This window comes from Anabrus simplex, chromosome 3 (assembly GCF_040414725.1).
Source record: "Anabrus simplex isolate iqAnaSimp1 chromosome 3, ASM4041472v1, whole genome shotgun sequence".
NCBI classification, from domain to species: domain Eukaryota; kingdom Metazoa; phylum Arthropoda; class Insecta; order Orthoptera; family Tettigoniidae; genus Anabrus; species Anabrus simplex.
This window is the reverse complement of record NC_090267.1, coordinates 238,229,650-238,778,194: the sequence shown is the minus strand read 5'-3', so window position 1 is coordinate 238,778,194 and position 548,545 is coordinate 238,229,650. Positions and strand designations below refer to the sequence as shown.

General features: G+C 39.7%; 2 protein-coding genes across 4 annotated transcripts; one reads left to right on the top strand and one right to left on the bottom strand.

Moving 5' to 3' along the window:
• Positions 1-104,119: 104,119 nt before the first annotated feature.
• On the bottom strand, positions 104,120-286,240 carry LOC136866190 (mitochondrial glutamate carrier 1). 3 transcript variants are annotated; one of them, XM_067142933.2, is made up of 9 exons: positions 285,853-286,240; positions 285,518-285,568; positions 218,407-218,541; positions 204,507-204,562; positions 201,541-201,634; positions 184,709-184,845; positions 184,343-184,528; positions 140,780-140,936; positions 104,120-105,929 (listed from the first exon to the last, which is right to left on the bottom strand). In XM_067142933.2, the coding sequence occupies exons 2-9, from the start codon at positions 285,544-285,546 to the stop codon at positions 105,788-105,790; spliced, it is 936 nt and encodes a 311-aa protein (XP_066999034.2). In that variant the 5' UTR covers positions 285,547-285,568; positions 285,853-286,240; the 3' UTR covers positions 104,120-105,787. The 3 variants fall into 3 exon arrangements, with proteins under 3 accessions (XP_066999034.2, XP_066999033.2, XP_066999035.2); XM_067142932.2 differs by lacking the exons at positions 285,518-285,568; positions 285,853-286,240 and adding an exon at positions 253,043-253,092; XM_067142934.2 differs by lacking the exons at positions 285,518-285,568; positions 285,853-286,240 and adding an exon at positions 252,364-252,503.
• Positions 286,241-286,589: 349 nt separating this feature from the next.
• Ras64B (ras-like protein 2) lies at positions 286,590-482,449 on the top strand. The gene is made up of 4 exons (XM_067144308.2): positions 286,590-286,903; positions 392,482-392,569; positions 460,813-461,024; positions 479,627-482,449. The coding sequence occupies exons 1-4, from the start codon at positions 286,799-286,801 to the stop codon at positions 479,819-479,821; spliced, it is 600 nt and encodes a 199-aa protein (XP_067000409.1). The 5' UTR covers positions 286,590-286,798; the 3' UTR covers positions 479,822-482,449.
• Positions 482,450-548,545: the final 66,096 nt, after the last annotated feature.

Below are 548,545 nucleotides of genomic sequence, written 5' to 3'. Positions count from 1 at the left end.
TTCTAATAAAAAGAAAGAAAGCATCTCGTAAATAACGATTATTCCTAAATATCATCTATCTCTTCACATAAAATTATATCTTTATCCAAACTCCATCTCCTTTCCTCATGCAAAGACATACAATCCTTTCCACTTTTATTTCCCATCATGTGTTATTTCATCCCTACATTTCTGGGAATCTTTCTCATTACTACTTTTCCTTATTACGTTTTCCGGTATTTTATTCTATAAGTCACACGTTAAATCGCAAAATTAACTGCTCACAGACTAACAGTGTCTTTCTCTTCATCAAATGCCAGGTCAGAATACCAAAAATTATTTGTTGCTGGTGAACCTTTTCCGGCACTTTTCTCTCTTATGGAGTCCCCCGGTGTCTTTCCCCTCGTGTCCCACCTATGGGTGTCAAAATTTACTTGCTTATTCTTGGATACCCTTTCCATTCCTGTCTCCGGTATCTTTCTCTTCAATAAGCTCCAAGTATGGGAGCCAAAAATTAAATGTTGGCGACCCATTTTTTTACGTTCCCGCAGTGTCTTTCTCTTCATCGAGCCCCACGTTGGGCGCCAAAAATTAAATGCACCCGCTGTCGCAACGGATTGCAAATAACTCCCAGCAGCTCAATATAATCTTAAGGTATTTCATTCCATGTGAAAAATCTAAAAAAATTTCATTCGGTTCCGCTTTATGTGAATTCATGAAGAGAAAAGTTCACCCGAAGACACAGTAGTGTATGAATGTTCGCCTATTTCAAATACTAACGTTGTAACTCCATCAATAATCTCATTCATATATATACGCAATTAATTAATTACTTATCTTACAAACTAGATAAAGAATTGACTTAGACTAAAAATTAACCCTCACAAATTATATAAAAATGATGATCCACATTTTATTAAATTATAGAATTGCTCTACGAAATGAGAACCGAATTCAGGATTATACTATATTTATCACTATATAGAATAATTAATTCAAAGTCAGCGCTGGCTTATTGGAAAAAATAAAAATATAACATTAACTTATTCGGACCGTTTCTGAAATGAGATCAAAATATCAGCATTACTGTCCATAATGAATCTTGGGACATCCTATGTATCACTGGAAATACATTATCCAATTGCAATTTATATTGTAATAACTAGGGCAAGGCATTTAATGACCAAAAAATAGCAAGAAAATGCAAAATAAAAAATGCATTTTAAAAATGACACAAAATTTTAAAAAAATGACCAATAAATTAATCGTAAGTCACTTATTTATTAATCCATTAAGAAACAATTAGCCGATTTGAGAGAGAATTTTAATGGATGACAATGCATTAAGTTTAAATTATTTTTGTTACTAACAAAGTAAATACCACTTTGCACCCCTGGTGTAAAAAATGAAGTATTTTAAAACTGGCATATTCTTCAAATACTCTCCTAGCAAATAGGTGTCATTTAATTAACAAAGAATATTTAAGAAAACAAACATCAGTGGCTGTTTACAATAAATTCGAATTGTTTACAATAAATTTGAATTGAAATGCACAATAAAAACTTTGCGTAGGTTCTCAAATGAAAACGATTGCCTATTGTCTGCAAGTAACGATTTGTACATGGAAAAGCTTCTCTCTACCTCAACTGAAACAATTGGTGCATACTGAAAACAAGCAATATCTCCCGGATTCAATTCACAGTCGGTAAGAGAAAAATTTTCACCCGACAATGCTTTGCCAATAGAACACAAAGTTTTATACCCACTGTTCTGTTGCAACACCTTATTCAATTTCATGGATACAACTTCACCCACTTTACCACACACATGATTCAGATCATTCACAACTTTATACACAATTTGCAGCTGCTCCACTAGTGTCACTTGGGATTTTTCTAGAGCACTTATTGCATTAGGAAGGGATCCGAAATTTGTTTTTATGTAGGAAAGTTTACCTGCAGTTTCTTTGTCAGCCAAGAGTTCGTGGGCTGTTTTTATTGATCCAGCCTCAGTTTTGTCGAAGGAATCGACCACTTTCTTTACAACTTCAAAGTTCTCGCAGTAATAACAACAAGCCTCAATCCACGTTCCCCATCTAGTCAAAACAGGTGAAAGGGGCAAGGGAATTTCAAGAGCTTCTGTTTTGAATGCTAGAACTCTAGATGGGACTTTTAAAAACACTTTCTTTATGCACCCAATTAACTTGTCAACTTTAGGAAAATTATGTCGTACCTCTTCCGCGGTCCGATGTAACGCATGGGCTAGGCATGTGACATGCACCATTTTCGAGAAGAGCGCTTGTAACGAATTTGCAGCCTTTACCATGTAGGTTGCTGCATCTGTTATGATAAGCAGCACATTGTCATTCCGAATGCCATCGGGCCACAATAGCTTCAAAGACTGGTTAAACAGTTTGCTAACTGTTGACCAGTTAGCTTTGTCCAGTTGCTCACAATGTAGTAGAAATGGTTCTCCAGCATTCCCTGCTTCCAGGACGCCTACAATAACGTTGGCTATATATCGTCCCATACTGTCTGTTGTTTCATCTATGCATACCCATATGTTTCCGTCTCCTACCCTTATCCTTTTTACTTGTAACGTTTTGTCATAGCATCTTCCAACGTAGGTTGTTCTTAATGTTCTGGGATCTGGTACAGATTTTCCAGTCTCCTCTTCTAAGAATGTACACAGCTTTGGATGGTTCAATTTATTCAGTAGAATATCGGCGCATAAAAATGCTGTACACAGTTTCTCACAAAATGGCGAAAATGTTGAAGATTCACCCAGTAGTGTCTGGTGTAAGCCACGGTTTCTTTTATCTTCAAGTCGCTGCACACCACATTTATGTTTTTCTTGCGACACATGTTGTTCAACTGTAAACTTCTTTTCTGCTGAAACTCGCACATCACACACTTTGCAAAATAATATTTTCCCATCAGTGGAAAATATATTTTCTCCATATTGTGTAACAAATTATTTTAATTTAACAATTTAACTTTGGGCATCTTACAGTACTCGTCAACAAAGAATTCACTCGACTCTCAGCACGCAGGCGACTGACTTCCTTCTTATCTAGCTGAAGATAAGAAGCAATGCCCAGCTTGGGCGAGTCCATTATGCGTCTTACATATAGGGGAAGCAGGTACTGCTTATAGTATGTTTTCTTGGAAGTGCAATCGAGTTGAAAATACTCTTTCCTTGAAAACTAGTGGCAGCAGGGTATGTTGCAAGTCTGCGTTCTTTCTTGAGCAAGTTATTTGTCTAAGTTAAACATAATAGACAAGTATTGTAAACATAAGTAATATTAATTAAATATCCAAATATAATCGAAATATAACACTTCCCAGAAAACAATTAAAAATGCCAAAAATGACCATAAATTGCTCCAAAAATGATCTGTCTCTTCTAAACGGCAAAAAATGAAAAAAAAAATGCCCTAACAAATTGCCCTTGTTTAATCAGTCAATTCATGAAACACATGTACAGATACTCAAGCTATATTTTGGCCTTCATAAAAAATAGATGCAAAATCATCAAATGCCTTGCCCTAGTAATAACGTTTCAAAGTCTCTTGACCCTAATTATATCACCATTTTAAACAAATAAAATCTGAACTCAATTAATTCGGGTTTCTTCTTGGACATTAACTAGTAACGATTCTCGTGCTAAGGCTTTACATCCCTAATGCCTGCTAAATCCGGCTCCTGGTCTATCATCTCCCTATATATTAACCTTTCATAAAATATCAATTTGATTATACACTGTTTTTAAATAATTAATCTACCTATGTTATCCACATAATTCTTAATTTATATATTAGCGGCTCGATATGCTCAAATCTTTCGTATACCAATCATTATCCTACTGTGCAAGTTACTTAAATAAATTATGCAGTGTGAAGATGAATATCTCATTATATGCTTTGGGATTACACAACTGCATATGTATATTATGTCTTTTATCTGGCATTTATACGGTTCGAGAATGTCACTGAACTCACATGCTTCCAACATAACACCTATTCTTAACGTTACATCATCATCTAAATCTCAATTAAATATCAATATTCAATATCCATACCTTGGTTTTGGTCATTCCCGCGATGTACTTCCTCTTACATATTTGCATCGTTTCATAAGATTCTTACCTTTCATATGTGACATTTTACTCCCTTCAACATATATATATATACCTTGCAATTACCGTAAATCATCATATAATTCTTCATATTACATGATATATCTTCTTACTTCACCGTCTTACGATTCAGAAACATCATCTCTACTATTCAATATAGACTCTTATTTAACATAACCATCAACACGAAAAAGTTGCAATTACTCATATATTGCTTTGATAAATATGTCACACTGTCTTTTCATACTAAACTCTTCTCAATAAAATTAAGATGCCTAACCTCAAATGAGTTTCCATTACTTCAGTATCGCTCTACAAGGAGTACATAATTAATCATCCACTTCTGACGTGCGGTCCATCTATGACATAATCCATGAATATGTTCTATGTGAAATTTATCGATATCCTACAGCATGTGTTAGTTCTTAGCGATCAGCTGTTATGTCATTTCGAATCATATTCTCGACTACTTCACTGCTTTATGTGACAAATGCGGTAATCTGTTCGCGAAATAAATATACAGGATGTTAAGGGTATACGTGCAGATATTAAGCTAGTCGGCAAAGAAAAATACATCTCACAATATATGCTATGTACTTTTTTACCTTGTCCTATTAGTTTGTCCATAACTGAGCCAAATATTTCAGGACCGAACGTGTTTTGAACGGCCGTAGCAGGATATACCGGTTACGTCATTCTGTCCACGCATAGTGGAAGTACAGTAGCAGAGTATAGGGCTTGTTGAACCTGTTTCTTATCGCAGGCCAACACATGTTGTTGTGCACTTCCCCTAAAGGCTTGGCAAGTAGGAGAGGATGACTCACGTGCCAGACCACTTGCTGTACTCGAAAACCGGTCTAGGGTACTCTGTGTGAAATGTACACAGAATCCTTTCAGTGACCTCGAAGATCCGTACCAGCACATACGTGCGAATCAAGTATTGTGTAGTTGTGTGTGATTTATAAGACGTCAATGGCATTACTCAGTGATCCAAGCTGACAAAATGAAAGGAAATAGTTAATAAGTAAATGAAAAATGGGCGCAATATTTATGTGCTGTTATTGCGACAGTCTACGATGAATTTCTGACAACAGACAATGCGAGTTGTCTATGCTTATTCATAAACTTTTCAGGTCAATGAAAGGACGGTGGACTCTGAAAGAAAAGGCTGTAAGTATTCAGTGAAATTGTTATTAATGAGACAGATTTCAAAAACCGTAGTTGCAACCATGCGTGAACATTGCTCGAAGGAAAAATAGCTACTGTGGATTTTTTTTGCTAGTTGCTTTACGTCGCACCGACACAGATAGGTCTTATGGCGACGATGGGACAGGAAAGGGCTAGGAGTGGGAAGGAAGCAGCCGTACCCTTAATTAAGGTACAGCCCCAGCATTTGCCTGGTGTGAAAATGGGAAACCACGAAAAACCATCTTCAGGGCCGCCGACAGTGGGGTTCGAACCTGCTATCACCCGAATACTGGATACTGACCGCACTTAAGTGACTGCAGCTATCAAGCTCGGTCTACTGTGGAATTGCTGCCGGGCATTTCTAAATAAAGGCTTATTCTTCTTTTTCCTAATCTGTTTACCCTCCAGGGTTGGTTTTGCCTCGGACTCAGCGAGGGATCCCACCTCTTCCGCCTCAAGGGCAGTGTCCTGGAGCGTGAGACATTGGGTCTGGGGATACAACTGGGGATAATGGCCAGTACCTCGCCCAGGCGGCCTCACCTTCTATGCTGAACAGAGGCCTTGCGGGGGAAGGGGGAGATTGGAAGGGATAGACAAGGAAGAGGGAAGGAAGTGGCCGTGGCCTTAAGTTATGTACCATCCCGGCATTTGCCTGGAGAAGTGGGAAACCACATTCAGGATGGCTGAGGTGGGAATCAAACCACCTCTACTCATTTGACCTCCCGAGGCTTAGTGGACTCCGTTCCAGCCCTCGTACCACTTTTCAAATTTCGTGGCGGTGCTGAGAATGGACACTAACCACTATACCACAGAGGTGGACAGAAGGCTAATTACTGGACAGTAAGTGCCGATAGGTAATGTAACGGACTCGTTTAAATAAAACTTCCGTAATAGTAATGTTACTACTACTACTAATATCTTTACGTTCCACTAACTAATTTTCACGGTTTTCGGAGACGCTGAAGTGCCAGAATTTTGTACCGCAGTACTTTTTTAAATGCGAGTAAATCTACAGACACGAGACTGGCGTATTTCAGCACCTTCAAATACCACCGAACTGAGCCGCCATCGAACCTGCCAAGGTGGGAGCAGAAGACCAGTGCCCTATCGTCCGAGCTACTTGACCGGCATTGGAGCTTAGAGTAAGTTGATCATGCAGTTAGGGGCGCGCAGCTGTGAGCTTGTATTCTGGTGATAGTGGGTTCGAACTCCACTGTCGGCAGCCGGGAAGATGGTTTTCCGTAGTTTCACATTTTCACATCAGGGAAATGCTGGGACTGTACCTTTACTAGACTTCGAACGCTTCCTTCTCACTTGTATCCCTTTTCTCTCCCATCATCGCCGTATGACCTATTTGTGTCGGTGCGACATTAAACAATTTGTAAGTACATGTTTCGGTAATTTTGGAGATATGTTTGCAATTATAATATTAATAATAATAATTCGGACCTGTTAAAAGTTCACTATTTTCTTTAGTGTTTTCTGACAGATTACGAGCTACGAAGCTTGAGTGGGGCGATTAACTTTTATTTTCATAATAGTAATAATAGACTAACACAGTTCTTATAATAATATTGTTAGTGGCTTTTCGACGGATGCAAGCTGACACCTGCGCGCTCCTAATCGCACGGCCAACTCGCCCAGTAATAATAATAATAATAATAATAATAATAATCATAAATCTTTTCGTGCCAATGGAGACGCACGGTGTCGGAATTTTGCCCACAGGTATTCTTTAGCGTGCCTGTATCTCTACCGATCAGAAGCGGTCGTATTTGAGCACCTTCAAATACCAGCGGACTGAGCCAGGATCGAGCCTGCTAAGTTCATGAAACCAGTGCTTGAACCGTCTGAGCCACTCAGTCCGATACATTTAATAGGCACTGCAAAATCAGCAGTAAGCTAGAAGGCTTTCATTTACATTTAAACATGTTCTCTTCGGTTGGAAGCACGAAAGGAAGGTACGTTTAATTAATTTATTTTCATAACATGTCCCTTACTGGTATGAAGTAAAACGTTCGATGTGTTTTGACATTTCAATTCCGATACTACTCACTTGAAAATCCTATCCCATGCATTCTTTCGTTGACGTTATAAACTTTATTTACGTAGACGTCAACACGGGATGTTTCTGCATATGGCGAGTTGGACTCCCAAAAGACCATGATATTGAAATCGCACTGTGGGAGAATATTCCACGTAAGCAGTTCGACAAAAGCACTAGACCTGTAATGTGCAGGTTCGGTTGTCTGCTGTACCTAGCGACGGGGATGTGGCTGGACGGGTTCCCCGCCCCTACATGAAACCGGTCTGTCTGACCTTGACTTGAATAACAGCTGTCAGAGATGCGAATTATCGTCCGTACTAGTACACGAGTTACTTCGTAGTAGTAGTAGTAGTAGTAGTAGTAGTAGCATCAGTAGTAGTATTTGAATAATGCCAGTGTATGAATACCACGAATACCATGATATGCTGCTAGTGTATCGTGTGGCAGAACAGAACACGGGTCACCCTTCATGAATCTATCGGGAAAGGCTTCGAGCAATTTATATTTTGTTTCTTATTCACTACGAGTTAAAACAGAGGACACTTTGCGTTTTTAAGGGCCGATGACATTAAGACAGCAATCATCATCATCGTCGTCGTCATCATCATCATCACATATAAATATTCAATAAAATAATTGTTTTATATTCATCATTACTGAAATAGGAACTATAAGTTAACATTTAACTTAAGAAGATTGCCTAGAGTGTTTTGTTAATTTACAAAAGAAAGTTTAAAATTTCTTTTAGTGTAAGGCCATTTGTATGTTTTTGTTTTCTAAACTGTTGTACTGTAATATTTAACATAGGTACATTTTTTGGTCACATGCGTTTTTGTGTACGATCGTAAATCCGTACTTTTCTATTCGAGATAGTCTTGTTACCGTCCACCTGGAATTACGGAGCCCGTTCTGTATGTTAGTTCATTATTTTTCTACAACAGAGTGTTACTAATGCGACTGTAGTTCCTACGACCACGCCACTCTTATGTCTGTGTCACTAATGTGCGCTTTGTTCGGCTCTGTACTGCTTGACTATGTGGCTCTCGTTACCTTCTTCTTCCTCTTCTTCTACTGCAGCCTTATGTCTTAACAGGTATACTGTATTCTACCGACATCATCTTAACATGCAGTAGCATAATCTGCTGCGATTTACCGAGCTCGATAGCTGCAGTCGCTTAAGTCCGGCTCCATGGTTAAATGGTTATCATGCTGGCCTTTGGTCACAGGGGTCTCGGGTTCGATTCCCGGCAGGGTCGGGAATTTAACCTTAATTGGTTAATTTTGCTGGCACGGGAACTGGGTGTATGTGCCGTCTTCATCATCATTTCATCCTCATCACGACACGCAGGTCGTGGATACTGGTGCTTATGTACCACAATATCACCGGCTTTCAGGCCGGCTCCAAGGCTAAATGGTTAGCCTGCTGGTCCTTGATCACAGGGGTACCGGGTTCGATACGCAGCAGGGTCGCGAATTTTAACCATCATAGGTTAATTTTGCCGGCACGGGGGCTGGGTGTGTGTGTTGTCTTCATCATCATTTCATCCTCATTACGACACGCAGGTCGCCTACGGGTGTCAAATCGAAAGACCTGCTTCTGGCGAGCCGAACTTGTCCTCGGACACTCCCGGCACTAAAAGCCATACGACATTTCATTTCAGTGTGGCCAGTATCCATTATTCGGGAGATAGTGGGTTCGGACCCCACTCTCGGCAGCCCGGAAGATGTTTTTCCGTGGTTTCCCATTTTCACACCAGGCAGATGCTGGGTCTGTACCTTAATTAAGGCCACGGCCACTTCCTTCCCTCTCCTAGCCCTTTCCAGTCCCATCGTTGCCATAAGGCCTATCTGTGTAGGGGCGACGTAAAGCCAATAGCTGGTGCGATTTGTTATTAGCACCATCATAGTAAAATGTAATATCGTTGTGGTGGAATCTTCTTAGATACATTCGACATCTGTGGATTATGTATAATTTGATAACTCATCTGTACTCATGAAAGCGACCGTCGGCCTGGCGTTCAGGTTAATAGCTACATGTCTCTAACGTGTAACCTTGTTTATGTTTCTTAGATTTGTTGATGTGTATGTTTGATGTTTATACACAATACGAGATTACAGCTGACTCATCCCCACGAGCTTGACCTGGTTCTCGTCTTACGCATAGTAATCTGTAGGTAACTACTGCGACCGATGCTAACTCACGTGACATATATTTCATCTTGTTTCCTCTTAAACCACGCATATTTTACTATTTTCTTCCACGTATTTCAGCTTTTAATGACCTGATAATAATAATAATAATAATAATAATAATAATAATAATAATGTTAAGTGCTTTACGACCCACTAACTACTTCTACACCGAGCTCGATAGCTGCAGTCGCTTAAGTGCGGCCAGTATCCAGTAATCGGGAGATAGTGGGTTCGAGCCCCACTGTCGGCAACCCTGAAGATGGTTTTCCGTGGTTTCCCATTTTCACACCAGGCAAATTTTGGGGCTGTACCTTAATTAAGGCCACGGCCGCTTCCTTCCACTTCCTAGGCCCTTCCTCTCCCATCGTCGCCGTAAGACCTATCTGTGTCGGTGCGACGTAAAGCAAAATAGCAAAAAAACTACTACTACTACTACGGTTTTCTGAGATGCCAAGGTGCCCGAATTTAGTCCCGCACGACTTCTTTTTATGTACCAGCAAATCTGCCGACACGAGGCTGACGTACAGTATTTGAGCACCTTCAAATACCACCGGATTAGGCCAGGTTCGAACCTGTGAAGTTGGAGTCAAAAGGCCTGCACCTCAACCATCTGAGTCACTCAGCCCGGAAGGAGGCACGAAATGTAGGTACGTTTAATTTATTTAGTTGTATATCATGTCCATTATTCCTTTGAAACTAAACGTTTGATGTGTTTCGATAATTCAATTCCGATGCTACTCATTTGGGGTTCCCATGACTGATTTCGTTGGCGTAAGGAACTGCCATCTTTCTTCTACCTTTACACATTGCACAACGGGGATCGTACCGTATTTCACGTCCCGGCGCGCATATCCCAACCAATAATTATATCATGCTCGTACAGATCCCGCACCGATACAGGTTTTCAGGTCATTTCCATACTCGCTAGACCACGGGGCTGATGACCACAGATATCCCAATCCCTTAAAGGACATAACAGCAAATGAACCAGTATTAACGCTGAAAATTCGGTACATCTTCAGGGTCTGAAACCGATGACCAGGGTTGTCTGAAGCCCCTAAGACGGACACTAAATACTGACAACAACGAAACCAGTCTGGCGAGAATGTAACGTAATACGGCATACACTGCTGTAGTAGCCACCTTCAGCTGTTATCATAGCTCAGTTGCTCTTAAACATAAAACCAGTTTGACAAGTATGTTACGTAACATCTCGTGCATTGCATAGGTTGCGTTCAGCTGTTACAGTAGTACAATTGCACGTAAACATAAACAGAAACCAGTTTGGCACGAATGGCGCGTGACTCGCCTGTTCTCAAAGGGAAGCTATTCAATCACAAGAACAAGGTATACTACCTATTCTAAAAACATCGTATCTCTTTGCTCTCGAAAATAACTTCCGAGGATTACTAAAAGTTTGATATATAGTGGTTCATCACATCGTTCTCTATTGCTAGAAGAAATATCTGCAGGTATACACCTAACACCCTGTATATGTAGTTCTATACTGCCTTAATATAGCATTAATGACTTAAATATCTGACACTTCACTGCATATTATCACTTGCACACTTAAATTTGATGATTTGTAACACCAATTCCAAAGCATATGCCAACTAAAAACATAAGTCAAGAATTATGATACTAAATGTAAAGACTTAGCTCGATCCTCGTTACTCCGATGTCAGTTGTTCCTCCTTGACCGTCACATGGTTAGCTTCGCAGTCTGGATCTGGGCTTGGACATCACTCCTTCTCCCGTTCAGAACCGATCTTGGTGGGCAATATTACTCTTTCGTCATGGGCTGGTCATCTGGCAGAATGATGCCTCTCTCGTCACGGGCTGGTCACCTGGCTGGGCGATACCTCTCTCCAGGTTGGTCCATCTTACACATCTAGCAGTTCATCATCTTGTTGGTTATGCTGGCAACAAAATTAAAGATTCCCGAGGAGAACATGGTTGTTATAAAATTTATATCAGAAGAATATTTCTCTCAGTTACTGTTCTTATTTTTCCTCAGCGTTATATACTGCTATTTCTTTAAAATTACGTATAATATTTTTTTAACTATTTCGGGGAAAAATCTTCAAAATCGGCTTAATAATCTTGAGAATTCTTCTTCTTCAAGCTTCTGTACCAATAAAATAGCCTTCTCTCTGCTCTTATTTTTCTTATACAGTTCGTATGATCCTTTCCTGCGGTAATGTTAGCCTTGCTCTTCGGATTCCACTCAGTGTATTTAATCCGATCTCGCTTATCTGTAGTATTCTGGCTATTCACAGTTTTACTTTAGGTTGATTATCTCGTTTTTTTTTTTAAATGAATATAGTCTTTCATCAAGAATTTCACCAAAATCTTGTACAATTCCGTCCTATATGTAGCACAATTACAAATCACGTCTGAACTCCCTCAATTCAATTTTTCAAGTATATTTTTTTAAACAATCTCTTCTGTTCTATTTTTTTCTTTAAAACAATCTACTTGACTTTTCACTGTTCTGTACCGCCTTCGGTATATGTCCGTTCCCAGTTATGCATGGCCTTCTGTTATACCTCGATATCATATATTCATTGCGTATTCTTTTAAATTGAGTGGGCCATACCTTCCTTCGGCGCCATTTTGTAAACGTCTACGAAATGCAACGGGCACACCGTTGTCTCCCCATTGTACAGTGAGCAGCATGTCGTAGGCTCACAGGTAGGTGGAGCTGAATGGTTTTTTTTTTTTTTGCAAAGTAGGAGAGTAGCCAACCATGAGCATTCTCCATTCCATAAATGTATGTCAGCAAGCGACTAGGCCGTTCATTTCTACAGAGGTCTATTATAAAGGATACACATACTGGCATTGTATGCAGCGGTAAGTACACGAATGAGTAGGCTAAATACAGAAAGTGACGACTACTGTACGTCCTACATCGTTATCATTAAATTTATCAGACCCCACATTCAATACCCATTTGACCAGTGCTTGTATGTTCCGACATAATGGTGACAAAGGAAAGAAATCCTTTATTATAGAGTATTCGTGTCATGATCAGGTACTTCGGCATACGACTGTGCAATGTGTAATTGTACGCGATACCTTTCAGACGATGTCTGAAACGCAACGTAAGTCGCGGACTTGGGATTATTTTGAAGGGATGCCTCATCGCATAGTCCGCTGTGTTGTTTGTTCCAAAGAACTGAAATACGTCAGCAGAAATACTTCTGGATGATCGGGCACTTAAAAACACAAAACATCTCAGCAGGGGAATCATCACAGAGAACACCTGCCTGACCTGCATCACAAGAGCCTACCCCGTCAACAACTGTGAAGTATCCAGGTTTGTGCACATCCTCTCTATAGTTATTACCAAATTATACATGGTTGTTTAGCTAAGAAGTCCACCTTGAATAACCCATGAACCATTTAAGATAATGACATTCTGTTTTCACATTTGTTGAGTTGAACCTGCAGTACCTATCCAGGTTGTCAATATCTACTAAGACTTAAATCATTTTGATTTTATAAATAGAACTGTTCTATTTTCTTCATGTAGACTTAAACGTACAGTCGTTAAGAATTCAGTGCTGTGACTATCGTGAAAATCGGAGTAGTACTTCTCGAGAAAGTAGAATGTCTTCAAAGATGCTGCATTTGTTAGCCGTGGGCTTTCCCGTTCAATTGAATCACGAACGACTGTAGCCAGCAAAAAGACTACATATAACACATGAACTGTTACAGACTATGAAACTCATTTTAAATCCGTATTGAAGGTTGAACTTCCTACAAAATTGTAAAAAACTATTTTAATCCTCCTAGTCAATACTATATATTTTGCGTCCTATTAGGACGAAACTTCACATGTCTTAATAGGACGTCAAATATATAGTAGTGACTAGGAGGATTAAAATAGTTCTGTACAATTTTGTAAGAAACATGAGCTGTTTGCATGCAGTTTGCCTTCACCTTCGTTTGATAACTAGGCATTCGCTCGACTGTGCCAGTAAATACTCGATAAATTGTATGCTTTAACAGCTTTCATACAATCATAGGTAACGGATGAATGAGAGACAATATCATTACCTGAAGTAACATTAAAAAATACAGGGCTGAGGAAGCTGGCTGCGTGGTACGTACCACCTGTTAGCCTGAGTTGGCCATACGGTTAGGGTCGCGCAGCTGTGAGCATGCATCCGGGAGATAGTGGGTTCGAGCCCCACTCTCGGCAGCCCTGAAGATGGTTTCCCATTTACACACCAGGCAAATGCTGGGGGTGTACATTAAGGCCACGCCCATGTTCTTCCCATTCCTAGCCTTTTCTATCCCATTGTCACCGTAAGACCTATCTGTGTCGGTGCGACTTAAATTCTAAATAACAGAATCTCGAAAGAGATATTACAAAGTAGTTTGTTGGTTGTGTATGTTTGGGGTAATAGCGACTCTTATTATTGTGAGTCATGTAAGAGTTGCTGTTAGCACAGTTCAATTATTTTCATTAAGACTTTAATTACATGTTAGTGGTGTCTCATGGTCGTGTGGGTGAACAGCTCTTGTGTTGTTCTGTATCCAGTTTGTAAACATCGTAGTCCTTTATAGAAAATAACTGTAACCAGTGAAAGTATGTATCCTACATCTAGGTACACAAATATTTATGTGCACAAGTATATGATCTGAAGCCCGTCTTGAATGTGCTCCTGGCTGCTGCGCATGCCATGTAGATATAGGCGTATGGAGTGGAAGACATAACAAAATATTGACCATTTCTTTATTCAGAGCATAACCAGCGACAGCAACAGCTTGATGCAGCGTTGGTGCAGATGGTGACAAAGGATTTCCAACCCCTTTCCATTGTCAACGACTCTGCATTCCGTAATTTTGTAACACTTATGGATCCGAAATATAACATTCCGAGTAGGAGGAAACTAAAACGATTTGTTGAGGAAGCATACAAACAGGTAGAGAAACAGGTTCATAAGGAAGGAGCTGCCGCAGCACAGGTTTCTTTGACCACCGGCATGTCGACATTGATAAACTGTGAATCGTACATGACCGTAACAAGTCACTACATCGATAACGAATGGGCCATGCAGAATCTATTGCTCGAAACATTTTGATTCCCCCCCGAGACACGCAGTGTTGAATATTAGTGAAGCACTGTGTACTGTAATTACAGACTGGGGATAGCTGGAAAAGTATCAATTGTTATGGACAATGATGCCAAAATGACAGCTGCTATGCAATTGGTCCTTAGCGGAGGTGAGGGTGTGCAGCACAGATCATGCATGGTGCACACACTCAATCTAGCTATGAAGCAAGCTCTTGTGAGCAATGAAGTGTTATCAGCTGTACGGAAAAAAAAGCGTGAAAATAGTCTCGTACTTCAAGTCCAGCTAATAATAATAATAATCGTATGGCCTCAGCTACCGTGTGCAGACATTTTAATTTGATGCCATCTGGATGTCTGCTCGTCAGTTTCAACGTTCCATTTTACTCTAGGCCCACTAGATGGCAGACTGAGTAAAACGAAACTCTCTTAGGCGTCTATGGCTGAGATTTAATGAATTTTGTCGGGTAAACACCAAATGTGTCACCAGAGATCTTTTACATGCCGATATCGTATGACATGGAGTGTAGAATGGACTTTTTTCCGCCCTTCAAAAATCCGACTACCTCTGCTGGGTTTGAACCCGCTATCTTGGGATCCGGAGGCCGACACTCCACCACTGATCCACAGAGGCAACTGCTAAAGAGAAACTAACAGAGAAACAAAAAAGAATTTGAAAACCTGAACACAAGCTCATTCAAGACGTGGAAAGGCACTGGAATAGTACGTTTCACATGCTCAGGAGGCTGCAGGACTGAAAGGAGTGCATTGCAGCCTGTTTGACAGCTCTCCGTGCAGGTATTGAATGTCTGTCGCAGGAAGAATAGCATTTTCTACATGAAGCCCTCCAACTGTTACAGCCATTTGAACACATTACCACAGAGAAGTCAATAGAACAGCATATTTCAATATCTAAAGTTATACCTATCAACAGGCAACTTTGTTTGGCGCTGTCGAGGGGAGGCTGGAAAACAGAGGCGGCGTGACAGTTCAAGAGCAACTTGCAGGAACCCGCAAGTATAAAGCTAGGTGACCCTGAAACCAATCTCCTATTCGCCACCGCGACCATTCTCGACCCTAGTTTCAAAACGTTGCCACTCACGGACGAAAATCATGCGACAAGTGCAGTGGAGTATTTGATGACACAGTGTACGGCTTTACTGACCAATACATCAAGTCGTGTATCAGATATCTCAACCAGTGAGCAATGCACACCATCATCCTCCGATGTATTTTCAGTATGGGCACCATATGATACCGTAGTAGCAGCAAGAAACAGAAGCCATAACACTGCAGCCAATGCTGCTGTAGAGATGCAGCATTACCTTGGTGAAGCCTATGTACAGCACATATACAATCCCCTACAATAACGGCGCTGGAACGATAGCCAATATCCAACATTGTGTGTTTTAGCCAGGAAATACCACTCCATACCGGCTACATCAGTTCCAATTAAACGGTTTTTTTTTCCAAGACTGGTTTTCTGATTAAAATGTTCTGAGCTCAGTAAATTCATGAAGCAGGATGCTACCCTACTTGCACATTGTCCAAGTGAGGATCTCTCCTCTAACCGGTGGCTGAGTCAGCAAATAGGATGCATCTGGATGTGCTAGGAGTAAGTGATATTCAGGTAAGGAGAGATAACGAGGAAGAGATAGGAGATTATAAAGTGTACTTGATGGGTGTTAGAAAGGGAAGGGCAGAGTATGGGGTAGGACTGTTTATCAGGAATAACATTGCACGTAAATGAGTGAATGATATGGGTAGATTTGGCAGTTGGAGGAATTAGGATGAGAATTGTCTCAGTGTATTCACCAGGTGGGGGTGCAGATGAGGATGAAGTTGACAAGTTTTATGAAGCATTGAGCAACATCATAGTCAGGGTCAACAGCAAGGATAAGATAATGCTAATGGGCGATTTCAATGCGAGAGTTGGAAATAGAACTGAAGGATATGAAAGGGTGATTGGTAAATGTGGGGAAGATATGGAAGCTAATGAGATTGGGAAATGTTTGCTTGACTTCTGTGCTAGTATGAGTTTAGCAGTTACGAATACATTCTTCAAGCATAAGGCTATTCACTGCTACGCATGGGAGGCTAGAGGTACCAGATTCATAATACACTATATCTTAACCGACTTCGAATTCAGGAAGTCTGTTAGGAATGTACGAGTTTTCTGGAGATTTTTTGATGATACAGACCACTATCTGATCTGTAGTGAACTAAGTATCTCTAGGCCTAGGTAGAGAAAGTAAAATCTGTCTGCAAACGAATAAGGGTAAAAAATCTCCAGGATGAGGAAATTAGAAGTACATGAATATGATTAGAGAGAAGTTTCAAACAGCAGACAGTAAGCAGGTTCAGGATATAGAAAGAGGATGATGGGTGGCATACAGGGATGCTGTAGTAGAAACACCAAGGGAATGCCTAGGAACAACTGCGTGTAACGATGGGGAAAAAGCAAACATCTTGGTGGAATGATGAAGTGAGAGCAGCATGTAAACGTAAAAAGAAGGCTTAAAAGAAATGGCTCCCAACAAGGGCCGATGCAGACAGGGAATTGTATGTTGATGAAAGAAACAGGGCGAAACAAATAGTTGTTGAATCCAAAACGAAGTCGTGGGAAGATTTTGGTAATAACCTGGAAAGGCTAGGTCAAGCAGCAGGGAAACCTTTCTGAACAGTAATAAAGAATCTTAGGAAGGGAGGGGAAAAAGGGAATGAACAGTGTTTTGGGTAATTCGGGTGAACTCATAATAGATCCCGGGGAATCACTGGAGAGGTGGAGGAAATATTCTGAACATCTTCTCAATGTAAAAGGAAATCTTCCTGGTGGTGTTGCGAACAGCCAAGCTCATGGGGAGGAGGAAAATGAAGCTGGTGAAATTACGCTTGAGGAAGTGGATTATTTATCGTATGGCATATATATATATACACACACAGAAACAAGAAAGCAAGTACATTATATTTTAATGTCCAAAGATGTTATCCATTCTAGAGCCCCTGTATTGGCCTCTAGAAAATCAAACCAATCTCCAGGGTAGGCTCTTCTGCTACACTCCTTTACAGTGTGTTCGATGGTTTCAAAAGGAGCACCACAGTCACACTTGGGGGATTGTATCTTTCCCCATTTATACAGGGACGCAGCACAGACACCATGACCACATCAAATTCTATTAAGGATGGTCCAAGTTCTTCTTGGGAGATCAGACTTCGAATTAGGTGAGAAGAAAGGCCAGAGATGTTCACCTGTTTTTGAGATCCAATCTTCCTTCCATTGGGCATAGGGGTTGAAGTTGCCTTCTGTGAGCTTCTGAGCGAACTTAACTGGCGGATGTCTAGATTTCAACCGGTTCCCCTGAAGTTCAGGAATAATGAAGTCAATCAATCAATCAATACAGATCTGCATTTAGGGCAGTCACCCAGGTGGCAGATTCCCTATCTGTTGCTTTCCTAGCCTTTTCCTAAATGATTTCAAAGAAATTGGAAATTTATTGAACGTCTCCCTTGGTAAGTTATTCTAATCCCTAACTTCCCTTCCTATAAATGAATATTTGCCCCAGTTTGTCCTCTTGAATTCCAACTTTATCTTCATATTGTGATCTTACCTACTTTTATAAACGCCATTCAAACTTATTCGTCTACTAATGTCATTCCACGCCATCTCTCCGCTGACAGCTCGGAACATACCACTTAGTTGAGCAGCTCTTCTTCTTTCTCTCAATTCTTCCCAACCCAAACTTTGCAACATTTTTGTAACGCTACTCTTTTGTCGGAAATCACCCAGAACAAATCGAGCTGCTTTTCTTTGGATTTTTTCCAGTTCTTGAATCAGGTAATCCTGGTGAGGGTCCCATACACTGGAACCATACTCTAGTTGGGGTCTTACAAGAGACTTATATGCCCTCTCCTTTACATCCTTACTACAACCCCTAAACACCCTCATAACCATGTGCAGAGATCTGTACCCTTTATTTACAATCATATTTATGTGATTACCCCAATGAAGATCTTTCCTTATATTAACACCTAGATACTTACAATGATCCCCAAAAGGAACTTTCACCCCATCAATGCAGTAATTAAAACTGAAAGGACTTTTCCTATTTGTGAAACTCACAACCTGACTTTTAACCCCGTTTATCAACATACCATTGTCTGCTGTCCATCTCACAACATTTTCGAGGGCACGTTGCAGTTGCTCACAATCTTGTAACTTATTTATCACTCTATAGAGAATAACATCATCCGCAAAAAGTCTTACCTCCGAGTCCACTCCTTTACACATATCATTTATATAGGCCTATATATAAGAAAACATAAAGGTCCGATAATACTGCCTTGAGGAATTCCCATCTTAATTATTACAGGGTCAGATAAAGCTTCATCTACTCTAATTCTCTGAGATCTATTTTCTAGAAATATAGCAACCCATTCAGTCACTCTTTTGTCTAGTCCAATTGCACTCATTTTTGCCAGTAGTCTCCCATGATCCACCCTATCAAATGCTTTAGACAGGTCAATCGCGATACAGTCCATTTGACCTCCAGAATCCAAGATATCTGCTATATCTTGCTGGAATCCTACAAGTTGAGCTTCAGTGGAATAAAACCGAATTGCCGTCTATCGAACCAGTTATTAATTTCACAAACATGTCTAATATAATCAGAAAGAATGCCTTCCCAAAGCTTACATACGATGCATGTCAAACTTGCCTGTAATTTTCAGCTTTATGTCTATCACCCTTTCCTTTATACACAGGGGCTACTACTATAGCAACTCTCCATTCATCTGGTATAGCTCCTCCAACCAAACAATAATCAAATAAGTACTTCAGATATGGTACTATATCCCAACCCATTGTCTTTAGTGTATCCCCAGAAATCTGACCAATTCCAGCTGCTTTTCTAGTTTTCAACTTTTGTAACTTATTGTAAATGTCATTGTTATCATATGTAAATTTTATTACTTCTTTGGCCTTAGTCTCCTCCTCTATCTCGACATTATCCTTGTATTACAAGTAATGAAAATCATTTTATTTTCTGATTGAAAGAATCTCAATAATAATATAAGAGAATTTATTGGACTCCAACCTATTCAATACATTACAGGATGTTAACATTTTTAGTTAAACATCGTTAAAATGGAGACATGTTTCGCCCTCCATGTGGGGCATCATCAGTCATATCAAAGCACCTCAAAATTAAACCAGACGTCTGGTTGGAAATTATGAACATAATATGTAAGAAAGAATACATTAAAAAACACGTACAAAGTCCTATCCTAAACGAAATAACAATAGACTAGTTACACATAGTAAAATACGCTAGTGGTTTCTTAATATTAAAATGAGGCCATCATATGCACAGTATAAAAATGAAAGTAATCAAAGTCTACATGATATTGAGTTCGATGGTAGTTCTACGTAGTATATACAAATGTTGGCAAAATAAAACACAATTTATAATTACTGTACACTTATTTATAATTGTTAAAATGTTAACGATGTTTAACTAAAAATGTTAACATCCTCTAATGTATTGAATAGGTTGGAGTCCAATAAATTCTCTTATATTATTATTATTATTATTATCCTTGTAACCAACAATCTTTACATACTGCTGACTGAATACTTCTGCCTTTTGAAAATCCTCACATACACACTCCCCTTGTTCATTAATTATTCCTGGAATGTCCTTCTTGGAACCTGCATGGGCATGGGCAAGTCAGGGTTCTCATTTATCTTGGAGTATTCTCTCAACAGTGCTTGTACTCTATGGAATGAAGGAGGCATGATGTTGCTCAAGACAGGAAGCCAGTGGATAGGAGTTTATCTTATTACACCTGAAATAATCCTCATTGTGTTGTTGCGTTGAGTGTCCACAAGTTTCACATGGCAGCTGTTGATCCACACAGGAGCATAATATTCTGCCGCAGAGAAAACTAAACCAAGGGCAGAACATCTCAAGGTAGTTGCAGAAGCACCCCAGGTTGTACCAAACATCTTCTGCAGAATGTTGTTACGACTCCTAATCTTTGCTGCTGTATTTACTAGATGTTGCCTGAAGGAGAGTGTCCGATCTAATGTTATACCTAAGTACTTTGGGTAATTATTGTGTCTGAGGACCTTACCATTAAAAGACACTTGGAGAGTAAAGTTTGCCATTTTGTTATTTAGATGAAAGCAGGACACCTCAGTTTTGCTGGTGTTTGTTTGGAGTCTCCATTTCCGAAAATAGTCACTAAGAATGGAAAGGTCATCAGTTAATATGTTCTCCGTTTCTTTCAGGTTACTATGACTTGTAGCTAAAGCTATATCATCAGCATAGCAAAATCTTCTAGATTTCATTGGTGGCAAATCTGATATATACAGATTGAACAGGAGAGGACCCAAGACTGATCCTTGAGGGAGACCATTTTTCAATCTTCTCAGCTTGCTAGTCCTATTCCCTAGAACAACCTGAAAGAGTCTATTATTCGGCATGTTTCCAATTAGTTGTACTGTTGTTTTGCATGGTAATACCTGAAGAAGTTTATACAGCAGCCCTTCTCTCCAAACCATGTCATAAGCAGCAGAAAGATCCAGAAAAACAGCAGAGGTTTTCAACTGTTACTGAAAACCTGCTTCAATGCATGTTGCGAGTGCAAGGACTTAGTCACAACAGCTACAATTCTGCCTAAAACCAGTTTGGTCAATAGGAATATGTTGATTAATTACAATGCTAATTCTGTTGTATAGTAGTCTTTCAAGGAGTTTATAGCAACAATTGAGGAGAGCGATTGGTCTGTAGCTTTGTGATATATCTTTTAGTTTGCCAGGTTTCAATATGGCAAGGATTTTAGTCTTCTTAAACTCCTTAGGAAGAATACCTGTCTGAAGTATCTGGATAAAGAAGCACGTCAACCACCTTCTCGCATTCCATCCCATATTTATGATAAATTCAGGATGTATTCCATCAAAACCTGGTGCCTTACCAACTTTCATGTCCTTTAATGCTGTATCAACCTCATCAATCGTGAAGGCTTTAGAGTACTCGGAAGAGGTTGGAGAGGTACGTTTAAGCATCCTTAGGTTCTTTTTCACCGTTTTTGTATGTCTTTTATCTTTAGTAACCCTTGAAGTTAAAACAATATGGGAGGCTATTTTGTTTGGTGAGATAGTTGACTTCTCTCTATCTCCTGTTGAGCTTCCTCCAAGTTTTTTAAATAGGCTTCAGGCTTCTCTACTGGAATGAGAGAAATCCAAGTTACTAACTGTTTCTGTCCATTTCTGTCTACGATTTTCATCTAGACTCCGTAATAGCTCCTCACCAGTCGTATGGGCACCTGTTTCAAGAAAATCTTTGTATAGGGCATCGCTCTGTTCACTCCATTCAGGAACGTATTCTTTCCTGTAGCCTCTTGGGATGTGCTTTTCGGCTACAGATTTCACAAGACCTACAAATCTCTGATAATTATCACTGGTTGCTGGAATCCATCTGATGCATTTGTCCAGCTCTTCAGAGAATTTCGTCCAGTTTGCCTTTTTAAAGTTCCAGCGTGGGCGTGGAAAAGATCTACTTAAGGGAACAGAGATGCCCATCTCAAGAAAGATTGGTCTGTGTTGACTATTTGGGAAGTCCCCCAAAACTTCTCTCATCATGGGTAGAGGGTTGCCAACAGAGTCATCACATGTGACGAAACAGAGGTCTGGGTTGGACTCTCACTTCCAAGCAGCAGATCTAAACGTACCGTTGTCTTTTGCATCAAATATAAAATGTACATTTTGGTCTTCTGACCATTCTACTAAAGCTATGCTGCAATCATTGTTTCTTGCATCAGGAAGGATTGCAACAACTATCAAGGTATCTCATTGATTAGTATACCAGGCAAAGTATTCACTGGCATCTTGGAAGGGAGGGTGCGATCAGTGGTTGAGAAGAAGTTGGATGAAAACCAGTGTGGTTTCAGACCAGCTATCAGGATCAGATTTTCAGTATGCGCCAGGTAATTAAAAAATGCTAGGAGAGGAATAGACAGCTGTGTTTATGTTTCGTAGATCTAGAGAAAGCATAAGACAGGGTATTGAGGGAAAAGATTTTCGCCATACTGGGGGACTATGGAATTAAAGGTAGATTATTAAAATCAATTAAAGGCATTTATGTTGACAATTGGGCTTCAGTGAGGATTGATGGTAGAATGAGTTCTTGGTTCAGGGTACTTACAGGGGTTAGACAAGGCTGTAATCTTTCACCTTTGCTGTTTATAGTTTACATGGATCATCTGCTGAAAGGTATGAAGTGGCAGGGAGGGATTCAGTTAGGTGGAAATGTAGTAAGCAGTCTGGCCTATGCTGACGACTTGGTCTTAATGGCAGATTGTGCCGAAAGCCTGCAGTCTAATATCTTGACAAAGTTTGACAAAGTCACCTCAATACAGGCCATGAAGGCCCTTGGAGGAGTGGAAGGTAAAGGATTCCACCATTGTTAACCGCGGCACGTGATGGGATAGAGTGGTTAGCTCTACACCCGGCCGCCTTTGCCCCCAGGAATTAACCTGGTACTCATTTTTGGTGTATTCTGAGTCAGCCTCAGGGTCATATGCACCTCCGGAAGTGGAAATCTTGTTTCTTAAATTTTACGACTTCCTGACGGAGATTCGATCCCACGTCCTTCCGGGCGAACCGAGCACGCCTTTATCGCCTCGGCCAGGAGTCTAACATCTTGCAACTTGAAAATAGGTGCAATGAGTATGGTATGAAAATTAGCCTTTCGAAGATTAAATTGATGTCAGTAGGTAAGAAATCCAAGAGAACTGAATGTCAGATTGGTGATACAAAGCTGGAACAGGTAGATAATTTCAAATATTTAGGTCGTGTGTTCTCCCAGGATGGTAATATAGTAAGTGAGATTGGATTAAGGTGTAGTAAAGCTAATGCAGTGAGCTCGCAGTTGCGATCAACAGTATTCTGTAAGAAGGAAGTCAGCTGCCGGACGAAACTATCTTTACATCGGTCTGTTTTCAGAGCAACTATGCTTTACGGGAGCGAAAACTGGGTGGACTCAGGATGTCTTATTCATAAGTTAGAAGTAACAGACATGAAAGTAGCAAGAATGATTGATGGTACAAATAGGTGGGAGCAATGGCAGGAGGATACTCAGAATGAGGAGATAAAGGCTAATATGGGAATGAACTCAATGGATGAAGTTGTACGCATAAACCGGCTTCGGTGGTGGGGTCATGTGAGGCGAATGGAGGAGAATAGGTTACCTAGGAGAATAATGGAGTCTTATGGAGGTATGGAGGTAGAGGAGGACCAACGACGATGGCTAGACTTAGTTTCTAACAATTTAAAGATAAGAGGTATAGAACTTAATGAGGCCACAGGATTAGTTGCAAATAGAGGATTGTGTCGACGTTTGGTAAATTCACAGATGCTTGCGGACTGAACGTTGAAAGGCATAACGGTCTGTAAAGATTATGTGTGTATGTATGTATGTATGTATGTATGTATGTATGTATGGTTTTCTGATTAATAAACACAGAAATAAGTTGCATGGGAATATCATAGGTAAAGTTATATTTTTGAGTAAGAATTATGTGGCTGGGACGGTGTAATCAACTTGCATTGCGATGAAGAAACCCCACATTATTGTTACTAATTAATTATTAATTCCAAAGAGCAGTTTGGTTGCACAGTTTATTGCCGATGGTTGGGCCATATACAGTGTAATTTCATAAGTGGTTACCAATTAAATTAATGAGAAAGTTATTTGCATTAGGAGGTATATTGTACGATAAATGTGTTATTGTAGTATTCTAACACAAAGAATATTGTATGTGATCTCATATGTGTGAAACATTTACATGGTAACTTATTTTATCACATCCATTATTAAATGTTATTGATTCCTTCATTGTCTGGCTTTCAGCGTGCAGATCATGACGTACGTTTACGTCTGGTTTGCAGTCAAATCTTCTGTTTGTGATAACGTCCAAGAACCCAGCCGAGTAAACTAATAAATAATGCTTTCGTACCCAATATTCCTCAACATAAAACTAAGTTGGCCGTAATACTCTTATTCAAGATTACCCAGTAAAGTAGTGATTTATGTACGAGAACTCTTGAATTATAGAGGTCGGCCTAATGCCAAATTACATCATGCCTAGAGGCCAGATGTGATCCAGTTGCCATTCTCCTTTAGTGTAGTCAGGGTGTTCCCATGTTTTGAGTTTTTGAGGTTTTCTCTTAAAACAGCATTTAGTTTGGCCTCAGTTCTTAAGTCATAAGTTCTAATTTTTTTTTTTTTTTTTGCTAGTTGGTTTACATCGCACCGACACAGATAGGTCTTATGGCAGCGATGGGACAGGGAAGGGCTAGGAGTGGGAAGGAAGCGGCCGTGGCCTTAATTAAGGTACAGCCTGGTGTGAAAATGGGAAACCACGGAAAACCATTTTCAGGGCTGCCGACAGTGGGGTTCGAACCTACTATCTCCCGAATACTGGATACTGGCCACACTTAAGCGACTGCAGCTATCGAGCTCGGTAGTCATAAGTTCTAAACGTGTCTCGTGGTTATACTGTATGATGAATAAGGATTCAGAACTTAGGCAGCAGCATTTTAACAGAAATTGTCGGCACACACGGTTCCATATGATAACATTATTTCACGCAATAACTGCTTATGATATACTATCAAGTTTACACTCATACTTAATGGGACGTCACATACGAGGCATGTTTTTTATGTAAGGTCCGTTTGAAAATAAGTACACAACGAAAGGTTATTTCAAACAAGTAAATTTATTTTCAGAATGTACATACTTCACTCTATTTTTCGACATAGTTACCAAGTTTGTTCAAACACTTATCATACCTCATAACCAATTTTAAAATACCCTCTTCATAGAAACTTGCTTCCTGCTCCGATAACCAAGAGTTCACTGCCGTTTTCACGTCGTCGTCATCATTGCAAAACTGTGCAATAAATCGCGGGTCTGACCTGCAGTGTGAGGTCTTGCATTGTCATGGAGAAGGACAATTCCCTTTGTCAGCATGCCACGTCTTTTGTTTTGAATCGCTCTGTATAGCTTTCTCAGGGTTTGGCAGTATGCTTCTGCATTGATAGTGGTTCCTCGTTGCATGAAGTCGACCAACAAAACACCATGCTTATCCCAAAACACCGATGCCATGATTTTGCACTGGGACAGAGTCTGTTTGGCCTTCGCCTTTACAGGCGAGTGTGTGTGTCTCCATTCCATGCTCTGTTGCTTCAATTCAGGCATGATATGCGAAACCCATGTTTTGTCTCCAGTTACGATCTGACTCAAGAAGCCGTCACCTTCTTCGTCATAACGAGTCAAGAACTTCATCGCACACTCAAATCTTTGGTTTTTGTGGTCCTCTGTTAGGAGTTTCGGGACCCAACGGGAGCACAGTGTCCTAAACTTTAGGTGTTCAGAAACAATGTTGTAAAGCACTGCTCTCTACACGTCAGGAAATTCGTTTGAGAGACCTGTTATTGTGAAGCGCCTGTTCTCACGAATCTTCTCTTCAACTGAAGCCACCAAATCGTCTGTAATCAAACAAGGGCGACCAGAACAGTCCTCATCATGGATGTGGTCACGGCCATCTTTGAATTGTCATATCCACTTACGCACTTTGCTTTCACTCATAACAGTATCACCGTACACTTTGCAAATCTGTCAATGAATTTCTGCAGCAGACAGGTTCCTTGCTGACAAAAATCGTATCACTGACCGAACCTCACACGCGGCGGGCGAGTTGATAATCTTAAACATTTTGAAAGCACAGAAGAGAACCGTACAGGTTAACTACAGAGCTGAAACTGAGCACAGTTGTTCCCGAGGCATGCCGGTACACGACGCACGCGCTCGTTACGATATGCGCGTGAACTACTAGTGTCTACAACAAAACGGACCTTATTTAAAAAACACGCTTCGTAGATCTCAGCACAGGAGAATCGGTCTCGAGAGCAACCCTGTCGAAAGAATTGGAGCAAACTCTGGCATTTTAGATTACACGTTTAACTCATGCATAATGATGGTTGTATATGTTGACAGATCTGTCCGTTTCAATACCTTGGGTGATGTAATATACTGTAGTTAAATATTTACAACATCCGCGGATAACCATTCGCGGGTGCATATAACCATATGCGGATGAAGGAAGTGCGGATGCGGATAATATTTTGTATATCCGCGCAGGGCTCTACCTATCTACTGTACAATTATTCACAAATTATGCATGGTTATTCAGCTAAGATGTCACATCAAATGAGTCGTGAACAGTTTAAGATACTGACATTCCGTCTTCACTTTCGTCAATGGGTTCATAGTTGAACATGCATGACTTTTCCAGGCTATTGACAAAATTTGTCGGCATACACATTTCTGTATAAGAACATTATTTCACGCAATAACTGCTTATGATATGAAGCTTACACTCGAACTTACTGGGACACAGTACAGGAGAATCAGTCTCGAGTGACGAGAGTCTAGAGCTAGAGCATTGCCCATCACTACCTTTTGGCTGTTTAACCAGAAGGAAAGAACTGCAACTTTGGCTGCCTAGTCATTTATCTCTTGGAATTAGGGATGGGCTATGATCATGCTCGAGACATTCTTGAGACTGATTCTGCAATCTGTACTGTGTCCCAATAACTACAAATGTACATGACGTCCGATGCTTCATGGATGGTATATTATCGGCAGTTATTGTGTGAAATAATATCCTCATGAAATCACAGTTATAATATGTGTGCTGATAAATGTTTATTATTTCAAGATATTAGAATCATTCCATATTGACGGTTTTCACCTTTGTAAACTGATAAATGTTGTCAAAAATGCACACCCTAAGTTCTGAATTGTTATTAAATGTTATGTAACTGAGCACTATGTTTAGGACTGCTGATTAAATGTTACAAAATGTGCTAATATTCTCATAAAATGAAGCATGTAAACTAAACGAATTTTGTACTCTCTATTCATGTAAATGTTTAAGTAAAAAGAAACCAACAAACATTTGAGATTGGCTTTTTCTGCCATTACAATGGTCTTATTGTAACATACTTCACAAAATGATTCTTTATGCCCTATTTTGCTCCGTTGATCTCGTTTTGCAGCATCGATGAATCCAAAAAAATTGGTTATTATTTGTGAAGAACTAAGTACCACACACTGTTCAAAACACAAACAAATCATAGTTATCATTAACCTCTCAAGTCTGTATTTACATGGTGCGACTACTAGACTACAGGTGGATGTTTTTTCCGCGATATTGCAGATAGACTTGACCACGTCAGTTCCACATGTTAGTTGTGGTACTCTGACAGTGTATTTTCCATATGTTAGTGACAGCTCATCTACTGACACTCAGAAGTGGAACTCTTGAGTTTAATCTGACCGAAATCTCAGTCAAAATTCATCCAAGTAAATCAACATGGACCCTCAAAAATAAATTACCCCAGTGGGTCAAATCTCATGCTTAAAAGTCCACGAGTGGTCTGTTCGGATCCTGGCCCCACAGTGTAGGGGTAGCAGGCCTGCCTCTTAACTGGAGGCCCTGGGTTTGATTCCTGGCCAGGTCAGTGATTTTTACCTGGATCTGAGGGCAGATTTTGAGGTCCACTCAGTGATTACAATTAAGGAGCTATCTGATAGTGTGATAGTGACCTTGGGTCCAGAAAGCCAAGAATAATGGCAGAGAGGATTCATCATGCTGACCACATGACACCTCATAATCTTCGGGCCAAGCAGCGGTCGCTTGATAGGCCATGGTCCTTCAGGGTTGTTGCGCTATGGAGTTAGGGTTTGGTTTGGTTTCGTTTGGATTGGTTTGGTTTGGTTTTGGATCTATTCGGATACTGGGAAGACCACAGGAGTTTGCAACGAGGTAAGTCGTAGTGCTTCGAAAACCCGTAGGAATGAAATCAAAACTAAATCAAGAATTTGATTAATGATATGTAATATAAATTCTGTCCTGAAAAAGGAAGAATAAAACATACTGGACAAATCCAGAGAATGCAAAAGTAAAATGATCGCATTTCAAAAATCACTATATACAGATGAGTGTCCCTTTGATTCCGAAGGATACACAGGATATACAAACAAAAAGCAGAATGAGCTATGAAAAACTGTCCACAATTTGGGACTGGATTCATAGTAGATATGTCAATACTTGATTCAATTACAAATTTCAATACTCAAGTCACCTCTCTTCCATAACAATAGAATCAGCAAACAAAATTTACATCCTAATCAACGGGCATGCACCAACTAACATTGCTAACAGGAATGACACAGAAAAAGTGGAAGAATTCTGGAGCCCTCTTAAAAATCATGTCAGAATCCTCGTAGGTGACTTCAGTGTGCAAATTGGCAACATAAAGAAGTACCGGGTGAGTCCGCTGAGCCTGATGTTTCTGCTTTTAGACATCCCAATGAACGTCAGTGGGGTGATGGTCGATTTTCCTTTGCCTTATACCAAGCTACAGTCGCCTTTAAAGCACTGCGTCATCACTGCACAACTTTTGCAAAAAGATGTATGCAACAGGATTTTACACAATACATTAAACTGTCATACGGTTATGTAAAATGTAGGTGCCAATTATAAGCTTTCGATTGGTTATGAAATTATTGCTGACGGCGATGGCATACTGATAGAAAACTTGTGAGTTTGTGAAGCAGGACGTAGTTTTACACAAAGTAAGCTTTCTGATAAACTGGAGGCAACAGTCACCGTGGTGAAGTGGACTAACCACAGACGTGTTGACGCATGTTGCGTTGGTAGGTGGGTTCAAATCCCACAAGCAATAAAAATTTTAATTCACATTTTAAACTTTGAGGATCAAATAAGAGTGTAGTGGCCTGACACTTGGTGTAGCCTAGCAGTCCTGGTCATTTCTTCACTATATATTCAACAGATGAGTATGTTGACATGCTCCTCATCTGTGGTGAAGCAGGATAGAATGCACAGGAAGCACAGCGCCTGTACCAGGAAAGATTTCCATACAGACAACAACCAAATGCAAGTACGTTTAGGAGAGTGGAGTGACATTTGCGTACAACTTAGTCATTTTTCCGAACAGGTACTGTTAGAGAGGCATGAGTTACGTCTGGTGAAACTGCTGAATTGGTTTTAAACATTTTCCGGGAGAATCCTCACACGAGTACACGGGCAGTAGCACAACAGGCCAACATCAACCAGTTGTCTGTTGTAAGGATATTGCATTCCTGTTTTTTTCATCTATATACCTGCAACTACATCAAGAACTCCACAGACAAGATTTTGAAACTCGTGTTGATTTCTGTGCATGGATACTGACGCAAGTGGAAAACTATCCAGCGTTGTATCTCACATTTTATTTTTGGACAAAGCATGATTTCATAATAATGGCTCTGTGAATCATCATAATATCTACTACTGGGGTGTTGAAAATCCCCACTGGGTAAGGCAGGCAGCATTTCAGGCACAATGGGGAGTAAATGTCTGGTGTGGTATACTGGGTGATCACCTAAGTGGACCCTATTTCTTTGAGGATCGTTTGACAGGAGCCCGGTGCCTACAGTTTCTTGAAGACCAACTACCATTGCTGTAGAGGATGTGCCCCTGGGTGAGCGTGTAACCATGTGGTATCAACACAACGGAGCTCCCCCTTACATGTCAGCAGATGTTCGCAACTACCTGAATGTTACACATCCCGATCGATGGATGGGAAGGGGAGGAGCTGTCATCTGGCCTGCTGGACTTCTTCCTATGGGGCTATTTGAATGATGTAGTGTACGCTCAGCAGCCAGAAAATCTTGAAAGCCTTTGAAACCTTATTACAGAAGCCTGTGAAACAGTAACACCTACAACGCTACAAAGAGCCCAAATGGCAGTTCAATGGCGTGCTGAAATGTGCATTACTGCAGAAGGCCATCTATTCGAACACTTACTGCGCTAACAAGCTGTTGCTTAGTCAAGCGGATTCAAACCCCCAACCATTCTATCCTCCTCCAGCCCTGCTTATAAAACATCCACGTAAGCAGCCCTAATGGCCTAGAACAGTGCCAACATAAATAAATTTATTAAATAACCCACGATATGAGGGCATTCAGATACATTGGCTCTGCGGATGATTCTTGAAGTACAAAATGCGAATAAAATTTACAGGCTCAAGTGGGATTCGAACCCACCTACCAAACGCAGTTGTATTAACAGCACCGCACTTAACCTATGACACCATGGCGACTCCAGCGAGTAGGTTTCCAGAAAGCCTACTAGATGGACTACTACTTCCGCTTCACAAATGCACACACGTTTTCTATCAGTATGCCATCGCTTTTAGCGTTAATTTCATACCCTACTGAAAACTCATATTTGGCATGTACTTTTTACATAACCGTATGACAATTTGATGCATTGTGTAAATGCTTGTCGTACACGGTACATGTTCTTGCAAAGGTAATGGTGCAGTGAGTGATTAAAGGCCATTGTTGCTTGGTATACGGCAAAGGAGAATAGACCATAACGTCACCAGTGACGTTCAGTGGGATGCCTAACGGCATAAAGCGTCAGGTGTGGCTGGCTCACCCGGTATAAGTACTGGGGATGGTCTGGGCATAAACAGACCAATCAGAATAGTGACTCGTTGAGGTCTGCAAGAACTATTTTTCAAATTGACTTTCTTCAAGGAAAAAAAAAAAAAAAACCCTCGCAGACCAAAACATGGGTCTCACTTAATCCAATTGACCATATGATGATCTCCCATCTAAACACAGTAGAATTCATGAACCTTAAAAGAATAGACCTAGATTCTGATCATTACCCAACAAAATTCTATTTAGACATCATTTCAGAAAAGGGAAAACTCACTCTCAAAGTTCCACAACTTAAAACAGAATATAAAACTTAATGAAAAATTTACCAAAGAAACACAAAAATGAAATCCACAAAATTGGCAATAACTCCAAGCAGACTGATAAAAACTGCAGAAAATATAGTTCTTCAAACCAGAATACAGAAACACCTGTGGTGGACAGCAAAATGTGATCAACTCCTAAAAGTCGGACAACAGGCATGGCAAAACTGGTCGTGCATCAAAAATCAAAAGACCATGCAAGATCTCAAGGACGTTAAAAAAGCAGTCTCACAAGAAATAGAAGACTACTTCAAGAAGCACAATTCATGTAACTCTTACAGAACACTCAAACAAAAATGAACTAATTAATCTCCCTAATCACTCCAGTTCAAAAAACAAACATGGGGAAATTGCCTACACTAATGCTGACAATTGTGAAATTCTTGTGAAATACTTTTCTAAATTAAATTATGAAAGGCTAGAAGAAAAACTTCGAGTTCTACCACACGCTACAAAACAGAGACTCAAATCCACCGAGTGTACAGGAAATTAAGGAAGATAATCCAATCATTGAAAAATAATAAAGCATCAGGAGACTAAATTACTGCAATAACTATGAAAGAATTCAGGAGAAAATCTCATCACAAAACTCAAAAAAAAAAATTATTATTATTATTATTATTATTATTATTATTATTATTATTATTATTATTATTATTATTATTATTATTATTATTATTATTATTATATATGAAATCTGGCGAACTGAAAAAAGTCAGCTAATTGGAAGACAGCTATCATACATCCATTACACAAGAAAGGAAGCAAAACAAGCATCAACAATTACCATGGAATTTTGTAACTTCCAGTAACATACAAAATCCTATCCATAGCTCTCTTCAGAAGCTCAACTGGACCCAGAAATTGGAGAATACCCAGGTGGATTCAGAAAGGGTCGATCATGGATAGAACATTATCAATCTGAAAAATTCTATGAAATTCTTCTGCAATACATCAAACAAAATTTTGTCATTACATTTGTAGACTTCAAAACGGCATAAGACAGCAAAGCTCTGCTCAAGCTTATTCGTCTACTAATGCCATTCCATTCATGGGAGAACTGAGCTCAGAATTTCAAACAAACACGGGAGTACATTAAGAGAATGATTTATCCCCATTGCTCTTCAACTGTGTGCTTGAAAGAGTCATAAGGGAATGGAGAAATTACAAAATTCTGAAATTAATACCTGGTTTGACAGAAGGCAGTTTGGGTTTAGGAAAGGTTATTCCACTGAAGCTCAGCTTGTAGGATTCCAGCAAGATATAGCAGATATCCTGGATTCAGGTGGTCAAATGGACTGTAATGCGATTGACCTATCTAAGGCAATTGATAGGGTAGATCATGGGAGACCACTGGCAAAAATGAGTGCTATTGGACTAGAAAAAAGAGTGATTGAATGGGTGGCTATATTTCTAGAAAATAGAACTCAGATAATTAGAGTAGGCGAAGCTTTATCTGACCCTGTAATAATTAAGAGGGGAATTCCTCAAGGCGGTATTATTAGACCTTTATGTTTTCTTATATATATCAATGATATGTGTAAAGAAGTGGAATCAGAGATAAGGCTGTTTGCAGATGATGTTATTCTGTACAGAGTACAAATTACGAGATTCTGAGCAACTGCAAAATGACCTTGATAATGTTGTAAGATGGACAGTAGGCAATGGTATGATGATAAACGGGGTAAAAAGTCAGGTTGTAAGTTTCACAAATAGGAAAAATCCTCTCAGTTTTAATTACTGCATTGATGGGGTGAAAGTTCCTTTTGGGGATCATTGTAAGTACCTACAGTAGATGTTAATATAAGGAAAGATCTTCATTGGGATGATCATATCAATATGATTGTTAATAAAGTGTACAGATCTCTGCACATGGTTATGAGGGTATTTAGGGGTTGTAGTAAGAATGTAAAGGAGAGGGCATATAAGTCCCTGGTAAGACCCCAACTAGAGTATCATTCCAGTGTATGGGACCCTCATCAGGATTACTTGATTCAAGAACTGGAAAAAATCCAAAGAAAGCAGTTCGATTTGTTCTGGGTGATTTCCGACAAAAGAGTAGCATTACAAAAATGTTGCAAAGTTTGGACTGGGAAGACTTGGGAGAAAGGAGATGAGCTGCTCAACTAAGTGGTATATTTTACATACGATTTTTATTTTTGTTTTCCACCTATTCAATACATAATTGTTTTTTGTCACTAGAAAATCATTTTACTACAACACTATATTAACAGGGACATGTTTCACTCGACTTCCGAACATCCTCAGCCTTTATAACTTTTCTCAAGGTTAAGACATAACATTATTAACTTATACTTAATATTAAGAAGTAAAATACATTAACAGAAAGACATTTGTGAACACAATGAACAGATTAACATTTAAAAGAACAGTGTTAAAATTGGAATAGACATTAATTCTATTAACACTGATGTCCAAAACATGGTAAATCCCAAAAACAATGAAAAGATTTGACTAAAATTCTCTTTGTTTTTACTAATTCAATAGTTAATGAGCTATTGTATTATGCTGCTTTAAATTTGAGTCATAAACCTTATTAAAATTCAATAGTATCTAAGGCTCAAAAGTCTTAATGTAAGTGTTGAAATAGTGAGAAATGTTCTATGTCTCGTATTAATTTAATGCTTGTTGCAATAATTTATTATGAACGGCTAGGTACATCTTGTTGGTATTTTCCCGAACTAGTCTTGAATTGACGAGTTGACATGTTGCTTGGAAGTTGTTCGTTTTCTTTTTAGGAGCTTGGTCAAAAGGGACTTCAAATCTGAGAAACTGGATGTTGATGTATTATCATTTATGACAACAAACATTCTCATGCATATTCTTTTGTTACAGCACCAACACATAAAGGTTGTCATAAAGGACAATACATCAACATCCAGTTTCTCAGATTTGAAGTCGCTTTTGATGAAGCTCCTAAAAAGAAAACGAACAACTTCCAATCAACATGTCAACTCGTCAATTCAAGACTAGTTCGGGAAAATACCAACAAGATGTACCTAGCCGTTCATAATAAATTATTGCAGCAAGCATCAAATTAACATGAGACGTAGAACATTTCTCATTATTTCAACACGTACATTAAGCCTTTTAAGCCTTAGATACTATTGAATTTTAACAAGGTTTATGACTCAAATTTTAAGCAGTGCAATTCAATAGCTCATTAACTACTGAGTTAGTAAAAATGAAGAGAATTTTAGCCAAATCGTTTCATTGTTTTTGGGATTTACCATGTTTTGGACATCAGTATTAATAGAATTAATGTCTATTCCAATTTTAACACTGTTATTTTAAATGTTAATCTGTTCATTGTGTTTGCAAATGTCTTTCTGTTAATGTATTTTACTACTTAATATTAAGATTATAATTAAGTACAAATTAGTTATAAGTAAAGTTAATAATGTTATGTCTTAACCTTGAGAACAGTTATAAAGGCTGAGGATGCTCGGAAGTTGAGCGAAACATGTTCCTGTTAATATAGTATTGTAGTAAAATGATTTTCTAGTTACAAAAAACAATTATGTATTGAGTAGGTGGAAAATAAAAATAGTATGTAAATTATAGCAAGTTTCAATACAGGTCTAAAAATGAGAATAGTTACATGCAATAAGTGGTATGTTCCGAGCTGTCAGTGGAGAGATGGCGTGGAATGACATCAGTAGACGAATATGTTTGAGTGATGTTTATAAAAGTAGGAAAGATCACAATATGAAGATAAAGCTGGAATTCAAGAGGACAAATTGGGGAAAATATTCTTTTATAGGTAGGGGAGTTAGGGATTGGAATAACTTACCAAGGGAGGTGTTCAATAAATTTCCAATTTCTTTGTGATCATTTAAGAAAAGACTAGGAAAACAACAGATAGGGAATCTGCCACCTGGGCGACTGCCCTAAATGCAGATCAGTAGTGACTGATTGATATAGCAAGAATTCTTGTTTTGAAGTACTAGCAGAATTTGGACTAGATCAGAAGACAACAAACACCAACCAAAAAGTGCAAGGTAAAATTTTTCAGTCATCAATGATATGTTGAGGGCTATCACCCGGGTAGTAGATTCCCTGTCAGTTGTTTACCTAATTTTTCTTACACATTTCTAAAGAACTCGGAATTTTATCGAACATTTTCCTTGATAATTTATTCCAATCCCTTACTCCTCAACCTCTAAATGAATGTTTGTCCCAATTTATCCCCTTGAATTCCAACTTTATCTTCATATTATGATTTTTCCTACTTTTAAAAGCTCTGTTCAAACATATTCGTCTACTAATGCCATTCCATTCATGGGAGAACTGAGCTCAGAATTTCAAACAAACACAGGAATACGTTAAGAGATTTATCCCCATTGCTCTTCAACTGTGTGCTTGAAAGAGTCATAAGGGAATGGAGAAAAGCAGGTGCACCAACACAGACTAGCACCAAAACTAAAAGGCATAGAAATAGACTGCTTAGCATTTGCAGATGACATGCCATTAATTTCCCAAGACATCTGCAATGCACAAAAGCAACTTGAATTGTTAGAAGAACAAGCAGCAAAAATTGGATTAAGACTTCATTTGAAAAAAAAAAAGTTAGTTATCAAAACTTCACCATATGAACTCCATATTCACAACAAGATCTCTTGAGTGAAAGAATTCAAATATTTAGGTGAATGGATTACAGCAAATTATAAGTAAAAGAAATCTATTGAATCGAGAATTCAGAAAATGGAGACTGCTTTTCAGTTAACAAAAATTATTTACAACAAAAATAGTATCTTCTGGAACTGCAAAATCCAACACTATACAAGAGTAATTAACACTTTCAACACTATTCCCGTACAGGATACGGGCACATTGTTTTCCTAGAGTTGGACGGCGCCCGTATACCATTGATTTTCACGCGTGTTTATAGGCAACTGCACGTATCCCATACTGCTCCCATCCGTTGCTTGGAGGTAGTAGTTTATCTAGTGTCCACTAGAATGCAGATTTATCGGGAAGTTCAAACCTAAACGATAAAAAAGGTAGTTTCTCCTTGCCATGACTTCTACTGAAGCACTCGATATGCCGGGTGCTGAGCGCGCCGAATCTGTCGCGCTGTCAGCTGTGTTACTGTACAAACATGTCCTCACGCCGGCTCAATGTTAGTGATGTCTTGGATATTTTATCGTGAGAAACGGATTCAGAAATATATGACAATGATGAAGACTCTGCTTAAGAAACCAGATAACATATTAACTGATAGTTTGGGCAAGATTTTTTTTTGTGACGTCACTTTCGAGTGCAAGTTCTTTTTAGCTGCATTATTTTACTCCGAATACAAACAATAGAAACACTTCACCTCTTCAGAAATGTGGACTCATTTTTTCGTTTAGACGAAGAGACGCAGGCTGATGACACACCTGTACTGCGAAAAGAAATGACATGATAGTGCAAGCAGTGCAAGGTTGGACTGCATGTAGCCTAATGTTTTCAGGGTTACTATACCAAAACGAACTATTCCTAAATAGGTCAACTTTGTAATTCAAATGTAATTTTGTTTATTTATGGCTTAAGTAGCCACATTAAATGATTCAATTTTATTGTTTTAGCAGGCTTGTTGTTAACAGTTGAATGTAAAAGTTCTTTCCCATACATTTTTTTAATGTTTTTCATAAGACTATTATCATTAAATTACTTTAGATATATACTTCCTGATAAACATCCTCATTTTGGATGGCTGATGACTTCATATGATACAAAAATCAGGTACGTAATATGTTTTGCTGTTGAGTAATAATGTATTAAAAGTCAGGAAAAAGACCCAGTTCATTGCCAGGGTCCACGTTATCATATGGTAGTGTAGAAAGTGTTAAAACTGAAGCTCTACGCGTCTGAAACACTTGCCCTTCAAACACTAGAATTGCAAATAGAAGTAAAGAAACGACAAAAATCCTAGGACCAAGGACCAAAGATAGAGTACATTTCTATCGTTGAAAGGCTAATGCAGAAATATATAATAAATATTTCCAAAATTACAGACACATGGGTATTGCAAAGAATCCAATTCATGGGACACTTGGAAAGAATGGGCTCAAACAGATTAACTCACAAAATCGAAGAAAAACAATTAACTATAATGGTCTACCTATTCAATACATTTTTATTGTGTAAATATTACTTCGCCGGCCCTGTGGTCTAGGGGTAGCAAGCCTGTCTCTTATCCGGAGGCCCCGGGTTCAAATCCCGGCCAGGTCAGGGAATTTTACCTAAATCTGAGGGCTGGTTCGAGGTCCACACAGCCTACATGATTACAATCGAGGAGCTATCTGACGGTGAGATGGCGGCCCGGTCAAGAAAGCTAAGAATAACAGCCGAGAGGACTTGTGCTGACCACACGACACCTCATAATCTGCAGGCCTTCGGGCTGAGCAGTGGTCCTTTGTATTACATTACATCTGTCTTGGTGTTAATAGTTTCAGTCATGAGTGACCATCATCAGCCGAGCGACTATAATTAGACAAGACATATGAAAACTACTGAAATAAGTGCTTAGGCAAAAATTGACATTGTAAAAGTGTATCATCATATCGACTGTGATAATACTGTACAAACCCTCCTATGGTACATGATCCAAATTCACGTTGCAATACTAAAATTGAAGAAAATTCAAATTTAACATTTTTCTTGTGTGACTTCAAGAAATTGTCCAAAAATATTTTCCATATACAGTAACAACATACTAAAGTCGTCATTTCTTATAGCTTCCATGCATGAAGTTAAAAAGCACTCAAATGGAGCAACCATAGGTCTTAGAAATAAGATACATTAGATTGTAAGTATAGTCCTTGCAAAGTTCCTCTGTTATAAATGGAGCTTCATGTGATAAAGGTTAAATAGAAGCGGCACACAAATAAGATATCTTGACAGCTGGAACATAAGTATCACACACATGAAGCTTAAGTCAGACCATTCGTATAAGGTGGTTGTGCTTGTGATAAAATTTTGCACTACAAAACAGATCTTACACTATGAAGTATATCTGGAAAATTATAGCTAAAATTAGAAAATAAACTAAAAGAAAATAAGATGGAATGAAAAATAATGGTTACGAGACTCACCTCCAGTTGAAATGCGCACTGCGTTGCTCACAGTGCCACTGTAAAGCTATCACTGACAAGCCAGAGTAGAGCTGGACTGTGGAAAGTTAAGGAGAGGACAAGAGGAGGAAATGGAGAAAGGTAAGAGTTGTTGTTGTTGTTGTTGTTGTTGTTGTTGATCTTTTTTTTTTTTTTTTTTTCTAGGCATGGCTGAAAGTTGTGGGATGGTGGACAGCTGCTGAGAAGGAAGTCTGGAAGTGTTATTGAGGAGTGGATTCCTATATCCTAACTTATTATTCCTGAAGATTGGGATTAAAAGGTATCAAATATTCGATTTCTCTGATATATCATTAAAACTGAAATTGGGGTTAAAATACTGGTCCAATTGGATAAAAGAACTTTCCTTTCTTAATAACTTTGAGAATTTTTCATGTCCTGACCTATGTTGGTGAACTTATGGTTGGAATCTCCCATGTGCTGTCTCATGGCTGAAAATCGGTTATATTTTAGGGCACTGACATGCTCTAAGTATGCCCCCTGCTCAACATCGTGGAAAGTTGTTTTATCCAAGATATAGCAGCTGAACTGAAAGAAGCTAAACATATTTTGATTATGGTGGACAGATCAAACCATAGTGATCTGAAGTTGGTGCCCATCCTTATTAGGTACTTCATCCTGAATGAAGACATCTAGGTCAAAATTATTGAGTTCCAGAACATAACAGAAGAAACAGCAGAACTGCTTACAAAAGCACCAGCTGACTGAGAAAACTAGAGATAACTGGAGGTGGAACCGGTGCCAACAATATATTTTCAATACTGAGAAAGGAGTTAAAAATGAACATGCTTGGTTTTGGGTGTGCTGCTCATGTTATTCATAATGGTGTCCATACAAGTGCTGATATTTTGCCTACTGATATTGAAATAGTTATAAATAAAATATTTCAGTATTTCCATATTTACACTGTAAGAGTAGAAGAATTGGAAACATTCTGTGAATTTGTAGAAACTGAATGCAAGCATGTTCTAGGCAGTGTTGAAATAAGTTGTTATCGTTACTGCTGGCTACGAGTAGAGTTACTGACATGTAATGATGGACTTAGAAGGTACTTTTTGTCATAAGACTAATGTCCTATAATGTTGAAATCATTTTCTAAAGATCAACAATCACTCCTTTGGCTCCATTTCATTCAAAGCCAACTGAAAATATTCTCATCAACAACAATGGAAATAGAAAAAAAAAAACATATTGGCTTCTTAAGTGTTAAAGCAGGAACACACTACTGTCACCTCGTGTGAACTCACGCTGAGCTAAGTCAGCATGGAGGGGAAGTTGATGATGTCCCTGCATGTGGCATGAAGACAGGAAAAACACTATCTTCATGCTCACGCTTCATCTGATGGCAAGTTAGAACAGTACATCCACTTCATCAGATTCTGGTGAGCTTTAAATTGCCTGTACTGTTTCTGTTGCCATGCATACTGTCTGCTGCAACAGACAGAGGGTGTATGAAAGGAATTGTATGCCAAGGAGGAGGCTGACAACCTACATTTAAGGTCCCTTTAACCAACAAGCAAAACCAAGGGAGCTTCAGGAAAAGTCTCTCCAACAGCTGAACAGATCCATAACCTCAAAACGATCATCAGGTATTGAACTTTACAGTCCAAACAGTACGTGTCAGTCTTTGAGGACTTCAAGAAAGCATATGACTCGACAGACTGCAAGGTCCTGCTAAACATCCATAATAAATTCAAGGTTGCCTGGCTCCATGGCTAAATGGTTAGCGTGCTGGCCTTTGGTCACATGGGTGCTGGGTTTGATTCCCGGCAGGGTCGAGAATTTACCATAATTGGTTAATTTCGCTGACACAGGGGCTGAGTGTATGTGTCATCTTCATCATCATTTCATCCTCATCACGAAGCACAGGTCGCCTATGGGTGTCCAATCAAGAGACCTGCATCTGGCGAGCCAAACTTATCCTCGGACACTCCCGGCACTAAAAGCCGTACGCCATTTCATTTCAATTCAAAGTTGACCTGAAACTGCTGAGGTTAATTTGAGTTACCCTGATTGTCCAAGGATGTCTCTCGGATTCCTCTGATGTAAAGAAAAGGAGTCAGAGAAGGCAATGAGCTCTCTCCAATGCTTTTCAACTGCACTCTTCGGAAGATCATCAGGACCTGGCAAACGAAATTAATGGAAACAGTCTATAGCCCACTGAGAATAGGAACCAAATCCAAGGGGATGATGGCAGACTGTCTCATCTTTGACGATGGCATCATTCCATCAAATGATGTAGAAATTGCTAGGACTCAAATTGAACTGTTACAGGAAATTGCCAAAAGAGAAAAAAATGCCATGCAGACATCGTTTTAAAAACAGATATAATGATTAACATCAAAATGCCAGATGAAGTACGGGGCATCAGCCGAGTAGAAAAATGTAAGTACCTGGGTGAGATCATCATTGAAAAATGGACTGGACATGGGAGCACTTGGGGAATGAAACACAAACATGAAATAGCCTATCAAACATCATGCATGATCTACAACAAAAAAATGCCTTTCCCAAGACATTAAGATATATCAGGGGCATAACGTTAGGGCCTGCAAGGCCTGAAATGCAGGTGGGCCCGGGCCTTGAAAGGCCCTGCAGAATCCTCACAAAAAATACAAATAATACTATATATATATCTAGTCTAATGACATTCAGTATGGAAATGGTCCGAGAAGTTTTGTAGAATCAGTCTAAATAGTTTGTTTTACAATTTGTACATAGACGAATTGCCATCTAGCAGCAGTTATTAAAGCATAGCAACACCATGACACTCTCCTCATAAAAGACCTGCACCAAATTATTTAAAAATAACTACAACAATGAAAATTGATACCAAAATATCATATTTTAGTTAGAAAATTATACTTTCTTGATGTGTAGTGCACCTGAGATCATACCGTATTATGCACAAATTTTACTGAACATTTAGCTCTTATCGCACATTTATTTGACATCGATGTATAATGCTAATAACAAATAGGTACAGCAACACTCAGTCAATTCAGTTTCCAACGACCTCTCTTTGCTCAAAGGCTTATCAGTTGTGCTATTTGACGTTTTCAAACTTTTTATGGGCATTTTTTGATTTAATTTTGTTTGTACGTTTTTCTGTATTGTATTCGTATTGGTTACAGAGTACAGTTCCGTAATTACTCTAAAATGAAAACAATTTTACGTACGAACAACTAAGTAGTGTAAGGTTCAGCAACAGCCTTTAAAACATGGAGGCAGCCAATTAAAACATATTAAACATAATTTTTAATAATCTTACAATAGTTAATAATCCCTTTGTTAATGTATTGCTTATTATCTACCTGCTGTAATGAAATTTATATTAGTTATTCGTAGATTTTACATTTTATTTGAGGGGCCCCAAATTCTTATTTTGGCAGACGGGCCCCTATCACATTCATTATGCCCCTGGGATATGTCACTATGAAATGGTTATGAAGCCAGTAGTTATATACGCCACTGAAACCCTATCCATAAATGCCAGTAAAGGAATTCCTCAAAGAAGTGGAGAAATAAAGAGTGCAATCATTAGAGGAATCATAGGATCCAATTACAAGTATGGGATCGACCAAAAAAAATCCAATAAGGAAGTCTATAGGTAAATAGAGATAATTACAGACACAATCCGAAAAAGATGGGCATAATTTTACGGTCACCGCAAAGAAATGGACGGAAATAGGTTGACCAGAAAAATCATTCACCTTTTTTATTCAAAACCCAAAACCACAATGTCTTGGTTTAGAAACACCAAAGAAGACCTTCAAATGATACAAATCAAACCTGAAAATGCCTTAGAGATCTCTTGCAAAAAAAAAAAAAAAAGTGCCAAACAGGGTAAACCGAAATGAACCAAAAAGAAGACACAGTGTCCCTTGGACAAAGGAACACAAGCAGGTCCACTCACAATGAATGAGGTAATTCTGGGCTCCATTAAAAGTAAAGTTCACTGCCAAATGTAACAAGACTTAAGCTGACCCTCCATTCGCCCCAGTGAATAAATGCTAATAATATTGGTTTTATGTCCCACTACGTTATGATTTTTGGAGACCCTTAAGTGCCATAATTTTGCCCCACAGGAGTTTGTTTACATGCCAATATATCTACAGACACGAGGCTGATGCATATGAGTACCATCAAATATCACTGGACTGTAGTGTTGGCTACTGAATGCATGATTCAAAGCAGTGTATCGATTCATTCAAGTGTCCGAGTGAATCGATTCACAGGAACGGCGAGCTCACGGCACACGATTCAGCTTATTCCCAGCGGACAGTGCTGAGTGGCGCACTCACTGGACGTTGACGGGGAGCCGAGCTTCCACTGCAGTGAGACAGTGAATCATGGCACATTGAAAGAATTGTGAACGAGCGCAGCTCAGTGAGACACATGATACACACGGCTCCTTATCGGCTCACTGGACACGCAGAGAGCCGAGCTTGCGCTGCAGCGAGACAGTGAATCATGGCACATCGAAAGAATCGTGAACGAGTGCGGCTCAGTGAGACACATGATACACACGGCCCCTTATCGGCTCACTGGACACGCGAAGAGCCGAGCTTCCGCTGCAGCGAGACATACAGTGAGCCATGCTACACTGAAAGAATCATATGCTATAATGGACTCTCAAGCTCAGCTCATTTGAAAATAATACCCATTTGCATTCACTGTCCTCTTCTTACAGGGAGGTTTAAATAATAGATGGATTTATTTGCAGTGTTAAAAAGGTAGTTACAACATAATTCTGAAGTAGCTAGTAAGTAGGTAGGCTATTAGGTTATACTATTTATTAGTTTAATGAATCTTAGTATTATAACTTAATTGACATTTGACAATTAAACTCAACTCTAGCCTGCCCTATGACTATGAGTCATGCTCATGACCACTCAAAAGTACCTGTTTTATATTGGGAAGAACGGCTCAGTATTTTCTCAGTTCATATGTCACATCATTGCACAAGACTTCAATCATATGTGGACAGACGCAATGACAGTATGTTGAATCAGAAAACCAGCGGGCTACTGTACATCTCGGGCAGCCTATACAAAATATGACGATTTAAAAAATCCTGAGCTGATAGAAAAATACATATTTTCAAAAATGACTGAGCGAGTTGTCGTGTGGTTAATATCGCGTGGCTATGCGCTTGCATTCGGGGGATGGTGGGTTCGAATCCCACCGTCGGCAGCCGTTAAGATGGTTTTTCGTAGCTTCCCCATTTTCACACCAGGAAATGCCGGGACTGTACCTTCATTCAGGCCATGGCTACTACCGTCCTAATCCTAACCTTTCCCACCCTGCGTCGCCGGAAACCTTCGATGTATTAGAGTAACTAGCATTTTTTCTTTTTTTTTTTTGCTAGGGGCTTTACGTCGCACCGACACAGATAGGTCTTATGGCGACGATGGGAGAGGAAAGGCCTAGGAGTTGGAAGGAAGCGGCCGTGGCCTTAATTAAGGTACAGCCCCAGCATTTGCCTGGTGTGAAAATGGGAAACCACGGAAAACCATCTTCAGGGCTGCCGATAGTGGGATTCAAACCTACTATCTCCCGGATGCAAGCTCACAGCCGCGCGCCTCTACGCGCACGGCCAACTCGCCCGGTAGCATTTTTTCTAAGAAAGGAGTTCATAGTATGAAGACCAGATGGCAGCTGCAAGCACTGAATGCTGTTGCTGCTGTCTTACCAGCACATACTACACAGATGCAGTAGGAGCGGTGACCAATGAGCCGTGAATCGGATCACTGTATCAATTCAGTAACGTGAACGGAATCAAATTAATCAATTCAGTAAAATGAATCAAATGTCCCATCACTACTGGACTGAGCTGGGATTGAACGCCCAGTCTTGACTTCAGAAGGCCAGCACTTACCATCTGAGCTACTCAGCCCAGCATTAAGAGTAAAGAATAATTAAAAGAAATGTGCTCATAATGAAAATAAAAGTAATGAAGGAGTAAGAAATCTTCAGTTAATGGTTATGGGCACAGAGGACTGTGACAATGGGCTCAAATTCATGGGTATATAGTTTGTGCATAATTAAAACAAGTGACTGAAGAGATACACAGACAGAGAGACAAATACAGCTCTACTGAGTCGCAGGCAGGCTATACAGGACCAATGCAAAATAGACATCAAGTGGCCAGGCCGCTGGCTGCCAGTACATGCCTCTAGTGGCAGCTCAGAAGTAAATAGGAATCCCTTGATAGAACCTCAGCTTGCAGTCTTTCACTATGTGCTGTATGGTCTAGTTTTCAGTGCCACAGTCATACTGGTGTGAAGAAACTTTATACCAATTGAACAAGTTGCTTGCGCAGATTCCATGCTCAGTGTTCAATTAAATGTCTTCTAAGCATGGCATGGTAGATCCTGTCCAACTCGTTGGCTGAATGGTCAGCGTACTGGCCTTTGGTTCAGAGGGACCTGGGTTTGATTCCTGGCCGGGTCTGGGATTTTAACCTTCATTGGTTAATTCCAATGGCTCGGGGACTGGGTATTTGTGCTGTCCCCAACATCCCTGCAACTCACACACCACACATAACACTGTCCTCCACCACAATAACACGCAGTTACCTACACATGGCAAATGCTGCCCACCCTCATCGGAGGGTCTGCCTTACAAGGGATGCACTCGGCTAGAAATAGCCACACAAAATTATAAATTATTATGGTAGATCCATGCTAGCTGGTATATGAGCAAGGTCTATTAGGTACTTGCACATTCTCAGGAAACAGCTTCATTCCACGTCTGTAGTCACATGTTGTTAACATTAAATGGTTTCTTTCCTGAAGTGATTCTGCTAGGATGTTTGGGGGACGTTGAGATCTTAATGGTATTTCGTTAGCATGGGAATCTTCCTCCTCTGCCACTCTTCTTATACCCTGGTGGGGTCATGGGTGCAAACTGTGTCAAACATGTGAACTTGGCCCTGTTTTATGGGCAGATGACATTCCAGACACTAACCTTAGGTGGAAGAATGTATTTATATTGAGTGTTTCTGTTGATTTAGTAATGTGGTGTGATGTGAATGTATAAAGAGGTCTGTATTTTCCTTTTTTTAAACATATTTATTTACCAAAACATGACCAATTACAGAACGTTTATGTTACATCTTTTGATATATACTAGTTTCATTGAGTATTCTAGAGTAGGTATTAACTATACTGTGGTTTAATTTGTCTCTGTATATGAGCCATTTAGAGTCTGTAGTATGTTCCATATTTCATGTTGCACTTTCTTCAACTGTTGTTTAAAAAATGTAATTACAAAGCACTTAAAAGTCCAGCCCCGCAGTGTAGAGGGCAATGCGCCCCCCTGTCACCCGGCGACTCCGGGTTCGATTCCCGGCCGGGTCAGGGGTTTTTAATTGTAAATGATTAATACCCCTGGCCTGGGGACTGGGTGTTTGTGTCATCCTTAACGTTCCTTTCCTCACATTCAACACTTTACGCTTTTGCCATTGCAGGTTCCTCACATATGGTGCAAGTAGGGGCAAAAGATCTTTCTAGGTCGATGCCCCAAACAAATAGCATTTTAAGAAATTATGTCCACACACTTTGTTGACTCGGGGAACAACCAGCTTCCATCTTATTCTCTTCAGGTATGCACTGTAAAGCTCCTTGTCCAGCTGACCATCAGTATTCACTATAAAATGCACAGTGTGTCCAAAAATGTAGAGTGTAGAATTGTGTCTTGTCATTGGGGTAATGAGGGATCTTGGCTAATGAATTGGACCTGTCTATTGATTGTGAAGATTATTTGTTGAAGAAATGCTTTTGCTTGCATATGCACCAGTCTGACGCTTAGACAAGTGGCCAGTCTGTGAAGCATTGAGTCACCTTGAGCACAATATGAGCAGGAGTCCAAATCAGACATTTGTATTTGATATACAAACGGTAAAATGTCATGGACTACCATATATCATGTAGATGGCACTTTACCAGGTAAGTGAGGAGGATTCATGTTTTTCCAGAGTTGTTGAAAGTCTCTGTTTGGAAGGTCTTGTTGAAATAAACGCACATACAATGATCGATGAAATAAATCAGCGTAAACCAGACGTGTTAATTGTCCTTCTGGTACTAACTTAGTGTCCACCAGATAGCACCATTCTTGCAAATAAATGCGGAGATACTTCAGGGCTGATGGGACACTCCAGAGATCAGGTGGATTATGCAAGTCGTTCACAGTAAACCAGTGTTTCAACCAAGCAGATGAGAAGCCCCATTTTCATTTCTATTTTTCTTCCATGACTTAAAAAGAGAGCTTGACATTTATTGATGATGTTTACCAGACCAAGACCACCAGCTGTCGGCTGTAGATACAGGGTAGTTATCGGTATTCAGAAGATGTTTCCATGCCAAATGTACCATAAAAAAGCACATATTATCTGTCTAGCAAATGTTGAAGGCAGTGATAGTATTTGTGTAAGATGCCAGCATTGCAATAGAAGGTTATGTTGGGACAGTCCAAATCCTTTGGATGAGGGATAGGTCTTGGCAGTAAAGTTCTTTTGCATAGATGTTTATCTTGTTGACAACAGGTCCCCAATTTTGTTGATTCATTTCACTGGTCTTTTGGGCATAATGTATCCCAGTAGTTTGTGCGTTTCCACCGTTTGTAGAGGTGGGAGTTGAGGTAATGATTCCCAGTCTCCTGAGGGAACGCCTTTGGATTTATAGTGGTTGATAGTCAACCTGGATACTGCACTGGACTATACAAGAGCATATCACATGTGGTATACATCATTATCGGCGAAAGCAGCTCCCGCAAGCTTTGCACTTCCTTATGTTGTTCCTCCTAGTTCCTTATGTAGCTTACAAATGAGAGGATTCAAGGCCAAAGTAAACACCACCATTGAAGCCGGAAATCCTTGTTTTACTGCTCTGTTAATGGGAATTGTTGCATTGTCATCATCATTTGGAGCAGTTTTCAACCACAGGCTGAGTCTGCTTGGAACATAAGCCTCTCCATCATTTTCTGTCCATCCACTACTTCTCTTCTGTCACTGTCGTCCAATTCCATCCTCTTGCCTCGATGCTCTTCTTTAAACCTTCAGCCATCTGTCCCTCGGTCTTCCTCTAGGTCTCCTTCCCTTCAACTCCATTTCTAACATATTTCTTGGTATTCTCTTATCATGTCCATACCACTGAGAAACTTGATTTTTCTATCTTTTCCTGTAGGGGGTACCTCATTTACCATTTATTTGCAAAATTGCAGATATGTTTGTGTATAGACACTGACTATAGGACAGAAATGTGGGACCAAGACCATACCATTTCAAACATTTTTTTTTTTTTTTTTTTGCTAGTTGCTTTACGTCACACCGACACAGATAGGTCTTATGGCGATGATGAGACAGGAAAGGGCTGGGAGTGGGAAGGAAGCAGCCGTGGCCTTAATAAAGGTATAGCCCCAGCATTTGCCTGGTGTGAAAAAGGGAAACCACAGAAAACCATTTTCAGGACTGCCGACAGTGGGGTTCAAACTTACTGTCTCCTGAATACTGGATACTGGCCGAACTTAAGCGACTGCAGCTATCGAGCTCGGTAAACATTTTAGTAGATACTGATGATTCACACTGTCAAATGCATGCTGATAATCTAAGGACACTAGTAATCATGCAGAGAACAGCTAACATCAAACATTGTTTGACCAGGTACTCCACAGTGTTGTGCAGGGTGAATGAGGGAGGATAATAATTGCCATAATCTGTTGACGAAAGTTCTTGCTAATACTGTATTTTGTAGCCATGGGTTAGAAGAGCAATTGCGTGATAATCGTAGACAGTAGTAACTATAAAGAGCTTTTTTATCTGTACAACAATCCCTTGATGATTGGCTTCACAAAATTGTTTCCTCTGTAAGACGGTGTTTAGGACACAGGCGAGGTCTTCTCCAATTATCGGCCAGTGGACCGAGTAAAATTCCTGGGGTATTCCATCAATTCCAGGTGTTTTTGAACTCTTCCCTTGACGTATCACTATTAAAACCTCTTCTTTAGTTATGGATCCTTCAAGGCTTGAGTTGTCCTCTTCTCATAGAGGTGTAGGCTTAGAGTCAGGAAAATAATTATTTTCATTGTCTTGGTTGGCTCAGCATCAAATAGTTATCTATAAAATGCATCGAAAGCCTTACTAATAATTGGTTGTGTTGTGTACTCCTGTCCTGGGTCTTTAAATTTCAATTTGAGTGATGATTTGCGGCATTTACAGTCCTTTATTAAATTATAAAAACTGATCTGTTCATTTTCTATTTGTCCACTGACCCGACTTCATATCTTGAGTGCCTGTGGTCGTTGATGATATATAGCAAGTATTTTTGTTTTATCCCAACTGATGTTGCTTCTTCTCCCAAGTGATGGCTGGTAGTTTTCTATGAGTCATAAATACACCTAAAATAGAAGTTTAGTAGATGTTCTTCATCTTCATAAAGTTTGTAAGATTTTCGTTTACAGAAATATTTAATTTGTTGCTTTATATACTGATCACATCAGTCAGCAAAATTTTGTTATCTGTTTTTCATTTTACTCCATTCTGCCCAAAGTAATCCTAGTTCTTCGAGGATACTAGCATTCCAAGACAAGACAAGCATTCCAGTAATAACGGCCTCTAAATATGAAAATGGGACTGGTACTACGTCTATACAACTTACTGTATTTCTCCAAATCCAAGATGGCCCCACTTTTGCCTTCAAAAAAATAAAATCAGGCTTAAATGTGCTTTGTGAAATCACAATTTTATTTATAACAAATTTCATATTTAATATGTGAAACAAATAAACACACACACACAGATATCATGTAAGTCCTACCTAATTCCCTACTCATTTTCATTAGAGGTATCTGACACTGTATTTGAGAGTTCAGGGAATTCCTATTTGTGAGCTCACATTCATATCACATCTCGTATTATGACCATTCCGACCTTGCGCTTTTCGCGCATATACCTCACAGTTTTAATGTTCGACTTCTTTAAAGTGTCCTTGTTGTGAGCTACTGAACGCCTTTCTTGTATAGTTTAAATTTAAGAATTTCATCTTATATCCGTATTTTCAGTGCTTGTCCTGTATATTTTATTTTGTATGTAGTTGGAGAATGTCTGATGCATCTATGTACATATATATATTGCTTGTAATTTTTAATAATAAATAGCACGGTGGGGGCACTCTCAAGACCGTCATGACATCGCCTCTTGTCCCGGCGCGGATGCGCCTATGCTGTCCTCACCCTACACGTGCCTGGCCACTCGGCTTTAAAAGGGCAGGGGTGAGGCAGCTCGGGAGCAGTTGCAACTGGGACAGGAGGTGAGGTCAGCCATCACGTTCAGTTCCTCTTCATCACACGTCATAGCTTTGCTGCCCGAGGTGAGTCTCATTCAGTCATAGCCCAAGCTCTCTTTTTCTTCAATACTTTAACTTTTATAAATATATCATTTTTACACTGCAGGTCCCGCATTGAACTGCGAACATTATAGAAACCTTGGCTCAAAAACTTGGTCTACACCTTACACATTATGTTGCAACATAAAAACAATAGAGCACAGACAACAGCACAGCCATGATGTAAAACTAACTTCAAAGCTCTCGGAGGAACATCTTATGCAAATTGAATATTGTAATTCTGTCAAAAGCTCAAAGAAAGTGATCACTACACTCTTAGTTAATAAGTGACATCATTTAATGAAAAGTCACTACAAATTCGTATATTTGACTACCAAGTTCATCTCGGACTTAAACAAAGTTTTAAAGTGTTATATGTATTTTTAATAATAAACACTTTATTAATCATCATAATTAATAAAGATACAGCACACAAATTGTGCATTGTATAAACAAAGTTTGTCATATGTACTGTCACTTCTCACTATTACAAAAGTTCACAATAGATAATCCCCGGTTTTTGCATGTGATTACATGATATCGACTGCAATGCTCATTGCACAGCTTGCAAACACAGGTTTCGTCGGGGTCATGGAAGTACTCGGTGTTGCACAGTTTATGGTGATACCCATGGACCGCCATTGAGTTAACGAAATGTCGCATGTCTTGACTGGTCTTTGTCCATGTTCTATTCATCATCACCTCCGTTGAGTAGAAATCGAGCCAGATTTCTTCCCTCTTCTTCACTCTGTCCTGCATTACTTTTTCCCAAGCATCTGTGGATGGAAATCCTCGCTTCATTCAGAGGTCCTCGATGAAGAAGGTTTCCTTTGCAAGCTCATATGCAAGCCTTGATTTTGTGTATTTTGATATTCCCAGTGTAGCTTTCAAAAAGCGCGACTTGACTGCTTCAATTGTCTTCAGCTCAGCCAGACCCAATTTATTCCATATAATGTCCAGTCCATATGTGGCAATTGGCGCAATTTTCGCATCGAATAGTTTCATAGCAGTTTCTAGTGAAAGCTTGGTAATTGTTTTAATATCATATATTGCTTTGGTGGCCGCCGTTCCTCTAGACTTTATGTGAATCCTATAGGTTGTTCCTGTTGTTTGCATGGTCAGTCCTAGATACTTAAATGTATTGACAGTCTTGAGGACTGTAGATCCTAGGTATATCCTGTCACTTGCGGCCTCTCGGCCACCTTTCCACATTTTTTCTGTTTTTTCTGTGTTAATTTTCATCTTGTTATCTTTTGCCCACCTGTCTAGATTGTCTACAGCTTTTTGCACATCATGTAGGGAACTTGATCCAATGACCATATCGTCTACATATAAGTATATTTTCAAATCTTCTATTCCTTGCTGAGTAACCTTTACCACATTGTACGTCGCAATGTTAAACAGTAAGGGGCTCAGTGGGTCTCCTTGGAGTACTCCGTTGGTCTGCATGATCAATTTCGAAGTCACGACTTGGTCATCAATTTGTATGTAATTTGTCATTAGTATGTTACTTATCAGAGTCGTGACCTTGTCTTTCCCCATTATTGTTTCCAGCTTCGCAATTATTAGTGGTCTGCATAACGTGTCGAAAGCTTTTGCATAATCAACAAATACTGCATGGAATTTGCCTCTTGGATGTCTGAGGGCTTCTTCAATGTCATTGATGAGGTTGTTAATGGCATGGAGGGTGCTCCTTCCTTTACGGAATCCAAACTGTTCCTCTGGGAGTTTGTGTTCTACTGCACCTGCAACTCTTTTTGTAAGAAGCTTTGTCATTATTTTCAGCATTCATTTTTCTATAGCTATACCTCTATATGAGTTAGGGTCTGACTGGTCGCCTTTTCCCTTGTACAACATTTTCATAGTCGAGGTTCTCCAAGATGTTGGGATGTTGCATACTTGTAGACAGAGGTTCATTAGGTTTGAAATCACCGGTAATAGTGTTTCTGATGAGTCTTTTATGTGTTCGATGTATATGCCATCGGGTCCTATGGCCTTCTTATTTTTAAGTGACAGTAGCTTCATACACCTCTTCCTTTGTGAACGGGTCAGTTACTTCTTGGTATGATCCTGTTATCGCAGCCTCAGTATTGACGTCCTCATCAATATTTAGTATATTCCTAAAGTGATCTTCCCATGTATCCATTTCTATCATACCGGGCGAGTTAGCCGTGCGCATAGAGGCGCGCGGCTGTGAACTTGCACCCGGGAGATAGTAGGTTCGAATCCCACTATCGGCACCCCTGAAGATGGTTTTCCGTGGTTTCCCATTTTCACACCAGGCAAATGCTGGGGCTGTACCTTAATTAAGGCCATGGCCGCTTCCTTCCAACTCCTAGGCCTTTCCTATCCCATCGTCGCCATAAGACCTATCTGTGTCGGTGCGACGCAAAGCCCCTAGCAAAAAAAAAAAAAAAAACCATTTCTATCACTCCACTGCTTTGCATTTTCCTAGGCTTTAATGCTACAAACGGGTCCTTGATGGCATCCTTCATGATTTTTATTGCTTCCTTTTCCATATGTTCATTTTGTTTTACCGACAGCAGTTTCTTGTATTCCTTCCTGATGACGATATATTGCCTTATTGTCTCAATGCTCTTGTTGTTCTTTGCTGCATGCATGGCCTTAATAGTGCTCTTTCTCTTCTTATAGCAATCTTTATCGAACCATATTCGCGATCTTTTCTTACGCTTATACACAAGTGCTGATTTGATTGTCTTCTCGAGGGATAGTGCAGCTGCATCTATGTCATTATTCTTTATGTTCTTTTCAAGTTCTTTCCGTTCTTTGGTTTGTTGTTTGAGTACATTTTTATTTATCTGTCTTGAGGGTTTGGCATCAGCATAGTTCTCTCTTTTCTCTATTCTTGAGACATTAAAATGCATCGAGACAGGACAGTGTTTCCTTATCATCGCCTGTTCTGTAGTGAAACACACGGAGTAATTTATTAGCTTAATGTTTTGACCTTTGTAAAAGATTAAGTCTATAGTTTTACTCCCTGTATATGTAAAGTACGTTCTATCTTCGAAGTTGTTAACAAGGTTGAAACCTTCCTCAGTCATCATTTCCAGGAGCTCTTTCGCTCTATGATTGTTGTTGTCAAGTCTGCAGTTTAGGTCTCCGGCAAGTATTATGTCTCTGCCCGGAGCTATTTGCTTTATGGAGGACATGATGATTGCTATTAGTTCTTCAATGGGCGTTAGTGGCCCTGCGTATATTACTATCACGGAGATCCATTTAAAGTTTATTATCATTGTATCCTGTTCTTGGTGTGTACTTAAAATTTTACCTAGTCTTGGTTTGTAGTAGCATGAAATACCGCGCATTGGTCTCCCTCTTGGTCCTTGCGTTGCTGGTAAATGTTGCGCATAGAAGTGCTTTAGTTCAATGGGTTTGGTAGATAGAGTCTCAAGTAGTATGAGAATATCATGTGATTTTAGGAGGTTATTGTTTGTCAACTGTATGGCGCTCTTTAGACCTTCTACGTTCCATAACAAGATGCGAAGAAGTTTAGGCTGGGAGTTTGACTCCTGTTTCTCTGGAGCGAAAAAGACGGTATCGTCTCACGACAACGCCTTTAGGCCTCGCTTCTGGAGCGTACACCTTCCCCATTTCATGCAAAGGTATAACTACTCTTAGTGCTTTAAGTGAATTATTAGTTTGTAATTCTTCACATTCAATAATATTTGTCACATTTAACTTGGTAAGGTGTCGCTTTACCATTTCTACAGTGGTATTATGATGTAGTCGCCCTATGTATATCCAAGCTCTGGGTTCTGCTGCTTGTAATTCTGTTTCATTCATCGTGAGGTCCTTTTCGGAGTTGATCAATCGTGCATCTGCTGTTGTCAAGATTGTCGGCTGTATGTTGGAAGGCGTTGGTGTCTTTTGTGTGGATCGTGACTCTTCCATGATTTCATTGTATGTGCGGCTGAGGTGCGTTGTGATTTCCATGGATGACATGTTTGAGGAAGTTGCTTGATCCGCTTCTGTGTTCGTTATGAATGAATTATTACCTCGAATATCGTTCAAACTCTTTCGATTGATGAGTTCACCCTTACGGATTGTAATTCTCGTGTTAATTTCCTCACGTAGCATACTCGTTAATTTGGTAGTTAAAGTATCCATCATGGCATGTAAGTCCTGTGTAATTTTTCTTGTGATTCTTTCTTCCATTTCATGTTCTGAGGAACTGACTATGCTGCCCTGCTGGAGGTTGTCCTGCTGACCTCTAGATGGCATCTGGCCCTGTTGGCGCTGTTCTAGATTCGATATCTCATCACTCTGATCATAGGTTGTTCTCCCTGTGCCATCGCTGCTGTCCCTAAAGCTGTTCCGCGGATGTCCGCTAGATAGCACCTGTCCCTCATCATGTTGGTCATTATTCATAACTTCGACTCGTTGCTCGAGAATGATATCTTTGCGTTATCTCCGTTTTTCTCTTGACTGCTCTGTGGTCAATCGGGATATTGCGTGCTACTAGTTGTTTCTTGCGAGTTCCCAGGAGATGGCGCCACCTGTCCTGCAGTTAAACTGTCTGACGTTGCTGTCATATCATTTTGTTTAACCTCATTGTCCTCATGTCGAGGAGTCTGTTTCCTTGCACCGTTATTTTCAAGCATAGTTTTCATTTCATCAAAACAGCTTATGATGACGCTCACCATTTTATGAATATCTTCTTTAATTTCTTTCTTCATATATCCTCCTGCATCTGCAGTATTCTGTATAAACCTTAGAGCAATGTGTAACCGGCTTTCGATCTCGTCCGCCATTTTTTTTTTTTTTTTGAAAGATTATGTTTGTTGAGTCCTAACTCGTGTTTGTACAATTAAATTTAATTCACCCACCAGGGGTTGTTTTGATAATGACTGCCAAGCTCTGAACTTGTGACTGAATATCTATTCACTATTTTATTCCCCTTTTTACTCTTATTTAATCAAAATGTTACAATATTTTGTGTAATGTATATGTTTGTATATATGCTTATTTCTCACATTTTGGCTGAAGATGATGCTAAATAGTGTTGAAACTAGTTCCAAGTAAACATGTTGTAACTTAACCATTATAACATTTATTTGTATTGAAGAAATGGACCCCTTAAGTTACCTCTCTTACGTTCTCAGTTCATCACAGATATAAGATGAAATTCTTAAATTTAAATGAAGCAGCCAACGAAGTAAAATCGATAGCCTACCAATATTTGGGCTTAAAAATCAAAATTGGGAAAATATGCAAGGATATAAGGTTCATCAAACAGTGCATTGCACAGAATTTAACCCCTAATTTTTTTAAAAACATCACAAAACAATGCTTTGTCCCTCCCCATCAACATAATGTTCAGTTTAGAACAGACAGACTTTGGTTAAAAAGTGAACTAAAATTTTTTAATAAGAAAAAGTCATTTTTAAATCATCGGTTGTATGAGGCTCACCTGAAAGCCACTATCCCACTCACAAGAGCTCAGTGGAATCTCTTTTAAGATCAAGTCCAAGTTAAGTTGCTCAATATACTGTCTAAAAAACAGATAACAGTGGAAAAGAAACTTGAAGCACTTCAGGATAAAGCAGCTCATAAAAATTCCCCTTCTAAACCTAACAGTAAGCCTGAACTCGTTACTTTACAACAATTCCACCCACCAGTAATTAATCTTTCCGACACTAACTTAGATGAGGATGATGAAAGAATTCTTTCGAAAGGTCCAAAGCACAACTGACCTTGTTTCAACTCGGCCATTACAGCTCATAGTCGAATCAGAAGTTGCTATCAATAAGATGCCATATGACCTACAGGACGAACTCAGAATGGACGTAAAAAACAATTAAACAAATTTTTTTCTCCAAAAATCATATTGCGTCCCCTAACACCAACAACAACAAGGAGTCTCTCACTGAAAGAAAACACATTCTTAAAAAGAAATTAAAAATAACTGACTCATTATTACAAAGGCCAATAAAGGCAATACAACAGTTGTTATGAATAAAACAGATTATGTTAAAAAACCAAGAATTTCTTTGATAATGACTCCTTTTCGATAATTAAGAAGGACCCGACACAATCAATTCAAAGACAATTGAAACAAATTTTAAAAAACACATCTTTTCTCCTCACTGAACAGGAAAAACAAAAGTTATTCACTATGAACCTGGGTTTGCCGACAGCTAAGACACTACCTAAAATCCACAAGACCGATGTCCCTGTTCGACCCATAATAAACTACATGCCAAGCCCTTTATATAAATTATCTCAATTTATCCAGCAATTTCTTAGCAAATATTATAAATTCTCTTCAAATAAATCTATCAGGAACACTGTAGAATTGGTTAAAAAAAAAACTAGACAGTTTCAAACTTCAACCATATCATTCAATGCACTCGTTTGATATAGTCAACATGTATCCCAGTAACTAATTCATTATTTCCGATTATCGAAAAAAACTTATTCGCTAACAGTCAACTAAGTAAACTTGAAGTTCAGGACTTCATGAGTATTTTTAAGATTACTAATTAATAATTATTTTACTTTTGATAAGGTTATTTACAAACAAGACGGTTTGGCAATGGGGTCACCAGCCTCGGGGATTTTGGCAGAGATCTACCTTTATTTCCTAGAGCATACTGCCAACGATAATAACATTAAATTTGCTAATATTCAGTTCTGGGCTAGGTATGTGGATGACACACTTATAATCCTGGATGAACGCTCTATAGATGCGCCATCCACCCTCAAAAACCTTAATAGTATCGATCATAACATTAAATTTACCTTACCGGGCGAGTTCGCCATGCGGTCAGGGGCACGGGCACGCGGCTGCGAGCTTCCATCCGGGAGATAGTGGGTTCAAATCCCACTGTCAGCAGCCCTGAAGATGGTTTTCCGTAGTTTCCCATTTTCACACCAGGCAAATGCTGGGGCTGTACCTTAATTAAGGCCATGGCCGCTTCCTTCCAACTCCTAGTCCTTTCCTATCCCATCGTCGCCATAAGCCATATCTGTGTCAGTGTGACGTTAAGCAACTAGCAAAAAACAAAAACAAAAAACAACTTAGAATCAGAGATAAATAATTCTATTAATTTCCTGGACCTAACAATCAATAGACTTCCCTCTTCATTTACATATAGTATTTATAGAAAGCCCACTCAAATGGCCACTACTATAAGAAATGACTCATTACATCCTGGAACACAAAAAGCGGCTACATAAATAAATTGGTGAGCATTCAGGATTCTGATGTCCAGAAAAAACTTAAATAAGGAACTGAACACCATTCGTTCTATAGCAAAATTTAATGGATTTAATGAAGCCTTTATTGAAAAAATAATCAATGAATTCAAATATCACCCAAAATCCACCTTAATAGAAGACAAAACTACCACTGCCACGTTCTCAACATTTACCTTTAATAAGGAAATATACGTCACTAACGTTTTTAAAAAATGCAATGTTAAAATAGCCTTTTGTACTAGCAATAGAAGTACAGAGATCCTGCACAACTCATCAAAAAATAAAAGTAGTCTATTTTCAAAATCAGGTGCATATAGGTTTTCTTGTCAAGATTGCAATAGTTCTTACTAGGTCAAACAGGATGTAGTATTAAAATCAGATATACGGAACATGTCAATGCTATAAAGCATAACCGATTTTCTGCAGTCGGCCTACATATGAAAGAATTTAAACATAACTTTACTGAAACAGATCAAGATCTTGAGGTATTAGAAGTTCTAAATAAAGGTTTTTTACTAGATGTTACTGAAAACTACTATATTCATTTAGATCAATATTTTAATTCAAACCTAAACTTAAATGATATCTCCAAGAAACCAAAGATCTTGTTTGATTTTCTCATTGCATTTTTGAAAAATATTAAAATTCCGAATAATAGATCTGTCTTTCATATTATGCGTAATACTTCCTCACACCTACAACGCATCACCCTCCGTAACTCCCCATCCTTCCATTCCTCACACATCCCCTACCGCCCCTCCTCTTTTCCTCTCCCTTCCTACTCCAACACTAGTTGCTTCCCTGACCCAAGCTTAGCCATCACGCTCAGTTCCTCTTCATCAAGCGTCACAGCTTTGCCGCCCGAGGTGAGTCTCATTCAGTCATAGCCCAGGCTCTCTTTTTCTTCACTATTTCAACTTTTACAAATATCTCCTTTTTATACCGCAGGTACCGCATTGAACTGCAAACATCGTAGAAACCTTGGTTCAAAAACTTGGTCTCCACCTTACACGTTATGTTGCAACATAAAAACAATAGACCACAGACAACAGCACAGCCATGATGTAAAACTAACTTCAAAGCTATCAGAGGAACATCTTACCAGGCAGATGCTGGTGCTGTACCTTGATTAAGGCCACAGCCACTTCCTTCCCATTCAAAGGCCTTTCCTATCCCATCGTCGCCATAAGACATGTCTGTATCGGTGCGACGTACAGCAAATAGCAGTAGTACGAACATCTTACGCAAAATGAATATTGTAATTCTGTCAAAAGCTCAAAGAAAATGTTCACTACATTCTTAGTTAATAAGTGACATCATTTAATGAAAAAAGTCACTACAAATTCGTATCTTTGACTACCAAGTTCCAAAGTTTTAAAATTTTATAAGTATTTTTGAAAGATTATGTTTGTTGAGTCCTAACTCATGTTTGTACAATTAGATTACTATTTTAATTCACCCTCCATGGGTTGTTTAGATAGTGACTGCCAAGCTCTGAACTTGTGATTGAATATCTATTCACTATTTTATTCCCCTTTTTACTCTTATTTAATCAAAATGTTATAATATTTTGTGTAATGTATATGTTTGTATATATGTACCTATGCTTATTTCTCACATTTTGGCTGAAGATGATGCTAAATAGCGTTGAAACTAGTTCCAAGTAAACATGTTGTAACTTAACCATTACAACATTTATTTGTATTGAAGAGGTGGACCCCTTAAGTTACCTTTCTTGTACAGTATGCAATTGTAGACTATTGTTGTCTTGAGTAATAGCGATTAGGGGAGGGGGGTGAGGGCAGTCCCCCCCCCCCACCTTTTGGAATAAACATATCATTTTTATTCCATTTTAGCTGGCTGAAACTAGGAATTATAGGAATTTTTTTTCTATTTGTTTTACGTCACACCGACACAGATAGGTCTCATGGCAACAATTAGGAATTATTAAAAAAGCAATTTGTATAAGCCCTGCTGACATATCACCTAATTCTTTCCTTTGAAAATCCCAGTCATTTGATCGGGTCAGGAATAGAATGAATGAAGCCCCCAGCTAGCGGCGAGAATAGGAACTGTGCTGGCTGCCGAAGCCTGTCACACTCCTCTGGGGCAATGATGAATGAATGACAGATGAAATGAAATGATATCAGAGTGTGTTGCTAGAATGAAGCATGACAGGGAAAACCGGAGTATCTGTCGCTGCCTCCGCTTTGTCCAGCACAAATCTTATGTGGAGTGACCGGGATTTGAACCACGGAACCCAGTGGTGAGGGGCCAGCGCGCTGCCACCTAAGCAACGGAGGCTCCTTAATTCTTTTCTTTATTTTCTTTAATAATTAACAGAATTATTAGCGGGAATACACACAAAATGTCGTTCTTATTACAGTTAATTGTGTCCAGGTTCGGCCTTGTCAATACAATTCAGAATGTATTATATATCTAAACTATCATTTACTTATATATACATGCAAGTACATGTTTCGAGAAAATTAAATTCTTCAGCTTATGGATAAAATCAAATGCATTAAAGACGTTATTTAAAATGAATTATGTGCTAACAGATTGTGGATTAAATGACAATACAACAATGTTAAAAATTCAAACATGAAAATCTTTCATGTTATGTCTCAATTCTATAAAAATGTCTGTATGTCATGTATTAAAATACAGCTGGTTGACTGTTGATCCATTGTATTTTAAATGTGGCATTATTAATGGTCTTTCATAGTCTCACAGCTTGGTGTTGAGACCGTCTGCTTATCCTTTACAATATCTTAACGGAAAGTAATTCTATTATTTGTAGATCAAGCCTGCCAGGTTAAATTGGACTTTTTCATTTGTCTGTAAGAAAAATAAGAACTAAAATGTAATGGTTCGAAAGGCAACATGACAGGCTGAGAATCCAATGTTGAAAATGAAAGTGACTTACTTTAGATGCAGAGGTCTTGTGGTTGTGTGGGCACTATGAGCTCAATCAGCAGACTGACTAGCTGGTGAGTGGAACGACTGGAGGGGTGGGTCATTCGTCGGGGCTAACCGATTTGTATATTGCCACAGCAAGTAGTGGAGACTTTGCATGTGCTGAGAGGAAGGGTAGCAGGGGTATACCTTTTTCCAAGGTCACGGACACTGAGATATGACCCACTTACCTCGTGCATTTGTCAGTCTGGCAGTCTCTTTAGTGTCTGTTAGTTTCTCTACTTTTTTTTTACAAGTTGCTTTACATCGCACTGACACAGAATGGGACAGGAAAGGACTAAGGGAGGGAAGAAGGCAGCATGGCCTTAATTAAGGTACATCCCCAGAATTTGCCTGGTGTGAAAATGGAAAACCATGGAATAATACCTTCAGGGCTTCCGACAGTGGGGTTCGAACCCACTATCTCCCCAATATTGGATACTGGCCACACTGAAGCGACTCGGTGTTAGTTTCTTAATAACTTATGTTGTCAAATACTAGCCTATATGATTTTTAATTGTATAATCATGCCGTACTTCTGTTTAATTGTAATCCATGTGTAATATTGTTCCTTTGATGAAACTTGTATAGTATTGAATCAAAATCTCAAAAAACGATTATTGCCGCACTTAAGTTGGTAAACTGCCAAACTTTACCTCTCTGTCAAAATTCGCTCAGAGAGCATAAAAAACTTACCATTTTGTAGCTTTTTTCCCGTTTTGATTTACACCTTTACGTGCACATACCTCACAATTTGATCTTCGACTTCTTTAAAGCATCCTTTTTGTGGGCCAGCGAATGCATTTTTTAAGCTACTTATCTTCAAGCCAACGCCGAACATTGGCTTTAGCTATGCCATATTTTCTTGCAGCTGTACAATTGTTTATTTCCGGGTGTTTAATAAGTAATAACATAACCATTAACTTAAGACTGGCATCATGATATCGACGAGAAGCCGTTGAAAATCTGCCGGCAATACCTGTTTCATGTGTCTCTACAATATGGCGATCCATCGCGAAGATATTCCTGCTCTCTATAAAACTGTTATTTTTATTAAGCATCAGGTATAGTAGATTATGAATTTCATTATGGTCGTATTGACAATTAATTGATCACTATCAAAGGATAGAGAAGGGTCCACCTATTCAATACCATTAGCTTGTATACTGTACTATTTAACTGGGAGTTGTTTCGACCCAATATATATTGGGTCATCTTCAGCCAAATACTTTAATATGACAATACCGGAGAGCTTGCGGTTTTCAGCGAGAAAGTCGATAATGCTGCTACCTACATGACTTGGTGTAACCAACTCTTCAATAACATCTTGCCACCTGTATGATTCTCGGCGCACTGGCGCATTGTTTCAGTCAGCAGTATGTAAAGATTGTTGGTTACAAGGATAATGTCCAGATAGAGGAGGTGACTAATACTAAAGAAGTATTAAAATTTACCTATGACAACAATGACATTTACAGTAAGATACAAAAGTTGAAAACTAGAAAAGCAGCTGGAATTGATAAGGTTTTGGTGGATATACTAAAGACAATGGGTTGGTATATAGTACCATATCAGAAGTACTTATTTGATTATTGTTTGCATGAAGGAGCTATACTAAATGAATGGAGAGTTGCTATAGTAGCCCCTGTGTATAAAGGAAAGGGTGATAAACATAAAGCTGAAAATTACAGGCCAGTCAGTTTGACATGCATTGCATGTAAGCTTTGGGAAAGCATTCTTTCTGATTATATAAGACATGTCTGCAAAATTAATAACTGGTTTGATAGAAGGCAGTTTGAGTTTAGGAAAGGTTATTCCACTGAAGCTCAACTTGTAGGATTCCAGCAAGGTATAGCAGATATCCTGGATTTAGGAGGTCAATTGGACTGTATCGCGATTGACCTATCTAAGGCATTTGATAGGGTAGAATATGGGAGACTACTGGCAAAAATGAGTGCAATTGGACTTGACAAAAGAGTGACTGAATGGGTTGCTATGCTTCTCGAAAATATAACTCAGAGAATTAGACTAGGTGAAGCTTTATCTGTCCCTGTAATAATTAAGAGAATTCCTCAGGGCAGTATTATGAGGGCTATGCCGAAAGTTTTTAGCAGAGTGTGAGAAAAAAATTTTATTTGCGAAACAACTATTACAACTTTTCAAAATACTCTCCATTAGCACGTATACATTTTGCAAATTCTCTGAAACCACTTAGAAAACGTTTCAGTCCAAGCTTCTTTCAGGATGTCACTTAGTGCACTCCCGTACACTGCAATGGCCTCTTCATCTGACGAAAACCGCTGCCCATGCATTTTTTCCTTGGTCTTAGGGAACAGAAAGAAGTCACATGGGGTCAGGTCAGGTGAATAGGGGGAATGAGGTAACACTCGCACTTTATCCCTTTACAAAAAGTCCATTGTACTGGCAGCCCTGTATGCAGATGCATTGTCGTGATGCAGCAGAAGGTGCCCACTCTTGGACTTAGGGTGTTGTGACCTCCAAGTGGCGAGGACTTTGGGAAGACAGTCATTCACATACCATTCAGCATTGACTGTACGACGTGTGTCCAAGGTCACAGAGGTGAGATGCCCCATTTTCGTAAAAAAAGTTGCCACCATCTTCTTTCCGGAGCTCTGACTTCGTCGAACTTTTGTGGGTGGTTCCTTCCCTGGAAAGCACCACACAGAAGACTGTCTCTTCGTTTCAGGGTCATAATGGTACACGCATGTTTCATCACCTGTGACGATATTGTAGGTGTCTTCAGACTGCCCTCCATTGAATTTTTCTAGCATGAAATGACACCAGTCCACTCTCTCCCCCTTATGGCTTTCTGTCAGGATTTGTGGTACCCAATGGGCACATCTCTTGTTAAGGCCTAAATAATCGTGAACGATGGTCTGCGCTGCTCTTGACCCAATATTTAAGGTCCCTTCAATGTCACAAAATGTAAGATGTGGATTTGCTTTGATCATTTCCCTCATAGCATCAATGTTTTCTTGAGTCACAGCTGTTGCTGGGCGACCGGGACAAGGTTCATCTTCAATTGACTGCCGACCCTTTGAAAACTAAAAATAATACCAATATAAATGGTCCGTTATTGGACATTATTCCCTATGGGAATCAACATCTATATCACCCTTGAAAACTCGCGAAACCAATTTCCAACTGTGGCTCTAGAAGGGGCAGCCTCACCAAAAATGCGCAGCAAAGAAGAATGGCATTCTTCGGCACTTAATTTCTTTTTATAATCATAAAAAATCATTGCTCGAAAATCACGGCGCGACAGATCCATCTTGCCATAAAAGGAAAAGAAGGTTCCACCTGATCAATACTTTTTATTTACATGTAATGCAGATTATCACATGTCTAGGACCGGTTTCGACCTCTTAACAAGGTCATCCTCAGCTACATTAGAATCTTATTTGCATTTTCACCTTATGCCTCATAAAGATCTTTATGACATACTCTATTGTTTAACAATATTATTTAAAATATATTTTTTTATACTCTTGCTAAAAAAAAATTTAAAAACATTACATCATAACTAAAATTGTGACAAAACAAGCTTATATCTTAATATACACATGCAATTGTAGCGGAATGAATTCGTCTTTAAGCTTATTGAGTGTAAATGTTTACCATAGGCGTTTTGCCTATTCAGTTGAAATAAGCCCCATTTTACAAATGTATAGTCATATTTGAGGGGAGCTTTGTTTATATTCGTGAATGTTATAGCAATGAGCTACCAGTAAAATATACTAATAATTAACTAAAGTTGTGTATTGATAAAATGTTATATTACATGTTCACATTAAAATATTAAAGTATGATAATGTACTTAGTAGACTAAATTGCGTGTTGACTTCAATAAAATTTTACATATTCACATTAAAATGTTATGAAGTGTGACTAATGTACTTTGTGACACTGAAAGTCTAAAATAGCTGTTGGCCTTAGTTCTTGCATTATATTATGTTGTTGCATTAAAATACTTCACAAATTTGCCTTTTACACAAAACATTAGATATTTGACACATTGTAAGATATGCTATATATAAGTCCAAATAGTAAGTGACAGCACTTCTTTATATTTTATAAATGTAAATTCAAATTACAAGCTTTAATATGCAATACTTATACACTTTGTGTATGACTCAACCACTTTTTAATTGACTTGAACATATTCTGGCCTGTCTGATGTGACTGTTGTTCTGGAATTTTCTCACTCTGAATGTTGTAAATGTTGGTGGTTCCTTTCCCTTTTTATGAAGTTGGCAAAATCTGTAAGTCGGAATGAATGAATTGAATTAAAAATTCTAGTTGAAATGAAACTTTATGTGATATAAGTTCTGAAATAATCTACTTACTGCTGTGGGGTGGTTGTGATGTGAGTTGCTTGGCTGTCTGTCGCGTATTGTATCTCGTACTAATGGTTCTGGTGTTGTCTGTTGTGAGGGGGGCGGAGGGAGGAGTGGGGGAAGTTTCAGCGTGTGTGTGGGCGGAGTCAGGCAAGTTCGCTGTCTGCGCTGTAGCCTGTATATGACGTTGTTTGTTGACTAGTCTGACGTAGTCATTCTTTAAGATAGGGATAATCTTATTGAACAAAATATTGGTTTTTTTTTTTCAGATATTTCATTAATGTTGTAGTTGGGATTTGTATACTGATGGAATGTTATGTACAGTTCTTCATTTATATTAAGTAAAGGGCCGGGATGAGTGGCTCAGATGGTTAAGGCGCTGGCCTTCTAACCCCAACTTGGCAGGTTTGATCCTGGCTCAGTCCGGTGGTATTTGAAGGTGTTCAAATACGACAGCCTCGTGTCGGTAGATTTACTGGCACGTAAAAGAACTCCTGCGGGACTAAATTCCGGCACCTCGGCGTCTCCGAAGACCGTAAAAGTAGTTAGTGGGACATAAATCAAATAACATTATTATTATTAAGTAAAGGACCTTTGGGTTTTGTACTTAATATTTTCAAATCATTACTTATATCCGTGAATTTGTGCCTGTACTCGTGCATGTGCGGTCCTATTGCAGAAAAATGACTATGCTTGATGGCATTAACATGCTCATTATATCTAATCGTGAAATTTCTGCCAGTACGTCCCACATAACTTGTTAGACAGTTGTTGCAATTCATCGGATAGACTCCTGACTGAAGATATTTGTTGTTATCGTTGACTGATTTGTTATTATATATGATATGTCTATTATTATTTGTAGTTCTAAAAGATATTCTAATATTATGTTTCTTAAGGATATTAGTTAGTGAATATATACTCGTATTATTAAAAGTGAAAGTTGCGTAATCTTTTTTAGGTTGCCCTGGTTTCGTCAGTGTAGTTTTGGGTCGTGATTTGAACTTACGAATGATGGAATTAATCATTTCTTTTTTATAACCATTTTTTCGGGTTATTTCATGAATTATAATTCATCGTTGAGATCTGTTTTTGACAATGGTATACTAAATGCTCTATGAATCATGCTTTGGTATGCTGCTTTTTTTTATGGGGGTTAGGGTGAATAGAATTCTTTTCATAGTATTTATTGTATGAGTCGGTTTGCGGTAATTTTGAAAGTAAGATGTTTTTCGTGCCTACTAATCGTTAGATCTAGATAATTTAGTTCACAGTTATTCTCGGATTCCTTAGTGAATTGTATACATGTGTCTATGGCGTTTAATTTATCCAATATTGCATTATCATTAGTTGTTCTATTGTCGATAATGACAAAGACGTCATCGACAAATCTGCACAACAAAAATTTATAAGATCCATCTTGCACCATGTCTGACTCAGCACTGCCTGTGCTTTCTTCCCTCGCTGTGGAGGAACTACCACTAGGAGGGGTTGCACGCGCATGTTCCAAGGTAGAAAAACATCACTCTTTCAAATGAAAATAATCCCATTGTCCTCAGAATTACGGTTTACACGCTGCTAAAAACTTTTGGCATAACCTTCATATTGGACCTTTAGCCTATGTTTTCTTATATATATATATATCAATGATATGTGTAAAGAAGTGGAATTAGAGATAAGGCTGTTTGCAGATGATGTTATTCTGTACAGAGTAATAAATAATTTACAAGATTGTGAGCAACTGTTAAATGACCTCGATAATGTTGTGAGATGGACAGTATGATGATAAACGGGGTTAAAAGTCAGGTTGTAAGTTTCACAAATAGGAAAAGTCCCCTCAGTTTTAATTACTGCATTGATGGGGTGGAAGTTCCCTTTGGGGATCATTTTAAATACCTAGGTATTAATATAAGGAAAGACCTTCATTGGGGTAATCACATAAATATGATTGTAAATAACGAGTACAGATCTCTGCACATCATTATGAGGGTATTTAGGGGTTGTGTAAGGATGTAAAGGAGAGGGCATATAAGTCTCTGGTAAGACCCCAACTAGAGTATGGTTCCAGTGTATAGGACCCTCATCAGGATTACTTAATTCAAAAACTGGACAAAATCCAAAGAAAAGCAGCTTGATTTGTTCTGGCCAATTTTCGACAAAAGAGTAGCCTTACAAAAATGTTGCAAAGTTTGGACTGAGATGACTTGGGAGAAAGGAGACGAGCTGCTCGACTAAGTGGTATGTGATATATATGTTGATTTCCATAGGGAACCTGAAATATTTTTCCCAAATGAGTAAATTTATAATACCAATATAAATGGTCCGTTATTGGACATTATAAATTTTCCAGCTAACTCATTCCTGGTTGCCAGCGTTTCACCCCCGTGTGCTAAGTTGGTACATAGCACACCTACCAAGACACATGGCTAGTGCATACACAGGGGCGAAATGCTGGCAATCAGGAATGAGTTAGCTGGAAAATTATAATGTTCAATAACGGACCATTTATATTGGTATTAAGTGGTATGTTCTGAGCTGTCAGTGGAGAGATGGCATGGGAAGTCATCAGTAGACAAATACGTTTGAGTGGTGTCTTTAAAAGTAGGAAAGATCACAATATGAAGATAAAGTTGGAATTCACAAGGACAAATTGGGGCAAATATTTGTTTATAGGAAGGGGAGTTAGGGATTGGTATAACTTACCAAGGGGGATGTTCAATAAATTTCCAATTTCTTTGCAGTCATTTAAGAAAAGGCTAGGAAAACAACAGATAGGGAATCTGCCACCTGGGCAACTGCCCTAAATGCAAATCAGTAGTGACTGATCAGTTGATTGATGTATCGGTGTTTGTCGCTAAATAACACTGCAGTTATATTCCAAGAAAAGTGTTATGCGCTGAACAAATTACCCAGCAAGATAATGGCATGGGAACTGATAAGGACCACAAGTATTTTAAAAAAAAGTAATGATCTCGCATCTGTGTTGAGGTTACATTCTATGCTCCTTATATTAAGAAATCATTCAAATACTAAATTCCGACCACTCAACGTCTCCGAAAACCATAAAAGTAGTTAGTGGAATGTAAAGAAAAATATTATTTTACAGTAGTATCCTAGTAGTAGTAGTAGTAGTAGTAGTAGTAGTAGTAGTAGTAGTAGTAGTAGTAGGAAAAGAAGAAGTCAAAATAATGGACCAAAACTCTTCCATTTATATTCTGATTAATGTTATTACAGGTTGGTTGGCCAGTTGTACTTCCTCATAAAACAATAATCAACACCACAAAATGGTCAGCATACTGGACTTCGGTTCAGAGGGCTCTGAAACGATTTCCGGCTGAGTCGGAGATTTTAGTCACATCTGTTAATTCCTGTAAGTCGGAGGCTATGGGTTTGTGTTCGTATTCATACGCATCTTCAAATATATACAACACATCACACGATAAACAACTAGAAACACACAGTAGTGAATATATATCCCTCCACATATGATTGATGTTAGGAAAGGCATCCAGCGGCAAAACTAGGCTAAGTCCATACAAAGTGCTGTACCAGGTAACTGGAAAAAGGTTAGAAAGAGGAGAGAGTAGTTGTTAAATATTCCTCCCAGAGGCTGGGTGGATTCTCAAACAAATTCTGCTTTTAATTTTTAAGACACAGTGAAAGGCACAGCTAACATAATGTTTGTTTGGAGGTTTATGAAGGAGGCATTTCATATTTTAAAATGATTGTTCAATTATTTTAATGAAAATATTTCCAATGTGTGTAGATGCATTCCTCTCAACTGTAGCATAGACAAGTATGCCGTTCACACCAACACGCTAGATGTCACCACCATCGCTGTTCGCACTTCACTCAATACTGTTGAGATAGAACTGTCCGGTATTGGTGTATTAAAGTAAGTTATGTGCACTTGGTATGGACACCATCACCAGAATCTTCCAATTGGAAGACATTATGCTCACATATAACCAACTCCAAATGCTCACATCTTTATTATTTCAAACTTTATTATTAGTTATATGTGAGCATATGTCTTTCAACTTACGAGGAACATGGGGACATTCACTTCAAACCAAATTAAACAATAGATCACTACATCTGATGAAAAGGAATACTTATTCAAGTTACGAATGTTTCCCTTCAAGCTACATACAAATCATTACCCATATTACTATTGAACAAACATAATTTATAAATAAAGTGGCTCGTCTATACGGAAGGGGATGCCAACTCTCAGATGTTTGGTTGCTGTAGGAGCAACGGCATAGTTCGGCACCAACGACAGCAGTTTTGATATGTCATTTGGTTTCAAGTTTAGATGTGTTGTTCGGACTTCATCAATGTTTTAAATTTGGATTGTAAATTGTGACATACCAGATTGTTTACTTTATTATTGGTTATATGTGAGGATGTCTTCCAATTGGAGCATGGCTGAAGATGACCCAATATAAGGGGTCGAAACTACTCCCAGTTATATAGGACAATATACAAGCTAATGGTATTGAATAGGTGGATCCTTCTCTACCCGTTGATGGGTACAGTAATGCGTTATAACTCTGCCACTGAGTAACCGTGACCCTTCTAATCATTCTAAGGGTCACATCCTGGCTATTCCAATTTGAATGACATTTCCTCTGCAGCTGGAGCTCGGAAGTACATTATGATCGACCTTTCAATCAGCTCAGGAGAGTAATGTTTAATGCCATTCAGGGATTTGAGAAACATTTTTATAGAGGCTAGTAGAATATCCTCCATTCTAGAGAACCAAGAATAACGGCCAAAAGGATTCCTTGTGCTGACCACATGACACCTCATAATCTGCAGGCTTTCGGGCTGAGCAGCGGTCTCTTGGTAGGCCATGGCCTTTTGGGACTGTTGCGCCATGGGATTTGGTTTGTAGTAGAATGTCATTCAGTCTTCATTATTTCCCGAGAACAAGTGATGTTACACAGAGGCACTGTTCAAACGGCTGCTGATGCTGCGGCTAGTGATGTATAATAAAGTCGCAGGCGTTGATGGTCAACGAGTTTTGTACGCGCACGGGGTGAAGGATAGCAGCATAGTTACCGTGTTAGCTGCCAGTGGTGTTCATTACTGTTATGTCGTGAATCCAAGAAGACCCTTGATTTTTCACTTTGAAATTCTGAGAAAAAAAAACATCTTGGATTCCATGAAATACGGGTATTTCATTTAGCTAAGTTTTGTGGAACATAAAAGCAATCTAATCTTGCCACTGAATTCAAAGTGAAAGTAAATCCTGGCGCATTATGTTTTAGCACCCAAATATCACATATTTGTAACTAGAGTTTGTAAGTTTCTGCTTAGCTTGAAGGGAACTGTGTAGTCCATTGCACGCAGTACACAGTTAAAGTCACCCCCCCCCCCCCAATTGCAAAATGCACAGGCAAGGAGCGAAGTAAATAAATTAAATCAGACTAAAATAATTTGTTCCTTTCTGGGCGTTTGTTGCTCCCAGATGGTGCACAACATTGTAAAATAGGTAATCTTGAAATCCACCACTCATTCCACATTCCACAACCAGGGAGAAGCTTCTCCACTGATTACAGTTCAATACCTGACTTAGCCTAACTTAGTAGAGCAGTACCAAGGTTATAACTTCCAGTGTTTATATAAGCAAGAGAAAATTCATTGATGGAGACCTCCTGCAGCATAACAATATCTAGAGTCCCATGCGAATTAATTGGAACAATGGAATTTTTTCCATCATTTTTCCTAATGGTTAGCGACACGTGTACTACACATGACTTATTCTTAATTCCCACGCTTTCCAGAAGTTATTTGCACTATTATTCAGTGTTTAATTTGTGCAGCGAGGTCTGTGGATGCAGAGTGGGTCTCGGCCCACAAGTGGCTACAGCTGGCCCGTGGTCCAACCAGCTCTGCTCTCCGACCGGCCAACCAAGCAGAGGAGGTATGGCTTTACGCCTCTGCATTTGGGAGTCGGGACAGGGCTGGACCTCATGGCTGGCCCCAACCGTCGGCTGTCCTGAGAATGGTTTTCCATGATTTTCCATTCTTCTGCACTAAAGTAAATGCCAGGACAGTTCCTAGTATAGGCCATGGCTGCCAAACCCCTCACCTTCTCCGTGCATCTCCTTCACCGTAAGAAATCAACCGGCCTGAGAATCGGCTTTACTGTCTAAGAGGCCCGTCTCCCCCTTCAGGGGAGGAATGAAAATGTTTCAGTAGTAGTAGTTGTGTGGCGATTGTTGTGGATAAAAGCGGTAATTTTGAAGTGAGTCACTTTGGATGATTTTTGAGTTGGTAGTAATACCTCTTTCTTCTATGGATATGACTCCCAGGAAGCATAGTGCAATTATAGCATTACCTCAAAATATTTTTATAACAAAGAGAGTTAGCTACTAAATCTGGTGCCAGTGTAGGCACTATATATGGCATTATTCAGAGGTACAAACAAACTGGATCAATTTCACCGAAGAAGACGGGGAACTGTGGCAGGAAAAAGAAAACAACACCAACTGATGACCGTTTTCTCCTCAGGAGAAGTAAATTAAACCTCAGGCTAACTGCTGTGAACTTGGTATGTGAACTGGTGGAAATGAGAGTGAATATGCACATTTCTAATGTTCGCCGTATACTTCTGTTAGGTGGAAAGAAAGTCTGTAAACCTGTAAAGAAACACCTTCTCATAGAAGAAATGCGCAAGAAACATCTTTTGTGGGCACGCAGACATCAGAACTGAACACCGGAACACTGGAAGACAGTTCTTTTCTCTGATGAGAGTTATTTTCAAGTGCAGGGGAAGAGGGTTCAATATGTGCACTGAGGGAATAATGAGGCAACAATTTCACATCAATTGCAAGAGTCCGTAAAACAGCTCGTGCAGAAGATGTATAGGGTGTGTTCCACACATGAAGGATTGGTACCTTTAGTACCAGTAGAAGGGGTGATGAAATCTGACCAGTACATCCAAGTACTGCAAAGAAGAGTTGTTCCTGAGCTTCGGAAGAGGTTTCCAGATGGTGACGGAACTTTTCATCAAGATCTGACTCCTTGCCATACTTCAAAGAAAGTGAAAAAAAATGTCATTGAGAACAATACTCGTGTTTTAGAGTGGCCAGGAAAATCTCCTGCATAAATCCCAGAGAAAACTTGTGGGCTATTTGCAAAACGTGACTGTTCCACCAAAGTACGCATGATAGAGTGTGAATGGAATGGCGTATGGTTTTTAGTGCCGGGAGTGTCCGAGGACATGTTCGGCTCGCCATGTGCAGGTCTTTTGATTTGACGCCCGTAGGCGTCCTGCACGTCATGATGGGGACGAAATGATGATGAAGATGACACATACACCCAGCCCCCATGCCGGCAAAATTAACCAATGATGGTTAAAATTCCCGACACTGCCGGGAATCGAACCCGGGACCCCTGTGACCAAAGGCCAGCACGCTAACCATTTAGCCATGGAGCCGAACAATTAAAGTGTAGTTTCATGATGATGAACTAAAAAGTACTGTATGTGTTCAAAGCTTAAGGAATAAATGCCAAATCGTGTGAAAGAACTTATAAAACACAAAGGAGGACATATTAGCTATTAGAAGGTATTCAAGATATGTTTTACGTAAATAAATGAAAAATGTGTACTTTATTTGCGTGGGATTGTATATCATGACATTGTTGAAATTTTAGTAGAGCATGCAGTTTAATTGGTGAAGAACTTTTTTAAAGTTGACTGACCCCACTGTTATTGTGAGGGTCATGACACTACAATAGAAATAAAAATAGAATGCAGTCCACATATCGATGTTCTATCAGAATTTCATACCATGCACCATCTATTTTATGGAACTTCTTTCTTAATGAAGGGATTTCTTATTAACTACCTAATCACTACAACATTTGTAACTTAAACTAGGATCAGTTTTGACTGATAAGAACGGTCATTTTCAGCTATTCTAAGTAAGACAGTCTAAGATAGAACAAGTTGTCTAAAAAATTGAATTGAAAGTCAACTAGGACCATAATCTTAAAACTATGATAAATGAATTGGTTGAAAGAAAACATATATACACATAATTAAGATCATTCAGTGTAGTCCATAGATATTTGGTCTTGATGAACAGTTGTTCATGTGAAAAATGAATTAAAAGTCAACTAGGATCATAATCTTACAACTATGACAATGAATTGGTCAAAAGAAAAACACACACATATATATACACAATACACTTTTCCACAGCTGTTAGTGTACTACTGGAACTTGAGGGATATCCTTCCCATTATCCAAGCGCACATGACTTAATTTCTTAACATCAGGATATCCCTCAATCAGATACCACAATATCACTTCTGAGAGGATTGAACCAAATACTTCAGTTTCATGTGCAGCACATTTTGTGTTCTCATTAGTGGATTATAAAGTAAAAGAATTCCATTACCAGCCTAACATCAAAATTCTCTTTCATTTTAATGCAATAATATAGCGTCCACAGCAGATCATATCTATAATATCCTCAGGTTTTATTTGCATGTTACATTTTATTTTTACATTTTCTTTTTACATGTATTTGACGGACAATAAGATAGTGTCATTTTTCACATGAACAACTGTTCATCAAGACCAAATATCTATATATGGACTACACGGAATGATCTTAACTGTGTATATACCAGGTGATTCTCTTTCACCTACTAATGTTGTTTTATCAGCCCTGAAGTTGTTGTTGTTAAACACCGACAAATGTGTGAAAACATTGTAAGATCAATATTTCTATACTGGCATCCTTTGTGGTACTAATGCTCCATTAGGTAACATTTTATATGTACATGGGATCTTCCATATTTCTGTACAGAAATTGTGGTAAATAAATCATACTAAGCTCAGTACGCAAGCGATTAAGACCACACCTGACAGTCCATTCGAAAAACATTACATAATTTAAATCATTTATCTGCATCAGTCTACTTGTTACTATCTTGATATGTTGTGCCTAGTGAACAGTTGTAGCAAAGGGCAAAGTTAATGTTTAAAATAAGGTCACAATGATGTAAAAAGCATATGAAATAGTGAACTAACGGAGTAATGTACTCAAATCTATTCTTAATACAAGCATACATACGTCGTTCTGTCATAGTGCATGGGGTTAGATGCTAGCCTAGTGATTTGCAGAATGTATCATTAAAGGTTTCAGTCCAACATCTTTCAATTATTTTTTTTACATCAATATGTTTTAATACTTTGGCACATGCCAGTGTGTGCACACATGCAAACAGTAGAACGCTGCTGTCATAGTGCATAGGGTTATATGCAAGCCTAGTGATTTGTGGAACGTATCATTAAAGGTTTCAGTCCTACATCTTTCAATTATTATTTTTTTGCATCAATATGATGTTTTAATACTTTGGCACATGCCAGTGCGTGCCACATGCAAACAGTAGAACGCTGCTGTCATAGTGCATGGGGTTATATGCAAGCCTAGTGATTTGTGGAATGTATCATTAAAGGTTTGAGCCCTACATCTTTCAATTTTTTTTTTTTTTTTTGGGCAACGATATGATGTTTTTATACTTTAGCACAGGCCAGTGTGTGCCACATGCAAACAGTAGAATGCTGCTATTATTGATATTGTGCGCTGTACTGCTATACGGCTTGAATGAGTCACTTCAATCATTCGTCGTGTTTTCCACGGATTAATACATGGACACGCTCCTTATCGATGGGTACTTTTTAAAAATTTAATCCGTTTACCCTGCAGGATTGCTTTTCCCCCCAGACTCACAACGGGCAAGGAATGGGGAAGGAAGCGGCCGTGGCCTTAAGTTAGGTACCATCCTGGCATTTGTCTGGAGGAGAAGTGGGAAACCACGGAAAACCACTTTAAGAATGGCTGAGGACGGAATTGAACCTCCCTCTACTCGGTTGACCTCCCGAGGCTGAGTAGACCCTGTTCCTGCCCTTGCACCACAGTTCGTGGCAGAGCCGTGAATTGAACCCAGGCTTCCATGAGTGGCAGTTAATCACACTAACTACTACACCACAGAGGCAGACAGCTATGGGGAAGGAAGGAAAAATGCATGCCAGGCACTAAGGTGTCCAGACAGGCAACATCCAACTGCACAGATGTTAGCAGTGTTGAAAGATGTGTACGAAGAACAGGCATGATTCAGAGAGTACCACCTGTTCGAGAGAAAACTGTAACATCTGGTGAGAATGAGGAAGCATTCCTGGACACAGCTCACAACAATTCACTCACGAGTACACCGGCATTTGCACAATAGTTGAATATCAGCCAGTCGTCTGTATGGCAAATACTGCATGCACATAAATATCACTCCTACCATCTACAGCTACATCAAGAGCTCCACAGATGAGATTTCAAAGCTCGAATGAATTTCCGTCAGTGGCTATTAGGAAACGTAGAAGATGATGCAGCATTCCTGTCAAAAATCTTGTTCTCAGATGAATCGCAATTCCACAATTATGGAACTGTCAACCGCTACAGCATTCACTATTGGAGTGCTGACAATCCTCACTGGGTGCGACAAGCAGCCTATCAAGTACAATGGGAAGTGAATGTATGGTGTGGAATCTTAAATGATCGCCTTATCGGATCATATTTCTTTTAGGGCTATTTAACAGGCACATGCTACCTGCACTTTCTCTGCCATGAACTCTCACTCACCGAGCTCGATAGCTGCAGTCGCTTAAGTGCGGCCAGTATCCAGTATTCGGGAGATAGTAGGTTCGAACCCCACTGTCGGCAGCCCTGAAAATGGTTTTCCGTGGTTTCCCATTTTCACACCAGGCAAATGCTGGGGCTGTACCTTAATTAAGGCCACGGCCGCTTCCTTCCCACTCCTAGCCCTTTCCTGTCCCATCGTCGCTGTAAGACCTATCTGTGTCGGTGCGACGTAAAACAACTAGCAAAGAACTCTCACTCTTGCTGGAGGATGTACCACTTGGAGATCATTTAACGATGTGGTTTCAACAGGATGTAGTTTGGTTGCCCCTACTTCTTATTCCATATTTATCCGACCTTGATGTCAAATCGGTTGTTTATAGGGCCACATACCAATACAATATTTATAACTAAGACTAGGACTAGTTTGACCAATAAAAGTAGCCACCTTCGGCTATTCGTAGTAGGATAGTCTAGCACAGCATGTAAAAAAATTGAACTGAAAGTCAACTAGGACGATAATCTTAAAACTATGACAGTGAATTGATCTAAGGAAAAACACATATACCGGGTGATTCTCTTGCCCCTACAAATTTTGTTTTATGTAAGCCCAAATAACCAGCAGTTTTATATGTACCATGAAAACATCGGCTTTTCTGTTATGCAAAGGAAAAACAAACGGGCATCTTTGTATTTACTGCCTAACAAAAATGGGAAAATGTTATGCTGTAACATTATTAAACAATAGCAATCACGAGTGCAGTCTCTAAATTATATGAAAATGAAACATCTGGGGAACACGAATTGGGCATTATGACCATGTTAAAGCTATTACACGAGCTATAATTTGCACACGTTGTGTCGCAGTGTGCTATAGCATAGTTGTTAAGGGCAAGGAAAGCGGGCAGGTCTTGCATGTGACGTGGGAGGTTTGAATCCAGACCAAGGGTACGTTTTTTAAAATTTCTGTTTTTGTAATGTATACCTCAATGTACATGAAACATCCTCTCTTATGCATATTTTCAGTGTTTCAGTTTTCTTCTCTGTTCTCGCAGATTACTAGCATTACTAGCATGTCCAACAACACAACTACAAGGAGGGAGCATCTGCACCTATTCAATATCTTATAATGAGATTAGTACCAAGGAAACTAATGACACACCACAATATTGCAATGTAAATCATCCAACATTCTCAACTGTATGAATGCACAAGATAAACAATTCACATCATTGAACATTCTAGAATGCTTGGTACAAACATATCCGTGAACTTACACAATGCTTTATCAACATTAATATAACTCCAAAGGTACCGCAAGAATACTGTGAACATTTTACATTATAGAACATCATATTTTAATGTACTATGAGTTACTAGTTTTTATCAGATCCATATCTTGGAATATTCTAGAATGCTTGGTACAAACATATCCATGAATGTATTGCACCCATAAGCGAATTTACGTAATTAATTTACAAATTAAAAGTTGAATATTTCGCATATTGGGATACTACAGTAGGCTGTGAATCTAGCAGTCACAAAGGAACTTTCTGGCGCCAGTCTGACGGCAAGGAAAACCCACGAAACTCTTCTTAGAGCACGAGCAACTTGTAAACCGCCCTGAGTACTGCATCCAATAAATTTTATGGTACCGCCTAGGAGTGATGACTTTCTATTTGGTTCTCACGAGAAAATCACGCGTTGAGGCCTGACCTACTTAGGACAAAGAGACAACGATAACACCCACCAACCCTTGGGAGGAAATGGAAGCATCCACGCTGCGAAGAGCGCGAAAGTCTCAGCCAATCACAAAATTCTAAATTTGAATGTCCTGTCATAGCGGGAATCTACAGTCAGTATTTCGCTATCTGAAGTCCCGAAGAGTTGTGTAAAACAGTGTCCTGACTTCCTAATAATATTTGAAAATTTATCAGTGCGAAGGTGTGGTTAATTACTGGCTAATTAATTAAATTTTAACTTCACACGGAAGAGTAGTATCGCCCAGGAAAGGAACTGTCATGGCGGGAAGGAGCCATTCGCTGGAAGAAAATAACGCCGGTGACGCGCGCCGTCGTGTGGATTATCCTGTGATCGTTTCCCACGGCGCAATATAACAAGTAAGTCAGACCGAAATTAGGAAGATTTTGTACATTAATTTTGAAACTTTAACCTACGGATGTATGATAAAGCGCTCCCGAGTGCTAGATCACTACGCCACATCCCTTCCACAGAACTATTTTCAAGGTGGAGGGAGAACTCATTACATAACCAGCGAGCAGGGTGGTGAATCTTCAGTGACTGTGAGTTCAGTGTGTTTTTCACTAGTATCTTCAGTGTGTTTAGAGTGTGTCAGCTAATTCAATTAGTCAGCTTTGAACTTTACTTTTGGCTGGTAAGAAAGCGACCAGAGACACTTGTTGGCATTTCTGAGTGAGCCATGTATTTACTTGGGAGAGTAACATTTCGGAAATGAACACTTTAACAAATTTTACTTTACTTTGAATTTATGCAGAGATAACAGGCAACAGCTACACTTTCAACACTTGGCTTAAATGAACTCACATTACGAATCGAGAGGGACAAATCCATGTTCAGCGTAGCTGCATAAAACCTTTCTAATCCACGTGTAGTTTGACATTTGTTGGAAAGCTATTTTATTCTTCATTTTTGGGAGGACGATCAGCATAAATTTCTCCACATCATTGGAAACTGTACTTTAGCTTGCTTCTACCACTTACAGTAAACTGTTTTGGCAAGCGAGATGTTTTTCGGGAGAAACTAGTTAAAGCAGACAGGGAGCAGAATGTCTTTTCATTAATGAAAGGCCCGCTGTGTTAAAGACCTTGAGCAAACTGTTATGTTCCGAAGGGGTGAACGATCGGCAAGCCACTAGGTAAACAAAAACTGAGAGAGCGGTGTGGGGATCAGCAGGTGTTCTTTCAGCCAGGTAGCGGAGAGGAATCTTTCGACTTCACGTCAGGAGTCTATGCAGTGCTATCGTCTAATCTTCACTGGAGTGCGAGAAAATGCGTGTGTTATGTTAATGTAAGCGTGTGTAACGCCATGATAAAAATGCATCAAATTTGCGTGTGTGAACATTTGGAATACCACATCAGCTTCAAGATGGAATTCTAATTCATCATGACGGAGCCCGGAGGGGGATCCAACATGCCTCCACCACCCAGGTATGAGCATCAATAAAATAATGTAAATAAATATGTAGGACCGTGCCTAATCGATGATCAAATGTAGCTTAGACTGTTAGATAGGATTGTAAATAATTCACATAATAATAATATAATAATAATAATAATAATAATAATAATAATAATAATAATAATAGTAATATTTTTGCACTTTCAGGTAGGGATATTTGCGCACTTCCTTTATGTAGATGTGTTTGCGTGTTGTTATGGACTATTCTGTAGTATGTCACTTTGACAGTTTAGGATGCTATATTATTTGATCTCAATGAGTGTAATGCCGATGTATAATAATTATAATCATCATGTTATTATTAACTTTAGTTTTGAGTGATATTTTCTGTTGGAGTTGCGATTTTGTAGACGCCGCCTTGTTGATTTTAATGCTTATTTTGCTATTTTGCGCATTCAGCTTGTTTTGTGTTGTGGAATCATCCTTCAGATGACCGTTGGGGCGACGATATTTTGGTAGACGCGAGTATTTATTTCTGTGTAGTTGCGGTTACACATTCTTCGATAGCTGTGTTTTGAGAGGCAATCTCGTCATTTTAGTAAACAGTTAGTGACAGGAAGCCATTGATGAGTCAGCTCTGATATTTTGTGATATGTGAAGCAGAGAATGATCTAGAGATCGAGCTAAATGAATATCCCTGATGATTTACGTTGATAATGGAAATGTGATATTTGGACCATGTCATGAACTGTCGTAAGAAATAGTAATGTGCACGACAGATATTTCGCCCGCCGGATACGAGCGAGGCCGTATTATGAAGTACTACGTCGAAAATAGTGATGAGTAAATAGAATTGAGAGATGAATAATTTAACCAAGAGTGTTAAATATGTTGCGACATGGGTTAAGATTGTAGGCAGAAGCCTGTATTTTGTTTCAAATAATTCCAGGGTAAGTTGAGGCTCGGCAAATATGCTAGCCGTAGTACATGTGAGCAGAGCGACGAGTCAATGAGTATTTTGATAGTCATGTAAAGTCATGGATGACATGAATAGCAGTAATTATTGTCCATAAAGGTTAAATAATGTCATGGCCAGACATTTGTCGTCTGAGGTTAGAGATTGCCGTCAAATTCACAATATTTTTGCTACTCGCAGCGGGGTAAATTTCCTGTAAGCTCCGATATTTTGCGCATTTCGTCCTTATTAATTTTTAGTAGGCAGCGATGTTGGGATCTAGTTTTGTTTATTTGTTATTCTTTCTGAGTGTACCTTTTATTACCGTTTATTTGTAGGATGTGATCGTATGTGAATTATTTATATTTGATTTGATGTAAATAGATAGGTGTAGTTAGGCTAGTTTTGATTTCTGTGTTTTCTTTTGCTGGAGCAGTGTTTCTCCATTAACAAGTTTAATTATGTAAATAAGATTTCATGTGTTAGGATAAGGGATCATCGATTAGGTCACAGTCAAAACCATAGTAGTGGTATGCTCATACCAGGCATTCAGTAATTACCAAACCTTTTAAAATCCACTACATTTTATTTAGGAAATGAAGCGATCTTTAATAAACCAGTTGTATAATAACTGCCGCAAATGAATGAGGTAAATAAGATGGCATCTGCCTCCATCTAGCGGTGGTACCACAAATAATGAGTTCATAATGAAATGCAGTCAGCGGCAAATTAAGTAAATGTTAATGTACAAGGATCGCTTTCATTTGTAATGTAAACATGAGGCACTTGACCTAATCATTATTTATATTTAAAGAGGTCCAGGCTATCACAGTCATGCAGGTGGAGTTTAAATAATTAAATGAGTGATTATAACACTCAGTTTCATGTTTCAATAATTTCTTGTTGCAACTACGAGCAGGTGTTTGAATATAGCAGTGGTTACGTGGTAAATGAAGTGTGATGTTCATGGCTGTTTTCTTTGAATTATTCCTTATCTGTTACACTTGGTTAGTGCAGTCCATGATTATTTTAAAGCTGGGTGTTTCCCAACTAAGCCACATGTTTTAAAGATTTGATAAACATCTCTGAGTCAGTGTTGATTTGATGACGTAACTAATCACTTAATTATTCAACGACATTAATTAATTTTGAGTGACAGTTTTTCTACGTAATACAATTCATATTTCAAATGAGGTGGTATTTCTGACCAGAGTCTTGAATTTATTCACGTCATCGTCTTGAAGACAGTGTCAACATAGTCTGGAATATTTTTTAAATTTCGATCGACTTTCAGTCAATTTTATTTGGCAGATATGGTGTTATTGAAAGGCAGATCCTCACTCTTTAATTTTCTTAGTCTCATTTATTTCACTTTGTTTACATTTTTCACCAGTTTATTTTTCAATGTTGACACTTTGCAATTTATTCAATAAATCAGTTTGTTATTTAAATTTTAATTCAGTCTTTGGGTACCGTCATTTATAGTTAGCTTACCCCAACTTTTCATTTCCTCACTCCCTGATCGACGTGTGGCCTATCTTCGGGGATACGGACGGTCCGCGACTGAGGAAGAAGAGTCTACATGCAGCGGTGAGTATCATTTAAATGTCATTTATTACAGGAGCAGCCGGCGCACAGAAGAAGGAAGAAATCCACCGCAGTTGTTGCCTTGAAAAGGGCACAGTATGCAACAATTTACCAACATGAATTAAACTACAAAGTGTATCTCGAGAATGCTATAAACATTTTAAGTGTAAAAATTGTATTTTAACAAATTATCTGTTTCTCATGAACAGTACACCAGAATATTAAGCAACATATGCATGTCATAAATTATCGACACTTGTTTTCTAAACCAGAGGACACATAATATCATTGTATATTTTAATATTATCACTCATATCATGTGACTTTCTTCATTAGATTTAGTAATGTTTTAAAATTATATGTTAAATTAACTTTGGATCTCATGACCAGCTGAGGATGACCTCTGTGTAGGTCGAAACCGGTACTGCATAGTAATAAGACATAATAAAGTACTGATAAGGTGGACGGTATCCATTCTTTGTGACTGTGAATATGAGAGTACAACAAGTGATTGTGTCTAATTGTATGCAACACCTTTAAGACTATGTCCGAAATGCAATGTAAGTTACGAACATGGGATTATTTGGAAGAGATGTCATATAGCACAGCTTGCTGTGTTGTTTGTTCAAAAGAAGTAAAATAGAAGTAAATCAGCAAATATACTTTTGGGATGATCCGGCGCTTAAAAACACACAATATCACTGGAAGGAAAAAATTACAGAGAACACCTCTGGCCCAGTCTCCATTACTAGAAGCTAACCTGTTGACAACAACAACTGCAAGGTATCCAGGTAGGTGGACATCCTATCTCAGTTATTAATTAAATTATACAGCAGTATACAGCTAAGATGTCCACCTCAAATAATGCATAAACAGTTTAAAATACTGACATTCTGTTTTCACTTTCGCTAACGATATTAAAAGGCTCATAGTTTAACATGCATTAATTTTTGAGGCTTTAGACAAAATTTATCGGCACACACATGTCCATTTAATAAAGTTATTTCATGCAATAACTGCTGATGATATACTATCAAGCTTAAGCCTGTTGTACACGATCAAATTTTCATCAAATTCAAGACTTCACAAGTTTACTTTGACACTTGCAATACTTGGGAAGTCTTAAGAAGTCTTCAAATATCTTGAAAGTGAATTAGAACATGTTCCAATTGATCGAAAAATTGCAAAGTCTTTGACAGAAATAATCAATCGAGGATTAACAGTGTGCACGAGGCTCCTAGGTATGATGAGATTGCCGGGAACGGGAATCAAAACAACAAAAATGGCTTTGTCTTCTTAACCGAGGGATGTTGTGTGTATACTGATTGCTAAGTATGAGCCACCCTGCTTATATTCACCAGCCTCCGTAAAGTACCTCAATAAAATTAATAAAACAGCAGCGTATGAGGAGACTGCAAGAGAAATATCTCAAGGAAGTGGGCAGCTTTTATGTTTATTACCGTACGATAACCTAAGTAAACACTATCAGCAATGTTCGATTTATTACGATCTTCCCATTATTATTATGGTTATTATTATTATTTTCATGTAATAAGGTATGCATTTCCATTGCATTGCTATCATTTTTACTCAGAGAATGCAAGTAAATGCAATAGCCCTCCTGGTGGCCATGATCGTTAAGGCGTTGAAGTCTAAACAGTTCGACACCGTGGTTAGTCGGTTCGAGTCCCATTGGTCAAAACAAATGTAACCATCAGAATGTTAGCCGACAGGGTAGGGGAGGTGGTGGTATACAATTTTTAATCGCTAGATTGCATGCCAAAAGCCTGGATTAAATTCCAAACCTCTCCACAGTGCTCATATGGAGAGAGGGCACATGACTCTGTTGATGATTTGTCTGACAGATGGAGACATTAAGCCTTGAGCAGACACCTTGGTGCTATTCGACAGGAGTAGGCTATGTGCCGGCACCGGGTTTCATGCTCTCCCTTCCTACTACCATATATCATGTCATTCATTTCATCTTATAAACTCCTCTGATCAGGTTGACATCAGGAAGGGCATCCGGTCATAAAAACCCGCCACGACAGATTCATCTTATCTCATACCCGACCCCGTAGAGGAATGGGACAAGGGTTGGACAAAATGCGAGTAAATGCAATATAACAATGATTTTATAGCAGTAAATTCATTGCAAAAATTATGTTGAAGATAATCGCATTAATATTTTCCCCATGCAAATATGGTTTATTGTACAATTATCTTCTTTCTAAGAATACATCCCACTGCTAGTCCAAGAATCACAACTGCTGTTTGCTTTTCCTTCATGTTAAAAAATGCCACCAAACCTTGCCAAATCTCTTCAAATCTCGTCAAACCTTCAGCAATCTTGAACAATCTTTGTCAAGATTTGACAATTTTTCTTTCAATACTTTCTTTCTTTCTTTCTTTTTCAATACTTCATTGAACTGAAAGAGAAATTGGATGGTGTACAATAGGCATTACGCTCATAGTTACTGGGGCATCACACAAACTGCAGCACAGGAGAATCAGTCTTGAGATTCTCTCGAGGGTCTTGAGATTAGTGACGTCAGTTTCGAGAGAAAGCATTGCCCATTACTAGTTGCAGGTTTTACATCCTATTAACTACCATTTTGGTTTTCAGGTACTCTGAGATGCTGGAATTTTATCCCACAGGAGTTCTTTTACGCATGTGTAAATCTAAAGACATCAGACTGGTCTGTCTGAGCACATCTGGTAGTATTCTACCAGACCGAGCCAGGATCAAGCCCACCAATTTGGGCTTAGAAGGCCAGAGCTTCAACCATCTAAACCACTCAGCCTACTCTCGCTAGCTAACATGCTGTCTGATTGTAATGATTGTTTCTTCTTGTACAGGTGTTTTTCCTTTATGTATGTGCAATTTAAGTTTGTTTGGTTGGCTGTACCTTTCCCTGTATAAATAGTGAAATGACAAAATTATCAATAAGTTAGCACCCTTTGATGAAGTAATCGAGGTGAGTGGAAAATGAGAATATCTGAAGCTGAATCAATCAATCGATCAATCAATCACCCAATCAATCAATCAATCAATCAAGGCAGAGACAATCGTGCATACTCAACACTCATGAGCTGCTCTGTACATTGCCACCGCTGCACAGAATCCAACACTTGTGAAGAGTCAATCATATTTCAAATTAATTTCCCTGTCAGACAAGGCCCAAAACTGCTATACTTAAAGATGAAAAAAAAGAAAGGATATCACACTACAGTTGCCTCCTACCTGTATGCCAATGCTCAACTCCAGAGGCTTCCTCAAACACTACTCCACTTCATTTTCATTACAAGATATAAAACACGAGTTTTGATTACCATTATTATTCATTACTTCATTTCTCAAAAGCCATTTACAATATCAATACAACTCAATATACATACATAATACAATAAAGTAACAAAGTTTTTTTTTTTTTCAATTTTCATAACCATCCTTTCTACTTAAACACCCTTTGTACATCTCTAGAGTAATCACTGAAATTGTATATTCTATATAAAATCAACACCAGCAATTCTTTACAGTTGAATTTAAGTAAATGTAATTTTTTTTCATTTTTGGATCAAAATATCTATTAATACAATGCAGATTTTTAAAAAGAGAAGGAAAAATGGTAAAAATAATTTCCATCAGGCACAGTGTGTGCTTCACCATATCACACCGGTGACAATCAAACTTATGTAGAAGCAATCTGCTGGCATTAGGCCTTGTTATTTTTCTAAAAACTACAATATATAACCTGCCATTATTTATATATATATTAATTTTATAAATGCAATGGTCAGAGCTAAAACTATCAGGTTTGGCTTTCCTCACGGTGTTTATTTAGATACAATATATAAAAATAGAATCCTGAAGTTGCAAAGAGAATCTTAAAACATGATAAATACCTATATAATAAATTCAGTTTCTTACACATGTAACCTAAAATGAAAGAAGCTGTCTTTGATGCCACACACATATTGATGAAAAAATTAACAGTTTCTAAAGAGGAAGGAACTTTACATACAAAGCTGCCATGGACTGGTCATTCTAGTAAAAGGGTTATTGCATCCATCTAGAATAGGAAGGATTTAGGTTTGAATCCTGAAGATGTCCACTACCGTACTTCCAATTTATTCCTATATTGAATGGCAAAATACCCAAAACGCGTGTATTAAATTATACACATTTATAAACTTTAATATTCAATGAAAGTTTACGAATGGTACACCATTTTGTGTACATAAGCATGCTATCGCACAACAAGACTCAAACTTCATTCCCTGATAAGGAATAAAGATTGACAAATTTTACAACAGTGAAATTACTTTCAAAGTTTTTAACAAGTAAAACTACTTTTTTCCTTTCTTTTTTCTTTTTCAAAGCACTATTGCTGAAGAATTTACCACAGGCAAACAGACTGCAAGCTGAAAAAAGCTACAAAGCAAAGTTAAACCTATAAGGATATGCCACACTGTTCAACAACAAACTTGGCAATAAGTTGCCATGTTGCTCATTTGACTCACTTGAGATATAAGGCTTCAAACTTGACTGTGTATGTTGTTTTTGTGCTTCCCAGAATGGCAAGACTTATGCAATTTATCCAGAAGGCCAGCTATTCAAATATATCACCTGAGGTTACTCTCCTGTTGGGAGCATAGCACCAATAAATAAAGTATTTTGAGTTATTTATTATCCAAGCAATGTGAAAAACAATAACAAGGGAACAGTGGACTAAGATCATGTAATGTAAAGGAAAAGTGCACACAGCACACTACTGTGATATCTAGACAAATTGGCACAATGTTATGATTACAAACATAAGATATTGTATAAAAAGGATAAGGGCTTAAAAAAAAAAAAAAAAAAAAAGCATTTTGCCCCAGTTTGCCAGTGGGCTCATCAAGTGGAATGGTGCAACTTCCTAAGCTGCAGCTGGTAAATTACTTTTTTATTTCAAAAGATGTCCTTTTACAAAACAAGGAGATATTATCAGGCAATTGTAAGTTCTATCTTTACCATGTATTAGCACGTATTAAGGATATTTGGTTGATCTTTCATGTGTCCAGTATAATTCTTAATTACAGCACACGTCTTAACTTGAGTAGGCAGAAGTTTTATATAAAAATACAGTAATAAACATTTTTTACAACAATATGTTTAAGAAAGAAAAACAAGCAAGCTTGCAGTTTAAAATATTATTTTTACCTTCCACTAACTACTATTACAGAGTTTGGAGACACCAAGGTGCCAGAATTTTGTCCCATAAGTATTTTATGTGCCAGTAAATCTACCGAGACAGGGTATTTAAGCACCTTCAAATAACAAGCTTGTAGTTTTAAGCGACTGTTGATATTGTGATCATAGCCATGGGACCTTTCAGTTTTATGGGTAATCAAAAAAAAGAATTACTTTACATTTAAAAAATATTCCACATGCATTGGTGGAGATTCAAAGTGTGGCTGCCTTGGTGTTATAAGAAAGAAAATCAAACAAAGTAAAATAATTTCTTCCATCTGACATGTACAGGATAATGTGTTGCATTATTAATAAACCCTGTTTTGTTCCTAAGTTGCAAGATATGCAGGCATGAAGAATCCATGAATGGTGCATTGGGTACAGTACAACTATTCTCAGCTGAAATATTATTTTGATTATGGCTGAAAATTCTCTAGTGGTGGATTTAATTTCTTCTGACTAACATACTCGAAGAGCAGCAAAACAAATACTTGTAAATGAGATCACTAATAGACTAGTTACGACCAATTACCAAAATTTACAGCAAAGAGGTCATTCCATGAGACCATGCCTATCACAAATGAGGTACTGTATCAAAATTATGCATGATGTCACTGAAACCACGTTCCAAAGCAAGCAAACTTGAAGTTTTACAAGGCTGGCGACTATACCACTCGACAACCATGCCTCCCTGAACAAAGTTCTGTTTCACAGATGTCATTATAATCAAAAGACAGCAAGCATTCTCATGCATATATCATATTACGACCAGAAATATTGGGCTCCAAAAATGTCATAATCCATTTCAGCCCAGAATCATATGTCCACCATTCAAGTAGTTAACTGAGAAACTCTCAGACAACTGATCTACAGGATGATTACTTTAGAACAATCGCTACTGAACTTTACATTAGGACTAAACACCCTTATGTAATGGATAATCAATTTTTAGTTCCAAGAACTTGAAATATAAAACTTTAAAATAGGACAGAAACAGGATGCCTGGTTAGAGCTATTGGCTTTACGTCGCACCGACACAGATGGGTCTTATGGCGATGATGGGACAGGAAACGAAGTGGCCGTGACCTTAATTAAGGTACAGCCCCAGCATTTGCCTATGCTTGTTAGAAATGAGAATGAAAATAAAATGCATGAAAATTTAAAAAAATAAATATCAGATTGAAAATTAACACTATCTGATCAAAGAAGGTAGGACAGGTAATATTAAAGGCAAGAATCAATCTAGTAAACAGAAAATACCAGGCCCAATTCAGAACCCAGCCATACCCCGCTGGAGAGAGATCCTGGAGAAGGAAGGTATGGTAGTCCTGTTACATTTTAAGAATTATTCTCTTTTTATACCTTTACAAGCAATACAGCCAGTTCTATGGAAATATACAATGGGCTCTAAGGAAAAAATGTTCTTGGCAAATTTTTAAAACTGAAAATGTGCTAGTGGAGGTAGGTTTTCCTAATGTAGAAAGGGGAGTGGAACCTCTTTCAAGCTTCATTCCATTCCATTTTTAGTGTACATGTTGTTGGTATCATGTTGTTTCTTAGTTCTCTGAACTGAAACGCATGCAAATTACATCCCCCTCCTAGTACACAGCTCAAACTATACTGCATGTATAATGCTCTTATTACCTCATGTTCCAGTATGATACAAATACTGGATGTTACGTCACTTGTCAGTCTGATGGCCTGTCCAGTCCGCTATGGGTAACAGAGTAGACCGTACAGCCAGCGACTCTACGCCGAGCGTTGAGAAATAACTCTACCCCTAAGAGGACCAACGGCTTCAGGCAGATGAGTTCTCTTAGGTGGGGTGATGATCCCTTCAGTGCAGGAAATGACACTGGCACCCATCAAGCAGAGTCTGTGGCTAAGTTAGGGGTGACAGCAGCTCTAAAATGCCTTTGGGAGTGGCAAACACATCATAATAACAGCCTAAAAATGAGAGCAAATATGGTACGGCCTCGGAAAATGCTAGGGCAGGTGATGCACGTTTCTTCAGGTACTGGGGGAGCTGTGAGAAGTGGAAGACCAGTATCACAATATATCCAAATCGAGACAGTCAACATCCTAACCCTGACAGACAAGACCGAAAAGCTGACAGAGTTCATAAAAGAGAAGGACATAGATGTCCTTGGTCTTAGTGAAACAAAATGGAGGAAGAGGGAAAAGAAAACTGAAGGAAGGGTATAGTATGTCCTGGAATATGTGGAGGAGGTAAAGAAGTTCAATGACAGAATAATCATAGCAAGGATATAGTTTGAGACAGGAACACTAGATCTGTTCCAAGTATATGCTCCAAAAACTGGAAATAAAGAAAAGAATATAGAACAATTCCTGGAAGAAGTGGAGAAATACATAGAAGGTAAGGTAAGGTAAGGGTTGTTCTGCCCGAAGGCAGGTCCGAACCTCCGCAGAGGTGTTCCTGAGCCGGAGTTTACGTGCGGTAGGGTGGCCAGTTCCTTTCCGCTCCTCCATTCCCTTACCCCCCACCAACAGCGCGTGGCAACCCATCCAACTCCTGACCACACCCAATGTTGCTTAACTTCACATAGAAGGCAAGGAAATAATTATAATGGGAGATCTTAACACACAAGCGGGAAGAGAGAGAATGGGAAGAGATGAGATTCTGGGTCCATATGGATATGGCAACAAGAATCAAGAAGATATGTTAATGGACTTCTGCCAGAGGAACCAACTGATAATAGGAAACACACTGTTCAGGAATAAAAGTAGTTAAAAGATTAACAGGTATGGATGGGGAGACAGAAGATTAAAAATTCTGACTGATTACATATTAGTGGAAAAAGGACACCGGGAAGATCTTATGGATGTTACAGCTATGAGTGAGGCAGCCTTTGGGGACGACAATACAGCAGTGATAAAGTTGAAAGTAGGCAAGGTCAAGAAACAAGGAAAAAGATTAGGATATGGAGATTTAAAGGAAGGAGGTGGTTCAGGAAGAGTTAGGAAAGAATTACAAAAACTGATACCAAGGACAGTTATTAGTCATGTTGAACAGGAATGGAATAATTTTAAGAGTGCATTTGTAAGGTGTGCCGAGAAAACATGTGACAGAACATCAGGAAAAGTAAGAGAGGAAGAGATAACATGGTGGAATGATAGAGTGGAAGATAAAGTAAACGAAAACAAGAAAACTTGGAAGGAATGGAAAACACAAAATACTGAAGAGAATAGAGCCAGGATACATGGAAATGAAAGTTGTTTGTAAAAAGTAGTAGCTGAAGAAAATAAAAATGTTGGGAAACATTCATCCAGGAAGTAAAGGAAGATTTGAAGTGAGGGGGGAAAATATATTGTTTGGAATTATAAGAAACTGTAAGAATGAAACAGTGAACACAGGATTTGTGAAGAATAAAGGAGTAATAATGTCAAAACCAGAACAGATAATGAACAGATGGAAAGCATATTTCAGTGAACTGCTGAACATGAGAAACCAGACGTGTGGAGAAGGCATCCAGGCAGCAGGAATACAAGAAGTAACAGAGAAGGAGACAGACAGTACAATGGCAGAGGTGGAATGAGTAGTTAAAAAGAAGATGATGGGAAAAGCTGTGGGAATAGATGAAGTAGCCATAGAAATGATCACCGTCGCAGGATCAGCGGGATTACAGGGGACTTACAGAATATTCAAGTGTGTATGAAAAGAGGAAAAAAGTGCCTGAGGATTGGCAAAAGGGGTTTATTATACCAATATTTAAGAAAGGTGATAAGAAGATGTGCAGTAACAACTGAGGAATCACAATCCTCTCCAATGTTGCCAGCATAATGGAAAGGATACTGGAAAGAAGAATTAGAGAAAAGGTGGAAAGTCAGGTACAAGAGGAACAATTTTAATTCACAACTGGAAGGTCAACAGTAGAACCCATTTTCATTCTGAGACAGATAATGGAAAAGAGTTAGGATATGGGAAGGATACAGTAATGACTTTTACAGGCTTAGAAAAGGCATACAACAGCATCCCCAGATCAAAAGTTTGGGAAAGCCAGACACACAGGGGGTTTGGCAAGGAACTAATAACAATTATAAATTATGATAACCTTTATGGCTGTGTGAAGCCAACAGTGGGTAGAACAGAATGGTTTGGGATTGCCAATGGGCTAAGACAAAGCAGCATGTTGTCACCTTTACTGTTCATAATGATGAAGAACATCATAAAGGAGCAAGGGAAGATTATGGAGGGGAGAGAATTAATGTAATGATATTTGCAGATGATGTGTGTTCTGGGAAGAAGATGAGGACATACAACAACAGCTGAAGGTACTGAACAGAAGGACTGAACAATGGGGATTGAGGATCAATGTGGGGAAGAACAAGACAATGGTGATGAGTAGAGGAAGTCAAAAAGGGAAAGGAGCTATCAAAATTGGAAAACAAGGAACTGGAAATAGTATTACACTTCAAATACTTGGGAAGTGAACCAACAGAAAAGGGAAGACTGGATATAGAAATTGGTAGAAGGATGAAACTAGAGAGTGCCTTTTTGTCACCAGGTACGGAGATTACTATGGAATAAAGAAGTACCATTGAAGGTTAAAGAAGTAATATACAAGGTATATTACTTAGCTAGAATGACTCAGAGAGATAAGAGTGGAGTACAGGCAGCTGAAATGAAATTCCTGAGGAGTATGGTAGAGAAGACGAGGAGGGATGGAGTGAGAAATGAAGACATACGAAAATAGTTAAATGTGCAAAAACTATGTGACAAACTGAAACAGAACAGATTGAGGTGGTATGGACATGTTAAGCGAATGAAAAAAGAATGACTGCCAAGTCAAGCACTGGGAAGATATGACAAGGATGGCAAACCTTTACCGACTAGCGTGTCAATTATCGTCTTATTACTTTTTACTGTGTAGTGTACCATCGGTTAATTTCCCTTAAAATTATCATGAAACCCCTCATTTAACTTCATTCAGATAATGGAAAAGAGCTAGGATATAGGAAGGATACAGTAATGACTTTTACAGACTTAGAAATCCAGACATATAAATCCATTCAACTGAATGTTTCATGATTTTATTTTGCAAACCTCATTGAAAACTACATTTAAAAAACAGGTAAAATTTAAGAATAAGGTATATTTTTGCTTTGAGCTAATAAAATTTGTAAAAAATATGGCTATAGATTTAATTGAGGCTATTTTTAAAATGCTATTTGTTCAGGGCGTCGACCTAGAGAGATCTTTTGCCCCTACTTGCACCATATGATATGATCCTGCGTGCAATTGGAATTGCACAGGTGTAGAGTGTTGAATGTGAGGAAAGGAACATTAAGGATGACACAAACATCCAGTCCCCAGGCCAGGGATATTAATCATTTACAATTAAAAACCCCTGACTCCTGAAGGGGTTTTCCTTGGCTTCCTATTTTCACAATTTTCCATCCTTAACAATCGTATATGCATGCAGTGACATGAATGACAGTCTCTCGGCCAGGCTCAAAGCAATCCTTTGGGAATCATTCCTCTAGCTTCAAAAAATGGGCCTTTTGCAGTGATTCTGTTGACATTATATGAACTTTGAAAGAAACCGGAGCCACCGGGTGACAGGCGGACACGTTTCCCCCTACACCGCGGGGCCGGACTAATTGAGGCATACTTCTCTATAAAGGCGTAATGTTAAAATATGCTATGTTGTTAGATTTTCAACCTGCTTATTACATGTTAAAAGCATTAAAATATGTGGTATGTTGTCTGGTGAGCCACAGAAGTCGTGTTCGCTTGTCACTTAGTAGCACGCGAGCCACAGGTTCGCCATCCTTGGCATAGGACAACGGAACCTGGACTGGAACACAGTGTAGGATGAGGAATGGTGGAGAGAGAGGATAAAGCGGAGAGGAACCATATTTGCTCCCACCCGGTAGATAATTTTTAGAAAAGCATGCAGTTAAGTTTATATGGAATTTATATTCTGTGACTCATGTCTAATTTTCTGGGTCTGGGGATTGAATAAAAAAAGGTTCCAACTCAATGTATTTAACAGTTAGGGGGTAAAGGGAATTTCCCAGTGATATTTTCCCACAAATCCACCATTTTTAGGACCGTTTTGAAAATAACTCAATCAGAACTTTCAAACGACATAAAAATGGTTAAAAATTGCCTTGGAAGATCTCTAGAAATAAGCCAGTGGTTTAATATTGCACTAACACAACAAAGGACATAAGGATGGAAAATGGCGAGGACTGAGAAAGTAGCGGCCGACCGAAAGTTACAGCCATAGCATTTGCCAGTTGTGAAAATAGGAAGCCAAGGAAAACACCTTCAGACCTACTGACGGTGGGATTCAAACTTTGGAAATGAGCATTATATATGAAGCTTTAGCCTTTTATATTATATTGAATAATAATTTTTACATTATTCACATTTTGCATGATTTACGTAGTCTATACATACAGTTCAACACTGATTGTGAGAAATAATTTTAAAGTTCAGTTATAAAATTAATAATCTTCTACAACTTTATTAATATATTGACGGTTCAGAGCGATACTATCATAACTTGCATTTTTCACAGTGGCAAAAATTCCGTATCTGCTGATCAGCATCAACACCATTTTGCCATTAATTATTTTATTTCAAGCCCCCACACTCCCTTTCCTTACTCAGACCTGAAATTAACTCGTGAAGTTGATGAAACTGTAATAAAATAATTCCTTTCTTTCAAAGTTCATATAATGTCAACAGAATCAATGCAAAAGGCCCACTTTTTGAAGCCATAGGAATGATTTCCAAATGACTGCTCTGAGCCTGGTCGAGAGACTGTCATTCATATCACTTCTGCACGCATATAGGATTGTTAAGGATTCATCAATTCAATACACTACCGTATTTACTCATGTATTAGACCCCTCCTTGGCTTTTTGAGACAAAGAAAATGAAAAAATAAATCTTGCATACAAGACACCCCCAATGTAATTCGTCAGAGAAGAATAATGATTCCGCTTTGAAGCGGGTACAGGTCTTACTGCAGTTCTGATGACATTGCAGAAATTTGTGAATAGTTTCGTCCGTACGATCCACGCAAATGAAAACACACGTCGAAGTCGTGATACATCTGTGTTTTGTAGTTAAGAATGTCCACCTGCATACGCTGGCAACCAAGAATGAGTTAGCTGGAAAATTTATAATGTCCAATAACGGACTATTATATTGGTATTGCATAAGGGTTAGCGCAAATAGCTGATGTTCTCGGAAGGCTGAGTTCGATTCCCGGTACAGTATTGCCAGAGATTTACGAATGGCAGGAAGGTTGATATGCAGTAAAATTGGTACATGCAACTCTTCCAGTGGGGGCCTGTCTAAAAAGAGCTGCACCACCTCAGGATAAGGAAACAACTTTTCTTTAGTTAAGAAATATTCACGGTTGTTACTATTAATATAGCAGGCAAGATCATTATCAAAGTGATCGTTTAATATCTCGTAACTCGGGCCAATAAGTTTTTTTTTGGAGAGCATTAGGTTTAAAACATGATAAAAACAATCCAATCAAAACGATTGTTTACTCACCAATGTACCTCACGAATAATAATAATAATAATAATAATAATAATAATAATAATAATAATAATAATAATTTTACGTCCCCACTTAACGATTTTTGGAGATGCCACACAAAACATACTATGCGTTAGTAAAGGAAATGGAGACAACGATCGTATGAAATTAAACATGATAATAAAACTCATTACCGCCACTCCTGTAGATATCCATAAATGTGGCAAACTTTCCTGTTAATTATTTTAAATCTTCCCGTCGTGGAACTTCTGGCACTATGCGGGCATTTCACAGCATACCTAACCTAAACAGTGCGGTCTCTCTTATCTCATTTACAGCTGTTTTAGGTAAATCCTGATGTGATAAATGTAGAGAACAAGTATGAAATATACTTAAAAATCAAGATCTGGCTTTCAACAGCTGCAGTTATCCAAAGAACGCTTCCAGTCACTATATATTACATTCGGAAGTACAACTCGTAACATATACTTGTTATCAGCTGGTGGTTTGGCACGCTTTCTACCAAAGCACGGCTTAATTCGGAAGGAGTGGCTTCTGCTACACATACACCAACTGGGAATATCAGAAACTGTCTCCAGAAATAATTTGGGAATAGCTTCTCATGGTTTGGACTCTACAGTCGGGAACAAAACTGTTTTAAAAAGTTTCAAGAAAGATGGGACCTCGAATGCTCTCGATGCATGGCTGACGAGATGGCAGTGAAGGCGACGTTATTTGAAACGATGACATGCTGGTAGCAGGGTAGTTGGCGGCATAAGACAATAATTCGAATGAAAGTAATGATTAGGTTTACTCAGGTTTACTGTGTGGTAGGCGTACTGCTCAACTGACAGAGAAAAAAATGACTGGCCATTAATTTCCTTTATATCAATATTGCATAATATGATACCCTTATCCCATTTCTCTATGGGGTCGAGTATGAAGCGAGACTAATTTTCATAGCGAGTTTTTACGACCGTATGCCCTTCCTGACGTCGACCTAATCAAAGGAATTAATGAGACTAAACGAATGACATGATATGAGTAACTAAATCTGACTATATTTACTTTATATATGGGTCTAAACGTCGTGTACACCGTTTGTTTTTTTTACATTTAGAAATACTGGTACTGCTTTCCAACAGAAACAGTATAACTCAAAACATTCATAAGTTCATTACTTATAATTCATAAGTTTGTTAAAGAATAGTGTAGAATGTTTATATGTATAATTTATAGCCTAGAAGCCATGTGTTCACTGCACAAAATTTGAGGTTATCACGTATTGGACCCCCTTACTTTTTTGGACTGTAAAAGTGGAAAAAAAGGGGTCTAATATAGGAGTAAATATGGTATTTAATCAGATAAAAGACATCACCTGATAGAAATTTTTAGTACACGTTTTGTTTTTCTAGTGGACATCTTCAGTAACATAACGTAAGTACTACAGCATTTTACATTTAGATAAAAAAGAGAACAATGGGAATTAAAATATCCATAGACTAGATAGACGTACTTTGTATTTCATGTATTTTAATTTGGTGGTTCATTCCACAATTTTTAGTGGATCATGCATTAGTTACATTTAGTTACTCTATGGACATTTTAATCCCCATTGTTCTCTTTTCAATAATTTAAATGTAATAATGGTTTAGTACTTACGTCATGTAGCTGAAGATGTCCACTAGGTGGATGAAACATGTACTAATAATCTGTCAGGTGATGTCTTATCTGATTAAATAGTGTATCGAACTGGTGGATCCTTAACAATTGTATATGTTTCGTGACATCAATACAGAACCAATATGAAACTGTTAGTATGTAATATACTTCTGCAAGCTACGCTCATTTTGACAACCTTCGCATACTGTTCACACGGAATATTGAAGCACTGCTGCTGTCTCGTGGGAAAGCAGGCGTGAGCTACTATTGGCCAAACTGGAAAGAATTCCAAACATGCAAAGCTGCAGGTAAATGCTTTAATGATAGAAAAGTAAAAGTAGATTTACTGCAACATTAATGATCCTCATGAGGACACTATTTTAGCACAATGATATACCTCATCTAACAAGTACATATACACGGTGATCAGATATGCTTTACTCAAGCACACCGGTGCTTTAACCATGGGCGAGTACATGCTCATTTGCCACGTGCGGGTTGAGGTCTGTAGCAGGATGGTGAACCATACAACAGTAAGACAAACAATTTTAAGTACAGTAGAAGTCCGTTATAGCGAGAATTCATAATGGCGAAAAATTTACTCGCTATAACGGATTGTCGTTATATCAGATTTTTCGTAAACATCGGGAAAAACCCCGTACACATTAAAATCGGTATGAAATGGCAATCAGTTTTTTCAAAACTTGCGTCTTTGCGGATGATATCCACACTACTGCTTACTAGTTTTGTGTTTTTCGAAATCCAATACTACACAAGAACCTTGTTTATACGGATTAAGTGGGACCGGGACTGATCCAGATTATCCGGAAAACTAAAAAACAAATACAGTACATGTTATATATATTAACGTAAGTTGTATAGTAATACCTTTTTTCAATTGTACAAAAAATATATGAACACTTTTGTAACATTTACGACTGTTTTATGCACTAAAATAATGCGAGAGTTGTTTCTTTTTTACATTTGTATGGCAACAGGATCACAAAGACGTTTTACTAACAACAGTTCTGCCAGTGTAGTTTCAGTCAAGGATTCTAAATAGGTCATCAGTTTGTCCAGCTGCATTGTTGCCTCTCCATGAGTTACTGGGTGGTATGAATAAAACCTGAGTTTTTACTCAAAGTATATACTCATGAGTATGAGCACTTAGCAGGAGTATATTCTCAGCCCAAGTAGTATACTCCATTTGGTAAGAATAAGAAGGTTCTCCTTCGATGTAGTAGGTACTCAAGCGCACCGCCATGTGGATCATTTGAAATTTAGTAGGGACTCATGCCGTGTAAGATTGTCATCATTCATAACCTCAACTACTGAGATTAGATTTCCGTATCGCCTGCATGCACATCAAGTTGTATTTTACTTGTAGCAATGGCAAATATTCCACCAATAACACTTTTCATGAATATTCTTTTCTGTTCTTAAAGTCCGACGCTCCAGAGTCCGTTTAAAACAAATTATAAACAATGTAACAGTACTGTAGAAGGTAGAAACGTGTGATAACGGGAAAGATAAATGATTCACAACTAAGTATTTTTTATTTTCCACCTTGTTGATACACTAAATTGCTTAAGGCAACTTACTGGTTAAAAGTGGTACATGTTTCATATATTATATACGAAACACCGGGCGAGTTGGCCGTGCGCGTAGAGGCGCGCGGCTGTGAGCTTGCATCCGGGAGATAGTAGGTTCGAATCCCACTATCGGCAGCCCCGAAGATGGTTTTCCGTGGTTTTCCATTTTCACACCAGGCAAATGCTGGGGCTGTACCTTAATTAAGGCCAGGGCCGCTTCCTTCCAACTCCTAGGCCTTTCCTATCCCATCGTCGCCATAAGACCTATCTGTGTCGGTGCGACGTAAAGCCCTTAGCAAAAAAAAAAAAATAAATATATATATATATATATATATATATATACGAAACATGTATCACTTTTAACCAATAAGTTGCCTTAAGCAATTTAGTGTATTGACAAGGTGGGGAAAAAAAAAAAAAAAAAGTTGTGAATCTGTTTAAGTGCGATATAAACCATGAAGCTGATTTTATGTAAAGATAAATGATACGAAAATGAGAGTGTGATAAAAGAATTTAATTTTACCAAAGCATGTAGCGTACGGTACGTTAACAGTTTCATAGCATTTCCTCATTAGCATGATATCCAAAGCTTTGAAATAATTTAAACTAAAATACAAGCCATATGTGGGCAGAATGTAGAAAGGTGCACGATGACTCAAATGATAACACGAAAATTAGAGTGAAACAAATGTGTGGCTTTAACCACACAAGCATGTTAATACTTACGTTACCTTCCTTCTTTGTACGCTATACTCATCATAATTTTAATAAATCTCAGAAGGAAATATCCGAGGCTTTGGGATTAGGCCAAACTCAAACCAAATTGCAAGTAGTGTGTAGCAGGAACAAAGGAATAAATAAATTATATTTATTGTTATTTGTTTTATGTCACACTGACACAATACGTCTTACGGCGAACATGGCATAGGAAAGAGCTAGGAATGGGAAAGAAGTGGCAGTGGCCTTAATCAAGGTACTGCCCCAGGATTTGACAAGTGAGAAAATAAACCTCAGAAAACCATCTTCTGAGATGCTGACAGTTGGGATCAAACCCCAATATCCTGAATCCAGGTTGACAGCCATGTGACTCAAACCGCATAGTGAACTCGCTCAGTAGATAAATAGGCCTAATGTGAAAGTGAGAGTAAAAAAGAAATTTGTATCTTATGTACTGGTCTGTGTATTGAATGTTCCAAATTAAACATCTTCCTGGTATTCTGGGTGATCATAAAGGTCAGAAGGAAAATACATTTATTATCTTTCTTGTTTACGGACTCACCACCCTAATATGTAGGTCTAACATTAGTGCTGTCAAGAGCAGCCGTTGCTGCTGGATAATTATACTTTCTGCCGCTCTGGTTTGGTATCATCAAGTTTTGTATTATTTTGAGGGAATGCAATTCACACTGCAGCTTTAGTCACATAGTACCGGACATAACCTCAACAATAAGTTTACTCAGGTTTTGTTGGGTACCAAGTTTTCTATGCCACATTGAAATCCAGGGTGACCTAGCGGTCTTAAAATGCATTAATTTAACTACAATGAAACTCGGTTAAGAAGTCCCCGCATAGAAGTTTTCCCGCCTAAGAAGGGTGATATTCTTGGTCCCTTGATCAGTTGATATATGCATACCATGTTATTTTATATGGCTTTTTAAGTGTAATAAATTAGAAGTCTTTTGCACAACCCCATATGAAATTCCCACTTCTGCAAGATGAAGTGATTGTTTAAGAGAATTTTCTAAATGATGACCAATGTTGTCTAGTTTTTCTGTGAGAACCTTATGCTGCTTTTTTTTTTGGTTCCTTAGACTGGGTATTTCCAGTTTTATGAAATTTATTATAAAGATTATGGACTCTTTCACGACTTTGAATGTCCACACCTGGGAATCTTTCTGGAAACAGTCTTTGAAATTCACAAACTGACTGAGTTAACACATATGAACAGTACTTATAGACACACTGTGCCATTGAAAATGCAGGAGGCATAATACCCTTTATGACCAATTACAGAATTAAGAAAAGAACAAAAAGAAACACACACTTGGCAACAGCCCAAATAAGACTGCGACATTGGACATGTTTACAAAGTCAGTTAGAAGGACTGCACATGCACACAAAGCTAAGGCTGGGGTCAAGGAATGAAACACACGATGGCATTCCACACCATTTCTTTTCCATGCAGAGAGAACAGTGGGGAGCTCACCCATAGCAAAAACCCTGTGTCTGCTGGAGTACAAGATATCTGATCACTCTGTACAAGAATGCATTCTACTTGACGTGTTGCACTATTATATAACTGCACACCTTGAACTCTGAGCTAGTTAAACTAGCTGCCAAATTAGTCTAATTATCCATAGACACAAAATTTTGATTAAGTCTGATTTTCTTACTTCTTCTCTAGTGTAGGTGTAGCCAAAATGAATGATAATCTTGTTACTACAAACAGGTTACAGCCAAGTTTAAGTGTGCTAACATTTTTAAAGTCTTATCAACTATAGTATTACTATTCTATTTGGAATTGTACTTTAGCCATTCTATGTTGAAGGAAAAAGAAATAAGGTGTCCATATCTTTCAATAAATTAGATATTATTTTACAGTACGTGCATGGAATTAAACATGGTGTCCATAGATTACCAAACTTGTACAGTCTTGACTGAACAATCTTGCATTTGTTTATAAACAGTGTTGCTAGACTTCATTTACGAGCATAAGATTTCTTGGTCTGGATGATTTTTTTATTTTTATTATTATTATTATTATTATTATTATTATTTTTTTTTTTTACAATTACACTTAGAATATCCGTATGGTTTGTAGGTATCCAAGTAGCTGCAAACTCAAGATGGCAAATTTTGAGAACATACCTCACTTAAACAACTCTCTACATTAAAAATAGAGCAGTGGGAGAGTTTACTCTAAAATGTTTTAATTTCTCGAACCCAAGTAAGATCAGTAATGTCTTTTAAAAAATCTTTAAAAAATATAACTTGAAAATAAACTATTTCACCTCTATATTCTACCGCACGTAAACTCCGGCTCAGGGACACCTCTACGGAGGTTCAGACCTGCCTTTGGGCAGAATAACCCTTACCTTACCTCTATATTGGTTAGATTGGAAGGTACCTTTACATCAAAAATTAACTTAAATATCCATTTATTAAGGTACATATTCAATTAGACTTCAGTAACTGAACACCACAATGCCATGGAATTTTTTTAACAATTCAATTCTTAAAATACTGCATGTACTGTCAAAGATAATACCCAATTAACAATTGGCTAGCTTCATTGGGAATGCTGGTCTAAAAATTACACACACAAAGACCCTAACAATATCACACATACACTCATCCCTACATTACATACATGAAGTACCTATTTTTACACAAAAATAACATTTTCATTTTGTATCAATTCAATAACACCAATTTATAACCTGAATAAGAACAGGGAAACACAAAAGCTAAACAATGACTTGCAACAGAACAGCGTAGCATGGTAAGCTATAGAATTCACTCCAAACACTCATTATTGCAGGGTCAAGCTGGAGCTCAAATTTCTTTCCCTGCCAGACTGTGGTGAGATATCAGACAAAGAAGTTGCAAATGCTGCTTTTATTTGTTATTTAAAACAAAAATATTTAAAAAAAAAGTTGTTGGTGGCAAACTTGCTTATATATGCCTATACAGAGTGTTCTACATTCCTATTACAGACTTCGATGGCTTGCAGTGGGGACCAAGACTGTTAAGTTTAGCATAGGAACTTGTGTCCGGAAACGTACCGTCTTCCTGCTACCCGAAAAAAAAACCCCACCATAGCATATGTTCAAATCTCCTACATTGTACGTGTCGCTGACTAGAGTACGTATGTCACTGAACGATCACCTGATGTCTCATTCCCCTACAGGTTTGTTGACATTCCATGCCATTCAGTTGAGTGTGTGATCCACACAGAGACGTGTTGTACCTGCTGTTGTGCTTGTGATCTTCATTCATACTACAGTTCAACAGTACTTATAGTACTGCACCAAAGATTTGTGCAATAGTGGATAGGTCTTAGCGGCCCGATTGCTTGGCCTGCACATTCACCCGGGTTATGGCTGTGGCGGATGTTGGAGGACCAGGGATTGGTGACCGTGTGTACGAGAACATGATATGTAGGGACCGTGTCTGTGTTGACGTCTGTGGTCGCCACATCGAGCCCCACCTGTAATTGGACCCAGATGACAAGCAGCAGGAGTTCGAGAGTGTCTGAAATGCAGGAGCTGTAAACGTGTGTTGTGGTGGTTTTTTTGCAGACAGCGGGAAGACTGTACGTTTCCGGACACAAGTTCCTACAATAAATTTAACCGTCTTGGTCCCCACTGCAAGCCCTCTAAGTCTGTAATGAGAATTTAGAAATCCGCTGTATATGGTTCCTCAAACTTAGAAGAACCAAGAAATTACTAGCCAGCATGGAAATGTCATTCCAATGTCTTCGAGTGATTTCAAGTACTTACTTAATTAGATCATTCCAAAAGTAGGAAAAGAGGAAAAGCCATTTCAAATACTGAAAAAATAGTGACTGCTGATTACAAGTAAACAATGGCTTCCCAAAATATCTTAGACAGAGAATAGGCTTTATGGTCGAAGTGGTTAAGCAAGCCATTAAGAAGGAGATTCTTTTACATTCTTTTTTCAAGCATGCGACCCCCCATAGTTTTCTCTTGCATTTGTTATAATAATCGGGATGTTAGGCAATCAACAAAATTGGCTCCTCTCTGTACAAATCAAAAGAAGGGAGGTTTCTCTTCAGTCCATTTCATTCTAAACAACTAAATAATTACAAGTCATGAATTTCATACCTACTTCCATGTTGACTTAACAATTAAAAAAAATACAATTTTTTGTATTGGTCCACCTGTTCAATACAGTATTGATACAAACTACTTAAAACGAAATGGAATGCACATTCATAATAACTACCAAGATTAGGACATGTTTCAGTACTTTACAGGTCATCTTCAGCTAGTATACATGAAATAAAGACACCTTAAAATTTTTAAAGTGAAATATGTGGATTTAAAAAAAACAAACAACGATGGAAAAGTTCCACAAATAATACAAGAAACATCTTCTTCAGCCAGGCGTATTTTATAATTAGCACTGCACTGTAGCTACCAAGATAAACCATAATATTCATCACTCCCCCTTTGTTCTCACTTTACAATTTTATCAAGACTTTTTTTTTTTTTGCTAATTGCTTTACGTCGCACCGACACAGATAGGTCTTATGGCGGCGATGGGACAGGGAAGGGCTAGGAGTGGGAAGGAAGCGGCCGTGGCCTTAATTAAGGTACAGCCCCAGCATTTGCCTGGTGTGAAAATGGGAAACCACGGAAAACCATTTTCAGGGCTGCCGACAGTGGGGTTTGAACCTACTATCTCCCGAATACTGGATACTGGCCGCACTTAAGCGACTGCAGCTATCGAACTCGGTTATCAAGACTGTGAAAAACAATGCATAATGTTTCAAAAAATGTTTAATGACAACACTAGAAACTTTTCCTTCAGTCATGTTTTTTTAAATTCACATACTTCACTTTGAACATTTTAAGGTGTCTATTTCATGTATACTAGCTGAAGATGACATAAAGGGTTGAAACATGTCCTAGTCTTACTAGATTTTATGAGTTGCATTCTATTTAGTTTTAAGTGGCTTGTATCAACATTGTACTGAACAGGTGGATCAATACAAATATATTATTTTAAATAATTGTATTAAGAAACCTAAATAATGTTCGGCCAGAACAAATTAAGACTTCAGGTTTGGTGGAAATTCGTGAGATAAGTTAACAAGAAATCCAATGTTTAAAGATATTCAGTAAAATCGGCCAAAAATTAAATAAGCATGCACTTGATAGGAAAACACTGAAGAACTGAAGTCTATTGTTCGGATCCAATCGTATGCAATATTTAGTTAAAAAAATAGTTGACAGTCACAAATACAGGACACTATAGAGTGAAGTTGAAGAAGCACATTAAAAATAATTCAATTGCCACTAAAAACAAGTGTCCTTTGAATAAATACTGTAGACCTAGATGAGGTAACATGTAAGTAAAAATCATTCCTTTAACAATCAGGTATTGAGTCATTTTTTTAAAGTTACATAAAAACAGGGGAACTCCTCTCTAATTTGAGACATAGGTTACTCTTGCAAAACATTGAAGTAATGATGTATGAAAATAGCGTAGAAAACTTTACGATCAAGTGGATTCAAATGAATACTTACAGGATTTCCCCGGCTGGTCCCACTGTATAGGTATGTGTTGGCATAGCCGAGAGAAGGTGGTTGTTAATTCCTATTCAAGTTCCCCTGTTTTTCAGTAATTTAAAAAAATGATTCAATACCTGATTATTAGAGGAATTATTTTACTTACATGTCACCTCATCTAGATCTATTTATTCAAAGAACACTTGTTTTAGTGTTGTCTGGACCATTTTTAATGTGCTTCTTCAACTTTATTTTATATTGGTCTGTTTTAGTATTTGATGTAAATTGTTTTTAAACCAAATATTCCATACGATTGAATCTGCGCAACAGACTTAAAAGAGTTCTGCATTGTTTTCCTATACGCGCATGCTCATTTTATTTTTGGCCAAGTTTATGGAATATCTTTAAACATTGGTTTTCTTGTTAACTCATCTTCAAAAGCTGAGGATGAAATATGTGCTGTAAATGTCAATGATTTTATAAATATATTTTTTCTGAATAATTATTGTACTGAAAAGGTGGACTACTCCTCTTCAAATTAGCATCAATATTATTGTTAATATGGACTAAAAATGAAAATTTATTTCTTGTAATATTCTGAGTAGCCTCTTGAGGCCAAGACAAATACTCTACAGTATGTGCTATGTTATACTGTTGCAAGCCAGTCCTAGGCTTAAAAGTAAAATAAATTTAAAAAAATATCATGGCCAATAAAGCTAGAATTGTTCTGATGACAAATATCTGGGAGATAAAAACAAATTTTTGTCTGACTAGAAATTTAACTAGTGTGACCTTTAGCAGCAATCCACTTCCTACACTTCATATAGACATGTAATAAATTTCTTCATCTCTCACTGAATATTTCACACAGTAAGACAAAACCACTCAAAACTGTAGGTCTCTTATCCATTCTTTATTCTGGAGTACAATCTTGGCACATTTTAAATACATTATTCTTAGTAACCTATTCACTTACTTGTGTTAATAACCACAAGCTAGAATATACTTATTATATGGAGGCCAAATAAGTAATATCTTGTATGTTGTTATATTTCTATAAAAGGAGTACTGCAGTACCTGTTGTACCTTGTCAATTAGTTACAATTATTATACCACAGTTAAGTATTTTACAAATGTAATGCTTAATTATTGGTACTACACATTCTGTAATCATGTTATAAGTAGAGCCCAGATTGCAAGTGAAATACAGGTTCTCTTTCATATATTTAAAGGTATGCAGTAATGATATACTTTGTATGTCACACCTTCACAGACTGGTATTTGAGATTGCATAAAAATGCACTCTGGGGGGAAAATGCATATTTTAAATTTTTAATACAAAAATACAAATTTTACTTGTAACTGTCATATTAAATTACTACTGATCCCCTTTCTGCCATCAGTTAATTACCAGCAATTAGTAAATAAGATCTTAGCAATAAACTGGGTATAAAATAGAAAAGTAGTGTGTGTCTGTGTAACAGGGAAATACCCATGATGGTTGTGAAATAATAATATGCAGATCTACAATCTTTGGAAACTAGTGTATTGATGAACCTGTATTCGATAAGCTTAGCCAGATATTAAATAACAATCCAGGATATAAAACAATATGCCACATTAGCAAAAGGATGTCTGGTTAAAAAAAACTGAAACAGAAGAGAAATTCACCACAGAAGAATTGTGCTGTTTTTTATATTCATCTGCAGCATCATGCGATGTAGAAGGGCCATTTTCATTGTATAAAATATTCTTTACTAACAAACGGAGGAGCTTCACACAAGAAAATCTCTGGCAATCTTTCCTCTTATAGGTACTGTAACAGCCATAAATGAAGTAAGATTTCCCATAAACAAATAGGTTATTACAATTTTGGTAATTTATTTTTTCCATATTATGGTGCAATGTTTTACATTTTTCTTGAATATGATCATGCATAATTCACTATTCGAATCTGCAATATCTGGGCTCTAGTTATGAGCTTTCTACACTGCCTTTCCTCGGTTTTGCATAACTCAAGCATAATAAAAATTTTACTATTTTTAATACGTGAATAGGTTGCGTTTCAACACTGATTTTGCTAGTTATATGTTTAACAACTAAAATATTCCTAGCTAAGCACATTCTACATTAATGGGTTTGATGGAACCTATCCAAGTTTTCTAATCAAGCCATAATACCTTTTACCTTCCTGATGTACAAATAATTACACATTTATCAGCAGCATTAAAAATATTCTCAAACACTTACTATATGACAGAACAGTTCATTATATAATACGGCAAAGAATGAACTGTGTTTACATATACTTCATTTCCATCAAATTAGTTAACTCTTCCCTCTCAGTTCCTGCAGCAAATAAATTACCTTCTGCTAATCTCCCGTAAAACATCAAAAAATTATAATATGACTAAAATTAACAATTATATGCTACAAGAGCATCTACAAAACAACATGTCCAATGCAAATTGACAAAAAATGTGACTTTCAAATCACATAACAAGATTATTGTCGTAGTCATGGTGAGGACCTGGATGGCTGCCAACTAGATTGGCATTTCTTATCGTTCTATACCTAGTAAAAATTCAGCTACTCCGAGATAGTAAACCATTTGGGCAATACCAAACAGTGGTGCAATTACTATCATTCGGCAAGCACCGCCTTTGAAGAATGCAGTTACACCTTCATTCTTGAAAGTTTTCCTACAACAAAAAATAACACAAATTTAACTGCATATTTAATTCAATAAACAGCCTTTATTATGGAACAATTTAACAATATGGATAGAATCTTTGAAAGTAGATGTAACACTTTATCCAAAACAATTTGTGCTACTGGTTAAAAACCATTACAAAGACTAGGTTTGCAGCTGCACTTACACAGAATATTTCTAGTAATAATAATAATAATAATAATAATAATAATAATAATAATAATAATAATAATAATAATAATAATAATAATAATGTTATTGGCTTTACGTCTCACTAACTACTTCTATGGTTTTCGGAGACGCCAAGGTAATATCTTAGCTCCAACTAGCTTTCATTGCCATACAGCAGTCTGTCTGAAAGCAGAGCAATGAAACTATAATTTCACCTCAATGGTCACTTCTTTCTTACCACTGTGAACTCATAGTACTTCTTTCTTCTTCAGCCATTCAATTTTACAGATTCATTCTGGGTAAGGTAGTGTACCAAAGCCCTCCAACTTACTCGATCTTTCTGCCGTTCCTCTTCTAGTACTTTATTGCTATCTACTCCTCTATTTGCAATACAGTCCACAACAGAGCTCCTCAATCTCATTCTAGGCCATCCCCAAGGACTCTTTGCAGTCTCTGTATCCATGAATGTTCTCTCTGGTATTCTCTCTGCTGGCATTCTCATCATGTGTCCAAATCATTTTAGTCTTGCTATATCAATCTCTTCTTGAAGTTTACACACTTCCATGCTTCTCCTTATTTCCTCATTTCATATTCTATCTCATCTTGTCTTTCCCTGTATGCTCCTCAAAAACATCATTTCAGCTGCTTGTATCTTACTTTGGTTCCGCTTAGTCAATGTCCAGGCTGCTGAAGCATAGGTCAGAATAGGTTTATAATAGGACGAGTATAAAACCTTCTTGCACTTCACTGGCACATCAATCAATCAATCAATCAATCAATCAATCAATCAATCAATCAATCAATCAATCAATCAATACTGATCTGCATTTAGGGCTCACCCAGGTGGCAGATTCACTATCTGTTGTTTTCCTAGCCTTTTCTTCAATGAACATCTTTGTTCCATACAATGTGTCTCACACACTGGTAGAAACTTGCAGACTCCTGTATTCTTAAATCAACATCTCCATCCAAATTTCCATCTTGTGACATCATGCTGCCAAAATATTTAAAAATTTTCACTACTTCAAGAAGTTCATTTCCTATTTTTATCACTCCCCTGGATTTTCTTTTACCTCTCGTCATGATCAAAGTCTTGCTTTCTCGCAGTACTAATCTTCATTCCAAAATTTATCTCCTCATTCCACAAATCAACTTGTATCTGTACTTCCTCTTCATTATTACCCCAAACTACAATGTCATCAGCAAAAAGCATAAACTTTACTTGCTCGCCCATCATCTCCTCCTTGATATTTTGTAGAATTCTATAATGAAGAGTAAGGGAGACAATACACTTCCCTGTCTTAAGCCCCTCTCAACTCTGAACCTTTCAGTTTGACCCAATTTGGTTCTAACACAGCTTTTGCAATTTTGATACAATGCTATTACCATGTGCATTGTTTCATTCCCAATCTGTGCCTATGTCAATGTTTTCCATACCAAGTTCTTTGGGACAGTGTCATATGCCTTTTCAATATCTAGAAACATTACGACCATGTCCTTTTCATATTCCCAATACCTTTCCATTATTTGACGCAATGTAAATATTGGGTCAAATGTGGACCTGCCTCTTCTGAATCCATACTGGTGTTCTGCCAATTTCCCTCTACTCTGTCTTTTATTAGCTCATCCAAGATTCTTTCAAGGATTTTAGCTGTATGAGGTATCAGTGTCACTCCTCTGTAATTTTCACATTGCTTCCTGTCTCCTTTCTTGAAAATTGGTATAATGACCCCTTTCGTCCACTCTTTTGGAACAGTCTTTTCTCTCCATATCACTCTGAAGAGTCTATACAACCACTGCAGACCAACTGTTCCTGCTGCTATTATAATTTCTATGGTGACCTCGTCAATTCTAGCTGCCTTGCCTCGTTTCATTCTTTTAGTGGCCCACTCAATCTCTGCCATGGACACCGCGTTTTCCTTAGCTTCCATCTGTACTAAATCTGGTTCTTCAGTTTCTCCTTGTACCGAGGTATTTTGCATGTTGTAAAGCTGTTCAAAGTATTTTCCCCACCTCTGCAATACATCCTGCTTCTGTGTCATCACTTCCCCCTCTTTATTTTTAATGAATTTAGCACCTTCACCTGGGTTTTTCTTCTTTTTTACCCACTGGAATAAGATCCTTTTTGCTTCTGGTAATATCTTCTTACAGAGATACAGTGAATTTCTGCCAGCATTTCTTTCTCTCTTCTTGAACCACATTGGAGCACCCCTTGCAGTGCCTGTAATCTGTTTTGCATTCTGTTGTTCTGTTTCTCAGCCATCTTTTCCAAGCTTGTTTCTTCCATTTAACTGTATCTTTTACTCTGTCATTCCACCAGGGCGTTTCTCGACCTCTCTTCCTTCCTGATACTCTTCCACAGGTCTTTTCTGCAGACTCCACCATGACTGTTTTAAAGTACACCCATTCTTCTTTGACCCTCCCAATGTTTTCCTTAGGTATACTTGTTTTAATGTGTGTCTGGAAATCTTCATTTATTTCCTTCTCCTGCAATTTCCACATCCTTAGCTTTCTCTGCCTAATCTCAATCATCTTTTGCATCTTTCCGATCTTTAGCTGTCACAACTCTGTGATCTCCTTCAAAAGATTCACTCGGAAGGGCTGTTACATCTATTAACATTTTCCTGTCACCTTTCTCGACCAAAATGTAATCTATCAGAGTTTTGATTTTGTTATCTCAACTATATCTTGTTATTTTCTGACTGTTTTTCTTTCAAAACCATGTGTTACCAATGATCAGCTCATTTTTTCTACAAAAGTCTACGAAAATATCTCCAGCCTTGTTTCTCTTCCCATATCCAAATGGACGTATAATCTCTTTATCTCCTTTTCTTTCCTGACCTACTTCGGCATTCATGTCTCCTGTGATCACAACTTGTTTGTCCTGTATACAGCCTTCCAGATATTCAAGGCATTCCTCTAGGTCCATATCTGTATTTCCTGTTTGTGGAGCATACCCTTGAATTATATTGGTAACACCAGTTTCAAGTCTCAGTCTGACCTTAATCAACATGTCATTTATGTTTTCCACCAATTCTAGGCATTTTTAGGTCATTTCTAATTATGAGATCTACACCATTTTTGGCTTCTCTTCCTCCACTATAGTATGAGGTGCATTCTTTCCTTAGTTTCCTCTCACCTTTTCCTTTCCATTTGGTCTCACTGATTCCCACTGATCTTTGTCAACCATAAAATCTACAATTTCTTCCACTTTCCCTGTTAGTGTCACTACACTGATGGTCGCTATCTTGATGAATTTGGTGATTGGTCGCCCATTTCTCACATTTCTCCCAGCATCACAAGAACTGCATGTTGCTTGTGAGGAATGCCCTAGCATTTTGCAGGTCGCTTGTGGGAAAACTCCCTAGCATTGCTTTTTTTTACAATTGGCTTTATGTCGCACCGATACATATAGGCATTATGGCGATTATGGCATAGAAAAGGGCTAGGAGTTGGAAGGAAGTGGCCAGGCCTTAATTAAAGTATAGCCCCAGCATATGCCTGATGTGAAAATGAGAAACCACAGGAAACTATCTTCAGGGTTGCTGACAGTTCCATGACAGTGAAACTCTGTTAAGAAGTCTTTCAAGGGACCACAAAACAAAAACTTCTTATGCAGGAAACTTCTTAACCCACTGAGCCCTGCATATTAGTTGGATTCAAACTGCATTGGCGCTGGGATTATTTTGGAGGAAATATAGTGTCGCTTCATATCATGAGAAAATTCTTACTTACAAGACCATTAAAGATTTAAATATACATGAAAACAAAAGGCTTTCATACCACAAACTGCGGAACAAGGAATTCAGTAAACATTTTATTTTATTAGCATCACGGGACCATACTCAGTCCGCCTGCTGAGCTGTAACACAGTCTTCTCTTTGCACTTCCTCTTCGATTTCCACATCTATCTGTTCCTCAGGAGCGTTGCTCACACTAGTACTAATATTACTACTAATTTCTCTGAAAAAATTACATTCCTAATCATCATTACTTCCTAAAAGGGGTTATATATCGGTAAATATCAGTTCTATACTTTCGGTAAATATAAGTTCTATACTGGCAGCCATCTTGTTTACACTTACAGTTATGAATTTCATTGGTTCCGTATTGAAGTGGGATTACAGTAAAATTAAATTCTTTCAAGGTCCACCTATTCAATACAATGGCGTTTTATTGTGATTTAATCACATGTCAAATACTCAAATGGTACTAGTTTCGGCATCTATGTGCCATCATCAGCCTTGAGTACAAATTAAAACAAGATATATATTCCTAAAACATCTAAAACACACTTTAACTCATTATAAAATAGCATACAATTACTGTAATGTGGTGATACATGAAATACGATAAAATTATGATACAATTGGTGTGATATAAAATTCTTAAAATTCCGGCTGTTTGTTACATAATTCAGTCTGTGTGCATCCGGGATAAGTGAATTTTTGCAGTTGTATGCTGTCTATGTGAATGACATTTGTTCCTTTAGATATTAGGTGGTTCCAGGGAAGTTTACTTTGAACATATAAGATCGTGAAAGTTAGAGATGAATTCCCACTTCAGTTTGAACCTGAAGGAGAAATAGCCAAGTTTGACGTTGGAAGCAATGTGTGGAAGTTACTAGAAACATTAGAATCATTGAATGATGATTGACTCACCTTGAGCAGCATGTAAACGTGTTGTTACACAGACGGAGCCGGACAAAGTGTGTGGGCAATGGTAAAGGAGGCGAGGGGAAGGAAGGAGGCGGAGCTCTTGTGGGGGAATGGAACTAAGGCGGGGCGGAAGGATGGGGTAGTGGGGGTAATTGGCGGGAGTGTGTATTCCGGATTACTTGGAAAATAGAACTGTTTTTCGATAGTTTGGTATTTTTAAGCCAATCGATTAAAAGATCGAAAAGAATATTGGGTTTCTCGTAAATCTCATTTAAATTGTAATTGGGGTTAAAATATTGGTCACAGTTGATATAACAACTTTCAATTATATTCATTATGGGTCCCTTGTTTACTGTTTGAAGAACTTCCATATCTTGTTCAATGTCGGTAAATTTGTGATTAGTGTCGCGCATATGTATACCCATGGCGGAGAACTTATTGTGTCTCATCGCGTTGATGTATTCCAAACATCTAATCATAAAGTTGCGTCCTGTTTGACCTATGTAGGAGCTGTTGCATTCATTGCATTTTAGTCTATATATTCCAGATTTGGAGTAGATACTGGGGGTATTGATTGATGCAGAGTTGTGTAAAATTTCGGAGGTTCTATTGTTAGTTTTGAATAAAATTCTTACATTGTGTTTTCGGAAAAGGTTGGTGATTTTGTGGACGTCATTATTATAAGTGAAGGTGGTTGAGATAGGAGTTTTTTCTTTTTCTTTTATGAGTTTGGTTTTAGGCCGGTACCTATATTTATTTATTATTTGTTCTATAAACTGCCTGTTGTACCCATTAAACTTGGCAATTGCCCTTATGGTATTAAGTTCGTTATTAAGATCTTTCATTGCCATGGGTATGGCGAAGGCTCGATATACCATGCTGTTGTATGCTGCACGTTTGTGCATTATGGGATGTATGGAATCTTTGTGTATAGTGTTAGCAGTTTGTGTAGGTTTCCTGTATATTTTGTAAGACAGGCCAGATGTATTTCTAATAATGGTTATATCTAGAAAATTGATTGCTTTATTAGTTTCTGACTCTAGTGTGAATTTAATGTATGGGTCAATACTATTCAAGTCTTGAAGAGTGGATTCCGCGTTCTTGATTGATTCATCCATAATGACGAATGTGTCGTCTACATATCTAGCCCACATGATAATATTTGGAAAATTATTATTGATTTTTGTATGTTCTAAGTTATCTAAATAAATATTAGCCAAGATTCCTGATGAAGGTGATCCCATCGCCAGTCCATTCTGTTGATATATAATTTTGTCGAAAACAAAGAAGTTATTGTTGATGACTAGGTTTAGAAGCTGACTGAAATCTTGTATTTCTAGTTTGCTAAGAGAACTATGTTTACTTAGATTATTTTCAATGATTTTTGGACGTTTAGAAATTAGTATGCTCGGGTACATATTTTCTATATCAAAGGAGTGGAGGGATTGGTTAGGTTGTAGGTTTAATGCCTTTAATTTTTCAATCAGTTCAGTAGTGTTTTTAATGGATTTGTTGGAGAGAAAGTGATAATTTTTTGTTAGGAAATTTTGAATGAATTGGGATGCTTTGTAGAGTGGACTGGGTCTGTAGTTGATAATGGGTTGGATAGGAATATTAGGTTTGTGAATTTTTGGAAGGGCTTTGACTGTAGGAAGGCCTGGATTCATGGTTATCAGTTTAGATTTTTCATGGTCTGTAAAAAGAAAAGTTAAGTTCTTTAAATTTTGCTTTAGTTGCCTCTGGATTTTTTGGGTAGGATCTTTCTTGATTATTTTAAATGTGTTGTTGTTGAAAAATTCTTTAGTTTTGGATACATAATCAGTTTTATTCATTAAGACAGTAGCTTTACCTTTATCTGCCTTTGTAATTATTAAGTCATTCAAGACTTGAATAGTATTGACCCATACATTAAATTCACACTAGAGTCAGAAACTAATAAAGCAATCAATTTTCTAGATATAACCATTATTAGAAATACATCTGGCCTGTCTTACAAAATATACAGGAAACCTACACAAACTGCTAACACTATACACAAAGATTCCATACATCCCATAATGCACAAACGTGCAGCATACAACAGCATGGTATATCGAGCCTTCGCCATACCCATGGCAATGAAAGATCTTAATAACGAACTTAATACCATAAGGGCAATTGCCAAGTTTAATGGGTACAACAGGCAATTTATAGAACAAATAATAAATAAATATAGGTACCGGCCTAAAACCAAACTCATAAAAGAAAAAGAAAAAACTCCTATCTCAACCACCTTCACTTATAATAATGACGTCCACAAAATCACCAACCTTTTCCGAAAACACAATGTAAGAATTTTATTCAAAACTAACAATAGAACCTCCGAAATTTTACACAACTCTGCATCAATCAATACCCCCAGTATCTACTCCAAATCTGGAATATATAGACTAAAATGCAATGAATGCAACAGCTCCTACATAGGTCAAACAGGACGCAACTTTATGATTAGATGTTTGGAATACATCAACGCGATGAGACACAATAAGTTCTCCGCCATGGGTATACATATGCGCGACACTAATCACAAATTTACCGACATTGAACAAGATATGGAAGTTCTTCAAACAGTAAACAAGGGACCCATAATGAATATAATTGAAAGTTGTTATATCAACTGTGACTAATATTTTAACCCCAATTACAATTTAAATGAGATTTACGAGAAACCCAATATTCTTTTCGATCTTTTAATCGATTGGCTTAAAAATACCAAACTATCGAAAAACAGTTCTATTTTCCAAGTAATCCGGAATACACACTCCCGCCAATTACCCCCACTACCCCATCCTTCCGCCCCGCCTTAGTTCCATTCCCCCACAAGAGCTCCGCCTCCTTCCTTCCCCTCGCCTCCTTTACCGTTGCCCACACACTTCGTCCGGCTCCGTCTGTGTAACAACACGTTTACATGCTGCTCAAGGTGAGTCAATCATCATTCAACGATTCTAATGTTTCTAGTAACTTCCACACATTGCTTCCAACGTCAAACTTGGCTATTTCTCCTTCAGGTTCAAACTGAAGTGGGAATTCATCTCTAACTTTCACGATCTTATATGTTCAAAGTAAACTTCCCTGGAACCACCTAATATCTAAAGGAACAAATGTCATTCACATAGACAGCATACAACTGCAAAAATTCACTTATCCCGGATGCACACAGACTGAATTATGTAACAAACAGCCGGAATTTTAAGAATTTTATATCACACCAATTGTATCATAATTTTATCGTATTTCATGTATCACCACATTACAGTAATTGTATGTTATTTTATAATGAGTTAAAGTGTGTTTTAGATGTTTTAGGAATATATATCTTGTTTTAATTTGTACTCAAGGCTGATGATGGCACATAGATGCCGAAACTAGTACCATTTGAGTATTTGACATGTGATTAAATCACAATAAAACGTCATTGTATTGAATAGGTGGACCTTGAAAGAATTTAATTTTACTGTAATCTTGTTTACAAGCGAATCTCGAAGCTAGAGACAGCCCACTTCAAACTAATATTACCAAGCACACTATCGATATATATTAGCAAAGAGCATATAACATTGCAAAGAAAGAGTCCCTACACAAAGCACAAATACAACTCACTCTGCCATCTCTTGAGGAAAAGTTGAATTACGTAGTAAAATGAGACAACGGAACAGTTCCGTGGTCAGGAATTTGGTCCATTGAGTCGAAGCACGGAACGGTTCCGTGGCTCGGGCCCAATGAGTTAAAAGGGGTATTGCCCAAAAACTTATTCTGTACTTTGAAATAGATGTGAAACATACAGCCAACAGATTTCCTTGTTTGTGAACAATACTGAAATAGGCCGATATATAAGAGCTGCTAAAAGAAAGCCACAATATAAAAATTTGATTATTATGACATGCATTCTTAGAGATAAAGAAAAATAATTGAACATACTGTATTATAAAAATACTTGATAAGAGAAGGGAACATATTATATAAAACCTTGCACAAGATATAAGAAGAAATACTAAGAACATTAAAACGGTAGATGGAAACGGTACATTATGTAAATTCCCTACTGCATTAGACAAATAAAATTCCAAACACAAAAGTCTAGGCTCCTACTTGGAAAAGAAATTTTCCAGGGTTGACTGTTTCAGGTTTTTACGGCTTTCTTGAAGTATAAACCTCTCTATTTCCCACATTGCCTTCCATGTGTTCTGAGGCACTCTGGCGGAACCTTCCATAAACTGCCTCAGTTTTTCATTTTCTTGCAGGTCTCATCGATGGTCTGCTTCTCACAAGTGATTACCATATCATCAATGGCAGTGAAGTCGTTTAAACTCAGACATGCCAACTTTCAAAAGTAAAAAATAATGAGAAATTTGACAGCGAATCGCGACGTATTACGACACATCACTGATTGCAGAACATGTACTAATTCATTATAATTCAATACATTAACAACTCTATTTTGCCTACATATACATGAGAACTGTAGGAACATCCGATTTCTCATCCTTCAACATACTGATCACATTGCGACTAATTGTTGTTCAACACACCTGTAGCTTACTTAGCCCTCTTCAGAAACTCAGAACTAAATTTTTGCTCAAAGCACTTGCCTTGCTGAACTGATTTTAAGGTTAAAAGTTTTTCCAAAGTTTGTTCAGACAGCAAGGATCTGAACTATGTTTTTGTCTTTGTGACTCTGCTAAAAATCCTTTCACATTCTGCGTTGCTAGGTGGAATTGATAAAATAGCAAGCAGCACCTTAGAGAGTCTGCTAGTGGCTTTTAGTCGCACCGACACAGATAGGTCTTATGGCGACGATGGGAAAGGAAAGGCCTAGGAGCTGGAAGGAAGCGGCCGTGGCCTTAATTAAGGTACAGCCCCAGCATTTGCCTGGTGTGAAAATGGGAAACCACGGAAAATCATCTTCAGGGCTGCTGACAGTGGGATTCGAACCCACTATCTCCCGAATGCAACCTCACAGCCGCGCGACCCTAACCGCACAGCCAACTCGCCCGGAAGAAGTGATGTTCAATGGGCATTGGTAGGTCAGATGAAATCAGCTGATGGTGTACTGAAATATGATAGACTCTTAATTAAGGCCATGGCCACTTCCTTCCACGTCCTAGGCCTTTCCTATCCCACCGTCGCCATATGACATCTGTATCAGTGCGACGTACAGCCACTAGCAAAAAAAAAACCCCACATCAATTCTTCCTTCTGCCAGGTCTGTTTCTTCAAGCTGAAAGTTACAGAACTGGAAGTGCAGAATATCAGTTTCTTTATCTAAATGTTCCATTTCACTAGTCAGAATGTTCGGAAACTTGTTAATGAAAAATCTAAGGCTAAAAAATGATGCCTTACTTATGGCAGAAATATTTGCAACTTCTGCATTAATTAAAACATTTCTGAACGGAAATTTGTGTACCATGCAGTCACATGATGAAGAGAAACACTTTCTAACAGATTTAAAGAATATGTACTTTTCCTCAGACTTCCAAGTGTTTGCTAAAACAAATGCAGAGTTCTTTATAATCAGATCACAATCATCCTTTTGATTTGCTGGAGTATGATAATCTACATCAAGGAGAGAGGAGCTTTTAATAACGTGCGGTTTCACAAACCCTGCCATCACATTCTTCAATAATTCCTCCAAAACTGACCTCGATAAGTGGATGTGTGGCATACTTGACTGAAGAGCTACATTTGGATTCTCAAAGATATCCATAAAACTTGAGAGAGAAAAAGGCAAAAAGATTTATGTAAATTTGATGAAAGGAACATGAACAGGTCATCAGTAGTTTCATTCTTTTTTTTTTTTTTAGTGAAACTGATGACTGAGTTTTCCTTTTAACTGAGGAGTGTGGGTGAAATGTTATGACAATGCTTCACCTTTTCAGACAGACAAGAAACATCTGCACTTAGACTGTGCTTAGGAATTTAAGTCTTCAAAGTTCCCATCTGAGAATCCTTACTAAAAATTTCACTCCTGAATAAAGTAACCAAAGGGTCCCACTGCGGCAAAGTCTTATCTAAACACCTTCATAGTGATAACCATCCAGTAGGCACATGCTTCAGAAATTTCCTGATCTCTGTGTTGTGTAAAGTCTCAAATTTTCTGAACTTTTTTCTTTCCTCTTTGTACTCCTTTCCAGATAAAATATATCCATTATACTTTCATCTACATTTACAGGCAAGCACACCGCTGTTGGCGGAAGTGTGGAGGATCAAACAAGCCTTCGGGCTGAATACCCAACATACATACACGCCGCACACTTCTCTGCAGCAAGATTAATTAGGTGACGAGAGCAGCCTATGATGATTATGTTACTATTATGCCACACCCACACCTAATTGTCTTCATATTTTATTCTCTGATATCGATGTTATAAGTCAGTCAGTTGAAAATGGTAAATGTTCTCTAACTTGACGTCTACTTCTTCCCGATGAGACAGATCGCACCACATGTAATTATGAATTGCCGAAGCATTTTCTTTCAATCTAAAAATTGCTTTGTATGCTCTCTGACTATAAGATAAGAAGAAGGCTTGGGTAAAAAAGATCGAGATGCAAGGCTACGAGATAATTCTCGTATCTTTTAAATGGTACTACAACAAGATTTATGATTTTCCCTACGTGACTCTCTGCTTGGAGTCAACGTACATGATTAGTTAATATGTTTCGATTCTTATCCTTTGAACTTCAGGTATTTGTTTAAATTTCCTTTTCCTTGGCTTGCCACAGTTATGCTAAGTTAGTGTACTATGTGATCCCTGTTCTGTATTTTGTTCTTTATGTTTATTGTGGTGGACCTATTTACGTGTCTTCCCTTTTTCTTTACGTTTACTTGATATATATTCGTTCCTACGTAGGGACGAAGGTAACACTGATCCATTGCGATAGGTGTGTGTGCGCATGCGCGCGCGCGATGTGGTTGTTTGTGGATTCTTTTACATCTGAGACCTGTTCACATCCTCTTCTACTGCAACGTCTGGCTTGAGCCCATGTTGTGTAATATGTTTGAAACGCTAATGCTGTATGATTCATGTTTGCCATTTCATGCGATATGAATATGTTTCATAGCTTATGTGTTGTATGGTTATTGTGCTGACTGGGTGAGCCTTGCCTACGTAGCGGTGACTCAGATAATCTGATCTGTACTCTCGGATCAGGCTCATAAGCCATTGACTGACTTTTATCATGCTGTTACGGTAATTATCGTAACGTGCCTTGATACCACATTTTATTCTACTTTGCACATTTGGTCTCTATGTGTATGTTTGCATGTGCATTGTGTGATTGTCGGATCGGTGTTATTTTTCGGTGCCTTTACCGCACCATTAGTTTACTATCTCATGCCTGCAAAATTTTAACACGTATTATTTACAGAAGAATGGATAAACAAGCTGAAGCTGAGTTGGGAGAAGATCAATTTGGCTTCAGAAGAAATGTAGGAACACGTGAAGCAATCCTGACTTTACGTCTGATCTTAGAGGATCGAATCAAGAAGGACAAGCCCACGTACATGGCATTCGTAGATCTAGAAAAGGCATTCGATAATGCTGATTGGACTAAGCTATTTACGATTCTGAAGGTGATTGGGATCAGATACCGAGAATGAAAAATTATCTACAATCTGTATAAAAATCAGTCTGCAGTGGTAAGAATCGAGGGCTTTGAAAAAGAAGCAGCAATCCAGAAAGGAGTGAGGCAAGGCTGCAATTTGTCCCCCCCTCCTCTTCAATGTTTACATAGAATAGGCAGTAAAGGAAATCAAAGAGGAATTTGGAAAGGGAATCACAATCCAAGGAGAGGAAATTAAAACCTTGAGATTTGCCGAGGATATTGTTATTTTATCTGAGACTGCAGAGGACCTTGAGAAGCTACTGAATAGTATGGACGAAGTCTTGCGTAAGGAATACAAGATGAAAATAAATAAGTCCAAAACAAAAGTAATGGAGTGCAGTCAAACGAAGGCAGGTGATACAGGAAATATTAGATTACGAAATGAAGTCTTAAAGGAAGTAGATGAATATTGTTACTTGGGTAGGAAAATAACTAACGATGGCAGAAGTAAGGAGGACATAAGATGCAGACTAGCACAAGCAAGGAAAAGCTTTCTTAAGAAAAGAAATTTGCTCACTTCAAACATTGATATAGGAATTAGAAAGATGTTTTTGAAGACTTTCGTGTGGAGCGTGGCATTGTATGGAAGTGAAACATGGATGATAACTAGCTCAGAAAGAAAGAGAATAGAAGTTTTTGAAATGTGGTGTTACAGAAGAATGCTGAAGATGAGATGGATAGATCGAATCATGAATGAAGAGATACTGATTCGAATTGGTGAGAGGAGATCGATTTGGCTAAATTTGACAAGAAGACGAGATAGAATGATAGGACACATCTTAAGTCACCCAGGACTTGTGCAGTTGGTTTTTGAAGGAAGTGTAGGTGGTAAGAACAGTAGGGGTAGACCAAGGTTTGAATATGACAAGCAGATTAGAGCAGATGTAGTAGTTACGTAGAGATGAAAAGGTTAGCACAGGATAGGGTGGCATGGAGGGCTGCATCAAACCAGTCTATGTACTGATGACTCAAACAACAATGAATGTTTGCCTTTAGCTTTATTATTATTATTATTATTATTATTATTATTATTATTATGTGATTATCTTATCGATGTTTCTGCTAGCTCAGCCATTTTACTTCCCTATTTCGGGATCTTATTTTCTATTCAACTTATCATCTTTGACACATGTTTGTTTTGCTTCGGTAACTATGGCAACGCCATTTTATCCTCCTTATAACCTCCTGATGTTCTATAATTATTATTTTCTGCCCGCTTTGCTTTTACTACTTTTATTTCCATGAGACTTGGACTCTTTTGAAATTGTTGAATGCATTTTGAGGAGGTTTGACAGGTTGTTGGATTACTTTTGTTTTATCTGGAGCAGCAACAATATTTCTTTCTTCTTTAAAAGCCGCTATCTTATCTCTAATTGATGCTTCATGCTAATGAAAGAAATGTTTTGCGACAAACCTTATGTACCACTGTCTAGTATTAACTGAATCGATTGGTATTGCCCTTGAATAAGATAAATGTAAGAATTTTATGAGATGGTTATTAAAGAGGCGAAAGACTTATGTATTTTAGAATACTTCAAAGACTATGTATGTGAGTAACTGTTTCCCTTTTGTCTCCTCTTTGTTTATTTTGTGCTTATCTTTTATTTGTTCGGGCAAACTTATGATCCCATTTATCTTAACCTGATCTCTGCTATGGGTTCACGCCTTTTATACTTTTAGTCATTAGTGTAAGAGGCCCGGATTCAGTTACTGGCTGTCTATAGCCAGTTTTGACCGGTCCATGATATTTCATTAGTAGCTGAGGTGAGTAGGTGGACTATGTTCCCTCTTCAAACATCCTGCCACACCATTCTTTAATCCTATCAATACTGGAGCATTATCAGCACCAAGAGCTAGGCAGTTTTTTAATGGAATGTGGAATTCCTGAAAAGTTGAGAGCAAAAGATTGGCAATGTTAGCTCCAGTAGCATCCCCTTGTAATTCAGGCACAGAGAGTGGACAACTCTGGATTTCACTGAGTTCAGGCCTTAAAATGTTACAACAATAGGATATATTTTCAAGTCACTTTTATTGCTACCTTCAGTAGCAACAGAAAATGCATTCACCTGCAAATGTGATACAATTTTTTCCCTTTCTTCCATGCACATTTCTGTAATGATGGCCATTATTTTCGTTCTAGCTCACCCATATCGTTTAGCAATTTCCAAATTAGGAAACATTTTGCGAAACAAAGGTCTTACGTGGTCGGCACAATTGACAGGTAGGTTATGTTCAACGATAAATGACGTACATATAGCCTCGGCATTCGTCACAGGATTTACATCTTAATTTTTACATGAAAAGTTCAGTTTCTGGTTTCTTTCTACGCAATGGACACTGTCCGTATGGTTTTTTGTTCGCAACTTCCTGCCATGCGCAACTGAAAAATCGCACCAACATGTAGTACAGAATGTGAACGTTGGTCCCTTCCTGGATTCACTGAAATACAGAAACTCTTCTCTACAAGCATTATTAAACATGGCATTATATTTCTTTTTTGATATTTTGGCCAAAAATATTAAGCCATACAACACGAGCACTTATGCAGGTCCTGGCCCGGGTAGACGTCTATGGCGTGATACTTCTGACGTTAGGTTACTTGCTTGCAACTTTCACTTCCTATTAAGCTATTGGAGTATTTGACCAAAGAGGATGAGTATTTGACTGTATTATAGACCAAAGAGGAGCACACGACTGGCCACCGTGCCCCATACTGCCATCTGGTTTCATTATTAGAATTACTATCGACCAGCCATACTCAGCCATGTATCGATAGAACGAGGAAACGTGCAGGAGTTTAAAATAATACAAAAATGACTGATACTGCTCTGAAAATCGGGAGATCTGTCCTGACGATCGGGAAGAACGATGAAAAATCGGTAGTCTCCTGCTTAAATCGGGAGACTTGGCACGCCTGGAAACTACTGGTAATTTCCATCTTCTCCTGTATAGCTTTCGAGCACCCTGGCTCTTCATCACCAACTTTCATAACAGTGCTGTTGGTACTACCACCGAAGCCTGCTTTCTTGAAGCAATTTGCTATTATTACAGGCTCCATGGAATCCCAGGATGAGGCAATGAAATGCATTGTCCCCAAAAGAGATGGTTTGTAGATGGGTTTGCCTGCTTCCATGCGTAGCAGCATATGGCGCACAACTGATTTTCGGTACCTCTGCTTCAATACCTTCACGATTCCTTGGTCCATGGGCTGTAGTACCGATGTAGTATTCGGTGGAAAAAATTCTACCTTGATGTTCCTTAAATGGGGCCACTCCTTGGGATGAGCAGGGCAGTGGTCTATAAACACCACAATCTTCCTGTTCTGGCTCCCTACTTTGGCATCTAATGCCTGCATATACTTTTCAAAGAGGGAACTTTTCATCCAAGCTGACTTGTTGCTGGTGTACTTGCACGGTAATGTGCTGACATTTTTGAAACAACGTGGCTTCCTAGACTGCCCTATCATCAGTAGAGGTAGTTCAGTTCCTTCCATATTAGCACCAACCAATACCATAACTCGCACTTTACTTAATTTTCCCTCGTGGCAAGATTCTCCCTTGAAAACAAGAGACTTATCCGGGATAAACTGGTAAAAAAAGTGTGAATTCATCGAGATTAAAAAAGCTGCAAGGTTTGTAACTGCTTATTTTAGCAGGCAGAACTGTTTCCTTCCACACTCCCCTTTCTTCTGCATTTAACACTCTCTGCTTCACCACAAATTGTTTTGTAAACGATGCCGGCTCAATTTTTTAAGTGGTCCAGCCACCCGTTCGACGCCGTAAAAGGTACCTTTATAATTTGAACGCAATTTATTCAGCTTTCTCTTTCACAACAGTCCCACTCAAAGGTATGTTTAAACTTTGCTGCTGTTTAAAACATTTTTTTTTTTTTTTTTTTTTTAATTTCCTCCAAATCATACAGTACATGACCTAATTGATCTGCTAACGGAGGAAAAAAATACAATATCCAAACTTAAACAAGCTCTTTCACTCATACTCATACACAATCAAATACCACTTATTGTACAAAAAAAAAAAAAAAAAAAAAAAAAAAAAAAAAAAAAAAAACAAACAAACAAACAAACAAACAAACAAACAAACAAACCAAAACAAAACAAATTAGCATAAAACAATCGGTAAAACGGTCAAATGGCCCACAGTCGACTCCTTTTCGGGAATCCGATAGCCATGGCAATACAGCTACTGAATATCAGTATCTTCCATCTATTCCGGATGGATCCAGGCGCTAATCCACTCAACCTAGATAATAAATAATCATAATAATAATACCTTCCAACTATTCCAGATGGATCCAGGCACTAATCAAGTTGGCATTAAATTAAAAATAGGCAAATAAACTAACAAAATAGGATAAAATGTACTAAAAAATATCATAAAACGGCACAGGAAGGGTAATGACCTTTCTTCCTCACCTGACTGGACTCGCAAGCCTTCACACATTCCACTCTTCATACCAAGCACTTTCTCGACCTCCTAAAGCTTGCTTATGCAGTCATAACATTGTGTCACCTGCTGAGTTGTGTACCTTATACTTCTCACGTTTCAACTTTATACTTGTTCTACTTTCATGTCACCGCTCGTTATTATCTAACTTCCGCATCTTACCATTCACTATTTTCAAACCATATAACTTACAATATATTCAACCATACTCCCCATTTAAATTGTACCATCACATCTTACCATTCACATATTTACCAGCCATACTCCACTAATCTTCCCACTTAATCCTTATTACATTTCATTAATTACCATCATTCTTTACATTCCTCCAAATCAATCTCTTAATCATAATCACTCTTAGCAACCCCCACTCCAATCTCATTTAAATTTAAAGCTTGCATACATCCATGTCTTCCCATTCAAATACTTCCAAGCCAAAATCCACATTAAGTTATACCACCACGTCCTACCATTCCAATATTTACCAGCCATACTCCACTACCTCCCTTCAATCTCATATTAACTTACAATTCAAATATACTTAACTATAATCCCACTGTCTCTATAACTTCATCACTCTTAACAAACCAAACCACCTTTCCGTATTTACAATCACACTTCCCATTATATCACCCTTCTCTTCCACTTCGTCACTCTTAACTCTTAACTCTTAACCACCTTTCATTATCCACATACAAACAACTATAATCACTTACAAGAAACTATATTAATTAATTAATTAATTTATTTATTCACGAAGCACAAGATACAGCTACACTGAGCAAATTTCACTTGCACTGTCAACAGACTATTTAACAAATGTAAACTTTCATAATAAAATATAACAACATCAGGTACACAGCCTACTAATAACAAATGTCCAAATCGAAAACCATGAGAATGGCCATGTTCATAGCCAAGTTGTCGTGGGTCAAGATGACGGTATAATCCCTTCACAACTTATTTTTAAGAGACTATAACACCCCTCTCGAATATGCTTTTATTTGATGCTATATCAAGCTCTTGTCTCCTATTAATATTGTTAAAGAGTGTTGAGAGGCGGATTAGGAAAGATCGTTGAAGTATTGAGTGCTGAGCGTGGGGAATGTGGAGAAGATTGGTTCTGGTGGAGCGGGAAGGAACACGAAGAGAGAAGAGTGAGACAAGATGTTCCATCATCGATTATGACCTGATATTGTTTCATACCAATCATCTTCCTTGTCACTCTCCACTTGACCCGTCCACTCCCCACTCTTACTCAACTCACTCTACTGGCACACTCTACTCAGCACGTCCGTTCTACTTCATCGTACTTTCCAGATTTAACTTCCTTGCAATTTGCTGAAGTATTCCCTGCAGAAGCCAAGATCTCTTCTTTCTTCGCTACAATGCTGTTTAAAGTAGACGGCGGCATCCCAAGCTCCTTCGCCAAAGCAACACGGGAAAGTGTAGATGACTCCACTTTCCTTATACTCTCCACTTTGCCTTTACTTGTCAGTGCCTTTCGCTTGATCTCTTTCCTCCGAGTTTGACTCATTTTCACTTAAAACTTTTGTACGTTGATATTACAAGTACAACTAACTTCACTGACTCCTATTCACACTAATTACGAAGCTACACTACGCTTGGCAATCCGTAGCTCAGGCCTACAAGACGCAAAGACAAGACGTGCACTACAGTTCGTTAGCATGTACTTTCTATCTTCCTCACATCCCCCGACACCTGCTTCAAGGTTAACGGCAGCAAATGGGAAATCCGGTAACTTATTCTTAGAGATTCTTAGAACCTAGGCCTATATCGCCCCTGCAATCCAACTGGTTGTCACGGCAACGGGCGTAGTTTCTGGCTGTGTCGCAAGTAGTGCATGTCCCAGCCGGTATTGAGTTTATTTTCCCGCTTTAATCCTCTTCATGCTATAGGTAACGAAGAAAACAAACACAGTTTTGAAGTTGCAGAAATTAGTGCATGGGAAAGTATCTGGGGTATTATGTGCAAGTGATAAAGGTGCAGTAGCAACACTAGCACATCGAAACCTAAACAGTTTCTTTCCCCGCGAGAATTTTATTTTACATCTCCTCATCCTTGTGCACCGTTCTAATATTGCAATGTAGTAATTACGAGTGACACGATAATACAATGTTCACCTTGTATACAGGTAAAAATAAAAATAACTTTCGATTTTATGCGAACACATGGTATCACAACGCCTTTGTGTGCGTGTTGGGCCAAAGACACAGATGATTGGTTCCAGTGTCATTTCCTACACTGACAGGATCATCACCCCACCCAAAGGGGCTCATACGCCTGAAGCCATTGGCCCCTATGGGAGGTAGAGTTATTTACCGCCGCTCGACACTCGGCATTAGCTGTTTTTACAGCTGGTTGCCAAGCCAGCTAACCCTCCTCCTTTCCCATTGCGGACTTGGAACCTTTCTAAAAATCCCAACTCCATGTGATGACCATGAAATCATATGCAATCAATAAGTAGATTCCAAACATGTAGTTTGCTTGAAATAACTCCAGCAGATAACCAGGCAGACAGACAAACTGACACCAAAGGGAAAAGTTCTACATCATGTTTTCTCAGTGCTCAGTTACATTAGGTGAGATTAATTTTCAGGCCGAGTGAAATATTTTGCACTCTCTGATTTTCTCTTGTTATGGGATTGTTCAAATAACTGTTCATCATATTCCAAAAAAGCTGCAGGTTTCAAAAACCACTATTTTTTGCAGTTGCATCTACCTGAGGTTTAGGAGATGAAGTGCTTAATGCAGCTCGTGGAGAAGTAGTTGTCCTGGTTCTCGCATGACTATTTTAACAACGATACAACGATCTCTATATCTTTGAATAGGAGACGACTGTAACCCCCCCTGATATTACCCAAATATGCCTCAAAATGGAAGCTTGAAGCATCTCTCGCCTTCTACCCAAAGAAAAACCATGAGTAGTTGACAGAAGTGATGACAAAAATGGCATTACTTTACTTCCCTAGCTGCCTCTGTGGATCAGTGGTAGTGTGTCGGCTTCTGGATCCAAAGATAGCGGGTCCAAACCTAGCAGAGGTAATCTGATTTTTGAAGGGCGGAAAAAAGTCCATTCGACAGTCCATGTCGTACAATGTCAGAATGTAAAAGATCTCTGGTGACAAATTTGGCGTTTACCTGAAAAAATTAATTAAATCTCAGCCATAGACACCCAAGAGAGTTTCAGTTTACTCCGTCTGGCATCTAGTAGGCCTAGAGTAAAATGGAACGTCGAAACTGACGAGCAGACAGCCAGATGGCATCAAATTGAAATGTCTGCACATGGTAGCTGAGGCCATATGATAATTATTATCATTATTTACTTCCCTGCTGGCAAGGATACCAAGACGTTGTCATGGCAACCAGTAGACTCAATGTAGGTCTGCGAGGGTGTCTGTCACTGGGTGCAGAGGATGAAACCCACTGAAAACTAATTTTCTCTGTCATTTGAAGAGTAAACAAAATTATGCACATAACAAAAATGATTTACAATGAAGGGAAGTTTTACGTATCATGTACAGATTTTACATAAAATCAATAGTGTAAAAGAAAATTGAAAAAAAAAAAAACCAACCTTCTGGTCTTCCTATAAACCCCTAGTCTATTCAGTGATTTTTAAATCATACGCATATCCAAACCTGCTCCTGGATGAGTAGACTCTAAATATGAAGTCTGATCAAGATCTATCCAGCCGTTTACCTGTGATAGTGGAACAAACAAACAAGCAGACACGAAAGCTAAAAACTACTGATATGATCTTGAGTTCACCTAAAATGGATAGATATATCAAAATATGGCAAAATAAATGAAATTACAAACAGCAGACCCCCTACAATTTTATTTATAAGATAATAAATAAAGAAGTGTTTATAATTTCTTGTGGCATTATTTTTTTTGCTAGGGGCTTTACGTCGCACCGACACAGATAGGTCTTATGGCGACGATGGGATAGAAAAGGCCTAGGAGTTGGAAGGAAGCGGCCGTGGCCTTAATTAAGGTACAGCCCCAGCATTTGGCTGGTGTGAAAATGGGAAACCACGGAAAACCATCTTCAGGGCTGCTGATAGTGGGATTCGAACCTACTATCTCCCGGATGCGAGCTCACAGCCTCGCGCCTCTACGCGCACGGCCAACTCACCTGGTAGCATTCTTATGTGCAAATATTGAGACTGTCAGATTATCGCAGAAACAATACTTTAGACAAACTGTGTAAATCTGAGAAGCATTCAAAATGTAGAGAAACTTTGCATCTTGAAATCAGTGTTTCTACAGTGGCCAACATTGACAGAAACCTCATCAAATGCAAGTCGCGCGGAGAATTCGAAAGAGTTTATTTTGGACACTATTACTGCACTTGTGAAAGCTAAATGAGAAACTAGTCAATCCTGCTATCCGTACTTAGCTTAATAAGTATGTTCAAAGAAGTGGAGATTTACCATTAGCAAATCAGATCCATCAGAAATACATCCTCATGATCGGTGAAAGGAGGAGCGAAGAAATTAAGGAAGAGCTAAAAAAACAAAGACATGTTTCTGCTATGTGATGAAACAACTGACAAGAATGGAGGTGTGTTTTTAAGATCCTACTTTGTCCATCAGTACCATCGACTGAAATGAACACCCATCTGGTTGTGTCTGTCGTTCTAGATTCTGCCAATAGCGCAAATTGCACCAATGGAATGTAGGCTGATCAACAAAGACACTACTGACTTTTTCCTGTAGCTTCCATGATAAGTTTCCTATCTGTAACATGAATATTTGAAAAGAGCAGATTTTTATGTATAATGTCTGTAGTCAGCAGCACTCTCGTATCGATAGGTTGGTAGTAATGGTCTACTGTGTAGATGCTACATGCATTTCACATACCAGACAATGGAGGTGACACGAGAGGAGCAGTACAGCACAATCAAATTCTGTTTTCGTTTAAACCATACAGCCACTGAAACTTATGAAAAGCTGAAGCAAGCGTACGGTGAAGATGCACAACATCATGCAACAGTGTTCAAGGACTTCAAGAAGGCCGACTTGCCTGTGTTAAGCAAGGTCGCCCAGGTATTTCGGCTTCTGCTGTGACTGAAGTGAACGTCAACACAGCTGCTGTGACTATCCGTGAGGATCGGCGGATAACATTACATAACCTCAGTGAAGTGTTGAGAATTTCATACGGCAGTGTCTTTACGATTATGCACGATCATCTCCATATGACCCAAGTTTGTGCCCGTTGGGTGCCAAGTCTATTGACTCCCGAACAAAAGGCTGTGCGAATGGAGACAAGCCATGAGGTGCTGCGTCTCTTTGCTAATGTAGGGGACACGTTTTTTAAAAATTTGATTATCACCGGTGATGAGTCATGGCTGCATCATTATGATCCTGAAGGAAAACAAGCCAGCCAGGTTCTCCAACAGCAAAAAGGGCAAAATTGTTTCATCTGCAGATAAAGTGATGGTGATCACATTTTTTGACTGTAATGGAATGATTTACCAGCATGCAGTTCCCCCTCTCACTACTGTTACAGCAGCATACTACATATCAGTATTGGCTACACTGGGGAAGCATATTGCAAAGAAACGACCAGAGCTTTCTCGGAATGGGTGGTGACTTCATCATGACAATTCACGGCCTCACGTCGCAAATCAAATCGTGCAGTTTCTGGCGGTATCTGTGTACTGCATCCATCTTATAGCCCTGATCTTGCGCCCTGTGATTTTTTTTAATTCCCACCAATAAAGGCAAAGCTTAGGGGCATTCGATTTGAGAACTCTCAAGCAGTGTTCAAGAAAAGTAAGGTGATTCTCACGGATCTGAAAAAAAAATGGTCTGCAGCATGTGTTCAAGGACTGGCAGAGATGCTATAAAAAGTGCACTGAAATAGGAGGGGGCTACTTTAAAAAAGATCATGTAAACATTGAAATGGAGTGATAAACATCTGTGAAAAAAATCAGTCTCAGTCTTTGCTGATCAGCCCTCGTATATTAGACACTTTGAATTCTTACGAAACTGAATGGGAACGTGTAGTGGCTATAGTTACGGACTCTGCATGATACATGACAAAATGTGTAACTATTCAAGGAATGACTGAAGAGGTCATGTCCAGCGCTGGGCTAATTAAATCAACATTGTTGGCTGCATATTTCAAAACCAGCTGGACAAATTGAACATGTCTATAGTAAAGACAATACATGATAAAGAAAAAGCAACTACACTGCATTTCTAAGAGAGAAATATGATAACATAGAACAAGAAGATAAATTCCTAGCTTTCCCAATGCCTGTGTGTACAAGATGGAATTCCTGATTAAAGGCTGCAATGTCTATGGCCACACACATGGAAGATCTGGTAGCATTTTTCAAAACACTGGAAGATTCAAATTCTGGGATCAAATTTTTCAAACAAACATCAACTTCAACAATACAAATTATAAATTTACACGCAGTGTATGTTTCTGTAGTTGGTGCCTCTCTTATGGACTTGTTTAACCTTTTAAGTGCTGAGTTACCAATTGACTGTTTGGTACCACATTTTCATTTGTATATAAAAAATCAAAATCAAATTGTAGAAGCTTCAATTTTTCACTTATCACTTATATATTATACATGTCGATTCTTTATAAATCGAAATGTAAATGGAAAATCCTACACTTACGTTCAAAATTATTTTGAGAGAAAACAAAATTAAAAACTCTTTGTGCCCACACGTACATCATTTCATAACAAGTAAAGAGCCCAAAAAAAAATTATTTCCTAAAATCTGTGGGCAACTAAAACATGTAACTCCTTACAAGTACAGGTACATAAGTTGATATTTTAACAAATTCAATGTAAACTGTAAACTTGTGGTACTCATGGACATGATAACCACTAAATGTATAGGGACATTGAATACAAAAATATAATTACCATATATTGTAAATATTTCTCAGGTACAAGTTTTACACAGTATGAGCAGTCTGTTCAACATTTGATATCTTTAGAAGGTATTCTTTGTGTGAAACACTTCAAAACAAGGCACAATGCATAGCCCTTTATCGCACAATCAGTACCAATAGCGGCTTTGTCTCCACTTAACAGGCTGCTGGGTGGAGAGAGCACATACATGGCAGAACTTCTTACCAGCTTTACAAGAGAGGATAGGGGGAACCTCATTAGGTAAATTGTGCTCTGTAAGGCACAATGGAGTTTCCTCTAGGGACGGTCAACCACCTTTATGTGGTTTACCATGTGTGTGGTGTTTTCAGTCAGCTCTTGGATAAGTTCTAATTGGAACTTCGCCAACGACATATGGCTACAATTTTGGAGTTGGTACAAAATAAATGCATTCAAAAGACAGATCTATGATGTGGAGAATCATTTTCTTGTACCATCTGATGGTTTTCCTTACACATTCAATGTATGAAAGCATCACGTCTGTATTAACCCCATCCATACCCTTATCTTATAAATAAAATTCTAGGGGGTCCGTTGTCTGTAATGTCACATGAGGCATTCAGAAGCCAAGCCGACTAACTCCAAAATTTTGACAATTGCAAGTAATAACATGGTTGGGTAGCATGACTGAATATTTGTCATTGGCAAAAACAACTAAATCCACAGTTTAATATTTCGCCGCCAGAATGCGCTAACTGCTCTGGCAACTGAACATTTTACCAGTGGTTTCAGTGGCCAAAGCAATTAACTCCACAGCGGGTGAACCAGTGCACATCAGGTGACGTTTAACTGACGCAAGAAATATGCTTGACTGACTTAAGGTGACCATTTTGCTACTGTTTTGTGTTTTCCAGCTTTACAGTATTTGTGTGTGTTATTTATTATGTTTTCTTTTTGATTTCAGTCAAGAAACCACCTACAATGTGACCACAGCAGTGAAAGTGATATTTCTTGTAATAATTCGGACTCTGATCCAGACTTCGTACCCGGTTCAGATTTAGATGTAAATTCTGATCATTCCTCATGCCAATTAGGTAAAAAACGAGACAGTGTAAATAATTTAGGCTCTAATGAAGTTCAGCAACTGAATGATAATGTTTTAATTGAACCACACAGTGACTCTGCTCTTTCAGATGTTGAGGTTAGGCCTAGGTCGGAGCCAATTACAGGCCGTAAACAAACAAGAAACCCTGATAATTGGAAGAGGGCACTTCAGAAGAAAAATAGACTTTCTGGTGAAGAGTATAAAACCAGATCTGGCAAGACAGTCACCGTAAAAGTCTTTAGTGATAAACAGTGTAAGTGTGCAAGAAAATGTAACGACAAAATATCAGCAGATGAGAGGGAAACCCTTTTTAACTCATTTTACAGTTTAACTAATCAGACTGAGCAAAAAATATTTCTCAATGGATGTATCAAATAAAAAAGTATTATGCGACGTCGACCTACTGATCAGTCTAGACGTCCAAGAAACCACACTTTTAAATTTTTTCTTCGAATCAAGAACAGTGATATTCAGGTTTGTAAAACCTATTTTAGGCAAACCTTTCAAGTGTCTGATGGACGAATTCATAATTGCAGCATTAAGGATGACGTAAGCTGTATGATAGATGGAAGGGGAAAGTCAACCCCAGGAAATAAATTTGTCATTTCTGATGTTGTAAACCACATAAACTCATTTCCTGCTTACTTCAGCCACTACACAAGAGCACACAGCCCTAATAGAAAATATTTGCACCCCGACCTTACTATAAAGAAAAGGTACGATTTATATGTGTTGTGGTGTGGCGAAAACCAAAAAACTCCTGTTAAAGAAAAAATGTACTATTATGTATTTTCAACTAACTTCAATCTGCATTTTAAGCCGCCGCTGAAAGACACATGCCAAGTGTGCAACAGTTTCCAAAATAGACTTTTACTGACAAATAATGAAGATGAAAGGAAGGTCATAGAAACTGAGAAGGAGCTGCATCTGAGAAAGGCGCAAAAGGCCAGAGAATGTTTAAAAGAAGTCCAGGGCAGGTGCTCTACAGATTACTATGTGTTAACATTTGATCTACAGAAGGCTTTAGCTTTGACAAAACTGTCAACATCTGTAGCTTATTACAAACCTAACATGTATGTCTACAATTTCGGTGTTCATGTTTTTAATGACAACAAAGCTTACATGTATGTATGGCCCAAAACCGAGGGTTCGAGAGGTGCGCAAGAAATAAGCTCTTGTCTAACAAAACATCTGACTGTCCATGGCAAGAATGCCAAACATATTGTCATGTACTTTGACTCATGCGGAGGTCAAAACCGCAACATCAAAGTTGTTCTCACTCTTATGAAGTACCTGCAACAGCAGGGCGGTAACACTGAAACTATTGACTTTGCCAGGATGTAACTGTTCCACCTCGTCAAAACACTTGAGGAGATGAAAGTTATTATCTTGGGACACATGAATATTAAATAAACTATTTGTGGCTTGCCCGCAAATTGCCACACAAATAGAAACAGTAAACATTCCATGGTTCCCCATTTCTCTATGTAATGTTTGGGCGCCATGGTTACAGTTTTAAATAAAACTGTAAACCAAAATTTATATTTACTAGCATAGAGACTTATACTTAGATCACAGGGGTAGGATTTTAAATAATTAACCATTAAGTATCGCTTAAGAAAGAAAATTAACGCAATATAAAATACAAATGAATTTATTATACAAAAAAAAAAAAAAAAAATGAGATAAATCGGAAAAGTTTCCTTAAAGCGTGGAGGAATTTAGAATTTAATTTACTGAATTTACTTATTGCTTGCTTTATCTAATTGAAGCTCACCAATTGCAGCTTTCGTTGAAGTCATCCGGTTTCCGTGGTTACTCGTTCTCTTCTTCTCGATGTAGAATTTGCTCCATGGGCATCCTTCCTTCCTTCTCTGATGTAGTACGGGCTATCTGGACTAGCACTCCCTGCTTGCCTAGTCTTTAAAATAGACATTGGCCCTATACTTGTTAAAACTGATCAGCGTTGATCGTATGAGGAGAAAATTCAGAGATATGAATTTTTCCATATTAGTAGAAATCTCAATCCAACTGAGCTATACTATTTATACGGTACAGACTTGTACCAAATTTCCGTAGACTTGAACTAAACATAGTTCTTCGTCCACAATATTTACTGAATATAACGCAAGCCCTAAGCTTGTTTCGTTTCTTGTAGATCCGATAACATAACCGAAGCGACAACACATTGTACAAAAGTAACTATGTCGCTGAGCGACCACACACTGTATCAAAAATCAAATCACGTCGTACAAAGTAGACGTTCACAGTAGAAGTAGTAGTGATGGAGTTCTCGTTAGGTTGTAAGGTTGTAAGGTCCTAAGGTCCCGTTCTCGTGTTGAGAATCAGTATATACCCGGGCTCACCCCCACTCTTGGTAACAGTTCAATCTCAAAACTCATATACAACGAAGTATCTGATTCGATAGATCGAAGCATCAACTCCCCTTCTCTTCCTCGACAAGTCCAGAAGGCGTGGCGATGATATAGCTGACCAGCTTGCAAGCCTCGCGCACGGGTCGCTGTTTACTAGCCTTGGTCATAAAATAAACCCATGACTCACGCAAAATCCCAAGCTTCAAGAATAACCCTCCGTATACACAAACATGAGATGAAATGAAAACAACTATGTCTCAACATATTGACCGTATTTACAACATAATGAATTCTTATCCTACATAATACAATAATTTAACTAATAAAACGATGTTATCATATATACAGTATGATTCCAAAAAGCCCCGATTACAAATGATATTATATTAAATTAGTAGGGCTGGAGAAGCCTGGACGGTTACAAGGACATAGTTACCTTCCAAATGATTCGGATTTTTCCTTTATTGAAAAAAGAGCAAAAACTTGTAGCCACATCTATTCTCCAAGGGACTGGTATGATATCATTCTTGGCTGCAGGAAAACAAACAAATATATCCTCACAGAAATGAACCATGAAAACTTGTATTCAATGGAAAACTTGGAAAAGTGTATCACCAACAGGAAACAAAGTGTCGAGGGTGAACCAGTTAACTGGCTGACAATGAGATGGATCAGGATTGAGAAGGCTGAATCATTCACTATCAAATTTAAAACTACTTTCTTCACAGAAATGCCTTTTGGAAAACTTAATATCCAAAGGAAAAATGGAAACGGACGTCCTTTAGAAAGCCTAGCCATTGTTCCACAAGATCTTCTTTATAGCAGATCCAGACCGATCTCCATGGCAAAAAAGAAGGATGTAATGGACCTCTTGAAGTTTATACCTCCTATTCATCATCACTACTATAAAAACTTGAAGACTGCAAGAGATGAACCTGTCAGTGATGACGACTGCATCATGTATGCAGAATAGAGGCAACGAATAACGTATTTGTATTTTAGCACTTTTTATGTGTATTTTAAGTACTACTTAATGACTTACAATAATACTAGTTCATTGTTCGTGTAAAAGGGTTTTGTTTGTGCATATCTGTTTAATAAAATGACTTGTATACATACCACTCAGAATACTGTGTCAAAACTTTCAGTTGGCAATGTGACTAACTCCATAGAAAACGGCTTCTTTAGTGGGGGACAGAGACATTGAAATGTTTTTATATATTTATAAAGTGTCGAATACATAACCTTAATTGTCAGAATATAAATGAGTGTATTGTAAATATGCTGAAAAATAAATTGAGTTTTTTACAGATCAATAACTTCAACTGCTTGTACTGAACATTTGTGTTTCATGGAGTTAGTCGGCTTGGCTTCTGAACGCCTCATATTTCACCAAATTTTGATATATTTATCCATTTCAGGTCAATTCAAGACCGTATCAGTAGTTTTTAGCTTTCGTGTCTGTCTGTCCGTTCCACCATCACGGGTAAACGGCTGAATAGATCTTGACCAAACTTCACATTTGGAGTATACTCATCCAGGAGCAGGTTTTGATATGCTTATCATTTAAGAAAATCACTGAACAGACTGGGGGTTTATAGGAAGACAAGAAGAGTTTTCTTCAATTTTCTCTTACACTATTGATTATATAAAAAATCTGTAGACTATTTGTGAAAGGCCCTTTCACTTTAAATAATTTTTGTTATGTACATAATTTTGCTTACTCTTCAAATGACAGAGAAAATTACTATTTTCTACAGGATTCATGCTCTGCAGCCAGTGACTGACACCTTTGCAGACGTGCAGTTATTTGAAGGATCTATAAAAGGAGAAAATTAGAGATGCATAATATTTCTCTCGGTTTTAAAATTAATCCCACCTAATGTAAATGCACACTGAGAAAACATGATGTACAATTTTTCCCTTTGGTGTCAGTCTGACTGTCTAACTGCCTGGTTATCCATCTGTTTGTATATTCCTACAAGTAGAAAACTGCTGGACTTATTTCATTATTATTTATTACAATTTGTTTTACGTCGCACCAACACAGATAGGTGACGATGGGACAGGAAAGTGCTAGGAGTGGAAAGGAAGCAGCCGTGGCCTTAATTAAGGTGCAGCCTTAAGGGCTGTCGACAGTGGGGCTCGAACCCACTATCTCTCGGATACAAGTTCGCAGCTGCGCGCCCCTAACCACATGGCCAACTCGCCCGGTGGACTTATTTCAACCAAACTACGTGTTTGGAATCTACTCATTGAGGATTGTGTTAACAGGTGCATATGATTTCATGGTCATCACATGGAGTTGGGCCTCAAATATTTTTGTTTAACATTAGGTCTATCAAACGACTACCGTATAATCCCGAATACCACCCGCCACCGAATAAGACCCACACTCTAAATTTGAGATGGCAAAATACGGAAAAAAATTTAAAATCAAATAACTTACATAACTATTTAATTTTCTTCAAATATACCACAAATATAAATTCAAACAGCTTACAATTAATAAAATAAAATAACTTACATACCTATTTAATTTTCTTCAAATATACCACAAATATAAATTCAAACAGCTTACAATTAATAAAATCATCACAAAAATCGTAAATAAAATCAGAACCAATACTAAGATCATTCACAATTCACCGTCATCTGAAGCTTCACCATAGGAACTATTGGCGCTGACATCTTTCCACAAATAGTCGTCCTCACTACCGTCCACTGAATTTGAAATTCCACATTTCTTAAAGCTTTTGGACACTAGATCGTTGGGAATGCGTGCCCATGCGGTCTTGATCCAGCTGCATATTAGTACCACTTCAGGTCTCTTCACTCGTCTGGTTGGTGTTAACGCGTGATCACCATCAGACATCCATTCAGTGTCCGACTCATTGGCTGAACGGTCAGCGTACTGGCCTTCGGTCCAGAGGGTCCCGGGTTCGATTCCCGGCTGGGTGTATGTGTTGTCTTCATCATCATTATCGCGACGCGCAGGTCGCCTACTGGCGTCAAATAGAAACACCTGCACCTGGCGAGCCGAACCCGTCCTGGGATATCCTGGCACTAAAAGCCAACGACATTTCATTTCATCCATGCAGTGCACAACTGTTTCATTGCAGTTTTGAAAGGCCGGTTCACGCACACATCCAATGCCTGTAGAATAGAAACGAGTACTCCAGGAATTATTGCAAGATCGGTTTTTCCTTTCCTCATCATATCTTTTACGGCGTCAGTTGTATGTCCTCGGTAACTGTCCAGCACAAGCATGTTTCGTTTTTATAACAAAGCTCCCAGGTGACGTTACCAAACGCACTTCACCCAGTCTTCAACTAACGCACTGTCCATCCAGCCGGGCTCATGTGTTCTAATAGTACCACCAGACGGCAAGTTTCCTTTCGGAAGTGTTTTTTCTTTTCAGAACGACATATGGAGGGAGTATGGTTCCATCTGCTAATACGCACAACATTACCGTGCATCGCTGCTTTTCGTCACCACCTGTTCTGATGGTTACACTTTTAGAACCCTTCGTATCCACTGTATTATCCAATGGCATTTCAAAATAGACAGGTGTCTGGTCAGCATTCCCAATTTGCGACAGCAAATTTTTGCTCCCTCAAATGAATAATGTGACGCTGAAAGGCCGTTAATTTTTCGTCATACGCCCCAGGGTGACGCTGTGAATAAGACGTACGTCTCCGAATGCACAATCCCTTTCTCCGAAAAAAGTTTTGGATTCATCCGTGGCTTGCAGTAAAACTCTGTGTTTTGAGTTCTTTTGAGATCTCTAGTGTTTTCAATCAACACATTTCACTAGAAACACCATATCATAACTCACGTTTTTCTATAACAAATTTGTGGAGTTGTTCGTCAATTTCCGGAAACACTGCACTCCGCCCGCTGAACGCTCTGCGATCGCCGTTACTTTTTAGAAGTTTTTCCTTCTTCCGCCAATCAGGAGTACACGATTTATCAATATCGTACTTTCTGCCAATGGCATGATTTCCGTATATTTCAGATTCGCTTACAACTTTAAGTTTCTCATGCACAGTAAATAATCGCAGACGCTGTTTTGAATCCATCGCTTACTACTGAGACAGCACTTTCACGGGACAGATACGGAATTCGAATGTGAGCGAGGCAGAATTCCGTAACCAACAGTCTCGACTCTCGCAAAGTACAATACCCCGCGAGATCAGTTATTCGCACACCCAGCCTGCTAGCAACACTAGTGAAACAAATGACGATCGAGCATCCGCAGCAGCGGCTTTCATATTTACCCATTATTTACCCATATTCTTTGATTTCCCGTATTTCATTACCTTACATTTCACGTTTACATGCCACTGTAACCATATTGAGAAAAAATCGACCTTGTTTTCTAGAACGCAACTAAAACACAATAAGACCTGAATGCCTGTTTACATGTGGTATATCGAGTACGGTAACCGTATTCAAATCTATTTCAATACTCCATGTAAACGCAGTAAATATTTACGAGAATGAAAGACTTGAATACGACCCGCACCCAAGATTTAGAACCATAATTTTGGAGAAAAAAATGCAGGCGGTATTCGGGATTATACGGTATATACAAGAACTGTTTAAGAATATGCTATTCCCATTCTTTATGCCCTGTACGTATTTACCGTACGAGGGATAATAACGTAGATTAATATGAATAATATGATTTTTAGTTCAAGTCCCGTCGGACATGTCATGCATGTCTCTTCAAGATGGGCAACAGGAAAAACTAAAGAGCCATTTTACTCTTTTCGATAGAACAGATCTTAAGGGAGGCATCATCAATGTTAGAGCGCTATGTCAGTGGTCGGAGATACAATATGAAACCTGAGAACCGTGGAGAATTTCGCACAACTTCGGACCAGGAACTGTACCATACAATAAATTTGGAAATTATCACCATTCCCTCTCGAATTTGTACAGCTTCATATTTCACGTTACTGCCACATGCTTTCATACAAAAATATCACTTTAAGACGTTGCATTATATGTGTGAATAGAGCCATGTTACTTTGCACAAATTCCTGGTAACATGTAATCCACTGCAAATTCCTGTGCAAAGACTGGATACAAACGCTAGTTATTGTCTACAACAGTAGTTTGTTTATTCACAGTTTCCCCTGTTCTGTCGTCAATTTTCTCAGTTGCTACCATTTCACTGCAGTGGAAGGATGAAAGCATGTAAATTTCCCTCTTATCCTTCCATTGCAATGCCATCATATTGTCAGTGTGATGCGATTCTACATCCCCCTTCTGTAATGCCTTTAAAAACACAGGCACCCCCTTTTGGTTCTTATGAACATTACCGCACACATGAGTCTTTCTCCTCACAAGATGGTCAACTAACAGTGGGCTAGTATAACAATTGTCTATGAACAGCTTGCGTACCTTGTCAAGGTATGGTTCAAGTAATGAATAACAACACTTCTTGACACTCCTAACAGTTCATTAGTGCAGATATCTGTATCAGCACCGGTGTATACAATAAAATTAAAATATACGCGATGCTTGGATGGAATATACTGTTTGAAGGATAACTTCCCTTTGAACAACACCAGTGATTCATCAATACACAGGTTGGTGAATGGCTTCAAAGATTTTCTGTATAATTTTCTTACAGAGTTCACTATCTCTCTGATTTTGAAGAGTTGATCCCCAGGAAGCTGAACATCGTTGTTACACATGTGTAACATTGAGAGAATCATCTGGAATGTGTCCCTAGGCATCAATTTTGAATAAATTGGCGAGTAGAGCAACCTATCAGATGATCAGTGTTCAAATATGTTTTCTTACTGTTTCTTTCCATCAGCATACACACTGCAAGGAAAGTTTACATTTGATCCACTGTTACATCACTCCACTTTCTAAACCTGGAATGTGGTGGCAGCTCAATGTTTTCCACCAGTTGTTTGTGATATTGATTTCTTTCATCAAAAACCAGCTGCACCAACTCCAATGGGAGAAAAGTTTTTTTAAAAATCAATGAATTTGGGGTTGTCAACAAACACTACTTGGCTCCCAGAGTCTGTTTCAGTTACTTGAAAATCAGGTGGAGAAAAGTCATCCATCCGCCACGAAAATAGTGATGAAACAGCTTTTGAACTCACCGTGTTTTTCTTCTTTTGCTTAGGAAGCGGCTCTGTTTCTTTCTCACAATATTTTCAGCACTCTCTGTATTGCTTTCACTTTCAAAATTGCTTAACAATTCATTAAAAACATCATCTTCATCATTACTTTCCGCTGTGGTTAATAACGGGAAGATTCTTTAATCCGAAATAACATTGTGGTGAGAGCAACTAGCTTGTTGTTCCACCATGCTTGTTTACATCACAGATGAACTCCACAGATGTCTACAAAAAGTTCTGTAAGTTACTTCCCGAAGCTATAAGACATGATCAATTAGTTCTACATAATACCCAACAGATGGCAGAAAATGTCAGAGATTGAATCGGCACTCAAGAGCAACCCGGAAAACTGAAAAATATTAAAGTTCTCGTGCACCGTCTATAGACGGGCATAGCAGTGGTGGACCGGCCGTGTCAGCCCATCTATAGGCGGGCGTAGCACTCAACACGTTGATTTCTTGGAGGGAGCTATGTACCCAACAATTCACGTACTCTCTGGGAAGCTAGTGATCTTGAGGAAAGCTCAAGCTATTAGGCGATGGAGTGTTCAACCAGACATTCCTTCAGAATTTAGAACGGCCTCCTCAAAAGATGCAAATAATGGTTAAGTTCAAGCTTACGTGTGTTGTCCAATCAGCTCTAGTAAACGCCAGGACTTCAAGGACCACCCATCTAGCCAGGTAAACTGTAGAAGCCATCAGGTCATTGTTTGATTCTCGGCATGCACCAGAGAACCTATCTCCAACAGAACTGCTCCAGTTTAAGAAGAATGACCCATTTCTTAAGAGGATTGAGTCTCAACAGATTTAGAGGCTCACAGCATTTACCGGACTGCAATCAAGAACCAACAGCGTCAAGAAGACTATATGAATGTCAATGTTCTAGAGATCCCTTGGCATTAAGTCTTGCACACTGAGACTATGCAACTGCTGCATTAAAATGTCTGTGGTATACAGGTTCAAATGTGGATTCTGAAAAGTCATTTTCAAACTACAGTCTCATGACAGGAGGTAACGATTGACAGCTACAAATGCTGAGACACTGACAATGATCTACTTTCAAAGATTTCACGGCAGTATTCCGATAAAACTGAAAAAGTTGTATTAATTTAAAATGTGTTTCAAGATGCTACATGGAGGTGAAAGTAAAATAAAAATGAGGCTTACTTACAAGAGTTTTCCCATTCTTCCATAGGCACGTTTAATGGTTTACTGATGTTTTGTTTTTATACTTTGTTTCATTCATTTTATAAGTATTTAAGTGCATTTATTGTACAAACCTGATTGCATTCCAAATTTTAACATTTTTCTGCACACTCAGTTGGTGGAGAGTTGATAAGAATATAATGAACACTACCCAACACTTGAAAAACAGTCTTCTGTAGTACTTACACTATTGCATCAGATATACCCGAGTATACAATTTCTCCTTCAGCCTTTTTCAGAAGTTGGAGACGTGTTTTAATCACATCAAATGGATTTACAGCAAGAGCTGCAAGTGAACCAGCAGAGCAGCCCGCAAGAAATGAACACCAGAATACAGCTTCTCCTGGAAATTTTGTCAATAATATTAAATTAGAATTCAGTTTTAATACATGGTAGAGAGGCACACATTATAGCAGAAGACCAAATATAAACATTTATTTAGATTAATGATTTCACAGTCCAAAGTAATAGACAAGATATATTTTTGTTTTTTTGCCATGTAGGCAGAAACAAACCACAAGGAAACTTCTTGTTTTGTGAAGACTTTGCTCCGATTTCTTAGGAACTCCTCGACCACAAATATTTGTGGACTTCAAAGAAAAATTAGAAACAATTTTAACCCAATGTTGATTGCTATGTTGCTTAGTTGTGCACAAACGTTTTGCTGCACCTGAGTTTTACAAGATTTGTCAGTTACAGTTGTTATCTGGCTCAATGATCAGCAATTAAGTAACATGCTTTTCATTGTTTGGCCTTCATTCTCAAGGTTACAGTAAACACCTGGAAACATTAAACTCTTTCATCATTTTAAAATGTTTCTAAAGCATTAAACCTAGATGGTTATGCTGATGTGATAATGTTTCTCTTTCCTGGTATTCATCTTCCTTTTACAATTGTCTCTCATGTTCTTACCACACTCATTTCATAAATGAATACATAAACTATAAAAATAAATTATACTTTCGACAAAAAGACAAAGCAGGAAGATGGTCACACCACAGGTCACCAGATAATGGAAATGCTCACATGCCTGCTTCAATTACTGTGCATGCAGGTTCTAGAGAGCTTTTAAAGCTGAGGTGGTGTGGGGAGAGGAAACAAAGCTGATGTCATGCCGAAGGCAATGCTGCCAACTGCAGAATAAAAAATATCACTGGAGTGACTTCATGAATGGAAACAAATTTGAAATAACAACAACAACAACAAAAAATATAGCCATCAGGAATTAAATCAAGCATTATCATTATGACTGTTTCCTGCAAAACTATGACCTACAACAAGAAAATACTGTACAGTATGTACCAAACTTAATTCACTAGCATTTGTATGAGAGTTATCTAAGGCTGAATCATCTTCAGGATCGGAGGTATCCTACATATTGACAATCATGTCATCAACTGTTACTTCCACATTGGAGATTTATCCAGGTGAGATGCACTGAATCTCTCTATTTTTTTAAGAGTAAGACAGTTGCACCAGTGTGAACACCGGCTGCATTTGGAGACTAATTATGAGGCACTTTCTGGCTCCATGGCTAAATGATTAGCGTACTGGCCTGTGGTCCAGACGGTCAGGGGTTCGATTCCCGGCCAGGTTGGGGATTTTAACCTTCATTGGTTAATTCCAATGGCTCGGGGGCTGGGTATGTGTGCTGTCTTCAGAATTAGAATTCATCACAGGTAGGGCCCCATTCTCATAGACGCGCAGGTCGCCTATGGGGCGTCAACTCAAAAGACCTGCACTCTGCCTGTTAGGAGGCCACATGCCATTATTAATATGGGGCACCAATAATTTTGTGCCCTCCTTTTTACCCTTTTGTAGCATAGTACAATAGAGTATTTGTAATAATCATTCTCTTGTCACTATAGAATGCATGGCGATTCCTTTAGTATCTTCTGAATATCCAAGAATCGCCTGTGCCATATGAGTGTCAGTCCAATACAGTGAACAAAATCTAAATACCTTGCAGGAATATCGAACTCGGTAATGTCATGCACGAGTGCACCAAGCAAGCAAGACAGACCAAGTGTCATGGAAGGATTGTCAGCCGTGCTGTTCCCAGTTAACAGGCCGATCCAATCCGAGTTGCACCAGAAACAGAACTATGGCGCGGAGAACTTTTAAAAACATGCATGCACGGTAAAACAGGTAGCATCCTCAGGACAAGCCATTTACTGTAGAGAGAGAAGCAAAGTTGTAATCTTCACTATTTCTGAAGAAAAAAAGGAAAAAAAGGAGAAAAAAAGGATTCCATATTAACTGTGAGCAAAATGCTCATACAGCAATGAATAATTGATTATTTTGTTATAGTGGAAGCCATTTGTTTTCAGTTTCAACTTAATCTGTTTTTGTGAAGTTTCTCAATCTGCCAAAAAGAATGCAGTATTAATAAAATGCCTGGAAGATAAACATTTAATAAAAGATTACATCTGAAAAATATATCATTAATTGGAAACAGAATGACATGTTTTGTTTTGAAAGAATATTAGATTTTTTAACGAATGAAGCAAGTTTTTAAGTAAATAGTTTTTTCAGGAGTAATTTGTTATTAAATGTTTTCTTTTTTCAAGTATTATCTAATTTTATTAATAATACATTAGTTTTAACAGAATGAAAAATTTCACAAAAATAGAATGATGGGTTAAACAATGTTTACAGAGTAGTTTTCATAGACTAGGCTTGATTTTGTTAGAACTTGAATGGTCATCATTCACCTTCGGAGAGCACTTTATGCCCACAATGTGCAAGTCTTACATGTTGATATAAAGGATTTAAAGGAGGACAATTCATAGAGAGAAAGCTGGAACAGTATCATTATGAATGTTTAGTTCTTTTTCCAGGTTGAACCGTGTACAGAAAAACAACAACACGGATCAACCTGGAAAATGAACTAAATAATTCTACACACCGTGGACGCTTCACTTCTTAGATACTATAAAATTTAATGTTATTTAATTACTTCAGCTTTCCTTCTGAAGTTAGCAACACTGAACAATACAGTACTTCCTCATATGCTTTAGAAACTCTTTGGTATAGTTCTCAGAGCATTCAAAGTTTTTTTTAAATTTTTTTAATTTTTTAAACAATTTTAAAGATGTTCACCACATGAGTTTCGTCAATAAAATGTTAGACTTAGATACATTTTAGACAAAAAGTTTTAACTTAAAGACTTAATTTTATTGTTATATGACTTGTAAAATATTATAAGATTTGTCAATTAGTTTTATGGGAATAATCTTAATCCAAAAGAATTGTTTAATGATCTTATACAACCTTAAGTGAATAATAGTTGGCTGATGATGCTCACGAAAAAGGAGCGAAACATGTACCATATAAACATCTTAATAAATATGTAAGTTTGTACTACATTTTTTTTGTATTGAATAGGTGGTAATTAACAAAATTATAAGAATTTGTATCACAACAAGTGTATAACGCCGATGAAACAGGTTTAAATTTCAAGGCCCTTCCCAGTAAAAGCCTTGCGTCTGCGGAGGAGTCTCGTGCACCTGGGTTTAAGATGAGTAGGGAACGTGTTACTGTATTAGCATGTAGTAATGCTGCAGGAACAAATAAATTGCCCCTAATGGTTATCGGCAAGTCAGCAAAACCAAGGGCATTTAAAAACTGTAACATGAATACTCTTCCAGTTTACTACAGAAATCAAAGAAAGGCATGGATGAATGCACAACTTTTCAAGGAATGGTTTGAAAAACAGTTTGTTCCCTGAGTAAAAAGTTTTAGTGAAGAAAGTGGTTTGCCTTCTCGAGCATTGCATTTAACTGACAACGCTCCATCGCACCCAGCAGTGAGTGAATTAATTTGCGGTGAAATAAGAGCAATTTTCTTGCCTCGTAATGTTACGTCTATATTGCAGCCAATGGACCAGGGCGTTCTGCAAAATGTAAAACTTGTGTATAAACGGAAACTTCTCAGGTACGTGATTGAGAATGACAGTTCACTTACTATTCTTCAAAGACTGAAGAACGTGAATGTAAAGGACGTGGTATACTGGGCAGCAGAGGCATGGGAGGGTGTCAGTGAGCAGTTCATGAGGAAAATGTGGAAGAAATTGTGGCTGAGTCTCGCATTCATCGAGAGTCCAGCGGAAGCGTCTGTCAATCTCCTTGAAATCGTTCAATAACATCCTGGTTGTGAGAAAGCTGATGAAAATGACATTGGTGAGTGGATGTAAGCTGACTGTCATCAATTACAAACAGACCAAGAAATTGTAGCTATACTGAAGAAAGATTCTGGAGTTGATGAGGAACAGAGTGACGACGAAGAAGACCACAATGAACAACTGGTGTCACATTCAGATGCCGCGGCCGCCTTAGAACTTGTCGTATGCTATGTCGAGCAACACTCCGCTGCTACGCCCACTGATGTGATGTTTATGAGACGCTGGTTTAACACTGCATCTTCGAGTAGGTTGCAATCACTACAGCAAATGAAACTAACAGACTTTGTAAAGATAAATGACCAGTGATTGATGGTTTATGATGTGATTATGTTTACATTAAGTTATTGTAGTAAAATGTGACTAATAAAATGCAAGTAAATCTTCATTCTATAATATGTTCTTACATTTCTATAAGGAGAATTAAAAAAAAATGAATATTTCAGTTTGGATTAACAGGACTCTAGTGTATATACAAAAAATGTAAACTATCGACCTTATGTAAAAAAACATCACAAGCACACAGAAATAAGACATAATTAAATTTTCTTCAAAAATATCCGTATGAATTTTCTTTAATTCCAATAGTTTCTAGGAGAAATGCTCTCCGTCCTTCAAATGCATACCTTGTATGATAAAAACCAATATGAGACAAAAGTTATTCGAGATTAGAAAAGAGCATACATGCAGAATTTCCTACAAAAATGTCCAAATGCCCTTCATGACTCTTAACAGTCTGCCAGATAATTACACTTTTATGTGTTAAAAAGGAGTGTTTCGAGCAAAACGCCTGTAGACCTTGTACTTCGAGAGTGGTACATTATCGGAGTAGGTTACTTAGAGGTGATAGCTAAGTCCCTTTTGTTTGTTTGTATTCATGCCTGCTAAGTTGGTGAGCATATGAAGGGGAAGCCTTCATGCCAGTAGAGTAGAACGCAGCCTTCTAAGTCAGAGAAGTCACAACATAATTTAAATACACCCACGGTAAAGCTAATAACCGTGCGATACAATCCAGAGAAACTCATAAGCCTCAGCAAGACGTATGGATCGAGAATCAAACCAAGTAGACATTACCACACAATTTTCCAGCAGAGTTCATTATGTGTTGGAAGCAATAACGTGGAACAGACCCAGGAGGTAATGCCGTGGTAAGTACATGGACATCAGGATGAAAGAGGAAAAAAGCCCCTTTTTTTTTTGAACAAGCAAAAGGCAAGAACAATATGTAATTTGAAAATACTTATTAAGAAATTCACAACAATTAGGACTAAAAAGATTACCATATTTTTCTCTATATAATGCTCGAAAAACAGTTTATTCACAACTCCCCAGACCAACAGGTCCGTCCATAAAAGGTAGCCACACAATGCTTAGGCATGACAATGAGTCTGACTAGAATTTTTGCATGCCTCACGCGTTATTGGAACAATCATCATTTGCAATACAATAGAACGATACACGAAAGGTCAAAGGTCATGGCACGAAACGAAGTACGAAATTTGAGCAACAGACACTGCTCGTAATTTTATTTAGAGTAAACATACGGTGTGAGTTGTTCCACAATGAAATAAAACCATCAGGGTTGTACGAAACATTACTAAAGAACGAGGATAAATTTCAAATCTAAAAGCAGAGTAATAAGCACTTCTCACAATTAAAAGAATAAGTCGTGGTAAAAAAAAAGAATGGAACAGCTACAAGGTTTGTACTAACATTAAATAGAATAAAGTTAAAGTAAAAAATGGGATAGTAAGTCACTGTTCACAATTTCCACAATGTAATCTCACTTCAAACCACTCGAAACAGAATGTCCATAAGGGTCATACAATTGATTAATGATGAATAGGAACAATTTTTACAATTCATTTTTTCTCTTTTAAAGAGAAATGGAGAGGAACAGACACATAGCAAGGGTGAGGAGAGGGGATGGGAAAGTCTGCTCATGCAAATCCTTGATAGTTTGCACTAGCTTAATTCGTACCAAGAAAATAGACACGACAATCCCAAGATCTACGAGACACCCATGGATAAGTTGAAAGTTAAATGTCCACAGTTGGAGATACAGCAGCCATACAGTTTAAAATTTATCAATCACAAGGCAACAAGTGCCTCAAAAATGGTGAGTTCACCTTCAAGTAAGTTTTGACGGAATGAAGTTTTAAATGTCAGACCAGAGGTGCAAGACCAATAGGTTGTAACAAAAATGTTTGTGTGCATGTTGGTTGCTCACCCACCTCCACGCAGAAATAAGTTCCATTGATGATAAGCAGTACAGTCCAGCTGTACAAGGATAGAAAATCACTCCACACAAAAATCACTCCATAACCCAACTCATGCTGATACCACCAACGTGAATTTATATAGGCAGGAGGTAGCGAGTGCAGAACATACAAGAAAGGTGACGTGCAAGGTGACGTGAGTGGAGGAGGGAGAAAAGCAAAATCATGCACAGTAAGCGCTACAGCCGGCCGGGTGAGGAGACGAAGCAGCTGACCAGATGCATCACACAGCAACAGGCGGTTTGCAGAATGTAGAACGGCTGGATGACGACATATACAACGTAGGCGAAGAAAGGCAGAGTCCAAGATGATAGAATGTAGCAGTGAGAGTACGTAACATCTAGGTGGAGGAGGGTTAAAATAGTTACTGGTATCCATTATTGGTTCAAGATCAATAATTTATTTTTTCATTCTGTGAGAAATGTTACGATGGAAGGCAGGGGGCAATGGATGATTTAAAATAAAATTGTTTGACATTGCACCAATTCAGAGAGGTCTTATGGCAACATAGGGATAGGGCAGGGTTAGGGCTAGTTAAAAAGTGAACATGGCCATAATCTATATGCACCCATAAGTGGACTGGTACACCGCGTGGCATTGTCTCATATAACACCATATCCCAGTGTTATTTTGTAGGTGAAAGATTTTGTAATTGAAACTCTAATCTAGATACCTTGACTTGATTGTTTGCTAGCATTCTTGCCCTCTCTGTTGTTTAGTTTCAGAGGTGAATTGATGTAATCATTGAACGGTCGATCAATGTTTTGTTGTCGTAAAGATGCCTTCAAAGAAACGTGTGAGCTGAAAAAGCTCAGTACAGTCAAAATTCAAGTTTGCTAGATGTTTTAGGTTCTGATTTCAGCAGTGATAGTGAGGCGAAAGTTCTCTGCGACCTGTGCATGTATTATCATGACTTATCCGATAGTGAAGGTGATAGTGAAAGCAGTGTTAGCAAAGAGGGTGAACAGCATGTTGAGTGAAATTGAATACATGAACAGAATATTCCAGTTATTCATACCTTTTCAGGAACAAGTGGAGTGTGCCTTAACAGTGGAATATGTGGAAAACCAAGTAGGGAATTCATTTTTAGGTAGTACTTAGATGACAGTTTACTGCAGATGAAACCAATAGGTATGCCAGTACCAATCTAGACTTTTTACTGATGAACTTGCATGAATTGCTCTTTGCTTTCTAATGGGGTTAGTACAGAACCCTACAATTCACAGTTACCGGTGCAAAGACGTAAGTGTCGACAAATCGTATTTTAGAACTGTCATACCTCATGCTAGGCTCCTTGAACTGAGTAAATATTTACACTGTGGAAAATTTGATTTTATACGACTTGCTTCATGTTCTAATTCTACTTTTTATTCAATTAGTGTATTGGTATGAATTGCATGGCAATTCTGAATAGTATAAAAATGATCATGTGATTCTTTTTTTTTTTTTTACAATTGAGACAGACCTGCGTTACACAAAGAATAAAATTTTTCAGAGATTTTCCAAGGCCTAAGAATGTCTGAGAGGTAAGAAGCTTCCTTGGGATGGTTGCTTTTTATGGCAGATTAATCTGGAATCTCTCTGATCTTGCGTCTGGGGTGAATCCTAAGGAAAGGACTTTTCCCAGTTAAAAGATGCCTTATGTAAAGCCCCCGTACTACACAGCCCAGATTTCTCATTTTTTTTTTTTTTTTTTAATAATTGCATTTACATCGCACCGACACGATAGCTCTTGTGGCAACGATGGGATAGGAAAGGCTTAGGAGTGGAAAGGAAGCAGCTGTGGCCTTAATTGAATCGTTTTTTTCTGAAACGACACATGTTAATAAATCTTAGTTTGGAGATATCCACCTAAAACGTACAGAATGGTAAACAATATACACGTTGTAAAAACACTATGTTTTATAGGTAGAGGACATTGAAATCAATGTTTTTATTGAAAAATAAAGGAATTAATATTGCAATAGTTTAGGTTTGTCGGAAATTATATCCCCTTGACATGTGCTGTTTTACCAAAAAAATGGGCAACAAAAATTAATTTGTTACAAAATATCTTTATTTTCGCTGTTTTACAAAAGTGTTTGGTCAGTATTCATTCTAGTCATCACCAAACACATTATCTTTGGTAACTGGCCAATTAATAATCTCATTGTAGAAATGAGATGCTCTTCTGTAATATACTGCATTGTTTTCCTTATATCCTGTATTTTCTTCTCCTGAATAGGCAGTCTTTCTCCTGGATATGTAACTTTGTAGGGAACGTTATGACACTCATTGAATTCCTGATACCTAGATTGAACGTATGTACCACTAGATCGTCAATGAAATCTCGAGCTTGAACAGTATTCGGCATTTCACTTGAGTATATGAAGTGACTGAAGAACGATATCTGGAACGATTGTTTTTGGTCTCGTGGAAGTCTGTGATTCATTGATTCCACAGATAGGCATTTTTTAAAAAAAGAATGAAGGCCACCAATATTTGAAGTCAATAATATCTTTGGATTCAACCATTTTAACTGTAAACTTTCTTTGACTTGTGGACAGTACAATCATCTCTGTATAATCTTTGGGAACGTAAATTCTGTCATTTTTCCTTACCACTCTTTTTACTGCAGCAAAATGCCTGTCATTGGGTAAATAAGAATGTCCTCTTTGAGGAAAATACTGATTAATTGTCTGAAATCTGCCCATAGTCACCAAAGCTAAGAAAAATCGTATGACCGTGTGGTTACGATTTTGTCTAGGGCAAGAGTCTGAAAACACATGGAGGTGTTGTACCGAATTAGGCATTGTGAATGATGTCCAAAAGAAAAGAGACAACCTCATTCGGACCTTTATGTCCTTGCCCTTCATGATATGTATAAACCTTCGTATTATTAGGACCCAGTGATGTGACGCTAAATATATTCTTGTGCTTGTTGTTTAAAGGGGCCTAACATCAAAGGTCATCAGCCCTAAATATATTCACTGTTAAGTGAGGGAAGTAAAAAGTATCCTGCACAGGGATATCTGGCAGGGGCAAATTTTGCATAAAATCGAATGTAATAGCAGCAATTGAAGCATTTCTCTTTGATGAATTTCATTTTGGAGTAAAAATTGTTTGCCCTCGTTTTGTGTATAAGTAATTCTGCTACTGCAATGTCTGCCAGCCGGATGCATGGAAATGCCGATTGGATACAGCAAGCCAGTTCATTTTACGGATAAAGTGCACATGTAAGTGACAAGTGCTGTTTCTCCAACAAACTATTATTACCAGGCAGAGCTACCGGATAAAGCAATGCAGTGACGTGTGTAGTGTAACAATAGATCTATACTTAAAGACTGTATTACTTGCCTCAACTCAATTTTGACAAAATCTTGACATGTGTCGTTTCAAAAAAAAAAAAGATTCAATTAAGGTACAGCCCCAGCATTTGCTTGGTGTGAAAATGGGAAACCATGCAAAAAACCATCTTCAGGGCTGCCAACAGTGGGGTTTGAACCCACTATCTTCGAAAGAGTTTGTACTACAATGTGATGCCAGCAATATTGCTTTTTTTGCTGTCCTAAATCAGAGGTTGGAAGATGATTCTGGCACCTATCGCCTATTTTAGTAAACTACTTTGAGGAGTTGAACTTGGATATTCCGTGTATGAAAAAGAGTGTCTCGCAATTGTCCTAGGGGTCGAAAAATTTTGTTCCCAACTTGAACATTGGCATTTCTTCCTTCATACTGTGACTTATTGGTGAAACAGAAAATACTACATGAAAGAATAGTCATTAGGATAAGGTATAAATAACGACACTAGGCACCACCTGCAAACAATTTACAAGAATAATTGACTCAAAGAGCATGACAGAACTCCCTCTCCCAAGGCGACGGTCATCAGGCTGACGATGCTCCAAACTTGCTATATAACCTTACCTGTCTACACCTGAAATTAAATTTAGGTAACATGCCAGGTTTTCACTCCATGAGTAAAAGTTATCATATGCTTAAGTATTAAATTTACTGAGAATAAAAGTTTATAAAAAGTCTAATATAACTCACAATAAACAATTACATCTCCATCTTGTCCACTTCACAAACAACTTAATATTTACACTGTACATACATACCTCATGTGGTATACCTTCTAATAGATTCTGCACGTATAATTTTCACAGTTTCCTAACCTGAGTGAATTTCTACTTGTTTTGTTTGACATTCATCAAGAAGTTTTGAACAGTCTTCCACAGATGACACTACTAAAAACTATGATCATGCACCCTGATGCGAGGTGTAAGAAGTTATAATTTAAAGAAGTTTTGTATTTCTAGGTTTTTGTAAATGAATGATGTTCGTTTATTTTTGGGTTGGCAATATTTCCTGTTTCTTTCTGCCAGTTTTGAATCTAACCAATCCCTAATTTCTGTATTTAATTTTCAACCTATCACAGGCTTCTTGTTCGATTCTAAGTGTAACTTTTGAATTTATTCAATAAAATTGAGAGGGTGTGGCTAGTTTAATCTTGAATGATCTTGAACCTTCCCCGAGGGTTTATAAACTGCGGCTTTTCTCGTTTCTTGGCCAATTGATCGTCATCTTACTGAGTGTGTGTGTCAAAGCAGGAGGTGGGCAGCCTCTTTCATCGGTCAACAGAACATCTACCAGGTAATGGCCATATAACTTCTTTCTTTCTTGCTACCTCCGCAGTTTAACCCGAGGGAAAGGTCGAATCTTTAGTTATGTAACTAGCTTTTCTAAAATGAAACCTCTTCCGGCTAATGTAAAAACTTCATAAAATCTTTAACTGTAAATCAGGGATAGAGAGTGAATTACCCTCTCGAGCTCCCCTTCATCTTGGTTTGAGGTGACTATGTTTTTATAACTGTTTTTCATTCCGTAATGTGGTAAAGTAATTTCTATATGAGTCACCTCAGTAGTTTGGGAATAGCCCCTGTTTCATCGGCCTAGAGCCCCTTAGGTTGTTTTAGTGTTCATATCTAGGAGTGCAGGTATACGCCTCCATTCAGTTTGTGTTTCGGGCCACCTGTTCTTTTCCGCAAAGGCCCCTGTAGGTTGGGTACTAAATACCCCTGTATAACATTATCTTTCAATTTGTAAGTTGTGCCTTGATGGGCGAGTGATTGTAATTTTCTGATATTGCCTTGAATAGGCTAGAAGATACTGAGAGCCTGTTTGCTCTTTTTCAAAGTTTTGGTAGGATTAAAGAGTGCCTTTGGAAGGCTAGATATTGTAATTTTGGGGGCAAGTGCTCTTGATTTGAGGGATTTCTGCCCTTGACTTAATGGTTCCCAATTTTTGTGTAAACTGAATCCGGCATCTCCGGAATTGTAAAACTGGTGGCTTAAGGCCCAAAGTATTAAGGTTCTGAATCTTGAAATTTTCCCAATCTTGTTTAATGAGTGCTTCTTGTATCTGTAATATTGTAATGAAAAAAAGTTTGAAGTTCTGAAAATATAACCTTCAGTTTAAGTTTTAAATTAATTTTGATATTGTAGTTGTACCCATTCACCCCGGCACCTTCTTTAACGTCTTTCTGCTCCATGGGTATCCCCGGAACAAGTGCGAATGTCAAAAAGTTAGGAAGAATGGCCAGGTGGATATTACGTCTATCCGCGAACAAGTTCACCATGGTGGATGTGAAAGGAAAAGAGAATATTGTGGCCGATTGCCTGTCTCGTATGTTTGAAGGAGCCGACTCAGCCACTTTTATTCCCAATGAAAATTCCTGTTTAGATGGAACTATCCACATACTCCACAATTATCCCTCGTCTTTCACTAACCTGGCTGAATTTCAGAGGAAAGACCCAGAGTACTCACAAGGAACCCTCATGAGTGCGAGGTTGCAGGTTCGATGTCTAGTACGTGGCATTTGAAAGTGCTGTAGTAGCAATTGAGACAGGAAACAATATTAGTTGCTAATGGCGCACCATGTACATAGGAGGGCTACAGCAAATGAGTGTCCGGGCGGTGCAGAGATCAAACTTCTATGGAATATATGTGTTACACTTCACAGAATGGACTTCACTGACGTTCACAAAATGTTCAAAACAAACCTTTAACTTGTACCATGAGCACCGAATGAAATATGATGCGCCACAGTGGTCACAAAACTTAGCACCAGGAAGATCGAAAGTGAGCGCCTTGGGAGTTATAAATCGTTCAGGACAATCAGCTAGGTATAGACTCTTACATAATGCATAGATATTCATGTTCATATAACGTGGTGACGAGAACTGATGGAAAATGTCTTCATGCAACCGAATGCGAACCAGTCTGTCACGCAGTTTATCGTGAAATTGGCTATACTTTATGGCGTAGCTACAGAAGATGCGTTATTGTGTTTTGTAGACACGAAAGAAACAGACATTCAGAGGTTGAATTTGTCCCATGGTTCCAGGTGTTATGAATTGCAACGTCGCACACTTTCCAGGAGGGTTGGTTTTCTATAACACAGTATGATTTTTTGTAGGCAGACCAGGAGTCAAGCAACAGCAAGTTATCTTCACCAACTATAGATCAAAAGCAGTGTTCATACCATACCTATAGTTCTGGCAAGCTCGTTTTCCAACTCTTGCTTGCTGTGAAGTAAACATTCCCTAATGCCCTTGCTAGGTCCATGACACGTAATAGAATCGTTGGAGACAGACAAACTCCAATTTCTTGCACCACAGTAAATAACTTTCCAGCCAATTTTCCATTCAGACTAACAGTAGACATGATTGTATATGCATGCGTTAGGGCACAGATGTTTGTTGCTCGTGCTATAGGCTAACTGTCTTGGTACCTCTGACTGCCAGGTTACCTATCGTATGCATTTCCTCATCACATCCTGATTGTAATATCAATATAAATGGTCCGTTATTGGACATTATAAATTTTCCAGCTAACTCATTCCTGGTTGCCAGCGTTTCACCCCCGTGTGCTGGATTGGGCTCATCAGTTGGTACCTAGCACACCTACCAAGACGCATGGCTAGGGCATACCGTGGAGGCCACTGCGTAGGCTACCTGGAGCCACCGGCAGTGTCAATGCACTTGAGACTTTATCTCATTACGAAAATTTGATGCCTGCTTGGCCATGCGTCTTGATAGGTGTGCTAGGTACCAACTGATGAGCCCAACCTAGCACACGGGAGCGAAATGCTGCCAACCAGGAATGAGTTAGCTGAAAAATTTATAATGTCCAATAACGGACCATTTATATTGGTATTATAAATTTACTCATTCGGGACAAATATTTCAGATTCCCTATGGGAATCAACATCTATAACATCCTGATTGGTCGGTGATGGAAACGAATTCCGCAATAAATGATGGGACAAGATTGTTTACCTCATCTACAAATGCTCAAGGCGATTCTGCCGCTACACCCTTTGAAGTCACTGTAACCTATGTCCTGTGCAATTTGATGCTCATAATGTAGTAGGTCACCATCATGCACATTGTGTCACATGTCTCAAGTGTCCTCAAATTGCGCAAACAATCTTTTTAACATGTTCTCCTCGTCCTCCCTTGAAGTACCATAGATTTCTTATGCACCACATGGTCATATTGCTATGAACTGTTAGTAAGAGGTTTTTTACTATGTTGTTGTGCATGGTCATTCATGTACGTAATTATGTCTTATACCTGCTTACTGGTCAACTTTACTAAGCTTCACTGGAACCGGGAGTTGTGGCTCCGACATGGATGATGAACTACATGCCTGACATCTATTTCTATACCACTTCCACTCGCGGTGTCATCAGTGCCATCCGCATATGCATTGTCCATATAGTCGAGAGTATTCAACACTACACATTCCACTGACTCATCTTGCAAAATGGCTAATATATCATCTGCTACTTCCTTCTCACTATGCAAAATATTTGCGTTCCTTTCTGACGGAATGTCAATGTCCACGACTTTTGCTGCAGATATAAGGCAATGTTTGCTTTGTGTATGATTGTCATTGCACTGGTTTATATCAATAACATGAGCAGTACAGCACTGTTGTTTTATATACGTGTCAACTGTACTTTTTAACTGCGTTATAGCTTCACGCTCTATTCACTTTTGGACATGTACAGTTCTGCCCCCTCTTGCCATTAGCAGCCAATACTGCGCATGCAGGGTAGACGATAGATGGGGCTTCGAACACATTCAATACCAATGGCCATTCATGACCTCGCACTAGTCAGAATTAAAGGAACCTCTGAGGGTACTCTTCATGACAAATCCTTTCTGATGAAAAAGGGGTTATTGACTCGCAACACCCGCAACAAATCTATTAAATTCTTCATCCTTCACGATCTAAGACCCATGATAATAAATTACTTTCATGACTCTTGTCCCAGTGCTCACCTAGGACAGTATAAGACCTTACACAAGATTTCTAGGGATTTAATTTGTCCTAACATAAAATGAAACGTTCTAAACTATGTCAGGAGTTGCGAAATTTGTCAAAGGCGTAAGCTAGCTCAAAATGTCTGCATTGGTTTTCACTCAGCCGACATATCCATGTATCCTGGGGAGAAACTGTTCATCGATTATTTTGGTCCTCTTGTGAGATCGAAAAACAATAAAGTTGGAGTTTTGTCAGTAATAGATGTCTTCTCGAAATTCGTTTGGCTGTTTCCGGTCCAGAAGATGAATTCCAGCGCTGCTACTGACTGACTGTCTCGCCATATCTTCGGAGTTTTCGGTCCTCCAAAAACTTTAGTTTCTGACAACACTTTAAATTTCACCTGTTCCAAATTCAAACAACTCTGTTTTTGCTGGGGAAATAACCACGTACTTTTAAGTCCATATCATTCACAAGCTTCACATGTGGAAAGATTCCACAGAAAACTAAAATCCTGTTTAAATGCTTTCCAGTGTGATGACCAGCGCAGTTGGGATTCTAATCCGTCTCAAGTTTGTTTTAGGCTTCAATTCTGCAATTCATGAATCAAGTGGGCACATGCCAGCAGAACTATTCCTTGGACAGAATATCACCGACCCACTTCAATTGAAGTGGAAAACAGAGTGGTTTTAGAACCTTTTTGGCATCAAAATGTTAAAAAAAAAAATGGGCAAAGGCAGCTGAACATTTGAAGAGAGCCTGGAGGTGGGTAGAAAACAAATACAACAAGGGAAGGCAGCCTATGTGCTTTAAAATCTGGGATCTGGTCATGGTAAAGAAGTTCCAGAAAGTTCAGCAATCAATAATATCAGCGCCAAACTCTGCCAGCGGTGGTGTAGACCATTGGAAATCTTCTATTTCCTCAGTGTCGTCATGGTAAAACTGAGAGAGATGGGTAGTAACAAAATCACAAGGGCCCATGTCTCATTACTAAAGCATTACCACCTCAAAGAGGTGTAAATTTCTCCTTTCAATTGTACGTGTATCTCAAATAATATGAATTTGCAATTATATGACATGCACAAACTGGGTTTAAGAGTGTTTTCTCTCCCATAGGAATTCCTGAAATCAATATTTAAGGAATTAATTTGAAGAAACCATTATCACATATCATTTCGTGGAAAGGAAATAGCACGAGAAGCATTGAACTAGGACAAGATGACAACTCTTTATCTGGTCAATTTGAAGGAAGCTCATATATAAATTGACTGAACGACTGAGTGAGAAGGAAATGTATGAACCTTTTTCTGATGTGGTTTTGACAAGCTGAACCATATGTAAATATTGACTCTAGTATATAACTTAAAATAGTCATAAGTATTTGTAGTAATTAAGGATACGCACGTATCAAACTATCTCTTGTTTGGTTCCCATGTAAAATGTCTTGTTTCTGGCCTGATTAACAGGAAACTATACATTTCAGGGGGGGCGGGGGGCAGTGAGAAGATTAAACAGACCTGTGTCACACATATGTAATTTATCTTGGTCCTGGACTGGAATTACCTTAGTTGTTCTAAACTCATTGCATATTACCAGTTCCTTTGGTTGTGACTTAGTGTTTCTAGATGGTGCTAACATACCATCTCGTGCTGGAAATATTTTGCTATGTTCTCCTGAGCATTTATGGTTCCTTGTCTTAGCCAATGGATGTCCTTATACCAGAAAAAATTGAGTCTGCGAGCCATCAGATCACTTTTCTAACTTACAATAAGGTTTATGCCCATTTCAAGGGTGTATGTCTTATTTGGATATCACTGCAAAAGGTAGATTTTTGGTGTATTCATTTTTTTTTGGACTATGCACCTATTCTAGTATATTTTGTTTGTTAGGGACATCTATTTCTATCCTTTCAGTCAGTTTCCATAGCTACTACTTAATTATTTGTGTTTGAACCCTATTCCTTTTATATGAACTCTTTTTAAACACCTTGTTCTTGCTTATTGACCTTGTATCTTTATCAGTCTTAAAAACAAGTCTCTTGAAAAGCAAAATCTTATTTTAAGCTCACCTCTCCGTACTTTTCAAATGAATTGCTGTGATTCTGCAGCGGGCGACGCACAGAGACTAAACTTTCTTCCCGGAATAGTCTCAACATTATAACACAAATTACATGTTTCATGGTACATAACCTCTGATTGTGATTCACTACTCTCATTTGAGGTTAAACAGTATTCTCAGCAGTGTTTAAACATGGCGAACATCGGTTTTAGACAGTGTCTAAGTGATAAATAATGTATCTGTAATGCAGCAGCCATACTTAGGCATTGTTTAACCATAGACATAATCTAAACACTGTTTCTGCAATTAGCCCTGATTGTGTGTGTATGTGTGGCTTGGGCTTTTTGGGTTCAATGATCCTGAATACTTGTATTTATGTTGCTGATGATGATGAAGATGATGCTTGTTTAAAGGGGCCTAACATCAAAGGTCATCGGCCCCTAATGAAAGAGGGACGACATGATATATGACAATTAAAATTTTAAAATGTATCCACTGACTAGAGTTTTAAAAAATGGTGATGAAAAATGAGTATGAGATTAAAACAATCAGTGGATCTTGTTTGTTTTTGATTTTTGAAGTAAAGGAACTTGGTGCCTTCAATACTTTATTGAATTTGATATGTCTTAATGATGCGCTATCACAACTTGATGATGGACGTGACTGTTGCTTGCGTAACCATTTTCAACAATACAAAATCATTCGACCAATCGGAAATAGGCTTGGAGAGTACCAACTTCAATTAATTAAATATTTACAAAAATTAAAAGTATCTTCATAACATTTTGCCCCCCATGAAAGGAGTTCTTTCAACTAACTATTGTAATCTTATACCTACTGTAAAAATACTTATTCTTAACATATGCATTAATACAAAACCCTATACATCATATTTTTATGATTAAAAGATAATAATATTGAAATTATATCTTTGATGAAAAGTTAGTAGTTCAATTCTCCTTGTCATCCCTTTCAATGGGAAGAGGGCATATCTTCTTGATGCTTCGGGTGAAAGTTCCACCATCTCGTCCAGGGTGAACTTGAACAATCCTACCTCTGGGCCACTCTAGAGGAGGGATGTTGTCATCAATTAATAGCACCAAAGAATCAACATCAATACGCCGATTGGTATCATGCCACTTGACGCGTTTTTGCAATTCCTGCAAGTATTCTCGCTGCCATCTCTGCCACAACCGCTGCCGAATTTTCTGCAAATGCTGCCAACATGACAAGCGGTTTTTGGGTTCTCTCAACAAATCCTTTTGCACAGGTTGCACGATCGAGTCACTTAGAAGAAAATGTGCTGGTGTTAGGACTTCTAAATAATTTGGATCATTTGGCAAGGGAGTAAGGGGATGTGAATTTTATACAGCCTCTATATCGCAAAGAATAGTGTAGGTTTCTTCGAAAGTTAGCACGCGTCCCTGTGTTTCAGTCAGCAAATGTCTTTTCATCATTTTTACAGCTGCTTCCCACAATCCCCCAAAGTGGGGTGACCAGGGAGGAATGAAACTCCACTCTATCTGCTGCTGAGCGAGTGAGGAGGTAATGGTCGTTGACCCCTTTTCCAAAAAGGACTGGATATCTTGTAGAGCGTTGGCTGCTCCAATGAAATTCTTCCCATTATCAGAGAAAAGCTGCTTGCACAAACCTCTTCTCGCCGTAAAGCGTTGCAGGGCAGCTAAGAAAGCTTCGGTCGTTAGCTCCGACACCAACTCCAAATGCACTGCCTTGGTACTGAAGCATGTAAATACAGCTACGTAACCCTTGTAGGTATGAATGCGGCCTCTTCTGTGGCTTTCTCTTACAGATATTGGACCTGCATAGTCCACTCCTGTGGTATCAAAGGGTCGAACAACTAACCTAACCCTTTCTTTTGGTAAATCTGCCATGCGTACCTCCGGAACTGTAGGATGGTAACAAAAGCACTTCACACACCTTTTGACAATCTTTTTCGCTTCTCTTCTGCTGCTGATAGGCCAATATCGATGTCGAGTTGCATGGAGCAGTTGCTCTGGAAGACAATGTTTCAGACGACGATGTTCATTTTCCATGATCATTCTGGTGATGTGATGATTTGCTGGTAGAAGCAGGGGATGTCTCTGTTCTGATGTTAGCTCCGAAAAACGAAGCCTTCCTCCAACCTTCATCAATCCGTCACTATCCAGAAACGGACTGAGTGACTTTAGAGAATTCTTCTTTGAGAGGTCTTAATTATTAATTAAGCAATGTAGTACTTGAGGGAATGCTTCTAATTGTGTCCATTTGACTACCTGTTTCTCTGCTTTACAAGCTTCTTGTATTTCTAGTGAACCTTTTTGCCTTTCTGGCGGTTTGAGTTTGCAATTGTAAATTAATCTTTGACAGTATGCTACTATACGGCATAATTTCGGAAATGATGAGAATTTATTCAGTAGAATGCTGGTTGATGTTGCTGTCAATGTAACTGCTGTGACCTTCAGCTCTGGTAGTTCTGCTTCACATTCTTCTGAATGCTCTGGTTGTCGACGTTGTTGTGTGCGAAGCCAAGAAGGTCTACTCCACCACAGCCTTTTATCTTTGAGTTCTGATGAAGTAATTCCTCTTGAGAGAAGATCAGCTGGATTTTCAGTCGAAGGAACATGCTTCCAGGTGGTTGCATCAGTGGCTTCTTGAATCTTTGCAATCCTATTTGCCACAAATATCTTCAGCGGCCTTGATTCAGTGTTGAACCATCACCAAACAATTGTACTGTCACTCCATAATCTGATCTGACTAATTTTTTCTTTCAAAGCACTCACTGTTGTTTTGACAAGTTGTGCAAGAAGAAGGGCTGCCTCCAATTCGAGTCTTGGCAACGTAATGGTTTTTAAAGGAGTTACTTTTGTCTTCGCATAAAGTAAATTGGAAATGTAGAGACTACTTTACGTTTGACAAACTGCATAAATGCATGCTCCAAAAGCCTGCTCTGAAGCATCACTAAATCCAAACAAATCAATTCCCAGGATTTATGTTTCTCATAATTCTGATGTTGTTCAGTCTTTCTAATGACGTATAGTACTCGTTCCAAATCTGACGGTGCTCTCGAGACAATGGCTGATCCCATTCAAATCCATCTACCCATAAGTGTTGCATCAACAACTTCCCTTTGATTAGTACTGGACCCATGAGTCCTAGTGCATAAAAAATCTGTGCGATTTTGGAGGCGACTTCTCTTTTGGATCTTGGCGATTGCTTTGCCAGCTCAACTCGAAACTGAAGGCAATCTTGTGCTGAGTCCCAGAGGAGTCCAAGAGTCTAACTAGCTTCACCTTTGTCTAAAACGAGTAAAGTCCCTTCATCGCTTTTGCTCTCCAAATCCTGCAAGATCTCTTTGCTGTTGGACCTCCATTTCCTCAAATGCATTCCACCACTCTTTTGTATTTGCCACCGTAGCCCGATCACGTCTTCTAGAATGTCTCCTCCACTTAAGCAGTCATCCATATAAAAATCATCGCGAATAGCCTTTGCTGCTGCTGGAAATTCATTTTCATGGAGAGTAGCCAATTCATTTAGGCATCTCATGGCATGGTAAGGTGCTGATGCTGTTCCATATGTTACTGTATTCAACTGATAGAACCTCACAGGGGCTGAAGATTCCCTCTTTCCATAAAATCTGCTGTAATGCTTGATCTTCAGGATGGATGAGGATTTGCCGAAACATCTTTTCCACATCTGCCGTCATGACGTACTTTTGGCTGCAAAATCTAAGTACAATGTGAAAAAGATCTCACTGTAAATTAGGTCCTGTCATAAGCTTGTCATTGAGTGATGTCCCGAGTGATGTTTTTGCCGAGGCATCAAATACCACTCTGACCTTTGCGGTGTCACTATCTGGATGTACCACTGGTTGATGGGGTATGAAGTATGAATTTGGTACATCTTGATTTTGGTTTGTTTCAATCAAGCTCATATGCCCTAGTTTTTCATATTCATTCATGAAATCTGCATAAGCTGTCTTGAGTTCGGGGTGTCTGCTGAATCTCTTGACTAATTATTCTGGTCTGTTTAGTGCGTGTATTCTTGATTCTCCGAGGATGACATCTGGCCTAATAGGGAGCCTTACGATGAATCTACCTGTTGTATCTCTCGAAACGGTGTCCGTGAACTGTCTTTCACATATTCTTTCTTCTGATGTGTAATGTTGAATCTCCGGAATTGCTTCTTGTTTCCAGAATTTTTCCATCTGATCTGATAATTGTTGATTGCTAATTTTCATGCATGTTGTTGTTGATCCTTGTTTGTTCTCAAAAACTTCACCGCCTATAATCCAGCCTAATCGGGTGTTTTGCAGAGCTGGTTGTCCTTCAGCTTCATTCTTGGGTGGACCTATGACTATTTTCCAATAAAGTCATGCACCAATTAATATGTCTATGTCTCCAGGCTTGTTGAATGTGGGGTCTGCCAAGCGAATGTCTTTTGGAATAATAATCTTGTCCTTCTTGATCTCCAACTGTGGCAATCGTCCTTTTATAGTTGGCAAAACTAGAAATTCTGCTTCCACCTCAAATCTGTCATTCCTTGAAGCGAGGTGTACTCTCGTAATCCTTTTTGTTTCCACTTTGGAACAAACTACTCCAGTGATGTGTGTTTGTCTTGACATCCGGTAAACCAAGTTTCTTATACAGACATTCTTTTAATAGATTTGACTGAGATCCCGGATCCAATAAGGCTCGGCATGTCACTCTTCTTACGTGAACATCTTTCACATCAATTAAAGCTGTTGACAAAAGTATTTGTGATGTTATTACTTTCGCCAAGCTCACATTGAGTGAAGCAGGTGAATGCTGAGATTTGACACACAGGTTTATGGGCACTTGATTTTCTTTAACATTTTGTTTCTGTTTGTCATCTTCCTCCGCATGTAAAAGTGTGTTGTGAGGAAGTCCATATTTCTTGCATTTCGATCCTCTGCAATATTTTGCAATATGTCCTGGTTTCAAACAGATATGACACTGTCCTTTTTCTCGGAGCAGTTTTCTTCTGTCTTCAGCTGATCGCTTAATTAATTCTTCACATGTAAAAATGGGGTGACTTTCACCACACAGATTACAGCTTGCCTGAGTCATCGTCATAACAACTTTCTTGCTAGGTTGTCTGTCCTTCGGATTTGCCTTCGTGTTGAATGCCTTGGTTTTGTTATGATTTAAAAGCATATATGATTGGGAACGCTCAATTAAAAATTTCAAGAAATCATCCAATGTTGGCATCTTTTCTGGAGTGTTGCCTTTCGCCCTTTCCTGCCAGTCTCTCTGCTCAATGAAATCCAGCTGCTTCTTTGCTAGATGAATAACCAATGTATCCCCCCCTCGTGTGTGCTTCTACAATTGTAGGGGGCTAACCTTGGTTACCCTCTTCAATTGAAGATCCTCTTCGCGGTGAGGGGGACTAGTAGCTCCTTTCTTGCGATGCCGAATGGAGCCCTATTGGGTAACCGTTCGGCATACAAGGAGGAGGAAGCTAAAGCACCGCCCAACCCTAAGGTGTAACGCGACCCGTGCCGATGGGGTGCATGGCACATGGGAGATGTGTCTCGAACGGAGCCTTCGAGATACTTGGCGCCCTCTCGAAGTAAGTAGCCTTACCCAGGTATGCGGGGCTCTGCCTGGGCGGACATATATTTCCCTAGCTACTCGTGGGACCTACATGAGTTCCGTAGCCACCCATAAACCGGAGAGCTCTTCTGGGGCCTCCGAGAGAAATACCAGCACAACAACAACCGAAGGGGACTCTTCGGCGATACCCTCGGACAGTTCGACTTCAACAGTTAGAGGGCTCACTCAAGAGGTTGGCAATCTGCAGGTGAAGAAGAAGAAAAAACAGCGCTCTGGCGCTGAAAAGAGGAGATACAAGAAGGCCTTAAAGGCCCGGGAGCAGGCCAAAGAAGGCCTAACTCCTGGGGCTGAGGGGACTTCTACTACCACAACAGCGACAACAGTGGAGGGATCCAATGGGCACAAGAGGCGGGACCCTGAAAAGGGCTCTGCTTCTAGGGCACAGAGGACCCCACCCACTAAGATGCCAGCGGGGAAACGACTTCTGTCGGGGGCAACCCCAGAAGAAGATCGGCAGACCCGCAAGAGACCCAAAGTGGAGTACGCCAGGATAGCTAAAGCAGGGATCAGGATGGCCATAGTACCTGTGGGATATCCTGACCAGCAGCTATCCGAGAAACAGGTGGAAGCTGTGGAAGAGGCTATGACCAATCTGATAGACGAGCTTCTGGAGCAGGGGCCCATTAAGCCTCAGTTCCTGGAGGCTCACAATTGTGGGCATGGACAAACTCCTTTCCTACAAGAGAGTCATGGTCTGGATACCAGGACAACCAAAGGACAATAACGTCCTTTTGGGAAGAATGGCACGCCAGAACCATGGCTTAAATCCCGCCAGCTGGAGGGTCTACGACCGCAAGGAGGAGAAGAGAGGTGTCCGCCTTGTGGTCAGCATGGACTCCAGGGATGTGGAGAAAGTGGTGGGGAAGAAGATCTTCTGCGGGGTGCATGTGGCTACCTTCACATTAGTGGAGGGCAAGCGTGACAAGCAGAGGACCAACCCCACCACAGATAAAACCGAGACCAGCAGGGGCGAAGAGCTGGAGCCCGGACAGGAACCGGGGCCAGCCAAGCCCCAGGATCCATCGCGGGAGACGGAGCTGCAAGTTCCGGAGACCGCATAAGGTAAAGTATTCTATGAAAGTAAAGAATGATTACTTTCATACAAGCAAATATACAACATTGTATAGCGGCCTCTAGGGTACTTAATAGAAGTATCCAGAAAGGCGGGTTTTTGGTCGCCCTGATACAAGAACCCTGGCTTAGACAGGGACATATCATGGGACTAAATTGTGCAGGTTTCACTCTATTCAGTGGAATAGCAGAGGAGAAGCCTAGAGCATGTATACTAGTTAAGGATCATAACGCTTGGGCTATACCGGGTTTCATTACTAGAGACCTAGTAGCAGTCCTAATGAGATATGAAGAGGGCGGACAGCCAAGAGACTTGGTTGTCTGTTCTGCATATTTCCCAGGAGACTCTGAATCTCCACCCCCGCCGGAGGAGTTCAAGAGACTGGTGATATACTGTAGGAAACAAGGATTAAACCTCGTAGCAGGATGTGATGCCAATGCTCATCATAGCATTTGGGGAAGTAAAAATACAAACCGAAGGGGAGAGCACCTCATAGAATTTCTATGTACAACTGATCTTGAGATCAATAATATTGGTGATACCCCTACCTTCATTAATAATAGGAGCGAAGGGATCATAGATCTTACCCTGGGTTCCATGGGAATCATGCAGGAATTTAAAGACTGGAAGGTCTCTTTGGAGCCTTCCTTGTCAGATCATAGACACATTGTGTTTTATATAGAGGGCTCCATCGAGATCCCGTCTTACAGAAACCCTAGACGAACCGATTGGATATCTTTTAGGGAGGACGTGAGGAGGGGACTGGAGGGAGGAACCTCAAATATAATTAAAAACAAAGAGGAGCTGGAGCTCAGTGTGAGTTTTCTCACACGGACACTGGTTACCTCTTATGAATTAAACTGCCCTATTGTTAAGGCAAAAAGAGTAACAGGAAGCTTCAAGTGGAATAGTTATCTTGAACACCTGAGGAGAAATACACGAAGGCTCTGGAATAAATACAGGGAACTTCAGGATCAAGAAAGCCTAGATTCTTACAAAGAATCACAAAGAAGGTACAAGTCAGAAGTCAAGAAGGCTTCTAGGAAATCTTGGAGACAATTTTGTGACTCCATTGAAAGTCAACATGAAGCGGCAAGGCTTCATAAAATTTTAACCTTGGATAGAAGGGCAAGGCTGGGCTCACTGGAGACTCCTTCTGGTGGATACACATCCACAGAGGGGGAGACCCTGAGCTTACTGCTTGATGCCCACTTTCCAGGTTCGGTAATCACGAATAGTGAGGTAGAATCGAGCGGATCCTTCAGACCCGATAAAAGTGGCTGGAGGGAAGCCGCAGAGATTGTTACCCCAAGAAGGGTTAAGTGGGCATTAGAATCCTTTGCCCCTTACAAGAGCCCAGGTGTGGAAGGGATCTTCCCGGCGCTTCTTCAGGAGGCGGGGGGGGGGGGGGGGGTCCTTATACCATACCTGGGGTACGTGTACTCCTTGTGGCGTCAGGCGAAGGTGGTATTTATACCTAAACCCGGAAGGTCTTCATATACTAGACCTAAGGATTATAGACCCATTAGTCTAACGTCTTTTCTACTTAAGACCTTGGAAAGACTGGTGGATAGACATATCAGGGAGAAAGTATTAAGAGACTTTCCCCTGCATTCTCATCAGCATGCATATCAACCAGGGAAGTCGGTTGAGACGGCACTACACCAGCTGGTTTCTAGGCTGGAGAGTGCCTTGGATCAGCAACAACTTGCTATGGTTGTATTCCTAGATATAGAAGGGGCCTTTAACTATACATCTTTGGGCTCCATAGAACGTAGTCTAGAGAGAAGAGGAGTGAGCAGTATGCTCATAAAATGGATTATGGCCTCACTGCAGGGCCGTCAAGTTCTGTTTACTCTCAACGCTGTAATGTTGAGAGCTAATATAGACAGGGGAAGTCCACAGGGAGGAGTATTATCACCAACATTATGGTGTCTGGTAGTGGACGAACTACTTACCAGGTTAAATGTTGGAGGAATATACGCCCAAGGCTATGCAGACGACATAAGCCTGATGGCGGTAGGAAATTTCCCCAGTACGGTTTCCGAACTCGTACAGAGCTCTCTACGTAGGGTGGAAAGATGGTGTCACGAGACAGACTTGTCGGTTAATCCCGATAAGACGGAGCTCGTGGTATTTACCAGGAGGAGGAGGCTAGACGGACTGTCAGAGCCTTTCCTATTCGGAAAAAAATTAGTTAAGACAACCTCGGTTAAGTACCTAGGGATAATCCTTGAGGCAAGACTGAGTTGGAAGAAACATATAGATCATAAGGTGGATAAGGCTCGCAAGATTATGTGGGCCTGTCGCAGGGCCGTCGGGAAGACTTGGGGCCTAAGACCTAGGGTGGTCCAGTGGCTCTATATCTCCATTGTACGGCCCACGATCACCTATGCATCTATAGTCTGGTGGCCAGGCTCAGAGAGTAAAACTGTGAGCACCAAGTTAAACAGTGTCCAAAGACTTGCGTGTCTAGGAATAACAGGGGCACTGGATACTACACCATTATGTGCAATGAGGCCATCCTAGGTTTTCCCCCCTTACATTTATATGTTAAGGTAATAGCGGGAATGAGTGCCTATCGCCTTTGGTCACTCGGAGGATGGTCCTTCAAAAACCCGAATAGAGGTCATGCCTCTATTCTTACAAGGCTTCACCAGACTTGCCCTATGACAATGATGATCGGGGATCTGATGAAGCCTAGCTTTAATTTGAATTATAAATTCACAGTGGTGATACCCACAAGGGAGGAGTGGGCCGCGGACGCTGGGGCCCGTCTTAAGTCTGGGGGCTGTACATGGTACACAGATGGCTCGCGGACGGAGGCGGGCACAGGCGCCGGGGTCTGGGGGCCTAAGACAAGGCTCTCCCTTCCTATGGGTAAATATGCTACTGTTTTCCAGGCTGAAGTATACGCAATACTAGCCTGTGCTTTAAATATATGGAAAATGCCTGGACACAGAAGACACATCACTATATGTAGTGATAGCCAGGCAGCGTTAAAAGCACTATGTGCAGTTAAAACAACATCAAAACTGGTATGGGAATGCCAAAGGATGTTAGATCAGCTGTGTGAGCTTAGCTCAGTTACCTTATTATGGGTTCCTGGGCACACAGGAATCAGTGGAAATGAAGAAGCTGACAAACTAGCGAAACAGGGCTCAATGGGTTCCTTTACAGGACCAGAGCCCTTCCTGGGAGTGTCACTCCGAAGTGTGAGACTGGTAATATCCCAATGGATAAACCAGTCTCACCTAGATATTTGGAAGAGGTTAACCATAGCAAGACAGGCACGTGAACTTATCAAAGGGCCTAGTCAAAGCTATAAAAAGGTCCTAACGAATTTGAATAGGACCAGAATGAGAATGGTAGTTGGACTGTTAACAGGCCACAATACCTTACAGAGACACCTACACATCATGAAAATCACCCAGGATCCGATGTGTAGAAGATGCGGTAAGGAGGAGGAGACCTCCGCGCATGTGTTATGTCAGTGCGAGGCTTTTGCAAGCACTAGACATCGATACCTGGGCTCACACTTCGTGAGCCTGGAGGACATCAGGAACGCCAAAATCCGGACACTGGTATCCTTTATAGGAGCACTAGGGCTGGACTAGGCAAACCCGTTCAAGGGGCACAAAGGGTCTTCATAGACCTACGTGTGGAGCTCTGCGAAAACAGGGCTCACCCATTTCTTATCTATCTATCTAACCAATGTATCCCAATATTGCACAGGTTGCTTCATTGCTTTTAACTCTCTTCGTGCCAGGCGGTAGTACGAGCACCCGCCCTTTAAATTGCCAGAGGCGATCTGGTCGGCCTTTAACAATCTAGTCGAAAGTTGCCGGAGCCGATTACATCGGCCGGCTTAAAATTCTGTGATATACATAATTTTGAGGCAACCTATAGTGACGTGCATACTTTTGTTACAACCTGTAGTAAAGGGGCTACACGTTATTGTGTGCCTGGCCTTGCTTTGGTAGTTCTAAGAGGGTGTTATACCTTTCACAAGAGTCGTTTCCTGTGTTTACAAATACCGCTAACCGGTCAGTAAGGGATTGCGCCTTGCAGTGAGTGGATTTGTGACAGGAAAATGGCAAGTTGTTCACGTGATATTTTTTCAGCAGGTATTGATGACAATAAATTAATGCAGTATTTGGAACAATGCGAAGTTAACGCGGATGATTTATCGGATAGCGATAGGGAATTTAGTTTGGAGAGTAGCGACGAAATTATACCGGACACGTCCGCGGAATCACCGCAGCTAAAGAAGAGACGTTTAATTGTTTCTAACGGCACTAAATGAATATGGTGGTAGATGAAACTAGTGATAACGAATATGATGATGTCTCTGGAGAGCATTTTATGGAAATTTGTCCCAATTAACCCGACAACATTCCTCAACCTCCTGTCTACTTCAAGGAAGTTCTTGGACCTAAACATGCCCTACCGTCTGATTCTCCGCCCATATCATAATTCAATTTACTGTTCACTTACTCTCTGCTAAACCTTATAGTCACATATAGTCCTCTATCATTACCTAAATGCCGGTCTCCGCGGGCCAAGTGTAGCGTGCCTGCCTCTCACCCAGAGGTCATGGGTTCGATTCCCCCCCCCTCCAGGTCAAGAATTTTAGCCTGGTCCTGAGGGTTGGTTCGAGGTTCACTCAATCTAAGTGACCCTAAGTGATTGCACTTGAGGAGATATCTGAGGGTGAGAGGGCGACCTCGGTCTGGAAAACCAAGAATAATTACTGAGAGGATCCGTCTCACTGACCACGATTCACCTCTTAAACTGCAGGCACCGAACTGAGCAGCGGTCGCTTAGTAGGTCAAAGCAAATCACGGTTTTGGTGCCATACATTTCTTAATTTCGTAAATTCTGTTGTACTGTAAAATTATTTTTCTAATATATACTACAACCGAAAACGAGAAACTATTTTTTCTGAAAAAACTGTAATATCAAGTATTATTTTTTACTTATTTAATAATTCAGAATTATTTTTATGCTGTGTTGTCCGCACGTAGAAAATTTGTTGTCAGTATTTGCCAAACATCGATACATACACACGAATTTTATCGGTGAGTAAAATTGTCTTGTTTTTACTAGTGACATATGTTTGAATTTTTATTTTTTATGTTTTTATTTTTCTCGTTCAAATTAGTTATTCTGTAGAATTGTATTTAGAAATACATTATACATAATTATGTATATGCTTTTGTATCATAAATTATTTTTTCAAAGTAGATATTGAGAGAGAAATTGCAAAAATACTTTTCTCATTCTAAAAATAAATGTTATCGACAACTATAAATCAACAATAAAACGTTTTTTACTCTTTATATCACTCCAAACCAGTTTCTTATTCTACGTAGTCGACATGTAGAAAATTTCATGTCAGTATTTGCTATACACCGGTAGATATACACGAATTTTAAAAAAACATGTATTTTCAATGAAAACGGCCTGGCACTTTACAGTAGTAGAGGGGAGGCAGGGTCTGGCCTCTTCCAGCTGATGGGGAGCGGCCGACCAGATTGGCTCTTGGCTCCAAGAGGGTTAATGAAGCCATGTGAGTTTGAATATGAAATTGTAATTGCCTGAGTGATTCAGATTTGTTCTCTTTAAAACCTGTAGGAAACTTGAAAAGTTCATTTAGATGTGTCTCAATTATCATCATTTGATTATCATATGTATCTACAAGCAAGTTTCAAGCACTTGTGTAGTTTTCTTCTGAAATGGTAAAACCTTGAATGACTTTGCGTGCCTCGCCCTGCAGAAGACCGATCAGATACTGATATTTTCGAATATTTGTTAGTTGAGTATCATTATGAATGGTTGACTCAAAACTGTTTTTAAAAAGCAACCATTTTGTGAAATCGCCGTTGAATTCCGGTAATTTAATTTCTGTATTCTTCTGTTATGATTTTGTGGAACTTCCTGTTGATGAATGGCGTTATTTACTGCCGTGTTCATTTAAGCTAGCAAATTATTTTGAACATCCTCTGCTTCATCTATTATCGTTTGCAATTGTGTAACTGTGCTGAAATAAATAGATTCAAACAGCTCTTGTTCTCCCTCACATTCCTCTTGAAACTGTAGTGACCGGGCGAGTTGGCCGTGCGCGTAGAGGCGCGCGGCTGTGAGCTTGCACCCGGGAGATAGTAGGTTCGAATCCCACTATCGGCAGCCCTGAAGATGGTTTTCCGTGGTTTCCCATTTTCACACCAGGCAAATGCTGGGGCTGTACCTTAATTAAGGCCACGGCCGCTTCCTTCCAACTCCTAGGCCTTTCCTATCCCATCGTCGCCATAAGACCTATCTGTGTCGGTGCGACGTAAAGCCCCTAGCAAAAAAAAGAAACTGTAGTGCAGCTATTTCATCACTGATCTCTGTTTCTTCTATTTTCATTTGTACTTCTTCAAAAGAATTCCATAGCTCTTCATATTTTTTAATTCTAACCTTCGCCTCTGATTTTGACATCAGCTGTAATCGACTTTATTATTCTTGTTAACGTGCCTTTTACTCGACCACGCGATTGTTTCAATTTCGTTAGTTGCGACATATTGAAATTAAGGTTAGGGTGCTGTGAAAGTTCGAAGGGATTGCATGAAGGTTATGTATAAATTCAAAGGAATCGTGTTGCTGAATTGAGGTTATATGACAAAGGAATATGGATCTTTTATATTTATGACAACAGGAGGATCAATGGACTTCAATTATTTTCTTATTATTATTATACAAACATGCACTAAGAGAAAGAGGCTAGAATCTAAGAGTCCTAAGAGTAGCACCGTATGTATAGCAAGGATGGTGTATATGTCAAAGAGACTCACGTCTCACGGAGATTCTTGCAGTGAGCGGTGAGAAGAATGTAAATCATGAAATCTTGTCTTTACTTCTTTGTATGTACGTAACATAGAATCGTACTTGCCTGATTACTGATTTATACTGCACTCCGTTGCTTTTTGTTATGAACGAGAATGCAATATCCGTGAATGATTCCATGAATTTGAGATGTGTTGTAATTTTACTCCGCTGCTTAACCTCAATTGCGACACATTGTTTTCACTTCTGCATTTCACATTTCATGATCTTCCTTGTATTGAACATCTCAGGTTATTGAGAGCCGTGCTGTTGGGCATCAATGTTTGTTTTTGATTTTTGAAGTAAAGGAACTTGGTGCCTTCAATACTTTATTGAATTTGATATGTCTTAATGATGCGATATCACAACTTGATGACGGACATGACTGTTGCTTACGTAACCATTTTCAACAATACAAAATCATTTGACCAATCGGAAATAAGCTTGGAGAGAGCCAACTTCAATTAATGAAATACATTTACAAAAATTAAAAGTATCTTCATAACAGATCTGATTCGCAATGCCTTATTTTGTAATAAAATAAGAGAAAAATACAGGAGACAAAGGAATAAGGCATTGCCTGCTAGTACAGATATATATACATACTTTACTTAGATGTTAAAAATAACACATTAAAATACGCAACACAAACTAAAATGAAGTAAACAGGATAAAAGCGCAATTAACACAAAGACACGAGCACAAAGGACATCATTACATATGATAAAACAGACCACTATCCCTCATAAAGCGGATGACGAGGTCTGCTGACTGCTCGTCATCTCGCACTATAAGGGATATCGTACCCGAGAGGTTAAGACTACGGCGAAGATCGACCAGGTCCATAAACTCCGTAAGGATGTGTACCATGGTAAGATGGTCGCCGCAGGTACACACCGGAGGTGGTTCTCCTTTCAAAAGATGCGAGTGAGTCACGATACCATAGCCGATTCGAAGATGACATAATACCACGGCTTCCCTCCGTGAAGCCCGAAGGGAAGTCTTCCATGCCTTTGTTGTTCCTTTTATCGCTCTCAGCTTATTGGGAAGTGGAATGGCCTGCCACTCCATCTCCCAATGGGACATAACCAGATGTCTCAGCTGAGAGCGAATATCAATTGCTGGAACCTTGAAAGGCAACGGGGGCAGTGCAACTGCCTCCTTGGCAGCCTGATCTGCTAACTCGTTTCCCTCTATGCCCATGTGGCTTGGGAGACACAGAAACGTGATTCTTGTGCCGGCATCCAAACACCCGGCCAGCAGGTCCTGGATCCGCTGCACCAGAGGGTGCCGAGGGAAACAGATATCAATAGACTGGAGCGAACTCAAGGAGTCAGTACACACAAGGAATTGTTGGCGCTCGTACAGTGCGTACCGCAGAGATGCACAGATAGCATAGAGCTGTAGTGTGTACAAAAGAGAGCAAAAAGAAACCTATCATTGTCGACAACGAACGCACAGCCCACCTTTGTATCTGTCCTTGAACCATCCGTGTAGACGACGACTGAACCTGGATAGCGGCCAACAACGGACAGGAAGAACCTCCGATAAATTGAAGGGTCTGTGTTTTCCTTCGGGCCAGTGTGCAGATCCAGTATTATTTCAGGTCGTCGTACTACCCACGGAGGTACCCCACTTGGTTGTCTGACAAGGCAAGGAACCGAAGGTAAGTCAAACAATCTGTAACTGCTATCCAAGCGTATTCCAACCGGCCGCGTTGCTCGAGGACAAGCGGCGTAGAGCAAACAGTTGCCATTGTTGAAAGCGCAAGGATAGCTTGGTTGAAGTGACATCTGTCGCAAATTTGCAGCATACAAAAGTAGGAGCTGCTGTCGCCTCAGGTGTAAAGGCGGCACACCAGACTCAGCCAGCAGGCTGGCGATTGGGCTTGTGTGAAAAGCTCCCGTCAACAACCTAACCCCGCCGTGGTGGATGCTGTTCAGCTTCGCAAGAACACTTGGTCTTGCTGAACCATATGCTGCACTGCCGTAGTCTAACCTGGATAAAATGTGTGCCCTGTAAAATCGTAGGAGCACCGCGCGGTCAGCTCCCCACGTAGTGCTGCTAAGAAACTTGAAGAGATTAAGCCTCTTGGTGCATTGCACTGTTAGCTCCCGCACATGTGGCTCCCACGATAATTTACTGTCAAAAAGGAGCCGAGGAAATTGGTGTCAACAACTGGAAGAACGACATTTCCTAAATAAAGCTCAGGATGTGCGTCAAGACTATGTTGACGACAAAAGTGGACTACGGAGGTCTTTGCGGTAGAATTCCGAAAGCCATGTTCTAAGGTCCACTGCTCCACCCTCCGAATAGCTTGCTGTAATTGTCCACATATAGTGACAGTATTACTGCTGGACCAGCAGCAGCGACAATACCGTTTATGGCAATCGCGAACATAGTGACACTAAGGACCGATCCCTGTAGGACTCCATTTTCCTGAACGTGATATTGTGAATATGTCCTCCCTACTCAGACGTGGAATAGACGGAGGGAAAAAAAAATTCGCTATAAATACCGGCAAGTTACCTCGGAATCTCCACTGATGCAGGACTGAAAGGATACCATATCGCCATGTGGTGTCGCAGGCCTTCTCTAAGTCAAAGAAAACAGCTACCAAGTGCTGTTTGCGGAGAAACGCATCCTGGATAGAGCTTTCCAGGCGTACCAAGTGGTCAGTGGTGGATCGAGCGGCTCGAAAACCACACTAGTACTCGGACAAGAGTCCTTGTTTCTCCAGACACCACACAAGTCGGCGATTTACCATCCTCTCAAATAGCTTACATGGGCAGTTTGTAACACAAATCGGTCTGTAACATCCTGCATATTTAGGATCTTTGTCTGGCTTGAGGACAGGAATGACTATGCCCTCTCGCCATTGAGACGGAAAATCACCCTCTATCCAGATTCGGTTGAACCTACGAAGGAGATATAGTAGACTACCATCACTAAGGTGTTTCAACATCTGGTTATGGGTGCTGTCCGGTCCAGGAGATGTGTCCTTGCAAAGCGCTAAGGCGTTGTGGAGTTCCCACTCCGTAAAGGGCACGTTGTAGTCCTCTGAAGCTTGAGTGGCAAAACTAAGGTGATGACATTCTGCCTCCCGCTTCAGAGTGAGGAAATTAGGATGGTAATTCCCGGAGCCAGATACATCCGCGAAATGACTAGCTAGATGATTAGCAATCGTGAGGGGGTCAATGGCGACACTGCATGGAATGGAAATTCCCGGTACAGAAGATGATCCTTGGACACCCGAAATTTGTCGAAGCATGCGACGTCATAGACGACGCATATCTCTCTCATGAAGCCTTCTTTGGCGAATAAGAACTCACGCCTAAGCGCGGAGTTTCTTAAATGTTACCAAGATGGCTGCAGTAGGCTGTCTATGGTAACGTTTGTGAGCGCGACAACGTTTTTTGATAGCTGTTGCTATTTCTTCGTTCCACCAAGGAACGAGTTGTCGGTGAGGAGTCCCCGAGAACAACGGAATAGACTCCGCAGCAGCAGCAAGATTAACTTGGGTGATGTAAGTTATTTCCTCGCAGACGGTCCGCCTGATATTGTCGTTAAGGACAGCTCGTGATGTGTACTTTGGCCAATCAGCATGTTTAAAAATCCATCGAGGAGGATGATGGGATAATGGTCACTGTCACAAAGATCGTCGTGTGTGTTCCACCGAAACAGCAGAACCAACGTTTGGCTGCACAGACTTACGTCTATGCGAGAATATGTGCCGTAACGTACACTGAAATGTGTTGGTTCCCCTGTGTTCAAAATACATAAATCCAACTCTGTTACCATTGTTTCTAGCTCTCTTCCCCGGGGGCAAGGTGTCTCAGAGCCCCAGAGCGTTAAAATCGCCCAACAAGAGGAAGGAAGGTGGAAGTTGATCTAGAAGATCAGTGACTACATTGATGTTAAGAGCTTGGCCTGGTGGAAAATAAACATTACACACTGTTGTTACGACTGGCAGCAGACCGCGAACAGCTACGGCCTCCAGCGGGGTTCTTATTGGAACCTCCGCGCTGTAGGTATCAGAATGGACAAAAAAATACCAACACCACCGGAAACCCGGTGAGCATAATGTTGTTCTGTCGAGTATAGTCGAAAATTTCTCAATACCGTATTATGACCAAGTCGGAAATTTTTTTCCGGAATACAGACTATACTCGCCAAATACTCGCTAATGAGCTGGCGCAGCTCAGCAAGATGCCTATCATAACAGTTACAATTCCATTGTAACAGTGCCATATTGTAAGTGTGGACTTCTGAGGTTTAGGATAGGAGCAGCGTAATCCGAAGATGGAGATTCATGCTCCATGTGCAGCGCCTTATCACTAGACGAGGTGATGCAGGCCTTAAATTTCTTCAACGTAGTCCGGGGGCGGGGATTCTGCCTACGAGGGGAGTGCGCAGGTTTCCCAGAAGAAAGACCCGCTGGCGCAGAATCAGGCCCTCCAGGTGGAGGGCGTGAGGCCCCATTCGTAGGAGAAGTGGAAGAACGCCTGGTAAGGGTACTCTTCTTCCCCACCGTCGATTCTTGTTTAGACAGGCAGGGAAGTGGTTTCCCAGAGACCCCTTCTGTGCCGGCGTAGGTTTATTAGCCTGCAAGGCTTATTGGTGGTCGAAGGCCAGGATGGACCCACCTTCGGCTTCTTCTTTTTGGTGGGGGTGCTCGCAGGAGCAACTGCCGCCTTGGGCCCAGCAAACTTCTGGGAAAGTGTTTGAACAGAGAATGACGAACCTGGGACAGATTGTGCTATCATGCTGAAGTCTAGTGTCTTGGCCGGTGCATTCAGAGAATTAAACTTACGGCGCGCTTCCTGGTAGGAAAGACCATCCAGGGTCTTGATCTCCTGGATCTTCTTCTCGCTCAGATAGGTCGGACAGTTCTGATCCCCAGGAGAATGAAGACCAGAGCAGTTAGGCACTTGTATGGAGGTGTGCACTCCTCCGCGCCGCGTGCTACTTTCCCACATGTACCACACACAGACTGATTCGAACAACGAGATACCATGTGTCCGAATCTCTGGCATTGATAGCACCGCATAGGAGGCGGGATGTACGGCCTCACATCGCAACGATAGGTTATTACCTTGACTTTCTCTGGCAACACTGACAATTTGAAGGAGACTATAAACGGACCCGTGGCAACGTCTTCACTGTTGACTTTGCGTATGTTACGCTGGACGTGGGTCATGCCACGGTGCTTCATGTCTTCCATCAATTCATCGTCAGTGGTCAGGACGAGATCACGATGGAAAATAACTCCACGAACCAGATTCAAGGTTTTTTGCTCTTCCACTTTGACAGGGATGTCGCCAAAGTAGTCGCACTTAAGCAACCGATCTGCTTGGAGCGCAGTGCTCGTCTTTAAAAGCAAACCACCACTGCGCATTTTCTTCAGGTGCTCAAGTTCACCGTAGACACCTTCAATGTGGCGACTAAATAGAATCGATTTCACCAGCTTGGAGTTGTGCCCATCGGTCCTGGCAGCAACCAGGAACCTAGGGAAGCTGGAACCCAGACTAATTCGCTGCGCTTGTACCTAAGGGGTTGCTCCCCTTAGGGAATCAAAAGTTGAAGACTTGGGTAGCGAACTACCCGAGGTGGCAGGCGGAAGTTGCTTAGACGCCTTGCCTAAAATCATCCTCCCCGAATGCCACCCACTCCGATCAGGGGTCTCTGTAGCCGAACCAAGCAGCCAAGGCAATACGCACCTGGTCGTAGTAGGTACTGCCTGGGGTCCGATGTTGGACGATGCCTAATACGGGACGACTGAGGCAATGAGCACTAGGACTCCCTTCCTCCAGTCACCCGCAATAGCATGTACCCCGTAGCATGTACAGAGCACTAAATACAGGAAAAAATAAATAAAAATAATTAATAAGAATATGTCGTTCTAGCATTCGGCTGTGCGGGGACCTGTGTTGTCAGGCGGATACTACTGCCCGGGTACATGACACTCCCACCCGCCGCTTCTTGGGTGGTTGCTGGCACGGGCTTTCGAGCCTAGTCGCACAAGTAGGAGCTCCATCACCAAGCAGCACGCACATCAAAAATTTAGAATGGTCTACATCTAACCCTCAAAATACAATAAAAAATAAAGAGGGGACCATGGTCACATGACTCTTTAAGTCGCCTTCTACGACAGGCAGGGTTACCTATGAATGTATTCAACTCCTCCCATCCACAGGAAGTCCAACACATTTTACCGAACCGCAATCCATGTCCGCGCCTAGGTCGCCCCTTTTTGTCATCTCATACGACAGGCAGGGGATACCGCGGGTGTATTCTACATGTGCGTCCCCCACCCGCAGGGGGTAGTGTGTTTGGTCCGCGAGAGGTATTTTATTTCCCTCAAGTCCGTCGGCAAGCTGGTTAGGACCCCCCTATCTGCCACCTGGGACACGCCACGTGGGAGTATCACCTCTTCCCCTGCTCGACAGCGTAGTAGGTTCGTGGATTTATGCTGTTATCAAACAGCACACTCGGAGTGTTGAAATATTGGCACGTTATGTTCCGAATGTGGTCCTTGACTTGTATTTCCTGAATGAGTGCGACAAAAAGCCCATATATCGCTGCTAGACATAAAGAGAGATTTGCTGTATTCAGATATCCTTTTGGTTGGGCTTATATTTATTACCTTTAGCAAGTAGGGACCCTTTTCGGAGGCAGCCCTAATCAGGGAGTGGCGCCTTTGCCTGTGTGAGTCACAGAGCACACTGACCTGGTGTGTAACATCTGGTAAGGGTCCCAGCTCAGGGTTACGAGTGAAGACCTCAACGACTTCTACAGCGGAGAAGGTGGACTTTGGCACGGTGGAGATGGCGGAAGAGGCAGCCCTGTATTCAGGGATTAATACGAGTACAACCTGCTGCCTTGTAGGTTGAGCTGACTGGACACCAAAGGCTAAGGGAGAAAACCCTGAAAGAAAATCTCTGTCTGTGTTAGGCTCAGCAGGTCAACAGAGGGATTACTGAAGATGTTGCTTTCAAGAATAATACGAGCCTCGAATGTAGGAATTCACGACGACGACATCAGTTTGGTGCGAATGACGGTTTACAGCCTGATGTTACACCAGCTACCCAAAACCAAACGAAGACAAAGTATCAGAGTGGGAACATTAAATATCCTGACATTGACAAACAAAACTGAAGAGCTGGTCGACCTCATGAAAAGGAGGAAACTTCTGATCATGGGGCTGAGTGAAACAAAGTGGAAGAAAACTGAGAAAATGAATATCAGATTGGACTATAGTCTCTACAGGTCTGGAAATGAAGTAGAGTCTAAGAATGGAGTAGGATTATCTTTTAATACATAAAGACACACAGATGCTTGTAGTGAAGTTGAGTTTGTTAGTGAAAGGATAATTAAGTTATCTGTGAACTTAGGATGGAAAAAGTACAATGTGATCTAAGTCTATGCTCCACAGGTAGGATGCTCAAAAGAGGAAAAGGCCAACTTCCTTAATAACTTGGAAGAACACACTGAGTATGACAATCTAATTGTAATGGGTGATTTTAATTCACAAGTTGGATCACAACGAACAGGATATGAATCCATACTGGGCCCTCATGGAAATGAACAGAAATGAAGAGGGAGAATATATGCTAGATCTATGCATGAGGAACAACCTGATAGTGAGTAACACTTGGTTCAAGAAAAGAGACTCCCATAAAATCACAAGATATAGCTGGGATGATAAAATAGGTACAGTAATAGATTATATTCTGATAGATCAAAATGTATGGAAAAATGTCAATGATGTTAAGGTCATTCCAAGTGAAGACCTTGGTGGAGACCATAGACTGTTGGTTGCAGTTATTGCAGAGAAAAGACCTCCCAAAGTCTGTAACAAAAGAGTCCCAAAAATAAAAACTTGGCGACTAACCGAGCCAAGTGTAAAGGAAGAACTCAGGGAAGGTGTCCGCAGGTTGTTGCCAAGAGAAGAACTGAAACTGGTAGATGAAGAATGGGATACTCTAAAGAAGGTTGTGGTTGGTACAGCAGAAAAAGTAAGTGGACGACAGAGTCAAATAAGAAAACCTAAAGAAACTGCCTGGTGGAATGATGATATTAAAAAAGCTATCAATGACAGAAACCGTGCAAGAAGATCCTTATATCATGCAAGAACGCGGGGAGATCAACATGAAATAGAGGAGAAGCTGTCACTTTACAGAAAGAAAAAAATTACATGTCAAACAGTTGGTTGTAGCTGAAAAGCAGAAATGCAAGGAAGATCAGGCTACCAAAATAACGCAGGATGGAAATAAAAAACTGTTATACAGTATTGTTAAGAATAGAACTCAAAATGAATCTATCCAATCTGTATAACTTCCTAATGGTGAGGTGACTAGGGATAAGACCAAAATATTACAGGAGTTTCAAAGGCACTTTGAAACTTTGCTTAACTGTTATGAAAATGTCACCCCATTAGACGACGAACCTTATGATTTTGGCAGCAACAATACCACTAATCTGACATGGTTGGAAGTAGAGACAGCAATATCTAAGCTGGAAAACAACTCATCAACTGGATCAGATGAATTAAGTGTTGAGATGATCAAAGCACTAGGAGAGGTAGGACAACAGTGGATGTATAGGGTACTAAATAGAATCTGGAAAGAGAATGTAATACCCAATGACTGGAAGCAAGGAGTCATCATCCCATTGTTGAAAAAAGGTGATAGAAAGAAATGTACCGATTACAGAGGTATAACTCTGCTGTCACATGTCCTCAAAATCTACGAAAGAGCAGTATTAGAAAATATGTTGAACCTACACTTGAGGAGGAACAACATGGATTTAGACCTCATAGATCAACTATAGACCTCATTTTTGCCACCAGAATGCTCTATGAGAAGTATTGGGAGAAAGGTAAAACACTTATAACGGTTTTTCTGGACATCGAGAAAGCATATGACCATGTACCACAGAGGCATACATGGGAATGTTTGAAACCAAGTGTTGTGTCCAGGTCCAGGGTGAAAGGTCAGGTTGGTTTGAAACGAAGAGTGGAGTCCAGCAAGGAAGTCGTCTTTCACCACTTCTCTTCATAATCAAAATGGATGAAGTTTTAAAAGCGGTTAAGAGAAAGGATCCAACAACTAATGCCCTGGTTTTTGCTGATGATGTAATGGTATGGGGTGAGACAGAAGCGGAAGTACAAACTAGACTAGATCTCTGGCATGAAGCTTTTACAACCTTTGGTCTCAAAATCAGCAAAATGAAGACAGTTGGCTTGGTGATGAGCAGAAACTCTCCAACTGTTCATCTAAGAATTGGAGATGAGGAGATGGATATTGTATTGTCATTAGACAATACCATACGTCAAGAGATTAGTAACAGAATACAGAAAGCTTCCAAATTCTATCACACTGTTCCGTTAGATTCCAAGATCAACTTGTACAAAATATATCTAGTACCTATACTGACGTATGGCCTGGAAGCAGCAACACTTACTGGACCAACAAAGAGTCGTCTTCAGGCAACAGAAATGAAGTTTCTCCGTTCTTGTCTACAAAAAACAAAAGTGGATAAAATAAGGAATGTGGATATCTGACAACAGCTTGGATTGGAAAGAAGCTTGCTGGAGACTCTAGAATTGAAGAGATTGCAATGGTATGGTCACATGAAAAGAATGAACCCTCACAGGACTTCTCGAACATACTTTGACCTGGTCCATTTTTGGAATGATGGTCATGTGCGCTGTTCTACCTTTTGCTATCACTATCAAAGGGTAGGAAGGATCCACCTATTCAATACCATTAGCTTGTATATTGCCTTATAAAAATGGGACTAGTTTCGACCCCATATATATTGGGTCATCTTCAGTCACGCTACAATTGTAATATCTTCATCATCTTCATCATTGGCAAAATTATCCGCACTGCCATAGTGTTTGCATCCGCCAAGACAAGACAATAACTTTGCATCTGTGCAGGGCTGTAACGATATCTAATTTCATCCTGAGTTACCCTTTACATATAACCGTCAAAATGACCGATACTACCTCTGACAGTTATGTGGACCAAAAAATTCCTTGTGAGTATTGTGGTAAACAGTACAAAAGACTTAAAATTCATATTATCAAAGCCCATCCAGGAGAATATCGTGAATCCCTTGTAAATACAACCTTTTTGACTCCAACACCCGACCCAAATGTAGGGTTGGAAGATGTCGACTTATCTTCATCATCGCCCCATTTACAAGAACCGGATGAACGTGGAGATTTAAATAATACATATGAGGGGGAAATGAGGAGAGGAACTTCTGTACACTCAAGGTGCACAGCTCCCGATCACAGCGTGACATCAAGCACGCACAACGTGTCTTACGCAACCGAAGAACATTCGATGTTAACACCTAACGAACGCCTCGATACCCAGACAATCGGGAACGCAAATTCAAATGAAAACAAAAACAATTCACAAGAGCCTCGGGAAGTCAAATGTCAATACTGTAGCCAGTATTTTCGTGGTGAGAGGGGCGTATCCATCCATATTAGTTGCTCTCATCCAGACAGACATCGCGAAAGATTGCTTCAAAATCACACGACTAAAGTATCTCAAACAGATATATCCGGTTCAGTCCCTAGTGAGGATCTCAATCCTAGCGACGACAGGGGTATATCATAATTCATCTCTAAAGTACAAACAAGAAATTCGCGTTTGGAAATCAAAATTTGAACAATTCAATGATCTTGGCTATAATAAATTGGTTCAAGATTTTGCATCATTCCTATTCACATCTATTAACCTCCTGCCTGGTCCCAAACACCCAGCAAGAAAATTTTATGAGGCTAGGAAGAAACGCCGTCTAGCTCCTAACGAAAAACACCATAGTCGCTCGTCAAATCCACAGCGTGCAGACAGACGTGCCCGCAAAAAAAGGCGAAACAAATATAATTATGAACTGACCCAATACCAGTTCTACAATCAGAGACGGAAGGCAGTGAGGCGGGTTTTGGAAAACAAGTCCGAGGTATGTACAATCGACCTTGAAAACATCCATAGCTCCTTTTCTGATACCTTTTCCCATGAAAATATACATGGAAGGGGAACTTACCCTTCTAAAATCACTGAAGCGGACCGTGTGGAAATCAATGAAACATTTGTGCCCACTGTGTCGAAGGAGGAAATTACCGCTGCCGTCCATCATATCGCGGTGGATACCGCACCGGGCCCAGATCGTGTTTTGATGAGAGCCCTTAAAGATGACGACGTACAGGCCATCATCGCAAAAATAGCAACCAGAATGCTACAAACCGGCGAAATCCCCGAATGTCTGTGGAATGCACGTACAATTTTGTTATATAAGAAAGGCGATCCGAAGGCCGTGTCGAACTGGCGACCCATCACTATCTGTTCAGTCATTAGGTGAGTAATAGAAAGAGTATTCGACAGTCGCCTACGTGAGTACATCGACTATAATGAACACCAGCGAGGATTCTGTTCAACTCCAGGCACCATTATAAACACTTCCATTCTCGGCGCATTGTTAAAATCTGCTAAACAGAGTAAAGAAGACATCACGGTAATTTTTTTGGACATTCTAAAGGCATTTGACAATATCGGCCACAGCCACCTTCTGAAAACTCTGCAGTCCGAAGGAATACCCTCAAAACTGGGGGGACGTAATTTCCAACCTTCAGACTGGGAACGTCACTCAAATCGAAACGCAGAAGGGTAGAACAAAACCTACACTCATAAAGAGAGGTGGGATGCAGGGATCTCCATTATCACCAGCCCTCTACAACCTAGCCGTAGATCATATCTTAGACGAGCTAAGCGAAGATAGTCTCTCGCAGCATTACGGGGCATCTCTGTCACCCGAACTACCACCTATAACCGTAATGGGTTTTGCCAACGACACCGTCATCATCGGGAAGAACAAAGAAGCCGCCTTAGAGCTTACTAGACTAGCCCGCAGGTCTTGATATCAACCCTCAGAAGTGTACAGGGATATGTGTAATCCGAGGCGAGTTGAAGCTAGGGTCGCTATCCGTGGAGGAAGACTGTAGGATTGACTTAATTGGAGACGGTGAACAAATTCGTTACCTTGGAACTACTTTCAAAGACACTTTAGTGTTTGACGAGACCGCTGTAATGAAAGACCTTCACAATAAGCTCCAACTTATAACATCGTCGCCACTGCTTAAGGAAGACCAAAAGCTCATAGTACTGATTTCCTCAATCTGTCCCACCCTGATATACCCTTTCCTGACATGCAGTTTCAAGAAAATCGCACAGAAATTTTTATCCGATAGCGATAAAATGATTAAAAGTGCAACAAAAGAGATATTGCAGTTGTCGACGGATTCTCCAGATGGCATGCTGTACACCGAAAAGAAATACAAAGGACTTGCTCTTTTTAAAACCTTGTGGGAAGTTTACCTACAATGCATTAATGCCTGCAACATCTTGCTCAAGACTAAAATTCCACTTAAGCCGCTTCGAGGGATTCTCACGCGGAGAGTTGGGAATGTATAGAACATTTAAAATTAACAAATGCTGATACCCGGAAAATACCCGCTAAGAACGGCCTGTACGATACTAAGAAGATCCGTCAAGAGCTACGAGAACGTGAATTCACCTCCTGGTGTTCACTACCGCAAAAAGGACTCGGTGTACAACTTTACAAGGAGTACACACCAGCAAACTCTTGGGTGTAAGATCATACCGGAATGTCTTGCAATGAGTGGAGAGAGGCTATAAAGATGACTATCAATGTTTCTGCAGTGCGCTCGGTGCCAGGCAGATCCCTGGACAACAACCTCTGTCGGCATTGCCACGGAGAGAAAGAAACTCTTGGTCATATCCTGGAATTCTGCTCACGCGCGGAGCTCCTCAGATCAGATCCTTCATTGCCGAAGAAATGAGAAAGAAGGGATTCACTGTACATGAGGAGGTACGCGGACTGGCCATAAACGGTAGTTCACAGAGAATTGACATCATAGCCTTTAAAGACAACAGCTCTCAAGGATTCATCTTAGATCCGACTGTCAGGTTCAAGCATCACAGCGGTCAGCCAGAGGAGGTCGATCTAGGAAAGATTAACAAATACAAACCCACTATCCCTTACTACAAATCTAAATACCTTCAGGAAATTGAAATCACTACTGTACCAAGGGTATAAAAATTCTACTTCCTAATTCTGATTTCAATGCAGACGAAACAGCAGGTAACGCTAATTACTTAAATAAAAGAAACACTAATGTCATAATTTGTTCTTTGCCTACTCTTCTCTTGAATAAAAACTACCCTCATATAATATACTTCAAGGCTTAGGGTCAAGAAGCAATTTCTTACTGCAGAAACAATAAACATCTTTTGGATTCCATACCTGAGCCATCACCCTTCCTTGGTCCAAGAGCATTGAGATGGGCAAACAGTGGGAAGTAAACTATTGAGAAAGACACATCTCTCAACATTGTAGCACCTATGCCTTTGTACAAGCCAAAAATTCCTTTAGTTCTCAGTAGCTCTAACGTTATGGCAGTAGCAGAAATCTTGGGAACTACTTTACCACCTGAAAAAGACATTGTATTCAATACATATAATAAGAAATTATAAATCTGTTTTCAACTGAATGTTCTGCAATTAAATAAAAAGAAAGAAGAATGCAAAAATATTTCTAGTTAATATTTAACTGGGTTTTCTTATTTCACCTCCACAGCATGAAACTAATGAAATACTACGTTCAACACACCCTCCTTTGCTTGAGCTGCTATTCTTCCCGCATCCTGCAGCTGAATTTTGAGCAGTTCCATGGGTGTAGTTATGATTATTTGGCACAGTCCTGCTAGACCTCCAGCAGCCATCTCTCGAGGTAATGGAAGCTTCTGCCTGTTTTGGAAATGAAAGAAAGAAGTATCAGTAGCATGCCATATTGCCTGAATTTCAGACAGAGGGATATCTAAATCGTTAGAAGAGAGACCAAATCCATACCTCTTTTAAAAATAAATCCAGTTTGAACTAAATAAATAAATATTTACAAAATGCTAACAATAAAATTAAACAAGATGTATAGCTTAATTATGTTCCCACCAAACTCTGTATATTAAGTTAAGCAAGCACCCACTTTGCATGCTGGAAACATAAGGTTTGATATTTTATTACACTGAATTTCTAAAGCTTCTTTGGCACTACTTCAGTTCTTCATGATTAGGTCCTTCCTCTTTTTGACTGTAGTAAGATTTATCTATTCCATATTGTTCTAAACACTGCCAAATATTACCGGTATGGCTGTAATCGCATCAGGAAAAATGTCTGAAGGGCTGCAATTTGTGTCATATACATTGTAACATTTTCAGACTCCTTCAACAGTATCTTCATGGTGTAGTGAGTCAATTGGTGTTTCAGGCTCTTTCAAATCTGTTCAGCATCATTAGGAAGAGATGTCACAAGGCCTGTTTCTAAAGGTGAACAGAACATGGCATTGTGTATGGTACACTTGATAACTCCTTGATGCTCCGTTCTTCATAAGCTGAACGAATTGTAAACCTTCAGCCCAGTGCTGATTTTGGTTGTTTTCTAAATAGGTATGTAATGAAAATTAACATTAAAATTACCTTCCACACCCTGATTTGCATGTTTCACAGAATTCGTATCAATTATCACTTTGTAAGATGCTTGTAGCCCCAAATAGAGTAAAAATATTTAACAATACACTCGCAACTTTATGATGATGATGATGATGATGATGATGCTTGTTGTTTAAAGAGGCCTAACAACTAGGTCATCGGCCCCTAATGGTACGAAATGAGACAAAATGTAATGACAATTTAGCAGTCCAAAATCATCTACTGACCAGAATTCAAAACATGATGACGAAGAATGAATGGATGGATATGAATTTAAAACAATCAGTGGATCCGACCCGTAATGCCCCACATTCCCCAGATACTAGCGTATTACTGACTAAGGGACTGCTTCTAAAGCACAACCCCTTGCAACTTTCTCTGTACACATATATTTTCAATAGACAAAATAGTACTTACTGAATAGTATGATCTTGATGACAAAATTAAAACTTAGTCATAATCTGGCTGTGACTCATCGTCTACCAAGTCTACCGAAAACCTTGAGTTAATTTCTATGATCATCATCAGTCGAGCTATAGGGCAATCCATGTAAATCTTTACAATATTTTAATGAGTTATAATTCTACTCTGGAAGCTAGTGTAAACTTGAAATTGAGTTTAACACTTTCACACTCAGGCTCTTTTCACTAGTGCTACACAGAACACTATCTTATACTTATGTTAAAAAATTTCCTACACCACCAATTTAAGTTATTTTCAAATGAAAAAATATATAATGACACATTTATAGCAACATATTTCAAAAAAAAAAAAATAGCTCATATCACTTAAAGTACATGCCATTCACAAAAGAAATAATAAAAACTGAAAAAATTAAAGTGGGTAAAAAAAAAAGCCAGTTTTAAAATTTTAAACATTTGATCATCTTGCTCTTTTTAAACTTTCCTGAAAGAAAGAATTTGACACAATGCAGCTGAAGTTGCTGTAACTTGATAAAATGCTATACAAATTTTAGTTACATACAGCATGCTTGGAGTTCAACATTTATGCTTGGGCAAGACTCTCCATGAAGGACCATATTGCACCTTTAGCACACTGTTCTTGCTCTCCTTGTCTTCTCTTTGGTGCTGCAAACTACACATTGAGATTTCCTAACACCACTTGTCCTCGTAGATCATAGATGATCAATGAATCTGTAGTCATCCATTCCTCCCCCAAGTACTCAATAATGACCACTGTGTATCTAAGCCTAGAATTAATTTTCCTAGGTCTCTTATGATTCTTCCTGTAAAGAGTGTAGCTGTTCAACTCCATCCTAGCTGCTGCTTCTTTCTTTCAATTCTATGACCATACAGGATCACGTTAGCCAGTCATTATCCAAGTCTCTTCAAAAGAACCGTTTGGACCTTGCAGTCCTTTTCCATGTGTTCCGATCTTTGTGCCCTTTCTGGTGTTGAAAATATTTGTGTTGTTTGTTTCTTGTGAGTGTGACGTGGTGCTTGTCCTGGACGTTTTCCAATTAATTTTGTTTCATCTGCAGTGTCTTCTGGTGTAAGGCCAATTAACTTCCGATCCTCCTATTTCTCTGATTCATCTGTAGACTATTGTTATTTTTTTTAGTCAAGATTATACTGTACCAGTTGTTTCAGAAGTTTCGAATCCTTTATTCTCATTATGTGTCCAAAGAATCCCAGTCTCCTCTTAGGCACAGTATCAATAATGGGCTCCAACTCTACAACACAACTTTGTTGCATACGATCCCCCACTGTCTGTCTTTCTGATATTTTTTGTTGAAGCAGTTCTTCCGATTCTTCTTTCAATCTTCTGGAGTATGTCTGATTGTTCATTTAGGTAAAAGAGGGTCTCTGCAGATCTGCAGATCTTCTCCGGGCACTTTGTAATTTTTTGTCTCGTACCGTGCATGGTAAACTTCTTTTATTGTGAAGGGGGCGGGGGGTATGTTTTCTGGAGGTGGTGTTATTGGAGTGTTGGTGTGCAAGTTAAGGAGTTCTGTAGGCTCCTTCAATTTAGGAGTTAAGCGAGGATTTCTGCAATGTTTTCATTGTTATGAGACAGCTTACCATTTTCATCCTTTGTTAGTAGAGTTTGGGATTCGTATTTTTGGAGTTGCTTTTTACTGGTTTTGTAGTAATTCCTCAATTGTTGATATCTTTTCTCCACTGTTTTGTCACATTCACTATCCAACCATCGACGCTTTATAACATGGTTTTATTAGGGCCAATTCTTCTGCAATTTGTTTACTATTGTTCACTAGGTCTTCAAGATTATTCATGATTTGTATTTTTTCAGTTGCTTTTTGATCATGTTCATTCTTAATTAGTTGGTAGCTCCATTTTTCTTTTAGGTTTAGGGGCTTAGTTTTGAAGTTTCTTCTGGGGAGTTAATTTAAGTTTGACTATGTAGTGATCTGATTCTGTGTCTATTCCTTGGAGGACTTTGATGTAAATCTCCTTCTGGTATTGTTTGTCCATGAAGACAGGATCTAGTTGCCATTTTCCTTTAGTGTGATCAGGGTATTTCCATGTTTCGTAATAAAATCGTATTGACGGTCTCAATAAGAAATAAGGTCTAAATGATTGAGTGACTCCACCTTTACAATACAATATTCTCTTTTATTTTTAAGAAAAGGGATATGTTTCGTCTCTTCTATTGCGAGACATCTTCAGCCTAAACTATTATGGTAAAAACACATGATAATCTTAACCCTTACTTAGTCGCTCACAGAGATTTCCTCTGGACCGATTACATTTTGCACGGTACTGAACTTCCCAGTTGAATTATTGGTCTCTCCACCCCTATACCATTCTCCTTGTTCATTTGGACTCGTCCTGTCAGCATTTCGGCACGATCGTGCATCCTGTGTGCGAGTGTGGGATCATTGTTGTGACGAGTGACATCGCCTGGACGTTTCCTCCATGTGCGAATAAGTAAATTACCTTACATTTTAGTGCATATTTTTTATTTTCTAGGTCGATGGCCTTGTTGTTTTGTTCTTCTAAATGTATTTTAGAAAAATATTGTCTCGTATTTCATATGATGTGGTCGTCTTAGGTAATGGCAAGTCTCATGAATTTAATATCATAAGACCATTCGTCATAGTTAAGGTCTACAGTATTCTGATTCTAGATCAACAAACTGTGTAAGAATAACCTACTAGTACTTAAAAGGGTTTCTTTTAATTATACTGAAGAATACTGCAAACGAACATGCCGAAACAACATCTCAAAGGATGAAAATTACGCGCATTTTTAATCCCGGAGGTTACCTCCTTGCGCAACTAGTAACGTAATAATTTTTGCGCGACTAGACAAGGGTTAATACTAAAAAATAAGGACATATATTAAAAGGTGGAAGAGTCAAGGTGACTCAATCTGACACATTAAACATAGATTTTTAGAAATACAGTTCGTGTAAGTCTTAAAACCAACTATTGAATGATAAAAGTGCCATTGAGTTTAATGTACAAAATGAATTAAAAAGATGGTCACAGCATGCTAAAATCAGAGTTCAAACTTGAAAAACGTCGATGTGATCTCATGTTTGAAGCCTTGAGTACGTGAATATCTGATCAAACAGGTCTTGCTTATAGGTGGAATAACTCAATATTGAATTGTATTATGTGACCGGACAGTTCTTGCAATCCATATATTATCTGGAAGATCTAAGAAGAAAACATAAAAAGGAAAAAAAAGGTAAGATACTTGTATGAAATATTGAAATAAATGACGTGTTTTTACGGCATCTTGAGCACTTACTTCTCCGCCCTGTTTGTCTCCCTCCCTTGTCCGGCCGGTTCGTGTATAGCTCCGTGTGGGACTGTTGTCTGCTGTTAACAGTGTGCTCCAGAGCAGCGGTGAGGAGAGTTGTAGGAGGGGGAGTCAAGTGGAGGGGAATGGATGAATTAAAAAGAGTTAAAATTGTTCATATTTTGAAAGAAAAAAAAAATTTATAATTTCTTCGGAAACAATCTTGTAAGTTTTGGAAATTCTGTTTTGATTACTGTTGGGGTTAATTCTTTGATCAATGTTAATAAAAATATTTTCGTATATGTTGAGAAGAGCACCTTTATTAATTATTTTTATAATGCAAAGATCTTGTTCAATGTGGGAAAATGAATGGTTGTAGTCAGACATTTGACTACTCATGGCTGAGAATTTACCATATTTTTTGGCATTCTGTCGCAGTGGCACATGGCTGAATATAACCTCCAATTCATTGTCTAAGAGTGTGACCAGAAAATAATGTATAACCCACTGCTCCGAAATAAAAGGTTTCTACTAACATATGTCTTAGAATGTGATCTGCAATAATACTTGGACATTTTTATTGGCCTCCGTGAGTATGTTCTCATATTTGTTGTTTGGTGTTTTACACGCCATTCACTACACTTGTTATTTTATAATCCCCAGCAGAAAAGGTTTTCATATTTGTTCTCTCGCATTTTTCAAACATTTTAATACTTTCCTCTCATCTTGAGAAATGGTAGATATAGTTTTCAATGTACATGCGCATACACAACGTAAAATGCCTTCATTTAAAGATAAAAATTTCATTGTTCCGTCATCATCATCATCATCCTAAACCATCTCCAGTTTCCCGGGTGTGGTATATGAGCCTCTTCCATCTCATCCTGTCCTTGTACCATTCTTCCTCCACCAACTTGTCCCAATCATGACCTCTCAGCATTACATCGCTCTTAACTAAATCTATCCATTTCCTTCGTGGCCTTCCCACGGGTTGTCTTCCTTCTACCTTTCTGTCAAATTCCTTCCTTGCAGTTCTGTTTACTGGCCATCTTCATGTGACCAAACCACTTCAGTCTTGATATCTGAATCTTATTTAGGAGAGAATTGTCTATTCCTACTTCTTCTCTAATTTTCTCATTCCTAATCTTGTCTTTCCTGGTTTTCTGGATCATAGTGCGTAGGAATTTCATTTCAGCTGCCTGAAGTTTGGAATTATCTCTATTGGTCAGTGTTGTGGTTTCGAGACTGTATGTAAGAACTGGTGTATAATAGAACTTGTACAATGTCATTTTTGTTTTCATGGGTATTTGCTCATCCCACAGCAGGTGTCTTACCTGGTGGTAGAATTGTGTTGCCTTATTGATTCGACTGTTCACCTCATGTTTTGCTAGGTTGTCATTTGATATAACGCTACCCAAGTATTTGAAAACTGGAACGCTGTCCAGTTGTTCCGTATTGAAATTATTAACATTAAAAATTAAATAATTGAAGTTCAACCAATTCAATACATAAAAGAAAGAAATGTAGTAATTACATTCTTATTTAAATGGGACCGGTTTCGACCCTAGTCCAGGTCATCGTCAGCCGTAAAAACAAGTAGGCGAAATCGCACAATGTTTATGAATATTGGAGAATTGGGTCAGTTTCACACTCTGTCAGGCACAAAGTCACAACACTATCAAATAATATATGAAGATTATAAATAAACTTGAAGTCGCAGACGAATAGATTTGTAGAAGCAAACCGCCAGTTCCCGGTGATCAGCGCGGCACATTCAAGGTCATGCGCTGCTTCTCGAACGCCAAAGTAGAGTGGAGAATGTCTTGAAGGTCCAATATTTGTCTCGGTTGCGGGAAGTAAAGTACGTATATAAAAAATATACGACGCAAATCAGTATAATTGAATGAGAACTTGTGCTCCTGCTAAGTTCTTGGAAAACAGTTGACTTGAAAAAACAATTGTAAATAGAAAAAAATGTAGTAAAAAGCGCAATATCGGAAAACAAATGAAAACTTATATGCACAGTGCGCTATTTTTTAAATTGAAAAAATTATTAGGACATGATTAAAGTAGTCGAAGTTGGCGCAAGACAAGAGTTAAAATTTGAAAGAGGAGAACCGAAATGAAGGTCGATTGGGTTTTTTTTTTTTTTTTTACATGAACCCAGGACTACCCACTGCCAAAGCACTCCCTAAAATTCACAAAACTAACATTCCCATCCGTCCAATAATCAATTACAGACCCAGTCCCCTATACAACACTTCTAAATTTATCCAAACATTTTTACTAAAAAATTATCGATTTTTATCCAACAAATCTATCAAAAACACTTCTGATCTAATCAACAAATTAAAGAATTTTGAAATCCAACCAAATTTTTCTCTCCATTCTTTTGACATTGTGAACATGTACCCTAGTATTCCAATTTCAAAATTATTCCCCATTATAAACAACAACCTAAACAAATTCAGTAACCTAAGTAAACTTGAAATTCAAGACTTCATGTCTATTTTAAAATTAGTTCTCAACAATAATTATTTTACCTTTGACAACACCATTTATCAACAAGATGGCTTGGCTATGGGCTCACCAGCTTCTGGCATTCTTGCTGAAATTTACCTCGACTTCTTAGAAAACACTAAAATTAATAATAATAATAATTTCTCCAACATCCTCTTTTGGGCGAGATATGTCGACGACACATTAGTAATATTAAATGAGGAATCAACCAACGCAGCCTCTACACTTCTTCATCTCAACAACTTAGACTCTAACATTAAATTCACCCTTGAATCAGAACACAACCAAACTCTTAATTTTCTAGACTTAACTATTACTAGACATCCTTCCTCTTTATCTTACAAAATTTTCAGAAAACCAACCCAAACAGCAACTACAATAAGACAAGATTCTTCGCACCCCCAAGCTCATAAACGTGCTACTTATAACAGCTTAATTTTTCATGCCTTCAACACCCCTATGTCCAAAAAAGATTTAAATAATGAATTAAACACCATCCGCAACATTGCTAAATTTAATGGCTTTAACAACTCCTTCATTAACCGCATCATCAACAAATTCAAACACCGTCCAAAAACCACTTTATCTAAAGACACAATAAAACCAGCTGCTTTTTCCACCTTCACTTTCACTCAGGATACTTATAAAATAACTAATATTTTAAAAAAACATAACATGAAAATTTCTTTTAGAACTAACAATAGAAATCTTGATATCTTACACAACTCTAAATCTCTAAATAAGTCTAATGCTTTTTCTAAATCTGGTATATACAGATTCAAATGCAACAACTGCAATTCCTCCTACGTCGGACAAACTGGCCGCAACTTCAATATCAGGTACTCTGAACATGTCAACGCCATTAAATACAACAGATTCTCTGCCATAGGACAGCACATACAAGACTCCAAGCATAGTTTCACCAGTATTAACAATGACATGAATATTCTTAAAATCATTAACAAAGGCCCCCTCTTAAACGTTACTGAAAATTGCTTTATCCACCTTGACCAGTACTTCAACCCTAATTTCAATTTAAACGACATTTCTGAAAAACCCAATATCCTTCTTGACTTCCTAATTCTTCTTCTCAAAAATTCCAAATTCCAAAACCCCAATTCTATTTTCCATGCCTTACAAAGTTCCCACCCACATTTTCTACCTCCAATAACCCACCCTCCTAACCCACCCTAAACTACCCCTCCTTCATTTTCCCTATCTTATCCTTCCTCAATACCATCTAACTTCAATTTCTTTTATTTTTTCTCTTTTTTCACTATCACTCTTCCTCTGTTAATTTATTCTACCTTCTCTATTAAAAAAAAAAAAAAAACCAATCTACCTTCATTTCGGTTCTCCTCTTTCAAATTTTAACTCTTGTCTTGCGCCAACTTCGACTACTTCAATCATGTCCTAATAATTTTTTCAATTTAAAAAATAGCGCACTGTGCATATAAGTTTTCATTTGTTTTCCGATATTGCGCTTTTTACTACATTTTTTTCTATTTACAATTGTTTTTTCAAGTCAACTGTTTTCCAAGAACTTAGCAGGAGCACAAGTTCTCATTCAATTATACTGATTTGCGTCGTATATTTTTTATATACGTACTTTACTTCCCGCAACCGAGACAAATATTGGACCTTCAAGACATTCTCCACTCTACTTTGGCGTTCGAGACTGCAGCGCATGACCTTGAATGTGCCGCGCTGATCACCGGGAACTGGCGGTTTGCTTCTACAAATCTATTCGTCAGCGACTTCAAGTTTATTTATAATCTTCATATATTATATGATAGTGTTGTGACTTTGTGCCTGACAGAGTGTGAAACTGACCCAATTCTCCAATATTCATAAACATTGTGTGATTTCGCCTACTTGTTTCTACGGCTGACGATGACCTGGACTAGGGTCGAAACCGGTCCCATTTAAATAAGAATGTAATTACTACATTTCTTTCTTTTATGTATTGAATTGGTTGAACTTCAATTATTTAATTTTTAATGTTAAATGCCTTCATGTCGAAAAAATCATATCTAGTGTTTTCATATCCCTGTTGGATAGTTTTTATTCGTATAATCAGTAGTTCGTTTTCTTGTTTAACACGTTCATTTTTGTTGTCCCCTGCAGAAACCTCTTAACGAGGTTTTACTGTAATAAACAATAACCGTCTTACTAATAAACGGTGTATAAGTTTTATACAAGGTTTATACACTGTTTATGTGAAATTCGTTACTAATAAACCGCGTATAAGCCTCCTGTGTATACATCTGTTATAGTTCTTCATTGAATTGCTTATACAGACCAGGACCCTTGTATAAGCACTGTACATCAGCGAGTAGCGGAAAATGAAACGAGTGAGAAGTTTATTTTCGTGGTATTTATTGTCTACAGTAATATAATCGCGGTGAAATATTCGACTTATCCATTTAACATGAACACACATTGAAATAATGGATGATAATGTTGATAATCTTCACGGTATTTTAAACATAGAAGACATACACCATTCAGAGGTTATGGAGGCTAGACATCTTCGTAAAGTAAAACACTTTAAAGAGACGGAATGACAATGAATGACTATAAAAGAAATGATGGTTGGGCGTATTTTTGGGTAATAATGTGTTACTGCTTAATAGACTTTTGAAATTGTGAATTTATTATACATTATCTGCCTCTACAAAGATCTTTAGCAAATTTGAGTACCCTAAAAAGGGACATATTCCTCGACATAAAAAATTGTATAACTTGAAAACCGTACGTAATATGATTTCCATACTTTGTACCTGAATACACAGAAATATGATGTATAAATGCCTAATAGAAACTTTTTTGATCAAACCTTTCTTTTAAGCTACAAAACAGTTTTTCCTTTCTCCTGAAAAGTAAGGAGTTTGGAATGTGTACATTTCTCAACTCGCTGATTCAATTACAATTGCTTACGTTTTCCGTACTATCCCAGATAGGAGCTTTTGATCTTTTCTTAAGCTTTTCCATTTCTTTTTTGGCGTTCATTACACAAGCAAGCTGAAGAAATGTTGATATTAATATAAGCTCATTTCCAGCTGTCTCACGGAATGACAATCAATAACGATAAAAGAAATGATCGCTGGGCGTATTTTTTGGTAATAATGTGTTACTGCTTAATAGACTTTTGAAATTGTGAATTTATTATACATTATCTGCCTCTACAAAGATCTTTCAAATTTGAGTACCCTAAAAAGGGACATATTCCTCGACATAAAAAATTGTATAACTTGAAAACCGTACGTAATATGATTTCCATACTTTGTACCTGAATACGCAGAAATATGAGTCTAAATGCCTAATAGAAACTTTTTTGATCAAACCTTTCGTTTAGCTACAAAACAGGTTTTCCTTTCTCCTGAAAAGTAAGGATTTTGGAATGTGTACACTTTTCAACTCGCCGATTCAATTACAATTGCTTACGTTTTCCGTACTATCCTAGTTAGGAGCTATTGATCTTTTCTTAGGCTTTTCCATTTATTTTTTGGCGGTCATTACACAAGCAAGCTGAAGAAATGTTGATATCAGTATAAGCCAATTTCCAGCTGTCTTACTTTGTGTTGCCACTGCCTTTTCGATATGCCGTGCTACTGCGCGACTTTCCGGAAAGTTTTGCTCGTAGATAACCAGCAGAAGCGATCATAAAGGTGGTGAACGTGCGAAAAACGCCAGTGAACTCCAGGAAGAGATCCCTACGCCTTGGAACGAGTGTATACATGCTGTATAGTAATACAATGCGTATACCACGTTTATTAGTAAGAAAAATATAAAACGCTTATACAGGGTTTATTCACTGTATTACTATACAAGTGTTAAACTAATGTATAAGGACTTTTTATTAGTAAGACCGTAATAATATAGTTTGAAGAATCAGGCAGCACACAAAACATCAACAAAATACATCCCTACAATGACTACGTCAAAATGCCATAACATAAACATCACGGAAAACCGATTTCATTTGTTGAAAAAAAAAAAAGAAAAGCAAATAGAGGAAAAATGCCCAGGCAACAACTAATTTAAGGATTAAAATTTGAAGACATTTTTTAGAATCAGAGAGATGAGATATCTATTAGGTTCCACCTATTCAATACTAATTACTGTTGATGTTACTAAAAACTTTTATTCAACTTGGGACCGGTTTCGACACATAAAATGTCGTTATCAGCCATAAATGAATCACAAATATATAAGCAAAGACATAATAATCAAAACTATTGTGGATACATTTTGAAATATGATCATTAAAAATCTTTAACCTTCCATTCACACCATGTGTTAAGATAAATCGCCATAACAGAAGAGCAACGGCATAATAATTAAATCTGGTGCAGTGACACACTGAAGTATGCATATAGTCTCTCCCTAATCAAAGAATAAAAGAAGGTTTTCAATATGTAGTCTTTGTGCATCTGTTTAATAGAAGGCTCCGACAGGCTTCCAAAGTAAAACATTCACACACGCTATGCATTAACCAGAGTGCCGAGAACTTATCTGAATCACTTGGTATGTAATTTATACCTGGTAAAAAAATTTTTTCAACACTGATGAATATGAAATTGGTCAGTGGTAAAAGATGTTAGTCTTGTGAGAAGGAGATATAAAATGTTATATGTGGTAGGTCTGGAGGGGAGAAGACGGATGGGGGGGAAGAAATGTTACAAACCAAGATTATTCTGTAGAAAGGGAACAGGTAATTAACCTCAAAAAGAAAATTAAAATATGAATCTTATTGCCACTAGGGCAGATAAGGGGAACATGACAGTAATACTGGATAAAACTGATTACATTGAAAAAGCTGAAGAATTTTTCAAAAATAGCTATTTTTTCAGTGATAAAAAAAGATCTGACCCAAAAATTACATCTGATAGCAACACTAAAAAATACGTCATTTTTATTTACAGAACAAGAGAAGACGAAACTAATAACCACGAACCCAGGACGTCCAATAGCGAAAGCTTTACCCAAGATCCATAAAACAGGCGTCCCCATACGCCCCATCATAAATTATAGGCCAAGTCCATTTTATAAGCTAACACAATTCATCCAGAAATTTCTAAAAAAGAACTACTATTTTCTATCAAATAAGTCAGTGAAAAATACCACTGAGTTAGTTAAGAAACTAGATAGCTTTGAAATGCAACCTTCCTACTCGATGCATTCTTTTGACATAACAAATATGTATCCAAGCATCAATACTAAGAAACTTTTTCCTATAATCCAAACAATCTAAATAAGTATAGCAACCTCAGGAAACTTGAGATCCAGGATTTCATGGAAATCTCGAAACTAGTGGTTAAGAATAATTTCTTCAGTTTTAGTAATTGCATATACCAACAAGAAGGCTTAGCTATGGGATCACCAGCTTCATGAATTTTAGCTGATATATATATTGACCATTTAGAGCATACAGCAATTAACAACAGTCACTTCGCGAACATAAAAGTTTGGGCCAGATTTGTGGATGACACACTTGTTATCCTTGATGAAGGAATTACTGATGCAGCCACCACTCTTAGCAATCTAAACAATATTGATCCGCAGATAAAGTTCACTCTGGAATCTGTGACAAACAGAAGGATAAATTTTCTGGATCTTATGTTAAACAGACTTCTTTCATCAATAGAATACGGAATTTACAGAAAACCAACACAGACAGCCACTACCATCAAGAAAATTCTTTTCATCCCAAAGCACACAAGTATGCTACCTACAACACTATGGTAGACAGGGCATTCAGTATACCACTTAATACAGTAAATCTAAATAAAGAATTGAATACAATCCGCTTCATAGCCAAATATAACGGTTACGACAATACATTTATAGAGCGCATTATCAACAAACAAAAATATCGCCTAAATTCAACTCTAACTAGAGAGAAAACTAAACCTGATTATTATTCAACCTTCACATTCAACGAAGATATTTACGTTGTTACAAATATTCTGAAGAAACACAACACCAAAATCGCATATCGAACTAACAACAGAAATATAGATATCATATACAATACTAGCTCAATTAATAAGACTAACATTTACCAAAAATCAGGAGTCTACAGATTCCAATGACAAAACTGTCAATCCCCGTACATTGGTCAAACAGGGAGGAACTTCAAAATCAGATACATGGAACATGTTAATGCTACAAAATATAATAGATACTCGGCAGTTGGCCAGCACATTCAAGATTCAAAGCATAGCTTCAGTAACATACAACAAGATGGACAAAGGCCCTATTCTAGACATCGCAGAAAATTGCTTCCTTCACTTAGAGCAGTTCAACTCCAATTCGAATCTGAACGGAATCTTAGAAAAAACTTTGTTTGATTTTTTAATTAAAGTATTTAAGTATTTTAATCTACCGAATAGGTCAATATTTAGCGCGATACACAGTACCCTATCACGTTACAAACCCCCACCACACTGTTCACAAGACCAACCTTAAACCTACTACTCCCATAACAAGATCTTCTATTCCCCCCCCCCCCCCAAAATCCATCTTCTCCCCTCCAGACCTACCACATATAACATTTTATATCTCCTTCTCACAAGACCAACGTCTTTTACCACTGACTAATTTCATATTCATCAGTGTTAAATTTTTTTATCAGGTATAAATTACATACCAAGTGATTCAAATTTTTCGACGCTCTGGTTGATGCATAGCATGTGTGAATGTTTTAAATGACTCTTTACTTTGGAAGCCTGTCGGAGCCTTCTTATAAATGGATGCACAAAGACTACATATTGAAGCATTTTTTAAAATTTTTTGATTAGTGAGAGACTATATGCATACTTCAACGTGACACTGCGCCAGATTTAATTATTATGCCGTTGCTCTTCTGTTATGGCAATTTATCTTAACCCCTTAACTGGGGAATAGTTTCATAACGTCAGCTAGCCAGTGAGTAATTATTCAGCGCAACGTGAACTTTTGAAATGGGTACAGTAGCGTGCAGCGGATATAAATACTCAACAGAAAAATATATTTTACTTGATTTACTTAAATTATTAGTAATATAGTAGAAATAGCATTATTTTATTACCGTTTTTTCTTGTAAACCTGTCAATATATACACAGTGTGTTCATAAAAAGTGAATAAAAGAGTGTTCCTTTCATTATTATGACATTTTTCACGTTTTCTGATATGCATCAATTGGTTATACATATTTTCTGGTTCAAAGGTCATTCAGAAACTGCACACAGTGTGATAAATACGGAAGCACGGGCGAGCACAAAGTGCCACATCACATTCTTCACAGCAGCAGACAGTTTCCCCGTCGCCTCTGGTTTGACAGGCACACAACACAACGTTTTCTTGAGTGATTCCTACTTCCGGTCGGCGGGTTCTCAGATATGAAGTGTCGTGCAGTTAGTTTTTGAACTGGATCTCCAGAAGTTCTCCCTGGACGTTTTGGTTTCACTGTTGAATCACAATACTTCTCCGTCAGTTTTGATACCAGATTGAGACGAAAACTCAGTTGAGAATCAGTCCACCTTTCTTTTGGAAGAGAACAAAAGAACTGAAAACAGCAATGTCCAATAAGTGCCGGAACATTTTCATGTAGTACTTCTTTAGTCTCCTCCGTACCACAGAGTAACTGTCGACGTACTGGACAGACAAATCGACTCCTCCCATTCCTTTGCTGTACTCTATACTCAGAGTAGGCTTGAACTTATTATTTCCTCTCTTATCCTGTACAAGTTGAACACTTATCATAGACGGTACTGATCAAATGAACATCTTTCTTGTCTCCCCACTTCATTATCATCAGTTTGTTCTTGTACCAGACTGTAAACGCTCCCTTTTGTAACTTTCAAGTCTTCAGATCTTTGGGTACATCCTTCCTCTTTACACGTAAAGTGCCTGCGGCGTCAGTTTTCTTTTCAACCAACAATTCAAACAGTCATGGAGAACAATAGTAATTGTCCATGTATACCATATACCCTTTGCCTAGTAGGTCACCCATTAGCAACAGAATAACTTGGGAAGGCTTGTCAAGAGTCTTTAGTTCAATACCGTCAACTTCAGCTTGAACCTTTGTAGATTTACAAGTGTACACTAGAATTTTCCAAACGAACCAAGAATCAGATTCGCACAAGTTGAAGGACTCCATCCCGAACCGTGCTCTTTTCTTCGGAATAAACATTTTCCAGCCACGGCGACCTTTCCACAACATCAGACTCTCATCAATGGCAATGTCACGTTCAGGGGTGTAGGCTGCTTGAAATCGCTCAACAATATGTTTCAACACAGACCAGATTTTGTAAAGCTTAGGCTCACTTTCTGGATCAAAACTTGCATTGTCACTGAAGTGCAGGAATTTCACTAACAAATGAAATCATGATTCAGTCATGATATCGGTAAAAAACGGAGTATAAACCAGTTTGTTTTTTACTGAAAAACATCCCCATTGTTGGCTTCTGAACTATGCCTTGTAGTAAAAATAGGCCTAACAACAGTTTTATTTCTGAGCAATTAGTAGGTTCTCACTTTTTGTCATGACTTCTATTCATTTTCCCAGCTTGAGTTTTTTTTTTCCATTTGATTGTGTGGCATATAAATTTGATCAGCAAGAGTACATAGTTTGTCAGTAAATAAGAATTTAAAAATGTTTAGCGGATCACATTCCAGTACTACGTGTATACCTGCATCTCCAATGAAAGGAAATCTAGACCTAGGCTTACTTGCAATGTCAGTCCACACAGTGTCACTTTTCACACTTCTTCTTCTTCTTCTTCTTCTTCTTCATGATCGTCGTTTTGTGTTACTTTGCCCATCACTGTCAGTGTCAGTATCTTGTAATAAATGTTCCTCTATTACATTGTCACCGATCTAATTCAACGTCTTTCCTAACCAAGCCATGTTCACGTCACACGGAATAGTTTACCACCATACACAGGCCAATTTATAAAAGTTCGCAGAACAGCTGTATCGTAACAACACCAACAAAAACACACAAATTTAGTAATTTCAATGTATATGTACACAGAAATATACTTTACAAACAATTTGGCGCGGACTGCATGAGGTAACACGAGACAGCTGTCAGACTGCCGCCTAGGCGCGAACTACCCGACTGACGTGAGACCGGATAAAAATGAAAAGGACAGCAATAATCACATCTAATATGAATGGAATTAGTTTCAAATTATGATAGTAGATGGCAGAAGTGATTAAGAATAGCCAGACGCCTATAGGCAGCTAACCCAACATAAGAACACATTTAGAATTACAAGAACGCCTAAAGGCATCAAACCCAATACTCGTGCGACAGCTGTTGACGCCTTTAGGCGTCAAACGCAGTTAAGGGGTTAACACATGGTGTGAATGGAAGGTTAAAGATTTTTAATAATCATATTTCAGTATGTATCCACAATAGTTTTGATTATTATGTCTTTGCTTATATATTTGCGATTCATTTATGGCTGATGATGACATTTTGTGTGTCAAAACCGGTCCCAAGTTGAATAAAAGTTATTAGCAACATCAACACGTAATCAGTATTGAATAGGTGGAACCTAATAGATATCTCATCTCTGTGATCTCAGTTCAATACGGAAAAATCAATGAAGCTCATATCTTTGACATTTTTTTAGAATCTCAATATAAATGTGAGTACCTTTGTTAAGACCCAGAGTTTTGAAGTATCAGATGCAAATATTCTCATTACACTCACCCAGGACCTGGGGATAAATGATGTCTGAAGAAGTCATTGGCAGCAAGTTTTATGGCCTTCTCAGGAGTAATAAGCAAAATATTTACTGCAGACCCTGAAAATGCCAAATATAATCATATCACAGGTATTAATTTTAGCCAAAGATGATTAAAATTATTTTCACTCCTTTGAATTTGAAGACTTTCATTAACATTAAGTACCAAAAGCTTCCTGTGAACATGAGCCCCCAGCTCTTAAGAAAATTTATATTGATTTCAATATTTTAATTCAATGTAAATTTATTCTGCATTAAAAGAAAACTGAAATGCTTGTCCCTAAAATTGAAAGAAAGATGATGCAATGAATTTAAGAGTATTTCTAACAAGCTATTTGAAAATACGGAAGTTTAACAGAAGATATTAAAACTTTCATTTAAACATTACAGAAATTACAAATTCCCTACCAGAACTCACCTTACCAAAAATATTTCAGAGATTATATCACAAACCACAGTTCATCCAAATGTTTATGCAAAGAAAGGTAATAAAACAGAAATTAAAGTATAAAATAAGATTCGAAAGCAGATAAACAGCACATGACAAATGCACATAACCTCATTAATAAATATATACAGTATATGATAGGAAGGTTAATATTAAACTGAAGAAGAATATCAGGCACACATAGGAAAACAAACTTCATAGCAAGCAAACAAATATTCTTCTCTCCATCCTCTCCACGAGAAATCATAGATTCACATGCTACACTTGCAACCAATAACTCACCTTAAAACTATTACTGGTATCATAACAAATGAAATCAAGTCATGTATAGAGATAGGAAAATAAAAAGGAACACATACTAGGATAAACACGACAGGTCAAGGACAATATCCAAATTTTCATAGACTGTCATCTTCAAATAGATGACCTGTCTCCTCATCAACTCCAGATCATCTACATCAATTTCTACTCTGTGCTGAAGAAATCATTTGTGCTTCCCAGCTGCATCAGGAGGGTGGACATCAACACCTTATGTCTTTTCCCTTTTCCACTGTTTATTCAACTATCTTGTTACCCTACATTTCCCACATCAAGAACGAACAAATACTTTCGCCTTCCAGATTATTGCAGGCTATATGCAATTTTGCTAGTTTATCAGAGAGGCAGGGAATTTAAAAACCAAATAGAGCCAGTCAGAAAAAATGAGAGTCTGGGATCCATAAAAAGGAATACACTGCCTGAACTGTTAGTGCTATTAAAAACTAATCACCAGGGATACTCAAAATTCAATTTTCTACGAAGAAGTTCATATGGATTTTCTCTCCAACAATTTTCTAATAAAGCAGACTTTCCTGTGTTTAGCACAGCCTTTATGTGATAGAAAACAAAATAATGGAGTAAACTGTTAGTCTTATCAAAAAAAGGAAGCAAACCGCAGGATTCGGAATTACATTTTATAAGGAAAACTAGTGCATATCAATTTTCTTTGTAACTCTAAAGGTTTATGTACCTTTAAAACTTTTCAGTTTGTACAAAGTACTGATTATAACACATACAGCGTTTTGGACAGACTGAAAATCTTTCAAGTTACATTAACTGAGTCAGTGCTCAAATACGACTTCCTTCTTAACAAATCTAAGATATGCCAGAAAATTGCAATTTTAGATGTTAAAGGAGGATTTCGAACATGCGGCCCAGGCCATTGGCATGTCAAGCCTGGTACAACTGGGCAGTGGAAATCCAACAATTGTTATACTTTCTTACCCTGTGAAAGAAAGTATGTGGTGGAAGATGGGGGCAAGGAAAGAATGAAACAAGCTGAAGGCAATACACATCTGGGACCTTTAAAAATAGATTACATTGCCAAATCTGTTAGAAGTATAGGTTCTGGAAAACTTAATGATTTCTGGCCATGGCCTTGGAAATATTAATCAATGTTGATACTGAGGAGAGAGATGAAATTTGTCAGAGAAGGTGATCAGGGGTAAGGTACTATGGGACTGTTCACTATTGTTTCCAACAGAACACATTTCTAATTAAGCCTGATATTAACACAGAAGAAGCCATAGGCACTGCTAGTTTCATACACATTTCAATGCCATGCATAGTTATCTAAACAATCTTTAGCTTCATCGCATTTCCACAAAAACAGAAAATTCCACTCAAATGCATGATTAAAGCTGCAGATTATAAGGCGAAGAGTAGAGACACACATACAGACTACACTACAGCACTAAAGATGAAGAGTACAGCGGTGAACGACACGAACATAGACTCTGAAAATAAAAGCATACAACACTACAGCTACATCCAATATGTACAATGGTTTAGGATAATCATAACAGAACATACTACTGCAAATGAAGAAAGCAAATGTTCAGTTACTGACATCAAGCAAGCTTTTAATGTAGATCGTAAATTACAACTCTCACTTCAGTGGTATGCAAATTTTTATCATATTAAAAAGAAGGAGAAAGATCAATGATTGCAAAGATGAGCTCATTCCTGTGTTTTACTTTAAAGTGAAGAAGTCATGTTCAGAAGAAAACATGGACAATAATTCACCAAATATTTGAATAGATAATTTTTTTTAAATCACTGCAAACCACTGTAGTAAGAAGTTTAATACACTGAGGAGCAATATGTTAATGTATTTCAATGCTACATATAATACAATTACTTCAACTTTTAAACACTACAAATATGGCAAAACACTTTTTTAATAAAATAAAAGTTTGGATCTGCCTTTCTCTTCAAATAGACAGCGAGTCTTGTCTATTTATATACAGTTATAATATATTTCAATAACTTCATTGATGAATTATTAAAAAAAGTGCTCAATTATTTTATTATAATGTACTAAATTTCATTTCTAAGTATTGGAAAGGAACAAACAAGTGTCAAATCAAGTCATATATTGATTAGATTCTATGTATGACTGAATTTTGTTTCTAAAAATATTTATAAGATATACAGTTTCCTTACCTCGATACATTCCAAAGTAACCTTCTGCTCTGTAAGTTTTACGGAAGCAATCCAACCTAGAAGAGATATTCATACAAAGAAATTATTCTAATGGCATAATTTAACAAACAGGCACATTCTCTTTCATGAAAGGGGATAATGAGCAATATATTAGCTGAGCCATAGAACATTGTTTAACAGTGATATTTGAGGCGCTCAGAATACAAGTGGTGTAAGTGCATAGAATAATCTGTGAAAGATATTTAGCCTCAAAAAAAATAGGTGGGTGAATCTGATTAAAAAAAAGTTGCACTTAAATAAAATTTCATTCTTTGCAGTTTAGATCACAAAGGAAATATGAAATTATTACTATCCAACTTTGATGATGATACATTAATTAATTTACATTTCTTTCATAATTTTATGTATTATTTGAATTTAGTTTTTAATCTGTTTCACCTCAGAAGGTCAGGTGAATCCAATCACCAATTTATTTAGCAAATAAAAACAGAAACAGGCTACCAATGTGTGAATTAGAACACAATTGAGTTTTTAAAAAAATGTTAAATATTTACAATAATATATAACATGTTATCACAGTCTTAATTATAAAAAGAGTACAATACATTTAACTCTAACAGTAGAGCAACACAAAACATTTGAATTAAGAACGGTTTTCAAACAAATCTACGTAACAGCAGTTCCAGGTGGTAAAAGCTACTTGCTTTACGTCGCACCGACACAGATAGGTCTTATGGCGACGATGGGACAGGGAAGGCCTGGGAGTGGGAAGGAAGCGGCCGTGGCCTTAATTAAGGTACAGCCCCAGCATTTGCCTGGTGTGAAAATGGGAAACCACGGAAAACCATTTTCAGGGCTGCCGACAGTGGGGTTCGAACCTACTATCTCCCGAATACGGGATACTGCCCGCACTTAAGTGACTGCAGCTATCGAGCTCGGTCAGGTGGTAAAAGATTAACTAACATAAGAAACTAGTTATTCAATATCATAATAATTTATGTCATGATTGGGGATTTAACTTACACTGGTTAATTTATCTGACATAGGTATGTGAATCTTCAACATAAGAATTTGTCTTAGGCAGGGCCCCATCCTCACGGACATGCAGGTTGTTTGTTACATCACGAGGGCCACATCAAGGCAACTCTGCTAACGGTGCTTGGTTTCCTTTGCAGGCTGGGCTTGCTAGGGCTGGCATACCAGCCAGGTTGGCTGAGTGACAAATACTAGCGTACTGGGTTCACTGACAATTTGCACCTTTCTGAGTTAAAAGAAAGAGACATTCAGTAAGATTTTGTAAGTAATGTAGTCATAATAATCAAACTTGACCACCGCCATAATCCCTGGATAGCGTTCTAGCTCCTCATCTATGTCCAGGCGTGATTCTCTGTACTAGATGATGGAACCAAAGATGCAAGTTCTGTACTGTTGGACTAATGTCTCCTAAATCATCTGTGGCTTCTTTGAAAGGTTCTAGGAAGTAAATCAAGTCACTCATAAGTTCTTTATTGATCGCTTTCAGTTTATTTTTCACTTTGTCGAATTTCTATCTTTTGCCTGCAGCCGATGGGACATCAATCATTTTGTTGTACTGGTTATGTACAGATTTTAGGAAGATCAGTTTAGTATTCCACCTTGTTTTGACATCCTGATACAAAGTATGCTCGACACAACTTAAATAAACCTGTAAGTTTGAAATAGGCCACAAATTTCTGCGTTTTCTTTATTATGTATTGTACATCCTGCACCTCAGAGCCTCCATAGCTCAGACTGCAGCGTGGCTGCCTCTCACCACTGGATACCGTGGTTCAAATCCCAGTCACTCCATGTGAGATTTGTGCTGGACAAAGTAAAGGCCGGACAGGTTTTTCTCCGGGTACTCTGGTTTTCCCTGTCATCTTTCATTCCAGCAACACTCTCCATTCTCATTTCATAGCATCTATCAGTCATTACTACACCACTTTGGGAGTGGCGACCCCATCGTACTAATAGCCTATGATTCATTCACTACACCCCTGACCCGGTCAATGACCGGAAAACAGGTTGTAGGTTTTCATTTTCACATCCTGCATCTGAGAATTAAGAAAATCATTTTGGAATGTGTGCCGCAAAACTGTATTTAAACAATGTTTCTGTGAACCATTAAGGCCTTCCTAATATTCGCACCTTGATCTGTTACAAACGTAACCCTTTGTAAATCTGGCAGCTGAATTCCTAATACATCACATCATCATCATCCTAAACCATCTCCAGTTTCCCGGGTATGGTATATGAGCCTCCTCCATCTCAACCTGTCCTTGTGCCATTCCTCCTCCACCAACTTGTCCCAATCATGACCTCTCAACAGTACATCGTTCTTAACTAAATCTATCCATTTCCTTCGCGGCCTTCCCATGGGTCGTCTTCCTTCTACTTTTCTGTCAAATTCCTTCCTTGCAGTTCTATTAACTGGCATCCTCTTCATGTGACCAAACCACTTCAGTCTTGATATCTGAATCTTATTAAGGAGAGAATCATCTATTGCTACTTCTTCTCTAATTTTCTCATTCCTAATCTTGTCTTTCCTGGTTTCTTGGATCATAGTGCATAGGAATTTCATTTCAGCTGCCAGGAGTTTGGAATTATCTCTACTGATCAGTATTGTGGTTTCCAGACTGTATGTAAGAATTAGTGTATAATTTTTGTTTTCATAGGTAGTTGCTCATCCCACAGCAAGTGTTTTACCTGGTGGTAAAATTGTGTTGCCTTATTGATTTGACTGTTCACCTCATGTTTTGCTAGGTTGTCATTTGATAGAGCGCTACCCAAGTATTTGAAAACTGGAACGCTGTCTAGTTGGGCTTCATTTAACATGACTACTGGTTCTGCTCCTTCCCCATACACTTTCATCACCGTCTTGGTTTTACTGATGTTTAAACCATATTTCTTAAACTCCTCACTCCAGCTTTGCATTTTCTCTCCCAATTCCTCTTCTGAGTCGCTCCAGATCGCAACATCATCTGCAAATGTGAAGGCTTTGATATCTCCATGTTCTTTCCTTTTAACAGATTTCATTACTACATCCATCACAATAATAAACAGAAGTGGTGACAATGAGCTGCCCTGCTGCACTCCTCTCTTTGTTTCAAAACAGTCTGACAAACCACGTCCTACTTGAATACAACTTCTATTCCCACTATACTACATTTTCACTTTGTCTGAGAGGCTGTCTCACACTTGAAGTTCTTTGATGCATTGCCAAATTCTTTCCCTTGGTAAAATGTCATAGGCTTTCTCAATGTCCAAAAATATTAGAAATAAAGGCTTGTTCTTCTCCCAGTATTTTTCCATTAGCATCCTAATTGCAAATATTAGGTCTGTAGTTGACCTTCCTGGTCTGAAACCATACCGCTCTTCTTCCAAACCTGGTTCAACAATATCTCTGATTCTGGTCTCTATTATTTTTTCCAATATTTTCAGGACATGAGACAGTAGTGTAATACCACGATAATTAGTACATTTCCATCGGTTACCTTTCTTGAACAGAGGTACAATGATGCCCATCTTCCAGTCCTCAGGAATAGTATCTTCCTCCCATATCTTGTTGAGCAGTCTCTAGAGCCGTTGGATTCCTGGAATTCCCACCACTTTCAGTATATCTGCACTTAGTTTGTCTATGCCCACTGCCTTTCCTTTCTTCATGCTCTTGAGCGCATTTTCAACCTCAAGCCACGTAATTGGTGGTTCAGCTGTGGTTCCTCGACTTGGCTCTCCTCTATTCGTTGTTATGTTTTCTGTATCTCCATTCAGCAACTTTTCGAAATAGATCTTGAGTTCCTGTTTAATTTCTCCCTCTTCTTGTGCCAGAGTTCCATCATCACGTCTATTGCTTTTATGGTCTCTTGATCCCTTCGCTTGTTTTTCACTAACACAGCACACTGAGTGGTAAATTCTTTCATGATGTTTTCACCAGATTTTGCAGTATTGGGGAAGAGGCAGGTTATAAGAACTCTGCTTTTTTTTATTTTATGGCCTACTCATTAATGAAGTGAACCATAATGGAAATAAAAGGCTTTTTCTTTTAATCATCCGTTCACATGTCTGTAGTTGCAGCATAAGGATAACACTGCATTTTATCATGAATGTCCTGCATTGTAGAGTTACGAATATCATCGGCCACTTCATGACTTTGCCAGAAAAATATCTAATTCCCTCCATGGGAATTTAGAATTTTTCATTCGGAAAACTGTTGCGGTCCGGTCGCACCTCAGATGCATTTACTTTACTGAAGTAATTTCCTATATTAATTCTTGTTCTAATATTCAAAAGCCTGTACCTGACACAACAGTGAAAGTGCATAGGTTTAAAGGGACACATTTTAACACAAGCCTGTTATTTCATGTTTTATAGAGATAGAAATAACTCTATTGCAGGAAGCACTCATGTGACTCAAAGAAGAGAGAGTGCAATTATGCCCTGCTGATGTGCCTTCCTAAGAGCAGAGGTGCCAACCTTTGAAGGGGGCCATCAGTAATTCAGTTTTTAACTTGCTCACTCCCCCATTGTAAACGTTTACAAGTCAAATCCAAAGCACCTCGTTTGCCCTTTCCTACAGCAATCTATTCTAAAGTATATCATATTACACAATAAAATTTGCTCATTGCCTGTTAGTTCTGCAATAAAAAATTCTTTGTAGCTTGTTTTGCACCCAGCAGCAGCTTTTCAGTGTAGGTTTTCTTGAAACATACTTCCCCCTGAGATGACATTTTTGTCTTCAGAACCATAAGCAATTCCAGTGTGGATGTATTTAATGTAGGCCTGCATTCTGTCTGATTTTTCCTAACAACACTGAAAACTCTTTCTGTGGGAGAGTTACTATGAGGTACACTTAGTACTGCAAATACAACATTACTTCAGGTTTTGTACTTAATTTGTCCACTTTCATTTTTAAGCTCTGCAATGTTGCCCCAATTCACATCAATGTTAGGTCCATGTACAACATACGTGTATTCCGGGAAAGGATCACACTGGTAAACTGCAAATTCCTCTTCAAGTTTGCCATGTTCACTTTCTTTGACCAAAGTTGGGAATCTTCAAACAAAGTATTCAAGAGATGAATAGGAAACTTTCATTCTGAGAGATATGTCTACAACTTTGGCATGATGAAGAAATTCATCATCAAGGGGAAATTTCCTGATAATGTAACTGCAAGCTGCCATATAAAACTCTCTAACAGAATTATCCTCCTCTGCGAACCATGTGACCTTGCCGCGGTGGGGAGGCTTGCGTGTCCCAATGATGCAGATAGCCGAGCCGCAGGTGCAACCATATCGGATGGGTATCTGTTGAGAGACCAGACTAACGAATGGTTCATCGAAAGGGGGGTAGCAGCCTTTCGGTAGTTGCAAGGGCAGCAGTCTAGATGATTGACTGATACGGCCTTGTAATAATACTCAACATGGCTTAGCTGTGTTGATACTGCTACACGGCTGAAAGCAACGGGAAACTACAGCCGTAACCACCTCCCGAGGACATGCAGCTCTCTCTGTATGAAAGATGTACTGATGATGGCTTCCTCCCGGGTAAAATATTCCGGAGGTAAACTAGTCCCCCATTCGGATCTCCGGGTGGGGACTACACGAGAGGGGGCGATCATCAGGAAGATGGATACTGACATTCTGCGAGTCGGAGCGTGGAATGTTAGAAGTTTGAATCGTTGTGGTAGGTTAGAGAATCTGAAAAGGGAGATGGATAGGCTAAAGTTAGATGTAGTTGGTATAAGTGAAGTACGTTGGCAGGAAGAACAGGATTTTTGGTCAGGCGACTACCGAATTATCAACACGAAATCAAACAGGGGTAATGCAGGAGTTGGTTTAATAATGAATAAGAAAATAGGGCAGCCGATAAGCTACCACGACCAGCATAGTGAAAGAATTATTGTCGCCAAGATAGACACCAAACCAATGCCCACCACAATAGTGCAGGTCTATATGCCTACTAGTTCAGCGGATGATGAAGAAATTGAAAGAATATATGAGGAGATAGAAGATTTAATACAATATGTCAAAGGTGACGAGAATCTAATTGTGATGGGAGACTGGAACGCAGTGGTAGGCCAAGGAAGAGAAGGTAGCACAGTAGGAGAATTTGGATTGGGACAAAGGAACGAAAGAGGAAGTCGGCTGGTTGAATTCTGCACTGACCATAATTTAGTCCTCGCCAATACTTGGTTCAAACACCACAAACGACGGCTGTATACGTGGACGAGACCTGGAGACACTGGAAGGTATCAAATAGACTTCATTATGATTAGGCAGAGATTCAGAAACCAGGTGTTGGATTGCAAAACTTTCCCAGGAGCAGACGTGGACTCTGACCACAACTTGTTGGTCATGAAATGCCATCTGAAGTTGAAGAATTTGAAGAAAGGAAAGAATGCAAAAAGATGGGATCTAGACAAGTTGAAAGAACAGAGTGTGATGGATCGTTTCAAGGAACATGTTGCACAAGGACTAAATGAAAAGGACGAAGGAAACACAGTAGAGGAAGAGTGGAGAGTCATGAAAAATGAAGTCAGTAGGGCTGCTGAAGAAATGTTAGGAAGGAAGAAAAGATCAACTAAGAATCAGTGGATAACTCAGGAGATACTAGACCTGATTGATGAACGACGAAAATACAAGAATGCTAGAAATGAAGAGGGCAGAAAAGAATACAGGCGATTAAAGAATGAAGTGGATAGAAAGTGCAAGGTAGCTAAGGAAGAATGGCTAAAGGAGAAGTGCAAGGATGTCGAAGGCTGTATGGTCCTGGGAAAGGTAGATGCTGCATACAGGAAAATCAAGGAAACCTTTGGAGAAAGGAAATCTAGGTGCATGAATATTAAGAGCTCAGATGGAAAGCCACTTCTAGGGAAAGAAGACAAAGCAGAAAGATGGCAGGAGCATATCCAACAGTTGTATCAAGGTAACGATGTAGATAATTTCGTTCTGGAACATGAAGAGGCTGTTGATGCTGATGAAATGGGAGACCCAATTTTGAGGTCAGAGTTTGACAGAGCTGTGAGTGACCTAAATAGGAACAAGGCACCTGGAATTGATGATATTCCCTCTGAATTACTGACTGCCTTAGGAGAAACCAGCATGGTAAGGTTATTTCATTTAGTGTGCAAGATGTACGAGACAGGAGAAGTCCCATCCGATTTTCGGCAGAATGTTGTTATACCTATTCCCAAGAAAGCCGGTGCTGACAGGTGTGAAAACTACCGCACTATTAGTTTAATATCTCATGCCTGCAAAATTTTAACACATATTATTTACAGAAGAATGGAAAAACAAGTTGAAGCTGAGTTGGGGGAAGATCAATTTGGCTTCAGAAGAAATGTAGGAACACGTGAAGCAATCCTGACTTTACGTCTGATCTTAGAGGATCGAATCAAGAAGGACAAGCCCACGTACATGGCATTCGTAGATCTAGAAAAGGCATTCGATAATGTTGATTGGACCAGGCTATTTATGATTCTGAAGATGATAGGGATCAGATACCGAGAACGAAGAATTATCTACAACCTGTATAAAAATCAGTCTGCAGTGATAAGAATCGAGGGCTTTGAAAAAGAAGCAGCAATCCAGAAAGGAGTGAGGCAAGGCTGCAGTTTGTCCCCTCTCCTTTTCAATGTTTACATAGAACAGGCAGTAAAGGAAATCAAAGAGAAATTTGGAAAGGGAATCACAGTCCAAGGAGAGGAAATCAAAACCTTGAGATTTGCCGATGATATTGTTATTTTATCTGAGACTGCAGAAGATCTCGAGAAGTTGCTGAATGGTATGGATAAAGGCTTAGGTAAGGAGTACAAGATGAAAATAAATAAGTCCAAAACAAAAGTAATGGAGTGCAGTCGAACGAAGGCAGGTGATGTAGGAAATATTAGATTAGGAAACGAAGTCTTAAAGGAAGTAGATGAATATTGTTACTTGGGTAGTAAAATAACCAACGATGGCAGAAGTAAGGAGGACATAAAATGCAGACTAGCACAAGCAAGGAAGAGCTTTCTTAAGAAAAGAAATTTGCTCACTTCAAACATTGATATCGGAATTAGAAAGATGTTTTTGAAGACTTTTGTGTGGAGCGTGGCTTTGTATGGAAGTGAAACATGGACGATAACTAGCTCAGAAAGAAAGAGAATAGAAGCTTTTGAAATGTGGTGTTACAGAAGAATGCTGAAGGTGAGATGGATAGATCGAATCACGAATGAAGAGATACTGAATCGAATTGGTGAGAGGAGATCGATTTGGCTAAATTTGACGAGAAGAAGAGATAGAATGATAGGACCCATCTTAAGACACCCAGGACTTGTTCAGTTGGTTTTTGAAGGAAGTGTAGGTGGCAAGAACGGTAGGGGTAGACCAAGGTATGAATATGACAAACAGATTAGAGCAGATGTAGGATGCAATAGTTACGTAGAAATGAAAAGGTTAGCACAGGATAGGGTGGCATGGAGAGCTGCATCAAACCAGTCTATGGACTGATGACTCAAACAACAACAACAGAATTATAAAACATCTCTTCATCACAGTCATTATCTTTCAAGTATGCCCTTGCTTTTGCTCCAATTACCAAGTCCTCATTGGCTTTCTGGTATTTCCTCCTCTTGAATTCAACACTCAAAAGGGAGGCAGATTCTGACTGAATAGAACATGGCTGAACAAATCTGACCAATAGGTCAGTTAAAAGACCAGTAAGTTTCCTCCTAAGAAGATGTATGACTGGAGCATCTTGTTGCAGAAATATATTCACCGAGTTAAAAACAGGAAATATACTCTGAAGAAAGTAGCAAAACAGTTTTGTGTGTGGGTCTTGTGTGAAAGATTTCAGTTTCAAACTGCTTGGTAGTCTCATTTTTATGGTGGGTCTCACTACAAAACATGAGTGTCAAAGCTTCCCACTGCTCAAGAACTCTATCAATAGACTGAAGAAGTGAGAGCCAACGGGTACTAACATATTTCAAAATTTTGTGACCCTCTGTGCCACAAACAGCCTGATAAACGTTCAATGTGTTTTGCCTTTTAGAACTCTTATCAAGATAGTAATAAAACTGAACCACAAAGTTCTCTACATTGACTGGTAATTGGGCTGCTGCTTTTTGTGCACAGATGTGTGAGATAACATGAACAACCTGGGACATAAACAGAAGAATGCCTGTCCTTCACAAATTTGGCAACACCTTTATTTGCCTCTATCACTGTGCATGCATTGTCAGATGAAAAAGAAATGCAATTTTCCCATGGAATGGCTAAAGAAGACAATTCACTATTAATAACAGAGAAAATTCCCTCATCTGTATTGTCGGTAATCTCTAACAATTACAATAGAAGAGTTGATATTTGGCCTCTCTGAGCATTAAAGAAAGAGACAACTATAGGATAAAATTTAACTGCATTTGAATCCGTACTACCATCAGTAGCCAAAGAAAAAAGCATTATTTGCAAAAGTTCCCTTATTTCCCTTTTTGCCTCAGATGCCGTATACTGAACTAAAGCAGAGGTTTTAGTTCTTGCACAACCATATTTCTGAGATATTTTAGAGTTGGGGAACATTGATCTAAACAAATTTCCAGCGTGATCTGAAACTGATAATGGAATATTATGCTCCGAAAGAAATGATGTGGACAGTAATTCGGCATTCGTCACCACAGTTTCATTACCTTTTACAAAGAACGATGAAACAGACTGGTTTTGTAATTTTGATTCACCGTATGTGTGATGTTTCTTGGATTCTATCTGTTGTCTGCAATCATCACATCCACCGTGAGCCACAGAGAAATCACACGAACACACACTGCAGAACATGTGTTTTTCACTAACACGAGAGACAAGTAGGCATGGCCATTCCTTTGTGTAACCCTCTCGATATTTCTGTAACACTGCTGTCTTCTCAGAAGAAGATGCAATTTGACAATTGCTCCGCTTCATTTTACAAAACCAATCACTTCTTTTCGAATCAACGACTAGGATAATTAGAACTGAAATGCGCTACATGTACCACTCGTTCTATGCACCGAATGTGTGCACTGGAGAACTGCAGCAGAGCAAGGAGTAGCGAGTAGCAAGGAATAGAGCCTACCTCACGGCTGACTTGACGCGTCATTATTACTAAGAGAGCAGCGTATATCTATGTAGCTGGCCGTAATTTCACAACGCTCGCGGGAAACAAAAGGAAGTGACGACCAAATAACTGTCAAATATGTTTAGTTGCCAATTTACAAACAATAAAATGAGGAGGGTTGACCAATAATGCTCTAAGGGATTGAACATTTTTTACTTTTCTCCTTTTCTTCGTAGAAATTAATTTTTATCGTGGCAATGTTGCTTTTCCGTAATAATTTCCCCTTCGACCGTAACGCCGTAATCATGAAGTGAAATCCGTAATCATTACAGACAATCCGTAATAGTTCGCACCGCTGTAAGAGGCACCGTCCCATTCTCTTTTCTGTCTCTTGTCATCAGTAACATAAAATCGTCCCATACTTTACTCTTCCCAGCACTATTTTCTTTTAATGCATTCAATTTATTTTTGATTTTAGCCTCATCTCTACTTCACTTAGAAGATCTATGTTCAATGAGCATCTAACTGCATTCAACTGAGGACAGATGTTCTGAATTTTTTAATTACATAAAACTAGTAATATTCATTTTACAGGTTTTTCCAAAGATATTCAGTTATACACAAGGTTAATTATACATAATTATCAAAAAATATTGCATATAAATTTACATCATGTCTAATATTAAAGCCTACCTCAGGAAAAAAAAAAAAAAAAAAAAAAGAGGAAAAGGAGGAAAAACACAAATAGATTCGTCACTAATGTGGCCCAAGATCTTCGAGCTCGTCATAATTTAACCTTGTGAACCACTGGGCTTGCTCACTTCCCAGCTTGAACACTAGGAAGCTTGTACCGGCCGACTGGCAAAACCATCATATTGTGTTTAGTCTGGTGCCTGGAGATATGGGCAATTTCCTCGACTTGAGCCGGGCTTGTTCCCACTCTCTAATATTTACCACACATTCTACCTCCAAATTATCTGTGATATAGAGGAACACAAAGGAAATAAAGAAATAGTCAAGAAGGGAAAAGAGAGCAAACTTGAATGATTTTGCAAAGTTAAAATTTCCTATAAAGAAGGGGTTAGGTATTTAATTGGCAGTAATGACAGCATTCATGATGCAAATGAAACAATTTTGAGAAAGAAAGTTGCTGATAATAATGTTTACTTTGTCTTTCTAGAAATTGAAGATGAAAATGAGGTAGAAAAAGCACAAATTATTCATCAGGATATTGATGGTTGAATTGAACCCAAAACCTTCTCAGGTACTAGCATGATCAGATTGACCCTACAAAATTGCAATATTTATGGATAGTGTTAAAAATGTATTAACTAAACCAAACCAAACCAAACCCCATGGCACTACAGTCCTTGAAGGGCCTTGGTCTACCAAACGATCGCTGCTCAGCCCAAAGGCCTGCAGATTACGAGGGGTGTGTGGTTAGCACGGCGAATCCCTTCGGCCGTTATTCCCGACTTTCTAGAATGGAAAAGTGTATTAACTTTGGACATGCAAATAAAGAGTATTATTTAAAATGTCCGTATGAAAGTAAGAATATTATAATTTCACAATTCTGCAACTAAGGTAATCTGTGGTAACAAGAGCTACCTGATCGATGTCTTTACTTCACAAGTTTGGCATATGTGATAAAGATCTGCTGATGGTGACAGTCGTTTGTTCTGTGCACTATAACTTCCCATTACCGTAGACCAGTTAGTCTAGAATTCAAAACGATGATCAGCAAAGGGATTTCTAATATCATGACATGCGCATATTTCCTATTGCTCAAAAATACGTAAATGATCAGATTCACGCCACCTGATCAGAAATCGCCTCATTTTACTGTAAACAAAAAAAATTCAGCACACATTAAAAAAATATAAATCTCTTCAAAAGAAAATTATGGACTTGCTTCAGTTGTTCTCTGGTAAAAACCTGGCAATTTTATGAGGATAACTGTAAATTTACAGTAGAATAATTGTAAATGTGCTTATTACATCATTATGGATTCTATCATCACTGTCAGTCATTTAAATACCTATTAACACTTCCTTTTGAAAAAACTATCAATCATAAATAATTTCATCATTGTGTTAGTCTTCACTACGTTGACCTGGTTCTGAATGGTGATTATTTGTCACAGCTGAATGATGTTTGAAGAGAGTGATAGCTGTGTGGAATGAAGGGTAGCAAATCTATCATGTCCTTTTTCTTGGCATGAAGATTGCATGCAGCCAAACGTAGAGTAGTTTAGTGTTTTGTTGTGAGTAGTCTCCAATTATGTAGAAGAATCAAAGCAGATTCTACACTGCTCATCTGGTATTCTTAATGAACATTTTAATTAGCAGGAACAATTCTTGTTCGTAAAAACATTTCCTTTCACCATTCTTTTCTGGCCATATAATTTTGTCTGCAGTTTCACCAACATTTCCGGATATTAATCTTACCATTCTCCACGTTTCTTAATCTCTTTCTCCCTCTTTGCTTAAATGGTGAATCACCATTCCTAAAATTTTCCAGGTTACACCCTACAGCAACCAGTCTACCACCATCAGTAGGCCTATTATCATCACCTGCAATGATTAACAAATATTATCTTAATTTAAATAATAATAATAATAACAACAATATTAATAATGTTATTGTTTTTACGTCCCACTAACTACTTTTATGGTTTTCGGAGATGCCAAGGTGCCGAAATGTAGTCCCGCAGGAGTTCTTTTATGTGCGGGTAAATCTAGCTACATGAGGCTGATGTATTTGAGCTACTTTAAATACCACTGGACTGAGCCAGGATTAAACCAGCCAAGTTGGGGTTAGAAGGCCAGTACCTCAACCGTCTAAGCCACTCAGCCCGGCGCTTAATTTAAAACTTTCACTTTCATTATTCTTATTATTAGTTAGGAATTATTTTCCAATACTACACAGAAATACAGTACACACAACAAAATGTAGCTACTACATTCTTAGGTTATACATGATGGCAGTGATGCAAGATTGTTATTTCACCCTTTTGTTCAGCACCTGATTCAATCCCTGTTGCTTCAGGTTCATAATACATACTGTAATGTACATATTCGTAACACCTCCTCACTGTCCATTTTCAAGCCAATACAATTAAAATAGTAACTGCAATAAAAAGTCAAATCACATGTATAGCACATAATGGCATGAGGATTTGCTTCACCTGTAGTCTGAAGGAAAAAAAAAGCAACAGACATACAGCAAACTGATTCAGCAGTCCAGTAAAGTGCAGCCATTTGGAGCCAGACAGTTCAATTATGGATTTAATTCATTAGTTCTTTGAAAGGACTTCATATTGGTGACCATCTTAAAAATTCCTATCATTATAATTTTAATATTTGGACTAACATCACTCGTATTCTCAGTGCCACACTTTATGGTAGGAAGAAGTCTAAAAAGTTTTCTCAGTAGGTGATCTGTTTCAGTTTGTCTGAGAATTATATCTAACTGAACTTTGACATTGTAACCAGATCATGAATCACAATGTAGCTGATTATGCAGTTATAAATCTCTCTCTATTTAATATTAAATATTACACTCAATATCACAAAGTCTCATGCACTAATTTAAATAATTCTGACAGAATGTCTCTTGTATATATGGTCATGCCTGTGACAACCATTATGTGAAATAATTCATTTTAGAACTTAGGCCGTTAAGGTTCTGTCATCTAAAGCTCAGTATTATGTGAATTAGATCAAAGAATTTTCATTTTTAATGACATGCACTGCACGTCAGTATTCCTCCAACAACATAGTCACACAGCAATTTTCACTATGTATAATAATATACATACATTGAAGTATACTGACGTTCTCCATTTGGCCCTATCTGTTGATTCTGTAGTCGAGTCTTGACCAAATCCAATGGAAATACGCAGGACACACCAATAATACCAGCAATCCCTCCATTTATAATTTTTGGGAGCAACCTGTCAATAAGAAAAAAAATATTTAGTATCAATCAAACAAAAGTTATAACACAACACTTAAAGACCACAGTGAAAGTCCACCTGGTCAGAAACAGACTACACAGCAGCAAAATACAAGTAGGAAGAGAGAGTGGATTCTGCCTACAAAATTTAAGATGGTTGACGCAATGTATCTTCACCATTAATCTTTGCAACCAGAATGCTGCTACTTATATTTATTAACATGCTAATTGCATATTGAGAGTATAGGCAAGGTAATAATTTTGTAATGCAATTATCATATCAAAGATTATATGGAAATCTACAAAGAAAGAGGACAAACAGCTTCTATTGCTCTCTCCTTTTCTTTTACTAAATGTATCTCATGTTTATCAATTTCATAGTAATAACCAGGGAACGGATTTATATGTACTAATAATTATTGAAATATGTACATATATATTTAGTTATTTTTATTGAAATATGGAATTATATATGGACTTAAAATTACACATATAACATTAATGTCTATTTAATATCAAAGTTCGAAGAAGTTAAACAAAGTAGATCTACATGCAACTTAATGTTGCATTTCTCATTTTAATGTATTTGAAGAACACACAATCCTTTATTCTCAATTACCAAAACAATGGATTACAAAATGTTCTTTTAAGTGCTGGAAAGTGAATCATCTCCTGTTATCTCTAAGGACAGATTTATATTGAGTGAAACTGCGTTCAACATTGGAAGAGGTAATGGGGGCATAATTCACTTTCACAATATCTGCTGGGGTTAAATCCAATGTTAATTTTACACTTAAATCTCCACACAGCATTGCAGAAACCTTTGTCATTTCTTCATATCCAGGGTTCTTTGAAAGTACAGTGGCCATCTTCATGTTTGTTATATCTGAAACTTTACATGTACCACGATTTACTTGTTCCACAGTTTTATTCACAATTTCACAACTTTCAGAAAGTGAGAGATGCGAATTTTGGAGCCTTTTCAGTGTTTTTATGATGCATGAGAAATTATGCTGAATGTAACATAAGTCATTTCTTACACTTGCATCGCAGACAACTGTTTTCGCGGTTTCAAGTGAGGCTGCATCTTCAGAGTCCATGGCATGCAGAATGTTCTTAATACAGTCTATATATTCAACATAATATTCAACCGCTTGTAACCCACGTCCCCCACTTAGTTAGAATCGGCTTAGGCGGCAATGGAATCTCTGGGTACATTTCTTTCAAAAGATGAACTCTTCTGTGGGCTTTGAGAAAAACATTTTTCACTGAGAAAATCAATAAATCTACTTTGGGGTACCTGCCTCTTATCACTTCTGCCACACGATGAAAGGCATATGCTACACATGTTAAATGAGTCATCTTAGGATATACAACACATAATGCTTCTCCGGCTTTTATCATATAAGGTGCGGCATCGATAATAAAAAGTAACACTTTATTATACTTAACGCCCAGTGGCCAGGGGATCCCATAGCCTCATTGAACAGTTTTGCTATAGTTTTGTTATCGCACTTTTCTAGAACATCACAGTGTAAGAGAATCCGTTTACAATAATCTTCGCTTAACAAACCAATGATTACGTTGCCAATTAGTCTGCCTTCTTTGTCTGTTGTTTCATCAATGGAAACCCAAAATGGATCGTCTTTAATCTCTTGCCTTATCTTCCGAACAGTTTCATCGTATATGGCTGAACAGTACGTTTTTCTGAACGTTGACTCATCCGGGATGGATCGTTTAGTACATTTCTCGAGGAATTCCCTGAAGCACTGATTATTCAGTTTGAAGAGAGGTATATCAGTAGAGATGAGAGCACGGCAGAGATCGGTGTTGAACTCAGACGTTACACTGGAAGTTGCTGGTTGTGTCGGAAACAACTGTCTCTGCTTGGAATCTCGTTTGTTAGCCTGGCGTTTACTGGTTGAAACGTGCTGTTGGACAAGAAACCTTTGAGCAGATGTCACTGTACAATGACACAAATTACAAAATAATATCTTACTGTCAGTTGATAAACCATCTTCTTTAAATTCTGATACGTAACTTTTCAGTTTTAAACTGGTTGACTGAGCTACTTTAGGCATATTGTAACAACGTTAATATCTTCTATGAATATCACTATGTAACTGCACACACTTAACGTACAAGAACACTATGATCCGTCTCACTGCTAATTCAAACTGTGAATGACTGGTAGAGAACTAGATGGAGTTATGAAGCAATCAAAGGGAATGCCAGAATTACGAACTAATCCGGAAACCACTAGCACATCGTCGATGAATGAGATTTCCCGAGTTACAAAATTACGTCACAGACACAGTCGATGTTATGTAATGCAGCTTATCAGTGCTGTAAGTGTGATTCAAGTAGTCACAGTACTGACCGGCTGATCTCCACCACTTCCGGGCTCAACCCCTCTCTTTCTTCGCACCGCTTATGAGCTTATTTTATCAGCCCAGACGTGGACAGGTGTGATAATGACCTGCACACCAGTTAAAATATTAATATTTCGAATATAGATTTTTAATTTATTTCTCCTTTATTGAGAGGACTACTTTTTAGTCGAAATATGGACTATATTGATTTTAATGACGAAGAATATGGAACATATGTGCTAAACTCCAAAATATGGAAAAATATGGAAAATGAATACTCCATTTTTCAACTCCACAAGTCATGATTCGTAAAGATAATGCAAAATACAATTAATTTTAGCTTCCTAAACAGATATGTATTTACATATAAATCCGTTCCCTGGTAATAACAAACAGATCTTCCCAACCCAGCAGAAACTGGACAAGGGAAATGGTTGATGATGAAGAAATGGATCCCTGTTGCTAGTGCAACAAATGAAGATAAATTTCTTATACAATGTAGTTCACCTCCTTCTTGTCTAATCTCTAAATATCAATATAGACAGACAGATAGATGGATAGGACTAAGACTACTTATGGCTGGCTCATTGAGAGTGGATAACTTTTTTTTTTTAAGAAAGAAAAAAACACCAGTTAACAACATAGTATTGGCCCAATGGTGCAGGGTCCACTTCGCAGGTCAATGTCAATGAATGTCTTTTGTGTAGTTGTGCTTTAGACTAATGATCTTTAGAGTCATCATTTATTGTATTTTACAATATTGTTTCGGTCATCCTCTGCAGTAATGTCCTTCAATGTTAAAATGCAGAACAGACTTTGCAGCTGTATCAGACACTGCACATAGTCATACCACAGTAGGCATTTCTCTATCAGTTTTGTCTGCAAGTGAAGCAACATATTGTACCGGTTATGACCTGTACATTCCTTATTTTTTGACTACTAATTGTACTTCATCATCACGCAAGATGTTCAGAGCTAACTTTGTTTGTTTACTTTTGGAAGAGCGAGCAGGCGAGCCGCCGACAGCTTGTGTGTGACGTAGCTGCAGGGACGAGATAGACTACCCGCCTGACACCACGTGTAGCCTGCATGGCCTGGTATGTTCTGGATATGAACGTCATGCCTTCGCAAACATTCGAATGAAATTTTTCAAAAACTTCTCTAATAATTATCGTAGCGACTTGAGCGATACGTCATTTTGAAGAGGATAACATAAACGTCTCAAATTGTGAATCTCAAGTAAATCAGTCTAGGGATTCGCGAGATAATCAGCCTCAAAGAGATTACGTTATATGATGACGTAGGATCCCCAAACCGAATATAAGGAGAGCTCACTTTTACCCAGATCAGACAGTCACAGCTGGGTGTTCAGCCTGACTCTCCATGCTGCAGTGTTCGTCGAAGTGCTGACAGAGTCCACCTGACAGTCGTGTTGAACTTATCAATTGTGGGTGTGTGAACTCTAATGAATAACAAAGTCTTTATAATGGACATTGAGTCTATCAAACTTATATTCTGTGTGCATGTAGAAACTTCTCAATATAATTTACTTTTGTTCTTGTAGAACTGAGTTTATTACCACGTTGCCTGTGTAAAACTTAGCATCTGAACAAACATAATTAATTTCAATGTGACACTACTACGTTATACTATTAACTATGACATTTTGAAATATCTCAGTCAGCATAATTTCATTGGGATTTAGTGTGTTTATTAAAGTGTTCGAACTTTCACAAGAATGTTAATGCAAGTGATTACCATAATCGTGTGCTACGACACCAAGGTTTCACTCCGAACTCAAACTGTGTTCTTTATCCAATTCAAACAAAATTGTGTATTATTTCTTCTGAACAGTGTGTAAATTATTTGTGTGAGACTGACAGCAGTGTCTTTTGATAAGCTCTCGAACAGTCACATATTTTTATTTAATGTCAAGTGCGCCTAACAACGAACTGTGCTTTTCATTTCAACCTTATTTCTTCGTCGAAGTGTTTAGTGTTGTTTAATGACTGACAATAGTGTCTTTGATAAACTCTAGAGCAGTCATACATTTCTTTCAATGTCAAGTGCTACTTTATTTAGTGGAAAATCACCACAAATGTGCCAAGTGCGTGAACAATTTTCAGTTTCATTATTTCCATTCATGAACTGTGCTTTATATTTTTTCCAATCTCGATGCTACCCGCATCTTCATCTTTAGTGAACTTATAAATTATATCTACAATATTAAGAGTGAATTAGATGGCATATCCCAACCATATTAAATGAAACAGTGCTGTTAAACCAAAGTATTGGGGGACTGTGTAATTCTGGACACTCGTATAAGTTATGTGATGAGTAATTACCCCGCAACATCGTCGGAGAACGTCGGAGATCGTCCAGAACGTCGAAAGTTCGAGACTCAAACCCATATCCAACCAACCTGGGTGTTCCGGCCTTATCTCAACGTAATATTGGCAACTTCCAGAACGTGTTCCAGCCCCGTTCAGCCTGGTGAACTGGGAGCATGGGTCATCAAAAGGCGATGTTGAAGACAGTGACTATCAACAGTAAGGTGATGTGCACTTTAAAATGCGTGTTCTGAATAAAAAACTATTATTCAATCTATTTAAAAAAATTCTTGTAGATAGAACTCTGCCTCCTGTACCAAGCTCTAGCTAGAAATCACCCAGTTTTGCCCTGAGATATACTTTGTGCTAACTTTAAAATTAATTCATAAAGTCGGGCTATTTTACTGGTACAATATCTTGCCAATTGTTTTGTTCCTGAAGGGGTTGATAAGGGAGATGCCCACTACCCAATGAAGCATTTTAATTTTCATGGTGTATAGCTGACGTTCAGTGATTTTGTTAGCTGGTTGGCATTCAACTCCAATACAGCACAACTAGCCGTGCCACTGTCTGATGGTACCTACTCTTGTACAAACTTTACGGGCCCTTATTAAAGACCCTGTGATGTTTGTCAGTACTGCTTATTTCAGTTGTATAACACAGTTGTTTAGGTGTTCATCTGGCATTTCAGCATCTCTCAAAACCAACCATAGTTAAAGAGACATTCAACACACACCACAATAACAAAATTATATTATTAGTAGCTATGATACTCAGTGCTGCCCAGGGTAATTTATCAGTATAACATTAGAGATTCTGACAAGCAGCCCAGCAATCATGTGTGTCAAAAACAAAACAGTTTCAAGTGAGGTCTTTCTACATATAGATATAATACTTATGTCTGCCTTATGAATGTGTACGATGCGGTCAAGCCAGCGATATAGCACTGAAGCAATTACTTTCTCACGGTCAATTCCTGTATACGATGTCATCATTTGCAGCCAACCCCACAAAAACTAAATCAGTATAACTAGTTTCTCACATCTGTGGCTTCATCATATTTTTTTCAGTTTCTCAGCTAAGAACAGACCTTGCCAACGTATCGCCACCGATGTGATTAAGTGATTAAGTTTCAATATACATGCAGGCCATGGTGAGAACTTTCACCAGACCAAATTGTAAAGCACAAATCTCACCCACTTCCAAGAAAATGGAATTTGAATATTTCAAGAGCACTTCACAAGATTATGATCCACAGATCAAATCTTGTCTCCGCTGTGTCCTGTCTGCTGTTCTTTTTCACAAGTCTGCAGTATTCCCCACGCCTCTTTGATGATGATGATGATGATGCTTGTTGTTTAAAAGGTCATCGGCCCCTACCCACGCCTCTTATCTGTAATTGTAACACAATGATGTATACAGTATTATAAATGACAGACAACAAATATATCGACTATGACGAGTGAAAGAGATTTTATGAATCCTTTGATCACAATCCTTTACCAAAATATGAAACAAAAATAGCTCAAATTTTAGGTATTCCACTATGATACCAAACTTGTAACCACAAATTATAGCTGTACCTATGTAGATCTTGAAACAACCGATTTTTAATGGTACGGTAGATATATATTCAATACATAACATATAATTTCCCACATAGCATATTATGATGAGAGGCACATTAGTCAACCATTATATTTAAATACATATAAACTGTGATGGAAAAAAAAAAAAAAAAAAAAAAAAAAAAGTGTTAAAGCATAAGTTTCAGAGCAACCGTTGGCTGAGCACTTCACCTGGGTTCTTGCCCTAGATGGATTAACCACCAATTTAGTATACAAATACGCATTTGGAAATTAATTCACAGAGTTGTTGACTAAACACGTTTTGTTACCAGACACTAAAAAATTACAGCTTAAACAATGATGTTGGTCAATGACATCGCCAACTATCGCCTGATCAATGACAGGTACGTTCTACTACTTTATTCATATTTTTATTATGTATTAGTATTCTACTTTTCATAATGTGAACATTAAGCATCTGCATAAATAATAGTTTTGAAGGTTTCATTGATTGTTAATTTATTACTGCTTTTTCGTTATCTTCAAGTTTGAAACTGCCTGCATAATACTATCAACATCGATCGATGTTATTGGTGTCAATATTTGTTTCTGATATTATCAGAGTGGAGTACTGATATTTTCGTGACTTCAGTATCGATACCAAAATACTCTATTGAAAGTGGTATCACAACATCTCCGTGTATACTTACCTTTATACCGGGCGAGTTGGCCGTGCGCGTAGAGGCGCGCGGCTGTGAGCTTGCATCCGGGAGATAGTAGGTTCGAATCCCACTATCGGCAGCCCTGAAAATGGTTTTCCGTGGTTTCCCATTTTCACACCAGGCAAATGCTGGGGCTGTACCTTAATTAAGGCCACGGCCGCTTCCTTCCCACTCCTAAGCCTTTCCTATCCCATCGTCGCCATAAGACCTATCTGTGTCGGTGCGACGTAAAGCCCCTAGCAAAAAAAAAAAAAAAAAAAAAAAAAAAAAAAAAAAAAAAACTTACCTTTATACTATCCTTGGGTTATGAGTGTTGAAGCTCCAATGTTACCAAAGTTTCAAAGCGATATATATCGATTACTAGAATGCAATGATTATAATTTCATTTCAAGAAGTAAATTACAAGTAAAAATTATGTGTACAGTAACAATGACTACAAAAGTATTCATTACAAGTAATTAGACTGCCGGACTGAGTGGCTCAGACTGCTGAGGTGCTGGCCTTCTGATCCCAACTTTGCAGGTTCGATCCTGGCTCAGTCCAGTGGTATTTGAAGGTGATCATATACGTCAGCCTCGTGTCGGAAGATTTACTGGCACGTAAATGAATTCCTGCAGGACAAAATTCCAGCACTTTGGCATCCCCAAAAACCGTAAAAAAAGTGGGACGTAAAGCAAATAATATTTGACTACTGTACTTCTACTCAATTAGTTCTAAACTCTGCACATAAATACATATTACTGCTTGTTATGAAAATAATATACACACTAAATATTTAAACAAACCTACGAAAACACTACGAAGGCAAGATTCAATCCCTGGATCACGACCTTATGAAGCGGAGAGCTTGATCATTGTGCTATGTGTTCGTTGTGGTACTGCGTTGTGCTGGTCTTGCGATCCACTCTTGAAATATTCACATTCCATTTTCTCGGAAATGGAAGGGAATTATGCCTTGCAAAATGTTATTCTGTGTCAGAGGCTTGAAGATTTTCTCAGAATTTTTATCACGTATGTATATTGGGTATTCAACCCGAAGGCTGGTTTGATCCTCTACAGCTCCACCAACAGCTGTCATAGATAGCCAAGGTGTCACTGAAGAGGCATACTAGGGAAGTGAGGAAGTTTCCTGTTGCTTTACTCACTGAGCCAGAAGTTGCTATTGCATATCAGTCTGCCAAGCCCACTGAAATGCATGCACCAACCGAGCCTATGAGCGATATTTTCACACCATTCATAACAGGGACTGGCTGTATAAGGAATGGCCTTACTGGCATCACTCATACCTCGGTCAATTTCATATTGTCAAAGCCGAGGATGAGACTGAGACAGGTCAATGAAGGTAACTCTAATAAATTTTTCTAGACTGTTTGTGGGCAAAATTTATAATGAATACTACCTCCAGGTGAGTTTGTGCACATAGTTATTTTAGCTGACCTCTGAGAGGCAATTTAACATCAATATATCATCCTTCCTCCTCTATGAACCATGTGACCTTGACGCGGTGGGGAGGCTTGCGTGTCCCAATGATGCAGATAGCCGAGCCGCAGGTGCAACCATATCGGATGGGTATCTGTTGAGAGACCAGACTAACGAATGGTTCATCGAAAGGGGGGTAGCAGCCTTTCGGAAGTTGCAAGGGCGGCAGTCTAGATGATTGACTGATATGGCCTTGTAATAATACTCAACATGGCTTAGCTGTGTTGATACTGCTAATCGGCTGAAAGCAACGGGAAACCATAGCCGTAACTAACTCCCGAGGACATGCAGCTCTCTCTGTATGAATGATGTACTGATGATGGTTTCCTCCCGGATAAAATATTCTGGGGGTAAACTAGTCCCCCGTTCATATCTCCGGGTGGGGACTACACGAGAGGGGGCGATTATCAGAAAGATGGATACTGACATTCTGCGAGTCAGAGCGTGGAATGTTAGAAGTTTGAATCATTATGGTAGGTTAGAGAATCTGAAAAGGGAGAGGGATAGACTAAAGTTAGATGTAGTTGGTATAAGTGAAGTACATTGGCAGGAAGAACAGGATTTTTGGTCAGACGACTACCGAATTATCAACACAAAATCAAACAGGGGAAATGCAGGAGTTGGTTTAATAATGAATAAGAAAATAGGGCAGCAGGTAAGCTACTACGACCAGCATAGTGAAAGAATTACTGTCGTCAAGATAGACACCAAACCAATGCCCACCACAATAGTGCAGGTCTATATGCCTACTAGCTCAACGGATGAGGAAATCGAAAGAATATATGAAGAAATAGAAGATTTAATACAATATGTAAAAGGTGTCGAGAATCTAATTGTGATGGGAGACCGGAATGCAGTGGTAGGCCAAGGAGGAGAAGGTGATACAGTAGGAGAATTTGGATTGGGACAAAGGAACGAAAGAGGAACTCTGCTGGTTGAATTCTGCACTGATCATAATTTAGTCCTTGCCAATACTTGGTTCAAACACCACAAACGAAGGCTGTATACGTGGACGAGACCTGGAGACACTGGAAGGTATCAAATAGACAGTATGATTAGGCAAAGATTCAGAAACCAGGTGTTGGATTGCAAAACTTTCCCAGGAGCAGACGTGGACTCTGATCACAACTTGTTGGTCATGAAATGCCCTCTGAAATTGAAGAAAGGAAAGAATGCAAAAAGATGGGATCTAGACAAGTTGAAAGAAAAGAGTGTCAGGGATTGTTTCAGGGAACATGTGGCACAAGGGCTAAATGAAAAGGCTGAAGGAAACACAATAGAGGAAGAGTGGATAGTCATGAAAAATGAAGTCAGTGTGGCTGCTGAAGAGATGTTAGGAAGGAAGAAAAGATCAACTAAGAATCAGTGGATAATTCAGGAGATACTAGACCTGATTGATGAACGACAAAAATACAAGAATGCTAGAAATGAAGAGGGCAGAAAAGAATACCGGTGATTAAAGAATCACGTGGATAGAAAGTGCAAGGTAGCTAAGGAAGAATGGCTGAGGGAGAAGTGCATGGATGTCGAAGGTTAATGGTCATGGGAAAGGTAGATGCTGCATACAGGAAAATCAAGGAAACCTTTGGAGAAAGGATATCTAGGTGTATGAATATTAAGAACTCAGATGGAAAGCCATTCCTAGGGAAAGAAGACAATGCAGAAAGATGGCAAGAACATATCCAACAGTTGTATCAAGGTAAAGATGTAGATAATTTGGTTCTGGAACAAGAAGAGGCTGTTGATCAGGCGCGGCTCCATAATACGATCTGCAGAGCTGCAGAACCACCTGAGTGGAAAGATGTGATATACAGCGATGAGCAATCCCATCTGTCATGCTGTGTTGTTATTGTGCCAAAGACTGACAGCCATTCGGTTACTAGTGATCTGGCGATCTGGCAACCTTGTTCGGGACTGTGAACGCCAGCTCTGTGAAGAAAGCATGAGAACCACACTTTTAGCCACCTATCGGAGAAAACGGTAGTTAGGAGTCGCCCATAAGCACATAAGGTTCTGTTTGTACTGCATGCCTTGCAGCTCAGGTGGCTTATTCGTTTGTATTAGACGTTCCAGGCTGTGATTTTTCGCGCCAGTTTCCAGTGCAGTTTTGTTAAGAAAGCGTGTGAGTGGAAATATATTTAAGAAATTGTTGTTTTGGTGTCAGTTTTATGCAAGTGCTCAGCAGAAATTCACAGGTAGAGTAGATTAGTGTAGGCCAATAAGCGAAGTTTAATTATTACATGTTTAAATATGGATGTCGTGAAGAACTTGTTGTCGAAGCCATTTTCTGCATTAACTTATGAGGAAAGACTACTAATTAAAGAACAAGGGAGACCCCTTCCGAATTTAACAATAGAAGTGTCAGGTTCCAGTCGAGGTAAAGCGTACACAAGGCGTTTTAATAAAGATATATATAATAGAAATAAATGGATTTGTGGCTGTAACAATGCCAATGCTCTATTCTGCTTTCCATGCGTTTTATTCAGTGGTGAGCCCTTATGGTCAAAAACTGGAGTGAAAGATCTCGTACATCTAAGCAAAAAAATTAAGAAGCATGAAAATTCAAAGACTCATTTGAACAATCAGACAGAACTTGCATTATTAGGAACTGTGAACATTCAACAGCAACTCGATTCTGCGTATTGGATTAACATTCAAATGCATAATGAGAATGTCACAAAAAATAGGTATGTTCTATCCAAAATACTTAATTGTATAAAATTCTGTGGATCTTTTGAACTAGCCTTGCGTGGTCATAATGAAAAAGAAGATTCACTAAACCGGGGTATTTTTCATGGCTTGATTGATTTATGTGCCGATTTGGATAGCACGTTAAGGGAACATTTAGAAAGTTCTAGGCAGTTTAAAGGCACGTCTAAAACCATCCAAAATGAATTATTGGACAGTATGTTAGCAGTTTGTCGTGATGTAATTTCTCATGAATTAGGACAGGCATCCTTTGTTGCTATTATGGCCGATGAAACTAGTGACTGCGCTCAACAGTGTCAGATGGTTTTAGTTTACCGGTACGTCATAAATGGTTGTCCAGTTGAGCGTTTTGGTGGATTTATTTTACCATCTGATTCTGATGCCGAAACACTCACGCAAACAATATTAAATGAAATTTTACCGATCATTCCTTCAGACAAACTAATTGCTCAGTGTTATGATGGGGCAAATGTCATGAGTGGCAGGCATGGGGGTGTGCAAACAAAAATCAAGGAGAAGTATCCAACAGCACATTTTGTGCATTGTTATGCTCACCAATTGAATTTAATAATGGCCCAAGCGTCGTCACAAAACAAGCAAGTCAGGTTATTTTTTTCCAATTTACAAGAAATACCGTCGTTCTTTTCTAATTCTCCGCAACGCACTGCTGTGCTGGATAAGATAGTACAGCGAAGGGTACCTCGTTCTGCACCTACACGATGGAATTTCAAAAGCCGCACAGTGAATGTTGTGTACGAACACCGAAGTGATATTATTGAGTGTATGTAAGAAATACAAGAAGAATCACGACAGACGACGACCATTAATCAAGCTTCAGCAATAGAAAGAATGTTAGAAAGTGACAAATTCATCTTTTGGTTGACATTTTTTCATCATGTTATGCCCCATGTTGATATATTATTCAATCAACTACAGAAAGTAAAAACTGACCTTAATGATATCGAAAGGTCGCTGAGATATTTTGAAACAAGTATATCGTCGGTAAGAAGTAACATGGATGGAATTACGAATCAAGCAGACATTCTTTCAAAGAAATCAGTTTCCCAAGACCCGAAACGTAAGCGCCCAGACGATTCTGTAAGTGATCATCGCGTTGCAGCTTTGGAAGTTTGTGACGTAATCACAAGAAATGTAAAGCACCGATTCGAATTCAACGGCCATTTAATAGCTTCAGCACTATTCTTATCAGGTAACTTCCTACAGTATACCTTGAACTTTCCAACCGAGGAACTGAATACCACCGTTCAAAATTACCCAATGCTCGATAAAGATCGTTTACAAACAGAATTGTCGATAATGTACATGAGAAAGGATTTCAGCCATATCCAAGGTCTGACACCATTATTAAATTACTTTTTAAGACATAATTTGTGTGACACTTTCAAAGAAACTGTTAAACTGCTGGACATTCTCATCACAACTCCAATGACTACATCAGAAGCCGAACGTTGCTTTTCTACTCTGAAACGAGTAAAAACCTTTCTCCGGTCAACCATTTGCCAAGAAAGACTGAATGCATTATCCATGCTGTCTATTGAACGGGAATTTGTGGCCAGTATACCCAGCTTTAATGAGCGAGTCATAGACCACTTCGTTCGTCAGAAAGATCGTCGCATGGAATTCATCTACAAGAAATAGGGTGAGTTTACAGTTTAAATAATTATTTTTATGGTTCAGTATGAAATTAATGTTATTTATACGTATGTTGCTGGTATAAGGCATGCTAATATAGTGGTGTAATTATCCGTATCTAACCAAGATGGCATAGCTCGACTCCCGGCCAATGCATGTGTATATTCAAAACTAAAAATATGTCCTGTGGTTCGACTTACACATGTAAAAAAAGGATCCGTAACACCTCGCAAAGCTACAAACTTGCCTTGCATTTCTTGGTGTACGGTATAATATTGTTCGAAGGAGCTCTGCATCTGAGAAGTGCCACTACTTGGAATTGTTGACAGTTTCTCCCCGAGCGCGGCTGTAAATCACACCCTCTCTTCTCTCCTCTCTCAACCCTCTATGGGACGACCTTGCCTTACAGAATGTGAAAGGAAAGGACGGCCTTGACGATTTGTATTGAAATGGCATTGCTCCGAGTTTACCTCTTGCTATTGGATCGCGCTGTAGCAAAGAATTATTTCAAGGGTTTAAAGTGTCCTCTTTTCGACAAACGTAATACTGCTGGCAAAATGAGACAAGCCGTAAACGTAATTAGATCAATACCGGAATGATCACTTTACAAGTAATCGTGAAGATTTTTCTCCGTAATGGTACAGATGAAGGCGAGGTATTCATGAAAATAGGAACGTTAGTATCATCACACGATTTACCCCTCCATTAAGAAAGCTGGCTGCAAACGTTATGTACAGATCTCAAGCCCTGCGGTCTATTGGTAGCGTGACTACCTCTCACACGGAGGCCCCGGGTTCGATTCCCGGCGAGGACGGATTTTTACCTCCTAGATCTGAGGGCTGGTTCGAGGTCCACTCAACCTATGTGGTTACAGCACAACTGAGGAGCTATCTGACGGTGAGATTGCAACTCTGGTCTAGAAAGCCAAGAATAATGGCCGGGAGGATTCGTCGCCCTGACCATGCGTCACCCCATAATCTGCAGGCCTTCGAGCTGAGCAGCGGTCGCGTGGTGGGCCAAGGCCAATCAGTCATGAGGTTTGGTTTGTTTTGTTCGATACTAGATCAGAATTATTTTCGGTACGGTAAGGGGAAGAAATGCTTTATTTTTGTAACATTTTATCATCATCATCATCATCTGTTTACCCTCCAGGTTCGGTTTTTCCCTCGGACTTAGCGAGGGATCCCACCTCTACCGCCTCAAGGGCAGTGTCCTGGAGCTTCAGACTCTTGGTCGGGGGATACAACTGGGGAGTATGACCAGTACCTCGCCCAGGCGGCCTCACCTGCTATGCCGAACAGGGGCCTTGTGGAGGGATGGGAAGATTGGAAGGGATAGGCAAGGAAGAGGGAAGGAAGCGGCCGTGGCCTTAAGTTAGGTACCATCCCGGCATTCGCCTGGAGGAGAAGTGGGAAACCACGGAAAACCACTTCCAGGATGGCTGAGGTGGGAATCGAACCCACCTCTACTCAGTTGACCTCTCGAGGCTGAGTGGACCCCGTTCCAGCCCTCGTACCACTTTTCAAATTTCGTGGCTGAGCCGGGAATCGAACCCGGGCCTCCGGGGGTGGCAGCTAATCACGCTAACCACTACACCACAGAGGCGGACTGTAACATTTTAACCATTGTATTTTTTGTACAAGTCGGTTCTTTATATTGTCGAAGCCACTCGAAGTCAGGGAGTCTTAGAAATTGAGATGTACTGTATGTTTACCTGCATTTTTTCTGTCAATTTTCGGGAACTTCAAAGCTGATAGGACATGGAGAGAGAGGGGCCCATTAGACGCATTCGCGGGATTGGAGAACGGATTGCACACGAGATAAGCTGACACTTCTCGTGTGCAGTGCGAATTTAGATTTCACTATTACACTTACTGCAATGGACTGGCGCTCATATTGCAGTACCACCAACACAATTCAGCACGAGCCGCCACTGCTGTTGATGCTAATGAAATGGGAGACCCAATTTTGAGGTCAGAGTTTGACAGAGCTGTGAGAGACCTAAATAGGAACAAGGCACCTGGAATTGATGACATTGCTTCTGAATTACTGACTGCCTTAGGAGAAAGCAGCATGGCAAGGTTATTCCATTTAGTGTGTAAGATGTATGAGACAGGAGAAGTCCCATCCGATTTTCGGCAGAATATTGTTATACCTATTCCCAAGAAAGCCGGTGCTGACAGGTGTGAAAACTTCCGCACTATTAGTTTAGTATCTCATGCCCGCAAAATTTTAACACTTATTGTTTACAGAAGAATGGAAAAACAAGTTGAAGCTGAGTTGGGAGAAGATCAATTTGGCTTCAGAAGAAATATAGGAATACGTGAAGCAATCCTAACTTTATGTCTGATCTTAGAGGATCGAATCAAGAAGGACAAGCCCACGTACATAGCATTCGTAGATCTAGAAAAGGCATTTGATAATGTTGATTGGAGCAAGCTATTTACGATTCTGAAGGTGATTGGGATGAGATACTGAGAACGAAGAATTATCTACAATCTGTATAAAAATCAGTCTGCAGTGATAAGAATCGAGGGCTTTGAAAAAGAAGCAGCAATCCATAAAGGAGTGAGGCAAGGCTGCAGTTAGTCCCCCCTCCTTTTCAATGTTTACATAGAACAGGCAGTAAAGGAAATCACAGAGAAATTTGGAAAGGAAATCACAATCCAAGGAGAGGAAATCAAAACCTTGAGATTTGCTGATGATGTTATTTTATCTGAGACTGCAGAAGATCTCAAGAAGCTGATGAATGGTATGTATGAAGTCTTGGGTAAGAAGTACAAGATGAAAATAAGTAAGTACAAAACAAAAGTAATGGAATGCAGTCGAACAAAGGCAGGTGATGCAGGAAATATTAGATTACGAAATGCAGTCTTAAAGGAAGTAGATGAATATTGTTACTTGGGTAGTAAAATAACTAACGACGGCAGAAGTAAGAAGGACATAAAATGCAGACTAGCACAAGCAAGGAAGAGTTTCTTAAGAAAAGAAATTTGCTCATTTCAAATATTGATATAGGAATTAGAAAGATGTTTTTGAAAACTTTTGTGTGGAGCGTGGCATTGTATGAAAGTGAAACATGGATAACTAGCTCAGAAAGAAAGAGAATGGAAGCTTTTGAAATGTGATGTTACAGAAGAATGCTGAAGGTGAGATGGATATATCGAATCACGAATGAAGAGATACCGAACTGAATTGGTGAGAGGAGATCGATTCGGCTAAATGTGACAAGAAGAATTGATAGAATGATAGGACACCCAGGACTTGTGCAGTTGGTTTTTGAAGGAAGTGTAGGTGGTAAGAACAGTAGGGGTAGATCAAGGTATGAATATTACAAGCAGATGTAGGATGCAGTAGTTACGTAAAAATGAAATGGTTAGCACAGGATAGGGTGGCATGAGAGCTGCATCAAACCAGTCTATGGACTGATGACTCAAACAACAACATCCTTAATATGTGCAGTACCTTAGGAGACATTCAAAACTGAATTACAATGCTTTAGATTAAATAAATTGTTTCAATATAAGTCTCTTTCATATCTGAGCAAAGGCCTGCGACATTCAATTCCTTTTCAATGGAATGCTGATAGACAGCCCAATATCCAGTCAGCATAGTAGGCCAGACAGCCTTAAAATAAAAGACTTGGATCTCTGCCATTACAATGGTTTATTCATCATTTCAAGTTTTATTTTGGGCATCAAGACAAGTACTCTGAGAATATTTACTGCACACACCTTCAACTAATATGAAAATACAGTGCTGACAGAAAGCAACCTCTATAACATTCTTTCTGGAGCATGACTGGACAGTAATTTCAAGTAATAAAGTAACAGTATCTCAATCAAATAAAAAACTTTGGACTTTTAATATTGAATTATTTATGATAAAAGTTCAGATTTATATACCTTGGTCTCTTTTTTCAAACTTATATTAAACTTGTCTAGCTTTTCTGTACGTCATATAAATGCATAGTCTGCTATATTTTACCATTAAGTCACATTGACTAAAAAATGATACAAAAGCTTATTCTTGGTTATATTACTAAGTGCATTAAATATAATTTAAAATTAGTGGCTCCGGTAGGGAACAGAAGTGGGTGGAACTTTGAGAGGATGTTGGTGGGGATGTCCGGAGTAGGGGTCTTGATGCGTCACGCACCATAGATATCCAATAAAGTACGCCACGAGCGAGCCAGAGGTACACACGTCCGTGGCACAGCCCCATCATCATCAAGTTTCAAGGCGCCGTGCACAATTTGGGGACGCAAACTCTTTCAAAGACCCAGGTGCATGAATGGCACAAACAATTTTTGGCAGGAGGAGAAGAAGTGGAAAACGAGCCTCACCAAAGAAGACCACGGATAAACATCACTGCAAACAACATTCTTGCTGTACATGACCATACTGAAGAAGAAGAAGATGATGATGATGCTTGTTTAAAGGGGCCTAACATCTACGGTCATCGGCCCCTAATGGTGCGAAATGGAAGACATGAGAGGATGATTAAAATGTATCCACTGACTAGAGTTTAAAATAAATGGTGATGAAAAATGATTATGAGATCAAAACACTCAGTGGATCTAATTCGCAATGCCTTATGTTCTAATAAAAGTATGGAAAATAGAGGTGATAATGGAATAAGGCATTGCCTGGAAATACAGATATACTCGTGTGTGTGTGTGTGTATATATATATAAAATTCAAGTTAGAAGTTAAAATAACACATTAATTACACATTAAAATACTCAACACAAACTAAAATAAAGTCAATGGGATACAAGCATAGTTAACACAAATACACTAGGACAAAGGACATCATTACACACGATAAAAAAGACCACTAACCCTCATAAAACGGATGACGAGGTCTGCTAACTGCTAGTCATCTCGCAGGATGAGGGAGATTGTACTCGGGAGGTTACGCCTACGGCGCAGATCGACCAGGTCCACACACTCTGTAAGGATGTGCACCACGGTAAGATGACTGCCGCAAGTACACACTGGAGGGGTTCTCCCTTCAGTAAATAGGAGTGTGTTAGTATACCGTGCCCGATCAGAAGACGACAATATCACTGCTTCCTTCCGAGAAGCCCGAAGGGAAGTCCTCCATACCTTTGTGGTTCCTTTTATCGCTCTCAGCTTATTTGGAAGGGGAATGGCCTGCCACTCCATCTCCCAATGGGACATAACCAGATGTCTCAGCTGAGTGCAAAAATCACTTGCTGGAACCTTGTAAGGCAACGGGGGCAGTGTAACCGCCTCCTTGGCAGCCATATCTGCTATCTTGTTTCCGTCTACACCCATGTCGCCTGGGAACCACATGAATGTGATTCTGGTACCGGCATCCGAACACCCGGCCAGCAGGTCCTGGATCCGCTGCACCAGAGGGAGTCAAGGGAAACAGGTATCAATAGACTGTAGCGAGCTCACGGAGTCAGTACACAGAAGAAAGTGTCGGCGCTCATCGGACAGTGGATAACGCAGAGCTTCACAGATAGCATAGAGCTCTGCTGTGTACACACTACAGATTTCCGGGAGAGCAAAAGAAACCTATCATTGTCAACAATGAACGCACTGCCCACCTTCGTTTCTGTCCTTGAACCATCCGTGTAAACGACGACTGAACCTGGATACCGACCAACAACGGACAGAAAGAGCCTCCGATAAATCGAAGGGGTCCATGTTTTCCTTCAGGCCAGTATGCAGATCCAGGATTATTTCACGTCGTCATATTAACCACGGAGTTACTTGGTTGTCTGACAAGGCAGGTAACCAAAGGTACATCAAACATTCTGTGACGCTATCCAAGCGTATTCCAACCAGCCGTGTTGCTCGAGGATTAGCATCGTACAGCGGATGGTTTCAATTGTGAAATACGCAAGGATAGCTTGGGTGAAGTGGCATCTGTTGCAAATTTGCAGCATAGGACAGAAGCATTTGCTGGCACCTCAGGCGTAAGGCTGGCGCACCAGATTCAGCGAGCAGGCTAGCAATGGGGCTTGTAGGAAAAGCTCCCGTCGCCAAACTTACCCCGTTGCGGTGGATGCTATTCAGGTACGCAAGGACGCTTTGCCTTGCTGATCCATATGCCGCACTGCCGTAGTCTAACCTGGATAATATATGTGCCCTATAAAATCGTAGGAGCACCGTGCGGTCTGCACCCCAATTAGTCCTGCTAAGAAACTTAATGATATTCAACTTCTTGGTGCATTGTAATTTCAACTGACAAACATGTGGCTCCGACGATAATTAGCTATCGAAAAGGAGCCCAAGAAATTGGTGTCAACTACAGGAAGAGCAACATTCCCTAAGACAAGCTCAGGATCCGCATGAAGAGTTCGCTTCCAGCAAAGGTGGACAAAAGTGGTCTTCTCACTTGAAAACCAAAAGCCATGTTCTAAAGTCCACCATTCTACTCTTCTAATAGCTTGCTGTAATTGCCGCTCCGTGGCTGCCATATTAAGCGAGCTATAATGCAGAGCAAAATCGTCCACATATAGCGACGGTATTACTGCTGAACCAGCAGCAGCGAAAATACCGTTTATGGCAATCGCAAACTGAGTGACACTACGAACCGATCCCTGTGGGACTCCATTTTCTTGCATGGGGTATTGCGAATATGCCCTCCCAACTCGGACATAGAATAGACGGAGGGACAAAAAATTCGCAATAAATACCAGCAAGTTACCTCAGAATCCCCACTGATGCAGTTCTGAAAGGATACCATATCGCCATGTGGTGTCATAGGCCTTTTCTAAGTCAAAGAAAACAGCCACCAAATGCTGTTTGCGGAGAAATGCATCCTGGTTAGAACTCTCCAGGCGTACCAGATGGTCAGTGGTCGAGTGAGCGGCTCGAAAACCACATTGGTACTCGGACAAAAGTCCTTGTTTCTCCAGATACCACACAAGTCTGCGATTTACCACCCTCTCAAATAGCTTACACAAACAGTTAGTGAGACAAATAGGTCTATAGCTTCCTGCTTATTTAGGATTTTTGTCAGGCTTGAGGACATGAATAACTATGCCTTTCACCACTGAGACGGAAACTCACCCTCTATCCAGATTCGGTTGAACACTCGAAGGAGATAGAATAGACTACCCTCACTAAGGTGTTTCAACATCTGGCCCAGGAGATGTGTTCTTGAAAAGTGCCAAAGTGCTGCGGAGTTCCCACACCGTAAAGGGCACGTTATAGTCCTCCGAAATTTGAGTGGCAAAACTAAGGTGATGACGTTCTGCCTCCTGCTTCAGAGCGAGGAAATTACGATGGTAATTCCTGACTTGCAAGATGGTTAGCAATCGAGAGTGGTTCAGTGACAATACTGCCTGCAATGGAAATTCCCAGTACAGAAGATGATCCTTGGATACCCGAAATACGTCGAAGTTTAGTCCACACTTGAGATGATGGAGTATGTGACGTCATAGATGACACATATCTCTCCCACGAAGCATTCTTACTTTGGCGAATAAGAACTTGCGCCTCAGCGGAGTTTTTTAAATGTTACCAAGTTGGCCACAGCAGACTGCCTACGATAATGCTTATGAGCGTGACGGCGTTCTTTGATGGCTGCTGTAATTTCTTCGTTTCACCAAGGAACGAGTTTTCGGCAAGGACTCCTTGAGAAGGAGGGAATGGACTCCTCAGCAGCAGCAAGGATAATGTGTGTTACGTAAGTTATTTCACCGTCCACGGTCCGCTTGGTATTGTTAAAGACAGCTAGGGTTCGGAACTTTGGCCAAGGAGCCTCCAAGGATTTTTGTTTTAACAAAGTAAGAATAATGGGAAAATGGTCACTGTCACTGAGATCATCGTGTGTATTCCACCGAAACAGCAGAACCAACGTTCGGCTGCATGGACTTAAGTCTATGCGAGAGTATGTGCCGTAACGTACACTGAAATGAGTTGGTTCACCCGTACACAAAATACATAAATCCAGCTCTGTTACTAACGTTTCCAACTCTCTTCCCTTGGGGCAAGGCGTTAAAATCGCCCAGTAAGAGGAAGGGAGGGGGAAGCTGATCTATAAGATCAGTAACATTTATGCTAAGAGGATGGCCTGGTGGAAAATAAACATTACAGAATGTTGCTATGACAGGCAGCGGAACACGAACTGCTACAGCCTCGAGCGGGGTTCTTAGTGTAATCTCTTTGCTGTAGGTATCGGAACGGTAAAAAATGCCAACGCCACTGGAAGCCCGGTGAACATAATGTCGTTCTGTCAAGTATGGTTGAAAATTTCTCAAGACCGTTTGATGACCTGGTCTGAAATTTGTTTCCTGAATACAGACTATACTTGCTGAATATTCGCTGATGAGCTGGCTGAGCTCAGCAAGATGCCTATCATAAGCGTTATAATTCCATTGTAACAGGGCGTGGACTTCTGAGGTTTAGGTTAGAAGCAGCGTAATGCTACCTAATCTACATTCATATCCCCATCCGACCGGGCGAATTGGCAGTGCGGTTACGGGCGCGCGGCAGTGAGCTTGCATCCAGAAGATAGTGGGTTCGAATCTCACTGTCGGCAGCCCTGAAAATGGTTTTCCGAGGTTTCCCATTTTCACACCAGGAAAATGCTGGGGCTGTACATTAATTAAGGCCACGGTCATTTCCTTCCCACTCCTAGGCCTTTCCTATCCCATTGTCGCCATAAGACCTATCTGTGTCGGTGTGACGTAAAGCCACTAGCATCCCCATCCAAAGATGGAGATAAATGCTCCATGTGCATCACCTTGTCACCAGACGAGGTGATGCATGCCTTGAATTTCTTCTACGTAGTCTGGGGGCGGGGTTTCATCCTATGAGGGGAGCGCGCACGTTTTCCAGCAGTAAAACCCACTGATGCAGGTGGAGGACGAGACCCCATTTGTAGGAGAAGTGGAAGAACGCTTCGTAATAAGGGCGCTCTTATTCCCCGCCATCGATTCTTGTTTAGATGGGCTGGGAGGTGATTTCCCAGCCCTGGTCGACGATGCCGACTCCGCCAGCTTAGGCACGGTTTTTGCTGACCTCGTGAGGGAAGGAGACGTCTTCTTCACCTGCTGTGCCGGCGTAGGTTTCTTAGCCGGCACAGGCTTAGTAGTGTTCGAAGGCTGAGATGGACCCGCCTTCAAGCTCTTTCTCTTTGCGGCGTTGCTCACAGGAGCAACTGCCGCTTGGACGCAGCGATCTTCTGGGAAGGTGTTTCAGTTGAAAATGACGAACCTGGGAGAGACTGTGCTATCATGCTGAAGTCTAGTGTCTTGACGGGTGCATTCAGAGAATTCAACCTACAGCGCGCTTCCTGGTAGGAAAGACCATCCAGGGTCTTGATCTCCTGGGTCTTCTTCTCACTCAGATAGGTCGAACAGTTCCGATCTCAAGGAGAATTAAGACCAGAGTAGTCAGTGTACTTGTACGGAGCTGTGCACTTCTCCGCACCGTGAGCTACTCTTCCACATGTGTTATGAAGAGACTTTTAATTTTTGCAAATGTATTTCATTAATTGAAGTTGGCACTTTCCAAGCCTATTACCGATTGGTCGGATGATTTTGTATTGTTGAAAATGGTTACGCATGCAACAGTCATGTCTGTCATCAAGTTGTGATATCGCATCATTAAGACATATCAAATGCAATAAAGTATACAAGGCACAAGTTCCTTTACTTCAAAATCAAAAACAAACAACATGTACCACACACAGACTGATTCAAACAACGAGATATCATGTGTCCGAATCTCTGGCATTGATAACATTGCATAGGAGGCGGGATGTACGACCTCACATCGCAACGATAGGTTGTTACCTTGACTTTCTCTGGCAACATTGACAATCTGAAGGAGACTATGAATGCACCATGGCAACATCTCCACCGTTTACTTTGTGCGTAATGCACCGGACATGTGTCACGCCACGGTGCTCCATGTCTTCCATCAATTCATCATCAGTGTTCAGAACGAGATCACGGTGGAAAATAACTTCACGAACCAGATTCAAAGTTTAGTGCTCTTCCACTTTGACGGGGATGTCGCCAAAGTGGTCGAACTTAAGCAACCGATCTGCTTGAAGCGCATTGCTCGTCTTCAGAAGCAAACCACCACTGCGCATTTTTTTAAAAGATCCTCAAAGTTCACCGCATACACCTTCGATGTGTCGACTGAAAAGAATCGATCTGACCAGCTTGAAATGTTGCCCATCGGTTCTGGAAGCAACCAGGAACCTAGGGAAGCTGGAACCCAGACTAATATGCTGCGCTTGTTCCCAAAAGGTTGCCCCCCCCCCCCCCCCTTAGGGAATCAAAAGTTAAAAACTTGGGTAGTGGTTTTGGCGCTATGTCTGAAATCATCCTCCCCGAATGCCACCCACTCCGATCAGGGGTCTCTGTAGCCGAACCAAGCTGCCAAGGCAATACCTACCTGGTCATAGCCGGTACTGTCCGGGGTCCCCATTGGACGATGCCTAATACGGGATGACTGAGGCAATGAGCACTAGGACTCCCTTCCTCCAGTCACCCGCAATAGCTTGTAACCCATAGCGTGTACAGAGCATTAAATATAGAGAAAAAATAAAAAACAAATGATAATGACAATATGACCTTCTGGCATTCGGCTGTGCGGGGACCTGTGTTGTCAGGTGGATACTACTACAAGGGTACATAAAACTCCCACCCGCCGCTTCCTGGGTGGTTACTGACAGGGGGTTTTGAGTGTAGTCGCACACGTAGGAAACCCAACTCCGAGCAGCACGCACATCAAAATTTTTGAATAGGTCTACAACTAACCCTCAAAAAACGATAAGAGAGGACCATGGCCACGACCCTTTTAGTCACCTTCTACGACAGGCACGGATTACCAGTGAATGTATTCAGCGCCTCCTGTCCACAGGAGGTCCAACACGATATCCAACCGCAATCCATGTCCGCGCCTAGGTCGCCTCTTACGGCGGGCAGAGGATACCGCGGGTGTGTTCTACATGTTCATCCCCCACCCACAGGGGGTATATTGAAGAAGATCGGTGCATAAACATTTTTGAAATTGCTTCACTCATAGGAATAAGCTTTGGGCTTTGGAAGTGTTCAAGTCATCATTAATGAAGAACTCTACCTTTGGATATTGTCTGCCTTGTGGCTTCCTCGTCTCCTCACCCAGCAAAAATAAATCCACAAAGATGTTTGTCGGAGAAATCTGAATCGCTACAAGGAGGAAGGATGTGATATTTTGCGTTACATTGTGACTTCTGATGAAACTTGGGATCTTCATTACACCCCGGAGTCAAAACAAGCAAGCATGGAGTGGCGGGAGCGAGATGCAGCTGGTCCAGTCAAGGCCAAAACACTCCTTTCTGCTAGAAAGGTGCTTGCAACTGTTTTTTTGGGACTTTATAGGCATTCTGCTTGTGGATTTCTTGCATGAACGAAGGACAGTGAATGCAGCCTATTACTGCAATCTTTTGGTCGAGACAAAAGCTGTATATCACAAGAAACGTTGCCGGCAACTGATCCGAGATGTTGTTCTGCACCACAATGCAAGGCCACACACCGCTTGTAACAGGGGGGAAACTGGAGGAAACGCACTGGACACTTCTGGAACATCCTTCTTACAGCCCAGACTTGTCACCTTGTGACTATCACTTGTCTGAACCACTGAAAGAAGAACTGAGAGGAAAGAGATTTCCTGATGATGCAACGGTAGAGGAGTATGTATGCAGCTGGCTGCACACACTTTTTTTTTTTTTTTTTTGAGGACAGCATAAAAAAGTTGCCAATTCAGTGGAAAAAAAAATTGTCTCTAATTCGGTAGACTATGCAGAAAAACGAGATGATTGTTGTGTATTCTATGTTCTCCCCATGAATTTTCATCAGCTGGGTAGCAGGCATGAAAAAAAATTAATGTAATAAAATTTCAATTTATTCCCCTCAGGGCATTAACAATATCAGACAGGTAAACTAATTGCAAAATTGAACTACTTTAGTGTTATTATCATGAAAAATACATAACAGAGAATTTTGAACTTCCAGTGTTCTACTGATTGTTCATAACTGTGTAACACCGGGGCTTACCACTCAGTTGCTGTGGAGTGCCAGACGGATTTGTGACGTCTCACAGAATCGAGTGCTCACATTGGATTCCTTGCTAATACAGACACTGCTCACACACGATACGTGATAGTCAAGCCAAACATTTAAACTCCGATATAACTGATGCAATTATGCTGACAATAATGAAGATTTATCATTTAAATTTACAAATTTACAGTATTTATATTTTAATTTGGAGCACCCAATGACTCAAATATGTATTAATATTACGTAACTAGCACATATCTAGGTTATATTAGTTGGGCAGTCACTGAAAACGGCAGGGCGTTGCACCCATTAAAACGTTCCTACGAAGAACGCCGGTATTTGTATCTTGGATTTCCTTTGCTCAGAAATAACAAGCTTGCAAGCAAAATAATATGTAGCCAGTTTACCGCTGATCGGCCTTGCCTACATCCCCTTCACCCGTCCCAAACATTCCTTATTAGGTGGTTCCAACATCAATGTTGTCAGGTAATAATTCTTACCAGTTAGTAAATAACTCTATTAACATAACCATAAATGCACTAATTGTGCAGAGGACAGGCACTGAACATATCTCTCTTCTTATGCAGGACAGTTTTATCTTCTCTACAGTGAAGTTTGAATTCAGCTAAATACATTTCCATAGTTTTTTTAAAGTCAGTTTATTCTTTTTATAGGATAAGAAATTGTGTAGTCAATAGTTAATATTCACTTCTTTTGTAGAATGATGAATAAAGAGGCTCTTTTAAGCAATGTTTGAAAAATAATGTCTTCTATGTCATATTTACAACTTGCGTTTTATCTTTCAAAGCATTGCATGTGTATTTCCAGAAATCCAAGCCGTAACAATGATGATACCCTTCACTTGTGTAAGAAGAGCATTTAACATGCAATATAAGAAATGAGGAAAGCCTTTTCTACCAAGGTTTTGTAATGGAATCAGCTGAAGCAAAAGTGATCATTAAATCTGGTTTAGTTCAACATTTCTCAAAATGAGATAAAATTACCTTTTATCAGAGACACAAAAATATCATTTTATCTACATCTTTGATAATGGTTTCAACTCAATGTCAAGTACACTAAGTCTTATCTCAGCTTGATAAGGCAGTAAGTCTAGCAGTAGCTAGGTCACTAGGACCATGTCTACTACATTATACCTCTTCACAGTTTCCTAATACAAAATACGCACACAAGTTTTACAATGGGTCTTATTGTCCCTTCTTGATAGAGTAATGTAAACCAAAATAAGCCTTTGAATATGTATGATTTCTCTCGCCTTTGACATTCAACCCACAAAACCTATGAGCAACAACATTAAAACATGAACCCTTTACTCACAGCCATTGAATGTTTGGCATACAAGTTTTGTATCTTTTATTCTTTCTTTTGTTTTTTTCATGGCCTTTTCCCCAATTATCTGGTATTGACAAAAATGCTGATAAAGGCCAATTTTATGTCCTTCTCAATTTCAACCTTAGGTGGATGGATGTATTCATTACTGCGAGTTTCTGTGGTTGTTGGTAGTGATAAGTTGTGTGTAAACGAAGATATGTATTAAGACTATCACCAATACCCACCTCCGAGTCAGAGGAATAACCTAAATATGGCCAAAACATCAGACATAGCCAAAAAATCGAACCTGGCACTCTATAAATCAAAGGCCACTACCCTGATCATTCAGCCATACTTTGTTAATCTAGAATAAGAACACACATTTATAATGGTTGTAATATCCCTCTTTGATATAGCAATGCGAAGCAAAATACCGGTAAGAATTTGCATGTGCAAGAATCAAGAATCTTTATTTCCCATTGACCATATATAATTAAATATGCTTCGTCAACTGATAATACTTTAGTACTTAAATTAACAAGGCTAAGTGTACAACTTTTATTAAAACTTAATACTAACATTATGCATTTCTAAGAATTAAGAGGTATTATAAAATGAATTTTCTATTAACCAATCATACAATTTCCTTTTAAAATTGCTTATAGGAGTGGACTGTGCAGAACGTGGTAATTTATTAAATAATCTTAAAACAACTGATTTTATGCGAGTGAGCAGTTTTTGACAGCCTATGGGATGCAATGTCTAATTTGCCCTGAGCATCACGAAGGTAAATGTTTTCCCTAGTTTTGTCCTTCATTTTACCGTGCTTTTAGAATTCCAATGTCAAAAACCGATTTAAATAAAGAGTTGAATATTATCCGTAAAATATCTCATGCTAACGGCTATAAGACTTCTTTTATTGAACGCATAATCAATAAGATTAAACATTGCCCACAAACTAAGCTCATTAGGGATAAACCAAGTCATATTTCTTATTCAACCTTTACGTTTAATAGTAACATTCATAGAGTTACCAACATATTAAAAAAGAACAATGTAAAGATTTCTTTTCGAACGGATAATAAAAGTTTCGATGTTTTACACAACACAGCTACCTTAAAATGAATCCAACACTTATCTAAGATCAGGTGTTTACAGATTTCAATGCTATGACTGTGGCAGTGCCTACCTAGGGCAAATAGGGCACAACTTTAAGATTAGATACGCTGAGCATGTCAACGCAGTAAAATATAATAGATTCTCCGCTGTCGGGCAACATATACATGATTTAAAACATAATTTTACAAATTTGGAATAATAATAATAATAATAATAATAATAATAATAATAATAATAATAATAATAATAATAATAATAATAATTTTATTTGTTTTACGTCCCACTAACTACTCTTTTACGGTTTTCGAAGACGCCAAGGTGCCGGAATTTAGTCCCGCAGGAGTTCTTTTACGTTCCAGCAAATCTACCGACATGAGGCTGACGTATCTGAGCAACTCCAAATACCACCGGACTGAGCCAGGATCGAACCTGCCAAGTTGGGGTCAGAAGGCCAGCACCTTAACTGTCTGAGCCACTCAGCCCGGCCAAATTTGGAAAAGGATATCCAAATACAAGAACCTTTGAGTAAAGGACCATTACTCAACGCTACGGAATAATGCTACATACATATAGACCAATACTTTAATGTCAATCTTAATCTCAATGATATTTCAGAAACTCCGAAAGTCCTTTTCGACTTTTTGATAACATCTATATATATAAAATAAGAGTTTTGTCTGTACATTGCTCAGAATTTGAAAATAATGGTATTTCTGTATCAGTCATGTCCATAGTAACAAGAAAATGCACTTTTCAGTTTTCCGTAATTTCTGTCTGTCTGTCTGTCTGTCTGTATGTATGTACACGCATCACGAGAAAACGGTTGAAGAGAATTTAATGAAAATCGGTATGTGAAGTCAGGGGATGAGCCTCTACAATCTAGGCTATAAATCATTTTACTCACGCTGAGTGAAATGGTAGTTTAGGGGAAGGCCTAAAATTGAATTCTCAACTATTTATGTTATTAGTGGTCTAATGAAAATCGGTATGTGAAGTCGGGGGATGAGCCTCTACAATCTACGCTATAAATCATTTTACTCACGCTGAGTGAAATGGTAGTTTAGGGGAAGGCCTAAAATTGAATTCTCAACTATTTATGTTATTAGTGGTCGTATTTTAAAGAAAATGGGTATGCGAAGTTGGGGAATAAGTTGCTACAATCTAGGCTATCAATAATTGTATTCACGCTGAGAAAAATGGTAGTTTAGGGGAAGGCCTAAAATTTAATTCTCAAATATTGTTGTTATTAGTAGTCCTACCTTGATGAAAATCGGTATGCAAAGTCAGGAAATAAGTCGCTATAGTCTAGGCTGTAAATTATTTTATTCACCCTGAGTGATATGGTAGTTTAGGGGAAGGCCTAAAATGTAATTCTCAAATATTTCTTATTAGAGGTGTAATCGATGAATGCTACATAACTAAGGTTATATAGTATAAAATTTCCTATTATTCATGTCTTATACATTGTTACCGTACTGGCTATGATCACAAAGATATTCATGCATTTGGATTTTTGTTACTAAGTACATATCAGCGCCGAGTAACGACAAAATGGGTAAACAGTATTTCATGAAAATCGGTATGTAAAGTCTGAGAATAAGAAACTACAGTTTATGGTATAAAATATTTTACAAATCACAGAGTCGAAAGAAAACTAAATGTGAAGGCCTACAATATAGAAAGCTCATAACATTGATCAACAATAACATTACATTGACCATTGTTTGTCGTGATGTGCTTTGTGTCTTCTGTTGCCCTTAATCTCCGGTAGATAGGATTACTGCTGTGTACAGAGTATTTTTTATTTGATTTACGTTGCACCGACACAGATAGGTTTTATGGCGACGATGGGATAGGAAAGGGCTACGAGTGCCTTAGGCCTTAATTAAGGTACAGGCCCAGCATTTGACTGGTGTGAAAGTGGGAAACCACGGAATACCATCTTCAGCGCTGCCGACAATGGGGTTCGAATCCACTATCTCTCGGATACAAGCGCACCGGTAACCACACGGTCAACTCGCCTAGTGGTACAGAGTGTAACAGCCTATCTGAATATTGATGGGAAGTAGCTGGGGAGTTAGATAACTTTCTTCTTTAGCATGCCATTCCCCTGGTTTATAAATTTTCTGATACTACTGGTAAGTAACACACTGGATCATCATAGCATTCGGGCTATTCAATCCCTACTCTGAGGCACCGATTGGGATGAACAGTGTGCATATTTAGCGGAATAATGGCAGATGAGTGTTCATGGCAATCTACGGCCTGGTCATCCCAGCTCTGGAACTTTGGACTATTAGATTGGCACCGCAATCTAACCGCAGCACTGTTCGTTAAAAGTGATAAAACGTGCGGCTTTCCATTTGATCGAGTATTTTATATGATGGCATTGCTTTTAATCGCTACATTTTTGTAATGACCTATGTTGATTTCAGGCTAGGAAAACCACAAAGTCAGTCTTTCTGAGAATCCCGTAGCGAAGCACGGGTACATCAGCTAGTTTCTTAATAAAGTGCAGATTCCAAATAAGAATTTAATCTTACATATAATACGCAATAAGTTCTCTCAGTATTCGTTCTGCAGCCCACGCCCAACTGATTCCCCTCACATGCGCGACCCACACACGCCGCCTCGGCCCGCCCCTACTCCCCCCTCCTAACATCGTCCGACTGCAAACACACACTCAGTGCTCTCTTGCCGGTCATAGCGTGTGGCTAACAGGAGGTTCGTCCTACGGCATTTTGAGGCGAGTCTCTCCTCCCTCTTACAAACATTTCATCATTATCAGGTTGTACAGACTCAGATAGTTCCAACATAGGTTTTTTTAACAGCGTTTCATTTCATTACAGGTTCCATATTGAACTAGGAAACATACGCTCTAGTAAGATCTTCAGAAGCCATCTGAATGTTTTCCACCTCATAAACCTAGGACATAAACTAAAAATTGTAAGCCTTCACAACTTTTATGATACTGCTGCATTATACACATGAATGAACCACAGCATTTTATCAAGAGCACAAATTCAAGAACATCGCAACCGGCTGTTTATAAGGAGACTTAATGAACTCTTTTAACATATAACTGACTTGCAAGTTTTCTACTTGTTATAAATGTTTTTAATGTGTTAATATTTTCAAAACAGTTTTAAATAGTTTTTTCCATACCCATTATTTTAAGTCATATTATGAATTGTATGTATGCCTATTTTTCATTAACAGCTGAAGATGACACTATTATGTGTCGAAACTAGTTCTGTACAATTCTATAAATGTTCTAGTTGAATAACTGCATTAAATTATGTATTGAATAGGTGGAAATACCAAAACTTTATATATTTGTAGTAGTAATTTCTCAAGATAATACTAAAAGTGCAAAATTAATGCAATTAAATATATTTCGTCAACCCTTATACACAATGTTAAAATATTTTTTAAGGATTACAGAATGTACTGCCAAGCCAATGTTAGAAGGCTTTTATCCTTACTGAAATTATTCTGTATTTTCAATAGCCTTTAAATTCTTGACTAGTATATGAAAAAATTTGTCCAGCTTACAAATAAGTAAAAAAGAAGCAGTTTCCTTATATAGCAATACATTTTTATATGCTAACTCTTCTGAAGCCTGATCCTGGTTTGTATGAGAAAGATAGTTTTCCTTTGTCTTTGTATGTAAAACACCTCAGCAATGTAGGGTATGTTGTGCCCTTTCTCCTGCAAACATAACGGTTCGTACTTAGCAACCTATGGATTTACAGCAAATTCCATGTTCAAAACCAACTTGAAACAAACTCTACAAACTTTCAAACAAAAATACCTTTTCAGTCTATGGAGGGATTACTGGTAGGAAATCAATTCCATATAAATTTGCCAAACAACATCCTACAATGCATTATCCTCAAATATTACAGCAGACAACCAAAACCTTGGCTATAAAAGCAGTTGAAGATATTCTTCACAGGAAAGATTCATTATTCAGTCATGAAATCAATTACAGGAAATTTTGGCTACTAACCTGACAGTAAATTAATTATCTAGTTGGAGTGCTTTATTTGGTACTACATGAACGCCTTTCGAATCACAATATTTGTAACGGGCACAAGACATCAAATGATTCTCTCCTGGGAGTCAATTGCTGGGCCAATAATCTTCATAAATGTTATGCTCCAATGATGTAATTCATTTACGGAATATAGGAAGTACAAAGTTGGTTTTCTTGTAACTAAAGATATTCTGAACTGTTTAAAAACTTTGGTAATAAGGAAAGGCTCTACAAGTTCATCAGAATGGTCCGATCACTCAAAAAAGAGGAGTGATTGGAAAGTAGTAGATTTCCTAAGGGAAGTAATCCTTTATATCAAATAATGATGAGTATAAATAGAAAATTTAAAAGATAGTAGAGACAGAAAAAATATTCAACTAGTCTTTAAATAGCCATTAAAGTCACAGATTTACAGGATTTTACTGTATAAGAGGCTGAGTAAGGAAATACCTTATGTAGACAAGATGCTTAAAGTAGCAGGAAATGTTTTTTTTTGCTAGTGGCTTTACATTGCACCGACACAGATAGGTCTTACGGCGACTATGGGATAGGAAAGGCCTAGAAGTTGGAAGGAAGCGGCCGTGGCCTTAATTAAGGTACAGTCCCAGCATTTGCCTGGTGTGAAAATTGGAAACTACGGAAAACCATCTTCAGGGCTGCCGACAGTGGGATTCAAACCCATTATCTCCTGGATGCAAGCTCACAGTCGTGTGACACTAACCGCATGATCAACTTGCCTGGTAAGAGGAAAAAGTTGTACAGTCATATCCAGCATACAGAAAGAAAAAAAAGACTATTGACCCACAAGGAATGGTCAAATTCTGAGGTTGACTATCTAGATATGATACATGCTACAGTAACATCTGCATGTTTAAAACCGTGTATCAAAGTGTATTAACGTGAAGCGAAATTTATAAGTACCATATTAAACTCATACAGTGGATAGGAACCATATTTGCCCTCACCCGGTGTCAGCTGGAAAAGGGGAAATGATGATGATGATGATGATTATTATTATTATTATTATTATTATTATTATTATTATTATTAAACTCTTACAGAAAAGGGAACGGATAAAAAGAATTATAGAGCTGATGTATATTTACAAATGCATGCACCACTCTCTCGGCAGATTCAAGAGCAGTGCAAACTTGATAAAGCAAACAAGATTTATGAATACTGTGAAGAAATTGAACAACATAAGCTGCAGAGTCGACCCCTATGATCACTTCTTGAAGGTCAAGAAATTACCTGTCACTGTAAAATCATGGGTTGTGGAAGATAAAGATGATACCCTCACTGGATAGGAACAACTGGCCAATAAAATATGGGAAAGGTACTGTGAAAATCTATATGCAGATGAAACTATGAGAAATGACTGCCATAACTACATCTAATCAGTTTGACTAAGAACCAGAGCTTCAATACTGACGAGAGAAGCAGAAGAAGAATAAAGACCATAAAGCACCAGGAAGTCACGGCATCCCTGGAAAAATGACAACGGAAATGAGAGAAGGAATATGTTTAAAGCATTTAATCTACTGCAAGGTATGGGACAGAGTGTATGGGTGCAAGAGTGCTTCACTTCCATCTTCCTACCACTTCACAAAAAGGGGATCAACAAGGAATTGTGGGAATTACCAAACTATCTCACTAATATCACGGGATCAACAAGGAACTGTGGGAATTACCAAACTATCTCACTAATATCACATGCAAGCATAAAATCTTGCTGCATATCATAAATGAATGTCTCGCATCAGGTGATGCGAGGGTAGAGCAGGACATAAAACAAATCTCTATATAAGCTACAGATCCAAGTACTTTTGTTTTCTTTATAATTTCATTTTACTTTTTTTACAGAGCTATTTTCTGAACAATATTTAAATATTTCTCTATCTGATCTGTCCCCCTCCTGCAGAAGTTTGAATCCCACTTCAACTAAGAATTTTGGAGTCTTGCTGTGGATCAGTCCAAGGTCTCATCAGAATAATTAGGAACTGTTTTATTTTAATAACCTAACAAAAATTGCCCCTTTAATACTTATGGCCTATATTATTGAAATAAATATTTCCATTAGGACAATTATCATCACATTATAGAAGATGGAGAAACAGAGAGAATCTAGCTACCTTACAAGCAAAATATCAGCCTGCGAGTGTCTCCTAGCAGTCCTCAGCAGCCCTAGTCAGGTCTCCCATGCTCAGTCCTTTCATCAAAAACTAATATTTAAAAAAAAAAGAAAGTTAAGAATTTCTCAAGGAGTAATGGATTAATTCAAAAGCTGAAGTAGCATGGTCTCAAAAAGGGTCATATAATCTCCCAAACTGTTAGCCTGTAATACTGAAAATAATGAAATTCTTCTACCAATGAACGGATGCCACCAATTTAAAAGGTGGACTGTAGAAAACAAACTACGGTAAATAGTCAAATGTAAATTTAAGAATTGATCATTACCTGCAGCAGTCCTAAAAAGGCAAGATTCTTCAAGGAAAGAGTCCACTATCCCATAAATCTTGTGTAAATTTCTATGTGATAGTGTTGTGTTTACAATGTTGAGCTCTGAGTGTCACTGTTATTTTCCACAACTTTTGTATGAATTTCTATGCAAATTCTTTCAATTTTGTCTCACTACTCGTATTTTTTAAATGTCACATATTTAATGTTTCTTGTTTTAATGCATTTCTTGCTTTTATTCTTCTTCTTTCATTACTATAACATTTCTTGTTATATTTTGTTTTCAAGTAATTGTTTGTTATAGTAGTAGTAGTGGTGGTGGTATAACTTATGTTCTCCAAGAGTAATGGATTAATTCAAAAGCTGAAGTGGCACGGTCCCAAAAAAAGGGTTATATAATCTCCTGAACTGTTAGCCTGTAATATTAAAAATAATGAAATTTTTCTACCAGTGAACGGATGCTGTTATACTACTGTACACCCATTGCTGCTGGCATATCTCCCAACTGCAATGTATTTGTAAATAACAATTTAAAATGTTACATAAAATATTTCAGTATGCTCTTCTACTAGCAACGTGCACAACTGGTAATAATTTAGAAGGCCATCTCCAAGCAATGCATACGGTGTGTGTAAATAAAATACTTCTTTGTATAAACACCTAAATTAAGAGTACATACAAGATGCAAACATGTTTTCTACCAGGCAATATTTCCCTTGACCTCTCCATTTAATTTGTTCTGTAAGAAAGCAGCCTTGGCAAGTGTTTAGCCAGTTAAGATGCAATACCATAGATAACAACATCACCACAGATAAGAACTTCTGCCAAGCAGACCAGCAAATGTAGATTACAACTACTAGCAATCTGCCCTGAGAAAGGATTTCCCACCAACTATACACTTGTGCTTCCCAGTTCCATCACGAGGGCAGGCTTCGGCATCAACACTCGTTTAGGGGCCATCTTTACGTATCTTCAGTCTTTATGTGGAATAAGGAGGAGGCTAGACAAACTCAGGAAAAGGGAAGCTAATAATAATAATAATAATAATAATAATAATAATAATAATAATAATAATAATAATAATAATAATAATAATAATAATAATAATAATAATATTTAAGTCCCACTGACTACTTTTATGGCTTTTGGAGATGCTGAGGTGCTGGAATTTTGTCCTATAGGAGTTATTTTATGTGCTGGTATATCTACAGACACGAAAAGCATGGCAGCATATAAAGAAAAAATTTATGCCATCTAATTCTCACCACCTGAGTATCATTTGATTTGAGAACAAACAGTGACCTAGGAAATTAGTCAAAGTGAAAAAGAAGAGCCATTCAAATCTCTACACATAAAAACTCAATGTCTGTCTATATACACTATTTGATCGAAAGTATCCGGACACCACTGCACACTAGTAAACAACAAAAATATTATGTATCGTAATAGTGTAAAAGGGGGAGTGCAACAATGGAACAACAACATGGGTAGGTTGAGTGAGCCTGGTGACTTTCAAGGTGGGATACTCATCAGTTGCCATGTTGGCAAGAAATATGTAAGACACATCTCTAACTTTATGAATGCACCCAAACTGACTGTCAGTGATGTAACTGTAAAGTGGAAGCTTGAAGGTACAATCACAGCACAACCATGATCTGGTCGGCCACGTTTACTGACACCACAGGGACTAATGGACATTAAAGAGGGTGGTATGAGAAAATCATTGGTTGACTGTAGAAAGGATCTCCAGGGGATTTCAAGTTGTTATCAAAGTACAGCTAGTCCCATGACTGTGTCATGGATTAAAAATAATAGGATTTCATGGTTGAGCAGCTGACTTTAAACCAAATATTTCCCCTCTTAATGAAAAGCACTGCCTGACGTGGTATAAAGAGTGATACCACTGGATACTGGAACAGTGGAAACAGTTAATTTGGAGTGATGAATCATGTTATAAATTGTGGGGATTTGGGTATGAAGAATGCCCGGGAACCCTATCTACTTGAATGTTTACTATTTTACCAACGGTGAAGTTTGGAGAAGGTGTCATAATGGTGTAGGGATGTTTCTCATGGCATAGACTCTGCCCTCTAGCAGTAATGCATCACTGTAACGCAGAAAGATATCAATACATTCTTAATGCTTTCGTACTGCCTACTGTGGAAAATCAATTCAGTGATGACTGTTGGTTTATACCAAAATGACCACTCTCCGAGTCATAAAGCGGGCTCTGTGAGCCAATTGTTTAAGACGACAATATTCTGCAACTGGATTGGCCCACCCATAGTCCCGATTTCAAACCAATAGAACACCTGTGGGATGAGTTAGAACGGGAACTTTGTTCCAGACCCTACTGTCCAACATCAACAAGTTCTCTGGCGATGGCCCTTCAGGAAAAATGGGGTGCCATTCCCATGGAAACATTCTGACACCCGGTGGAAAGTCTTCCCAACAGAGTCAAGGCTGCGATAAAGGCAAAAGATGGACCAACATCATATTAATGGTGACTACTAGAGAATATGGAAGCCTCCGTAGCTCAGGTGGCAGCGCGCCGGCCTCTCACCGCTGGATACCATGGTTCAAATCCCGGTCACTCTATGTGAGATTTGTGCTGAACAAAGTGGAGGCGGGACAGGTTTTTCTCCGGGTACTCCGGTTTTCCCTGTCATCTTTCATTCCAGCAACAACCTCCACTATAATTTCATTTCAATTGTCAGTCATTAATCATTGCCCCAGAGGAGTGCGACAGGCCTCGGCAGCCGACAATTCCTATCCTCGCCGCAAGTTGGGGGCTTCATTCATCCCATCCCTGACCCGGTCATTGACTGAAAAACAGGTTGTAGGTTATCACTAGAGATTATGATACAAGCAAATTCTGTCTTCGGTTTGAAGTAAGTGTCTGGATACTCTTGATTAGATAGTGTATATTTATTGATACCTAGTTGTAACTTGAGAACCCTGGGATGAATTTTTATGCTGCTTTTGCAGTTATCTAAAGGATTTCCAAAGAAAGATTTTTGTGTACAAAATATTGAACAGTCGTGAAAGAAAACTGATAGTGTAACAGTACAGACTCATAAGCTGGACCACACGTGAAGCTCATTTGGAGCAGGGATTCTGTAATAATGGTGTGGCATCCGAAGAGGTCTGCTGCAGGTCTTTCGAGCTGATGCCATATGAGTGACCTGCGAGTCTAGTAGTAGTAGTAGTAGTAGTAGTAGTAGTAGTAGTAGTAGTTTCATGCAGCCATTGCTAGCCTGGCACAGCCCTTGTAAGGCAGCTCCTCCGATGAGGATGGGCATTATATGCCATGTATAACAGTCTTAATGTGGTGGTGGAGGATATTGTTCTGTGTGGTGTCCAAGTTGCAGAAATGTTGGGGACGACACAAACACTCAGTCCCAGAGTCAAGGAAATTAATCATTTAAGGCTAAAGTCCATGACTCAGCTGGGAGTCAACCTGGAGCTCTCCAAGCAAGACCCGTATACTGACCATTCAGCCAAGGAGCCGGATTGTATGAAAGGTCAAGTCCCATGTTATAAAAATGTCTCTAATACACTACTTACATAATTTTGCGGCATCATTCCATGTCGTCATTAATATTAAACCATCACTTATAACAAAACATTAATCTATACTAATATATAATAATGAAATGATGTGTGACTGTGTTAACCACTGGTCCGATTTACATGAAATTTTGCATGAATATAGCTTATTTACATGGTTAACATATAGGCTACTTTTGATTTTGATATTTTGCACTATTTAAAGATGGTGACCATTTTAGTGACATCACAACACCCTTTGGTTTCAAACTTTCATAATTCCATTTAAAATAAAAAGAGAATGCTAAGAAATAGCAAACTTTTGATGGCATGTACGAGGTTTAAATTTGAATTTCCTATACGAAAGGCCCTTATCACTTTTCGTGTATCTCCAACGTTTAGCGAGTAAAACCTAAATTTGTGCTATAAAACACGGCCTCCGCGCTGCACCTCTCCTATTCCCTCCACGCGTACCTGCCGGCCGTGCACTTGCTGTTGGATTGGGCAGGTGTTCAGTGAGCTGGCTACTATCAGCCTGTACAGAGTAAGCTATCCTATGCTGCGTTTGTCTACATTAAACACTGTTCCTTTCACACGCTATCCTGTGCCGCATTTGTCCACATTAAACATTGTTCCTTTCACACTTCATCTGTTCACCTTTATCAAATTGCTTTTGTTGATATTACTGCTACTTTATAATAGGTTCACAATACTCTACTTAACTTAATCACTACTATTCAATTGGTGATGTGTTTCTACCTACAGCACAGTAGTGACTGGTCCACCATTACTGCACGCTGCAGGCCACGTAGTCGGTCTCTGCCAGCACCATACAATACGTTCGTTCACTTCTCTTTTTTGTGACTTTAAGCATTGTTTGATCCTGTTGCTTCAATGATTGTTTACTCGATTTATATGGTTGGTTGCTTTGAAAAATCTATAGATTTAATTAGTTTTTAATTTGGTTTGGTGGGGGTTTACTTTTAAAATATAATTTTAGGGAGGTAGATTTTTCAAACTGATACTGTGTTTATTCTTCATTTTTAGTGGGGGTTTGCTGTTAAAATTTTGTTTTAGGGGTTTTACATTTTTTTGAACTGACAATGTGTTTATTCTTTTTCCAGAATGCCCAAAGGGGAAAAAAAGCAATTTGTCTCAAAAATCAGCTAGAGCTAGGGCAGCGAGCACTGCTCAAGCTACGGAATCCATTGAGGATCACAAGGCTCAAGTGTCTGCTAACACAAGTGGAATGGCATCACAAAGAGCTTCTCAGACTCCTGATGAACACCAAGCTAGACTGTCAGCTGATGCAATCAGGCATGCCTCACAGAGAGCATCAGAGACACCTGATGCGCACCAGGTTTGAGTGGCAGCCAACACGAGTAGAATGGCTTCACAACGGGCATCTGAGACTCCTGATCAACGCCACGCTAGACCCACAGTTGAAGCAATCAGGCATGCCTCACAGAGAGCCTCAGAGACACCTAATGAGCATCAGGTTAGAGTGGCAGGAAACACAAGAAGAATGGCTTTACATAGAGCTGCACATTCTCAAGAGGAAAACGCCACTATTCTACAGGAGAGGCAACAACAGAGACAAAAATTAATGAGAATGTCATGGAACCCCTTCAGTGGTATCGGTTTTAGATATGATCCATTCATCAACTACAACAACCATAGTCTTCTTAGCTTTTTTTTTTTTGCTATTGGCTTTATGTCGCACCAACATAGATAGGTCTCAATAATAATATAAGAGAATTTATTGGACTCCAACCTATTCAATACATTACAGGATGTTAACATTTTTAGTTAAACATCGTTAAAATGGAGACATGTTTCGCCCTCCATGTGGGGCATCATCAGTCATATCAAAGCACCTCAAAATTAAACCAGACGTCTGGTTGGAAATTATGAACATAATATGTAAGAAAGAATACATTAAAAAACACGTACAAAGTCCTATCCTAAACGAAATAACAATAGACTAGTTACACACAGTAAAATACGCTTGTGGTTTCATAATATTAAAATGAGGCCATCATATGCACAGTATAAAAATGAAAGTAATCAAAGTCTATATGATATTGAGTTCGATGGTAGTTCTACGTAGTACATACAAATGTTGGCAAAATAAAACACAATTTATAATTACTGTACACTTATTTATAATTGTTAAAATTGATGAGGTAAAACATTCCAATTTGTCTATTTGTAATTTGGAGGGCGAAACATGTCTCCATTTTAACGATGTTTAACTAAAAATGTTAACATCCTGTAATGTATTGAATAGGTTGGAGTCCAATAAATTCTCTTATATTATTATTATTGAGATTCTTTCAATACGGAAAATAAAAATGATTTTCATTACTTGTACAGATAGGTCTTACGGCGACGATGTGACAGGCAAGGCCTAGGAGTGGGAAGGAAGTGTCCGTGGCCTTAATTAAGGTACAGCCCCAGCATTTGCCAGGTGTGAAAATGGGAAACCACGGAAAACCACCTTCAGGGCTGCCGACAGTGGGGTTCGAACCCACTATCTCCCGAATACTGGCCACACTTAAGCGACTGCAGCCATTGAGCTCGGTTCTTCTTAATTTAGGGAGAATGAGCCAAACATGCAGATATTGTAATGCATTAAAATGGAAAGGGGAGCCGATGGGATTGTGCTGCTCTAACGGAAAAGTGATGCTCCCTTTAACTGATGACCCCTTAAAACTCTTCTTATCGGGAAAACCGCAGAATCCAAGAATTTTTTAACTACAATTCGTAAATATAACTCAAGTTTCCAAATAACCTCATTTGGTACTTCTGGTCAGGTCATGTCACACGACTACCCCACAACGTTTACTGTCCAGGGGCAAATCTACCATAGAATTGGCTCATTACTCCCCCAAACTGATCAGCCTTATAGTTTCCTGCAAGTATTTTTTATGGGTGATCATCAGGCTGAGGCTTCAAGGTGTTGTGATTATATTCCTGGAGTATCCCAAAACACAGTACAAAGCCTTCAACACATACTACATGACAATCATTTAATCAGGTCCTTCGAAACAGCACTAGATCAGTGGCCCTCTGATGATTTCAAAGTAATTATCTGCACTGACCACCGGCCAGCTGGTAAGCACGAGCAATGATTTAACGCTCCAAATGTCGATGAAGTTGCAGTGGTCATTTTTGGAAATGAGTTTCAGGAGTGAGACATTGTCCTGCGCAAAACAGATGACACTTTGGTGAGAGTATCTGAAACTCATCGCTTCTATGACACTGCAATACCCTCTCATATTCTGGAGTAGTCAAGAAGGTTACCATTTCAACATCCAACAAATTAATCCTACAACTAATCTTACAACAACTAAGAAAGTGATTGCAATGCAGTTTTATTCTTACTTAATAATGGTTCGCAAAAATAACTTTAACGCCATTATTCGCTACAGACAACTTCTCAACCAGTTTATTGTCGACATGTACGCAAAAATTGAAACCAAGAGATTACTGTTCATTAAGTTAGACCAGAGGAAGTTGCGTGCTGAGCAGTATGTACACCTAAGGGGTGCTGTTGCCAACGAAGAGACTGTACGCTCAAATGATGTTGGTCAAGTACTGGAAAACACGGAGCAGGCAGCAAGAAATCTCGGAAGTTGTGATGCAGTAGCGATCATCGGTGGGACGAACGACATAGCTCACGACGACGCTAAGAATGTCATTTATCAACTTAAATGTACACTAGGAAAGCTGACCCACACTAACATCTTTGTAGTGAACGTGCCCCACAGGCATTGAAGTGGACAAAGTTAATAAAGATATGGTTAAAATTTGTAAACATTTTCGTAATACTCAGGTAACTGAATGCAGCAGTTTCAAGAGACACTGATACACAAAGCATGGCCTTCATCTAAACAATTCAGGTAAATGAAAGATTGCAAATATTGTTCTAGATTTTATTAATCATAAGATATGTACTGTAAAAAAGGCAACTTCCTTGAGTTTCAAGTTACCCAATTGCAACAGTCAAGTTTTAGGGAGGAAGGGGGTCTGAAATTGCTCATGGTAAACTGTCAGAGTGGTGTAAATAAACAATTAAAATTGGGTACATTGATGGAATCTTATGAGACTGATGTGGTGATAGGAGTGGAATCGTGATTGAAGGAAGGGGTATGTAATAGAGAAGTATTTACAGTACAGAAGGGTGTACAGTCTATCATAGAGACTGAGGAAATAAAATGGGAGGGGGGTTATTTTGGTGAAGGAAACTTATTGTTTACAAGAATGGTTTACCGATGAAAGGGATGAAATATTAGGGATAAAATTAGTCTGTAATAATATGAAGGATGTGGGAATTATAGGAACATATAGGCCTGGAAGAGAGGAAAGAGACATGGAAATATTTGAGAAAATAATAGATTATTCTCATAAAAACAATAATAATGATATGTTAATAATTGAGGGAGATCTAAACTTGCCTGAAGTTGAATGGAATGGAGCTGCAAGTAAAGCCCATGAACAGAAATTGGCAAATAAGTTAATTTGGGAGGGAGTATTTACACAAGTAGTACAAGAACCGACTCGTCTCAATAACTTGCTAGATGTATTCTTGGTTAAACCATGGGAAATTGATAAAACTGAGGTAATTGAAGGAATAGGTGACCATAAGGCTGTAATAATGGATGTAAGACTGGTACCAAAAGGCTTAATAAAAGGGTCACACAAGACAAGAAATTGTACAGAAAAACTAAAGTTGATGAATTTGGGACTTACCTTAAATCACAATTCAGTTGTTGGATAAGTGAAGGGAACAATGTGGTTACACTTTGGGCTAAATTTAAAGGAATCATCTGGGAAGGAGAGAAGAGATTTGTACCTGTTAAGAAGGGTAAAATGACCTCAGACCCTGTTTATTATACAAGGGAAATAAGAAAATTAAAACAAAAATGTAGAATAGTAAACAGTAAAATCAGAGAGTAGGGAGAGTAGAGAAGCTAGAAAACAGCTAATGAGGGAACTGAATAGAGTAAAAAAGGAAGCAAAAGAGAATTATATGAATGGCATACTTCAAGAGGGTAATGACCACAAAGGGAAATGGGAAAAGCTGTATTCATATATTAGAAATCAAAAAGGAAAAGGAATCAAAATTCCCACAATGGTGGGAGAAGGGGGTGAACACTATTTAACAGATACTGAGAAAGCAAATCTATTTAGTAGGGAATCCAGAGATTCAGTAGAAGATTGTCAGGAGTTGGAAACCGTAACAGAAGATAGAGAGGGAGAGACACATAGGGAATCAAGAAGCTTCTCATTCACAAATGAAGATATTTTCAGAGAAAACCAACTGCTTCAGCAAGGAAAAGCAGCAGGTAGTGATCAAATTACTGAGGAGGTATTAAAGACAATGGGGTGGTACATAGTGCAATATTTAAAATTTCTCTTTGACTATGTCATAAATAATAGTCTAATACCAAAGGAATGGATGGAATCTACTTTTTTTTTTTTTTTTGCTATTTGCTTTACGTCGCACCGACATAAATAGGTCTTATAGCGACGATGGGACAGGGAAGGGCTAGGAGTGGGAAGGAAGCGGCTGTGGCCTTAATTAAGGTACAGCCCCAGCATTTGCCTGGTGTGAAAATGGGAAACAACAGAAAACCATCTTCAGGGCTGCTGACAGTGGGGTTCGAACCTACTATCTCCCGAATACTGGATACTGGCCACACTTAAGCGACTGCAGCTATTGAGCTCGGTAGGAAGGAATCTATAACAACACCAATTTATAAAGGAAAGGGTGATAAAAGGAAACCTGAGAACTACAGACCAATCACCCTGACCAGTGTAGTTTGTAAAATACTGAAGAGTTTAATAAGCAAAGTAGGTCAGAGGGATATGCGATGATAAAAATTGGTTCATGGGGAGCCAGTATGGATTTAGAAAGAAATTTTCTTGTGAGGCACAACTGGTGGGATTTTAGCAGGACATATCAGATCAGTTGGATTCAGGAGGCCAGTTAGACTGCATAGTCATAGATCTTTCCAAAGCCTTTGAAAGAGTTGAACATGGGATATTATTAAAGAAAATGGAGGGAATAGGATTGGATGTAAGGGTTATACGTTGGAAAGAACATTTCTAAATTCAAGGGAATTGCACAGGGTAGTATAATTAGTCGGTTACTTTTCTTAATATACGCAAATGATTTAGGGAACAATATAATATAAAAAATAAGATTGTATGCAGATGACATAATTGTTTACAGGGAAATAAATAACAGAGGACTGTTCAGAATTACAACGGGATGTTGAGAGTATCCAACAATGTGTTGAAGAAATTAATATGAAGGTCAATGGAGGCAAATCAACTGTTACATCATTTACAAACAGGAGCTTTAAAACTGAATTTAAATATACTTTGGATGAGGTAGTTATTCCAAAAGATGGCAAGTGCAAATACTTAGGTGTGAGAATTGAAAGTAATCTGCACTGGAAGGGTCATGTTGATGACATTGTTGGGAAAGCAATACAGATCGTTACATGTCATAATGAGGCTACTTAAAGGATGCAACAAAGAATTAAAAGAGAAAAGTTAAGTATGGTTCGTCCATTATTGGAATATGCAAACAGTATTTGGGATTCTCACCAAGAATACCTAATTAAAGAAATAGATAGTGTGCGGAGGAAAGCGGCAAGATTTGTAACAGGGGATTTCAGGAGAAAAAGTAGTGTATCAGAAATGTTAGAGGAACTTGGGTGGGAAACTTTAAGAGAAGGGAGAAAACTAGACTTAGAGAGCCTATACAGGAGTAGAAGCATGGGGAGAAATCCGTGAGAGGCATCAGTTGGAAAATAATTATATTGGCAGGACTGACCACAAGCATAAAATTAGAAGGAATTTTAGCAAAAGCGACCGGGGTAAATTTTCATTCATTGGGAAGGGCGTGAAGGAGTGGAACAGTTTACCAGGGGTAGAGTTTGATCCTTTTCCAAAATCTGTACAGATATTCAAGAAGAGAATAAACAGCAACAAAGAAAATAAATGAAATGTTAGAGGGCATTCGACCAGTACAGGTTACTGTAAATAAAAAATGTGTGTTAATAAATTAATTCCATCCCCTGGTCTATGGAGATTGGACAGCCGAAGTAGGTGACTGCTTGTAGGAGTGAAGTACAGTGGGGACTTCGAGGGCCCTGGGACCGCTATGGTAGCTGTGAAGGCCCTTCAGGAACTCTGAAAAGTGGTGGCAAAAGGGGCTCTGGTTATGACGTAGCAGGTCGTTATGCTACTTAGGTTACAAAATGGGTAGAAAATAAATAAATGCAATGTAAATTTTAGTCTTATACCAATTGTATAGTATTATTTGAAGTAATTCCACATACTGTATATGAGTTGACTATGTAAGTACAGGAGATATAAGTAGAATTTTGTAAACAATATAAATTTATTAACGATGAGCTGTATGTTTAATAGAACAAATTGTTGGCAAAAATTGTATGATATTGTATTCCAGGAAAATATCTTCTCTTGTTAATTTAAAATTTAGGGCTTGACAATAATGTATTTTAGTGTACCATTTGCCACCGAGGTAGACACCTCATTTGTGAATAAAGAGATTTTGATTTGAAGTAGTGATCCTACTTAAAGCTTCGCTGGCTCACCATGCTACCTTAGTCAACGAGCACAAGATGCTCTAACATATGTTAGGAACTATGGTCGTCCTGATCTGTTCATAACAATAACATGCAATCCTAAGTGGGAGGAAATCGTTCAAGAGCTACTTTCAGGTCAGAAGGCAATTGCCAGACATGACATAGTGGCAAGAGTATTCAATCTAAAAGTTAAAAATTATGTTGCTGTAATTAACAAAGGACAAATCTTTGGTGCTGTCAGATGCTGGAAGTACACTGTTGAATGGCAGAAATGTGGACTCCCACATATTCACGTGCTTTTATGGCTAATTGATAAGATCCAGCCAAAACAAATCGATGATCTCTTCAAAGCTGAGATACCAGATCACACTTCTGACCCCCATCTTCATGACCTGGTGGTCAAACATATGGTGCATGGTCCTTGTGGTGCTATCAATTCTAGGTCACCATGCATGAAAAATGGGAAGTGTACGAAGAGGTATCCCAGACAGTTGCTAACTGAAACACAAACCAGTGACAATGGATACCGTTTCTACAGAAGGCGTTCTACAATTCACGGTGGGCATACTTTTCAAATTAACGTAACAGGTCGAGGAACCGTTGATATTGACAACTGTTGAATTGTGCCATACAACCTGATTTTAACTAACGCCCATATCAATGTGGAGTATTACAATTCTGTTAAGAGCATAAAGTATATCTGCAAATATGTTAACAAGGGAATTGATCAAGCTGTATTCAATCTGGTTAGGGAAACTGCGCCAGATATTAGACGAGATGAAGTAACTCTTTACCAATCAGGACGTTACTTAAGTTCTAATGAGGCAGCATCTTTGGATTTTCGGTTCACGAAAGACATCCCACTGTTACCCGTCTGAGTGTTCACTTAAAAAACTTTCAGGGGGTTTACTTCAATGAAAATAATATGCATGAAGTTTTACAAAATCAAAAAGATACAATGTTAACTGCATTTTTTAAGATATGCACAGACGAATTTGCGAGGACCCTACTTTACAACGAAGTACCCCATTACTTCACATGGAATGCTTCAAGAAGAGTTTCAACCAGATGTAAAGTACTCTGATGCACTGGGCCGTGTGTACACAGTGCACCCTGCAAACTTCGAGTGCTACTGTTTACATCTGTTACTTCACAGTGTACGTGGTCCTACTTCCTTTGAAGACTTGAGAATTTTTCAAAACCGCACCTACAATACATAGAGAGAAGCGTATGAAGCCCTTGGCTTGCTCAAAAGTGATGACAACTGGGAATCAACAATGCGTGAAGCTGTTCTGACTCGCTCTCCTCAACGGATCAGACATCCTTTCGCAATCCTGGTGAGCACCTGTGGGCTGTCAAATGCCTTACAACTGTGGGAAACCTTTAAAGATGACATGGCCGAGGGCATATTGATTCGCTTTCGCAAAGAAGTTCCAGATCTCCCTTACAATGAGGCCATTTACAATGAAGCCTTATTGGCTGTTGAAGCCTTGGTTTCAACTATGTGTGGCAGAGATTTGAGTTCATTCAGTCTTCCCGCACCTCAACGAGAAGACAATCTCAATACAGAGGTTCTCAAAGAAATTTCTTACAATATTGCTGAATTCCAAGACCACGTCCAAGAAAATCTACTAAAACTTTTACCTGAACAATGTGACATGCTCAATTTCGTAACTTGCAGAATTGCTAAAAAAAAAAGTACCATAATTTTCTTGGATGCCCCAGGTGGAACAGGAAAGACATTTCTTCTGAATCTTTTGTTGGCACAAATTAGAAAAGAAGGCCAAATCACTCTTGTTGTTGCGTCCTCGGGCATTGCGTCTACGCTTCTCGAAGGTGGTAGGACAGCGCACTCAGTGTTCAAACTGCCGTTAAACTTGAATTCTGGTGAAACCGTTGCCTGCAATATTCCAAAAATTTTGGATCATGGAGAAGTTCTTCGACGCTGTAGACTTTAAGTTTGGGACGAATGCACCATGTCACACAAACGTGGTCTGGAAGCATTAGACTTAACACTGAGAGATGTCAGAAACAATCAAGATTTGATGGGAGGTTTGGTCGTTTTGTTAGCTGGGAATTTCAAACATTTCCAGTAATTTCTTGAGGGACACCTGCAGAAGAAATAAATGCTTGCATAAAAAAATACGTTTTATGGAGTTTTGTCGAGGAAAAGCACTTAACACAGAACATGAGAGTGCTTCTTCACAACGATCATGATGCTGAATTTTCTTCTAATTTGTTAAACATTGGAAATGGTCAGATACCAGCTGATTGTCAACAACGAATCGACTTTCCTCCAAACTTTACCAGTATGGTTGCTTCTTCGGAGGAACTAATAGCAAGGGTATTTCCATCAGTTACTAACAACTATTCGTCTGGTGAATGACTGTGTAAAAGAGCCATACTTGCTCCTAAGAATGACACTGTAAATACCATAAACAGTGAGATATTAACGGCTATTCCTCGTGAAGCAACAGAGTATCTGTCTATTGATACTGTTTTGGAAGAAGATGAAGCAGTTCAGTATCCAGTAGAATTTCTGAACACTTTAGAGCTTCCAGGTGTCCCTCCCCACAACTTCAATTGAAAGTGGGAGTACCTATAATGTTGCTAAGAAATTTGGAAGCTCCACGACTATGCAATGGTACCAGACTCACAGTGAAAAGTGTGAAACACGTCGTCATAGAAACCGTCATTCTCACTGGATGTGCAAAAGGAGATACGGTTTTCATCCCGAGGATTCCTATCATCCCAACCAACTTACCGTTCACCTTTAAACAACTACAGTTTGCACCTAAGCTAGCCTTTGCAATGACTATCAACAAAGCACAAGGCCAAACTCTTCAAGTTGCCGGCTTGCATTTACAGCATCAATGTTTTTCCCACGGACAGCTTTACGTGGCATGTTCATGAGTATCGAGCAGTGAGAATTTGTATATATACACGTCAGAAAACAAAGCTGTAAATATTGTTTACAAAAACTTTTGTAAAGTCATCACAGACTCTAGGTTAAGATAAAATGTAAATATTACTTTGTAAATATGTACATATATGGCCTCTGTTTGCCGGCCTCCCTGTGCCAAGACTAAATAGCCATTTCATTCAAATTCATTACATGGTGAACTCACAGGCAATCACATACGCATTATAATTATTTTTAATCCAATCAGCCTTTTATTTTACTCTTCAATATTATTTTAAATGTCACCTTCACATTGTAATTTAATTATGTCCCGTTGCGAAGCACGGGTACTTGAGCTAGTTAAATATAAATGTATATACCAGTGTTTATCTGCCTGCTGCCATCACTTGATGGATGCAATACTTTTGCATCCCTGTCTTGGCACAGGCCAGAGCAAAGTATAGCTTTCACCGAAGTCCCAGTCTCTGGGGTATGGGCGGTGCCGAGTAATGACATTCAGAGTACAACTAGTATGTCTGACTGTTATGAAAGGATTCAGAGAATGAGGCTTCTCCACCAGTTCTGGTCTCTGAACCTCTCGCCCCCTTTAACGTTTTTCAAGGTATGTCCTCGCTGTTCAGTTTTCACCATGTCCATCTACCCGAGTCTTAGTTGCCCCCTTGGTCTTTTGTCTCCAAGTTTTAGATCATACATTTATTCTGGTAATACGTATCACATATGTCCATAACAAAGTGTCTTATTACAATATGCAAAATCAGTAAACAAAATAAATTATAAATTTAAATATTTTTTTAAAAAGTTTGACCAAGATTGCTAAATATTTAAAAGTTTTTCTTTCTTTGAAAGTCACTGCACAATAGTTAATTTTAACAAATAGTCATAAATACTATAGGCCCTACTAATGAAACTACTGAGGGTAGAATGAGATAATTGCAATGAGGAATACTGAACAGTGATGGAAAGAAGCTGAGCGGTAACTACTTCTTAGGAACAACTTGAAGAAAGTTATCCCAGGCAAAAATTTTATTGGCACATGCTGCCTAAAGTATGAGATATCCACAAACTGTATGGATAAGGTTCTACAGAAAAGTCCACGGACCATGTACCTACCTTTAAAGATGGACCACAATTACTGCTCTTTTCGTTAGATAAGGTTATAAATCCTGTGCTAGGTATGGTGAGAACTGTTGGAGAGACTTTTTTTGCGGTTTTTGTAGTTACCCAACGCATCCCCCAGGGAAGGATTACACATACTAAATATTGAACTGTGACTAAAGAAAACTGAGCAGAAACAGTGTCTGCAAACAAGTGAAAGGAAGTTAATGCCACAAGAACACTTTCTCGGTTTACACTGCCTGACCTGTTAAAAACACCCACAAACTAGAACTGTAGAACAGAATAAGTTCTACAAAAAAGTCTCGGAGACAACATAATATCTATCTTTAAAAGATTGAAAATTTTTAAGTTTTTTGACAGTAGAAACCCTCGCAATGAATGGGAATAGCATTCGTGTGGCTTGGCTTAACGCCACCTAAACCGTTATCCTGTAACTCAAGAACCACTCAACAGATTTTTGTGTTGTTTTTGTTATTGGCTGGAGCAGAGCTTCTCAACTGGGGGTGGGAGCACGTAGGAGAATGTCAGGGGAGGCGTGGTAAGCAGGTAAAACATATACATAAATTAGCCATGAACAAGAAAATCTACGACAAAATTGTGTACAGCCTCAGTAAAGAACCTGAAAAACGTTCTCTCCATCACCGCTAACTCTTACTGCATTCGGACATAATATATTTAGTCTGGTCTATACCAAAACAGTTCATCCCGAATCCACTAGATCCCTCTGCATCTGTGTTGGAAGCAGACTAGCAGTGTTTCTAGGAAGAAGTTCTACTGTAATTTTACTACTGGTTTGTGGCTACACTGCACGGAATAGACTATTCATGATTGTTATTGTGGTGCAGTAATTTGTGAGAGTGACTTGTCATGCACAGTAGTGCTAAATATGGCTAAATCATTACCAAAGAAAAAATTCTACAGTGATGATTATTGGCTTTACATACACTGAGAAAAACTATCATAATTTACCTCGGTGCCTTACTTGTCATAATTTTCTGAGAAATGATGCAATGTCACTTGAGCTTTTAAAATACTATTTGACTAGCGATCATCACAGTTTAAAAAGACAATCCATGTGAATTTTTTGATGGAAAGAAAAGCTTGCTTAAACGAATGAAAAGGCTGTTAAAGCTTCATACACGGTTGCTTTGCTTATAGCAAAAGACAAGAAACCACATACCATTGGTGAGTCATATAAAAATTTATGTTCATTAACTGCATGCAGCACTTTACTTGTAAAGATGCAAAAAGAACCACCTGTAAAAATGTTGCCCTCAAATGACACAGTAAAATGCAGAATAGATGAAATGGCAGAACATTTTAAAATACAAGCACAATAATAGAAAAGTTACAGGAATCTCCACTATTTTCTCTGCAGTGTGAGGAGACAATGATATTTCTATGCATTCTCAGTTGTTTTACTGTAGATATATTGATGGAAAATATTTCATAGAGGATATGTTATTTTCCTAAACTCTGCAGATAACTAAAAAATTTGAGGCAGTTGTTTTTTTTTCTCTATGTACAGTAACATTTTTTGTAGCTAACAATCTTTATTGGAAGAAAGTTGTTGAAATATGTACTGATGGGGCACAAGTTATGACAGGATGCTGATTTGAATTTATTGAGCTTGCAAGAAGACAGACCTCTCATAATATTAGTTCTCACTGTATCATACACAGACAAACTTTTGATTGTAATATTCTGCCTGAAACACTTGTGTTTTGGAATTGCACTCAAAATGGTCAACTGTGTCAAGTCCAGTACCCTGAATACTAGACTGAAGTTTACTCTCCAAATGTAACGTGCTCGCTAGGTATTATAATTACTGTATTTATATTCCACAAATTGTAGAGATAATTCATGGATGGTGAATGGAGAAGGTGCCTCCATAGCCACTTAAAATTACAGTATTAAATATTTACAATGATGGATTATAGAATGCATTTATATACAACTAGCTGTTACCCACGGCTTCACTTGTGTGAATTTCGTAATTTGATAAAAGTTCTTCCGCACTGCACCAAGACATATGAAAATCTCTAAAGTATAAAAACTCACCAAAAAATTCAGTTTCTTTTACTTGTAATAAACTGTAATAAACAGGCCTCTGTCAAGTCTAAACAAAAAAATACAGGTTTCTTTATTTTTAAAGGAGATTCCAAATACCGGTACCTATTTCCACGTCTGTAACATCTTCAGTTTTGAGATATAAGAATCCCCAAAATAGAATTTGAATCCTTTATCAGTCACCCCCCCCACCGCACCACCACCACCACCACCACCTAGGTGTACGTTTTTCTTCTCAAAGGAGATTCCAAATGCACATTTTCACGTCTAACATCTTCAGTTTTTGAGATATAAGTATCCTCAAACAAAATTCAACTCCTTCACATATTTTCACCTCTCCTTAAGTCGATTTTCCAAAAACAAAAAATATGCGTTTAGTTTTGAAGGAAATTCCAAATACCAATTTTAACACCTGTAACATCTTCAGTTTTTAAGATATAAGTATCCTCATAAAAAATTAAACTCCTCCTTCACTTCTTTCCCCTTAAGTGGATTTTCCATTTGAAAGATGTGTCGCCGGTACGAGGACCGTGCAATCAGCCAAAAGTTATTCAGAGTCACCAAGGCAAACGGACCGGACGAGCCGACCGATTGATTTTGATCTAATAAAAGCGTCCCTTCCACTTCTGGTCAGGACTCTGTTTGCATGTATTAGCTCTAGAATTACCACAGTTATCCAAGTAAAGTGGTATGATCTAAAGAACCATAACTCATTTAATGAGCCATTAGCGGTTTCACCTTAATTTGCCTTACACTGAGACATGCATGGCTTAATTTTTGAGAGAAGCATATGACTACTGGCAGGATCAACAGGGAGCCAGCCGGCTCAAGAGCTGAAACAGAGTGTCGTAGCCCGCCGCCGCCGAGACACAGACTTGCTTTGCTCCGTTGACCGGCCGTTTGCGCTTCTTTATTTTTAAAGGACATTCTAAATACCAATTTTTCACGTTTGTAACATGTTAAGATTTGAGATATACCCATTTTAAAAATTCACCCCATTTTCACTCCTTCATAACTTTCCCCCACTAAGTAGACTTTCCGAAAACAAAAGAATACGTGTTTCTTTATTTTTGAAGGAGATTGCAAATATCAGTTTTCATATCTGTAACATCTTGAGGTTTCCGAGATACAAGTATCCTCATACAAAGAATTCAACTAATTTTTCAATTCTTTCACCCCCTTAAGTGGATTTTCCAAAAACAAAAAAATACATGTTTATTTTTAAATGATTCCCGACAAAATTCATGCCAGTAACATTTTCAGTTATTGAGATATAAGTATCCTTATAAAGAGAATTAAACACCTTCTTCAGTCCTTTTTACAACCCCTCTGAAGGGGATTTTCCAAAAACAAATTAGGCTACATATTTCTTTATTTTCATTGGAGATTAAAAATACCAATTTTCACATTTGTAATATGTTAAGTTTTTGAGATATAATTTAGATATGCTCATTTTAAGAATTGACTTCCTTTTTGACTTCCCCGCAAGTGGATTTTCCGAAAACAATTTATCAGTGTTTCTTTAATTTTACTGGAGATTCCAAATACCAATTTTCATATCTGTAACGTCTTCAGTTTTAGAGATATAAGTATCCTCGTAAAAGGTATTAAACCCTTTTTTTCACCTCCCTTAAGGGGATTTTCCAAAAACAATAAAATGTATTTCTTTATTTGTAAAGGTTTCAACTACAAATTTTTACGTCTGTAAACTGTTAAGTTTTTGAGATATAAGTTTTTGAGATATAGATATACTCATTTAAAAAATTTATGCCGCTCCCCCCTTTTCACTCCCTTAGTGACGGAATTTCCAAAAATCCCCCCTTAGTGAGCACCTGCACTCTAATATAAATGTATCCCCAAAATATAATTTCCTTCCTTCAGTAGTTTTGGCTTGGCGGTGATGACGAGTCAGTCAGCTAGTCAGTCAGGACATGTTATTTTATATTTACATAGATGTATTCTTTCTTTCTTTCTTAATCTGTTTACCATTTAGGGTTGATTTTTCCCCTCGGACTCGGCAAGGGATCCCACCTCTACCGTCTCAAGAGCAGTGTCCTGGAGCATGAGACATTTGGTCAGGGATACAACAATACCTCGCTCAGACAGCCTCACCTGCTATGCTGAACAAGGGAAGGGAAAGACAAGAAAAAAGGAACGAAATGGCCATGGCCTTAAGTTAGGTACCATCCTGGCATTTGCCTGGAGTAGAAGTGGGAAACCACAGAAAATCACTTTGAGAATGGTTGAGATCTACTCAGTTGACCTCCCAAGGTTGAGTGGACTCTGTTCGAGTCCTTGAAGCACTTTTCAAATTTCATGACAGAGCTGGGAATCAAACCAAAGCCTCCACAGGTGGCAGATAATCACACTTATCACTACAACACACAGGTGGACACATAGATGTATTATTCACATGATATTCACGGAATCTGTTGTACATTCAAGTAATTCTACTCATGCGTGAATTCCCACACATACCCCAGCCAGGTCGGTGCATTCATATCCACGTACAGCCTCACACTCGGGATCACGAACTTGCATCCGTTCTCCCACGCATACTGAAGTTGATGGTTTTTAAAAAAAATTTATGACTGCAAATAAAGATCTGTATATGTAAATTACAAATGAGAAATGTATGTAACACTTGGCATAAGACTTCTGTGAATCTATCAAACTTTTGAATTTGAAATTTCAAGGACAGAAAAAATACTTTGAAGAACTATGGTCAAATAAAAGGTTTCCTGGAAAAAATATCTTTGTGGAAACATTGCCTTCCCGAATTCTGAACCTAACTTTTCATCCTTCTCATATCTTAACAACATTCTTGACGACACAAAATCTTCCATTAAATTTGAAAAGTGAATTGAAGAACTTTATTGTCAGAACGTTTGGCATCATTGAAAAGAAAAATGGGATGCAGCTTTCCAGATATTTTTTCACTTATAGCTGCCAATTTCAGTTGACACATGATCCATTGAAAATCTAAGTGGACTTGCTTACTGATCCGCTTTAGAAGCAAGCAATCAACCTGAAATGTGATTCTGAAGCAAAAGTGGATTTCCCACAGATGACTGCTGAATGACTGGATCAAAGTGATGGCCCTTGCGACTTGAACCTCGTTAAGAGGTCTCATGTGATATGCTGGTTTACGTACAGCGTGCTCAAAAGACCGCAGTAGCCTGTGTACCTCACGACGACACATGGATGCACCGCTATTCACTTTGTTTTGAGGGGTCACCTGACAGTTATACAGATGGAGTATAACTTTGATCTGACATACCCTTAGTAGCTAAGGTCTCAATGTATGCTGTATGACTATTGAAACCCCATCTACCAAATTAACGTTCACATACCAGACGTTACAAAACATATTCCCCTAATTTTTTTGGAACTGTGCATAACTGAGACTTTAGCATCAGTTATAGAGTGTAGTTTCGTAGTTACTGTAAAATGAAACCAATTTTCAAATACGAACAACTAAGGGGTGAATGGTTCAGCAGCTTAGCAGTTAAACCATGGAGGCAGCCAAATAAAACACATTAAAATTATTTTTTAATAATCTTACAACAGTGAATAACCCATTTGTTTATATAATTTGACAATATATTGCTTGTTATCTACCTGCTGTAATTAAATTTATATTAGTTATTCGTAGGTTTTACATTTTATTTGAGACGGCCCAAATTTGTATTTTGGCAGGCAGGCCCCTATCACATTCGTTATGGCCCTGGCAGAAACTGTATGTTGTTGAAATGCAATTGCTGTAATGGGCTCCGCAACAATGTTATGTATGTCTTTGAAAGTGACTCTCCAGTACAGGAAAAGTTTCAAGAGAACCGTTATATGGACATCTGGAAAGAAGGAATATATGTAGACATGATAATAAGCTTTTGCCGTGTGAAGAAAACAATGTGAAATTCTTTACATTACGCAGAGAACTTTGCACTGAGTTTTCAGAAGGAAGGAATATGTTGCACTCAGAGTCGAATGGTCCCTTCTGATGTTGGAATATTAAGCCAAAACTGTGTTCTATTTTCAGGTATGAGCTGTAGGCCTACAAGTTTTTCCATAATGTCAGTTTTTTAGCTGCTGGAATTCCACGACAAGTACTTCATTGCTGGGGTGCCGTAATTCCCTTAAGCATTGCCTTACTGTTCAGGAAATCCAGTTCCTTCCAGGTTCATTTTCATCGTAGCTCATTCTATAGTACGGAGACAAGCTACACCTTTCAGAATTTACTGACGAAATATCTCGGAGGGCTGGACAATGTCCCTCTTATTTGTTGAGTTTGTATGTTGAACATTCGTGTGTCCAATCATAAAAGTCTGTGATAGCCATCACTTTACCACTGTTTGATGCCTTCACAGAGTCTTCAAAGTCTTTAAAATTGTTAACCTTGCCCTTATGCTTCAGGGAGAGCCTACCTGGTGATGGAAAGAGTCACCCGACACGAGCATGTGCCCTGGCTCAAAGTAGTACAGATGAATTTGCTTAGCTTTGATTTCCAATGAATCAACCATAAAAATCAAAAATGTAAGTATACACCAATTTTTGTTCTGAGAGGAACAGTCATCTACCCACAAGGTAACATGTTCAGCATCTCTATTATGCAAAAAGAAAGAATGGTTGGCACTGACTATGTCCTCTTGTTTACGCCCTAATATATCCTCGTGCCACAACACTGCGAAAGGCTTCCGGTTTTCAGTTGTAGATCCTAGAGGAGCAAATGGTTGATTAAATGCTATAACATGTTTTGGGAATACTGAGACCTTAAATTCATCCATTCGTGCAAGCATAATCACTTTCTGCAAGTCTGCAGAAAAATAAAGGTGGTCATTTGTGAATTCTTTGTCAGAATGCTCTTTATATTTTCTTCTAGCTTCACTAGCTCTACGTACTAATTTGCAATTCAACTCGCTGCAAATGCTGCATCCAATTTGCAGCTGATTAACTGTGTGTTTTCGATTGTGCTGACTCACATTTTTCACACTCTTCATTTGCAAGTTTTGTAAAGATAATGTTCATTTCCTTTAAAACTGATCGATAGAGGTCATAAGAACATGTACCTCCTAAGTTCTGCACAAAATGCTTTTGCATGGATGCTGCTGTGATAACACTAGGAAGGTATCGCCTATTTGGAGCATGTTCCCTGCGGTAATGTGAAACAGCAGGATTGAGTGATTCAACACGTGTCCTCAGATCACGGTCAACTTTGTTCCAAGCACTTTTCATTCTTTTAGTTTTTGCTATAGATGCAGGGGAGACAGAAAAAATATATTTAGCTTCCCTACAAACGCTCAGTACAAAAGTCTCATTAGTTTTAGAAAAACCTAGGGGAGTTAAGATAAAAGTTTGCATACCGAAGCTCTTTCGCCATCATCATTTTTCAGAAAGTAATAAAAGGACATATTTCTGTGAGAATCTTCTCCATTTCATCTCTGTTTAACAAGTTGACAAACAGTATGGCTTGAAATGAAAACTTCTTTCTTGGTTTTGCTAAGATTCCAAAACTCTTCATTTATTTTCTCCCTACACTTTTTTCGACAACTAGTTCCACAGGGGGATTTCAAATCATGCTTTTCTTGAATACTCTGCTGCTGTTTAACCTTTCTCTCAGGAACACTTATGTCAAATAGCTTTCGTTGCCACGGTCTGCCTGATTTTGTCAGACCTAAATCTGTCCATATATGGGATAAAGCAGGCTCTTTACTGATGTGTGACGTTGGTATGTCTTCTGCTGATCGTGTATCCCCTGATGTTTGTGGATGATCCAAATCACATATTTTTATCGAGGAAGTGAGTATATTCCCGATGATTGTGAAACCCCTAATGGATCAGGGTTATATAATGCTCCTGAAGATTCAGTTCTATGCTCTGGATGTAAACTTGGAGAATCACTGACTTTGTTCGCTTCACAAAGCTGAACAGCGTAATCACTTTGGTTTCCACCAAAGGTAGTTTCCTCTAGAGCGGAATCTAGGTCACCAATATCATAAAGCGAGTCCCTTACTAGCGTGGCAGTTTCAAGCATACTAGTACTATGTTCCAGGGAATGTTCATTCTGAAGATACTTTGCAATGTCAGTATTGTTACTGACTGGACTGATCTTGCCCAGATTACCAGAATTGTTCCTTAAAAGATTAAAGTCTTCATTATATTAAACCATGGCCAACATCTTCGCCCCTCTGCTATTTTCTCAGCTAACTGCCATGAACAAGGTGTTCCAGATACATTTATATTAACCCATAAAAGAAACGTTTGTCGTAGTTAAAACATTAAGATAGTAAACAATATGCCTTATAATAACAAACTGTACTTCATTTTGCTTTCTCACATGTCTAAATACCAGTACTCGGCAGCATTGATCAACTAATTATGAATGCTATGCTGACTTTCAGCTAATTAGTACAGCACGTCAGGCGAATATTAATGAATCAATGAAGAGAGATCTCTCTTCTGTTAGTTGATATAATACACTTTTATATCGATTTAGTCCCTGTTAGTTATAATGGTAAAGCCAGAGTTTATCTTAAGAATGGAAGAATTTAAAGTTAAAAACTTCATGATTGTTCCGTATTGAATAGAGAAATCAGAAGATGTACAATATTATAGGGAAGGATCCACCTTTCAATACTCCGTAGTAAAAAGTAGTTACAACCTGTTTATTGGGACCGGTTTCAACACATTTCAAGTGTCATCATCAGCCAATTAGCGAAGATCTTAAAACAACTAATATATTGAACACAGGCAAAATATTAACATTGTATCATATTGTAGCAATTCAGTTAATGTTCAAAACACAATAATCACAGTCAAGAGAGTAAACAGAACATCACTATCTTGCGCCGAAAACAAATATATTTGAAGTTCATAAGCAGATCAAGTATGCACTTATGTAAAGTCGTTGCTAGGCAGGTCTTGTAGGCATTTGTTTCTCTGGCCGAAGAGTAAAAGGTGACGTGAATGAAGTCTTAGGAAAACAGTGTAGGATTTAATTTCGTCAAAATCAAAGTGGATATATAGGTTTTAAAATAATTTAAAACGTTAAAAAAGAATAAAGCCAAATAAAAATATATTAAAAAATGGGAAGAAATAATGAAAGAAATACGAGGTTCAACTCGAAACAACTTGCCGTAGTAATTGATAAAGAAATGATAAATAGAGAAAGGGGGTGGGGAACGTTTATTAGAGGGTGGTGATGGTGGTTATTGTTATTAGAGGAAATAAAATTTGGCAACAATCCTTTATATAACACTAATTCGAGGAAAAAAGAGGAAGAGAACCGACACTTCGAAAAATGAAGATATCGGTTAAAGGAAGACAAGGGCCACGAAGGGCGTGAAAATGAAAGACTCCCTAGCCCTCGCAAACCTAATAGCATCGGGGTCGGAAAAGAACAAGAGTTGACCAAGGGAGGTCGGACAGGATAGAAGAAAGTGAGGAGCCTGGCACAAGTAAGTGGAAGCAATGCCAGGACTCAGCTAAGGGCCCCGTGGTTGCCAACCCACGCTCCGAAGTTCAGAGCCCCTTGGGTGGGGAGGGGGGAACTAAGAAGGATCAAGGGGGGTGTTGCGGAAGGGGGAAGTGGCATGAGAGGGTATTGTGTAAATTGTGAAAGATTGATTCCTTATTTGTTGACTTCAGGTTATTTAAAAAGGAGATGAGAAAATCGAAAAGGGCATTGGGTTTCTCAGAAATATCATTCAGATTAAGATTTGGATTGAAAAACTGGTCAAGGTGTATAAAACAGTTTTCGGTGATGTCTAGGAGAGGGCCTTTATTTAGAGTGCTGAGAATTTCAATATCCTGGTTTATTGTAGTGAAAGCATGTTTTGTGTCATGTATGTGTTGTCCCACTGCCGAAAATCTGTTGTGTTTTATTGCATTAACGTGTTCAAAGTACCTAATTTTGAAGTTGCGACCAGTTTGACCTATGTAAGAAGAATTACAGTTGTGGCACTTAAAACGGTATACACCTGATTTAGAAAAGACACTTGTTCTATTTAAGGAGTAGGAGTTATGTAATAATTGAAGGTTTCTATTATTAGTTCAAAAAGAAATCATGGTATTGTGTTTTTTGAAGACATTAGCTATACTATAGGTGTTAGTATTGAATGTGAATGTGGTATAAGCAGCTGGTTTGGCAATATCTTTTAAGAGTGTTGTGTTAGGGCGGTGTCTAAATTTGTTAATGATTTGTTCAATAAAATAAGAATTATAACCATTAAATTTGGCAATAGAGCGGATGATGTTTAGTTCTTTATTTAAGTTTTCCTTTGATAGCGGAATTTTGAAGGCGCGGTTAACCATACTGTTGTATGAAGCACGTTTATGTGACTGTGGGTGAAAAGAGTCTTGTTTTATGGTATTAGCTGTATGTGTGGGTTTTCTATAAATCATATATGATAATGAGGAAGGTAATCTGTTTATTGTTATGTCTAGAAAATTAATTGATTTGTTTGATTCTGTTTCAAGAGTGAATTTAATATGTGGATCAATTTTATTGAGGCTATTAAGAGTAGAAGCTGCATTGAAAACTCTATCATCCAGTATAACAAATGTGTCATCCACATATCTAGCCCAAAATAATACAGGTTTAAAGTCGTCATTGTTATCAATGAAACTGTGTTCTAAAAAGTCTAGGTATATTTCTGCAAGGATCCCCGAGGCTGGAGAACCCATATCTTGTTGATAAATTATATTGTCGAAGATGAAGTTGTTAGTAACTACTAATTTTAAGAGGGTCATAAAATCATTAATTTCAAGTTTGCTTAAGCAACTATATGTATTTAAGTTATTTTCAATAATAGGAAATAATTTTTTGATATTAATACTGGGATACATATTGACAATATCGAAAGAGTGTAGAGAATGGTGTGGTTGGATTTTAAAGTTATTTAATTTTTCAACTAGTTCTATGGTGTTTTTTACAGACTTATTCGATAAAAATTTGTAATTATTCTTAAGAAATTTATGAATGAATTGTGCTAATTTGTAAAGTGGGCTGGGTCTGTAATTAATAATTGGTCGAATAGGGACGTCAGTCTTATGAATAAAACAAGTGTCTTTTCTAAATCAGGTGTATAACGTTTTAAGTGCCACAACTGTAATTCTTCTTACATAGGTCAAACTGGTCGCAACTTCAAAATTAGGTACTTTGAACACGTTAATGCAATAAAACACAACAGATTTTCGGCAGTGGGACAACACATACATGACACAAAACATGCTTTCACTACAATAAACCAGGATATTGAAATTCTCAGCACTCTAAATAAAGGCCCTCTCCTAGACATCACCGAAAACTGTTTTATACACCTTGACCAGTTTTTCAATCCAAATCTTAATCTGAATGATATTTCTGAGAAACCCAATGCCCTTTTCGATTTTCTCATCTCCTTTTTAAATAACCTGAAGTCAACAAATAAGGAATCAATCTTTCACAATTTACACAATACCCTCTCATGCCACTTCCCCCTTCCGCAACACCCCCCTTGATCCTTCTTATTTCCCCCCTCCCCACCCAAGGGGCTCTGAACTTCGGAGCGTGGGTTGGCGACCACGGGGCCCTTAGCTGAGTCCTGGCATTACTTCCACTTACTTGTGCCAGGCTCCTCACTTTCATCTATCCTGTCCGACCTCCCTTGGTCAACTCTTGTTCCTTTCCGACCCCGACACTTTTAGGTTTCCGAGGGCTAGGGAGTCTTTCATTTTCACGCCCTTCGTGGCCCTTGTCTTCCTTTGGCTGATATCTTCATTTTTCGAAGTATCGGATCCCTTCCATTTTTCTTTTCTTCCCACCCTCCATCCCCCAGGGGCTCTGAACTTCGGAGCGTGGGTTGGCGACCACGGGGCCCTTAGCTGAGTCCTGGCATTGCTTCCACTTACTTGTGCCAGGCTCCTCACTTTCATCTATCCTGTCCGACCTCCCTTGGTCAACTCTTGTTCCTTTCCGACCCCGACGCTATTAGGTTTCCGAGGGCTAGGCAGTCTTTCATTTTCATGCCCTTCGTGGCCCTTGTCTTCCTTTGGCCGATATCTTCATTTTTCGAAGTATCGGATCCCTTCCATTTTTCTTTCCTTCCCACCCTCCATCCCCCAGGGGCTCTGAACTTCAGAGCGTGGGTTGGCAACCACGGGGCCCTTAGCTGAGTCCTGGCATTGCTTCCACTTACTTGTGCCAGGCTCCTCACTTTCTTCTATCCTGTCCGACCTCCCTTGGTCAACTCTTGTTCTTTTCCGACCCCGATGCTATTAGGTTTGCGAGGGCTAGGGAGTCTTTCATTTTCACGCCCTTCGTGGCCCTTGTCTTCCTTTAACCGATATCTTCATTTTTCGAAGTGTCGGTTCTCTTCCTCTTTTTTCCTCGAATTAGTGTTATATAAAGGATTGTTGCCAAATTTTATTTCCTCTAATAACAATAACCACCATCACCACCCTCTAATAAACGTTCCCCACCCCCTTTCTCTATTTATCATTTCTTTATCAATTACTACGGCAAGTTGTTTCGAGTTGAACCTCGTATTTCTTTCATTATTTCTTCCCATTTTTTAATATATTTTTATTTGGCTTTATTCTTTTTTAACGTTTTAAATTATTTTAAAACCTATATATCCACTTTGATTTTGACGAAATTAAATCCTACACTGTTTTCCTAAGACTTCATTCACGTCACCTTTTACTCTTCGGCCAGAGAAACAAATGCCTACAAGACCTGCCTAGCAACGACTTTACATAAGTGCATACTTGATCTGCTTATGAACTTCAAATATATTTGTTTTCGGCGCAAGATAGTGATGTTCTGTTTACTCTCTTGACTGTGATTAGTGTGTTTTGAACATTAACTGAATTGCTACAATATGATACAATGTTAATATTTTGCCTGTGTTCAATATATTAGTTGTTTTAAGATCTTCGCTAATTGGCTGATGATGACACTTGAAATGTGTTGAAACCGGTCCCAATAAACAGGTTGTAACTACTTTTTACTACGGAGTATTGAAAGGTGGATCCTTCCCTATAATATTGGAAGAATTTGTCAATGAGAGTTACCGCACATTGGCTTCGTATTGGATATACGGTGGTTGGTCGATTCTAGTTCGATAGGAAGCGAAGAAATCGTCTCTCCAGGCACTGGTGTACTTACGGTATTTTGGCTTCTTATGTGGATTTACTGCTTATTTGCTACTGGTTGCTATCAATTTGGGACTTACAATAATATGTCATTTATGCCATTATTTGCATATGCACAGATCGGTTGTGATAGAGAGATTCAGTAGGTGCAAAAACATCCTTTTTTTTTTATTTTTTTTTTTAATACAAAATGTGCAGTTACGACTTTTTCGCTTAGTATGGTAGAGTTAACAAGCTCAAGAGGAAAGCAGTTGTATTCAACCTCAAAATAGATTTTGAAAAATATCAAGATCAGGCTACTGAAGTCTACAATGAGCAAAAGTCCACCCACGAACATCACCTGCCATATCTGCCCGACTGCTTGTGTATACCACTGCACAGTATTGTTGGAGTGTAACAGAACTATTATTCAGAAGCAGAGGAACAATGCCTAAGCTTACTTAAAAAAGTTTAAGATATCTTTAAATTATGTTAATGATGATGCAAATATTATTCATGACTCATTAGCAATAAATCACCAACAGCATATGGCAAGTATTCCTTAGCCAGAACCAAATGGAAGAAGACGTATCGGAGAATGGACTAAATGCTAGGGCATCCCCCATAAGAGACACGCAGTTGAGGCTTCGCACGACTCCTGACATAAGTGAGCTAGGGCTACTCCATAATTGACGGATGGGGTTAAAGAAGATAGTCCTAAAGACTGGCACCCTCAATGTTGCAAGCATGACAGGGTTAGAAAGCAGACCTCATGAAGAGAAGGAAGATAAAATATTGTGTGTATGCAAGAAACCAGACTGAAATGGGATGAGGCCAGGGAAATGGATGATGGGTGCAAAAGCTACTACAGTGGAGCCATAGAAAAGGAAGAAATGATCTAGGATTAATTTTTTTCAATCGGCTTTACGTCCCAGCAACATGGATAGGCTTTATGGCGACAATGGGACAGGAAAGGACTACAAGTGGGAAGGAACGACTGTGGCCCTAATTAAGGTACAGCCCCAGGGTGCCTGGTGTGAAAATGGGAAACCACGGTGAATCATCTTCAGGGCTGCTGGCATTGGTGTTCAAATCCACTACCTCCCGAATGCAAGTTCACAGCTGCACGACCCTAACCATGTGGTCAACTCGCTCGGTGAGGTAGGAAATGTCCTCAATAAGGAATGGATAGAACACCTGGTACAAGTTAGCAGGAGAAATGACAGGATTAAGAGGGTGGTTCTGGATAGAGGGTCTCCCATTAACGTCATATGCAGCTATGTCCAACAAAGTAGGATGTACGAAGAAGAGAAGGAAGAATTCTGAAGAGCCTTTGATCAGGAATTAGGAAAAATAGCCTACCAATGGAAGAGAGATGATGTTCTTGGAAGGAGACCTGAATGGTCTTGTGGACAGTAGCAGACAGTGTGCATGGAGGGTAGAGTATAGGACAGAAGAATGTGTGTCTGTGTGTGTGAGCGGGGGGGTCATTGAATTTGCAGTCGCAGGTGACTTGGTAATGATAAACATATTATTTTCTTTCCTTTTTTTTTCCCCTAGTGGTTTAACGTTGCACTAACACAAACGTTTTCAGTGATGCAAGGATGGGAAAGGGCAAGGAACGGGCAGGTAATAGCCATGGCCTGAACTAAGGTACAGCACCAGCATTTGCCTGGTGTGAAAATCAGAAACCACAGAAAATAATCTTCAGGGCTGCCAGCGGTGGATCGAACCCACCATCTCGCGAATGCAAGCTCATAGCTATGCAACCCTAACCGCACAGCCAACTTGCTCGGTAAACACATTCTTCAAGAAAAAGCCAGATCAATACATCACCTATAAAAGTAGTACAGCTGAAATTCATTTAGATAAGAGCCTCTCAGCCAGTGCACTGCACGGCACAAGGTGCAGGAGAAGACTCCACTAAGATGACCAGAGTGCAAACCCCCACTCGTCTTTCCATACATATGTATCACCCGTTCGACCTGTCTCTGCCTTCTTTACCTTCCCCCCCCCCGATTCTCCCCTCACTGCGAAATCTTTACATGCGGTGAGCTGAGACACTCTGCTGTATGGGGCAATGTTACCTGTGTTAAAAAAGAAAAACCTCTTCTTTCAATTTGGTTTGAGCGGACAATTTATCTTCTCTAGCTCTTCTTTTCCTTTTTCTTTGCAATTATACCAGTAATGTCTGGAACAAGGGACAGCAATTCTGAGAGTGTTCTTTAAATTACAATAAGAAATACTTGCATGCAATCTAGTTTTCGTACAAGTCAAAACAGGGGAGGAAAAAAAAACTTTTCACATATGCATGTGGAACTAAACATAGAAATAATCTTAGCTGCTTCTCGGTGCAGCTTAGGAAAATCTTCCTTCGACAAATTCCCGTAGAATTCGAGCAAAGCCTTAAGCATTTGGGTTTATCGTCCCGACTGCGATAAATATGAATGTTTCCAGTTCGACTGAAGCGGACTTTCGGAAGTCTTTGCTTTCTTTGAAACAGTTGCCCCATTATTATGCTGTTGTCTTACACTTATCCATTTAACTGATAGACAAGCCGTCTATCACCGAACGCTACACCATCCAAGACGAGTCGGACCGATGCACAGTGCCTCTGCGCCTTGTTTGCACATGTGAGATTTTGGGCGTTTGAGAGACCCTGATGTAGATTACTTATTATGCAGGAAGAAACATCTGGTAGAGACAAAAATCTATAAAGTTATAGAAAGCTAGTGTGGGGCAGAATCCTAGGAGGGCAGGGACCAGTTTGTAACACATTCCTTGACAAGATAAAACATATTAAGATTATCTCAAAATGCTTGTTTAGGGGAGATACGTTCATGGCTGATGCTGGAATCCCACCATTCCCCTCCCAGAAGAAACTTACGTTTATTATCTAACACAGAAAAATTCTATGTCATTACCCACAACCACCTGCTGAACACTCACTACCATTGGGTGTATTTTATGAAGCATGGCTTCACTCCCAAAATTCAACCCAGATAGACGTAATGGTCAACATTGCCTTTCTAATCGATCCTCAAAGGAAATCAGTTCTAACATCAAACGTGTCACGGGCGACAACGTTAATTTCTGTCACGAAGCAGGGCCGGAGCTCACTCCCTTCGAGAGGCTTTCTGCAAAACACCCCTGACGTATTAGACCAATGGTTTTTTTGTCACAAACCAGGATCTGTGCTAACCAATAATTTAAAAAAAAAAAAAAACAGTACTATATATTTCCAAAATGTGGAATTTGGTCAATGGCTTTGAAAGGTTTTCTGCTTAATACCCCTGACGAGTTAAACCAATGGTTTCTTGTCACTAGCCAGAACATGTGCAAACCAATAAAGAAAAGCTGTAAACAAAATCTAAGCCCTTATTCCCATTTCCCATTGTGGGCCAATGGTTGACATGAAACAGACCGGGCTCACTTCCTTTAACAGGTTTTCAGCCAAACATTCATGACGTGTTAGACCAATGTTGTTTTTTTCTTTTTTCTTTTTTGTCTCTAGCCAAAACGAATGCAAACCAATAATAAAAAACTGTACGATATATTTCGAAAATCTGCATTGTAGGCCAATCGTTGAAAAGAAAGCCTGGACTCGCTCCCTTTGAGAGGCTTTCAGCCAAACAATCCTGATGTGTTAGACCAATGAGTTCTGTCAAAAGCCAGGTTGTGCACAAACCCATAAAGAAAAGCTGTAAACAAAATCTAACCCCCTTGTTCCATGGGCAAGAATGCAGTGCTGAGAAACAGTCGGTACCACCTAACAATACTCCTACATCAACTAACAACACAGGAGCATCACTGCGTGAAGTATATCAGCACTCTCCTCAACTAACAACAAATAATGAACATTGTCCTGCATAAAACATCCATCTCTATTCTCTGGTCATGGTTAGACAAATTACAGAGAAATATTACGAGTATAATGTATACGTGCATCAATAATTCACCGACTTCAAGGACGCATATATCAAAGATTGTTAAGTGATAATAACTGACAAAAAGAACGATAAGTAAGAAAAGGTAAAAGTGAAAGTAAAACTATAGGAGAGTGGGTGCCAATGAAACAACATGCCACTCACCAAAAGATACCAGCTTCAATCAACAGTGAAATTTCAACACATACTTGTTCGAAGTCTAACCCCTTATGCGTGGTGAAACAGAATAATTTGTTAGTCATGAGAACCTAACCATAACAGGCCAATGGAAGTGTAAAGTTCAAAGGTTATTGGGTGCGAATTACCATTAGCCTATGGTTTAATTTGCTACAGCACGGGGGTGCTCCTCAGTTCAGAGCTCAGTACAAGACAACTTTTCGAGAACCATTCTTTAATGGAAATAAGATTTTCCCAATGACAATACCATTTATTGAATTTATCTATACTATTCTATGCAGGACAAGTCAAGGTGTGAAACTTTACCAACATCTTTGCGCAATTATGGTAATTACGGGCACATGCTACAAGATATATTTATTTATTTCGGTAGTCTACGAGAAACGAGTTAAAGTGCGAAAATACTGTGTTAGTAACTTGTTTAAAAGAGAAGTGAAATCTTCAGTTGAACTTGAAATTCTCTCGACATGTAACTTGCTGCAATCATTTAAGAAAAGGCTAGGAAAACAACAGATAGGGAATCTGCCACCTGGGTGACTACCCTAACTGCAGATCAGTAGGGACTGATTGGATAAAGCTGCTAAGAAAGCAATATGTTCATTATCAGAAGGATCACAGAAGTATTTACTCACGCAAATTTCGGCCGAGCCTTTTCACCCATTGATGCTCGTACACAAGGATACCTGCAAGCAAAATAAAGTATGGAAATATCATTGCACTGCACCGCCACTTTTACAGATCTTTACTGCCATTCGGCGCTCTTATAATAGTGAACTTGTCCAGTTAAGAAACGGGAGATTGGTAGGATTTTCACGCTTTAAAATTTCGCTGCTTCAAAAACAATATTCATAAAGGAAATTAATCAGCATGAACACTACAGTACAGTACCGTACGTCACAGTTATTTAGACAAGTATGACATATTTGTACGATGAGAAGGACATGCTGTATGTTCCTGTTATTCTTACTTTGTATTACCAACAGGTGCTCTTCTTGCAGTGAGACAACTGCAGATTTCTCAGTGTGGTAACAGCCTATGCCCTTTACAGCTGCATAGCACTATTCAGAACGTTTCTCTTCCCAAGTGGTCGATCGGCCTTACCGGATTAACAGCCGAGATACTCTTACGCTACTTCCACACTTCCCGTCCGACTATTATGTAGTTTGCTACAAGACAAGCCACACTGGGTCGCGAACTCCGATCAAAGATCAGGTAAAACACTAAACCCAGTAGTTTAAATTAATGGTGCTTTGCAGCCTCAGAATGCAGCGGCCGCGTTACGGGAATAGGACACAGGACAGTAGACTTGTCCGATCCTACTGGGAACTCGGAACCAGTCTAGTCTAGAGCGACGCACCAAGCTGGCCGTGATCAGTCACATTATAAGTTCACATTCGATTATCGTAATAATCGACTAATGATAATATATCGATTACAACTGTTATCATGTCAAGACCACTGAACTGTAGGCAATACGTATAATTCAATGGTCAAGGCCGGCTCCAAGAACTCATGGCTACAACTAGTACCATCTAGTAGCGAAGAAATAAAAAAAGCAGTATGGGGCGACATCTCTTAACAAGATGATTAAGCTAAAAATACTCTATTGGCGAAAGGCGTAATTTACTGGACGATATCACAAACACAGCAATCTTCGGTTGTGTTTTACTTCAAGTGTCATCTATATAAGCAAGAAGAGGAGACTACGGAAGATCAATAAGGCAATGCAAAAATGTGCAATAACAAGCGGCCATATTAGTACATATAAGTCACAAGTGGAGTGGATTTGGAAGAGTAGTAGTGGTGTTTGGTGTGGTTCAGTAAATTAATTTATTTTAAAGTGGAGTGAAGTGTATGCTGTTTCTGTGGTTATTAACATTTGTGTGATAGTTACGTGAAATCGTATAACGAAAATGTCTAGGCAGACCGATAGACAGAGCTATGCCCAGACTTACAAATTAGTAGTTGTTGGAGGCGGAGGTGTCGGCAAATCTGCTATAACGATACAGTTTATTCAGGTAAGATATTTCTAATTAATTGAATGTGTAAAGAAGTGAACTGTCTTCATTGTTATAACCAAAATCGTGATAGTCCTGTGATTATCTGATGCAGTACCGTTGCTTGGCTATTGAAACTAGTTTGACGTTTAGTTGACATTTAATTTTGGAAGTCCTGGATTATTTGCTGCTTCAAATATTAGAGCGAAAATATGTCTGTTCGTTGTTGAGTTACTGCGATTCTAAAAGTAGGGCGTGGACGTATAATATTTGTAAAACTCTTAGCTTAATTATATAATGTAATGAACTATTATACGGTACGTTGATTTAACTAAGTTTCGTGTCTCTATACACTTACTTTCAAAAATACACTTCACTCAGGGCATTTTGATACACTTATCATCAGTGCTGTTTATATGCTGCATTTATAAACATTGTATAAACAATCAGTTGCCAGTAAGATAAGTTAATAGTTTTTAGACTATTACCGGCATCAAGACAGATAATCCACCTGATAGCCGCCTCAATTAGGGAATCAAAAGATCGGCCTCCTAATCAATTCATATGAACAATATTTATTTTATATGATGCTTGGATTAAACAGGGCTTGAGTCATAAATGAAGATTACTATTGCCACCATCCGGCAGATTGTCTCTTTCAGATTTTATTTGAGAAAGAAAATCCAATACATGCTTCTTGAAGTTAGGGAGTACGAGTGGTGTCTTACAATCGCCCATGAATTTTTTAACGCTGAGTCCGCTATGGGCTGGATAACAGTGTCTGGGATTTTATTTATTCTTAAGAAGTCCATCGTCTCCTTAGGAGTCGCTCAAATAGTTTTTCCTCCTTGTTGTAACATTTTGGCACTTTGCTCGATATATTAGCCGAAATTAAGGATTTGTAAAATTTTATATTGTATTACTGTTCATACAGTGGACTAGGACTAAAATTTTCCCTAATTCTGTTGCTGCTATTACAAAGAACAGTCGCACTGATATCAGCCGACATTTTCTGCGTTTGAAGTTTTGTTGTGGCCGATAGACTTCACTCTAACGCCAGGCAAGATCTAAATTTATCCGAGTGGCAAGCAGTAGGTCCTGAATCCCACCATAGTTTTCTTCTTCTCTGCTCTTCTTATAAACACTACCGGTGATTCAGCTTCAAAATGCTCGACACATTTGGCAGAATGCCACCAATATAATTTAATTGTCGGTGCATGTCAAAGCATATTTCATACCACTCGTTGCTCTGTTTTTAACAAAATACTTGGCCAAGAAAGGTCTGAACAAAGTGATGTTGGGGTTGGTTGGTCGTATTACTTATTGTCCTACCGTATTTATTGTCTTTTTGTTTAGCTCGGTGAAGTTTTATTTCTTTGCAGTTTTTAATGCCGTAATTTTGTTGCTAATTTGGAATTGCATTTTAACTGTGATTTATTTAAGGGATAGTTCACATACGTTCTTCGCACGAGAGCTTTGCAGTTTGAAACAGGCATTATACGCGCGATGAATTTTGAATGCCAACTTTCTCCGTTGCCTTACTAGGAGGTTGCTCGTGCCCTTATATTACACTGCGAGCGTCTAGATGACACATGGTATCCTGAAAAGGCCACTGTTTATGGCATTTTGAGAAATACGTTTGTAGTTCGGGAGATAGACTTAAAATCTAATGTAGTGGAGGAAAAACGAGGATAATTCCTGAAAACAGCTTCTACACATACATAATTCACCTATTCTTGGAAGCAAGCATGAGGCAATAATGAGTATGACGTCATGGTGTTCTCTCGCCTACATCCACAGCGACGTCACGGTCGGGAAATGCGTGGGAAGATAAGCGAGGGCCTTCTACTTTTCATAGAGGGGCGAAAAACGGGGCGTTATGAAGTGTGAATAAAGAGCAGCGTTGTATTTCGTTTTGAATTATAAGGTGGGCAGCGTAATGATGAGATTAACCAGGCCGAGTTGGCCTTGGAATCAGTATTTCGAATGTAATCTTATGCAGATTGTGAGAGCGATAACACTTTCATGCAGCTGTAGTGTAGGCCTACTGTACCGGTAGATCCAACATAATATGCTTGTTTTGTTTTTATAACATCAAAACTGTCTGCGTACCTTTACATCTACCAAATCCCACATCACATCTCTCCACTTGCGAAACTAGAAGCCTACCCTAGTACCGTACCGGTGCTTAATTTCTCAACAGTTAGGTAGGCTTATGAAAAATACCGAACTCTTGAAAGTAATTTTTTTAAATCACTGATTGACATTTAAAATTACGCCCAGTACGGTATGTTTTTATGGTATACAGTATCTTGGTATATTATCTTTCTTAATCTGTTTAGCATCCAGGGTTGGTTTTCCCCTCGGACTCGGCGAGGGATCCTACCTCTAACGCCTCATTGGCAGTGTCCTGGAGCCTGAGACTTTGGGTCGGGGGATACAACTAGGGAGGATGACCAGTACCTCGCCCAGGCAGGCTTATCTGCTATGCTGAATGGGGGATGGGAAGATTGGAAGAGATGACAGAGGGAAGGAAGCGGCCGTGGCCTTAAATTGGTACCATCCTGGCATTTGCCTGGAGGAGACGTGGGAAACGACGGAAAACCACTTTGAGGATGGCTGAGGAGCTACTCAGTTGACCTTCCGAGGCTGAATGGACCCCCTCCCAGCCTTCGTACCACTTTTCAAATTTTATGGTAGAGCCGGGAATCGAACCCGGGCCTTCGGGGGTGGTAGTTAATCACACTAACCACTACACTTAAATAATGTTGTAATAATTTCTTAGTTGCATTACCTTTACTATCTTATAAAAAATGCATCTATTAATTATGATTACAATAAATTAACACACTTCCCCAGTTGGTGGCCATCAGTCACCACTGGTCTGCATTTAAGGCAGTTGCCCAGTTGACAGATTTCCTACAGTATCAGTTGTTTGCCTAGGCTTTTCTTAAATAATTTGTTTGAAAATTAGAAATTTAGTCAATTATTCCAATACTATTTGCTTTACGTCGCACCGACACAGATATGTCTTATGGCGACGATGAGATAGGAAAGGCCTAGGAATTGGAAGGAAGCGGCCGTGGCCTTAATTAAGATACAGCCCCGGCATTTGCCTGGTGTGAAAATGGGAAACCACGGAAGACCATCTTCAGGGCTGCCGACAGTGGGGCTCGAACCCACTATCTCCCGATTACTGGATACTGGCCGCACTTAAGCGACTGCAGCTATCGAGCTCGGTAATTATTATTCCAATACCGGTACCTAACTCCTCTTCCTCTAGGCTATATTAATATTTGTCTCAGTCCCCTTGAATTCCACATTTATCTTCAAATTATGAGCTTTTCATCCACCTCTGCACCCCCGGAGGTCCGGATTCGATTCCCGGCTCTGCCACAAAATTTGAAAAGTGGTACGAAGGCTGGAACGGGGTCCACTCAGCATCAGGAGGTCAACTGACTAGAGGGGGTTCGATTCCCACCTCATCCATCCTGGAAATGGCTTTCTGTGGTTTACCAGTTCTCCTCCAGTTGCATCCCCCATACCCAGGACACTGCCCTTGAGGCAGTAGAGGTGGGATCCCTCGCTGAGTCCAAGGGGAAAACCAACCCTGGAGGGTAAACAGATTAAGAAATAAAGAAGAAAGATTCATCTATTAATGTAATTCTACGCCATCTCTCTACTGACAGCATGAAACATACAGCTCAGTCGAGCAATCCATCTTCTCGCCCCGTTTACCATCATACCATTGTCTGCTCTCCGTCTCACAACTTTGCCTATGTCTTTTTTTCAGTTGGTCACAAACCTATAACTTACTTATTACTCTAGGCTATACAATATAGCATCATCCATAACAGGCTTGCAAAATTCTTGTAGCACTACTCTGTCGGAAATCACCTAGAACAAATCATGCTGCTTTTCTTTGGATTTTTTCATGTTCTCGAATCAAGTAATCTTGGTGAGGGTCGTATACACTGGAACCATACTCTAATTGTGGTTTTACCTTTATATCCTTAAAAAAGAAAGGAAAAAAAAAGAGAGAGATTTGTTCGTGACGTCGACCTATGAAGATCGTTTGCCACTACTTTCACCATTTGAGAGGAACCTGTGTGTAAGTGGAATTGCAGAAGTGTAGAGTGTTGAATGTGACACAAACCCCCAGGCCAGGGATATTAATCAGTTACAATTAAAAACCCCAGACCCGGCCGGGAATCGAACCCAGCGCCGCCAGGTGACAGGCGGACGCGTTGCCCCCTACACTGCGAGGCTGGACCTTTACAATCTTACTACAACTCCTATATAGCCTCATAACCATATGATGAGATCTGTAACCTTGATCTACAATCCTGTTTATGTGATTACTCCAATGAATATCTTGCTATATATTAACACCTAGGTACTTACAGCGATCCCCATGAAGTACTTTTGCTCCATAAATGCAGTTAGTGAAAACTGAGAGGACTTTTCCTCTTGGTGAAACTTGCAAGCTGACTATTCGCCCCGTTTACCATCATACCATTGTCTGCTCTCCATCTCACAACATTGCCTCTCTTTTTTTTCAGTCGGTCACAAACCATAACTTACTTATTACTCTAAGCTATACAGTATAGCATCATCCGTAAAAAGCATTGCCTCCGATCCCAGTTCTTTACTCATATCATTGATATGTACATGAAAACATAAAGGTCCAATAATACTTCCTAGAGGAACTCATCCTCTTAATCAGTACAGGATCAGATAATGCTTCACCTACTCTCTGAGTTCTGTTTTATATAAATGTAGCCACCCATTCCGTCACTCTTTTGTCAAATCTAATTGCCCTCATTTTTGTTAGTAGTCTCCCATGGTCTGCTCTATCAAAGGCCATGGATAGGTTAATAATAAGACAGTCTATCTAACGTCCTGAATCAAAAATGCCTAGACCCATATCTTGCTGGAATCATACAAGTTGAATTTCAGTGGAATAACTTTTTCTAAACCCTTCTATCAAACCAGTTAATAAGTTTGCAGTGTCGATCTGGCTGGCCTGTAATTGGCTTTTGTTTCTTACGCTTTCCTTTTTTGCACAGGGCCTACTACAGTATCTCTCCATCCATTGGGTGTACAGTAGCTCCGTCATGCAAACAGTACCGTAATCAAATAAGTACTTCAGATAGGGTGCTATATCCCAATTGATTGCTGTTAGTATATCCACGGGATTTTTAACAATTCCAGCTGCTTTTCTAGTTTTCAACTTTTGCATCTTTCTGTAAATGTCTTTATCATCATAAATAAATTTCAGAACTTCTTGAGTATTAGTCACCTCTTCTTCCTTATATCCAATAATCTTTACATACTGCTAATTGAATACTTCTGTCTTCTGTAAATCCTCACATACAGGGTTTGCCATATAATCTTAAGACTATCCAAGTGGCAGTTTTACTTTCCGATCCGTAAGTTGCAGTATTGGAGATGTGTGCATAGTTGTTGACCTTACAAGCAGAGTGCTCGTGTTTGACCTCGCAAGCATCAGTTGCCAGTCTGAAACTCAGCGGTTAACATGGTGGGACAGTTATCATTGCAATATCGTATTTCTGTATGTAAAAGTTATTTTAAGTACAAGTGGCCTCGGCGGATACGCGATGCATTTGTTCAGCAATTTTATGGTGCAATGCTGCCTTTACGAGCACAGATTCAATGTAAATAAATTTGAAATTAGGCCTACTGACTCAGTACTTAATAAAAAACGTTTGCACACAAACAGTTTTAACAAAGTAAAAGCTAGATGACATTGGCGCAAATCCTGAATGGTCACCGAATAAATCACTCACAAAATTAGCACGAGTAGGGTTTCAGTTTTTTCTGCACACAGAGCTACAAAGCAATTTGAACCTACACGTCAAATCATACAGGTTTACACGGACCCATTGTTTAAAACCTGCAGATCCAGCCACAAGAGTGGGGTATTGTGTGTGGTATCTTGTGTCATTGAATGATCGTTTATTCGACCCACAGCTTGTGTTCTTTTCGGATGAGGCCTGGTTTCATCTTAATGGTCATGTCAACAATCGTAACTCTCACTATTGGTGTGCAGAAAATCCTAACGGTGTTTATGAAGTCCCTCGTTATGATAGGAAGATTGGTGTTTGACGTGCTTTTAGTGCAAGACAAATATGGGCCTGTGTTTTTCAAGACAACAGTAAATGCAGAGAGGTACCAAGATGATCTTTTAATGCCATTCTTCCAGCAGTTAACGGAAGAAGAAACATCACGTGGGTGGTGTGAAACAAGATTCAGCCTCTGCTCATACAGCAGAAGATTCCCTTCCTATAATCTTGGAATTGTTTGCAGACAGAGCGATCAGTGCTGGTCTGTTTCCCCCACATTCTCCACATCTAACAGTGTGAGATATTTACTTGTGGGTTAGGCTAAACTGAATATCGAACAAATCCTCGCATATTGGAGGAACTGAAAGAAAGCATTACGAATGAAATCAGAAACATTACAGTGGCAGAATTCACTCACGTCAGCCAGAATGTGGTTACCAGATACAATGACTGCATAATCAAGGATAACACTTCCATCATCTTTTTTGAGGTAAGATTTCATATAAGATCGTATACATGCTAGGGCGGCCGCATGCGACATAAGTTCGGCTGAGGCAACTGCTGTAGCGCAGAGTACAAACACCTTTCGTTCGGTCTTAGTTTATATGGGAGACCCTACATACACTGACCTTGTTCATTAATGATCCCTGGAATGTCTTCCTTGGACCCTGTTTACTGTTTTAAAGTATCTATAAAAACCCTTCCATTTTTCTCTAAAATCCATATGACTGCCAATTATGCTTGTAATTATGTTATCCTTAGCTGACTACTTTGGTAGGTTTAATCGTAGGCAACGGTTTAATTCCCTAGTAAGTTTCTTCAATTTCTCCTTACTTCCACAACCATTCCTAACTCTGTTTCTTTCCATTCTGCACCTCCTCGTTAGTCTCTTTATTTCTCTGTTATAATATAGCAGGACTTAACCACTCCTTACCACCTTTAAGGTACATATCTGTTTTCTCATTCCTCAACAATAGCTTTAAACCCATCCCGCAGATTGTTTACATTTCGATTTACCCTTTTGCACTGATCATAATTACTTTTTAAAAGCTCTCTCATGCCTGTCTTGTCATTTTATTCCTTTCTTTACAATACTTCTACAGTTTAAAACTAAATTGATTCATGTCATCCTTACTTGTATCCATCTCACAGTATTCTTATTGGTGCTCCTTAGTCCACCCCGTTTCCTTGAGTGTACCTCCCTCCATGATTAGGGGAAAAGAGTATTCTCTTCATTCGTATAATTGATTATTATCTATCATAACTTAACACAATTTATTGAAATAACAGACTGTGATGGGTAGGATGACCGGAAGATTTCCATATTTTCCCCTTATTGATTTCCTGGCGCCCTAATAATAAGTGAAAAAGATTATATTTCATTTCTAAGAAAATATCTTTTAGCTGTAAATGAATTATCTCATCAGGGTTTTCAAACATGTGGGAATGTCACATCTGAAAGAACTGTGTTCTGAGGCTGGAAATAATGTTGTTTAGTGTCCTGTTCAATTGTTTTAGATTTTAAGAGACACCAGGTTGTTGAACATTCGTCCTGCCGGAATTCTATAAGGTGGCACAGTGGCAGGCAGTTGCACAAAGTTGTTGCACTTATGCACCCTCAAATGCCGTCGATTTCAGCCGAGATGGAATTTGCTATTTCGGGTACAAGAGGACAATTGTGCAACTGAGGTCGATTAAAGGTAGAAAGATAGGAAAACTTAAAAGGGTCCACCTTTTCAATACAAAAATGTTATAGTTTATTTATAACATATAGGGCCTATTTGCACTTGGAACTAGTTTCGACGCTGTTTGGCGTCATCATCAGCCAAAATGGAAGGAATGATGAACTCTTCTCAGAAGAACTCTTAAGGTGTCACTTTACTTTTTCCTGCCTGCTGGCTCTTCAGAAGTGTGTGCGCGTGTGTTTTGTATTCAGGAATCATTCAGGGCGAATATTTTCGCACTGCAGGATGTGTGGTTAGGGTTGTTTTTAATATGTATAACTTTTGCTTTCTCAACGATTCATTCCCTGTTTTTGTCTCCTTGTAGGATGTGTATTGTTTAATGTAATGCCTTATGTAATATAAATGTCTACATGCTAGCCTATTTCCCACATTTGGGCTGATGATGACGCCAAACAGCGTCGAAACTAGTTCCAAGTGCAAATATATGTTATAAATAAACTATAACATTTTTGTATTGAAAAGGTGGACCCTTTTAAGTTTTCCTATCTTCCATTCTCAGTTCAATACGGACAAAAATGAAACTCTTAGATTTAAATAAAGGTAGAAACACGCTTGATGTGTGTCTGTTACCAACATTGTTATTAATCCCAGGAAGTCCAGGATATTTTTTGTCTCTGGTAGGTTGAAGGGGGAGGAGGGCTCCTCCAACCCACTAAGTAAAATCTATATTTAGCTGTTGATACAGGTTTTATTTGTTCATAACTGTGAAAATACAAGTAAATATGGATTTTACAAGCTAATAGTAGAGGATATGTTTCACTCTTTGGTAACATTTTCTTATCAGTTCAAGCACCATCCATGACAGAACTAACAGATATACAAAATCTACCAGATTCCCATACATGGTACGATTTCAGTAGGAATGCTGTATTCAGCCATGTCAAAATTAGGTGCCCACAAGGGAAGGGTGTAACTCACAACCTGGCTTTTAAACCTGTTTATTATCATACCATTGCCTACTGTTCATCTCACAACATTATCGAGGTCATTTTGCAGTTGCTTACAATCTTGTGACTTATTTATTACTCTGTACAGAAGAACATCATCTGCAAAAAGCCTTATCTCTGATTCCACTTCTTTTTCTTTACACATAGCATTGGTATATATAAGAAAACATAAAGGTCCAGTAATACTGCCTTGAGGAATTCCCCTCTTAATTATTACAGGTACAGATAGAGCGTCACCTACTTTAATTATCTGAATTCTAATTTCTAGAAACACCCATTCAGTCACTCTTTTTTTCTAGTCCAATAGCACTCATTTTTGCCAGTAGTCTCCCATGATCTACCCTATCAAATGCCTTAGATAGGTCAATCGCAATATCATCCATTTGGCCACCTGAATCCAGGATATCTGCTATATCTTGCTGGAATCCTGCAAGTTGAGCTTCAGTAGAATAACCTTTCCTAAACCCAAACTGCCTTCTATCAAACCAGTTATTAATTTCACAAACATGTCTAATATAATCAGAAACAATGCTTTCCCAAAGCTAACATGCAATGCATGTCAAACTGACTGGCCTGTAATTTTCAGCTTTATGTCTGTCACCCTTTCCTTGTCCGGCACCATAGCTAAATGGTTAGCGTGCTGGCCTTTGGTCACAGGGGTCCCGGGTTCGATTCTCGGCAGGGTCGGGAATTTTAACCATCATTGGTTGATTTCCCTGGCATGGGGGCTGGGTGTATGTGTTGTCTTCATCATCATTTCATCCTCATCAAAAGACCTGCCACCTGGCGAGCCGAACCCGTCCTGGGATCTCCCGGCACGGAAAGCCATACGCCATTTCATTTTTACCCTTTCCTTTATACATAGGGGCTACTATAGCAACTCTCCATTCATTTGGTATAGCTCTTTCATGCAAACAGCCGGGCTGAATGGTTCAGACGGTTGAAGCGCTGGCCTTCTGACCCCAACTTGGCAGGTTCGATCCTGGCTCAGTCCGGTGGTATTTGAAGGTGCTCAAATATGACAGCCTCGTGTCGGTAGATTTACTGGCACGTCAAAGGACTCCTGCGGGACTAAATTCTGTCACCTCGGCGTCTCCGAAAACCGTAAAAGTAATTAGTGGGACATAAAGCAAATAGCATTATTGTTTGCATGTAATAATAATAATAATAATCACATAAGTACTTCAGATATGGTACTATATCCCAAACCGGACCAATTCCAGGTTCTTTTCTAGTTTTCAACTCTTGTATCTTACTGTAAATGTCATTGTTGTCATAGGTGAATTTTTATTTTATCTAATCTTACACATCAGTCCACCAAAGTCCACTGAAATGCATGCAGTAAAGGCATGTTACGTTTGCATTTCATTCATGGTGTTTACTCTTTTTTTTTTTCTTGCTAGGGGCTTTACGTCGCACCGACACAGATAGGTCTTATGGCGACGATGGGATAGGAAGGTCTAGGAGTTAGAAGGAATCGGCCGTGGCTTTAAATAAGGCATAGTCCCAGCATTTGCCTGATGTGAAAATGGGAAACCACGGAAAAACATCTTCAGGGCTGCCGACAGTGGGATTCGAACCCACTATCTCCCGGATGCAAGCCCACAGTTACGCGCCTCTACGCACACGGCCAACTCGCCCGTACAGGTGTTTACTAGCATGCAAATAAGTGCGTACTTAAATGCATATTTCATCACTTTTTGCAGCATAGTTGCATGCTTATATTGGTGATTTATACAGCATATAAATCCGATGTCTAGTAATCAGTTACAGGGCATTTGCCTGCTGTGAAAATAGGAAACCACAGAAAACCATCTCCGCGGCTGCCGATTGTGGAATTAGAACCCACCGTCTCCCGAATGCAGTAGCTACTCGGCCCGAACCGTGGCATTACGCCTCTGTATTCATGAAACGGGGAGGGGCTGGTCCCCACCGTCGGCTGTCCTGAGAATGGTTTTCCATTCACCTGCACTAAGGCGAATTCTGGGACAGTTCCTAGTGCAGACCACGGCCGCCAACCCTCTCCCCTTCACCGCACATATCCTCTGATACAAATCTGCTGGCCTGAGAGACGGCCTCACCGTCTAGGAGGCCCGCCTCTCCCTTCAGGGGAGAATTGAAAACATTTCGTAGTAGTAGTAGTGTGACAGTAACAGTATGACGGTTTTTCATGGGAAGAACTTGGTCTTCTCGTAATACTACAGAGTTCATTAAAAAGGTGGATGAATATGAGGACATTTTGACCAGCTACGTGCTGTCTACGGTAGATGACTTGATCACTGTGCGTTTCACCATGGTAATGCTCTCCGTCTTAAAGCGAATGGTTTCTGGAAAATAAGGTTCCGGAAATGGACTGGCCTGCCCGAAGCCCCGACCTCAGCCCTATCGAACACTTCTGGGATGAACTAGAACGGCAACTTCTCTGTAGAACCCAACGGCCTACATCACTAAATATACTTGCTTGAACGCTTTAGGAAGAATGGTCGGTATTCTCTCGGAGACGTCCCGATATCGAGATATAGTCTCCTCTGCAGAGTTCGAAGTGTCATGATGGCCAAGGGTTGACCTACTACGTATTAACATCCACTACTGTACATTAGCCTATATCCAAAGGAAACTCAGTTTCGAGCAGTTGTCCGGATACTTTTGATTAGCTAGAGTTTGTGTATGTACAGTATACAGCAGGATGAACCATGCCTCGTCTCTCCTCCCTCGGTCAACCGAAGCTGGAAGAGAGGGATCCCACACTTACCTGTAAATAAACGGTTAAAAGTTTGAGTTGAAAATATTCTGCGTATAATTACTAATTTCATAAGTGTCAAGTCTGTATGGGGAAGTAAATACGATATGAGGTTTTGCAACCATGCATGTACGCAACACAAAAATCTGCCTCAAAAGTAGGAAACAAGATAGAGCCGGCGTTGAACATCTTATAGAAAAATTGTTATGGTCGATAAATGTTTACTTTTAGTATTTTGTTCTGTTTTAATATTTGTTCACTTTTGTTGCTGTCTTTTATATATTTTATACTAGCTGATGTACCCGTGCTTCGTTACGGGATTCTCAGAAAGACTGACTTGGTGGTTTTCCTAACTGAATTCAACATAGGTCATTACAAAAACGTCAGTAGGAATGTAGCAATTGAAAGCAATGTTATCATATAAAATACTCGATCAAATGAAAAACCGCACACTTTCTCACTTTCAACGAACAGTACTACGGTGCCGATCTAACAGTCCAAAGTTCCAGAGCTGGAGCAACCAGGTCGCAGACTGCCATGAACACTCCTCTGTCATTATTCCGTTAAATATGCACACTACTCATTCCAGTCAGTGCCTCAGTGTAGGGATTGAATAGCTCGAATGCTATGATGCTACTTTTTTTCTATTTGCTTTACGTCGCGCCGACACAGATATGCCTTATGGCAACGATGGGTTAGGAAAGGCCTAGGAAGTGGAAGGAAGCGGCCGTGGCCTTAATTAAGGTACAGTCCCGGCATTTGCCTGGTGTGAAAATAGGAAACCATGAAAAACCATTTTCAGGGCTGCCGACAGTGGGGCTCGAACCCATTATCTCCCGATTACTGGATACTGGTGAATGCTATGATGAACCAGTGTGTTACGTACCTGCAGTGTCAGAAAATGTATGAACCAGAGGAATGGCATGCTAAAGAAGAAAGTTTCCCAACTCCCCAGCTATTTCCCGCCAGTATTCAGACTGTTATACTCGGTACGCAGTAGTAATCCCATCTATCGGAGTTGAGCGGCACCATAAGAAACGAATAACATCACAACAAACAATGGTCAATGTAAAGTAATTGTTGATCAGTGTTAAGCGCTTTGGATATTGTAGGCCTTCTGAAATACCACTCTTATCATAGTCGGTACAGTAAAACCGAATGAAACATAAATGGTCGGGAATTGTATTGTCCATAATTTTTGTAATGTAGTACTTTTCGATAACACCAACAACATAGGTACCGGTATTTAAAATTAAATTTTAGGAGCCTTCCCCTAAACTACCATTTCATCTCGGGGAAGATAAAATTATTTACAGCTTACACTGTAGTGTCTTATCCCCGACTCTATATAGCGGTTTTCATTAAATTCTGTTAACCCATTTTCTCGTGGCTCGACGTTGATATGGACTTAGCAACAAAAATACAAATTCATTAATATCTGTGTTATCAGAGCCGGTATGGTAAAAATGTATGACATAAATGACTGGAAATTGAATTCTATATAACTTTAGTTATATAGTATTTATCGATAGGGCCGCTAATAATATAAATATTGGATAATTAAATGTAAGGCCTTCCCCTAAACTACCATTTCACTCAGCGTGGATAAAATAATTTATAGCCTAGATTGTAGCGGCTCATCCGCCGACTTTACATACCGATTTTCATTAAATTCTCTTCAGTCGTTTTCTCGTGATGCGTGTACATACATACAGACAGACAGAAATTACGGAAAAGTAAAAAGTACATTTTCTTGTTACTGTGGACATGACCGATACAGAAATACCATTCTTTTCAAATTCTGAGCAATGTACAGACAAAACTCTTATTTTATATATATAAATTTTTCTAGCTAGTAGAATTTCTGTTCATTGATGTATAGCCTACTCCGTAGTGTATTTCTTTTGAATTGTGTTTGTTTCGGCAATTACAGGTATATGCATAAATGCCAAATAAACTCTTGGTGGTCTAATGTATGTATATACGCGAACATGCACGTAACGTAGTCGTTCGGAAATACACGTTTTTGAGCGTAAGAATGGTAGTGAAATACAGAATATCGTCGTTGCGCCTTGAAATACTGCTATGTGGTGATGCTGTCGGAGAAATACTAACCCGCAGCACGTGTATCACAGAACGAAAATTCGTTGATAGAGTTAATCCAGTATTGAATGTTAGATGACAGAACCTTTCTGGTCAGAGTTAAAAGCTGAAATATATCACATAGCAGTTTTTCTGGGCGCAGCGACGAAATATGTATGTAACATTTATTTTCATAATATTGGTACACAACTGGGCTAGCGATTGGTGAGAATCCTATAACAAACGTGGAACCTGACATTCTGGGACTAAGACATTCCTGGCATGCATCCTATTTGTTTTTAATGATCTCTTCCTTTTTGATATTACGATGTTAATTGATGGTGCTATAGAAGAGAGAGGGCAAGGACTGGAATGGAAGGAAGTGGTCGTTGCCTTAATAAAGGTACAGCCACAGCAATAGCCTGGAATGGAAATGAAGAAACCGTGAAGAAACAACTTTAAATCTGCCGACTGTGGGTATCAAATCTACCATCTCCCGGAAGCAAGCTCACAGCGATGTGACCTAACTGCACAGCCAATTCGCTCAGTTTCTTGCGATTTGTAATACCACATGGACTTACTGTCCCAACATAGACCAAGCATAATTTACTACATTATATATTAGTTTATTTACATTTTATGGAATATGTGTAATAACAAAAGCATGCAATAAAGAAATAAATATACAGTGATTTATAACATTAAGAGCCATTCCAATGTCACTGAATTACAAAGATTTTCACACCAGGCAAATGCAGGGCTATGCCTTAATTAAAGCCACGGCCGCTTCCTTCCCGCTCCTAGCCCTTTCCTATCCCGTCGTCGCCGTAAGACCTATCTGTGTCGGTGCGACGTAAAGCAAATTCCATATATATATATATAATGGGGATATGAATCAACAGACATAATAAACATAAGTACTGGTATTTAAAAAGCAAATGGCAAAGTCATCTCCGTGCAGTTCATGAAGGCCCATGGAGGAGTGGAAGATAAAGGCTTCCACTATCCGTAACCTCGGCGCTTGATGGGGGTAGAGTCCTTAGTTCTATGCCCGGCCGCCTTTGCCGCAAGGAATTAACTTCGTATTTATTTTTGGTGTAAGCTGAGTGAACCTCACGGCTATGTGCACGTCTGGAAGTAGAAATATTGTTTCTTAAATTTTCGACTGTGTGGTGGGGAATCGAACCCACGTCCTTCCGGGCGGGCGAAACAAGCACACCTTTGCCGCCTAGGCCAGGCAGCCCCTATCATGAGTATTTAGTATGATTGGATATATACTAAACTTCTCTGAGCAAACACTCCGTTTCATAAGATAAGAATTGAGTTCTTGAGATTGTTCCCTTTAGTTGAGCAAGCGTGTCGTCAGTATTACGTGGCGACGTGACGTGAATTACAAAGATTTTCACACCAGGCAAATGCAGGGCTATGCCTTAATTAAGGCCACGGCCGCTTCCTTCCCGCTCCTAGGCCTTTCCTATCCCGTCGTCGCCGTGTTCTGTTACAAGAAAATTCTTGAGTGGTTGAAATCAGAAGTCCATATATTGGACTGCCATCCGTCCAGTTGCGCCATATGGTGCAGAATGTTGGCCTGCACCAAAGGAAGTACAACATCGACTTGCCGGTATGGAAACCAGAGTGCTTCGCTGGACATCGTGTCTGACACTCCCCGTTCATTTCACTAATGATGACATTGATCGAAACGTCCCCTTCAGCAGCTCTTGCAGTATTTCCGCTGCCTGAGGTGGGGCCACCGGCAGAAGAGGTGTGGGCTCTTAGTGAGGTGCAACCGTTGTTGGGGTGATCACCACTACACGGCCTTAAAGAGGCGCCAACTGTGCGGGGGGCCACCCGGCCTCTCGTCGCAGTTGCCCTTGAATTCCACATTTATCTTCAAATTATGAGCTTTTCATCCACCTCTGCACCCCCGGGTGCGGGCAGATAGGAGGGAGGCCCGGCGTCAGGACCTACCCCCATCCAGGAGACCCCTGTCCAGGCGGGCTTGGCCTCATTCTCCGGGATCGGGGACTGGATACAAGGGACCCCAAGGAGGCGGCGCTGTGCGGCGGGCCCTAGTGGTACTTGACGCAGGGCTCCGCAACCGGCAAGGCCCGCGCTAGTCACAACAGTGCCCAGAAGGACTGATCCCCTGAACAACTGGACTGGCGAGGAATAGGCTTATGACTTTTGAATGATACCTGTTCCCAACTAACGCAATCACTTGGACCTCTCCAGAACCACATCCTTGCATGTGCTATTTACAAAATGTCAGGTTTTACATGTGGGCATCTTTCTATATCCGCCTGTGTTGTTTTTTTTTCCTGGCCCTTACTACCGGATTACACCGCTATTGATACCCACCACCACATCTGGCCTGGTAACATGCCGAGCATGGGGACAGGCAGATACTCCTGTAGTATCACTTCCCACTCTTCCTATCTCTTTTCTTCTTAGAAATTAATAGCATGTCGGAGGCTATGCAGATTGAGTCTATGGTCACGCGGGGGGAGCGGACTTCGCCCCCCCCCCCCCGAAGAAAATGACATTCGTCGTAGATATGGAATTGCACCAATCATCGACAAGATTAAGAGAACGCCTGGTACGATGGTACGGGCACGTGCTTCGAGCAGACAGCACATCGGTCACAGGAAGAGCTTTGCCCATGGAAGTTGCGGGCAGACGATCAACAGGGAGACTAAACCAGCGATGGCTCGGCACCCTCCATAACGACTTGAAGATCATAGGTCTACATCCCGATTGGGCATATGCTCATGCCAAGTGGTAAAACAAAGCCAAGAAAGCGGACCTCGCCACACTGCGGGACAAACGTTGAGGTAGTAATGGTCAAAATATTTAGTATGTGTTAAGTACTGTCGATAAGCTGCATCGATATGTCGATTCTGGTGTGTAATGTCCCAAGACACTCGGACAAATTAAGGCCACGGCCACGTTTCGATCAATGTCATCATTCTTCTGGAGTTGAAGTGAGAAACCACGCGAAACCATCATTTGTATTTTTTTTTTTTTGCAATCTCTCAGCAGCGTCCAGAAAATAATTTTAAAAATGTGTACGGACTATTTTATGGAATCGCTACAACACGGCGGACTTATTGTATGAGTGTGTATGTGGGTGGGGGGGGTGGGGGGACAAAAATTCAAAACTGAGTGCTGTGTACTACTGCATTCTCTATATAAAACTAGTTATTTGTGACCTACGGTTTAGCTGTATTCAGACACCTGAATTTGCGCGAGTTCTCGAATATTAACCATTCTGAACTGTGTTCTTGAGTGTTCGTGTGCTGTAGACATGTAACGAACGGAAGGAAATGTACATTCCTATAAATAAATTCCGGTCTAGGCTGTCCGAACAGTGAGTGCCATCAACAGCCATATACTGTCACGAAGTGCTACACTAACGCCGACTGTTGTCATGTACATTTTACGGTATAACCCCAGAAATAAACTCTGCAAGAGGCATGTTGACCTACTGGGAGGCTTGCGAGCTTCAACACTCTAGGGTATCAACAGCGAAATAATCAGTAACGTGGTTCTAATATTGGAACATATTTTAGTGAAGGCCTCATCGTGAAAACAAGCCGTGCAAAGAACTGTTGCTCTGTTGTATGCAACGACAACTACAAGGATATATTTCAAGCGCACGTCGTTATTTCCGGCCCGCGTAGTTTGTAATCGTAGTTCCAATAAATTACCGACAAGTTTATCAGTGAGATTCCAGTAACATGTATGTTACCAGAAAACCAGTACAACGGATTTTATTCCACGTTTCTTTAGTGAAACAACAGTAGTAGCCGCCTTCTATTTCGTATTTGTTTTGAGTATTCGAGGCAGTGTATTTATTTCTTTTATTGAAAAAATACCCTACAGTTACGCTTAATTGTAAAGATGTTCACGATAGCCCAGTGATTTCGTCACTGCTTCTTGCCAAAGTGAATCCTGTTTTGGTGGTTTAACGTCGTGCTGAGATAAGTGTCCGGGGACGATGGGATAGGAAAGTAGCGATGGCTTTTATTGAGGTACAGCCCCAGCATTTGCTTGATGTGAAAATGAAAAAACCATTAAAAATAATCTTCAGAGCGTCGATGTTGGTGTTTGAATCCGTCAGACGCAAGCTTACACTTTCATGGTCCGTTCCACGTATCTAATTCGCTGTTCCCAAACCCCATAGTGCAGCAGCCCAGATAGGCTTCGAAGCGACCACTGCTCAGCCCGAAAGCTTGCATATTACGATGTGCCTTGTGGTTGATAAGACGAATCCTCTCGGTCTTGCTTTTCTAGACCGGCTTGTATTACCATCTAGTTGTCAAGTTCTATAGTTCAGCTGATTCGGTACTATTACTGTGTATCCTGTAGCCTCGGAAAACCATATTCAGGACTGCTGATGGTGGAGTTCAAACTCACCATCTCGTCAAAACTGCAAAAGTGATTTTTGAAAATTCTAAAATAGGCGTAGAAAAACTTCAAAGTCAGATTCTTCTTCTTCTTCTTCCTGGTCTTTTCCCAAATACGTGGGGTCGGCATTAATGTGGATTAAGCCGAATTCTCTTCTTCTTTACGCCAACCGTGTGTAGAGGAATATACACGCTATTGCGCGTTTCTCTTGTGTTTTATTGTGTTTGTCGTGTGGTATGTTGTATGTTGGTAAAGATGTGTATTAAAACGGGCACAAACACCCAGCCCTCAAACTAGAGAAATTACCCAAATACTGTTAAAATAACACCCTGTGGGTGGGGGACGCAGACGAAGAATACACCCATGCTATCCCCTGCCAGTCGTAAGAGGCGACTAAACGGGGCGACCGAGGGATAATCGAATTAGGACCATGAGACTACTTGTAATTAGTACCATCACGCGGGGAACACGAAGGGTCGCATTTACTTGCGAGTAGTGCCACTATGTTAGGTACACAATAGGTTTGTGATTAGTAGCAACAGTGTGTGAATCAGGATGGTTTTTACAGTACCCGTGATTAGTACCACTACATGCGGAACACCACGGGCTTGCGTTGTCTGTGATTAGTACCACTATATGAGCGACACCGTGGATCTGCGTTGCCTATGATTAGTACCCACTATGTGAGGAACACCGCGGGATAGTACGAGTCCCTGTGATTAGTTCATCTATGTGAGGAACACCATAGGTTTGCGTTGCCTGTAAGTGGCGCCATAGTGTGAGAAACACCTTGGGTCTGCGTTATATATTCGTATTACAATACCTGTGAGTAGTACCATAATTTGTGGGATACCGCGAGTCTACGCTACTTTTGATTAGTACCTCAACATGACAAATACCATGATTCTACTTTACTTGCGATAAGTACCATTATGAGGGGCCGATGACGTGGATCTTGGCCCCCTTTAAACAATAAGTATCATCGATTCAGGATTGTACTTTAGAAGCAGTCCCTTGGTCAGTAATACTATTGTTTTAAGCTAGTTTCTGGGGGAATGTGAGGCATTGCGGGTCGGATCCACTCATCCCTTCATTCCTCCCCAGCATGTTTTGAAATGTGGTCAGTGGATGATTTTGGACTTTTAAATTAAATTATTACTTTTCGTCTCATTTCGTACCATCATGGGCCGATGACCTAGGTGTTAGACCTCTTTGATCAACAAGCATCATCATCATCAACGGTTAAAATACATGTTCGGCCGCGAAATGAGCCTGGGACCCTCTGGACCGAACACCAGTACGCCTACCATTCAGCCAAGGAACCGGACTTTCTGAGTCAAGATTATATAATTAATATAGTTCCCTAACAGTAATAGCGCTCACGGAATTAGTTAAAATTATTGTATAATATTGCCTTTCTTGACGTCTGAGGCCCATATTCAGTTATCCTTAGAGAAGTGAATGAATGAGGTTTCATTTTCACACATATTATATAGGTATTACAACTTCCCCTGCAATGACAAAGCATATCGACTGAAAAATATTGTCTTCCAAGTCATTGGTGAATTTGCTCGAATGTGCCAGATCGAAATTGTATAAAATCACAAGGTTCAGAAATAAATTTGGGAGTATACTATGATGTGGTATGATGTACTGTTCATCAAACCATGTGTGTTGTTCACGACGTTATTGAGATAATCATTAAAATGTTATTTGGATTCCACAATAGAAAAAATATATCAGTACGTCAATGCTTTTAGTTTCGAATGTTGAATCAATTTGCGTTGCGTTGTCAGATTTATGGGGCCTGGAATGATGTACGAACAAAATAACAATAAATAATCACTATGGCGAGGTTGATCTCCCACAGGAAGCACAGAGCTACCCAACAAGCGGGTAGCGTGTTCGACTGAAGTGCGCGGACATTGCAGTTCGTGTAGGGCTGCATAAGTCCAGGCGCTAGTTTCGAAAACTGAACGAATAAATCCAGTTCCATACACTTACAGGAAGACCCCCAAAGTTTTGTGAACTCAGTCCATCTCCTGGTTTGAAGAGGAAACCGTAGTGACCTTTAAAATATTTTTACAATTTTGGAAAGTCTAGCTTTAATAAATATTTTTTCAGGATGTGTTATTAGATAACTAAATTCCTAAGACAGTTATCATAATAATTTTTGTAAAACAGTTGAGTGATGGAACATATTCAACATTTAAAAGAATAGAAAGCTTTTGTTGCGCAGAAATGAATATCTCCTACCACTTTATTTCTCTAAAATATTACTTCAATATTTGAAAAATCGTTTTTCCTGTCCGATTTCATATCGGATGCCTTAAATACAAGCACACACCTACGTGGCCCGTTCCACTTTGTTCGATGAATACTCTTCTTCTCCTGACTAATGAATATTAAACTTTCTAAGTTGTTAAGTTATAGCTGTGGATCGTGCCACTCATTATTTTCAGGATTTTCGTTATGAAACCGCATTACGAATGCTTTGAACTTGTTGTAGGAATCCTATAGCTCGTGTAATTCACTCGCTACTGCAGAAAGATAAAATTACAGGGTGATAGTCCAAGAGCAGTTGCTGCCCTTTTCTAAAACTAAAATATTGACATATAATGTACGCGATTTTGTCCCTTAGAGAGCAACACACCCACGACAAATACGGTACATGGTATACTATTTGTAATCTGTGTTCACCTCTTTAGCCGAGCAGAACCTTCCACCCCTTGAGCAGTCTGAACGGGTAGTCATCTGCTAGAGAATACGGAGGGTGAGGAAGGACGGGTTTATTACGCCATGCGAGGAATTCGCTCACCTGGAGCGACTGGTGTACTGAGAGCGTTGTCATGTTGGGGAATCCAATTTTGTCCTTGACACAAATAACGTCTCTTTCGTCGCACTGCATTACTAAGACGCTGGTAGAATGGCAACATGTGTCTCCGTTAGTGATAGTTCTACCGGAATTAATTCGAAATACCTGTCCCTGGATAAGAACGTTTCAAGCATGGGGTCTTAGGCTATACTCCACGCATGCAAGGCAGAGAAGTTGCCTACGGGGCAAGACCCGATCATTACTTACTATTCAAATTACTCGTTCATTACAATTTGCTTTACGTAGCACCGACACAAATAGGTCTTATGGCGACGATGGGATAGGACTATATATTTAGCGTCCCCGATCATTACTTACTATTCAAATTACTCGTTCATTACAATTTGCTTTACGTAGCACCGACACAAACAGGTCTTATGGCGACGATGGGATAGGACTATATATTTAGCGTATGGCTTTACAGATACAATAAATACATACATACATACATGCTGATTTAGGAAAAGAAGACACATTATCTTTATATCTAGGGAAACGGTCGTGGCCTTAATTAAGGTACAGCCTCAGCATTTGCGTGGTGTGAAAATGGGAAACTGTGGAAAACCATCTTCAGGGCTGCCGGCAGTTGGATTCGAACCCACTATCTCGGGAATGCAAGGTCACGGCTGCGCGACCCTAACCGCACTACCAACTCTCTCAGTAAATTACTCGTTCACTCCTGGGCCGATGACCTTAGTTTCTACCCCCTTAAAGCAGCGATCATTACCATTGTTCATTCGTGATTTGTTCATGCGTATCTTCATACCTTTCTACCAATGTTCCTACCTCCTGGTAGCAATTATATTTATATTTCCATTAAACTTCTAATAGTTAGTTTAGGAATAGACCTATATACTGAACTTAAAATTCACTAACTTAATTTATGAGTAACTTAAATCAGCAAGATTCTATACTCGAATTAAAAGACAAAGCCACGAAAGTATTAGCCTTCACTTTACATGTAAAATTAACACTTTCCTGTACTTCTGACTGCCCACAACAATGTGACATTTCCTGTTATGATGTTTTTATTGTAAAAATAACACATTGCGGACGTATTCAGGGTTTTTGTTGAGAGAGAGAGAGAGAGAGAGAGAACAGTATCTAATAAAATAATATGATTCATTCTAGAAGCATGCATCTTCTGTAATCATTGCTACGATCACTGTATGCAAGTAGTACTACTTGAATTTAAATTGAAAGAAATACTTTTCTGACGAACTTTTCTAAGATGTAAATATGTTTGAGCTCAAGATTGGAAAATTAAATGAGCAATATATTCTTTTTTTAACTTTTATGATTATCTATCTATATAAAACAGAATGTCTGTCTGTATATTTACCTTTTAGGACCCTGCGGGTAACCCATCTAAAATAAATTTTAATAGCCCTCTCCATTCCCTAGATTTACGCCCTTTGGCACATTAACATAGGCCAATATAGGCCAAATATAGAATTTGTCGTACAAGGACTAGACAAAGCTCATTTTAAGCATCATGATGTGAAGAACAAAACTCGGTACGGGCTCCGAAAACCATGTTTTAAAGGCCTAAAACCAACGGGTATGCAGATATTGGCATCACACTACCCCGCTATATGAATCGGATGAAAAAATGACCAGCCGTAACCATGGCAACGTCAGCTCAAGGATTCTGCAATAGACTACAGACCTGGTGCTCGAAGTAGGCACGTGCGTAAATGTAGGCTAGGCCAAGGAGAGATTCTGCTACGCATATGACTGTCTGGAAGAAAGCACTGTACCAGGCGAGTTGGCCGTGCGGTTAGGAGCGCGCAGCTATGAGCTCGTATCCGGGAAATAGTGGGTACGAAACCCACTGTCAGCAGCCCTGAAGATGGTTTTCCGTGGTTTCCTATTTTCACACCAGGCAAATGATGGGGCTGTACCTTAATTAAGGCCACGACTGCTTCCTTCCCATTCCTAGGCCTTTCCTCTTCCATCGTCGCCATGAGACCTGTCTGTGTCGGTGCGACGTAAAACAAATAGCAAAAAAAAAAAAACACTGTGGGGGTAAGCCACCCCTAGGCGAGGGGGTGGCATATAAAAGTAATCGAAAATAGTGTCGAATCCGTAGGTTTCGAAGTAGCCGAGATGAATAATGACACTCCAGTTGTCGTTTAAGTCCAAATTCACCCGCATCGGCACGGGTTGAGAAGGGTTTAGAAAGAAAATATCCAAAATAACCAAGAATACGGATGAATGTGTGTGTTCCAGCATAGCTCTCAACTAAACATACAACGTACACATAGTGCTTAATATGTGAAAGAAGTTCTATGGGGGCAGAACACCCTTAACACCGTGACACTATAGATGCTGTTTAAGTCATAGTTCAGGCCCAGTCGGAATGGAGGTTGAGAAGGGGTGAAAAAGAATGTCCAAAATGGCCGAGTTTATGGATGTATGTGTTATATTCCAGCATAGTTCTCGACTAAAATTGGTGAACACATGACTTACTGTACTATCTGAAAAAAGATACGTGCACCTGCCGTAGGGGATGACATTAAAAATAATCGAAAACAACGAATGTTACCGTCGAATTCATAGTTTTCGGTGTCGCGTAGATGAATACTGACACTCCAGATGCCTTTAAAGTTACCCATCGGTGAGGGGGTGAGAAGGTGTGACAAAGAAAATTTCCGTGATTATGTATGCATGTATGCATTTTCCACAACAGCTCTGAACCGAACTCTGTATGGATATGAGTTACTGTCTCGAAAAGACACTTTAGGGTAAGACAATGCTAGGAGATGGGGTGACATGTAAAACAATACAAAACACCCGATATTAGTGCCGAATCCGTAATTTTCGGGGTCACTGAGATGAATAGTGACACTCCGGATGTCGTTTAAGTCCAACTTCAGCACCCATCGGCATGTTGATTCAGAAGGAGTGAAAAAGAAAATGTCCAAATTGACCGAGATTCGTTTTCGGGGTCCCTCGGCTGATTGGTGACAGTCTCGGTGACAGTTGGAACCGTGTAAATAATATCTATATTGCGACGCATAAATACATTACGATATAACTTATTATTTATTTGGAAGGATCAGATACTTCCCAGAGAGTCTCAGCTGCCACAAGGAAATACTTTAATGCGAAACTAAATCATCTCAAACTAAAACGTAGAATTATACATATAACAGTATTTCTAAATCTACAAAAGAGTACATAAACAATCTATCAACCTCACGATTAAGAAAACTTAAAAAATAACTTGAAACAGATAATGCAAATGCTAAAAGTAAAAGGTGTGAAAGAGAAAATGACCAAAATGACAGAGATTGTAGATGTACCTGTAAGTGGTACAGTATCTTCCAGAATAGCTCTTAACGAAACTTCGTACAAATACGAATTACTATCTCGAAAAGATACTGGAGGGGTAGGACATACCTAACAATCCTAGGCGAGGGAATGATATACAAGAATAATCGAAAACGACCAATATTAGCGTCGAATCGATAGTTTCCGCGGTCGCTGAGATGTATTGTGACACACTGGATGCTGTTTAAATACCAGTTCAGCTCCATAGGAATGGTGAGAGTGGTGATGTCCAAACTGACCGATATTAGATTAACGAGAAACAAAATAATCTAGAAATAAAACTTGAAATTAAATACATAACAGTAACTCTTAAACTACAAAATAGTTCATAATCAGGCTACGTCAAAATCACGAAATCTACAAAATTCGCTTCACATATAATTAATAGGTAATAAAATACTTAAAGTAAACAATGAAGTTCCCGGGCAGCGCCGGGTAATAGAGCTAGCCATTGATATATTTGTTCTGTACATCAGAACCTAAGCCATCCTGAATGAGGATAGAAGACATCCAAAGTACCTGTTTACAAAAGCACTTGGCGAAAATTGAGCCGATTGGCTAATCTTTGTTTTCATGCACTTCACAATATAGTTCGTTTGCCATCGGAAATTTTGCCATCACCACTGAGATAATTAATTCATAATGTGTTTTTTGAAGTTATCGATCGTCGGACATTTATTCATAGGGACTTTTTATATGTTTTAGAATGTACTGTCACCTTCCGAGTACTTCCCACATGTATGGAATTCTATACCTGTAATCTTGCCCGTTTTGTTACACACTCTATCTTGCTAATTTGAGTGACTAATAAATTCGTTAATTGTAAGTTCAGTATATATTCCTGAACTTAACTATTAGAAGTTTCATGAAAATATACATACAATTGCTACGATGAGGTAGAAACATTGGTGGGGAGGTATGAAGAATAATAGGAATGAACAATGATAACGATAGCTGCTTTAAGGGGCCAGATATTGAGGTAATTAGCCCAGAAATGTTGCTATTTTGCTTTACGTCGCACCGACACAGATAGGTCTTATGGCGACGATGGGATAGAAAAGAGCTAGAACTGGAAAGGAACTGGCTGTGGCCTTAATTAATGTACAGCCCCAGCATTTTCCTGGTGTGAAAATGGGAAACACGGAAAATAATCGTCAGGGCTGCCGACAGTGGGGTTCTAACCCACTATCTCCCGGATGCAAGCTCACAGCTGTGCGCCCCTAACCGCACGGCCATCTCGCTCGGTGGCCCATAAATGAACAAGTAATTCAAATTGTCAGCAATGATCGGGTGTTATGGGGTGAATGAAGGAGAATAGGTTTATTAGTAGGGGGAGACCAGGGCAAGTTGACGATGATAAGCTTTCTTTCGACATTCCGCCGGAACATGGCGTGTTTTGCGGCGGTGATGACATGCTTATTACTGCTTACCTTTTCGTGCAACAGTACCGCAATAATCAACGTTTTTGTTTAAATAGCTTTTTCATAAAGTAGTAAAGTTTAATATTATGTAAATTCGTCATCTTGCCCCGTGCCCGGGGTAAGTTGACGAACCTATTAGGGTAAGATGACGAGCATTCTCAACTGTTTCAACACGGAACATCACTGAAATTTGTTAAACACACCATCAAAACGTGGAGTAACTTAATTTTAATTATGTACTACACAAGGCCTTACAATTCTAAGGAACATAAATTTGAAAACTGTTAAAATACTTTAAAATACATTAAGATAACTTTTAGAAGTTCTTGCTAAAATTAACTACTGTGCACTACATTGAATACAAGAACTCTGAAGAAGCAGTTTTAAACTGGAATATACTCAGCACATATCACAGAGAAACCGTCCACTCCCTTCATAACTTGAGCAGTCTTCATGCTACCACACTTTAAAATTATCACACATTGATCCAGTCTTCATTTACAGGATGAACATAGGCTAATTTTATTCACTGTTCTTCATAATACCTTTCTGTTATCACGGAGAGCAATCTTCCTCATCAAATATCTGTGGGTTGAATGGGTCAGTTCCACATGCTTCAGTTCTTTCAGTGGCGTTGCTCATAGTTGCATTACGAGACATCTGAGATTCCTTGACAGCATGCATTGCTGATATCGTGCTTACTTTATCCCATTGCTGTCTATCTGTCTTCCGTTGATAATTTCTAGGTATTTCTGTAATTAGCGTAAGAGTACGGGTGACTACGTGTAGCCTATACCTGGCTTGGGGTAAGATGACGAACTCGTCAACTTGCCCCTGTCATCTTGCCCCAGGCTACTTAGGTAGCTGTTTGTCCTTGTAATAGACAGCCGTCTTGCAATCAAGATTCGGTTAACACTGAAGTAAGTTGGAAATACATTGACATTTAAAGAAAATAAGACGGATAATTCATACTGTGAGCACACTAGTAGTAGAAGCTTCCTGCACATACCTCAGGTATTTTACCGAAAGAATTTGACCTACCTCGCAAAAGCCGGACAAGCTTCAATCGTGTCAGGACAGGCCATGGAAAGTGCGCTGACTTCCTCTATAAATGGGGCAAACTTCCCTTCCCGGAATGTAGCTGCGGTGCCCCTAAGCAAACAGTTCGTCATATAGTGGAACAGTGCCCCCTGAATGCTTATCAGGGTAGCCCAAAAGACTTTCTTGACCCAAATCCTTCTTGTATAGACTATTTGCAGAGCTTGATGGTGAAATTGTAACCTACATAGTGTATTGTATCTTTAATTTGTGATTGTTGTTTTTATTTTTAATGTCATACGCTAAATAATAAATTTAGTGTGACAGCGCCAGATAGACAACCCCCTACCACTGCCTGTCACAAACTGAAAGAAATTGTCCTTCTATATGTTTTAGTTATACGTGTGAGATATCGGATCCAAGGTCACACGGTAGCTAATTTAGTGAACACAATACTACAAAAGTTCTGGTCGATTCGTCATCTTGTCCCGGTTTCCTTAACCGGCAAACTCAACCGAGAGGATATGACTAGTAAGGGGAGGACTAGCGAAGTATTGATTATATTCAGAATTTAACGATTTGAAGATAAATACCATGGGGATAAAGAGCATCACGCGTTCTGAGTGCTGTAATATAGAAGATTGTATGAATATGTGTTTACGAAATCACAGAATCACTTCGAGGATGTCCAATACACCTGTCTGCAGGATGTAGATACTGTAGGTGCCCACTGTTAGCACCATAACGCGCTGAACTAATGTGGTCTGTCAAACATGTCTTTAAATGGTCGAGAAGAAAGACTGGTATTTCTCTCCTGCCTCACCCAGAGATAGCTAGAGAAAATGTTGAGTGTAGCGGAGATCTGTGGGCGAGCTTGCCTCTGCGTATTGGTCGAGAGCCTCGTGTCATGGTCCTTCCCTGTCTAGTTCTTTAACGTCCATTTCGTGTGGGTTTAACTTAACTCTTCTTTTTTCCTCAACTTATGGAATGATTGGCATATTCTTCAGTTGCAAGAAAAACCAACACTTTCTTGAATTCAACAGTTTCCAGAATTGTAGAGCTTCATACAATGTTACGGTATTTGCGTACGTGTATGACGACGCACTGGCCTATAAGACGCAACCCTTCGTTTGTACACAGTTTTAAGGGGAAAATACGGTATTACAGTACAGACGTGCCAGCTATCCCGATTTAAGCGGGAGCTTTCCTATTTTTGATCTTTCTTCCCTCGCTCCTGATCGCAGAGACTTATCTCCCGATTTTAAGAACAGATTTAGTATTCATGTATTTTTTGAAAATCCCGGGCTTTTCCTCGTTCTTTAAGTACCTGGTGAGAACTGACATTCAGTGGCACTGGCAAGGCAGAAGAGCAATCATTTCCACATACCAATGCCAACCGTGACACTATTTTATATTAGCATATTTTCAAGGACAGAAAACTCACTTCAGATCAAAGCTTCCCGAAAAAGAATTCTGGGAAAAATTAAACCTTAAAACCCGTTCAAAGAGGCCAGTGCTTTGAGCATAAATCTATTTCAGAAATTTATGAAGAGGCCTAAGGCAGTTAAAATGAAGAGTCATGTGTTCTAAAGCTCAGCTACGTGCAGTATTTCAGTATTTATAAAATACATGCAATATTTCAGTATTTATACATTAATTAGGTATTAATAAGATTATTACATAATTGAGTAGTATAATCTATTAAAAAATTCCTCAAAGTTACGTTATCAATGATGTGTCGTAACATCGGGTTATGCCGCAAATAAAACCTCCTGATTTTTTACTTTTGAAAGTTGGCGCGTCTGAGAATACAATAATGAATTTATATTAATTTGTAACACAAAGTGCTTCATAAATCTTCGTAGGCTAGGTATATTTGCAAGTTATTTTGCAGTTCAATTTTGTAGGTTACATTTACTGTGAATTGCGTTTTCTAGATCCTTTTCCCGATTTTGCCGAATTCTTATTTTCGCAGTTGAGTTGGCCCAAAATACCTCGCTAACAGCCGTGTTTTCGTGTTCTTTACCACATCCAGTCTCACACAGCGTGTATTCTATGTTATAGCAATTTCGCCGTTATGTTTGTGCCATAACTTGCCTACAACTTTAAGAAAATCAAATGGAAGGAATTAAACACAATTAACAATCGTTCAAGTTGGAATGTTTAAAATTAACACACTGTGATCGTCGATCACAGGACATATCATCCATTGAGTTGTACTGCTACATGCACCAAGAAAGATATCTCGTAAGTTCACTCAAAACAGGAAAAAAGAATGTTTATAAATGAAAGTAACCGAAAACTGAGTATTGTTATATTGGACACATCCTGTTTTTTCAGAAAAAATGTGTTGTATATGCTAGCAAATACGGCCATTTTGGTATATTCACTTTCCTATAAATAGGCTTATGTGTAAATGACTGATTTTAGACTATCTAAATACCGGGCGAGTTGGCCGCGCGGTTAGGGGTGCGCAGCTGTGAACTTACATGCGGGAAATAGTGGGTTCGAATCCCACTGTCGGCAACCATGAAAATGGTTTTCCGTGATTTTCCATTTTCACACCATGCAAATGGTGGGACTGTACCTTAATTAAGGCCACGGCCGCTTCCTTCCCATTCATATCCCTCTTTCCTATCCCATCGTCGCCGTAAGATGTATCCGTGTCGGTGCGACGTAAAGCAAATAGTAAAAAGACTATATAAATCGTATGATAGCCAAATTCGAATGCAAACTCGGTCTATACGTTCAGCACTCTTAATAAAGAAGTGGTGTTGGATACCGTATACTTACGAGGATGTGTGACTTATTTGATGCCATGAATGTCTACAGAAAAAATTGATGTGGTGCTCCTTGAGAATTTACAGCTAGCATGTATTGATTATCTCGTAAACTTGCATTTCCTTTAGTAGATTCTCACAAAACAGTGTGAATATCTAATAGTATTGCAATGACTCGGTATGAATGTCTTTAAATATTGTGCACTCGTGTAAGGTCTCCATGCCGAAAGGATTAATGAGGCTGCAAAACTTCTCTGTATTTGAGGACACTGGGTACTACTTGAGTATGCGAATTATAAACATTAGCAGGCATCTTCACCCTAGAAACCGAAGTTGATAATAACTGAAGATTTCGCAACGGTAACGAGTCCCCTCATCACTTCACTGGTCATGAGCTGAGTTGTAGTGACATTGAGTAATAGGCGGTCCTGTGGGTCTTATCGCGAAATTACGTTTTACTGTCTAGAACTGCTCAAAAAATATTCTTGTTAGCAGGTGGGAAGGAATATTTTTAGCGCAAATGTGATTCACTCCTCTTTACTTTGGTTAGATCTGGGATCATTCTGTTGCATTGTTATCGAAGCTGGGCGGGTTAGTGCAAGACAATACTTTTAGGGTCGAATTCGTAGACAGCACTTATATATATATAAGTGCCCCTTATAAGCTAGGTTTCATTTCATATTAACTACTTAAGTGTCTCACGTATCCCTATACACACTTAAGTGATTCGCTTATGTTGTTTGGTAGCAAGATGGAAGACACAGAATGCTTTCCGTGCTCCCAAAATATATTTAAGAGACATGGAAAATCCTGTACTACGAATCTGGTAGCAGGAGGAGAGGTGATACTCCCCCCTGGCGCGGCCCAGGTGGCGGATAGGAGGGTCCTAACCGGCTTGCCGGCGGACTTGAGGGAAATAAAATACCTCGCGTGGACCAAACACACAACCCCCGTGTGGGTGGGGGACGCAGACGAAGAATTCACCCACGGTGTCATCTGCCTGTCGTAACAGGCGACTAAAAGGGGCGACCAAGAGATGATTAAATTAGAACCATGAAACTACTTGCGATTAGTACCACCACGCGGGGAACACCATGGGTCGCATTTACTTGCGCGTAGTACCACTATGTTGGGTACCAAATAGGTTTGTGATTATTAGCAATCGAGGGCTCGACGGCTTTTACAGTACCTGTGATTAGTAGCACTATATGAGCGATACCATGGGATGAGGGAACCCATGGTTCTGGCTTGCCTTTGATTAGTACCCACTATATGAGGAACACCACGGGATAGTACGAGTCCCTGTGGTTAGTACCCTTATGTGATGTACACCATAGATTTGCGTCGCCTGTAAATGGCGCCGCAATGTGCGAAACAGCGTAGGTCTGTAATACATGTGCGAATTTCCTTACCTGTGAGTAGTACCATAATGTGTGGAATACCGCGAATACTGCTCAAAAATATTCTTGTTAGCAGGTGGGAAGGAATATTTTTAGCAGCAGATGTGATTCACTCCTCTTTACTTTGGTTAGATCTGAGATCATTCTGTTGTTGCATTGTTATCGAAGCTGGGATCGTTCTGTTGCATTGTTCTACTTGTTCTACTTTCGTAGCGATAAGTACCATTGTGAGGGGCCGCTGACTTGGATTTTGGACCCCTTTTGACTACAAGTATCATCGATTCAGTATTGTGCTATGTAAGCAGTCCCTTGGTCAGTAAGTCTATTGTTCTATGCCAGCTTCTGTGCATGTGAGGCACTGTAGGTCGGCTCCACTGATCGTTTTGAATTCATATCCATCCATTCATTCTTCGTCCTCGCGTTTTGAATTGTAGTCAGTAGATGTTTTTGGGCTTGTAATTTGTCGTTTCGTCTCATTTCGTACCATTAGGGGCCGATGACCTATATGTTAGGCCCCTTTAAACAACAAGCATCATAACGAAAATCCTGTAGAAATGTATAGTGACCAAGAATTTAAAAGAAGGTTTCGATTTAGTAAAGTGGTTGAGTGAGTGAACATAGCCTCTAGTGGACTCCATGTTACGAACTTACTAACACACACTGGCTTCCCACCCTAAGCCATATACCACCCCCATCCCTAAGAAGATCCCAGTTACTGCTTAACTTAGGGAAGAAAATAGAAAATAGAAAACAATCTTCACCTCCCTATTAATTCTGACATAGCAGCTTCTCCAGCTAAACGACTGAAATCCAGACACCCTTCTTGGCGTACTGCAGTGAATCTACAGGACACCTCCTTTAATGTATCGGACGCTTGGAAAAAACAGTGGCAACAGCAATCTCGTTACCACATCTGTTATCACATCATTAAGAACCCCTGCAAGTGCCCAGATGGATTTTTCCTTCCCAGATGGCAGTGGAGGACGCTAAACCGAATTAGGACCGGGCAAGGTGGAGCCACTCTTTTCAAATTGGGATGGAAGACCACCGCAATATGACTGCGGAGAAGATGAGCAGACAGTGGATCACAGTGCATTTGAGTGTCGTACAGGCTTCTTAGAATTAGGCCCTAATCTGATTCCGTTTAGAAGCCACTGGGAAACGTACGGATTTTTAAAGAGCGTAACTACGGCTCAAATTTTTAGAATAAGAATATGTGGATACAAACCATTAATTCCAAGGAATTCAAGAATTATGTAGGAAACTGAAGTAGCTAGCTTTCCGCCTCCGCTTTGTCCAGCACAAATCTCACATGGAGTGACCGGGATTTGAACCACGCAACCCAGCGGTGAGAGGCCGACGCGCTGCCGTCTGAGCCACGGAGGCTCAAACGGTGCAAGTATAATAAAGACAAGGAAACCTACAAACACCATGGACTTCCTGAAGAAGTACCGTACTTTCTACTTACACATGTTCCGCATGCACTAGTGATGCACGGGATGCCTAATCACTTCTTTTCACAGGAACGCTACAAAGAGCTGTATTTCAGATGTTCTGTAACAGGGTGCATTTGTAAATACGCCAAAGATGCAGAAAAAAATAACTTATTCATTTACACACGTACAGACGCTCCACTCTATAAAAAAAAGTAGATTGTTAATTGTGTTTAATTCCTTCCATTTGATTTTCTTAAAGTTGTAGGCAAGTTATGGCACAAAAACAACGGCGAAATTGCTATATAACATAGAATACACGCTGTGTGAGACTGGATGTGGTAAAGAACACGAAAGCACGGCTGTAGCGAGGTATTTTGGGCCAACTCAACTGCGAAAATAAGAAGATGGTTTCCCGTAAGTTCCCATTTTCATATCAGGCAAATGCTGGGGGCTGTGGATTAATTAAGGCCACGGTCACTTCCCACATCCTTCCTATTTCCTATCCCATCGTCGCCGTAAGACTTATAAGTGTCTGCGTGACGTAAAGAAAATTGTAAAAAAAAAAATATTACAAGGAATGTCGTATATATAGAGCCTCCGTGGCTGAGGCGGCAACGCGCCGGCCTCTCTGGGTTCCGTGGTTCAAATCCCGGTCAGTCCATGTGAGATTTGTGCTGGAAAAAGCGGAGGCAAGACAGGTTTTTCTCCGGGTACTCCGGTTTTCCTTGTAATCTTTCATTCCAGGAACACTCTCCAATTTCATTTCACTTGTCAGTCATTAATCATTGCCCCAGAGGAGTGCGACAGGCTTCCGCAGCCGGCACAATTCATATCCTCGCCGCTAGATTGGGGCTTCAATCATTCCATTCCTGACCCAGCCCAATGACTGGAAACAGGCTGTGGATTTTCATTTTCAATGTCGTATATTAGGTAATCCTTCAGTAAATATTTACCGCATTGACCATGTCTTGAAGGGTTTCAGCTAGTTATTAATAAATATTGCCATCTTCTGCATCGTATGAATACTGTGAAGTGAGGTTTGTAGCTTTAATTTTGTTATGTTACTAATCAAGTAAATGCTGACGAAATGAGTGAGTTCTCTGTAATTTTCTTTCAGAAAAAGTCCTCTGCGATGATTAAATCTCCTTCATTTCCATTTCTGAAACTTAGGAAATAGATTTCATCGTCAGCATTCATTGAGAACATAGCGGGTATCGTGATGAATCACATTTTAACTACATATTCCCAACCAAGATTGCAGAAAAGCAGTAAAATATTCGGCACTCCACTTCATACAGTGCATGTCGCCAAGTAAAAGAATCTTCGTCCTTCGTTTCATGGTCATCAGGAAAAAAAAAAGTTTTACGCCAAAGAGAACGGAGAAATCCTTGGCACTTCCCCACAACTCCTTTTACTTACAGTATGAACCCACTGCGTGGCTTTAGTTGTAGAGCAGTTCGTCACAGACGTGAAGGTTGGGCGAAGTTCTCCCAGTCGCTCTCAATTTCTGTGGCGATACTCGAGTTTGAAATGGAGGCAGAAAATAATGCAGGAAAGAGGGCCGAGTGGAATCTGACGACAGAGAGTCAGTGGTAAGAATTTTTTGTGCAAACACGAGGCCGTGCAATAAGCCTACTACGTAGGCAGTCGTTTATCAACGAGATATAATGTAGAACGCCACAACAAAACGAAACGTGCTCATTTGCATGAGACTGTTGAATGGGATCATCGAATTAAAATGGTTGAAGATCTGAAGAAACATTTGAACGATGTCTTAATGTGCAGGAACAAAAGACACGTTCAATTTTGAATTGAAAGGGGAGAGTTGGTGACTATAATAAGAGAGATGGGAGGTGACAGTGAGTGCAGTAGTGCAGAACAGTAAACGTTCATTTAAATATAAATTTTTGAAGTGCCGATTTCATTTTAATTTCCAAAACCAAACCCAAACCCCATGGCACTACAGCCCTTGAAGTGCCTTGGCCTACCAAGCGACCGCTGCTCAGCCCGAAGGCCTGCAGGTTACGAGGCGTCGTGTGGTCAGCACAATGAATCCTCTCGGTCGTTATTCTTGGCTTTTTAGACCGGGGCCGCTATCTTACCGTCAGATAGCTCCTCAGTTCTAATCACGTAGGCTGAGTGGACCTCGAACCAGCCCTCAGGTCCAGGTAAAATCCCTGACCTGGCCGGGAATCGAACCCGGAGCCTCCGGTTAAGAGGCGGGCACGCTACCCCTACACCACGGGGCCGGCACTGTTTAATTTCCAGTGAACAGAAATCCTCGTCATTTTTAATTTACGTTGCAGGAAATAAGTCATTTCTGTTCACTGCAGTGTATGTACAGATATGGACAAAAGTATCCATACCCCTAGCCATCCAATACAAAATGCTTTATTGCTGGACCAATACGGAGTACAGGTCAAAATTACAAACCCAAACGTATACCTTGTACAGCAGTGGTCATTAAAAAGCACAAAATAAACTGGAAGTAAATAACAGTACGTAACAAAGCAACAAATTCGTACTCCATGACGCTACTTCTCTGGACATAAGTATTCATAACTTACGTGTAAAAATGGGGTTTGAACGAGTAAACAGGAACCTGGGTTGTTTCGTAGCCTTAGTTGTATAGTAGATGCAGACAGAGACGCACTGATCAGCTGGTCGTAGACGATATTAGTCCAATGGCGAGGAAAACTAGGGAAACATCTGTTGAAGAGAGACGACTTATTCTACGCCTTCACCACCAAGGTAAATCGTATTCCGAGATCGGAAACATCATTGGAAGAAGTAAACAAACTGTGCAAACCATCGTAAACGGGTTAAAAGGACAGGATGTTCTTATAAGCAAGAAAAGAAGTGGACGTCCGAAGAAACTGACCGCACGAGAAGAAAGGTTCATAGTAATCACAAGTAAAAAAACAACCGCACACTACATCTTCGGCAATAGCATCGCAGCTGGCAGAATATTTCCATCACTCAGTGCCACACAAAACAGTAAGGAGGGTCCTTCATCGTGCTGGGTATCGATCTAGGGTCCCAAGAAATAAATCGCACATAACGAAAGTGAATTGACGGAAGAGACTACAATTTCCAAAAGAAAGATAATGCGTTTTGGTTGACAGTGATGTTTACAGATGAGAGTAAATTTAATATTTTCTGAAGTGATTGACGTATTTTAGTGTGGAGACGCCCTAACACAGAGCTCGATGGTCAGAACCTCGTTACCACTGTGAAGCACGGCGGTGGTGGGGTTATGGTGTGGGGCTCAATGGCCCCTTCAGGTGTCGGGGAGTTGGTATTTATGGACAGATTTCAATATTTGAACATCCTGAAAGAAAAAGTTTACAAAAGCGCCGAAGAGCTTGCGATTGCTAATGAGTTTTACTTCCAGCGCGATAATGACCCCAAAGATACGGCGGAAATTGTTCGTTTGTGGGTATTCGACAACACGGCGCACACATTAAAAACACCTCCCCAATCGCCAGATACCAACCCCATCGAACATCTATGGAGTAAATTGGAGTCCAGACTAAGAAAATACTACATTACAGGTAAACCACACTTGAAACAGTTACTACAACAAGAATGGGGGAACATTTCATCTCAACTAACACGGAAGCTGGTGTTCTCAATGCCCAGAATGTTAAACGAAATAATATACAGGAAAAGCAAACAAAAGCGCTACTGATCGAGTTGGTATTATCTATTTCTTCATTGAGTTGTGAACTCTTCTGGAATACGGTATGAATACTTATGTCCACATAAGTAGTGTCATGGAGTACGAATTTGCTGCTTTGTTATGTACTGTTATTTACTTCCAGTTTATTTTGTGCTTTTTAATGTATACTGCTGTACAAGGTATACGTTTGAGTTTGTAATTTTGACCTGTACTCCGTATTGGTCCAGCAATAAAGCATTTTGTTTTGGATGGGTTGGGGTATGAATACTTTTGTCCATGTCTGTATTTATACAGAATGAACTCCAATTTTCACTTTTATATTTTAAGAGGTGCTTTATAAATATTTTAAATATAATACGTAGTTAGGTGATAAGCTGTGGCTTGTGTTTGCTTGGGTGTAAATCATCTGATAAACTTACCAAAAATCAATCATGCTTACCGGAAATAACATAAATTATGTTATTTATTTGAAGACATACTGCGTATATATTTGGTAGATGCATCTACATTGTTGTAGTTTAATCTTGGATAGTAAATATATTGTGTCCTCACTCGTGATGAAACTCACCATTTAGAGGCTAGCTATTATCATCGGACGCCTGATACGTTTTAAATACTATTAACGTGCGCACTCGACCGTCAGCCTTGTCGCAGCCCCTTCGGTATTTTTGAAAGGGGGTGACTAAACCAGCTCGGGGAACTTCCCAGCCCGCCCTAGGACATGCCACGGCCCTTCCTATATTGTTCACTTCATCTAGTTTCTCCATGCGATTTATGGAAGATACGGCAGGCAAGTTCGATCCCCAGCCGAATCGTGAACGTTCTAGTGGCCCAACATCGAGGTATAAAGACAAGGCCCCTGCGAGCGAGCGGTTGTTGTGTCGGAGAGACCAGTGAGTGGGTGGGTTGGAGGCGACGGAACGGAAGACTGTACTGTGTATTCATGTATTTTTTTGGACTGAAGCTCGCCGTGAGTCAACAAGGGAGGTCGCTGTCGCGAGTGTGAAGGTAAATGGACCTGTGTTAATGTTCGCTGTTGTGAGTATCGTCCTGCTGTTGAATACTGTGGAGCTGTTTAGTTGTCCACTGCATGTGACTGTGTGGATTACTGGACTGGTGTCTGTGGGATCGAACCAACGAACAGTCATCGTGTGTCGAGTGGCCGTAGCCCTGTGTTCGGAGCCAACTGTCTACACAAGGCTGCTGTATGAGGTGACTGGACTTGGAGAAAGTGAAAGTAAGGATGAAGCGTCCATAGGTGTAGCAACGGGCTGGACTACCTAGTGTGCAGTAAGGGAGAGGGACTTGTGAATAGACCTGTAATTAGTAAGTGTGGCCATTCTTAACTGATTAGGATTGTGTGTGTGTATTTATTGGGTCATCCTGAAGTAAATTAGAGTGATGAAACAGATGGAGTTTTACTCAAAACGAAGTGGTGTCAGACGTTAGAATAGACCCCATGTGTGATACATCATTGTAATCAGCGTGAATCAGCGGACCAGGTACTGCAGGTTTCGACCACCATCGGGAACATTCCAGAACGTCAGTGCATAATGAACGCTCACTCATATACCCAAAATCATTTTTTCATCTTGTGTTAATTACTGCATGTCAGTTGAGACCAGCGGCCACACGAAAATGAAGGCTCAATTAAATTCGCTCTTCGATATAATGATGAAGACGATGGAAGAAAATCGAAAGAAGGTGGAAGAAAATCAAAAGTAGATGGAGAAGATAGGAAAAGATCAAAAGAAGGTGGAGGAGAAGAAAGAAGGCAATCGAAAGGAGATGAAAGACGGGCAAAAGACAGAAGAAGGTAGAAAACGCACAAAGTCATTCAAGCAGGGTCACCACGAGATAAACGAGATAAACGAGATAAAGGCTATTCTTCAGGCAGAAATAACTGGAGAAAAAGACGAATTGAAAAAAAAATTACCATGGTCCAGTGGATAATTGACGATACAATTAATGGAAAGATAGGGTCGGTTGACGAGAAAATAGGTACGGTCGATCAAAAATTCAACGCTATTTGCCATGACCTAAAGCGAGAAGTCGTCCAGCTACGCGATAACGTACTAGACGGACCTATGCGGATGAGCCATTGTCTGCAGTACCGACTTCGACCAAGGTGACGCCACCAACATTCTACGGGAAGGTACAATGAAGTACGTACCTACGGCAGTTCGAAGCGGCCTGTTCTGCTAACCACTGGAGTGAAGGGGACAAAGCTACAGCCGTAGTCGTGGCTCTGAGAGGGGAAGCCCTCAGTGTACTACAGGCGTTACCAGAAGGCGCTCAGAACAATTACACCGCGTTAGTGGCCCACATGGACGCCCGTTACGGAGATCGCCTACATCAGGTGTACCAGACCCAGCTTCGAACCAGAACTCAGAAGAGTACGGAGACACTCCAGGAATTCGAGCCAGATGTCGCTCGTCTCGTTCGCCTGGCGTACCCTTCAGCAGCAGAAGAGTTCCTCGAACAACTGGGTAGGCAGACCTTCATAGATGGATTACGCGACCCAGGTACTCAACGGGCCCTTCGCCCCGCCCGCCACAAGACCTCAGGAGACACTTTCGGATACGCGTTGGAGTTAGAGGCCGCGAAGCAGGCGTCGAGACTACAAACTAGGGTTCGCCGCCTGGAAGTGGACGAAACTCCGCGGTCGCAGGACGATAAGGCCAGAGGTCCTGCGGAAGATGTATGAAAAATCCACCGAGAACCTAGAACACGGGCAACGAGAGAAGCTGAAAGACCAACTGCTGGAATATCAAGACGTCTTCTCCCTGGACAGCATCGATTTCGGCCGAACGAAACGCGTACAACATCGGATTGATGTGGGTGGAAGCGCGCCGATCAACGCTCCGTTTCGACGAGTTCCGCTCGCGAAGCAACACGAAGTAGACCAGTCGATCGAAAAATGAAAGAACAGAAAGTAATAGAACTATCGGAAAACCCCTGGAGCTCCACGGTAGTATTAGTGAAGAAGAAGAAGAAGAAGGACGGCTCTACTCGATTCTTTGTTGACTACAGAAGAGTAAATGACGCCACGAAGAGAGAAAACTACCCGCTAACCCGGACTGATGACACTCTGGATACGATATCAGTGTCGAAGTTGTTCTCTACGCTGGATCTGAAGAGTGGCTACTGGCAAGTAGAGATTCAACCTGAAGGCCGAGAGAAGACTGAATTTTCAGTTGGACATGGTCTCTGGCAGTTCGGGTTGTGCAACACCCAGGTAACGTTTGAGTGACTGATGGAAACTGCGCTGAGAGGACTGCACTGGAAGACGTGCGTGATTTACTTGGATGATGTCATCGTTTCGGAAGCACCTTCGACGAGCACCTGAAAAATTTGAGGGCGATTCTGAGAAAATTGAGGGTAGCCCAACTGAAGTTGAACCCGAAGAAATGCCAGCTCTTCAGGAAGGAAGTACAATACCTCGGCCATATCGTCTCGGAGAAAGGAGTCCGGACGGATCCTGAGAAAACCATGACGGTAAAATAGTGTCCATTACCTAAGGACACGTCACAGCTTTGAAGCTTTCTGGGCCTCTGCACCTACTACCGTCGATTTTTCAGGGGATTTGCAAACATTGCCAAGACGTAGCATCGTCTTACAGGGAATGACCAACGGTTCACCTGGACAAATGCCAAAAAGCTTTTGACCACCTGAAGAACGCACTATATACAGCACCAGTATTGGCATATCCCAGAGCTGGGGTGAAATTTGTGCTCGACCCGGACGCCAGCAAATTTGGTATTGGAGGAGTCCTGCCTCAGATCGTGGACAACGAAAGAGCAGGTAGAGGGATACTTCAATAAGACCCTCCCCAGACCGGAAAGAAATTACTTGCGTCACCCGGAAAGAGTTGCTGGCCATTGTGAAGACCATCGAGCATTTCCATAAGTACCTGTATGGCCAAGAATTCCTCATCAGAGCCGGCCATGCATCACTCAGGTTTCTTCTGAATATCAAGAAGCCGGAATGACAGCTCGCACGATGGCTGGAGAGACTGCAGCAGTATAGCTATGTGATCGAACACCGCAAGGGTCACCTACATTCCAACGCCGACGCTCTGTCTCGAAGGCCTTGTCCCGAAGAGTGGCAAGTTCTGCGCCAAGAGGGAAGGTGAACACGATATACCCTGCCCAATGACCACCGTAGAGTTCGAGGGAAGCTGGAGTCGCGAAGCCTGGATTAATGCGCAGGGGGATGACGAGGGCATCGGACTGCTGGCCAAGTGGAAGATCGCCCGCGTACCGAGGCCGGATGGATAAACATCAGTGACCTCAGCTCCAAAACTAAGTCGTACTGCTCGCAGTGGGACTCGCTGGTGATCAAGGACGGATTGCTAAATTGTGTCTGGGAAGCAGCGACGGGAAGACTCTCCGGGAGCAGGTGGTTGTCCCACGCAGTATGGTAGCGGAATTCCTGAAAGAAGTTCATGGTGGAACTTCAGGAGGGCACCTCGGAATCAAGACGACCTTGGAAAAGTTCCGAGAGAGGTTGTGCTGGGTAGGGTGCCGATCGGACGTGGGACACATCTGCACTAGATGCAACGAGTGTGCTGCCAGCAAGGGATCAAGCCGGAGACGTAAAGGCCGAATGGAGACTTACAACGTGTGCGCGCCCCTCGAGAGAGTGGCAGTTGATGTGGCCGGACCATTCCCTATCAGTGACGCGGGAAATCGTTATATACTCGTCACTATTTCCGGAAGTGGCCGGAGGCGTACGCGCTTCCGAACCAGGAGGCAACTACGTTGGCGGAAACCCTCGTGAACGAATTCGTCAGTAGATACGGCGTACCATTGGAGCTGCATTGTGATCAGGGACGGAATTCGAGTCAGCGGTCTTCAAAAATCTGTGCCATATGTTGGGTCTCCGGAAGACCAGGACCACGCCTCTACATCCCCATTCGGATGGAGTGGTGAAACAATTCAATAGGACCATTGAAAATCACCTGTGAATAGTCGTCAGCGAACATCAGAGAGACTGGGATCGTCATCTTCCCCTGTTCCTCTCAGCGTTCCGGTCTGCAGTGCAGAAGGCCACTAGATGCACACCAGCAAGGTCGTTGTTTGAGAGACAAGTGCGCCTCCCGGCGTATTTAGCATTCGGTCGAACTGACGATCATCATGCCCATACCGACCAGTACTGCCTCGATCTAGCAAGAAAACTGGAGGATGTACACGCCGCTGCCCGGAAGAGATTGAGAGTAGATAGCGACCGTATGAAAGCACGATATGACCAACGAGCGGACGCTACCGAATATCAGGAAGTGGACCTGGTATGGCTGTCTAACCTCATAAGGCGTGGAAAGGCCCTGTTTACGAGTATATCGTGCGCAGTATACATCAAACCAGAATATCTTGAAAAGGTCGTTTTTCTTTCTAAATCGGTATCCCAATCAACATTTCGCCGTGTAGTGGAGGAGAGCTTCGTAGTCACAATCGAACGTCGCCGCTTCACTCCCCTGCCAAGTATGACCGCTAACGACTATGATATACGCTTGCTACGTAAGCTGCACGCATTTGCGTCAGGCCAGTCCTGCCGCACTAGGCTAGCCACAATGGGCGGCCAGCTGAGCACCTGTGTTGCAGAGGAAGGATTTACTTGTATTTTACTTACAACAGAATTAGTGATCCACCAGGCTAATAATAAAACGTTTCATTTGAATTATTTTATGATTAATGTACGACGGCATCTCGAAGGCCTTGTCCCGAAGACTGGCAAGTTCTGCTCCAAGAGGGAAAATATTAGTGTGATTGAGTAGTGAGAGATACGTTCGATGCAACCACCCCACCATTAACTTTTCGGCAGTTCCACGGCACGGGCTCGCTGTCAGTCGACGAAGATTGCTGGTGCACTCAGCACGTCCACGTCGCATGAACAACGAAGTGTTGAAAGTGTTATTCGTTTTCTATGGAGCAAGAGACGAACGCCTATCGAGATCCGTAGGAATATGCAGCCGATTTATGTGGGCAAGTATCTCTCTTTGAGAAGTGTGCGCACTTGGTGTTGCGAGTTCACTAATGGCCGAGGAGAGCTTACATGATAATAAGCAGTAGGAGCGGCCTTGCATCCGTTGTTCGTTCACATTGGACAGCAGTGGCTGCGTGGGTCCTCTGGAAGTTCCTGAAAAGCCAGACCCGAAGACCAATGTCCCGCGGTGGTTCCGCGCTCAATCGGCCTAATTCTACAACAGCGGCATCTCCGAACTAATGGTGCTATGGTACAAATTTCTATATTTACTGGAACTGTCCGGAAAGTTGTCAGATGAATTTTTGAAAAGGGTGTGTTGCCTTTTGTTAGTTATGTATTCTAGAAAGTATTTTCTGACTATTCTGGAAATGGAAGATTCGCGATCGTATGTATTCGAGAAAGTTATTTAAACATCGCGACTGAAGTAAGTGTTGTGATTGGTCAATCCGGCCAAGCTCCTGTGTTCTGATTGGCTGCTCCAAGGCCAGGGTTCTCTTTATAAGGAGCTAGGCACCTTTTCGAAAGTGGTCTGAAGTCTGAGGTTTTATGTCTCTGTGCCGTCTTGGTCTTGACCTCCCGAACCTCCCGAAGTTCTTGACGTCGTGAATGTCTCCTCGGTACCAGCATGGCCTACCTTGGGGTAAGCGCTGTTTCTTTCTGTCCGGTTTTAAGTTCCATTTAGTTTTCGTTTGGTGTATCACATGAGTTTGCCCTAATCGCCACCATTTTTTTCAGATGTGAAAAGCAAGTTTTGATTTCACTCTAAAATATTTTGTGTTTCCTCTTACCTTCAATATTGTATGAATTTGATTTGTACTGAGATGCACTTGGTTAACTCTTTGAACTTAAGGCAAAGCTCTTGTCTAAGAACACATATACTGTAGTTTGTCAAAGAACATACATAATGTGTAGTGTTTATCTAGATTTGGTGTACAGCTGAATTTGTTCCGGAAGTTAATTTGTACTGACGATTTTGTAAATAACATTTGAAAACCAGAGTACACTGTTGGATTTTTCGGAATCCGCAACCTTCGCCCCTCCATGGCCCTTCGTAAGGTTTCCCAGTCACCTTTCCACGTTCCTGGTTTATTATGATCAAGTTGCCCCTACTGATTTTTACCAGTGGTGTTATCGGCGAAGTTCCGCGTAGTTCATCAGTTGTTTTATTGTATGTGTAGTGTCTTAGGTACGGTGTAATTGCACTTACTTTCCTCCCTTTACTGTGTTTTATGTAGCAGTAGCTGTAGCACCGGTTACACTATGGTACAAATACCTGAACAACGGGGGTGACTGTCTGGGAAAAAGTACTTAGAACACAGCCATATTTTGATTTCCCTGTATGTTTATAATTCTAGCTGGAAAAAAATAGGGACAAAAGACTTTTAGATTTACCGTGGTATTAGTGACATTGAGCTTCGGTTTTTTTTTTACGATTGTAATTTATTATGCAATTCTGTGATATAATTTTTGCAACACTTTCGAATGGGCGATGCACATTAGAATGGCCATATGCATCGTTATTGTAAGAGTTAAGTATTAATATCGTGAGCCTACTTACATCAATGCAAAGAAAAATACAAATGATTAATGAGCAATCGAAACAAAAGCTCAACAGTTCTTATTACTGAATTATGTTTTGTAATGTCGCTGAACATTTGCAAATTAAAGTTTGTTTTATATCTGATACTTTAATCTGCATTAACGTCGTCATCATCTTTTGTCTGTAATTCGCTTCTTTCTTTTGGAGTGCAAATACCTCATGGTTTTCTTTAGCATAAGAAAGAATTTAAACTATCATTCGGTGTCACTTGGTTCAGTTTAGCCATACAACTAATTTCGATGACTCATATAGTTGGAGTTTTTGGACTGTCTACGTATGAGACGTTTCATTCTCTCAAGGTTCGGCATCGAATTCTAGCATCATCGGTTTTTTCAGCAAACGAATCAGTCTTCAAAACCCAAGGTTCGGCATCGAATCCTAGCATTATCTGTGTTTCAGCAAACGAATCAGTCTTCAAAACCCGAGGATCGGCATCGAATCCAAGCATTTTCTGTTTCAGCAAACGAATCAGTCTTCAAAACCCAAGGTTCGGCATCGAATGCTAGCATTTTCTGTGTTTCAGTAAACGAATCAGTCTTCACCGGTTGTGTATCTTTCGTAAGGCTTGATTCGTTTTCTGAAGGCTGCATTATCTTCTCTGCCGTGTCTTTGGCGAATTGATCTCTGTCTGGAAGATTCACATTCCCTTTTTGACATGAGGTTCATAAAGACTTCTGTGTGTACTGTACACACTGACGAGTTTAGTGTTGGAAATAATAGGATTGACAGGTGATATGAGTAGGTCCGTAGCGGCTGGTGTGTATTGCACTGGAGCATGTGAACACCCTGCCACAAGATGGAATGCACTCAGCACTTGAACTGCTCTTCGGCTTAATTTTCGTTCCCATTCAGATCAGATGATACTTTTAACTCTTTTCGAAGCTCGACAGCGCTCTCTTCTTTTAGATGCCTTGTCTCCTCGCAGTATAGTGAGACATGCCTCATTTCTCCCAAAACGTTGTAAATTTGTATCCCCCAGCCAACGCTAATGGAGCTGTCACATTACAAAGAAAACTGCGGGTGGGCTGTTATTAGCAGCAACCACTGAAAATGTGCGAGGTTGTCATTGTTCCCTCTTTTAAGAATTCCACATTAGGTATTTCCTCTTAAAATAGCTTCGAATTGATTATATCTCTAATTTCATCTGGGATTGAGTACCAAGAACATACAATGGTAACAGATATGAAGATTCTAGAAAGACAAAAACAAAACAAAAAATTCCAAGTTAGTCCACTTCCTGCAGAACTCAGAAAAACGAAATTTTAATTTCAAAACGTTATTAGATAAACAGGTTACAAAATCATATGCTTTAAATAACTGAAGTTCGAAATGTAGTAAACTGAATTAAGTTTGGTCCGATGCCCAGCATATCACTGCTAACTCGATTACGACAGAAAGTTGACTTACCTGTTTTTCCTCCTAATCCTTCACATGCAGTAATTAGTTACATGTATTGCTGGGATGAATGGGAACGGACAAGACCGCAATTTTGTTGAACCTTATTCATTGCCATGTGCTTAGGAGCGAGGGGTGTGGGTTGAGATAGCTACGGAAAGGAGAAAAATGTTGCGGTATGGCCCTCACTTTAGTACAGAGGTGCTCAGCTAGGCCCCCGTTGAGGCTAGTCCAATGCCACCGGGCTAGCCTGACGTAAATGCGGGCAGCTTATGTAGCAAGCATACCTCACAATCAAGTCATAGAGCGGTCACACTTGGCAGGGGAGTGCAGCAGTGACGTTCGATTGTGACTACGAAGTTATCCTCCACTACTCCGCGAAATGTACGGTATTTAGAATTTAAAAAAGAAAAGACGCTATAATCGCAAGAAACCGACCTTTTTCAGATATTCTGGTTTGATTTATACTGCGCTCGATATAAACAGTTTTATTTCCTTATATTTATACATTCAACGAAAACTTAAAACGTTATGATTTCTGTGTTACAATTTACAAAGATACAGGGTTTAAGCGAACTAGCTACGATTACAATTCCTTGGATGGAATTGACAGAATTTCCATTAAAACAAGTAAAATTCCTGTTATTCATTCAGCAAAACTTAATGTATTTACTTAATTCAACAAGTTTAATGCTCGATTTTGCACAGTGTTGTAGTGTTATATGACTTATCCTGTTCACTGAATTTCTAAAAATAGTACGGTATTTAAAACTTATCAGGTGTCCGATGATAATAGCCAGCCTCTAAAGGGCAAGGGAGTTTCATCACGAGTGATGACATAGATATTTACTATCCAAGATTTAATTTTAAAACCAATGCAAATGTATCTACTTGAATGCATCTACCAAGTAGATGCATAGTATGCCGTCAAATAAATAACCTAACTGATGTTAATCCCGATAAGCGTGATTGGATTATTGGTGAGTTCCTCAGTTAATTTAAACCCAAACAACCATAAGCCACAGCTTATCCACCTTAACTCCATATTACAGTATATTAGAGATGTTTCTAAAGCACCTCTTATAATATAATAGTGAAAATTTTAATACATTCTGCATAGTACAATACTGTAACATTTGAGGTTGTAGGCCTAATTCTTTATTGTATCCGGTCAAAATTCATAAACTGCAATTAACATAACTTATTTCTTACAACGTAAATTGAAAATGGCGTGGATTTCTACCCTCTTTCTTTAATTATTTTCTGCCTCCATTTCAAACTCTGTATCGCCGCAGTGATCGGGAATGACTGGGAGAACTTTGAAGTTACCAAAACGTCACTGTGCTGAATAGCACACACTCATCGACTGCCTGCCTACCCGCCCGTTTACAGTGCTGTGCGCCCGTGGGACGGAATACCCAGCGTGAGCGAGCACCTCTGCTATAGCACATGCGAAAGTTATGAAGAAGAGGGGCAAGGCACTTTATGTTCTGGGAGAGGTCCTTGCCGGTAAGGGAGAGAGAGCGCATGCGACATTTAGTGCGAGAGCGCCTGCACATAAAAATCGGTATCGTGCATTAGTGGTGCTTGAAGTCAACATCTTGTTCTCTTCCCCTTCGTCTGATGTCATTTGTGAATTTCAGTGTAAATTATTAACTTTGCTCCATTTGTACGGTTGCTAATTCAAGAACATCGTGTTAAGGCTATTGAACAACAATTATTTTGGTGAGATATGGCACCGGGCCTGCTCGATAAATTTAAAATTGCGAAGGTGCGTTTTGCCTTGACAAATACTTGAGTGCTTCTACAGTTATAGTTGTTATTTTTGAAAAGTGCGTTTTGTGTGAATCACACCTGCTTTGATAATAAAAAATGTACTGTGTCACACTTCCAGTGTGCACACTGAGCTGAAACCATCACCAGCCGCCAATGGAGAAGGTGACGAAGTTCATTAATATCTGCATCAAAATAGCAACAAGAAGGTATTTTTGTAATTATGTTTAATAATAGTAGAAGTAAGGAGCAAATATAACTGAGACTAACGTCTTTATGTGCGTTAAAATAAATAAATAAATAGAAACATGTTAATACTGACAGTTAGCTTTGCATCTGGGTTTGACAATGCAGCCGTAGGAGAGGGGTGATGAGCGATGCTGGAATCGTGCTGAATGGTACGTGTCTGTCTAAAAACATCGACGCGCACTATAGTAGGTTCTCCATGGCGTCCTTATTCGATGGACGAATCACCATAAACGTCGTATACCCTTACTTCACCCCCTGTGGTTGGGGGACACAGACGAAGACCACACCCATGGTATCCCCTGCCTGTCGTAAGAGGCGACTAAAATGGGCGCCCAAGGGATGATGAAATTAGAACCATGACAATAATTGTGGTCAGTACCATAACGAGCGGAACACCATGGGTCGACGTTATTTGCGACTAGTACCACCATGCGAAGAAAACCATGGGTCTGCGTTATATAGGAGCAGTACCATTATGTGAGGAGCCTATGGGTCTAAATGTTGCTTATGATAGGGGTCATCAGGTGTAATCCACTGGCCGGTTCCGCTGTGTTCAGAATGGGTCTTTGTTACCTATGAGTAATACCACTTTAGGAGAAGCACCATGGGTTTACATTGACCGTGGTTAGTACTGTTGTGTGAGAAACACCGCGGGTTTGGCTGACCCCCTTGATTAGTACCACTATTTTAGGAAAACCATTGGTCTGCGTTGCCTGAGAGTACGTAGTATCATCATGCGAGGAACGCCGTGGGCTTGTGTTGCCTGTGGGCGTTACCATAATGTGCGATACACAGTGGGTCTGCATTGCCTATGATTAGTACCGCTGTGTGAGCGACGCCATGAATATATAGCCTATGTGGTCTGTGATTAGTTCCACCAAGTGAGGAACACCACGGGAATGTCGGCGCCCGTGATTAGTCCCACTATGTGAGAAGCACCATGGGTCTGCGTTGCTTGTGAGTTGTACCCCTATGTGCGAAACACCATGGGTTTGTGTTAACTGCGAGAAACACCTTAAGTCTACGTTACCTTTGATTAGTACCACTGTAGGAGGAATGCCGTGGCTCTGTTTTACTAGTGATTAGTACCATTGTGAGGGGCCGGTGACTGGATTTTGGACCCCTTTAGATTAATAAGCATCATCCCAATGATTAAGACTGGTGAATTGGATCCACTGATTGTTTTTTTTTTTTTTTTCACGATCATTTTCTCATCACCATTCCTTTTAGGTTCTAGTCATTGGATACATTCTGAAGTTTTAATTTACATTTCGTTACACCTCTTCCCATTAGGGGCCGATGGCCTAGCTGTTAGGCCCCTTTAAACAACAATCATCATTATCATCATACCCTTACTTCATATGAGCATCGGGAGAGATTTGTAATAGAACCTTAGCTTTTGACACGCACTCTAGCGATTACGAAATGTATACTATCGCCTCCAGTACCCCCATGACTAACATTTAGAAGGTAAAAAAATGTTGGACTATTGGGACTCGAATCCATAAATAACGGCGTGGCAGTATCAAGCAAAAAAATTGAAAATGTTAATGAGACACTTTTTTTGTTTCACATTGCTCGAGTGTTTCTACTAAAGACAATGTTCTTTCACTTGCCTTCATTCCTAGACTGAAAATGTGGGAATTCAGGAATTGTTGCGCTGGCGATGCAGTAGAGATATCTCCATAGGACTCGGCCATTCACTGCTACTTCCGTCATGTCCCAAGATAAAATAGGCTACTCCGAGTACCACTTCATTTCCTCGTTCACTAAACAGTCATCAGTGATGTGTTGTTGCTCTGTACTTCTTCCTCTGTGTTGAAAACTCCCCTTTTACATTCGAGGTGCCTTGGTTTTCCTCTACAATTTTCGTGCTTAAACTCTTTTACGAGGATTGATTCAAAAGTCATGGCAGCGATTTTTTATTTCCCGAAAATGTGCCACCGCCAAACATGTAATACATTACAAAATGCGTTACATGAACTTCGTAATGTTGGTGGCAGGTGGGGTATGGGTCCATCGTTCTGGCTGTGATCACACTCGCTACGTCAGTTGTCCGATGACAGCGGTGCGTAATGGAACTAACCAAAATTCAGTAGAGTTCGTTCTTCCGTAATGGCTTCGATCTTATTCCTAAAGTGAAGTAGCCATTGCATGGGAAACGATTTGCCAACAAATGAGACATTGTAAGAGTATTTCGACGTGAGGAATTGCACATTGACGCACCTCATGCAGCCGATGATATATTCCGTCTTCTTCATTGGTGACAACGAACCATGGACTACTGTGAAGAATACTAAACAGCTTGTACTATATGTACAAATGGTTGTATACAGGTTATACGACAATGAAACAAATAAAACTTATTTCAAAATGGCACGTTTGTCCTCTTACCTTACCAGGTATTCCTGTATCCCTACTCCATGTGGCGTCAGTTTAAAAAAGACCTTCTCATGCATTGATTCCGTACGAGACGTTATGGCAGACTTGTCAATTTCAAGTTATATTTCATTTTTAACATTGAAGACAAAAGTTTTTGCAAGAAGTGAGGTCAATTTGTGTATATACAGGGTGAAGCGTAATTCGCGCACTCGGGCGTCGCAGCGCGACTCCTCGTCGCATGCCAGCAATAAAAAAATGTCTCTTACAAAATTTCGTCTTGCGAGTATATCCGGCAGAAAAACGACGTTGAAGAGTAGCAATCTGGCAACACTGTAACCACATGTAGGGTAACTACCTCTGCCAGTATAAGTTAGTAGTACTGTACAGTTGGTGCAGTGGACAGAGTTTTGGGTTAGCATGCAGGAGGTCGAGTGTTCGATCCTGGGTTGAGGCGTATGTTTTTTTATTTCATAAATGTAGTCCAGGTGGTATGGTATCTGGCATCTTAATCGTCAACAGCGATTGCAGCGGGTCCTCTAGAAACCATTTGCACTTACATATTACGATCTAGAAATGGACGAACAATCGTTTTCATTGGTCAGCTTTGAAAGGCGCCCTTTCCACGTCGTGGGCTTGAATTTATTCGCACCACTTCATCCACTAGATGTGAAACCTGTTTTCTTTGTACCCTCCTCCAATGATTCCATAGATTAGTAGCAACTATTATTCTTGCCTCGTTCAGGTCCATTACACTTCGTTAGGGCCTTGCGTTACCAGTAGGCCTAGCAACGTGCTCTGCGAATAATGTCCAAACTCGGTTACAATTTGTGTGTGTTATCACCATGGTCCCAATAATTCTGCCTTTCAACATTGCGTCTGGTAACCGCATGCTGTTTAGTACGTATCTCAATGCATTATTATTATTATTATTATTATTATTATTATTATTATTATTATTATTATTATTATTATTATTATTATTATCATCATCATCATCATCTGTTTACCCTCCAGGTTCGGTTTTTCCCTCGGACTTAGCGAGGGATCCCACCTCTACCGCCTCAAGGGCAGTGTCCTGGAGCTTCAGACTCTTGGTCGGGGGATACAACTGGGGAGTATGACCAGTACCTCGCCCAGGCGGCCTCACCTGCTATGCTGAACAGGGGCCTTGTGGAGGGATGGGAAGATTGGAAGGGATAGGCAAGCAAGAGGGAAGGAAGCGGCCGTGGCCTTAAGTTAGGTACCATCCCGGCATTCGCCTGGAGGAGATGTGGGAAACCACGGAAAACCACTTCCAGGATGGCTGAGATGGGAATCGAACCCACCTCTACTCAGTTGATCTCCCGAGGCTGAGTGGACCCCGTTCCAGCCCTCGTACCACTTTTCAAATTTCGTGGCAGAGCCGGGAATCGAACCCGGGCCTCCGGGGGTGGCAGCTAATCACGCTAACCACTACACCACAGAGGCGGACATTATTATTATTATTATTATTATTATTATTATGTTGTAAATGTAGGATACATGTGACCTCAGAAACGGTGTCTTACTGTATTACAGTAGGTAATGTCAGATGGAAATTAGCAAATAAAAAATGCGCCTCAACCCAGAATCGAACCATCGACCTCCTGCATGCCGACACTGCCTTCGTGATATACAGGCCGCACTGTAGCGCTGATGACGTCACGCTTTTGGTGGAAGTTGGGGGCGATACGCATCCGCTCCGCTTGAATAACACACTCGTTTAAGTTACTTAAGAAACTGTTAACCCCTTATAAAACCAAAAACTATTCATAAATATTTGTTAGTTCTGACATACAATGCATATCCTTGCCCGCAACGTTCTATTTCGCGGGATCCGTTCGTTTCCGTGAGTACAGGCTAACACTTTCAGACATATTTTTGCGATTTCTATCCATTTTCTAGTCAACTAGAACATTCACATCATTCACACTGATAGAAAATATGCAGAAAATTACCAATACATTATACTACATGTGTAAATTATTTCTGTACCACCAATCCAGTGCCTACAAGAAAGATTACAAGTAAGCTAACCTCCAACAATTACAAAACATTTACTGTCACTGTCATGAAATTCAGTTATTGTTTTAAAAAGTGAATTTTTAAACAGAAAATAATGCCTATATAATTATTTTCAAATTCAATTTTCATGGTATAACCCTGTTCCGTTGCCTGTGATATGAAGTTTGATAGGACAAATCTCAGCATTGTTATTTCACAATACATTTCTACCTAAAATGGTACAATGCATAAATTGGACTTGAATTTTCAGATACACCGAATTCAAATAAGCCGTAGGTCTGATGATAAAAAAATATATCTGATGTTACGCATGTTTTTGACATAATAAAAAATTTTAACTCACCATCTGGACGAGACACTCTTATTTCCCTCAGGGTTTAGTCTTCAGGATAGTGGTTGTACATACAACTGTGTGGTGATTAACTATTAATTTTTCTCTAGGAATAGCCTTCTTCTGCAACCTCTTTCTTGATCAGAAGGAAACACAAATACTGGAGTGTAGATATTCTTAACCTATAGCCTCACATGAATACACGCTCACACTAAGTTTTCTTCACTAATTGATGACTTTTCACTTTATTATGCAGTCGATAACGACTAAGTCTGATATATATCTGAGTAAACATGCGGCCAACGTTAAAAATTCCAATAAAACAGCGAAGAATTCACATGTAACTCAACTAACTCACGTGCTAAACTTCCCCTCTAACGATCAGCTGATTGCTTTCCCGCACTTGCTACAGTACGGCCTGTACTTCACGAAGGCAGTGATGCCGACCAAAATCTCTACCCACTGCACCAACTGTACAGCACGACGAGACTGCGCTGACAGCGGTAGTTACCCTACATATGGTTACAGTGTTGCCAGATTGCTACTCTTAAACGTCCGTTTTCTACCGGATATACTCGCAAGACGAAAATTTGTAAGAGACATTTTTTTATTGCTCGCATGTGAGGAGTCGGGCTGCGACGCCCGAGTGCGCGAATTACGCTTCACCCTGTATATTTGTATCTTTTGCGTTTCTCAAATAGTCCTTAAAAAGGCATTGCGTTCTTCCATTTTTTTTTGAGTTTCTGATTTTGAGTTTTGTAATCTACCACGTTATTTTATAGCTGATGAAGTCTCAAATAGAGACAAAACATGTACCTAAATAATTTTAATATGTTTTTATGTAAATAGTTCACTTGTAAAGTGATGTTTATTGATGGGGTGGACGAAAACCTTGTTTCTTTGGTTTTTACTTCTCATACACTTCCAAATGTACTTAGTACACTTCCTGTGTTGAAGTTTCTTCGAGAAAGGAAAATAGTTGCCATGATTTCTAATTCAATCCTCATATATTTGGTGATCAGGATGGTTTTATAAAGCATTTCAACAAATTTCCTCACACATTCTAGAATCCTTCCGTTAAGATGTGCGGGTATTCCTGGGATTTTTCGATGATACAGACCACTTATCTAATCGGTAGTGAACTGAATATCTATAGGGCTAGGATAGAGAAAGTGAAATCTGCCTGCAAACAAATAGGAGTAGAAAATCTCCAGGATGAAGGAATTAGAGACAAAAGTACGTAGATATGATCAGTGAAACGTTCCAATCAGTAGACAGTAAGCAAGTTCAAGATATAGATAGAGAATGGGTGGCATACAGGGATGCTGTTGTGAAAACAGCAAGGGAATGCCTAGGAACTACTGTGTATAAAGATGGGAAAAACCGAACATCTTTGTAGAATCGTGCGAATAGTGGTGAAGGCAGCTTGTAGAAAGAAGGCGTATCAGGAATGGCTCGAAATAAGGACTGATGCAGACGTAGATGAAACAAAACGAAACAAATAATGGTTGAAGCCAAGAAGTCATGGGAAGATATCGGTAATAACCTGGAAAGGCTTGGTTATACGGCAGGAAAACATTTCTGGACAGTATTAACGAATCTTAGAAGGAAAAAAAGGGGGGAGGGAAGACATGAATGGTGTTTTGGGTAACTCAGATGAACTCGTAATAGAACGCAGGTAAACATTGGACAGGTGGGTGGAAGGAGTACTTAGAAATTCTTCTCAATGAAAAAAGGATATCTTTCTGGTGACATCACAAACACCCGATCTCGTGGGGAGGAGGACAATGATATTGGTGAAATTTCGCTTGAGGAAGTAGAGAAGATATTGTCATAAACCAGCAAGAATACGAGAAATTAGACCTGAAATGGTGAAATATAGTAGGAAGGCAGGTATGAAATTACTTCATAGAGTAAAGAGATTAGCATGGAATGCCTAAGGTACCTTCTGCCTGGACGAAAACAGTAATTGCACCTATCAGTAAGCAAGGGAATAGGAAGGATTGCAACAACTGTCGAAGTATTATGAGCCGCTGAAAGCCAAAAGTGGTATAAGTCAGGAAATTTTAGGTTTTGAGTTACACCACTCAGTGCACCACAATGCATGGACATTTATTGTGGAGAAGTGATATAACTATACCTCTCGCAGGAGCCGCTTGAGAGGGCTAGATGTATTCTTCCTCTCACGCCAGAATGAAGTGCGTTTGTGGGAATAGAGGTATAAGTCAAGCGGCAAGGTCATATGGTCGTGGTGTTCTGTGTATTGTTACATTTGTATTTACGTTCTACAATCAAAAGGTCCATGCAATTGTACTGGTGTTAGCATTGTTTTCTTTCCTTAGAATTGTAATATACATATGTTATGTCATATACGGCCTTTATTTTCAGTTTTCAAATACAATTCCTTAGTTTTAATTCTGTTTTTATTTCATTCTTCGAACTGGTTAATTTCACTAAGAAACTTGGTAATGGAGCCTAAAACAAAATAAAGAAGCATCACATCATTCAACGCGAACAATAGCGGTAACGATAGCACACTGGCATATACAGCTACAATAAAATATATCACAAGAATGACTTATTTTAACACTTGCAGTTTTACTTCTTCCTTTTGTAGCATCCATCACTTCCTATAACTATAAACCAGCAGCATTCGCCCATCTTGTAGAGATCGTATCTACCCCGATACCTCTGCTCTCTCTGCTGTATCGAGCAAGAGGCTGTCCGATTTGGGTCACATAGCTTTGAGCGTGCATTCGGGAGATAGCGGATTCGAACCCGACTGTCGGCAGCGCTGAGGATGGTTTTCCGTGGCTTTCCATTTTCACATCAGGCAAATGCTGGAGATGTACCTTAATTAAGGCATGGTCTCTTCCTTCCGACTCCTAGCTCTTTCCTGTACCATCGTCGCCTTAAGACCTATCTGTGTCGGTGTGACGTAAAGCAAAATTGTACATTGTCTATCTGCCGAATCTCCTGGTGGAATCTCTTTCTGTGTTCGTCAAATTCTCGGGGGAAAATCCTGGTATGAATGGAGAAGGTGAATTTTTTTAGGGACATTCTACATCCTAACTTTTGGTAATTGTCAGTGAGTTCTTGAACAGTCTGCCTGTAATTTTCTGCTTTATTATTTCCCTGGAATCCGCACACTGTTTCATGAAACGCTAATTCCTTAAGCACATGACTTTATTTCAAAGTTCTTATCTTTTAAGATATTTCTAATATGCTGGCAACGAATGTCCCTTCTCTTAGTTTTAAGTCATTGAGTTTTGAAAACTGGCTTCTGTACCGACTTCTCCATTCCTGTCCATAGCCTTAACGAAGTTTTTCATTAGGCTTGATTTTATATGGAATGGAAATAGCAATACTTTGGTTGGTTGTAGCGATGGAACGTATTTGACATTGTGTTGTCCTAGCGTAAGGGTTTCCGTTAAGAGACCACCCTTTTACAGTGTAGTGTGATCCATTATCCCTACTGTTCCATAAGCATAGAACGCGGCAGTACTTTGTAAATCTCCAATGTACGCATAATAAAATACCAATGGCCTTTAAATCTCCACATATTTGCCATACGTACTTGCTGTAATTAATCTTATCTAACTGAATTGGAATACATTCGTATGTTTACTTCATTTCAACTACTGAATGTGCCACTGGTACTATATTGATAGTTTAGTATTTCCGTTGTGAACCAGTAGCTTTTGAGGCTTAGTTTAGAAGAGTCAACGAACACCCTCCATTCTTGTGCAGTGTGTTGAAACCCTAGCTTATTCATTAAACTTTATATCTGTACATGTCTCTTTCTAAAAATGAAATGTTGGTGCCTGGGGCTGGTAAATTCCGTTGTTGCAGTCGTGATCCCAGGACCTCAGCCTGCTGTTTCGTGAGATTCATATCCCTCACTAAGTTATTTAGTCTGGAGAGGTTCATTTTCAAGTTATGGGTTGTAATCTGAATCAAAAGAAGTAGACAGTTCCGGCTTATCGACCTGTTCATTTACTGACGCGGTTTCTTCTAAGTGTGAAGATTGTCTAGGAACTGGGAACTCAGGTCTACGTGGACCGGGGCTTCTTTCGGAGATAAGATTAGGATATTCAGTATTGGGTTTTTTTAAGTGTCCTCCCATTATTATATTTTTGAGATAGAAATAACAGCCATTTGCATGGCTGGTTGGTTCTCACCAAACAATTGGCACGGCGAAAGGCATAGTGCGCGTTTTGTCATCAGGTCATCACCTATCTACCTAATAAGATTATGTAGCACACGTGAGGAGTCCATTCTTCATCTTCATCATCAACAGTATAGCCAAAATAGCTTAAATATTCTCATTTTAAAGTTTTGTCAAAGATCGACGCCTACTTTTTATAGTGAAATACCCCCACACGTAACAGAAATTGTCGAATTAACACAAGCAGGATGAGATTTCCTCATTGCAGAGAAAATAACAGGTCACAATAGCCACTTGAAACCACTTTTCACATGCAAGACAGAACTTGAATTGACCTAAAATGTGATTGTTTATAAAAGGACCCGACCGTCTGTCACGTCTTGCCGGTCTGGTGCCTAGAGCTCTAAAGCAATAAACACTCATCCCTTTACCCTTAGCAAGGTCACACATACTGTAGTCTAGGTTGCTACTAGGGGGGATCAAATATAAACGGGATGTTATTTTTATCTTAATTCATTTATTTAAAAAAAAGCAATTACAATTTATTTTTCCACATAGTTCCCTGCTTTGGAAATGCATTTGTCCCAGCGTATGGGCAGCTTTTTGATGCCCTCATCGTAAGAGGAACGGGGTCGTGTCACGCCAGTTGCGCACGAAGTCGTCCGCTCTCTCGTCATTTTCAAATCGTTGCCCTCCTAGAGCTTCTTTAAACGGTCCGAACAAATGGAAATCGCAGGGTGATAAGTCCGGACTGTAATGAGGTTGATAAGTGTAGTCTACTGCATTTCCTTTAGCTTGGAGAGGGTTAGAGCTTCAGTATGGGGCCGCGCATTGTCGTGGAGGAGGATGACCTGCTGAATCAGTTGGTCTCTCATCTTTTGTGGCGATATGCAACCCTCACCTTGTTCAACAGCTCGCAGTAGTAAGCAGCATTAATTGTTCGTCGCTCATGCCCGTCGATCGTCGTCAATAATGTCTTTAACCACACGAATGTTTTCGTCTGTAATGCTGGTCCGAAGACGGCGATCGTGTTGCTGATTTTCCACACGTTCTCCTCTTTCCTTGAACTTTTTATGCCAGGCAAACACACGTCTCCTTGTCAGTGTTTGATCACCGAACTGTGCAGTCAATCTCTGGCAAATTTCCGCCGCTGTAACTCCTTCACGAGCAAGGATTTTATAATTATGCGTTGCGCAGTGGAGGGGTGCACCTGTCCTTGACAATGTTTGATCACCGAACTGTGCAGTCAATCTCTGGCAAATTTCCGCCGCTGTAAATCCTTCACGAGCAAGGATTTTATAATTATGCGTTGCGCAGTGGAGGGCTGCACCTGTTGCTCCGACATCGTGAGCGTTACTGACGAAGCGGCGGGAAATATCTAACAGCACGCTTCCCCCACTCCTAACGGTCCCGTCCAAGCATAGCAGAAGCACGGGGCCAGTCCTACCAACTGTTGATGTTCGGGAACAAAATCTAGTTTATATTTGATCGACCTTCGTATATTAAGAATGGATCTTAAGTAGTTGAAAACAGAAGAATTATTTGTGAAAACTGGTTTTAGGGAACATCTGGAGCATTTGTAAAAGTGCATGGCTCACTTATTTGGTTTTTCCTTGTTTTTAAACATATTTTCATGAGTAATAAAATGGCGAATGATGGAACAATGTTCATATTAGTTAATAGTTCATAACGCTTGATTTATTACGCCCATTTTCACTTGTGACAACAATCTTGTTGACTAGTATATTAATTGATCTCTCTTTCCTCTACCTGAAACCTTTAAAGTATATACAGCAGAGCCCTATGCTATTCTTGAAGCTCTGCAGTCCGCGTTGTATAGTGAATGTCTGTACTTTCTGCTGTGTACTGACTACGGACTCGAACTCGTTACAGTCTATCGATATATGTTCCCCCTGGCATCCTCTGGTGCAGCGGATCCAGGACCTGCTGGCGAGGTTGTGGAGGGTTAGCACCAGAATTACGTTTCTGTGACTCCCAAGTCGCATGAATGTAGCGGGAAACGAGTTAGTTGATAGGGCTGCCAAGGAGGCGGTCACACTGCGCTCGTTGCCTACAAGATTCCAGCCAGTGATAGTCGTTCTTAGCTAGGAGACTTGGTAATGTCCCATTGGGAGCTGGAGTTGCAGGCCACTCCTCTCGCAAATAAGCTGAGAATGATTAAGGGCCTCTAGGCCGACTACAACAATCAGATAAACAGCCAGATACGTAGGCTGCAGTTTTGCAAACTAGAAGCTAAATATTTTCTTGCGTACTACCAACGGAAGTTAACTACGGCATTGTTATACGGAAGGTGTAGTAACATGTTTAGTGTATTAGGTATAACTAACCAACTAAACTAACCCCATGGCACTACAGCCCTGAAGGGCCTTGGTCTACCAAGCGACCGCTGCTCAGCCCAAAGACTTGCAGATTACGAGATGTCGTGTGGTCACCACAAAGAATCCTCTCGGCCGTTATTCTTTGCTTTCTAGACCGAATTAGTAATAAGGTTGTTGAAAATGTAGTGAAATTTAGTGCGGTAGTATACCTGTTCCCGGGTATTATCGTTTGTTTAGCGATATATCTTTTGAAATTGTGTACTAGAGTCCAGTATTAGTTTAGGCTCTAATGTGGAAGTTCCAGCTAAGAAAAGAATAGGATGGAAATATACATATATCAAGAAATTTTAAAATTAATTAAATATGTAACGAAACACAGAAATTGTAGAAATTAAATGGGTTGAAAATGATACATGGACGCAAAAGGTAAGAAGTAATATATCTTATCAAATCATTTTTACCACAGGATACAATTTTGTTTTTCTCTAATACTAATTACGAGGATACGAGGTACGGCGAAAGTAAAGTTTATATTTTAATCAATGCCACCAATTTTGTTAAGATGTAAAATAAATTGGGAAACCTGGATATCACTAGTAGACGACATGCCTGCGGTGGAGGATCAGTAATTTTACTGTATTATTAATTATCCGTACTCAGTTTATTTTTGTTAATTTAATAAATACAGTAGTTACATTATTGTTTTCCAAGACGGTGTTAGAATAGTACGGGCAAGCATTTATCTCACTTTAGTGTAAATAATCAGCAGTAGTTTGTTATGAAGTCAAAGAAATATAATTTTATTCGACAGACAAATCACCTTGAACAGCGTCATATATCCTTACTCCATATGAGCGCCACGGTGAGGTTTGGCATAGAATCCAAGCTTTTGGCACGCACTCTAGTGATTAGGAAATGTATATCACCACCTCTAATTACCCTACCGACAAACATTTAGAAGATAAAAAAAGAAAAAATCAACTAATTGACCTCGAACCGACAAATAATGGCGTGGCAATATCAAGCGATGACGCCGTAACGGCTATGACTACCAACTAAGCCTACTATTATACAGCTTGCATGCAAATTAATCAATCACCACTGATCTGCATTTAGGGCAATTGCCCGTCAGTTGTTTGGAAATGCATTGACCATCTCCCTTGGTAAATTATTCCAATCCCTAACTCCCCTGCCTATAAACTAATATTTGCTCTAATTTGTCCTTGAATTCTAGCTTTATTTTCATATTGTGATCTTTGCTGCTTTTAAAAACACCACTCAAACTTATTCATCTGCTAATGTCATTCCACGCCATCTCTTCACTGACAGCTCGGAACATACTACTTAGTCCTTTCTTCCCCAGGTACAGTTATTTATTTCCTGAAAATTACAGACTTCCGCCCAAATACATGTTCCCACACAAACCAAATATTAAAATAAAACAAAATAAATCTCTAAATCTACTATGTGGGGACTCACATGGGCGGGAGACCGAGCCACATGTAAGCGCCACCCCTATGCTATGTGGACACTCCCATAGGCAGATAACCGTGCCTCATATAAGCGCCACCCCTGTAACTCTAAATAACTTAATCTTGTGATCCCTCACACAGGCGATAACCGATCCACATGCGAGACGCCACACCTATAACTACTGACCGGGCGTGCTGTCCTACCCTGGTGAGGAAAAAAAGGAACCACCCTCCGTGGAACAACACGACCGGCCCTCTATACAGTTGACAAAGTTAGATCTCACCATTCCGTTTGCCGGCAGGCCACACGAGTGCTGAAGCGTAGCTCCACATGTACCCTGCCTCTCCCTTCTCGACCTCTATCTGTTAACATTTGCCAACCACACTAGTGATAGGACCGCCCTATTCCTCCCTCTTATGACGTTCCCTCCTCCTACCCTTCGTACAAAACAACAATAAAGAATTTAATAAATAACAGATATAACTAAAAAAGAAATATATATAATATATACTAAGTCTACTGTGTGGTCACTCACATGGGCGGAAAAACCAAGCTTCATGTGAGCGCCACCCCTATAACTAACTTACTCTAAACTCCTAGCTTATTTAGTGACACCTCACACCAGACCACATGTGAGGTGCGACCCCTAAAACTACTGGCCGTCCATGCCGTCCCCTCTTCGTGAGGCATAAGACGTCCGGCCCTTCATTATAGTAACCCTACCCATTCATCTCTCTCATATACATCTACCTTAACTCTTACACACACTTATTTCAACAGAGCACTTCTTTCCATATCCGCTGACTAAACATTTCGTCATCCTCAGCGTATGTGCCTACCTGATCACCTACTGACTTAGCAGTTCCTAGTATTATGTGTGCACTGCCCTACTTCTAGATAAATTCCAGTTCACTTGTGCGTCAACAGTTGTCATGACTTCCATTATCTAACTTGCTTGCCACTACTATTTAAATTTTACGTACATGTCTTGCCATATCAATATGCACTACTTCCAATTTACTGAGCGCCCTAACCTAATTACAACTCCACATATAACAACTTGACAACCATACATAATGACGGTACCTAACTATTAAACATATTAAGAACATATTTACAAACTCTCCATACCCACCACCGCATCACCGAATCACAAACATCCTCCACATTAAATTATACCACCTCTTATTTTTTTCACCATATCTATAAGTTAATCACTCGTATCTCAACCACAATAATCACTTACAGACAACACTACGAATCCTCCAGTAACTTGATCACTCTTAGCCACCACTATTCCTATGACATTTCATCTTCATATTTCACTACCTCTCTTATCATATTATTTTCACCAGTAACTTACTCTTCACTCCCATCAAATTCACATTTTTAAAATTTTTATTATAAATATAATCACCCTTAGCATCCTTCACTGAGATTTAGTATATACCAGCCACAACCCCGTAACAAACTAAAAACATCTTCCCGTTCATACATACATCAACTATAATCACATAAGCCACTTACCATAACTTATGCCATCATATTTTACCATCATCCACCAACCTTGTCACCTCACCCTTTTTACAATCCCTGTCCACATATTCACTTCTTCCCTCCAATACAGGTATATACATCAAACACTTTCCACAATTTACATTCCATAAAGCAGCCCCAATCATCATCCCCTTCGTACATGTACCAATCATAATCACATATTAATTTCGACCCTCCAATTCAATTACTATATACCATCAACTCCATCTATTGTTCACCATCTCGCCAACCATTAACAAAGACACATATCCACCAACAATTTGCTAACAAAATCATCCATAATTACGAGCTACACTTCACTACCTCTCTTATCGTTCAAACATAATAACTCCGATCACTCTGTGGCCGACCTCCAAACATCCCTCAGCACCATCAACAAACATTTAAATTCCAGGTCATATTCATTTGAATTACCGCAACCCATCTCTTAACCATCTGCCATATCGGTCTCACTATACATATCAATTACAGTTGGCATACAGTTAACAAAGCCTCTGCTCCACCATATTTCATCCAATCTTCATTATATATTCACTTGATTTACCATACCCATCTACTTAACCATATATCATATCAAGCTTACATAGCAATTTCAGTTTCAATTTACGTACCGTTAGCAAAGGCACAGGTCCTACATTACACTTGGCACTCGAGCCACAGATCCATCATTAACTTAAAATACCTTACTTAGCTCTTAACCATCAACTAAATTTCACTATCTCTCTTTATCATTCAAACATTCAATACTTATAATTCAAATCTGCTTAAGTCATTCTCACCTCATCTCACCTCAAAATCACAGTTAACCATTAAATCCACTGTGCATTTCGAAACCCATTAACAAGCACACTCCACTACCACTCCAAATATCACCCCGCCAACTCCACTCTCCTTCCAGCTTAATCCTTAAGTCTACTTAACTATAATCACTCCTAACAAAATCACATTTAACTAAATTCACTATACATTTCAAATCCAATTCACTCTGCATTTCAGATCCTCACAACCACTATAACTTCCTCATTCTTAACCAACCGAACCATCTTTCCTTATATTACCACCATGTCTTCATCCACTATTCCCTTATTTACTTACTTACTTACTTACTTACTTACTTACTTACTTACTTACTTACTTACTTTAGTTGACTTACTTCTTGTTACTATGCCCTCATTTTTTCATTCCCCACAGATCCCTTAAGCTCCTGCTCCTCCCTTTGTTCTTAAACAGTTCTATTATATTCCTGTCTGACCTTTCCTTTCCAATCTGCACGTCCATTCCTTCACTGTGTTCACCTCTCTGCCTTTCCTCTTCCCTCGCTATGCCCATAGCTGCTTCCCTACACATTTCTATTCTCACTCTGTTGTCCACTGCGTTTTCCTTTACACTATGCACGACTACTCTTTCACTATGTTCATCTCCCTGCCTTTCCTCACTCAGCTTCCTGTTTCCCTTGGTTTTTTCCTTATCACCATGTCCGTCTTCTCCTACATTGCTTTCTATAACTTGCCTTTCTCCACTCTCTTCCCCATCACTTCTTGCTTCAAATTTTCTTCTAATTCCCGTAATTTCGTCACTGCCCAAAATCTGGTTTATTGGCCATTGGTTACCACTAATTCCTGACCCCTAATGTGAGCTCTTAATCCTTGAAGTCTGGCCCTCACTAAATGTTTCTTAAGGGTTTTTATATGCTTAATCCCTGCTCTTCCCATGTCTCTCTAAATCCAAATTTTTGTACTCTGTAGCGTTTCTTATCACTATTTCCGCAATCATTTTACCTATTCTTTCCACATCGTCTATATAAACTTCACGGAAGTTCATTTTCATTCTGTTCTGGATGACTTCCACAACTTTGTAAATTGTCATCACGTTGTCCTCTCCTTTTTCTTCCGGCAGTCCATATATAAATAAGCATTTCTTCCTGCGTTCATGGGTACTGCCTTCTATTTCTGCCTCTTCTTTTACTTCTTCCATGTTCCTTATTTTCTCTTTGAGTGACAATTACTCTCTCGTTTCCCACTTCGGTCATTATTTCGTCTGTTTTTCCCTGGATGCATTGTCTCATATTTTCGAACTCTTTCACTTGTTCATATGGGCATACTTCTTCCACCACCTCCTTTACCACCCTCCTTATGACCTCCACATCTTCCCAGCTCATATTGCCACTGGAAGTCGGGCCGGGGCTAACTTCCACGCCCCCTATAACTAGCAGTACCATACTTACCGCTACCGCCAATATCATCTCACCCTTCAATCTTATTTCCACTTTACCTCCTTCTCTTTTAGCGGTTTCCTTCTTCCTTCTCCCCTGTCATCTTCCAATAACTACCCGTTATTGTTCCACACCAATCATCTCCCTCTTCACTCTCGTCTTCCCTCTTGCACTCACCGCTCACACTCCACTCTACCGGCACACTCGACCCAGCACGTCTGCAATCGATGCTTGCTTAGGCTAGGATACTACTTAGTCGAGCAGCTCGTCTGTTTTCTCCCAAGTCTTCCCAGCCCAAACTTTGTAATACTTTCGTAACGCGACCCTTTGTCGGAAATTACCCAAACCAATTCGAGCTGCTTTTCTTTGAATGTTTTCCAGTGCCCGAATCACGTAATCCTAGTGAGGAGTCCCTTACACTGGGGTTTTACCAGAGACCTATATGCCATCAACTTTACATCCTTACTACAACCCCTAAATACCCTTATAACTATGCGCAAAGATCTGTACCCTTTATTTACAATCCCGTTTATGTGATTACCCCAATGAAGATCTTTCCTTATGTTAACGTCTAGGCACTTACAGTGATTCCCATAAGGAACTTTCACTTCATCAACGCAGTAAATAAAACTGAGAGGTTTTTCACTTCATCAACGCAGTAAATAAAACTGAGAGGACCTTTCCTATTAGTGAAATTCACAACCTGACTTTTAACCCCGTTTATCATCATACCATTGCCTATTGTCCATCTCATAATATTGTCGAGGCCTTTTTGCAGTTGCTCACAATCTTGTGACTTCTTTATATAGTGTACAGTATAACACCATCAGCAAAAAGCCTTATCTCTGATTTCAGTTCTTTACTCCTAAGTTATATACATAAGAAAATATAAAGGTCCAATAATACTGCCTTGAAGAATTCTTGTCTTAATGATTACAGGATCAGATAATGCCTTCCCCTATTCTAATTCTCTGAGTTATATTTTCTAGAAATATACTCACCCATTCAGTCACACTTTTGTCTAGTCCAGTTGCACACATTTTTGCCTGTAGTCTCCCATGATCTATCCTATCAAATGCCTTAGACAGGTCAATCGCGATACAGTCCATTTGACCTCCTGAATCCAAGGTATCTGCTATATATTGCTGGAATCCTACAAGTTGAGCTTCAGTGGAATAACCTTTCCTAAATCCGAACTGCCTTCTATCGAATCATTGATTCATTTCACAAACATGTCTAATATAATCAGAAATAATGCTTTAACAAAGCTTACATGCAACATACTGTGTGTCAAACTGATTGGCCTGTATTTCTCGGCTTTATGTTTATCACACTTTCCTCTTTCTACACAGGGTGTATCTAACTATACCGACAAAAAATCTGGGATGTTCTTCGTGTTATGTAAAGAATGATGGCGCAATCAGATTGGCGGAGCAATTATTTTTTTCAAGGAAATAAGGCTACTTTATTACTTCCAGGAGTGCGGTTCATATCGACAAACTCGCTGCATTTGCTGTATGGTCTTCGTACTGATATTCGGATATACGAGTATCAACCCGTTCTGTTATGTTAATTGATGATACAGATAACATGTTTGGGTAGTCCTTACAGGTGTTGAAAATGAAATTCGATCCTTGAAATGCGTAATTTCGTTCATTGCGCCTATTGGCCATATGTGAATCAGTCCCTGGAGCGTTATTCACTGGTTTGTCTGTTACAGTGACTTACTTGGCTATTGATCCTGCATGGTTTTCTTCAGCTGTGGCCCAGATTCTGTTGGTTATGTTTGTCTAACTGGTAATAGATTTGAAGTGAAATACGGTAGTCTTCTTATCCTTAGTTTATGAGTACTGTACTGTTAAACTGTTTTATGATTATTTTCTGCTTGTAGATACTCTTCAGATGTGCGTTTGCCAGAACTTCTCTCTTTGGGTAGTAGATTATCGACGTCTGCATCCCAAGATTGCAGGTTCAAATCCGATAGAGGTGGTTGGATTTTTGAAGTGCAGAAAGGAGTCTACTCGGCACTCTGTCATAAGATGTCAGCACATACAAGATCTCCGGTGACATATTTTGAATTTGCCCGACAAAATTAGAACTCAGCCATAGGTCGCCCAACAGAGTTCTCGTGTTTCTGCCATTTAGTAGAAATTAGTACAAATAATTGAAATTAACACCCAGGCAGCCTATATGGCATCAAATCAAAATGATTTCACACGGTAGCTAAGGCTGTTCGATTATTATTATTATTATTATTATTATTATTATTATTATTATTATTATTATTATTATTATTACGGCGTTAGCTACTGCATTACTGCTATCCGTTATTGCTGTTCAGCACAGTTGATTAGGTACCCGTGTTTAAGGTTGTGGGGGCGTAGCTGTGAGCTTGCATTCGGGAGATGATGGATTCAAACCCCACTGTCCGTAGCCCTGAAGATAGTTTTCTTTGCTTTCTCATTTCTATACCAGGCAAATGATGCGGTTGTACCGGAATTAAGACCACGGTGGCTTCCTTCCCAGTCCTAGTCCTGTCCTATCCCCTCGTCACCATAACACCAGTTTATGTCATTGGTGTTCTGTGGTGCGGCGTAGAACACCAGTAGGTCTATCAATAATAAGGTTGTAGGATCGAACCTTATCTGAGTCAGTCAACGTACACTGAGGCTACGCGTATTGTATGCGAGGAACACATGCCCGTAGTTTAACTCTAGTGCACTCGGGAAAGCTTTCTGCACCTCGGGCAGTTTAACATCTTACCGGTATCAATACTGTACCGGGAGGTACACCTCTACGCCGCACATTTAAATCTTGCGCCTAAAAGAACTCCTCTACAGGAGGAACAGTGAACTTCAAACTAGACCTACTTAAAATTTTCCTTAGATGTCACTACCGTAATTTTGTTTTAATGGTGAAGTTTCCTGAATTGTGTGAATTTCTACTTGTTTTTGTTTTCCATTCATCAAGAAGTTTGGACTTTCTGCAACAGATGTCACTACAAAAACTATGATCATGCACCCTGGTGCGAAGTGAAGGAACCCATTTTGAAGATATTTTGTATTCTTAAGTTTTATCTTTACTAAATTTCGTTCATTCATTTTTTGGGTTGGCAGTATTGATCTTTTCTTTCCGCCAGTTTTTAATTCAGCTAATCCCTAATTTCTGTAATTAATTTTCGGCGTATCACAGGCTTCTTTTTCGATTTCCCCGAGGGTTTTTCAACTGCAGATTTTCACGTCTCTTGGCCATTTGATCAACATCTAACTTAGTGTGTGTGTCAAGCAGGAGGCGGGAGCCGCCTCTTTCATCAGGCCGCAGGTCTTCAGCAAGGTAATGGCCGTTTAACATCTTTATTTCTTACTAGCTCCGCAGTTTAACCCGAGGGATAGGTCCGAAACTTTTACCTGTAACCTACTTCTCTAAAAATGTAATTTTCTGCCGGGTTATGTAAAAACTTCATAAAATCTGTAACTGTAATTCGGGGATAGAGAGTGATTTACCCTCTTGAGCTCCCCTTCATATTGGTTTGAGGTGACTACGTTTTGTAACTGGTTTTCTTCCTTTCCGTAATGTCTTAAATTATTCTTATACGAGTCACCTCCATAGTTTGGGAATAGCCTCTGTGTCATCGGCCTAGTGCCCTTTAGGTTTTAAGAAGTCACATCGAGGAGTGCAAGCATTCGCCTCCTTTCATTTTATGTTCGGACCATTTATTTAACTGGTATTTCTTTTACACGAAGGCCCTGTAGGTTGGGTACGAGATACCCCTGGTTCATTTTTGTAAGTTGTGCCTTGATGGCAAGTAATTGTAAGGTTCTGATATTGTCTTGAATAGGCTTGAAAAAACTGAGAGCGTGTCAGCTCTTTTCTAGTGTTGTAAAAGTGCCTCTGGGAGGCTTGATGTTAAAAATTGGGAGCAAGTGCTCCGTGTATTGAGGGTGTTCTGCCTTTTCATAAAATGGTGATCTTTGTAAAGCTAAGTGTGTAGCTCAGGAATTGTTAAGTGAGGACTTGAAGCCCAAGTTCTGTTTATACTACCAATCTTGTCTTTACTAGACTTGTTTTTGCTACCGGTACCTGTGACATTGTTACTTGTTGGTTTTGTTTTAAAAGAGGAAACAATATATAACCTTTGTTACAGTTTTAAATTAACTTTGATTTCGTAGTTAGACCCGTTCACCCCGGCACCTTCTTTAACCTCTTTCTGCCCCACGGGTATCCCCGGAACAAATACATTCAAGATTTTGGTGGTGTCAGTGGTGTCCAACCTACCATCTCCAGAATGTAAGCCTACAGCTACATGACCTGCAGGTACCATTTATAATAATGTTCAGAAGTACGGTTTGGTGAAATATGTATCTATGCTTATTGATTTCTCCAACCTCCGCATGGTACTACAGCTACACGACCGATGCTGAGCCGGAAGACCTGCAGATTGCGAGGTAACGTGTAGTCAGCGGGAAGAATCTTCTCGGCACTTATTGTTAGCTTTTTAGACCAGGACCGCTACCTCACCATCTTGTTGCTTCTTAATTATTGTTCTCACGCAGGTTGAGTGGAACCCGAACCAGCCCTCAGATCCCGGTAAAAATCCTTGGTCTGTCCGAGATTCGAAACCGGGCGCGTACCGGTGAAACGTAGGTCCGCTCCCACTAGACCATGTAGCCTGCCTGTTACGTGATTAACGCCATTACTTTTAGTTGTTCTATAAACTAGGGACAGATTTGGGATCTGATACAGAAAGCGGCAATTCGTACAGGTACAATACAATGTTGGCCCTACTACAGTAGTCTTTCCAAAGAAACTTCAGAGAACCGTCCCAAGCAGTAGCGGCCGCTGGGTGAAGCTAATGAAGCGTCACTTCACCTGTTTACAATCCTATTTTTGAACCTTCAATTACACCATCCAGATAACTGTATTGGAAGCAAGTTTCAACTTGGCATTATTTATTTATTTATTTATTTATTTATTTATTTATTTATTTCCTGCATTATGTTCACTTGGAACCACTCAGGCTGGCGGGGGTACTGTAATAGGAAGAGGGTGTACAAGTGCCACTATTGTGTTGTTGGAACTTTCTGCTTGCTTTGGCCTGCAGGCTGAAGCTTTTTCCTAAGCCGCGATAGATAGGTGCATGTTAATGGTTGGTTGCCATGCCAGCCAAGTAAAGTTTATGCTTGGCTAAGTGCATCTATATTTCCAGATTTACGCGGGAGATTCTGAAGCACATTGGAGCCTCATTTGGCGGTCTGGTTCATTGACTCTGTATTCGTACATTTTAAGCCATCCCATACACCTTTCCTATTGTAAATTTATCGTTCTACGCTCAGTATTTTCTTAGTAAAGCCTATTGTATTTACGAGTATTGTAAAAATGAGTTGTTGTGCAGTACTGCAGGGTCTGGCCTCTCCTTGCACCTGTCGTGGCCCCATTGGCAGTGCACCATCAACGTCGGGAGGGCCGGATTCAGGGGTTATGTCCTGGCGTTTGGCCGCTGATCGAACGACTCTACTCTGCCCCTGGGCCCTGTTTCATAAAACTAACTAATAATATTGGCTAATAATATTAGAACGCATAAAAATAATTATTAGTTAACCAAATTCTGTTTCATAAAGATTTACACATGACTAATAAAATATCTTCACTAATAATATTAGTCCATTAGTCAGCTGATACAAATGGAGGTTAGAATCGGTCTGTTGCAAATGTTCTTGGTTTGGGTTTGTTCCTAGCAGTAGGCCAATGCTTGACTACAACCGACCATTAATCCACATGTTCAAAAGGCTCACTTGATATTTTCGTTGTTGTGACTTCAATACATATGAACATGGATAAAAGAAGTGAAAATAATGTGAGAGAAGAAAATTTCTTTGCGGAAAGTGATTGAGTTAAAGCGTCAACTATTCTCAGCCTTTTGCACACTATCTCTCTCCTTGTTCCTTTAACTTTTTTATTTCATGTGCTCTTAAAAATCTCTGTTGAGATGGGCTAGCAAAATCTTTGTTTACTACCCCTGTTGGTGGGGGCGGTAGAAAACAGTCACGGTATCCCCTGCTTGCCGTAAGAGGCTACTAAAAGGGGTCCCAGGGCTCTCAACTTGGGAGCGTGTGTTGGCGAACATGGGGCACTGAGATGAGTCCTGCCATTGCTTCAACTCACTTCTGTCAGGCTCATTTTCATCTACCCTTCTGACCTCCATTGTTCAACTGTTGTTTTCCGACCCTGACAGTATTAGGTTGCGAGACCGAGAGAGTCTTTCATTTTCACGCCCTTCGTGGCCCTTCTCTTTCTTTAGCCGATACCTTCATTTTTCAAAATGTCGGATCCTTTCCATTTTTCTATCTGATTAGTGTTATTATAGATGATGGTTGCCTAGTTGTAGCCTACTTCCTCTTAAAACAATAATCATCACCAGCATCATCTTGGTTTACTGGTGATATAAGCCAAGATTTTAAAAGATACTTGGAGTGTCCGAGCAGAACTGCACTAGAGAAACACAATGATACTGTGTATCACTACCAACCGGTGGAGTGCAATGCGAGGCTGCTATTTTAAGGTTATGCTTCATTCCTTGCAGTGGAACGTTCTATTACCTACCAATCCTATCAAGCAAATACTCCAAAGTTATGTGATCTAACTTAAATCTCCCATTGTACCGGTATTCATATGTTTGTTACATGTCAGTACAGGCTGTTTTTGACGTAACATTTATTGAACGGTGAATACCTACACTCGTTCCTTATCACTATTTGAATCAGAGTCTACCATTTCAGTATCTTCATGATTTTATGACAAAATATTAAAATACCGCTCACTGTGGTTTCACTAATAATATGAATTATGAGTCAAAATACACTCATGGAAGAGTAACTTTTATTAGTCGTGTTGTCTATGAAACAATTTACTAATATTATAAGGAACATCTACTAATAATTTTGACTCATAAACTAATAACTTATATTATTAACTAATAATTTTATGAAACATAATACTAATATTATTAGTTAATATTATTGGTTTCTTACTAATAATATGAGTGAAAGATGTTTTATGAAACAGGGCCCTGTAGTGGAAGTCTTGTGGAAAGCTGGTATGTATATTCATCTTCCCTTTTGATTCCTGAAATAATTCCTGTAAGAGAGGTTGCACTAACAAGCGCACTATGTGTATACTGACAAGTTCACTGCTGTAGACAATGCTCTCTTACGTGTACTTAGAGGTACAGCCCAGATAGTACTGAGAAGTACAAGACGTGACGAGGAGAGGGACTAAAAAAGAAAGTAAACTCGTGTTCTCACCCCGAGGTAGTGCAACTCTTTTCAGGCACACTCCTGATGGAAATGAGCTGCATGTACCGTTTCAGTCACATTCCAGCCCTCCTGCCATTCTTAAAATTTTGGCAGTACGGGGAATCGAACCCGAGCCTCCGAGGACAGCTACTAATAGTGTGCTAACCGTTACCCTACGGAGGCGGACAGGAGAGGGACTAAGTGGAGGCACGTACGTCCGTCCCCTATCACAGTTATCATGCTCCTCGACTGTTCGCGGCGAGCCTGTTGTAGGCCTATATCCCCGACGATGAAGTTCCAAACTTTTCGGGATGCGGCCTCAACAAGACTATCCTGGTTACGCCTTCCTGAAGATCCCAGAGGAAAATAGAGGGGAGAGGCCGTCTTTATATCTTCCAGCTGACTCGCTAGTTCCTTGCAGGAAGTAGCGAAGGGGGCTACAAACAGAAGGCTGGTACGTAACAATGTTAATGACAACGTATACGTGGAACGATTCCGCAAAATGATGCACAGTAAGTATTGTATTACAGACACGATTGCAACGTTGGACATGACTTATACGGTCCAACTCCGTGGCTGAAGGGTCAGCGTAATGGTCTTCGTTTCAAGGGCCCCTGGTTCGACTCGCGGCCGATTCTGGGATTTTACTCTTAAATGGTTAATTCCCTTGACTCGGGGTATGGGTATTTGTGCCGTCCCCAAAATCCTTGAAACTCATATACAACAGTAACCTCCACGACACTAACACGCAGTTATTCACGACAGATACCACCCACCCTCGTCGGAGGGTCTGCCATACAAGGGCTGTACAGGACCAGGAATAGTCGCACGTAATAATAATAATAATAATAATAATAATAATAATAATAATAATAATAATAATAATCCTAAAAAGAAGAAAATGGACTGAGTGCCTCAGACGGTTAAGGCGCTGGCTTTCGGAGCCCAAGTTGGCAGGTTCGATGCTGGCTCTGTTTCTGTTGGTAGATTTACCGTTATGTAAAACAACTCCCGCGGGACAAAATTCCGGCATCTCGGCGTCTCAGAAAACCGAGCAAATATTTAGTGGGACGTAAAACCAATAGCATTATTATTAATAATAAATATGTTCATACTCTATAACGCATAATTTCCAGCAACATTGAAATTGCTTTAGGCTAGCCCACCTGGTGGCCGTGATCGTTAAGGCGTCAAGTCTTATATGGTCTGACACCGTGGTTAGCCGGTTCAAGTTCCGTTAGAATGTTGGCCGGCAGGGTAGGCGAGGTGGTGGTATACGATTTCTAGTCACTCGATTGCGTGCCAAAAGCCTAGATTCAGTTGTAAACTTCTCCGCAGTGTTCATATGGAGTGAGGGCATATGACGCTGTGGCCGGCCGCAAAATGAGACGCAGGTCCGTGAGGTGACGCAGGATGACTCACGGTGGGTTTCTGCGGACCACAGAACTGACTGGACCCGCGCATGTTACGGCGCAGGGTGACTTGACGCAGTTGCTGCGTGTGGTGACCCTGCGGACCGCAGTCTCTCTTCCGCAGTTTCCTGCAAGACTCACGGTGATTTTGGTTGTTCATAGTGTTGATAAACCATTTTTGTGACTCAGGAATTATTTTTGAAATATCATATTAAATGTATTTTTTTGTCTAAACCACCATAAACTATATACTGTGTTTTGAGGAAGAATTAATGTACAATATAAAGCAACAGAATACCAATTTATTGCAGTTAAATGTTTTATCTATTGATGAATGCAAAAACAATTGTTTTGAAATGAGAAATTCCGAAAATAAATTCATGTGACAAATACAAATTATTTGTAATGGTTAAACTGAGATATACAAATTGAAACTTATTTCCATACACAAAAAAGTGCGTTTTAGTGAGAAAAATAAGTAACAAATAATGTGACGGTCATGACGAGGAGGTATGAGAGAGGGAAGTAATTATGAGTTTTATTTTTACAATTTGTCTTACGTCGCACCGACACAGATAGGTCATAAACTGCGTACTGAAACTGCGATCCAACTTGCGACGATTGTCGCCGTGACTCACTCTGCCGTGAGGAATTCGACGTGAGTCACCCTGCGTCACCTCACGGACCTGCGTCTCATTTTGCGGCCGGCCTGTTGATGGCGATTCGTCCGTCGGATGGCGACTTCTTGAGCAGACCCCTTGGTGCTATTCGACAGGAGTAGGCTATCTGCCTGCACAGAGTTTCATCGTCTCCCTTCCTACTATGATATGAAGAGGTGGATTCCAAAAGGCACTAAGTCACTTTGTTTCAAATTTCAGATGTTAGTTGATAGAGAACGTTTCAATCCAGTTCTACACTATTCTCATAGTGCCATCTGTCAAATAAGCTAACAAGCGAAGTGTCCATACTATCATATCGAAATCGACAATAAAATTTGGTAGCGAGGATGAGAGGTCTGTATGACGAGCAAGAACCTTTTTTTTTTTTTTTTGTAAAAACTCAATGATTTTGTACATAATAGCTGGTATTGTTTCAAATTGCTTATAGACATATTATACTTTTTTCAAGTACTTTTTTTTAAAATATTGCAAATAATGTATTGTTTGAAATGTTTCTTGACTAGAAAATATTTGTATTTAAACAAATTGGGTTTCTTTTAACTTAACTAAACCGTTTAAAAGTGTTTTCCAAGAAGTCCCCTTTTAAAAATATTTTCAAAATACTTTATATTGAAAATTAGATTTATACATATGAACAAATAAATAACATTAATAGTTGCCTAAGATTTTTAAAACAATGTAAACATGCTAATACACTTACCTACCTAGATTGTTTTTACAATTACTTCAGGCTGATCTTTATTTACGTGAATTCAACTGGGAGGGTGGGAGGGTCGCGTCGCGTCGAGAATCTCCCCTTCCAGAAGAGCTTTTTCATCTTTGGCTTAGCTCGCGAACCACTGCTGGATCCAACTTACAGTAAGGTTATTGGTGACTGACGGAAAACCATCTGTCGGCAACCTGTTTAAAATGGCTATTGAAGTTGAATGACCTTACAATTTGTGTTGTGCCTACGCGGATAGAAACGCGGTGACGACCATGTTTGTCTCAGTGTATTTTTATGAAACCACATTTTCCCAATAAGGGCATATTCAGAACCAGAATTGATGCCTGCTGGCATCTTGCCCGAAGACATTTAGTTTCTCATTATTCATTAGATGTGTATAGACATCGTTTAGAACATATCTTCATAGCATTGCAGGAAGATAGGATAGATTATCTGATAGCAGACTGAAGTTCGAATGTTGGTTAATGAAACCCGTATATAAAGTACAGTCCACGAATGTAGATTAGGTACTTGATTTAAAATTTTATACCATTTGATCCATATATTACTTTCTACTGATTATTCATAGAATTCTGAATTCGTTTTACTGGAACATGTTTCAGCTTCAAGTACAAAAATCGCCGATGTGCTCTAAACCACATTTCAGTTCAGTTCAGTTCAGTCGCTATCAATGAGCTATTTGTTCCTATTGATTTTCGGATATGGAGTAGCAAATGTTGCAGTTTTGGTGCATGACGCTGCTTGTGTTTCTTCTTTATGTAATAGTAATAATAATAATAATAATAATAATAATATTAATATTAATAAAATTATAACGTATGTTCCGTCCTCAGTCTTAAGGCTGGTTAAATCCTCAACAGCTTTGTCGTCAGCTGTCATAGATGGCCTAGGCATCACTGAAGAGGCGTACAAGGGAAATGAGGAGTGAGGTAGTTTCCCGTTGCTTTCCTCACTGAGCCAGAAGTTTGTTACATATCTGTCTGCCAAGCCCACTGAAATGCATGCATCAACCGACCCTATGAGCAACATTTTCACACCATTCATAGCAGGAACTGTCTGCATAAGGGATGGCATTACTAGCATCGCTTATACCTGTCACTTTCATATTTTCTAAGCCAAGGATGAGACTGAGACAAGTCAATGAAAGTAACAAAATTGCTCTAGCCTATACCAGAAGACATAGTGCACTGCAAACACTTGGTCCGCCAGCAAAGGAATAATAATAATAATAATAATAATAATAATAATAATAATAATAATAATTGTACTTTCCCCGGCTATTTAAACTGGGCGGCTTCTCTATGGCCATTATGTAAATGATCACCAAGTTTTAAAAACTCTTCTCCTCCGATAGTTAGATGGCTCTATCATCTAGTTTCTAGCGAACTCTGCAGGGCTAAAGCACAAATTAATTTCAGAAGATATTTCATGTGTTGTAGTTGGTAAACCTTTTTTCTGATGATTATTCGTTTTATGTACCGAAGTTGTCAGTACTTGGTTCCTCTAATGTAATTTGCCTACCACATGCTTGTAACTAAGTTCTCTAGCCAATCAAACCCGGCGGAGTGTATGGAAATTTAGCCTATCAGTGCTCTGAATTTCAATTTAGTCTGGAACTTTTATCTACGGAGCTATTTAAGGAAAACACTTTAGGACCGTCTTGTCTGATTTGCTCCTATTATTGTGAGTGCGACTTGTTGGAGGTTAGAGAGGGCAGGAGGCAGGGTGCGGCTGGCTTGGAGAAGATCCAGCGCTAAAAGGGAATGGCAGAATTTATGTAAACATGTGATTGTGCCGGCGTGAATTTCGAGGGGAAGGTTTCGGCAGTTTTCTTAGTATCTAATATGTAATCTTTTCTTTTTGGGATGAAATGTAGGACCTTCTGTGCAGTCTTCGGGACTCTATTTACACTGAAGAAAATGGAAATTGCAACACCCAGAAGGAGTGGTGTTACATTCCTGCAATTGAACATGCAGGGCGAGTGTTCTGTTGTGATTCGATTATTACACTTTCAGGACCCGCTGACCGCAAGTTGGGACAACAATCAATACCGGATGTGCCCACCACGAGCTGCAATACATTGATGATTTCGTCGAGGCATGGAGTCAATAAGGCCGTGGATCTCTTCCTGAGAAATTGTGGCCCATGCTTGCTGCACTGCACGGGTCAGTTATCCCAGAGTTGTGGGTGGCTGAGGACGGTTGGCCAGTTGTCGACCCATCATGCCCCACACATGCTCAATAGGACTGAAGTCCGGGGATCTGGCGGGCCATTCTAAGGTTGTGATGTTGTGGAGAACTTCTCTGGAGATGCGTGCAGTGTGAAACCGGGCATTGTCCTGCTGAAACATCCCATTAGCAATGTTCGCCATCATAGGGACAACCACTGGATTGAGTACCCTATCAACGTACTGTCGAGCAGTCATAGTACCCTCAACAACCACTAATTGTGATTTCACATTAAAGCCAATAGCTCCCCAGACCATAATGCTTGGTGTTGGCCCTGTGTGCCTCTCGACAATAAGATCTGGGCGGCCCCTCTCCCCGGTACATCGGCGCACACGATTCCGGCGATCACTGCGGGCAAGACAAAAGCGCGATTCATCACTAAAGACGACCCTATGCCATTCGTCGACCCACGTCGATCTTTCTCGACACCAGGCCAGCCTTACACGTCGCTGTTGTGGAGTCAATGGAACACCTGCAGGGACACGGGCTCGTAAGCCAGCTGCACGCAGGCGATTACCAACTGTTTGTTGTGTAACGTGGGGTGCCACAGCTGCTCGAATTTGCGCTGCTGTTGCATGGAGTTCCATCCGGGCCATCCGAATGATGCGGCGATCGTCTCTGGGCCTGTGCCAGGTCTACGAGTGTGGGTACCTTCATTTGACCACTGCTGCCATACACGTTGTACCGTAGATGCCCATCGGCCAACACGTGCAGCGACAGTCCTTAGCGATAATCCAGCCTCATACCGCCCAGTTATCCGAGCCCTCTCAAACGGCGACAGTTGTTGATAGCGTGCTCTTCTCTGTCGTCGAGGCATGTTTGACGGGGAACACTTCACTGCACAGACTGCAAGTCAACTACGCTACACCAGAGTCCGTATACTGGAGTTGATTCCTCCGTGACCAGTCACGTGGGGAGACCTGTAGCAACAATCCAATGGGTGTGAAACTTTGTTCGTTTACATACCTACATGGCATCGTTCCATATCTTGAAAATGAACACAAACGACCAATGCCTTCATGGTGTTGCAATTTCAATTTTCTTAAGTGTATTTTCCCTACTGGGAAAACATTTTATGTACGGGAGCACGAGTGATGACCTTCGGATCTGGCTGACTAAAAGTTTTCAACCTATAAATTTTGGAAATCTTGTCTCGGCTTTTAAATTTCCCCTTTTAAATATGGGATAGCCTGCGTATCATTGGGCCTTAAGCCCCACTTAGGTTCTCTTCTCTTCCCGAATGTTCGTTAAGGAGTGCTGGTGTTTCGCTTCCTTGCCTTTTGTTAATGGGCTGTTTTGTGTAACCTTTATCTTTTTTATTCGTAGGGCCTTGTAGTATGAGTAATTATGCCCCTGTGTATTCCTTCTGGTTCATCGGGTAACCGTGTCTACGTTTAGGTTCCCTTGAGGAACAATACTTAACCCGATTGTGATACTTTGTAATAGATCAGCCCACCATGGGGCAAACTGCGTATGAACACTATGAAGCGGGATCACCCTAGGGATTACAGAGTGCAATTGAAGTTATAAATAGCAACTGATTGCTTGATTGAGGCTAACCTCTATTGTATCTTGGAGCTGAGATTCCTATAATATTGTACCTGTTCGGAGCAACTATGCTCTTTCATATGTAAGTTAACGACTGGGAGTTCCTCTCAATTATTTTGTACCTGGTTAAGGACTTCTGTGCATTGCTGGTGCTGACGAGCTCGTTGTTGATCTAAAATTCCCCTACTTATATTTCAACTGTTTCTTGTTATGTCATTAAATTACTTTTTCTGAATTTTAAGAAAGGAAAGAAATGTTTGTCCAACCCTTGTCCCGTTTCTCTACGGGGTCGGGTATGAAGCGCGATGAATCTGTCGCTGGTTTGTATGACCGGATGTCCTTTCTGACGTCAACCTCATCAGGGGAGTTAATGAGATGAAATGAATGACGTGTGATATATGATAGTAGGGAGACGGTGAAACCCGATGCCGGCACATAGCCTACTCCTGTCGAATAGCACCAAGGGATCTGCTCAAGGCACATTCTAATATACACAGTCGCGAAGCTCCTTAGTGATGAATATAGCATCCTGTTGACAGCCGGAACGACGCCAGCGCTCGTAGCGGCCATCAAGCTACAACTGTCCGGAACAAGTTCTCTACCCAACAGCTGATTGTACCTTCCCACGTAAATTATAAACTGTAACCACCTTAACAACTATATTAATCGTAAATTTTAAGAAAACACGTTGATACTTATCGCTAAAGCATGATAGTAATACCGAAGGTAAATGACAATAGTTTATTTTCGAAGGAACAACTGATCATACCACTATAGTTAAGGTTCTAGCCAGTTTCGAAATCCTATTATTGAACTGAATTTGGTAATTTCACATAAATCAGGAAAATAGTAAAATAATGAACTAAAACCAATTCACATAATATTCATATCTCTGTAAACTAATTTTAAGGACTTGGTGTGTTTTCTATGGCACTGAAAACCTTCTTTGCAAAATTTGACAATGTAATTATAATCTTAGTTTTACAAATAATTTCAAGTAATGACTTGGTACCTTTACATCATTCATATGGAAATCAGGTACCGGTATTTTGCATTAGGGAATTCACAGTGTACCGCATGCAAGCTTGTGAGCATTATCCTTAAACTTACAGGAAAGCTCAAACAACAGCCCCTGTTCTCTTAATGCTTCTCGACTTCACACAGGACAATTTTTGCACCTCTGACACAGGTATCATCTCTAATTAATAACTTTCGTTTTGAAGAACTACTACTTCTACTACTACTACTAAAATGTCTTCATTCCTCCCCTGGAGGGGGAGGCGGGCCTCTTAGACGGTAACGCCGTCTCTTAGGCCGGGAGATTTATTACGGTGAAGGAGATGTACGGGGAAGGTGAGACGGTTGGCGGCCGCGGGCTATACTAGGAACTGTCTCGGCATTCGCCTTAGTGCGGGAGAATGGAAAACCATGGAAAACCATTATCAGGACAGCCGACGGTTGGGGCCAGCCGTGAGGTCCAGCCCTGTCCCGTCTCCCTAATGCAGAGGCGTAGAGCCACTGTAGAGCTGTGGCCACCCCTCCTCTGCTCGGTTGGGGTCGGAGTGCAGAGCTGTTGGACTACGGACAAGCCGTGGCCACTTGTGGGCCGAGACCCACTCTGCATCCATCGACCTCGTTTTGAAGAAATCTGCGGAGGTTTATTTGGAATGGACCTGCGTTCCATACTAATTTCTTCTTCTCTGCTGACATGAACTGGCTGCCTTCAAAATGATTCAAACATTATCTTCTTGTATAAATAGTTAATTTTTTCTTCATTAAATCAGCCCCCCACCCCCCTACTATTTACAAGGTATTTTCTACACCTGGAATATTAAAACTCCGCTACGTGTTAGAGGTCACGGTTGCGTTGAAACGTTATTTAATTTCATAAGTAGATGGATTTCCAATTGAGTTACATTTCTAAATAATTGACCAACGAAATACCTAATTATTTGAAGTTACATTTCTACATCTTCAGAATGTTGTTTTATTATCGGAAACGGTAAACCGTAATTCGGATGTATCCACAAAGCCGCACACAAAATGCTGTCAACTTGCATACACGGATTTATTCAAATTATTTACAAATTAAATACACATAACCTTAATCACTGCCGTCGCAAACAAAACACTTCACTCCGAAAAACATCAACAAACCACCAATTTAAAAATTGCATGTCACGGAACCCATGGAGATTACAACCTTGAAACAGTTGACTGCTGACTGCCGCAGCATGTCGGCACAAACCCAACACGTGGTCACAAGTACAACTGTTAAACCATAACTCCATCTAAACAGTCACTCCTCTCTACCATCAAGACCACCTCCTTATGTATGTGCCTGGCCAGGCTTCTAGAAGGACATGTTACAAAATACCTTCTCATAAATTCTAGAGTGCTTAATGCATAGATATAATGTACAGAATATTCTACCACCATCTAGTGTCAAATATGCGTCATTCTGGATGTTACAGTGTGTTTCACAATACTGTAGTGGATTACACATCATATATACAGGTAATAATAAATTATATACAGGTTCTTACATGAACTGAACTCATGTAAATATCTATATACAGTACATATTTCATGACATAACCTTACAAACAATGCGATCATCAGACTACGTAAATGATACTAATACTAAATGGATGTAAACACTCCATAGCCATACATTAATTTATAGGAAGGGGAGTTAGGGATTGGAATAACTTACCAAGGGAGACGTTCAATAAATTTCCAATTTCTTTGAAATCATTTAGGAAAAGGCTAGGAAAGCAACAGATAGGAAATCTGCCACCTAGGCGACTGCCCTAAATGCAGATCAGTATTGATTGATTGATTGATTGATTGATTGATTGATTGATTGATTACAAGTCATAATAATAATCGTAAAATAATAATAATAACAATAATAATAATAATAATGATTATTATTATTATTATTTCGGGCTCGATACTTGCATTGTTTATCCATGGGTGGGAGAATATTGTTTTCAAGTTATATTAGTTTAACACACTTGCGTCAATTCAAGCTTTACTTTTCAAGATGTGTAGGAATCCTAAAGAATGATAGCTCTTGTGCCGTCTCCTTGCATTTGAGCAGTTTATTGCGTTATACACATCTCCTTTGTAAATGCCATGTTAATTTAATAGAAAACCAATCATTTGTGGTGGAATTAACACACGCTTATCACCCAAAACATACACTAACTTACCTATATCAGTACACCAATAGCTTGCTGACCACGTGGAGCGCTGCAGTCGCTTGGATGAAAAAATGAGCCAAGCTTTGCGACTGTGTGTATTAGACTGTTCTCAAGGCTTAACGTCCCCATCCGACGGACGAATCACCATCAACAGCGTCATATTCCCCCACTCCATATGAGCACTGCGGAGAGTTTTGGAATTTAATCCAGGCTTTTGGCTCGCAATTTAGTGCTGAGAAATTGTATCCCACCACCTCCCCTACCCGCCAACATTCTGATTGTGAAAATTTATTTGACCAATGGGACTCGAACCCGGTTAACCACGGTGTCAGACCAGATCATTTAGAGTTGAACGCCTTGACGATCATGGCCACCAGGCGGGTATGAACGGAAAGGAATATAATTCCCAATTGTTGTTAAATGTTTGCTCTAAGTGATCCCCTGTCCAGTCATTAAACACAAGCGCCTTCTACTCCTCTGTGAGCCATGGAATAATAATAATAATAATAATAATAATAATAATAAGATCATCATCAACATCGACATCGGCATGAATAGGGGTTGTTTAAACATTGTCACGTATTTTAGAGCGGACTGCATGCATTACAACAAAATTAGATATGCAGAAATATGGATTTTAAACACGCCTTGTTCTTCTATTCTTCTTCCTCTTGTGGCGCTGTCTCCACACAGAAGGTTGCCGACCATCATGGGGTATGTTTTTTCTATTTTGCGTTCTTGTATCAGGGTTATCGTATCGTGGACGTCGAACCAATGTCGAAGATTTCATGTCCAGGATAATCTACTACATCCCAGCTTCTCTTCTTCAGGGTGGGCAAAATAAAACTGACCCGGGAAATGTGTATAAGATTGACGCTCAATGCTAGAATATGCTTTCGATGCACCAATCGTCTGCTGTCACATGTCTGTGCGTGCGAGTCTCCCGAGACCTTCGCTGTGTCATTACGCGCGCATGTGTGTGTGTTTTATCGTAAATATGAACTAGTGTCTACGTGTATCTACTCATTGCCTTTCTGTGATTGGTTAGGTGACCTTTATAGAACGGTACCGAATGGGCGTAAGACTTTCTTTCTTTGTTTATTTATCAGTTGGTGGTTTTCTTAGGGACCTACACAAGATGTGTGCAATACCTGTGTTATTCTGTGATGTCCAAACATTAAAGTGCTGGGAGTGGCACAAAATAATTGCCTCTTATATTTTTCTCAAGAAACTGTAATAGATAATTTTATGACATCTACATGAACTATTCTTGCATCGTTCATGGACATTTTTATCAAATTTGCATAGGTTTCTATGCATTTTCGTCACCTGTGAGCGAGACGCTGTATCCCGACCTCTTAAAATTCCTTACCGTGGTTCCGAAGATTAGCAGAAGCCTATCATTTTATATGAGACTTGCTAGAGATGATTTCATGCAATAATCTTAGAATGTTAGTACTTTTGCATTGGCTATCCGGATAGCTAAGCCAGCTAGATCAGGCGTTTGTTATCGAGGAGCTAGAAAAATGGAAAGAATAACAAGAAACGAACTTACATTTTAAAGATAGTGGTTTCGATTTCCATTGTTGACAGCTTTCCGTTTTTAGTGGTTTCCAATTTTTACACCATGAAAATGCTGGGGCTATACCTTAACAAGGGCCACGCTCACTACATTCCCAATCCTAGCTCTCTCCCGTCTTTTTTTTCTTTTTTCGCCGAAAATCGTCCGTGTTAGTGGGACGTTAAGCCTTTAGGAAAAAATCAAGCAAGAAACAAGTGATACAAGAAAAGTAGCTGCTGAAAGCATTATAGAATTCAAGTATCAGGTGTTATTTCTATAAATATCTGGCCAGGAATTATGGGTGGCTTATAGAACCTAGTATTGTACCTTAAAGAATGGTGGAGGTGATTGTTTTAAGAGGAACTGCAACTAGGCAATGATCTTCTCTTAACACAATCAGAGGAAGGAAAGAAAGAATAATAATAATAATAATAATAATAATAATAATAATATCGGCAAGAGAAAAATGAACAAAGGGCTTGCAAACCGTATACCGTCTGGATCGCGAGAGAATAAGAGTTACGATTTGTGATTTTCACAGCAACTATTATTAACAAAAGGACGGGAAATGAGATTCCTGTTACAATAATCCCCCTCTAGGGACACCATGACCTTGACGTCGGTGTGGGGGCTTGTGTGCTTGTTGATCCCGAGGGCTGTGCCAGCTCAGGGTTACCCATGCTGGATAGGCCTCGGTGTAGGGCCAGACTAACAAGGTGTCCCCCGAGTTGGTTGAGAGGTGTCTGTGCTCTTTATTCTTTAACACTATTTCTACCCTTCTTTCACCATCTTAAATTTCATTCCTCTTCCTGTCTGGCCACCCTCTCTGCCTCGGGTTGATTAGGTTAAAAAAATAGGTTAGTACGGAGGTTTTATCCTCCCCCAATCACAAGTTTCGGGTCGTGGCGAGGTGATGCATTGCTACTGGGAGAGTAGTTCCAAGCGACCCCCTCCAGATACTGGGCGCCCTCTGGACTATATAGCCTTGCCTCCGGTAAATCTCCTTGGCTCTGCCGGAGGTCGACCTCATATTTCCGTGAGTACTCGTGGGACCAAAGACGGAACCTCTTTCTCTCCCTTCTTTATCAAAGGGTGGCACCCTTCAAAAAACGACGTCTAAAATTGGTAAAAAACGTAAGCGGTATAATCCAGTTCCTGTAGACTACATGAGTGACGAACGTCTTCCTCGATTCCTGGTTGCTTCCAGGGTCGATGGTAAAAGTTTCCTTGACGAATGTCCTTTTATGATAAGCACTTCAATTGAAGAAATTGTTGCTGGTGAAGTCAACGAGATGCGCAAGCTCCAAGATGGATCCGTACTTATCAAGACATCTACGGCTGAACAGTCCAGACGGCTACTTAAAACGAAGTTATTCGGTAAGGTAGAGGTGAAAATCGAGAAGCACCAAACCCTTAACTCCTGCAAGGGAGTTATATTCCACAGGTATTTGGTTAAGTCTTCCGATGATACAATGATCCGGTACCTAGCACGTCGGGGCGTGACCGACGTGAAGAGGTTGAAGAGGCGTGTGGGTGATAAGCTACTCGATACGGGTGCTTTCATCCTTACCTTCGACGCTGAGACCAAACCAGAACGAATAAAGGTAGCAATGTATCGCCTGACTGTTCGTCCGTACATTCCGGCACCAATGAGGTGTTATAACTGTCAAAAGTTTGGCCACACCTCATTGCGATGTACAGGTTCGACGACCTGCAAAATGTGTGGGAAGTGCGAGCATGCTGGGGTTGAATGCACACCACCACCTGTGTGCGTCAACTGCCCGGGTACGCATGCTCCAATCTCCAAGGAGTGCCCCACATTCAAGCGGGAGAAGAAGATCCAGGAGATAAAAACGCTGGATAAGCTATCTTATCCAGACGCCCGGAGGAAGTTCAAGTCCATGTCTGCTCCGGAGTTCTCAATCTCATTCGCGGAAAAGGTCGCAAACGTACGGATCACTCCACAGAGTTTTGTACAGAAAACCGGTACTGAAAACGCATTGAAAAGTCAAAGCCAGCAGCAAAATTCAGTAACTAAAGAAACTGGAGATTCAGCATGTGAAGCACCGAAAAGAGCGTTACTGTCGACGTTGCCTGGGAAGGGCCATTCCCAGGAACGTTCGGCTGGAAAGTCCTCTCCCAACAGGGCGGGGGGAAAGACTTCCCCAAATAGGGCTGGAAAGTCCAGCCCTCCTTCCAATGCCCAGATCATAAAGGTGGAGAAGGTGAAGCCACAGAGCTCCCTTAAAACATTGGAGAAGAAGGCCTTCTCCAACTCAGTCGGGGTCCACAGGATCACCGAAGAAATCCGGCAAGCCATCTGCCGGCTCTCCTCCCAAAAAGAGAGAAACGGTGGGCAAGAGCGAGAGGCCCCGACGCCCTCTTGTTCGATCACTTTCTGGAGAACCTAGTTCTCCCAGGAAGAAGGCCCACTGTTCCAGACCAATGAGATCACCGTCCGCGGAGGGTCCAGTCACCGCGCCTCCTTCTTCTGAGGAGACAATGGAGACTGAACCACTCATTGTCGTGGATGGTGACGACAATACCGACAACAACGGCGGAAAATGGCAGGTAGTTGACAAAAAGAAGGGCAAGCAATTGTCCTAATTTCGCAACACTACCAATCCACACAATGGCACTATTGCAGTGGAACTGCAGTAGTTACCACTGTCGCCTAGCTGAGTTACGTCAACTGATATCCGTCTATGCGGCCTCCATGGTCTGTCTACAGGAATCTCGTTTGAGACCTGGACACGACACGACTGTGAGAGGATATGGTCTTTATTCCAAAGACAGAGTAGCTGTGGATGGCGCGACAACTGGGGGCGTTTGTACCCTAGTTCGCTCCGACATCTTCAGCGAAGAAGTACCGCTCCGTACTCAGCTAGATGCAGTTGCAGTTCGCACTCCGTTGCCAGTAATGACAACGGTTTGCAACGTGTACTTTCCACCGGATTATAACCTTGATATGCATGCACTACAAGATTTGATCGCTCAGTTGCCTCCTCCTTTCCTCATGCTGGGGGATGTGAACGCCCGTAACACACTATGGGGTTCTCCGTCTTCCTGTTCTAGGGGGAGGATGCTCGAGCGAATGATCAGCCTATTTGATCTTTGTGTGCTCAATACAGGGGAACCGACACATTTCAGTAGCGCGCATGGCACATTCTCACACCTGGATGTCACTTTGTGTAGCCGTGCGCTAGTTCCCCTGCTACGGTGGCAAGTTCACGACGACCTCTGTGATAGTGACCACTTCCCGATAATTCTGTCTCTCTTGAATCAAAGACAGTCCGAAGTACCCAAGCGCTGGTTACGTCGGCGGGCAAATTGGCCAGAATTTACAAAATGCGCTACATATATTAGTGATTGGTGCAAAAAGTGGCATTTAATCCTAAATATTTCAAAGTGCAGTGCAATATCCTTCACGAGAAAATCGCAAATTAATGTATTCAATTATCTTATATTGATCATATGTATTTATTGATGAAGAACATTACAGGCTTTCGGCCCAAATACATGTTCCCGTTACAAAGAAAAAATGTAATATAAATAAGAAACAAAATGAACTAAATCTACCATGTGGACGCTCACATGGGCGGACAACCTGGCCATATACAAGCATCACCATTATAACCACCTTGTTCCCTTTGCAATAAAAACATACAAAATCAGAATAAACTAAGTCTACTATGTGGACGCTCACATGGGCGGAAAACCTATCCACATGTAAGTGCCACCCTTATAATTACCTTACTGATCGGCTATGCCGTCCTCCCCCCCCCCCCTCCGGTGAGTATAAAAAGGAACCGCCCTCCCTGGAACGACACGTCTGGCCCTCTACACAGTTGACAAAGGTATATCCTCACCATTCCGTTTGATTACAGGCCACACGCGTGCTGGAATCCAGCACCCCATGGGCCCCGCCTCCCTCTCTCCCTCTCGACCTCCATTCATTCACCTTTGCCAACATCATTTGGGATAGAACCGCCCTATCCCTCCCCTTTCCTAAAAATTATACAAATATACAAAGTCTACTATGTGGACGCTCACATAGTCGGAAACCAAGCCTCATGTGAGCGCTACCTCTATGACTAACTTATTCTAAACTCCTCTACCTTAACTCTTACACACACTTATTTACTCAAGACCTGCCCTACTGTATTCAATCCTCTTAACATTAACATTTCGTCCTCAGCAGAACACTGATTTCCAGCTCCGCTTACTTAGCATTCCGTTATCCGCAGCGCATGTGCCTTAATTCTTATTACCTAATCGCCTTATTCACCTACTGACTTAGCAGTTCCTAATATTACTTATGCACTAACCTACTCCAAGTACATTCCAGATTACTTGTGAGTCAACAATTGAGTCATGATTTTCCTTATCTCACTTACTTACAACTACTATTGCAATTATACGTCCATGTCTTGTCACACCATTATAAACATGACCTATCTTTATCACTTGCATCTTTCAAATGACAATATCTTGCCACTTCCATACTCTTATTTACTCTTCACACACCTTTCACACTCACCATGTAACTCCACGTTTTACAATGAGATATAACAGAACCTACTAAGTTTTTGACTTAATCTTAACTATCTTTCACTCACTCTTCACATACATTTGTAACCATACTTTTCCTGCTTAACCGAAATAATCAACTATACACGTACAAATCCGTATATCTAAAAAATTTGCTTATCACTCATACACACTAATTCTAACTTATTTACTTGATCCAACCTCTCTCTCCCTGTACCATCCAAATAATTTCTTTTTTTCCTACCTTTATGTTTCTGCGTTGCTAACACTTTAGATTTGTTCGCAATAATTTTCAGGGCCCATTTCATTGCATATTTTGACACTGCATTTAAACTTTGCTACATCCCGCCTGCAGTTAATGTCAGCAAAAGCACATCGTCTGCAAAAATCAGTCCCAGTATCTCCAACCCATTAAGCACTCTAACTTTATTTCACAAACTCTCGATACCGCATACAAATGCCTGTTTAATTCTCCTCCGTTCTCCCATTCTTTGATAATCCACCCTACGATTTTGCGCTCATCCTCTTTTTCTAATAATTCCCGATTATTGGCACTCAAAAGTTTATTTCTTACCTTTTCCGTATCTTTACAATTACCTGTTAAGTGTAGATCATTGCTTGATCTCCCACGTAGTACGCATAATGTCTTCTCTTTACCCTTTGTCCATCCCTTATTCTTGTATATGCCCATCAGCCACCATAGTAATCTTCTTCTGTTTAACCTATCTACATTCCTAATATTTAACCCTGTCACTTCCATTACTTTATTAAAAACACTAAGCGATCCTCTGTTCCTGCACTCTTCTATCAATTTCTGCCTTTGAATATCTCTTATCCTCCTCGAAAGCACCTCCTGACCTCTGGTTTCTTTTCTTCCAAACCTCTTCCCACATGTATCTTAATCCCACCCTCTCCAAGCATAGTTTAATTTTTTCTAGCCAGCACCCCTTATACATACTTTTCTTTTGTTCGTACGCAGCCTGGAGCACCATTCCTCCTGACTCCATCCAGTATTTGACTGCTCTTTTCACACACTCAACCTCTATTTCTTCCCCGCACATTAATTCCACCCCAGCATTCGCTGTCCACTGAGGAAACCCTATCACTGCCTTACCAAATTTACTAATAATTTGTCTTAAGTCTACTTTCTTTCCCTCCATCCCCCATACTTCCGCCTCATACATTATTCTACCGAATACTACTGATCTTAAGACTAACCTCAAGGTTTTATAGCTAATTCCCGGAAATTTAATCTCTAAAATTTTGACCGAGGCTAAGGCTGCCTTCCCTTTGCTCCTGGCTCTTTTAATCTGATCGTCCCATGTCTCTCTTCTGTTTAAAATCACTCCTTGATATTCTACCTTATTTACTTGATCCAACCTCTCTCCCGGTACCATCCAAATAATTTCTTTTTTCCTACCTTTATGTTTCTGCGTTGCTAACACTTTAGATTTGTTCGCAATAATTTTCAGTGTCCATTCCTTTGCATACTCCGACACTGCATTTAAACTTTGCTGCATCACGCCTGCAGTTAATGTCAGCAAAACCACATAGTCTGCAAAAATCAGTCCCGGTATCTCCAACCCATTAAGCACCCGCGCCGCCTATTTATTCCCGCCGTGTCCATCCAAAATGCCATTAATAAGTAAAATAAACGGTATCGGGGGTAATTTTCATCCTTGTTTTAAACCCACCTTACACTCAAATGGCTTATTCAACCTGTTTTCCTCCAGCTTAACACAGAACCTGACCTCCTTATATATCGCCTCCACTGCCCGTATCATCTTCCCCGAAACCCCCAACCTACCCAATTTTACTATTTTACTTCAAAATCAATTGCCGCCACAAACACTTTGCCTCTTCCCATACTCATGTATTTCTCGAAAATCGTCTTCACTATCATTATATTGTCTACCGTTCTTTTTCCTTTTCTAAAGCCCCCTTGGGAAGCTGACAAAACCGAGTTCTTTTCCGCCCAGTCACTTAATCTGTTAGCTGAAACTCCTGTATAAATTTTACTTAGGCGCTACTGTTAGCAGCAATGATAGCTGTGCTTCTGGTCACTGGGGGGGGTGTGGAAATAAACCCCGGCCCGAATACCAGTGGCAACTTCAGCTGGGAAGATTCGGCAGCAAGCAAGGAGTTAGTGAGGGAAGTCATACAAGAAACCTGCCCTTGGGACCAGATGAAATAAATAAAGGATATGATGAAAGAGCAATCAAAGAAGATAGGGAATATGAAGAAATGGATAGACGCAAAGACAGAAGAAACGATGAACAGAACGTGCAGTAATGGAAAAGAAGTAGAGATGTTAAGAGGGAAAGTAAAATATCTAGAAGAATTGGTGCTGAAGGTGAAGGCTTTTTTTTCTTTACGTCGCACCGACGCCGATAGGTCTTATGGCGACGATGGGACAGGAAAGGGCTAGGAGTAGGAAGGAAGCGGCCGTGGCCTTAATTAAGGTACAGCCCCAGCATTTACCTGGTGTGAAAATGAGAAACCACGGAAAACCATCTTCAGGGCTGCTGACAGTGGGGTTCGAACCCATTATCTCCCGGATGCGAGCTCACTGCTGCGCACTCCTAACCGCACGGCCAGCTCGCCCGGTACTGTTATTCGTACAAACAAATGAAGCATAGATGCTGACCAAAGTTGAATTGCACCTCAGATATTATAAGATGAACATTTATTTCCTTCCGAAACGTCGCGAAGCACGGCGCTACTGCTAGTAACTCATCAGTATTTTGACATTTTGCTATGGGGTGGAGGAGTAATTTTCGAGACATTCCGTAACGTCGGGAGGAAAAATTGTATGGCTTGGGCGTGTAGTTGTTTAAGCTTAAAGGAGAGAAAAGGTCGAGGTTTGTTTACCAGACTCTCAGGTTGGATGGACTTTAGTCACGCATTTTGCTCTAGTGTACTCAGATTCAGAAAAGACAGCGGCCCAAGTGTCATATGCGAGATTTCAGCAATCACAATCTCTTTCCAGCTGACGGCTCGTATCATCTCCTTGGTTTTTCAAAAGTATTATCTTCTAGTCGCATTGTTTTACCTTATTAGACTTACTATTTCATAATCAGCAACTATTTTGCTGCCATATTTGAGGATCCAACTAGCCTTCGGGCTGAATACCCAACATACATACATACATACATACATACATACATACATACATACATACATACATACATACATACATACATGGGAAGCACTCCTTCAGAATGTTGTTAGTTTTCACTATTAACATTGAAACGTAATAGATATATTTCAACCAATATTTTCTATAATGAGTTTATTGGACATTATTGGTTTTAACCATTTTCACTTCAACTGGGTCGAGATAGAAGGAACACGGAAATGCATTTTCCTTTCTTGAACCCCCTATTTGCGGTATTTTCCATTATGAGTTGCAAGTCCGCTTGTCTGAATTAGAGCACGCAAGCTTGAAGTTTGACTTGGCAGTTACTATCCTGGCCATATCCACGGGACTTCTAGTTTTACGTGGATTTCGAACCACAGAGACGTGACTTTTCATTTCAAAAATCCCACATGTATTAGTCGGGATTGAGACCGCGGTCATATTCTTGAAAAGCTAATGACTCTGTACACCCCCTTGTCCGAATCCCTCTAAGCAAACGTTGGTGTTATCGATATGTTTTGTTTTGTTCTACTTTATTTCAACCTTCTCCTCACCTTAGCAGGCTGAAATTTTTGAAATAATTTAACAAAAGACCAGGGCTGTTTGGTGATTGATTCCTAACCTAGCCTTCTTGAATCTATTTAAATAAAGTTATAATTTTATCTGTTCACTTGAAGTTTATACCTCATACTTACGAGTACAGAGGTCGATAAAGGTTCATTTCAGTTTTCGTCTCTGTTTCTCACACACAGTCAGCAGAATTTCTCAGAACTCTGTATTTAAGTTCAGGAATAGCTGGGTTGTCGTACACTAGGCTACAACCTATGTTCTTTGTTGGTTTACAGTGGCGTGGGAACATTAAGGGTGTCAAATGAGGAAATGTCAATGTTTTTACTATATCGAAAAACGGTACTTAGGCCTAATGAAATTATGCAGAATATAATATCTAATCTTTCGTGTTTCATGTGTTTTTACCATAAGAGGAATACTAACGGAGACGACCGTTAGATTCAGTTTTCACGAACTTCCAAATATCTCCGGAAATATTAGTTCTATCTAAAACCTGTGCATAGCAAAAGTTATATGTATTACAATTTGTGATCATTTATGCCTCATACATTGTTACCCGTCGGACTAAAATAATGGGGATTTTTTTCACGAATTTAAAATTTTAGTTTTTAATACCACGTCCTTCAGCGGGCAGCACCCTGACGGGGGAATACTCGGTTGTCATGATAACGGTGGTGGTGGTGGTGGTGGTGGTGGTGGTGGTGGTGGTGGTTTTAAGAGGAAGGACAACTGGGCAACCATCCTCCATCGTCATGATAATGAACTAACTGATGATGACGGGTGGCGGTTGTGATTATTTATTTTTATAAGCTATAAGATCGCATGGTCATTAGCCTGAATTGATCAGGAAGATAATGATCAGTATCGAAGTTAGAAGAAGGAACGTGGATAACTCGAAGGATGAGGGAGGGGGGGGGGGGGAATTCTGAAAGTGGGGATTAAATGCCTAGAACTCGAATGCCGTAATATTACCGAACCGGAAGAAAAACAAAACCTACAATGTTCCAAGCCACGTATGAACAATAACACTACACATTAGTTCATATTTGCTGTATCTCTTATTCCGCCACTCCAGATAGCAAAACTAACCCATCAACGACGGATATACAACTAGTCACAAATATACAGATTAGCGCAGACACCAAGCCACGCAGGTTATGCGATAGATCTCAAACTTGCGTACACTTGTAACTATGGTGTCTCAAGCCCCGTTATATGAAACACATCAACAACTTGGTTCCTTGGAATAAACTGTGCTGAAGATTAGAAAGAGCGCATAATGACGATTCGTCATGAATTTGTTTCTACAGTGTCTTCCTTTCATGGTCATCACGCCCCTCTCCGGATATGAGCACATTGGGATTGAAAACCTAATTTGCGTGATATTGTGACTACTACGTAACAGTATTATAGTATATGGGAAAGTCGATTGGTTGTTCACACAGAATGTGAACAGATTAGTCTCGGTGACTAATAAAGAGTTTCTTTCAGTTTTTCTTCATAGTAGTAGTAGTAGTAGTAGTTGTTGTTGTTTCAGTCGCATTATAGTTGGTATGTTGGGCGATAATGAATTCCTTAAAGTACAAAAGGCTATGTTACTTTGTGTACGTTATTTCTCCGTGTCCAATGTCAAAAATGTACTTCACATTATTAAGTATTTTCTTCCTAGATAATAACAGTTGTGATTATGACTAACCGTTACCGAGCGAGTGGCTACGCGGTTTGGGTCTCGTAGCTATCAGTTTGCATTCGGGAGATGGGATGATGGGATCGAGCCCCAAAGCCAGCAGCCCTGAAGATGGTTTACCGTAGTTTCCCATTTTCATACCAGGCATACATTGAGGCCATGGCCGCTTCCTTTCCACTCCTAGCCCTTTCATATCCCATTGCCGCCATAAGACCTATCAGTATCGGTTTAACGTAAAGCAAATTGAAAAAAAAGCCAGTTGAGACAATTGTGTTCGATAATTTGTAAATTTTAAGATATTATAAATGTTATATGTTACAAATTGTACATTTCTATCTGAAACGTCATTTTCCAAACATGTTTTCAAGCGTTCGCTATTTTTACATTTAATTATTGATAATCCTGAGGGCGGTGGTGTTATTGTTTTAAGAGTTAGTACAACTAGGTAACCATCCTCTGTTGACATTAATAAGAGGGGGAAAAATTGAAGGGATCCGACAAAGAAAGACAAATGCTACGAAAGGCGTGGAAATGAGACTTCCTAGGCCTCGTAACCTAATACTAACAAGAGTTGGCCAAGAGAGGTCGGATAGGATAGATGAAAGTGAGGAGCCTGACACAAATAAGTGGGAGCAATGTCAAGACTTAACTAAGGGCCCCGTGGTTGTCAACCCGCTGTCCCAAGTTAAGAGCCCCTGAGTCCCCTTTTGGTCACCTCTTACGACAGACAGAGGATACCGTGTCTGTTATTCTACTGCCACCATCCACAGGGGGCACGAAGACCGTCTGGAAGCCCTCACTGCCTAAGTTCGATCTTCCCGATTAGCTCTGTGCTATTTGTGTGTTCCAAGAACTAGTTTGTTGTGCGACTGCATTTATAAATTTCCTGTTCGTCAGAATGTTTGTCAAGCCTAGTTCACTATAAACTATATAACTTGTAGGAACAATTTTTTCTGTAATGAAAACGTCGTCCTTTAGTGTAAATAGGTATTTTATTTTATAGTACAGTATTTTTTTTTTTCGCTTAAAAGCACATTCTTACTATATTTGACCAATATCTCGATGTAATCTGCATGCGTCATTTTTTGTCATCGGTTTCCTCTTGCTCATACAGGATGTATTTCGTAGTATTCCTGTAAATGCCTGGCGTCTTATAGTGGTCTAGGTCCTTAGAAATCGCGTTGCCACAGCCGCGGTTGTATCCGGAAACTCTGTTCGAATTATGAGTGAAGTATCATTATTTTTAGGTTGATGCTTTCACGGCCGTTATTAATAGACATGATGATGGCTGCTAAATTTTCCTGTAAATACTGGAGTGACTAATCGGTTATCACACATTGTTCCAGTGCACAAAATATAGCCTAATATTAATCGACTTCTATCGGCCTATAGGTGGGATGCATTTCTCCAACCGAGTAACATTTTTGTCATGAACGTCATTACCGGATGTCCCTGCATCAAGAACAAGCATGTACCGAGCTCGATAGCTGCAGTCGCTTAAGTGCGGCCAGTATCCAGTACTCGAGAGATAATAGGTTCGAACCCCACTGTCGGCAGCCCTGAAAATGGTTGTCCGTGGTTTCCCATTTTCACACCAGGCAAATGCTGGGGCTGTACCTTAATTAAGGCCACGGCCGCTTCCTTCCCACTCCTAGCCCTTTCCTGTCCCATCGTCGCCATAAGACCCATCTGTGTCGGTGCGACGTAAAGCAACTAGCAAAAAAAAAAAAAAAAAAAAAAAAGGAATATGCATGTAAGATGGTTTCTGTTGCCTATATTAGCGTTCACTTCTCGTTTACTAAAAAAAAATGCAGGGAGTCGGTCATCGGAGGAACAACTTGACGGGTTTTTAAAAAATTAATTGGCGTAAGGCCCTGTTGACTATACAGCCAAGTAAATGCTAGTTTATATCAGATATATGTTTAATCATTTTGTGTGTATATGTATATACTAGCCAATGTACCCGTGCTTCGCTTCGGTGTTCTACATTATGGGTATACGCATACTACGTAATTATGGATTTCGAAGTAAATTGCTGTACACGCATGAGTACGATTTTATTAAATTGCATGCCTCTTAGCGTTATCCGAGAAATACCACGGAGGGGTCCCCATACGTTGTTTGCGATATAAGGTGTGCGTTGGAAGTTTCGATGATAGTGGCAGGCCACTTTCCCTACTGCCTTTCACAGTCGAGTTGGAGAGTTTCTGCTATAAAGGCAGGTTCACTTGCCTACTGCCATTCACTGTCGAGTTGGGGAGTTTTCATTATAATGAAAGGCTCCTAGTCCTAATGCCAGTCACAACCAAGTGGGCGAGTTTTGTTTACAATGGCAGGCACATTTGCCTACTGCCAGTCACAATGGAGATTGGGAGTGTCGGGGCGAAGTGGCTCAGGAGGTTGAAGCGCTGGCCTTCTGATCCCAACTTGGCAGGTCTTATCCTGGCTTAGTCCGATAGCATTGAAGATGCTCAAATACGCCAGCCTCGTGTCGCTAGATTTACTGGTACGTAAAATAACTCCTGCGGGACTAAATTCCAGCACCTCGGCGTCTCCGAAAACCGTAAAATTAGTTAGTGGGACGTAAAGACAATAACATCATATTACTGAGATTGTGAGTTTTGATTACAGTAGCAGGCATCCTTGCATACTGCCGGTCACAATCAAGTTGGCGTGCTTTCATTATAATAGCAGGCCCTCTTACTTATTACCAATTTTTTACTACGATTGTAGGCCCCACTTCGGTATTTTCTCGAGGCTAAAATGTTACACATTTCAATCTCTTGAATTTTTCTCCGGCGGTTACATGCTAAAAGCTATAATTTTGCCAAAAATCAATTTTCTAGCGTCGTCTGGCAGATTGTATCCGCCACCTTGATGTGGGGTGGGAGCGGTAAGCCCATGAAAATAATACGTCATCGTTTTGGAAAAATATACGCGAGTGGGTGAAGGAAATTCTGAGACTTGCGTTCTTATGCTGAGTCCCAAATTTTGGAACAATATACCCGACTGGGTGAAAGAAATTTTTACACTTCGAGCTCTTTTGCTGAGCCCCGAATTTCCATACCGCTATGGGTTTGATTCTTCCTCAGTTCTATAGTATGTGTAGAGGTGTCGCTCGTGGAAAGCTAAAAATCTGCAAAGCTTTAGTTCTACATGTACATAAAGGAGAATTTTGCTGCACAAATTACCCAGCTCCTCAGTGTCTTCGGAAACCTCGGGACGTAAAGCAACATTATTTAAATCAGCCTCAGACGCCCTAGATTTTCAATGACTTTCTCTTTGCAGTACAGTGTGGGGTGGGGAGTTTCCATTAAAATGGCAGGTCCCCTATTCTACAGCCAGTCACACTCGATGAGGGAATGTTTCACTAAAATTCCGACCCCTCTCCTAATGACGGTCACTATTAATGTGGGGAGTTTTTAATTATGATGGGAGCCTCCCTTCCTTTCTAAATCGCTACAAATCGAATTCAATGTATAGAGACAGATATGTGAAAGTATATGCGCATCCCTCCATATAGGGTTGGGTCAGGAAGGGCATCCGGCCGTAAAACAGGGCCAAATCCACACGTGTGACGCAGTTCGCACCCGCGACCCCACAGGTGTGGGAAAAGCGATAGAAAAAGATGATGCGCGCTTATAATTGCAGATCTTAATTTCAAGATTAACTGCTGTTAAACGGTACGTCACATTGAAATGAAATGTCGTATGGCTTTTTTAGTGCCGGGATATCCCAGGACGGGTTCGGCTCGCCAGGTGCAGGTCTTTCTATTTGACACCCGTAGGTGACCTGCGCGTCGTGATGAGGATGAAATGATGATAAACACAGCACACACACCCAGCTCCCGTGTCATTGGAATTAACCAATTAAGGTTAAAATCCCCGACCCGGCCGGGAATCGAACCCGGGACTCTCTGAACCGAAGGCCAGTACACTGACCGTTCAGCCAACGAGTCGGACGACGTTTTTGTCACATTGATTGCGTAGTAAGACGCCTTTTTAGTGGTCTAAATGGTTGGTCCCAAGATATTTTCTCGTATCTGCTTTATTTATGCGTTCGATCGTGTCGAAACCTTGAATAAGGTGAAATTTAGGTACAGTTTGCACACATTGCTTTATTTTTCGCATACGTATGTGGCAGCTACAATCATAAAATTTCGCTCGCATATGGCCATGGCTTGTACCAATATGCATGCCGAATTTTTTGATTCTGTCTTTTCTAATAATAATTGTACCGGGCGGTACACCTCCACGCTGCTTATTTAAACCTTGCGCCAGTTGAAACTCCCCTACTGGAAGAAGTCTGAACTTTGTCTTATGTGTTAATTTTCAAGTTACCCTGAAGATGCCACTACTTGGAAATTTTGAAGTTTCTGAACTGTGTTGTTTTCGATGTAATTTTGTTTTGCTTGTAGTAAGAAGTTTGAACTTTCTCTTCTAGAGGACACTATTGAAGAACTACAACGGTGCACCCTAGTGCGAAGTGAAAGAACTTTTTTTTGGAGAAAATTTAATTTCAAAAGTTTGTTCTTTGCTAAATTTCTTTCAGTCATTGTTTAAGTTGGCAATATTAACCCTTTTCTTTCCCCTTGTTTTGAATCTAGCCAATCCCGAATTTCTTTAATTAATTTTCCACCAATAATGTGTTTCTTCTTCATATTGTGTAGGGGTTTTCTTTATCCACCAATAAAATGATTGTGGGCGGGCGTTTTCCTTCCTGAAACGCCTCGAACTTTCCGCGAGAGTATATAAACTGCTGATTTTAGGGTCTCTGTGCCACTTCAGTACCATCTTTCAGTGTGTAAAGTATATAGCAGGGGGCGGGAAGCGCCTCTTTCTTCGGGGAGCAGTTCTACACCAAGGTAATGGCCTTTTAATAACTTCTTTTCTTGCTAGCTCAGCAGTTTAACTCTCGGGGCGGGTCCGAAGCGTTTCTACCATGTAACCTTTTCCTAAAATGTAACTACTCTTAGCATCTATTATCTTTTAAGGCTACATATTGGGATAGAGAGTGCTTAACCCTCTCGAGCTCCCACTCATTTTGTTTTGAGGTGAACTTATTTCTCACAACCGATTCTTCCTTAATGTAATGTAAATTGTTTCCTTCCTAAGTCACCTCTTTAGTATGGGATTAGCCCTAGCATTAGCGGCCTAGTGCCAAGTAGGTTTTAAACAAGGTATTAGGAGTGCGGTTCGCCTCCTCTCAAATTGTTATTTTAGAGGTCACGTTATTAATCCTTTTCTCACTTAATAGACCTCAGTAGGTTGGGTATTTTACCCCTGTGTTTACGTCCTTAGAGGACAGCTTGAAGGTGGAGTTTGGTGTGGCCTTTGAGAGGCTTAAAGTTTGAGAGCGAGTGGCTCTTTCTTGAAAATTGAGTGTTGTATGCCTCGAGGAGGCTTTTCTGTGTAATTTGGAGCAAGTGCTCCTGAGCATGAATGGGGTTTTCTGCCCCTCTGTTAAAACTTATTTTGGAGTAAGGTTGGGCTGATTGCCCAAGAATTGTGAAGTTGGGGCGCGAAGCCCAAATCCGGTAAATATTGTACCTATACTTTTGTTGCCTTGCTACTCTGTACCTGCCATGCTTGTTATTTCTTAATTTTGAAAGGAAAATATAACCTTGTTAAATTTTACATTAACTTTAATTTCGTAGTGTGAGACCCGTTCAAGCCCGCACCTTCTTTCACCTCTACCTACCACCAAAATACGGTAACAGTAATAATAATTATAATAATAATAATAATAATAATAATAATGTTATTTGCTTTACGTCCCACTAACTACTCTTTTACGGTTTTCAGAGACGCCGAGGTGCCGAAATTTAGTCCCATAGGAGTTCTTTTACGTGCCAGTAAATCTACCGACACGAGGCTAACGTATTTGGTGGGCACCTTCAAATAACACCGGACTGAGCCAGGATCGAACCTGCCAAGTTGGAGTCAGAAGGCCAGCGCCTTAACCGTCTGAGCCACTCAGCCCGGCTCTGTCTTTTCTATAAGTGTGTCGAACTATAAAAATGCGTGTAAAAATGACAAACTTCACATACAGTCGAGAAATGCAGCTCTATCTAACGCATAAGGGATCGAGATACGACAAAAACTCATAGGACCAAAGTTGTATATCACTCCAAATTGAGCTGCGATTGTGATATGACTTACCGTTTAGCCACCAATTACCTCGAAACGAAGGTCTGCACCGTCATTGAAATTGCTTCCATATTTCGGTATTTTTTGGAGTTAAAATGTTACACATTTGAATATCTTGGAATTTTTCCGTCGGTTACAGGCTAAAAGCTATAATTTTGCCAAATTTCAATGTTCTTGCCCAAAAGCCTATACAGTATCATGTCTATAAGTACGGGCCGTGAAAGCATCAGTGGTCACATTTCGATTATCTACCTCGTCTGACAGATTGTATCCGCCATCATCTTGATTTGGGTGTGTGGGGAGGGGGCGGTAAGCCCATGAAAAGAATAGGTAATAATTTTGGAAAAATATACCCGACTGGGTGAAGAAAATTCGTACACTTGCGTTCTTAAATCCTGCGCCCCAAATTTCCTTACCGGTAGTGGGTTTGATTCTACCTCAGTTAGTTCTATGGTATATGAAGAGGTGTCACTCGTGGTAAGCTGGAAATCTGCAAAGCTCGTGTTGATAGATCTACCTGTACATAAAGGAGAATTTTGCGGCACAAAACACCCGGCTCTTCGGTGTCTTTGGAAACCTTGGGACGTAAATCAACATTATTAAAAGCAGCCTCAGACGCCCTAGATTTTCAATGACGTCCTCTCTGCGAGCTGAACCTGGCCTGCTATCAGCATCTTTCCCCAACTGACTTCCTTAATAATCTGACCACATTCAAACCGACCTCGCATTCAGAAGCATTCTCAGACGCCCTAGACGTGGACTGGAGATTTTAGGCTTTGAGCGAAGATTTTGAAACGGCAGCTCGTATTTTAGTTGCCATGGGATGAGAATGTGTCACAACGTACCTACTGACTCTAAATAAGTTCCAGTTAACGGTACTTTATGCGACTTATTTCAGAAATCATAGGCTGCGAAGGGAAAAAATGTACGAAAGAAATGGTGCAAAGGAAAGAGAGTTCATGTATCAGGATTAGCACTCGCATACATACGGATAAATTAAGGAAGAAAGTAGGGCAGTTAAGAAAGTTGACATTAATTGAATATAGGATAATAACTGAGGACAGCCGGATAGGTGAAATATGTAAATACCTTGTGGATGTATTTGCCCCTCATTAAATTGTGGTGATATGAGTTATTTATAAGAAAGTGGTAACAGAGGAGATATTTGGGCGCAGGGATCTGTGTGTCACGTTCTTTAGTCCAATCACCAACGCTATCATAGTAGGCTACTGTTTTGTTGCCTAGAAAAACTTCCGTTTTTTCAAGCTTCGGTTGGCCCCCTCGTAATCTTCCGATGCTCTCATTCTTAGAAAAGTCAGATCAATTCCTCATGATTCAAAAACAGCAGACGACGGAGAATGGAAAAAACGCCCTCACGTACCCTTCAAAATGACATGCCTTAAATATGGTGTGACTAATGACCGGTTTCTGGTACACCACAGTTGCATAAATGCGCTTGTAACTTTAACTGTGCTTTTAACTTTAATGACTTTCCGGAAACTTAAATCCAGATTTATAAGCCGTGATAATAAACAGTACAGATATCGTCATGTTTAGTATCTCTCGTCCTCCAATAGATGTCTACGCAAATGTTTTTATGGTTATTTTGGTAATATCTAGTTACTTTTAATAGTAGAAGTTTTCTTTAATGAAAACTGGTTGGCAAACATGTACACAGTCATCTCAATCAATCTGATTCAGCATGTAATAATCTATCACAATATGAATAGGCCTATATGAACGATCTAATCATGCAAAAATTAGATATATTTCCCCTTCTTTCTTATTTACAGTACGCAGACATCGTCTTAAATTTCACCTTGATCGTTGCCGTCAGTAAAATTATACAAATACATCGCAATAACCAAACAGATAACTTTTCACTTATCCTGAACACAAGTGTAGACAAAAATAATCATATAAATGAAAATGTGCAGCACACTTTGGAACCTATCATTCCGGTACTCTGCACTGGTGATGCGATATCCATTCGTTCTCGCTGCAACTGTTGCAGATTTTTTAGTAGACTGCAAATAAACCGGAAACTCCTACTTAAAACACGTATATGCTGTTTTACTCTTCAAGGATGTTGGACATGTTCGGCAAGATTGCCGTTTTTTTTTTTTTTTTTTTTTTTTTTTTTTTCGTATCTCGGCGCCGAGTCTTGTGTGCAAAATGTTGCTTTTTCCTGCTCGTATCTCTCTGGGAACTCGCTCATTTATCATTCTTCTTTGAGATGTAATTTCACCTGATCCGATGCCAAACCCTTCAAGAATTCCAAGAATTCCAATTTTTTCCGGTCTTTCATGGTACAAGTTGAACAACACGAAATCATTACAAACTGCGATCTCCGATATCCAAAAGAAAATAGCCATATTACTACATTTTTCTTTAGTAATTCCCTAATGTACTCCTCGAACTGAGGATTTGTAGTTCTTAATAACTGCAACGGACTAGTCATTTGAGATTGTTTTACTTACACTGATCACGCAACATGCATTGACAAAAATACTCTCGTAACTACTAACGTGAAGTCCACTTGAGAATTTCAGTCGAACGTAGCGAGCTAACCCTGACCCAGGGTGTGAAGAGTGTTGACACAGATAAGAAGGTAACATAAACTACAGCTCCCTGCAAGATTTTTTAATTAAAGAAGTCCAGACGTTTTATGTGTATTGGGAGTCTATGAGACCTCACATTAAAAAAGCATGAAAAATAGATGTTTATTATTCAGCAGGCTTATATTAAATGCTTACCTGTACCTAGGATATTTATTATTTAGTACAAATGTAAATATTAATGGTAACTACTCCATAATATCAGATTGGATGTTCACTGTTGGTGAGACTCATGGTTCAAAGCCTGACGAAAGAGATCTTAACAGTATAGCTGCACTGAAAGATTTGAACCTGATGAAAATCCCTTTGATTCGAGTTCTACTTTATTTGACGATTCATTTCCCGTATTGGAAGATATAATTACGTATCTACAGTAGAGGAGTCATGCTCCGAGGAAATTGTAACCTAAACAGCTGGGACAGATGACACCATACAAGTGCAATCAGTGACTAAAGTGATAACGTGGAAGTAAACATACTGACCGACATATTGTCGACCCCAGCACACCCAAGCACGTTAAAACTACAGCGAATGACCGTAAATACATTATTACCAGTCCATACATTATAACAGCACTACTCACTAGCTGCAGTTACCAGTCGTTGCTCAGATAAATGAAGAAGCCGATAAATGTTGTTTCGGAAAGTCATTTGAAACCTCTCCGTCACTGATATAACTCTCATTGCAGAAACCGGCCATAAGTCATACATACAACGAATTCCAACTTGTACAACACTAGGGCCCGGTTTCATCAACACATGTTAGTACTTAACAAGGTGTTAAATCATTTTAACATACGATTTAAGAAAATTTGCGTTTCATCAACAAATGTTAACATTAACAAATGTTAAACTGAGTATTAAAGTTAACATCAGCCATTTCCAATGTTAAATGGCTAACATTAGCATTTAGCAACCTGTTCCAAAATGGCTGCTGTGAATCTCGCTTTCGAGGCGGAATTGCTCTATTTAGATCTTTTACAAAACAATCCTGATCGAAGAAGAGTTCAGCGACGTAATGACTGAAAATTTGACGGATCCGAAATTTCTTCATAGGTACAGGTTATCGAAAACAGTCGTTGCTAAGGTTGTTGACGAAATTCAAGTGAGGTTGGAATATCCTACGAAGCGACGAGAAACTTACCTCTTTCTCCAATGTTGCAGGTACTGATAATATTACGAGTTTTTGCTACTGGTTATTTTCACATAATGGCCGGAGACAATGCTGGAATTTCTAAAGCCGCTGTTAATAGAGTTGTTAGTCGAGTGTCTGCATCAATAGCATCCATGAGAAGGAGGTATATAATATTCCCTTCAGTAGAAGAGCGTCAGCAAATTATCCGCGACTTCTATGAAATAAGCCGTTTTCCTGGTGTTTGTTCTACGTGCAATAGATTGCACACATGTAAGAATCCAATCACCTGGAGGCAATTGGGCCGACATATATCGTAATCGAAAGGGATTCTCTGTTAATGTTCAGGTGATTAGTGAGCCTAACCTCCAAATCAGGGATATACTTGCTAGTTCTGCACACTACAATACAATATTTAATGACTCCCATATCGGAGCACAATTTGAAGCGGGACAATTAACGAAGTGATTTTGTTAGGTGACAGCGGATACCCGCTAAAAAAAAGTATCTGTTTACCCCATTGAAACCCTCGCGGACTTTTCCCGCGCCTTTTCTTTTCTTATATCGTCAAGCCATCTGTGCGCTTGCACTACGATTCCGTTTCACTTCACGCGCCATATTTTACAGCTGTGCTCAAACAAAAGCGCATCGGAGCGCGCTGTAAAACAGCATGTTCGTACCACTGCCTCCTTGATTCGCACCAGTTCGCAATATTGGGAGAGTTAACAGTCGATTAGTTAACATTTCACAAGAAAAGTTTGATGAAACGCAAGAAACCTAACAAGGTGTTAAATTTCTAACTCCGTATTAACTAACTACTTGTTAGTATATATTTAACAAGGTGTTAAATCATTTTAACATACGATTTAAGAAAATTTGCGTTTCATCAACAAATGTTAACATTAACAAATGTTAAACTGCGTATTAAAGTTAACATCAGCCATTTCCAATGTTAAATGGCTAACATTAGCATTTATCAACCTGTTCCAAAATGGCTGCTGTGAATCTCGCTTTCAAGGCGGAATTGCTCTATTTAGATCGTTTATAAAACAATCCTGATCGAAGAAGAGTTCAGCGACGTAATGACTTTGAAAATCTGACGGATCCGAAATTTCTTCATAGATACAGGTTATCGGAAACAGTCGTTGCTAAGGTTGTTGACGAAATTCAAGTGAGGTTAGAATATCCTACGAAGTGAAACTTACCTCTTTCTCCAATGTTGCAGGTACTGATAATATTACGAGTTTTTGCTACTGGTTATTTTCACATAATAGCCGGAGACAATGCTGGAATTTCTAAAGCCACTGTTAATAGAGTTGTTTGTCGAGTGTCTGCAGCAATAGCATCCATGAGAAGGAGGTATATAACATTCCCTTCAGTAGAAGAGCGTCAGCAAATTATCCGCGACTTCTATGAAATAAGCCGTTTTCCTGGTGTTTGTTCTACGTGCAATAGATTGCACACATGTAAGAATCCAATCACCTGGAGGCAATTGGGCTGAAATATATCGTAATCGAAAGGGATATTTCTCTGTTAATGTTCAGGTGATTAGTGAGCCTAACCTCCAAATCGGGGATATACTTGCTAGGTGGTCTGGTTCTGCACACGACAATACAATATTTAATAACTCCCATATTGGAGCACAGTTTGAAGTGGGACAATTAACGAAGTGATTTTGTTAGGTGACAGCGGATACCCGCTAAAAAAAAGTATCTGTTTACCCCCATTGAAACCCTCGCGGACTTTTCCCGCGCCTCGTCCTTTTCTTTTATCGTCAAGCCATCTTTGTACTTGCACTCAATAACTTATATATATATTTACTAATTCAATTAACAACTCTTTTTCGAAGGAGGAAAAATTAGAACTACGATTCCGTTTCACTTCACGCGCCATATATTACAGCTGTGCTCAAACAAAAGCGCATCGGAGCGCGCTGTAAAACAGCATGTTCGTACCACTGCCTCCTTGATTCGCACCAGTTCGCAATATTGGGAGAGTTAACAGTCGATTAGTTAACATTTCACAAGATAAGTTTGATGAAACGCAAGAAACCTAACAAGATGTTAAATTTCTAACTCCGTATTAACTAACTACTTGTTAGTATATATTTAACATGTGTTGATGAAGGAAAGAAGCTTTGAGCGCAGTAGGAGGCCGGGGGTGAGTCAGCCATGAGGGGTGTCCGGTGATTTGGACGCAACACCATAGGGAGTTGCTTTCCATTTCGAACACTCCATTTCATCTGACAAGAAAATTCCCCCTTTCCATTCACATCGAGTGTTGAATGTTACAAAAATGTGCATAGTTGTACACTGCTGCTTCATTTATTCATCAAGAAACTAAGATCCCTCTGTCTAGGGATAATTTTCCAAGTGGTATTTTTAGGAATAATATATCTTTTACATCAAGAGATATCAAATAGTAACAATGAAGATAAAACCAAAGACTCTTTAAACATTTAGACCTTTTGTTTTGTCAAGGACAAGTTGTTTTTAATATGAGTGGTTAGTTGTGTTTTACTTATGTAACTTGTGTTTTTGTGCATATTCTAACTGTCAATCAAGATCACGGCTGAAGATGTTTTCTGTGAGAAATGAAACGTGTACCGATTAATTTTGAAATAAATTAATGTTATTTTAATCTAAGAAAAATAGTAAGATTTTATAGTGGAAAGGTGGAACTTCTCAAACATACACATTGGAATTTGTTATATATAATAATTCCACCACGGGTCAAGATGAAATTCATTATTTGTAATAAGTCATACGTATCAAGAAATTCATTAGGCCTACTTGTAATAAGCCATACGTGTCAAGATCTTTTACCCCCAGTGGCAAGTAAACTAGTTTGTGGAACATTTAATATACATTATACAAGAACGACTCTCCTTAGAAACAAGTATCATCTTTCGTGGCTGCGGACGAAAGTGGATACTTCGGCTCTAAGGACGATCGCATGCGCTAAAATGTTTGTATTCGCTCTGTATATGCAAATCTTGAATATTTCCTAACACCGAACTCGTTGACACTTAGCTAATTTTGCTCACTTCTACTTCAGGCGTAATTAATAATAATGTTATTGATTTTATGTCCCACTAACTATTTTTACGGTTTTCGAAGGCGCCAAGGTGCCGGAATTTTGTCCCTTAGGAGTTTCTTAACGTACCAGTAAATCTGTTGACACGAGGCTGGCGTATTTGAGCCCCTTCAAATACCAAAGGACTGAGCCGTGCGTAATTAATTTCAGATACACCAGTGGAGGCACCACAGCCTAACATATTAGGTAGCAAAGACACGTACATGAAGCAACCAACAATAATCATAGGGTAAGGTTTATCATAAACTGGTAAAACCAAAGATTATAACTCGTTATACAGTATAGTCTTTTTAGGCATTTCCTAAATTAGGTAAAAACAAAAAAACCGGTGTTCACTCTGTAAAATGTCATTGTTATTTTCAGGCCTGGAAATGTGCTGTAACATATTTTATTGGCTACATAAACGTGAATATACAGTATAAACAATAATTGCTGGTTCCTTTTAAAATGGACTACATATGTTTTTTTTTTTTTTTGCACTTTTAACAGAATTTGAAATTTGTTCTTTCTTCCTTTCAGAGTTACTTTGTGACTGATTATGACCCAACCATCGAAGACTCTTACACCAAGCAGTGTGTGATTGATGATATTCCTGCCAAGCTTGACAGTAAGTATTAGTCACAATACTACTTATTCTGTAACGATTTAGTGTACCAACTCTGATAACTTTGCTTGACGTAAACTACCTGGAAATACTCCCTTAACGAGAAGTAACAGGATATCACTGATGAGATCTTGAAGGTTCTTCTTTTTAGATATTTTGTACGTAAAGCTCAGAAAATTAGGCTAGCTGTATCAGTGAGGGAAATATAAGCGACGACGGAGCCATCTTGTGAATTTAACATCTAAGTCAAGGGTATTCATCCATTAATAGGTCTTTCTTCCGACAGTAGGGTTGCCAAGAGTCTCGTTTTTAACGGGATTGTCCCTTCCTTTCAGCCTCTTGTACCCTGTCCCAAGAAGTGTTCCACATAAGAAAATAACTTCGTATTTTCCTAATATCTCCAAAATATATTTTTGTTTATCTTCATACCCTGCCCTGTCTTCTTCTTGTTCTCCTTCTTGGCCTTTCCCCCATTTATTGGAGTGGGCACTTGATGTGGATTAAACCAATTTTTACGGCCGGATGCCTTTCCTGACGCCGACGTTGTGTGGAGGGATGTATTCACTATTGCGTGTTTCTGTGGTGCTTAATATTGCGGCGTGTTGTGTGTATGTGAAGAAAAGTTTACTTAGACTGTCACTAACACCCACCCAGAGGAATTAAACGTACGCAGTTAAAATCCCTAGCCCGGCCAGGAATCGACGCCCGGGATCCTCTGAACCGAAAACCAGTACGCTGACCACTCAACCAAGGAGCCTCACTTTTACCATGCACCATCCTCCTTTTGAAAATACTTTCTCTTCAAACGGTAAAGGCTATGTTAGTTACAGAATGTAATTTCAAAAATGTATCTTGTATGGTCCTGGAGAATGTTAAGAAGTAATACATATGAAGCCAATACTTGTTTATTTTGGAACAAGTTTAGAATACAGTAACGTGGGTATGATGAAGGGTTTAATTAACCAACTTTAAACATCTATCCTCTTCCAGCTTACTTTAATTGGCGATTGTAATGTTACTGAAGACCTCAGGAATTTCTGCAATGACTTTTCAATATTCAATTCAATAAAAGTTTGCTAATAATGAATCCCAGTATCAGTATTACTGTATTTTGTAGGAAATGTATTTGCTGCAATATGGTACAGCCGTCAACGTCCTGTTATTGTCAAGGTCAGTCAATGTTTCACATTTTGCGTTATGTTGCACTCTTGGGGGAGTTTATTAAACACATCTGTACTCGTTACATACAGGTGGCCGTTAAACAACCATAGCATTGGTATATGTTGCTATGACACAGTAAGTGTTTATAAGTATTAAGGTACCTCTAGTACTGTGGACTATGATCTTCGGACATAAATCATGAAACACGATGGTCGAACTGGTGGAGACTGGATACTGATTACGCATAAGCTGCTAGAGTAAGTGTTTGATATGCCCACCATTTGGTCGTAAACATACTTCACAGTGACGAATCTATGATGTCCAACTACGTGCAAACACTTGCGGGACTGCCCGTATGGATCCCGCTGCTGCAAAAAATACGTTGGCGGAGCTCATTATCCGTGTCGATTTCACTTGCATACACCGACTCTTGATATACACTGAGTGGCCAAAGGTCGCAGGAAGGGGTGTCCCATTACAAAATGTGCCGTGTATGACCCCTGAGAGCTGCGGCTAGCTGCGGCGTAGCTGAGCAGTCTGTCACAGACACCAATATCGAGAAGATGGCAGCACGTCGCGAGTTAACCGACTTTGAACGTGGGATGATCATCGGCGCACGGCTCATGCGAAGATTACACGCGAGTTCGGGTTTTCGACGTCAACAGTGTCGAGGGTGTATCTTCAATATCGCAGAGAGAATACTATCACCCGCGTAGACCGACGCACGGGAATACCACAGGTGTTTAACGAACGGATATCACATCGCCTCCACAGAACCATTCTGAGCGCTCGACGGGCTACTGTGAGATCACCGCCCAGTTGAATCTTGGGAGTCAGGAACCCACTTCTGCCAGGACTGTAAGGAGGCAACTGCGCCGCATAAGCTTCACCAGCCGACGACCAACTCGTCTCCCTTTGCTGACACCTCTGCACAGAGCTGAACGACGTGCCTGGGCCCGCGAACATCGGCAATAGACTATAGAACAGTGGCGGCGTGTGATATGGTCTGATGAATCCTGGTTCCAGTTGTATCGAACTGATGGGCGCGTGAGAGTGTGGTGTATGCCCCATGAAGCTATGGATCCTGCTTGTCAACAAGGTTGTGTCCAGGCGAGAGGCGGCTCAGTTCTGGTCTGGGCGGTGTTCTTATGGTCGCAATTAGGCCCCATTGTCCGGCTGCAGGGAGTGCTGACAGGTGCACGTTATGTGGTCATTCTTTCAGACCATCTGCATCCCTTTCTGGCCCTAGAGTATCTTGATGGAGATGCCATATTTCAGCAGGACAATGCGCCATGTCACCGCTCTGTGGTGGTACGCAGGTGGTTGGAGGAGCACTCCAGTGAAATTACGACCATGGATTGGCCCTTCAGGTCCCCCGATCTTAATCCAGTCGAGCATTTATAGGATGCTGTCGAAGCTGGTGTTCGCTTAATGAATCCCGCACCAACTACACAAGACCAGTTGTGGGTAGCAACGCAAGATGCGTGGGTCCAGATCCCTCCAGAACGATTCCAACACCTTGTAGAGTCTATACCTTGCCGTATTGTTGCCGTTTTGAGGGCTTGCGGTGGAGCAACTCATTATTAACATCACATTCAGTGTCTTTCCATGACTTTTGGCCACTCAGTATATCTCCACCGGTAAAAATTCAGGAGATTTAAATCAGGAGACCGAATTGGCCACTTAATTGGTTCTTTGCTCCCTATATAATGGCGTGGTGGTTTCCCGTTTTCAGACCAGATAAATGATGGGGCTGTACCTTAATTAAGACCATGTCTGCTACTTTCCCAGTCCTAGCCCTTTCCCATCATTCCGTCGCTGAAAACCTTCGACGGGTTAGTGCTATGTTAAACTACTCGGGAAAGAACTGGTGTGGAAATATAAGGTCGAATTATTCATGTACACCGCAGGTCATATGAGATGGTGCACCACCATCATGAAAGTACATGCTCATGCGCATTCGCAACAGTACATTCTCAGTATATGCTAATAGCTCATCTCTGAGGAACTTAAGGTAATTTGCATCTGTCAAACCCGTGTGTAATACGTGGGGCCCAATTAGGCAGCCACTAATTATACCAGCCCACACATTCACTATAAATTGCCAGTGAAAAATGTCCTTGGCGAATCTTACGGAGGTTAAGGACAGCCCATGTATTGATATGATGGAAATTTAACACCGCATTCGTAGGAAACAGGCTTCGTCTGTTGCTAGCACTTGGAAGGGAAACAGTAGCTGTTTGCTCAGTTTCTTTTAGAAACCATGTACGGAATTCCTGTCTTTGTGGAACCCCCCGCCCCCTGACAGACTTTGTACACGTTGCACATTATACGGTCCCAGGCTCTCTTCACGCAGGACCCACTGTGACACACCAATATCGCGTGCTTCTCTCCGGATGCTGTTATCCCCCCCACCCCCGAATGTCGCCTTCTACCGCGAATACTTGCCGCTGAATAGGACGGTAAAATACTACCAGTATCGCGTATTCGATGGTAAAGTTTTTGCAGTTTCATCGTTAACAACGGACGACTCAAACGTTATGCAGAACAACCCGATGGCTTGACTGTTGATCATTAGCAGATAACTCATATAGGGCTGTCTGTGGGGACGCAAAACAACCTGCCGGATTGGCTGTTTAATCAGTAGCGGATGGCAACGAACGTTCGCCTAATTAATGTGTGGTGATCAGGAAATCTTTCTTTGTACAATCGGATGGCATCAAGAACAGACGTTGTTTTATTGTGCCTGTAGTTCACAGACAGACCACGTCCGTTATCAATCCAGCAATGACCAGTACGTGTGCTTGTTCTGATTCATTCCAAGTCTCTGACCGTTGTCCAGATGTATCGTTTTTTGGAGCAGGTCGCTTGACTTTTCGACTGGAGTGACATCTTATATAGAAGTAAGCCACTGTTACTGCTACGTGTGTTCGTACCATTGAACTGTAGGTAATACTGGAATGCTGACCGCCGTGGTAGCGCTCGCAGAAAACTGCTTCCTGTTCCTTGGCTAGTCACGCCTCCTCGTGTACGGAGTCTGGAAGTCAGCTGATGTGTTTGATGAATTTTTTTTGTAATATCTGACCGTACATCGAATTTGTGATGCAATCAAGATGCCTATTTCTTGTGTAGCATACGGTTGCACTAACAGGCAGCAGAAGAAAACAGATGTGAACTCACAAAAGCTTCATTTCCACAGGTAAGGAGTCTGAAAGCACTACCTCACTGCAAAGCTATAAATATGGTATTTTTCAACGATAATTACTATTTCCTTCCGGTTTGGCTCTTTCCATTAAGTATTCTATGTTTATGGTGATATCATACATGCTATTTTGGCATATTAAATGTCGTACGTTACGTTTTATACAAATGCTGTCTTTGTCCTGATAATAAATATGGTTCAAAAACTGAATACAGTGTATTTTCAATGGACCATCATTCACAGATATTTCTCGTCTAAAATCACTAGGCTATACTTTTTATGCATATCTTGTGTTTGTATGGCGTCTATGTTATTGCCTTTCTAATGTATCGGTCTCGAAAGCCAAGAATATCGACCGAGAGGATTCGTCGCGCTGACCCCACGACACCTCCTAATCTGCAGGCCGTAGGGGTGAGCAGCGGTCGCCCTTCGAGGCCATTGGACCAGGGGTTATTTTTTTTACTGTACGTATACGCATTTACTGTCTTTGATCTCTTAAAGAAAAAAAATGTTTTAGATTAATCAGGCCTAGAATATATTTTCATTTTATCCAGTATTACTAGCCATTTTCAATTTCAAATCCTCTGAAATATATATATTTCGTCGTAAATCACGTGAAATTTGCAAGAGACATTCCGCTTAAATGTTTAAAATTCGTTAAGATACTTGTGTCTCGTCGCATGTACGTATACGCCTGTCATGCATCCTTGCCGTACAGCCAGTCGTACCGGAAGCCGCACTTCGCTCCCATACAGTCAGCGTTCCAGTATTACCTACAGTTCAATGGTTCGTATCTATTGTATTACCTTACATTGTTGTGTTTATATTTTTACCGACAGAAGATTCGCAGGACATCTGGACTGTTTCAACATCGGTAATAGTTAACCGCACCTTATTAAAATTAACTTAAAATTGGCTTTCAATGGATTTCTTCTCCTCGTTATCCTAAATGTAGCACTACAAGGTTAAAAATGAGTTTGCATTGTTGGCTAAATTACGCATAGTGTATCCTAACATATTTCTATCACTTCATTTGTATGTAACAAACGTTTTCTATCCGTATTGCAGGGAATGGAGATCGAAAACTCACCACATTTTGGTTTTATACTTCTGTGAATGTATTGTAATGGTTACAGCGTCCGCTATGCCAACTGGCTATGGGCCCAGCCCGGCACAGTATAAGCCCACGCCTTACGCTTCAACCGCGCCAGTCACGAGCAGCACTTAAGTGCTAGGCCAGCCCCACTCTCTTCCGCTCGCGGTCCCGTAGCAGAGGAGTATGGAAATGATTCCACGATTAATCTGGAGTCTTCCATCTCGCGATGTTCCTGGATCCATCGAGCATCCGGACTATTCTAGAAGGGACAGCGCAGGTTTATAGGAGAGGAACGACCTGCCTGCAGTTAGTGAGAGTTAGACTGAGTTAGAAGTTGGTATGGTTCAGTCGCGAGCGACTGCCAGTGTAGTGAAGTATGTGAACTGCCGTGATTATCGGACTAGTGTGCTACAGTGCGGACTTTCGGCGAAGGAGAGAACGTGTAGCCGTGCGACGCGGGACCTTGTGTGTGAGTGCAAAACTGTGTAGTGTGAGGACAAGTGAGAAGCTAAGGGAGAGAGAGCGCGCAAACTGTGTAAGTGTGTGTTATGAGCAAAAGTTGTGAGTAGTCTTGTGTAGTTTAGTGCGTAGCTAATAAATCTTAGTGTTGAATCTACCAGTCTAGTGTTAATTGATCCTACTACGCCGCCAACTCGTTACAGTACGTATAAGGTCACAAATTGTGTGACCACAAGGATACTGAATTATCATATGGAAGCCTATATTGAAACGGTGACCTTCTCGTGGTGACTTGAGATGTTGACTTACCCAATCCTTTCAGAAGACTCCACGAACAACAAGCCTATTCCAGACGGGTATTGTAGTGCTCAGTGAGGTACGGGTTCGCGGTTCTTTTCTAGCTGGCTTGTTTAATGTTCATTTCATAGCACACAGTTCCTACCACCACGGCTTGATGCTACTGACCGTGAATCCCAACGATGTCTGCTTTTCTTACAAACGCAATAGAAGATCGAAATGGCGTCCCGTGTTAACACAAACTGAAAACAGTAATTTTCTATATACATTATATTGGCAATTAGACATGTACCCATTTCAGCCAAAACAAATTAACGAACACACCAACAAACAGCAAACAAACAACCTGATTAGAAGGAATACAATACGGAGTACATATCAATGAACTGAAATACTAACCAATTAGAAAATATACAATACGTAAAGAACATTAGCAAAACTGGACACATATAAAAATGATACTAAAAATTATAATTATTGTCGCCCTTACTTTTTACTGACCTTAACTCTGTAATGTTCCATATCTGTGGATCAAAAGTTGTGTGTTATGTACATACATGGTTACAAAACTTCGTTGTTATTATTACCCCACACAGAGATGATTCTTCAGAGATTAATAATTTTCCGTGTCGTTTCTCCTACTCAGTATAACCAATTTTAAAAATATAATCAATTTTAAACTGCGTATTTCGTATACGGGTAAATGATCAATTTTGAGTCTCCCTCTTCCAACTTCGGTTCTCAGAGGCAGGAGACACGAGACCTGGTTAATCCTGAAATATCAGCGTGCATTTCCGTATGTGTAGTTTAAATATCCTATAATATCATTTTAACCATATGTACTCTTGCTGATTTCAATGTTTTCAGTTCTTCAACAGCATTTAGCATTCCCTCTTTCACCACGTTCATTTTTTTCGCACCCTCAACAGCATGTACCATTCCCTTATTCACTACTTTTTTTTCTCCCACAAGCTTTTTACAATTATCAATAATTTCGATAGTTTCACTGGCCTTCTCCACCATTCCCTGTTCAGTAATTTGACAAGAGTATAATATTCAAATTCGTTTTCCAATGTATTTATCTCTTCCGTTTGAGTATTTAACCCGTAATGCTTTTGTACTTTCAAACTGTCTCACGAAATGTGCATTTTGAATTTCTCCCCTTCTCTTTTTAACCTAAACCAATATTTTATTACTCTTAATTATATCTACCTTTATATTAATGTATGAACACAGTAATCTTGCTCCACTACTCGCTGTACATGTTGATAAGCCTGTAATTATTTTAATAAATATACTAGTGACTGAATCAAGCATTGCTGTACCGTGCTATACGGAGAGAGGAAGAAAGAAGCGTCCGGATCGGAACCTGGGCATAGAGAGCAAAACTTCGGGGGAGCACATCCTCTTTTCCCCTTCTTGGGTTTTCCTTTTTCTACAAGAGATATAATTAAGAAAAACTAGCAGTTTCCCGCTGGCTCCGCCCGCAATGTACAAAGTATGGTGTTGTTCGTTACTATCCTCACGGATGTATTTGCAAAGTTTCGAGTTAATGAAATAAAGCACATGATCTGCTGTGGTAATAGAATGTAATATTATGTCAACAAAACACTTAAAAATTCATCAAAAAATAAAAGCAAAGCAAAGTCACCTCCGTACAGGCCATGAAGGCCCTTGGAGGAGTGGAAGGTAAAGGCTTCCACCATTGTTAACCTCGGCACGTGATGGGGGAAGAGTGGTTAGCTCTACGCCAGGCCGCCTTTGCCCCCAGGAATTAACCTGGTACTCGTTTTGGTGTAGGCTGAGTGAACCTCAGGGCCATATGAAACTCCGGAAGTGGAAATCTCGTTTCTTAAATTTTAAGACTTCCTGACGGGGATTCGAACCCACGTCCTTCTGGGCGAATCGAGCACGCCTTTACCGCCTCGGTCGGGCAGCCCCTCTTAAAAATACATCACACAAAGAAATTGAATTAAACGTTCCTTGGAACAACACTACGAAGTCCTTCAAAGATCTTCGTCATGGAGGCAAATGTATTTATAACTTTTATCAGAATCTATCAATTTAAGTAGTTATTGCCTCAAAAGAAAGCACTTGGTCTACGAAAGATATGATTGCTTCAATGAGAAAAAAGGTTGTAGAAATTGAATGTGCACTCATAACATTCCTCAGAATTAACCAATTTGAATAGTTAAGAGCTGAAATGAAAGAGGTCTATCCACTGAGTGTTCTTAGGCCAAAACAAACTCCGTACCTCAATTAGAACCAAATATATGATAGCTTCAAAGAGACAAAAAAATTGAAAAATCAAATAAGTTGAGGAAGGCGGAAGTTAAGTGATTTATGGTACCTGATGACAAATCTGTGCATGAATACCTTCCAGTTTTAAGAAAATGAAGGAAATCGACGGAATAGAATGGCCGGACTGACTGACTTTAGTTTTCATATTTTTTTTAATATATAGAAAGATGCTGAGGAGGAAGATTTACAACTATTTGAGAAGGAGCTTTGGGCTAGTGTAATTTACATAAATCTGGAGGTTGATGTAAAGGGATAAAATCCCTTATAACTTCAGTAAAAATATGTTACAATTAAGCTTCAAAAGCTTAGTATCATTACATGAGACGCGTCTCAGACACATACACAACTCATTTAACACTAGCTAGTTCTGGAAAAAATGTCTACCATAATCTCACTTAAGCTAAGTTAAAGGAACGCTAAACTACAATTAAACCTCTTAAAGCACTAGTAAGGCTATAAGCCTCGAACGGGAACACATGGCCCCAGATCCGCAAATGAATTAAGGAAAAGAACTAGACGTTCGACAATACACTGGGCGTTTACAGTAATGACTGCCCGCAGCCAAATATAATACCTTTCCTTCATTAGAACCAACAAGGGTGCTCGCCGACTCGAAACTGCTTTAGCATTAAACATTTCAAATACATTTTCATGAGCTAACAATTATAAAAGCCCGCATACCGCTACAGTGCGACTATCCAATTGGAATTGGGCAAATAATACCTACTAGACCAAAGGCCTATTAAACAGTGGATAAGCCATACTACGAGTGATTGATAAAAGGGCGACATTTTAATTTTGAAAACAGTCACTACCGACCAGACAAAGTGTTTTCCAAGGGTACTCGCGTACCTCCCTTATTAAGGCTGAGTTGCCTTCGTCTTGATGTATTTCTTATCTCAATCCTCCCTCGCTTGATTACCGGTGGTGGCTAGGTCTGTAACATAACATAACAAAAACATAACATAGGATAATAATAGTAGTATAGCTTAATCTAGGATATAGGTGATCAGGTATGTACATATATACAGGTGCTGCAGTGTGGTGTGTGGGCGTAATGTTAAGTGGAGCGGTGTAGTGGGTTGGTGTCAGCTTAAGAGCGAGGGCGGTTTTGGCCTCCTGTGGCTGAACAGAATGTGTTTCGGCGTGGGGTATTTTGTGTATAGGTCGACGTCATAGCGTCCGATTCCACTGACAAGTGGGTTGACCTTACTACCCCATGATTTCTTGTACATTCGGAGTGTTTGTTTTCGTATGTGTTGCCTTATCGAGCTGACTTTCGCAATAGAGCGTAGTTGGCGTATTGGCGTGTCGTACGGGAGTCTAGCCGCTGCTCGAATACATTTGTTTTGTATTAGCTCCAGCTTATCCAGGTTTGTCATAGCAGTGTAGCCCCAAGCGGGGGCTTCATACGTTATTATTGGCCTAATTAGGGCCTTGTACATGTTGATTGCTACTCTCTTGTTAATACTGGATCTTTTGTTCAGTATGGGATAGAGCTGTGACAGTCGTGCGTGTGTTTTCCGCTGGATCTCTTTAATGTGATATAGCATTGTTAGTTTTCTATCTAGGACTACTCCTAGATATTTGACCTTGTCGTGCCATGCTATATCTCGATGAATAGTTTGAGCGGTTTTATATTGGCTGGCCTGTGTGTGCGTCTGTTCTTCCTAGTGAACATTACAGCTTGGCATTTAAGACCTCGGTGAGGCAAGGAGCAGAACATATAAGGGCAGAGCAGAAAGCCCCGATTGGTCAGCGAGGAAGGCGGGGCTCGTTGCCATGGAGGCAGGTAACAAGTGCGTCATGAAGTTCAAACTTGGCGCAACACCACACAGAATAAGGAAACAGTTGTCGTACAGAAAACCTTTGCATTGGGGATGAGGGGAGCAGGAACATGTAGTACAACTTTAGATTATACAACAAATAAGTCATAATTTACGGGGGTTAAAATTAAGACGTAGCAAATATGATTTAAAGAATGCTGCATATATGACAGCAACATAAGCAAGGGGTGATAGTAAACTCATGGCACAGTTCTCTCCCCCCACCACCACCACCACCAGCAAAAAAAAAAAAAAAAAATAGAAGGGGTAGTTTCATAATACCCCTTCCGTACCAATGGGCGGTGTCTCTTTCTTCTTTTCTTCCATTCCTTTTTTTTTTTTTTTTTTTACATCCAATCTTGAGTACAACAAAACAAATCCATCTTGATACAACATACAATAAGATATTTAAATTCAGTTGAAGGTGTAAGTCCATAGAACATGAATTGCTTATGAAGTGTCTCCCGGGATGAACCATGATAAGGCGTGGAGATGAATGATGTAATCATTGATCAGCAGATAGGGCGAAGCGTGGTCAGCGTGGCCAAATCCCACACAGAGCGTAGCCGAACTTCAGAGATAGGTGGGAAACTGCCCTGCAAAGAAATTTGTAGTAGCCAAATTTGGTCCCAAATCGACGAAATTGAGCGGTGGGTGACCACCCACCGGTTATGTGCAGCTATGGGTGAAAGAAGTCGGCTCCAGGAGAGAAGAAACCCGGGGAACTAGCTCCATTGTGGGGTCCTCTCACGAAGCTTCGGGCACGGATGAAAATCTACCCGGGGCTGCAAAATAAATCAAAGCCAGCAGAAAGTCCAATAACCAGGTGCGTATGTTAGTTAAGGAGAAAGGCCAGAAAGCTGAAAGCGAGACGAGGCTGAGGACCACCGGTACGGGAGGCATGGCGGAAGAAGTGGGAATCCAGGAGGATTCACATTATAAATAAAGAAAACACACACTGATACAAAATAGTTCCAACACAGGCTTAAGGCCGATCGCAATTGACAGACAGGTAAATTAACTACACCCAGGGAAGAAAAGGGAAAGCCCAACAAGTTAAAACCAACACACATAAATAACGCAATGTAGGAAACTCCGAGTAGGCCGACCCTCAAGCGAGTATAACTTGAGAAAGGTGGACTCAAAATTACTCTGAGGGTCACTCACCAGCAAGGTGGCCGGAATGAGGAAATCGGTAACAGTACATGGGTCACGGAAACGGGGACAATTTTTCCCGATGGAACAAAATATTTAACAAGTCAGTGGAACGGCGGCCCTGATCATAGCGAGCCCGTTTCTGTTCATATAAGGTTGTGCTTGGCTTTCTTCCAAATAGCCCTAATGTTGGGGGAGTCGATGTTCTTAGGTAGCAGCTCGTTAATATTCCATAAATTAGGAACAGCAGAGTTGAAAGCGAAAACGAGCCAAGGGAGTGAGGTGTCCCATCTCGAAACGTCATGATGAGAGGCGATAAGAGCAGAGCGAAGATTACGATTTACCCTTTCAGCATACGAAGGTTGAGGATAATATGGGGAAGTGGTTACATGGGAAATCGAAGGATTAAAACAAAATTTCCTAAACACATTTGAGGTAAGGCTTTACCGTTATCAAGACCAAGAACTGACATGGGCCAAAAGATGAAAATATAGACTTCAAACTCCTAATGGTGGTTTCGTCCTTAGCAAATTTAATTGGGAATAACCAAGAAAAACGGGTAAATCCGTCCACACACACGAGTATGAATTTATTCCTATCTCCCTTCGACCTTCGGGGGGGGGGGGGTACGTAGTCGATGCGCTCCATGCGACGAGTGGCTTGGTAGGAAGACAGCAACCCCACTCGCGTGTTCAACGGAGGTTTACTGACCCTCATGAAATTCAAACATCAAATTATGCTCAAGTGCTTGGTAAAGTAGAATCGTACTCATGAGAAAAAAATATAAGTTCGAACCACACTGTTCACGTAAATAATTAGTCACTCGAAATGTACACGTCTTGTAGTAGAACTTCTATTGTCACACGCAGCACGATGCTAAAATATTCTAGGTTTGATCAAAGCGTTGCAGAGTTAGAGCTCCATAACGCGGACTTAAACTTTCGTCGAGGAGTCTCACATTACGGCGGCGAAAAATGACGCTCAGCCGACCGACCGGCACAAAGTAGAATGGTTTAACAAGTTTTTTCGCCCCCCCCCCACCCCGCCGAAGCCCGTTCGACTGAATCTACATGGCCCCCGATATGCTATTATTTCTAAGAAGAAAGAGAGAGCAGGGAAGAGTGGAAAGTGATACAATGAGTATCTGCCGGTTTCCGAGTTAGACTCGCTTCCACGGCAACAGTTTGTGTTGGTAAGGTATTGTTAAGGTGTGGTATTGAAGGGTCAGGGAAAAACCACATAGGCAGAAAAGAGAAAGAGCCTACATGTAAAATCTGACATCTTGTGATAGCATATGCAAGGATGTGGGCTGGAAAGGTCCAGTGGTAGTGGTAGTTAAGAAGAGGTATCATGCACCAGCTATGATCCATCGTCTCGCCATTCCATCTGCCAGGGGATCAGTCCGTCTGGGCACTGCCGTGACTAGCGGTGGCCTTGCCGGTTGCGGAGTCATGCATCGAGTACCATTAGGGCCCGCCGCATAGCGCTACCTCCTTGGGGTCCCTCGTACCCAGTCTCCGATCCCGGGGAATGAGGCCAAGCCCGCCGGGGCGGGGCCTCCTGGAAGGGGGTGAGTCATGTTGCCGGGCCTCCCGCGCAGTTGGCGCACACCGGCGCCTCCTTAAGTGTTGCGCAGGCCGTGTAGTGGTGATCACCCCCACAACGGCTGCACCTCACTTGGAGCTCACACCTCACCTGCCGGTGGCCCCACCTCAAACAGCGGAAACACTGCAAGAGCTGTTGAGGGGGGCGTTTCGATCTCACCTGATAGCCACTACCCGCTGAGGTCCTCTCCTGACTGGCTCCTCGCTCGGCTGCTGTCCTGGGAGCAGTCCTGGTTTGCGGCTGGGCGGCCCTCTCCTGGTGGGCCGGCCTCTTCCTTCTGATCCTGGGGCGGCGTCTTCTTCCTGGGGCTCGCTTCTCGGCAGGGGAAGAGGCCTCTTCCTGGTGGCCCTCCTCCCGGCCTGGTGACCCCTGGGGTAGCGGGTGGCTCCGCTGCGTGGCCGTCTTCTTCTCCTCCTGACTGGCGGCGGTGGGTGCTAACACTCGACTGCGTTCCCTGTCCTGTGGGGCGCACTTTGATGTCTGCAGCTCTACAGTCGCACTGGCAGGCTGGGCCTGGGCAGCAGCCTCTGAACACCAGGGGGCGTCCTTCTCCACTGCTGTGCAGCCGTCCGCCGTCCCGGGCGCCTTCCTGGATTGCTCCCGGGAAACAGGCCCTCCCTGGTAGTGCTGGGTCTGCGTCCACTTCGCCCTGGCAGGTGGTCGACGTTCCTTGTTGGTCTGCGTGTACATCGTAAAGTACAGCGGTCTAACTGGGGGCGCGCCGTCGTGGCATTCGGGAGCGCCGCCGTCGTCCTTGGTCCTCGGCTCCGTCTGGGTGGGTGCCTCCTGGTAGTTGGGTTACCTGGAACTGTTGGGACGCCAGCTCCTCGTAGATCTTGAAGCGGCTTGTGTCCTTAGGGCGGATGATGACCGCCCAGTAAGGAATCACCTCGCCATGTCTCGAAGACCGACTCTCCAATGAACTCCGCGATGGCATTAAGGAGTTCAACAATGCGCAACGTCTCGCGGTAGGTGGACTTCCCTCTTCGATTGAACACTAACAGCGCCATGAGTCTGAAATCGGGGGCATCCACAGTTCTGAGCACCACTTGTAGGTTCTCGACGGCTCCCTTGCAGTCGTAGTTGTCCGGCCTCTCAGGATGGTTAGCTTCTCCATCCTGGTCCTCCCGAAAAAGAAAGAGAAGGCGAAAGCGAGCACTGAGAAGTGTTCATCTCTGACAAAAGCTCTTTCGAAATTATACTAATAAGCAAAGCTGCCTGTCTAGCACTTAGAAAGTACAGAGCGCCTGGCGAGGAGAGAGGGAGCGGAGCAAGAAGCACGTACGTCCTTCCGCTAGTACAGTCAAGCTCTGGTTTAACAAGCGAAATGCCTGCCTTTTTATACTGGATCTCGGAGATTTGAAGCTATTTTATCTTACTCAATATCTCCCTTAATATTTGATATATTTCTTCCAAATTCGGGGATAATTATCATAAAAAATTGGGCTTCACGATGATGTAGTTCATTTTCCCTTACGTTGATCCAGTCAAAAGATTTTGACGATAGAACGTATAGAACTTTCCATCGGCTGACGTAATCTGGCCTTGACCGTGTTCCTCAGGTCGTGACGTCACAACACCTCGCTCTCATCTGTTGAGCCTGCAGGCTGCCGGGTGTGATCGATTGGCGCGGAATATAACTTTATACATCGGAGACTCTATCTCGGACCATCATTCCTGGTATAATACACATTAAGAGTTTTCGTCTGTACATTGCTCAGAATTTAAAAAGGATAATATTTCTGTATCATTCGTGTTCACAGTAACAAGGAAATTCACTTTTTAATTTTCCGTAATTTCTGCCTATTTGTATGTATGTATGTACACGTATCGCGAGAAAACGGCTGAAGGGAATTTAATGAAAATCGATATGCAAAGTCGGGGAATAAGTCGCTACAATCTAGGCCATAAATAATTTTATTCACGCTGAGTAAAAATGGTAGTTTAGGGGAAGGCCTAAAATTCTCAAATATTTATGTTATTAGTGGTCATATCTTAATGAAAATCGGTATGCAATATCGGGGAATAAGTCGCTATATTCTAGGCCAGCCCTGTCCAACGCGGCGCCCGCGGGCGCCATGGCGCCCGAGGTGCCCTTTTATGGCGCCCTTCGCAATTAATTTCCAAATTAAATTTTACTTAATATTTGAAAACAATACTTTTGTATTTCAATAAATATTCTTACTTTTCTCTTAAAAATACCGTCCTCAAAGTCAGGAAATTTGTTACATCCGTACCTCCAAATACAGAAAGAGCTTTGAGAAAGCTATAAATGTGATCTAGGCCTAACTGACTCGTGTCCGCAATTAGTGAAGAGATAGAAGAAAGATTCAGAAAGACAGATATTCAACATGTAAGTAGTTGCGACAAAGGGAAATCCTCCATAAACCTCTCACTGTGGGGGTGCTAGCGCCAGGTATAAGGCCTTCTCTACTCACGGAGCCAAATATAGCAGCATATTTATTCTGCCAAACAGAACCGTTTCCTTATGATTCACTTGATGGTAATGCCATAAACTACCTACCATGACAGAGTTTCACCAGGGCGACAATGGGACACCCAATTTGCCCACAAAGTAACTTTAATCCCAACAAAGCTGTGTCGTAAACAACGAATAAACGATTTATGAAAGTCTTCCAATTGGAATGTTCCCAGTTCCTAGCTTTCAGGCGAACATTCAGTATTACTTGTGAGCATATGCAGGGCTTATGGAATACGTTTTGAGTGCCTTGTGTTGTGATAAGTTGTACATTCAACATGTTTCGTGTGCTTTTTTCATTACTATTTAAACTTTAAATTATTCAGTTTATAATCAGTTATATTTCATTATACATAACTCTTCTTAACATGGCTAAAAGGCAAAGAAATTATAACTTTAACAGTGAATGGGAGGACCCGTATTGCTTTATTGAAAACAAAGGAAAGTATGTGTGTTTATTGTGTAATGCTAGCCTGTCTGTTCCCAAAAGAAGTAATGTACAGCAACATTTTTCGACTAATCACAAAAAATTTCACAGTGAATTTCCTGTTAATTCTGAACCAAGAAAACACAAAGTGAAAGACCTAAAATCTAAATTAGCATTGCAACAATGTGCGTTTAAGAAGCCAGTTCAGCAAACGCGTAACGTGACAATAGCTTCTTACAAAGTTTGTTACGTCCTAGCTAAAAGGAAAAAACCTTTTAGTGATGGGGAAGTAGTGAAAGAAGCTATGCTAAATGTCGCTGAATCTCTGTTCGAATCTCACAAACAAAAATCTAAATTGATATCTTCAATCAAAGGACTTCAGTTGTCTCACCAAACTGTCGCTAGGCGGGTTGAACAGATTTCTAATAATATGGAATCTCAATTACATCAGGGTTTGAAATCGTGGGAACATTTTTCATTCCAGTTTGATGAAAGTGCTGATATGTCTGACACTGCTGAGTTGTGTGTATTTCCTAGAATGGTTTTTAATGATTTTACAGTAAAGGAAGAATTTGTCAAGCTATTGCCACTTCATAGACGTACTAGGGGAGAAGACATATTTAATGCTTTCGTTAAATTCACCAAAGAGAGTAACTTACCACTGTCAAAGCTTGTCGCTATAACAGATGGGGCACCGTCTATGACTGGTAGAAATAATGGATTTCTTTCTTATCATTGTATTATTCACCAAGAAGCTTTATGCGCAAAGGTTTTAAGGTTCGATCATGTCATGAAAATTGTGACTCATGTCGTGAATTATACACTGACTGACAGAGCAAATGCAACACCAAGGAGGAGTGGTTCGAAAGGGATGAAAGTTGGGGAAAATACAGAGTCGGCACGGAAGAATAATTGATGTTTATTTCAAACCGATATGCAGGTTACACAATGCGCACGGCATCGACTCAGTAGGATGTAGGACCACCGCGAGCGGCGATGCACGCAGAAACACGTCGAGGTACAGAGTCAATAAGAGTGCGGATGGTGTCCTGAGGGATGGTTGTCCATTCTCTGTCAACCATTTGCCACAGTTGGTCGTCCGTACGAGGCTGGGGCAGAGTTTGCAAACGGCGTCCAATGAGATCCCACACGTGTTCGATTGGTGAGAGATCCGGAGAGTACGCTGGCCACGGAAGCATCTGTACACCTCGTAGAGCCTGTTGGGAGATGCGAGCAGTGTGTGGGCGGGCATTATCCTGCTGAAACAGAGCATTGGGCAGCCCCTGAAGGTACGGGAGTGCCACCGGCCGCAGCACATGCTGCACGTAGCGGTGGGCATTTAACGTGCCTTGAATACGCACTAGAGGTGACGTGGAATCATACGCAATAGCGCCCCAAACCATGATGCTGCGTTGTCTAGCGGTAGGGCGCTCCACAGTTACTGCCGGATTTGACCTTTCTCCACGCCGACGCCACACTCGTCTGCGGTGACTATCACTGACAGAACAGAAGCGTGACTCATCGGAGAACACGACGTTCCGCCATTCCATCATCCAAGTCGCTCTAGCCCGACACCATGCCAGGCGTGCACGTCTATGCTGTGGAGTCAATGGTAGTCTTCTGAGCGGACGCCGGGAATGCAGGCCTCCTTCAACCAATCGACGGGAAATTGTTCTGGTCGATATTGGAACAGCCAGGGTGTCTTGCACATGCTGAAGAATGGCGGTTGACGTGGCATGCGGGGCTGCCACCGCTTGGCGGCGGATGCGCCGATCCTCGCGTGCTGACGTCACTCGGGCTGCGCCTGGACCCCTCGCACGTGCCACATGTGCCTGCGCCAACCATCTTCGCCACAGGCGCTGCACCGTGGACACATCCCTATGGGTATCGGCTGCGATTTGACGAAGCGACCAACCTGCCCTTCTCAGCCCGATCACCATACCCCTCGTAAAGTCGTCTGTCTGCTGGAAATGCCTCCGTTGACGGCGGCCTGGCATTCTTAGCTATACACTTGTCCTGTTGCACACAACACGTTCTACAATGACTGTCGGCTGAGAAATCACGGTACGAAGTGGGCCATTCGCCAACGCCGTGTCGCTACGTGCGCAGCACAGCGGCGCATTTCACATCATGAGCATACCTCAGTGACGTCAGTCTACCCTGCAATTGGCATAAAGTTCTGACCACTCCTTCTTGGTGTTGCATTTGCTCTGTCAGTGTATAAGATCGTCATCTACTCGTCATCGATTGTTCAGAAATATTTTAAGTATGTCAGATTCGGAGTATTGTGACGTCATCCTTCATGCAGACGTAAGGTGGCTTAGGGGGAAAACACTCGAACGGTTTTGCTGCCTGTTGGATGAGATACGAGACTTTATGAAATCATCCCCTGGGAAATATTATCACGAACTTGATGATATATCTTGGCTAATCGAATTAGCATTCTTGGAAGACATCGCCTCAAAATTAAATGAGTTAAATCTCGAATTGCAAGGAAAAGATCATAATATTTCAGGTATGATAAGTATTGTCAAAACATTTGAAAAGAAACTTAAGGTATGGATTGTCCATTTAAATAGAAAGTTCCTTTCACATTTTCCAAATTTGAAATCTATGGCAGATACAGTAAATGACGGCAAGCGTGATTTTTCATCTCTTGCTAAACATCTTGAAACTCTTGGGTCCGAATTTGGTAGCAGATTTAGCCAGTTTTCAATGCTTGAACCAGTGATCATGTTTGTCAATAATCCCTTCGCTTCTGTTGACGTTTGTGAGCTTGGAGGGAGGATGTGTGAAATATTCGAAAATTATAATCCTGAAGAATTAGAAATGGAAATTCTAAGCCTTCGGTCAGACCTTTCTTTGAAATCCTCCTACGCAACATGTGGCAATTTCTGGACTCTGGTGGACGGTAAAAAATGTCCCATTGCCCGCAGTGTTGCTCTGAAGATGCAATCTTGTTTTGGTTCAACCTATCTTTGTGAAGTCGCGTTTTCGACTATGAACATAATAATAAAATACCGATCCTGCCTGACAGACTCGCACCTGGATGACGCGTTAAGAGCAGCCTGTTCCAGTTACACACCAGACTTTCCTCAACTTGCAGCGCAGTGCCAGATTTCACATTAATTATGCGAGTAAAATTATTTTCATATAATTTTTAATTCTAGAATTATTATTATTATTATGATTATTATTATATAGTCGTTGTAGTACCGATAACAGTAGTCGAATTAGTGGTATCGTACCTGGCGCCCGCATACCCTTAGTTATCATGTGAATGTGCTCGCGAAGAAACGAACGTTGGACAGCCCTGGTCTAGAATATAGAAAGCTCATAAAATTGATCAACAATAACATTGCATTGACCATTGTTTGTCGTGATATGCTTTGTGTCTTCTGTTGCCACTATTCTCCGATAGATAGGATTACTGCTGCATACCTAGTATTTTTTTCAAATTTGCTTTACGTCACACCGACACTGATAGGTATTATGGCGACGATGTGATAGGAAAGGCCTAAGAGTGTAAAGGAAGCGGCCTTGGCCTTAATTAAGGTATAGCCCCAGCATTTGTCTGGTGTGAAAATGGGAAACCACGGAATACCATCTTCAGGGCTGCCGACAGTGTCGTTCAAATCCACTATCTCCCGGATGCAAGCACACAGCTGCGCGCCCCTAACCACACGGCCAACTCGCCCGGTCGTACAGAGTGTAACAGGCTGCCTGAATATTGGTGGGAAGTAGCTGGGGAGTTAGATAAATTTCTTCTTTAGCACGCCATTCCTCTGGTTCATAAATTTTCTGATACTACTGGTACGTAACACACTGGTTCATCATAGTATCCCAGCTATTCAATCCCTACTTTGAGGCACTGATTGGAATGAGCAGTGTGCATATATAATGGAATAATGACATAGGAGTGTTTACGGCTGTCTGCGGCCTCATCATTCCAACTCTGGAACTTTGGACTGTTCGATCGTCACCGTAGTACTGTTAATAGTGAGGAACTGTGCGTTTTTTATTTGATCAAGTATTTTATATGATAACATTGCTTTTAACCGATACATTCTTACTAAAGTTTTTTTTTAATGGCCTACGTTGACTTCAGTTAGGAAAACCACAAAATCAGTCTTTCTGAGAATCCCGTAGCGAAGCATGGGTACATCAGCTAGTTCAATATGTAAAGTTCCTCTACCGTGCATAATTCTAGTAGTTTTTCTCCGTTTCTGTTACATTATTTTTCCTGGCTATATCTATTAACTTCTAATACCTCGTCCTCATGTTGACTGTAAACTGGCTTCTTGTCCCCTATTCTCGCGTTAAGATCTCCCATAATTATAATGCTTGCTTGATCATACGTACTTCTTATTCGTCTAATTTCTGCTACTAAATTCTCCAAAAAATAAAAAAGTCTTCTGTGCTAATGGGGAGCTCAAAAGTGGATTATATATAAAAGTTATACGTATGTCATTCCTCCAGTTGACCCTATCTAATATTCTTATCGAGGTCCGGCTCCATGGCTAAATGGTTAGCGTGCTGGCCTTTGGCCACAGAGTCGTGAATTTTAACCACCATTGGTTAATTTCTCTGGCACGGCGGCTCGGTGTATGTGTCGTCTTCATCATCATTTCATCCTCATTACGACGCGCAGGTCGCCTACGGGAGTCAAATCAAAAGACCTGCACCTGGCGAGCCGAACATGTCTTCGGACACTTCCAGCACTAAAAGCCATACGCCATTTCATTTTCATTCTTCGAGATTAATTCATTAAACTCAGATTCAAAGAGCTGTATCCTATGTTTTAGGTTGTCTTTGATTACCACCGAAATTCCGCCCTATATCCTTCCTTTATAGGATCTCCTTGATCCATATTGACTCTGTACAATACACCCTTCTATCTTTAGGTCTTTCTTGTAATCAGACCAAGTTTCTACAAGTCCAAGGATGTCCATTTCTTCCAGCAGTTCTTTAAAGCCTTCGTTACCTTTTTTGTTCCATATTCCTTCAATACTAACACGGGATACCTTTAACTCTGGTTATTTTTTACTACTTCAGTGTTCCACTAAACTCCCTGACTTACTTCTATTCATTCTAGATCTTTCCACTTCCATTATACTCCCCTCGGGAGAGCAAATAACGTCCTTCTCAGATAGGTCTTCTGTGATTTCTACTCTATTACCTGAACCCATCCCCTTCTTCAGAAAAAAGTCCTTTAGACTCACTGACTTACGCCTGGAAGTATCCTTAACTGCTCCATGGGGCCCTGCTGTTGACATCAGCTCGCACCGACGTTCCTCCCCCTGTTATTTGATTCCACTGGAAGATCTGACGTAGACCGTTGAATCACCTGTCCAGTGTGATCAACACCAGCACTGTACGTAGACTCTGGAATCTCTTGTGTCATATCTCCTACACCATGCACTTCCGCTGATGACCGAAACTGCTTACTTCGTTCTTAGAACATATCGCCTAGCACTGACCATCCACATTCTCGCCCAGGTATCTCCTATCACATGCAAGTGGTTTCCTCTTATAAATGCCCGTAGATCCGACTTTCTTGCTTGTAAATGGAATTGTAGAGCTCTTTGCTCGTGGAGGCTTTTCCTGTCCATATCCCTTTTTATCCAAACCTTGCTGCTCTGCAAATTCTTCGCACTATTCAAAATTCGGCTTGCCATTAGTAAAGAAACAAACTGAATTCTAACGGGTCTTCTTCCCCTATTCTTTCCCATCCTATATAAATCATCTATATCCCTTTCAGTACAGTCAATGCCTAAATTCTCTCTCATTAGCTTTAAGACTGAGTTCATCAATTCCATCGTGTACTCTCCTTCCGTTTCCTCCAGGCCGTAAATAAGAATATTTATTCTCTTTTCCATTCTTCTGCTGTCACGCCATTGAAGTACCTGAACTTGTTCTTCTAGCGCCTTTGTCCTCTGATTTAGCATCGCTCTTTCTTCTTTGTCTTCTCTTATCTTCTCCTCTATTTCTGTTAGTTCTTTGGTTATGCTGTCCTTCATATCGTTAATTTGTTGATACTGCGCCTCGAACATTTCTTTGGTCTGGTCAGCCTGAGAAGCATCGCGTACAACTTCATGGATTTTCTCCATGTTCTCTCATCTCAATGGGCCTGGGTTCATCTCGACGCCTCCGATGGCAGAGTAGCCACTATAGTTGTCGCCATCAACAGTTCTATCAGTCCTATTCTTTTATTAACTCCTAATTTGCACTCCGTCATGATCAGCTTGACCCGGCTATGCAATCGCCCTATTGCACTCCTATACTGCTGCACTGTTACGCCTATACTGCTTTCCCTGCACTTCCGCATGGTTACCACGCATGTCTGCTCACTAGCTCAGCTCTGCTCAGTAAAGACTGAGGAAACAGTAAAGTAAATAATAGAAGAAATTACCTCCATTCTCAAACTAATGCTCCTCTGAGTGTTGAACCCATTACCTTTGATGTAGAGTTAGAAAGAGCAGAACCCGTAACTTTTTAATGCAGACTGAGATAGTGCCATTTTGGTTAGGTGTCTGTCGTAAGAGGCGACTAAAAGGAGCGGCCAAGGGATGATAAAATTAGAACCATGATACCACTCGTATTTAGTACCACCACTCAGGGAACACCATGAGTCGCTTTTACTTGCGCGTAGTACCGCTATGTTAGGTACACAATAGGTTTGTGATTAGTAGCGACAGTGTGTGCTCAGGATGCATTTTACAGTACCTGTGACTCGTACTGCTATATGAGCGACAACATGGTGAGCGGCGACATGGTTCTGCCTTGCCTATGATTAGTACCCACTATATGAGGAACGCCACGGGATAGTGCGAGCCCCTGTGGTTAGTCCAATTATGTGAAGAACACCATAGGTTTGCGTTGCCTGTAAATAGCGACACAATGTGCGAAACACCATAGGTCTGTGTTACATGTGCGTATTACATTATCTTTGATAGACATACATATATACATACATTATCATTATAGACTGTTATGTCTTTTAGCGTTCAGTCTGCAAGCCTCTGTGAATTTACTAAACGTCGCCACAATCCTATTTGCCACTAGTGCTGTGGCCTCCTTTAATATTATACCTCTTATCTTTAAATCGTTAAAAACTGAGTCTAACCATCGTCGTCTTGGTCTACCTCTTTCTCTTGCCCTCCATAACAGAGTCAATTATTCTCCTAAGTAACCTATTCTACTCCATTCGCCAAACATGACCCCACCACCGAAGCCGGTTTATATGTACAGCTTCATCCATCGAGTTCATTCTAAAATTAGCGAGTACCCTCCTGCCATTGTTCCCACTCGTTTGTACCAGCAATCATTCTCGCTACTTTCGTGTCTGTTACTTCTAACGTATCAATAAGACATCCTGAGTCCACCCAGCTTTCGCTCCCGTAAAGCAAAGTAAATATAGTTTCGTCTGGGAGTTTACTTCCTTCTTACAGAATACCGTTGACTGCAATTGAGAGCTCACTGCATTAGCTCTACTACACCTTGATTCAATCTCACTTACTATATTACCATCCTGGGAGAAGACACAACCTAAATACTTGAAATTATCGACCTGTTTTAGCTTTTGTTTCACCAATCTGACATTCAGTTCTGTTGAATTTCTTACCTACTGACTTTAGTCTTTGAAAGGCCAATTTTCATACCATAGGCCTACTCAGTGCACCTATTTTCAAGTTCCAAGATATTAGACTGCAGGCTTTCGGCCCAATGTGCCATTAAAACCAAGTCGTCAGCATAGGCCAGACTGCTTACTACATTTCCGCTTAACTGAATCCCTCCCTGCCATTTTATACCTTTCAGCAGATGATCCATGTAAACTACGAACCGCAAAGGTGAAAGATTACAGCCTTGTTCAACCCCTCTTAGTACCCTCAACCAAGAAATCATTCTACCATCAATTTTCACTGAAGCCCAGTTGTCAACATAAATGCCATTGTTTGATTTTAATAATCTACCTTTAATTCCATAATCCCCCAGTACGGCGAACATCTTTTCCCTCGGTATCCTGTCATATGCTTTCTCTAGATCTACGAGACTTAAACACAACTGTCTATTCCTCTCGTAGCATTTTTCAATTACCTGGCGCATACTGAAAATCTGATCCTGACAGTCTCTCTGTGGTCTGAACTACACTGGTTTTCATCCAACTTATTCTCAATCACTGATCGCACCCTCCCTTCCAAGATGCCAGTGAATACTTTGCCTGGTATACTAATCAATGAGATACCTCGATAGTTGTTGCAATTCTTCCTGTTCCCTTATAGATAGGTACAGTTACTGCTTTTGTCCAATCTGAAGGTACCTTACCAACACTCCATGCTAATCTTACTACTTTATGAAGCCATTTCATCCATGCCTTCCCAGTATACTTCAGGTCTAATTTCATCTATCCCTGCTGCTTTATGCCAGTGGAGTTTATTTACCATCCTTTCAGACTTCCTCAAGCATAATTTCACCAACATAATTTTCCTCCTCCCCATGAGCTTGGCTGTTCGCAACACCACCAGGAAGATTTCCTTTTACGTTGAGAAGATGTTCAGAATATTCCCTCCACCTCTCCTGTGATTCCCTGGGATCTATTACGAGTTCACCTGAATTACTCAAAACGCTGTTCATTTACTTTAACTTCCCTTCCTAAGATTCTTTATTACTGTCCAGAAAGGTTTCCCTGCTGCTTGACCTAGCCTTTCCAGGTTATTTCCAAAATCTTCCCACAACTTCTTTTTGGATTCAACAACTATTTGTTTCGCTCTGTTTCTTTCATCTGCGTACAAATCCCTGTCTGCCTTGACCCTTGTTTGGAACCATTTCTGGTAAGCCTTCTTTTTACGTTTACAAGCTGTTCTCACTTCATCATTCCACCAAGATGTTCGCCTTTTCCCATCTTCACACACAGTTGTTCCTAGGCATTCCCTCGCTGTTTCTACTACAGTATCCCTCTATGCCACCCATTCTCTTTCTATATCCTGAACCTGCTTACTGTCTACTGTTCGAAACTTCTCATTAATCATATCCATGTATGTCTAATTTCCTCGTCCTGGAGATTTTCTATCCATACTCGTTTGCAGACAGATTTCACTTTCTCTACCCTAGACCTAGATATACTTAGTTCACTACAGAGCAGACAGTGGTCTGTATCATCGAAAAATTCCCGGAAAACGCCTACATTCCTAACAGATTTCCTGAATTCGAAGTCGGTTAAGATAGCCTATTATGGATCTGGTACCCCTACCCTCCCATGTGTACCGGTGAATAGCCTTATGCTTGAAAAATGTATTCGTAACTGTTAAACCCATACTAGCACAGAAGTCCAGCCAACGCTTCCTATTCCCATTAGCTTCCATATCTTCGTATCCTTCAGTTCTATTTCCAACTCTCGCATTAAAATCGCCCATTAGCACTATTCTATCCTTGCTGTTGACCCTGACCACGATGTCACTCAGTGCTTCATAAAACATGTCAACTTCATCCTCATCTGCACCCTCACATGATGAATACACTGAGACAATTCTCGTCCTAATTCCTCCAACTGACAAATCTACCCACATCATTCGCTCATTTACGTGCCTAACAGAAACTGTGTTGCTTGCAGTGGTATTCCTGATAAAGAGCCGTACCCCAGACTCTGCCCTCCCTTTCTAACACCCGTCAAGTACACGTTATAATCTCCTGTCTCTTCCTCGTTATCTCCCCTTACCCGAATATCACTTACTCCTAGCACATCCAGATGCATCCTCTTTGCTGACTCAGCCAGTTCTACTTTCTTTCTTTCATAAGTCCTATTAATATTGATAGCTCCCCATCGAATTCCATTTCGTTCGCCAAGTTGTTTCCAAGGAGTCCCTCGCCTGTCAAATGGGAGTGGGATTCCGGTACTCCCATAGGTCCGAGGCTTGCTTAAAATGTTCTGAGCTCGGTAAATTCATGAAGCGGGATGCTACCCTACTTACACATAGTCCAAGTGAGGATCTCTCCTCTAACGGGTTATGGATCACCGGTGGATTGTATAGTCCTAGCCGCCTGAGCACAAGGAACCCCCTGTGGGTGGGGGCAGTAGAATAACACCCACGGTATCCCCTGCCTGTCGTAAGAGGCGACTAAAAGGGGCCCCAGGGGCTCTGAACTATGGAGCGTGGGTTGGCGACCACGGGGCCCTTAGCTGAGTCCTGGCATTGCTTCCACTTACTTGTGCCAGGCTCCTCACTTTCATCTCTCCTATCCGACCTCTCTTGGTCAACTCCTGTTATTTTCCGACCCCGACGCTATTAGGTTTGCGAAGGCTAGGGAGTCTTTCTTTTTCACGCCCTTCGTGGCTCTTGTCTTTCTTTGGCCGATGCCTTCATTTTTCGAAGTGTCGGGCCCCTTCCATTTTTTCTCTCTGATTAGTGTTACATAGAGGATGGTTGCCCAGTTGTACTTCCTCTTAAAACAATAATCACCAGTGAGCACAAGGAGGGCCATGACTCAGAATATGTCCGAGATGCCCGCTCCCAATCCATAGCAACTGGTATCCCGACTCGCAAGACCACTTACTAGGCCACTCAGCCGTTGCCCATGGTTCACGAACTAGAACGTGACTATAGTAACCCACATCATGAACCATACAAAACAAAAGAATAACAAAAATACAGAATAATCGGAAAGAATGTCCTGAAGGAATATGAACAATAAAAAATGAATAAATGATTCCAAGGGACCGAAATAATAAATTACAAAAACTATCCAATGAAAGCTAGGACAGCAACGTAAGGATACATTATCGATACCAATCGGCGAGAAAGTTGCCGATGACTTAAACAGCCATGTCTGTGAGTAGTGACATAATGTGTGGAATACCGCGAGTCTACGCTACATTTGATTAGTACCGCACCCTGACAAATACCATGGTTTTACTTTCCTAGGGATAAGTACCATTATGAGGCGCCAATGACATTAATTTTGGACCCATTTCGACTGCAACCATCATCGATTCAGTATTGTGCTTTAGAAGCAATCCCTTGGTCAGTAATACTATTGTTTTACGTCAGTTTCTCCGCCTCCGTAGCCGTCCTCGGGGACCCGGGTTCGATTCCCGGTACTGCCAGAAATTTAAGAATGGCGGGAGGGCTGGTATGTGGTTGAAATGGTACATGCAGCTCACCTCCAATGGGGGTGTGCCTGAAAAGAGCTGCACCACCTCGGGATGAGGACACGAGTTGACTTACTTACGTCAGTTTCTGTGAATGTGAGGCACTGCGGGTCGGATCCACTGATATTTTTAAATTCATATCCATCCATTCATTCTTCGTCCTCAAGTTTTGAATTCTGGTCAGTGGAGGATTTTGTATTTTTAATTTGTCATTACATTTCGTCTCGTTTCGTACCATTAGGGGCCGATGACCTAGATGTTAGGTCCCTTTAAACAACAACAATAATAATAATAATCATCATCATCGTCATTATTTTGGTTAGGTTTCTTTACTTTGAGACTGTCGAGCCAGGTGACGTTCAGAATACGTTCCCACCAGAACGTGATGACGAAATTGCCTCGTGCCGACCGAGGAGATCCACGCGGAACTTTTGGCGGGGAACTATTTCCGTAGCAGTTAAGCCCTTACGGAAAATTGGAAGCAGGAAATTTCTAGGATTAAAGAAGTTATTTTTGTAGATCACAGGTGAAACTTCATGCCTCAAACTTCAGCAGGAGGATTTCTGGAAATACGCGCCAAGTTGAAACAACTACAGTATAATTATGACATCGTCGCAGCAAGACAGAAAATAGTGTAATTAACACCGCGCGGTTTACATGCCAAAACTATGGAACCTAAAATATTTCAATACTAGATTTGTGATTTTCGGGTAACGCTAAGAGCGATGCAATCTAATAAAATTTTCACACAAATATTATTCAACTGGCGTGGATACATGGGCTAGTATAATATTTATAATAATATACAGACTATGCACACGCAGCAATAGAAACAATACTGCAAGTCTCATACACCCGAAATTACTCCGGGTGTTTCAACTGATACCGGAACTTTTGTGTATTAAAAATGCTCACCAGTGCACAATCCCACTAAATCACTAAATAATTATGGTCATTCACTAAGTTACAGCAATCTGGCAACAACTTTAGGGCAAGAATATATTAGTCTTCCTATGTATACGGTTATAACGCAACGTTCAAATCACGGATACAGGCTGGCATACGTTAACTCCAATAGCAAACACAGGCGGTACTGCTAGCTACTGCATAATAAATGTCTGGCGCGTGTTCATACTGTCTGTGCGTACCAATTTAAGACCAAGTCACTGAAAAGAATAGCATAAGTGTTAACCTAATATTTTCCGAGTAATTGGAATCGTTTATATTTGGATCTTGCAATTACAGGCTATTGCATGAAATCGGGAAGCATTTTTTTAAATTGTAGAATTCACTAACAATAGTGCCAGTGAGATATTTGGTGGAGAACTGTAACGGTTGGGAACAGTACCCTGTATTATATACAACCTGTGACAATAAAGTTCGGTGAATAGTCTTGTACTATCAACATAGAAGAACAATGCACGACAGTGAACTTACTGTCCTTCGAAATAGTCCCCTCTCGTATCACTCTGCACTGCTGAGATCGGCGATACATGTCCTGGAAACTTTGCAAGAAGGCTTTCTTTGGGATGGTGTTCAAAAGCCTCGTCACGTTTCGTTGGATGTCAGGAATATCGGCAAATCTCTTTCCTTTCAAAGCGAGTTTGATGTGTGACTTTTCGGCTCCGACCTTTTTCCGACGAGGGTATCCCGGAGAACGCCATTCCATGCTTTGCCGTTTCGTTTCAGGGTCGTACCTGAGACACCAGGTTTAATCGTCAGTGACAATACAGTTCAAGAAATTTGGTGTCGCATCCGCCGTTTCGTTAAAATCCTGTGAAGCCTCTAAACGTGCCTGCTTCTGATCGTCAGTCAAGTGATGTGGCACAAGACGAGAACACGTTTTCCTCTTCCCTAACTTCTCGGAAATGATTTGTCGCACGGATTCACTGTTAATCTGCAGTTCATCCGCTATCAAGCGCACAGTTAATCGCCGATCGTTCGTGATTAATGTCCTCACCTTCTCAATGTTTTCGTTACTGACGGCGGTCGCCGGTCTTCCGCTAGGGGGGTTGTCAGAAACACTTCCCCGGCCTCCTCGAAAACACGTACCATAAACACGTATCAGCATCGCATGCGTTTCTTTCGGTATCTTGCCAAGCTTAAAACAAAACTGTACATTGATCTTTTGGTAGTTCATGTTCCTGTTCGCGGTTCAGAACCAACGCACTAAACACGCACTGTGTCAGACAGGTCTTACACGGCACACACACGATGCTCAACTGAACAACGTTGGGAGCAGGTGGTCAAAACCTGCTGCTACACAGGTGCAGCGTTGTGTCTCGCCAGTGTTGCTGGGTCGACCGTTCTGACTTCATTCACCGAACTTTATTGTCGTAGGTTGTATTACGCCAAACTTTTAAAAACTTAACCAACGAAGAACAAACAAAACTACCTTATCCGAGTGTAATCAAATAATCCCAGTTACTAAAAGGCAGATCCTACAACGAATTATTTGAAATATATATCAGTTTACTGCAACTTCCATTATTTCGTCATATTTTGGCTACTTTGGACGCTCCCAGTAGCAACATAAGATTTGATAAGACCTACTCCATGCCTTACACCTTACGGGAACCGGGTAGTGTAAAACATCAAAATAGGACAATTTTGGTGTTTTAGTGAAAATAATCTACGGACGTTCAGAATTACTACAGTATAAATTTTATTGGGCAGTCTTTAAGGGAGGTTATTAACGATTTTGTTGAACCCTACGCTCAGGCGCCACGCGCCCTTTTCGTACTTAACATATGGCTTTTGTTCTATGCTGATTAAATACGTTTGGATGAAGTATTCTGCCTCCGAGAGAATGTTTCTTAACATAAGTTGGTTGTTCTTTGTACACCGTATCGATTTTCATTTGGTTTCCCGCCTCTCATTGTGTAGGTTGCGAAAGTTGAAGAGGGACATGAAGGGAAAGAAGCTGACTGATGGTAAGGCATTAGTAGGTCCTGACCAAGGGCAGACTATGAAATAAGCCTTACTGCAGACTTACTTTGGATTAGCAATAAGAAGAAACACCAAGAACTTGAACGCCATGCGTGAGGCTGTGTGGGGGTCATTCCTACACAAGTGCTTGCTTCACTGACGAAACGCCACAGCATGTTATCTGCCCTAAAGGTCCAGACTCTTGGAAGTGCCAGCGATCCTAAATTACTGGGGAACCGTACAGTCATAAACGCTCTTTTCCCTATGCAGTAACGGAAGGGATAAAACCTATTTACAGGGATGTGAGGAAACTTGAGCTTCTAAAGATATTCTTGCACGGAAAGACTCAAAACCCAAATGAAAGTTTCAATAACTTCATCTGGAAGCGAGTTCCAAAATCTGTTGTTATTGGTCTGCAAGTACTGAATATTGGAGTAAAGGATGCTATAATTACTTTTAATGACGGAGCTCTGGCTAGTACACTGGTGTTCCGGGAAATGGATTTCAATTCCGGAAGAAACTGCCAGGCGAGTCTTCAACGCATTGATAAGGGGCACATAATTTTTGCAAATAAAGCAGCTGGATTAGGAACCAAGGAAGCGAGGACCGAAAGAAGACAAGAAAATGTAGGAAAGGAGTTGATGATTACGAATGTGGCCCTAGAAAGTTTTAAGAGTGCTAGGTAAACATTCATAAATAGTAACTGAACTTTAACCTTCATTTTCTCAAGATTTGAAATGTTCAATATTTTGTAGGCCTACCTTTTCCTCAAGAACCACATGCCCGATCAAGTTGAAATTTTGTGCAGTTATATAAACCTGCAAACCAAAAGTTGTGAAGCAAAATGGAAGTAATCAAAATAAAAATAATAATTCAAACTCTAATAATGGCTAAAAAGTATTAACAAAATCAAAAATTAAAAAAATCGAAAGCTAATGCCTGCCAGCAATAATTTTGTTTCACAAGTTGTAACAATAATATTAGATCAAGAATTAGAGATTTCATCCAATTATCTATTGGAACATCAGGAAAAAAGGTACCAAACTAAAAATACTTTTGTAAAATGTTCAGAATTTTCAAATGTGCATTATTGTTTCCAGAATGTTTTATATATCTGTAATTCACTATCAGCACACAGTCATGGATGTTGTTGACAAATTCCGAATATCTCAAGTTTCTATTTGTCATGGTTATCTAATAACAAAGCTTTAATTAAACAATTGCATTGTTGGCTTATCTACACTATGCGGTTCCCTTAATGCTACTCTCGATCGTTCCAAGATGGCGAATCGAGTAGCCGGATAAGTTGGAAACGTGAGTTTATTTTCTTATTCAGTCGGTATAATTTCATAAAAGTTGACAATAAATGTTAGTTTCTTTGTAAAATATAAGAGAGTGAGTGTATTTATGAGTCAGCAGACATTTAGGATCATTAATTATACGTAGTAATGTGAGGAAGTGTTTGTTTTGATCGTGTTCTGAACCGGGTTTTAGTCTAACTTTGGCAATGCATCTCGTATAACTGTTAAGTTTTCTAGGGAATAAAACATTAAAAGAGAAAAGTGGATTAGAAATACACACCGTGACTATTTCAAAGTCGATGGCAAAACAGCAGTATGCATACATTATTTTGAAAATAAGCCTGAGGTTAGAGAATACTTTTTCCTCATTCTAAATGATGAACCTATTCGTATTCCTCGGGTAAACAATTCATTTAGATAGATAATTGGTATGGTGATGTTTCGTCGGTGCCTATGTGCTTCAAAGTGTCGTGTGATTTAGGTGCAATTGTATTTTACAAGAATCTGTGCTTGCGTGCGGAAACGTATGGCTGGATCTTGGAGTATAACAAAACCTATAAGTGCGACAGGTAGAGCAATCTGTACACTGTTACACAGAAGAAATAGTGTCTTGGAGAGATTAGCTGGGTTTATAATGCAGGATTTTATAGCACAATATATTTTGATTCATGATCTGGTTATCTGTTATCAAGCAGACTACACCAAGTTAAAGCTCGTCATCTAGGTTAACCCTAGAATACTAACATACGTAAAATTAACGTGTATGCGTCACATAACTGCGCACTGCTTCTTCCCACCTTACCCCCACCAGACGACCTCCCTGCAGTGCTTTCACTGATTAGTGTGGTTGATGTCACCACCGATCACCACAGCGTTTAGTCAATCAATTAATCAATCAGTCAATACTGATCTGCATTTAGGGCAGTCGCCCAGGTGGCAGATTCCCTATCTCTTGTTTTCCTAGCCTTTTCCTAAATGATTTCAAAGAAATTGGAAATTTATGAAACGTCTCCCTTGGTAAGTTATTCCAATCCCTAACTCCCCTTCCTATAAATGAAAATTTGCCCCAGTTTGTCCTCTTGAATTCCAACTTTATCTTCATATTGTGATCTCTCCGCTGACAGCTCGGAACATACCACTTAGTCGAGCAGCTCTTCTTCTTTCTCTCAGTTCTTCCCAACCCAAACTTTGCAACATTTTTGTAACGCTACTCTTTTGTCGGAAATCGCCCAGAACAAATCGAGATGCATGAGTGAGGAGCGGATGCCAGGAGAGTTCATTTTCTGTAAGTCACTGCGCTTTTTTACGTATTGTTATTATTAACGCATTATTATTGTTACGTAAAAGTTACGTGTTATTAGTATGTAACAGGTACTTGGATATTTTCATATGTGGGTAGGTTGCTCATTCCGGATGGTTGCTTTGTAGTTATTAGGCATGTGACATTCCAGGACACAATGAATAAACGAAGAGCGAAACAGGAGGAGTTTGCCATATTCTTGACGAGCTGGATGAAGATGAGAGCGGGGAAGATAACTGTTTTAGAAAGTGAATCAGAGCACGAAGACTCCGATGATGATCCAAATTATGCGCCCCTTGACGATGGTTCCGAAAATAATTTCGACTGTGATCCAGATTTACGAGCTTCTGTTGAAATTCGGCAATTTGTGCGGCCATTGAAAGGGAAATCTCAAACAGGAACTAGGAAGAGGGTAACAGAAGTGACTACTTCAAACAGCTCACCTTCAATCTCTCAACCTTTAGAACAACTGATTCAAACACAGGAAAATACCCCCCCCCCCTCCAAAAAAAAGAACATAGTTCATATCCCAACAGGACCTACGTCGAACGTAGAAGCTGATCCATTTAAGTGTTTTGAATTATTCTTTACTAACAACATAATGGAAACTATTCTTTTAAATAATACATTACTCCTGGCAGCAATGTGGAGAATACTTATTGTTTTGACGTAGATATGCACATGCACGTAAATTTTACGTATGTTTGTATTGAACTGAAGATGTTCCTAACTCACCAACTGTAAAAATATAAAACTGCATTTAAAATTATAAACATGAAAATTAATATTCATTAAATAAAATACACAATCGTTGGACCATGTACTCACACTTAGTTCTTACTTGATTACCTACACATACAATGTTTGATGGGCGCCAGCTACAACTCAGTGCAGCAATAATAGAATGACACGCTTGAATATCTCAAGTGTGTGGGGTAATAAGCTTACGTTTGACAACATACCATATAAGTTCTGGGAAAATGAGATTGTCGTTTTCTTTACCTATTAAATTTGAGGTTATGTAATTCTACTCTTGAAATAAAACGATAAATTCATTTGATAGGACAAAATATATTCTTAAATTGTACAGAAAAAATAGCAAGGCCTGCTGCGATAAATCAGATGAGAATATAAAATTATGGCATTACAACTGAAAGACACTTGGCATTAAATTTGAATTCTTCTTGACCGGACATGTAACAATTATACACGAAATTTATCCCTCCCTGGTTCACTTGACAGTACCTTCAATACTTTGAGTGTAATTACGACGTATTCCTTTGAGCTGGTGTTTGCTGTAGATGTATCAAGTCTTATTTGGTGATGTATCCTTTTTGTTTAACTGACAACTAAGTATCCATGTGACTGCTGCTTCCACGTCCAGATGACTGATTATCATCTCAGTGCAACACTTCTTGGCAAGTGTGCAACATGTGTGTTGCTATTGCAACCGACGCAAAATCGGGAGGTTGTGGGTTCGGATCCCACTGGTGTCTGGTTCGCCATTTTTGTTCTGTACTTATCATCTCTTCAACACGTACTAAATGTACGTTACACGACCTAATAGGTTGAAAGTTGGTTTCGATTACAATGCGGTCGTGAAAATTCAATATTCATTAACTATGATATACTCCCACCCGGCTCCAAATGTTACATACAGTGGTGAAATTGCCTGGGACACCCTACGTATCTCCAAAAAAAAAAAATGAGCTCACCGCTAAATGCACACAATAACGGAGCGTTACGCTAGCAGTATTGCAACATGTGTGTTGCTATTGTGTTGCAATGTCAAAACGTATTACAAAGCATATCCATATATGATATTATGTAGCAGGTCTTACTTTACTTGGTTAAATGCTAATATTCACACACCACACACACCACACACACACACACACACACACACACACACACACACACACACACACACACACACACACACATATATTGTAATGGTTATAGCGTCCGCCATGCCAACTTGCTATCGGCCGTATCGGCCCCACCCCCCTTACGCTCGACCGCGAGCTGGGCGGGCTCTTCTCTCTTCTGTCCGTGGTCGCGCCGCATGGGACGACGGAAATTACTCGACTATTAATCTGGAGTCTTCCATCTCGCGAGGTTCCTGGATTCATCGAGCATCCGGACTGTTTTAGAAGGGCTGGCGCAGATATAGTTACTTGCCTGCAGTCAGTCAGTGAGAGTTAAACTGAGTTAGTGAGTGAGAGCGAGATTGAGTTCGCTATAATTTCATAAAAGTTGACAATAAATGTTAGTTTCTTTGTAAAATATAAGAGAGTGAGTGTATTTATGAGTCAGCGGACATTTAGGATCATTAATTATACGTAGTAATGTGAGGAATATATATATATATATATATATATGCATTCTACCGTGTTGGCGGGGTAAATAAATGAATAAATGAGTTCACGCTGAGAGAAATGGTAGTTTAGGGGAAGCCTAAAATTTAATTCTCAAATATTTATGATATTAGTGGTCCTATCTTAATGAAAATCGGTATGCAAAGTCACGAAATAAGTCACTACAATCTAGGTTGTAAATAATCTTATTCACGCTGAAAGAAATGGTAGTTTAGGGGAAGGCCTAAATTTCAAGTTTCAAATTTGTATGTTATTAGTGGTCCTATCTTAATGAAAATCGGTATGCAAAGCCGGGAAATAAATTAAATACAATCACGCTAGCGATAAATATTGCAGAATTGAATTGATCAATAATAATAATTTCATTAATAGTAATAATAATAATAATAATAATATAATAATACAGACTTAATAATAAGAATAATACAGATATCATCTTGTAACGTGATTTGAACCGTTACAATTCGCCTCCCTCATAAATAAATCGAAGAACAAATAATCGATTGATTTATGAACAACCTGATATATATATATATATATATATATAACACTGACATTGACCCTTGACACATGTAAACACTTTAAATGAGTATACAACAATAATATTTTTTTTACATCAATACATTTTATAAAATATCACAGATATGAGACCTATTCTTGCACAGTGTCATTGTGGATAACTCCTTAAATGTCCTGTTCTCTCCTTCAAATACTATTCACAAGAGTATAACACTTAATTTGACACATACAAATAATTTTAAATGAATATACAACATTCATTTTTTAACATGTCAAAACATATTTTTATGAAATATCACTTATATGAGAACTTTTCTTGCATATTGTCGTCACAGATAACTGTCCAATGTCTCGTTCTCTCCTTGTCATACAATACATGACAATGTAGCACTTATTCTTCCATTGCACCAATACGACACTTGGTCCACATGCAAATTCACAGATGTTAGTTTTATTTTGCCAGTTTCTTACAAAAACAATCATCTTATTAATATCACAACAAATCTCACGTGAAGTACTTCTTTACATTTCTGTTGTTATAAATACCGACAATATTCCCTTCCTTATATTTTAAAGAATATGCACACTCCCGCCTCTGCAGATGATGAAAATGGAACTCTGAGTAGCACATTGTCACTCAAACTGAATCAATTTTGCCCTTATTAACTTACGTGTCTCAATACATCTATCCTTCTTGGTAACAATAATTAAAGGATGGCTACAAGATGGTTCAATTATTCCGTAATCCAGCATAATGTTCATTTGTTCTTCGACGGCACTAGCATATTTAAGTTGAATGGAATACTTACCTCTTACAAATGATGAATGGTCATGCACAACAAATTAGTGTTCATATGCGTGTTCTTCTTGGCTTATCACTAAATACATCTCGATGCTCACCTAACATCGAACACAATTGCTTCTCCTGCAATTCACTTAAATTACCTCTTGTCACTGCCTCATACAGACTATCCCTCGGATGCTGGTCGTATAGACACGTGACACCCAACAAAACATTTCCTCTCACTAGGAACACCTTTACTCGCCTCTCTTATCTTTAATAGAACACGCGTTACAAACACTTACCTCAGACCATCATAATTAACACATACTTCTTTGCTAGTTTTCTCACAGGACAAACACTACCCAAAGCAAAGTCTATTCTGTTCCCATGATTTGCAACCAGGTGAGCTCCTAAAATTACTGAATACACAAGATTTGGTACAACAAGGAATCGCTTAAACTTGCAGTTATGCTCAATCGTAATTGGTGCCGATTTACGCACTGTGACTTATTACCAACGGCAGTTATAATATCTAATAGTACCTTTACTTTTCTTGTCCATGTCATAATTTCTATCGTTGGAGTTACTACCTCACTCCTTACATCATATTCTCATTATTACAAGTACTTACATCTTAACAGATCACTTCTTACGTCTAACTTACTCCTACTATTAATCACCTTATTATCTACGGCTACGTCATTACTTAAATATCTCACTTAACATTACTTAGGTCACAATCACACGGTACTCTTAAATATGCATTCTCTACATAACTACTTATACTACATACCTGTTCACCTTCTACCTTCGGACTGTCCACGTGACTTACTTATCCTATTCCCTGTGAATATGAAATACTCTGGCTCGATAACGACACCTCGATAACCTTCATATTCGGCCTGTCATAATCCCTCTGATAACTCAAATTCGTACGCCTCCCATCTTCGGATTATTTCTGGTTACTCTTCTGACCCCTATCAACATCGATATAACTCTTAATCCTCTGCTGATCATGATTACTACCTCTCCTCTGATACTTGGCTAACATTTTCCCCCTCTCTCTACTGTACGACTTTCACTACATATCATGCGTTCTCTCTCGCGCCCTTGTACACATTCCTCTCAAAGCCTGTCAATGAACTTCTCTTTAAACTCTCCTAAATTAGACATATTATTCCAGTACACTCGAAACCATATTTTACTTTCACCGATAAAAACATTAGACAAAATCTCCCCAACACACATTCCCATTCAAAAATATTATTCCTCAACTTACTTGCAAATCTTTTCTCAACTAGTTTTACAAATTCTATAGGATAGAACTGTTTTCCAGAAAACCTAGGTGAATCACGTTCCCTACTGAACAAACCACTCACTACTATCACCTCTCCCGCTGCCTGACCTCTAAATTCCTGCCGTATCACTCCCTGGCAGTTCAAAAATTATTCTTCTTCCGCTACTCTCTCAGCACTTCCTTCCACTATTCTCATTTCTTCCTGCAATTCTTCCTCTCTCTCTCTCTCTCTCTCTCTCTCACCTGCTGTGATAGCGTTTCCTCTTCGTTCCGTAGTTCAGTGATCTCCCCAATCTTGCTTTCAGTTTGTTCGATTCTACTAACCTGTTCCCTCGTATCTTCCCCAACTGAATTGTAAATCTTGTCGAGTCTTTTCTCGACCACCTCATGAATTTCTTCCCGATTACTAGAAATGTTATTACTTAACAGTACGATATTGTTACTGTCCCCTGTACATATTTCCATGACTTGCTCGGTCTGAATATGAAGATCGCTCCGACTCAATTCCATTTCACCTTCAGTTTCAACACACTTTTCATTTGACTTACTTTCTAACTTAGATGTTTGATTAATTATCTCTAATATCTTAGTATCTATATTACTAATGATCGCATTGTTACTATCAATTAATGTTTCCATGTTACTGTTAATCTGTTTATTAAAATTTTCATTATTACTACTAATTACTTGTTCCATTTTGCTACTTAGAGAGTCAATCTGTTTACTCCTATTTTCGTTACGACTATTCATTTCTTCCCTCTGTTTATTATTATTTTCATTCCTACTAATTAATTCTTCCATCTGTCTATTCCTATTTTCGATACTAGTATCAATCTTTTCCTCCAATTTTCAAATAGCTCGGTTATTTTGGCCATCAACAAATTAAATTGTTGTAAATTGATTCCCCCTGAGACGTCCTTTCGAGTTTCAGTGCGCTTCCCAACTTCTGCACTTTCCTGAATTACCTCAAAACCTTCCATCGTGTTCACGTGGTCCCTATTTTCAACCTCGCCTCGGATGTTCGTAGAAGCAACAACCTCGTCGTCACATGACTTGTTATTGCCTTCCTTGTCCATCTTTGGTTCACTAGTAATAGCACGCGATCTCAAATTAATTTCCCTCTTCAAATCTCTTGATATACCACCAAAATACAAATATATATCACAAAATTACGCTCCTCACATTTACCGGTAATAATTCCGTTGGCTTAAATGTGCATACTCTTCCCCAAATGAACCTATGATATGCTGTCATTCAAAACAAGTTCTGAATATATTCGAACCTCACGTTTCGGCGACAAAATGAAGACATCTAAACTAAAAGGGTGTGGAGTAATAAGCTTGCTTTTGACTACATGCCATATAAGTTCTCTGAAAAGGAGATTGTCGTTTTGTTTCCCCATTAAAATTGAGGTTATGTAATTCTACTCTTGAAATAAAACTATAAATTCATTTGATAGGACAAAATATATTCTTAAATTGTATAGAAAAATAGCAAGACCTGCTGCGATAAATCAGACGAGAATATAAAATTATGACATAACAACTGAAAGACACTCGGTATTAAATTTGAATTCTTCTTGACCGGACATTTAACAATTATACACGAAATTTATCCCTCACTGGTTCACTTGACTGTACCTTCAACACTTTGAGTGTAATTACGACGTATTCCTTTGAGTTGGTGTTTGCTGTAGATGTATGAAGCCTAATTTGGTGATGTATCCTTTTTGTTTAACTGACGACTAGGTATCCATGTGACTGCTGCTTCCACATCCAGATGACTGACTACTATCATCTCAGTACAACACTTCTTGGTAAGTGTCTCCATCCATACGACTTCTTGAAAAATCTCTCCGTTCATATGACTTCATGGCAAGTCTTTCCCTCCAACTGGACTGACCGAACAACTGTCACCTCACTCTCCCGATGACTAATGACTGACGCTACAATATGCAGCCTGCTTATATAGCCATTAGTTGACACACCTATGCGTTCTCCAGAAATAACTATGGTATATTCCCATCCGGCTCCCAATGTTACATACAATGGTGAAATTGCCTGGGGCACCCTATGTATCTCCAAAAAAAATGAGCTCACCGCTAAATGCACACAATGACGGAGCGATGACTCGGCAGTTACGCTAGCAGTATTGCAACATGTGCGTTGCAATGTCAAAACTTAATACAAAGCATATCCATATTTGATATTATGTAGCAAGTCTTACTTTACATGGGTAAATGCTAATACACACACACGCGCACACGCACAGAGAGAGAGAGAGAGAGAAGACATATATATAATAAATTAAATACATACACGCAAGCGATAAACATTGCAGAATTGAATTGAACAACAATAATAACAATAATAATAGTACAGACATAATAATTATAATACAGATATCATCTTGTAATGTGATTTCAACCGTTACAGAACAACTAGTGAATAGTGTAAGTATTCTAAGGTTAAAGACATCAATAGAGTTTTTGCACGCATGTTCTTCAATGAGTAAAAAATCTGTTATATCTGTAGTGTCTGAACGTTTCATTACTAAATTTACCATCATTGTGTGAGGTGCTACTATTCCATGTGCCAAACATTTTGTAAAAGATTTACCAGAAAAGAAAGCTTAGCATCAGCACGGCTGTTCATTATATTAGCATAATAATTTCGGCTGTACTTTCCTTTCATGGGTTGCTGTCCTCCGCTTTGAAACTAAGGCAACAAGTTATGTTTCATAGTTCTCATGAGAATGATTAAATTGAGGATTTTCGCTCCTAAATTCATTTTTAAACATTCGAAATTGTGTTATGTCATAAATGTAATTTTTTATCTTGTATTCCTATCTATCCAGCGAAGTGAAATATGCGAGAAAACGTACTAGGCGAAATTTCTAAATTATCAGCTTGGTGTTCTCTTTCGCTGTGGGGTTGTCCATTTATTATAGTACAATATATTTGATTCTAGTTCAGAGTTGATTATTTGTGGTGTGTAGTTGTTCGAAAATTTTTTCATACGTGAAACAGTGATTTTTTCCTATGATGTTAAATTTATCGTGTTAAATTACCGCCTTTGGTATAATATGTACATGATATTTTCGTGTAAACCCGTACCAGCAGTCCGGCTGCTTCGGCCGCCATGTTTCTTTAATATTACGGTCTGAGTTTTGGAGTCGGTCTGGACGTGGCCGTGACCGTGACAAATGTTGCCCTCTTTACGGGTCCATGACAACTTGTACCTTTGCAGCACAAAATCTGTGCACCGAATTCCCATGCAAGCAGCATTGCCCCTACACGTCCCAGTTATATAAACTGCCAAACTTTGTAGTCCTCACTGGCTGTGATCGTCTGGCATAGCTTAGCGTTATTTTCGCAGAGGACTTTCATTACACCTTCCTCATCGAAGACTAGTCCGACTCGTTGGCTGAACGGTCAGCGTACTGGCCTTCAGTTCAGAGAGTCCCGGGTTCGATTCCCGGCTGGGTCGGGGATTTTAACCTTAATTGGTGAATTCCAATGGTACGGGGGCTGGGTGTATGTGTTGTTTTCATCATCATTTCATCTTCATCACGACGCGCAGATCGCTTAAGAGAGTCAAAAAGACCTGCACCTGGCGAGCCGAACCCGTCCTGGGATATCCAGGCACTAAAAGCCATACGGCATTTCATTTCATCGCAGATTATTCTTGAATATAGCATATGTATGCTTCTGCAGGAAAAGTGTATTTTATTAGCTATTTACATATGGCGACACAAAGTGACAGTTAACTGTATTGCCTAGAAGCTACAAGGGAGACTTGCGAAATACACTTAAGAAAATGGAAATTGCAACACCATGAAGGCATCGGTCGTTTGTGTTGATTTTCAAGATATGGAAGGATGCCATGTTGGTATGTAAACGATCAAAGTTTTAGACCCATTGGATTGTTGCTACAGGTCTCCCCACGTGATAGGTCGCGGAGGAATCAACTCCAGTATACGGACTCTGGTGTAGCGTAGTTGACTTGCAGTCTGTGCAGTGAAGTGTTCCCCGCCAAACATGCCTCGACAACAGAGAAGAGCATGCTATCAACAACTCTCGCCGTTTGAGAGGGCTCGGATAATTGGGCTGTGTGAGGCTGGATTATCGCTAAGGACTGTCGCTGCACGTGTTGGCCGACAGGCATCTACGGTACAACGTGTATGGCAGCAGTGGTCAAATGAAGGTACCCACACTGGCACAGGTCCAGCGCGACAGACAACTGTGAGAGAGGATCGCCGCATCATTCGGATGGCCCGGATGGAACCCCATGCAACAGTAGCGCAAATTCGAGCAGCTGTGGCACCCCACGTTACACAACAAACAGTTGGTAATCGCCTGCGTGCAGCTGGCTTTCGAGCCCGTGTCCCTGCAGAAGGTGTTCCGTTGACTCCACAACAGCGACGTGTAACGCTGGCCTGGTGTCGAGAAGGATCGACGTGGGTTGACGAATGGCATAGGGTCGTCTTTAGTGATGAATCGCGCCCGCAGTGATCGCCGGAATCGTGTGCGCCGACGTACCAGGGAGAGGGGCCGCCCAGATTTTATTGTCGAGAGGCACACAGGGCCAACACCAAGGATTATGGTCTGGGGAGCTATTGGCTTTAATGTGAAATCACAATTAGTGGTTGTTGAAGGCACTATGACTGCTCGACAGTACGTTGATAGGGTACTCAATCCAGTGGTTGTCCCTATGATGGCGAACATTGCTAATGGGATGTTTCAGCAGGACAATGCCCGGGTTCACACTGCACGCATCTCCAGAGAAGCTCTTCACGACATCGCAACCTTAGAATGGCCCGCCAGATCCCCGGACCTCAGTCCTATTGAGCATGTGTGGGACATGATGGGTCGACAACTGGCCAACCGTCCTCAGCCACCCACAACTCTGGAACAACTGACCCGTGCAGTGCAGCAAGCCTGGGCCACAATTCCTCAGGATGTGATCCAGGGCCTTATTGACTCCATGCCTCGACGAATTCTTCAATGTATTGCAGCTTGTGGTGGGCACATCCTGTATTGATTGTTGTCCAAACTTGCGGTCAGAGGGACCTGAAAGAGTAATCATCGAATCACAACCGAACACTCGTCCTGCATGTTCAATTGCAGCAGTGTAGCACCACTCCTTCTGGATGTTGCAATTTCCATTTTCTTCAGTGTATATAAGTATGGTAGTATGCCCTCCAACTTATTGAGAGGGAAGTCCATTTATAGAGGTTTAAATACTTTTTAGACACACTAAAATATGCAAGTTTGTGTTGAAAATAAATCTTCCGTACATTTTTTTAAATTAATAACTGAATCCGCTAATTTCATGAGCCCCTCTCCTAATGTTTTGTCTGTGAAAGTTGCATTTTCTCTCCCCAAATTCCACGTTGTTTAAGAAATATTGGCTTTGTTTATGTTGAGCGACTTACTCTGTTTAGTTGATGTTATGCATGTATTTTGCCCTTCTTCCCAGACGTTGGCTATCACTAATGCTAGTGCTTGCACCCTCTGTAGTGGGGCAGTAGAGTGACATCCACGGCATCCCCTGGCTGTCTTAAGTGGACCAAGAGGACCGACGTCGACGGTGTTAGAGCATTCGAGCCTAAGGAGTCTTTCATTTTCGCGCCCTTCGTGGCCCTTGTCTTTCATTGACCGATGCCTTCATTTCTGTGTCAGATCCCTTCCATTTTTTCTCTGATTTTGAAACAGTGGAAATTAACGTCACTACTGCTCTCAAAAAATTATCAAGCTATTAAGATGCAAAACAGCTCAGACCTAATTCTGCTAAGACACATGTTTGTGCTCTTCATTTGAAACACAAACAAGCACATCAGAAGCTGAAAGTCTTGCGGTCACATATGGAGCTACAGTTCTGTGACACTCCGAACAGGTGGATGTGGCTCTCAATGAGACCTGTCGGTTGGTGACGGACTGTTTAAAGTCTACTCCGGTCGACATGTTCAGTCAGCTTGCAGGGATTACATCACCACACATTCGAAGAGAAGCGGCTGCTAACAAGGAGAGGACACGAGTTGAGCAAGGATGTACTCCCAGCTCAGAGACTGAAGTTCAGGAACAGTTTTCTACGAACATCTCAGGAACTAATAGGATTAGTCGAAAAAGCAAGATTACAGCTATGGAAAACAAGGTTTCCTAACATCCCTGGACAGATAGCAGTAGATGAATGCTTACCACCTGGCTACAAAGTAGCCTGGACAACGTGGGAATCCTTGAGTAGAATGAGATCAGGTGTGGGCAGATCCAAAATTACCTTAGCAAGATGGGGTTGCATTGGTGGCAACAAGACAGATGTGAATATGGGGAAGACCCTGCTTTGAAGCACACGCTTCAATGTCCGCTGTGCCCATCTTCCTGGACAGAAGATGAACTCTCTCAAAGCACACAAAATGCACTTAGTGTAGCAAAGTTTAGGTCGAAATGCGTGTAACGTGACTGAGTAATTTTAACTGTATATTCTAGATGTTTCTGTTACGAGAATAATAAATCAACATCAAGTTTCATTTATAATTTTAAATCATAAACAACTTTCAAAATAATGTTAAAATCAATTTCTTTCCTCAAGACAACACTTGTCTTAAATAATACTAGCTGATGTACCGTGCTTTGCTACGGGATTCTAAGAAAGACTGTCTTTGTGGTTTTCCTAACTACAGTTAGTTAACTTAGGCCATTACAAAAACGTCAGCTGTGAGTTTGCATTCGGGAGGTAGTGGGTTCGAAAACCACTGTCGACAGCCCTGAGATGGTTTTCCGTGGTCTCCCATTCTCATACCAGGCTGTGCCGTAATTAACGCCAGGGCCGCTTCCTTTCCACTCCTAGCCCTTTCCTATCCCATCGTCGCCATAAGACTTATCTGTGTCGGTGTGACGTAAAGCAAATTTAAAAAAATACTCTGTATACACCAGCAATCCCATTTATCGGACATGATTGGCAACAGAAGACACAACAAACAATGGTCAATGTAATGTTATTGTTGTTCAATGTTATGAGTTTTCTGTATTGTAGGCCTTCACATTTGGTTTTATTTCGACTCTGTGATATTAGGGCGTCTTACGAAATTATTTATAGCGTAGACTGTAGTTCTACGACTTTACATAACGATTTTCATTAAATTCTGTCTACCATTTTTCTCGTGACTTGGCCCTGATATGGACTTACCCACAAAAATTCAAATTCATGAATATCTCTGTTCATAGCCGGTACGGTAAAAATGTACATAAATGATCGGAAACTTAATACTATATAAATTTAGTAATGTAGTATTTGTTGATAGGACCACTAATAACAGAAATATTTGAGAAATAAATTTTAGGCCTTCCCCTAAACTACCATTCCACTCAGCGTGAATAAAATTATTTATAGCCTAGATTGTAGCGACTTATTTCCCGGCTTCGCATACCGATTTTCATTAAGATAGCACCACTAATAACATACAAATTTGAAACTTGAAATTTAGGCCTTCCCCTAAACTACCATTTCTTTCAGCGTGGATAAGATTATTTACAACCTAGATTGTAGTGACTTATTTCGTGACTTTGCATACCGATTTTCATTAAGATAGGACCACTAATATCATAAATATTTGAGAATTAAATTTTAGGCTTCCCCTAAACTACCATTTCTCTCAGCGTGAATAAGATTATTTATGGCCTAGATTTTAGCGACCTATTTCCCGACTTTACATACCGATTTTCATTAAATTCTCTTCAGCCGTTTTCTAGTGATGCGTGTACATACATACATACATACATACAGACAGACAGACAGACAGACAGACAGACAGAAATTACGAAAAATTAAAAAGTGCATTTCCTTGCTACTATAGACACGACCGATACAGAAATACCATCTTTTTTTAAATTCTGAGCAATGTACAGACAAAACTCTTATTTTATATATATATAGATGTTCGTCTGAGAAATGAAACCTGGACGTGAGATATTTCAGTGCCACTTCGTACCAATCTAGAAACTCATTCTGAATTTGTTGCACTTTTTCTTTCGCCAGACCATTAAGGAGTGGCATTGTTTTTAAACCAGGACAGTCTAACCTAGTCAGCGTACAGTGGCAGACGTATTGTGTGTAGGTGTCAGAAGAGCCGGCGTGGAATGTGAACGGTGGGCAGTAAAGTAATTCGAGAGGGAAGAGGAAGATGATTGGCGTGGATCAATATCGTGTGGCTATTGGAAGATGGCAGATGAAATGGAAAAAGGAGATAGCTAGAAATAAAGGAAGTATAATGGAAACAATAATGATGGACGAGATGATATTGGCGGCAGTGGTGATTATGATACTACTAGCTATAGGAGGAGTAGAGGTAAACCCCGGCCCGACTTCTAGTGACAACATGAACTGGGAAGACGTGGAGGTCATTAGAAAAGTGGTGGAAGAAGTATGCCCGTTTGAGCAGATGAAGAATATGATGAAAGAGCAAATGAAAGAACTTGAGCATATAAGGCGGTGGATACAGGGAAAAACAGACGAGACAATGAGTAGAGTAGAAACCAACGAGAGAGAGAGATCATATCACTCAAGTCAAAAATAAGGGAGATGGAAGGAGAGGTGGTGAAGTTGCGAGCGGAAATTGAAGGCTGTAACCGAGAACGGAGGAAGAAATGCCTATTCATATATGGAGTACCGGAAGACAAAGCAGAAGATAAAGTACTGACAACATACAAAGTTGTGGAAGTCATCCAGAAAATGATGAGAATTAATTTTAGCGAAGTCGATATTGATGATGTAGAAAGGATAGGTAAAAAACGGGTTGATAGACCGATAAAACTGAAGCTATTCTCCACCTTGATGGCGGAAGTAGTGATAAGAGCTGCAGATAACATACGGAACACAAAAATTTGTGTTAAAGAGGACATTGGTAGAGAAAGGGTGAAGAAACATTTGGCCAGGGCTAAATTACAGGGGTTAAGAGCTCATATTAAGGGTCAAAAATTAGTAGTGACCAACGGTATTTGGACTAGAATGTGGACTGCGAAGAAATTACGAGAAATGGAAGATGACAGGAATGACGAAGTGGTAGTGGGAAAGAGAGTGGAGGATAGACAAGCCAGAGACTGTAAAGTGGGGGATGACGGACATGGAGGCAAAGAAATTAACAAGGATAATAAAGTAAAGGAACCAAGCTCACAGCATGAAGGAAGTAACTTGATAGATTTGTTAGCCAAAGCGAACAGGGAGGCATTTGCAGAGATGAGGAGTGTGATAAGGAAGGAAACCAGGGAAGCCTGGGCATCAACGAAGGAGTCCAGGACGGAGGCCAGTGGGAGAGAAGAAAGAAGGTTACAGGGGGAGATTGTGGGAGTAGAAACACAGGACGTAACAAGAGCAAGCAAACGAAGTGAAAACACGACTGGGAAGCAGGAAGAAGAAGCAGCAAGAGGTGCCCTAGTGAGAGGGAGAAGTCTGAGCCTAAGAGAGTTATGGGGCAAAAAGAACAGAGTAGATGAAGGCATACTGACAAGAAGCAAAAAGTTAATGTATAGTGAGAAGTAAATGTCTATATACACGATAATAGTGGAGTGTGTGCGTGTTATTCATAACTATGTTAAGAGTGAGTAAATAGTGAATTAATAGAGGTTGAAGAGTGATCAACAAGAAAGAAATGTAAAGTGTAATAAATTGCGCATCGGTACTACAGGGGAGATAACACGTATTCAGGTTCGCAACATAAGTAGGATATAAGAAAGGTCATTGTCTAAGAGAGAATGTGCTGAGTGCGAACCCGGCCGGAAGTGGAACATTCGGTGGTCTAGTGCAGACTCAGCCTGACACAGCACTGTACTCTGCTCAGTTATATGTTGCCAGTTTTAGTTTCACATTGCCATTAATGCCATACTGTCTATAGATGGAATTACCTTGTTGCAGTAGTTCTTTTAGTCTTCGTTTTACCCCTTTTCTTAATAGCAATATTGAGTTTTTGAGGTTTTGTTTCGATCTGAAAAGATATCAGTGACGCATTGAAATTTTATTATTATTTGCAGTACTATTAGTTTTCGTTTATCCCTGGTCTTAATAGCAATATTGAGATTTTTTGAGGTTTTGTTTTTATCTGAAAAGATAAGTGACTCATTGACATTTGATAATTATTATTTCCAGCAACTTTGATTTTCCACATTTGGTGTTAGCTATGTTTACTTTACGAATATTAGTATATGTGTATAGTATCTTAAGCTGTCTAGGTTGGGCATATTATTTTTCTCCCTTAATGGATCAATAAGGCTTCATCGCTGTAGATCTGGAAGAAAAATAAAGGCTTTACTTTACTTTTAAACCAGGAAACTTGTCTGATATTCTTCCTTCTGTTTCTTAAGTGATTCCATTATAGGATACACCACACATGGTAACAAACTCTTTCTAAAGATACAATTGTACAATGAAATGCGTTTAAAACATTACCAAAAAAAATTGCAAATAACACTCATTTAGGGATATATTTTCATTACCATTTTCAACATAATCGAAAAAGACTGGATTGATACAGGACAATCTTCCCCTATTGAAGTGAAATATGACTTAATGACAGGAAAGTAATTTTGAAATGTCTCTCTATTGCTGGGTAAATACTTAGCCATCTTGTTGGTAGGTGCCTTATTATCTCCCTGTATTCAATGCTGCAAAATTCCTTGAACCATTTTTGAATGACAGGAGAAGTAATTATTCATTTTGCTTACAAAACCTTCAAGTTCAAAACGATGGAATTTGTCACTCGCATGCTCAGCTGTATTGTGGACTTCACGGGCAGAGCAAGGCGAAAGTAATACTTTCATTGTCAAATTGACATTGGCGACGTCAGCCTATCTTTTAATTGACCAAACAGCATCTGCAATTTCACGACTGTAATAATCCAGCAAAACATGCACAATTCCCTTGTCACATTGAAAGTACCTTAATACTATTTGAAACTCTTGACTTGACCATAATTAGATGCGTCTGTCTAAATTTAAATCCAGCCTTCGAAGTCCCTTAAGGACAATGGCCTCCTGCTAAGCAGGGCTTCGCTCGGATAAACTCGTTAGGTGAGCAGTTCTAAAGAATGTGAAAGCATCATGTGGTGCACTTTTCTTGCCTGTTAGTGACACATACAGTACATTTCTAACGTATACATCTTGTCTGTTACGTATTCTTGTTCATATATCTTAGCACATACAAAATTTTAATTTACATTTATACTCTTAGAGGAGTTCTTCAAAGGGTCTTCCATTCTTCTGTCTCTTGCTCTTCTTGTCCACTGTGCACCAGCCTTTTTTTTTTTTTGAACGAATTACCCCATCGGATCCTCTGCCTTCCTACGTTTCTCTTGCCGATTTTAGCATCCCACAATGTTAGCCTGTGTGTCCACCTCTTGTGCTCCATTCTTGCTATGCGGTCTCCCCATTTCCACTTTAATCTGTCCGCTTTTTTGAGTGCGTCTCTTATACCGGTCCTTCTGCGTATCACCTCGTTCCTCATTTTGTCTTTCAGCATGATGAGGATTTTCCTTTCCATCCTGCGTTGGCTGTTTGCTGCGTTTTTCTTTGCTTCGAAGTTAATGACCAGGTTTGGCATCTATAAAGCATTACTGGTAGTACACACTCCTCCAGGTCTGCGGTCTTCATACTTAGCTTTAGGGACTTGTCCTCCTAAAATGAATTTTGGGGACCAGAATTTTTTTCCATGCTTGACCAATCCTCCTTTTAATTTCTTTCTCCATATTGTTGTGGAATGATATGTTCTGGCCCAGGTACGTGTAGTCCTGTCAGGGGCGTAGCCAGGGGGAGGTTACTGGGGGTTAGAACCCCCCCCCCCATTGAACTTTCACAAAAATAAAATAAATAGAAACTGACAGTAAACAATAAACTTCTTTTATGTGATCAAGATAAACTCCCTGCAATCTACTGCTTGTTGAGAGTGTTTGCCACCCTACCTGTCACCACTGCAGCCAGTGAGAGATCATTTTCAACATTAAGACGCCTTAAAACCTACCTCAGAAATACCACAAGTGAAAGTCGACTCAACGGGTTGGCTCCCTTGAACATTCACAGAGACACAGTCGTAAAACCAACAGATGTGTTAAATTTATTTTCTAGGAAGCCTCGAAAATTAGATTTTAGATTGTAAACTGAACATACCGTTTGAGATAAAACTGCTGACCTCGATCATATTGTTCTTGTTCTGTATTTTAAAGTAAGAATTTTGTAGTGTATTGCAATCTGAATATCACATACAGTAATTCACTCTTGTATCAGTATCCTTATGACAGTCATGCATGCGCGTACCAGACACGCACAAGCACAAGCACTTTCATTATGTTATATCTTAATTTTGTAACTGTAACCCCCCCCCCCAGTTGGCCGATCCTGGCTACGCTACTGAGTCCTGTACGTACTCCAATGGTTCACCTTGTATGTGTATGGGTTCTGCTGTTGCATTGGTCAACAGCTTCGTTTTTTTTTATTATTCATGGATAGGCCATTTTCCTTGCTGACCTTGTCTAGTTCCTTTAACATTTGTTCCAAGTCCGATGCTGATTTTGCATGATGTCGTCTGCAAACCGCAGGTGTGTCAGTCTTAGGGCCGGTTCTACCATCTGCTGGTAAAGTGGCTGGCAGCTGCCCGGGAGGTAAACTACCTGGAGGTGTAAATCGGCTGGTACTTTGGCTTGCGTCCAACCACCTCCATGCAAGCGCTAGGTAGCTGCCCGGAGCTAGACACCGATATACGAAGTTGGCTAGACTGATTTTCAGCGACATCTCGCTTTCGAGTGTGGTGCTATCTATCGTCAGATGCATGAAACTCATTTCGATTGTCTTATTTTCCTGTGCTTGCGTTTGCTGATTATCACCAAAAAGCCTAATAAGGGGAGTCTTAAGAGTTATGGACAACGATTTATATCAAGCTTTCATGATTTTAATCTATGATCTTCAATATCAATACCTAATTGGGATTAAAATCTCGAGATTACATTTTCTTACGCCCGTTATAACCTGTCATGTAAGGCAGCGTTTTTGAAAAGTATTCTCGTAGTAGATTGGTCAAGTCGCTCGCTCCGTAATACAAGGTACGCAGGTTTTCATCGTATTCCTAATTTACATTTTAAAAGGTATTTTCGTTCCCTGCCGTTGTTCTTACTCTCTTTTACGCGCTTCCATATACGTAGGCCTATATAAACACACATCTTCTTTACGGACTTATTGCCTTTGAGCATTCTGTCTGCAGGCTTCTGTGAATTGATTAAGTATCTCCTCGGTGCTCTATTTGCAACTAGTTCTGTGACCTCGTTTAGTTCCACATGCTTCCATTTACTGATAAAGCATTTCATTCTAATGTTTAACTTTATGAAGATAAAGTTGGAAGGTACTGTAAATGTAAAGAACTAATCGGGATAAATATCCATCCATAGGAAGAGGAATTCGGGAATGGAATAGTTTCCAATTTCTTCGAAATAATTTACAAGAAAACTATGTAAACAACTAATAGGGAATCTGCTACCTGGGCGACAGTCCTATGTGCTATGAATCATAACATCACTTTCTATAAGTAGCATACATATAAAGCAATTTCCTAGTAGACATTATATTGTGATTAAATATTTCAATGAAATACAGTATTAACAAAAGAACGTACGGAAAGAGGAATACAGATTAACACAACGCTAATAATGGAATTAAAAAAGATTCGTCACAATAAAGACTCGAACCTGCATACCTCATATTACGAAGACAGCGTGTTAGCCATTACTCTACGAGAACACTTAAAATGTTAGGATACATACATTGAGTTATATCTCGTGTCCGAAAACTGAAAAAGTAGATAAAGCCCATTTGAAATGATTTCCAAATAGATTTTAATTTTATATCCTTTTAAAATTTCTTTACGAAAGCTTGACTTATAAAATGTGTTCCCTAAGCTACCGATGCGAGAGGCTGGTGTGACCGTTGCAACACAAGGGAAGCATTAATGTTAAGATCCTGCAATACAATATCGGCCACTGTTACAGTATCATGCTTTTTTCATTATACTAAGCTAATTTAAGTTGTATGTCACCAGAAATACAGCTAATAATGTCCAACTCTCAAAACTTGCCCGGCAGGTAAAGTCTTATCGGGCCCTCGAAGTGGCCGATAAATTACGCGCCGGGTAATTACGATTTATGCTGCCGATTGCGCTACCTGGAGGTGGTGGAACGGAAACATCCTTTTACGCGGAGGGCAAATTACGCGCTACTTTACTAGTAGATGGTAGGACCGGCCCATAGTCCATCTATGTTGATGCCATATTTAGTTTTCCATTTCAGTTTTCTGAACTGGTTTTCTAGCAGGCATGTGAAGAGTTTCGGTCTCCCTGTTTCACACCTCTTCCTAGCTCGAAGCTCCTACCCTTCATCTGTGTCCTGTGTAGACAACCTCGTATTTTTCAGTAGGCCTAATTAAGGACACTTTTTTTTTCTCCGTCCCGTGGAGTAGGGAAAATAATAGTAATCCACCAGCTGTAATAATCACATAACCACATTTCAGTATAATTGTAGTGAAGATAAGGTATAATATATTAGATAGTATCTTGCCAGTTATATTCGTGTTTTTCTTCGTGTACGGCAATCCTTTTGATACTTAAGCATTTAACCAAACGCAGTGTAGTGTAGTGTAGATACATTGTAGTATAGATACAGTACATTTAGATAGTGCCGTATCTTGCCTGCTATATTCGTGTGCTATCTTTCGTGTATATCTATTAGACCGTAATACTAATAATAATTTGTCTAAGCATTTAGTTTCGTTGGTAATCTTTGAGTACAGTAGTTCTTGCAAATTTCATTTCTGTTGTGCTTAGTAGTGACATACGGTACGGTACCGATATCGTAATTAGGATACGTCTGAAAGTAGTTTAAAAATTACTGTAGTGTACTGTACAGTAGTATACGAGTAATATCCTATTAGAATTTAGTGTGCTTATTTTATTATTGTAAAATATTTGTGTAGTACTGGTGTAGTAGAGGTATCCGTAGAAACTCTTACTAAAATATTGTTGAAATTAGGATAGGCTTAATTGCAGTTTGGAATTGTGTAGTTCTTGTGTATTACTTTCTATATTCAGTAATTAACAGCAGCTTTTATCCTGTTAGGGGTTGTAGGATTTTAAAAAAATAGAGCACGACTAAGTAGTATTGTAGTGTAGTCGTATATTAATTACCTTATTGTTGTGTACTATCCCAGACAATATATCCCTCCGTTCATTTATTTTTTTGCAAATAAGTTATTTTATTTTTTAATTTAAAAATTTTCCCCCGTAAAGAATGGCTAAGGAGCGCGAGTGTACTTATTGTGGGTGTGGTGAGGCATTGAGGGGAATGAGGGAGGAGTTGGAAAGTTTGAGGGAGATAATTAGGATTCTCACAGAAGACAGGAAGGAAGATAGAACTCCCTCAAACAATGTACAGGTTACGGTAGGTGTACAAGAGGGAGGGGAAGGAAAGGGAGGAGTTGTAGAAGACAGGTGGTCTAATGTTCTAAGGGGAAGGAGATTGCAGGCCAAGGGCTCTATTCAGGATCAGAATTCAGGACAGGTGTCTGTGCAAAATCGGTACGAGTCACTCCAGGTAGAACAACAGAGGGAAGATGAGGGACAGGGAACTGTTGCTGAGATGCATGGATGTAGGAGGAAGGGAAACAGTAGGAAAGGGAAAGGTAGAGTAGAGGATAGGAAAAGACAGGTGGAACAGGGTCATGGGAAGGAGAAAAGGGAGGAGGAAGTAGCTACTGCAGCTATCAGGAAATATAGGGCTGACCAGGAGGGGAGGGGATCAAATGAGGTGGGTAGGGTTGAGGCTCTGGTCATGGGGGATTCCATCGTTAGACACGTGGGGAAAGTGTGTGTGGAGGAAAGGGAACCAGGGTAGAATGTTATCCAGGAATTAGGTTGAGGCAGATGTTGAGGAAAGTAGAAGAGAGGGAGGAGGGGAAGGAGAAGGTGGTAGTGTTTCACGTTGGTACCAACAACGTAAGGCAAGCTGATATAAGTACCAACATAGTTGGAGATGTGTGGGATCTGGTAAATGCAGCACGGGTGAAGTTTAAGAAAGCGGAGATTGTTATTAGTGGAATACTGTGTAGGAGGGATACTGACTGGAGGGTGATTGGGGATTTAAATGAGACTATGGAGTGGGTATGTGGGAAACTGGGAGTGAAATTTCTAGATCCTAATGGGTGGGTAGGAGATAGGGATCTGCGCTCGGATGGCCTTCATTTAAACCGCAGTGGTACGTATAAGTTAGGAAATTTGTTTGGAAGGGTAATAGGGAGGTACATTCAGGGAAACGGGATGGCCTAGGGAGCGGTGATAAGGGAACAGGGAACTGGAAATCAAGTAGGGATGAAATAAAATTGTTAGTGTTGAACTGTAGAAGTATTGTAAAGAAAGGAATAGAAATAAGTAATTTAATAGATATATATTTACCAGATATTGTAATAGGAGTTGAATCATGGCTGAGAAATGATATAATGGATGCAGAAATTTTCTCACGGCACTGGAGTGTGTATCGTAGAGATAGGATAGGAAAGGTGGGAGGGGGAGTTTTCATTCTGGTGAAAGAAGAATTTGTAAGCTACGAAAAAGTTAAAGATGAGACACATGAAATTCTAGGTGTAAGGCTCATTTCTAAAGATAATAGGCAACTTGATATATTTGGAGTGTACAGATCGGGAAAGGATAGCACTGATGCGGATTCGGAATTATTTGATAGGATAGTCAGCTATGTGGGAAACGACATGGAAAGAAATGTGATTGTAGCAGGAGATCTGAATTTGCCAGATGTCAATTGGGAAGGAAATGCGAACGACAGGAAGCATGACCAACAAATGGCAAATAAGTTAATATGGGAAGGACAGCTAATTCAGAAAGTGATGGAACCAACCCGAGGGAAAAATATCCTGGATGTGGTGCTGATAAAACCAGATGAGCTCTATAGGGAAACTGAAGTAATAGATGGTATTAGTGATCATGAAGCTGTTTTTGTGGTAGTTAAAAATAAATGTGATAGAAAGGAAGGTCTTAAAAGTAGGACTGTTAGGCAGTACCATATGGCTGATAAAGCAGGTATGAGGCAGTTTCTAAAAAGTAACTTTGATCGGTGGAAAACGGTAAATAAAAATGTAAACAGACTCTGGGATGGGTTTAAAGAAATTGTTGAGGAATGCGAAAACAGGTTTGTACCTTTAAGGGTGGTAAGGAATGGTAAAGACCCACCTTATTATAATAGAGAAATAAAGAGACTAAGAAGGAGGTGCAGACTGGAAAGAAATAGAGTTAGAAATGGCTGTGGAAGTAAGGAGAAATTGAAGGAACTTACTAGAAAATTGAATCTAGCAAAGAAGGCAGCTAAGGATAACATGATGGCAAGCATAATTGGCAGTCATACAAATTTTAGTGAAAAATGGAAGGGTATGTATAGGTATTTTAAGGCAGAAACAGGTTCCAAGAAGGACATTCCAGGAATAATTAATGAACAAGGGGAGTGTGTATGTGAGGATCTTCAAAAGGCAGAAGTATTCAGTCAGCAGTATGTAAAGATTGTTGGTGACAAGGATAATGTTGAGATAGAGGAAGAGACTAAGGCCAAAGAAGTAATAAAATTTACATATGATAACAATGACATTTACAATAAGATACAAAAGTTGAAAACTAGAAAAGCGGCTGGAATTGATCAGATTTCTGGGGATATACTAAAGACAATGGGTTGGGATATAGTACCATATCTGAAGTACTTATTTGATTATTGTTTGGTCGGAGGAGCTATACCAGATGAACGGAGAGTTGCTATAGGAGCCCCTGTGTATAAAGAAAAGGGTGATAGACATAAAGCTGAAAATTACAGGCCAGTAAGTTTGACATGCATTGTATGTAACCTTTGGGAAGGCATTCTTTCTGATTATATTAGACATGTTTGTGAAATTAATGACTGGTTCGATAGAAGGCAATTCGGTTTTAGGAAAGGTTATTCCACTGAAGCTCAACTTGTAGGATTCCAGCAAGATATAGCAGATATCTTGGATTCTGGAGGTCAAATGGACTGTATCGCGATTGACATGTCTAAAGCATTTGATAGGGTGGATCATGGGAGACTACTGGCAAAAATGAGTGCAATTGGACTAGACAAAAGAGTGACTGAATGGGTTGCTATATTTCTAGAAAATAGATCTCAGAGAGTTAGAGTAGGTGAAGCTTTGTCTGACCCTGTAATAGTTGAGAGGGGAGTTCCTCAGGGCAGTGTTATCGGACCTTTATGTTTTCTTATATATATAAATGATATAAGTAAAGGAGTGGAATCGGATGTAAGGCTTTTTGCGGATGATGTTATTCTCTATAGAGTGATAAATAAGTTACAAGATTGTGAGCAACTGCAACGTGACCTCGAAAATATTGTGAGATGGACAGCAGACAATGGTATGTTGATAAACGGGGCTAAAAGTCAGGTTGTGAGTTTCACAAATAGGAAAAGTCCTCTCAGTTTTAATTACTGCGTTGATGGGGTGAAAGTTCCTTTCGGGGATCATTGTAAGTATCTAGGTGTTAATATAAGGAAAGATCTTCACTGGGGTAATCACATAAATGGGATTGTAAATAAAGGGTACCGATCTCTGCACATGGTTATGAGGGTGTTTAGGGGTTGTAGTAAGGATGTAAAGGAGAGTGCATATAAGTCTCTGGTAAGACCCCAACTAGAGTATGGTTCCAGTGTATGGGACCCTCACCAGGATTACGTGATTCAAGAACTGGAAAAAATCCAAAGAAAAGCAGCTCGATTTGTTCTGGGTGATTTCCGACAAAAGAGTAGCGTTACAAAAATGTTGCAATGTTTGGGTTGGGAAGAATTGAGAGAAAGAAGACGAGCTGCTCGACTAAGTGGTATGTTCCGAGCTGTCAGCGGAGAGATGGCGTGGAATGACATTAGTAGACGAATAGGTTTGAATGGCGTCTATAAAAGTAGGAAAGATCACAATATGAAGATAAAGTTGGAATTCAAGAGTACAATCTGGGGCAAATATTCATTTATAGGAAGGGGAGTTAGGGATTGGAATAACTTACCAAGGGAGATGTTCAATAAATTTCCAATTTCTTTGAATTCATTTCGGAAAAGGCTAGGAAAGCAACAGATAGGGAATCTGCCACCTGGGCGACTGCCCTAAATGCAGATCAGTATTGATTGATTGCATTATTTTTGCCCGGCTGATTTCGTAGATTTTTGCTAAAAGTCTGATATCGTTTCTGAATGTTTTGGTTCTCTAGAGCTTGTAGGTCATACTTGTGGTCCACGCAGTCAAAGGCTTTGTTATAGTGTACACACGCTATATACACCTTGAGTTTGAACTCTTGCAGTTTTTCAATGAGTTTGTTTACTGTTTGTAGACACAGAAAAAACATATTTTTCTCTACCAGTTCTTTGGTATGTTCTTGTACAGAAAAAGGCGCAAATACATTGGTAACAATGTTGCTTTGGTCCGTCCTAGAGATATACTTTTTCCTATTTTTGAGTCTGGAAATATTACTGGGACTAGTTTAGAGTCACAATCGTAATAACGATAAGGCACGTTGTGAATAACATTTGACCGGGCGAGTTAGCCGTGCGGCTGTAAGCTTGCATCCGGGAGATAGGTGGTTCGAATCCCACTGTCGGCAGCCGTGGTTTTCCGTGGGTTCCCATTTTCACACCAGGCAAATGCTGGGGTTGTACCTTAAGGCCACGGCCGCTTCTTTCCAATCCTAGGCCTTTCCTCTCCCATCGTCGCCACAAGACATATGCAGAGGTGCCAACTATTACGGATTGTCCGTAATAATTACGGATTTCACCTCACGATTACGGAATTACGGTCAAAGGGGAAATTATTACGGAAAAGCAGACATCACGAAAAAATAATTTTGAACGGTAAAAATAAAAGGAAAAATGTTCAATCCTTTCGAGCCTTTCTCCTAAATCGTCCTCGTTTCAATGCTTGTGAGTTGGCAACGATACTTATTCGATCGTGACTTCCTTTGCTACCCACAAGCGCTGTAAAATTCATTGTGAATGAAGGAGCTCAGGCGCTGCCCTTCTCCACTATAAATCCTTCAGTAATGTCGTTTTTGCTGTGTTAAGTGTACCTGGAAAGAAGTAAGGCCTACATTAAGCACATCAGCACTGGAATCGCGTATGGTTCAGAGGACGAAAATACCATCACAGTGGGAAGGATGCTTAAAGAAAAACTACGCTGAAAAGCAGCTGCTGCGTGAGAAACAACCTATCACAGAACTGACAGGTTGTGTGCACATGTTATTGTGTAATATGGTATACTTTCGAATAGATTGCTAGAGGGAAGGACAAAGGGGGTGTCATTATCGACAAGGAAGGAGCATGCTTTGGACTTGACTCGAAATTCTTCTCGGGGGCGGAGGACGATTACTGATAATCCACTTCAAAGGTTGGCACCTCTGCATATGTGTCGGTGCGACGTAAAGCTACTAGCTAGAATTAGAATAACATTTGTCACTTCTGAATCAGCCACTTTCTCGTGATGGGTGGTACAAGAACTGGAACCCAAAAATGATATCGTCTTATTATGAAGGGACAAACTGGCTACTTTCTGATGTTCTTGGCATTTGTTGTGTCTTGTCACGTCGTAAAAACCTCCATGAGAAATATGTCTTCTTGCAAAATTTACAAAACGCCTTGTGGACGTTACTTCGCTCAGGAGATAAGTATTGCGCGTTGGTTTCCCACTTTGCATTATATGTAGCCTACATACTCGTTTATTTTTCCCTTTTTCCTTCTCTGGTTTAAATGATGGCTTTATTTTTTGTGACGAAGTAAAACTACAGTTATCACTATCCGACGCCGCACCCATTTCAAAAATCACAAAAATTTAAGAAAAACGCCAGTTAATAAAACACGAGTAACGTGCTTCTTTGCACGTTCAAAGATCATACTGTAAATACTGAATGCAATCACATTGCTGCCTGGGAGACTGATTACCTCGGATCGAGTAGGGGTATTTCTGTCGCCTTGACAAAGAATACTGCAATGTATTCGAAACGCCGGCAAACTGTACGTAATGTACAGAAAACAACACGGTTCAACCCGGAAAAGAAATAAATAATTCTACACACCGTGGAAGCTTCACTTCTAAGATAAATAAAAGTCGGGTTATTTGAAGCATTGTTTATCTGACTTCAAGAAAATGCGACAATGGTAGTAACCACTCATAAGATCGAGATGGTCTACCACAAGTAGCGATTAGTGTCTCTGAAGATCTCCACTCGCGCCCCGTTCGTTACAGACAGATATATTCGCTAATGTGTCTATTCTCAACTGAGCGTCACTCCTCAATTATGGTACACATTGCTGGCTGATCTGACTACATTTACTTCGCGACATTTACTGCTTCTAATAACTGCACGTGAGCTAATTATGGTACAATGATCATTAGTTCTCTATGCGTAATATCTCGCTGCGCAGTGACGATTTGCAGATAACGTAACCCGGTCTTTAAAAGTTAAATTCATTTATTTAGCCTGAAAATTATATTATTTGTATTCACTCCTTCGCTGAATACTGATCTCGGTATCATACATGTCCAACATACAATAATTGTAGCTCTACATAATAACACTTGGGCTGCACTATGAAATACATAAACCTATGGCCGACACAGAATAACGTATGACTGAACAGACTCAATAACTTGAATAGAATGGATATTGGCAGGCAAGGGGAAGCTCCTTTTTTAGCAGATCGGTGGAGTTCGTCCTGGAAGTTGAAAGCTCCTCCCATTTTAACACAATCGCTCCGCTAGTAATAAACTTCCAGAGTCAAATGGATATTCAAATTATAGAACTTTATACCCTCTATCGACTGATCTATTTTTATCCAAATCGCATCGCAGGTTTGATAGTAATTGCTAAAGCATTCTTTGACTTTTTTGGTGCGTGATGGCGGGGGTAACGGGGGCTTTCCGCTTTGTGTCACGAACACTCCCAAAGACATCTGGCATCCATCACTGTTGTGTTATCTAAATGCGTCATTAGGATTGAGTTCGAGAAGTAACTCATATCTATATTATGAAATACGGTAAATTAGGCGGAGTTAAGTGATTCCTTTCATATACTTCTCCTGGGCTTGTAACGAAATTTATTATTATTATTATTATTATTATTATTATTATTATTATTATTATTATTATTATTATTATTATTATTATTATTATTATTATTGCTGCTTAGTCCGCGAAATTTATTGGGGTGGTATCCAAGAAATAGGGGGAAAACTGGCGGTAATATCTAGTTCTTGAGTTGAAACACTGTTAAATTAACCATGCCTTCTGGTACAGGCAGCCTTCTGAGAGTAGCGTCTCCCTTGCATTATCGAGGTGGCAACACCAAGGTCGCGCTTACTCACAGCTTCTCCCTCTCTGTACGCGTAACTAGCGCACTTCCCTCCGAGCTCGTGCAGCGTCGTTCTTATCCCGGACTGGGCGTAAAAATGCTGTTGCAACCAAAAACTTCATAGAACGGTGCGGAAAATGGCACATACGTCTTACTGGGCTTCATGACATGTCCATTAACGGTTTCAGTAAGTACCTAGGTGTTAATATAAGGAAAGATCTTCATTGGGGTAATCACATAAATGGGATTGTAAATAAAGGGTGCAGATCTCTGCATACAGTTATGAGGTTGTGTAGGGGTTGTAGTAAGGATGTAAAGGAGAGGGCATACAAGTCTCTTGTAAGACCCTAAATAGAGTATGGTTCCAGTGTATGGGACCCTCGCCAGGATGACTTGATTCAAGAACTGGAAACAAATCAAAGAAAAGCAGCTCGATTTGTTCTGGGTGATTTTCGACAAAAGAGTAGCGTTACAAAGATGTCAAAGTTTGGATTGGGAAGACTTGGGAGAAGACGAGCTTCTCGACTAAGTGGTATGTTCCGAGCTGTCAGTGGAGAGATGGCGTGGAATGACAGTAGTATACGAATAAGTTTGAGTGGTGTTTTTAAAAGTAGGAAAGATCACAATATGAAGATAAAGTTGGAATTTAAGAGGAAAAGTCGGGGGAAATATTCGTTTATAGGAAGGGGAGTTAGATATTAGAATAACTTACCAAGGGAGATGTTCAATAAATTTCCAATTTCTTTTAAATCATTTAAGAAAAGGCTAGGAAAATAATATAGGGAATCTGCCACCTTGGCGACTGCCCTAAGTGCAGATCAGTATTGATTGATTGATTGATTGATTGATTGATTGATTGATTGATTGATTGATTGATTGATTGATTTAAGAGAAAGAAGCCGTATCTTCTGGTACAAAGTTATATAGGACGGTTCTCGAACCCTGAAGCACAGTTTACAATTTATACCTTACAAACACCATTTACAGGGCCAGGAGATGACATTAATGTTTGTAGACAAACACCACTGACACTTGAAGCAACAAATATATTCTGCTTTAAGAACTTAAGAAGCTAATACCTTCGCTACCCCTATCTGATAAGGAAGCTACTTTCTAGGTGTGAATCATTCGATCCACAATGTTCTACAGGAGCCGAAGCCCATACTACATGGCCAGAAATAGGAAAGAAAGACATTGCTTAACAAGAAAGGCCAAGAACAAAATATGAATAATCGAATAATTATCAAGCACTCCAACGTTTAAGACCAAAGAAACACCTAACAGGGCATAAGGCCCGATGACACAGTGGATAAGCCATACTACTCGGTGACTAAGGAAAACATTTAATGTCCGAAAGGAAGGTAGAAGAATTTAGTAAACTGAAAAACTTAAGTCACCCAAAGACAAAATTGAAGAAGGGATACGAGGGTACACACTCATGTGTTCTTACATATTACAAAGTCCCCATTAGGTGGGATTACTTTTAAGGCCTACGACGGCCTAGAAAAACCTACATTTTAAGTTTAAATCAAAATAGAAAGTCGTACATTAAAGTAAACACAGGTCGACCTAACCGTTACAAGGTAAGGGGGAATGCTGGGATCTTCCCTTTATCCACACATAGATCACATAGTTTGATAAAATTTCTGCTTTTACCTTGTGATGCCACCTTCTCACTCCAGTCCCCGCCTCAGCATCTCTCGAGGGAGAGCACATCAGTTACGTAGAACACTCAAAGATTCAATGCAGATAGACATCTTACGAGGGGAACCCACCTAGCGTAACTACCCGATTTTCCAGAAATTTCGGTCGGTGAAAGAGAGATCGAAATAAGCGAACACATGTTTCGACTTATCCGTAGACACTCGACCGTTTTCGGGAAAATAACTGTCGAAGTTTATGACATGCTTTACTTGGCTGTTTGCGCGTAGCAAGTTCAACCGACGCGGTAGCGCAGTGGCTTTCGCCGCGACCTCAACTTTACGCCCCGTGTTCAAATCCCGATGAATTTGGTTCTTTTTTTATTTATTTTGCCCACTGACTATTACTACACGAATGGTTTTGTTCAATGTATTTTGAAATATCGTTGTCCTTTCTTTGTCTGTTAGTGTTCTGTCTGGAAAATGAATTTTTTAACATCAATTGTTCCACACTTATTGCACAGCAAAGAGATCTCATCACGACTAGACGCGATGCAAATGCAATAAAAATCCACGCGTTGATCCATAATCAGTTGCAATCGCCCGTTTTTTAACAAATGATCTGCTATGGGTGATTTGTCGCAAACTTATTGCTAGCACGTGAAATCTTCAGTAATGTTAACGACGTTTCTTTCCCGACTGACATTCCCTCACTGAAATTTAACTGTGGTAAACCTGCCTTCGAGCGATGCTCGTGGTGTGCCAAATTTCTATGTTTCGAATGTTTCTGCGACCGGTATCATCCAAGGGAATGCACCGTATTTCTCTGAAGCGTTAATATAAGAATGAACTTACAAAACATTGTATTATCTGAAAAATGCCATATATATACTGTGTATACATATATATACTATAGTGCATTTTTCTAAAAACGTTTTTTTAGGGGTACTCTCAGATGTAGTCGACAAAACATCACGATCTTGCAATTTTCGGCAATTATGCACAGTCCGGTTATCACTTTTCGGTCTGATATGTTTATAGAAAAATGATTACGCTATTTTATTTGTTGTCAACATGTCAAGGTGGTAACTGCACTCAGTATTTCTAATCATTTTACATTTTAAAATTAAGTGGCAGTGTCTCATTTTGCTGGCCTGCTTACAGTAAATTCCACGCTGGTAAAAGAGGCGGATCACTGCCATCTTCATGCTTCCTGGCCTTGTTTTTCGTGTCGGTCACCAGTTGTCTTCATTTCAGGAATCATGGATTCATGTAATCCAGAGGTTTGAAAATTCTTAGTGGAGGGCCAGCCAACTTGATGAACATAAGATTTGCTACTGTATTTAGATGCAATGATGCTCTTGTTGGAGTCATGATCAAGTTCATTTGTGAGAAGCCTCTTGCATATTCACTTGTCGAAATTGGGATGCTGCTCATAGTGTTAATAAGGGGCATGAGAGACATTGGGCACTTCTTCTCAGCAAGGTATTCACGGAAACCTCTTAAGATTTGTCTTTCATTGCGTTTAAAACGTTTACACAAGTTTCTTATTTCTGCTTCTCCATCAGTTACATCAGGATTTTCCGGCCAAATGATAGTGTCCAAAACTGTAGCCAGTTCTGGGATTTCAATGTCTTCTGATATTAAAAGGTGGTTCTCCTTACGCCTGCCCAGGCAACTCAGAACTTCACAGCATCAATTCGATTCCATTTCATGCTCCTATTCCGAGATTCACGCCTTTGAACATTAACAGTGCTTCTGCTTCCAAGGCTTCAGTGTAGTAGGGGCGATGTTTAGTCTTTCTTTCAGAACACCTTCATTTGCTGGCCTATCTTCTTATAGGCTGAATAAATTGTTATGTCACGAATTTTCAAGTCAACACTAAGTTCTGCCAACTCTTGAAGAGCATCACACATCATTGCAAGGTCTAACATAAACTCGACATTGGTTTTGCGTTTAAGGAGTCCTCCATACATGGCTTGCTCAGTTTTGTCTCTTTTGGGATCATCTTTGGCACTCTTTGAAATGTGCCACTACAACTTCAGAATTTTTCCACGCAGCTGAGATTGCTCGAAGGCTAGAAGCAACCCTCCTTGTGTCTAGAATCCTTCCAATTTTAGGAGTATGGTTTCAAGTTCCGCTGCATGAGCTTTCAATTCCCTGGCATTTTTGGTGACTGGTGGTCAACTATATACAGTTTATGAAGTAATGATTTGTAGTGGTTTACAGGAAATCGACTCACAACATCACCTACGGAAAGCTCTAGCCTGTGATTGACACATTGCCAGAACAAAACACTGGGAAATTGATGCTTTATTAAAGCAGTTACTCCCTTTTTTTCCCCACCATTACTGGAACCCCATCAGTTGAGACTGCAACAAGATTATGTTGCAGAAACTCATCACTGAACCCCAGTACTTCCCAGTAAGTCATCAATGCATATACCTTCAGCAATGACATCTCGCAATTCGAAATTTCCAGAAAAATGTTGGTTGGTTGATCCATATCTTGAAGTATTGTCCTCAGGTACACTATCAATGATGACAGCTGACTGAGTGTGGTACTTTCATCTATAAGGAAAGCAATTTTACTATTCCCATGCGCTATCATATTTGCTACCTTATTTCTCATTTCTGTTGTGATATGAGAAACAATATGTATGTTAAATTCAAAAAAGGCTTTCACAGCCGCAGATCTAAAAATCACAGGAATAGAACCAGCTTTTGGGTGGTTAGGCCGTGTGCATTATGCAGAGTTTCGTCCAGACGTGCCATTTGGACTCATCAGCTGGAATGGCACGCCCCTCCAGGACTCTGCTTAGCAGTGGCAGACCAAACTGTGTGGCCCCGCCGTGTTAGCAAATCAAGTTTGCTAACCTGCTAAAGGAGAAATGACTTCTCCATTTAAAAAATGCTCCCCCATTGGAGATACAAATTCAAAAAAGGCTTTCACAGCCGCAGATCTAAAAATCACAGGAATAGAACCAGCTTTTGGGTGGTTAGGCCGTGTGCATTATGCAGAGTTTCGTCCAGACGTGCCATTTGGACTCATCAGCTGGAATGGCACGCCTAACCACCCAAAAGCTGGTTCTATTCCTGTGATTTTTTTTTTTTTTTTTTTTAATATGTATGTTAGTTGAATGAAGAATGCGGCCCGTATTAACGCCATTCAACTTCTGCACGTCAATTTTCAAATCGTGGAAAGCTTGATTTTTCTTAACTACTTTATATGATGTTCGAAATACATTGGCAGTTATTTTCTTTCTTTTCCGAAAGCCTTAGTGCATTCAGTTTCCAAAGTTTTCAGTTTTCTTTTTAGTATTTTAACTGCAGCCAAGTTTCTTATTATTTACCGCCAACCACTCGTACTTGGTGCAAAATTCCAGATTTTTCTCTAAATCCCAGCATTCGGGAATGTCTTCCGTCTCATTGTTATACGCGGCTGAAAGCTCTTTGTTGTGATCTTTTGCATCACCACACGACACTGTTGGCGTTTCCCCGTCATTGTTTACGTTCGGATCATTAACTTTGAGCTTTTTCGATGCCTGGGTGGATGTAAAATAGTTCGTTATTTTCTTCACCGTTCAAAACTAACTACAATACACACACAAAATACCTAACAACCTAACTCATCACCAAACACTAGCTTACGCGCTCATAAGAACGAAACGTCCTTTTTCACGATTGTTAGAGTATGTAAGTTACCGTCAAATCGTTTCCGTTCATGTGTTCAGATTACCAACACAGTCTAATACTTTCTTTGCCTTCTTTAAAGTTACACACGCCGTAAAAAAATCAAAATCAAATGACGAAAGCCACGCCGCTTTTGAATGCAAACCACACAATAAATCACATACCGGTACTCAAGAAAATTGAAAGGCACCGGTTTCACATCAGACAGAAGCCAGCGATCATAAGTTCTCCTACATTAACTGTACAGCGAACATACGACACTAAACTACTTATTTTTGCCTAAACGAGTAAAATTTCTTCCAATAAGGCAGCCATTACATAGCTTCAGTCGAGCGGATAATAATGTGGCATAATGTTTCGATTCTGCTGCTTATTGCCGACCGAGAGAAAGTGATTCGATAGGTCAAGTTAAATCGAAGATTACTCGAAATCTTCTCCAGCTGTTGTTAACAGCACGTTGACGCCAGCTGATAGATGAACTTTCAAGTCGGAAGTTATATAGATAGAAATGTATCAATATTTTGTAACAGTCTTCAAATGTTTAAGGGGCACGCATACCCCTGCGTTCCCCCTGAAAAAATCTATATATAAGAAATCATCTCTTTTTTACCGCTTTCTCCACACCTGTGGGGTCGGGGGCCGCGAACTGTGTCGCACATGTGGATGTGGCCCTGTTTTACGGCCGGTTGCCCTTTGTGACGCCAACCCTATATGGAGTTACACAATCACTATTCCGTGTTTCTGTGGTGGTTGCTAGTGTAGTGTGTGAATATGAAGAGGAAATTGTTGGGACAAACACAAACACCCTGTCCCCGAGCCAGAAGAATTAATCAGATTCGATTAAAATCACCGACCCGGCCGGGAATAGAAATCGGGATCTTCTGAACCGAAGGTCTCAACGCTGACCATTCAGCCGATGAATCGGACCCTATATATAATAAATACATAACACTTATTGTGAAATCCATTTGTAATTTTACAATCACCATAACGCCCTTGTATCCACTAACTTGTAAAAAACATTCGTGAAATAGTAGCCGCTGTGCCACCGCGTCATTTGTAGGCTAGTTGTTACGCTCTAAAAGGCACATAAAATACGTCGGATACTTCGACCGTCATTTTCTCGGAGACGGTCGAGTGTCTACAGATAAGCCGAAACATGTGGTAGCTTATTTCGGCCCCTCTTTTCGGGTTCCCCTGGTTAGCTCAAAAAACTCGCAGTATTTATAGAGAGGGCTGATATTTCAAGAACAATGATGTACCATAATATATTTTCTTATTGGTGGAATTTAATGTGGTAAGGCAAATTTTAATTGGGTGAGAAACGTTGGAACAGTGGTAATAACTCCAAAATAATCAAAAGTGATCAGGTTACTAAACCTCCAAATGTAAACATTGTCGATAATTAGTTACAGTACATAACACAAGGTAGCACTGGAAAGTTGCTGCTAGAGAGCTATCGTCCAAACACAAAGAACTTCTTGGATATGGAATAGTTCAAACACTTCTTAATAGGTAACACCACAGTCAGAGATATGGTGGCAGTTAAAACGTAGGGAGAGACCTATCTAATAATGCATCAACAAGCACAGTCCCTGTGGTGCTCTGCTTATCCAAAACAATGTGCACTCTCTTTTGCACTTATGCCATGGATGCTAACAAAGGCCTGTCGACAAACAGCTTGAATTTGCATACTAGCTCTGTTTACAATTTCCGATTTTTTTACTGCAATTTCAACCAAGCCGTTGTGAAGGTAAGCAATAACTTACGGAAAATTATATTGATAACTTTTCAATCCCCAGCTTTTCAACTTTTATTACGATACTTGCAGGGCGATCCCATGGTGTGTACAGGGACTCTCTCCTTCATATATCTTGACACATAGAATCCGTCAGAGTTTAGTTTGGTGATTGTTCCTCACTCATTCTTAGTTTATATGAACGTGCATGCAGCCCTAACAACAGTTCCACAAACCTCACTGAATACTAAACAAGTGCAAACTGGCATATAAACTGGAAGACTGGTGGCACAATGAAGGGAGATGGAAGAAGGAATTCCTCAGAACATGCTTGCCTGTTCGCATGTCACATTTTGTCGCACGGACAGCGGAGTAAAGACAAACCAGCCACCGAGCTCGATAGCTGCAGCCGCTTAATTGCGGCCAGTATCCAGTATCCGGGAGATCGTGGGTTCGAACCCCACTGTCGGCAGCCCTGAAGATGGTTTTCCGTGGTTTCCCATTTTCACACCAGGAAAATGCTGGGGCTGTACCTTAATTAAGGCCACAGCCGCTTCCTTCCCGCTCCTAGCCCTTCCCTGTCCCATCGTCGCCATAAGACCTATCTGTGTCGGTGCAACGTAAAGCAAATAACAAAAAAAAGACAAACCAAACATAGATCGGATCAAATTGTAAGAAAACTAAGGTTTTCATGTCATCAGTCTTTTAACACTAAAAGTTCATTTCTGTGGAAATGTTGAATCTTTTTTAGTAAAGAAGTTTTATCGAACTAAAGAGCACAGATTGGACCACAAGAGCAATAATTAGATTGATTTTAATTTTTTAGCTGTATTCTGTGACTTCAAATTCATAAATCACCACTTTTAATATTTTTTAAATATCTGGATATAGTTATATAGTTTAGAGTTCTTATATTGTAAGAAATGGCGCAGCAAAAGTGTTTCTGGTATTTGATGCGTGTGCATTTCCTCTTTTATGCTTAAATTGGGAATTATTGTGTGGTAAAGTGCAAATATTCATATTACTTTTGTATTTTCAGCTTTATCATTCTTGTATTTCTTGCAATAATGTTGTGTGTTTTGCAGTTCTGGATACTGCTGGCCAAGAAGAGTTTAGTGCCATGCGTGAGCAGTATATGCGATCTGGTGAGGGATTTCTTCTAGTGTTTGCTGTCACTGACAAAGCAAGTTTTGATGAAATCTACAAATTCCATCGACAGATTTTGAGAGTAAAGGACCGTGAGGAGTTTCCCATGCTGATGGTGGGGAACAAAGCTGACTTGGAGCATCAGCGAGTTGTGAGTTGATTTTTTTTTCCTTCTGCTAGACAGTCAGGAAGAAATGTATGCATGTATGTATGTACAGTCGAACCTCGATATCTCAAATCACCTCGAGCTGAATGTTCTTTCGAGTTATCGAAATTTCAATATATAGAGAATTCCCTCCTTTGAGGACTGCACATGATCGAATCGCGTGTTACTACGGCTTGATACTGCCTTAAGTGTTATTTAACCATTTAAAAACAAACTCAATATCCATTCGCAAAAGTTGATCCAAGCTCCAAAATCCACCCCATGGAGTTACTGGTGTAGTTGTAGGTGATAGGGGTGAAATTGACTGTCATGCAAGATATGTACGACAGACGACTGGCTGATATTAGCCTGTTGTGCCACTGCACATGTACTCCTGTGGGTTATTCATGATAGCATTCAACACAACCTCTGCACTAGCTTCAAAGTCACAGGTGCCTCTCTAACTGGACGCAGTCAGGAGAGTGACCTGTTGTACGCAAAACTGCGTTCCACATTGTGACGTACCCACTCTGCTAGCTCCACAATACAGAAACTAATGTGACGTGTGCCCAGAAATCGCCAGACATTTGGAAGCTAATTCTGATAATTGAAGATTAAAATTTGATACAAAACACTCTCCATGGTTTCCCATTCTGTTTTAGCATTGTATCTTCCTTCTATAATGATTGAGTGCCAGTCCAGAGCTGAGACAAAATTTAAATATAAAAGGAGAAACTAAACATTCCCGGGTTAGGGTGACGGGACATTAACCATTAAATACTTTTGAGAGGAACAAGGATAATTAAGTTAATCTGAATTAAATTTAAAAAGAGTAAAGAAAACAATTTATTGATATTAAGAGTGAAATGACGGTATCACACCAAGAACTGAGATATCAATTGAATTGAAGAACTTAAGAATTAAATTAATCACGCGGTGACTTGCAACAATTTGCTCATAGGCTCACCAGTTGTAGACTCTAGCCTGCTTCTGTGGTTCTGGATTTCATTCTCAGCTGTACTTGGCTCTCGATTCCCCGTAGTTCTCTGCCGAGTAGCTGTTCATCTGGTCATCATGGTACCATTCCTGGCTGTTAAGTGCGTCGGTCACTAATTGAAAGAAGTCTTATCTAGCCTTAACACTCCCTGTTACACAAATATTTATAATGCGAATATTAGTCCTGACAAAAGATAAACCACCATGGGTTCATTATAGAGGCAAGAATCCAAGATCGGAATTCTTCCAAGTTATTGAGATCAACTTTCCATATATAAAAATCAAGCTATAATCAAAAAAGACTTAAGAAGTTTTTTTTTTTTTCCATTTCGGACTGGGATGATGACTATGAGTTGTCTTAGGATGTAATTCAACATGAGTGAAGTTATTATGTAACCATGAGGCTGAAGTGAGCTCTGCTGCAATACTGATGTAAGTGAGGTAAGTGGGGCTGCGTAGACAGTATATATTCTCTATAGTAACTCCCAGTTGGTAGACTGTCACATATACCAATAATATCGGAGTTCTGTCTCCTTCTGGAATCAATACCACATCGAATCATTCCAAGTAGCCGCTTCTTCGCAGGCCGAAATATCCCACCACAAAGTAGCTTCTCCAAGCTGATTTATACCGATGGGCATTGATGTTTTCAAATCTACAGTACCAGCTCAAGTTCAGGAGAAAGTGTTATACTTGGGCATCACCTGACATAGATTTTGTGGAAACGACCCCTTTGTCCGAGCCTGTGTGCTTCTGCCTGTTGTCATTACCATTTGAGTAAATCGTTGCAAGACTTTGTGTTGCAAAACTTTACACTTACAGAAACTCGCTCAGCTCTTGCTAACAGTACCATGATACAATATAATGAGATCATGAGAAAGCAAGATAATAGAAACCACACACACACGCGCGCACACACACACAGACAAGTATATGAAATGATAGTTAAATAAACAGATTCCAATGAATTACATTATATAAGATATTTCTGTGGTCTGTAACAGCCTGGATGTTACAACATTACTAAAAGTAACCGCGACCTGTTGACGTCTCTGTGGAAATCTGTCTTGGTAAATGTGTTGTGCTTGTTATCCTGGACATGCTACAGACGGCATATTGAAAAGTTGGAACAATATCACCAGCGAAGTTGAAGGAGAATTGTGCATATAACCTGGCAAGATAAGACTCAAAAAATGTCAGCGTACTTGAAAAGGCACGGACCACCAGTATAGAAGCCATGGTATTAAGACGTCAGCTATTATGGACAGGGCATGTAATACGCATACCCGATAATTGCATTCCCAAGCAAGTGTTTTACTCTGAGTTAACAGTGGGGTAAACGTTGTTTGGGAGGTCAGAGAAAGCTATTTAAGGATGTAATTAAGGCGCAATATGTGCCACATTGATGTTAACAACTGGGAGACCTAGCCCTCAACCGTTCATCCTGGAGATCATTAGTTCTTCGCGGCATACTACTTTTTGAAGAAAATCGTAGACGAATAGCGAATGATAAGAGGCAACAAAGGAAGGAAGAGAGAAAAAAAAAAAAAAAAAAAAGGAGAACAATGGCTGCTCCACCTGGAACTACCTGTTATCTCTGCGGCAAATGGTGTGCCTCCCGTACTGGGCTGTTCAGTCACCTATGGACTCAGATGGAGAGGAGTTCTGTTTGGAAGACCAACTTACTCGTTTTTGAGTGTTTGCTATTGTATGTTCGCTCTTGATTCACCATAAATTAGTAGCGTATCAACGTAATCATCCGTTTAAGACATAGCGAAGGAATGAACAACACTACTGAGATCACACACTACGATATTTGGGTGGGGCCAGTTAACACTCATATCTCAATAAAATTATGTCCTGTTGGTCGAACATGGCACAAACAGGTGTGTGTTTGATAGCCGAAGATATCCAATTGCAATACAAAAACAACACAAAAAATATTCAAGGGAGATTCAAACCATCAGCGAATGGTGTGAAGGACAGTGCCTATGCTATTTAGCCTACTGAGACACACAGACAACACATGTCAAATGTCTACAAATAGTACTTCCATTTCACCTAGTCTATAACACTTTTAATATCTATATTATTGTTTTGAGTATTCCACTCATATTATACAATGTCAGGTCATTTGGCACAATCCATAAACATTATTGTTTAACATATAGATGCATTTTGTAACCACCAGACGCATACTTGCTTTATTGCTGTGATGACATCATCTGATGCCGTCTAATCTTAGAGGCTAATTTCATCTCCAAGTTGTGCTCGATGAAATCATCAATCATCAATCACCACTGATCTGCATTTAGGGCAGTCGCCCAGGTGGCAGATTCCCTCTGTTGTTTTCCTAGCCTTTTCTTAAATGATTGCAAAGAAATTGGAAATTTATTGAACATCTCCTTTGGTAAGTTATTCCAACTTTATCTTCATATTGTGATCTTTCCTACTTTTAAAGACAGCACTCAAACTTATTCATCTACTGATGTCCTCCCACACCATCTCTCCACTGACAGCTCGGAACACACCACTTATAATACCAATATAATGGTCCGTTATTGGACATTATAAATTTTCCTGCCAACTCATTCTTGGTTGCCTGCGTTTTGCCCTCGTATGCTAAGTTAGGCTCGTCAGTTGGGACTTAGCACACCACCCAAGACGCAAGGCTAGTGCATACCGTGGAGGCCACTGCATAGGCTACAAATATTTTAGGTTCCCTATGGGAATCAACATCTACATCATTTGATGGCCAGGCAGACATCAATTTTTGGAAATGAGACATAGCTCTCATAGTGCATTGGCACTGCTGGTGGCTTCAAGTAGCCGTCTCCTTTATATCCTTACTACAACCCCTAAATACCCTCATAACCATGTGCAGAGATCTGTACCCTTTATTAACAATCATATTTATGTGATTACCCCAGTGAAGGTCTTTTCTTATATTAACGCCTAGGTACTTACAATGATCCCCAAAAGGAACTTTCACCCCATCAAGTCAGTAATTAAAACTGAGAGGACTTTTCCTATTTGTGAAACTCAAAACACTATCAAGGTCACCCTGCAGTCGCTCACAATCTTGTAACTTATTTATTACTCTGTACAGAATAACATCATCTGCAAACAGCCTTATCTCTGATTCCACTCCTTTACTCATATCATTTATGTATATAAGAAAACATAAAGGTCCAATAATACTGCCTTGATGAATTCCCCTCTTAATGATTACAGGATCAGATAAAGCTTCACCTATTCTAATTCTCAGAGTTCTCTTTTCTAGAAATATAGCCACCCATTCAGTTGCTCTTTTTTTTCTAGTCCAATAGTACTCATTTTTGCCAGTAGTCTTCCATGATCTCTACCCTATCAAATGCCTTAGATAGGTCAATTGCAATACAGTCCATTTGGCCTCCTGAATCCAGGATATCTGCTATATCTTGCTGAAATCCTACAAGCTGAGTTTCAGTGGAATAACCTGTCCTAAACCCAAACTGCCTTCTGTCAAACCAGTTATTAATTTCACAAACATGTCTAATAAAATCATAAAGAATGCTTTCCCAAAGCTTAATGTACCAGGAAATAATTATGGGGCCAGAGCATGGGAAGGATCTCAGGAAGTGTTCGGTTTCTTATTGGAGCAGGTACAGAGATGGATAGTATTGCAGGGCAAATAATAGATGGTAGAATCTTTTATTAATATTTATTTAAAAAATTTCATGAAAATCACCCTGCAGTTGAAACTCCAAAATCAAATTTCCAGCCAATATTTTTTTAAATGCAGAAATAAAATATTGATGCTGTTGTATTCAGGGACATCCACTTGATTAAAAATGTCCAAAATAAATATTGCTCTTTTAGAGATCGTAAACACCCTACAGTTCATCTAATATCTTTGCAATGGATCAGAATAACACTTTGCACCTTGAATTTCATTAAGTCCATCACTTATGATGCAGACCTACAGTTTTTCTAATATTTTTGAACATAAAATTAACACACCTTCATGAATAAGTTGATCATTCAAATAAATATATTTTATCACTTGCTGTGTGCTCCTACAGTTCATCTAAGTTGAGAAAATAAAATAATGCACTTGCAAACCCTAGAGTTCATCTACGTGAAATTACTTCAAGTTAGAAATGATTTTAAAAAGGAATTTACAGTTCAAAAGTAATTATGCTCTTGGACTTTTATGATAGTGAAACATTGGTTTTTGTCCGCACATGGTTTAATGTTTTTAGATTCAGAGGACTTTTATCAAGAGGACGTATATTCATAGTTTTAAGACAGTTGGTGCTATTTTTTAAGTTTAAGTCATAGGTTAATGTTTATGGATCCCGTTTTTAATTGGGTCTTGCCAGTTCTGTAAAATTTGTATGTACTTTATGCATTGTTTATTGTAACTTTGTCTATGTATATTTTTCTTATTTTTGGCTGATGATGATGCACACCAGCATTGAAACCGGTACCGAGTATAATAAAATGTTATAATTTTTCTTATAACATTATATGGTATTGAATAGGTGAACCTCTCTTGTTTCCATTAGATTCTCGCTTCAATACGGAATAAACATGAAGTTTTTAAACTTGAAAGTTCAAAAGTAAGACATGAAACTTTCCTGAATTATTTTAAATAGTAAGCTGAAATTCACACGAAGCACTTTACTATTGCTGTAGCACTATGATTAGCTGAGTGCTTTGTTAAAAGTCAGTCAGTGGGGTTACTCACTCAAAATATGAGAAGATCACCTGGAATCTGCTCACAAGTGTTGGTGTTGTGCTGTCCTGCGGCTTGGTGTCTGGAACATTCTTCAGTGTGCAGCCAAGGCTCGAACTCAGCACTAGCTGCGTGACAAGTCCATTTAGTGAAGATACCATGTTAATATCCCTCGCCGACGTCCCTCAGTGGGTACCATGATCGAAGAAACCACGTTAATCCCATGCTGGAAACGATGTTCGATGCAGCAGAATCTCACAACACTTTGCCAAGATTTCCATTGTTCATTTAGAGATAATGTCGGAACATGGAAAGTTCAATTGGCACTATGGAGCTTTCAATTATCACTAAGATTTATATTATACACCGACACAAGTCTCAATGCACAGTTCGTATTCTTACATTGGTTTTGCGGTGTTGAATATGTGACTTAGAATATCACAGTGTATGCTACCGTATGATTTGTAAGTCAGGTTAATGAAGTAAGGACTTACAATCGTGTTCAACACGGAAAACACATTGTCTTTTTTTACACATACAGTTCATGGAATTAGGATTTAACACTGTCACAGTTCATAAGTCGCTGATTATATCTGAGGTTCGACCGTAGAATAATTATCACAGTCCGTAAAACACTGGAAAAAAAATGTCATTAACAACAGTCTCTACAACAGTCTGTGGAATAATACTGTTCATAGATTAAGAAGATTTTATGACTGAATTTGCACAAGTCCGTACGACTTAATATTGTCATTAAAAGTTCTTAATATTCTGTTAGTTTCTCGTAGTAGTGATCAAGAGTTCGAGTAAATGCACAAAAAAGTAGTCACTTTTAGCCTAGGTATTTGTTGAATGTTTAGTGGAAAAGTATCCCACACAGTTCACAATTGTACTGTTGTAGGAGAAATGTGTCTCAGAATCATTAAAATGGTCACAAATGAGAAGTTTAGTTAATCACACGCAATGTCTTAGAATTCTGTCAGTCAATGATGAGGTTCAGAATTACGTGAAAATGACGAAGTCCACGATATCGTTTACTGATAAATGAAATACTTGACACTTCAATTAACAATTTCTATTATACTTCACTTGGTTAACACACTCCTAAATATCATATAACGACGATTTAGTTGGGGGAAATTTTAGAATATATCCTTCGTCGCGACATGGCAGAAACGTTACTTGCGACGTCTTCGCACAATTTCAAAGCTTTCGAGTGTGACTTCTGCGTCCTCACGGATCGCAACGGAGCACACTGTCCTTCTGTCATAATTGCAGGACACACACTGACTATATGCTCAGTTCATTGGCCTATTTATGCCTGGCTGCGAGCAGCGCTCAGAATCAGGTGATGAAGGGGTGATAATACTTTCCAAACTTTAACTTGTTATATCTTGGGAACCACTGGATGGATTGATCTCAAATTTGCAGGGATTTACTTTCAGAATATTGGCTACAATTTAGTATTGGTCTCATGTTAATTGATCCAGGCGTTGAAAAGTTCAAAAAATAGTTTTGAGAGAATTCTGAGGAGAGGGAAGCTACAGGCAGTGCTGACGTCACTTGACCTTGCTTCACTCATGTGGTCTCCCGCACGCAGCGCAGTGTGAACGAGAACTAGTGGTGGGGACGGAGCGGTTCGGTTCGGAGCAAGTACTGTGACGTCATTACTCGGTTAAACCGAGTACAGAACCGAGTACAACTTTATGGCGGTAAATTTAAACTTTATATTGACCTTCTAAGCTACAGCTTACATTCATAAAGAAGATTATCAATTATTATCAGTGGTACAATGCTCCGTACTATTTATTATTGGTTATTTGTACAATTTTTATAATGCAATATAAATTTAACAGATAACGTAACAAACAGTTAATTACAACTCTGTGCCTCTATGAGGCATATCAAGTAGACATAAATAAAGAAATAAACATACAAATGAATAAATACATACAATAAATATTAATGCATATGGATAAACGTACCGTATTCCATAATGTGATAATTGACAAAACGAAATCTAGTGCTTTGAAATGTGCCTAAACTCATATATAGTCAGACATTTAATTTATAACTATGTGGTAAGGAGTTAAAAGAAAAATCTGTTAAGGTAATATCAAAGTATACAAATGAACCCAATTCTTCATCTTGTGACAAGCATTAAAATCAAGACATAACGTGTTGTGCACAGACAGTATGGGAAGTACCATCAGTGTTCTGTATTGCATGGAAGAGGTGTTATATAGGAGGAATTTCCATTCAGAAATATCAGAGTTTCAGCTTGTTTTGCAGAAAGCGACGACCTCCGGTCTGAAAAAATTTGTCCAGCACATGAAAACACCTCCTATGCGGGCACAGATGTAGCAGGTACACTAAGGTAAGCAAGACCAAGTTCACTTAAGGGTCAGTGAATATTGAAATTTCACGATCGCATTGTAATCGAAATCGACTTTCAACCTATTCGGTCGTGCTACGTACATTTAGTACGTGTTGAAGAGATGTTAAGTACAGAAAAAAATGGCCAACCGATACCAGCGGGATCCGAACCCACAACCTCCCAACATCACGTTGGTAGCTCTACCAATTGAGCTATGGTGGCCTAGTTCTCTTTTGTTCTGTTGGAAAGGATCTAAGAGACAGGTCTGGCTCTATCCTCTTATAACCCTCAGTGATTGCATGTCTTCGCATACACAAGTAGCCAAACTCCTATGAAATGTATTTCTTTCCTGCACTGTCTCATCCAAACGTAAGAATGGAATTGCTTTCACGATGTGCAACTGTATTTGTACCATGTCCTTACGATGCGCCCGCTTTATGTGATTCCATAAATTTGACGTTCCTCCACCTGTACAGTAGATTTGATTGCAAATTTTACAAGTAGCGGATTTTCTACGTGGACTGCTAGTAAAATACTGCCATGCTTGGGAGGACTGTCATGGCATTATTGCTTCTTTTTGTTACATATATCGGTAGACAATACAGCGCAACAACTTTAAACAAATATATATATTATAAGGAAACACAAATAGAACAAACGTCTCAGTCTGGAGTCTGAACAACAGCACAGTAGTGTTGCGAGTGTAGCCTGGCTGGAAGGTTTACTAAAGCACCTGCAGCGCTATACGGTGTACGCAGGTGGTTTGAAAAGTTCTCGGAATGTACTAGAATTAAGTATCTTACCTCAGTGGAACTGCTTTTATTTTTCAACATAGTCTCCCTGTAGACTAATGCATTTGGTCCAGCGATGTTCCAATGCCTTGATCCCATCTCGAAAATGAGATTCCTCCAGGCCTGCAAAATACCTCTCCAGTTCGGCTGTCAGTTCTTCCCTTGTAGAGAACGTCCACCGAGGAAAATTTTCAGCTTGGGGAATAGATGAAAGTCTGATGGTGCCAAATCAGGTGAATAAGGTGGATGTGGCAACAATGCGTACCCCAGTTCATGAAGTTTTGCCATGGCAATAACACTTGTGTGTGGTGGAGCGTTGTCCTGATGAAAGATGACCTTTTTCCTTGCCAAACCAGGCCTTGTTTCGCGTCTTTTCCTGTAGTTGGTCTAGGAGGTTTGCATAGTACTACCCATAATTGTTTGGCCAGTAGGAAGATAATCTATCAGCAGAATGCCTTTTACATCCCAGAAAACTGAGGCCATGACCTTTCCGGCCGAATGCACTGCCTTTGCTTTGGTGGTGGTAAATCAGCATGTTTCCACTGCTTTGACTGCTGTTTTGTCTCTGGGGTATAGTAGTGGACCCAAGTTTCATCTGTAATCACAAACCGGCGCAAAAAATCTTGTTGGTTGCACTGAAAACGGGCCAGACTTTGTCCAGACATTCCCAATCTGGTGCGTTTATTGTCCAATGTCAAGAGCCGCGGCACCCATCTTGCGGATAACTTTTTCATACCCAATTCTTCGGTTGAATCATAATATACCCATTCAGAAGACATCCCTACAGCTTCAGAAATCTCCCGCACTTTCAGTCGATGATCCTCGATGACCATTTTATGCACTTTTGCGATAAATTCTGGGGTCGTAACACTTTTTGGCCGTCCACTACACGGATCATCATCCAAGCTCTCCCGACCTAATTTAAACTTGCTGGTCCACTTGGCAACAGTTGAAAATGAAGGAGCAGAGTCCCCCAGTGTGTTCTGAAAGTCGGCATGAATTTTCTTTGCTTTCATACCTTTCTTTACAAGATCACTGCTCGAATCTCAGTTTTTCCAATTGTCACAAATCTCTACGCGGGAACAACAACAAAGAGTTGTCACTACCACACTCCTGCAGCTAGAGCACTGACATGCCACATGTTCACTCACAAAGGATGTGTGATTATTGCGCGGGAACCTCGTTGCTCTAGCACTGACATCTAGCCGTGATTCCAGAACTTTTCAAACCATCCTCGTATTTGAGTTGAATCGGTGTTCCGTTGTGACGTCAGGTAAACCTGAAGAACCGAGTTACTCTACAGTTCTACTCACTCCGTCCCCACCACCAACGAGAACATTCTCTTGCACAGCTGTTCGTGTATCGGGACTTAGCCGTTCGCTCATGAATAAAAATTTATAACTCGTATGTGCCAGGGCCTATGCCTTCCTGGTACATTACATACAATGCATGTCAAACTGACTGGCCTGTAATTTTCAGCTTTATGTCTATCACCCTTTCCTTAATACACAGGGGCTACTATAGCAACTCTCCATTCATTTGGTATAGCTCCTTCAACCAAACAATAATCAAAGAAGTATTTCAGATATGGTACTATATCCCAACCCATTGCCTTTAGTATATCCCCAGAAATCTTATCAGTTCCAGCTGCTTTTCTAGTTTTCAACTTTTGTATCTTACTGTAAATGTCATTGTTATCATAGGTAAATTTTAATATTTCTTTAGTATTACTCACCTCCCCTATCTGAACATTATCCTTGTAACCAACAATCTTTACATACTGCTGACTGAATACTTCTGCCTTTTGAAGATCCTCGCATACACACTCCCTTTGTTCATTAATGATTCCTGGAATGCCCTTCTTTGAACCTGTTTCTGCCTTAAAGTACCTGTACATACCCTTCCATTTTTCACTAAAATTTGTATGACCACCAATTATGCTTGCCATCATGTTATCCTTAGCTGACTTCTTTGCTAGATTCAATTTCGGTCCCTCCTGCACCTCCTTCTTAGTCTCTTTACTTCTCTGTTATAATATAGTGGATCCTTACCATTCCTTACCACCTTTAAAGGTACAAACCTATTTTCACATTCCTCAACAATTGCTTTAAACCCATCCCAGAGTCTGTTTACATTTTTATTTACCATTTTCCAGCGATCATAGTTACTTTTTAAAAACTCCCTCATGCCCGTTTTATCAGCCATATGGTACTGCCTAATAGTCCTACTTTTAAGACCTTCCTTTCTTTCACATTGATTTTAACTATGACAAAAACAGCTTTGTGATCACTAATACCATCTATTACTTCGGTTTCTCTATAGAGCTCATCTGGTTTAATCAGCACCACATCCAAAATATTCTTCCCTCTAGTTGGTTCCATCACTTTCTGAATCAGCTGCCCTTCCCATATTAACTTATTTGCCATTTGTTGTTCATTCTTCCTGTCATTTGCATTACCTTCCCTATTGACATTTGGTAAACTGAGATCACCCACTACTATCACATTCCTTTCCACATCATTTCCAACATAGCTGATTATCTTATCAAATAATTCTGAATCAGCGTCAGCGCTACCCTTTTCCGGTCTGTACACTCCAAAGACATCAAGTTGCCTATAATCTTTAGAGAAGAGCCTTACACCCAGAATTTCATGTTTTTCATCCTTAACTTTTTAGTAGCTTGCATATTCTTCTTTCACCAGAATGAATACTCACCCTCCTACCATGCCTATCCTATCTCTACGGTTCACACTCCAGTTCCATGAGAATATTTCTACATCCATTGTATCATTTCTCAGCCATGATTCAACTCCTATTACAATATCTGGTAAGTATATATATCTATTAAATTACTTAATTTGATTCCTTTGTTAACAATGCTTCTACAGTTGAGCACTAACATTTTTATGTCAACCCTTGATTTCCAGTTCCCTGTTCACTTAACATCACTTAACACCGCTCTCTAGGCCACCCTGTTTCTCTGAATGTACCTGTTTACAACCCTTCTAAACAAGTTTCCTAACTTATATGTACCACTGCGGTTTAAGTGAAGGCTCCCCCTGTGGGTGGGGGGGTAGAATAACACCCACGGTATCCCCTGCCTGTCGTAAGAGGCAACTAAAAGGGGCCTCAGGGGCTCTGAACTTTGGAGCGTGGGCTGGCGACCACAGGGCCCTTAGCTGAGTCCTGGCATGGCTTCCACTTACTTGTGCCAGGCTCCTCACTTTCGTCTATCCTATCTGACCTCTCTTGGTCAACTCTTGTTCTTTTCCGACCCCGACGCTATTAGGTTTGCGAGGGCTAGGGAGTCTTTCACTTTCACGCCCTTCGTGGCCCTTGTCTTACTTTGGTCGATATCTTCATTTTTCGAAGTGTCGGATCCCTTCTCTTTTTCCCTCTGATTAGTGTTATATAGAGGATGGTTGCCTAGTTGTACTTCCTCTTAAAACAATAATCACCACCACCACCACCTTAAGTGAAGGCCATCTGGGTGCAGATCCCTGTCTCCTACACACCCATTAGGATCTAGAAATCTCACTTCCAGTTTCCTACATACATACCCACTCCATAGTCTCATTTAAATCCCCAATCACCTTCCAGTCAGTGTCCCTCCTACAAAGTATTCCACTGATAACAATCTCCGCTTCCGTAAACTTCATCCGTGCTGCATTTACCAGATCCCACACATCCCCAACTATGTTGGTACTTATACCTGCTTGGCTTACGTTGTTAGTACCAACGTGAAACACTACCACCTTCTCCTTTCCCTCTTCCTTCTCTTCTACTTTCCTCAACATCTGCCTCAACCTAATTCCTGGATAACACTCTACCCTGGTTCCCTTTCCTCCACAAACTTTCCCCACATGTCTAACGATGGAATTCCCCATGACCAGAGCCTCAACCCTACCCACCTCATTTGATCCCCTCCCCTCCTGGTCAGCCCTATCTTCTCTCACTGCTGCAGAAGCTACTTCCTCCTCCCTTTTCTCACTCCCATGACCCTGTTCCACCTGTCTTTTCCTTTCCACTACACTACATTTCCCTTTCCTACCTTTTCCCTTCCTCCTACTTCGACACATCTCAGCAACAGTTCCCTGTTCCTCATCTTCCCTCGGTTGTTCTACCTGCAGTGACTCGTACCGATTTCTAACAGACACCTGTCCTGAATTCTGATCCTGAACAGAGCCCTTAGCCTGCAATCTCCTTCCCCTTAAAACATTAGACCACCTGTCTTCTACAATTTCTCCATTTCCTTCCTGTCTTCTAAGAGAATCCTAATTATCTCCCTCAAACTCTCCAACTCCTCCCTCATACTCCTTAATGCCTGGCCACACCTACAGTTCCTACAGTTGCACTGCTTAGCCATTATTTACGGAATAATGGGAAGAAAAGGAAAAATAAAATAACTTATTCTGTGCAAATAAAAATGAAAGGAAAGAAATATTGCCTATAAAAATGAAAGGAAAGAAATATTGTCTAGGATAGTTCACAAAAATCACACAACAACAAGGTAATTAATATAAGCTACTACTACACTACAATACTACTTAGTTGTACGAATTTTTTTCTACAACATCCTAACAGAATGAAAATTGCTATTAATTACTGGAAACCGAAAGTAATACACACGAATTAGGTCTTCACAATTCTAAACTGCAGTTAAGACTGCCCTAATTACTGCAACAGAATTCTAATAAGAGAGTTAATACAGATACTACAGATATTATAGATACTACAGATACTATACTACACAAATATTTCACAGTAATAGAATGAACACACTAATTTATAATAAGATACCTACTATAATACACAACAATGGTTTTTAACTACGTTGAGACGTATCCTAATTATAATACAACAGGTTATTCCTCAGCACAAACTGAAATGGAAATTACAATTAAAGTTTGAAATTTGCAAGACTACTCAAAATAATAGAATAAGCACTCTAAATCCTAATAAGTCACTACAATACACTACAACAGTTTTTAAACTACATTCAGACGTATCCTAATTACAATAGGTTATTATTAAGCACAAATAGAAATTAAAATTACAATTAGGCCTAAAGTTTGAAATTTGCAAGAACTACCGTACTCAAGGATTACCAACAAAGTTAAATGCTTAGACAAAATATTATTTCTCTAGTATTACTTTATCCTACTATGCTCTAATAGAAATGAAACCTTGCATTTGGTTAAATGCTTAAGTATCAAAAGGATTGCCGTACACAAAGAAAAACACGAATATAACAGGCAAGATACTATCTAATATACCTTATCTTCACTACAATTCTCAACTGAAATGTGGTTATGTGCTTATTACAGCTGGTGGATTACTATTATTTTCCCTACTCCACGGGACAGAGAATAAAAGTGTCCTTAATTAGGCCTATTGAAAAATACGAGGTTGTCTACAATAATTTCTCAAAAATATTTCTGTCAAAACTACTCCTACTATTCCAGGGACTTGAATTGCAATTACTGGGATATATCAACTTTATTATTATTAGCTAATCGCTCATAAATACTGAAAGATTGAGGGAGCAAAATATAAATTACGGATACTTTAACTACCTACTCAGAACTACAAATGATTTTTATTTACCGTATATTTACTTGACTACACTACACTGTTTGTTCACGACTGTAGCCAACAATGCAATATTTGAACATGAAGAGTGACAGTAATCAATAACAATACAACGTCTGTTAACTATTACCGTGTAATCTCTTTAACTTCTTTTTAAATGGAAGTTTACAGGCGTATCATGTTTTTTAATGTAGTAAATTATTACCTTCGCGATAGTTTGAACGGATATCTATACGAAATACCAGAGAAGTTGCAGCAGAAGTTACGGTACTATTCCTTATGATAATCTGCCTTTGTAAGTATTATACCAACGAACCTACAGATATTTACAAATATTTTTAAAGTTAATATTATTACCTAAAGTATTTCCTAAACCTAAATTCGAAACAAGGTACACCTAGCTAGCTTACTTAACATAGAAAACGTAATTTACTGAAGACCAACTGAATTACTTGTTATAAAATTTAAATAAATATCACTACTCCCAATTTCTACCAACAAGCACTGAACACCACTATATAAACAGCACTAAATAAATTACAAATACATAAAATGAAGCTATTTCAATAGGTTTTAACTACTTTATCACTACAATCACTACATTATCACAGGTAGGCAAAAGAGTTTAGACTTTCTTTTTTCTTGACATTTGAAGGATGGTCGAAGATCTAAAATTCAAAGGGGCAGAAAATTTGCACTGTATATGATGTTGAGGACTACAGCGAAGAAGATCGGGCCATTTGAATTGTAAACTTAATGTAGGATGCTTAAGGTTAAAATACCATGGATAACAAGGTTAACTGATTAAGACATCCAAAATGTATGAATAGAAATTGAGAATTGCTAGTTACAGTTAAAAGCTAACTTGAAAACATCTCCCCTGTTACCTGATAATAATTGTTATGTAGGTACAGATGGCTTGAAATAAATGTATTCGTCGCTCATAAACCAGCTCCTCTTCTTCTATTTTTTTTTTCTAATGGCTTTACGTCCCTCTTTGATGACTTTCGAAGATTCTATAAATGTGTCTCAACATTGATAGTATTTTCTCCCAGCAGGTTGTTCTCAGGTTTTTATTATTATCATTATTACGGCAATATAGTGAAACAGAGAGGTGTAAGACATTGCCAGGTTGAATGGGCGGACAAGAAAATGACCAGATCATAAGCTAAAGCACTAAATTTTGAAATTTTATTTAAATCCTACTTTTTTAATATTTTAAAATTTGATTCATAGAAGATTTGGAATAAACAACAAATGAGCTCATCAGCTTGATAACAACAGCAGACCATAAGTCCAATAATCAGGTACAAGAACTAGAAAAAGTTATCAACACAATAATCTACAAGGGATGAGCAATATAGTTCTAAACAGGTACACTTTTATAAGAGCATGTTTGCTCCCCTCACTTACATCGTCTAGGAGTTTGAGCTCCAAAAGTTAATATAATCCAGCCTCTCAGAGGCCCAAGTTTCTTACAAAATTATGCCTGACAAATTTCAAATAAACAAGGGCAGTGAGTGCCCATTCTTAATGGCCTTAATGTAAAAGGAAAAGGTTTAACAGGATCGGCGATGAACAAAAAGCTAGGAGGCGAAACACTTGCACTCCTTTTAGAAAAATTCTTAAAACCCTAAATAGGCTTATGGCCTGAAATTGTAGAGGCTAAGCCTATACTACAGAGGGATGACTAAATAAGAAATATTACCTGCCAAAAATATGTTAAGAATTTAGAGGTTTAGAAAATTTTAGTCAGCCCATACTGAGTTGAATGGGAATCAACAGAGGGTATTCAAACTCGTTCCCTTAGTTTACATGTTTCCCAGCCGGGATTTGAACAGAGTCCTCAGACTTGCCGAAAATCTACATTTGAACCATTAAATTAGAACTTTACATAAAATGAAAGAGGTTTGAAACCTTCCCCTCAAGTTATCTGCTGGAGCTATCACATGTTTAAGAAAGTTCTGCCATTACCTTGAGTAGTTGGACCTTCTGAACAACGACCGGCAGCCCCTGCCTCCAAATAACCTGCCACACTCACTAGACCGGAGCGATGAAGATGGCAATATGGCCTTAAGGCGCCCAGCTTTTATAGCATTCCTGAGGGAAAGTTTCCAGAACTCTACAGATAGACTGGATGCCTGCACATACCCCCAATTTTAATTGGCTAGAGAGAATATTCACAAATTTTTTATTGGTTGCTAGCTATTGAAGAAGGAAGCAGTAGTAATGTGGACAACTTTGATATATGAACAAAACAATCTTCAAAAACTAAGGTTAACAAACTTTGAAAATTGAAAACCCCTTAAGAATTAATTGTCCTTAATGCCGCCAGAGGGGGCACTTAGGCCAATGGTAGAGACATCTAATTGTTGAAAGTCCAAGTATTTTGCATTACATTAGTTCAAGTTCCATAACACAGATGGCCTTCTAGAAGGTGCTCAGTTTAACGGGACAGAGAAGGTGAACTTCCGGTACAATTATTATTGTTGTTTTTATTATGCCACCAGTTAAAGTATTTAATTGAACACCAGTCAAAACATCTGGAAACGTGGATAAAGTTACAAGAATAATCAAACATGAATGACATGGTCTTAGATTTAGACATACCTATACTCTGTTGAATCTGATTAGAATGTACTCTGTATTGTAGATCCTTCTTGCTGGATGGTCTTCAACTACTGTATATCAACTAAGATTCTCACAACTTTAGCTTTGTTTTGTGTATATGAGAGAGTACAAGAGAAACATTTCTGAAGGGAGAAAAATCTATATTTTATGCTTAAAATATCTAAGCTTTGTGTTTAATCTGGAGGTGAACTTATCCTCCAGTGATATTGCAAATTCCCACAGAGGCAGACTTACCTGTGAAGTCACACTACAAGAAGTGATAAGAGATTTTCTACTTTATTGATATTAGGATCTTCTTCAACATCCATTTTATCCTTTTTTTCCTTCCTTGTACTGTGAGGTTAATAATCTTGTTTTAGACCTTAAAGCAGCAGTCACCTTGTAAACTTGGGGACAAAACACAATGTCCTCGCCTCTCCATTGGCATCCCGGTGTCTATTAGTGGCTCATAGGACTCATTACGTCTACTGTGGCCAGAGATGCCAAATTGTCTACTGCGCTTGACACAAAGAAGGGTAAAGATGGAAGAGTGTGGAAGAAAGTGGGTTTGACAACCACTCCACACCAAACAAGGATCACTTAGAACTTGTTAACTCAGCAGGGTGCAGGGTGTGATTGACTGCTGGCTTCTAGCTTGCTATCAGGAACTGAGGCGGTCATGTTTTGTTCTCATTTTTTATTTACAAAATTGCTTACAAATGGAGATAGTCCTGAAGGAATTATTATACCCACAAGACAATAATAATAATATGATATAAAATTTCAAATACCAGAGGTGTAGATTCAGATGATGATTCAGAATTTGACATCTCTTCTTTAGTACTATGGTGACTATCTCATCTCGTACAGAAGTTGGAATGTGATTTTTTAAAATTCCTCAAAAAACGAGGTATAGCACCTCATGCTCCTATCAGTAGATCTATTACATCAATGCATTTGAGCTTATATCTGTCTTTGAAATAATTAACTGTAGGTTCATAGATAGCTACTGAAAAATGGTTATTATGTACCATGACCTTTAATAATGCTTTTGTCCTGAGAGATCATTTTTGCATAATCTTATTTTTCTGCCGCTTTTCCCACACTTATGGGGTCGCGGGTGTGAACTGTCGCACATGTGGATCTGGCCAGATGCCTTTCCTGACGCCAACCCTATTTGGAGGGATGTAATCGCTATTGCATGTTTCTGTGGTGGTTGGTAGTGTGGTGTGTTGTCTGAATATGAAGAGGAAAGTGTCTGGACAAACACAAACACCCAGCCCCCAGGCCAGAAGAATTAATCAAAGGCGTTTAAAATCCCTGACCCGGCCGGGAATCTAACCCGGGACCCTCTGAAACCGAAGGCCTCAACGCTGACCATTCAGCCAACGACATCATTTTTGCATAATACAACTTAAAAACCATATAATACATTTCTGCCTTATATACAGTACATAATGTTTTCTGTATATTTGCATTCTCTGTACTGTTATATTAAATAATGTCCATCTCCATTTTACAGGTTTCCACCTTGGAAATTCAAAATCTGTCACGGCAGCTTAAGATTCCATATATTGAGTGCAGCGCTAAGCTACGGACAAATGTGGACCAGGCCTTCCACGAGTTGGTACGGATAGTAAGGAAGTTTCAGCTCTCTGAAAGGCCACCTTTAAAACCCAACTACAAGAAGAATAAGAAGAAATGTTGCATTTTGTAACCCTTTATTCAGCTGTACAAAATATTTCCCAATATTTGTATTCAATCCATTGATATTAGAGGATGTTTCAGCAGAAATATATTTGAAGACTTTAGAAATGAGTTTAAGTTTTCAGGGTTTATTTCTCCTCTTTTAAGAGACTGTTCTTATTGCTGTTTAGTTATATTTGAACAAGAAAAGGCTCTATTGAAATATGAGGTGTTTTGTTTATTTTTTAAGCCATGAAATATTGTTCAGAGTTCAACGTATGAAGTTTATAGAGCCAATTTTTAAGGAGGCCATAGAGTACACAATAGCATTGCCAAGAATCATGCCAAGTAACACATTTTTATGTGGATAGTTGTCATATTGTATAGGCCAGTACCAAAATAGCATGGCCTCCTACTGACATATTTATTTATTATGCTGACAGTTGCAGGTATTTTGAAGTATGCCTATTTAGTGGAATTACCAAATTATGGAAGCAGATTCCTGGTATTATTTTGAGAGCCCAATTGATCGTGAAATGCATTTCGTCACTTGTCTGCTGTTTTTACAAAAAAACTGGTATACTTGGCTTTGGTATGTGTTATTTGTTACACAGATGTAGTAATAGAAAGTGATTTACCAAAGAAAGGTCTATGCAGTTTGGATCATTTAGCTGTGGAGCTTGGAGCTTGCATTTGAGAGAAAGTGGGTTTGAACCTCACTCTTTGGCAGCCCTAAAGATGGTCATTCATAGTTTCCCATTTTCACATCAGGCAAATGCTACGGTGACTTCCTCCCCTGTTCCAGCCCTTTCCTCTCCTATTGATGATAGTATTTACACAAGAAACCAACAACAGAGCCTATGGTCAACTATGGTCAGAATAGATGTAGCAAACTCATTGAAATACGAAAGTAACTTAACCTTTTGCAGTTAAAAGAGAAACTGATCCGAACTATAAAAAAAAATGTAATTGGTCATGAACTGCATTTTGTCACCTATCTTGTGTTTTTATAAAAAGGTGGCCTACTTGGCTTTGGTATATGCTACAGTGATGTGTGGTAACCTTCTACATGTACTGTAGTAAAGTTTTGGACAGTCAAAACATGGGAGATTTTTAACTAAAAACCAGCTGTGTGGTGTTTTTCGTATTGGCAAGTGCAACATTCGTTGTCTAGTTTAAAGATTAGGTGCACATGCAGCTGTCCTGGCCTTGGATGCAAGGCAAGCTTGTTAGTGAGATGATTGCCTATCCAAAAGACATCTTTGTAAAATGTGTGCTCTTCTGTTTTGTGTACTAAATCACAAAGTGTATTATGACTCAGTATATGTTTACTACTGGCATATCATGTGTTTGTGTATGATTCATATGTATTAACTCACTCAGCCTGATGAGTCCAAACATGATTTTAAGAAAAATACCTGGGTATAAAAGGCTCTTTAATATAAATTTCAGGCTAAAGGAAGTGTTCAACCTCAGAAAACAGACAGACTGTATAGAATTCTCACCGAAGAAAATTGAGATGACATTGATCATCATTTGAAAATTCTCAAAAATAACGATTTTAAAGTTTCGTAGGCATATTTTACAAGTAGGAATTCATTGTGGCTATGCACGAAAGGACAAATTGTCAAAAGGTAAGACCGCATATGTATACGTTTGTTAGTGAGGTGCCAAAAATGTGTGGATAATGAGGGCAGACAGGTTGAGCATCTCCTTTCATGACATTGGTAACAAAATTATTAAAATAGTTCATAATTCTGTTATATGGTTGCATCACTGCTGTTCAGCTGTGGATACATAAGTTGGTAGACAAATGACTTACATGGCTGCTGTGTGGTGGGGTTGTTGGTGATAGCGTTATGCTATTCTGTACTCTATGGTTGGGACAGATCGTGGCAACTTAGTGTAACTTGATTTTTTTGTACAAAGCTTTATTTTAATAGTATTTAATGAGTATTTAATAGTTAATGAGTATTTGTGATGGTGTATCAATTGAAAGCTTTAATACAGAGTAACTCATTTAAATTATGTATATATGAAAGTTGCTAGATTTAAAAATTTTAATAATAATAGAAGCTAAAAAGAAAAAAAGGGTTTTGATCATTTTTGCTGAAACATTCTGTGAAGCACAGGAAGTACAGTGGATCTGGCAGATAAGGGTTCACCGTGCTTCATTGTAACATGTCACATCACATCTGCTTTGCCAAGTTCTGAGTAACTTGATTTATTTTTTGTTTTAAATTACTATTTTAAATAAGATTTTTTTAAAAGGTGTATTTATTTCTTTGTGCTTAGTTATCTGGAATGAAAGAATGTTATTATTCTCACTTCATTCAGGTGATCCATTTTTTTGAAAGTAAGAGGTTATTATAATCTGGAAAACATTTCTCTACTTGTATTAATCTTTCGCTTTCTACTATGTGATGTGCCGTGCCCACAAACGGGGCCGCAAACTAAGGTTCCCTTGTATACTGAGCATAAAATGCTTGATTCACTATATTTTACTCCTTTCTTTCATATCCTTGCCCCATAAAGATTCCTTATTGTACCTGTTGTCATAGTTATACAGGGCCTGTTCAAAAAGATAACTAAACTTAAACTGTTTAGAGGGCTTACCTGCAACCTAGTTAGGTTTTCCGCTTTCAGTTGCTCCCCTTCTCTATTAATATAATGCTCCCAACGTTATTTTCACTTATGGAAGCAGTCCTGGTAGAGATCGTGTGATGTTCTGCCTTTGATTTCAGTTTGACCTCTTCTTCCGACTGAAGTCGTCATCCTTTCAGTGTGAATTTCACTCTTGGGAACAGAGAAATGTCTGCTGTTGCTAGGGGAGGGCAGAAGAGAAGTACAGTTGCTTTGTATTTGTAAAAAAAATCACAAATCAACAGTGATGCACGAGGTGGCATGTAGTCATTGTGGAGATTCCAGAAGTTGTTTCTCCACTTTTTTTTTTTTTTTCTCTGACATTTTATCTCACATATTTCACAATTTTGAGATATTACCAGTGGTTCACTGTTTGACCCTCAATGAGAAATTCACAGTGTACCACACTGCATACATACCTGCCAATTTTCCCGATTTAGGCGGGAGACTCCCGATTTTCGACAGTTTTTCCCGCCTACTGATTATTTTATTATTTCTCCCGATTTTAGCTTTTTTGGTGAACTTTAAACATTTGTTTTCAAATCCTGCAATTTCAGCCCTTTACGCAAGTGACCGGAAGTCCTCGGCTCATTGGCCGCTTTCAAATGAAATATCGACGTTTATTAATTCGAGAAATGCGCGCGAATGTGCGATGTTTATTGATACCTGTATATCGTGACGCGTATATCGATTGTCATCTCTCGTTCTCGCATGCTATGTTTGTGTTCGTTCACATCAGTCTAGTCGATTCTAGAGACTAGTCGCTAGATTTGGAGTCCTTTTAAGTAATTTAGTGGCAGAATTTCAAAGATAGCAACTAGTGACTTTTCTAGAGATTTTAGGAGCCATTTGGAGACAATTCCGGCGAATTTTAATTTATTACTTGATAAAAATAACATTGCGCTCGCTTAATCACGCGGGCACGTGATGCAATATATTAATGTATGAATTTGCTAAGTAATGGCATCTGTGTGCATGTCTGATTCACACGTGTGGAGCATGAGTTCATACTATTTTCAGAAGACTTATCAGACATGATTATCTCACATACTTCCTGTGAGGGAATAGAGAAGTGTAATTTTTAAGCCTTGTAGCCTCGTATAGAAACAGTCGTGTTTTGAGACAATAAGTATTATAATAGAGTCTACCACAGTACTCCTGTATTGCGCAAGACATGTAGAATAATCCTTTTTTGACCAGTTGTATCTTCTGATTCCTCCCAATTTTTCCTGATTTTTGAATCTAAATCTCCTGATTTTTGGTTTTGTAAAGTTGGCAGGAATGTTAATGGAAAATAGAGACCAACAACACTTCCATGTTCGACCTGACTTATCGTGCATTCTTCGGTGTTGACGAATTTTTCCTCACTACCATAAACATTTTCCCCAGTTTTAAGTGGAAACAATTGTTGATAAACTGCACGTAATATTCAGCCATCTTGACAACTGCAACACATACTCTACCCAGTCGCCAACTAACAGCTGCTGGTTACGGCACACATTAGTGTTAGTGAAGTTTCATGCTTATTTGTGTCTTAAATAGAAGATCATAATGGTTTTAAGCTAGAACAAGAGTAAATTTAGATAACCCTTTGTAAACATTATTATTGAAACATCAAAATATACTAGAGGACCCGTGCTGCTCAGCAGCATTCGTTGCGAATAAGTGAAATCACGTGTCTTGATATGAAATTGCTCCATGGGTTGTTTGGGTACTTTCTTGAATGTTTATTTTTTGGATTTATATCACCTGTTAATTTTGTAATTGATAATCTTAACCATAATGGACAATAATAAATTGACCCATATTGACAACCAATATATCACATTAACCCATTGAACCCTGCATATTTGTTGGATTGAAACTGCATTGAAGGAAACATAGTGACGCTTCACATGCTGAAAAATTTCTTACTTACAAGATCATTTAAGATTTAAATATACATGAAAACAAACGGCATTCTCACCACGAACCATGGAACATGGAATACATTAAATACATTTTATTTTATTAGCATTATACTCGGTCCGCCTGCTGAGCTGTAAGACTGTCATCTCCTTGCACTTTCTCTTTGATATCAACCAATATATCACATTAACCCATTGAACCCTGCATATTTGTTGGATTGAAACTGCATTGAAGGAAACATAGTGACGCTTCACATGCTGAGAAATTTCTTACTTACAAGATCATTTAAGATTTAAATATACACAAAAACAAACGGCATTCTCACCACGAACCATGGAACATGGAATACATTAAATACATTTTATTTTATTAGCATTATACTCGGTCTGCCTGCTGAGCTGTAAGACTGTCATCTCCTTGCACTTTCTCTTTGATATCCACATCTATTTGCTCATTAGGAGCATTACTGACTATTTCTAATACCTACTGCTGCTAATTTCACTGAAAAAGTTACATTCCTAATCATCATTATTTTCTAAAAGGGGTTACATATCGGTAACTTTCAGTAGTTTATTGGTAGCCATCTTGTTTTAAAGTGAATCTCGAAGTCTAGAGATAGCCCACTTCAAACTAATATTACCAAGCACACTATCAAAATATATTAGTAAAGAGAGTCCCTACACAAATCAGAAATGCAATTCACTCTGCCATCTCTTGAGGAAAAGTTTAATTATATAGTAAAGTAAGACAACGGAACATTTCCATACTCCGGCATTTAGTCCACCAAGACGAAGCCACGGAATGGTTCCGTGGCACGGGCCCAGTGAGTTATAAGGTCAGTCAAATATGGATGTCCACCTTGTCAACACTAATATGAAATTTATTACAATTTCAATACTTAATCATAATTTCACTGACATCGACAAAGGCATGAAAATATTACACACGACAAGTAAAAGAAAATTTATGGATATATTTTGAAAAGATGTCAGTCTATTTAACACAGAAAAGAACAATGATTTACATTTGAATGAAGCATTAAATGAAGATAATGTTTTATTTAAATTAGCAAGAAGATGTTTAGAGAAGAAAAGAAAGAAACAAACAAACAAAGAAAGAAAGAAAGAGAAAGAGTAACATAGCCAACACTCCCCTCCAGTCTTAAGCTACAGATCCATTTGTCATTTTTTGTCTTATCCTTGATAAACCAGCAATACATAAGACCACATGTTTTTATTCTGTTAATATGAAAACAGAGATTTATATGCATTTAAATTCTTTTCTGAAAAGCTCAATTTATATGATGTCTTTAGCATCTTCCTTATCCCGAAAAGTATGGATTCAACACTAATATTGGTTTGGTTGATATTGTAGGTTTGCCTATAGACGCCCGTCATTTTTAATTGTTCAGCTTTGCCGATATCTTTATGTAAAGATGTAACTCCTTAACTCAGTGAAACCCGTTAAGTACAGAATGTCTTGTGGGCTAGGGCAATCCTTCACCAGCAATAAATTATTGAAAAGGTCATTTAGTGATTTAATTATAGGATTACTCAATGTTGACTTGAAATTAGAGACCTACCAATGTCTGATGATTCACTGGTGGAAAATTCCGGAGAGAATACCGGTCCAGCATAACAGCCAGACGGACTGAACAAAGCTGTTTTAGTAAGTTTTTTATATACAGATAATAATTATTACTAACATATTACTCAAATATTTTGAAATATTTTTTAACCCCATGTGGATGGATGTATTCACTTTTATGTGCTCCTGTGGTGGTTAGTAGTGTGATGGGATGTATATCCATAATAATAATAATAATAATAATAATAATAATAATAATAATAATAATAATAATAATAATAATAATCAGCATATTCACTGTCTAGAGACATGAGACGTTCATACTCACATTGGTTTTTGAGGGGAAGACTGATCTCCAATAATAAAATCCTTATAATTTTCCCGGTCAGCAACAATTTTTGCAACAGTGTGCAAATGCAGCTCACGATGACATTCTTTGTTTTGATAAAATTCATATGAAACTGCTCTAAATAAGCAGTTTCCATCACCTAGTATAGGTAAAATCCTTTGAGTTTCCACGACAGTGAATTAGGTGGACAATATTTGTAACAGAAAAGTGAGAGGTAAAAGACCAGTAGGAAGCCCAGAATGTGAAATGGGAAGATGTAGAGGAACAGAAAGTCTACTCTGAAATAATGAAATAGCGAGTGCTTGTACACTGCACATGGGAATGGGAAACTGGAGCTGGAAAATGATGATGATGATGATGATGATGATGAATGTTTGCGTAGTCAGCGTGAAATACTCTTGACAAACCACGAGTCCACAACTTACCACTCAGTTATGTAGGCTACAGGGAGGAGATGCTATAGCAGGCGGCAAATGCGTGTGCACCCTTTATAATTCCCGTCTCGCACATGGGCGGCAGTGAACCAGCAGGTGGCCTTGAAGTACTAGCAAGTACTTTAGCCAATCAGAATGCTGCAGTTTTGTTTAATAATTTAAAAATATAGAGCAAGAAAATTTTATGCTTTTAAAGACACTGCAAATCTACAGGCCGAGAGCTATCATCAGAATGCTTTACAATGTCAGTCTGTTCATCCATTCTCTCAAACTCATGGTAACTAAAATCAGCCTAGTGTTTTAAATATATACTGTATATGTACATACCCATGACTATTTCACTGCACACATACGTCTTTCTTCACTGGTACTGTGCTTTTAACACATCATCTTCTGTTGCCTGGTTAGGTCCAGGACTGGTACAAAACGATGCATAGTATTATGTCTGTGAAGTCTGAATATCTTTGTCCAGTTATTTTTGTATTAGTTTGAAACAATTACTGTACAGTCTTTTAGTGTTGCATAACCCCAACGGTTTGTGGTGTAATGCAAAGCTGTGTACTTTGGGGGCAGGGTGTTTACCATTCACAAACAAAACCGTAAACCACCACAGCAGAAATGTAATCAACCCAATTACTGGTGCCTGCATCAACCAAAAGAAAGGCTACTGGTTAAGGCTTAAACACTATGTGAAGAGGATGAGAGTAACTAATTCTAAATTGCTCCCTGAGCACATCGACCAACTCATATGACTCGGAAAAAAACGAGAGCCGTGAATGAATAGTGTGAGTAATTAACAAATTATGGCTAGCTGTGGCCCAACAGTACGAGTAATAAACGGCTTGCATGTCATCATTTAGAGAATCTCTATATATAAAATAAGAGTTTTGTCTGTACATTGCTCAGAATTTAAAAAGGATGGTATTTCTGCATCGGTCTTGTCCACAGTAACAAGGAAATGACCTTTTTAATTTTCCGTATTTTCTGTCTGTCTGTACACGCATCACTAGAAAACGGCTAAAGAGAATTTAATGAAAATTGGTATGCAAAGTCGGGGAAAGAATTGCTACAATCTAGGCAATAAACAATTTTATTCACGCTGAGAGAAATGGTAGTATAGGGGAAGGCCTAAAATTTAATTTTCAAATAGTTATGTTATTAGTGGTCCTATCTCAATGAAAATTGGTACGCAAAGTCAGAGAATAAGTAGCTACAATCTAGGCTATAAATAATTTTATTCACGCTGAGTGAAATGGTAGTTTAGGAGAAGGCCTAAAATTTAATTCTTAAATATTGTACCAGGAACTGTTGGTCACCTGGAACGTGAAATTTTTAAGTCTGAGAGATTTGTAATGGGATGGCCAGAATTTAGGTTCTCAACGGCACGGCACGGCACGGCACGGCACTCTGCTTGTAGTCCACGCCACATGTTCCACGTCACCGATGAGGCAACAGCACGTGATCAAGGCGTGACAATCTGGATGTCTTGTGGACTGCAAGCTGAGCGCCGGGCCATGCCGTGCCGTTGAGAACCTAAATTCTGGCCGTCCTGTTACAAATCCCAGACTTTAAAATTTCATGTTCCAGGTGACTAATGGTTCCTGGTACAATATTTATGTTATTAGTGGTTCTGTCGATAAATACTACACAACTAAAGTTATATAGTATTAAATTTCCGGTCATTTATGTCATATATTTTTACTGTACCGGCTATGATAAGATATATTCATGAATTTGGATTTTTGTTGCGTAAGTCCACATCAGTGCCGAGTCACGAGAAAATGAGTGAACAGAATTTAATGAAAATTGGTATGTGAATTTGGGGAATAAGGAACTACAGTCTACGCTATATATAATTTTATAAGACACCCTAGTGAAACAGAGTCAAAAGAAAACTAAACATGAAGGTCTACCATATATAGAAAGCTCATAAAATTGATCAACAATAACATTACATTGACCATTGTTTGTTGTGATGTGTTTTATGTCTTCTGTTGTCATTCATCTCCGATAGATGAGATTACTGTTGTGTACAGAGTATTTTTTTTAAATTTGCTTTACGTCACATTGACGTAGATAGGTGTTATGGCGACGATGAAATAGGAAAGAGCTAGGAGTGGGAAGGAAGTGGCCATGGCCCTGGTGTGAAAATGGGAAACCCAGAAATCCATCTGCAGGGCTGCTGACAGTGGGGTTCAAACCTACTATCTCCTTGATGCAAGCTCACAGCTGTGCGCCCCTAACCGCACGGTCATACTGTGTATAACAGCCTGCCTGAATATTGGTGGAAAGTAGCTGGGGAGTTAGATAACTTTCTTCTTTAGCATGTCATTCCTCTGGATCATAAATTTTCTGATACTACTGGTACATAACACACTGATTCATCATAGCATTCAAGCTGTTCAATCCCCTCCTCTGTGATATTGATTGGAATGATCAGTGTGCACACTTACATAAATAATGGCAGAGGCCTGGTCATTCCAGCACTGGGACTTCAGACTGTCAGATCAGCTCCGTAGTACTGTTCATTAAAAGGGCGAAAATGTGTGGGTTTTCTTTTGATTGAGTATTTTGTATGATAACTGCTTTTAATCGCTACATTCCTACTGACGTTTTTGTCATGACCTATGTTTTCTTCAGTTAGAAAACCACAAAAGCAGTCTTTCTGAGAATCCCAGAGCGAACATGGGTACATCAGCTAGTACATTAACAAAACTAAAGCAAGGAACTTCATAAGAGATAGACACTCTACATCTTATGAAAACTGTAACAAAATACATGATTAAGCGCAGTGTCCTAGTAAAGAAAGTCGTATGTAATGTATGTATATATATATTCATGTTCTAACAATAATATTTATTAATGGTCACCTAAGTTTACTCATGTTTTAGCTTAAAACCATTATGACCTTCTATTTAAGGCATAAATAAGCATGAAATTTCACTAACACTAATGAGTGCTGAACATAATTAATTGTTTCTCATAGGTGCAGAAAATGGCTAATATCGCTGGAAGGATAACACACTACAGTGCCACTTCATTTTTAGAACTGCAGTTGTATTTTGAACAGCCCTGTATGCCATAATAAATGCAATGTATGTTATAAAATATCTACTGTAGTATGATATTTACAGTATTTTAAACCTGTAATAGAAATGAACGTAACAAGTGGAGAAAAAAATATTTGAGAATAACAGACATTAGCAACTTAGAATGTTCATAATAAACACTCTAGCTTGTTATTCAAAGCATCTTCTAAAATGTTTAAGAGTAATATAATTTGAGTAACAGCCATTTATTAGAAATGTATTATCCATGGCAGTGAAACAATTTCTGTTTTTTGTTTTTTTTAAATCCGTAACAATTGTGTAGTTTTACAGACTGGATGAAGTTGTGAATTTACTTCTGACTGCCAGAAGTAATTTTTCTAAACTTGCTTTGCAGATTCTTTATTATTTTTTCATATGTATAAAAATAGTACTAAACAAGGGTCAAATCAAGAACTTGGAGGAACAGCAGTATGAGACTGCATGGCATAAAATTTGATAGTTACTGCTGAAATATTTACTGAGTCTTATATATTTCATGTGTTTATGGTCATTTTTGCAGTTGTTTCTGATGTAGAAGTTTTGAGATGTATTTTGCACACCATAAAGTGGTGGCATAATATGCTCAGTATGCATGTATAATAGGGTTTAGGTCTTGTACCATCGCATTCCTTCCCTTGAATCCTCACAAAAGCCAGCAGCTGGTCTGTGAGATGGCCACTTTTTTATTTTTAATACATATTGTAGCTTAGAAGTGAAAGAAGAATATTTTACTTCATGTCATTTGTGTATATCATGCAATTTTTTCAATTTTTTTTAATTTTTAGGAATTACTATATGAAAGAACATTTGTGTGATGTGAAAAGAATATGCAAGAAATGAAGCTTATAAGATCCGTAAATCATAACGAATGAAAGTTAATAGTCCGCAAGAGATGTTGGAAATGGCAAACTGTTTCTGAGGCTCATATGAAACAGAGATAACAGTGCCTTGATTTAGAGAGTGGTACAACGAATATCGTACTTTTATGTGTTATGGAAATTACTGGAAGGTATTTTATTTCACACATTAAATGTAGTATAAAAATGTTGTAGATGCATATGTGTACTGCATTTCATAACTTGGAGCTGTATTTCTTCAATATTTCCACTACTGACTGACTGACTGTATCACGGAGCATCACTGTAAAATTTTCTCTGTTCTTGTTATTTTCCTTCCACCTCCATTCTGATGTACTTCTTCCTTTTACATCTTTCTCTGGGCAAGTTGGTCTTTCTTTCCCTCATTTTTCGTTATAGAGTCCAAGCTGAAGCGTTAATGATAAATTGTGCATGTCAGTGGTACAGGTGAATTTGGAAAAGTCAAAAACTCGTTCAACCTTCAATATGAAACAACACAGTAAGTAAACCCAAATGTCTCTATGGAACTGAATGCTCCCGATTTACTGGTGGTATGAGAGAAGCTGAGAAGTTTGAGAGGAAGATGCTTCGAAAGATATGGGTCCAAGGAATGGATGACAAGTGGTTGACTAAGAATATTTTTACCTTACTTGATAGTAGACCTAACACCAGATCAATAAGTTCAAGGGCTTTTGTGAAGAAGAACAGCAGAACAGCGGGTGGACAGCGGAAAGGAGACAGACTGTCAGAGAGAAAATGCAACAATACCAGGCTGCAAAGAAGGTTTCTAAAACTGTATAAATGGTGCTTATTTTGGTCTCTCATGGCCATAAACATGTTTTTAAAAAATTAAAAATAAAGCATTCTTATAAAACCAATCTTATCGAACCTTTATCTATAATTTAATTTACAAGCTTGAAAAATAATTTTTTTTAATGTAATGTACACGAGAATATGTCATGGTATACACAAAAGTCATTACATGCTTTTAAACAATTTAACAAAGGTGAATGTGGTAAGTGGAATAATATGAATTTAGGATACAGAGAAGAGAGAGGAGATTGCAATTTACATTCTGAAATTAAATATGGACTGTCAACAAGATTATCAAACAATTTATAGACAGTCAAAAGGACGGTTACCTTTTATTTACTGGCTAGAGTCTTATAACCAAATGATGCAAGCATATTGAGACAGTTGTCATATTTCTGGCATAATCCTGTGATTTTGTACTGAAGAAATTTCAGAAACTTAGTCTGCACCTTTTACATATCTACATTGTATTTCAAGTGCCAAGGATCCCAAATGATGGTAGCATATTCCAGCCTGCTTCTTACAAATGAGTTGAACAAGTAGCATAATACTATTGGGGTTAGTGAAGTCCAGGGAATAAGTTCTGATAAAACTCAACATTTTATATCCAACGGCAAACAAATAATTTTTTTGAGAATAGAAACATAATTTTGAATGAAATGTTACACGTAAGTTCCTGATAGAAGTCACTGCACAAAGATATGAGTTTGAAATCTGATATTCAAAGCTGACTAGCCTGGTTTCCAGTAAATGTAAAAACAAAACATTTTTTAATGTTGAAGTGCAGACTATTTACTCTTCTCCTTCTACTCCTTTCTAAAACATTAGGTCTTCCTGTTGTAACTTTCTACAATCTTGTACTGACTGAATTATTTTTTAAATCTTTACATCATTGGCAGAAAGTAGAATATTAGAATGATTTATACATAATGGGAGGTCATTAATTAGCAAGAAATAAACAAATATTCCTTTTTCTCCCAAGGAACTCCTTTTTTTTTTCTGAATCTGCCACTCTTTGAGCTCTCCTCAGAATTTGAAGTAATAATAATAATAATAATAATAATAATAATAATAATAATAATTATCATCATTCGCCATCATCTACCTTATGCAGGTATTTTGATTTGATGTAGGCCACCTGCATGTCAGTTGTGACATTCCATTTTACTCTACTAGACTGGAGAGATATGGCTGAGTTTTAATTAATTTTTTCAGGTAAACATCAAATTTGTCGCCAGAGATCTTTTAGATGCCAACATCATACAATGTGGAGCACCAAAGGGACTCTTTTGTACCCTTCAGAAATCTGACTTTCTTTCAGGTTTGAGTCTGCAATATTGGTGTCTGTAGGCCGACATTCTATCACTGATATGCAGAGGGAGCTAGTATTAGAAGTGTAGATGATGTTGCATTGACCCCAATTTGACTTTTAGACACTTCTGAGCCTGATTTTCTCTCATTGTTTGGTATTGCCCCTGTTAAACAAGGTTCCTTTACTCAGTTGCATGATCATACTGATAAAATAACTTTGATATGATGACCTTCTGTCATCAACTTCCTATAATCCTTGGTGAATATTGTTATTGTCAAAAAGAATATTTATGTTATCAAATGTCACTGGTTCTAAGAAGGCATTTGCACTCATTGTTGGCAGGATGAAATCATCAGAAGTGGAAATATTGCTGTCCGGAATAATCATATTTATCTTTCATACTATGAGTGCAGTTCAGTATTCAGAGTTCCTTCCCTCCTCCCCTTCTCATATAACAAAAATTTGATGTACAATTTGCTTTTGCACTCAAAATGTGACCTAAGATATGGTTGTAACCTTCAGCAGATAAACTTAATACTGACCTCAACGGACCTGACCTGATGCCATAAAAAGTATGGCTTCTGTGAATAAAAAGTAAATGATGAAGTAACTGAAGTCACATGTATTTAATTACTGTATTTTGTAGGGTGTAGACTTATATTTTACTTAGCTATTCATTGCAGTCCAATTACTCCACAAAATTATTTTTCTTCACTAAATGTTCGGCAAAATGGTTAAGGGACAACTGGGAAATATTTATTAGCAGATAAGTTTGGTTATTAAAGGTTAAATAAATGTGGAATCTTTCTTACATATGGAATTTTTACAGAGATAAATGCTAGTGGAAAAGAAATCTTTCAAAGTGAGGAAACTTGGGATATTGTTCAGACTTAACTTGAGATTTTGTGGCCCAGTATGTATAGCCTATTTTGGTATAATTATTTTGAACTAGTTATGCAAGTAAATTTTTTGTGTTATTTTGAAAAGTTGTATGCTTAGGATACCTCAGCTTTCAACGTCGTCATAGTTACAATTGAGAGTCTAAAATTACAAGTGATATCCGACAATCGAGCACTCTATGCGCTACTAATTTCAATGGGACAAAGCAATATCTATCTTGTTGAAAATACAATGCCTTATTTTTTAGAGAGTGTGTACTTCACTATTTGGTTTAAAATAATTACTTATGGTTTTAGTCACCTATGTTATGCTATTAGTTTTATATTAATTGGCACATCTATTAAAATGTCCTAGGTGTGTTACTGCTTTTTATGATCACTAAATATTTAGTGAGTTTACTAGCAGTCTTTTAAAAAAGTCAGGAAGTAGCATAATAATGCAGTTGCAATCAACAGTATTTTGCAAGAAAGAAGTCCGCTCTTGGACGAAACTATCTTTACATCTGTCTGTTTTCAAACCGACTTAGCTGTACAGGATTGAAAACTGTGTGGACTCATATATTATTTGTACGTTAGAAGTAACAGATGTGAAAATAGCAATAATGATCAGTGGTATAAACAAGTTTGAACAGTGGTAGGGGCTATTTGGGATGAACTCGATGGATGAAGCTGTGCACATAAACCAGCTTCGGGGTGGAGTCATGAGAGGTAAATGGAGGAACATAGGTGACCTGGGAGAATTATGGACCTGAATGTAGAGGGTAAGATAAACAGTGAGAGAACAAGGTAAATGATGGTTAGACTCGGTTTTTCATTATTTAAAGATAGTAGGTATGAAACTGAACAAGGCCACAAAGCTAGTTACAAATAAAGGATTGTGGAAGGGCTTAGTTTATTCACAGAGGTTTGCAGATTCAACACTGCAAGATATAACAGTTTACAGTCTATAATGATGTATGTTGTAGAATAGCACTTTATTTAATGAAATGTTTTAAGAAGAAAGATGAATGAGACAGAAGTACAAAGGATCATTCAGTTGATTTGGTACTATTTTCAGTGAAGATCTGTAGCATGTTATAAGAGAACAAGAAGAAAAGAAAGAATTAATATTATGAAAAAGAAAGAAGATAGATCACAAGAATATTGTTACTTCAGAATCACTATCTAAAGGCTCTCCCAATTCAGTTAGAAAATGAAGAAAGTCTCTCTCATCTTTGTTGCCACTCCCTAAAGTTGACACAGTTTTATTTATATTTCATTAGAGCATTTCTTGCCTCAAAATCAAAATTCATAACATTCACTTGACCAGTGCTTCATGAATAAAAGCACTTTTGGACCCAGTAAGGATAAGTTGATGTCCTGAATGGTTACATTTGTCACTCTATTGGCATTTACCTCATATTAGAGGTGTTGTTGTTTTTTTTTTTTTTTTACCCAAGACATCTAAACCAAATTGCCATCAAATCGACGTAATTCCTCGAGACTACATGGATGGAGTGTCTCCAGATGTTCCTGTTTTTCAGATCTTTCAGTGATGATGTATATTTAACGGAGTCTATCCAAAAGTATATTGTATATGATTCTGAGCTATGAAAGTATCAGTCTAAACATTTCTGCCTTCTGTATATTTCTGTGCTCACTTTAATCTTTGGGAAGAGAAAATACATTTCTGTAATGGAGCTGACAAACTTTGAACTTTGTTCATACTCGGTTTTCAGTCTGAAATTTATTATTATAGTTTTCATAAATATCTGGTGCTGGGGCCATAAATATAGAGTGAAAGTATGAATTCGACCTGAGCTACTCTTTGTTAGAGACATTGGCAGTCGATTCTAATGTGGCAGTTGCGCATGTGTTATATTGTGCTTGGGTAACCAATTGATCACTATGTAACACTATCTGTATTGGAAATGGCTGGGTTTACAAATTGCAGTTCACTATTTATAATTAAATGGCATACTAATTTAGTATTCAAATACTGTATTTTCCCATAATGCTTTTTTGTTTACATTTGAATATTAACATAAAAGAAACAGGCTGATGTTGTCGTGTGTTATTGATAGGAGTAATTTCAGTTGACCTGGACGTCAAATTCCCCATTGTACATTTTCTATTTAACAACGTACAAAAAGAAGTTTCACTTTTTCTTCTTGTTTTTGTTCCTTGTGATTGTGATACTTTTTAAATTGTTTGTGATAAAAATTGTCCTACATATGAAATGGTGTAGTATTAAATTGGTATATTTATTTTCCAGATCATTGTCTTTGGGAATGATAATATTTTTTCATTCAAGCAACAACAATTAGGTGCTCAAACTCTGTAATGAAATTATTAGAAACTAACCAGCAATTCATGTTGTGAAATATCAAACATTTCATTTAATTCTTGTTTCTTAGATCAGTAAAACATAAAATATGGAGTATAATTCTCTTATTCTTTGCTTCGAAACTCGGTTGTTAAGCTTAAGCAGGTCAAAGGAATAATTTGTAGTATTATGTTTGTTTTTTAATTAAAAGCTTATCTTTAACATCATTTTTGTTAATGTGGTATTGTATCTTAAAAACAGTTGATTTTTACATGCATTGACTAACGGTACTGTATTTCTAGAAATATTCAACCAATTTTTAAAATAAATGCTACAAGTTATGAAGAACTTATAAGTGCACATTTTGTGCATAGTTTTGAGTTAAAACTGGTTTGTCTGGAGCATTTTCAATTTTAGGACCTTTAAAAATGGCTGTACATGAAAAAAAAAACAAAAAAACAAAAACCATACCACTGTATGTCCCAGACTTTGGAGTTTCTAATAATACTAAAATCTTATTTCTTTTTTTGAGCATTTTTGTTCAACATTCAATACAATCCTATTTAAAATAATAATTTGAATGTATGACTTATCAGACTAAAAGAACTGTTTTCGTAGAGTTTTATGGAATTTAAAAGGATATTATTGATAAAGTTTTGTCATAGAATTTTAGGTACTGTAGTTGTTACAAGCCTTCAGAGCAAATGGGATGCCTGGTAACATGATCATTTCTGTGAAATGTTACATTTTTCCTTTTGAAAACATTTTTTCATCCAGGATATTGTATAATGTACACTGATAGAACTTACATAGTTCTCTAGCACATGTGATGTAATATATTCCTATGCTGAACTTCTGACAGCAGATTTTATAGGGAATGAAAATATGCAAACTGAAAATAGAAAATAAGTGGAATAGATTTCAGCAATAAGGACGTAAATTGAAAATGTAAAATAGCTGATAAATTATTTAATTTCTGTTTGTGATAAATATTTCTTTACTAGACCCATTGTTCTTTCATAGGAACTACATTTATGCAGGTCATTTATGAAGTTAAGATAATGAATTAATTGCCATGGCAATGTTCATAAGTAAATGGGTAGTAGACATATACAAAATCTCTTAGGTGCAAAAATGCGTGTAATTCTTCTGATACCTTTCTATGTTGCTTCTTCTTCTTCTTCTTCATCTTTATTTTACGGATAGGGTCAAAATAGTCATCAGGTTGTATGGCCCACTGTGTATAAGATTGTCTATCAAACCCTAGAGTGTGGTTGTACATTTTGGGCAAGGTTTATAAAATAAGAAATTAACTGAACGAGGCTCGAGGACCAATGTACGAAGGGAGTTCAATATATAATACAGCACTTTTTTTCTAAAAGCAGGTTGGTTTTATTGAGGATTCAAATACACCATGTTATTCCCCAATTCTTTTGCTACCATACCCTATCTTTCAACAAAATCTCCGTTCAATGCCACGGCCTTACGCCACCATAATGTGAGGGCCTGTATGCGTACGTGGTACCACTTGACTAGTTGATGCCGGAGTCAGTGTCGTGCCTCATCAATAACTTCCCTGTCATTCCCGTAGTGCTTCCTGCGGGGTGCATTTATTCATTGGGCAAAACAGATGGAAGTCAGAAGGTGCGAGATCCGGGCTGTAGGCTGGATGAGGAAGAACAGTCCACTGAAGTTTTGTGAGCTCCTGTCGGGTGCACAGACTTGTGTGAGGTCTTGCGTTGTTGTGGAGAAGGATAAATTTGTTTGCATTTTTGTGGCTATAAACACGCTGAAGTCTTTTCTTCGATTTCCTTCGAGTAGCACAATACACGTCCAAGTTGATCGTTTCACCACGAGGGAGGACATCGAACAGAATAAGTGTGGCGGCACTCCATGGATTACCGTGGGAGATCAGACAGATCAGATCAGAACAGACAGGTTTGCTCAACCTTGTTGTGATGATGAAACACGCCTTGCCCAACAGCTCGCTGTGCTTTTGTCCACTGCCATGTCTCCGTAGACATTCTGCAAGCACCTATGAATATTAATGATGCCCTGGTTTTCTACCAAAGAAACTCAATACTGCTCTCTGTTTGGTATGCACCTTCATTACAGATGCCATTTTGAAGGCTATTTATAGTGCTGCCCCCTACTGGAAATAAATTAAACTACGAGACGAAGCGGAAATATTCAAAGATGTTCCAAACAAAATTCCAATTTTTTAAACCAAAATTGGCCAAGAAATAAAATGTGTTGCATTATATATTAAACGCTCCCTGTAGCTCTCAGCAATATCCTTTTTCATTGAAAATTTATTAAAATAACACTCTTTCTCTGTACTGTGCTAGAACAGATGATTCAGAAATAAGTTAAACAATGTCTAGGGTTTTACAGCTCTTCCTGAATGGACTTCAGTGTCTAGGCCATTTGCAGTTGAAGGGTTGGGCACAAGAAGCATGTTTTGGCTGGGGTTTTTCTTTCCGTCGCACTGACACAGATAGGTCTTAGGCGATGAAGGGATAGTGCTAGGAGTGGGAAGGAAGCAGCCGTGGCCTTCATTAAGGCACAGCCCCAGCATTTGCCTGGTGTGAAAATGGGAAACCACGGAAGACCATATTCAGGGCTGCCAACAGTGGGGTTAGAACCCACTATCTCCCAAATGCAAGCTCACAGCTGCGCCCCCCTAATGGCACAGCCAGCTGCTCCGGTGTTAAAATTTAGTTATTGGTCATAACTTTTTTTTTTTTTCTGCAAGAGCCATTCAGCTCCAAACAAGCATACATTAGATATGTTTGAGATGGAGCTGCAGCCTTGTTAGGTTTGATGCAAGAACAAGGCAGTTCTAGGAGCTTGTGAATCTTAATGTGTTACTGCTTGTCGAAAACTTTGTGGCTCCGAGTGATAACTGGCTTTGTATTTGTAGTTCATTCTTTAATAAATTGGTTTTCTTAAATGATTATGGATAATTAAAAATGTGGAAGCGGATGCTACAATGATATCTTTTCTTTGTAATTTCAAGAAGTTTAATGGAAATTAGACTTCACAACCTGGTTATAAAACTGCACACATTGCTGTGTACATGTTGGTTGCTTGCATTTCATCTTTATCACTCAAGCCAGTTCTTAATTCAAATGTTATAAGCAAAGTTAACTTATCTTCCATTTTATATTTAATTTTAAGGAAGTTATGGAATTGTTTATGAAAAGTCATCTTTACTTTGTGACATTTTATTTATAAATACGCAGCTTATGACTGAGACCCAAAATAACGGCTCAGCAGTTATTTTTGTCAGGTGCTAATATTTATATTTGAGACAAATTTGCTTAGTTTTAAACACTCTTATAGTGAAGTGAAGTGAAGTAAACTTTCCAGTTACCACAATCATGTTAATGTTTGCATGTAAAAATGACTAAACTCTCAGCTTAATAAAATGGAGGTAAATTATTGACACTTTGACATCAGCAGTACCCTCTAACAATATAATTTCCATTAATTTCAGTTCATGCATGTAATGCAGTGTTATAGTCATAATCAAATACATCATACCATGTCTCTTGTACATCTGTGCTAAATTTGATGGTAGAGGGACATAACTTTTGTAATCTAAATCAACATTTCGACTGAATACTCAACTGGCAATTTTATTCCAGCATCAACAGTCTTTATTTCATGCATACCTTTCAATAGTTTTAGTACCAGTTTCGATTAAAGTCCATGAAATGTCATAGGCCTAGTAGTAAAAAGATGCAGTTAAGATGTGTGATGCTATGAGGACTCTTGCCGCACCTTGTGAGTATAGTGCATAGATTGTTCATTTTAATGGTAAATTGCACAATAATAAAGTGCTCGCTTTTAGAACCATATTTTATATAAAGATTTTGAGAGATAGTTTGTCTCCTACACGGGAAAGAATGAATTTAATTCATCTTAATTTTTAGGGAATAATCATTTGCTCTAATCCAGTCATTCGTGTGGATAAATTTAACTCTACAGTCGTGTAGTACAGTATTTCATTTCTGTATAATATACTAAATTGTCAATTTACTAAGTGGCATTTATTTATAAACGCACAGCTTATGACGGAGACATAAAATGAATATTAAGAGCATTGGATTGCCCATTTTCAGAGTCTGAAGAACAGGTTGAGGTGAAGGAGGTTGGTTAACAATAATTTTCTAAAGCTAGTTCAGGATGGAATGAAACTGATGGTAATTCTAATGTGTGATACTCATATTTACATTTTTATTTGTTTTCATGTTACTTCTTGAATTCCTAAGTGAATCTTGCCATGGCACTAAATAATACCTCAATGTGTTCAATGTTGTGTATGCCTGAATGTTGTTCTAAATTAATGCTACCATATAGTGTTTGTTTTATTTCAATACACAATTCTATATACACATGTTGTTGATTGCCTGTTTATTCACTGCTCAAAATAATTTTACATTCATGAGAGAAATATTGTTTACTTTGTGATTTTTCTTACAAATTTATTCAGAAATGACATTTCTAATCATAAATTCCTGACATTAAAATATTTTGATGGATATGCTCATGCAGTTTCAGTATTACATGTTGAAGCTGTAGTTTTATTACCCATTGTAATTTTGAGCAGTGAATGTAATTATTTACTCACTGAATTTTAATATTTGCTCATTGGTGCTAAATTTGGCACATTTATGTATATATTATATTTGAGTTGCAAGAATTTTATAATACTTCTTTGCATACATAAATAATTTTATGTTTCATGTCTTTTTGTATAATTAGTTCTGCATGTTGTGCCATTTACATCCTGTAAAAAAAAATATGCACAAACATTGCACAATAATATTTGCTTTCTCATGGAGATTTTGGTGGAGAGAAAATTGCTTAAAAATCATGGATAATTTTTTGCAGTGAAGAGAAAGTTATAACACAATGAAAGGAAAGTGTGTCCATGTAGAAAAAAGGAGGACTGTGACCTAAGCAGAGCAGAACATATAAGGACCTTGTGATATTGACATTCTATTAGTTTTCTGGCTGATAGCAAACACTCGTAATCAAGTAGGTTTGTCTTCCAGACAGGATGCCTCTTCATCTATGCGTTTGGATGTGACTATACAGTCCAATGCGGGAGTTACACAATTTGCCACAGTGATGACAGGTAGTCCCAGGTGGAGCAGTCATATTGTTTTTATTTCTCCTCAGCACTTCTCTTTCTTTCTTACGTTGCCTCTTGTCATTTGCTGTACATTGGCGGTTTTCTTCGAAAGATAGTGTGCCATGATGGACTAGTGATCTCCACGATGAACGGTCAAGGGCGAAGTTCTTCCAGTTATCAGTGCCACATCTCTTCAAGTTAGCCTTGATTACATCTTTAAATTGCTTCCTCTGAACGCCTACACAGCGTTTACCTACTGATAGCTCACAGTAAAACACTTGATTGGGAATGCGATTATTGGGCATACAAACTACGTGCCCAGTCCATCGTAGCTGGCGTCTTAAAACCATCAATTCTATACTGGTGGTGTGTGCCTCTTCAGGAACACTGATATTTGTGTGCCTGTCTTGCCAAGTTATTTGCAGTATTCTCCTCAAGCAACGCTGATGATATTGTCCCAGCTTCTTAGGTGTCGACTGTAGCATGTCCAGGATTCAGATCCGTAGAGTAAGGTTGGAACTAGAACAGAATTGTACACAAGAATCTTTGTTGCGATATTGACATCATGATTGTCAAAAAACCGAGATCTTAACTTAGCAAAGGATGCTCCTGCACGGTTAATTCTATGTTGGATTTTTGAATCTATATTTGCGCTTGATGAGAGGGTGCTGCCAAGGTATGACATTCTATCAGTTTCCTGGCTACAACGTTTGTGGCCTGTGACCTTGACACATCAGCGCTTGTATACTCCTCAAGTATACACATTACTCTGGATAACCATCAAAAATTCCCATACTCTAGGATAAAAACCATTCTACTCTATGGTTGACTTCCATATTACCTTAGTTCATGTTATTTAAGGGATTCACAGCATTGAGGCGACATATTTGTCATTTATCTTGTTATAATCCAACATTTCCTTGCAGTAGAGGGAATGTTATGTTAATAATCATGTTTTTTCTTCTGATACAACTGAATCTTTCAACAAAATTTTTGGAATGAGAATAGTTCCATATCCTCCTTCCCTCTCAGCCAGCACAGTTTCAATTGTAACTAAACTACACCTTATTTTCACTTGTGCTTCTCTTAGGAAGAAATAAAAAAGTATTTAGAACTTCACTTTTACAAGTATGATCAGCAGTAATTATTATTATTATTATTATTATTATTATTATTATTATTATTATTATCATTATTATTATTATTATTATTATATTTTGTTGCGTCTCTACTTACGATGGACAAGCTGGAAAAACTGCAAGTATTTTTTATTCTTCCCTAAGTACTTAATTTACCTAATTAAGGACTACAGTGCTGGTAGCAGATTTCAATTTTTTTTAAAATACAGTACATAGACCAAGAATTTGGTTTGAATCTCACTGTCAACAGCCCTAAGAAGTTTTTCCTGTCGTTTCCCATTTTCATGCTAGGCAAATGCGGGTCTGTAACTTAATTAGGGGGTGGGGGCGATGACCTTCGATGTTAGGCCCCTTAAAACAACAAGCAGCAGCATCATCACCACTTAATTAAGGCCATGGTCATTTCCTCCCCAGTGCTAGCTCTTTCTTATCTCATTTTTGGCATAAGACCTGTCAATGTCAGGGGGAAAAAAGATTGATCACTATCTCGGTGATTGATAATACACCAGGAAAAAATATGTTTGTGTAAGAACATTACAGTTCACCTGGTTAACAGTCTTGTAGGCAGAATGTCTGCTTACTGAGCAATGTATTTGGCCACTGCTATAGCCGGCTACTGACTCTACCGACACTTTTTGAGCTATTTCACGTGTTTCTCAACCTCCAGTGGAGTAATTGTTAGGCTGGAAATGAAGTCATTTGTAGTCACTGTGCTGTGAAAAATATCATTTGCTTTTACTAGTTAAAACAAGGAACTGATTATTGTGAAATTTTTGTGAATGGAGTTTGAAAGATTTACATTCGAACAGCTTATTTACCTTTATAAGTGTTTTGTACAAAAAATATTGTGTTGGATATATGCAAAGAAAATTTGCACATAAATTCCCAGATCTTGAAGTTCATATAGAAAGACAGCTCATAACTTAGTTTTTAAAAAAGGGTGGAAGGGTTGTTTTATTTCTTTTTGAAAAAGAAATCACTAAACACAGAATTCTTCCAGAAGAGAAGTTAGGCAAATCTGTGCTCTCTGCAAACTTTGAATGTTGAACTTTTAAAACGATGTATGGCTCAATTAACAGGAATAACTCCATTGTTAGTTTCTAAATGCCACAAAATTGTTAAAGCTGAAAGTGTATACAAACACATCAATGCATGAATTGAAACTGCATGATCAAATAGCTAGGCTATATTTCTTTAATTGAACTCTGCAGTCGATTCAGGAGGTAAGACCCACACCTGAGTTTTTTCTGACCAAACCTGCCTCAATTTAAATGCAGTAGCGAGTTCACAACACAGTAGTCAAAAATACATTATCAACATACTGCGCCCTTTCTTAGAGGAGTTAAAGAGAAAATCTGTGTGTGATTTCAACAAGATTTCTGAGGTGGAACTCACAGTATGAAAATCTAAGGCATTTTTCTGAAGTTTTTGAAGACGAGTTATTATTACAAATAATGTGTGGCCACTATGTTGCCCCGATCTCGCCCATTTGTGGAAAAGCTGAAAGAGAGGGTATACAGATTAAACATTCACACTGGGGATGAATTGAAACATAATAATAATAATGCCATTTGGCTTTTGGAGAGGCCTGGTGCAGATATTTCGAGTTTACACTCGTGGGTGACTTGCACATCTATGAGGATCTAATGTTCAACATGGCACAAACACCAGTACCCTAGCCAGAGATATCACCTGAAGGTTAAAATCCCTGATCTGGGTAGAAATAGAATCTGGTGCCCCTAAGACCTAACCAGATAGCCATAAATATAAATATATATATAATGAGAGCTATTAATTTCTGAACACAAACTATGCCCAGTCATGCAGAACTTCATCCAGTGGTGTCAGGAATGTATACTACCAGAGGTACAGAACTTCTAACATCATCTTTAAGTAGAATATTTTTTTCTCTTTCCCAATAACTTGCTCACAACTGGCAAGACACAGCATGTAGCTGTGCTACAGTAGCTTTGATGGACAGTCAGCAAACCCTATACAGCTCCCTCATAATGTTAATCTTTACCCAATAGAACATTTTATCCCGCAAAGGCTCTTTGGGCCTCATGACCGCGATGTTTATGCCTTGTGATAACTATCTCACAGGAAATTCGTATTGCTTTAAAGAATTCTAAGATTCTGATTAAGAGTGATTTTCCATCAACATTTGAGTATGATCACATATCTCTTGTCCAGTTCCATGGTTAGTGTGCTGTCCTTTGGTCCAGGGTGTCCCGGCTTCGATTCCTGGCCCGGTCAGGAGTTGAGTGTGTGTGCCGTATTCATCATTAGAATTCATCATAGATGGAGCCTCATCCTCATAGACGTGTAGGTTGCTTACATGGCATCAACTTGGAAGACCTGCACCAGGCCTCTTTGGAGGCCACACGCCATTCTCTTGTTTTAATGAAATGTTTTGTCTTCGGAGGTAGCTTTGCTGTATTAATGATCAAACGAATGGGCGTACTTTAATGCAGTGGGAATCAGTTTTATAGCAGTAAGAACATTTCTTGCTAATTGTTTACATACTTGCTGTATTACAATGTTATAACAGAATGCTTTCCAAATAGCTAATACAGTATAAATGGTTAATTTGAACCTGAAGAGTCCAGAAAAAATTGAATTAACCACAACTTGTAATTAAACAATATCAAGCGCCGTACTTAACCCAATCTTGAATTCAAAACTATCGCTACCGTACTTTGTTACTAACCTATTATACTTCACTATTTAAGTGAACTGCTGCAGTAGAAAACAAAAAGCAGTGTACATTCCCTTATTAGTTTTGGATTGGTAGCAATGCTTAGCCATTGTTGCTTAATCCATCATGAAATCAAATTAAAAACATTCTAATTAAACAAAGTTTAGCGTACCAATAAAATAGAAAGAGAAAAATGAATTAGTAATTGGTTTGGCTCGTCAAATTATTATATACCGATTACATATAGTTTTCTTTACTTCAGTGAATTTGGAACACGCAATGATTTTCCTAAATCCTATTGCTCTACGAGTGTTCTAGAGACAAATAGCTTGCAAGCTCCACAGTGACTGTTCTGATGGACAATCTTCTAGATTTTACAGTTATGTATGAGTGCCAATATCACAGGAAGTTCAAACTTGAAATGTTATTCAGAGCTGTAATAGATGCTTCCCTTGTACAAAAACCAGTTTTTATCCCATATTTTTATACTTACAGCTGAATCTTGCACATCTAGTTTAACTGGAAAATTAGGAAGAAAATGCTTTATTTTTACCCATGATAAGGCAGCTGGTTATATAACATGGCTTTCTTTTCATTGCATTTTTTATTGGATACCCAATTAAATAGGTGTTGCAAAATATTGGATTTGATAATATTTTGGTGTCTTCCATTGGCAGTTGATTATGGTTTGTTATTACAATAAGTCAACCATACTATGTGCAACACGGACTTCAATCAATTTGTATTTGTTCAGTAATACTTTTTCAGCTTTTAATATTACAATAAATTAGTCAAAATGAAAGTGTTGAAGTGACAATAGTTTTATGAAAATGTTGTATTTGTGTAACACTGCTTGAAAAGTTGGTTCAGCTAGTATATAAATATATTTTTATGATAATAAAAAGGATTTAACCAACACGTTCTTCTACAATATTTGTCCCTGAAGGGAAGAAAAGTATCTGCCTGTAAATCTTTTCCAACAAGCTACTAAAATTGATGTTGCATAAAGTTTGTATGTTATATACATTATACAGTATGTATATACATTTTCATTACATTGCTTTAATTGATCCCTCATTCCTTTATCTTCTGATTTCGAAGAATAATTTAGTTTAATCCTCTTGTGGAGGGGTGATACAAAAAATTCATGTTAATAGTGAAATCTTTAAAAGAGCTTAGGTATAGAAGGCTTGTTCAAAAACTTACATACCGTATACTTTAAAATTGTTATGGGATTACCTGCAACTAAATTAGCTTTGTCTCCATCAAGGTGTTCCACTCCTCTAATAATACTGTAGTATATATTCTTGTTTTCATCATCTAGCTTTTATAAAGTTTGTATGTTATATACATTATACAGTATATGTATTCCTTTATCTTTTCATTTCAGGGAATAATGTTAGTTTCTTTTAATGGAGGGATGATACAAAAGATTTCTGTTAATAGTGAAATCTTTAAAAGGGCTGAGGTATAAAAGGCTTCCTCAAACAATTACAAACCATATACTTTAAAATTTTTATGCGATCACCTGCAACTTAATTAGCTTTGCCTTCATGAGTGTATTCTCCTCCTCTAATAATACTGTACTTCCAATGCCCGTTTCACTTAGGAAAGCTGTCTTAATGGGCATTTTTGTGGATCACTTGCAGGTTAATCTGGAATTTTTCTGTGATCATCAGTTGATTGAAATTGCCATCCTTTCAGAATAAGTTTCATTCTAGGAGACAGAAGAAAAGTCTGCCAGGGCCCGATGTGGTAAGTTCGGTAGTTAGGAACACATCTATCCTTCGTTTTACCAAAATTCCCCAAATTAACAGTGATATGTGGGCCGACCCTTGTCATGATTGAGGTTCCAAGAGTTGTTTCTTCCAAATATTTTCTTTTAGATCTAACACGGCTTCAATATAATACTAGCAATTCGTCATTTGTCCATCATTCAGAAATCTGTGATGCACAATACTACTTATGTAAGAAAGGAAAACTTCACTTTCATGTGCAGTCTAATGTGTTGCGACATGTATGATTTTCCAGTCCACTATGATGACTGCATTTTTGTTTACATGTCGTTTCCATAAACCCACATTTCATCACTATTTATGATTGTCAGAAAGTATTTGTCCCCACTTCCGACGGCTGTAATATTTAGATCCGATGAATTACTATGACGAAAAATGCCATGGCACAATTAGAGTTCAACCTGAGTTTTGTGTATATCAAGGTGAAGACCATATCTTACGAATAACTAAGAATTACAAATCAGATTACATATCGTCCCTGGAAAGACAAAGTATCGTAAGCGACAAAATATGAATTTTATAGGAGACGATACTTACAGTTTAAGCAGTTTCCTTTTTTTATTCTACTCCAGAAATGAATTTTTCACCTCATTGTCATATTAGGTTACATATTTATTCAATCGTAGCGAAAAGGAACTTATTTTAATGTTAGGAATGGCACTTACGATTGTTTGCCGGGCTTTGTTGAGTGCATTGTTTAACAAAGCGGTCCTTTTACGATAGCTTTTGTAGTGCTTACGATATTTTGGAAGGACCAGTTTGAAGGAATGTAAGGCATGAGAAGAATAAGAGATTTTCTTAAATTATTGTATTAAGAAAAGGTTTCATCAGTCTGATGTCCTCTTCACTATCTGTTTGATCAGTACAAAGTTTTAGTAGTTTGTAGGGTCTAGAATGCTTATCCATAGTAACTGCAATGCACAGATGACCAGATGTATTCCTTGGTATTATTGCCTCAAAACAAATTGGCCCTTGAGCAAATCTTGTAAGAAGCTGAAGAGCACCTTATCTTGTGTCGCCTAAAATCTCCTTGTTGGATATCACCCATCAGTTGTTAGAAGTACACTCAATTTCCACAGCAGCAGGTGAGTTGGCCATGTGGTTAGGGGCACGCAGCTGTGAGCTTGCATCCGAGAGATAGTGGGTTCGAACCCCACTGTCGGCAGCCCTGAAAATGGTTTTCCGTGGTTTCCCATTTTCACACCAGGCAAATGCTGGAGCTGTACCTTAATTAAGGCCACGACCGCTTCCTTCCCACTCCTAGACCTTTCCTATCCCATTGTTGCCATAAGACCTATCTTATTCGGTGCGATGTAAAGCAACTAGCAAAAAAAAAAAAAAAAAAAAAATTCCACAGCAACTCACAAATTTATTCACTGGATAACTACTGTCAAGTCAAGGCCTCCAGAGAGGCCTGGTGCAGGCCTTTCGAGCTGACGCCGTATAGGCGACCTCGATAAAAACCCTTCTAATATTTCTATTCTTCTTCCAGTTGAAGACTAACCCTTTTACAGTACTTCTCAAACTGATACAACCTCCTTGAAAACCAATCCTCTCTCCTGACACAGGCCATAATTTAGATATTGATAAAGTTGTTTTCTGAATCTAAAATTTATGGATTATGCGTTGAAATATTAAAAATCCGTTAAGGTGCGTACACACTTGCGAGCATATTGTGTGCTGAGCGGCTCATGAGCCACTCACATTACCATGCTCGCAAGTGTGGACGGGGTTCTGAGCATAATGCGAGCATTTGTTGAGCCGACTGGAGTTGGTTTCCTAGGTGAGCACAAAGGGATGCTTGCACTTGGTGTGGACGGTAAAGGAACATGCTCGCAGTGACCGTCCTGCAAGCTTGGCGACCTGGTCGGATGAAGATGTGCTTATGCTAATAGACACTTATCGGACACATTCTGTTTTATGGGACCCGAAAAATGGGGATCACTTGTTAAGAATTGTGAAAGAGGATGCATGGCGGGATATTGGCACAGCAATCCCTGAATGAAAAAGTGAAAAAAATAACTACAAATAACTACTATAAGGAGAAACTATTTTACACTTTATGTGCAAAAAACTGAACAGGGTTCAAAAATATACGAGCTAAAAAATTAAAAATTGGTTAAAAAAGTACGAACTTGTCTTGAGCAGAAACTGGGGAGCAAAGGTATGTTTTCTGTCTGGAAAGTTTGTGATCTGTTCTGCTCAGTAAATTATCAAATTCAGAACCGTAGGTGACATCCCAGTAAACTTTTTATATTGACCACTAACGCTCTGGAATTTCATGTCCAACATTAATTTGGACCCACTCTGTTTCTTGTACAGCTCAGTGCAGCAACACCGATGTTTTTTAAAATAGGCTGCAATCATAGCTGCGCCACTGGCTCCCATCACAGCAAGCAGTTTCTTGCTCAGAAGACATCTTTTGACGGAAACAAGACACAGACTAATCCTGCTCGCACGCAAATGGCTCAAGAAGTACTCGCGAGCCGTTCGGACAGTTTAGTTTATCATGAACGGCTCATAAGCTGCTCGGCTCACAATGACATTTACAGTAAGATACAAAAGTTGAAAATTAGAAAAGCGGCCGGAGTTGATAATATTTCTGGGGATATACTAAAGACAATCGGTTGGGATATAGTACCATATCTGAAGTAATTATTTGATTATTGTTTGCATGAAGGAGCTATAACGAATGGAGAATTGCTATAGTAGCCGCTGTGTATGAAGGAAAGGGTGACATAAAGCTTAAAATTACAGGCCAGTCAGTTTGACATGCATTGCTTGTAAGCTTTGGGAAAGCATTGTTTCTGATTATATTAGACATGTTTGCAAAATTAATAATTGGTTTGATAGAAGGCAGTTCGGGTTTAGGAAAGATTATTCCACTGAAACTCAACTTATAGGATTCCAGAAAGATGTAGCAGGAGGTAAAATAGACTGTCGCAATTGACCTATCTAAGGCATTTGATAGGGTAGATTATGGGAGACTACTGGCAAAAATGAGTGCAGTTGGACTAGAAAAAAAGAGTGGCTGAACGGGTGGCTAAATTTCAAGAAAATAGAACTCGGAGAATTAGAGTAGGTGATAATTAAGAGGGGAATTCCTCAAGGCAATATTATTGGACCTTTGTTTTCTTATATATATCAGTGATATGTGTAAAGAAGTGGAATCGGAGATAAGGTGTTTGCAGATGGTGTTATTCTGTACAGAGTAATAAATAAGTTACAAGATTGTGAGCAACTGCAAAATGACTATGAAAATGATTTGAGATGGACAGTAGGCAATGGTATGAGGATAAATAGGGTTAAAAGTCAGGTTGTGAGTTTCACAAATAGGAAAAGTCCTTTCAGTTCTAATTACTGTGTTGCTGAGTTGAAAGTTCCTTTTGGGGATCATTGTAAGTACCTAGGTGTTAATATGAGGAAAGAACTTCATTAGGGTAATCATGTAAATATGTTGTTTGAGTCATCAGTCCATAGACTGGTTTGATGCAGCCCTCCATGCCACCTTATCCTGTGCTAACCTTTTCATTTCTACGTAACTATTGGATCCTACATCTGCTCTAATCTGCTTTCATATTCATATCCTGGTCTACCCCTATCATTCCTACCACCTACACTTCCTTCAAAAACCAACTGAAGAAGTCCTGGGTGCCTTAAGATGTGTCCTATCATTCTATCTCTTTTTCTCGTCAAATTTAGCCAAATCGATCTCCTCTCACCAATTCGATTCAGTATCTCTTCATTCATGATTTGATCTATCCATCTCACCTTCAGCATTCTTCTGTAACACCACATTTCAAAAGCTTCTATTCTCTTTCTTTCTAAGCTAGTTATTGTCCATGTTTCACTTCCATACAACACCACGCTCCACACGAAAGTCTTCAAAAACATCTTTCTAATTCCTATATCAGTGTTTGAAGTGAGCAAATTTCTTTTCTTAAGAAAGCTCTTCCTTGCTTGTGCTAGTCTGCATTTTATGTCCCCCTTACTTCTGCCATCATTAGTTATTTTACTACCCAAGTAACATTGTTCATATACTTCCTTTAAGACTTCATTTCCTAAACTAATATTTCCTGCATCACCTGCCTTCGTTCGACTGCACTCCATTACTTTTGTTTTGGACTTATTTATTTTCACCTTGTACTCCCTACCCAAGACTTCGTCCATACCATTCAGCAGCTTCTCAAGATCTTCTGCAGTCTCAGATAAAATAACAATATCATCTGCAAATCTCAAGGTTTTTTTATTTCCTCTCCTTGGATTGTGATTCCCTTTCCAAATTCCTCTTTGATTTCCTTTACTGCCTGTTCTATGTAAACAATGAAGAGGAGGGGACAAACTGCAGCCTTGCCTCACTCCTTTCTGGATTGCTGCTTCTTTTTCAAAGCCCTCGATTCTTATCACTGCAGACTGATTTTTATACAGATTGTAGATAATTCTCCGTTCTCGGTTTCTGATCCCAATCATCTTCAGAATCTTAAACAGCTTGGTCCAATCAACATTATCGAATGCCTTTTCTAGATCTACGAATGCCATGTACGTGGGCTTGTCCTTCTTGATTCGATCCTCTAAGATCAGATGTAAAGTCAGGATTGCTTCACGTGTTCCTACATTTCTTCTGAAGCCAAATTGATCTTCTCCCAACTCGGCTTCAACTTGTTTTTCCATTCTGTAAATAATACATGTTAAAATTTTGCAGGCATGAGATAATAAACTAATAGTGCGGTAGTTTTCACACTTGTCAGCACTGGGTTTCTTGGGAATACGTATAACAGTATTCTGCCGAAAATCGGATGGGACTTCTCCTGTCTCATACATCTTACCTACACACTAAATGGAATAACCTTGCCATGCTGGTTTCTCCTAAGGCAGTCAGTAATTCAGAGGGAATGTCATCAATTCCAGGTGCCTTGTTCCTATTTAGGTCACTCACAGCTCTGTCAAACTGACCTCAAAATTGGGTCTCCCATTTCATTAGCATCAACAGCCTCTTCATGTTCCAGAACCAAATTATCTACACCTTTACATTGATACAATTGTTAGATATGCTCCTGCCATCTTTCTGCTTTGTCTTCTTTCCCTAGAAGTGGCTTTCCATCTGAGCTCTTAATATTCATACACCTAGATTTACTTTCTCCAAGGGTTTCCTTGATTTTCCTGTATGCAGCATCTACCTTTCCCAGGACCATACAACCTTTGACATCCTTGCACTTCTCTTTCAGCCATTCTTCCTTAGCTACCTTGCACTTTCTATCCACTTCTTTCTTTAATTGCTTGTATTCTTTTCTGCCCTCTTCATTTCTAGCATTCTTGTATTTTCGTCGTTCATCAATCAGGTCTAGTATCTCCTGAGTTATCCACTAATTCTTTGTCAATCTTTTCTTCCTTCCTAACACTTCTTCAGCAGCCCTACTGACTTCATTTTTCATGACTATCCACTCTTCCTCTGTTGTGTTTCCTTCAGCCTTTTCATTTAGTCCTTGTGTAACATGTTCCTTGAAACAATCCCTCACACTTTTCTTTTAACTTTTCTAGATCCCCTTTTTGCATTCTTTCCTTTCTTCAATTTCTTCAACTTCAGATGGCATTTCATGACCAACAAGTTGTGGTCAGAGTCCACATCTGCTCCTGGGAAAGTTTTGCAATCCAACACCTGGTTTCTGAATCTCTGCCTAATCATAATGAAGTCTATTTGATACCTTTCAGTGTATCCAGGTCTCATCCACATATACAGCCATTGTTTGTGATGTTTGAACCAAGTATTGGCAAGGACTAAATTATGATAAGTGCAGAATTCAACCAGCCGAATTCCTCCATCGTTCCTTTGTTGCAATCCAAATTCTCCTACTGTATTACCTTCTCTTCCTTGGCCTACCCCTGCATTCCAGTCTCCCATCACAATTAGATTCTCGTCACCTTTTACATATTGTCTCTTCATATATTCTTTTGATTTCCTCATCATCCGCTGAACTAGTAGGCATATAGACCTGCACTCTTGTGGTAGGCATTGGTTTCGTGTCAATCTTGACAACAATAATTCTTTCACTATGCTGGTCGTAGTAGCTCAGCCGCTGCCCTATGTTCTTATTCATTATTGAACCAACTCCTGCATTTCCCCTGTTTGATTTTGTGTCGATAATTCTTTAGTCGCCTGACCAAAAATTCTGTTCTTCCTGCCAACTACATCTAACTTTAGTCTATCCATCTCCCTTTTCAGATTCTCTAACCTACCACAACAATTCAAACTTCTAACATTCCACGCTCTGACTCGCAGAATGTCAGTATCCATCTTCCTGATGATCGCCCCTTCTCGTGAAGTCCCCATCCGGAGATCCGAATGGGGGACTAGTTTTCCTCCGGAATATTTTACCCGGGAGGAAGCCATCATGTAAATATGATAGTAAATAAATGGTACAGATCTCTGCACATGGTTATGAGGGTATTTAGGGGTTGTAGTGAAGATGTAAAGAAGAGGGCAAATAAGTCTCTGCTAATGCCCAAACTAGAGTATGGTTCCAGCGTATAGGACCCTCACCAGGATTACTTGATTCAAGAACTGGAAAAAATCCAAAGAAAAGCGGCTTGATTTGTTCTGGGTGATTTTTGGCAAAAAGTAGTGAACCATGCTTGCTGCATGTTCATTTATTTGACACTTCTTTATGCAAATGGCTTCTATCAGCCTCATCTTCCCATATTTACCTATGTATGTCAAGTACTGTACAGTAGAGCGCAGCACCTACTGTGTTAAAACTGAGAGGTCGTTCGTTTTGCGAGAGCGGCAATTTTTTCTCTTTGGAGCTCATCTCTGTGTATGTGTGGCAGATAACAATGGAAGCCCCGATGTTTGAAGTAAGGTTTTTGTGTCATAAGTATTCATTTAACGTTTTCAAGATTGGATTATTTACGCTTATCTTTTCTTATTTTAACTATTGATTACTGCAGGTATGTTGGTACTTTTTCCCAATATTTGTTTTTGGTGACGATTCATTTCCAACTGTCTCGGTTGATTGACATCAAATGCAGTAGAGACAATACCCGACACTTACGGATTTCGCCTTGCTAAAATGGGAGACAATTCGACGGTGGCGCTCCTAGTGACTTGACCTGAACAAATCACGCTAAATTGAAATATCAATGGAAATGTATATACGGAAATGGATAAATAAATTACGTCTAGAAAGAAAGTGGTATTGAGATATTAACTTCGAAGTTGCTTAAGCAATTCTGGATAAATGAATGAATAATTATTTAAAAGGTTATTATTCAAAGACTGAAATTAGGCACATAAACAAGATATGAAATGGGCTGCTGTGAAATAGCTTGATCTTTCATTTATGCATTACTTTTTTAGCTTTAGCATTCCTGCCTGAACTTTTACGGTTGGATTTGTCTTTTTTCTCATTTAAAAAAACATTGTATGATTACATTAAGACACTTGTCAATAAAAATATCAGCACATTCCTTGCACACATGATGCAATGAATTAACATTTAAAAGCTGGACAATGTTCCTCTTAACATGAAGCCTACTAACAGAAAGAAAATCTATAAAATTCCTTCTTTAATCTGAGAAGAGGGATTAAAGAAAGAAAAGTATGAAAATATTGTCGATAGTGATGCTTTGAGGAATATTTACGTACAATTAGAGTAAAAATGTAATATACCCTTGGCTGTGTAGTCGATTTTTAAAGTCGCTGGCCTGGAAATGATCTGAACAGATCTTATAATTCTTATATAAGCGTAACGTCCCTTCTTTCTTGTACACCTTATCCAAATCACTTCTGTGACATTTCAAACTCCACAGAACACACCTACAACAACACATCGGAATTGAAGGTTAACTGCTGCACTATACAATAAAATATGCGTATTACATTTTATGCCAGTTAACTCATTGGGCCCGAACCACGGAACCGTTCCGTGCTTCGTCTCGGTGGACCAAATGCCGGACCACGGAACTGTTCCGTTGTCTCATTTTACTACGTAATTCAACCTTTCCTCAAGAGATGGCAGAGTGGGTTGCATTTGTAATTTGTGTAGGGATTCTTTCTTTGCAATGTTATATGCTCTTTGCTAATATATATCGATAGTGTGCTTGGTAATATTAGTTTGAAGTGGGCTATCTCTAGACTTGGAGATTCGCTTGTATACAAGATGGCTGCCAGTATGGAACTGATATTTACCGATATATAACCCCTTTTAGAAAGTAATGATGATTAGGAATGTAATTTTTTCAGTGAAATTAGTAGTAATATTAGTATTAGTGTTAGCAATGCTCCTGAAGAACAAATAGATGTGGAAATCGAAGAGGAAATGCAAAAAGAAGGCCGTGTTACAGCTCAGCAGGCGGACTGAGTACGGACCCGTGATGCTAATAAAATAAAATGTTTTACTGTATTCCTTGTTCCGCAGTTTGTGGTATGAAAGCCTTTTGTTTTCATGTATATTTAAATCTTTAATGGTCTTGTAAGTAAGAAACTTCTCACGACATGAATCGACACTATATTTCCTCCAAAATAATCCCAGCGCCAATGCAGTTTCAATCCAACAAATATGCAGGGCTCAATGGGAAATTTGGGTCGAGCAGGTCAGAAGATTATGAAGTACTATAAAAATCTCTGTCACTGGAAGAATATGTATGCAAACACAATACTACTTACATGTTCTTGTCACGAGGGAACCTGAAGAACGACCGCGCATTTTTCTCTACTTCGTAATTACTGCAGCCAAACACAGCTCATGCCTTTCCCCTCATGTTGAGAGGAGATATCAAGCAATGACACACGCTACTGTTTAATTATGTCAACTCACTGAAAACGCATAAATAACACCAAAAACTTCACACAAAAATACACGTGCTCTTATGGAGAGAATCAGTACTGTTCAGGTCTATCCGCTAGAGTGAGTTCCAATAGCTGTCCCTCGATATCTCGCTCAGTGTCGTGTGTTGTCTCTACTGTATTTGTTGACATGCACCTTTTTCGCTCCGTCGTATGATATGTTTCGTGTGACTGTGATCTTGAGATGATGGTAAAAAGGGTCTCTGTGTGGCTACATTTTGGTGCACTGCGTGCTTATGTACTTTGTAATCCCTGTGATATGCCTCTCGTCTCGACCATGGAGCTACATTCAGATCGCATGAGGTGCGTCATGTTCATCGATTTGAATAAAGTGATGGTTCGTCCTGGCCTTATAATATAATTGCTCGATGCACGCAAATGCTTTGAATATGCGAGACCTGTAGCCGATTTATGACCGTGGGGTCATAATTTATGGTTTATATTTGACTATGTTGTCCGAACGGCCGTGCGCATTTTTATTTCCCGATACCCTCATGTGTGAGTATGAATGCTGGATGTATCTGTGTTAATGTGTGAGGGAGAGAAAAGGAGGTACGTCGGTCGACCTGTTTTATTGTCTTGTTTGTATATGTACCTTATTTTGTTCTCGATACAGATCTGATTATTTATTTTATCCGTGGCTGACTCTCGGTCTGGTAGCCGCCATATTGGCTGTGGATTTATGCATGGGGCGTACCTGTAGTATTCTTTGATCTATCATTCTTTGTTTTTGGTCCATGGAGGCTGGTCTTAGCTTCATGCCGATATCTCCGTTCTTATCTGCTCTTGCAGTGGTTCGTGATAAGGCGTCGTAGATAGTAGTGACAAGCTGAATCTCAGGTCTTCCGGAAACGTTGGTTCTCGACATAATTCATAGACCATTCTGGATGGTGTCCACTTAGAAACACAAAGCACCCTTTTCAGGAAAGTAGCCTTAAGCTTCTCGATATTTTTCAAATTTCATGTAGTGAGATGTTCCCATACTAAATGAAGTCCAAGTGTGATTATTGGTTTTACTTTAACCTGAAATAACGCTAGTGCAAGACCAAAATATGGCTTCCGATTGAGATAGCTAAAATTAAAATTCAGGAAACTCAATCGTCAAAAATTACCAGTGTTTCGCCCAGAGTGCGGCATGGGCTCATCAGTTGGATACCGCACCTTTTCCAAGACACTGGCTGGCTAGCAAGCCGGTAGCGACACCACTGCAAGCCATACATGTGACAAGCACAATGCAGTGCCGACGTACTAGGGGAGAATTGCATCTCCACTTGCTATATTGCCCTCCCGGGCTAGCATGACCAAAATATGGCTTCCGATTGAGATAGCTAGAATTAAAATTCAGGAAACTCAATCGGAAGCCATATTTTGGTCATGCTAGCCCGGGAGGGCAATATAGCAGGTGGAGATGCAATTGTCCCCTAGTACGTCAGCACTGCATTGTGCTTATCACATGTATGGCTTGCAGTGATGTCGCTACCGGCGTGCTAGCCGGCCAGTGTCTTGGAAAAGGTGCGGTATCCAACTGATGAGCCCATGCCGCACTCTGGGCGAAACACTGGTAATATTTGACGATTGAGTTTCCTGAATTTTAATTTTAACGCTAGTGCAGTTCTCAGAGACAATTTTTTCAGGTGCTGAATATCTTGAATAGCAAGAATCGCTGCCGACAACCTCTCCTTAACATGGGTAGTGAAAGTTGTTCCGTGAGCTTGAAAGGTTATGCCTAGATATTTAAATTTGTTTACTGTTTCCAGCTCTTCACCGTCTACGTAATGGTCTCGGACTCACTGCGTCTCCCACCTCGTTTGAATGTCATCATTACTGTTTTCTTTTTGTTTATATTCGTTTCAGCCCAAATTAGTAACTTGCCGAATGCTTCCAGAAGTGCATCTCTGAAGCTGATGCGAGGACCATATCGTCAGCATAGATGTAGGTTTGTACTCCATTCGTCTTAATTGCTTGCATCTCATCATGGATCGCAATGTTGAAAAATATAGGACTCAAGGGATCCCCTTGCAATACCCCAATTGTCTGATCAATTTAATTTGAAGTCTGTTTTCCGCCAAAATGTTAATTATACGAACTAAAGGGTTGTTCTTACCCAATAAATTTGTTAATTTATCTATCACTTTTACTCGGATAATTGAGTCGAAAGCTTTAGTGTAGTCCATAAACACCGTAGTCAACTTCCCTCTTTTAAAGTGGAGAGCCTCGTGAATATCATTTTGTAAACACTGAATTGCATGAATAGTCGATCGACTTTTTTCTGAAGCCAAATTGCTCCTCGGGAAGAAAACTTTCTACTAGAGTTTTTACCCTTCCTGTTATAAGTTTGGTTAATAGTTTCAAAAGAGTACATTCCAAGGCGATACCCCTGTAAGCATCAGGATCACAAGGATCCCCTTTCCATTTTTACAAGAGCTTTAGAATAGAGATTCTCCAATGATCCGGAGTACAACCCTGTCGTAGGCATTCATTGAACAAAAGTGTCCACGATTCCAGAAGAACAGGAGCCGCACTCTTTATGTGTTCATTGTAAATGTTATCTGGTCCGCAAGCTTTCTTCATATTCAGCTTGTCGATTATATATACTTCGTCTTGTGTGAATAGGAGAGAGTTATCAAATTCCAATACTGTATCTTGTCAAATTTCTCAGGTCTTGTATCGCTAGGTCGGAGGACCTTGGAGAAGTGTTCAACCCGGATTTCCAACGGATCATCGCAAGCGAATTTCGGTATTCTTGGTCTCAGTACAATTTGTTCCTTACCTTTTTTCTCATAGTACTCTGCCCTTTTGAGTTTAATGAGATTCTTATATTCCTTTCGTCTCTCAGCATAATGATGAAGCATAATCTATTGGGGAATATCTGACAGTATGAAAATAGTGTAAGACCTCCTGTAGAGTTCTGTAGCAAATAGTATCGAACCATGGCTTTGCCTTCCTGTCAGTTTTAACTATCGTCGTAGCATTGTGAATAATTGTCTCCATTTCTTGTGTCACTATATTAATGTGACCATCTTGTAATAGATTGTTAATTGAAATCACGCGTTATTTATCTGAATTCACGAAGTCCGTATCCAACATCCTGGATCTGGGGATTATCTTACGAGGGGTAATATGTTTCTGATTTAGTAGAAAGGTCGTTGCTACTTTTAGATGTTTCCTCTCAATTCTGTTGGTGATCGTCTGGTTGACAGACTGAACAGAGTGTAGGTTAGACAACAACAGGTCTATTGTGCTACTTCCGTTGGGACAGATATAAGTTTTCCCTTGTTGTTTGTTTGTTTATTAAAGTCAAACCGTTGCCTACGCTATAATACAAGGCCTTGAAATGCACTAATGGAATCGGGTGGCATCCTAGTTCACTATTCGTGTCCTTGCCCCCTTGTATTCGCTGGCCGTATATGTCAATACGTAAATTATATCCTAAATAAAAAGAACTGAATGTTTTTGCAAGTATTGACAGTACTTTATATATAGAGCGGTGCTGCATTGGCTTGGATATGTCATTGAAGTTTCAAAACTTTCTTTTTGAGGGGTTTCTTAGCAAGTTTCAAAACTTTATCTCTTCTACTTGAGTGGCTCGTAGCAATGTTGTCACATAGAGGTCTCAGAAATTTTCAGAGTAGAAAAAGAGGTGGTTTGTCGTCTTTACACTTTCAACACTTAATTTCACTGTTGAACCTGTCTTTCGAAAAAAAAAAAGTACACATTTTAGTAACTCACTTCGGGGCAAGTACTGCGTAGTGGAGGTGACAAATTCCGTCGTTCACTTCAGAAGTGCCACAGACGATGATTTTCGGTATCTGAGGGCTCCTCTATCTTGAAAACGATAAGACGCAATGTTGGACTTTGAGCAGCTGGAGAAGAGATATATTCTAAACAGCCTTTACAGTCTGTTTGTTCTTTTGCCACATGAACCATAATGTCATTTTATTCCGCTTGGCATCTTATGTAGCTGAAGAAGGGCTTGATGTCATCGCTTGTTAGGTTCCTCGTCAATGCATAATGCAAATTTATACTTATGAGGTATTTTACGCAGGCCACAGTAGATTGGGTAGTCAAGATCTATGCCTGATACATTTCCCTCATGAATCTTTTTTACTTTCTCTGAATGCATTTGAATTTTCTTAATAATGACATGAAATCATTAATTAACTAACTGAGGCGTTCATCTTCAGTACCTATTAAGAGATGCTCGTTTGTTCTCATTCCTGGAATATGTCCCATGTGAGGTGTTGCAGAAGTCATGTACATGGAACAATTTCATAAAATGCTCCATAAAACAAATGGTTTATTTTAAACTGTATTTAATGCTCTCGGGACAAACCACCTCCACACTTTTCAAACCAGAGATTGTTTCAGGGGAAAATACAATCTTTTTAGCTCTTGCTATATTCATTTACTCCAAATTTGTGGGAAATTATTTTTCTGGTTGGTTTCCTCATTTAAGATTTCTGAGTTTGAAGAGGCCTCTCAAATGATCGCCGGTCACGGTAGCATTGTTTACAAAAAAGTCCAGTGACAAATTTTGGGATCGCCCGATTCTTATGACGTAACTCGGATCAAAACTTAGGAACAGGGGCCTAATTTCATCAGCTTGAAGTCGTATCTCATGCGTAATACTTCCTCTGCATAATGTTTCGAACATTGAACATTCACTGGAAACTTGTGAAACGAAATTCCAATACCTTTAATTTCTCGTGAATAAGCCATGAATGGAACTGCGAATTCTTAACATCAGACGAATACATAACATATTCAAAACCAACTCAGTTAATAAACTCTTGAGGCGCAAACCTGGTAGACAGGGGGCAAGAAAGCGATCTTAGCGGCCCGGCATTGAACTTCAGTGTGACCACTTCGATAGCGTTTTACGGGCTCTATTTCGAGGCCTTGTATTATAACGTAGGCAACGAGTCAAACCTTCTGCTTGTAAGAAGTCAAGCACCATTTCTGATTTGTGGGACATAACATCTATGCGACAGTTGTAGGATTACTGAAGAGGGCTCTGCCATCTAAGTAGACCTATATATATTCCTTGACCTCTCAACTCTACTATAGCTAATGCTTCATTGTTTTGCAATCTCACAGACATGAAATAAAACTTACATTGAAGTCTTAAAATTAAAAGTTTGTGAAGTACGGTATTTAATAATAAATAATAATAATAAACCTGCAGAACGCCGGGTAGGCTTTAGATTTAATATATGGCGACCGTGACAGGACTCTATTAAATTGTATGTTGCAACATACCGTACGTAAATTTTGAACATGTCCATCCCCAGTTGTTGTGTAACGGTACAGACAGATGGGTACGTTGAAGAAGAAACGAGCGGTAGTACGGGTGGCATTTACTCGTGTTTATAATATCTTGGAAGAAAGACGAAATTCCATAGTAAATTACGAAGCTCAAGACGATGTGGAGATTATGGCTGATCTGGAATTGCTACGTGAAAAAATCGAGGAGCTGGCGCGCTTGGATGCAGAAATTTTGGAATTGCTGCTACAAAATCCAGGTACCAGAACACAGGAATTGGATACTGAGGTGCAGGCCGCGGATGAATACTCAGGCAAGTACAAGAGAATAAGCCTTTACTTGAAAAAGTCTCTAAATGCTATTGATGATTCTATCTCTTACTTAAACGTAACCACGAGAAAATTGAAATTGCCTGCTCTCGAATTAAAGAAGTTTGCCGGGCTGAGTGGCTCAGACGGTTGAGGCGCTGGCCTTCTGACCCCAACTTGGCAGGTTCGATCCTGGCTCAGTCCGGTGGTATTTGAAGGTGCTCAAATACGTCAGCTTCGTGTCGGTAGATTTACTGGCACGTAAAAGAACTCCTGCGGGACTAAATTCCGGCACCCCTGCGTCTCCGAAAACCGTAAAAGAGTAGTTAGTGGGACGTAAAAAAATAACATTATTTATTTATTTAAAGAAGTTTGGTGGTGAAGTTAAGGACTGGCTAACCTTTTGGGGACAACTTAAGAAAATAAATGATGATCCTGACATAGATGATTCCGATAAATTTCAGTATTTGTTACAAGCCATGGAGCGAAACACTAGAGCTAGGGAAGTGGTGGAAAGTTTTTCCCCTATAGGCTCTAACTATAGCAAAACTATTGAGTGCTTGAAATCTAGGTTTGGTCGGGATGATGTGTTAGTAGAGTTCTATGTCAAGGAACTACTTAAATTGATTTTAGCTATGAATTCTTAACACAAGCAGGTCAGTCTTTCCTCTCTCTTTGACAAAATTGAGACTCAGTTAAGGGCTCTAGAAACCCTAGGAGTAACCAAAGAGAAATACGCTGCAATGCTTTCCACTAGTTGAATCGTGTCTCACTGAAGAAGTCTTACGAGCTTGGCAAAGGAGCTGTAGCATCAACTCGGCCCAACCTGGTAAAACCAGACTTGATAGGCTAATAGATTTTTTGAAATGCGAAGTCGAAAATGAGGATCGAATCACTATGGCAGTCCATGGGTTTAGGATAGGAAGTAGTTCCAAAGGCAGTACCAAAGCATTGGGAGCAGAGTCAAGCAATCATAATAACGCTATTCCTACAGCAACTGGTCTCGTTAATTTTAAGCCTAACAAAAAACCATGTGTATTTTGTGAAGGGAATCACTTAAGCGATGCTTGTGTTAAAGCACAGAAAATGGAGTTTGATGAAAGGAGGGACATTTTAAAGAGAAAGAACTGTTGTTTTGCTTGTCTTAAGAATGGTCATGTCAGCAAGAAGTGTAAAACTATTCTCAAATGCATAATTTGCGAAGGAAAGCATTTCCCAGTTATGTGTTTCAGAAGTTGTAAGCAACCAACTCCAAAAGAAGATGTAACAGTTGAGAATTCTCTATCGAACGTGAACTGTAGTCAGGTTTTTCTACAAACTCTTTTAGTGACCATAATAGGAGAAAAGGTAAAACAAGTACGTGTTCTCATGGGTCCTGGATCACAACGTTCTTACATTAGGAAAGACACTGCTCGGTGTATGGAATATGAACCCATCGGAGATGAGAGACTGATTCATGGTTTGTTCGGGGGTAAGGTAACAAGTCCAGAAGCACACCTCGCTTACAAGGTGAGGTTAAGAAGTTTTATATGCTGACGAGGTTGCGATAGGAATTTAGTGTTGTGTAAAATATAGTCATGGAATATTCCAGAATAAAAATCGGGCAGATTTCTAGTTCGACGCTGAGTTTATAAATATGTTTTCTGCGAATGTCTATGAATATTGGAAAAGGATCGCTGAGATGAGGGTCTTTATGCGTATACCAAATTGATTCCCGGAACAAATAGATATTTCTTTTTTTAAATGCTATTATTTGTTCGTGGCGTCGACACATGTGGATCTTTTGCCCCTACTGGCACCATATTTTATGAACCTTCGTGTAATTGGAATGGCGGTAGTGTGGAACGTTGTGTACGAAGTAAGGAAGATTAAGGACGTCACAAACACCCAGTCCCCAGGCCGGGATATTAATCATTACAATTAAAAACCCTGATCCGGCCGGGATTTGAACCCGGGGCCGCCGTTTGGCAGGCGGACGTGTTGCCGCGGGGCCGGACAACAAATAGATAAATATACCGCTCTATCAGGGTGTCCTGGTGGTGATAGCCCCGTAGGTGAGCTGTCGTTTAAAATGAACATCTGTTATCTAATACTGCATTTAAAATATTACGACACTTTGTTGTTGTATTGACACATCCCTAGTCAATGTGATGCCCATTTAGATCTCCCGCTATAATGAAATTTTCTTGGGATGAGTATTGAGCGAAATATTGATTCCATTGATGGCGTTTCCATGGATTACAGGTGGATAATATATGTTAACAATAATGCAATTGTTCACCCTCACTGCCAAAGAGTATGTGTTAGGAATAATATAATTTAGGACTATTGTTGTATACGGTATATTAGTTGCAATTAAAGTAAGCACCCCTCCATACCCACAATCATCCATGCGTTCAGCATTGCAACCTGGCACATAAAAATTGGACTCGGGTTTTAGCCACGATTCTTGTAACGCAATGATGTTGGGATGATATTCTTGAATTAATAAAATTAATTCATGGTTTTTGGAGTAACACTCCTACTATTCCTTTGCGTTATTCACATCCTTCTCTACGAAAAACTTACTAACTTTCTCAAAGACGATATTAAGGAAATGAATTGAGTTTGTTCCCTCAAAACCTCGGCTAAGCGTTGGAAATCTTTCTGGATTTCAGCTTGGGCACACTTTTTTTGAGGAAGGGAATTTATTGAGATCCGATGGAGTGTAATGATTTGATGAATTAGACGCTGTGCTAGTTGAAGGTTCCACTTGCACTTTTTTCAATAGAGGCTGTGATATCGATACTCTTCACACATGCTCCAAGGTAGGATTTCGCAATATAGCGTGATAACCTGCCTTGTCGAAACCTGGAATCGGTGTTGGTCGTATGGGTTTTTGGACCCCTTCAGTGAAATTGCGTCTTCGGGGAGTCTCATATGGAGACGTATAATCGGGTACACGAATCGGAGGAATGAGATATGGGACCCGAAGGGGGGAAATTCTTTTGGGTGTAGTTTTTCTTGTGCTTCTTTAAAATATGTATTGTCCGCACACATAATGCGTTTAATCGCTATTTGTTGCTTACGAACATCACAGCTATCTGAACATACACTGTGATTAAGGCCACAATGGAGGCATTTCCGCAATTTATCAGAGCATTTGTCAGTTTCATGAGTCATAGAGCAGTGACGACATCTCGGGATTCTTGTTCGACAGTTCTTGGCAGTATACCCATACCTGGACATTTGCCACAAATAATGGGGCGAAAAAGAAAAGTCTGAACCTCGAACATTTCATGAAAAATGGCGACGACTTCTGGTAACGTTTGGCATTTGCAAGTGATCTTTACCTTTCCGGTGGGAATGTAGGTAGTTTGAATGTCAACTGTCACTCTTTTGATGAACCTTCCTGCCTTGGCAATAGGAACTGGAGATTGTATGTAGAAAGAGAGATTTATTAAAGAAATAAATCCTCCGTCCTCCAATTAGGGTGACTATTTGTATCCGGAATACAGTTTCAATTTTAAAGCAGTTTAAAAACATCAGAAAATGGAGATTTAATCGTTAATGCTGTTATCTTCTTTTTTCCAGGGTTAGTAGGGGAGAAATATTAGTCACGTTCTCAGGTATAGATGTAAATGAATGATTTGCAGTTAGTCCCTCAGTATCTGTATTACTATATTTTCTAACTCGCAGAATGGAATTTTCAATTTTTTTAGGAAGGTCGATGTCTGACTATGGAGGGTGCCTCTTGCTCCGAACAGCAGGCCTCTGACAATCCACCGATCGATAGGTATTCTGTATTTGGATGACAGTTATGGCAAGCACGGAACATAAATAGCTTGCCTTTCTAGTTCTAGAGCCTGATTTAGGTCTTTTTCAAAGCGAATGGTGGGATCTAAGACCATAGCTTTAATGTCCTTTCTTTTGATGGCTATGATGTCAGCCCTCCGATTAGCGTCATCGGTGGAGATACAGGGAACCTCCTCGTGCACCTGCCATCCACGCTGTCTCAAGCATTGGGCAATCGACGTTCTTCACTCTACTGCATTTATGTATTCAGAAGAGGAGAGAGGTAATTTATGAGTTATCCAGGAGTTTTCTTTCGGGCAGTCTGAATACAACACTACTCCCTTTCCTTTATGTGGTAGCTGGCACCACGACTGAAATGATCGATTTCTCATAATTTCACGTAGTTTCCTTCCCTCAATCTTTGGGGGAAGACTTTCTTTTTATGTCAATTCTGTAGAGTGCTATATTTTGTTCTTCAGATAACGTCCTTACGTATGGTAGATGAACGTCCTGATCTTGGAGTAAGCGATTACAAATATTGTAATGCTGTATACTGGCTTCCCATTCTGTGCAAATTATTCCCATCCCTCTGACCTTTCTGGCACTATACAGCATCGAATTAGGAGTATTATCTTGCAGCATCTTTATTTCTTTTATAGAACGTCTTATAATTTTGTCCAGATCTTTAAGAAAAGTGTTTGGTAGTTGTTGTCAGAGGGGCACATTGTAGAGGATAGATCAAATCCGGCCAAACAAACTCGTGAATAATCTTGATCTTTTGCTCTGGTTTTAGAAGCTTTGTTTTTAACAGAATATTTAAGTCAGAAGTTATTGTGCTTATTAGTTAATGTCTGTAAAGAGAAATTTCATTGTTGAAGTCAATTCCTAAATACTGGATCTGTTCATTGTTTGTTTTTATCGATAGTATTTTTGATCCTTCTAGTGTAGTGACGTTCCCTTAAGTTAATTTTCCTTTCTTCAGGATTATAGATTTGCTTTTAAGAGGATGGATATGTAAACAATTTTCTGAAATTCTGAAAAGCTGCTTCCAGCTAAATTTAACAAGGTAGTAGCATCACTTTCGGTTTTACTGAGTGTGACTAGGTCACCTGCGAAAGAAAATGAGGATAACGGCGGTAGATCATCAGATAAAATATAGCCATAACGAGATTTGTATTACAGCGTTGATTGCTAAATTAAACAACAATGGTGAGATAGGGCACCCTTGAGCTACGCCACACTTAATTTCGATGAGTTTTGATTTCTAATTATCAGCTTCCACTTTAACCGTGTTCTTTGTAAGAAATGCTTCAAATGTCTACATAAGTTTGGAGGAATTTCATATTTTCGAAGAGATCGTTTGATATGTTGTGACTTAGGTCACAAATTTAAAAATGAAACAGAGTTAAAATAATTAATCGTCGCACTATGTACTTTCACTTATTATTTACCTGATGTGACAGTATTTAGTGTAATGTACCTCCCCAGAAAACCTTTTGGACTGGTGTCTGTGCCGCTAGAAGTTCGTTTCAATGAACTTTGTGATAGAACATTATCGCTTCACATTTAATGTGAAATATCTCGCCATTCTTGTTTGAATTTGTTTACCATATCTTGTCGCGGTATGAAGTGCTACGCTCTGGCGACTAGGCTTTAAACTTTCGTGTCTGCCTGAGGGATTCTGCGCGTGTGCGTGCGGCAACAAGGCAGTTGGACTGGAATCGCGGATTTGGTGTTCGGCTGTTGTGCAGTGCACACGTCTTTCTCCGGTCACTGGTGCAGCGGCTTTTTCACGTCTGTAGATAAGTAGAGTGTTTTGTGTTTGTATCCTAGTAATTCTTCCCTTGTAGTTGTTTCGATGATAGTATAGTGTAATCACGTTTCGGAGTACTATGTCTGTAGATAGTGGAGGTGGCCCTTTAGGAAGACCTCCTGATATTAGCAATGATTCCCTGAGTGAGGATTTACACATGGACGCGAGTAATACTGATACCCAACGGGACAGTTCTCAAGATACAATACGTGACATGGATCATCGCCAGCACGTTCCGGTATCTACATATTCTAACACTCATCTTGTTCCCTACATAGTATATGTAGAATCGACCCAATCTCAAAATAAAATAGGACATATTCACCCTATGACTCTGGGTCGGATTTTCTATGAGAGGAAAATTGGTGAAGTCAAGGCAATCCATAGGAAGGGAAGAAATAGGATCCAAATTACTTTAATGCCTAGTAAGGCTGCAAACGCCTTTCTTTCTCATCCCATTCTTAAGGAAAATTGAAAGCTTTTATTCCGTCCTCGAATATTCATCGAGTAGGGGTCGTACGGGGAGTAGACACTACTATTTCCGAATCCGACATTCTCACCTATTTAGAATCGCCATATCCTGTAGTGAAAGTACAACCAAAGAGGGAAAAACTGAATATATCCCTACAGGTACTGTGAAGGTTGTATTTGAAAGTCAACAACTTCCGAAAAGTGTGTCCATTTTTAAGGTCATTTTAGAGGTTCAGGCCTTTATATTCTCTCGGTTATTATTGCAAACGATGCCAGCGGTATGAACATACCGCTACTAATTGCCGTTCAAGGGAGCCGAGATGTGGAAAATGTTCCCTTAATCACACTACCGAAGATTGCACTCACCAACTAGTTAAATGCGCTAATTGTGCAGAAAATCATCCTGCGGGGGCTGAACGTTGTGAAATCCACAAACAACAGAAAGAAATCAAACGAATTATGAGTGTTGAAAACAAATACTATTTAGAAGTAAAAATATTTTGCCCCATTAGAGTCCATATCCAACCCCCTTATGATGCCAAAACATTTCCCTCCTTTACCCAATAGACCTTCCTAATCGGAAGAAACTCTTCCTCGAAGGCGTAAATTTACTATGGTGGTTAGTAACCCTCCCCGCCCACCCGTTAAACCAGGTTATGACAGGACTGCATATCTGAATTTGATAAGTAATCCGAAGACGGTTCCAGAACATTCTGGCACTCCAGTAGTGCGATTGATACCTGCTCCTCCTAACGAGACTGCATCTACCTCATGGAAGTCAAGTCACCAAGGGCAACCTTCGGATCCCCACGCACAACTATCAGCATCTCCCTCTGCCACGGCTTTACATTGTAATTCAAATGTTACTTCTAATGAAAAATGTCGAAACGTTTCTAAGAAATTTGAAGATTTAATGGAACACATGGGACAAAACGTCCAATGGAAGCATCTGTTAAAGTCATTACATGATGAGGTTCTTCTTTTATTGGGACACTCCACTCCTTCCAAGTAAAACATGCGGTTATTGCAATGGAATTGTAGGAGCATTCTAAATAAGAAACATGAATTAGTGAGTTTGTTAAATTCTCTTTATCCTGAGGTAATTTTATTGAGCGAAATTTGGTTGAAATCTCATTTTCATATGAAAGGTTTTACGGTCCTACGGCATGATGCGCCCATCTCTGGAGGTACTTGCCTTTTACTCAAACAAGACATCTACTTTCAGGAAGCCCCATTAAACTATATTATACCGGTAACTCAAGCCCTTGCAGTAACAATTCAAGATTGGTACTGTAACCTGTACTGGCATCGTAGCCCTAATTCTTATCAAGTTCCACGTTGGACCGACAACAATATATGTATAACCATCGCGCTGTACTTCCTCTCAATTTGCTTCATGTTGTAATACTAATTGAATATGTTGTTGCCCGTGCTATCTTTCCTCTTAAATGCTACTAATTAACTATACGAAATCGGAGACGAATATACAGATCAAGTGCGGTGGTTGCATGTCAATGTTTAGTCAGCATCTCAGGGTAAAACATCCATATATATCCGATAATACTATCTACCTTCGTAAGTTCCGTTGAAGAGGGTGAATTTGTTCAATAAGTTACTCATTTTCCCCCGAAATCCTATCGTAAAATCAATATGAGCCTCTAAATATATCATAACTCCGAAATACCAGTCTATATATTATCTTATAACTAATCTTCCTATCTCTACCTTGGAACATAAACGCTTAAATAATCTTAAAACTAATTTATTAGCATGCTAATACTACAAATAATAAAAATAATATCAACCTCTGGTAATAGAGGAAAATAAACTCAAATGTAACACATTATCATTCTTGAGAAATCAAATTCTTGAATGAATACAATTAAAATTGGGTAGGTCTCATTAATTCATTTGAGCATTAATTATTATTTTGTTGTATGACCACATTTCATGATTTTATTTCATCATGGGGATAAATAAGGTTTATTCTTTATTAAAGGAGGGAATGGTCTTTCTTTCCTTTAGGTCTATTTGCAGTCTTCTTTAGGATTGGGGTGACGTGAACGCTACTGATCCACGAAATATCACTGTAATATTTGTCACAATGTGAAAGGTTATCATTGATTTACTCAAATAAAGCCTCAAATCCCAGGTAAATTAAGAAATAATGGAAATATTTAATTTTACACAATACATACTTTACTGCGTTACAAGTACATACAATTTCTTCTGCGTCGCACGGCTTCTGTGTTTTGTTTGTGTGTAACACAACACTTTCGTGTGTCATGTCTTTGCTCACGGTAATGCTTTGGTGTAGTGTCACTTCAACTGTCAATTGTCTAATAGTGCTGTTCCTTTAATAAAGTAATATATCTATTGGTCCAGGGATCATGCTATTTTCCGGTTGCTTCGGCACGAGATTTAGGTCTTGTAAGTTCCTTATTACATGGTGATTTTCGTCGTAAAAAAAAGCGATAACATTCTTAATGTTGTTCACCTCCATTTTGCTTTTTGAACTGTCCGCGCTAGACAAATGTACAAAGATAATGAGAATCCACAGACATGGCACTTCCATTCATCGGTGCCAGCCCTGGACCTCAAGAAACAAACAAAAGACGGCGCGAGCAGCGATATGCAACATGATGGACTCGTAAGTATGTATTCATATTTCTTGCTAGTAACGACGGTATTTCTTAATCTACCTGGGATTTGAGACTTTATTTGAGTAAATCAATGATAACCTTTCACATTGTGACAAATATTACAGTGATATTTCGTGGATCAGTAGCGTTCACGTCACCTAGGATTGGTTTGGAAATACGTATTGACTTGTCTGTAGCATGAGAAAAGTAACTCCTTTCCTACTATGGCTCCAAAATGTCGTCTTAAGTAATTAAAAGAAATTAATCCTAACCATATTAATATCAATTCCAACATCCTTATATTTTAAAAAATATATGCCAAAATAAAATCAAAAACTTTCATTTACGAGTACCATATCCATGTTCATCAATCGCCATAACCTGCTAGAGTCGTACAGATCAATTAAATATTATGTGAATTTTCAATTAAAACGAATCCTTTTACTGCCTACCGATGTGCCATGTTTATGTTAAAACGTGCTCCAATATTATATATTCACTATGTGAGATAAATATATTGCTAGGCGACTATATCTCTTTCCCATATGCGCTTCAAAACACATGCAAATTACGATCAACCTATCTCAACATTTGATTTAAGTTAAGTTCAACCAATCGACCATCTAACCTCTATGCTATACTTAATATTCACGTATCTAGGCCTTAATTCCATTGCTTGCCTCATTTTCAATCATAACATAACCGTAGCTAGGCCATAAATTCGCGCCTATGTCATTCAATCATTCTTTACACAATAACTATTCAACATTTCAAAACACCAACAACATATTATTATTCACGCATCTAAATACTGCGATTCCTCCGCATACAATCAATATCTTTACTCAACTTCCCCATAATTAATACTACGTCGCAGTAAAACACTTCTTTTACCACAGTATCTATTCACACCACTGCAAGCTGCTACTTTATTCCAATTCTTCGTAAATATGAACGATATTGGCCTTGTTAGTCGATCTGGTCGTAACCTAGGCTTCATTTTCTTATCTTAGCCTCGTCTAGTTTGATATACGACGTTCTCTTAAGCATATAGGTTCAAAAACATCATCATTCACTTCCCGATACTGCTCACATTAACCTAGGATCAACTTATGAGCACGGCAGTATATTACTATACATACATAAGACATATCTGTGGTTATTTTCTCCGGCATATGCCTTAGAATTCACATATTGACACATACAAGTTACATTTTGGCACTTCAGCACTTCTACAATTATACTACACTAAATAAAGTAATTTGATAGTTAAATTTCTTGAAAATGTTACTTATCTCAAGCCATTTTTCTGTCCGATGTTGGTTTCTTCTTCCTCCTCATGGCATCTCAGAAACTTGGTTCTAGGGGCTGACAAAGAGCAGCCACTCGGGTCTGCTCGGGAAAGCATTCAGCCCAGTCACTCGGGTCAGCTCGGGTCCTTCCGTGTCTGCCCGGACACATACTTCGCATCTCCCTCATCAGAAGCGTGAGAGTTTATTCTTTGGTGATTTGTGATGTCTCAGTTTTAAAACGTGGTAATTGCTGGATTCCTTTTTGAATAGTTGGCATGCGTCTCTCGTATGTTTTCAGTACTGTTGTTGAATAATATGCTTTTAAGTTCTACTGCAAAGAGATAGTACTTAAAGCGGCTCATTAATTAACAGGCATTTGGCCTGTTCTTTTGTGTTCGCCCGGACACACACATACGGACACTCACTGTCCCCAGTCAGTCATCTTCCTCATGAGAAGCGTGATAGATATTTCTTTTGGTGATATGTGCTGGACGTCTCAGTTTTAAAGCGTGGCAATTGTCGGATTCTTTTTGCAATATTTGTTATGCATCTCTCATTCTGTGATGTTTTCAACACTGTTATTGATTGTATTCTATTGCAAAGAGATAGCAGTTAAAGTGGCCTAACCTGTAATATCTATATTCCAGCTAGTAACTTCCACAATGGATAAGTTTACCTGCAGTGTATGCAACACGTCATTTAATTATAGGAAAAAATTAAATAATCATGTAAAAGTTAAACATTCAAATACTTATTCACAATTTGTATGTGATTTGTGCACTTTCAGCACTAACACGAAATTCAATTTAGTGCGTCATAAAAGTGCGAAACACAGGCCCACTACAAGACCTTCCAGTAAAGTGTATTCGGAGGTGAAGTGCCGCTTTGTTTAGAGAAACGAGCAACAAAATCTGATATGGTTAAACATTTTGAAAATGAGCATGGAATTCCAATCAAAAATGAAACTTTAGAATTTTCGAGTGGTGAGGAATTCTATAACTGGAAGCGCACAATAGAAAAGAACCAGGTTTGTGAATTCGTTACGTGGCGTTCGAAATATGTACGAAGAGTGGACGATGCCACTAAAATGACCTTCAGATGCCACAGGGATGGGGAATTTAAGCCAAGAGGAGAACACATGGGACACCAAAAGGTACTTGGTTCGAACAAAATAAGTGGACACTGCCCAGCCAAGATTGACGTTACTTTCCATTCATCTGGAGAAGTCACTGTAAACTTCTGTTCTTCACATGTTGGTCACCGTGAAGAATTAGGTCGTCTGAGACTAACGCAATCTGAAAGAGATGACATTGCTAGAAAAATCGCCATGAAAATTCCTTTCGATTGTATCTTGGATGACGTAAGATTTTCTCTCGGCGAATCAGACATAGAGCGTCTACATCTTCTTACGAGGAAGGATCTTCTGAATATAGAACACACGTACAATTTCAAATCTGAAACTGTAAGGCACAATAATAACTATACCAGCGTCGAATCATGGGTTCATGAAATGCAAGATCGTGGTGGTTTAGTGTGTTTTTATAAAGCTCAAGGTATATCTTCGATGACATGTCCGCAACTGAATGAAGAAGATTTCGTCCTCGTTATCATGAATGAGGTGCAAAAGGAAACACTCGAACGATACGGAACTAATTACATTTGTCTCGATAGTTCACATGGTCTAAATAAGTATGGTTTTGAGATGACGACCCTCCTAACTGTTGACGATAAATACCAAGGTTTTCCATGTGCGTTCATGTTTACAAATAGGTCTGAAACAACAGTTATGGAAGTATTCGTGTCCCAAATTATGGACGCTCTGTCAGTAGCACTGCAACCCAAGGTATTCATGTCGGACATGGCAGACACATTTTACAATGCCTGGTTAAGAATAATGATGTCAGCTAAATTCCAGCTGTTTTGCACATGGCATGTCGATCGGGCATGGAGGAAATACCTCTTCGAAAAACAAGCGGAAGTATATAAACAGTTAAGAGTCTTGTTGGAAGAAAGGGACGAAACTGCTTTTTCAAGAATGTTGGATCAAGAAGTCCATGACCTAAAAAGTGACCCTGACACACGGGAATTCGGAGTGTATTTTGAAGCCAATTACAAACACTGTACTGCTAGTTGGGCCTATTGCTATCGCCTGCATGCTGGTTTAAACACGAACATGCATCTTGAGCGGATGCATTGGGTCATAAAGCATATTTATATGGGAGGCAAAAAAACCAACAGATTAGACATAGCCATTCATACTCGGATGCGGTTCGTCCGAGACAAATTGTACGATCGCCTGATTTACCTAAATAAAGGAAAATTGACAAACAAGCTGTCATTCATTAGACAGAGACACGCGAAATCATTGTCTCTGACATCAGACGGAATCACTAATGAAGGAGACGTGTGGAGAGTTCCTTCAGAGAAGAGGAATGAATTCTATGATGTAAGAAAAACGGATGAAAAAGACTGCAATTGTGAGTTACGGTGCACAGAATGCAAAATCTGCATTCATGCTTACACTTGCACCTGCCACGATTCCTCTATCAAATTCAATATGTGCAAACATATTCATTTAATAGGGATGAGTTCAAATATATATACCGATAATTACAGGAACGATGGCACAGAAAATGTTCTTCTGATTCAAGAAGACCCAACATGCGAAGAAAAAGAAACTATCCTAAATCAATTAAGGAATCCACTGAAAAGAAAAACAAACGAGAACATTGAACAATACAGGTTAGTGCTTAGGGGAAAGTTTGAAAATATTCTTGCAGCAATAGAATCGACAGAAGACGCTGAAATAGTTGAAGAACATCTTAAACCCATTATTCCAACTATTAAGGCTCGAACAACTACAATTTTTGAGACACCTAATCCACCTAAAAACTTAAAAACAAACTTCGAGCTTCAAAAAAGATTGTTTTGCACTACGAATCTACATGTTAAGATATCCATGTCCTTGTCGAGGCCAACCGATAATGAGCAAGAAGTAATTGCTGCAAATTTGCTGTTGCGCTAAGGACTTGTAAGTTTGTGTAAAATATGTGTACATACAGTTGATTGGCTTAAGTTAAAATTCACCATTATAGTAATCGTAAAGCGTGTGTAACTCTAGCACCAGTGAATATGTGTAAATTCTGTAAAGTATCATTTACCGATAGACCTATTTAAAAAGATGACATTTTGTGAAAAACACGAGTGTTGAAAACTATGTGTATAAACAGTTATACTGTTTCATCAAGTAGCTGTCAAAGAGCCTGAAGTCTCTGCTGGAGATGAAAATATTAGGTTTGGTAAGTTTTATACTTTATAAAGTGCATGCTTTAATATAACATATTTATCTACGTATCGTACCGAAAAGTTGTCCGGCTCCACGGCTAAATGGTTGGCGTGCTGGCCTTTGGTCACAGGAGTCTCGGGTTCGATTCCAGACAGGATCGTGAATTTTAACCATAATTGGTTAATTTCGCTGGCACGGGGACTGAGTGTATGTGTCGTCTTTATCATCATTTCATCCTCATCACAACACGTAGGTCGCCTACAGGAGTCAAATCGAAAGACCTGCATATGGCGGGCCGAACTTGTCCTCGGACACTCCCGGCACTAAAAACTACACGCCATTTCATTTTACCGATACTTCATATGTAAAAAGACTGAAGTCTCAACCGGCAGAAATATTTTATTGTTTCATATAAAGTGCCTGCTTTATTATAATATACTGTATTTTACTATGCTCCTGTATTATTATGTAAGCATGTAGGGTATGAAAACAAGAATACTTCCTTTATTGTTGCGGTCAATAGAATGTTTCGGGAGGGAGCCGCTAGCTACCGCAAGCAGCTGAAAAAGCGAACCGAGTGAGAACGAACATAGCCGGGCGAGATGACCCGAGTGACTGGGCTGACTGCTCTCCCAAGCAGACCCGAATGGCTGCTCTTTGTCAGCCCCTAGAACCAAGTGGCGTTTGCTCTATTAACCAGCATTTCGTCTTAGGTCTGACACTAGACTCGTCAGAGTGGGATGTGTCAGACCCTACCCACTGATGCTGGGGTGTATGCAGGTGAAATTCTATTTATTCAAATAGGTGTTTCATTCTCCCCGTGAGGGGAGCGGGCCACTAGTCCAACAAAGGGACTCTTTGGCCGATTACATGTACAAGAATGTGTTGTAAAATGTTTTATATGAGTGTGTGCTGATAACACACGTTTTACGAATGTTGAAAAAAAAATCTTCCTTTGTAGAACACATCATCAAAAATAAAAGTCTGTTTCTTGAAGTACGAATCACTACAAACTTAATATAAGAACAGTAAACATTGTTTCCTTGAAGAGAAAGTATGATAAACAAGATCGGAATGTAGATGTGCAAGCAAAGACATAAAATTATTAACCAATTCTTGTCCAAGTGAAAAAGCGAAGTCGTCATACATTCTGAGAGGTCACACATACATTGTACACAAATGTAATCGGAGATGGCGGTGGTATCTCCTTTAATTCCACTAAATGTGTAAGGTGGCAATGGAAAAATAACCGGAAGAAGAACCTCAGTCAGAATTGTGCGATCTGTAGTGGTCCATAACTTTATGTGCGTTTAGCTTTAGTTGTGGGCTGAGGTCGATGGTGGAAAGAGGTGTTTGATTAAAGGTGTTGATTGGTTGGAAAGGATGGCGGTGGCCAGAGGAGAAAGGCTAATTGCTTCTAAAGGTTCAGATGAGCGGCGGGAAACAGCATTCTGTAAATAACGAAGACGAATAGAATGGATATGGGAAAGAATTGTTGGGAATATATAAAGGTTATTTACTACTTCGAATCTTGTTTCTGGTCTGAGGCGATAAGCCAGTCGAATAGCGTGAGGTCTAGTTTTAATATGTCGAGGTATCGGAGAAGGGGGACGGAGATCCAGGATAAGGAGGCGTACGTGATAACAGGCCGAACATAAGCTTTGTACGTATTAATAATCTGTGTTGCTTTTAATCCCCAGGTTTGACCTAACAACCAGCGGAGGAGGTGAAACCTGCGGGATGCCTTTTTGTAAATCTGGTCCAAATGTATATTCCATTTTAAATTATTTTGAAAATTGATGCCTAGGTAGGTAAGAGTGGTGGTTTCGGTAAGGGGTTGATCATGTAAGGATAGGTAAATTTGGTTTGTAGGATGGCATCTACGTTTACGATTGCGGAAAATTATAAATTGTGTTTTACTTACATTGATTTTGATGTGCCAACGATTCAGCCATTGTTCGAGCTCATTTAAGTAGGTTTGTAATCGGGATTGCAGGGATCGGTTATTAGTTCCTAGAGCCAGTATTGCTATGTCATCAGCGAATTGATATACAGTAATCTGAGTGGAGGAAGAGGTTGGGGAATATCGATACAAAAAAAGATATACAAAAGCGGTGACAATGGACTACCTTGTAGGACTCCTGCTTTAATAGGAAAGGGGTAGGATAATGTATTATGAATATTGATTTGGGCTGTGTGGGATTTAAGAAAGTTGGTGAGGAAACAGATGATCGTCATAGGTAGCGGGAGGTGACGAAGTTTAAATATCAGTCCGTCGATCCATACCTTGTCAAAGGCTTTCTCAACGTCTAGATTGATAAGGGCTGAGCGGTTTTTGGGAGGTAAATATTCTGTGAGGGATGCAGAGATATGAAAGAGGTGGTCATGTGTGGAGTGCTGAGGGCGGAAACCGGCTTGCGATTGTGGTATGAGATGTATGGAATTGAGATAGGAATATATACGGCGTGCGAGGATGGTTTCTAAGATTTTAGAATACACTGTTAGAAGGCTAATAGGACGATATGAATTTAGGAGGGATGGTAGTTTTTTAGGTTTTAAAAATAACAAAATAGTAGCATGTCCGCAATGGGCAGGAAAGAATCCAGTATGGAGAATTATAGTATATACTGAGCTGCCTCTGTGGATCCGTGGTAGAGTGTCGGCCTTCGGATCCCAAGATAGCGGGTTCAAACCCGGCAGAGGTAGTCGGATTTTTGAAGGGCGGAAAAAAGTCCAATCGACACTCCATGTCGTACGATGTCGGCATGTAAAAGATCTCTGGTGATACATTTGGTATTTACCCGACAAAATTAACTAAAATCTCAGCCATAGACGCCCAAGAGAGATCCGGTTTACTCTAGGTCCGCTAGATGGCAGACAGAGTAAACCGGAACGTCGAAATTGACGAGCAGACAGCCAGATGGCGTCAAATCGAAATGTCTGCAAACGGTAGCTGAGGCCATACGATTATTATTATTATTATTATAGTATATACTGCACTTAGGAGGTGTAAGAAGGGATGTGGAGCTTCTTTGATGTGTCGATAAGTAATCTGATCTAGACCAGGGGCTGTTTTTTTTTTTGGTCCTGAGTATGTCTTTTATATCTTGTACGGTAATAGGAGCATTTAAGGGATGTTGGGAATCAGGGGCGAAAGGAGGTTCAAAACTAGGTCGAAGAGGAGGTTGAGTGATATCCGCATATTCGGTTATTACAGCGTGGTCAGGATGGTAGAAATAGGGGTCGGAAGACGGCGAGAAAATTACTTTATAATGATCTGCGAAAATGTCGGCCTTTACTTTAGGATCACTGGGTGCGGATTTGTTATGTATTATTGGATAATGGGGGTAGGATTTCTTTATGTGTGTCAGTTGTTTTAATTTGGTCCAATATTTGCGAGTATCAGTCGTGTTGGATAATTCAGTAAAAGTATTTGCCCAGGCTTTTCGTTTCATAGCCTTGAAGAATGAACGAGCATGTCTAAGGGTAGTTCTATGTTCGCGGAGGATATTTGGGTCACGGGTGCGGAGGTATGCCTTGTAAAGGTCGTGGGAATATTTTAATAGCTGGAGTGCTTTAGGTGGGAGGGGAGGTTTGGAGGGATGGGAGGTGTGGCGAGGAATATGCAGTCTGTCGGCAGTAATTAGTGCGAATTCTATACTCCGCATGGCCTTACTTCTAAATTGAAGTTTCGCAAAACAAATGAGCTTCGCCTTCCCTCCGTTGCCAGCGCGTTACGCCTGCGAGAACAGCTGATGCAACATAACCGCGGTAAACAGCCCTTTTAAATTGTAATACCTACTCAGAAAAACGAATGAATGTGGATTGAAAACAAATTCACAAGAATTACACTTTCTAACAAAATCTGGCACTAAAAGAGAATATATTATTAACAATAAAAGATAATGAGGAAATAATACATCACTAACGGCTAATCGCTGGGACAGAAAGGAGGTTATGGCCTACAAAGGGAACACTCTATTGATCTCAGAGTCACTGGAACCCTCCAACAATATGAAAAACACACTAAATATTGAAGGAAAATGCAAAAGATCGCGAACTGTACCGAATACCATACACGCTGAGCGAGAGAGGTTAACCACGTGGCGAATGTAAATATTAGAGTTGGCAACTGGGTTTCGAGATCGTGCTCTGCCGATATAAATCGATATGAATGGCAGCTTGGGATTGGTTGGATGTCTATGCTTCAGCACATAACCACCAGACAGAGCCAAAATCTGCCAAAACGTCAATTTAGAAGTAGAGCCGTACGGAGTATAATGTCTTAATTACGTCATGTAATTCATGCTGTGATGTAGGTGGGTCGGTATTGCGTATTTTGTCTGTTATTGTTTGCCTGTATGCTACCCAGTCGGTTCGATTATACTGTCTGACTGGTGGAGGACGTTGGGTATGTTGATATGGACTGGTTAGTACATTGGTTACGGTTAATAGAGCAGGGGCATGGTCACTGCCGATTGAAGGTAGCATAGTGATGTCACAGTTTGTTGCAAGGCTAGGGGTGAGGATTACAATGTCAGGGGTCGTTTGTGATATAGGGCGGGTGGGGAAAGGGAAGGGTAAGTCAACATCCCGGATATCATGTAATAGTTGGTCGTAGATGGTTTGTTGTTGTTGCGAATATGACGTAATGTTAAAATCTGCGATGATAATGTACGTACTGTATTTACGATCGATGTATTCCACAAATTTGGTTGGTGGGGAAGAACCTGGAGGTATATAAATTGTTGCTAGAGCTATTATTTGATTTCCAATCGTGATTTCTATAATTAAGTTTTCAGATGGATATTCATTTAGATAATGATGATGTTGTTGGGAGGGAATGGATTGATGAATACTAATAGCTACCCCTCCGCGGCCTCTAGTGGGGCGATCGGAGCGGTAGAAAGTATGGTTTTTAAATTTTGGACTTTGTTTCGTTGTTAAAAATGTTTCATTAAAAATTATGATATCCGGTTTGTGTTGATCTATCTGCAGATCCAGCAGCGGGCGCTTGGCTCTCAGAGAACATACATTATCGTAATAAATTTTCATTTACTACAATAATGGACTAGGATCAAGGGGAAAGAATGCACAGTGCATTCTTGTCCCAGAGAACGTTGCGTCCAAGTGAGTCTGAAAGATCAATCGCGCCACTAACTGGACCTGATACAGAATATTAGGACGTTGGAAGGGGAGAACATTCTGGAGCACCATAGTGATGAATCGCAGAATGTTCTCAGTGGAGGGAGGGGGAAGAGTGGAAGAGGAAGGCGGGGTAGGAAGGTCAATGGGAGTGATAGGTAGCACGGTTTCTGGTTGAGTGGGGGAAGGTTGAGTTTTACCCTTGCATTTAACTGAAAATGTTGGATGAGCTTCGCCGCAGGTGCTGCATTTGGGTGATCCCTTATTCATGCAAGCATGTGAGGCATGTTGACCACTACAAATCGCACATACCTGATCGAGAAAGCACGGTGCAGTAGTGGGATGATCGTAGGATTGACAGCGATCGCAGCGCCTGCGCTGTGGTGGAGATGAGCGGGAGGCCTCCACACGATGTCGCTTCGCGTAGATCAGCACACCATCCCTCAGTAGCTGGTCCAATGTCGCAGTATCCCGGGACAGGATACGCATCAGCGAGGTCGGTCCGTTGGCATTCCGGATACGAATGATCCGGAAGATTTGATGTCCCTGCTGCTGAAGTAGGGCAGCGACCTCGTCCTCAGTATAACTGCGATCGACCCCGTATGCCACCACTGACAAGGTGGGGGCTGGACGCGAAGGTGGCTGGTTTCGCCGTGGTTGTTGAGCCAGGTTCTGTGCTGCAGCGTGCGTTCCAAAGTGCGCCAGTCCTATAGAGTTGACTAGGACTGGGTAGAATGGTCTAGAAGTTTTGATATTGTAGCCGTCTTTGCTCCATTGAATTTCTAGATTATATTCATGTATGGCGTTGGGCAGAAACTTGGTGATAATATGGCAGATTGCTTTCGGATGGTTGATGTCCGGGTTCAGATGCCTCAACTTCACAATGTAGAATGGGGCGGGTAGACCGGTGTTTTTTGCTGTGCCACTGCGCTGTCGTACTTGGTAGGGCAGTGCAGGATTTTTTGCTGCCTCTGCATAGCTTCTAATATTTGATGGCATAAATTCCGGAGACTGGTTCCCAGGTGGTAAATGGAACGGTGCTATAATATCACTCTCTTTGATGTTGAGAAGTGATATGCCGCTTGGAGACGCTTCGGGATTGGCTGACAGTGTTGTATAAGTCGATGCTCGGGACCTGTCATCCTCAGGAGCAATGGCGATCTTCTTACGATGAGTGGGACTCGGAGAGTCGTTGGATTCAAGACTCCTTGCTTGTTTTATTGTTTCTTCGTCCATCACGGTTTGTTGTCCTCGTGGTGGTGGTGAAGTACTTCCGGACGCCATAAATGTTGCTTTACCCGCAGGTGGTAAATTTTCGACGAATGATGCTCTCTGTTGATCTGCTGCTGATATACAGGTGTTGCCGTTCGTAGTTGTTGCCATACAGTACACAAGTAGGTGGAATGTGCAGGTGAAATTTATCAGAAGCCTATTTATGAGGCAAAGTCTGATAGCTGCATACGGGAGATAAAATTCCACAATGGAATGAATGCCCGCCTAGCAATTCCAAATGGAAATTCTAAATTCCCATGGAGGGAATTAGATATTTTTCCACCAATAGAGCATATCAAAAATCAGATCAAAAATTCGATGTATGGCTTTTCAGGCGTTTGCTCTATTAACCAGCATTTCGTCTTAGGTCTGACACTAGACTCGTCAGAGTTGGATGTGTCAGACCCTACCCACTGATGCTGGGGTGTATGCAGGTGAAAACAAAACAAACAAACGTAAGTCATTTCAATTCCCCCCGCAAGCGCGGCGGGCTGGCCATCAGCCGAACTAGCGGCTCTTAGGCCTTGAGAAAAAAGGGGAGAGTGAGATTAACAAGTACTAGCGGGTATGTTATGCACATACGTAAAATAATATGTAGAATGTCCCAGCACAGGAGGATACAATTGAAACAGAAAATTGTGAAAGTCCTGCAGCATTGCTTACACTGCGCAACTACACTGACTGACAGTGACAATGCAACACCAAGGAGGAGTGGTTCGAAAGGGATGAAAGTTGGGGAAACAACAGAGACGGCACGGACGAATAATTGATGTTTATTTCAAACCGATATGCAGGTTACACAATGCGCACGGCATCGACTCAGTAGGATGTAGGACCACCGCGAGCGGCGATGCACGCAGAAACACTTCGAGGTACAGAGTCAATAAGAGTGCGGATGGTGTCCTGAGGGATGGTTCTCCATTCTCTGTCAACCATTTGCCACAGTTGGTCGTCCGTACGAGGCTGGGGCAGAGTTTGCAAACGGCGTCCAATGAGATCCCACACGTGTTCGATTGGTGAGAGATCCGGAGAGTACGCTGGCCACGGAAGCATCTGTACACCTCGTAGAGCCTGTTGGGAGATGCGAGCAGTGTGTGGGCGGGCATTATCCTGCTGGAACAGAGCATTGGGCAGCCCCTGAAGGTACGGGAGTGCCACCGGCCGCAGCACATGTTGCACGTAGCGGTGGGCATTTAACGTGCCTCGAATACGCACTAGAGGTGACGTGGAATCATACGCAATAGCGCCCCAAACCATGATGCCGCGTTGTCTAGCGGTAGGGCGCTCCACAGTTACTGCCGGATTTGACCTTTCTCCACGCCGACGCCACACTCGTCTGCGGTGACTATCACTGACAGAACAGAAGCGTGACTCATCGGAGAACACGACGTTCCGCCATTCCCTCATCCAAGTCGCTCTAGCCCGGCGCCATGCCAGGCGTGCACGTCTATGCTGTGGAGTCAATGGTAGTCTTCTGAGCGGACGCCGGGAGTGGAGCTCTCCTTCAACCAATCGACAGGAAATTGTTCTGGTCGATATTGGAACAGCCAGGGTGTCTTGCACATGCTGAAGAATGGCGGTTGACGTGGCATGCGGGGCTGCCACCGCTTGGCGGCGGATGCGCCGATCCTCGCGTGCTGACGTCACTCGGGCTGCGCCTGGACCCCTCGCACGTGCCACATGTCGCTGCGCCAACCATCTTCGCCACAGGCGCTGCACCGTGGACACATCCCTATGGGTATCGGCTGCGATTTGACGAAGCGACCAACCTGCCCTTCTCAGCCCGATCACCATACCCCTCGTAAAGTCGTCTGTCTGCTGGAACTGCCTCCGTTGACGGCGGCCTGGCATTCTTAGCTATACACGTGTCCTGTGGCACACGACAACACGTTCTACAATGACTGTCGGCTGAGAAATCACGGTACGAAGTGGGCCATTCGCCAACGCCGTGTCCCATTTATCGTTCGCTACGTGCGCAGCACAGCGGCGCGTTTCACATCATGAGCATACCTCAGTGACGTCAGTCTACCCTGCAATTGGCATAAAGTTCTGACCACTCCTTCTTGGTGTTGCATTTGCTCTGTCAGTCAGTGTATAATGAAAAGATAAACAACAGAATTGTCCTGCAGGTCTTCTTGCGCTGCTATGGTAACACTAGACACAACTAAAAATGTGGAGTTTTATATCCCATATGCAGTTATCAGACTGTGCCTCATAAATAGGCTTCTAATAAATTTCACCTGCAGGTCCTCTCAACACACTTCGTCGCGCCCCAACATTTTTGCGGCTGGGTGGCTCTTTCTTCATCGTAGCCTCAGCCGGGCCAATCAATAATAATTAGGCAGACGCCTCGTTGGCAGTCGCCTCCCTGCTCAACATGTATGCCTATCTTGTTAAGGGCGTAGACACATCTATTCCAGACTCCTACATTTACGAGAGAATTGCTGGTGGCCCCAATGAGCCTCCCTGCTCGACGCTCTCCGAAGTTATCCGGGTTCAAGACCGTCTTTCGGGTCAACCTTCACCGGATGTTCTGCTTCTATACCGAGACTCGTACGAAGGATACTGCCTGACAACCAATCGTCTCTTTCTCAAGAATCGTCACCACGAAGTGGTGGCCGCTCCCGAGCATCTATTACGAGATCTGAGTCATCTTCCAGACCCTCCTGTCACTATTCTATCCCGTTACCCGCATAAACCAGCGCAAACCTCTGCTCCCACTACCACTACTACTACCACTACTACCCATTCCACCACCACTGCTTCCCCTTCCATCGTTCTTACTACCTCCAGTCATCATTCTCCCATCATGTCTGCCCCACTCACATCCCTCCCTCGTTCTAATTTGCCTCCAGATCCTTCCATTGCGGTTACAGTCGCCGACCATTCAACTGGTGCTCCCACTTCGCAACCCTTCCCTTCTTCGACTGGTACTGTCTGCGACACTGACCCACTCCTTCCCGCCTTGGATCAGTCTTTCAGCCGTTCTACGGCTACCATCAACACGGCTCCAGCACACCTCACTGGCAACGCAGATCTTTCCAGACCAGCGCGCCAACTGTCTCCCCCTCCAAGCTGTGTCATCCGGGGGATTGATCCTGCTATCACCGAACGGGACCTACTTCACGAACTGCAACGGACAGGCATCCCAGCTCGCCGGGCGATTCGGATCTTTAACGATGAAGGCCCGACCTTCATGATGCGTCTACAACTGTCATCTGCTGCCGACGTCGATCATCTCATTGAGACTGGAATCCGTTTTCGCCGGCGAGCGTATCGAGTGGAACCTTCCCGCTCCTCATTTCGTGCCGGCCCCCTGTTCTCTCCCACCCCTCCTCTTCGTTCTCCTCCCATCACGCCACCGTCCCCACCGTCGCCCACAGTCCACCTCCCTGTTACACAACCACCTTTCGTCCTACCCCCTCTCCAGATTTTGGACCTCCTCCGTCTCTATGCCACTTCCGTCACGAATATGACCACTACCCTCTACTACCTCCTATTACAATACTATCCTATTCCGTACTCACACTTCCTTCCACAACCCCCTCTCCCACCCACTCATTTGATGTAAATATCCTGTGCTTCTGTCAATGATGCAGGACTTTCAAAATTTTCCGTTTCAATTGTAGCGTCCTGTGCTGGGACATTCTACATTTTATTTTACGTATGTGCAAAACATACTTGCCATATTTTGTTCATTTCATTCTCCCTTTTTGATTCGCAAGGCCTAAGAGCCGCTAGTTTGGCTGATGGCCAATGAAATAACTTATGTTTGTTTGTTTGTTTTCACCTGCTGCAATCTCAGTCTACAGTATATGATCGGACCGGAATCTCTACCCGTCGACAGTCTTACGTCTACATATCAGGAAGTTTCTGGAAGTTACGCGATGACTCCTTCACCGCCGCCATCACCTACGCGATCACGTTCACCCAGGTCGCCACCAAAGGACATGGAAACTACTCAAACAAAACAACCTCGTCGTTTATCGGAGTCTGGTTCGGGAAGTCCTGATGGAGAAAGGAAAAGAATTTGTCCGACACAATCCCTGATACAACGTTCTCCAGGCTCTGTCGAAACCTCACCAGGATCTCATGCTCGTCTGGAATCTTCTGGAACGGACCTTGGGATTCATTTGCTGGGCCCTGGACCATCGACCGTCCATCAACTGCCCAACCTGTTGGACCAACCTGCAACGTACATGCCTGCACATGTACGTAGTTATGCTCAGGCGGCGCAAAACCCAGCAATACCACCTAATATTCGCCAGCGCAGTATTGTTACTCCAACGCTCCAGCCAACTGTTCAACCGCCTTTCTATCCGATAAAGCTTACAAATCTGGACATCACCAAGGCCAACGTCAGGTGCATCTATCAACTAATTGCAAAATTCACGCCCAATCTTCAGGATTATAAACTTGAAATCCAACAGACGAGAGATGGTTATAATCTTAAAACCTGCCAACCATTTTACCATCACTTCATGAATAACATCGGAGCTCATCAACTGGGGACACATGCACGGGCCACTAATGTCACCACACAGCGTCCAGCACAACGTCCTGCACCGCCCACCCGACCAGCAACAATTCTATCTGTGGTTGCTTATGGAGTCGACCGAGACTACACCGACGATGAGGTGGCTGCTCAACTCCAACTCGAGGGCCACCACATCTACCGAGTCATCCGTATTCGGTACGCTCAAGGACCCACTTCATTGGTTCGCATTCTATCACGCGACGTCTCGACGCTTGACGCCCTGCTCCGTGACGGCGCCATGATCTACGCCCAGCGCCATCGGGTGGAACCCTCCAGAACATCACCACCTCAGAAGATCCGCTGCGGGACGTGCCAGAGGTTCGACCACGCCCCAGGGACACCATGTGTTCATCCGGAGGTATGTGCCATCTGTTCACGTGAGGAGCATTCTACTCATGCTTGTCCCAATAAGTCGAATTCAAAGTGTGTTAATTGTAATCAAAATCATCTTACTTTCAGTTATAAATGTCGTTCCAAACCCGCTCTTGAACCTGATCATCCTGAAACCGTTGTCCCTGTTCAATCTCAAGACCTACCTACCCCTGCCTCTTCCTCCTCCCTGAGTTCTGAGAACATCATTCGTTTTATTACGATGGTGTTACAGAACGTCCTCCCCTTCCATCGCCCACACATCCTAAATCAGATCCAGCTAGCGGCTCGATTGGTTTTGAACACTCATGTCGACGTGGCGTACTCGGGGAATAAAATGTATTTTGCATTTTTTCCCCAAAGTTCTGTTCACTTTATGCGTTAGCGTATTGAAGCTCTACTATGCCAACATAAGATCTCTTAAGTCCAATCGGCCGCTACTGGACACCTCCCTTTCATTGTATGCCCCGGATATTTTTGTTCTGAATGAGACATTTCTGACGCCGGCCCAAATGCCTCAATTTCCCCGGTTTACTTTCTATCGCGCTGATCGTCCGACTCAAGGCCGTGGTGGCGTGGCTATCGGCGTCAGACGGGATTTTACTGTTATTCAGCACTACTTTCACTTCCCTACTAATTTCTCTGAATATCTAATACTCGAAGTAATTACTCCTCAGAAAACCATTACGGTAGCTACTATCTACATACCGTCTAAACCTTTCATTCCCTCTGATTTTATTAAATACATAGACGCTACATTTTCTGAATATATTATAGTTGCAGACCTTAATGTTACTTCATATACCCCTACTCAAATCTCAGAGTTCACTAATTTATGTACGTCTCTCCGGGGCATGCGCTTCCATTTTCCTTTCCACACCCTCCCAGCCAATAATTCCACCCCTGATGCCATCCCTCTTTCTCCCTCCCTTGCCACATCTATCACAATCCAGCAGTTCGTTTCTATAGGTAGCGATCACGCCCTAGCCCTTCTCACCTTTCCTGGTGTTCTTCCCCGTCAGGCCTTACCCCCTCCTCGCCCTCCCCCTACTCGTCGTTTCAATCACACTAATTGGAATACTTATCGCACTACTCTCACTAATTTACTCCGGGATGCTGTACCGCCTACTAATATTCCCACTCTATTCGCCCTAATTTCTAAAATAGAGCGAGCTATCCTTACCGCAGATTCTCTTCATATTCCTCGTCACTCCTACCACCTCTCCAAACCTCCTATACCCCCCAAAGCTCTCCGTTTATTGCAGCTAGCTCATGACTACTTTACTGCATATACTCGAACCAAGGACCCTACTACGCTTCAACAACACCGCCGAAATTTACGCCACGCGCGCTCATATATTAAAGCTATTAAACGTAAAATGTGGATGGACAAGTGTACTGAGCTAGCTGATTCTCACGACGCTCGATGTTTTTGGACGACTTTTCGAAAACTAACCAAAACTACCAACCCTCTTCCTCGCTACCCTATTACACATCCTCCCAATCATCCACAAACTGACCAAGACAAGGCTAATCTTTTCGCTGACTATTATCAAACTGTGTTTTCCCCCTCCCACGCCCCTAATTTCCATCATCCTCACGAACCCACCATCATTGCTTACTCTGATCCTAACCTCCCTCAACTTCAACCTTCATTCCTCCATTTTTCTCATGTTGATTATACTTATCCATTAAATGCTCCCATTACACCCACTGATATCCGGCTTTTCCTGAAACATCGGAAAAACACCTCCCCTGGCTCCGATACCATCTCATATCGTCATATTCAAGAAGCCCCTCCTATTCCTTTTGATCTTCTTAGCATTATTTACACCTACATTCTTTATACAGGCGCGTACCCCGATCATTGGGGTATCGCCAATCTTCTCTTATTCCTAAAACCCCATAAACTCCCATCTGACATTCGGTCTTATCGCCCAATCTCCTTACTCCCTGTCCTCAGCAAGATCCTAGAAGGGATTCTGAGTAGGAGACTTTCCTCGACTCTCTAGGTCTTATTCCATCCTCTCAAACCGGTTTTCGATCCCATCATTCCACTCACGATCACCTCTTTCACATATCCTCTTCTCTCAATGCCTATCTTCGCCCCCGTAAAACTGCCGCTTTAGTTTGCCTCGATGTGAATAAGGCTTTTGATTCAGTCTGGCATGCTGGGTTGCTTTTTAAGTTACGCCATCTTCCCATTCCTATCACTATCATTCGATTTATTTTCAACTATCTTCAACATCGATCAGCACAGATCCTCATCCGTGGTACCCGTTCCTATTCCTTTCGTATGACTGCGGGCGTAGCCCAAGGATCCCCCCTTTTCCCACTTTTATACATTTTATATACTTATGATATCCCTCATCCCGACCCCCCTTTAAGACTCTATCAATATGCCGATGATCTGGCTATCCTTGCACTTACACCTACTACTGTTACTCTTACCCGTTATTTACAGACCTACCTCTCCGTTCTCGAATCCTGGTTCGACGCCTGGCATATTGCTGTTAATCCCACCAAGACCCAATTTATTGTATTTCGGAAAAAATCCCGCCTCACTAGACCCCGTCACCGAGTTCTTTTAACGTTGTATAATACTCCACTAACAGAAACTAATACCGTAATCTACCGTGGTATTCAATTCCAGAACAACCTTCATTGGAAACATCATTTAACACAAGTCTACAAACGTGCCCTTCAACGCTTCCGAGCCCTGCGTATTCTCACTGGTAAAACGTGGGGCCTCCGTCCTTCCCAAATCCT

Coding starts and splice junctions, on each gene's coding strand:
- LOC136866190 (XM_067142932.2), bottom strand. CDS start 253,092: ATGGAGAGGTCAAGGGAAATATTGCCTGGTAGAAAACATGTTTGCATC. Junction 204,563..218,406: donor GAACGTCAGTATACTTCAAT/GTATGTATATTA, acceptor TATCTCTTCTAG/GTTGGATTGCTTCCGTAAAA. Junction 140,937..184,342: donor AAGGAAGGGTGATGGCTCAG/GTATGGAATCCA, acceptor CAAAATTTCCAG/GAGAAGCTGTATTCTGGTGT.
- Ras64B (XM_067144308.2), top strand. CDS start 286,799: ATGTCTAGGCAGACCGATAGACAGAGCTATGCCCAGACTTACAAATTA. Junction 286,904..392,481: donor TAACGATACAGTTTATTCAG/GTAAGATATTTC, acceptor TCTTCCTTTCAG/AGTTACTTTGTGACTGATTA. Junction 392,570..460,812: donor TATTCCTGCCAAGCTTGACA/GTAAGTATTAGT, acceptor TGTGTTTTGCAG/TTCTGGATACTGCTGGCCAA.